At 31.9% G+C, this 576716-nt stretch overlaps 21 protein-coding genes and 7 long non-coding RNA genes across 51 annotated transcripts in view; 13 read left to right on the top strand and 15 right to left on the bottom strand.

Moving 5' to 3' along the window:
• The first annotated feature begins 4214 nt into the window (after nucleotides 1-4214).
• On the top strand, nucleotides 4215-6674 carry LOC127068216 (uncharacterized). Of its 2 annotated transcripts, none has more exons than XR_007782871.1 (3): nucleotides 4215-4403; nucleotides 4471-4701; nucleotides 4782-6674. It is a non-coding gene; the product is annotated as an uncharacterized LOC127068216 (long non-coding RNA). The 2 variants fall into 2 exon arrangements; XR_007782872.1 differs by having other exon boundaries at nucleotides 4223-4403; nucleotides 4542-4701; nucleotides 4782-6384.
• Nucleotides 6675-7124: 450 nt separating this feature from the next.
• LOC127068217 (uncharacterized) lies at nucleotides 7125-23165 on the bottom strand. 2 transcript variants are annotated; one of them, XR_007782874.1, is made up of 2 exons: nucleotides 22986-23165; nucleotides 7125-10383 (listed from the first exon to the last, which is right to left on the bottom strand). It is a non-coding gene; the product is annotated as an uncharacterized LOC127068217 (long non-coding RNA). The 2 variants fall into 2 exon arrangements; XR_007782873.1 differs by lacking the exon at nucleotides 22986-23165 and adding an exon at nucleotides 18798-18986.
• A 61753-nt stretch (nucleotides 23166-84918) lies between these two features.
• Nucleotides 84919-87631, bottom strand: LOC127067879 (uncharacterized). Its single transcript, XR_007782778.1, has 6 exons — nucleotides 87498-87631; nucleotides 86991-87341; nucleotides 86755-86911; nucleotides 86452-86620; nucleotides 86193-86371; nucleotides 84919-86059 (listed from the first exon to the last, which is right to left on the bottom strand). It is a non-coding gene; the product is annotated as an uncharacterized LOC127067879 (long non-coding RNA).
• Nucleotides 87632-89694: 2063 nt separating this feature from the next.
• LOC127067967 (uncharacterized) lies at nucleotides 89695-90888 on the bottom strand. Its single transcript, XR_007782809.1, has 3 exons — nucleotides 90742-90888; nucleotides 90564-90648; nucleotides 89695-90072 (listed from the first exon to the last, which is right to left on the bottom strand). It is a non-coding gene; the product is annotated as an uncharacterized LOC127067967 (long non-coding RNA).
• A 59178-nt stretch (nucleotides 90889-150066) lies between these two features.
• On the bottom strand, nucleotides 150067-211114 carry LOC127067962 (uncharacterized). 3 transcript variants are annotated; one of them, XM_051003451.1, is made up of 6 exons: nucleotides 210785-211114; nucleotides 209024-209855; nucleotides 208863-208925; nucleotides 152049-152088; nucleotides 151688-151867; nucleotides 150067-151226 (listed from the first exon to the last, which is right to left on the bottom strand). In XM_051003451.1, exons 2-6 carry the CDS (start codon nucleotides 209094-209096, stop codon nucleotides 151217-151219), a joined length of 366 nt encoding a protein of 121 aa, XP_050859408.1. In that variant the 5' UTR covers nucleotides 209097-209855; nucleotides 210785-211114; the 3' UTR covers nucleotides 150067-151216. The 3 variants fall into 3 exon arrangements, 1 of the variants encoding a protein (XP_050859408.1); XR_007782797.1 differs by lacking the exon at nucleotides 209024-209855; XR_007782798.1 differs by lacking the exons at nucleotides 208863-208925; nucleotides 209024-209855; nucleotides 210785-211114 and adding an exon at nucleotides 156870-158691 and having other exon boundaries at nucleotides 151688-154703.
• LOC127067964 (uncharacterized) lies at nucleotides 159999-170306 on the bottom strand. 5 transcript variants are annotated; one of them, XR_007782806.1, is made up of 3 exons: nucleotides 170167-170306; nucleotides 161824-170045; nucleotides 159999-161726 (listed from the first exon to the last, which is right to left on the bottom strand). It is a non-coding gene; the product is annotated as an uncharacterized LOC127067964 (long non-coding RNA). The 5 variants fall into 5 exon arrangements; XR_007782805.1 differs by having other exon boundaries at nucleotides 159999-163020; nucleotides 163300-170045; XR_007782804.1 differs by having other exon boundaries at nucleotides 159999-164525; nucleotides 164669-170045.
• LOC127067963 (uncharacterized) lies at nucleotides 168563-174694 on the top strand. Of its 4 annotated transcripts, XR_007782801.1 has the most exons (6): nucleotides 168563-168710; nucleotides 168887-170098; nucleotides 170271-170562; nucleotides 171358-171452; nucleotides 172944-174449; nucleotides 174548-174694. It is a non-coding gene; the product is annotated as an uncharacterized LOC127067963 (long non-coding RNA). The 4 variants fall into 4 exon arrangements; XR_007782802.1 differs by lacking the exon at nucleotides 170271-170562; XR_007782799.1 differs by lacking the exon at nucleotides 171358-171452.
• Nucleotides 183609-184403, top strand: LOC127067966 (uncharacterized). The gene is made up of 3 exons (XR_007782808.1): nucleotides 183609-183860; nucleotides 183980-184115; nucleotides 184236-184403. It is a non-coding gene; the product is annotated as an uncharacterized LOC127067966 (long non-coding RNA).
• Nucleotides 211115-212534: 1420 nt separating the features above from the next.
• LOC127067950 (protein sprint-like) lies at nucleotides 212535-351100 on the bottom strand. Of its 6 annotated transcripts, none has more exons than XM_051003430.1 (18): nucleotides 350841-351100; nucleotides 313476-313736; nucleotides 297982-298055; nucleotides 229709-229832; nucleotides 227633-227824; nucleotides 223674-223858; nucleotides 223201-223376; nucleotides 223030-223125; nucleotides 222273-222859; nucleotides 220710-221415; nucleotides 220153-220623; nucleotides 219936-220080; nucleotides 219621-219850; nucleotides 215707-216167; nucleotides 215471-215602; nucleotides 215153-215395; nucleotides 214857-215049; nucleotides 212535-214735 (listed from the first exon to the last, which is right to left on the bottom strand). In XM_051003430.1, the coding sequence occupies exons 2-18, from the start codon at nucleotides 313554-313556 to the stop codon at nucleotides 214632-214634; spliced, it is 4200 nt and encodes a 1399-aa protein (XP_050859387.1). In that variant the 5' UTR covers nucleotides 313557-313736; nucleotides 350841-351100; the 3' UTR covers nucleotides 212535-214631. The 6 variants fall into 6 exon arrangements, with proteins under 6 accessions (XP_050859387.1, XP_050859390.1, XP_050859386.1 ...); XM_051003433.1 differs by lacking the exon at nucleotides 350841-351100 and adding an exon at nucleotides 350121-350531; XM_051003429.1 differs by lacking the exons at nucleotides 313476-313736; nucleotides 350841-351100 and adding an exon at nucleotides 310769-310861.
• Nucleotides 329861-333701, top strand: LOC127068209 (uncharacterized). The gene is made up of 11 exons (XM_051004026.1): nucleotides 329861-330092; nucleotides 330181-330259; nucleotides 330389-330477; nucleotides 330643-330754; nucleotides 330899-330972; nucleotides 331797-331898; nucleotides 332078-332159; nucleotides 332474-332565; nucleotides 332958-333069; nucleotides 333155-333222; nucleotides 333555-333701. Exons 1-11 carry the CDS (start codon nucleotides 330000-330002, stop codon nucleotides 333570-333572), a joined length of 921 nt encoding a protein of 306 aa, XP_050859983.1. The 5' UTR covers nucleotides 329861-329999; the 3' UTR covers nucleotides 333573-333701.
• Nucleotides 335066-336422, top strand: LOC127067960 (uncharacterized). The gene is made up of 5 exons (XM_051003449.1): nucleotides 335066-335241; nucleotides 335548-335650; nucleotides 335759-335847; nucleotides 335948-336065; nucleotides 336156-336422. The coding sequence occupies exons 1-5, from the start codon at nucleotides 335200-335202 to the stop codon at nucleotides 336233-336235; spliced, it is 432 nt and encodes a 143-aa protein (XP_050859406.1). The 5' UTR covers nucleotides 335066-335199; the 3' UTR covers nucleotides 336236-336422.
• LOC127067959 (general odorant-binding protein 2-like) lies at nucleotides 338252-339598 on the top strand. Its single transcript, XM_051003448.1, has 5 exons — nucleotides 338252-338413; nucleotides 338616-338706; nucleotides 338808-338905; nucleotides 339061-339175; nucleotides 339344-339598. The coding sequence occupies exons 1-5, from the start codon at nucleotides 338372-338374 to the stop codon at nucleotides 339433-339435; spliced, it is 438 nt and encodes a 145-aa protein (XP_050859405.1). The 5' UTR covers nucleotides 338252-338371; the 3' UTR covers nucleotides 339436-339598.
• Nucleotides 351101-351592: 492 nt separating the features above from the next.
• Nucleotides 351593-353784, bottom strand: LOC127067952 (mitochondrial ribonuclease P catalytic subunit). The gene is made up of 4 exons (XM_051003438.1): nucleotides 352572-353784; nucleotides 352238-352466; nucleotides 352034-352164; nucleotides 351593-351936 (listed from the first exon to the last, which is right to left on the bottom strand). The coding sequence occupies exons 1-4, from the start codon at nucleotides 353411-353413 to the stop codon at nucleotides 351618-351620; spliced, it is 1521 nt and encodes a 506-aa protein (XP_050859395.1). The 5' UTR covers nucleotides 353414-353784; the 3' UTR covers nucleotides 351593-351617.
• Nucleotides 353785-356380: 2596 nt separating this feature from the next.
• On the top strand, nucleotides 356381-367511 carry LOC127067954 (mitochondrial folate transporter/carrier). 4 transcript variants are annotated; one of them, XR_007782792.1, is made up of 9 exons: nucleotides 356381-356544; nucleotides 358009-358159; nucleotides 358378-358630; nucleotides 358823-358936; nucleotides 359129-359274; nucleotides 362586-362752; nucleotides 364296-364590; nucleotides 367076-367230; nucleotides 367300-367511. XR_007782792.1 is itself a non-coding variant. In XM_051003441.1 (7 exons), the coding sequence occupies exons 1-6, from the start codon at nucleotides 356388-356390 to the stop codon at nucleotides 362734-362736; spliced, it is 972 nt and encodes a 323-aa protein (XP_050859398.1). In that variant the 5' UTR covers nucleotides 356381-356387; the 3' UTR covers nucleotides 362737-362752; nucleotides 367076-367511. The 4 variants fall into 4 exon arrangements, 2 of the variants coding, with proteins under 2 accessions (XP_050859398.1, XP_050859399.1); XR_007782791.1 differs by having other exon boundaries at nucleotides 367076-367511; XM_051003441.1 differs by lacking the exon at nucleotides 364296-364590 and having other exon boundaries at nucleotides 367076-367511.
• On the bottom strand, nucleotides 363013-364534 carry LOC127068208 (uncharacterized). The gene is made up of 4 exons (XM_051004025.1): nucleotides 364439-364534; nucleotides 363794-363981; nucleotides 363421-363528; nucleotides 363013-363313 (listed from the first exon to the last, which is right to left on the bottom strand). The coding sequence occupies exons 1-4, from the start codon at nucleotides 364532-364534 to the stop codon at nucleotides 363172-363174; spliced, it is 534 nt and encodes a 177-aa protein (XP_050859982.1). The 3' UTR covers nucleotides 363013-363171.
• Nucleotides 367512-368300: 789 nt separating the features above from the next.
• Nucleotides 368301-394355, top strand: LOC127067957 (uncharacterized). Of its 5 annotated transcripts, none has more exons than XR_007782796.1 (6): nucleotides 368301-368488; nucleotides 384791-384902; nucleotides 388621-388817; nucleotides 391028-391138; nucleotides 391375-391573; nucleotides 392834-394013. XR_007782796.1 is itself a non-coding variant. In XM_051003445.1 (5 exons), the coding sequence occupies exons 1-5, from the start codon at nucleotides 380049-380051 to the stop codon at nucleotides 391520-391522; spliced, it is 582 nt and encodes a 193-aa protein (XP_050859402.1). In that variant the 5' UTR covers nucleotides 379977-380048; the 3' UTR covers nucleotides 391523-391742. The 5 variants fall into 5 exon arrangements, 1 of the variants encoding a protein (XP_050859402.1); XR_007782794.1 differs by lacking the exons at nucleotides 368301-368488; nucleotides 392834-394013 and adding exons at nucleotides 379977-380062; nucleotides 394213-394355; XR_007782795.1 differs by lacking the exon at nucleotides 368301-368488 and adding an exon at nucleotides 379977-380062 and having other exon boundaries at nucleotides 392838-394013.
• On the bottom strand, nucleotides 394295-400230 carry LOC127067956 (uncharacterized). Its single transcript, XM_051003444.1, has 5 exons — nucleotides 400027-400230; nucleotides 399483-399600; nucleotides 398787-398989; nucleotides 397830-397937; nucleotides 394295-394430 (listed from the first exon to the last, which is right to left on the bottom strand). Exons 1-5 carry the CDS (start codon nucleotides 400050-400052, stop codon nucleotides 394295-394297), a joined length of 591 nt encoding a protein of 196 aa, XP_050859401.1. The 5' UTR covers nucleotides 400053-400230.
• An 884-nt stretch (nucleotides 400231-401114) lies between these two features.
• LOC127068207 (uncharacterized) lies at nucleotides 401115-403249 on the top strand. Its single transcript, XM_051004023.1, has 3 exons — nucleotides 401115-401141; nucleotides 401608-401782; nucleotides 402936-403249. The coding sequence occupies exons 1-3, from the start codon at nucleotides 401115-401117 to the stop codon at nucleotides 403247-403249; spliced, it is 516 nt and encodes a 171-aa protein (XP_050859980.1).
• Nucleotides 403250-403945: 696 nt separating this feature from the next.
• LOC127068206 (uncharacterized) lies at nucleotides 403946-413180 on the top strand. The gene is made up of 6 exons (XM_051004022.1): nucleotides 403946-403996; nucleotides 409455-409622; nucleotides 410419-410618; nucleotides 411305-411313; nucleotides 411425-411580; nucleotides 412885-413180. The coding sequence occupies exons 1-6, from the start codon at nucleotides 403946-403948 to the stop codon at nucleotides 413036-413038; spliced, it is 738 nt and encodes a 245-aa protein (XP_050859979.1). The 3' UTR covers nucleotides 413039-413180.
• A 6053-nt stretch (nucleotides 413181-419233) lies between these two features.
• LOC127067955 (uncharacterized) lies at nucleotides 419234-424302 on the top strand. Its single transcript, XM_051003443.1, has 3 exons — nucleotides 419234-419810; nucleotides 422447-422742; nucleotides 424088-424302. Exons 1-3 carry the CDS (start codon nucleotides 419619-419621, stop codon nucleotides 424245-424247), a joined length of 648 nt encoding a protein of 215 aa, XP_050859400.1. The 5' UTR covers nucleotides 419234-419618; the 3' UTR covers nucleotides 424248-424302.
• A 6289-nt stretch (nucleotides 424303-430591) lies between these two features.
• Nucleotides 430592-439137, top strand: LOC127068205 (uncharacterized). The gene is made up of 4 exons (XM_051004021.1): nucleotides 430592-430709; nucleotides 433872-433956; nucleotides 437485-437601; nucleotides 438972-439137. Exons 1-4 carry the CDS (start codon nucleotides 430592-430594, stop codon nucleotides 439135-439137), a joined length of 486 nt encoding a protein of 161 aa, XP_050859978.1.
• Nucleotides 439138-444097: 4960 nt separating this feature from the next.
• LOC127068204 (uncharacterized) lies at nucleotides 444098-452853 on the top strand. The gene is made up of 4 exons (XM_051004020.1): nucleotides 444098-444238; nucleotides 452256-452461; nucleotides 452526-452633; nucleotides 452712-452853. The coding sequence occupies exons 1-4, from the start codon at nucleotides 444098-444100 to the stop codon at nucleotides 452851-452853; spliced, it is 597 nt and encodes a 198-aa protein (XP_050859977.1).
• Nucleotides 452854-458983: 6130 nt separating this feature from the next.
• LOC127067953 (uncharacterized) lies at nucleotides 458984-471586 on the bottom strand. Its single transcript, XM_051003439.1, has 5 exons — nucleotides 471447-471586; nucleotides 466485-466632; nucleotides 465692-466041; nucleotides 460916-461026; nucleotides 458984-459639 (listed from the first exon to the last, which is right to left on the bottom strand). Exons 1-5 carry the CDS (start codon nucleotides 471569-471571, stop codon nucleotides 459345-459347), a joined length of 1029 nt encoding a protein of 342 aa, XP_050859396.1. The 5' UTR covers nucleotides 471572-471586; the 3' UTR covers nucleotides 458984-459344.
• A 1871-nt stretch (nucleotides 471587-473457) lies between these two features.
• On the bottom strand, nucleotides 473458-474448 carry LOC127068203 (uncharacterized). The gene is made up of 4 exons (XM_051004019.1): nucleotides 474278-474448; nucleotides 473899-474089; nucleotides 473650-473760; nucleotides 473458-473584 (listed from the first exon to the last, which is right to left on the bottom strand). The coding sequence occupies exons 1-4, from the start codon at nucleotides 474446-474448 to the stop codon at nucleotides 473458-473460; spliced, it is 600 nt and encodes a 199-aa protein (XP_050859976.1).
• Nucleotides 474449-478279: 3831 nt separating this feature from the next.
• Nucleotides 478280-487353, bottom strand: LOC127068202 (uncharacterized). The gene is made up of 4 exons (XM_051004018.1): nucleotides 487186-487353; nucleotides 485080-485264; nucleotides 480906-481022; nucleotides 478280-478388 (listed from the first exon to the last, which is right to left on the bottom strand). The coding sequence occupies exons 1-4, from the start codon at nucleotides 487351-487353 to the stop codon at nucleotides 478280-478282; spliced, it is 579 nt and encodes a 192-aa protein (XP_050859975.1).
• Nucleotides 487354-492303: 4950 nt separating this feature from the next.
• On the bottom strand, nucleotides 492304-497084 carry LOC127067958 (uncharacterized). Its single transcript, XM_051003446.1, has 4 exons — nucleotides 496992-497084; nucleotides 496176-496348; nucleotides 493913-494029; nucleotides 492304-492460 (listed from the first exon to the last, which is right to left on the bottom strand). Exons 1-4 carry the CDS (start codon nucleotides 497043-497045, stop codon nucleotides 492331-492333), a joined length of 474 nt encoding a protein of 157 aa, XP_050859403.1. The 5' UTR covers nucleotides 497046-497084; the 3' UTR covers nucleotides 492304-492330.
• Nucleotides 497085-501598: 4514 nt separating this feature from the next.
• LOC127067961 (uncharacterized) lies at nucleotides 501599-505344 on the bottom strand. The gene is made up of 4 exons (XM_051003450.1): nucleotides 505329-505344; nucleotides 502910-503071; nucleotides 501900-502007; nucleotides 501599-501836 (listed from the first exon to the last, which is right to left on the bottom strand). The coding sequence occupies exons 2-4, from the start codon at nucleotides 503068-503070 to the stop codon at nucleotides 501701-501703; spliced, it is 405 nt and encodes a 134-aa protein (XP_050859407.1). The 5' UTR covers nucleotide 503071; nucleotides 505329-505344; the 3' UTR covers nucleotides 501599-501700.
• Nucleotides 505345-519373: 14029 nt separating this feature from the next.
• LOC127067951 (acetylcholine receptor subunit alpha-like 1) overlaps nucleotides 519374-576716 on the bottom strand; it is a 131591-nt gene continuing 74248 nt past the window's right edge. Inside the window, exons 3-7 of the mRNA XM_051003437.1 lie at nucleotides 569893-569937; nucleotides 558336-558445; nucleotides 542410-542590; nucleotides 539920-541146; nucleotides 519374-536021 (exon numbers count right to left, since the gene is read on the bottom strand). Coding sequence (XP_050859394.1) covers nucleotides 535818-536021; nucleotides 539920-541146; nucleotides 542410-542590; nucleotides 558336-558445; nucleotides 569893-569937 — 1767 coding nt within the window. The 3' untranslated portion in view covers nucleotides 519374-535817. The remainder of the gene's footprint in view (nucleotides 536022-539919; nucleotides 541147-542409; nucleotides 542591-558335; nucleotides 558446-569892; nucleotides 569938-576716) is intronic.

The following is a 576716-nucleotide window of genomic DNA, read 5'->3' as shown; positions in this document are numbered from 1 at the left end:
CCATCTGTGACGTCACAGATCTATTAGAGCCGTTACGATGTTGTTTTTCTATCATCTGTGACGTCACGGACTTGTGACAGAAATTACGGCGTTGTTTCTATCATCTGTGACGTCAGGGACCTGTGACAGAAATTACGGCGTTGTCTCTATCATCTGTGACGTCACGGACCTGTGACAGAAATTACGGCGTTGTTTCTATCATCTGTGACGTCACGGACCTGTGACAGAAATTACGGCGTTGTTTCTATCATCTGTGACGTCACGGACCTGTGACAGAAATTACGGCGTTGTTTCTATCATCTGTGACGTCACAGATCTATTAGAGCCGTTACGGCGTTGTATTTCTATCATCTGTGACGTCACGGACCTGTGACAGAAATTACGGCGTTGTTTCTATCATCTGTGACGTCACGGACTTGTGACAGAAATTACGGCGTTGTTTCTATCATCTGTGACGTCACGGATCTATTAGAGACGTGACGGCGTTGTATTTCTATCATCTGTGACGTCACGGACTTGTGACAGAAATTACGGCGTTGTTTCTATCATCTGTGACGTCAGGGACCTGTGACAGAAATTACGGCGTTGTCTCTATCATCTGTGACGTCACGGACCTGTGACAGAAATTACGGCGTTGTTTCTATCATCTGTGACGTCACAGATCTATTAGAGCCGTTACGGCGTTGTTTTTCTATCATCTGTGACGTCAGGGACCTGTGACAGAAATTACGGCGTTGTTTCTATCATCTGTGACGTCACAGATCTATTAGAGCCGTTACGGCGTTGTTTTTCTATCATCTGTGACGTCACGGACCTGTGACAGAAATTATGGCGTTTTTTCTATCATCTGTGACGTCACGGACCTGTGACAGAAATTACGGCGTTGTTTCTATCATCTGTGACGTCACGGACCTGTGACAGAAATTACGGCGTTGTTTCTATCATCTGTGACGTCACAGATCTATGAGAGCCGTTACGGCGTTGTTTTTCTATCATCTGTGACGTCACGGACCTGTGACAGAAATTACGGCGTTGTTTCTATCATCTGTGACGTCACGGACCTGTGACAGAAATTACGGCGTTGTTTCTATCATCTGTGACGTCACGGACCTGTGACAGAAATTACGGCGTTTTTTCTGTCATCTGTGACGTCACAGATCTATTAGAGATGTTACGGCGTTGTTTCTATCATCTGTGACGTCACGGACCTGTGACAGAAATTACGGCGTTGTTTCTATCATCTGTGACGTCACGGACCTGTGACAGAAATTACGGCGTTTTTTCTGTCATCTGTGACGTCACAGATCTATTAGAGATGTTACGGCGTTGTTTCTATCATCTGTGACGTCACGGTCCTGTGACAGAAATTACGGCGTTGTTTCGACCATCTGTGACGTCACGGACCTGTGAAAGAAATTACGGCGTTGTTTCTATCATCTGTGACGTCACCGATCTATTAGAGACGTTACGGCGTTGTTTTTCTATCATCTGTGACGTCACGGACCTGTGACAGAAGTTACGGCGTTGTTTCTATCATCTGTGACGTCACGGACCTGTGACAGAAATTACGGCGTTGTTTCTATCATCTGTGACGTCACGGACCTGTGACAGAAATTACGGCGTTGTTTCTATCATCTATGACGTCACAGATCTATTAGAGACGTTACGGGGTTGTTTTTCTATCATCTGTGACGTCACGGACCTGTGACAGAATTTACGGCGTTGTTTCTATCATCTGTGACGTCACGGATCTGTGACAGAAGTTACGGCGTTGTTTATATCATCTGTGACGTCACAGATCTATTAGAGACGTTACGGCGTTGTTTTTCTCTCATCTGTGACGTCACGGATCTGTTACAGAAGTTACGGCCTTGTTTCGATCATCTATGACGTCACGGACCTGTGTCAGGAGTTACGGCGTTGTTTCTATCATCTGTGACGTCACAGATCTATTAGAGACGTTACGACGTTGTTTGTCTGTCATCTGTGACGTCACGGACCTGTGACAGAAATTACGGCGTTGTTTCTATCATCTGTGACGTCACAGATCTATTAGAGCCGTTACGGCGTTGTTTTTCTATCATCTGTGACGTCACGGACCGGTGACAGAAATTACGGCGTTGTTTCTATCATCTGTGACGTCACGGACCTGTGACAGAAATTACGGCGTTGTTTCTATCATCTGTGACGTCACCGATCTATTAGAGACGTTACGGCGTTGTTTTTCTTTCATCTGTGACGTCACGGACCTGTGACAGAAATTACGGCGTTGTTTCTATCATCTGTGACGTCACGGACCTGTGACAGAAGTTACGGCGTTGTTTATATCATCTGTGACGTCACAGATCTATTAGAGACGTTACGGCGTTGTTTTTCTATCATCTGTGACGTCACGGACCTGTTACAGAAGTTACAGCATTGTTTCGATCATCTATGACGTCACGGACCTGTGTCAGGAGTTACGGCGTTGTTTTTCTATCATCTGTGACGTCACAGATCTCTGAGAGACGTTACGGCCTTGTTTCTATCATCTGTGACGTCACGGACCTGTGACAGAAGTTATGGCGTTGTTTATATCATCTGTGACGTCACGGACCTGTGACAGAAATTATGGCGTTGTTTCTATCATCTGTGACGTCACAGATCTATTAGAGCCGTTACGGCGTTGTTTTTCTATCATCTGTGACGTCACGGACCTGTGACAGAAATTACGGCGTTGTTTCTATCATCTGTGACGTCACGGACCTGTGACAGAAATTACGGCGTTGTTTCTATCATCTGTGACGTCACAGATCTATTAGAGACGTTACGGCGTTGTTTTTCTATCATCTGTGACGTCACGGACCTGTGACAGAAGTTACGGCGTTGTTTCTATCATCTGTGACGTCACGGACCTGTGACAGAAATTACGGCGTTGTTTCTATCATCTGTGACGTCACGGACCTGTGACAGAAATTACGGCGTTGTTTCTATCATCTGTGACGTCACAGATCTATTAGAGACGTTACGGCGTTGTTTTTCTATCATCTGTGACGTCACGGACCTGTGACAGAAATTACGGCGTTTTTTCTATCATCTGTGACGTCACAGATCTATTAGAGACGTTACGGCGTTGTTTTTCTATCATCTGTGACGTCACGGACCTGTGACAGAAATTACGGCGTTGTTTCTATCATCTGTGACGTCACGGACCTGTGACAGAAGTTACGGCGTTGTTTATATCATCTGTGACGTCACAGATCTATTAGAGACGTTACGGCGTTGTTTTTCTATCATCTGTGACGTCACGGACCTGTTACAGAAGTTACGGCCTTGTTTCGATCATCTGTGACGTCACGGACCTGTGACAGGAGTTACGGCGTTGTTTTTCTATCATCTGTGACGTCACAGATCTCTGAGAGACGTTACAGCGTTGTTTCGATCATCTATGACGTCACGGTCTTGTGACAGAAGTTACGGCCTTGTTTCGATCATCTGTGACGTCACGGACCTGTGACAGACTTTACGGCGTTGTTTCCATCATCTGTGACGTCACGGACCTGTGACAGACGTTACGGCGTTGTTTCGATCATCTGTGACGTCACGGACCTGTGACAGACGTTACGGCGTTGTTACGGACGTTACGGCGTTGTTTCCATCATCTGTGACGTCACGGACCTGTGACAGACGTTAAGGTGTTGTTATGGACGTCAGGGACTTCAGACGGACATTACGGCGTTGTTACGGTCGTCACGGCCGTGTGACAGACGTTACGGCGTTATTTCGATCATCTGTGATGTCACGGAGCTGTGACAGACGTTACGGCGATGTTACGGACGTTACGGATGTTCGACAGACGTTTCGGATGGTCGAGTGAGGTTACGGCACTCTTACGGACGTAAGACAGACGTTATGGATGTTCGAGTGATGTTACGGCACTTTTACGGACGTTAGGTAGTTGCGGCGATATTACAGACGTTATGGAAGTTCGAGTGAGGTTAGAGCACTCTTACGGACGTTACAGCGGTTTACTGAAACTATAGCACCTAGAAGAACGGGACCGGACTCATGGGTGAGCTCTCGTTGCGCCCTCTAGGCGGATTTTTTTTTGTCCAGATCGGACCAATCATGTACGAGTGAAGTCTACAAACGATCTATATATAGTTTGGAAATTCTTCAGTCAACGCCATCTATGAGTCAATGGAAAATCTTTCCAATCAACTACTTGTACGCTAATGGCGTAATGTATAATTGGAATTGAATTATTTCTGGATTTACAAAGAAAAACAGCAAGACTTGCCGCAGCCAAAAGTATATCAACCGCTTTTATAGCTTCGGAAAAGAAAGAATCATCATCCTGGACAATCAAGAACCAATGGATCAGATTTTCTTTCACCAAAACATTTTTGTATGCATTGAAAAAGGTCAGTTTTTATTTCACGTTGCATGACACACATAGCTATAACTTTTATTAATTTCTTTTTATTGTAGAAGTCAAAGTTACTTCTATGAAAGAATTACGAAACTTCTTAATTTCTGTTATCCTATTTTGTTGGAGATAGTTCTTGATCGATAAAAAAAGAGGCTATACGCGAAGCGTGTGACGTACAGTATGAAGAAAAGAATTGTGAAGCTGTGACAGATGAATGTCCAAAAAATAATCTTTTATAGGACCAAATCTTTCTGTAATAATTGGAGCATTTAAACCCGCAAAAATTGTCGGTATGTTTCCATCGTATATATTTCCATTTTAAACTATGCATTAACTTTCAAAAACCAGAAATAGCTACGTTACTTATTAGGTATTCCCAGAGGTTTGAAAAAACTTGTTTCCTCAAAAATGAAGAGTCTACGGTACACAGAACTTATATATTATATTATATAGAAATCCTTGGAATGCGCCACTTCTGAGTCTATTAAAAGTCTTTACAATCAATTACTTACCATACATGGCAGTAGTGTAATATAAATTTGAATGGAATTATTTCAGGACTTAGAAAGGTATCATAATCGGATATATGTGTAATCGTCTTTAATATGAATGGGTTTTTGATATAATTGTACTTTGGACGGCTCATGCTTCCTTATCGAGTGCCTCTTTGTCAAGAGCTAACAAAGTTTCATTTCAATTTAATCTCGATATCGTTCTTTGTTTTATTTCAATAATCGATTCGTTTACCCTTTCTCTCTCTCTCTCTCTCTATATATATATATATAGTATATAATACATAACAGAAATGAGTAACTAAGGGTTTACAAAAAAACATTATCATATACATATTCATATACGCCTCAATGCAATTACGACTTACATCTTGCATCAAAAAATGACAATAGTCGACTATAATTAGTGAATTTCTTAATCAGTGGTATTACATCTTACGTTGATACATTTGTGAAGAGTTTTGTTATCTACGGCCAGTTGAAAGGCATTTTAACTATTAACCGAAGTATTGAAATCTTTGATCAAAAGTCTTAACGTTAACGACAAACGAATAAAAGATTGTATTAGAGTTTAATTCGATATCTTCCATTGTATCTTCCAATATAATAATGTAAAGTTTATTAACGAGAAGTAGAATCATATATCTAATTAAAAATAAACAACTAATAGATTTCGTTCCATTACACAAATGTATATACATACATTTATGCGTACACATTAAAAGTATTGCTAATAAAAAATCAATGGAATTATAGAAAACATTTCATTGTAAATTGATGCCGACAATAACAAATACCCTTCAATAATGTGTAATTTTTTCTTTTTCTATTAAGTATTAATTTCTTTGTTAATCAATTTAAACATTTTTAGTTCATAATGAATTCTATCAATAACAATATCAGATATTTAATTTTGGCTCATTGCAGAAGAAAGGTTGCTCGTTACTGTCTACACAATATAATAAACCTCAAGCAATACCCAAGGAAAGACTACTATATACTTTGTGTATGTGTGCGTGGGTGTGTATATTATGTATCTAGTTATGTACATATGTATCTATTTACAAACGTATGTTTATATGGGATCTTCCAACATTCCACCTTGGTGGTTGCCGAAAGATTGATCTCATACGATATTCGACAGAAAGTAAATAACATAAGGTGTATTTAGATATTTCACCTTATATAGAAACATATAAACATTGTAATAATTTTTGCTTTGTATATGTCAGCTAGTAAATGGTATAAACATTCTCTTTTTCTTTCAGTGTAATAATATTATATATATATATATATATATTAAAATTTTTATAATTTAATTAGTTAATTAATCAAAATCAAAAAATAAAAGAAAGCAACAGGAATAGAAAAATACGAGACCTCATCGAAAACTCCGTTTGTTAGAAAACAATGTACTTTCATCTCTCTCTCTCTCTCTCTCTCTCTTCCTCGCTGTTTTGCTATTTTTTTCTTAATTTTTCTGTATGCACGTGTACGCGTATGTACGTAATACGTATATGCCTTTTAACAAATGTAATATCGTTTGGTATCGATATATTTTATATATAGAAAGATCGTCGACGATCGAACGTGATGCGTGTACCTGATCGTGACACCCTTATTTCAATATTGTAAATTTAATTTGTCAACGAGGTATAAATTCTATATTCATTTAAATACACATACCTTGATATGTGTATGAATAATGCATATTAATCATAATACGCATTAAATGACACGTTTAAATGAAATCCCACATTAAAATTTACATTGTACTAGATACATATACTACATAAGAACAAGAAAGCAAAATTGAATATACCAAGATACTTTATTCTTCTTCTTCTTCTTCTTCTGCATATTATTGTTGTTGTTATTATTGTTATTATTATCCTTATTGTATTTAGAAATCTATCATAATTGAAGATATTGGGAAATAAAGATGAGATTTCTTTCTTATTCTTCTTATCTGTTTTTTTTTTCTTTTTCTTTTCTTTTATATGAATAATAAGAAATATAAGGTATCATAATCAGATACATATGTAATCTTCTTTAATTTGAATGGGTTTTTGATATAATTGTACTTTGGACGTCTAATGCTTCCTTATCGAATGCCTTTTTGTCAAGAGCTAACAAAGTTTCATTTCAATTTAATCTCGATATCGTTCTTTGTTTTATTTCTATAATCGATTCGTTTACCCTTTCTCTTTCTCTCTCTCTCTCTCTATATATATATAGTATATAATACATAACAGAAATGAGTAACTCAGGGTTTACAAAAAAACATTATCATATACGTATTCATATACGCCTCAATGCAATTACGACTTACATCTTGCATCGAAAAATGACAATAGTCGACTATAATTAGTGAATTTCTTAATCAGTGGTATTACATCTTACGTTGATACATTTGTGAAGAGTTTTGTTATCTACGGCCAGTTGAAAGTCATTTTAACTATTAACCGAAGTATTGAAATCTTTTATCAAAAGTCTTAACGTTAACGACAAACGAATAAAAGATTGTATTAGAGTTTAGTTCGATATCTTCCATTGTATCTTCCAATATAATAATGTAAAGTTTATTAACGAGAAGTAGAATCATATATCTAATTAAAAATAAACAACTAATAGATTTCGTTCCATTACACAAATGTATATACATACATTTATGCGTACACATTAAAAGTATTGCTAATAAAAAATCAATGGAATTATAGAAAACATTTCATTGTAAATTGATGCCGACAATAACAAATACCCTTCAATAATGTGTAATTTTTTCTTTTTCTATTAAGTATTAATTTCTTTGTTAATCAATTTAAACATTTTTAGTTCATAATGAATTCTATCAATAACAATATCAGATATTTAATTTTGGCTCATTGCAGAAGAAAGGTTGCTCGTTACTGTCTACACAATATAATAAACCTCAAGCAATACCCAAGGAAAGACTACTATATACTTTGTGTATGTGTGCGTGGGTGTGTATATTATGTATCTAGTTATGTACATATGTATCTATTTACAAACGTATGTTTATATGGGATCTTCCAACATTCCACCTTGGTGGTTGCCGAAAGACTGATCTCATACGATATTCGACAGAAAGTAAATAACATAAGGTGTATTTAGATATTTCACCTTATATAGAAACATATAAACATTGTAATAATTTTTGCTTTGTATATGTCAGCTAGTAAATGGTATAAACATTCTCTTTTTCTTTCAGTGTAATAATATTATATATATATATATATATATTAAAATTTTTATAATTTAATTAGTTAATTAATCAAAATCAAAAAATAAAAGAAAGCAACAGGAATAGAAAAATACGAGACCTCATCGAAAACTCCGTTTGTTAGAAAACAATGTACTTTCATCTCTCTCTCTCTCTCTCTCTCTCTCTTCCTCGCTCTGTTTTGCTATTTTTTTCTTAATTTTTCTGTATGCACGTGTACGCGTATGTACGTAATACGTATATGCCTTTTAACAAATGTAATATCGTTTGGTATCGATATATTTTATATATAGAAAGATCGTCGACGATCGAACGTGATGCGTGTACCTGATCGTGACACCCTTATTTCAATATTGTAAATTTAATTTGTCAACGAGGTATAAATTCTATATTCATTTAAATACACATACCTTGATATGTGTATGAATAATGCATATTAATCATAATACGCATTAAATGACACGTTTAAATGAAATCCCACATTAAAATTTACATTGTACTAGATACATATACTACATAAGAACAAGAAAGCAAAATTGAATATACCAAGATACTTTATTCTTCTTCTTCTTCTTCTTCTGCATATTATTGTTGTTGTTATTATTGTTATTATTATCCTTATTGTATTTAGAAATCTATCATAATTGAAGATATTGGGAAATAAAGATGAGATTTCTTTCTTATTCTTCTTAACTGTTTTTTTTTTCTTTTTCTTTTCTTTTATATGAATAATAAGAAATATAAGGTATCATAATCAGATACATATGTAATCTTCTTTAATTTGAATGGGTTTTTGATATAATTGTACTTTGGACGCCTAATGCTTCCTTATCGAATGCCTTTTTGTCAAGAGCTAACAAAGTTTCTTTTCAATTTAATCTCGATATCGTTCTTTGTTTTATTCAAATTCTCGATTCGTTTACCCTTTCTTTCTCTCTCTCTCTCTCTCTCTCTCTCTCTCTCTCTCTCTCTCTCTGTATATATATATACATATTATATATAATATATATATATATATATTATATATAATATGTATATATATATATATCTGTATATATCTCAATCTGTATCAGAAATAAACTCAGGGTTTATAAAAAAACATTATCATATACGTATTCATCTGCGTATCAATGCAAATACGACTTACATCTTGCATCGAAAAATGACAATAGTCGACTATAATTAGTGAATTTCTTAATCAGTGGTATTACATCTTACGTTGATACATTTGTGAAGAGCTTTGTTATCTACGGCCAGTTGAAAGGCATTTTAACTATTAACCGAAGTATTGAAATCTTTTATCAAAAGTCTTAACGTTAACGACAAACGAATAAAAGATTGTATTAGAGTTTAATTCGATATCTTCCATTGTATCTTCCAATATAATAATGTAAAGTTTATTAACGAGAAGTAGAATCATATATCTAATTAAAAATAAACAACTAATAGATTTCGTTCCATTACAAAGATATATATACATACATTTATGCGTACACATTAAAAGTATTGCTAATAAAAAATCAAGAGGATTATAGAAAACATTTCATTGTAAATTGATGCAGAAAATAACAAATACCCTTCAATAATGTGTAATTTTTTCTTTTTCTATCAAGTATTAATTTCTTTTTAATCAATTTAAACATTTTTAGTTCATAATGTATCTATAACAATATCAGATATTTAATTTTGGCTCATTGCAGAACAAAGGTTGCTCGTTACTGTCCATACAATATAAGAAAATCTCAAGCAATACCCAAGAGAAAGACTACTGTATATTTTGTGTATGTGTGTGGGTGTGTATATTATGTATCTAGTTACGTACATATGTACATATACACATATGTATCTATTTACAAATGTATGTTTGTATGGGATCTTCCAACATTCCACCTCGGTGGTGGCCGAAAGACTGATCTCATACGATATTCGACAGAAAGTAAATAACATAAGTTGTATTTATATATTTCAGCTTATATAGAAACATATAAACATTGTAATAAGATTTGCTTTGTATACATCAGCTAGTAAATGCTATAAACATTCTCTTTTTCTTTCAGTGTAATAATATTATATATATATATATATATATATATATATATATATATATATTAAAATTTTTATAATTTAATTAGATAATTAATCAAAATCAAAAAATAAAAGAAAGCAACAGGAATAGAAAAATACGAGACCTCATCGAAAACTCCGTTTGTTAGGACCTACGTCCTTCCTCGTAAACAATGAACTTTCATCTCTCTCTCTCTCTCTCTTCCTCGCTCTATTTTGCTATTTTTTTCTTAATTTTTCTGTATGCACGTGTACGCGTATGTACGTAATACGTATATGCCTTTCAACAAATGTAATATCGTTTGGTATCGATATATTTTATATATAGAAAGATCGTCGACGATCGAACGTGATGCGTGTACCTGATCGTGACACCCTTATTTCAATATTGTAAATTTAATTTGTCAACGAGGTATAAACTCTATATTCATTTAAATACACATACATTGATATGTGTGTGAATAATGCATATTAATCATAATACGCATTAAATGACACGTTTAAATAAAATCCCACATTAAAATTTCCATTGTACTAGATACATATACTACATAAGAACAAGAAAGCAAAATTGAATATACCAAGATACTTTATTCTTCTTCTTCTTCTTCTTCTTCTTCATATTATTGTTGTTGTTATTATTGTTATTATTATCCTTATTGTATTTAGAAATCTATCATAATTGAAGATATTGGGAAATAAAGATGAGATTTCTTTCTTATTCTTCTTAACTGTTTTTTTTTTCTTTTTCTTTTCTTTTATATGAGTAATAAGAAATAGAAGGTATCATAATCAGATACATTTGTAATCTTCTTTAATTTGAATGGTTTTTTGATATAATTGTACTTTGGACGCCTAATGCTTCCTTATCGAATGCCTTTTTGTCAAGAGCTAACAAAGTTTCTTTTCAATTTAATCTCGATATCGTTCTTAATCGAATTCTCGATTCCTTTACCCTTTCTTTCTCTCTCTCTCTCTCTCTCTCTCTCTCTCTCTCTCTCTCTCTCTCTCTCTGTATATATATATACATATTATATATAATATATAATATATATATATATATATATATATATATATATATATCTCAATCTGTATCAGAAATGAGTAACTCAGGGTTTATAAAAAAACATTATCATATACGTATACATCTGCGCATCAATGCAAATACGACATACATCTTGCATCGAAAAATGACAATAGTCGACTATAATTAGTGAATTTCTTAATCAGTGGTGTTACATCTTACGTTGATACATTTGCGAAGAGCTTTGTTATCTACGGCCAGTTGAAAGGCATTTTAACTATTAACCGAAGTATTGAAATCTTTTATCAAAAGTCTTAATGTTAACGACAAACGAATAAAAGATTGTATTAGAGTTTAATTCGATATCTTCCATTGTATCTTCCAATATAATAATGTAAAGTTTATTAACTAGAAGTAGAATCATATATCTAATTAAAAATAAACAACTAATAGATTTCGTTCCATTACAAAAATATATATACATACATTTATGCGTACACATTAAAAGTATTGCTAACAAAAAATCAAGAGGATTATAGAAAACATTTCATTGTAAATTGATGCCGAAAATATCAAATTCCCTTCAATAATGTGTAATTTTTTCATTTTCTATCAAGTATTAATTTCTTTTTAATCAATTTAAACATTTTTAGTTCATAGTGAATTGTATCAATAACAATATCAGATATGTAATTTTGGATCCTTGCAGCACAAAGGTTGCTCGTTACTGTCTATACAATGTAATAAAATCTCAAGCAATATCCAAGAGAAAGACTCTGTGTGTGTATGTGCGTGTGGGTGTGTATATTATCTATCTAGTTATGTACATATGTACATATATACATATGTATCTATTTACAAACGTATATTTATATAAGATCTTTCAAGTTTCCACCTCGGTGGTTGCCGAAAGACTGATCTCAAACGATATTCGACAGAAAGTAAATAACATAAGGTGTACTTAGATATTTCAGCTTAGATAGAAACATATAAGCATTGTAATAAGATTTGCTTTGTATACGTCAGCTAGTAAATGGTATAAACATTCTCTTTTTCTTTCAGTGTAATAATATTATATATATATATATATATTTAAATTTTTATAATTTAATTAGTTAATTAATCAAAATCAAAAAATAAAAGAAAGCAACAGCAATAGAAAAATACGAGACCTCATCGAAAACTCCGTTCGTTTGGACAGACGTCCTTCCTCAAAAACAATGTACTTTCATCTCTCTCTCTCTCTCTCTCTCTCTCTCTCTCTCTCTCTCTCTCTCTCTCTCTCTCTCTCTCTTCCTCGCTCTGTTTTGCTATTTTTTTCTTAATTTTTCTGTATGCACGTGTACGCGTATGTACGTAATACGTATATGCCTTTTAACAAATGTAATATCGTTTGGTATCGATATATTTTATATATAGAAAGATCGTCGACGATCGAACGTGATGCGTGTACCTGATCGTGACACGCTTATTTCAATATTGTAAATTTAATTTGTCAACGAGGTATAAATTCTATATTCATTTAAATACACATACATTGATATGTGTATGAATAATGCATATTAATCATAATACGCATTAAATAACACGTTTAAATAAAATCCCACATTAAAATTTACATTGTACTAGATACATATACCACATAAGAACAAGTAAGCAATATTGAATATACAAAGATACTTTATTCTTCTTCTTCTTCTTCATATTATTGTTGTTCTCATTATTGTTATTATTATCCTTATTGTATTTAGAAATCAATCATAATTGAAGATATTGGGAAATAAAGATGAGATTCCTTTCTTATTCTTCTTAACTGTTTTTTTTTCTTTTTCTTTTCTTTTATATGAGTAATAAGAAATATAAGGTATCATAATCAGATACATATGTAATCTTCATTAAGTTGAATGGGTTTTTGATATAATTGTACTTTGGACGCCTAATGCTTCCTTATCGAATGCCTTTTTGTCAAGAGCTAACAAAGTTTCTTTTCAATATAATCTCGATATCGCTCTTTGTTTTATTCAAATTCTCGATTCGTTTACACTTTCTTTCTCTCTCTCTCTCTCTCTCTCTCTCTGTATATATATATATATATATATATATATATATATATATATATATATATAATTTTAGTATATATGTATATATATATAAAATTTTAATATATATATATATATATATATATATATATATATATATATATATATCTGTATATATCTCAATCTGTATCAGAAATGAGTAACTCAGGGTTTATAAAAAACATTATCATATACGTATTCATCTGCGTATCAATGCAAATACGACTTACATCTTGCATCGAAAAATGACAATAGTCGACTATAATTAGTGAATTTCTTAATCAGTGGTATTACATCTTACGTTGATACATTTGTGAAGAGCTTTGTTATCTACGGCCAGTTGAAAGGCATTTTAACTATTAACCGAAGTATTGAAATCTTTTATCAAAAGTCTTAACGTTAACGACAAACGAATAAAAGATTGTATTAGAGTTTAATTCGATATCTTCCATTGTATCTTCCAATATAATAATGTAAAGTTTATTAACGAGAAGTAGAATCATATATCTAATTAAAAATAAACAACTAATAGATTTCGTTCCATTACAAAGATATATATACATACATTTATGCGTACACATTAAAAGTATTGCTAATAAAAAATCAAGAGGATTATAGAAAACATTTCATTGTAAATTGATGCAGAAAATAACAAATACCCTTCAATAATGTGTAATTTTTTCTTTTTCTATCAAGTATTAATTTCTTTTTAATCAATTTAAACATTTTTAGTTCATAATGTATCTATAACAATATCAGATATTTAATTTTGGCTCATTGCAGAACAAAGGTTGCTCGTTACTGTCCATACAATATAAGAAAATCTCAAGCAATACCCAAGAGAAAGCCTACTATATACTTTGTGTATGTGTGTGTGGGTGAGTATATTATGTATGTAGTTATGTACATATGTACATATATACATATGTATCTATTTACAAATGTATGTTTATATGGGATCTTCCAACATTCCACCTCGGTGGTTGCAGAAACACTGATCTCATACGATATTCTACAGAAAGTAAATAACATAAGTTGTATTTAGATATTTCAGCTTATATAGAAACATATAAACATTGTAATAAGATTTGCTTTGTATACGTCAGCTAGTAAATGTTATAAACATTCTCTTTTTCTTTCAGTGTAATAATATTATATATATATATATTAAAATTTTTATAATTTAATTAGTTAAATAATCAAAATCAAAAAATAAAAGAAAGCAACAGGAATAGAAAAATACGAGACCTCATCGAAAACTCCGTTTGTTAGGACAGACGTCCTTCCTCGTAAACAATGAACTTTCATCTCTCTCTCTCTCTCTCTTCCTCGCTCTATTTTGCTATTTTTTTCTTAATTTTTCTGTATGCACGTGTACGCGTATGTACGTAATACGTATATGCCTTCTAACAAATGTAATATCGTTTGGGATCGATATATTTTATATATAGAAAGATCGTCGACGATCGAATGTGATGCGTGTACCTGATCGTGACACGCTTATTTCAATATTGTAAATTTAATTTGTCAACAAGGTACAAATTCTATATTCATTTAAATATACATACATTCATATGTGTATGAATAATACATATTAATCATAATACGCATTAAATGACACGTTTAAATGAAATCCCACATTAAAATTTACATTGTACTAGATACATATACTACATAAGAACAAGAAAGCAAAATTGAATATACCAAGAGACTTTATTCTTCTTCTTCTTCTTCTTCATATTATTGTTGTTGTTATTATTGTTATCATTATCCTTATTGTATTTAGAAATCAATCATAATTGAAGATATTGGGAAATAAAGATGAGATTTCTTTCTTATTATTCTTAACTGTTTTTTTTTCTTTTTCTTTTCTTTTAAATGAATAATAAGAAATATAAGGTATCATAATCAGATACATATGTAATCTTCTTTAGTTTGAATGGGTTTTTGATATAATTGTACTTTGGACGACTAATGCTTCCTTATCGAATGCCTTTTTGTCAAGAGCTAACAAAGTTTCTTTTCAATTTAATCTCGATATCGTTCTTTGTTTCATTCAAATTCTCGATTCGTTTACCCTTTCTTTCTCTCTCTCTCTCTCTCTCTCTCTCTCTCTGTATATATATATACATATTATATATAATATATAATACATATATATATCTGTATATATCTGAATCTGTATCAGAAATGAGTAACTCAGGGTTTATAAAAAAACATTATCATATACGTATTCATGTACGTATCAATGCAATTACAACTAACATTTTGCATCGAAAAATGACAATAGTCGACTCTAATTAGTGAATTTCTTAATCACTGGTATTACATCTTACGTTGATACATTTGTGAAGAGCTTTGTTATCTACGGCCAGTTGAAACGCATTTTAACTATTAACCGAAGTATCGAAATCATTTATCAAAACTCGTAACTTTAACGACAAACGAATAAAAGATTGTATTAGAGTTTATTTCAATATCTTCCAATGTATCTTCCAATATAATAATGTAAAGTTTATTAACGAGAAGTAGAATCATATATGTAATTAAAAATAAACAACTAATAGATTTCGTTCCATTACAAAAATATATATACATACATTTATGCGTACACATTAAATGTATTGCTAATAAAAAATCAATAGGATTATAGAAAACATTTCATTGTAAATTGATGCCGAAAATATCAAATTCCCTTCAATAATGTGTAATTTTTTCATTTTCTATCAAGTATTAATTTCTTTTTAATCAATTTAAACATTTTTAGTTCATAGTGAATTGTATCAATAAGAATATCAGATATGTAATTTTGGCTCCTTGCAGCACAAAGGTTGCTCGTTACTGTCTATACAATGTAATAAAATCTCAAGCAATACCCAAGAGAAAGACTACTATATACTTTGTGTATGAGTGTGTGGGTGTGTATATTGTGACTAGTTATGTACATATGTACATATATACATATCTATCTATTTACAAACGTATGTTTAAACGGGATCTTTCAAGTTTCCAACTCGGTGGTTGCCGAAAGACTGATCTCATACGATATTCGACAGAAAGTAAATAACATAAGTTGTATTTAGATATTTCAGCTTATATAGAAACATATAAACATTGTAATAAGATTTGCTTTGTATAAGTCAGCTAGTAAATGGTATAAACATTCTCTTTTTCTTTCAGTGTGATAATATTATATATATATTATATATATATATATATATATATATATATATATATATATATATATTAAAATTTTAATAATTTAATTAGTTAAATAATCAAAATCAAAAAATAAAAGAAAGCAACAGGAATAGAAAAATACGAGACCTCATCGAAAACTCCGTTTGTTAGGACAGACGTCCTTCCTCGTAAACAATGAACTTTCATCTCTCTCTCTCACTCTTCCTCGCTCTATTTTGCTATTTTTTTCTTAATTTTTCTGTATGCACGTGTACGCGTATGTACGTAATACGTATATGCCTTTTAACAAATGTAATATCGTTTGGTATCGATATATTTTATATATTGAAAGATCGTCGACGATCGAACGTGATGCGTGTACCTGATCGTGACACCCTTATTTCAATATTGTAAATTTAATTTGTCAACGAGGTATAAATTTTACATTCATTTAAATACACATACATTGATATGTGTATGAATAATGCATATTAATCATAATACGCATTAAATGACACGTTTAAATAAAATCCCACATTAAAATTTACAATGTACTAGCTACATATACCACATAAGAACAAGAAAGCAAAATTGAATATACCAAGATACTTTGTTCTTCTTCTTCTTCTTCATATTATTGTTGTTATTATTATTGTTATTATTATTCTTATTGTCTTTGTAAATCAATCATAATTGAAGATATTGGGAAATAAAGATGAGATTCCTTTCTTATTCTTCTTAACTGTTTTTTTTTTCTTTTTCTTTTCTTTTATATGAGTAATAAGAAATATAAGGTATCATAATCAGATACATATGTAATCTTCATTAAGTTGAATGGGTTTTTGATATAATTGTACTTTGGACGCCTAATGCTTCCTTATCGAATGCCTTTTTGTCAAGAGCTAACAAAGTTTCTTTTCAATATAATCTCGATATCGTTCTTTGTTTTATTCAAATTCTCGATTCGTTTACACTTTCTTTCTCTCTCTCTCTCTCTCTCTCTCTCTCTGTATATATATATATATATATATATATAATTTTAGTATATATGTATATATATATATAAAATTTTAATATATATATATATATATATATATATATATATATATATATATCTGTATATATCTCAATCTGTATCAGAAATGAGTAACTCAGGGTTTATAAAAAAACATTATCATATACGTATTCATCTGCGTATCAATGCAAATACGACTTACATCTTGCATCGAAAAATGACAATAGTCGACTATAATTAGTGAATTTCTTAATCAGTGGTATTACATCTTACGTTGATACATTTGTGAAGAGCTTTGTTATCTACGGCCAGTTGAAAGGCATTTTAACTATTAACCGAAGTATTGAAATCTTTTATCAAAAGTCTTAACGTTAACGACAAACGAATAAAAGATTGTATTAGAGTTTAATTCGATATCTTCCATTGTATCTTCCAATATAATAATGTAAAGTTTATTAACTAGAAGTAGAATCATATATCTAATTAAAAATAAACAACTAATAGATTTCGTTCCATTACAAAAATATATATACATACATTTATGCGTACACATTAAAAGTATTGCTAATAAAAAATCAATAGGATTATAGAAAACATTTCATTGTAAATTGATGCCGAAAATATCAAATTCCCTTCAATAATGTGTAATTTTTTCATTTTCTATCAAGTATTAATTTCTTTTTAATCAATTTAAACATTTTTAGTTCATAGTGAATTGTATCAATAACAATATCAGATATGTAATTTTGGCTCCTTGCAGCACAAAGGTTGCTCGTTACTGTCTATACAATGTAATAAAATCTCAAGCAATACCCAAGAGAAAGACTACTATATACTTTGTGTATGAGTGTGTGGGTGTGTATATTGTGACTAGTTATGTACATATGTACATATATACATATCTATCTATTTACAAAAGTATGTTTATACGGGATCTTTCAAGTTTCCAACTCGGTAGTTGCCGAAAGACTGATCTCATACGATATTCGACCAAAAGTAAATAAGATAAGGTGTATTTAGATATTTCAGCTTATATAGAAACATATAACCATTGTAATAAGATTTGCTTTGTATACGTCCGCTAGTAAATGCTATAAACATTCTCTTTTTCTTTCAGGGTAATAATATTATATATATATATATATATATATATATATATATTTAAATTTTTATAATTTAATTAATTAATTATTCAAAATCAAAAAAAGAAAAGAAAGCAACAGGAATAGAAAAATACGAGACCTCATCGAAAACTTCGTTCGTTAGGACAGACGTCCTTCCTCGTAAACAATGAACTTTCATCTCTCTCTCTCTCTCTTCCTCGCTCTATTTTGCTATTTTTTTCTCAATTTTTCTGTATGCACGTGTACGCGTATGTACGTCATACGTATATGCCTTTTAACAAATGTTATATCGTTTGGTATCGATATATTTTATATATTGAAAGATCGTCGACGATCGAACGTGATGCGTGTACCTGATCGTGACACCCTTATTTCAATATTGTAAATTTAATTTGTCAACGAGGTATAAATTTTACATTCATTTAAATACACATACATTGATATGTGTATGAATAATGCATATTAATCATAATACGCATTAAATGACACGTTTAAATAAAATCCCACATTAAAATTTACATTGTACTAGCTACATATACCACATAAGAACAAGAAAGCAAAATTGAATATACCAAGATACTTTGTTCTTCTTCTTCTTCTTCATATTATTGTTGTTATTATTATTGTTATTATTATTCTTATTGTCTTTGTAAATCAATCATAATTGAAGATATTGGGAAATAAAGATGAGATTCCTTTCTTATTCTTCTTAACTGTTTTTTTTTTCTTTTTCTTTTCTTTTATATGAGTAATAAGAAATATAAGGTATCATAATCAGATACATATGTAATCTTCATTAAGTTGAATGGGTTTTTGATATAATTGTACTTTGGACGCCTAATGCTTCCTTATCGAATGCCTTTTTGTCAAGAGCTAACAAAGTTTCTTTTCAATTTAATCTCGATATCGTTCTTTGTTTTATTCAAATTCTCGATTCGTTTACACTTTCTTTCTCTCTCTCTCTCTCTCTCTCTCTCTCTCTCTGTATATATATATATATATATATAATTTTAGTATATATGTATATATATATATAAAATTTTAATATATATATATATATATATATATATATATATATATATATATATCTGTATATATCTCAATCTGTATCAGAAATGAGTAACTCAGGGTTTATAAAAAAACATTATCATATACGTATTCATCTGCGTATCAATGCAAATACGACTTACATCTTGCATCGAAAAATGACAATAGTCGACTATAATTAGTGAATTTCTTAATCAGTGGTATTACATCTTACGTTGATACATTTGTGAAGAGCTTTGTTATCTACGGCCAGTTGAAAGGCATTTTAACTATTAACCGAAGTATTGAAATCTTTTATCAAAAGTCTTAACGTTAACGACAAACGAATAAAAGATTGTATTAGAGTTTAATTCGATATCTTCCATTGTATCTTCCAATATAATAATGTAAAGTTTATTAACTAGAAGTAGAATCATATATCTAATTAAAAATAAACAACTAATAGATTTCGTTCCATTACAAAAATATATATACATACATTTATGCGTACACATTAAAAGTATTGCTAATAAAAAATCAATAGGATTATAGAAAACATTTCATTGTAAATTGATGCCGAAAATATCAAATTCCCTTCAATAATGTGTAATTTTTTCATTTTCTATCAAGTATTAATTTCTTTTTAATCAATTTAAACATTTTTAGTTCATAGTGAATTGTATCAATAAGAATATCAGATATGTAATTTTGGCTCCTTGCAGCACAAAGGTTGCTCGTTACTGTCTATACAATGTAATAAAATCTCAAGCAATACCCAAGAGAAAGACTGTGTGTGTGTATGTGCGTGTGGGTGTGTATATTATCTATCTAGTTATGTACATATGTACATATATACGTATGTATCTATTTACAAACGTATATTTATATAAGATCTTTCAAGTTTCCACCTCGGTGGTTGCCGAAAGACTGATATCAAACGATATTCGACAGAAAGTAAATAACATAAGGTGTACTTAGATATTTCAGCTTAGATAGAAACATATAAGCATTGTAATAAGATTTGCTTTGTATACGTCAGCTAGTAAATGGTATAAACATTCTCTTTTTCTTTCAGTGTAATAATATTATATATATATATATATATTTAAATTTTTATAATTTAATTAGTTAATTAATCAAAATCAAAAAATAAAAGAAAGCAACAGCAATAGAAAAATACGAGACCTCATCGAAAACTCCGTTTGTTCGGACAGACGTCCTTGCTCGAAAACAATGTACTTTCATCTCTCTCTCTCTCTCTCTCTCTCTCACTCTCTCTTCCTCGCTCTGTTTTGCTATTTTTTTCTTAATTTTTCTGTATGCACGTGTACGCGTATGTACGTAATACGTATATGCCTTTTAACAAATGTAATATCGTTTGGTATCGATATATTTTATATATAGAAAGATCGTCGACGATCGAACGTGATGCGTGTACCTGATCGTGACACGCTTATTTCAATATTGTAAATTTAATTTGTCAACGAGGTATAAATTCTATATTCATTTAAATACACATACATTGATATGTGTATGAATAATGCATATTAATCATAATACGCATTAAATGACACGTTTAAATAAAATCCCTCATTAAAATTTACATTGTACTAGATACATATACCACATAAGAACAAGTAAGCAAAATTGAATATACAAAGATACTTTATTCTTCTTCTTCTTCTTCATATTATTGTTGTTGTCATTATTGTTATTATTATCCTTATTGTATTTAGAAATCAATCATAATTGAAGATATTGGGAAATAAAGATGAGATTCCTTTCTTATTCTTCTTAACTGTTTTTTTTTCTTTTTCTTTTCTTTTATATGAGTAATAAGAAATATAAGGTATCATAATCAGATACATATGTAATCTTCATTAAGTTGAATGGGTTTTTGATATAATTGTACTTTGGACGCCTAATGCTTCCTTATCGAATGCCTTTTTGTCAAGAGCTAACAAAGTTTCTTTTCAATATAATCTCGATATCGTTCTTTGTTTTATTCAAATTCTCGATTCGTTTACACTTTCTTTCTCTCTCTCTCTCTCTCTCTCTCTCTCTGTATATATATATATATATATATAATTTTAGTATATATGTATATATATATATAAAATTTTAATATATATATATATATATATATATATATATCTGTATATATCTCAATCTGTATCAGAAATGAGTAACTCAGGGTTTATAAAAAAACATTATCATATACGTATTCATCTGCGTATCAATGCAAATACGACTTACATCTTGCATCGAAAAATGACAATAGTCGACTATAATTAGTGAATTTCTTAATCAGTGGTATTACATCTTACGTTGATACATTTGTGAAGAGCTTTGTTATCTACGGCCAGTTGAAAGGCATTTTAACTATTAACCGAAGTATTGAAATCTTTTATCAAAAGTCTTAACGTTAACGACAAACGAATAAAAGATTGTATTAGAGTTTAATTCGATATCTTCCATTGTATCTTCCAATATAATAATGTAAAGTTTATTAACTAGAAGTAGAATCATATATCTAATTAAAAATAAACAACTAATAGATTTCGTTCCATTACAAAAATATGTATACATACATTTATGCGTACACATTAAAAGTATTGCTAATAAAAAATCAATAGGATTATAGAAAACATTTCATTGTAAATTGATGCCGAAAATATCAAATTCCCTTCAATAATGTGTAATTTTTTCATTTTCTATCAAGTATTAATTTCTTTTTAATCAATTTAAACATTTTTAGTTCATAGTGAATTGTATCAATAACAATATCAGATATGTAATTTTGGCTCCTTGCAGCACAAAGGTTGCTCGTTACTGTCTATACAATGTAATAAAATCTCAAGCAATACCCAAGAGAAAGACTACTATATACTTTGTGTATGAGTGTGTGGGTGTGTATATTGTGACTAGTTATGTACATATGTACATATATACATATCTATCTATTTACAAAAGTATGTTTATACGGGATCTTTCAAGTTTCCAACTCGGTAGTTGCCGAAAGACTGATCTCATACGATATTCGACCAAAAGTAAATAAGATAAGGTGTATTTAGATATTTCAGCTTATATAGAAACATATAACCATTGTAATAAGATTTGCTTTGTATACGTCCGCTAGTAAATGCTATAAACATTCTCTTTTTCTTTCAGGGTAATAATATTATATATATATATATATTTAAATTTTTATAATTTAATTAATTAATTATTCAAAATCAAAAAAAGAAAAGAAAGCAACAGGAATAGAAAAATACGAGACCTCATCGAAAACTTCGTTCGTTAGGACAGACGTCCTTCCTCGTAAACAATGAACTTTCATCTCTCTCTCTCTCTCTTCCTCGCTCTATTTTGCTATTTTTTTCTCAATTTTTCTGTATGCACGTGTACGCGTATGTACGTCATACGTATATGCCTTTTAACAAATGTTATATCGTTTGGTATCGATATATTTTATATATTGAAAGATCGTCGACGATCGAACGTGATGCGTGTACCTGATCGTGACACCCTTATTTCAATATTGTAAATTTAATTTGTCAACGAGGTATAAATTTTACATTCATTTAAATACACATACATTGATATGTGTATGAATAATGCATATTAATCATAATACGCATTAAATGACACGTTTAAATAAAATCCCACATTAAAATTTACATTGTACTAGCTACATATACCACATAAGAACAAGAAAGCAAAATTGAATATACCAAGATACTTTGTTCTTCTTCTTCTTCTTCATATTATTGTTGTTATTATTATTGTTATTATTATTCTTATTGTCTTTGTAAATCAATCATAATTGAAGATATTGGGAAATAAAGATGAGATTCCTTTCTTATTCTTCTTAACTGTTTTTTTTTTCTTTTTCTTTTCTTTTATATGAGTAATAAGAAATATAAGGTATCATAATCAGATACATATGTAATCTTCATTAAGTTGAATGGGTTTTTGATATAATTGTACTTTGGACGCCTAATGCTTCCTTATCGAATGCCTTTTTGTCAAGAGCTAACAAAGTTTCTTTTCAATTTAATCTCGATATCGTTCTTTGTTTTATTCAAATTCTCGATTCGTTTACACTTTCTTTCTCTCTCTCTCTCTCTCTCTCTCTCTCTCTCTGTATATATATATATATATATATAATTTTAGTATATATGTATATATATATATAAAATTTTAATATATATATATATATATATATATATATATATATATATATATATATATATATATCTGTATATATCTCAATCTGTATCAGAAATGAGTAACTCAGGGTTTATAAAAAAACATTATCATATACGTATTCATCTGCGTATCAATGCAAATACGACTTACATCTTGCATCGAAAAATGACAATAGTCAACTATAATTAGTGAAATTCTTAATCAGTGGTATTACATCTTACGTTGATACATTTGTGAAGAGCTTTGTTATCTACGGCCAGTTGAAAGGCATTTTAACTATTAACCGAAGTATTGAAATCTTTTATCAAAAGTCTTAACGTTAACGACAAACGAATAAAAGATTGTATTAGAGTTTAATTCGATATCTTCCATTGTATCTTCCAATATAATAATGTAAAGTTTATTAACTCGAAGTAGAATCATATATCTAATTAAAAATAAACAACTAATAGATTTCGTTCCATTACAAAAATATATATACATACATTTATGCGTACACATTAAAAGTATTGCTAATAAAAAATCAATAGGATTATAGAAAACATTTCATTGTAAATTGATGCCGAAAATATCAAATTCCCTTCAATAATGTGTAATTTTTTCATTTTCTATCAAGTATTAATTTCTTTTTAATCAATTTAAACATTTTTAGTTCATAGTGAATTGTATCAATAACAATATCAGATATGTAATTTTGGCTCCTTGCAGCACAAAGGTTGCTCGTTACTGTCTATACAATGTAATAAAATCTCAAGCAATACCCAAGAGAAAGACTGTGTGTGTGTATGTGCGTGTGGGTGTGTATATTATCTATCTAGTTATGTACATATGTACATATATACATATGTATCTATTTACAAACGTATATTTATATAAGATCTTTCAAGTTTCCACCTCGGTGGTTGCCGAAAGACTGATCTCAAACGATATTCGACAGAAAGTAAATAACATAAGGTGTACTTAGATATTTCAGCTTAGATAGAAACATATAAGCATTGTAATAAGATTTGCTTTGTATACGTCAGCTAGTAAATGGTATAAACATTCTCTTTTTCTTTCAGTGTAATAATATTATATATATATATATATATATATATTTAAATTTTTATAATTTAATTAGTTAATTAATCAAAATCAAAAAATAAAAGAAAGCAACAGCAATAGAAAAATACGAGACCTCATCGAAAACTCCGTTCGTTTGGACAGACGTCCTTCCTCAAAAACAATGTACTTTCATCTCTCTCTCTCTCTCTCTCTCTCTCTCTCTCTTCCTCGCTCTGTTTTGCTATTTTTTTCTTAATTTTTCTGTATGCACGTCTACGAGTACGTACGTAATACGTATATGCATTTTAGCGAATGTAATATCGTTTGGTATCGATATATTTTATATATAGAAAGATCGTCGACGATCGAACGTGATGCGTGTACCTGATCGTGACACCCTTATTTCAATATTGTAAATTTAATTTGTCAACAAGGTATAAATTCTATATTCATTTAAATATACATACATTCATATGTGTATGAATAATGCATATTAATCATAATACGCATTAAATGACACGTTTAATTGAAATCCCACATCAAAATTTACATTGTACTAGATACATATACCACATAAGAACAAGTAAGCAAAATTGAATATACCAAGATACTTTATTCTTCTTCTTCTTCTTCATATTATTGTTGTTGTCATTATTGTTATTATTATCCTTATTGTATTTAGAAATCAATCATAATTGAAGATATTGGGAAATAAAGATGAGATTCCTTTCTTATTCTTCTTAACTGTTTTTTTTTTCTTTTTCTTTTCTTTTATATGAGTAATAAGAAATATAAGGTATCATAATCAGATACATATGTAATCTTCATTAAGTTGAATGGGTTTTTGATATAATTGTACTTTGGACGCCTAATGCTTCCTTATCGAATGCCTTTTTGTCAAGAGCTAACAAAGTTTCTTTTCAATTTAATCTCGATATCGTTCTTTGTTTTATTCAAATTCTCGATTCGTTTACACTTTCTTTCTCTCTCTCTCTCTCTCTCTCTCTCTCTCTCTGTATATATATATATATATATATAATTTTAGTATATATATATATATATATAAAATTTTAATATATATATATATATATATATATATATATATATATATATATATATATCTGTATATATCTCAATCTGTATCAGAAATGAGTAACTCAGGGTTTATAAAAAAGCATTATCATATACGTATTCATCTGCGTATCAATGCAAATACGACTTACATCTTGCATCGAAAAATGACAATAGTCGACTATAATTAGTGAATTTCTTAATCAGTGGTATTACATCTTACGTTGATACATTTGTGAAGAGCTTTGTTATCTACGGCCAGTTGAAAGGCATTTTAACTATTAACCGAAGTATTGAAATCTTTTATCAAAAGTCTTAACGTTAACGACAAACGAATAAAAGATTGTATAAGAGTTTAATTCGATATCTTCCATTGTATCTTCCAATATAATAATGTAAAGTTTATTAACTAGAAGTAGAATCATATATCTAATTAAAAATAAACAACTAATAGATTTCGTTCCATTACAAAAATATATATACATACATTTATGCGTACACATTAAAAGTATTGCTAATAAAAAATCAATGGAATTATAGAAAACATTTCATTGTAAATTGATGCCGAAAATAACAAATACCCTTCAATAATGTGTAATTCTTTCTTTTTCTACCAAGTATTAATTTCTCTGTTAATCAATTTAAACATTTTTAGTTCATAATGAATTCTATCAATAACAATATCAGATATTTAATTTTGGCTCATTGCAGAACAAAGGTTGCTCGTTACTGTCCATACAATATAAGAAAATCTCAAGCAATACCCAAGAGAAAGACTACTATATACTTTGTGTATGTGTGCGTGGGTGTGTATATTATGTATCTAGTTACGTACATATGTATCTATTTACAAACGTATGTTTATATGGGATCTTCCAACATTCCACCTCGGTGGTTGCCGAAAGACTGATCTCACACGATATTCGACAGAAAGTAAATAACATAAGGTGTATTGAGATATTTCAGCTTATATAGAAACATATAAACATTGTAATAAGATTTGCTTTGTAAACGTCAGCTAGTAAATGATATAAACATTCTCTTTTTCTTTCAATGTAATAATATTATATATGTATATATATATATATATATATATATATATTAAAATTTTTATAATTTAATAAGTTAATTAATCAAAATCAAAAAATAAAAGAAAGCAACAGGAATAGAAAAATACGAGACCTCATCGAAAACTCCGTTTGTTCGGACAGACGTCCTTGCTCGAAAACAATGTACTTTCATCTCTCTCTCTCTCTCTCTCTCTCTCTCTTCCTCGCTCTGTTTTGCTATTTTTTTCTTAATTTTTCTGTATGCACGTCTACGAGTACGTACGTAATACGTATATGCATTTTAGCGAATGTAATATCGTTTGGTATCGATATATTTTATATATAGAAAGATCGTCGACGATCGAACGTGATGCGCGTACCTGATCGTGACACGCTTATTTCAATATTGTAAATTTAATTTGTCAACAAGGTATAAATTCTATATTCATTTAAATATACATACATTCATATGTGTATGAATAATGGATATTAATCATAATACGCATTAAATGACACGTTTAATTGAAATCCCACATCAAAATTTACATTGTACTAGATACATATACCACATAAGAACAAGAAAGCAAAATTGAATATACCAAGATACTTTATTCTTCTTCTTCTTTTTCATCTTATTGTTGTTATTGTTGTTCTTATTATTGTTATTATTATTCTTATTGTCTTTAGAAATCAATCATAATTGAAGATATTGGGAAATAAAGATGAGATTTCTTTCTTAATCTTCTTAACTGTTTTTTTTCTTCTTCTTTTCTTTTATATGAATAATAAAAAGTATAAGGTATCATAATCGGATACCTATGTAATCGTCTTTCATTTGAATGGGTCTTTGATATAATTGTACTTTGGATGGCTGATCTTTCCTAATCGAGTGCCTCTTTGTCAAGATCTAACAAGGTTTCTTTTCAATTTAATCTCGATATCGTTCTTTGTTTCATTCAAATTCTCGATTCGTTTACCCTTTCTTTCTCTCTCTCTCTCTCTCTCTCTCTCTTTCTCTGTATATATATATACATATTATATATAATATATAATACATATATATATCTGTATATATCTGAATCTGTATCAGAAATGAGTAACTCAGGGTTTATAAAAAAAAATTATCATATACGTATTCATGTACGTATCAATGCAATTACAACTTACATTTTGCATCGAAAAATGACAATAGTCGACTCTAATTAGTGAATTTCTTAATCACTGGTATTACTTCTTACGTTGATACATTTGTGAAGAGCTTTGTTATCTACGGCCAGTTGAAACGCATTTTAACTATTAACCGAAGTATCGAAATCATTTATCAAAACTCGTAACTTTAACGACAAACGAATAAAAGATTGTATTAGAGTTTATTTCAATATCTTCCAATGTATCTTCCAATATAATAATGTAAAGTTTATTAACGAGAAGTAGAATCATATATCTAATTAAAAATAAACAACTAATAGATTTCGTTCCATTACAAAAATATATATACATACATTTATGCGTACACATTAAAAGTATTGCTAATAAAAAATCAATGGAATTATAGAAAACATTTCATTGTAAATTGATGCCGAAAATAACAAATACCCTTCAATAATGTGCAATTTTTTCTTTTTCTATCAAGCATTAATTCCTTTTTTAATCAATATAAGCATTTTTAGTTCATAATGAATTCTATCAATAACAATATCAGATATTTAATTTTGGCTCATTGCAGAACAAAGGTTGCTCGTTACTGTCTATACAATATAATAAAATCTCAAGCAATACCCAAGAGAAAGACTACTATATACTTTGTGTATGAGTGTGTGGGTGTGTATATTGTGTCTAGTTATGTACATATGTACATATATACATATCTATCTATTTACAAACGTATGTTTAAACGGGATCTTTCAAGTTTCTAACTCGGTGGTTGCCGAAAGACTGATCTCATACGATATTCGACAGAAAGTAAATAACATAAGTTGTATTTAGATATTTCAGCTTATATAGAAACATATAACCATTGTAATAAGATTTGCTTTGTATACGTCCGCTAGTAAATGCTATAAACATTCTCTTTTTCTTTCAGGGTAATAATATTAGATATATATATATATATTTAAATTTTTATAATTTAATTAGTTAATTAATCAAAATCAAAAAAAGAAAAGAAAGCAACAGGAATAGAAAAATACGAGACCTCATCGAAAACTCCGTTTGTTAGGACAGACGTCCTTCCTCGTAAACAATGAACTTTCATCTCTCTCTCTCACTCTTCCTCGCTCTATTTTGCTATTTTTTTCTTAATTTTTCTGTATGCACGTGTACGCGTATGTACGTAATACGTATATGCCTTTTAACAAATGTAATATCGTTTGGTATCGATATATTTTATATATAGAAAGATCGTCGACGATCGAACGTGATGCGTGTACCTGATCGTGACACCCTTATTTCAATATTGTAAATATAATTTGTCAACGAGGTATGAATTCTATATTCATTTAAATATGCATACATTCATATGTGTATGAATAATACATATTAATCATAATACGCATTAAATGACACGTTTAAATGAAATCCCACATTAAAATTTACATTGTACTAGATACATATACCACATAAGAACAAGAAAGCAAAATTGAATATACCAAGATACTTTGTTCTTCTTCTTCTTCTTCTTCATAATATTATTGTTGTTATTATTGTTATTATTATCCTTATTGTATTTAGAAATCAATCATAATTGAAGATATTGGGAAATAAAGATGAGATATCTTTCTTATTTTTCTTAACTGTTTTTTTTTCTTTTTTTTTTCTTTTATATGAATAATAAGAAATATAAGGTATCATAAACAGATACATATGTAATCTTCTTTAGTTTGAATGGGTTTTTGATATAATTGTACTTTGGACGGCTAATGCTTCCTTATCGAATGCCTTTTTGTCAAGAGCTAACAAAGTTTCTTTTCAATTTAATCTCGATATCGTTCTTTGTTTTATTCAAATTCTCGATTCCTTTACCCTTTTTCTTTCTCTCTCTCTCTCTTTCTCTCTCTGTATATATATTTATATATATATAATATAAAATATATAATATATATAGATATCTGTATATATCTCAATCTGTATCAGAAATGAGTAACTCAGGGTTTATAAAAAAACATTATCATATACGTATTTATCTGCCTATCAATGCAAATACGACTTACATCTTGCATTGAAAAATGACAATAGTCGACTATAATTAGTGAATTTCTTAGTCAGTGGTATTACATCTTACGTTGATACATTTGTGAAGAGCTTTGTTATCTACGGCCAGTTGAAAGGCATTTTAACTATTATCCGAAGTATTGAAATCTTTTATCAAAAGTCGTAACGTTAACGACAAACGAATAAAAGATTGTATTAGAGTTTATTTCCAATTTTCCAGCTCGGTGGTTGACGAAAGACTGATCTCATACGATATTCGACAGAAAGTAAATAACGTAAAGTGTATTTAGATATTTCAGCTTATATAGAAACAAATAAACATTGTAATAAGATTTGCTTTGTATACGTCAGCTAGTAAATGGTATAAACATTATCTTTTTCTTTCAGTGTAATAATATTATATATATATATATATATTAAAATTTTTATAATTTAATTAGTTAATTAATGAAAATCAAAAAATAAAAGAAAGCAACAGGAATAGAAAAATACGAGACCTCATCGAAAACTCCGTTTGTTAGGACAGACGTCCTTCCTCGTAAACAATGACCTTTCATTTCTCTCTCTCTCTCTCTCTTCCTCGCTCTATTTTGCTATTTTTTTCTTAATTTTTCTGTATGCACGTGTACGCGTATGTACGTAATACGTACATGCCTTTTAACAAATGTAATATCGTTTGGTATCGATATATTTTATATAGAGAAAGATCGTCGACGATCGAACGTGATGCGTGTACCTGATCGTGACACCCTTATTTCAATATTGTAAATTTAATTTGTCAACGAGGTATGAATTCTATATTCATTTAAATATACATACATTCATATGTGTATGAATAATACATATTAATCATAATACGCATTAAATGACACGTTTAAATGAAATCCCACATTAAAATTTACATTGTACTAGATACATATACTACATAAGAACAAGAAAGCAAAATTGAATATACCAAGATACTTTATTCTTCTTCTTCTTCTTCTTCATATTATTGTTGTTGTTATTATTGTTATCATTATCCTTATTGTATTTAGAAATCAATCATAATTGAAGATATTGGGAAATAAAGATGAGATTTCTTTCTTATTTTTCTTAACTGTTTTTTTTTCTTTTTCTTTTCTTTTAAATGAATAATAAGAAATATAAGGTATCATAATCAGATACATATGTAATCTTCTTTAGTTTGAATGGGTTTTTGATATAATTGTACTTTGGACGACTAATGCTTCCTTATCGAATGCCTTTTTGTCAAGAGCTAACAAAGTTTCTTTTCAATTTAATCTCGATATCGTTCTTTGTTTCATTCAAATTCTCGATTCGTTTACCCTTTCTTTCTCTCTCTCTCTCTCTCTCTCTCTCTCTTTCTCTGTATATATATATACATATTATATATAATATATAATACATATATATATCTGTATATATCTGAATCTGTATCAGAAATGAGTAACTCAGGGTTTATAAAAAAAAATTATCATATACGTATTCATGTACGTATCAATGCAATTACAACTTACATTTTGCATCGAAAAATGACAATAGTCGACTCTAATTAGTGAATTTCTTAATCACTGGTATTACTTCTTACGTTGATACATTTGTGAAGAGCTTTGTTATCTACGGCCAGTTGAAACGCATTTTAACTATTAACCGAAGTATCGAAATCATTTATCAAAACTCGTAACTTTAACGACAAACGAATAAAAGATTGTATTAGAGTTTATTTCAATATCTTCCAATGTATCTTCCAATATAATAATGTAAAGTTTATTAACGAGAAGTAGAATCATATATCTAATTAAAAATAAACAACTAATAGATTTCGTTCCATTACAAAAATATATATACATACATTTATGCGTACACATTAAAAGTATTGCTAATAAAAAATCAATGGAATTATAGAAAACATTTCATTGTAAATTGATGCCGAAAATAACAAATACCCTTCAATAATGTGCAATTTTTTCTTTTTCTATCAAGCATTAATTCCTTTTTTAATCAATATAAGCATTTTTAGTTCATAATGAATTCTATCAATAACAATATCAGATATTTAATTTTGGCTCATTGCAGAACAAAGGTTGCTCGTTACTGTCTATACAATATAATAAAATCTCAAGCAATACCCAAGAGAAAGACTACTATATACTTTGTGTATGAGTGTGTGGGTGTGTATATTGTGTCTAGTTATGTACATATGTACATATATACATATCTATCTATTTACAAACGTATGTTTAAACGGGATCTTTCAAGTTTCTAACTCGGTGGTTGCCGAAAGACTGATCTCATACGATATTCGACAGAAAGTAAATAACATAAGTTGTATTTAGATATTTCAGCTTATATAGAAACATATAACCATTGTAATAAGATTTGCTTTGTATACGTCCGCTAGTAAATGCTATAAACATTCTCTTTTTCTTTCAGGGTAATAATATTAGATATATATATATATATTTAAATTTTTATAATTTAATTAGTTAATTAATCAAAATCAAAAAAAGAAAAGAAAGCAACAGGAATAGAAAAATACGAGACCTCATCGAAAACTCCGTTTGTTAGGACAGACGTCCTTCCTCGTAAACAATGAACTTTCATCTCTCTCTCTCACTCTTCCTCGCTCTATTTTGCTATTTTTTTCTTAATTTTTCTGTATGCACGTGTACGCGTATGTACGTAATACGTATATGCCTTTTAACAAATGTAATATCGTTTGGTATCGATATATTTTATATATAGAAAGATCGTCGACGATCGAACGTGATGCGTGTACCTGATCGTGACACCCTTATTTCAATATTGTAAATATAATTTGTCAACGAGGTATGAATTCTATATTCATTTAAATATGCATACATTCATATGTGTATGAATAATACATATTAATCATAATACGCATTAAATGACACGTTTAAATGAAATCCCACATTAAAATTTACATTGTACTAGCTACATATACCACATAAGAACAAGAAAGCAAAATTGAATATACCAAGATACTTTATTCTTCTTCTTCTTCTTCATATTATTGTTGTTGTCATTATTGTTATTATTATCCTTATTGTATTTAGAAATCAATCATAATTGAAGATATTGGGAAATAAAGATGAGATATCTTTCTTAATCTTCTTAACTGTTTTTTTTCTTCTTCTTTTCTTTTATATGAATAATAAGAAGTATAAGGATCATAATAGGATACCTATGTAATCGTCTTTCATTTGAATAGGTCTTTGATATAATTGTTATTTGGACGGCTAATGCTTCCTTATCGAATGCCTTTTTGTCAAGAGCTAACAAAGTTTCTTTTCAATTTAATCTCGATATCGTTCTTTGTTTCATTCAAATTCTCGATTCGTTTACCCTTTCTTTCTCTCTCTCTCTCTCTCTCTCTCTCTCTCTCTGTATATATATATACATATTATATATAATATATAATACATATATATATCTGTATATATCTGAATCTGTATCAGAAATGAGTAACTCAGGGTTTATAAAAAAACATTATCATATACGTATTCATGTACGTATCAATGCAATTACAACTAACATTTTGCATCGAAAAATGATAATAGTCGACTCTAATTAGTGAATTTCTTAATCACTGGTATTACATCTTACGTTGATACATTTGTGAAGAGCTTTGTTATCTACGGCCAGTTGAAAGGCATTTTAACTATTAACCGAAGTATTGAAATCTTTTATCAAAAGTCTTAACGTTAACGACAAACGAATAAAAGATTGTATTAGAGTTTAATTCGATATCTTCCATTGTATCTTCCAATATAATAATGTAAAGTTTATTAACTAGAAGTAGAATCATATATGTAATTAAAAATAAACAACTAATAGATTTCGTTCCATTACAAAAATATATATACATACATTTATGCGTACACATTAAAAGTATTGCTAATAAAAAATCAATGGAATTATAGAAAACATTTCATTGTAAATTGATGCCGAAAATAACAAATACCCTTCAATAATGTGTAATTTTTTCTTTTTCTATCAAGCATTAATTCCTTTTTTAATCAATATAAGCATTTTTAGTTCATAATGAATTCTATCAATAACAATATCAGATATTTAATTTTGGCTCATTGCAGAACAAAGGTTGCTCGTTACTGTCTATACAATATAATAAAATCTCAAGCAATACCCAAGAGAAAGACTACTATATACTTTGTGTATGAGTGTGTGGGTGTGTATATTGTGACTAGTTATGTACATATGTACATATATACATATCTATCTATTTACAAACGTATGTTTAAACGGGATCTTTCAAGTTTCCAACTCGGTGGTTGCCGAAAGACTGATCTCATACGATATTCGAAAGAAAGTAAATAACATAAGTTGTATTTAGATATTTCAGCTTATATAGAAACATATAAACATTGTAATAAAATTTGCTTTGTATAAGTCAGCTAGTAAATGGTATAAACATTCTCTTTTTCTTTCAGTGTGATAATATTATATATATATATATATATATATATATATATATATATATACATTAAAATTTTAATAATTTAATTAGTTAAATAATCAAAATCAAAAAATAAAAGAAAGCAACAGGAATAGAAAAATACGGGACCTCATCGAAAACTCCGTTTGTTAGGACAGACGTCCTTCCTCGTAAACAATGAACTTTCATCTCTCTCTCTCACTCTTCCTCGCTCTATTTTGCTATTTTTTTCTTAATTTTTCTGTATGCACGTGTACGCGTATGTACGTAATACGTATATGCCTTTTAACAAATGTAATATCGTTTGGTATCGATATATTTTATATATTGAAAGATCGTCGACGATCGAACGTGATGCGTGTACCTGATCGTGACACCCTTATTTCAATATTGTAAATTTAATTTGTCAACGAGGTATAAATTTTACATTCATTTAAATACACATACATTGATATGTGTATGAATAATGCATATTAATCATAATACGCATTAAATGACACGTTTAAATAAAATCCCACATTAAAATTTACAATGTACTAGCTACATATACCACATAAGAACAAGAAAGCAAAATAGAATATACCAAGATACTTTGTTCTTCTTCTTCTTCTTCATATTATTGTTGTTATTATTATTGTTATTATTATTCTTATTGTCTTTGTAAATCAATCATAATTGAAGATATTGGGAAATAAAGATGAGATTCCTTTCTTATTCTTCTTAACTGTTTTTTTTTTCTTTTTCTTTTCTTTTATATGAGTAATAAGAAATATAAGGTATCATAATCAGATACATATGTAATCTTCATTAAGTTGAATGGGTTTTTGATATAATTGTACTTTGGACGCCTAATGCTTCCTTATCGAATGCCTTTTTGTCAAGAGCTAACAAAGTTTCTTTTCAATATAATCTCGATATCGTTCTTTGTTTTATTCAAATTCTCGATTCGTTTACACTTTCTTTCTCTCTCTCTCTCTCTCTCTCTCTCTGTATATATATATATATATATATATATATATATATATATATATATATATATATAATTTTAGTATATATGTATATATATATATAAAATTTTAATATATATATATATATATATATATATATATATATATATATATATATCTGTATATATCTCAATCTGTATCAGAAATGAGTAACTCAGGGTTTATAAAAAAACATTATCATATACGTATTCATCTGCGTATCAATGCAAATACGACTTACATCTTGCATCGAAAAATGACAATAGTCGACTATAATTAGTGAATTTCTTAATCAGTGGTATTACATCTTACGTTGATACATTTGTGAAGAGCTTTGTTATCTACGGCCAGTTGAAAGGCATTTTAACTATTAACCGAAGTATTGAAATCTTTTATCAAAAGTCTTAACGTTAACGACAAACGAATAAAAGATTGTATTAGAGTTTAATTCGATATCTTCCATTGTATCTTCCAATATAATAATGTAAAGTTTATTAACTAGAAGTAGAATCATATATGTAATTAAAAATAAACAACTAATAGATTTCGTTCCATTACAAAAATATATATACATACATTTATGCGTACACATTAAAAGTATTGCTAATAAAAAATCAATGGAATTATAGAAAACATTTCATTGTAAATTGATGCCGAAAATAACAAATACCCTTCAATAATGTGTAATTTTTTCTTTTTCTATCAAGCATTAATTCCTTTTTTAATCAATATAAGCATTTTTAGTTCATAATGAATTCTATCAATAACAATATCAGATATTTAATTTTGGCTCATTGCAGAACAAAGGTTGCTCGTTACTGTCTATACAATATAATAAAATCTCAAGCAATACCCAAGAGAAAGACTACTATATACTTTGTGTATGAGTGTGTGGGTGTGTATATTGTGACTAGTTATGTACATATGTACATATATACATATCTATCTATTTACAAACGTATGTTTAAACGGGATCTTTCAAGTTTCCAACTCGGTGGTTGCCGAAAGACTGATCTCATACGATATTCGAAAGAAAGTAAATAACATAAGTTGTATTTAGATATTTCAGCTTATATAGAAACATATAAACATTGTAATAAAATTTGGTTTGTATAAGTCAGCTAGTAAATGGTATAAACATTCTCTTTTTCTTTCAGTGTGATAATATTATATATATATATATATATATATATATATATATATATATATACATTAAAATTTTAATAATTTAATTAGTTAAATAATCAAAATCAAAAAATAAAAGAAAGCAACAGGAATAGAAAAATACGGGACCTCATCGAAAACTCCGTTTGTTAGGACAGACGTCCTTCCTCGTAAACAATGAACTTTCATCTCTCTCTCTCACTCTTCCTCGCTCTATTTTGCTATTTTTTTCTTAATTTTTCTGTATGCACGTGTACGCGTATGTACGTAATACGTATATGCCTTTTAACAAATGTAATATCGTTTGGTATCGATATATTTTATATATTGAAAGATCGTCGACGATCGAACGTGATGCGTGTACCTGATCGTGACACCCTTATTTCAATATTGTAAATTTAATTTGTCAACGAGGTATAAATTTTACATTCATTTAAATACACATACATTGATATGTGTATGAATAATGCATATTAATCATAATACGCATTAAATGACACGTTTAAATAAAATCCCACATTAAAATTTACAATGTACTAGCTACATATACCACATAAGAACAAGAAAGCAAAATAGAATATACCAAGATACTTTGTTCTTCTTCTTCTTCTTCATATTATTGTTGTTATTATTATTGTTATTATTATTCTTATTGTCTTTGTAAATCAATCATAATTGAAGATATTGGGAAATAAAGATGAGATTCCTTTCTTATTCTTCTTAACTGTTTTTTTTTTCTTTTTCTTTTCTTTTATATGAGTAATAAGAAATATAAGGTATCATAATCAGATACATATGTAATCTTCATTAAGTTGAATGGGTTTTTGATATAATTGTACTTTGGACGCCTAATGCTTCCTTATCGAATGCCTTTTTGTCAAGAGCTAACAAAGTTTCTTTTCAATATAATCTCGATATCGTTCTTTGTTTTATTCAAATTCTCGATTCGTTTACACTTTCTTTCTCTCTCTCTCTCTCTCTCTCTCTCTGTATATATATATATATATATATATATATATATATATATATATATATATATAATTTTAGTATATATGTATATATATATATAAAATTTTAATATATATATATATATATATATATATATATATATATATCTGTATATATCTCAATCTGTATCAGAAATGAGTAACTCAGGGTTTATAAAAAAACATTATCATATACGTATTCATCTGCGTATCAATGCAAATACGACTTACATCTTGCATCGAAAAATGACAATAGTCGACTATAATTAGTGAATTTCTTAATCAGTGGTATTACATCTTACGTTGATACATTTGTGAAGAGCTTTGTTATCTACGGCCAGTTGAAAGGCATTTTAACTATTAACCGAAGTATTGAAATCTTTTATCAAAAGTCTTAACGTTAACGACAAACGAATAAAAGATTGTATTAGAGTTTAATTCGATATCTTCCATTGTATCTTCCAATATAATAATGTAAAGTTTATTAACTAGAAGTAGAATCATATATGTAATTAAAAATAAACAACTAATAGATTTCGTTCCATTACAAAAATATATATACATACATTTATGCGTACACATTAAAAGTATTGCTAATAAAAAATCAATGGAATTATAGAAAACATTTCATTGTAAATTGATGCCGAAAATAACAAATACCCTTCAATAATGTGTAATTTTTTCTTTTTCTATCAAGCATTAATTCCTTTTTTAATCAATATAAGCATTTTTAGTTCATAATGAATTCTATCAATAACAATATCAGATATTTAATTTTGGCTCATTGCAGAACAAAGGTTGCTCGTTACTGTCTATACAATATAATAAAATCTCAAGCAATACCCAAGAGAAAGACTACTATATACTTTGTGTATGAGTGTGTGGGTGTGTATATTGTGACTAGTTATGTACATATGTACATATATACATATCTATCTATTTACAAACGTATGTTTAAACGGGATCTTTCAAGTTTCCAACTCGGTGGTTGCCGAAAGACTGATCTCATACGATATTCGAAAGAAAGTAAATAACATAAGTTGTATTTAGATATTTCAGCTTATATAGAAACATATAAACATTGTAATAAAATTTGCTTTGTATAAGTCAGCTAGTAAATGGTATAAACATTCTCTTTTTCTTTCAGTGTGATAATATTATATATATATATATATATATATATATATATATATATATATACATTAAAATTTTAATAATTTAATTAGTTAAATAATCAAAATCAAAAAATAAAAGAAAGCAACAGGAATAGAAAAATACGGGACCTCATCGAAAACTCCGTTTGTTAGGACAGACGTCCTTCCTCGTAAACAATGAACTTTCATCTCTCTCTCTCACTCTTCCTCGCTCTATTTTGCTATTTTTTTCTTAATTTTTCTGTATGCACGTGTACGCGTATGTACGTAATACGTATATGCCTTTTAACAAATGTAATATCGTTTGGTATCGATATATTTTATATATTGAAAGATCGTCGACGATCGAACGTGATGCGTGTACCTGATCGTGACACCCTTATTTCAATATTGTAAATTTAATTTGTCAACGAGGTATAAATTTTACATTCATTTAAATACACATACATTGATATGTGTATGAATAATGCATATTAATCATAATACGCATTAAATGACACGTTTAAATAAAATCCCACATTAAAATTTACAATGTACTAGCTACATATACCACATAAGAACAAGAAAGCAAAATAGAATATACCAAGATACTTTGTTCTTCTTCTTCTTCTTCATATTATTGTTGTTATTATTATTGTTATTATTATTCTTATTGTCTTTGTAAATCAATCATAATTGAAGATATTGGGAAATAAAGATGAGATTCCTTTCTTATTCTTCTTAACTGTTTTTTTTTTCTTTTTCTTTTCTTTTATATGAGTAATAAGAAATATAAGGTATCATAATCAGATACATATGTAATCTGCATTAAGTTGAATGGGTTTTTGATATAATTGTACTTTGGACGCCTAATGCTTCCTTATCGAATGCCTTTTTGTCAAGAGCTAACAAAGTTTCTTTTCAATATAATCTCGATATCGTTCTTTGTTTTATTCAAATTCTCGATTCGTTTACACTTTCTTTCTCTCTCTCTCTCTCTCTCTCTCTTTCTCTCTCTGTATATATATATATATATATATATATATATATATATATATATAATTTTAGTATATATGTATATATATATATAAAATTTTAATATATATATATATATATATATATATATATATATATATATATATATATATCTGTATATATCTCAATCTGTATCAGAAATGAGTAACTCAGGGTTTATAAAAAAACATTATCATATACGTATTCATCTGCGTATCAATGCAAATACGACTTACATCTTGCATCGAAAAATGACAATAGTCGACTATAATTAGTGAATTTCTTAATCAGTGGTATTACATCTTACGTTGATACATTTGTGAAGAGCTTTGTTATCTACGGCCAGTTGAAAGGCATTTTAACTATTAACCGAAGTATTGAAATCTTTTATCAAAAGTCTTAACGTTAACGACAAACGAATAAAAGATTGTATTAGAGTTTAATTCGATATCTTCCATTGTATCTTCCAATATAATAATGTAAAGTTTATTAACGAGAAGTAGAATCATATATCTAATTAAAAATAAACAACTAATAGATTTCGTTCCATTACAAAGATATATATACATACATTTATGCGTACACATTAAAAGTATTGCTAATAAAAAATCAATGGAATTATAGAAAACATTTCATTGTAAATTGATGCCGAAAATAACAAATACCCTTCAATAATGTGTAATTTTTTCTTTTTCTACCAAGTATTAATTTCTCTGTTAATCAATTTAAACATTTTTAGTTCATAATGAATTCTATCAATAACAATATCAGATATTTAATTTTGGCTCATTGCAGAACAAAGGTTGCTCGTTACTGTCCATACAATATAAGAAAATCTCAAGCAATACCCAAGAGAAAGACTACTATATACTTTGTGTATGTGTGCGTGGGTGTGTATATTATGTATCTAGTTACGTACATATGTATCTATTTACAAACGTATGTTTATATGGGATCTTCCAACATTCCACCTCGGTGGTTGCCGAAAGACTGATCTCAAACGATATTCGACAGAAAGTAAATAACATAAGGTGTACTTAGATATTTCAGCTTAGATAGAAACATATAAGCATTGTAATAAGATTTGCATTGTATACGTCAGCTAGTAAATGGTATAAACATTCTCTTTTTCTTTCAGTGTAATAATATTATATATATATATATATATATATATATATATTTAAATTTTTATAATTTAATTAGTTAATTAATCAAAATCAAAAAATAAAAGAAAGCAACAGCAATAGAAAAATATGAGACCTCATCGAAAACTCCGTTCGTTTGGACAGACGTCCTTCCTCAAAAACAATGTACTTTCATCTCTCTCTCTCTCTCTTCCTCGCTCTGTTTTGCTATTTTTTTCTTAATTTTTCTGTATGCACGTCTACGAGTACGTACGTAATACGTATATGCATTTTAGCGAATGTAATATCGTTTGGTATCGATATATTTTATATATAGAAAGATCGTCGACGATCGAACGTGATGCGTGTACCTGATCGTGACACGCTTATTTCAATATTGTAAATTTAATTTGTCAACAAGGTACAAATTCTATATTCATTTAAATATACATACATTCATATGTGTATGAATAATGCATATTAATCATAATACGCATTAAATGACACGTTTAATTGAAATCCCACATCAAAATTTACATTGTACTAGATACATATACCACATAAGAACAAGTAAGCAAAATTGAATATACCAAGATACTTTATTCTTCTTCTTCTTCTTCATATTATTGTTGTTGTCATTATTGTTATTATTATCCTTATTGTATTTAGAAATCAATCATAATTGAAGATATTGGGAAATAAAGATGAGATTTCTTTCTTATTCTTCTTAACTGTTTTTTTTTTCTTTTTCTTTTCTTTTATATGAGTAATAAGAAATATAAGGTATCATAATCAGATACATATGTAATCCTCTTTAATTTGAATGGGTTTTTGATATAATTGTACTTTGGACGCCTCATGCTTCCTTATCGAATGCCTTTTTGTCAAGAGCTAACAAAGTTTCTTTTCAATTTAATCTCGATATCGTTCTTTGTTTTATTCAAATTCTCGATTCGTTTACCCTTTCTTTCCTCTCTCTCTCTCTCTCTCTCTCTCTGTATATATATATATATATAATTTTAGTATATATATATATATATATATAAAATTTATATATATATATATATATATATATATATATATATATATATATATATATATCTGTATATATCTCAATCTGTATCAGAAATGAGTAACTCAGGGTTTATAAAAAAACATTATCATATACGTATTCATCTGCGTATCAATGCAAATACGACTTACATCTTGCATCAAAAGATGACAATAGTCGACTATAATTAGTGAATTTCTTAATCAGTGGTATTACATCTTACGTTGATACATTTGTGAAGAGCTTTGTTATCTACGGCCAGTTGAAAGGCATTTTAACTATTAACCGAAGTATTGAAATCTTTTATCAAAAGTCTTAACGTTAACGACAAACGAATAAAAGATTGTATAAGAGTTTAATTCGATATCTTCCATTGTATCTTCCAATATAATAATGTAAAGTTTATTAACTAGAAGTAGAATCATATATCTAATTAAAAATAAACAACTAATAGATTTCGTTCCATTACAAAAATATATATACATACATTTATGCGTACACATTAAAAGTATTGCTAATAAAAAATCAATGGAATTATAGAAAACAATTCATTGTAAATTGATGCCGAAAATAACAAATACCCTTCAATAATGTGTAATTTTTTCTTTTTCTACCAAGTATTAATTTCTCTGTTAATCAATTTAAACATTTTTAGTTCATAATGAATTCTATCAATAACAATATCAGATATTTAATTTTGGCTCATTGCAGAACAAAGGTTGCTCGTTACTGTCCATACAATATAAGAAAATCTCAAGCAATACCCAAGAGAAAGACTACTATATACTTTGTGTATGTGTGCGTGGGTGTGTATATTATGTATCTAGTTACGTACATATGTATCTATTTCCAAACGTATGTTTATATGGGATCTTCCAACAATCCACCTCGGTGGTTGCCGAAAGACTGAACTCATACGATATTCGACAGAAAGTAAATAACATAAGGTGTATTGAGATATTTCAGCTTATATAGAAACATATAAACATTGTAATAAGATTTGCATTGTAAACGTCAGCTAGTAAATGGTATAAACATTCTCTTTTTCTTTCAATGTAATAATATTATATATGTATATATATATATATATATATATATATATATTAAAATTTTTATAATTTAATAAGTTAATTAATCAAAATCAAAAAATAAAAGAAAGCAACAGGAATAGAAAAATACGAGACCTCATCGAAAACTCCGTTTGTTCGGACAGACGTCCTTGCTCGAAAACAATGTACTTTCATCTCTCTCTCTCTCTCTCTCTCACTCTCTCTTCCTCGCTCTGTTTTGCTATTTTTTTCTTAATTTTTCTGTATGCACGTCTACGAGTACGTACGTAATACGTATATGCATTTTAGCGAATGTAATATCGTTTGGTATCGATATATTTTATATATAGAAAGATCGTCGATGATCGAACGTGATGCGTGTACCTGATCGTGACACGCTTATTTCAATATTGTAAATTTAATTTGTCAACAAGGTATAAATTCTATATTCATTTAAATATACATACATTCATATGTGTATGAATAATGCATATTAATCATAATACGCATTAAATGACACGTTTAATTGAAATCCCACATCAAAATTTACATTGTACTAGATACATATACCACATAAGAACAAGTAAGCAAAATTGAATATACCAAGATACTTTATTCTTCTTCTTCTTCTTCATATTATTGTTGTTGTCATTATTGTTATTATTATCCTTATTGTATTTAGAAATCAATCATAATTGAAGATATTGGGAAATAAAGATAAGATTCCTTTCTTATTCTTCTTAACTGTTTTTTTTTTCTTTTTCTTTTCTTTTATATGAGTAATAAGAAATATAAGGTATCATAATCAGATACATATGTAATCTTCATTAAGTTGAATGGGTTTTTGATATAATTGTACTTTGGACGCCTAATGCTTCCTTATCGAATGCCTTTTTGTCAAGAGCTAACAAAGTTTCTTTTCAATATAATCTCGATATCGTTCTTTGTTTTATTCAAATTCTCGATTCGTTTACACTTTCTTTCTCTCTCTCTCTCTCTCTCTCTCTCTCTCTGTATATATATATATATATATATATATATATATATATATATATATATATATATATATATAATTTTAGTATATATGTATATATATATATAAAATTTTAATATATATATATATATATATATATATATATATATCTGTATATATCTCAATCTGTATCAGAAATGAGTAACTCAGGGTTTATAAAAAAACATTATCATATACGTATTCATCTGCGTATCAATGCAAATACGACTTACATCTTGCATCGAAAAATGACAATAGTCGACTATAATTAGTGAATTTCTTAATCAGTGGTATTACATCTTACGTTGATACATTTGTGAAGAGCTTTGTTATCTACGGCCAGTTGAAAGGCATTTTAACTATTAACCGAAGTATTGAAATCTTTTATCAAAAGTCTTAACGTTAACGACAAACGAATAAAAGATTGTATTAGAGTTTAATTCGATATCTTCCATTGTATCTTCCAATATAATAATGTAAAGTTTATTAACTAGAAGTAGAATCATATATCTAGTTAAAAATAAACAACTAATAGATTTCGTTCCATTACAAAAATATATATACATACATTTATGCGTACACATTAAAAGTATTGCTAATAAAAAATCAATAGGATTATAGAAAACATTTCATTGTAAATTGATGCCGAAAATATCAAATTCCCTTCAATAATGTGTAATTTTTTCATTTTCTATCAAGTATTAATTTCTTTTTAATCAATTTAAACATTTTTAGTTCATAGTGAATTGTATCAATAACAATATCAGATATGTAATTTTGGCTCCTTGCAGCACAAAGGTTGCTCGTTACTGTCTATACAATGTAATAAAATCTCAAGCAATACCCAAGAGAAAGACTGTGTGTGTGTATGTGCCTGTGGGTGTGTATATTATCTATCTAGTTATGTACATATGTACATATGTACGTATGTATCTATTTACAAACGTATATTTATATAAGATCTTTCAAGTTCCACCTCGGTGGTTGCCGAAAGACTGATATCAAACGATATTCGACAGAAAGTAAATAACATAAGGTGTACTTAGATATTTCAGCTTAGATAGAAACATATAAGCATTGTAATAAGATTTGCTTTGTATACGTCAGCTAGTAAATGGTATAAACATTCTCTTTTTCTTTCAGTGTAATAATATTATATATATATATATATATTTAAATTTTTATAATTTAATTAGTTAATTAATCAAAATCAAAAAATAAAAGAAAGCAACAGCAATAGAAAAATACGAGACCTCATCGAAAACTCCGTTCGTTTGGACAGACGTCCTTCCTCAAAAACAATGTACTTTCATCTCTCTCTCTCTCTCTCTCTCTCTCTCTCTCTCTCTCTCTCTCTCTCTCTCTCTCTCTCTCTTCCTCGCTCTGTTTTGCTATTTTTTTCTTAATTTTTCTGTATGCACGTCTACGAGTACGTACGTAATACGTATATGCATTTTAGCGAATGTAATATCGTTTGGTATCGATATATTTTATATATAGAAAGATCGTCGACGATCGAACGTGATGCGTGTACCTGATCGTGACACGCTTATTTCAATATTGTAAATTTAATTTGTCAACAAGGTATAAATTCTATATTCATTTAAATATACATACATTCATATGTGTATGAATAATGCATATTAATCATAATACGCATTAAATGACACGTTTAAATAAAATCCCACATTAAAATTTACATTGTACTAGATACATATACCACATAAGAACAAGTAAGCAAAATTGAATATACAAAGATACTTTATTCTTCTTCTTCTTCTTCATATTATTGTCGTTGTCATTATTGTTATTATTATCCTTATTGTATTTAGAAATCAATCATAATTGAAGATATTGGGAAATAAAGATGAGATTCCTTTCTTATTCTTCTTAACTGTTTTTTTTTCTTTTTCTTTTCTTTTATATGAGTAATAAGAAATATAAGGTATCATAATCAGATACATATGTAATCTTCATTAAGTTGAATGGGTTTTTGATATAATTGTACTTTGGACGCCTAATGCTTCCTTATCGAATGCCTTTTTGTCAAGAGCTAACAAAGTTTCTTTTCAATTTAATCTCGATATCGTTCTTTGTTTTATTCAAATTCTCGATTCGTTTACACTTTCTTTCACTCTCTCTCTCTCTCTCTCTCTCTGTATATATATATATATATATATATATATATATATATATATATATATATATATATTTTTAGTATATATGTATATATATATATATAAAATTTTAATATATATATATATATATATATATATATATATATATATATATATATCTGTATATATCTCAATCGGTATCAGAAATGAGTAACTCAGGGTTTATAAAAAAACATTATCATATACGTATTCATCTGCGTATCAATGCAAATACGACTTACATCTTGCATCGAAAAATGACAATAGTCGACTATAATTAGTGAATTTCTTAATCAGTGGTATTACATCTTACGTTGATACATTTGCGAAGAGCTTTGTTATCTACGGCCAGTTGAAAGGCATTTTAACTATTAACCGAAGTATTGAAATCATTTATCAAAAGTCTTAACGTTAACGACAAACGAATAAAAGATTGTATAAGAGTTTAATTCGATATCTTCCATTGTATCTTCCAATATAATAATGTAAAGTTTATTAACTAGAAGTAGAATCATATATCTAATTAAAAATAAACAACTAATAGATTTCGTTCCATTACAAAAATATATATACATACATTTATGCGTACACATTAAAAGTATTGCTAATAAAAAATCAATGGAATTATAGAAAACATTTCATTGTAAATTGATGCCGAAAATAACAAATACCCTTCAATAATGTGTAATTTTTTCTTTTTCTACCAAGTATTAATTTCTCTGTTAATCAATTTAAACATTTTTAGTTCATAATGAATTCTATCAATAACAATATCAGATATTTAATTTTGGCTCATTGCAGAACAAAGGTTGCTCGTTACTGTCCATACAATATAAGAAAATCTCAAGCAATACCCAAGAGAAAGACTACTATATACTTTGTGTATGTGTGCGTGGGTGTGTATATTATGTATCTAGTTACGTACATATGTATCTATTTACAAACGTATGTTTATATGGGATCTTCCAACATTCCACCTCGGTGGTTGCCGAAAGACTGATCTCACACGATATTCGACAGAAAGTAAATAACATAAGGTGTATTGAGATATTTCAGCTTATATAGAAACATATAAACATTGTAATAAGATTTGCTTTGTAAACGTCAGCTAGTAAATGATATAAACATTCTCTTTTTCTTTCAATGTAATAATATTATATATATATATATATATATATATATATATATATATATATATATATATTAAAATTTTTATAATTTAATAAGTTAATTAATCAAAATCAAAAAATAAAAGAAAGCAACAGGAATAGAAAAATACGAGACCTCATCGAAAACTCCGTTTGTTCGGACAGACGTCCTTGCTCGAAAACAATGTACTTTCATCTCTCTCTCTCTCTCTCTCTGACTCTCTCTTCCTCGCTCTGTTTTGCTATTTTTTTCTTAATTTTTCTGTATGCACGTGTACGCGTATGTACGTAATACGTATATGCCTTTTACCAAATGTAATATCGTTTGGTATCGATATATTTTATATATAGAAAGATCGTCGACGATCGAACGTGATGCGTGTACCTGATCGTGACACGCTTATTTCAATATTGTAAATTTAATTTGTCAACGAGGTATAAATTCTATATTCATTTAAATACACATACATTGATATGTGTATGAATAATGCATATTAATCATAATACGCATTAAATGACACGTTTAAATAAAATCCCACATTAAAATTTACATTGTACTAGATACATATACCACATAAGAACAAGTAAGCAAAATTGAATATACAAAGATACTTTATTCTTCTTCTTCTTCTTCATATTATTGTTGTTGTCATTATTGTTATTATTATCCTTATTGTATTTAGAAATCAATCATAATTGAAGATATTGGGAAATAAAGATGAGATTCCTTTCTTATTCTTCTTAACTGTTTTTTTTTCTTTTTCTTTTCTTTTATATGAGTAATAAGAAATATAAGGTATCATAATCAGATACATATGTAATCTTCATTAAGTTGAATGGGTTTTTGATATAATTGTACTTTGGACGCCTAATGCTTCCTTATCGAATGCCTTTTTGTCAAGAGCTAACAAAGTTTCTTTTCAATTTAATCTCGATATCGTTCTTTGTTTTATTCAAATTCTCGATTCGTTTACACTTTCTTTCTCTCTCTCTCTCTCTCTCTCTCTCTCTGTATATATATATATATATATATATATATATATATATATATATAATTTTAGTATATATGTATATATATATATAAAATTTTAATATATATATATATATATATATATATATATATATATATATATATATATATATATATATATCTGTATATATCTCAATCGGTATCAGAAATGAGTAACTCAGGGTTTATAAAAAAACATTATCATATACGTATTCATCTGCGTATCAATGCAAATACGACTTACATCTTGCATCGAAAAATGACAATAGTCGACTATAATTAGTGAATTTCTTAATCAGTGGTATTACATCTTACGTTGATACATTTGCGAAGAGCTTTGTTATCTACGGCCAGTTGAAAGGCATTTTAACTATTAACCGAAGTATTGAAATCTTTTATCAAAAGTCTTAACGTTAACGACAAACGAATAAAAGATTGTATAAGAGTTTAATTCGATATCTTCCATTGTATCTTCCAATATAATAATGTAAAGTTTATTAACTAGAAGTAGAATCATATATCTAATTAAAAATAAACAACTAATAGATTTCGTTCCATTACAAAAATATATATACATACATTTATGCGTACACATTAAAAGTATTGCTAATAAAAAATCAATGGAATTATAGAAAACATTTCATTGTAAATTGATGCCGAAAATAACAAATACCCTTCAATAATGTGTAATTTTTTCTTCTTCTACCAAGTATTAATTTCTCTGTTAATCAATCTAAACATTTTTAGTTCATAATGAATTCTATCAATAACAATATCAGATATTTAATTTTGGCTCATTGCAGAACAAAGGTTGCTCGTTACTGTCCATACAATATAAGAAAATCTCAAGCAATACCCAAGAGAAAGACTACTATATACTTTGTGTATGTGTGCGTGGGTGTGTATATTATGTATCTAGTTACGTACATATGTATCTATTTACAAACGTATGTTTATATGGGATCTTCCAACATTCCACCTCGGTGGTTGCCGAAAGACTGAACTCATACGATATTCGACAGAAAGTAAATAACATAAGGTGTATTGAGATATTTCAGCTTATATAGAAACATATAAACATTGTAATAAGATTTGCTTTGTAAACGTCAGCTAGTAAATGCTATAAACATTCTCTTTTTCTTTCAATGTAATAATATTATATATGTATATATATATATATATATATATATATATATATATATATTAAAATTTTTATAATTTAATAAGTTAATTAATCAAAATCAAAAAATAAAAGAAAGCAACAGGAATAGAAAAATACGAGACCTCATCGAAAACTCCGTTTGTTCGGACAGACGTCCTTGCTCGAAAACAATGTACTTTCATCTCTCTCTCTCTCTCTCTCTCTCTCTCTTCCTCGCTCTGTTTTGCTATTTTTTTTCTTAATTTTTCTGTATGCACGTCTACGAGTACGTACGTAATACGTATATGCATTTTAGCGAATGTAATATCGTTTGGTATCGATATATTTTATATATAGAAAGATCGTCGACGATCGAACGTGATGCGCGTACCTGATCGTGACACGCTTATTTCAATATTGTAAATTTAATTTGTCAACAAGGTATAAATTCTATATTCATTTAAATATACATACATTCATATGTGTATGAATAATGGATATTAATCATAATACGCATTAAATGACACGTTTAATTGAAATCCCACATCAAAATTTACATTGTACTAGATACATATACCACATAAGAACAAGAAAGCAAAATTGAATATACCAAGATACTTTATTCTTCTTCTTCTTTTTCATCTTATTGTTGTTATTGTTGTTCTTATTATTGTTATTATTATTCTTATTGTCTTTAGAAATCAATCATAATTGAAGATATTGGGAAATAAAGATGAGATTTCTTTCTTAATCTTCTTAACTGTTTTTTTTCTTCTTCTTTTCTTTTATATGAATAATAAAAAGTATAAGGTATCATAATCGGATACCTATGTAATCGTCTTTCATTTGAATGGGTCTTTGATATAATTGTACTTTGGATGGCTGATCTTTCCTAATCGAGTGCCTCTTTGTCAAGATCTAACAAAGTTTCTTTTCAATTTAATCTCGATATCGTTCTTTGTTCTATTCAAATTCCCGATTCCTTTACCCTTTTTCTTTCTCTCTCTCTCACACTCTCACTCTCTGTATATACATTAATATATATATAATATATAATATGTAATATATATATATATATATATATATATATATATATATTATTTTATATGTATATATCTGAATCTGTATCAGAAATGAGTAACTCAGGGTTTATAAAAAAACATTATCATATACGTATTCATCTGCCTATCAAAGCAAATACGACTTACATCTTGCATTGAAAAATGACAATAGTCGACTATAATTAGTGAATTTCTTAATCAGTGGTATTACATCTTACGTTGATACATTTGTGAAGAGCTTTGTTATCTACGGCCAGTTGAAAGGCATTTTAACTATTAACCGAAGTATTGAAATCTTTTATCAAAAGTCGTAACGTTAACGACAAACGAATAAAAGATTGTATTAGAGTTTATTTCCAATTTTCCAGCTCGGTGGTTGCCGAAAGACTGATCTCATACGATATTCGACAGAAAGTAAATAACGTAAAGTGTATTTTGATATTTCAGCTTATATAGAAACAAATAAACATTGTAATAAGATTTGCTTTGTATACGTCAGCTAGTAAATGGTATAAACATTATCTTTTTCTTTCAGTGTAATAATATTATATATATATATATATATATATATATATATATCAAAATTTTTATAATTTAATTAGTTAATTAATGAAAATCAAAAAAAAAAGAAAGGAACAGGAATAGAAAAATACGAGACCTCATCGAAAACTCCGTTTGTTAGGACAGACGTCCTTCCTCGTAAACAATGAACTTTCATCTCTCTCTCTCTCTCTTCCTCGCTCTATTTTGCTATTTTTTTCTTAATTTTTCTGTATGCACGTGTACGCGTATGTACGTAATACGTATATGCATTTTAACAAATGTAATATCGTTTGGTATCGATATATTTTATATATAGAAAGATCGTCGACGATCGAACGTGATGCGTGAACCTGATCGTGACACCCTTATTTCAATATTGTAAATTTAATTTTTCAACGAGGTATAAATTCGATATTCATTTAAATACACATACATTCATATGTGTATGAATAATGCATTTTAATCATAATACGCATTAAATGACACGTTTAATTGAAATCCCACATTAAAATTTACATTGTACTAGATACATATACCACATAAGAACAAGAAAGCAAAATTGAATATACCAAGATACTTTATTCTTCTTCTTCTTCTTCTTCATATTATTGTTGTTGTTATTATTGTTATCATTATCCTTATTGTATTTAGAAATCAATCATAATTGAAGATATTGGGAAATAAAGATGAGATTTCTTTCTTATTTTTCTTAACTGTTTTTTTTTCTTTTTCTTTTCTTTTAAATGAATAATAAGAAATATAAGGTATCATAATCAGATACATATGTAATCTTCTTTAGTTTGAATGGGTTTTTGATATAATTGTACTTTGGACGACTAATGCTTCCTTATCGAATGCCTTTTTGTCAAGAGCTAACAAAGTTTCTTTTCAATTTAATCTCGATATCGTTCTTTGTTTCATTCAAATTCTCGATTCCTTTACCCTTTTTCTTTCTCTCTCTCTCTCTTTCTCTCTCTGTATATATATTTATATATATATAATATATAATATATAATACATATATATATCTGTATATATCTGAATCTGTATCAGAAATGAGTAACTCAGGGTTTATAAAAAAACATTATCATATACGTATTCATGTACGTATCAATGCAATTACAACTAACATTTTGCATCGAAAAATGACAATAGTCGACTCTAATTAGTGAATTTCTTAATCACTGGTATTACATCTTACGTTGATACATTTGTGAAGAGCTTTGTTATCTACGGCCAGTTGAAACGCATTTTAACTATTAACCGAAGTATCGAAATCATTTATCAAAACTCGTAACTTTAACGACAAACGAATAAAAGATTGTATTAGAGTTTATTTCAATATCTTCCAATGTATCTTCCAATATAATAATGTAAAGTTTATTAACGAGAAGTAGAATCATATATGTAATTAAAAATAAACAACTAATAGATTTCGTTCCATTACAAAAATATATATACATACATTTATGCGTACACATTAAAAGTATTGCTAATAAAAAATCAATGGAATTATAGAAAACATTTCATTGTAAATTGATGCCGAAAATAACAAATACCCTTCAATAATGTGTAATTTTTTCTTTTTCTATCAAGCATTAATTCCTTTTTTAATCAATATAAGCATTTTTAGTTCATAATGAATTCTATCAATAACAATATCAGATATTTAATTTTGGCTCATTGCAGAACAAAGGTTGCTCGTTACTGTCTATACAATATAATAAAATCTCAAGCAATACCCAAGAGAAAGACTACTATATACTTTGTGTATGAGTGTGTGGGTGTGTATATTGTGACTAGTTATGTACATATGTACATATATACATATCTATCTATTTACAAACGTATGTTTAAACGGGATCTTTCAAGTTTCCAACTCGGTGGTTGCCGAAAGACTGATCTCATACGATATTCGACAGAAAGTAAATAACATAAGTTGTATTTAGATATTTCAGTTTATATAGAAACATATAAACATTGTAATAAGATTTGCTTTGTATAAGTCAGCTAGTAAATGGTATAAACATTCTCTTTTTCTTTCAGTGTGATAATATTATATATATATATATATATATATATATATATATATATACATTAAAATTTTAATAATTTAATTAGTTAAATAATCAAAATCAAAAAGTAAAAGAAAGCAACAGGAATAGAAAAATACGAGACCTCATCGAAAACTCCGTTTGTTAGGACAGACGTCCTTCCTCGTAAACAATGAACTTTCATCTCTCTCTCTCTCTCTTCCTCGCTCTATTTTGCTATTTTTTCTTAATTTTTCTGTATGCACGTGTACGCGTATGTACGTAATACGTATATGCCTTTTAACAAATGTAATATCGTTTGGTATCGATATATTTTATATATAGAAAGATCGTCGACGATCGAACGTGATGCGTGTACCTGATCGTGACACCCTTATTTCAATATTGTAAATTTAATTTGTCAACGAGGTATAAATTCTATATTCATTTAAATACACATACATTGATATGTGTATGAATAATGCATATTAATCATAATACACATTAAATGACACGTTTAAATAAAATCCCACATTAAAATTTACATTGTACTAGCTACATATACCACATAAGAACAAGAAAGCAAAATTGAATATACCAAGATACTTTGTTCTTCTTCTTCTTTTTCATATTATTGTTGTTATTATTATTGTTATTATTATTCTTATTGTCTTTATAAATCAATCATAATTGAAGATATTGGGAAATAAACATGAAATTTCTTTCTTAATCTTCTTAACTGTTTTTTTTCTTCTTCTTTTCTTTTATATGAATAATAAGAAGTATAAGGTATCATAATAGGATACCTATGTAATCGTCTTTCATTTGAATAGGTCTTTGATATAATTGTTATTTGGACGGCTAATGCTTCCTTATCGAATGCCTTTTTGTCAAGAGCTAACAAAGTTTCTTTTCAATTTAATCTCGATATCGTTCTTTGTTTCATTCAAATTCTCGATTCGTTTACCCTTTCTTTCTCTCTCTCTCTCTCTCTCTCTCTCTCTCTCTCTGTATATATATATACATATTATATATAATATATAATACATATATATATCTGTATATATCTGAATCTGTATCAGAAATGAGTAACTCAGGGTTTATAAAAAAACATTATCATATACGTATTCATGTACGTATCAATGCAATTACAACTAACATTTTGCATCGAAAAATGACAATAGTCGACTCTAATTAGTGAATTTCTTAATCACTGGTATTACATCTTACGTTGATACATTTGTGAAGAGCTTTGTTATCTACGGCCAGTTGAAACGCATTTTAACTATTAACCGAAGTATCGAAATCATTTATCAAAACTCGTAACTTTAACGACAAACGAATAAAAGATTGTATTAGAGTTTATTTCAATATCTTCCAATGTATCTTCCAATATAATAATGTAAAGTTTATTAACGAGAAGTAGAATCATATATGTAATTAAAAATAAACAACTAATAGATTTCGTTCCACTACAAAAATATATATACATACATTTATGCGTACACATTAAAAGTATTGCTAATAAAAAATCAATGGAATTATAGAAAACATTTCATTGTAAATTGATGCCGAAAATAACAAATACCCTTCAATAATGTGTAATTTTTTCTTTTTCTATCAAGCATTAATTCCTTTTTTAATCAATATAAGCATTTTTAGTTCATAATGAATTCTATAAATAACAATATCAGATATTTAATTTCGGCTCATTGCAGAACAAAGGTTGCTCGTTACTGTCTATACAATATAATAAAATCTCAAGCAATACCCAAGAGAAAGACTACTATATACTTTGTGTATGAGTGTGTGGGTGTGTATATTGTGACTAGTTATGTACATATGTACATATATACATATCTATCTATTTACAAACGTATGTTTAAACGGGATCTTTCAAGTTTCCAACTCGGTGGTTGCCGAAAGACTGATCTCATACGATATTCGACAGAAAGTAAATAACATAAGTTGTATTTAGATATTTCAGTTTATATAGAAACATATAAACATTGTAATAAGATTTGCTTTGTATACGTCAGCTAGTAAATGGTATAAACATTCTCTTTTTCTTTCAGTGTGATAATATTATATATATATATATATATATATATATATACATTAAAATTTTAATAATTTAATTAGTTAAATAATCAAAATCAAAAAATAAAAGAAAGCAACAGGAATAGAAAAATACGAGACCTCATCGAAAACTCCGTTTGTTAGGACAGACGTCCTTCCTCGTAAACAATGAACTTTCATCTCTCTCTCTCTCTCTTCCTCGCTCTATTTTGCTATTTTTTTCTTAATTTTTCTGTATGCACGTGTACGCGTATGTACGTAATACGTATATGCCTTTTAACAAATGTAATATCGTTTGGTATCGATATATTTTATATATAGAAAGATCGTCGACGATCGAACGTGATGCGTGTACCTGATCGTGACACCCTTATTTCAATATTGTAAATTTAATTTGTCAACGAGGTATAAATTCTATATTCATTTAAATACACATACATTGATATGTGTATGAATAATGCATATTAATCATAATACACATTAAATGACACGTTTAAATAAAATCCCACATTAAAATTTACATTGTACTAACTACATATACCACATAAGAACAAGAAAGCAAAATTGAATATACCAAGATACTTTGTTCTTCTTCTTCTTTTTCATATTATTGTTGTTATTATTATTGTTATTATTATTCTTATTGTCTTTATAAATCAATCACAATTGAAGATATTGGGAAATAAACATGAAATTTCTTTCTTAATCTTCTTAACTGTTTTTTTTCTTCTTCTTTTCTTTTATATGAATAATAAGAAGTATAAGGTATCATAATAGGATACCTATGTAATCGTCTTTCATTTGAATAGGTCTTTGATATAATTGTTATTTGGACGGCTAATGCTTCCTTATCGAATGCCTTTTTGTCAAGAGCTAACAAAGTTTCTTTTCAATTTAATCTCGATATCGTTCTTTGTTTCATTCAAATTCTCGATTCGTTTACCCTTTCTTTCTCTCTCTCTCTCTCTCTCTCTCTCTCTCTCTCTCTCTGTATATATATATACATATTATATATAATATATAATACATATATATATCTGTATATATCTGAATCTGTATCAGAAATGAGTAACTCAGGGTTTATAAAAAAACATTATCATATACGTATTCATGTACGTATCAATGCAATTACAACTAACATTTTGCATCGAAAAATGACAATAGTCGACTCTAATTAGTGAATTTCTTAATCACTGGTATTACATCTTACGTTGATACATTTGTGAAGAGCTTTGTTATCTACGGCCAGTTGAAACGCATTTTAACTATTAACCGAAGTATCGAAATCATTTATCAAAACTCGTAACTTTAACGACAAACGAATAAAAGATTGTATTAGAGTTTATTTCAATATCTTCCAATGTATCTTCCAATATAATAATGTAAAGTTTATTAACGAGAAGTAGAATCATATATGTAATTAAAAATAAACAACTAATAGATTTCGTTCCATTACAAAAATATATATACATACATTTATGCGTACACATTAAAAGTATTGCTAATAAAAAATCAATGGAATTATAGAAAACATTTCATTGTAAATTGATGCCGAAAATAACAAATACCCTTCAATAATGTGTAATTTTTTCTTTTTCTATCAAGCATTAATTCCTTTTTTAATCAATATAAGCATTTTTAGTTCATAATGAATTCTATCAATAACAATATCAGATATTTAATTTCGGCTCATTGCAGAACAAAGGTTGCTCGTTACTGTCTATACAATATAATAAAATCTCAAGCAATACCCAAGAGAAAGACTACTATATACTTTGTGTATGAGTGTGTGGGTGTGTATATTGTGACTAGTTATGTACATATGTACATATATACATATCTATCTATTTACAAACGTATGTTTAAACGGGATCTTTCAAGTTTCCAACTCGGTGGTTGCCGAAAGACTGATCTCATACGATATTCGACAGAAAGTAAATAACATAAGTTGTATTTAGATATTTCAGTTTATATAGAAACATATAAACATTGTAATAAGATTTGCTTTGTATAAGTCAGCTAGTAAATGGTATAAACATTCTCTTTTTCTTTCAGTGTGATAATATTATATATATATATATATATATATATATATATATATATATATACATTAAAATTTTAATAATTTAATTAGTTAAATAATCAAAATCAAAAAATAAAAGAAAGCAACAGGAATAGAAAAATACGAGACCTCATCGAAAACTCCGTTTGTTAGGACAGACGTCCTTCCTCGTAAACAATGAACTTTCATCTCTCTCTCTCTCTCTTCCTCGCTCTATTTTGCTATTTTTTTCTTAATTTTTCTGTATGCACGTGTACGCGTATGTACGTAATACGTATATGCCTTTTAACAAATGTAATATCGTTTGGTATCGATATATTTTATATATAGAAAGATCGTCGACGATCGAACGTGATGCGTGTACCTGATCGTGACACCCTTATTTCAATATTGTAAATTTAATTTGTCAACGAGGTATAAATTCTATATTCATTTAAATACACATACATTGATATGTGTATGAATAATGCATATTAATCATAATACACATTAAATGACACGTTTAAATAAAATCCCACATTAAAATTTACATTGTACTAACTACATATACCACATAAGAACAAGAAAGCAAAATTGAATATACCAAGATTCTTTGTTCTTCTTCTTCTTTTTCATATTATTGTTGTTATTATTATTGTTATTATTATTCTTATTGTCTTTATAAATCAATCACAATTGAAGATATTGGGAAATAAACATGAAATTTCTTTCTTAATCTTCTTAACTGTTTTTTTTCTTCTTCTTTTCTTTTATATGAATAATAAGAAGTATAAGGTATCATAATAGGATACCTATGTAATCGTCTTTCATTTGAATAGGTCTTTGATATAATTGTTATTTGGACGGCTAATGCTTCCTTATCGAATGCCTTTTTGTCAAGAGCTAACAAAGTTTCTTTTCAATTTAATCTCGATATCGTTCTTTGTTTCATTCAAATTCTCGATTCGTTTACCCTTTCTTTCTCTCTCTCTCTCTCTCTCTGTATATATATATACATATTATATATAATATATAATACATATATATATCTGTATATATCTGAATCTGTATCAGAAATGAGTAACTCAGGGTTTATAAAAAAACATTATCATATACGTATTCATGTACGTATCAATGCAATTACAACTTACATTTTGCATCGAAAAATGACAATAGTCGACTCTAATTAGTGAATTTCTTAATCACTGGTATTACATCTTACGTTGATACATTTGTGAAGAGCTTTGTTATCTACGGCCAGTTGAAACGCATTTTAACTATTAACCGAAGTATCGAAATCATTTATCAAAACTCGTAACTTTAACGACAAACGAATAAAAGATTGTATTAGAGTTTATTTCAATATCTTCCAATGTATCTTCCAATATAATAATGTAAAGTTTATTAACGAGAAGTAGAATCATATATCTAATTAAAAATAAACAACTAATAGATTTCGTTCCATTACAAAAATATATATACATACATTTATGCGTAAACATTAAAAGTATTGCTAATAAAAAATCAATGGAATTATAGAAAACATTTCATTGTAAATTGATGCCGAAAATAACAAATACCCTTCAATAATGTGTAATTTTTTCTTTTTCTATCAAGCATTAATTCCTTTTTTAATCAATATAAGCATTTTTAGTTCATAATGAATTCTATCAATAACAATATCAGATATTTAATTTTGGCTCATTGCAGAACAAAGGTTGCTCGTTACTGTCTATACAATATAATAAAATCTCAAGCAATACCCAAGAGAAAGACTACTATATACTTTGTGTATGAGTGTGTGGGTGTGTATATTGTGACTAGTTATGTACATATGTACATATATACATATCTATCTGTTTACAAACGTATGTTTATATAGGATCTTTGAGGTTTCCAACTCGGTGGTTGCGGAAAGACTGATCTCATACGATATTCGACAAAAAGTAAATAACATAAGGTGTATTTAGATATTTCAGCTTATATAGAAACATATAACCATTGTAATAAGATTTGCTTTGTATACGTCCGCTAGTAAATGCTATAAACATTCTCTTTTTCTTTCAGGGTAATAATATTAGATATATATATATATATTTAAATTTTTATAATTTAATTAGTTAATTAATCAAAATCAAAAAAAGAAAAGAAAGCAACAGGAATAGAAAAATACGAGACCTCATCGTAAACTTCGTTCGTTAGGACAGACGTCCTTCCTCGAAAACAATGAACTTTCATCTATCTCTCTCTCTCTGCCTCTTCCTTGCTCTATTTTGCTATTTTTTTCTTAATTTTTCTGTATGCACGTGTACGCGTACGTACGTAATACGTATATGCATTTTAACGAATGTAATATCGTTTGGTATCGATATATTTTATATATAGAAAGATCGTCGACGATCGAACGTGATGCGTGTACCTGATCGTGACACCCTTATTTCAATATTGTAAATTTAATTTGTCAACGAGGTATAAATTCTATATTCATTTAAATACACATACATTGATATGTGTATGAATAATGCATATTAATCATAATACACATTAAATGACACGTTTAAATAAAATCCCACATTAAAATTTACATTGTACTAGCTACATATACCACATAAGAACAAGAAAGTAAAATTGAATATACCAAGATACTTTGTTCTTCTTCTTCTTTTGCATATTATTGTTGTTATTATTATTGTTATTATTATTCTTATTGTCTTTATAAATCAATCATAATTGAAGATATTGGGAAATAAACATGAAATTTCTTTCTTAATCTTCTTAACTGTTTTTTTTCTTCTTTTCTTTTATATGAATAATAAGAAGTATAAGGTATCATAATAGGATACCTATGTAATCGTCTTTCATTTGAATAGGTCTTTGATATAATTGTACTTTGGACGGCTAATGCTTCCTTATCGAATGCCTTTTTGTCAAGAGCTAACAAAGTTTCTTTTCAATTTAATCTCGATATCGTTCTTTGTTTCATTCAAATTCTCGATTCGTTTACCCTTTCTTTCTCTCTCTCTCTCTCTCTCTCTGTATATATATATACATATTATATATAATATATAATACATATATATATCTGTATATATCTGAATCTGTATCACAAATGAGTAACTCAGGGTTTATAAAAAAACATTATCATATACGTATTCATGTACGTATCAATGCAATTACAACTAACATTTTGCATCGAAAAATGACAATAGTCGACTCTAATTAGTGAATTTCTTAATCACTGGTATTACATCTTACGTTGATACATTTGTGAAGAGCTTTGTTATCTACGGCCAGTTGAAACGCATTTTAACTATTAACCGAAGTATCGAAATCATTTATCAAAACTCGTAACTTTAACGACAAACGAATAAAAGATTGTATTAGAGTTTATTTCAATATCTTCCAATGTATCTTCCAATATAATAATGTAAAGTTTATTAACGAGAAGTAGAATCATATATGTAATTAAAAATAAACAACTAATAGATTTCGTTCCATTACAAAAATATATATACATACATTTATGCGTACACATTAAAAGTATTGCTAATAAAAAATCAATGGAATTATAGAAAACATTTCATTGTAAATTGATGCCGAAAATAACAAATACCCTTCAATAATGTGTAATTTTTTCTTTTTCTATCAAGCATTAATTCCTTTTTTAATCAATATAAGCATTTTTAGTTCATAATGAATTCTATAAATAACAATATCAGATATTTAATTTCGGCTCATTGCAGAACAAAGGTTGCTCGTTACTGTCTATACAATATAATAAAATCTCAAGCAATACCCAAGAGAAAGACTACTATATACTTTGTGTATGAGTGTGTGGGTGTGTATATTGTGACTAGTTATGTACATATGTACATATATACATATCTATCTATTTACAAACGTATGTTTAAACGGGATCTTTCAAGTTTCCAACTCGGTGGTTGCCGAAAGACTGATCTCATACGATATTCGACAGAAAGTAAATAACATAAGTTGTATTTAGATATTTCAGTTTATATAGAAACATATAAACATTGTAATAAGATTTGCTTTGTATAAGTCAGCTAGTAAATGGTATAAACATTCTCTTTTTCTTTCAGTGTGATAATATTATATATATATATATATATATATATATATATATTAAAATTTTAATAATTTAATTAGTTAAATAATCAAAATCAAAAAATAAAAGAAAGCAACAGGAATAGAAAAATACGAGACCTCATCGAAAACTCCGTTTGTTAGGACAGACGTCCTTCCTCGTAAACAATGAACTTTCATCTCTCTCTCTCTCTCTTCCTCGCTCTATTTTGCTATTTTTTTCTTAATTTTTCTGTATGCACGTGTACGCGTATGTACGTAATACGTATATGCCTTTTAACAAATGTAATATCGTTTGGTATCGATATATTTTATATATAGAAAGATCGTCGACGATCGAACGTGATGCGTGTACCTGATCGTGACACCCTTATTTCAATATTGTAAATTTAATTTGTCAACGAGGTATAAATTCTATATTCATTTAAATACACATACATTGATATGTGTATGAATAATGCATATTAATCATAATACACATTAAATGACACGTTTAAATAAAATCCCACATTAAAATTTACATTGTACTAACTACATATACCACATAAGAACAAGAAAGCAAAATTGAATATACCAAGATACTTTGTTCTTCTTCTTCTTTTTCATATTATTGTTGTTATTATTATTGTTATTATTATTCTTATTGTCTTTATAAATCAATCACAATTGAAGATATTGGGAAATAAACATGAAATTTCTTTCTTAATCTTCTTAACTGTTTTTTTTCTTCTTCTTTTCTTTTATATGAATAATAAGAAGTATAAGGTATCATAATAGGATACCTATGTAATCGTCTTTCATTTGAATAGGTCTTTGATATAATTGTTATTTGGACGGCTAATGCTTCCTTATCGAATGCCTTTTTGTCAAGAGCTAACAAAGTTTCTTTTCAATTTAATCTCGATATCGTTCTTTGTTTCATTCAAATTCTCGATTCGTTTACCCTTTCTTTCTCTCTCTCTCTCTCTCTCTCTCTCTCTCTCTCTCTGTATATATATATACATATTATATATAATATATAATACATATATATATCTGTATATATCTGAATCTGTATCAGAAATGAGTAACTCAGGGTTTATAAAAAAACATTATCATATACGTATTCATGTACGTATCAATGCAATTACAACTAACATTTTGCATCGAAAAATGACAATAGTCGACTCTAATTAGTGAATTTCTTAATCACTGGTATTACATCTTACGTTGATACATTTGTGAAGAGCTTTGTTATCTACGGCCAGTTGAAACGCATTTTAACTATTAACCGAAGTATCGAAATCATTTATCAAAAGTCGTAACTTTAACGACAAACGAATAAAAGATTGTATTAGAGTTTATTTCAATATCTTCCAATGTATCTTCCAATATAATAATGTAAAGTTTATTAACGAGAAGTAGAATCATATATGTAATTAAAAATAAACAACTAATAGATTTCGTTCCATTACAAAAATATATATACATACATTTATGCGTACACATTAAAAGTATTGCTAATAAAAAATCAATGGAATTATAGAAAACATTTCATTGTAAATTGATGCCGAAAATAACAAATACCCTTCAATAATGTGTAATTTTTTCTTTTTCTATCAAGCATTAATTCCTTTTTTAATCAATATAAGCATTTTTAGTTCATAATGAATTCTATCAATAACAATATCAGATATTTAATTTTGGCTCATTGCAGAACAAAGGTTGCTCGTTACTGTCTATACAATATAATAAAATCTCAAGCAATACCCAAGAGAAAGACTACTATATACTTTGTGTATGAGTGTGTGGGTGTGTATATTGTGACTAGTTATGTACATATGTACATATATACATATCTATCTATTTACAAACGTATGTTTAAACGGGATCTTTCAAGTTTCCAACTCGGTGGTTGCCGAAAGACTGATCTCATACGATATTCGACAGAAAGTAAATAACATAAGTTGTATTTAGATATTTCAGTTTATATAGAAACATATAAACATTGTAATAAGATTTGCTTTGTATAAGTCAGCTAGTAAATGGTATAAACATTCTCTTTTTCTTTCAGTGTGATAATATATATATATATATATATATATATATATATATATATATATATATACATTAAAATTTTAATAATTTAATTAGTTAAATAATCAAAATCAAAAAGTAAAAGAAAGCAACAGGAATAGAAAAATACGAGACCTCATCGAAAACTCCGTTTGTTAGGACAGACGTCCTTCCTCGTAAACAATGAACTTTCATCTCTCTCTCTCTCTCTTCCTCGCTCTATTTTGCTATTTTTTCTTAATTTTTCTGTATGCACGTGTACGCGTATGTACGTAATACGTATATGCCTTTTAACAAATGTAATATCGTTTGGTATCGATATATTTTATATATAGAAAGATCGTCGACGATCGAACGTGATGCGTGTACCTGATCGTGACACCCTTATTTCAATATTGTAAATTTAATTTGTCAACGAGGTATAAATTCTATATTCATTTAAATACACATACATTGATATGTGTATGAATAATGCATATTAATCATAATACACATTAAATGACACGTTTAAATAAAATCCCACATTAAAATTTACATTGTACTAGCTACATATACCACATAAGAACAAGAAAGCAAAATTGAATATACCAAGATACTTTGTTCTTCTTCTTCTTTTTCATATTATTGTTGTTATTATTATTGTTATTATTATTCTTATTGTCTTTATAAATCAATCACAATTGAAGATATTGGGAAATAAACATGAAATTTCTTTCTTAATCTTCTTAACTGTTTTTTTTCTTCTTCTTTTCTTTTATATGAATAATAAGAAGTATAAGGTATCATAATAGGATACCTATGTAATCGTCTTTCATTTGAATAGGTCTTTGATATAATTGTTATTTGGACGGCTAATGCTTCCTTATCGAATGCCTTTTTGTCAAGAGCTAACAAAGTTTCTTTTCAATTTAATCTCGATATCGTTCTTTGTTTCATTCAAATTCTCGATTCGTTTACCCTTTCTTTCTCTCTCTCTCTCTCTCTCTGTATATATATATACATATTATATATAATATATAATACATATATATATCTGTATATATCTGAATCTGTATCAGAAATGAGTAACTCAGGGTTTATAAAAAAACATTATCATATACGTATTCATGTACGTATCAATGCAATTACAACTAACATTTTGCATCGAAAAATGACAATAGTCGACTCTAATTAGTGAATTTCTTAATCACTGGTATTACATCTTACGTTGATACATTTGTGAAGAGCTTTGTTATCTACGGCCAGTTGAAACGCATTTTAACTATTAACCGAAGTATCGAAATCATTTATCAAAACTCGTAACTTTAACGACAAACGAATAAAAGATTGTATTAGAGTTTATTTCAATATCTTCCAATGTATCTTCCAATATAATAATGTAAAGTTTATTAACGAGAAGTAGAATCATATATGTAATTAAAAATAAACAACTAATAGATTTCGTTCCACTACAAAAATATATATACATACATTTATGCGTACACATTAAAAGTATTGCTAATAAAAAATCAATGGAATTATAGAAAACATTTCATTGTAAATTGATGCCGAAAATAACAAATACCCTTCAATAATGTGTAATTTTTTCTTTTTCTATCAAGCATTAATTCCTTTTTTAATCAATATAAGCATTTTTAGTTCATAATGAATTCTATCAATAACAATATCAGATATTTAATTTTGGCTCATTGCAGAACAAAGGTTGCTCGTTACTGTCTATACAATATAATAAAATCTCAAGCAATACCCAAGAGAAAGACTACTATATACTTTGTGTATGAGTGTGTGGGTGTGTATATTGTGACTAGTTATGTACATATGTACATATATACATATCTATCTATTTACAAACGTATGTTTAAACGGGATCTTTCAAGTTTCCAACTCGGTGGTTGCCGAAAGACTGATCTCATACGATATTCGACAGAAAGTAAATAACATAAGTTGTATTTAGATATTTCAGTTTATATAGAAACATATAAACATTGTAATAAGATTTGCTTTGTATAAGTCAGCTAGTAAATGGTATAAACATTCTCTTTTTCTTTCAGTGTGATAATATTATATATATATATATATATATATATATATATATATATATATATACATTAAAATTTTAATAATTTAATTAGTTAAATAATCAAAATCAAAAAGTAAAAGAAAGCAACAGGAATAGAAAAATACGAGACCTCATCGAAAACTCCGTTTGTTAGGACAGACGTCCTTCCTCGTAAACAATGAACTTTCATCTCTCTCTCTCTCTCTTCCTCGCTCTATTTTGCTATTTTTTCTTAATTTTTCTGTATGCACGTGTACGCGTATGTACGTAATACGTATATGCCTTTTAACAAATGTAATATCGTTTGGTATCGATATATTTTATATATAGAAAGATCGTCGACGATCGAACGTGATGCGTGTACCTGATCGTGACACCCTTATTTCAATATTGTAAATTTAATTTGTCAACGAGGTATAAATTCTATATTCATTTAAATACACATACATTGATATGTGTATGAATAATGCATATTAATCATAATACACATTAAATGACACGTTTAAATAAAATCCCACATTAAAATTTACATTGTACTAGCTACATATACCACATAAGAACAAGAAAGCAAAATTGAATATACCAAGATACTTTGTTCTTCTTCTTCTTTTTCATATTATTGTTGTTATTATTATTGTTATTATTATTCTTATTGTCTTTATAAATCAATCACAATTGAAGATATTGGGAAATAAACATGAAATTTCTTTCTTAATCTTCTTAACTGTTTTTTTTCTTCTTCTTTTCTTTTATATGAATAATAAGAAGTATAAGGTATCATAATAGGATACCTATGTAATCGTCTTTCATTTGAATAGGTCTTTGATATAATTGTTATTTGGACGGCTAATGCTTCCTTATCGAATGCCTTTTTGTCAAGAGCTAACAAAGTTTCTTTTCAATTTAATCTCGATATCGTTCTTTGTTTCATTCAAATTCTCGATTCGTTTACCCTTTCTTTCTCTCTCTCTCTCTCTCTCTCTCTCTCTCTCTCTCTGTATATATATATACATATTATATATAATATATAATACATATATATATCTGTATATATCTGAATCTGTATCAGAAATGAGTAACTCAGGGTTTATAAAAAAACATTATCATATACGTATTCATGTACGTATCAATGCAATTACAACTAACATTTTGCATCGAAAAATGACAATAGTCGACTCTAATTAGTGAATTTCTTAATCACTGGTATTACATCTTACGTTGATACATTTGTGAAGAGCTTTGTTATCTACGGCCAGTTGAAACGCATTTTAACTATTAACCGAAGTATCGAAATCATTTATCAAAACTCGTAACTTTAACGACAAACGAATAAAAGATTGTATTAGAGTTTATTTCAATATCTTCCAATGTATCTTCCAATATAATAATGTAAAGTTTATTAACGAGAAGTAGAATCATATATGTAATTAAAAATAAACAACTAATAGATTTCGTTCCACTACAAAAATATATATACATACATTTATGCGTACACATTAAAAGTATTGCTAATAAAAAATCAATGGAATTATAGAAAACATTTCATTGTAAATTGATGCCGAAAATAACAAATACCCTTCAATAATGTGTAATTTTTTCTTTTTCTATCAAGCATTAATTCCTTTTTTAATCAATATAAGCATTTTTAGTTCATAATGAATTCTATCAATAACAATATCAGATATTTAATTTTGGCTCATTGCAGAACAAAGGTTGCTCGTTACTGTCTATACAATATAATAAAATCTCAAGCAATACCCAAGAGAAAGACTACTATATACTTTGTGTATGAGTGTGTGGGTGTGTATATTGTGACTAGTTATGTACATATGTACATATATACATATCTATCTATTTACAAACGTATGTTTAAACGGGATCTTTCAAGTTTCCAACTCGGTGGTTGCCGAAAGACTGATCTCATACGATATTCGACAGAAAGTAAATAACATAAGTTGTATTTAGATATTTCAGTTTATATAGAAACATATAAACATTGTAATAAGATTTGCTTTGTATAAGTCAGCTAGTAAATGGTATAAACATTCTCTTTTTCTTTCAGTGTGATAATATTATATATATATATATATATATATATATATATATATACATTAAAATTTTAATAATTTAATTAGTTAAATAATCAAAATCAAAAAGTAAAAGAAAGCAACAGGAATAGAAAAATACGAGACCTCATCGAAAACTCCGTTTGTTAGGACAGACGTCCTTCCTCGTAAACAATGAACTTTCATCTCTCTCTCTCTCTCTTCCTCGCTCTATTTTGCTATTTTTTCTTAATTTTTCTGTATGCACGTGTACGCGTATGTACGTAATACGTATATGCCTTTTAACAAATGTAATATCGTTTGGTATCGATATATTTTATATATAGAAAGATCGTCGACGATCGAACGTGATGCGTGTACCTGATCGTGACACCCTTATTTCAATATTGTAAATTTAATTTGTCAACGAGGTATAAATTCTATATTCATTTAAATACACATACATTGATATGTGTATGAATAATGCATATTAATCATAATACACATTAAATGACACGTTTAAATAAAATCCCACATTAAAATTTACATTGTACTAGCTACATATACCACATAAGAACAAGAAAGCAAAATTGAATATACCAAGATACTTTGTTCTTCTTCTTCTTTTTCATATTATTGTTGTTATTATTATTGTTATTATTATTCTTATTGTCTTTATAAATCAATCATAATTGAAGATATTGGGAAATAAACATGAAATTTCTTTCTTAATCTTCTTAACTGTTTTTTTTCTTCTTCTTTTCTTTTATATGAATAATAAGAAGTATAAGGTATCATAATAGGATACCTATGTAATCGTCTTTCATTTGAATAGGTCTTTGATATAATTGTTATTTGGACGGCTAATGCTTCCTTATCGAATGCCTTTTTGTCAAGAGCTAACAAAGTTTCTTTTCAATTTAATCTCGATATCGTTCTTTGTTTCATTCAAATTCTCGATTCGTTTACCCTTTCTTTCTCTCTCTCTCTCTCTCTCTCTCTCTCTCTCTCTGTATATATATATACATATTATATATAATATATAATACATATATATATCTGTATATATCTGAATCTGTATCAGAAATGAGTAACTCAGGGTTTATAAAAAAACATTATCATATACGTATTCATGTACGTATCAATGCAATTACAACTTACATTTTGCATCGAAAAATGACAATAGTCGACTCTAATTAGTGAATTTCTTAATCACTGGTATTACATCTTACGTTGATACATTTGTGAAGAGCTTTGTTATCTACGGCCAGTTGAAACGCATTTTAACTATTAACCGAAGTATCGAAATCATTTATCAAAACTCGTAACTTTAACGACAAACGAATAAAAGATTGTATTAGAGTTTATTTCAATATCTTCCAATGTATCTTCCAATATAATAATGTAAAGTTTATTAACGAGAAGTAGAATCATATATGTAATTAAAAATAAACAACTAATAGATTTCGTTCCATTACAAAAATATATATACATACATTTATGCGTACACATTAAAAGTATTGCTAATAAAAAATCAATGGAATTATAGAAAACATTTCATTGTAAATTGATGCCGAAAATAACAAATACCCTTCAATAATGTGTAATTTTTTCTTTTTCTATCAAGCATTAATTCCTTTTTTAATCAATATAAGCATTTTTAGTTCATAATGAATTCTATCAATAACAATATCAGATATTTAATTTTGGCTCATTGCAGAACAAAGGTTGCTCGTTACTGTCTATACAATATAATAAAATCTCAAGCAATACCCAAGAGAAAGACTACTATATACTTTGTGTATGAGTGTGTGGGTGTGTATATTGTGACTAGTTATGTACATATGTACATATATACATATCTATCTGTTTACAAACGTATGTTTATATAGGATCTTTGAGGTTTCCAACTCGGTGGTTGCGGAAAGACTGATCTCATACGATATTCGACAAAAAGTAAATAACATAAGGTGTATTTAGATATTTCAGCTTATATAGAAACATATAACCATTGTAATAAGATTTGCTTTGTATACGTCCGCTAGTAAATGCTATAAACATTCTCTTTTTCTTTCAGGGTAATAATATTAGATATATATATATATATTTAAATTTTTATAATTTAATTAGTTAATTAATCAAAATCAAAAAAAGAAAAGAAAGCAACAGGAATAGAAAAATACGAGACCTCATCGTAAACTTCGTTCGTTAGGACAGACGTCCTTCCTCGAAAACAATGAACTTTCATCTATCTCTCTCTCTCTGCCTCTTCCTTGCTCTATTTTGCTATTTTTTTCTTAATTTTTCTGTATGCACGTGTACGCGTACGTACGTAATACGTATATGCATTTTAACGAATGTAATATCGTTTGGTATCGATATATTTTATATATAGAAAGATCGTCGACGATCGAACGTGATGCGTGTACCTGATCGTGACACCCTTATTTCAATATTGTAAATTTAATTTGTCAACGAGGTATAAATTCTATATTCATTTAAATACACATACATTGATATGTGTATGAATAATGCATATTAATCATAATACACATTAAATGACACGTTTAAATAAAATCCCACATTAAAATTTACATTGTACTAGCTACATATACCACATAAGAACAAGAAAGCAAAATTGAATATACCAAGATACTTTGTTCTTCTTCTTCTTTTGCATATTATTGTTGTTATTATTATTGTTATTATTATTCTTATTGTCTTTATAAATCAATCATAATTGAAGATATTGGGAAATAAACATGAAATTTCTTTCTTAATCTTCTTAACTGTTTTTTTTCTTCTTTTCTTTTATATGAATAATAAGAAGTATAAGGTATCATAATAGGATACCTATGTAATCGTCTTTCATTTGAATAGGTCTTTGATATAATTGTACTTTGGACGGCTAATGCTTCCTTATCGAATGCCTTTTTGTCAAGAGCTAACAAAGTTTCTTTTCAATTTAATCTCGATATCGTTCTTTGTTTCATTCAAATTCTCGATTCGTTTACCCTTTCTTTCTCTCTCTCTCTCTCTCTCTGTATATATATATACATATTATATATAATATATAATACATATATATATCTGTATATATCTGAATCTGTATCAGAAATGAGTAACTCAGGGTTTATAAAAAAACATTATCATATACGTATTCATGTACGTATCAATGCAATTACAACTTACATTTTGCATCGAAAAATGACAATAGTCGACTCTAATTAGTGAATTTCTTAATCACTGGTATTACATCTTACGTTGATACATTTGTGAAGAGCTTTGTTATCTACGGCCAGTTGAAACGCATTTTAACTATTAACCGAAGTATCGAAATCATTTATCAAAACTCGTAACTTTAACGACAAACGAATAAAAGATTGTATTAGAGTTTATTTCAATATCTTCCAATGTATCTTCCAATATAATAATGTAAAGTTTATTAACGAGACGTAGAATCATATATCTAATTAAAAATAAACAACTAATAGATTTCGTTCCATTACAAAAATATATATACATACATTTATGCGTAAACATTAAAAGTATTGCTAATAAAAAATCAATGGAATTATAGAAAACATTTCATTGTAAATTGATGCCGAAAATAACAAATACCCTTCAATAATGTGTAATTTTTTCTTTTTCTATCAAGCATTAATTCCTTTTTTAATCAATATAAGCATTTTTAGTTCATAATGAATTCTATCAATAACAATATCAGATATTTAATTTTGGCTCATTGCAGAACAAAGGTTGCTCGTTACTGTCTATACAATATAATAAAATCTCAAGCAATACCCAAGAGAAAGACTACTATATACTTTGTGTATGAGTGTGTGGGTGTGTATATTGTGACTAGTTATGTACATATGTACATATATACATATCTATCTGTTTACAAACGTATGTTTATATAGGATCTTTGAGGTTTCCAACTCGGTGGTTGCGGAAAGACTGATCTCATACGATATTCGACAAAAAGTAAATAACATAAGGTGTATTTAGATATTTCAGCTTATATAGAAACATATAACCATTGTAATAAGATTTGCTTTGTATACGTCCGCTAGTAAATGCTATAAACATTCTCTTTTTCTTTCAGGGTAATAATATTAGATATATATATATATATTTAAATTTTTATAATTTAATTAGTTAATTAATCAAAATCAAAAAAAGAAAAGAAAGCAACAGGAATAGAAAAATACGAGACCTCATCGTAAACTTCGTTCGTTAGGACAGACGTCCTTCCTCGAAAACAATGAACTTTCATCTATCTCTCTCTCTCTGCCTCTTCCTTGCTCTATTTTGCTATTTTTTTCTTAATTTTTCTGTATGCACGTGTACGCGTACGTACGTAATACGTATATGCATTTTAACGAATGTAATATCGTTTGGTATCGATATATTTTATATATAGAAAGATCGTCGACGATCGAACGTGATGCGTGTACCTGATCGTGACACCCTTATTTCAATATTGTAAATTTAATTTGTCAACGAGGTATAAATTCTATATTCATTTAAATACACATACATTGATATGTGTATGAATAATGCATATTAATCATAATACACATTAAATGACACGTTTAAATAAAATCCCACATTAAAATTTACATTGTACTAGCTACATATACCACATAAGAACAAGAAAGTAAAATTGAATATACCAAGATACTTTGTTCTTCTTCTTCTTTTGCATATTATTGTTGTTATTATTATTGTTATTATTATTCTTATTGTCTTTATAAATCAATCATAATTGAAGATATTGGGAAATAAACATGAAATTTCTTTCTTAATCTTCTTAACTGTTTTTTTTCTTCTTTTCTTTTATATGAATAATAAGAAGTATAAGGTATCATAATAGGATACCTATGTAATCGTCTTTCATTTGAATAGGTCTTTGATATAATTGTTATTTGGACGGCTAATGCTTCCTTATCGAATGCCTTTTTGTCAAGAGCTAACAAAGTTTCTTTTCAATTTAATCTCGATATCGTTCTTTGTTTCATTCAAATTCTCGATTCGTTTACCCTTTCTTTCTCTCTCTCTCTCTCTCTCTCTGTATATATATATACATATTATATATAATATATAATACATATATATATCTGTATATATCTGAATCTGTATCAGAAATGAGTAACTCAGGGTTTATAAAAAAACATTATCATATACGTATTCATGTACGTATCAATGCAATTACAACTAACATTTTGCATCGAAAAATGACAATAGTCGACTCTAATTAGTGAATTTCTTAATCACTGGTATTACATCTTACGTTGATACATTTGTGAAGAGCTTTGTTATCTACGGCCAGTTGAAACGCATTTTAACTATTAACCGAAGTATCGAAATCATTTATCAAAACTCGTAACTTTAACGACAAACGAATAAAAGATTGTATTAGAGTTTATTTCAATATCTTCCAATGTATCTTCCAATATAATAATGTAAAGTTTATTAACGAGAAGTAGAATCATATATCTAATTAAAAATAAACAACTAATAGATTTCGTTCCATTACAAAAATATATATACATACATTTATGCGTACACATTAAAAGTATTGCTAATAAAAAATCAATGGAATTATAGAAAACATTTCATTGTAAATTGATGCCGAAAATAACAAATACCCTTCAATAATGTGTAATTTTTTCTTTTTCTATCAAGCATTAATTCCTTTTTTAATCAATATAAGCATTTTTAGTTCATAATGAATTCTATCAATAACAATATCAGATATTTAATTTTGGCTCATTGCAGAACAAAGGTTGCTCGTTACTGTCTATACAATATAATAAAATCTCAAGCAATACCCAAGAGAAAGACTACTATATACTTTGTGTATGAGTGTGTGGGTGTGTATATTGTGACTAGTTATGTACATATGTACATATGTACATATCTATCTATTTACAAACGTATGTTTAAACGGGATCTTTCAAGTTTCCAACTTGGTGGTTGCCGAAAGGCTGATCTCATACGATATTCGACCAAAAGTAAATAAGATAAGGTGTATTTAGATATTTCAGCTTATATAGAAACATATAACCATTGTAATAAAATTTGCTTTGTATACGTCCGCTAGTAAATGCTATAAACATTCTCTTTTTCTTTCAGGGTAATAATATTATATATATATATATATATATTTAAATTTTTATAATTTAATTAGTTAATTAATCAAAATCAAAAAAAGAAAAGAAAGCAACAGGAATAGAAAAATACGAGACCTCATCGTAAACTTCGTTCGTTAGGACAGACGTCCTTCCTCGAAAACAATGAACTTTCATCTATCTCTCTCTCTCTGTCTCTTCCTTGCTCTATTTTGCTATTTTTTTCTTAATTTTTCTGTATGCACGTGTACGCGTACGTACGTAATACGTATATGCATTTTAACGAATGTAATATCGTTTGGTATCGATATATTTTATATATAGAAAGATCGTCGACGATCGAACGTGATGCGTGTACCTGATCGTGACACCCTTATTTCAATATTGTAAATTTAATTTGTCAACGAGGTATAAATTCGATATTCATTTAAATATACATACATTCATATGTGTATGAATAATGCATATTAATCATAATACGTATTAAATGACACGTTTAATTGAAATCCCACATTAAAATTTACATTGTACTAGATACATATACCACATAAGAACAAGTAAGCAAAATTGAAGTTACCAAGATACTTTGTTCTTCTTCTTCTTTTTCATATTATTGTTGTTATTATTATTTTTATTATTATCCTTATTGTATTTAGAAATCAATCATAATTGAAGATATTAGGAAATAAAGAGGAGATTTCTTTCTTATTCTTCTTAACTGTGTTTTTTTCTTTTTCTTTTCTTTTATATGAATAATAAGAAATATAAGGTATCATAATCGGATACATATGTAATCTTCTTTAATTTGAATGGGTTTTTGATATAATTGTACTTTGGACGGCTAATGCTTCCTTATCGAGTGCCTTTTTGTTAAGAGGTAACAAAGTTTCTTTTCAATTTAATCCCGATATCGTTCTTTGTTTTATTCAAATTCTCGATTCCTTTACCCTTTTTCTTTCTCTCTCTCTCTCTCTCGCTCTCTCTCTCTGTATATATATTTATATATATATAATATATAATATGTATATATATATATATATATATATATATATATATATATATATATATATATCTGTATATATCTGAATCTGTATCAGAAATGAGTAACTCAGGGTTTATAAAAAAACATTATCATATACGTATTCATGTACGTATCAATGCAATTACAGCTTACATTTTGCATCGAAAAATGACAATAGTCGACTCTAATTAGTGAATTTCTTAATCACTGGTATTACATCTTACGTTGATACATTTGTGAAGAGCTTTGTTATCTACGGCCAGTTGAAACGCATTTTAACTATTAACCGAAGTATCGAAATCATTTATCAAAACTCGTAACTTTAACGACAAACGAATAAAAGATTGTATTAGAGTTTATTTCAATATCTTCCAATGTATCTTCCAATATAATAATGTAAAGTTTATTAACGAGAAGTAGAATCATATATCTAATTAAAAATAAACAACTAATAGATTTCGTTCCATTACAAAAATATATATACATACATTTATGCGTACACATTAAAAGTATTGCTAATAAAAAATCAATGGAATTATAGAAAACATTTCATTGTAAATTAATGCCGAAAATAACAAATACCCTTCAATAATGTGTAATTTTTTCTTTTTCTATCAAGCATTAATTCCTTTTTTAATCAATATAAGCATTTTTAGTTCATAATGAATTCTATCAATAACAATATCAGATATCTAATTTTGGCTAATTGCAGAACAAAGGTTGCTAGTTACTGTCTATACAATATAATAAAATCTCAAGCAATACCCAAGAGTAAGACTACTATATACTTTGTGTATGAGTGTGTGGGTGTGTATATTGTGACTAGTTATGTACATATGTACATATATACATATCTATCTGTTTACAAACGTATGTTTATATAGGATCTTTGAAGTTTCCAACTCGGTGGTTGCGGAAAGACTGATCTCATACGATATTCGACAAAAAGTAAATAACATAAGGTGTATTTAGATACTTCAGCTTATATAGAAACATATAAACATTGTAATAAGATTTGCTTTGTATACGTCCGCTAGTAAATGCTATAAACATTCTCTTTTTCTTTCAGGGTAATAATATTATATATATATATTTAAATTTTTTTAATTTAATTAGTTAATTAATTATTTTAATAATGATTGATTTTATAACGAATATTTTTAAGGTAATCTTGGCATTGTTTGTACATGTATATTATGTACTAATATGTATACATATATTTATGTTAATGAATAGGTAATATAGAATATTTATATTTAAATAAATATGTATCTTTTTTTAGTTTTAAGTATTATAAAATCATTAGAAAATATTGTCATTAATTATGTTAAAATATCCCTTATCTATACCGTATTGGCTAATAAGTAATATCGGTAAAGTATCTTCCTTTCTTTATATTTAAATAAATAATATCGTGTATTTTCATCGATTGGAAAATTTGTAACTATGTCTACAACTTAATGATAAAACATTTAGATATATCTTGAAGAACAATACTTCACAAAAATAGCGAAAACAGATAATTCAATTGTGATTGATCGTACAAGAAGAATTATTATCAATTGTATCAAAATTTGACTAAATGAAGTTTCGAACATTTCTACTCGTTGTTAATTTTGAAAATCTTTATGGAAAATTCGCATGATTCATACGATTCAACTTTATAATAACGATAGTTATCATCCATAAAATTTAGCTAAGTTTAATACTGCACAAGCCGATTTATATTGATCGTATAACACAGAGGAAAATTATACCGTTGCAATTACCACAAATTGAAATTCCAAGGAAATGCATTCCTATAGCGGGTTACTGAAACTATAGCACCAAGAAGAACGGGTCCGGGGTCATTGGTGAGCTCTCGTTGCGCCCTCTACGCGCATATTTTTTGTCCAGATCGGACCAATCGTTCGACAGACGTTACGGATGTCGAGTGAGGTTATGGCACTCTTACGGACGTTACGGCGTGTTACGGTCGTTACAGCACCCTTATGGACCTTATGGCTTGTTACGGTTGTTACGGCACCCTTATGGACCTTACGGCTTGTTACGGTCATTACGGCGATGTTACGGACGTTACGGACGTTGCGGCGTGTTACGGTCGTTACGGCACCCTTATGGACCTTACGGCTTGTTACGGTCGTTACGGCGATGTTACGGACGTTACGGACGTTCGACGGACGTTCGACAGACGTTACGGATGTTCGAATAAGGTTACGGCACTCTTACGGACGTTACAGCGGGTTACGGTCATTACTGCACCCTTACAGACGTTACGGCGTGTTACGGTCGTTACGGCACCCTTATGGACGTTACGGATGGTCGAGTGAGGTTACGACACTCTTACGGACGTTACAGCGGGTTACTGAAACTATAGCACCTAGAAGAACGCGACTGGGGTCATTAGTGAGCTCTCGTTGCGCCCTCTACACGCATATTTTTTTCGTCCAGATCGGACCAATAAAAATAACGAGTGCAGTCTACACACGATTTATATAATTTGGAAATCCTTTAGTACACATAATTTCCATCGATTTCTCCAATTCTCATTCGTATATCGATTATTCTCCCTGCTTTCACCCTCTCCACCTCTCCCTCAATAAACACATGTACACACACGTACATATATGGATATTATATATATATGTTTGTATGTATGTACACTCAATATATCTATATAGTATGAAGTATATGTATTTGAGAAATAACGATACTATTATATAGTATATACATTTATATTATATATAATTATGATATATAATTATAATTATATAATATATATAATTATAACTATATAAGAATATACAGAATGTATTATTACTAGTACTATCACTAGTATTATTATATATATAATAATTCTTTACAAAGATATACGTATAAACAAATCTTACGAATTCTCAAATTCCATTAAATTAAAAAAAAAAAAAAGAAAGAAAGAAAGAAAAAGAGAAAACAGGAATGAAAGAAAACAAAACAATAAAAGATAAAAATACATTTAATTCTCATTCAATTGAAAATATTCATCGATATCGATATTCGATACTTATCAATAGTTAATAATACCTTTAATCTCGTGTTCTAATTGTAGAAATAATTAATTATGATCATCACTGAGGATAATTAACTAATCCGTTATACTAAGTTATCGATAGACAAACTCGCATGTTCATTACGATCGCTGAAAGGAAATTCGAAGTGGCTTTAACCTTAAAGACAATAGCTTTTGTAAGCTTATCTCGACCGTCCTTCGTGTATATTTGAAATAATTTCGGAATATACATATTGCAAAGAGGTATAACGATCCCGTTGAGAATTGGCACGATATAGCTCGCTCTCTGTCTTTCTCGTTCTCTATATCGTTCAACTAATAGGAATTATAAGCGAAATGATTTAAAGCTCGTCGCGATAAAGATTAAACATTCGACAAACTAAAACTTTAATGATTCTCTTTAAAAAATTATATTCTTTTAAAAAGAATAATATTCTCTTAAAAAAATTAATATTCTCGAATTATTGTTCCAAAGATTGTCCGTTTATCCTCTTTCCTTTTTTCTTGTTTTCTTTTACTGTGATTATTTTTTGAAAGATAATTCTTTATTTACACGTACATATTTATCCTTTTGTATTTTATTCTTTATATTATTTTTTATTTATCTTTTCGTATTTTTTTAATACTGTTCATCTAAAACTTGTATCTTAATATTTTTTTTACTTGAGAAAGCATGTCACGCAATTTATTCTAATAAAAACATAGAAATTCGAAAGTGTTCATAAATTTGGCTTGATTTATTGTTAAATTTTTACAACGACGATGAATCAACAAATTAATTAATCATTAATTCTTAATAATACAATAAAGAAAAAAAAGAAATGATAAAATAAATATGATAAAATAAATCGCACATTAATTTCAATGCAACGTTTTGTAGATTAAAAATCTATGAGAGTTATTTCTTTTTTTTTCTCTCGATGGAAAATTTATTAAAAAATTCTCTATTGTTACATGGAACCAACATATCTTTATTTCATATATGTATTGTGTATATATGTGTCTATGTCTGAGAATGGCGTTAAATTAAAAGAGAGGGTTGTAAATGGTTTCGGTCGGTGCTCCATCCTGTTATACTTCCTCTATGACGTCAAACCGGAGACAGAAGAGCTCTCACTCTTTGAATCTCGTTTTCCGGGTCAAACGAGGTTAAAGTTATAACAACAACATACGTAGTTCTTGTTCCAATAGTTTTCTCCTCGATCTAACAAATTCGAGTTGAAAAAATTTGTCATAGTCCACGATAATTTCAAACGTTTTAATGATGGTACAATATAGTCTAAGAAATTAAAGATCAATGTGAAATAGAATTATAATTGTTCATAGCGAGTGGGAATAATAAAGTTTATTCTCTCTTTTATAAAACATTTTTTCTGTGTTATCTCAATAAATAAAATATGTGTATAACAATTCACGTTATACGATTTTAAGTATTGTTTAAAAGAAAAGTAGTAATATTAATAATGATACGAATTTACTTTGTTTCTTATTGTATGTATATATATTATTGTGTATATATATATAATATATAATATATAATATATATATTATATATATATTATATATATATATATATATATATATATATGTATAGAAAACGATCTTCGATTCGTGGCAATATATATATATATATATTTCATTAAATAAAATCTTTACAAAAGTAATTACAATAGTAACGATACAAATTAAATTCGTTTCTCATTGTGTGTGTGTATTTATGTGTGTATGTATATATGTATATGAGAATGATTTTCAATTCGTGTCAATGTATATCTATTTTTTAATTAAATTGAAGTTTAGTAAATAAAATTGTTAAAAAAGTAGAAACAATAGTAACGATGCAAATTAATATCATTTATCCCAATATATACATGTGTGCGTATGTGTGTGTGTGTATACCTATATACTATATAAGGCTTTGTATATATGTAAATAAATCGTAGAGTGCTTGTTCATTCTGGATCTTCTCTTTTATCAACGTAACGCAAAAGTCGCAGTGAAAAGCCAATTTGAATATATATATATATATATATATATATATATATATATATAAAGATGATATATATATATATATATATAAAGATGATATATATATATATATATATATATACTCACGTACATATATATGCGTTTATATATGTATAGATCAGAAATGGAGAATCGTGCCCGACGATTTCGTAGAATCATTTCTCGACGTCGACAACCATAAATCTTCGATTAAATGCATCGTTACTCGTTGTTCCGTCATCTTTGGCGATGATTCAAAAGAGAACTCAGTAGTCGTCGCTTAAAATCAGCAATTAATTATTAATAACATGAGAGTTATTCGTTCATGATTGTTTTATTCTTTTGAGAAAAAGAAAAAGATAAATAAAATATTTTTAAAAAAAGAAAAGAAAAAACAAGAAAGAAAAAGAGAAAATATTAGATTCATTTTGCTTGAAAATACATATTTCCTATCTTCTTTTCTCTCTCTTTTTCTCTCTTTCTCTCTCTCTCTCTCTCTTTCTCTCTCTTTCTCTCTCTTTTTCTCTTTCTTTATTTGCAATGGGAAGTTCAGTTTACACGACAAGGGGAAGCAAAACGAATCGCTGTTTTTATGAACCGGATATACCATGCTACGAACATACTCGAGTGTCTAGAGAACAGCATGTTGTCGCTATACTGTTGACAGCTCTCGATAAAACTTTTCACGTGATTGCCGGTGAATACATCAATAGAATGTAATGAGTAAAAAGAGAAACACAGAAAACATCAAATTCCAAACGCAAACATTAAATGCATATGCAAATATATATATATATATATATATATATATATATATACATATATCGTACGTACATACGTACATGCGTACATGCATAGGTATAAGTGCTGTTACATCTGTAACGTGGATGATAATCCATTGACAATATTTTCCTTCATCGTGAATCATTTCACACGAGTTACTTTTTCATTTCATACCGAGATTTGTCGAATAAAAACGAATTTCCTAGGAAACGAGAAGAACTAAATCGCTAGGTAGGTTGATAGATTGATCCGAATGGATGGCTATCAATTCTGCACCCACTTGGTAACGAATTCGTCCACACGCATAGTACGACATATATATATATATATATATATATATATATATATATATACATATATATATATATATGTATATGTATGAGAGGAGATCCTGGCTATCGGCCTTTTAATTAAATGCCCTGTCATGAGTACCGTTCGATTCCATATTCGTTGAAAACGAACACCCATGTAGGATCCAATGAATGCCGAATTTAACGTTCGAAAATATTCCTCTCGATTGTCATCCAATTTTTATTCTAACGTCGTTTGTGATATAATTTTTCATAAATTTTGTGATCATCGATAATCCAACGTCTAATCGATCGTTATCTAACTCGATAGTGTTCAACTGTACGTTCAAATATTTTTCATAATCTTGTTAAAGGATCAAGATATTGGCAACATATGTGCATTTATAATCACTAAACAACTATATTTTCGTATCTTCGTGATTTATGGATCAATGTCGTTATAAATCTTTGTTAACAAGTTTAATGAACAGATTTTAAAGTCGAATATATTATTTGGTTTAATTCATCATTTTTTATCTTCTTTCTTCGATACTGTTGTATTCTTTTTTTGATTAAATAATAAATATATTATAGACATATATATATATACATATATGTATATACAATACTATATTATACTATATCACAAGCTAGATATACATTACAATGTAAGATTTGGAAGTGTTTGATGAAGGAAAGTCCGGTTCTCTGGTTCTTCCACCATCCGATTGTAGTTAAACTTATGTTCTAAATCTTCGAACTCGTCGGCTGGTGACAATATTAATATTAAACATTACTAATTTTTAACTTTAAATTGAATAGACAAATAAGAGTTACACGAAAACGCAGTAATAAAGTTAATGGTAGAGGTCAGTAGAAAGGCAACAATTTCAGATACGTAAAATTGTAATTTACAAAAATCGGTGAAACGTAGTTGTCATTCCATGTTACGTATCACTTTCATATTTAGATCGAGGTAAAAATGTTTCTTCGTTTTCTATCGGCCCCATAACTTTAGCAATGTCAAACAATCCATTTGGCGATCGTACCGCGCGTTCGAAAGTTGAATTTTCATAGAGTTTTCATAGAGTTTTCATATCTTTAGAAAGGTCATGATTTGTATGTGTTTATGTGTTTAAAAGTTATTATGCCTTATAAATAAGGTAGAATAAAGTAGACATATTTTGAAATTTTATTACAAGGAGGATAATAATGCCGCTCTAGCTATTAAAAATATTTGTAATATTTATCGACCGATGCATTAACAATGGACGTCGTACATAGCTACATCAAACGTTTTCGATATGGAAGGTATGATGTAAGTGGTGCGACTGATGTCGACAAGGAACTAACCATCGATCACAAAACAGTTTTATATCGTTTGAAGAAGGTTGGATATAAAAACGATCCAATGTTTGTGTTTCGCGTGATTAAATCGTGAAGCATTTAATGGATCGTATCTCTGTCAGCGAATCATTACCAACACCTGACGAAACCAAAGCATCCTTGAAACCGCCAATTATGTTCAATAATGTACGGAAAGTATCATGATCGATGGAACAAGAATCGATCGTTGCCACCCGTTCCAACTATTGATCATAATCTCTACTCTATACAATCGGACAATGATTCGCTTTTGCATTGAAATACGAAGAAACCTTTTCCCCTAACTTAACATCTCGATTAGTAATGTCATTGATTAATATCAATCTTTTACGGAAATTGACTCGAATTATTGCGATAATGTAGCCAGTAAAGTATATCGTTTAACGAGTGAATGACATTACTGATATGATTATTATATTATCTAAAAATTGAGTTATACGCAATTAACTATTAGCAATTAAAGAATACAATAATAAATATATTTCAATATTCGATATAATAAATTTTACACAAAATTTTAGTCGAACTTTTAATAAATTTGCCTGGAATGTATATTTATGTGTCTTAATACTGAATGGAGAATTAACCTGAGGTATTAGGTTAATTCGTACTTTTAATCAAAATTTTTAAGTTAACGAAATTAATTTGAAATCCTGTGGCACACTAAAAATATTCAAATGTTGTGAATTGAAGGAATGGGAAATGTCAACTATAATTTCAGTTTACACTTGTAACACCATCACATAGATTTACGGACATCACACGCAGATATCACTGAGAATGAATACAAACTAGGTCGGTAGAATTTCCTGATACGTATTCGTTCGTTTGTTTTTTTCTATTTCTTTTTTTTGTCGAATCTCTTTATCTTAATTAAAAAAAAATTTCTTTTCCTTCTTTAAATTTCATTTTTCTCTTTGATTTTAATTTATTCTTCATTCTCTTGTGGTTTCTCCTTTCTAGTATTAATTTCTTTTTTCTTCTTTTTCAAGTCGATTTTTTTTCTTCTTTTATTTTAATTTATTTTTCAATTCTTTTTTAACCCTTTGCACTCGGACGTCCCTTCAGAGCGATCAGAAACCGAAAAAGTCTTATAAATAATGATATCAATGTAAATGGTGTAGACGTATTTTTTCAAAACTTCTCGTATTAGTCGGATAATTATAAGAAATAAAATTTTGATTTTTTTGCAAATGTGCTTATATAGACAGGTACGTGTTATTAAACAATAAAACAAAATGATTTAGACAAAATCTTAGATTTTGCGTATGTATTTGTATTTACTTGTACTCCTCATGCTGTCTGAAAAGACATGGACGGAAAATTAGATTGATGTATGTATATATCCGAAGAAATATTCTATAAGTTCATCTTTAAGCTAATACTAATTAAAATATGTAATGGATTTACATGTAACGGATGTAAAAATAACTTTTAGCCCATAATATTATATTTCGAAATAAACTTTTGTAACTACTCTAATTAATTACGAAAGGATACTGTTAATTATTACCATTCCAAGGTATTTTGATGTTTTTACAAATATCCTTCTAAATTCCTCAAGAATACCTTGATCATCTTCTCAAAAACCTTTCAAATCTCGTGTCAACGACAGAATTGGGATGAGATTCTGATACAAGAGCAGGAACTTTGATCCAAGTATTTCTTCCACAAACAAATTTTTTTTTGCGATGCGAAAATTTCGATTGTGGAAATTCTCGCGCGAGTCAACGTTTAAGTCATATCGTAACTCGTTATCTCTTTCATATAGGATCTTTCATCAGGGAACGTGTTTTGTTAATTTCTTTTTCTTTATGTATTCGATGTTTCCATTCGAATAATTGGAAATTACATCCATAAATTGGAGCATCGTTGAATTAAAATTTTAAAACTGGCTTACAACAGACAAAGGATTTCGCTGAATGCCTCCTGTCTTTTACCTGTTGACAATATTATTGAATGTTCTCGACTCTAACATAGGAACTAGCAATTACCGTTTACATAATTTCATCCATTTACCATTTTTAACATGTTCTATCCGTATTGTCAAACCTTCCATAATTTCTTGACTGGAATGGTCCATTTTATTTTTTTTCCTTCTCGGAAGATTATTGAAAATCCATGCAACCATAACCATTCCCCGGTTACACAGGTTAATTACTTTAATTTTATAATCCGTTGAAATTATGTAATTATTCCTTCGTTAACTTTTGCCTTCTTGATGCTTGTAATCTTCCAATCAAAGAATCGTCAATCAACTTGTGCGAAGACGCATTTTCGGTCGATGTCATCGACCTCATAAGAAACAAGATATCGATTCAAACGTTTCAAACTTATTCCGTATTTCGAGTGTATGCTCAAACGATATGTCATCTCCGCGTGGCGTAGCCTTATCTTCCTTTCTCCAGAAATCAAACGCAAAAGATTTTTTCTTTTAAATCGTATATTGAAATATATTTATTATTATTATAACATTTAATTAGATATAATTAATTACGTGTATGATATACGTGTATAATCTATATGTAATATAATGATCCTATCAGTAATGTCATTCATTCACATTGTTAAGCAAGATAAATACCTTTGACTATATTACTGAAATAATTCGAGTTAATTTCCATAAAGGAATGATATCAACCAATGACATTACTAATCAAGATATTAAGTTAGAGGAAAAGGTTTCTTCGTATTTCAATGCAAAAGCAAATCACTTTCCGATTGTTTAGAGAAGAGATTATGATCAATAGTTTGAACGGCGCGACAACGGTTGATTCTCCTTCCATGGATCATGATCCTTTTCATAGATTATCGCACATAATGGCCCGTTTCAAGAGTGCATCGGTTTCGTTAGGTCCTAATAACGATTCGCAGACAGAAATCCATTAAACGCTTCACTATTTGATCATATGGAACATGAACATTGGATATCTTTTTACATCCAGCATTCTTCAAATGATGTAGAACTGTTTTGTGACCGATGGTTGGTTCCTAGTCTATGTCTTCCACCACTACATCATATCTTCCATATTGGAAACGTTTGATATAACCATGTGCGATGTCCATTTATAACGCATCGATTCTAAATTTTTTCAAGAGTTGGAGTGGCATTATTCTTTTCCTCGTAATAAAATTTCAAAATACATCTTCTTTGTTCTATCTCATTTATAAGGCGTGATAACTTTTAAACAAATACACGAATTCGAAAAAACCTCTCGAAAAATATTCCACAAAAACTCAACTTTCAAACGCGCGGCGTTTGATTACCAAATTGATTGTTGGACATTACTAAAGTTATGGACCCGGAATAATGTCATCAGCCAATATAGGAATACGAAGAAACATTTTTCCCGAATTAACTCGACCTAAATAAGGTAGGAACATATAAAATGGAATGACAATTAGGTTTCACCCATTTTTTTAAATTACAATTATGCGTATCTGACATCGTTGCTTTTCCACCGACTACTCTACTCTTACGGTTATTACTGTGTCTACGCGGGACTATTCCTCGTGTATACAATTCAAGGTTATCATCTATTTCATTTTGTCATTATATATGCTCACTAGCGGAGTTATTATGCGTAGAAGAAAAGAAGCTATATGCGAAACGCGTGATGTGCCAGAGGAATAAAAAAAAATGGAGAATCTGAAATAATTAATATCTAGAAAGTAGAGTTGCTTTTATAGCTTTTATACATCTTTCTCTAATAGTTGGAACATTTCTAATAATTGTTCCCCTGGTTCTTTATTCAATATTATATCAATGTTATCATTCGTACCTTTCTGAGAAGCATCGATATCACTACAGGAGTTGATGCATCTTTGGCAAATCTTGCCGTTTCTCTTTGTAAATCCTGAAATAATTCAATTGCGAATATACATTACACCATTGCCATACAAGTGGTTGATTGTGTTCGTCACTTTTGAAAAAGCAAGTTTGTCAAACCTCCGGCAACACCTAACAAGTAACATAGGTATATTAGATTTCCAAAATTTAATGCATAGTTTAAAATACAAATAAATTCGAAAGAAACATACCGATAATTTTTGCAAGCTTAAGTGCTCCAATTGTTACAGAAAGACTTGGTCCTACAAAAGACGATCAACTTTCTGGACATTCATCTGTCGCAGCCTCACAATTTCTTTACACTTCCGGTACGCCACGCGCTTCGCGTATAAACTCTTTTTCTTTTCGATCAAGAACTGTCTGTAACAAAATATAATAACAGAAATTAGGAAGCTTTGTAATTCTCTCACAGAAGTAACTTTTACTTCTATGATAAAAAGAAATTAATAAAGGTTATAGATATGTAAAGCATACGATGTGAAATAAAAACTAACTTTCTTTAATACATAGGAGAGTGTTTGGTGAAAGAAAATCTGGCCCATTGGTCCTTGATTGACCAAAATGACCATTCTTTCTCTTGTGAGAGGCATCTACACAAGCGATTGATGCACCTTTGGCTGTGGCAAGTCTTGTCGTATCTCTTCGTAAATCCTGAAATAATTCAATTGCGAATATATATTACGCCATTGCCGTACAAGCGGTTGATCTTAAACATTTTCAATAGACTTACGGACGGTGTTTCCAGAAGGATTATAGAATGACATGTAAATCCTGCATAGGGTAGACTAGTCGTTTTTGAAGAACCAAGTTTGTCAAACCGTCGGCAACATCTAATATGTAACGTAGGTATATTTGATTTACAAAAGTTAATGAATAGTTTAAAATGGAAATAAATTCGAAGGAAAAATACCGATAATTTTTGGAGGCTTAGATACTCTAATTGTTACAGAAAGACTTGGTCCTACAAAAGACGCTCTACTTTCTAGATATTCATCTGTCACAGCATCATCATTTTTTTATTCTTTCGGTGCGTATATACGCTTCGCCTATAGCTTCTTTTTCTTCCTTGTTTAATAACTGTCTGTAACAAAATATAATAACAGATATCAGGAAGACTTTCTTATTCTTCAGAATTATCCCAAATTCTCAGTAGCAACTTTTCCTTTTATAATAAGAAGAAATTAATAGAGGTTATAAATATGTGAAGTAATGTGTAATAATATAAAAATTAACTAACCTTCTTTAATAGATTTGTAAGTGTTGCTTGTTAAAAGAAAGTCCGGTTCTTTGGTTTTTGCACCGTGCGATTCCCCGGAGTTACACTTATCTTCCATATCTTTCAACTTGTCGGCAGATGACAATATTAACATTAAATCGCACTAGTTTCTAATCTTAAATTATATACATAAATAATAGTCGCGAGAAAAAACAATAATAAAATTAACAGTAGAAATCAGTACAAAAGCAACCATCCCAGTTATGTAAGATTATAACTGACAATAATTGTTGAAACCTAGTTCTTTTACCCTTTTGCGTCACATTCCTTATTCAAATGTTTCCTAGCATTCTACCGGCTAATGAATAATGACATCCGATAAAATTTTGTTAATGTTAAACAATTAATTTGGCAATAGTGCCGCGCGATTATCGAAAGGCTAGCTTCCATCAAGTATTTCGAGCAAGGTCGAATCGAAGAACGAAGAAGATACATTTGAATATTTTATTACAAGAGAGATAATGATGCCACTCCGGCTCTTAAAGAAATTTCTGACATTTATTGACCAATCCGTTATCAATGGACGTTGCACAAAGCTGTATCAAACGTTTCCAATATAGATGGTATCATGTAAGTGATGCAAATGATGCTGTCAAGGAACCAATTGTACACAAAACAGATATAAATCATTGAAGAAGAATAAAAATCCAATGTTTGTGTGCCGCATGATTAATTAATGAAACATTTAATGGATCGTATTTTTATTTGCGAATCGTTACTAAAACGGAACGGAACGGAACTGAAGCATTCTTGAAAGGATCCACCAAGCACAATTCTGGGTGAAATTGATCATGACCTATGGAAGGGGAGATTCAACCGTTGCCGTCCGTTCAAACTATTAATTATGATCTATACTCTAAACAATCGTAAATCGTAACCGCTTTTGCATTAAAATGCAAAATAGGAAAATAAAAAGAAACTTTTTTCCCTGACTTAATATCTTAATCAGTAATGTCGATAATTAATATCACTCTTTTATGAAAATTAACTCTATTTATTACAATGATGTAATTAAATGTATCACGTTTAATGAAAGATTAACATTACTAATTTGATTGTTATATCATATAAAAATTATCTTACACCTAATCAACTATATCTGATTAAACAATATAATAGTAATAAGTATATTTCGATATATGATTTAATAAATTTTACTCGAATTTTTAGTCGAATTTCTAACAAATTTACTCGATTCTATATTTTTGTGCCTCGTACTGCTTAGAGAATTAACCTGAAATATTCCGTTAATTCGCATTCTCAATCAAGTTTTTTAATCAAGCTAATGAAATTAAAATCAAATCGTACAGCCGATTAAAAATATTCAAATATTGTGAATAATTAAAGAAATAGCAAATATTCGGTTGAAAGTTGAGTTTACATTTGCGACATCGCTATTACAACGACTCACAGAAATTAGACACAGATATCACTCGATATAAATATGAAATATATCCGTACAATTTCCCAATACGCATTTGTTTGTAATATTTTTCTTTCTTTCTTTTTTTTCTTCTTCATTTTTTTTCCCTTGAATTCTTTTCTCCATTTTAATCCTTTTTTCTGATTTTCCTTTTTTGATTATTCTAATTCTTTTTCCACCTTTTTTCCTTTTTTGAATTTTAATCTTTTTTTCGATTCTAATTTCTTTTTTAATCTTTTGCGTTTTCTCCTTTTTGGTATTAATTTCTTTTTTTTTTCTTTTTCAATTCTAATTTTTCTTCCTTTTCTTTTTATTTTAATTTATTTTTTAATCTTTCTTTATCCCTTCGTACCCAGACGTCCCCACAGAGCTCCCCATCAGAAAAACGGAAATTCTTACAAGTAATAGTATTATAATTCTAGTAAGATAAGTAATATAAATTCTAAAGTAATATAATTCTAACAAGAGATCAATGAAACTGGCGTAATCGAATTTCTTCAAAACTTATCGTACTATCGAGAAAATTATAAGAAACAAAATATTGATTTTTTTTTGCAAAAGAGTTGTAACGTTTGAAAATTCGTCTAAATCAAATATGAATAAATCAATCGAAGCTCCGAACGTCTGAGAGGGCGCCGAAGTAAAGGGGTTAATTTTACCTTTTTCTAAATATCTACATGTATACAGATGAATACAAAGGCAAATTATAGTTATACATCAATATTAATACGTACACACACACATGTATATATGTATTTTTATGATTATACACACATATACACACTTATATACTTATACATATATATACATCTATTAACCCTAAATACATCCTACATATAGAGAGGTTTTCCGTTTAAACATTCGTAATAATTAAAACATATCAACACATGTTCTGTATGTGTATCTCTACATGTGTGTGTGTGTGTGTGTATAGGGTTAATTAATCTGATTCACACATTCACGAGTATAAAGATAAATAGAAAAAGAAGATGAAAATACAAATGTAAATTCACTTATATAGATACATTCGCGTCGTTAAACGATCAAACGTAATGATTTGGACGTAATTTTAGATATAATTGAATATTTACTTTTGCTTAATCCTGGTCCCGTCTGAAAAGAATAAAGAAAATTGAATTGATGTACGTACGTATAAGAGAAAATATTATATAAATTTATCTCTGGGCTGATTAAACAAAAATAAAATGTAATGATTTTACGACGGGATAGCGAACATAATTCTATCTCTTTCTATTGATAATTGTAATTAAGCAAGTTATCGTTTAATAATAATTTTGCAGAATGGTATTCAAGATAAATTTTAGCATATAATATTATATCACGATTGATCGAATGAAATTTACTTTTGTAACTATTCTGATTAATTGCAAAAGGAGTCGGTTTTCTGATTTTGTGCAACATGATATAACGGGAATATGGGATGGATTTGCGGAAAACCAATATTTACAGTCATTGCTTCCACAGCAATGAAATTATAATATTGTAATATTATAATATGATGAAAAATTTATAGCAGAATTTTAAATTTCATCGCTATTATTATTACTCGTTATTGTTAAAGGAAAGAAATGAAAATTACTTACGGCATTGCTAGGAATCCATGCTCGTTCTTGCTTATATTACATATGTGTTTAAACAATGTGAGCATTCCGGTCATCTCGTTACATCCTGGACATTAAACGAAATATTAAGTTCTTACTTAATTTCATTTCTTTCCTTGAAAATTGGTTTCATTAAAAATAAAACATCATTATTCTTTACCATGTGGATCAATCAAGCACGCTCACGGTAGTCAAGGAAAGATACTTTCAGTGCTCTTCAGACATTTTTATTTCGTGTTAATTCCGTATTTTAGTTTTATGAAAACTTTTAATAATTTCTCCCATCGGCACGATCTTGTGAGACACCGTTAACACAGTCGTCTAGGAAGAAAAATTATAAATAAGTACGTATTTACATGTACAGATGAATATCATTTGTTATTATTATTTCTATCGATCTGGTTCATAAATTTTTCTAAGAATAAATAATAAATAATAAGCTTCATATAGATCGTATTTCGACATGAGGCGCGTCATTTAAAGGATAATATTAATGATGATAATATTAATAGGACATATTTAAATGGTCGAACACTTTTAAATTACTCCTTTCGAATAATTGGTAATTATTCCAATTACACGATCTAAACGTTGACAGAGCATGCTTAAAAAAACTCTATTAAAAGATTTTGATAACTTTAGTGTTTTATCTTTATTAAAAATACTTCAAAGTCTTTCAAAATGTTCGATAAATCTTTCAATATACTTCCCAAATGTTCTAATTATTTATGGAAAAATTTGGGCCAACATTCAGAATTTCATTTTAACTTTACATAGAAAAAATGTCAGAATCTCCTTGAAACTTTTTCAATATTGCACGAACTTTTTTGTATCGTGCAAACGTTACGAAATATCCGTTTAATAATTGAAACCACAACAACTGAAATGTTTAATCAAAGATCCATACGATTCGTTGAGAACGTTAAGGGACCTTTCTATTTTTCTTCTATTTTTCATTTTTCTGTTCTCTTCGTCAATGAATTAAATCATGTATCTCTGTTCCAATTGATTAACTAATCGGCAGAGGAACGATTGAATTAGTGTCAAACCAGCAAATTAGCTAGTATCGTGGATTCCTCAAAGGATATTTTCATCGGGGATTACGAAACAGGATAGAGCTACGCAACAGTTGGCCATATATACGATTATTATAATACGACATATAAATGTATAACAGAAATATCCTAATTCAGATAACTCTAATTATATTTTCCTTTCTCTTTAATATTATGCGATAATACGTCAAAGACAAATTACAGATAAAATAAAATATAATATAATAAATGTAAAAGAATAGATAAAATATAGTATAAAGTAATAATAAAGAACTATGCAATTTTCTTTAGTACATTATAAATTGCTATATCGTAGTATCGTAGTATTGGACACAAAGTATAAAATAGTGTATAATGTAGCGTCTCCAATATAACTCATATATACATATATAAAATTATAGAATTTTCTATAGCGAGGCGTACAAAAAATTTTTAAATCTATGAAAATAAATCCTTGAGTTATGTATTAAATGTTAATATTAAATTCAATTATAATTTATTATACCAAGGCCATGAAGTGTAGAACGTCGGCGATTCTTAACGTCACTTTCTAATTTTTTGGCATTTCTCAGCTACTTCCGTTTGCACGCTCGTCTTCCTTTTTAAATCGTCTTTCATCTTTTGGAATTTGTTAGCACTGGTCACATTAGTGTCTCCAAACGGAATAACTTTCGCTGGTCCAACTCTCATCGAAAAGCTTCTACCCCGACTCCCAGACACAATGCAGGCGCAACCCAGTTGAGAGCATGCGTTATTCATTTCCCCCTATTATTTTTCATAGTCCGACGAGAATATCATTTTCTGTAATCTCACCAGTATTGCTAGCAAGTTTAGATCAATACAGCTATTACGGGAAATTTTTTTTTGTTTTCAACTTCGTTTTCTCTTTTTAAATATCACTTCTTTTGATTTTCCCTATCTGTCGTTTTCCATATACATATCCTATTCATCATCTTATTATTTAAGAATCGAATTTCGTTTATTTTCCTTTCTGGAAGGGAATTTTTTTTTTCTTTTTTTTTTTGAAATTTATTTAGTTTACGTGAAGAGAACATCGACATTGCATAGAAAATAAAATTTAAAAGATTGTATTTAGAAGAAATGGTTATTTATTTCATTGAAAATTTGTCTCTCTACGCCATTTATAACTTTTGTTTTTAGCGATGTTAATCGGTTAATCGAATATCTACCATTATCTTAAGGAATAATTAGAAGTAAATATTGGGTAATGTATTATTTAAGTGCTTTTCGAAAAATTTATTCATTTGGATAATACAATCCGAAATGTTATATTGCTAGAAATATAATAAATGCCATAATAATGCTATGCACATTTATACGTAATAAGAAATAGACGATTAGAGAAATGTAATATTTTTCTAGTAAATTACTTGTTACTTTTGAATTAGTACAGTATGAATTATTAATTAACCGAAAGTATGATTCGATAATTTTTTTTAAATTCTTCAATAGAGAGTAAATTTTTAGGAAAATGTAGTCGTTTATATGATTGAAATAAATTAGCGATGTGATACATAGTTCTGTAAAAAAAAAACAAACAGATAATTAAATAATTAGATAAAACCAATCGTATTATCTAGATATCTGTTATTGTTTAATATAAGGAAAACGAGTGAAAAAATAATTTTTTTATTTTCAAAACATGCAAAATACACAGACGCACGCATATATCTGCGCACGCAGTCTCGCCCACTTGACTAGACGCATGCATACGCGTACAAATGCATGCACAGAGGGAGTAGGATTATAGGCAAAACGAATAATAACTAATGAAGGTATGTGACGATACATAGGAGACTATGGATAACGAAGACGCAATTTCATTGAATTCCTATTCAAATTTATTGACAATGGAATTCGCAGTATGCTATGAGTTTATTAGTCTATATTCTTATATTTTTAGGAAGCGTTGAATATTATGATTATATTAAACATTAATAGTATAAATATTTATAATATTATTAAATGTTATGAATATTTTATTAGTATATGTTGTGAATATTATAACAAACAATTTGGAGCATTGAATTTATAATTTCTTCTACGTCGACTTATATTGAATAATTACTTATATCAAATTGATGCAACTACGATTAAGACAGGAAGTGGAGGAAACATGGAATGGACATTTTTCGTATAATTTCAAAATATTCCCGAAGAACGTTATTGTCTTGAGAAACGGTACACCTTGTTCGATGAAAAATTCCTCTTTGATTCGTGTAACTGCCATTATAAATTTTTTCTCTTTTATCTTCCTCCTTAATTTCAATCACATAACGAATACGATGTGGATTTTACGAATCACTTAAAAACGAAGATGATGTTTGAAAAAGAAATATCTTGCCTTTAAATCCTGTATGTTGATTTATAGTATTAAACCAAGAGTAATAAAAAAGTTCAACAAGCCGCTGATAATCTTCGATAGTATAGTACCGCCGACCGTTGCCATGTAATTTAATTTATGCTTTTCACGCATGAGATACATAGAATTACCCGAAACTTTTATAATAAATTTTGTGCATTGAAAAATCAATAAAACCACCCTTAATTCCCAGTACTTTACCGAATTTTTTGATATATAAAAATTTAAGAATTTTTTTATTAAGTATCCTAAATCGCACTGAATTGAGCTGACCCTGCCCAAAACTTTTATAGTAAATTCTGTGTACCGTAAAATGAATGGAACCATTCTTTAATCTCGATACTATGCTGAATTTAATTGAAATAGTACAATTAAAAATTTTTTGTTAGGCACTTTTAATCTCCTCTGATTGAGCCGACCGCTTGCGAAACTTTTATAATAAATTTTATGCAACGTAAAATTAATAAAGCCTCCCTTAAATCCCAACAGTTCGCCGAATTTTATTGTATATTAAAATTTAAAGAATTTTGCATTAACACCAAAAATCGCCCCTAATTGTGCCCGCCCTGTACGAAAATATTATAATAGATTCTGTGCGCTGTAAAAAATAAAACCACTTTTAAACTCCAGTACTTCATTAAATTTTTTTGTATATTAGAATTTAAAAAATTCTTTATTAAATTCGGCAAAATACCATGTTTTAAGGGTGGTTTTATTAAATTTACTGCGCACAAAATCTATTATAAAAGCTTCGGACATGGCCGGCAAAATTAGTGGTAATTTAGAATACTTAATAAAAAAATTTTTTAATTTTAATATTTGTATTAAATTCGGCAATGTATGGAGATTTAAGGATGATTTTGTTAATTTTACCGTTCATAGAAAGTATTATAAAATTTTCGGACGTGGCTGGCTCAATTAAGAGCGAATTAGGATGCTTAGCAGAATAGTTCTTTAAATTTAATTACTGAAGTAAATATGGCAACGCACATGTGTGTCAGGATGGTTTTGTTAATTTTACGATGTACAGAATGTATTATAAAATTTTGGACAGGTCTGTATCAATTAAGGGCAACTTAGGGTGCTTTATAAAAGATTCTATAAATTTTTATATTGTAAAAGATTCGAAAAATACTTAGGTTTAGTAGTAGCTTCATTAATTTTACAGTGCACCGAATCTATTATAAAAGTTCCGGACTGTCTCGGCTCATTTAAAGGTGATTTAGGGTGCTGAATAGAAAATTATTTAATTTTGTTCATTTCAATAAATTCGGCGAAATACCAGGTATAAGGGATGGCATTATTAGTTCTACGGTACACAGAACTTGTTATATAACTTTCGGAAAAGGCTGACTCAATTAGTATCGATTTAAAGTGCCTAATAAAAAAATTTTTGAATTTTATTATTTCAATTAATTCCGGCATAGTAACGAGTTTAATGGTGGCTTTATTAATTTTACGATGTGCAGAACCTATTATCTAAGTTTCAGACAAGGCCGACTGAATTAGGTGCGACGTAGGGTTCTTTATAAAAAAATTCATTATATTTTAACATCTCAAAAAGTTCGACAAAGTACCGGGGTTGAAGGGTAGCTTTATTTATTTTACGGTGCACAGAAGCTATGGTAAATGTTTCGGACAGGGCCATATCAATTAAGAGAGACTTAGAATGCTTCATGAAAATTTTGTAAATGTTATTATTTCGAAAAATTTGGCAAAGTAACGGGGTTTCTGAGTGGTCTCATTAATTTTACGGTGCACAGGATGTATTACAAAAATTTCGGACAGGACCGGTTGAATTAGGGGTGAAACGAAGTTTTGATTAGTTCCAGTCCAATTAGGAGTGAATTAGGGTGCTTAATATTAAATTCCTTAATTTATAATATTTCAATTATAATCGGCAAAGTAGCGGAGTTTCAGTATTATTTTAATAAATTTATGTTGCTCAAAATCTGTTAGAGTTTCGAAAAGGTCCAGCATAATTACAGGTGAATCAAGTTGCTTAAAATAAAATTTTTTAATTCTCCATATTTCAATTAAATTCAGAAAAGTACCAGATTTTCACGGTTGTTTTATTGATTTTACGAAGTACAAAAAAAAATATTAATTTTGGACGGAGCCGACTCAAGTAGGGAACAATTAGTGTGCTTAAAAAAGAATTTTACAATTTTTAATATTTTAATTGAAATCGAAAAATTGCATGGTTATCGGAATGGTTTTGTTAATTTACGATGGATATATCATTCTATATATATTATAAAAGTTTCTGACAGGTCCGGCTTAGTTAAGGGTGAATTAGGGTGCTTAATAGAAAATTATTTATATATATTAATATTTCAAATTATATAATATTAATAATATAAATAATATAAATAATAATATTAATATTTCAAAAAATTCGGCAAAGTACCGGTGTTTAAGGGTGGTTTTATCAATTTTACAGTGCACAGAATCAGTAATAAAAGCTTCAGACAGATCAAATATCAATTAGGAGCCATTTAAGATGTTTAACAGGAAATAATTTCAGTTTTAATATTTCATTTAAAATCGGCAAAATACTGGAGTTTCATTCCAGTATTAATAATAACTTGAAATATAAAACATATTACTAAATTATAAAAGAATACAACTATTTAACATATTTAACACTAAAATTTAATAAAATTAAGCAAAATTGAACAAACAAATTAATAATTAAATTTTAATATTTAATAATAATATTTTCTAGTGTGGTATTTGACAAAATATCTAATTTTATATATTAGAATTTTACAAAATCTGTAAATAAAAACAGTATTTTTAGATTTCCTTTTCTATATATCTAGTCTACATTGCTTTTGTAGCTATTTTGAGACCAGAAATTTTTATTATTTCCAAATAATGTGTGTTGCTGCCTCTTAACAAACATTGCAGAGGAGCGTTTTTAGTTATTAAATTTGAAATAATTTACGAATATATTATCGGTAATCAGTTACAGATTTTGGCATGTCATTACATTACTGGTATTCAGTTAAATATTTTGAAATAGCCTAGGATTATGATATTAACACTCTCGAATTCGATGTTATCAGTCTCTTCCTTTTCCTTAAGTAATTTAGAAATCTCTAGTTGTATCATCATAAAATCTAAAATGTTGCACATTTTCAAAAATAAGTTTGAACAATAGAAATTGTACTCTATATTATTGCTCTAAAATCCTGGTTCATGAAAAAATGTTTTATATATACTGATAATAATATCATGAAAATTTTAACGATCGTTATTGTTATTAAAATTGATCTATCTAAGCTTCAATGTTTTGACTCAATCAAGTATATTCTGAACATTATTATAGAATAATATAAATTACTTTTCCAAGATTTTCAAGTTTTCTAATTATAAGTACTTTTAAACTTTACTTTTCATTTCTATTAAACATGAACACAAAACTAATCTCACTATAAAATAATGTTTCTTTGAAAATATATCATGCAAAAGTATAAAGCCTTTTCAAAAATTCGAAATAGCGCCGTCTTTGATTAAACGTTCATCTTTAAAATAAGATCTTGTTCATCAAAATCAGTCAGTAACTACGCCTATTACCATTGTAATATGTACATAGTAAATGCTTCTTTCGACATCTTTCGCGAAAAAGAAGTTTTGTACAATGCCTGTTTCAACCCTCGAAATTTGTGGCAAAAAAGGAGCTTGTATACCCACTATTAATTTATATATACACGCTTGAATGGTGTTTGTTTTATTTTCGTGACGATTGTTTGCTTGTTGTGTAGTGGAAGCTGATGATGCTTAGATTTTCTAAACTATTATATTTCAAACGCAATGAAATGCATTTCACGATGCTCGCACGGAAAAGCTACAGTAATTCACTCGTGCATTTTAATGAGCTTTGGATAAATAATTCTAGGACAAAAATAAGAATATACGAGTCCAATCGTTCATGTCAATAGATCTGTTTCTAAGATACTGTTAAATTTTAAAAAAATTTGTAGTTCCTTCCAGATTTTATATAGAAATGCAAACTTCTTAGAAGTGTGTAGTAGAAGTGTGGCAGGCATATTAGTTTTGTAATTCCGTTATACAGACTTTTATACTATTGTATGTTGTCAAATAAAAATTATTTATATTTTTATAAAAAAAAAGTTTCATAATACAGGGATCGCAAGCTCAATGACCTCTTGTGTTTTTTATTGTACTTATATAACATAATCAACTAATTTATTCTTTTTCTTTCCTTATCTAATAATTTACATTTATTTTCTTCGCTGATGGTGATGTGAATTTCGTGATGTTTTGTAGTAAATAAGATACAGTAGCGGTACGATTTGGTTTGATGACAAATAGTTATAAAGTATACACATTTATTGATTATTTCTTCAAAAATAAAAATTAGTGATCATACACTTATATATTACATATTATTTTGATAAAGATTAAAACATGAGTTCCATCCACATTACGCATTTTTTCTTCCAGCGCTATTTTATAGCTTCGTATTATTTTTATTATTCACTGATTTTACATTATATTATTACTATTACTATTACTACTACTATTACTATAATAATAATATATAATATAATAATATAGTGATAAGAACAATGATAAAAAGAAAAAGTAGAAAAATATGCCTATATGCATCATATACATATATGATGATAATTTATGATAACGGAAAAAGAACAATGTGTTCACTTCACGGGACTCTCAATAAATCCTGTTTTTGATTATCTCGACACATAACCACTCGTTGATAGATACGTGTAATATTAACGACCTATAGTAAGTACAAAATGTTTGTTTTGTTTTGTTTTCGTCCGTTATTGATTTACTTTGTCTTTTTATCTTAACGTATCTATCTATCTTATCTATCTTACGTAACTTATCTATCTAAACGTATTTGTTTGTAACACATTTGTTTTTATAGCGTTTCTTACTCACAATCAATCATCACGATCTGTAGGCTTAATAATTTTGTCTGGTGAGTGATTTAAAAATGCCAGCAAGAGAAAGCAATATGAAAATAAAAAAAAGTAAGACCAATCCATTGGCCTTGAAAAATTACTGTAGGAAGAAGGGAGAATGAATTTCAGTATTTCAAGAAAAAAAAAAAATAGAAATTAAATTCCAGTTCACCGGACACACCAAGTGGAAATTCACAGAATATATTTTTGAATCTCTATAGATAAGCGCAAATATTTTTAATTTCTTCCCATCTCCTCTATAAATAAAACGTATCAAATATAAATACAGATAAAAATTCTTTTCAATTATCAAGGCGTCGAGTATTATATATTTTATATTCTATAAACATTTAAATGGTGTGGATCTGCAAGTAGATCTTCCTTTTTCTTGTGCAATCACGGATATGTATTAATTTTAAAATCCCGCAATGATTTTATCAGTATTATAAAATTAAAATGTAGTGTATGATAACTGTAGTATATTTATAAATATCCTAGGTCAATATAGAAGATATTAAATTATAGAAATATGTGTTGAATATTTCTTACAATTACACTTAGTCGTCATCTGACGCGAAATGAATCACGGAAATAAAAATAATACATGATTCGACATACACCAATTAGTAATGTTTCATTATGAAAAAAAAAGCAGTATGAGAAGTCGCGAATCTTTTAAAGATACCCAAGAATATCGTATAGGATATTATTAGAGATATCGAGACGAAGACAGAATCGAATTAAAATCTTAAACAAGTCGTCCAAAAATTTTTAACACGTTTGCTACCGTTTTCACAGCGGAGAAGAAATTTCGTTTACAGCCCAGTATTATTTTTGTAAAATTCTTCAAAATATAATACAAGTTTCTATTTATTTCTGCAAAGATAACAATACAACTTATGAGTATATATTATTATACATACATATATGTATATTATATTATATACAACTTATGAGTATATATTATTAAACATACATATATGTGCGTGTGTACATGAGCAATATACATATATAATTGAGAGAAAGGAGGTAGAGAAAATAAAGAGAAGAGAGAAAATGAAGGAGAGAATTTGTTTCGAAATATTTCGATTTATTTTCACGAATGAGTTTTGAATGTATTGTTTATTTCTAACACTTTTATTAAAATGTACAGGACTTTTATAAATTTTATCCTAGGAATAATAATTGAATTTATATTAGTATTAGCTTACAATGATAAGTTATTAAAGCTGTGTCTAAATATACATCTTCTAATTAAATATTCGGTTGCTTATACCACAACTTGCTAATCGGTTATGTTTCAACGATATTTTTAGTATAAAAATTGTACAAAATAATAATGGAAAATTGTAGGGACTGCAATAGCAAATCTTACTTTTCTTGATATTGTTTTAAAACAGTACGTCAGAAAATTTAATTGTTGCCTAATATTCTATCTGTTAACTTTGAAACCAACGAAAACAAATGAACTGATCAATAATATTTGAAGTAATAATTAAAGATGAATAATATAATATAAAGATGAATTAATATAAATTTTCTCTATTCGAAGTTTAGACTACTTATTCTGTTTGTTAATAGAAACAAAAATTATTAATAACAATAATTAATTATTGTCTACGATCTTTACTTTGCACTGTTTATCCAGTTATTTCTATTATTAAGAAGTTTTTAATTTTGCTTATATTTTACTTATAATAATTATTGAAAGTAATTAATTGGAAATTTTTACATAATTATACCATAGGTGACTGCCATGGTCCCGTTAACAAAATAATAGGGTAAAAATAGACAGAAAGTTACCAACTATCAAAGATCCAAAGTCGAGTAAATTTTATTAGAAGATAATTCTGACAAATCTCTGACAAAATTATTCTGTCGCTGGTCTCTGATATTTTTCTGTTAAAGAACTTTTTTACAATATTAGTTGCATTAAAGAAATCTGAAAATTCTATTCCATTCACAATAAATTCATATATTATTACAATTACATATATATATATTTATATGTATATATGTTCTATTTTTATCAATTTGTGTGTGTCTGTATGTATTTATTACTTATAGAGGTTATAAATTATTAATATTATATAATTTTTATTCCTTTAATCCGATGATATTTAACTGATTGTAATGGAACAGAGAAAAACAAACAAAAGTCATTTCTCAACAATAGAAGATTTCTTATCTTAACAAAAAATTTTCTTTTCTTTGACGAAATATTTGTCACGAATCCCAGATATAACAATCGAATTTATTATTTTTTATTTAATGGAAAATTTCAGTCATTTAAAGCTTAATTTTCTTTTTTAAATAAAAAAAAACCTACACTTTTTATGATATATTAGGAAACAATATGAATTAAATATTTCCGCAATTCACCAACGAAATTACAAACCTTTTTGTATCCTTATGTGTTCCTCCGAATTCATAAATTCATTTCTTTCATATATATGTACATTGAGGCTTTCATCTAATGCTTGTTAATTGCCTACCTCGCTCCAACCTCACTACTTACTTTCCTTGTTCAAGACTAACTCGTTCGCCCTTACTCTTTCGACATATTTTACGGTATGCTACTATACGTAATTAATTCTTCATAACACAAGATGAAACTTTTTATCATCAATCAGATAGCTTATTCATAACTATAAATTCTATTGAAATATCAAATTCCCATTCGTGATAATCGTTCGATTAATCTATTCGTTTCTATCAGTTAATATCCAAGGATAATTTGAACATCAATACATCGATTAATATCACTAGCAATTAGACCGATAACAAATCAATACTATCGATATCAGTTTACAAATCATGATGTCGTATCGAATACTAATTCTAAGTCGTAAGTATTATGTTATAAAAATATTCACGTGTATGCGCGCGTGTGTGTGTATATCGAAAGAGTGCTAAGATTAGTATCTATAAGATAGAAACGTAATACTAGTAATATAAATGACATGAGCGGTATGTAAGCGAGAGTATATGACCGATAAAGATGCACGTGAGGAGATTACATGATGTCTAGGACTTTGTTTGAAAAGTCCTAAAAGATATATCTGGATACAAGAAAGCGATAATAAGGGAACGAAAGAAAGAAGCGGTAACTAATATGAGAGACTAGGTATCAATGCAGAGAGAGCAGAGAATACAAGAGATCAGAGCAGAGAGTAGAAAACAATAAAGAGTACAAGAGAGTAAAATAGAATAGTTGAATATTATCGAGTATTGACATTGTCGAGCAAATGTACAAACGAGAGAAAGTTTGTATATCTCAGGAAATAATAGAAAAACTGTTAATATTTTTATTTTCTTTGCTGTATCACGAATATTTATACGGCTATCGATACATCTGTGGAAGTATTAATACCCGTTCCGTACTTCTATGAAAATATAAAGACGATTTGTCTTTCAGTCTTTCATCTTTCAGATTTTCGTTCGTTAATCCAAAAAATCGCTATTCGTTTGTTTCTGTGTCAATATTAAACATCATCTCCTTTTTATTAAATTATATTATTATTTATTTAATAAAAAATTTATTTAATAAAAAACAATATTAAACATAAGTATCAAACGAGTGTCAATACTTTCATTAGGTATCATCAAACAGAAATTGATTCAATATTATTAGGTATCATCAAACGGAAATTGATTCAATATTATTAGGTATCATCAAATGGATATTGATCCGATATAAACGCTTTTCAACTTGATATCAATTCATTGAAGTATGTCAGTTTCGAAAATTGATATCAAGTACCTACAATTTTAATATATATCGACTCTTCCCATTGAGTGCTTTGATATTGAATTGCTTGGATATCATCAATAATATCAGTATCGATCCGATCATTAGCTATTTTATACATAAAGAATAATGAAAGTTTGTAGAAATCGATCTTCCTTTTCGATAACCGATTGAAATCCAATTTTCAATTAACCATTTAACATATAATACTTTGTAAGTAGACCTAATATTTGTTTGACGACACGAGTCCTCTTTCTTGACAATTTTATACGCAAACGAGTATTAAATGGACCTGTACTGTTATATTTACTAATCAAATTCTTATCTCTTAAAAAGATAAAGATGAAAGAAACAAGTTACTGTTGCTGAAATGTTTTCAAGATAAGATGATTACGCGCCGTACTATGTTTCAAGTATCATAATCAATGAATTTTTTATTTCTTTTGAATAGTATTTAATATAAATAAACAACATATTTTTAACAATGTGTTTCCTAATATAAAAAAAAATAAATATTAAAAAAATAAACATTATTTCTAAACATAAAATGTTTCCCATAGAATAAATAAAATAAATATGTATTATAAAAATAATATCCTTAAAAAGGTATAATTTAATAAAAAGGAGATGATATATATATATATCATTTTGTTAATTGTGACAAAATATTAACTATTAAAAATTCATGTTTTCTACATTAAAATATCTGTGTCACGCCAATAATAATCATAAACTGGTAATATTACAGTTATTATTGTAAAGAATTTATTATAACTAATTTTTTAATAATATTGTATTTCTTTTAATCATGTACTAATAATAACAAATTTATTTAATAAAAAAAATAGATAAGAATGCTTCTTTATAATGCCGTTCAACTTCTTGTTAACCCCCAAAACAGCTCGTTGATTTATTCTTCTTCGAAACCAAACTATTTGACTCCGTAGCTTTTTCTAAAACTCTTTATTCCTTCATGTCAGCAATTAAGTGCTCTTTCTCCTACTGTTAATGAATTTTAAACCTCTTAGGTGTTTATTTAATAGCAAAAAATCATCTGTGTCTATCTAACATTACGTCTCCCTATATCAAAAGAAGATTTGATAAAAATATCTTAATGATCCTTTCTAAAGAATTTTGTTCTATTTGTTTCGTCTCTTTCTCTGGAATTTTTTCTACATTCCTTTAAAACAAACCTTTCAAATAATATAGTACTTCCCATTCTTTTCCTTTTTCTAAATTCTTCTTTTTGCTTCATAATAGCTGGTTTTCCTGCTATACGTATTTTTTCTTCCCCACCCATTAATTTTACATCTATTATACAATTATTCTTCTTAATAAAATTCGAATCTAATATAATATTCTCTGCTATGTTCGCTAAATGTACATTCTGACTTAAATAAAGTTCCCAATACGAATCTATATTAATTTTTGCCATATACCATTTTCAGCCCCCCTATTATCGTCGTAAATTCGATTTTATCGAATTAAAATGCTCTATATCTATTGTCCTGAAGTGAGGCTGACGGATCTGTGAGGAATTTTTGTTTTCTGAAAAGGAAAATAATTTCCTTGTTTTCTGTCCTTCGACGAAACTAGGTTATCCCTCTCGTCCTTACCTCGGTGTCATTTTTGAGCTTCAAATAATTCTTTTTCTTCTTTTAGTATTGCAGATACTAGTTCTTAAAATGTCCTCTTTTTCTGTAATGCCAACATTGCTCTATCCTTGTGTTACAGAATTTCTTTCTCGTCTCGTCCTGCTTTCCTGAAATTTTTTCGAAAATTTGTAGGGACGTTTCATCTTTCTTTCATTTCTAAAAACAGAATCATTGACTGATTTCACAGGCTTCAACAATACTTCATCAAAAGAACGGCACTTAAATTAACAGAAAAGAAATTCAGCAGAATCGTCACTTCAATACGAAAATTTGATATTTACATTTATATTTTACAATAATATAAATACGTATATGTATTATTTTTCTAAGTAATATTATTGTCAATTTATTGTTACAACACATTTTTTTAGATAGTAAGAGCAATATGGCAAGATAAACGAAAGATGAAGAAATACAGTACTTTTTGCAATAGGATATAAATATTAACATCTTTTGATAATATTATTACCTCCTAAATCATATTATTATAATATTATTATAATGAATTGTTTTAAGCAGATGCAAACAAAAAAAAATGCATTTAGTTATTCGAGTATCTGAGGAGAAGCTATGTCTAACTAGAAGACATACGAAGAATCTATATTGATTTTGTACCAGCTGTTCTGTAAAAATTGATAATTACACTGATGTCTTACAATCAGTTTAGTTCTTCAATTTTTGTTGTGGATGTACTACAAAATAATGAATACAAAACGTACTGGCATAGAAGCGTTACTACCGATAAAACAACATTACACAATAAACTGGAGATCACACTAATCCACAAACACAAGAAAATAACACAACTAATTGAAATAGCCATAACAAATACAATAAATATATAAAAGAAAACAGGAAGATAGTAAATATAGGAAGAAAATAGAAAAATACATTGAAGCAGCTAAAAAAATCAGAAAATTATGATATAAACAAAATAGTAGTAATTCTGATCATATTATCAACCAAAGGAGCCATAATACACAACATATGCATACTGTCATTATATACAAACATATATATACAGTTACGGCATTTAAGAAAGTCTATTACTCGTATCATATAATAGATCAGATTTATAATTCCGTAATATCTTTATCGAACAATATTGATTCAAATATTTTATTAATTCCAATAGCAATTTTAAATTACCGAAAGTATTGAAATACTACTGTATTTAATCCTTTTTTAATGTACGCTGCATTTCAACTCCATTCATATTATCTATGTCAATAATAATGTATTCGTTAGTTTTTTATATTTAAATAATTAAATAATTAAATTCTCATGAAAACGCTCCTGAAATATAATATATTCCGACTTGCTTTTTTCAACTTAATAGTAGTTGTCTAATTTTCTTTTCGATTTTTTTCAATAATTTTGATTACTTATTATCTTCTATTTTTTTCCAATTCCGAATTCTTTTTCTTCTCGCACTTCGTCCAGTGCTAGATTTATGCGGGGACAAATGACATCTACATTCTTACAAAGATCGATTGTATTTTTCATTCCTCTCAACTATTGCTTTTAGCTTTACCTTTATTTACAACAAAAGCAATATTTGCAGTATCGTCGGTAGGAAGAATCTAATACTCCGAGAAAGCCAAGTAATGTTATTAATCCTCCTCACTTCGATATAGTCAATTTCCTCTTTTTCTTAACTTCTTAGGAAAGGATGAGTCACGAGTAATATCACAATCTCTAAGTGAATTTATCCTATTCAAACTTATGGAACCATATTCTATAAAGGGAAGAACCATAACAACTGACAATTTTTTTAGAAGCTTACCGTTTGTATCAAAATTACTAGCAAAAAGAATAACACTACTTAGTACTATATGCGGAAAAAATAAATTATTTTACAAATAAAAAAATTTGTGAAACAAAGAAAGATACTATGGCTCGTTTTTCATTATTACTTTCTAGATGAAATGGGATTGTTCTCACAATTCTCACAATTCGAGACTCGAAGCATTGTGTGTCGGGTCATGAAAAGGAGCAATGAAAAATCATAGAATACATCAACTCCTTTATAATATTCAGCAAACCAATGTTCATGCAATTGACTATGTTGGTTTATCTACTAAATCGATTAGTAAGATTCGGAAGGAAGATTCCAAATTTGTATAAGAAGAAAAAAATATAAAGGAAAATGGAAAAGGTATTTCACTTTTTTGAAGATGAAAAAGTAAAAATAAGGAATATTATGTATGACTACATTAAATAAAAAATTTTATCAAGTACGCCTCAATTACGAGTACCTATTCGGGAAAAAATACATTTTCCGTGAGAACTACACAGTCTCCAGAAATTCTTGAAAAACTGTTCAAGCAGTGGAGGAATAATAATAGTATCTGTAAAATTTTAATAAACAGGCCAAATATTTGTGTTTCCGTAGCGAGGGAAATATATAAAAACGATTGATTATTGCAGATCTCAGAATAGAAATATGATATATATTGACGAAGAATACGCTAGTTAATAAACAATGCTCTATTTAGTTTCGATAAATATAGACGAACGAAGAAAATGTTTGATGTTTTAAAAAATACAAGTATCTTTCATTGTTATATAGTAGTCCACGATGAAGGAGAACATGGATTTATGGATGGAGCTAAATTAATTTTTAAAACAAATACTATAATTGGCGACTAATATAGCCAAATGAATACGTAGAAGTTTGGAAAATAGATATAAGAAAATTTAATTCCAAAGACCCCAGTTAATTCTTTGATAGAATTCTAGTGATAGATAATATACCGTCGTATCACCTGACTGAAGTTAATAAAGCAATATACTGCAAAGAAAGACATGATTAAAAAACTCTTAAAAAATAAAGTCCCTCATTTATAAAATACGAAAAAATATCAATTATTTGCCCTGATAAATCGAAATAAAAATAATGAAAAAATATTTATAGCCAATGTAGCAGTTCATAAAACTGCATGGTCATAACGTTTTAAGAGTACCTCCGTGTATGTGTTAGCTAAACCCCATCGAACTAGTATAGACAGAAATGGAACGAAATCCTTCTACTTTAACACGTAATGAATTGACTGATAGATTAACTGATCCAAATAAATTTATCATAACAGATAGCTGCAAGAAATACTGTCAGCACATATCGAAGTTTCAGAAACCCTACTGAGATAAAGGCAGTTTAATGGAGAATGTATTAGAAATGTTATCATTACAAAATAATGATAGCGAGAATGACAATGAAAGTGATTCAAGTGACAAAGATACTATTTCTGAAAATTCTGAGGGAAAAGCAATTTACCTCGGAATTTATTTAAATTCTGACTAAAAAATTAATAAACCTTAAAATTTATTTCGACATCGAATTTATATTGAGAATAAAGAGAACTTAATATTGAAGAATATTTTTTCATTATGTTAATAGCTAGAAATCCGAAACCATATTCATGATTTGACATTGAATTCATCGTTTGCTCTGTCTCATTTGTTCCTGATAGATCTTATTTATTATCTACTAATCTAGTCATTATCGTCACTTGATATAATTAGTATGTCTGACTGTTTCAAAAAGACAGAGCAGAAAATATGTGTGAGAAAAGACCTCTCCTTTCATTCTGATCAATTAGATTCATATTCCTTCCGCAGAACTTTCTATCTCTACACAATAACAATCTAAATTTGTGAAAACGTAACAGACATTCCAAGTCAAGATCAATGATAGACATTAAAGAAACACGATGAACTTCGGAGAAAGATAACTGAACTCGACGCACAGTTCTGTAATGAAATTATTTTTATTGTCGAACATCGATGTGTTGTAAAATAAATGAAAATACGATGTTACAAGTTATAATTCGTAAAAATCAATATTATCAAAATAAAAATTACAAATCTGGTTTGTTATGAATTTTATGAATGTGGGAGATCAGATTTCCGGTGCCTTATAGTCTCTATGCCAGTTAAAACTGTGTTTTTCGGCTGGCGATTATTTGTTTGCGGTAGTTATTAATCCTTTTCGTACGGTACTCATAGTCGCGATAAATTAAAATGGTTCACCGATAAATTAAACAGCGAATAATGTCACCTAGATAAAAAATAGTCGATCTTTTGCGAATTTTTGCAATATTTTAATAATCATTTATTATATATCGTTTACTATATCTTTTGTTATACTTCTTGTTCCTTTTATAATACATCCTATATTATTTCCTTATTGTAATAGTCGAGGCGTCGAACTCACAATAGTTTTGTCTCACGAATGATTTAAAAATGCCAGCAAAAAAAGGAAATCTGACAAGAAAAAATAGGCGCAATTCATTGGTCTATACCATCCGGTGACACTACGTTGATGCCACACGAAAATTTTCACACAGATGCTGGTAAGACCACGTTGGAATCTGCGAAGCTATCGCATAAATGCCTATAACATACTGCTAGTGTTCTACACAAGGCAACAATTAATTACAGGTTGCAATACGATCATATTAACACATTTTCTTGTTTCTAACTTTTTAATAAAACAAGAAATTCTACTCTCTGATACTGGCAAACGAAGAAGTAAACTGGATAATAATTTATCCGATGTTCCTATTAAATTTTGGGATACATATTCAGATAAGGAACAAAGCCAGAACATCTTCATGGCTCCAAAACCCGAACTGATCCGACTTCGCACCATAAAATGTGTTACCAAGTGACATAGAAGAATCGGATGAAGATAACGATATAAAGTGATAAGATTTTGATTTACTGAAAAACAATAAGAAATTCGAAGACTCTACAGAACCTAATGTATTCTCCAAAGAGGTACAAAACGTGGAAGACTTCGCAGATATATTTATTGAATCGGAATTGATTGAACTTATTAGCATGAAAACATACACACAGAATTCTAATAAGAGTAAGCAATATAAAAAAGTTTTTTATTTTTTATTTTTATATTATTTTTCAAAGTTACTACACGCGAACTTAAAGGTAGGTTGCCTTAGCGATTCTTATGGGATTGATAAAAAATTCGAGGATGAACGATTATTCGTCAACGAATTCGTTACTGGAAACTTCAATATTTCGTGAAATTATGACTCATAATAGAATTACAGAAATATTATCAGTTTTACATTTTTCTGATAACAACAGTATACCCAACAATACTGATTGGCTCTTTAAGGTGCAATCCATAATAGATTATTTCTCAAAAAAGTTTTGCGAAACCTTTAATCTTAGGCAAAACATTTTCATCAACAAAGGTATGATACAATATCATGAATAAATGAGTTTTGTAGTTTATATAGTCCTTCGCAAATTACTAAATATGGTATCCTCATCTGAACGTTATGTGATTCCACCGTGGAATATATTTCATGCTTCAAAATATACTCGGATATTAGACAGACCTTAAAGAGTACGCTGAAATATGGAATTACTGACATATTTTTTTACATTGGTATCATTTGTACATGAAAAATTATTACAACAGCGTTGAACTCGCGGAGAATTTACTTAGGAAAAAAATCGGAAACTGCGAAAATATGTCTCAAAATTAGGATTTCCGACTAAATTAAAGAATTTTTAACTGAATATTTTCCAAACTCGATTACAACAAGTACATGAAAGGAGTGGATCAAACTTTTCAATTTCTTAAGTATTCCTAATTATTATAGAAAAAATATGAAATGGTAAAAAAAAGGCTTTATACCTTTCCAGAGTGCTCTATTCAATTTGTTCGAAATATATCAACACTTTAGTGTAAGAACCAAAAATCTACGTTTTAGTGATTTCTTATTGAAAATATCTGAAATTTCGTTAAAGGATAATTTACCCAATACTGAGAAAAACTTGTAAATCTCTGCAACAACACATCGTGCTTCACATCGTAATTGGACTGACAAACTTTCCGGGCAGCTAAAGCAATATTAATTGACACAAATTACTCAAACTTATAAACACAAAAGAACATGCAGCACGTATTATGTAAATAAAATAAGCAAGGGAAATCTACTATGTAAATCATGTAGAGTTTCTTTACATTTCTGAGATTGTTTTGCCGCTTACCATTTAAGAAAAAAGTATTGAATATTCGCACAAATAATAAACATATATATATATAATAAGAATGAATCACATTTATTTACATTCTCTAAATTTCGCAAAAATAGAAGGACAGGATTAAAAATTTAGAAATTAGGAAAATAAGACGTCTTACGATCTTTCGAAAAATACCGGTGACAAGCAGGAAAATCTACACGAAACTTATGTATGTCAAAAAAAGAAATGTTAGTTACACGTATGAACTATTCAAAGTTAAAAAATTATTATAAAAAGAAGAGAAAAGATATATTTCAAGAAAATATAAATACAAGTCTACCTAGCAAATCGTACATCTACAGTGTAATTTCACAGAATCCATTTTTGGAATCTGCACAGGTAATAAGTGTGAATATTTTTAATTCCTTTCCATGTCTTCTGCAAATTGAACGTAATTACAAATAATGATAAAAATTCATTTCAATTGTCAGGCTTTCGAGTAGTGAATATTGCATATATTTATAAATACCATTCGTTCTATAAAAGTGCATGTTCCTTTTTCTTGTATAGTTGTAGACATGTATCGAGTTTCAGAATGCTACAATAGTTTTGTTAACATCATAAAATTAAAACGTAGTATATGAGATTTGATATGAATATTAAGACTGAAGATTGGGAGAACATTGGGAAAAAGTTCAAATATTAACGCCTGCATGATATTCGAAATAATATTTACATATATACCATGCTTCTCAAAAATTACATGGGTATATACTATGCTATTGTATCTGAAAGTATCTGAAACTTTCCGGTATATGGCGTACAGGTTAATCAGAAGTTGCTAAGGTAAGAATTATTCGTCTAAAAGAAGAAATCGATTATGACGATATTCTTTGCATCGTCAATCTGGAGAAATTGTAGAAAAATATTCACAACACGTCGTACTGTTTTCGGCCTCCATGCGAAATGTAAAGATGGCGGATATCATTGTGTAGTAAAGCAAAAACTTCTAAGACTAATCACCCACGGTGGATATTAACCGATATTTTTTATGAAATACATTAACGCATACGGTTTAATATAACACGTCAATAATGATGTGACAGAATTATAGAATTTTTATATTGTCAAATTTATAGGTAGCAAAAGAGTCAACTTTTCCCCATGCGGTTCATAAACAATGTAAAGATGCGGTTCAAACTCGATGTAAAGATGCTCTCATTAGTAAGAATTCCGGTAGTGTGTTGCATCATGAAATAAATAATAAATTATCAAGTAAAGATATGAGCAACTTTATTTTATAATATATACGTAAAAAAAAACCAAGTTCGCTTTTTTCAAAGAGGAAGAAATCGTCTACATCCCGCAAAGAAATTTTATACTGAAAATATCGACGGTGATAATGCAGCAAACGCGTCTTGCCCTCAGACATATGATGTTTGTAATGAGAACTTAATCTATGCTAGAAATTACTTTGTAAAATTTTTGAAAAGAAAAGACCCCTTCAAAACCGAACGCGAAATTAACGAACAAGTAATTTCATTCCATCAAATACGAGCTCGATATTGAAGGTAGTGGTCTGATTATTGATAAAAATCATCCATTCTAAGCAATTTTTCCAAACAGGCTAATTGGTCCTGATATCATCGTTGAAGTCAAATGCCCAACTTCACTGAAGGGTTAAAAATCAATGAAAGAAACTTAAAAAAATTACATTCATGCATACGATCATGCACATAGATAAAACGAAATGCCGAACATAAAAGACTTTGATAAATACATGTACCATTTGCAAAGTCTTTTATTCATGACGTAAAGACAAAAACATTATTTTATTGCTTAGACACCATAAGAAATGGTTGTCCTTAAGATCGAAAAAAAGACCACTTTTTGTCAGCAGAAATAGAAAATAAATTTACGGTTTTTTTATCTTGAGTGCTTTTTACCTGATTCGAGAATTGACCCGTATTTTATAAGCACAACGTACTTATAATTAGCAATTGTTGTTTCCTAAATAATAAAGTGTCTACAAAATGAAAATGAGCAGCCTTAGAGAACAAAAATTGTAACATTAACAAAAAATGTTATTACATGATTTGTATAACAATTTTGTACTTATTACAGAATAAAATAATAATCGATGAGATTCGGATATACATATCTATTGTCAAAATTAGATATATTTTAACATGTCGATATGTAGATGAGGACAAAATAAAAGTTAATTTCTTAGATTTTTTTCGAGACAAGAATAATGCATGCTAACATATATACTAATATTTCGAATATGTATTATGTAAACATAATTAGTCGGTATGAAATATTATTCAGATTTCTATTAAGAATGTAAATGTTATATAGAGAAAATATAACTTGTTTGCGTTTGTAGTATAGGCTTCATATTGAAGGCAATTATAACGTTGGTTACAAGAGGTACTAAAGATAGCGAGAAACAAATGAACGTATATGCTGCGCAAATAATATCAGAAGAGCAGCTACATCGACTAGATGAATGGTCTGAAACAAATCGTAATGAAATAAAACGATATTTTGCTCTTATTATATGGATTGAACTAGTGCGATTACATAAATTTCATTTATAAAAGTAGAAATGAAGGATAGAAGAAGACATGTACAAGTATAGTGATATCTAGAAATCAATTTGAATCACTTCTGCAGTTTATTAATTTTAGTAAAGATGAAGAAAACGATCCTAATAATAGATTATTTAAAATTATTCGTATTATTGACATCCAGATGATTATTATTACATCCAGATTACATCCAGAATACATCCATTATTACAATCCAGATGAATCATTAACACCATCTCAAGACTGAAGAAAATTTCGATAATATTTGGTCAAACAAAAATGTCATAGATACGAAATAAAAAATTATAAATTATGTGGTAGCGCAGGATACACTTGTTCCTTTCAAATATAAGCGGGGAAAATTGTAATGTCGTTTTGCAAGGATATATCTAGCAAAGATAATTGGTATACAAGTGTTGATCTGAGAGAAGAAGTAGTATTTCAAAAATTAAAACGTGAAGATGTTATACCTTGGTAAAATAGAAAAAAAGTGAAAGTCTTAAAATGTAAGAAAAAGGGTGATGTATTGTTGTTCTTTACGAAACATTCGGCAAAATGGCTATTGTACATAAAATATCTTATCTATATAAAAATCCAACAATAGTTGTGGAATAAAAATTAGGGAAATCTTCAATCGATTCATCTCACCAAATGATCGCATATAGTTCACCACTGTGTAGACCACAAAGTGATACAGGAAATTAGCAGTAGAAATGTTATTAAATACATGCATTGTAAATGCTATGTTATTGTTCGAACAGATAATTCGCAAAAACATTGAAATTCCCGATTTTAGAATGAAAATAGTTTCGTATTCAACGAAATGTCGCGAAGGTAAAATTGAGGATTACATTTCTCCACGTGAGAACTTATTGAGAAAATCAACTCATGAAATGAAAAAATGCCCAAAAATTATGATTACTTCGCCACAAAAAATTTCATCGCAAGTGTTTATTCTAACTATTTATGTTGAATTTTGTACTAGAACAAACTTTATTGATAGCGTTTAATTTTTCTATACGAGTTCAAACTAGGCAATAATGCTGCGATAACCACACACACCATAAACCAGGTATCTGGGCAGGACACTGTAAAGGAGAGGGAAATTTCATTCTAGAGATTTATCACTACTAAAATGAACTGTGTGGAAGATCGAAGTTGTTTGTGAATAATGATGATTTGAAATCATTGATGGAAGTGAATCCAAGTGTAACAATAAAACAACCTTCTGTCAGAATGAAGGATACCATCCCGCTATTGGAAGAACCAAAAAATGAATAAATAGATACCGCGTGAATTGATTGATCAATATAAGCTTAATTGATTAAACGAATGTGTCATGGATTTTTGATAATAATAAAGAAAGGTCTGTTCGATAGCTTGACGGAGATGTGACACTTGCTCATGCTCCGAAATCATCACTTTGCCCATGTAAAATTTTAATGATAATTTCGTGGAATGTGAGTGGAAAGATTCATTATTCATATCTACGAACTGAGGAACGAACTCGGCATTACTGATCGGCAGAACGACAATACATTGATCAAATGTAGAAAAAATTAAAAATCGAACGCCCATTGTACACCAATACTTCTTCACGACAACGTTCGACCGCATACGTCGCAACATATAATCATAAAATTGATTGATTTAAAGTATGAAATTTTGCAACATCCACCGCATTCATCCAACCGACCTTTAACGTACTATCCTTTCTTTAAACAGTTCGAACTAGTTTTACGCAATAAATACTTCGAAAAAGAAGAACGGGATTTATTGACTCAAAAAACTAAAACATTTTTAAGAAAAGCATTAAAAACTCATTGGGAAAAGTTTATCGAAGTAAATGGAGCCTATTTCGATTAAATAAACATTTTCTAGGAAAAGATATGATTTTAATATAAAAATATAAGAATAAAAATCCAACATTTCTTATCCATCAATTTAATTGTACACAGTGTAATCAATCAATACATCGACAGATCCATACTAGCCCTCAGCGAGCATTACATTCAAGAACATATGACTGAACTAATAGCATTTAAAGCATTTCGGTTTCAATATTCGCGACTTACAATTTTTAGACAAGTATCCTATTATCGCCATAATTATAAAATAGCATTGTCTTAATTTGGAGCTCCGATCTTTTCGAGAATTTATGCATTTCCTCGAGCATTTTTGAATTTGCGCTTTGTTTACTTCTCAAATTTTCCTCATAAACTTGTAAACGTTCCTTAAAATCATGCAATTCTTTCGCTCCATACAAGATAGGTTTCTTTCTTTCGCCATCAGTAATTACATGAAATACATGCTTTCTTGATGCCTCATCCTGAATCGTTCCTACAACAACCAACTGTTTCATTACCAAATAGTATTCTCGTTATATTTTTTTCTTTTTCATTCTTCTTTCAGACAGCATTTAATGTAATGAAATATTATTGATTTTAATAGAGAATTCGTACTTCAGAATAGCCTTTAAATGCATATCGCTCAAAATGTGACTTCAACGATAGATACAGAAAATAATAAAATAATAACGCGTTAAAAAATGTCCCTTCTCTGAATTCAACGTATCCAATGAATGTGCTTGTTAGGTACATTCGTCCCCTTCACACCGTCGGAGCACGTGAATTGAAGAATTGAGTTGACAACGAGACATCAAAGAGAATACATGATAATCGATTTTTATAGAACAGCTAGTTCCAAGTCAATACGTATTCTGTAAGAGAAAGGAAACGTACGATTTATACACACGAAAGGAACAACAATTTATAGACATTGATGCCCTTGACAAACTCAATTGACCTTAGATGCAAAACTTTCTTCCATTTGCCTATAACAATTCATGATGTAATAATAATAAGCTGATAACAATACTGTAAATAATGTATTATTTATATTATTATAATATTAATAGTATTGTTAAGATAATTAATACTCTATGATATTATTAATCTTTTATAATATTATTTTAATAAGCCTTGAACAAATGATTCTACAATCAAAATAAGGAAATACGTGTTTAGCTCCTTATGTCAATAAAAATAAGCGTCAGAGATATTGAGATTGTTAAATTTTTCAAAAATTTGTATAATAGTTATCTTCACGTAGAAACGTAGCTAAAAACGTAAGAATTTTATAAGTAACGTGAAACACAATGGCAATCGTAATTCAGAAATTGTCGATTCAAGGCTATATATTCCGTCAATTATTCTTAATTGAATAGATGTAAACAAACCTGATGAACTAATTTATCCTTTTCTCAATTACATTTACAATTACAATAAAATTCAAGTTTAAAAACTAATCGCTTATCAGTTTATTAAATTCCTTCAGTCTTATTAAGCTAACTAGCTTTGTTATCATATCTGCAGATATATCATTATTATCTCAATATATTATATCAATCGTCCTATTTTCCTTGAGGTCTCATATGAAATAGTGTAAAGTGTCTATATCTTGCTAGAAATTATCATTTTAATCCCTTATAACTTGAATAGCTAAATAATTTTTTATACTTCCAAGTTGTGAGATAATGAACGAATTTAAACATTTTTTTTCTACTCGTGTGATTTTACTTTGTTCACACCTTTTGATGTTATTAAGATATTATCTACGTATATAATTATATAGCTTTCTATTTTACTGATTTCTTTTGTATATAATCGCTTTTACCTTTCTTATATTTACAGAAGAAAAAATATGTCATCTCACGTGATGGTTTTTCGTATGAACTTAAAACAAATTGCGTCTTTGATGATTTCAACACATAACCATCCATCGATACATACATCCAATACTAACTGCAAAAAATAACAGATACGAAACGTTTTTTTTTTCTTTTTGTACGTTTTGGTTTTTCCTTAGCTTTCTACATTATGATAATATCACTAGTTCGTAATGCATTTATTTTTATTTAATTTTTTAGTTACAATCATTCAAAGCATTACTTACAATAAGCTTACTAGTTTTGTAGTACGTAAATCTATAAGTGGCGAACATTCGCAAATAAAAAAAATTTGTGTCGTAATAAATATACCATACTTTTACACGGGTAAAATACCATGCTATTTGTATTTGAAAATTTATCTGATAAAGACATATAAACTGAAGTCTTAACCTACATGAGAGAAAGCATTGATTGCTCCTCTGAAAGCAAAGGTTGACCACGACTATATTGACTGTCGTCGCTGATGGGTAATGGGTTAAAAAATCGTATAAAATTCATTATAATCCGATATTAGGTATTATTGCAAACGTCGATTTCGTAAGCAAAAAATTATTATATATTGAGATAAGATTATATAAGAAATAAATATGGTTCTTTTTGCGACAGGTAAATCGTATGTAAGTCTTGTAAATCGTTTGTAAGCTTTGTAAATGTTTATATCAATCGACGTCGCAAATGGAATGCGATAATAGAGGATTTTCTTGACCCATATCTAACGGTATATTAGAACATCGATATTCGTTGACAAATGTCGATAAACGTCGATATTTGGAACGTGATATACTGAAGCGTCAATATTCATGGTCTTAAATATACCAAATTGATTAGGAATGGGGATAGCAATTTCACAATTATATATTACGAAATTATAATAGCCGTTTGGAGGTTCTTTGTTTAAATAAAAATTACGGCATCATCATATAGCGGAATACCTTGCAGCCAAATTTAAAACATTTGCGAACTGCTGTTACGGTAGCCATTAAACATCGTAAGAGGCAAAAATCAACTTCTATATAGTAACGTGGAGGAATTGTAAAAAGATATTCGTGATGGACCTTACCATGTTTTCGGCCATCATAGAAAATGTAGAAATCGCGGGTAATACTAAAGTGATGAAACAAAATCAATTTGAAACTGACCACTTACAGAGAACGCAAACCATTGACATTGTTTATGAAATAAAATTGGCAATTCATCGCGATTCAGTCACTCGTCCAATTCTACATGTGACGTCGATAATGTGTATTGCCTAATTTCTTCTATATTGTCAAATTTATAGATAGTAAAATGGACTGTTATTAGTACGAATTCCGGAAGGACCGTGAAATAAATAATGATTGCATCGTGAAATAAATAATGAATTGTCAAATAAAAATACAACCAACTTTACCCTAATATGTAAATGAAAAGAGTCTAGTTCGTGATTCTTGAAGTCGAAGAAACCCTCACGTCCCGTGAAGAAATTTCATTTTCATATTCAAACCATCGAGGGTGATTACGGATTAAATACAACTTATCTTCAAGCATTTATGAGACGAGGACTTAATTTATGCTCAAAACTAATTTGCAAAATTGTTGAAAGAAGGAGATCTTTCAAAGTCAATCACAAAACTCGTAGACAAATGATTTCGTTTAAATAAAGTGAGCAGTTTCGAAAATGAGTAACTTAGGAGAAATATATAAGAGCAGACTGCCTACTTTTTATTCAAAATTAGTACAGTCTATTTGGTATTTTTACTTCAAGGGAAGTACTGATACCAGGTGTGGAACTGAAAAAGTGCCATTGGCAATTAAACAATTCTCCATCGAGTACAAGCCCGATATTGAAAGTAATGGGTTAATTATTAATAAAAAATCAACCGTTTTGCCGGTTACTTCAGAATTACTAATTGACGTCTCACTGAAGTCAAACGCCTAGCTACAGTGAAGGGTTTGACACCAATCAAGATAAACAAATTACGTTCATACTCCGACAAATGATATGCCAAAGATAATGAATCTAGACGTACGTATACCGAGTTAAAGATGTTTTACACGTTACTCAAAGACAGTGTTATTATATTCTTTGGACATCAAAAATAATGGTTAGCGATGAAATTAAAATAAATTACCTCTTTTTAATAAAACAACGGAAGAGAAGCTTTTTGAATGATTTTTTATAACGAGCGTCTTCCGTCGAAAATAGTTTATTCTTGTAAAACTCACAATTCAGATTCTGGAATGAGTATTTATTTCAGAAAATCTTAACACTAGGTATTTAAGACCATCAATCGTAGGTTTCAAATAAAAATATGCAATTATTGACTTTACTATTATAATATCGAATGTAAATAATGTACATGATACTTAAATATGTTCTTATGATTAACCTTTTCATTACTATGGGCGACTATAGTGGTTCTCCATAAAATGCCACTGATGTACTACGGTCGATTATAATCGTTCTTCATAAAATGCCATTGACATACTAATAGTGACAAATTATACAAAATATAGAAAATTTGTGATGTGCTTAGACAAAGAGTTTACTTTTGTATAAGGGAAAATTGTCGTTTAAACAATACACTTCCTCTAAAAGAAACAGATTTGAGGTCAAATCGTTTATTTTATATGATACCTACCCAATCCAGATTTATACAAGATTTTATAATTTATAATGGAGCATTGAGTTTTGCAAGCTGCGATAAAGAAAGTTTTGGTAAATCGGGGACTATAGTTACGCAATTATTAAAATCTTATTTACATAAAGACCGTACATTGTACGTGGATAATTGGTACATAAATCCGGCCGTTTTTATCCTTCTACATAAAAATGGAACTAATGCTTTTGAAACAATAAGGAAAAGACGAAAGAGCATGCCAATTATCCAAAATAAATTAAAAACGGGTAAAACGAGTTTTAGCTCCTCAAATCTTTTATTATCAATAAAATAGTGTGATAAGAGGGAAATCTATATGTTATCCACTTTTCACAATAAAGTATTTGTTGACACGAAACATCACTATCGCATACAAGAAATGATAAAAAAAAAAACCAAAATGTGTTGTCGATTATAATCGATTAATGGGAACCCTGGACAAAATGGATATGGTTATCAGCACCGTTCATTCACAACGTAAAAGTATGAAGTGGTACAAAAAATATTTTTTTCATTTAATAGAAATATACATACTTTTATTCTTCTCTGTAATAGACTTGATATAAGTAGTTTATTGTGCAAAACCTGAGTATTACAGTTATTGGATAAAATGTTAACCAATTTCAAGTATGAGATTATTATTGATAGAACTAATGGAGAACAAAAAGTGATCGTGAGATAAAATGAGCAAGGTAGTTTAAAAATCGAGAGATGAAAAACAGACTTAGATTTAAAACGAACTCTCTACAATTGGACAGAGAGTCCAACGCCGACAACCATTTTTTTCCGTGGATATACAGCAACTTTACCGATATCGTTGTCGACAACGAAATCGCTACCGATGCTGTCGACAGCGATTTTATTGTACTATATGCTCGCTTTGAGAGTTTAGATCATGAATTTTCATAGACGTAGTTCTTGTCCGATTTGGTGATTTGTTTTTTCCACGAAACAGTCTTATCAGATTAAAAAAAATGTTATTATCTTTACAAAAGTCATATTTAAGAAATAAATAATTTTCAAAAGTAATTTTCACACAAATAAAAACCTGTTTGGAAAATCAGGAGAAGAAATCTTTTTCTTTCGAATTAATGCTCGATCAACAAAACCGGATAAAAATTACGTTCAAAACTTATGATGTATATTCTTGCCACGCTCTGCAATGAGTTTAAGCTAGTGATGTTTGTACTAGCTGTACGTCTAATATTAATTTATTACAATACTTTCAAAAAGTAAATAATCAATAGATTTTTAAACAAAGTATAAAATTATTCTTATAATATTATATTGTTCTTATATATAGTTTGTATTATTATAAAGTATATATTATTCTTATAAAAATATTCTTACAATGAATAAATTTAGTATTCTAAAAGATCCTTATAATCAACCAAGCTTAATAGTGAAATGGCACTTAAGGGTGATATTCGAATTATAAAAAATAACTCTTATGCTACCTCGTCAAGGCTGGCATATGCTGCGGAACCATCCATTCCCCGTCATTATCAAGTGTACGAACTCGGAAAAATCCAAAATTCCCGCAAGATAAGTAGTTTTGCCAAGGCCGACGTATCCGCAGTGACGAATCGCCGTGCTGACTTCGGCCGCATCCACGGGGAACCATGAGAAACCAACCAACCATTCACGGTGTCACGTTCCCTGACACTTCGTAGGATGGAAAGGGGGGAAAGAACTGTAGGTTGCGGGGTGAGATGATAAAAATAAAAAGAGATGTATGAGCCCTCCCTGTTTGAGAGTGGATTGACCTGAGAAGGTTGCAGGCGTCCACATTTATCATCAAGAACTCCGATAATTTCGGCTGAATAAGGTCTGAAGACTAAACGCTCTTGATAGAAAGGATTTCTTTTCAAAAGTCGTTGTAAAGGGAGAAGACCTCAGCCGAGGATAAAACCGTGTAAATTCGGCTAAAATCGTGTGTTTTTGGCTGGTGCATTTACGGTAGTAAATAATTTATTAATTTCAAAAAGGTCCGACTCAATTCAAAGATTCGGAAATTTTACGCAATTTACTAATACGCAAATTTATTAATATCCGTTAACATAATTATTAAATAAATTACAAATGAATTTAAAAGATATCAAATACTCCGATTTTAAACATTTAATTTCGCATTATATTAAAAAAATATATAATTTAGTTATAATTATTACTTCAGAATAAAATATTACTTAGAAATAAATTTATTGAATTATATTAAATATTTTTATAATTTTTTTGCTGAAACTATTTTTGCAACATATTATTTAATTTGATATGAATTGTTACTAAATTATCATGTAATCGATGATACGTTACAATTACATAAAGAATATTGTTTAAAAATATTTATTGCAATAAACACTTATTCATTGTTTGTCTGTTCCATATTACAAAAAATATTAAATATTATAATTCCAAGATCTTTGGGAACTATATTGAAGATCCAATAAAATTTTCCAAAACGACTTTTTCTTATTGTTAGAAATAATTGTAATTCTTGTCCGATTGAAAACTTCATTCAACTATGTTCTTATTTTCTGTGTGTTTACCTTCATCATAATCAAAATTAAATATTATTTATTATATCAAACATCTATTATATATTCCAGATTTATCATGTAAATTGACTTACAGCATTATTTGTAAATCTCTATATAATAACAATGTTTACAATATTATAACCAATTACAATCTTGAAAATAAAAAGAAAATCTCATGCTTGCACTTGATTTCTTCTCTCTTTTTTCTTTTTCTTCATTCTTTCTCTCTTCCTCATCCAATTTTCTTTATTTGATTTATATAAAACTATTTTTTTCTTTAGTTTTATACAAATCAACAAACTTTAGTAACAACTTATTGTGAGTGTCTTTTATTCTAATACAGTCTATTTGTAAGTCATTCAATATTTTAATATTATTATGAATTGATGTTGCACTTTTTGTCGGAAACATGACTTAGTAACGAATTTCTTCAAAGAACAATTAGGATAATGAAAAAATTGTATGGCACAAATATCCATATTTTTTCCAATTGTTAACAAATTAACTGGATAAAACTTTAGATGACAAGAAGCAACCCTAAGGACTTTAACAATTTACAACAAATATCAAGGTCGTAAGTGACAATTAAAAAATCTTAGTTGGCATTGTTTATTAAAAATTATTAAAAAATAAAGTTTATACTGAATAAAATATAATTTTTTAACTACATGTACATTTAATAAAGCGCACCTCTTTTAGCAGATTCATTTATATATATGTAATACATCGCAATTGAGTTCCGCCCTTACCTACGAACGATGAACGTTAATGTAAAAACTAAGATCCTGTGTTGACTACAATCAATTCCTTTATATATATATCTAGACAAGTATACTAATAAAAGTAAGTTAATAAACGATTTTTGAACTAGTATATAATACTACAACCTAATAATAATTTAAAAATAAAATATTAGATTTAGATATTGATATTATTTAGACTGATTTATTAACTAATTATTTTTTATATTAATAATCATATTCATTTATTTTTATATAATTTATATTAATGATTAATTAATTAATATTAATTATTAATGATTTATCATGATTTGATGAAAATAAGTAGATAAAATTTAAATAATATCTAAAATTTTATTTGAATATCAATTAGACTAGTATTTGTCAGAAATTATATTTACTGCCAAAGTAATCCATGCACCCTTATATTTTTTGGCATTGATATTGCTTTCTATGTTTGTTAGATTTCTTCCTCTGGTACTTATGGTGCGATCAGATATAGCGTATTTTGATGTAGTTTTCAATTAGTGTAATAAGTGTTTATTATATATCATATTATATCTTACTTGTATCATTTACTAGAAGGTTTTGGGCCTAGAAAAATTAGCATGCCAAAAATTGATTAAATGATATACGTTAAATTAAAACTAGAAAATAATCACTAAACATGAATTTAATTGAAAATATTCAATATATCAATAATCCAAAAGAATTAAATCACGAATGATAGAAATTACAGATGATAAGCATTGATTTATAATGGAATTACACTAACGAAACTATAATTCAAAAGGAAGAAACTAATTTGAATTGCCAAATAAAACAAGTAGGAGCAGTTGCTATTATCTATATTAAAGAACCAATTGAACATAATTAAGAAAAGCAAAATGTCAAGAAATACATGAACCAAAAAGTCCAATAAGAAAAGTTTTGTATAAATATTTATATGATCCTAGAGAAAAACATATTCAAAATATGATATAGCATATAAATAATTTTTTAAGTAAAGTAAACCAGCTTGAGAAAGCTGTTATTTAAGTTTCAGTTGCTTTTTATTCTATTATTATATTCATTTTGCTACATATTTTTAATAGTTATTCTTACTAGTTAATATTAATTACAAAACACATTATATTCCAGTTGGATATTTAAAACTTTTCTATTTGGATATAAAAGAGAATTGCAAGAGACTGATCTATATTTACTATTAAAAGAGGATCAAAATAATCATTTGGGAGAAATTTGAGAGAATAGAAAAAAAGAACATATTTGAATAACGATTGTAAAAAGTATTAACTGAATATTTTGAAAGAAATATTATGTTAATTGATATAATTTAAATAAATCAAATAAAGATTCTTATTTTATTATTTTTATAAATTATAGTCTTTTCCTTTCCTTTCTCATTAAAAAGTTAATGGTAAATATTACATAAAATATTCACATTAAAAAATAAATTCTTATCTTAATTTAATTAAATATTTAAATTATATGAATTTATGACAATAATATCCTATGTTTCAGAATCGCTCAACCAAAACAAGAAGACATAAGAAATGCTATATCATTGTCACAAAGTATGTAGGGTGTTCAGCAATAATAGTACAATCAAACAGGGTATGATTTTTCAAAACAAAATAAGTCGAAAATATATACTATCTGCTTTCTCTTGTTGTTATTATAATATTATACTGTAACAGCAATCTCTTTGGATCCATCGAACAATGTTAAAATATATTACGTGAGAATACGTGAACATGATTATTTATTAAGAATCATAGAGTGGCAAAACTATCGCGACAATTCATTTGTGTCAAATACGCTGTTCAAATCGCAGATAATATCATTGCACGCTCTGTAAACAAAAACACGAATAGAAATAAATCCATTAGTCAAACTTTACAGTAATTACAAATGTATCAAATACATTTTAAAAGTTGCTTTTGTTGAAAACAGAGCTTTCTACCCAAAAACTTTACTGTACATTTTCGATTTCTTTGTTTCACAAGGTATTACTTCTAGCTCGATTGTATCATTGTCCTGGAACATTTTTTCTTTTTTTCTTTCTTTCTTTCTTTCTTTCTTTCTTTCTTTCTTTCTTTCTTTCTTTCTTTCTTTCTTTCTTTCTTTCTTTCTTTCCTTCTTTCCTTCCTTCTTTCTTTCCTTCTTTCCTTCTTTCCTTCTTTCTTTCTTTCTTTCTTCATTCTTTTGTCTCTCTCTCTCTCTCTCTCTCTATATATATATATATATATACATATATATATGTGTGTGTGTGCAAAGTAATGATACTTGTGGCAGGAGTAGTATGGAAGAGTACAGTCTATGATGATACGCCAGATAGATTAGAAGATAATTGCAGATAAATAGAGCAATAGTGGAATCGAAAATGATCCAGAAAGTAGGGAGAAGTTGAGTTGAACAGTTTAGAATACAAAATACAGATAATTTTGGATCAATTCTGGATACATTTAAAAGAAAAATAGAGAAGTAGAAGCAAGCGAGAAAAAGTAAGAGCGATTTCTGGAAAAGTTCTGAAAAGTAAGTTAAACTGATTCGCTTCATATGAGAAAGCAGAAGATAAAGGACTAATAGAATCATAAAAAAAATAGAAAAGAGAAGTCCAAATATATAGACATGGAAGAAATAAATAAATTGATGGAAATTATGTTGGCAATTAAGAGATAAACAAAAGAAATAAAGAAAGACAATAAGGCAATAAGTTTGTAATTAAAAGAATTAATAAAAGAATGTAGTAGATAAGACTAAATATAGGAAAAAGATACAAAAAAAATGCAGACAAAAATTGTTGGAGTAAAAATAGAAGGCAAAAGAAAAAACAATTAGGAGAGAAGAAATAATATAACATGTTATATAATATATATTACATAGAAATAATATAACAATAATATAACAAGAAATAATAAAATAAAACCTACAGATGGAAATAGAAATAAAGAAAGTTTTCTGGATAAGAAAGGGAAAAGGAAGTACCTTTATAATAGTAAAGTTAAAGTAAAGTTAAAGAAGTTGCAATAGAAACAGAAAATAATAATGAAAAAGAAGGGATGAAAGGGAAGAAATTGTATATTAATATGATTTAAGAAAAAAGGGAAGAGAAGTGGAAGAAACAAAATTCAGAAGAAAAAGGCTATAGAATGTTTCAGGTTTGTTTAATAAAGACAAGCAATTTTGGGACTATACAGGAGATTACAACTGTGTAAGATTAACAGAAAGAAGGTTGGATAAGAAACAGAATGGAAAAGGTCATGCGGAAGAATCATAATAGGAATTAGAAAGAAGATAAAATGAGTGGAAACGGAGAAGGAAATTGGAAATATACTGTTAAAATAAATAGATATAAAGGATAAATTATGGAAAATATTAGTAATTTACAGCAAAGACATAAAAGAGATTAGGGAAGGAATACAGGAAATAATTGAATAGAGAAAGGAAAAAAGGATAACTATTCCATACTAATCGGCACAGATAAAGAAGAGTCACTCTGTAACGAGGAAAAATAGTAAAAAGAAAAGAGAAAATAAAATGATAGAATAAACGATACAGAAGAGTCCAAGTTGCTAAAAATGGTTGAAGAAAACGAATGAAAATTTTTTAATAGAAATATAAAAGAAGACAAAAGAGACTTCATATTTATTAGAGAAAAGAGTAATAGATTATGAGATAGGCCTAACAATGTAGGAAGAAATAAAAAATATTAGGATCAAGGACAAAATAGTGTCAGACCACTTATCCATGAGAATAGAAGTATTATATTTAGGGAATCAAAATTGGAAAAACAAAAAGAGCAGTAGAAGAAGAAAAAGATATGAATATGAGAAGAACATAAATATTATCAAGAGGTGGAATGGAAGAAATGATATAAAGAAAAGTAAAAGGGATAACATTCAAAAAAGTAACAAAGATCATAAAATTTAACTTAAATAGAATTTAAGAAGTGACGAGATAAGGAGAACAGTAAGTAAGAAAGACATGAAAACAATGCTGAGAAATTGGAAGCAAAAAAAAAGGCAAAAGAGACATTGTCAGAAAAGAAAAGAATATAAAGACTTTTGTGAAAGAAAGGAGAATAACCAATAGGAAAAGATGGGAAAGGAAATAGAATAACAAACGAAGTGAAAACATATCAACAGGAAAAGGAAAACAAGGATAGAAATAACAAATAAAATAGAGTTACAGGAATAGAAATTCATGAAACTGCTAGAGGAGAAAGAAAATAGAAGACAGAAAGAAAGAAATGAGAAAATAACAGAAAACCAGCAGGAGAGAAAAGAAACAATAACTGAACATGAAGTAAAGATACAAATAAAGAAATTGTATAAAAATCAAAGATAGAAGAGAGCTGGAAAATAAGGTTTAGATGTATAAGGACAAGGTCTTAACAAGAAAAACTGATAAATAAAATATGGATGAGGGAAGAACTACCAGAAAGATAAAAGAAGTATATAAAAAGCCCAACATTTAAGAAAAGAGATAGACATAAAGATAAATATAAGAAATTACAGATGGATTACACTGTTGAATACGACAAGATTTATGCAATAATATTAAAAAAAAAAAAAATGAACGAAGAATAAGAACAGAAGATCAAATTAGATGGCTTTAGATGGAGAAGTAGATGACGTCCTAGCTAAACTACATAACAAATAAAAAATATCAAGAAGAAAAACTAAAGTTATATACGTTTCTTGCTAATATAACAGTGGCTTTTAATAAAATAAATAAAAATAAGTTGAAAGAAATAATAGAGATAAAAGGAATAAACAGGATATTGAGAACAGGAAAATAAAGATTCGAGAAATAGTGTAAGAGCAAGAATATTCTTACTATGCACAGAAGATTTAGAGAAAAAAAAAGCTGAAAAGAAAACAAACAGGAATAGGAAAGAAAAGAAAAAGATATAGTTCCTGGCTTACGCAGATGACACAATATTGCTACTCAAGAATTTGCAAGAATTAAAAGAAATTATGAAGAAAATGGAGAGATACCTAAAAGAGAAGTGTTAATCTTCAAAAAAGGAGAAGCTAAAAAAGAAGAAAAATGGAAATGGATCAAGAAGAAGATAGAAGAAGTAAAAGACTATGTATTTAGAATATCATCTCCAAAAAATCAAAGTTCTGACATAGATTTGTAAATGATGACTAAAAAAGCTATGATAGCCGTGGAATAAATCTGGGAAATATGAGAAAGAACGTCCAAAAATAATATGGACAAAAGGATTAAGATTTTTTGAAGCTTGATGAAGTGTCATATTGTATGCTGCGAAAATATGGAATTAAAGGAATGGGTAACAACTAGAAAACTACAAAAGAAAAAGTATATAAAGTTGGTTGTAGGACTAGATTAATATGTCTTATAAAAATTATTTTGTAATTATGTAATTATTAACATGTCTTAACATGTCTACATCTTATATAGTAATAGAAAAAACAAAAATTGGCAAAATAAAGGTAGAAGCGGGTAAAAGAGCTGTAAGGTATAAAGAGAAGTCGAAAATAAGTAATATAAATAAGATAATTATAGAATGCTGAATCTGAAAAAAAATACAAGAAATCAAAAAGAGAAGAGAGAAAATAATTCTATTATACAAGGAAAAGGAAATAAACATGGAAGATTTTTAAATAAAATGCATAAAAGATTAATTTATAGCAGGAAAACCTATAAATAAATAGAGTAGAGCAGTAGTAATTACAATACGATAAAATAATAAAATGAAAATACAACATAAGGTATCAAGAAAGGAAGAAGGAGCAGAATATTTGAGAGCGAAATATAGGAGATAACTGTTACAGTCTGTGTATAGTTATTTTCTTTACTCGCTCTTGATATTTTCTTTGTTAAAGTTTAGGAATGCATAACTTAAGGAGCCACTTAGAATAGGAAATAAAACAAACATTTTTAAACCAAACTTTTGCTATCTTATTGCACCATTGTCAACACTAATTCTTAAATCTTTAGGATACTCATGTACATAACTATCATCTCCGAAGACAAGTTTATACCTTTAATTTCTTCTATTTTATTTTTCAATTTCTTTTATATGCATGTACAATACTTCAACAAATTCTTTGAATCTTGATTCCAATCATAAAACAAAATCATAAGGATAATATTATTATTTTATAGGAAACAAAAAACGTAATAAGGAAGTATGTTAAACAATATAAATATATTTAAAGTAATATTTGTACAATGGAATTAAAGGCAAATAAATTTGATAAACGCTTTGCCTTAATTGACTTGTCAACGACGACTAACGAAGATCGCATTGTCTTAAACTTGCCATGTGCATAAGAAAAAACGAGCGAACTTTTATGGGCAGTACAGGTATGGACAAAGTATGAACTATAAACTCAAGCAAAAAACACTATTCCACCATGCGTCTATTATATTAGTATATGAAGCTTGTGTTAATTATATCTTTCTCAAGCGTACCTGATTCTGTAACTGGTTCTGTATAGACTAAAATAAATAGTGTTAATAGGCTGTAAACTCACACTTTTCAGTATATATTATGACATATGTCTCTTATATGTATATCTTTTTTTGATAATAGTGAGCGTCTTACAGTGATCCATGATAGATACAATATTAATACCCATTTGTTTTATGACAAAGCATAAAAAATAATAAATATAATTGAAGCCTACAATAATTAGTATATAAATTTGCTATAAAAAACAAGATTTTGTCAAAAACAATTAGTGAATACGTATTATATTGGATAACGTAAATATCGTATAAAATGGATTATTCCTACAAAAGAAATCATAAAAAAATAGCGCTTGGAGCAAAATTCCTAGATAATATGGAAATGAACTCGTATTTATAAAATAGTATATAATTATATATTTACTAATGAATATTTATGAAGAAATAATCAACAAATATATATTCTTTATATGCATTTGTTATCAAACCAAATTGTACCGCTGCTGTGTCTTATCTAGCACAGACCACAGTGAAATTCACCATCAGTGGGAAAAATAAATATAAGTGATTGAGTAGTAACACTTTCTTAAACTATCAAATTAGAACAAAAAAGAATAAAGTAGTTGATTATTTTCGTTTACATATTTCGATACAATGAAAAGAAATCATCGAAATCATTTTTAACCTCGAACCTACGATTCCTAAATTATGAATATAGATGTTTGTTAATGCTACACATTGCTTATAAAATCTCTATGTTTCTAGTCTATAAAATAGAAGAAATTACAAATTTTTCAGACATTTGACAATATTTTAGAAACTGATTCTTTACATGAATGATTGAATACGTATTTTCTTATTTTTTCCATGGAATCATTTGTCTAAAGCTCATCAAAGTGACCGAGTGAATTACTGTAGCTTCTTCGTACAAGAATTGTGAAACGCTTCATGCGTTTATTTTCTTTTGCCGCAAATTTAGAACCTACAGTACAAAATGTTTTCTTTGCGAAAAATGTCGAAAACAGCATTTAAGCTAATAATGAAAACAGGCATAATTCTTAATCAATTTTGATGATTAAGATTTCGTTTTAAAGATAAAGGTTTAATGTAGCTCTGCTTTTTCGAATTTTTGAAAAAGCTTTTTATTTGTGCATAAACTATTCTTAAAGAAATATCATTTTTAACACGATTTAAAAAAAAATAAAGTTCTTTCAAAAATTCGAAGATCCTAGATAAAACCTTCATTTTTGACTCTTTCGCTCCTAACGCTTAATATACTCAGTACACACGAAATGACTCACAGGAACGAATGCCGGATACATCCTCTACCTTATATGTCGTGCCGGATACACGATCTACCTTGCAAAGGCGTACGTCGACAAAAGTCGGCAACATTCGCGACTTAGTTTTTGAATAGCAACGCCTCTTATGACTGGCGCGCAAATTATTTGACTTTTTTTTTTTTTTTTTTTTTTTTTACGGAATAAACCAAATAATTCGAATCATATTTGTTCTACCTCCATTTTTTTCAATGCTATTAGGTGGCACAAAGGAATAGAGAATTAACGAAAATAGAAAAAAACATATTATACTGAATTAAATTATTAACTATTATATATTAATAATTATATTCGATATAATAAGATATATTATTATATATCATTCTTTTACTATTTTCAATTGTTAATCAGATTCTTTATACCCATTAAATAAGTTTATATCTTTTACGTAGAAATTATGAATATATTATTTTAAAAAAAGATCCCTTTTCTTTCAAGATAAACTGTCCACGCGCAATGTGTACACTTTTGGCACGGGGTCCAGTTCAGATGCTACAGTGGATCGACCCGCCGTAGTGGAAAGATTAAAATGAAACCTTGTTTATTAAAATTGATCAAGTATTATCCATTTTCGTTTCAAGGGTGATGAACAGTTTTAATTATTCTCAAATATAATCGATTAACAAATTTATGACTATATAAGAATTAGGAATAACAATACAAATATTTAAGACAAAGTCATCAATGAAATAAGTAGCACTATAATACAGTCATCAAATTAATTGTAAAAATATCGTAACATTAAGAATTAAGCTAAATGTAATGCTATATTTTTTAAATACAAAATGTAATAGAAGACAATAAAATGTAATTAAACATAAATTATATAATCGGAGTCACGATTCAGAATTTCCTATTCAATGAGCAAATTGCTTTCAATGAGCACAACTTCCTTACAAGTCTCGAAATAATCCCCTTTGATGTCTTGATGGTGACTGCTTGGACTTCACTGTTCGCGCTTAGTATGATTGTTTCCATCTTACCCAATAGTCATTGTAAAGGTGATGGATTGTTCTCTCACACCATAACTGTTACCCAGTTATAATGACTACTTATTTTTTGTGGCTCATTTAGATCTCTCAGATAGATGATTGAGATACTCTTTAGATTATCTTCGCCAAAAATGCTGTCTTATTTGCTCGAAATATTACTATCGTAATAAACGATTTACTAACATATTGGTCAAATTAGATTCGATAGTTGCTAGCATCGAATTTCCAATAAGAAAATGGATATATGTAAGGAAATTTAAATTTGACAAATCTGGAGAGACAGTCACATTAAAGAGTTGGCATTGAGCATCGCTTCTACCTGAGCAAGTTTAAGTTTTTCGAAACGTCAAACAACGCGTCTAAAGTAGTGCTTGGCCGATTTAACAACTACCTCTTACAAACTGTCAAAATGCTGGGCTTTTAGTCAGTTTAGAGGAATAAAGACCCAATTTACTTTTTCGAAGTTTAAGTAAGAGAATATTCTCACAACTGACTCTAATGAAATTTAAACTAAACCCTATTCTACCCTACTCTATTTTACTCTATCTTACTGTATATAAAACGCCATAAGCAGTCGACTTTATATCCAATACTAAACTTTACTCATATCGAATATTAATTCAATGCGTCTGGGTAACGTATGAAAATAGCTGCATATGCCTTAAAAGCTTTGATATTCCTTCATTTTCCTATATTCGCAAATGGGCAAGGCGATAATACTCAGAATACTGATCACTGATAATTTATTATAAACTGATTCAATAATTTCTAAATCAGACCATACACCTATGCAACATCTATTTCGTACTACATACTGTAAAAAATCAATACTCAGAGCGAATGCCGACCAAAATTGATTGGTACCTTGCATGCAGACTTTTCTTATGTTTAAACCGATACGATAAGATTTTGACAGCAAAATCAACTATTTAGAACCGATCGAGTCGAAAAAAATTGTATTAAATAAGCAACTTACATTAAATGATTGTATAAAGAATATTTGCTCAAAATCGATTCATTTAACGAGTTTTTGAAACGTCAATAACGATTATGCAAACGGTTACTAAATTTCATTTTTCGGATAACTTATCAAAGTTAATTATCGTTGCTCGATCATATGTTTGTTTTATCCTGGTTAAAGAACTCAGTTGGTGCCTCCCATCATAGTAAGAGACTCAATAGTTCTTTTGGAGTCCCTCCCCGATAGGACATTTACGATGTTCTCCTTAGTTAGTATGTCTTCAATGAAACATAGAAAGCAGCTCTTGAATTTTCCTGAAGCAATTAACCACAAAAATATTCAAATTGTGAAACGATAAATTAATTTATGCTAAAACCATAGATGAATCAGTCTAATAATTTATATTTTTACCGAATATTATCGAATGACATATTCAAAATCGGTATTAATTTTCTAATTAATTTTTTAGTAAAAAGGCACCACAATTTCAATTTAGCAAGTGATATGTTTTCTAGCAGTGCTATACTTAATTTCACACATAATAGTAAGTTGAAATTCGTTCGCGTCATTGGAAATTACATAAATGCAGGTTATGTGGGCATCTTTACTAGAGTCAAAAAATGCATGCATCCGCGCAATTGGATATAACGCGACTCTCGATTTTTAATTTATTTGATTCAGTCAATTGCGATATATATCAAAGTCATTTGGTATATAAGTCAACCAGTATAGTTTCATTCTGAATTGCTACAACTATTGAATGATTATCTTGACCGATACTAAACTCAGAGCGATAAGATCCAAAGGATCATAAACCCGTGCCACACTTGCCGATATGAAACGTTTCGAAGCACGCTTAGTTCTTACTGATGGAATTGAGTATTGTAAAACATCATTCATTGTATTTCATTATATATCAAAAGTTTTAATATCGTTATCCTTATATAGACTTAAAACCAAAGTTTACGAATGATGACATGGAATGTTTTCTAAGGATCAGTCTGAATTTGAGGTTCATTTACGTAACACGAAAGCAGCTCTTAATAATATCTTATCTGATCATAAATGGTGACAGCTTCTGTTATCATATTGGCTCTTATTAATAGATTATCTATGTACAAATCGCATTTAATTATTTCCATGTCTACTAATAATTCCTGCAAATTTATTACTTTTTATAAACACCTAGTAGCTAAAAACGATGTTGAAACAGTACCATATGTGACGATCAGTAGTTTATACATGTTGATATTTCCACTCCCATTTTCTCTCTACAAAATTCTTTAATAGTAAGCTTGTTTGCAATTGATCCACAAGAATCTGATGATACAGTTTTACAACATCTATTATGGCGTACACAAATATTTGAAAACGCGCAGAGATTAATATTAAGTCCTATTGCACGATTTTCTTAACTACCGTAAGACTGTCGTTTAACTAGATACCTGATAACGATTTATACATTAAAAACTACTTTCAGTTTTGTAATTAGGCTAGATTGTTTAAAGACTTCGTGATGAGGCATATAGTAAGACTTTACGAGCAAGTATTAGTCATTTTTACATAATAATTTTATATGATTTAGATTATTATATTCTCCGATGAAATTTGAATATTCCTTCTTTGGTAATAGTCGTTTATTCAGTTTCCTTTCAAAGTTATAAATCTTTTCAAAGCAATCTCTCTACTAATACCAAGTTGGATTAGTTTGTCAGATTTATCTGTAATAAATCTTATCTGCGTTTGTAGATATCTTAAATTTACAAAAATTTTGTTAGTTAGGTATCCAAATCTTGTATGAAACCTTACCAATAAGTTTATTATTTTTAATTGTAAAATCTTATAAGATTCTGTCTAAATACGATTTTTGTAAGGACAAATATGATCGAGCCATTTTTATCTAACTGTCAACGGAAGTGTATCAAAAATTCGGCCCCCTAATAATATATCCACACAAAAGTTTTCGTAAAAGTTAGGGTCCGTCAACTTAATGTTTTCTGGAATCTAATTACTATTTTTATGAATAGATATAAGATTTTGCATTATGTTTTTTAATATAATGGAATGGACTGTTTGTTAAAATTGTTGAATCTCAATTTGAACTCAATTTGAATCTGTACAAAATGCTGCGCAAATACCATTGTCTGACTTAACTCTGTGAACAGTATATCGTGTCATCGCGATTTTAATTTTGATCGAACTGAAAGATCGTTTGTTATAAAATATGATTGTGATCCAGAATCTAACAATATTTTGGTTGAGATTGTGCATCCTTGTCTATTTTAAATATTGACCAGTGTAATTGAAAGAAATACTTGCGAGATTATGTTTTTTGCACGTCTCGATTGATATTCAACACAACATGTTTCATAATCTTTCCTGTTAGATTCAACGTTTGTCCATAGGTCATAACATGCAACAATGTATCATGTTTCTTATGCAGCAGTTATTAGAAGTACATACGTTAGCATTACATGAGATTGATTTGAAACAATTTAAACATAAATTTTTTCTTTAGTTTATTTGGTTCTCTAATAGATAGATTCCGTTAAACTTGTCACATTAAACATGTTACTACCTTTACAAATTTAACACGAGACGATGTTCCATACTGTTGCGAGTTTTAGTTTGCGCTCAAGCAGAAGAGATACAATTATATGATAGCGCTTCTAATACCTGGTATCTGTGTAATAAAAACTATGTTAACTGCAGAAAAGAAGGCAAACTTGACTGCAATAATTTGCCCTCCCATTCTTTACATCTTTTTGAATATAATCTCTCTGATATCATATGAATCAATCAATTGTCCCACTGATAAACTGGATATTCTATCACTGTAAGGACTCTGATGTATTTGTGAACTCCACCCAAAAGTTATCGCAATACGATACGATTTCCTTTAGATATTGAAAATAAATTCATTATCACTTTCAGATGCGTGTATACAATGAGTTTTTTGTTACCATAATATACCTCAAGCATTTTCCAAGCTTTGATATAGTTTATCTCAGAAAATTCAAACAATTGAATTTTTTTTATGCCAAGATTACAAATATTGAAATCTTTGGATAGACAACAATGAATCGTTCTTATGTATTAATGTATTAAAAATATCGCGGCTCTAATTTGGTAAATTTATTCTCGGCAGGCGTATTGATTTATTAATGTTATTCATGTCGTCCCATTGTTCAAATGTGTCTAACAATCGATCAAAGTCTGCTAAAAGGTCGTAATATATCGTTTCGAATGTTTTTAATTGTGAAAAATGTTCGACGAATTCATTGGTCAATGCAAGTTTATTTTGTACGTCTTCAAATTCATGTAATTTACTAGACAAACTTTCGTGATGGCTCTTGAATTGGAACTTTACTTCCTTTTTGGATTAATACTTTGAATATAATTCTATATTCGGGTAATTTCTACTTTAATCTGATCACCTGGTTACCTTTCTCTCTTTCAAATCTGACGCCATGTTCAATGCTATAGTAATGATACGAAAATAGAAAGAAGATGATAGAAAAGAACGAAGACTGACCTGATATCTCACTCAGTGTGTCAATGCGAATGCCTTAGTTCAGGGCTTTAGTTCATGATTTTCTCTGAAGTCACAAATTATTGTAAATTCCTGTTATGTTTTCTGATGATTTGAGTTCAACGATTCATCAACAATTTCTGTTAGTCGTACATCGATATTTGCTGACAGAAAATCGAAAAAATTCGATTACATTCGGTGATAATTACGTCTCGTTAGATTGTAACGTATTCCAACAATACATATCAATAACGTAGATATTGATCTATAGAACTCGTAATGATAATCATCCGTTATCTAGCTAGAACTACCAATATATTTGAACACAAATTGTAGGTTCATATATGTAAAAATTTGTCTTCACAAAATGTTCTCATTGTTCTATCTTAATGTAATTAAGAAAGGCAAATAGAAAGGAAAGAATTTGAGTAAAGATTGAATATGGAAAAGGAAGGAATGATGCCTATTAATCAGGGATAGGTCGGGATAGTTGGCTGAGAATGTTTAAACAATCCCATGTGTGCCCCTTTGTTCCGATAATACTGTCGATTGGCGAGCGACAAATGTGTATTTGAAGGATAGGCGCTAGACAACACCTGACTCATCTCGTCTAGGAATCGATTTTCAATATTTATTTATTTATTGCCAAGCAAGGCATATTGAAAACTATGCGCTTAATTAAAATGCCTAAGTTCGGACAAAGGTGACAATGTGTTACTACTCAATCACTCATATTTATTTCTTCTACTGATGGTTGATGTGAATTTCACGGTGATCTGTGCTAGATGAAACAGAGCAGCGGTAGAATTTGATTTAATAACAAATGCATATGAAGAATATACATTTGTCGATTATTTCTTCACAAATAATAATTAGTAAACATATAATTATAACTATTTTTATAAAAATCAAAACACGAGTTCGTTTTCATATTATCTAGAAGTTTCACTCCAAGCGCTATTTTTTTAAGGTTTTCTTTGTAGAAATAATCCACTTTATATAATATATAATACGTATTCACTAATTATTTTTGACAAAACATTGGACAAAATCTTGTTTTTTGTAGCAAATTTATATACTAATTGTTATAAGTATCAATTATATTTATTATTCTTTATTGTAAAACAAACGCTTTGTTGTAAACAAATGTGTACCAACATTGTATCTATCACGGATCACTGTAAAACGTTCACTACTATCAAAAAAGATATACATATGAGAGGCTGAAAAGTATGAATTTACAGCTTATTAACACTATTTACTTTAACCTTACTTTAACCTACTTAGTTTAACACAGAACTAATCGTTATCTACGCGTGAGAGGGATATAACCAACAAGCTTATACGATACGATAGATGTATGATGGGAACAGCGTTTCTCGCTTGAGTTTGTAATTCATATATTGCTTATATCTTTCGCTGAAGTGACACACGTTTCAAGCGAAAACCTTAAAAGTTATTTTAATAAATGAATAATAATGTAAAATAATAATGAAAACATTTCAGAAATTAATCGAATAATTAAAGAAAGATCGAAAAATGAGTCAATATCTCATCAATAATTAATATTTACAAAAGTCGGTAAATAAAAGAAAGAATTTAAACCAATTTTAATTAAAAACTTTTTATGAATAAATGTTTTTTTTCATTAAATATAAACTAATATATTTAATGAAAAAACTATAAATATATTAGTTTATATATTCATTTTTATTTTTTAATTATATATAAAGATTTTATATTAATTGAACAAATTTTTGTAATTGTTTTTAAAATAATAAGTAAAAATGAAGTAAAAATAATTAATATACAAAATTTATTGAAGAATTAAATAGTTGATTAATTTTTATTCATGAATTAATTAATTTTCAAAATTTAATTGATGAATTATAACTTATTAAATTGAATCTGTTTATTTAATTAAAAAAATATAATTAAAATAGTTCTATTTTAAAATGATACATATTCTGTTAAGAAAAGTTGCGTATAGTAACATGTTTCAACTTGTGACGAAAGAGAAAAAATTCATACTTTTATTATTAATTTTCATATTAACGCTTGAATGATGTGTGTTTCGTGAAGTAATAGTTTCGTGAACATAGTTTTCTTGTTTTATATGAAAATGCTTTGTTGTTTCTATGTAAACCTATATAGGTAAACCAATGCTCAAATTTTCTGATGCATACCAAACGTAAGCACACGTGCTCGCATGAAAAGCCACAATAACTTATTCTGGCATTTTAATGGGTTGTTGAAACATGATTCTATGGTGAAAATAGGAAATCTTCAGCCAAGTACATCTTCATGCCAGTGGATCTCAGTTTTTAAGATATTTTCAAATTTTAGAAAGAATATGTAGTTTCCATTTTAATTTATTTATTAAAAACATAAAAATCTTATAAGAATCATTTAGCAGAATAATTTTAATTTAATATTTCAATTTATTTATATTTCAAATATATAAGTCTTTGCCTGTATTTAATATTAAGAAAAAGGAAAGCTCAACTGATTTTGGTAGTAATCGAAATAATTTTCTTTTGTATTTCAACGAATGAACTTAAAAATTTTCTATGTAAACAATAGTACGTTCGCGTAAGTAATATATATATATATATATATATATATATATATATATATATATCGTAATATGTATTCAATAAAAAATAATTTTAATTTAATATATTGAACTCGAAATTTTTTACCGATTTAATATTAATATCAACGGACATTCAGCCAACTTTGATTGTTATCGAACTAAGTTTCTTTTGCATTCCGATGAGTAGACATCGAAATTCTCTTTCTATACAAGCAATTAAACAATTTTTAATTCCCCTAATTTTTTAATTATTTAAACAATCTATAAATATGCGGAGTATAATAAGCTAATATTTCAACAAAAATACATTTATTTAAATAATACATAGCTCGTAACATGCGATAAACGCAAAAAAATCTTCATTTAAAACTCCGATACTTCCAAATAGTATAATAAATTAATATTTAAATTCATATTTAAACAATAATACATTTATTTAAACATTTCATTGTTTGAAACACGGATAAAAATATAATTAAATTAAATAAAATTAAATTAAATTAATATTTAGATAGATAAATAATTTTTAACGCCCGGTAGTTGCATGTTTATAATGTCAACAAAAACGATCTTTTTAATTGTTATGTAAATAGTTTATTTATAGATTTTTGTGAGTAAAGATCGAACCAACAAGTAAGCTTAAATAATTTAAAATAAGGCGATTATTCTAGAATTAATTAAAAAATTTGAATGACGTGCGTGAAATGAATTTAAAAAACGTGCACGAAGTACAACAAACTAATATTTAAGATGATTCCGCCGGTGCATACCACCGGTGGTTTGCGTCGAGTCTCCCATCAGACGGTGTGTACCACTGGTGGCTCACGCTCAAATCTATCATACTTGAATGTTCCATCAGAGGTGAGTACCACGAAAAATGTAGTCCATTTAGTAACTAGAAAAAATTGACGTATAGTTGAAAATTTAAATAATGGAAATTTAATTTTTATTAATTGAAAAGGAGTAGGATGAAGTAAATCATGCATATGAGCACCGCTCCACAGTGAGAAACAAATCACAGCGCCAGCGTAAAAGTCTTGAACAATAGCACATTTATTTATACATTTTATAGATCAAAACACGCGTGAAATATAAAATAGAATTAAATTAATATTTAAATAAAGTTAAAATTTGAAGGCATGATTATGGCATGTTTATGTCAACAGAAATGAACTTTTCAATGACTTTGACTGTTATCGAAACAGTTTTCTTTTGGATTTCAACGAATAAAAATCGAAAAAGTCTCTTTTCAAACGAATAAGCTTGAATAAATCATACTTTCAAATTTTCTAGAATTATTTAAATAATTTAAAATGTGCATGGAGTATATTATTTCATATTATAATAATAGATAGTAGATAGTAGAATCTAGATATATCTAGATATTTCTAGATAATGCAGTAAGTAGTGGACAATGGACAGTGGACAGTGTGTAATGGATAGTGCATTGCGGATAGTAGATAATAATAGACAATGGACAATAAAGAATAGATAGCAGTAGACAGTAGACAGTCGACAGTAGATAGTAGACAGTAGAGAGTAGACAGTCGACAGTAAATAGTGGATAGTAGGCAGTGACAATGAATAGTAGATAGTATTTTGAAAACTCTTGATATCTTTGAATAAATTGTACTGTCTTCATTAGATCTTATAAACAAACAAACAAAAACAGAAGTGTAGTAAAAGAAACTATTTTAATTGAGATCTTAAATGGTTAAAATGATTTTCTAATATTTGACAAACAGCCATCCAGTGTAAAAGAATGCCTTTAGTGGAGCTACCCGATGCAGAAAAATACAAATTATAGTGCTCGCATCAACGTGTTCAAATTCGCGCGCTATAAAGTATCTATCGACTCGCGATTCTTATATCGATTGTACAGATATCCCTTATTTATATAATATAAAAAGAGGATAGAAAAAGCATCCAATTTGATCCTGCTTTAAGCAAATGGCTGTTCTCATTTGCTTCAAATTGAACACAATCTGGATTATCACGCAATCAGACGCAACCCAGATCTATCAAGGCTACTGGAAAATATGCCATGTAACAAAATCGATCAACTTTGTTCTTACATGTGTTCTAAATAAACGAAAATTGCTAAAATTACAAAAGAAGCAAATTTACAGTATACAATGGTTTATTCATGTACGACAACGTTCGATAGTTTAATAGTGCAATAGTCTTTCAAAGATTTTTTGAGTGTTCAGATATAGTTGGTCTTTTTTACATAGTTAATAAATTATTGAAAAATATAATCAATGAATGGACGTCAAATGGCTATTAAAATTAATGTTTTGTATTAATTTGTGCTTACATTAAGTGAATTAATTTAATTAAGTAAATTAAATGTTTAACTACGAAGTGTTAACAAATCTACGAATTGTTATATTTGGTTTAATCATAGTATTCGAAGCTAAATACCTTCAAATATTTTCCAAAGATAAAAAATTCTTTGTAGATCGACAAGTTCCTGAAAATCAAATAAAAATTAAATTGACAAAAATTTTCTATAGGTATTCAGCCCATAATCAAAGAATTTTCTTCAAAATTTATGCAGTAATTCTCAGCATTCACATATAATGCAATAAACAATATTTGTTTTTTGAAATATTTTCTACGAAAAATCTCTATATCACAGTTGATGAAATGTTTGTACATTCCAATGTAAATGTAAGTTTAGGATGTACATATATTAAAACAGAAAATTATGAGCTTGTGTGATGCCAAAACGTATTATTTAATTAATAAGTTTATCTGTATAGGTATTTGTTACATTCTTTGACATAATTTAAGATGATCAATTTTTGGTCAAACTAAAAAACTTTTAGGGATTGAACTTAAGAGATATGAATTTAATAATGAGTGACGGGACAAAGAAATATAAACTGATAGGATGAAATAAGAGGTTACTTGATAGATCAATAAGCTAGGAAAAGAGTAAGGTAATAGGCATAGTATTAGAATAAAGATTCTAAGTTACTTACCTTCCTCATAAATTTTTTGATACAGTCTTATAAATTTATTACCATCCTAATAAAATAAGAAATACAGGTTTACTAATCATTAGTGTTAAAAGTGCAAAATATGGACTTATTTATCAACTTTACTGAATGTAGAATACGAACTTTCATTGCTTTTATCGAATATAGAATATAGATTTAATAATTAATCATACACTTATTAACTAATTAATGATCGAATTTACAGAATGACAAATACTGACTAATTTAAAAAATTTTTCTAATTAATTTCTAATTAATTTTTCATTGATCTTTGGACTTCTCCCTCTTTAGATACATCTAATTCAGTACCTAAGAAACTTTTTGAGGATAAAAAATTTACTTCTTATTGGATAAGAATATCACGCATATGATTCTGATTGATTTAAATTTAATAAACAGTCTAGTAAGATCTGAAGAATTTAATAAAATGTGTTTTTATAAAAGAAGATATTGGAAATCTTCTGAACTGTTTATGCTTCTAGAAATACTAGATGAAAGCATAGTTGGTCTGGATTCAAAGAATTACAAAATATTGACAAATGTATAGGATAGCAAGATTGTTTGAAATACTAAAATACATCAATTTACTTTTTGTTCTAAATGGATTATTAGGTTAAACATTTCTAATCTTCAATGAGGAAAATATTAAGCGTAAGTGAAGAAAGAAATAAACGTAACACATCCTGCCTAAGACAGAAATTAGTAATCTAATGTTTGGACAAAATCTTGACATTTTCCTTGTTAAAATGAATGTAGATTTGTTGACGTTATTTTTAATTACAACAAAAGTGATTTAAGTGTAAAATTAGAATATATAATAAAAAAAGAACTATTATTTATTGAAGATTTATCTAAGTTACAAAAGTAGCTTGAACTTTGAAAATCTATCTCCTTGCTTAACTTCAAATTTAAGATGTGCCATTTTAAATAGAGTGTATCTACAAATTAGTGTGACCAAAAATTCCCTTTTTGAAGACAAGGCAAATATTATATTGAATTGTTAATGAATAAAGATTTTATTTCTAGTCATTTAGTTTAATTTAGTTTTGCCTTGTCGTCTATTCCTTTGTATAGCACATTGTACTTTGCAAGGTATCAAGAGTCCAAAAATGGGTTTCAAAATTTTTTCCGTTTAAACTAACACATTGTCCAGCTTCAAGATTGCATCCATATTTTAAATATATTTTTCCTGCATTTATTCTAATAGTAGTTAAATAATTTGCAAAGCATTATTTTTATCTAGTTACTATTACATCATCCTAACTACCCTAAGAAATAGTATGTGAACATGATCTATGATCTATTTTCTATTTATATAATCTATTTTCCATCGTTATCTATCTTCCTAATAAATGTTATTGATCTCAATGCTAGTTGTTTAGATTAGTTCTAAGTCCACGGATTATCATATCAGCTATTTTCATTTATTCATGTTGGTGCAGTATATAGCACAATTACTTATGAATCTTTTACATGTATTTGTATTTCCTATTAGAAATATAAGATGTATAAAAGTTGTTTCTTTAGAAACATAAGAGAAAAACTCGCATTTTTTAATTATTGCATTTTACGTATGATCTATCTCTAATATTAATTACGAAATAAATGTTATATTCGCAGATTTGTATGCACAGTCATAACATATTACCGCATTAATCAAATTCAATGATAATATTGATATCAACACTATTAGTGCTATTATACAAGTCATCTGAAAGTGGAAGGATTTCAGTTCAACTCCCTTTTTATTACCATTATTATTGTTACGTCCTATAATATAATTCAAGAATAGTTAATTTTTTATCAAGTTATGAAGTCTTTAGCAAAGGTTGACCTTAAAAAACGTAAAAATAGAAAGTTCTTTCGTACAAAAGTTCTTTATATACGTACTTATACTAAAACTTAATTGAAATATTTTAACTAATAATTGTCTTCAGTTATATATAAAAAACATTAAAAAATGAAACACGATATTTACTATATACTGTGTTGAGCTTTATCGATCTGTAGAGTATTACGTATTATAACATGTAAAATGAAAAACGTTTAATATAAAATAATATTATATGTATAAACGCAAGTATATTTAAAGGATATTTATAGGGATATAGAGGGTATAATTAAAACTATTTATATCTCTGAATAAGTTCAAATAGTAATATAATCAGGTTAATAAAGATCCATTCGATTGATATGTTCGTCTCAAATGAATAATAAATTGAATAATAAATAAATTTATCTATCTAATAAATTTGAATCTCTCTTGTAAATGTTTTGAAGAAACAATATTTATTTCTATCTATTTATGTTTAACTATAAGTGCTTAATAACATAAAATTTATAATTAAAATGAAATGTTACAATGGTAATAGAAATACATTTCTCGAAAAAAAAAAGCTATATGCTGATGCGCATTTTTATCAACGTTGTAAGATAATTTTGTTAATACATATTTTTGCCAGCAATATAGTTGGGTCGAAAAATATACATTGCTTTCGAGAACATATTCACCGAACTTTCGGATCGAAATTAATTGGAGCAAGGCCTAAATTTTATTTATTGTGACGTGAGATTGATTGATTGAAGTCTAATAATATAATATATTCTTATGATTCTTATGATACATTGATCATATTAATGAGTTGCATTATATAATCTACTGAAATTTTAAGCTATGCTTCGATAAAGATTTTTTGTTTATATCTTCGAAGTTATTTTGTGACTAATTATCTGGCAAGACAGTTGAAATACTTTTCAAAAGAAGGAAAAGAAAAAGTCTGTAGAAGGAATTTCCTAGTAAAAGTGCACCGAAAGGGAAAGAATAATCTCCAATTGATTATATTTGGCATGTCCGAATAATTTATTTAGAATGTTTAAATAATCGTGCGTGATATTTTTTACAAAGTGATAGCACAACTAAGTGTGTAAAAATAACTATTTTAAGGACTCATTCCAGATAATCACATATCTTGTTCAGTCTACATACTTATTTCTTGTGTTTACTGCCTCATTTTATATATTCTAGAAAACTACGAATTTAATTAGAAATATCTAAGACTGAGCAATGATTATCAATGTATTTTTTATCCTTTGCGAGTTTTCAACTAACTCTCGCAATCAAATAGTAATATAAGGTAATAAATTGATGAGTAATAGTAATTAAAAAGTAATATATAATAGAGAAAGTTTAAGACCACCAAAGGAGGAAGCATTTATTAAATTATATTCTATACAAATAATAACAATTTCTTATATTATAATATATTTAATTAAGTCAAATCGTTCAATAAATAATTAAAAATTTATTCTGAACCATAACATTAAAATGACAAAATGAATTAATTAGATCAAGTAAAAAGAAAAATCAGGAAATTTATAGATAAATAAAGATTGTTAAACGAAAATACAGCAAATGATACTTGTATTCATTTCAATATTTAGTTTCATTATCAAAAATTCTTTTTTCTTCTATTATTAATTACTACTAATACAATTAAAACAATATTACAAATATTAAATAGATGTATTACAAATAATGCAAATATTAAAATAATATTACAAATATTAAATAATGGAAACTTTCTTCAAAAATTAAAAAGATTAACTTACTGTAAAACTTATATAATTTTCATTATTATCTATTGTTCATTATTAAACGAAAAAAAATAAATCAACATTTTTTTAAAATTTCTTAGAAATTAGCAACATTGTGATTGTTTACATTCTAGATACGCCTACCTCTTTTTTTTCTATTAAGCCTCGCTTCGTCTTTAAAAAGAGATAAACTTGCCTATATATAATGAAAAAAAGTATGTATAGAAAATATACTGATATATTCCAAGGTGCTTTTTCAGTTAGTATTTTTTAAAACCTGTAGGGATGTAGGCAACATCCATAATAACATCTACAATACACATGTATGAATGTATATGTGCATGAAAATTGAATGTAATATGAAATACGATAAATGATGACTAAGTAATGATAAATTATTAACAAAAGCATTAAAAAGTGTCAAAAGTAGCAGTAACACTAGAAAATTCTAAAAAAGTTATGAAGCAATAGCCAATTTTATTCTCAGGAATATTTTTTAAATGCAACAAACTTAGGAACATTTATGCGTGGAAGTCGCGTATTCAACAATCGATTGGTATTTTAAAAGCAACTTTACAATCAATATTACAAAAATATACTTATTATTTGATATTAATGAAGACAAAAGGGTTTCCGTTTTTAGCTGATGATTACCGAACACAAAATGGCATTGTGTCCACTGACAAGACAATGAACAACCAAATTAGACATGCGCAGTAGACTACCTTAAATAAGTTATTAATAAATAATGCATAATTTCTCAATCTAATAATAATCAAAAACATAAAATTATTGTAAGTACGATGTACAAATGTAGGATAACTGACAATGGAATTAATGTAAACTTAGCAAACAACAGTTTATTAAATGTAGCATATGTATGTATGAGGTATCGTTGATCTTAATAAAATAAGAGATATATTGAATAAAAATGATAAAATAATACAGAAAATAAAGAAAATCTTAAGTCATGCTTCGTATCTCTTTCGGTATTCTGTCTCGATTCATCACATTCATCTTCAGAAACATAACAAGAATACAACAACAACAATAAACCTCATGGGAGAAAACATTAGAATTCTTCCTCGATGTTTGCTACCTGTCATAAGAGACAACAAAAAAAAAGCCTTTGTAAATGGAAAAAAGAAACTCCCTTAGAAAAGAACTGCTACCTGAAAAGGATCAAAGCATATTTCCAGTATGCTGACTGTCAATGATAAGAAAATGAACAGGCAACTTTGTACTGAGTAACTAGAAAAAGGAATAGCCACACAAATAAGGAGTAGGGAACAACAACAGGGAGCAAGTCAATTTGTAGCCGCTGAGTGTGTTTCATCGGATCATCAGCCTGTAATCACAAAAATAGGCAGGACACGACAATATTTGCAATGGTCAAATGTGATGAATAAGGACGTCATAAATTGCTACTTTCTAACAACATAGCTGGAATCGATCATAATGGACTAGAATAGAACAGCATAAAGACCACGATTCCTAACGTGATATCCACAACTAATTGCACATATAATCAAAGAAAGATTAGTAGACCACAGTTAAAGCTTGCAGCATCAAAAATACAGAAAATAAAAGTGGACGTAGCAAAGGAAACAGGAAACAAACAAAGCAATACTACACAACAATACTAGAAAACAGATATACAGTCCAACGACGTGAACGAAAATAATGATTCACATACTACAACCATACCAATAGACAGCATATAGCATATTACAAATTCAGAATTGAGCAGAAGCTACAGATATGAGAAAACACAGCAGAAGCTACAGACATGAAAAACAAACAATAAAATAAGAAATAGAAAATAGCGTGGGGAAATACAAACCCAAACCGAAATGAACTTGCACTAAAAATTATATTTAAAGAAAACACAACTAAAATAATAGAAACTATGAATAGTGAAACAAATTTGTAACAGAAAAAAACAACCTAAAAAAATATATAATAAGGTAAGTGAACAGAAAATAAATAATAGACATGAATAAAAAATCCAGAAACCAGCGAAACTAAAATTGAAAATTAGAATGAACAAAAGTTCAAACACTAAGAAAAGATTCAGACAGGCTAACAGAATACATAAAAGCAAACACATCTAAAGAGGCAACTAAATACACAAATAAGATCACGCAAAATAATAAGAAAGCAACAACTCAAATACTAAACATATATAAACAAAAATTATACTCCACATACTCTGCTTGCTTGAAGAGATATAACAAGCCACAGGAAAAAAAGAATGTAAATAACTCCTTCAGAAGAAATGAAAAACTCTTCTACAGAAAATTAAGCACCAAAGAAAAAGCAGTAGCGACAGCATCCTCAAAAAAACAAATAACAGAATTCTAGGAAAACGTATGGAAAAAATCAGAACATCGCAACAATAAAGCATGAATTGCACTAAAAAAAATGACTATCACAACATAAACAACATCATAAAACAGCATTACAGAAGAAGAGTTAGTAATATAATAAAGAACACACAGCTAGAAAAGAATATATATAGAGCTTTCTTTTACAATCATGACCACATACAAATATCTCACAAGAGAAATCAACAAAATGATATAAAACCTAAATTATACATCAGATTTTTTAATAGAAGGCATAATATACATTAAACCCAAAACCAAATAAACAAAATCCAGCCAAGTACAGACAAATAACTATACAAAATTATAATTTCAGCAATAACACGAAAAATTGATCAACATTTCACAGATAACGATGTATTTACAGAACAAACACAAATAACAATGTATTTACAGAAGAAAGGATGCAGGAAAAATAGCCAGGGATGTAAGGAACAGGTAACAATTGATAGCATTATAATGAACCAAACAACAAATGAACAAAGAATCTGAAAGCATCTAACAAAATCTGAAACATGTAACATATATACTACAAGAAAACGTTCATCTCAGTACGACGCAGCTGGCTCATCAGAATACTATAATTATATAAAATACATCCAAAGATACAAAAACTACTCAATACATTAATGAAAACACGAAGAACGGTTATACAAATAAGAACAAAAACAGAACAAACCACTATAGACATTATAAAAATAAATAGAGTCTTCCAAGGAGACTCATTTAGTTATCATATGCTTAAATCCACTATTTAAAGCATTAAACAAAAGTACATACAGATATAATATAAAGCAAGACAATATTATCAAACTACAAAATAAACTACTTAATGTATATAAATGACATAAAATATAGGTAGCATCAAAAACAAAATTCACAAAACTGCTAAGGACAACAAAAGAAATCACAAAAACAAAAGATGGAATTCGGGATAAATAAATACAAAAGACTACATATGGCAAGAATAAAATGGTACAAAGAAAAAATAAACGAGAGACTGAACAACGAAATAATAAACAATAAGATAAAACCTAAAAAATACAAATACCTTGGCTTCTGATAGAATATACAAATAAACCACAGAAATGAAAAAAGAATTATACAATGCATACAAAATTTGCCTAAAAACATTGATCAAAACTAACCAAACAACAAAAAATCTTTTTAAAACAATAAACATTTTAGCATCATCAAATAGACATAAATAGATCTAAAAAAACATTAAAATAACAAGAACAGAATTAACTAAGTATAGAAAACACCACCCAAATGCATGCTAAGAAAGAATGACAATAAACAAGAAAAAAAGAGAACTAATGGTCATAATATCACTACATGATAAATAAATTAAAACACTCAGAGCATACTTACACAATAAAGACAGCGCATTACAGAGAGCTATAAACAGGGTGGAAAATCAACATTATACTCAATTTATCAGCAAGAGATGAACCAATAGTCAAAAATACACAAAAAATAAATAAAGCAAAAAAGGCAAACAAACATGAACCAACAAAGCGCTACATGGAAAACATCTCCATATAATGAATGATCCTACATAAATAAGGAACTCATATATAATAACTCTGATAAATTACATAACTTTAATACTACTAATAGTAGTAGTGGTGGTGATAATAGTAGTATGGTCGTAGTAATAATGGTTGTCATAGTAATGGTCGTAGTAGTGTGGTGGTGGTGATAATAGTAGTAATGGTCATAGTAGTAGTAGTGATGATAATAGTAGTATAGTCGTAGTAATAATGATGATCGTAGTAGTAGTGATAGTTGTAGTAGTAATAAAGATCGCGAAGAGAATAATAATCGCCTAAAAACATTGATAATTATTAATATTATATATATAGAGTACTATCTCCCACAGGACAATAAATGCTCCATTGATTCGTGCAGGATTCACTATTAAGTAATACTTTTAAATTTGGAGTTTCAGTGATTATACATTTTTATAATTTTATTCTTCATTTAATAGTAATTTGAAATCTCAAATACGCATTGTCTTTTATTATTAATGTTGTTTGCACATCAAGTCTTAATAATATCACACAGCCTACAATTGATTCCCAAATCAATCGAACAAATTCTAAAATGCATGCTTAAAGAAACATTCGAGAAATGTTGAAAAATACATTTATAACTTCCAATAAAGTATACACGAACATGATCTAAAATAAAAATTGCTTATTTAATAATTCACTATATGCCACAAAAAGTATTTAAAATAAAATCTAAATTAATCTTTTGTGTTCTATTCTATAATTTGTATCAAGAATATATAGTTTAATCAATTATCGAAAATATACAGAAAATTTTTATGATTATTTTTAATCATAAGAATTTTAGAGTATTAAAGAGATTAAAGAATTTAAAAATGTAAAAGTACTAAAGCGGCAGGTATTTGTTAATATAAGATATAAATTTTTATAAAATTTTTTATCAATCACGAAATGTTAGATACGTGCTTTAGAAGTCACGAAGCAATGCATTATTCGAATAAAATTGTCATATGAATAGTATTTAATTAAAAAGAAAATTTTGAATAAGAAAAAAATGTGCAAATCTAGTAGAACAATAATACTATTAGTAGAACAATGATACCATAAAACGAAATATATATAAGCTACAATTGGTTCTGTGGTACTAACAATAATCTTGCTATATCCGATTGGACGAATCAAAATCCATTCAGTATGGTTTGCCAATTGTCTTACACCAAATTAATGCTGTAAAATTAATTTTGCAATAGTGCATGTTTATAAAATTTTATTTAATAATATAACAAACGGTGAGTAAATTAAGATACAGTTATATTCGCGTAATTACGTAAATGACTTGAATGATCTTTATATATTATAAAACTCGCAATGGTCAACCTTTTATTCAACTTTATCTTTCGATGTGCGAAATGCAACTCTAATTACGCGAAGTATCTAAGGATTTCTTAACCGTAAAAAATTAAGGAAAGGGAAAAGAGGAGTTTTATGAAAGAGTATATGAAAAAATACATAATCCCCCCCCCCCCTCCATTGATATGTTATGATATGAATACTATATACCATAAATATACACAGCTTCATACCATGCTTATAATTTAACATATATTAATTATACATTGCATATTATTTATCCATCCATGTTATTCTATTAAAAATTATATCACTATTTTCTTAACAAATTAAGGAATATCATTTTGTATTACTTTTATCGTCCTTATCGATTGATAATGGTACGAATTTAGTGACATCGCAGTTAATTATGCCAAATGTAGTTTATAATGTTACGATGTGCTTGACATCATCATGTTCCAGGTGGATTTGCAATGCCCAATGTATTGTTTCTTTCAATGATCGTATTTATTGAATATTTGCGTGCTTCTTGGATATTTGTGGTGCATGTTGATCTCGTTTATACGTTTCTTATATCACCTTCTTCAAAAGTCCTGTTTGATCTTTTGAATATGCTACCAGATACTGTATAACAGTCTACCTAGTATGGCATAACCCAAAAATTGTAGTCAGATAAGTTCATTAACAAATCAGCAATTAAATAATATCCAGGAGTTTAAGATCATGGGAATCGAATGAAATTGGCTTAAGATGACAGGAATTGAAGATAGCTTCTATTTCAGTGACAAATGATCCTCAAGAGTAGATAACTCCTTCCTTAGGACACGTATTATATAATGTTTAAAGCATCCGATCGCCGATTCCTAAATTTTACTGAAATGTGGAGAATACAGATGTCAATTAATTCCAACATCAGTGAGCTAATGATTAATTTTAATTTAATATTTGGATATTTTTATAAAAGACAGGATGATTTATAGCTCAAAATTGATTCCTACAAAATTAGTGCTATTGTCAGAATAAGTAACTCTGCGTTATCCTTGCTAAATTCATTTAATGTGATAATAAATGCATTTGTAATTAAATCATTTATAACTTGTAGTTGAACAGTTTCAATAGAGATGTTGACTTTAAGGAACGCAAATTCTACAACCGCAATAATGTAAAAAGGATTGCAATAATTGGTCCTGTAAACATTCCAAATAATTGGAAATATAATATTCATGATTTAATATATATGATATATATGTGATAGATATTATTGATCACAATTATCAATCAGAATCTTGTTCAAATACAGTACGAATAATTCAAACAATATAAAACCTTCTTACACCAATTTGAGAAGACTATAATCCTGAAGGTAGATGCATCTAATCTTGTGCACAAGAATGCTGCAATGATTTCTAGTATTTACATTTGCCCATATTGGTAGCGTTCTAGTATTCAAAGAATTATGTAATTCATCTGGTACAGGAATACGTAGAACAGAAGAAGAGCCTCTCATTCGACAACTATAAAAAATAAACTTTTTTAATATAATTTTTGAATCAAATAAAATATATTCTTAATAACAATTTTTTTAAGGTGGCCCCATGATTGATAGGATAAAATAGAAGAATATTTGATAGATTAATTGGTTTGAGATAATAGATAGTTTTAGAATAAAGATTTCAAGTTGATTATCTTTCTTACAAGTGGTGTATAAGAATAGCTTCTCGTCTCAATAGACTTTCTGTAAAAAAAATAAAGGCTTGTAAAAAAATACAGATTGTTCAATTGCTTGAAGACTCACCAATTTTTGGATATGTTTTTTCGATAAATTTATTAGCATTTTTATAAAATGCGTAATATACTGATTGTCGATCTTACAAAGTGTAAAGTACTCATTACTTAGTTGCAGAATACAAAATACGGAATTATTAAATGTTAGCCACTTTACAGAATGCAGAATACGGACTTATTAAATAATTAACAATATTAATTAATTAATTAATACAGTTTCGCCGAACACAGAATACATATTTAAAAGCTAATCATAAACTTACTACAATAGATAATTTGTGATTGATTTTACAGAACAATAAACACTAACACTTTTCTGAATTTTCTTTAAGGTTTGCTTTCAACACACTACCATATCGAAGTAGTATATGAGCGTTGGTCTAATTATTATATAATATATAAATTTTTTGTTGTATATAAATAATTTATATTTTTTCAACATTAATGTATAGGGTTTCCTTTGTGCATTCTATGCATTTAGAAGTGTTTGATAGATGTATTTTTTATATATTAATCTTTAATGGATTAACTAGATTAGATTAATAATGTAAATTTCTCTAAGTATATTCGTAAGTATTTAATTATAATTTTATTTATTATGTTACGTCCGAAAATTTTTATGGGCTCCATTATTCTTTGTTTTTATCTATATTCTTAGTTTCTTTAGTAAATATCATGGCTTTGGCTTAGGCTCGTTGATGGCTTCAATTCGATTATGGACTTATTACTTAATTACCGGCTTTAGCAAATATAGAATACAAACTTTAGTGACTGCCTTTTCAAATTTTCTCTGATTATATCCTTTTCACTTCCCCTCTTTAGATGCACTTAATTCATCGTTTACAGAATTACCGAGGATAAAAAGCTTTGCTTCCTACTGTATAATAGGAATTACGATTCTGATTAGTTCGTATTTTAACAAGAAGTCTATTGTATCACGAAGTGAAATTTGCCCAACGTTAAAATTCAAAGAATTTATTAAAGTGCATGTTTATAAAACAAGATATTGGAGTTCAAATTGTTTATGTCTTCGAAGATAGTAGGGGCGCATGAGTATCTTAAGCGTGTTAGGGACTACAAATTATAGAGAATTGATAATACCGCAAATAGGGAGAGTTTGAAAATGCTAAAAGACATCCCTTTTTTCCTGTTCTAAATGGGTCCTCATTTCTGGGATGGGTTAATTAAAGTGGTGGGTTAAACATTCCTAATTGTTAGCCAGAAAAATATCAAACGTAAGTGAAGAAAAATAACTTTATGCAGGATGTAACAAGACAGTGACAAAAAGAATAATTTTATTCAAAATTGTTCGATTGAACCTCCGAATTGTTAATGCTAGTCTTGGCCAGAGATAAACTAATCATGCAGTCTTTGGCAATTGTAATTATCTTAAAATACCATTAGAAATTCATACTGTTTGGTATACTTACTGATATAAACTACCTCTACTACGCTTTATTCACACACTCAAAATCGATGTGGTGAAAAATTGAAACATGAACTAACAACCGGGTAATTAAACGGAGTCTTATCATCAATAATAAAAATAGTCCATAGGGAATCTTTTTCGGACGTAATCACAACCTTATCTACAGATAAAAATCTACAAGTAGGCATCACAGCACTAAATCTATTTATTGACGATCAGAGTACACTGAGAATAGACATCCTGCTATATAAATCTAACTTGGCTTACAATTAAAAATATCCTACATTAATATCAAGAAGATTTTATGTTTCCAAGCTCAACATACGTGAGAGTCATGAGAAAGTAGATTACGGTAATAACTATTGCTACTCAAGCTACACTTAATGCTGTCCATGATACATTTTGGCTAGTTAATGGTCGCCATAAAACAAATTTTAAATAAATGCATTACTTGCTATCAAGCAAATCCTATTACCCCTGAGTACATCATAAACATGCCTGTTGATCATATATGAAAAGCACGTCCTTTCATCGATGTAGAAATAGTTTAAAGCAGTTTGATATTTGTGAAAGAAAAATAATGTCGAAATCGCAATCACGTCAAATTACACATCGCTATCTTCGTACGTTTTATCATAAAGGCAGTATACATGGAGTGACGTAACTACAGATGCTTTTTCATCACTTTAAAAAGATTCATTGCCTGTAGAGGATAATACTCCGACCTATAGTTAGATAATGTGACTAATATCATAAGTGCTGTAAATCAGATAATGGCAACAGTCAATCCAAAAGAACTTAATTGATAGCAACATAAGCAACACAAGAGTACTAATGTAGCACAAGTTTACAAATGAGGGCATATATTGGCACTTCCTTCCATTACAACTATTTCATTTTGGATTGTGGGATGCTGCCATGGAATATCTCAAAAATCGCATAATAGATGAAATTCTCCTCATGTACAAATCATTGTTGTAAAACATTCTCTCGCATTTAAACATTAATTTTCTACCTTTCTATTTATAACCAATTTAATAATATTTTTTTGCGAATCCTTTTTAATGTTTTGTTCACACCAAAGTCTCCTCCCATGATACTGTCATATGCTTCCTTTAAAATGTCTGCAATTTTCTCTGGAACAACGATTAAAGAGCTAGCTGGAGGGATTATTTCCAGCATACACAAAAGATTGAGAAATTCTATTAGAAAAACAGATAGTTTAGTAGAGGATGTATTAAAGGTGTTAAACCACTACAAAAGAACAATAGTAAGAATGAAAGTAATACAAGTAACAAAATAATTATTTCAGAAAATTTTAAGTAAAAGAATATTAAACTTAGAATATTTAAAGAGAGTTTATATTGAGAAATAACAATATTTTTTGAGTATATTAATAGCTAAATAATTAGAATTCAATGTGTTCAATGCGTCGATTTCTCTATCTTATTCGTTGTTGATGTATTTTATTTGTTGCCTGCACCACACAATCTAATTGGTATGTAACTATCCTTATATAAATATTCTTCGCACATAGTACGTCGGAAATGTGTATGAGAGCAGGCATCCTCCATTCACTCTGATCAATTTAGATTCACATTTTCCCTGCAGAACTCCTTTCTAATTCTGCAGATTACCTTGACGTTGAGATGAAAATTAGAGTCAAGATTGCGAAAGGAGTATTCCATAAGATGAAAGGTCTCATATGCTATCACAATCTCCAATTTGAGAAATGTTAGCATATCGTGGAGTAGAGTACTGTTGGTACTGCTTTACATGTAAAAAGCTGGTGTTGAAGGTTTCTTCAATGAAAGCATTTATGAGGGACCATGTCACCAATATTAAAGTGTTCCGCAGAGCCAGGAACCCACATAAAATCCTAACGATCGTAAAACGTAAGAAATCCATGCACTTGGATTATTTCAAGAAACAGAAAAACTGTCGGGTAACAAATCTAGTGATAACTCTACGTGCTAAACATAGTGTCTTCAAAAGAACAACATTGAGACTTTTTAACTATAAAAGAACAAAAGAAAAATCAGTGATGATACATCGAGATGCTGACAAAAGTATTGAAAAAAGAATAATTATTTCAAATAATATAAAAATTTGAAGAACATATAAGTAGTATTAAAAATTATAAGAGTAAAATTAAAGCATTAAAATAGAAGAAAATACGGAAATTCTTTTAGAAAAAATTCACGAACAGAATATAATGGCAGAATTAGCTAAATTAGAATAAATGTATAATACAAATCCTGACGATGTAAGAAACTAAAACGGAAGTAATCAAACTGATTAATTTTCACCGACTGAGATGATTAATTTTCAATTGACGCATGCTTTCCAATGGAAATGAATTTTTTTTTAGAACAATTAAGATCTCTTCCAGAGAATAATGCTTGTCCTCTTAGCGACAACGAGTCTGAGGGGTTTTGCCAACCTACTCGCTCCTTAATATGCTGGTACGTTTTAAAGAAATAAACCTCCAATAGTTCAAAAAGTCAGTGAGCCCACACTGATTACTAGCTCTGCTGATCCAGCTATTGATTAAGTAAAAAGTGTGTGAAACTTTAAATATGATTTCTCTTGTGAAATCTCAAGTTGCAGAAAGACATTTAAAACGAACAAACACTGCAAGTTTTGCTACAGTAAGGCCCAACGTGGTCCGATGAAGAGATAACATTGGTGGTAAGAGAGAAGGTTAAGTTAAAGATCGAAGGAAAACGATTTATCAACCAGACTCTCCTCCAGATGTTTAGGAATAGCACAATTGAGGACATCAAAGGGGAAAAGGCGTGATCCCAAGCATTCAATTGAGGCGTTATATTTAAATTAAAAGCAACAAGTATTTAAATTAAAAGTTGAAAGTTAACGTTGAAATAAATACTAGCGAACAAAATCACTTTATTAAACATTTAGAATGGTACTTTATATGTATTTTGGAGAAAAAAAACTTTAGATATGACTAGAATAGAACACAGTATATGCTACTGAACAAAATAATAAAATAATAGATTATAATCATTGATTTAAAAACATACAATTAATTATTAGACACATTATATATAATAACCTAACGATGCATCCAACTCATCGAAAAGACGGTCTCTTCATTGAAAAAAGCACATGGTTTAACACAATATATTTAAGATCTTAAAGATCTCGATTGAATAGTCGTTAAAGAACAATAAGTAAGTAATTTTTAAGATTTTCCAAATATGACATTGAAATTAAAATGCGAAGAAAAAAATGTCATTAAATCAAGATTGATCGAGACAATCATCGGTTCAAACGCAAACCTTATGATACAGCAATCATTAGTACATAGCAATTATTAACACGTTAAGTTCTTCCTCCATCAAGCACTTGATCGCATCGAAACTCATACAGTCACTCAAGGGCATTAAAAGGAAAACTGAGATAGCCGCATCGAATATTACACGTGTAGTTACATATCCAGGAACTGCCCCATTGAAGCACATGCGCACACTTTCGAATATTCATGCTACTATCTATTACGATCATGTAGCATTATTGAGAATATCTATCCTTGTAATATCGTTAGACAATCTATAAGAAAATACTTAGATAAAAAGAAACATGTTTCTTACGTTTCTCATGATTCATACCATTGTCCGAGTTTAGGCATTATTAGTACAAATACGTTTTCTTCGATAATCTGAGATGGGCGATAAATGAACAGTGAAATTAGATTCCTGAACAAAACGAGCAGTGATTATTTGGAACCTACCTTTAAGATATCAATTCGACAAGAAGAAATCAATATGGTTACCAAAACGAAGGATCATACTAGAGATTATTTAATTATTTTGAACAAACTATCCTTATACGCTTATGATCAATAAGCATCTTTCGTTTCCTCTCCAATCACTTTTTACTTAAGCACTTTCTTTTCCTAATTTTATTATTATTATATTTTCGCGGATAGTTCAAAAGAAATCATTAAGGATTCAATATACACATTCAAGTCTAAAATAATAAAACAACCGAATCTTACTAACATGACTGATCACTCCGAGACATCCAGCACAATCTACTTCTACATATTTCGAGTTAAAAATATTTAGACAACTGAATCTTAATAGTTCATCCCCTCAATCGTAGCCAAACAACTAATGATATACAATAAAGGTAATCAGGAATATCTTAAGCTTTGTATCTAAATACTTCAAATATATCATTTGCAAGTTAAATGTACGAAGTGCATTTTATCACGCATTTTTACGAGCTCACGAGCTGCACAAAATCCTTAAAAAAAAAATTACATTCTACCATTAATTTATGAAAAGGTGGCGAGCGGTATTTTGCAGAGAACAACGAACAGATTTCGGGCTTTGTATCGCTTTGTACCTTTTTTATTGCGATCAATGGAATCTACAACTCAAGGAAGAGACGGGGTTATCCCCAAATTATCATCGCTGATGCAGTGCAACATGCCCAGAGAAACAAAATTTTTTCCTTGTGCCAAAATCCTATCGTACCACCTTTCCAATTTATATTCCAAAAAAATGGACGGAACCTTGATGAGGAATTTACATTGAGAATAAATGATAGAATCGATCAGTGATTATTAGCAGATACAAAAGCAAATGTAAACTTAGAAGAAACAAGTAGCTCAAAATACAAAGTATAGAAAAAAGTACAAACACTATACACTGAACAAGATCCACCCCCGTATCCTTATTTGAGAAATGTGTACTTCCAATCAGAAATAAAAAACATGTATTTATAGTCATAACGCTGACGGGATAATTGGTACTACATTTTCACCATCTAAGGACACTTCGTAATTCTCTATTTTAAGCCGAAAGCATTCGCCAAAATTCAAAGTTTAATCGAAAAATGCTGTTCCGTTTACTTGAATGATATTATATATAGTGAAATCTAGAAAAAAAACAAAACTAGGAATTACAAATATTCTTGTAACGGCTAAGATATCAGTTTTTAACTACAACTGGGTAAATCAAAATGTCTGAAATCAAAATTGCAAGATCTTCAATATATTAGAACGGTAAGGAAAGAGAAGAAACAAATGTCAGTAAATAAAAGCGGTTTTAGAATTTTCTAAATCAAAAACATTCAAACAAATCGAACAGTTTTTCAAATTGATTGAATACTACCAAATATTTATGCTAAATTTCAGTCTGATATATAATTATAAAGGGATTTTAATTCCTTAGAAAAACATTGATTAGCCATTAGAAAAAAAAAGTTATTAATAAAGAAAGAACAAGAAATATGATTTTAATACATAAGAAACCTAAATTTTATATGAGAAAAAGTACCATAATAAAAGAAAATCGAATGAACCCTACGATATACATAGAATCAAAATTAGCATAATAAATAAAATGGAATTACGAGAGGCTTCAAATACGTAAGATGTAAAAGGACAACTTAAGAAGTTCATAGTTCATTTAGTTATTCCACCAAAGAGAGATAGGCGACGTGTAATAAAGAAGCACTACTATCGTCTGTTAGAACTCCAAAAATTAAAGACTTTTTATAGACTAATGGAAAATTATTATTGGCCAATAATAAGATATTAATATCTAACATATTACATAAAATATTCATAATTACATTAAAAGAATCCTTAAATAATGTGCAATTTATCAAAAGATAAAATTAATGATTATAATTTCGCATAAAGCTGAGCCGATTATAATTATTTAGTAGTTTTAAAACTGAGTGCGCATATCATTTTATTTTAACCAAGTAATAGTTTAATGGAATAATAGTTAAAAAAAAAAAGAAATTGCAAGAGCTGTGAAGAAGTACTCGATTATAGAATTGAAAGCAATTTTGTCATTACGGTAATAAAGCCAAATTTTCGTTAAAGTTTGTATTACTTTATATAATTGACTAATATATGTACTTTATCTTTATTTAATCCGTAAATTTCGACTGTAAATTCGTTAAGTAATTTATATGTATTTCATACACAATACTTTTCACAGAAATTACACGTGAACAGAAATCTTATCGTGCCTGTTTCGAAAGTGAAGTATTTATGTTTTTTTTTTATTACTTTCCTTATTCGGAAAGTAATATTTTTTCTTTTTTTGCTCCATTTAAAAATTAATAGTTAAAAATAACACTTTTATCAATTACGACACTAGCATAGTTTTAAGGCTATTTACCATCTTTTCCTCGTAGCATATGCGACTTCAGTGGTAAGCATAGATAAAAAATAAACTACAAACATGATAGGGAAGTGCTGTCTCCACTATGCGCCTATACACCGATATATAGGTTGTGTAAGTTATAGTCTGTATGCGTAATCTAATAATCAAATCAGTGTGTAAAAGAATGTAATATATGGAGTATAAAAAACTAATAAATAATTTCATTTTATATTTCAATAGAAATAATCTTTATTTAACATCAACAAAAACAGATTTTTAACTGACTTTAACAGTTCTCGTATTAGTTTTCTTTTACATTCGAAAGAGTAAAACGTTAAAACTCTCTCTTCCTAAACGTGCAAACTTAAAATTTAATACTTTCGGTAATTTTAGATTTATTTAAATAATAGAAAAGTTCTCGAAGTTCAGTAAACTAATATTTGAGCAATAATACATTCGCTTAAACATTACGAAAATTGTAACGCGCGGAAAACTTAAAATAATCTTAATTTAAAATTTCACTAGTGGTATTTAAAAGGTGAAAATGTACATATATCGATGCAACAAGTGCTAGATAAAATGAAACGTCGTTACGATCACCGACGAAATAAACTAGACTTGCACAAACGGTTCAAAGATTGTACATGGAAATGTAATGAACTTTTTGCGAATATTTTCAAGATTTAATTAAAGTGTGTGAAAGTCAGTAAATATGTAATCTTAACATGGTGAATAAATTCGAAAGAAAAAAAAAAGAGAGAAGATTCAATCAATAAGCGTTGCGATTTATATATCCTTTTCTTTTTTTTTTTACTTTTATCTTTATTTTTGTTTGAGAACGAACAAATTGTTAGAATTGGTCCAACTATAAGCGTAGAAGATTTAGCGTAGAAGAATTATATTACATACACATGCATCTCTACTAGCACGATAAAGACGTGCAAGACCTATCCATTACGAGTTCACACTCCTCTAGATTAATTCGTAACAACATATATTATTATCTATTAATATACATACATTTGATATTAGTGATTTTAATAAAATAAGATTTATTGAAAGAAATTAATAAAATAATATAAAAAATGAAGACAGCTTTAAGTCGCGTCTTAATTGCAGCTTTTAAAACTACCCAGTATCGATCATCACTCTTGCCTTCCCTCTTGTGCTTTTTTTCAAGAACCTTGGTCATACTTCAAGTGTACATGGATACACACTCATTCGCACTGATATAAAACCTCGGAAAATTTCCAAGTGTATTGATACGAGGAACAATAAACTTATACATGCTGCTTCGCTTACACTTCATGTATAAAACTGGACTAAAATTCTCAATATCACATTCGGCCGTTATAGCACACTAACATCTACCCTCAAATATCATTTTCTTCGTCATTGTCGAATAAACATTCTTCTACAGGATGATTCCATAATTTAATCAGATCCGCTGCAGTGGAGATTATGATTATGATTATGGACCTTCATGCTCTTCTATTTTCCCAAAGATGTATCTATTGTTTCGTAACATTGTCTTTATTTGATAAGGTCCTAAAAATACCAATAGAAACTTTGAACCTAGTGCAAATTGCGTATGCTTAATAACGATCATCTCTCCTACATCGTATTGCTTTGGTCCAACATTTATTAAAATTCCTTTGGTAGTCTTGTTGGATCTTAGAAACTTCAGCTCCAGCCCATTTTTCTTATATTGTCGCAAAACGTACAAATCCATTCGACTTCTATCATTTTTCTTATTGACTGGCCCTCTTTCATTTTCATGAGTACCAAACAATAGATTGAAATGTGCAGTGTTAATGCTTTTCTTCGAAGTAGCGTTTAAATATCTTTGCACGAGGTGCAAATGTCAATGCCGTTCTTTGGGACATGATGGCACTTTCGTTATTAAAGAAATAAGCGTTCTGTTGATGCGTTCTACTTGTTGTCCATCCAATCGTGACATTTCTATTATCGTTTTTATATGTTATATTCCTTCATCCTTGTAATATTCTGCAAACACATTTGAAGTGAATGTTTTTCTGTGGTCAGAAATGATTCAGCACAGATTACCGAAGATCGTTGCTTATTTTCTGAGATGATCTAATACCTCTGCAGTGTCCGTACCCTTAGTTGCATGAAACCAAGTAAATTTCGCATCAATTATTGCGAAGACATGTTTATAATTTTTCTTTGTACTGAGAATGAGGTCTATGTGGTCAATACAATATGTACCTAGTGGCAGTTCTACATCTTTTATCGTATACAAAAATCCTTCTTGCTTTCCTTGTTTATATTCGTCTATAAACTTATACAATTTAGTACGATCTTTTCGATTTTGGGTTTCATTCTTCCAAACCAGTATTACATTCTAATCAGTTGTTTAGTCTTATTTATCGCGAAATGGTCGCGTTCGTGTCCTTGTCTAATTATTTGAAGTTACAATGTCTTAGGAACCATTACAAGCACGTCATCATAGATCCGTCTGTACAATAAACCATTTGTACAAATAATGTTCTTCACATCTTTTTCTTTAATCATTCTTATGGTCGCTTGACCTGCGTGTCTTCGTTTTGGATCTTCTTCGATCTGGTTAAAAGTCTATTTTCGTCCTCTTCAACGAGCAATATTATGGATAAACGATTTCCATAGAGTGTCTACATATAGCATACTCTTACTCAGCCGATATTAAATCATATATGAGAACTCTCGGAGAAGAAGCATTCATTTCGAAACACGCACGTATAAAACTTTTTATGAAGGGTTATCGTAAATACAGTAATAATTTTGAAAGAAATACCAAGTAAATAGACTCTAAATTTACATCGTGCCTTGATAATCGTTAATACTTTTAACTTATAACTACATTATTTCTACTCGGCTTGCAACGTTTTTCGCAAAAGATGCATCTTTTTAATTATGCTATCTCATTGCATTAATATTGCACCGTATCCAAGACTAGATGCGTCGATGTATAGCTCTAACGTTTTAACGTTCGTCTTATATAGGCATAGGATCGGCTTATCAATTTATTAGCTTTCGTTGTGAGAAACAGGTCACTTTCGAACGACTAAATACAAAAATGACATTCTTCTTTAATAAATTAGACAATGGGCGTAAGAAAATTGTATAGCTTGAGGGTCAATAGGTTTTAAAAGTGTAGTCACGATTGCAATATTTTTCTCTGATGATTTTTCAATGATTTCTCTGATCACGTCTCTTCTTCTTCAATAATATATCAGAGATATTCTATTGGTTTTTAAAAACTTATTCTTCTTCCAATTAATGTATAAATCGTATTGTATTGCTATATTTAAAACGAAATGAAGATTATTGATGGTATCATCTGCATTACCTGCTACTATAATTAAGTCGTCGATGCAAAGTAGAACCATTTTTGAAGCTATTAACTCTCGAAATGCTGCGTTAATGTACTTTTGAGAAAGATATTTCATAAATCGAAAGGAATTTTATAAAATTCGTAGTGACCATTAAGTATTACAAAGGCAGTAAACCTTCTACTTCTGCTTCATTAACATCAATATGAAAAAATCTATTTTTTAAATCCAAAGTACTGAAAATTCACCTTGTAGAACATTTATCTAATCCTTTATTAAAAGAAGTTAGTAACGTTCCTTCACGATTTTTCTATTTAATTCTCTGTAGCCTATACATAATCTATCAGAACCATCCTTCTTTTTTACCAATATTATTGGACTAGCATAGTTTGAGTACGATGGTTGTATTATATTCTTATTGAGCCATTCCTTAATCTGTTTATTTAACTTTTGCTTTATCGCGTCGTGATGATCGCCTCAGTAGTTGATATATCGGTTATTCATCCAGTAAAATTAAATTCAATTGTACGCCTACCTCACATACTTCAAACGGGTTATAACTATCTGTAGTATCTTTAATGAACTATTAATGTTCCACATTCTTCATATATGAGCCAGGTCGATCTCATCCGTCTCTTGAAAGATATCTATTTTAAGAACTTCAGAAAAACTTTCTTTTACATTAATCTTCGAAATTGAAATATTTCCGTTTTTATATTTATTTTCTCATCGTTCAAGAAATTAATCCCAATAAAAAGACCGTACGTTATCCACGAAACTACGTGAGGTATAATTGGATATGTATATCTATCTACGGCAATTATTGTTTTAAACTCACCTAACGTAACATTTTGTTATTTTTAAATTACGTCATTAAAACGAATAATTTTACCTAACTTAGATGCGCCAATTTTAATATAGTGATCCGCATGTATTAAATTAATGTCGCTACTCATATCAATAAGCGCTATAACCTTAATGTCTATTATCTCGATTTCTTTACATGATTTCTTCTTTATTGTTTATGCAACATTGAAGATCTTCTTTGATGCACCGTCCGTAAAGTATTTGCTCGCAACATGTTCAAACCGGTTACAGTTAAAACACTTCATGCCCTTCGATTTTAATAGACAATCCGCCGAATTATGTGCAGACAAGTCACAATTCAAACATTTCCCGTTTTGTTGTAATCCAAAACCATGTTTAGGTTATTTCTTTTTACGGATGTCGATGTGCTATTTTGCTTTCTTTTGCATTTCCTTCTTTATGCTTTCGTACACTGTAAATTTTCGTTTGAATTTTTGAATTGTTGTAGCGCCACAAATAATACTTTTATTTACCGACTTATCATCTATTCGCCTAAATGATGTTTTTTATTTTACTCATTCAATTAGCGATTTCGTACATTCTGTAAATGTATCCATTATTTGTCTCATTTGCTTGTTTCTTACGTTGCTTCAACTGTTTCGTAATACTGTAAATGTTTAAATTCAAAGCAAATTCTTTTTTAAGACTTTTGTCAGTCTTTTTTAAGTTATCTCCATGATGTAAACTACATCTTTTAATTCGCACAAATATCTTTGCTGATCCCCTTAATAGTCTTTTATAATAAATTACCTTCTAAAAATCTGTCCAGTTGGGAAAAGTTGTTATTTCTTCGAATTCCTCTATCCAGTCATGAACATTTACAGTATCATCGCAGCTAAATGTTTTCATTGATTTTTTTACATCTGTAATAGGGAAAATTTCCAACGATTTATATCTTCGATCTTTTAAGTTCTTCTATGCATCGTCATCGGTGTTTGCATCATTGTTGTCATTTTTATCTTCTGTAGTTGTTTCCAGCTCTAAGACAGTATTCAAGCATTCCACCAATTTGTCTTTCGTTCCTAACGTCTTCAGTTTTCATCATTTAAATTTGTTTTTGAATTTCGGAATTTTTACATTCTATAGTTTTCTTATTATTAATATTAATTAATATTATTATAATTAATTAATAGTGCGAGAAGGATCTACCTGAGAACTTGCAGTATTCATCGTAATAAAGTCTTTATTGTCTTTACACTTTATTCGTAAGCAAGTATCACGACTATAATCACAATTTCGATGTTATTCTAATATCTCTTAATTCCTGTCAAAAGGTAAAATTCATTAAACAATTAATAGAAATGCTCATAATAATTATGAATACATCAAGAGGATTTAACGAAAAAACTGGACTGAACATAATTGTGTTTTTATGAAAAACAAATCCGAAGATTAAATTTATATTAACTGTCCAATCTTCATTGACGATAATTTTGCTGGGCTTAGCCATTAGAATCTTACATGAGACAACAATGTGCTGACGTCTTTTTGAAAAATTACGTACTTCATTATGATTACTTCAGGAATATGTGTATAAATAATGTAACAATTTTGATTAAAAATTCGTGCATCATTGTAGAAACATAACTCAAGAAATTAATCGGTGAAAAGTAATGCCGGAAAATGATGGAGGTTTTTTAAATACGAGAATTCGATGACTCATCGCATCTATATTTCATTTGTACGCAATCAGATATCTCAAGAAGCATGGATTCTTCTTTCTCCCTTACATGCTGTATACGATATATGCCTATAGGCTACTATGGTAAATAGTATTATAATACAATTGAATATTGTACCTGAAAATAAGAAACTCTACTCTAGCTCAGGAATTTCATCATTTCCATGTAAGCACCGAGATGTATCGTAGACTTCGAAGATGTCTTCAATTACGCGCATGTGTTTCCTTGTTATTAGGAACTACGTTAGACATGAAACTTCTATGATGTCATCACTTTCTTTAGATACTACATCGGATATTTCATTCTTATCTGTATATAAGTAAACAATTAGCTTGTTCTGCATAGACATAGTGTTAAACGACCAGTCTAGGTGAATATATACGGTACACTCTCGCGGAAAACCGTGCGTGTAAGCCTATCATCACTGACCATGCCATCAAACAATATACCTTCTATTAAAATAGCCAATAACAGTGATAGTTTTAGTATCCCTTTAAGCTTAAATACCAAAACAAGTCAACTACAAACAAATGATTACAGAATAACAACAATCCTCTGACATTGAATCTAGACAAAAAAGAATAATCAAACTTGCTAGGAACCAAACTATGAAAAATGAGATGGAAAAAGGATTCGGAATCCTTACAAAATTGGAAACCTGTCAAGACTAGCAGCAAAAAATACAAAGTTAATTCCAAAAAATTATACAGAACGGATTATGATTTGGAGCCACAAGATAAATGACTCTTGAATAAAATACCACTTACGAATTCATTCGATTTACTACACAAAGAAGATAATAGATCATTGGAACCAGCGATCAAAAAAATACCCCTCAGCCAAAACAATCCCAAATACATATCGAAGTACAAGTGATTGAACCATTACTTGAATTTCTAAAAGAGGCTGTTAGTAATAGTTACACAATAAAACAACTTCAAGTAAAAATTCAAGCCGATACAACTGAAATTTATCATTTTCATAACAATTGTAATCAAGTAAATTTGCAAGCACCGATTGTAAACATTTAAACTACCAATGGTCCTTTCAAACTCTCTACTGTTTATTTCCCTCTTAAACATAAATTAACTATGGAATACTATATTGAGTTTTTTAAGTCTCTAGGAAATAAATTTCTCGATGGCGATGATTACAATGCTAAACATGGTTTATAAGGCTCTAGAACAATCTCGCCAAGAGGAAAAATTCTTGAACCAGTTAGCCAAAAATTACATCTCAATGTCCTTACAACAGGTGAGCCAACGTATTGGCCAACTGCACTTGACAAAATATCTGATTTAATAGATTTTCCTATAATTAAAGGCTTAAACCAATCATTTTATAAAATAAAATCAAGCTTATAGTTCTGATCATATTCCGATCATTATAAATCATTATAGGCAAGCCTATAAACTTAACAAATACGCTTACATTTTGCAACAATATTACAGACTGAAACCTTTTCAAACAGTATATCAATGAAAACCTATCTTGCGATGTAAGGCTTAATAATCCCCTTGAAATGGAAACTGCCGTTGACAATCTCATTACTTCGATTCAAGAAACAGGTTGGCATGCTACCAAACAAATGGAGAATAATAATTATAAAAATTCCTACCAGAAATGTATATCACAGAAAAAAATTGTGTATCACCACACCAATTTGGTTTTCAAAAAAAAAACATGCCACAACTGAACAAGTTCACAGACTTACAAATAAAATCGCTGAAGCTCTTCAACTTAAACAGTACCGTGCGGCTATATTTCTAGATGTAGAAAAAGCTTCTGATAAGGCATAAAGATTTGCTATATAAGATTAAACTCAATTTTCTCATCATTTACCACCATTTAATTAAATCATATTTAGAAAACAGAACATTTATAGTAAAAATTCAAGATAACATTTCTAACATTTACGCGATAAAGGCTGGCGTTCCACAGAGCAGTGTTCTAGGGCCTACTCTATACACACTCTACATGGCCGATATCCCTACTACACCAAATACAACATTATTCATATTTGCCAACGATGCAGCTATATTAGCTATACATGAAGATTCTGTGAAAGCATCTCAGATAAAACAAACCCATATTCAAGAGCTTGAACAGTGGCCAAAAAAAATGGAAGATAACCATAAATACAATCATATCACCTTCACATTACGAAAAGGATCTTCATGACACATCGCACTGAACCACCTTGTAATACCGGAAACGAAATCCGTCAAATATCTAGGGCTGCACATGGACTTCAAACTTACTTGGAAACAATATATATATAAAAAAATTGAACATATTAGACTGAAAAAAAGAAACATTTATTGCCTTACCAGCAAATATTCTAAATTATCACCTGAAAATAAATTATTGCTATATAAAACAATAAGTAAACCTATCTGGACTTATGGTATACAACTTTGGGGTATGGCAGCCAAGAGTCATATTCGAAAGTTAGAATCACTACAAGCTATAATCCTTAGAACAGTTGTTACTGCTCCGTGGTACATACGCAATGACGAGATCCGTAAAGATCTAAACATTGTGTTATGGGTTTCTGATGAAATTGGGCGACTATGTCCAATAATTATAAAAATCGACTCGATCAACATCCCAGCGCTACTGCAAAAGAACTATACTCATTCGACCAACCTAGAAGACTATGTAGGAAATATTCTATTGATCTACTATGTAGTATATGAGCATCATTAAACCTTACTATTACACGTACTGTACTTAGACCGATAATTTCGATGCTTCTCCATGGGTTAAGTATCGTCATGTTATAATGAACTATTAAATTAATTCATCGAATGTCCTAGCTGGACAAATTGAAAGAATATTGGTCGAAAAAAAACTAGATATTTTCCCCTGTATCCTATTATTATATTACTTCTTTTATAGGGATAAAATTTTATCGCTGGAAGAAAAGAAAGAATTTTTTGAATATTTCAGTGTGAGCGATATGAGCCTTTAATTTGCAATTGATTTGATCTGTTATAGTTCCGATATTAGAAAAAAGGTTCTTCAAATAATACTAGATACATAGTGTACTCTCTGTAAAACATAGCAGTAGATTATATTTTAAATACGTACCAGATATGCACATACTTGTAAGTCTAGAAAATACAATTGATTATTAAAATAATTAACACATCTTATATTAAAACGTGTATAGTATTACAATTCATATTCAATAAACTGACTTCGTTCAATTAGATACAAAGAAGAATTGTCTTAATCTTTTGAAAGTGCTAAAATATATGTACCTGCATTTATTATTTTACAGAATAACTATAGAGGTTGGTTATATTATGATAAAGATAGATCATTTTCAAGCAGAATCTATATGGAAAAAGAATCCGAAAATTATTCGGGCCACAGATAGAGGATGGGTCTACTTTACCTGTACAACCTCATAGCGAAGACACAATTCAGTATTAGTAATGTTCATTATCCTCTGTTTAATAAAGTTAAGTAATTATCGACGCAGTCATTAATGGTTACATGACAATTTTTGTCTTATTGTTTTATTATTTTGTCCAACTAAAGTTAGTTCATATTGACTTTTTTTCTCTAATTTTTTTTGTTGTATATTATACGAACTTAAGATTTCGTACATTTATTCTAGGGATGGTAACATCTACAGTAGAAAAACGCATGTATTTTCTTTTAATGTAATGTTCTTTTATAACATTACATAATTTCCTTTTTTTATATACACGAACATATAAATATGGAAAGTATCTTATAATTTTGTCCTGCACTGTATTATGAACTGCATTGTGTATTATGAACCACCTAATGCCAATAGTAAGCAAGCATTGTATGGATTGTAGCACTAGCCACTGACTACTACCCAAGGACAAGATATACACGTGCACATAGTAGTAATAAAGGAAAAAAGTAAACAAAAAATTTGAACTAAATAAGAAACGCATATCAGTTGAAGAAATCCAATCGGTCCAGATAAGGCACGTCTGAAAATTCCTTTGAAGGAACATTTCCACTGCAATCAGCACTACATGTAAAGGCAATATATCGAACAAAAGCTCAATGTCCTGAAGACTAATCACATCTCACATCAATCACCGGGAGTCAACAAAAATCTCTTCCTTCCCTTGATCATCCTCTCTTGCTGCGATATTGACTAATTAGTCAAAATAAGCTCTCCTTAGATCATGGGGAAGACTGGAATTAGAGATATACATATTGGAATAATTACAATAACGCAGCTAGTATATTTATTTGTTATCATATGCTGAGTAATAGATATTAAACCATTTATCTCTTTGGTTTCACACGAAAATCATCACGCCTTTGATGATAAACTTTTTTATTTCAAACATAGCAGTTGACATTGAGACCCAGGTTATGGAGAGGTTGTGAACAGGTTTAATTCTGATCGCATGGTTGTTGTACTAACATCTTCGGAAACGTCACCCATCCTGGTCAGATTAAAAACACAAATAGAGATTTTCATTGCTCTCTCACGAAGAAGGTAATTATCTATCTTTCTCCGGGCAAGACGGAATTTATCAGATATCGCTTTTATCACCTCTTTTATACCTGTATATGGAAGAATAGCTAATCACAATCAATATCTCCTTGCATCCAAAGCACCAAATTTTATCAGAGTATAATTAATTAATTCAATTTATCCGTTATTGTAGGAGACTCAGACACAATCGACTTCTGTTTAGGGAGAGACACTTGAATTTACTTCGAGATATTCCTGCTTAGATATGCTCTTGTATTTCTAAGCTTAGAAATACAAATTAGATTGAACAGCTTGAATCTTTCAAAAAATCACTCAATCTTTTGTGGCAACATTTAGAATTATCAAATCCAAATTGGCATCGTATGCAGTGCCTTTGCTACAGTATAATAATGTTGTGATCTTGATGAAATAGATGCACCAACTAAAAATTTTGCTGACATCCATAACAACGACTCTATATTAAGGTCCAAGCATTTGCATTCTATTGATGACTTCATCAATCAACCCAACTTTTTTATAATCTTTAAATAATATTGAAATATTATTGACATAAAACATAACTAACAATAATTCCATCCTCTTGTCATGATAATAACCGCAAAAATGAATTCAAATTCATAGATTTTAATTTTTTATCTAATCTCGCATATTAATCCGTATATTGTTTTCTTTAATTTACATACTTTATTTCCGAACTGAACTTGTTTTAGCATTTTCATAGCCGTATTCTTAATAGGAATTATTATTTCTTTCTAATTTCGTAATTTTCCTTAGTACGTTCTATATGTTTTCTGATAGCTCCATGTAGATTTCTTCGTCACGTGATCAAGTTATTTAAATAAGCGGTAGTTATATCCACTTGATTAATGTTCATCTCGTAGCGAACAACCAAGGCCGCGGCCAAATGAATCGAACACAGATGTACTAGTTTATACGATGTATTTTGCTAAAACCTCTGGTTACCAATTTAGCCTTCCTTCCGTCTAATCTATATTTGTTGATTAATATTATGCGACAATCAATAATTTTTTCCTTTAGGTTGTTCAACCAAGTTTTAAATATCCTTACCCAGCATGGATATGATTTCACTATAGCCATTGCCAATAGCCATTCATCTGTATTCTTCTTTGATATGGCAAAATAAAGGGACTTCAATAGCATGTCCAGGAAAATTTTCCTTACTGTCCCTTAATTCAGAATATACTTTACAAGAATATACTTTAATTAATTAGAATATATTTTACTGCTTGTATTTTCAGTTCTTATGATTCGGGATCGTCCTTAATCTCTCTGTGGATTTGTACGATGACCTCCATCTTCATTGTCTTCTCTACTTTCTTCAATTTTGCCTTCAGTGACGTATTCAGTGATATTTTTCGGTTTTCTTCATTTTCTTTGATATCGTTACCATTTATCTTTGTATTAACCGAAGCTTTATTCGTGAACTCTATCTCTAGAGAATTATTCAGTAAAAAGTCTTTTCCCTAATTGGTAACATATACAATGAATCCGTAAACCTGACGTCACAACTGGTAATAATTTTCTCTACACTGATATCTAAAAGACGATATCGTTTAAAATTCTTATCGAAACCTAAAAACCTGTACTCTTTAGCATTATTGTTCAACTTTTTTCTTAAAAATATATATGCATATGCCTTAGATCCAAAAAAAAAATATATATATATATATATATATATATATATATATATCTGAAATTAGAATCCATACTACACTATTTCTTTATTGGGATTATAGATGGTTAAGCTAATTACAAATAGTTGGCAAAATAAATAGCCTCATCCCAGTACTTGGACCCCAGTACTGGAGTCCTGCATCAATTAAGAGACATCTCCGCTATTTTCATTAAAAACTTATTCTTTTCTCTGCAACCTATTCTTTCTTTCTTTCTTCCATTCTATTTTGAAGTGTAACACTGTATATTGCCTCTTGAGACCTTCTTTCCTGAAAAAATTCTTCAATTCTTTACATAAATAATATTTTCCCCTATCTGATTTAAACACCTTAGAAATCTTATTGAACTTATTTTTACTTCCTGGATGAAATCTTTAATCTTGTCTGTTATCTGATTTCTGAACTAGCAAATATATTGTTGTGTATCTACTATAATCGTCAATTCATGTCAATATATAGGCTGTCCCACGTAAATAGAACAGGATATTTCTTCTAAATAGTTGAAAATAAAAAAAAATGTTATAAGTCAAAGTTAAATGGTAACAGATGGTGCATGGTATGAAAATAATTTTATGAACTTTTGTGTATTGGTGTATCAAAATGTAATTGTCCTTTTTTTTTAATGAAAACTTATATTTTTGACCACATCAGTTAATTTTTATACTTTATATAAAAGTATTAACATATTTATGGCCCAAACTAATACGTTAGATAGTTAATATCAGTGATATTACACGTTCATTAATATTTGACAAGAGACCTAAATAATTAAGAAAAATTTATGTATGGCAACTTTCTAACGTTTAAGGCATAAGTATGTTAATACTTTTATGTAGTGCATAAAAAACTTATTCCGCACTATAATCATGACTCCTCTAATTATATGTTTAGAAATTATTTCTTTAATTGTTTCGAAATACCTACGTCGTAATTTCCTATTTTGCAATTGAGCTGACAATTAGGCATATCCCAATTTTTAACTATAAGTATCTTACTGAATTTCTTTAGTTTATCAGCTTTAGCTAAAGCATTATCCTTATTCTTTATTGTACACCATTCTTTGTTAAAATTAATTTCATAATCCTTCTCTATTAGCTTTTTAACTGACATATTTTCATTTAATGCTAGAACTTAAAATATATTCTCCACAGGAATAATTGAATAAGTTGATTGCTACTGAATACCATAATTCCTATAAATTTTGGAGGCTTGTCTGTAATTGATGAAATTAAGAATTCGATTTAAAATAAGGATCATTGAGTGAACTTCTCGAAGTAATATAATTGGATCAAGATGTGATGTACACGAAAATCTGTTGTGTAATCTGGAATCTTTCGACATGAAGAGCAACAAATTGTTAGTTTTTCTATGAAGATGGGTTCCACGGCGAAAACCGTGAATAACTTTACGGTATCTGCCTTGAAGAACTTGTTGAGAAAACGAGAATTAACCATGATGGAAATTGTTTCAAAAGATGATAGAAATGGATCTAACGAGTGTGTAGATAATCAGTCGGATCGATAAGGCTCAATTCAAGAAGCGATGAGCGACGATTCGAATGTGCCGGATGCTATGGCGGAACAACTTGCAGAAATTTTTCGTAACATGACAGAAAAGAACTAATAAGGCGAGAAAAAGAACTTTCGGAGTACAAGTTGGCGTTTGCTCGGCAAGAAATTGAGTTTTTGAGGAGATGGCAGGAACTGATTGTAATACGAATCAGGCGGCGTTGAGCATGGAGGCCGGCAAGCTAACGAAGCAATAAACGCAACTCAGATAAATTTGCAGATAATCGCAGACCTTTCGAATCGATCCAACGGAAATAATGAAGTGTATGAAACTTGAGAAAAACAAATAAGACTCATCATAACAACGTACTAATTAAATAGGACAAAACTTCTGATTAGCTTAGAGCTAAAGGGAAGAACAAGTAAATGGTTTCGTATAGAGTTGAGTTTACATACATGTCAATGGAAGATGGATGTACGATTATTTCCACAACAAAATGAAAAAACTTCAAAGGATAAGTATGAAAGAGAGACAAAATATTTAGCGATTGCGACAAAATAATTTTGGTGAATCATTAAAGACAAAATCATTAGTTATATCGTGGACGGTATACCTGACATATTTATATCAGATCTGGCACGATTACATCGATTTCGAACAATAGACAGCAGATTTTCTGAAAACATTCGAGCAAGTAACGCTAAAATCGAGGACGTAGCCGAGCTACACTCCTGACAGGAGAGGAGAACTGGTAGAAGCTTAGAGCAGCAACGGCAAGGAACCATACATTGCAGAAACAATACGAACACCTAAGTGATGCTATAGCTGTATCGAGGAGAACCACGTTAATGCGAATTGCTCGTCAAATTTCGAAAGTGTAACACGCTACAAGTGCGATAAGCAAGATCATATTGTGCTAAGGTGCCCAAAAAACCCGAAGTGGCAGTTCAGTGAATAGCAACGCTGTTTCCAGGAATGCAGGTGGAAAATACTTTAGACATTAGCAGTCATAACATAACAGATTTGATTGGTACAGATAGCGGACTTGTATTTAATGTGTGCAGATAAATATATTCAGATAGATGCCGTTTACAAAAAAAAAGGAATATACTTTCGACACGTAGAATCAGATGTTAATAAAATCTTAGGTGAGTTTTGCACCAACATGGGAATAGACGGTAATCTTTATCAGATAAGAATATACGTAATTTTCGAAGCTTTAATGCAACACTAATTGTTCATCTAGGCCGACTTTTTGAATATAGTCGAAGTGATAATAAAGGGAAGCGGCATTCTATCAACAAACGGAGGATGAACGAGGTAGTAGATGACAATAAGCCGGAAATATTTAAGATAGACTGCATACGCAAAGTAAATAAGATCGATATTATATAAATAAATATAAATGTGAGAAAAAATAACCGAACATGCGTCCCGAAAAAAGAACGCAACGAAAACGTAAAAATGATGATACTAAAAAATGAGGGACCATCATCGTTTATCAAAAAGCGAGATTATTTCGATTAGAAAAGAAACGCACAAATAAGCGAGCGACGGCATCGTACTACCATATTTATCGGATTATGCGAGTCCATTAATGTTAATTGAGAAAAAAATTTCGACTCGCCTTTGCATAGATTACCGCAAGATCAGCAGATGAACCGCAAAATCATTAAAGATCTTTATCCGTTACCACTGATAGAGGAGCAATTGGATCGACTACAGAGCGCTCGAATATTATACGTTTCTAAGAAGGGACTATTGGTTCCAAGATATGAAGTTGAGGATTAAGAAGGTCGTCTGTAACTGTATCGCTCGTATTTTGACCGAAAAGCGGTAAGAAAAGTAGGAAGGTTTTATTGTGTCCTACCGAAATGGGCAAAGTACCATACAACGTTTATCATGTCGATACTTGGAACCGATTCAGCAATAGATTTTGGGAGTATTTAAAAGTAGATATGGTTGCATAATGCTTGAATGTGAGATTCATAAACATTTAGGCATTTCATCCTTAAATTGTCTGTAATCGTCGATTTAAGTTAATGAACAACGCCAAGCAAATAAAATGTGTCATAACCCAAAAAAACAAAAGAATATTATAGATCATATTGACAAATCTACAATCTAATATTAACACCACTTTATCTTTTTCTTTTCTTCAAATTTACAAGATTCAATATACAGTTTTTCACGAGATATTATAAAAGATATTATAATTTAACAAGATAAATGGAATACTTTGTAGATCTTTCCTTTCCTCCACTCAGTATATTTTATCCAATTATTTATAATCATACAATTCTTACGTACAACATTTTTCTTTTCTGATAATAATAGTCAATCAATTTATTAGATCGGAGATATTTTGTGTATACCTGTCATTGAAGTTACACACGTTTCGACCGAAAGTAATGAGCAATCTTAAACGAAGGACGTAAAATTTGAAGATCTCTCTCATTTGGTTCCTGCAATAGCCGTTTTATTGCATTGACAGGTCTTATATTTTTTGGGCATTTTTTGTGCATTGACCGTACTTGTTACATAGCGAACTGGATAGGAAGGAGAAGGGACTTTCTATAAAAAAAAAAAAAAAAAAAAAGAGAGAGAGAGAGAATTACATATTCACACATTAAATGCATAGTAACAAGTTTAATGTTACGTTTAACACATAAAAATCCTGAAAATTACTTAAAAGGCATATTACTTTGGTTTTATTTGTCTATGATTTGATAGAGAAAAATTGAATTTTTATCGTTGATTGTAATCTAACGCTTCATCTTTGCTGGACGATATTCTTTGCAGGGATATTTTCAATGAAAGTTTTACTCTGTTGACTATTGTAAATTATCAGTCCACTAAGTACATATTACTTAGACACTACAACAAAAATGGTAACAATAGATACGAGATTACGAAACAAAACCAATAATAATTACCGAATATAATAAATATAAGAACAGCATCGACAGAATCGTCCAATATTGTACACATTATCCGCTTTTACGGAAATCTCTAAAATGGTAGAAAGAACTATTTTTTTAGGGTATAAAAATTTGTTCTATGGATAGTTATATATTTTTAGGCGTTACAATAAGACATCTAAATTTTGTTTGAAAATTGATAGATCAATTGATGGGTAATTTGAATAACGGATTCCAAGCTTTGCGTGGTAGACTATCAATTTCAGATAAAAAGGTGTAATAAAACAGAAAATTGCATATTCTACAACTAAATCAAAGAGATCGAAACAAGGAGTATTTCACTTATTCTAATTGAAAAAAGTTTAAAGATGAGAGTCCGGATATAACTATGAAACACGTACAAGAAAACTAGGATTGCATCGAGGATTGCTTTGAAATATACCGTACTAAAGAAAACTGTAGAGCTTTATAAATCTATATAAAATATCAAATATCGAGATAAATAGCATAAATTCCTCAGAATGTTTATTTTGTCTAATAAGACTTTTTTCGATAGGAATGTCTTCAGTTAGTTCATTTTTTCGTGTTTCCATATCATCTGTATTATCAAAGAAAGGTTGATCAATTGTAATATCGTAAAAACGGTAAAGAAGAATCGTCATTAAATATTGTAACCAATTTTGATATTACGCTACTTAATATTATGTTTAGTAACTAACCGGTTAAATAGCTTGATCTAATTTTTTTTCTTTCGATATGAACATTGAATCACTATTGATATTTTTTGATATCTGATGTATAATATAATTTACTGAGAGAGAAACATTTACAATTTATCCGAGAATTTCGTATTGCCTATGACATGACGCAGTTGTCAGATTTGCATAAATGATACTCGTAGGGAAACGCGTGATTTAACCTAGTATTAAATCTAATTCAGGAAAATGAGATTATTTTTATGAGTATATAAAGCTATTGGATGTTGAAAAAGTGTAGATATCTCCGCAACTTGAAGATTAAATGCAACATTTATATGTCATCATAATATCCAAATTAATTTCCGGAAATTCTGCAGTCAGTAATTAGTGATGTGTTTTTGAATAATTTTGTTGAGATAATTTTCAAATCACAGTCGATCAATGTTCTGCATGAAAAACCGAATGAATTGTCTGAAAATTTTTTCCGAAATTCTTAATGAGTATTGCTATTGATCTTGAAATTTACATAGGTATGCTCGGTTCAGTTGAGCTTACTTGTAGATGCATTGACTGCATTGTCAATATTACTGACAAGCAATGATTAAGTAGCTGACACTGTTGGTGTTAATGTAAATATATTTTTTAATGTTTTTTTACGCACTTGAAATTCTCGCAAACTTTATAAAGCACTCTTTCAGGTATGTTGAGGGAATTTTTAGGCACAACGTCTTTCATAGATCATTCTTACGCGCTCTATACTTGTTTTTTTCGATGTTGTTAAGTCTATTAATTAATAACATTTAAAATTAATATAACATTAAATACAAAATAAGACAATAAGAATTACAGTCGAAAATGTATAATGCGTTATTCAACAGAGTATATGGGGGAAAAATGTTTAAAATGTTTATAGGATGAGAATATAACGTACGAACATTTTTGTTGCTTCAGATTTTAATTAGCACCATTATACGAAAGATGGTTTTTTCTGAAAAATATCGAAAATATAGTAAAAATCACTGTTTATGTCAATAGTGAGTCCAGAGATAATTTTTGATCGATTATGATGGATATAATCTTATTTGAAAAATGAAAGTATAAGCAAGGATATGGCTTTCTAAAATTTTTTAAAAAGCTTTATTTTTATGCATTAACTATTCTCAGAAAAAAACATCACTTTTAATGCGATTTTTTTTTTTTTAAAGAATGCATTTTATTATACAAATAAATTAGATTTGTAAACGATAACAGTCATTAAAAACAGTTGTTAGATAGTTGACAACAAATGACAAATATCAATTGTTAAAGTAAATAGAGTAGTCTGAGTTATAAATTACTTTTTTTGCTTCATCCTCTTCTATTTTTAAACACGCTATTGTGAGATTTAATAAAATGAAGTTCTGATGAAGTTTATCATAAATTCTGATAAACGTTTCGTTCTTTTTTCTAATATCTAATTATAAATTACAGAATGGATACAATAACTAAAAAAACTTTTTCTATGTTTTACTTAAAAAGATAACTACAATTAATCTGGCAGTGCCTACATAAAAATTACATAAAGTAAATGTTCATAATAAGTGCAATAAATGTATTTATTACCGTTATGCTTGTTTTATAAGACATCTTTTTCTACTAATAAATGAAACGTAATTATTTAACGTTTGTACAATTAATACCAGATCATTTTAACCCAACTGTGATCAAATTAGGCGGCTCAGATTATATATAGTAGCAATAAGTGATAACGCGTGGGAGCATTCAGTACTTTGTGTTATTATTGTTTTATCATATGTTGAGACTATCTAATTCGTTGCCAGTATTCAATAAACTAACGAAGAAGACGCATTTGTTTCTCTTATGAAAAATTATTTAGATTGTCGAATCGTCTATTCTTTTTTTCATCATTTCTTGTTTTTTGGTTTTTTATATTATTGTTGTATTCCTCAATTCTATAATGTCGGTATCAGCTGCAGCATTTAACACAACTTAAAATTTATACAAAATGAAGAAAGTAGGAGCTTATTTAATAATGCTGATCTAAAATTACGAGATTCTGAGAAAGATGTTATTATAAAGGAATCTGATGATGAAAATACAGATAGTGCAAGAAATGAGATGGTATTTGGACGCCTATGTTCTGTAACACATCGATTTGGTAATACACCGAAACGTTTCAAAATTCTCCAAAATATTCTAAACTTTGACAGAAAAAAGTGAAGGATTGAAACAATAAAATATTACATATAATCTATATATTAACAAAGAAATAATAGATATTATTTTCAAATATATGAATCAAAAAACCAGTATATTCTATGCTACGAACGAATCGGGACAATGGAAACTAATAGAGTATGTCAAAATTAATGCGTTCTGTGGTATAGAATATTGATAAGATATTTACCAAGATAAATTTATGCTGCTGTTATGATCAGAAATAGATTCAAGGAAATTTTAAAGTTTATCAGATTTTATGATTTGACAGGAGAATAGTTAAACCAGGGAATAAAGAAAAGTTAATGATAAATTAATAAATTATATATTAGAGACTGTTATAATATATCAAATAAAGGAACCGTAGTACAAACAATTAGTAAAATTTTGAAAACAATCCTCATTTAAAGTTTATATGCCTTCCCAATTCTGGAAAATATGACATTGTGTAATGTGAACATATTCTATTCCTGCAACATTTATCTGAGAAAAACTGGTAATATTGTGAAAAAGAACAAAGAAGTCATGTGGTAAAACAGTTCACTTAATTTCGAAGACACATTGTTCATCTTATAACAACAGATAATTTTTTTATTGCAATATCCTTAGTGAAACATTTATTGAACGATGATATTGTTTTGATCGGTATAGTACAAAAAAATAGACAGCCAAAATCATTGATACAAGCATGAAAAAGACAATAATATTCATCAAATTTATTATTTACACTTAAAATGTAAATAACAAATTTGACAAATTGAATGCATTGTATTACTGTCTAGTATCCACTACGCGTACAATATATTCGGGCCAAAAAATAATTACAAACCGGAAAGAATTTGATATTATAATGCAACGAAAATAATCAAAATATTATAATACAAAGAAAGTATTCACGTCGTTGGACATTTCCCCTTTTTCTTCGTTATACAGGATATCCCACGAAATTGGGCCAAGCTATATCTTTAGAAGGATTGGAGATTGAGAAAAATGACAAAATTAAATGGTATTAAACGCTACTTAATTCTATGAACGTTTTATACATTTTTAAGCATCGGTGCAGTTGCAAGATGCAATAGCACTTTTTAAAAAAATAAAACCTTAATCTTGAATACATTAATAGATGTAGTGTTTCACCCTCTACAAAACATGTTCATAATGTTATGTCAGAAAGTTGTTAGTTTAGATGTTATTTTAATTTCAAACATGCAATTATTTTAATGTTTCTACACATTTAGACATATTCTTTCGCGCATTCCATTTTTTCAGTGCCCAAGGGCGAGCAGTACTTCAAAATCTTTTGTTTATTGTATTTTGAGGTATCAGAAATTCGTCTATTTTGATTTTCCATGCGACAAACATTGAATTCTGAGAATGAAATTTAACGTGTGAACTATTATCAGTACTTTTTAAGATAAAGGAAATGCTGTGCAATGGATTGCAAATGAATGCAACAAAATGCAAATTTTATTTTTCAGATTTTATGGATAAATGAAGCAAATGTCATCAACAATGGAATGTTAATCGTCACAAGGAACACACATAGTCTGCTGAAAATCCTCATTTAAGAAGGGATACAAATAATCAAATACGATACAATACTAACGTCTGGTACAGCATGTTTAATAAGTGGATTATTGGACGTGTTGACGCACATGTGCGTTCCTTTATAATTCTCAGTAACATTCCTCTTCCTAAGGGCCATGTATTCAGAATATCTGCCCTTGAGAACTTGTTAGATACTCGCTAAAAAAACGCTTAGATAAGAAGACATATTGCCATCTTTGTCCAAACTTAGGCATTTTTAGTCAAGCACGTAGTTTTCAATAATATGTCGAACCAATAAATAAATACAGTGAAAATAGACTCCTAGATAAAACGAGCGATGGAATGCTTATTTTTCAAATATCAAGACGATACAATCATTGGTCCATACTATCATCAGGACAAAGGACCACACATGGGATTGTTTATGCATATCGAACGAACTATCCTGGCGTGTCCACGACCAATAAGGATATTACTTGCCCTTTTCAGACAAGTACTTAAAGTTTACTTAAACCTCTCCCTTTTCATTTCCCTTTCTTAATTCGTTATTGCCTTCGCGGATAGTTTGAGAGAAATCAAAGTCCCATCAAAGTATTTGCATTCACTAGTAAGACAATCGGATCTTATTAACATCCCTGTGCCTGAAACGGTGGTATCGGAAAACTTGACATATCGTGACGCGCTTCACCCTTTATTGTCCTTTTCCTAATGCCGATAAGCACTAAGTGATATTAAAAAAGCCGTCCCTTTTGATGATCACTGGCGAAGAAACGGAGGCCTAACATATACGGACTTTTTAAGAAATAAGTCTTTGTTGTTCTCGAAAAGTGACATTCCACTGTCTTTCTCTCTCTTTTTCTGTGTCTTCGTTTCGCCATCTCGTTGAGGGTCATGCGTTTAATTAGTTAACAATGCATTTGCGGTGCATGCATGCATTCAACCCGCCTCGGAAATACAATGCACGCTTTACTCCTGTTAGCTTTGACTTCATATAAAAATATACACAAGGATTATGTATATACTATATAAATTATGCATAGTATTTCACGATTAAGTGACCGTGTTCGTTTTTATTCTGAAAATATCTTGTCTATCGATCTTTCTTCTTCGTTCTTTTTTTGCTTTTCTTATCCTTCTTGTTCCCTTTCCTTTCCCCTGTTTTCTCTTTTCTTCTTTTCTCTCTCTTTTTTTTTTTTTTTGAATAATTCTTTCCACTCGACTCGAAGTCGTAAGAAGCATAATAAAGATAGTAAAGATCGGAACTCTGGAGAACTTTTGCTTTCACTTGCGTACTCTCGAAAAGCGTTGAGAGACCGTTATTATATAATTTCTAATGCGGTTCGAAAGCCTATAAAAGGTAGAGGAGAGAACTGACAAAGAAAACCAGTACTTTCGTACTTTCCAATCGTTATTATCTCTCTTGCTCGAATCTCTTCTTCGTTTGGAAGTATCCAGATGCAACGTGAAAAAATGGTTCAATATGGTCACGTTGAAGCTACGAATATGCAGAGAGAGAAAGAGAGAAAGAGAGAGAGAGAGAGAGAGAGAAAGAGAGAGAGAGAGAGAGAGAGAGAGAGAGAGAGAGAAAGGGGGTTAATCTGGTGCTCGTCAGGGTGTAAGACAGCGTTTCCAGATTCGTCGAAACTTCCATCCTTCAAGGACGAGATGGTGGTTCGAGTGCGTGAAAGCTGAGGAAATTGAAGGGCGATAAAACTTGCTTTTACCGATACAACGAATTTCTTTCTAAACCCTACGACCTGAAAATTTTCAAACTCGACCTTTTTATGGATCGTGATCCCTATTCTAAAAAACAGAAAGAAATAAAAAAGAAAGAAAAAGTAATGAAAGAAACAACTACTAAAAGAAAATATTTTCTGTCGCCAATGATATAAAACAGTGTAAGATACCAAAATTGTAATAAATTTATTTGTAGGAATTACATAGCAAATACGTTCATTTTATATATCAAATAAACGTAAATAAACACGCACACACGGAAGTATGCACTTTTATATCCAATATCTTCTTAAAAAAAAATCGTGTACAATAGAAATTTTACTATAGATTAAAATGATCTTGAATTCTGATATGAATGATATAGACAGGAACATTTATAATTTATCCGAAAATCTCTATCGTCTATGAATATGATGCAATTGCATGAATGGTGTGCGTGGGAAAATGGGTCTCTCCGATACATTTAAATCAAGAAAATAAAATGTTTTTTGTAGCTATACCGCCCATGTTCACCTAAAAACAATCATCTTTTGAGGGTAAACCCAGAAGAGTGCAAATATAGATTCATCTATCAAAAATTATTACGCCAAACAATTGGTATTTACAAAATGTAAAAAGGTTCTACAATCTATTAAACGAACACGAGTTAACCAGTTTCCTCATTTTATATAACTTCTCATATGTTTTTAGAATTTTTACTACGTATTATTCAATATGATGGTGTCAATTATCAGAAAAATTCCGGATCGATCATGATGCTAATGCAAAAATAATGCAGTCATTCAAAAATATCTTTACTCGTTCATTTAGATTTAGAGAAGTAGAATGTAAATTAAAGTTTTTGTTATGAAATTTTATCGCGCGCACGTCATATTATATGCGACACCATACGTAAAAAAGAGCAGTTGAGCTGTTACACACGATTAGTTTGTATACAATAGCCGTTGGAATATGGCCTACCCTTTTGTTTTATACTATAATATTTCATAAGTCCTGATAATGTCAAAACAATTGAAAATCTCTAAATTATTGCAAAAACTGAACGATATACTAATGGAATGCTCTAATATCGAGGATGATGTATTCTATGACTATGAAAGTAAACCAAAAGAGAATGAAATTGAACTTTTTGATAGTGAGAATAGTAATAATAAGGTTATAAACAAAGAAAATGTTCAGGAGTACTCAGAAAGTGAATTTGAAAATATTTTGAATTTACGTAAAAGAAAACGTACTTGGATGCTTTCAAGTTCTGAGAATGAAAATGAAAATATTCTACAAGACCATCAAAATGAAATTGCCGCAGATGGAACCAATTGGGAAAAAATATGAAAAGGGTCTATCATTAGAATATTATCACTTCATAATATTTTCAAACATATCCGGTCCAAAAAAAAATTATGAAAAAGAATATGCCAAAAAAAAAAGATTATGAAAGGTAAAGTAGTGTATTTTTTTTTATTAATTGATACCTATATGCTTGAACATATAATATTTTACAAGGAATTCGAAGCTTTTTGAGATAAAAAATTAAAAACTTTTATATTTATGGAACAGAAAATAGAAACTGAACTTCTTTTCCAACACCATGAGTAGAAATGATTTTACCGAAATATTGAAATTTATTCACTTTGATTAAAAAAGTGATGGAAGTCAGCATTTACAAAGTGACAAATTTGCTTTCATATCAACGGTATGAGATAGATTTATTTAAAGTAGTCTGACAAATAAAGCCGACAAATTTAGTATTAAATTTTAACTGATATCTGATATTCAAACTAAATATATTGTAAATAAGTTTCATTATTTACAGAAAAGTAATATCACAATTTCTAAGTGAATTTGTCTACTCAAACTTATTGAATCATATACTACGAAAGGAGAAACTATAACAAATGACAACATTTTTATAAGCTTACCGCTGGCATTTAAATTACTATCAAAGAGAACCACATTGGTTGGTACTATATACGGAAACAAAAGGGAACTACCAAAAATTTGTAAAACAAAGAAGAATATTATGATTTGTTTTTCATCATTATTTTATAGATCAAATGGAATTATTCTTACAATTTACAAAAATAAGCCGAAGAAGCAAATTTTTGTATTGAGTTAGAAATATAAATCCGTCGGAATTGAAAAAAGTAACAAGGGTTTACATGAAATGGTTGAATCTTATAATGAGACTAAATTTGGCGTCGACATTACAGATCAAATGGCAAAAAATATAGAGTCAAATCAGGATCAAGAAGATAGTCATTTTAAATATTTTTCAATATTTTAAAATTAGTTATTTTAAATGTTTGGATCTTATATAAGGAAACAACAACTGAAAAGATATCCAGAAAAAATTTTATGTTTCAACTAGTAGATGAACTTGTCACTGAAAATGTCATTGAAAATATAAAACCAGAGATGGAATCACGAGAATGTCACTTCAAAGAACTCACTTTATTTACACAAATGGTGTCAGATATTGTAATAATAATAAGACTACCACCATTTGTAATAGCTGTAAAAAATACATATGCAGAAAATACATTTAGAAGAAAAATTACATTTGTAAGAAATGACAAATCATAATTTTTTATACCTAATAATTTACTTTATATTATAAAAATAACTTCAAAATGGAAATTTATTTTAATATTTTTGTTACTAAAGCATATATTCTTTATTATATTTATTGTCGTTATTGATGTATAAGTTTATTATACACATTAATAAAATGTGCCAACTATCATTAAAGGATCATGGACTCAAATGAGTTAATAATACCAAAAATATACTACATAACATGGAATTTCTTTTGTAAGAAAGTAATAAATCAATAAATATAAAAACATTCTATCATTACGTATTTTTTTTAAAGATCAGTCAATTTGAATTTAGGTTTTAATGGAAATAGCTTGAATTTTACTCCTAATAAATCCAGATAATTAAAAATAGAAATATTTATATCCTTAGTCGTTGTTAGTTTTATCGTCTTAAATATAATTGCCAAAACGGAAAATCTTTTACTAATGGAAAATATATAAAAAAAAAAACGATTAAGGCTATTCATTACCTCTGGTTTTATAATGGTTTACGCCATCAATGAGAACAGACGTAATTCTTTCAATTTTTATGAAGGTCTCATTTTAGAAATAAAAATTTAATCTAGAATTTCTATTTTTTGAATTTTTGAAAAAACTATTTTTTGAAAAAACTATAAAAAAATCGTTACCAAAAGATGGTATTTTTTCAAGAATAGTTTATGCACAAATAAAAGCTTTTTCAAAACTTTGAAGAATCAGGTTCCTGGATTAAATCTTCGTCTTAAAATAAGATCTTAATCATTAAAGTTAATCAAGACTTCTTTTCTTATTGATTCGACATTTTTCAGGAAAAAAAAAAATTTCGTACTGTGGTTTTTCTCGAAATTTGCGGTAAAAGAGAAACTACTACTACTGATTTTCATGTTCACATTTGAATAGTGTATATTTTGTTTCCGTGAAGTAGAGATTACCTGCTTGTGTGCGTAAATAGCTGATGCTCGGATTTTTTAAACCATTTCAAATACAAATTCGTTTTATGTTACTTGCATGAAAAATTACTCGGTCACTTTAATAAGCTTTGAACAGATAATTTTATAGTAAAAATAAGGAAATATATGTCGAAGAAAAGGCTTAATGGATCTAAGTTCCTAAAATATTATTGAATTTTGAAAAAATTTGTAGTTCCTTTTAAATTTTATAGACTAGAAACGTAGAGATTTTATAAACAATGTGTAAAACATTGGCAAGCATCTAGATTCGTAATTCCTATTGATCTGACGGTTGTCGTCTGTACATCGTACGTCGTATGATATTGCTAGAGTATTTCATGAATAAGAAAAAGCTACATAGCATTTTTACTTAGATAGATAGTATCAATATACTAAATCAGTGGTAATGTATATATAGTAATAAGTATATAAGTATATATAAGTATATATAAGTATATATAGTATATAAGTAATAATATATTTCATATTAGAGTTGAAAAAACAATAGAAATAGATACAGAGGTTAATTCTGATCTCAGAGTCAAAAGTCAAACTCCTATGCAAGGCGAACAATGGAAAACAGAACTTCAACTCTATTATCATTATACTAAAGAGAAAAAGAAGTAAAGAAATAATTACAAAAAGCAAATTCCTGAGAATGAAATGTCAAGGAAATGGAAAGGGGATAATTCTTTCAAATAAATTTAATGTATTATCAGATGAAAACGAATCAAAAATGGAAACGGAGACTAAAACTGATCCACGAGGAAAATGATAAAACAAAGACATTCAACAAAAAATCAGTAACAGTCACAAAGAGATTATCTCATTGATGTTGCATATAGAAAGCTACAGAAAACTGTTAAATATGCTAATTTCACTAACACAGGATAAGTTCTATATAAAATATCCCTTGAGAGAAACAGAAATCTTCACAACACAAAGGGACTTCAATACATTGAAGAAATATTTTCAAGACACAGATGTAAGTTTTCACACCTACATTGAAAAATCACAAAAGCAGATGACTTTTGTAATCAAAGGCCTTCACAAGGAAACAAAAATAAATCTCATAATCAAGGAGCTGAAGAAACAAGGGTTCAAATTCAATAAGATATCAAATCCATGAAGAATACAGTGAAAGTCCCATTTATGGTCACAATGTCAATAGAAATTCAACTTAATCAACTCAGAGATAAAGTGAGATACCTATACCATACCAAAGTCTCTTTGAAAAATTATATTACCAAGAAAAGGATCTCTCAATGTCACAGATATCAGGAGGAGGCACACGACAACAAATTGTCCTGCTGATCCAGCTGGTTTGAAATATGCTGGAAATCATCTTATAAGAAATTGTACCAAATCAAAAGATACTCCATTATAATATGCAAACTATCACCAGTCAACATAACAATATGCGAGTATATAAAATCGAGTGTATACAAAGAGTCAAAAGATTATCAAGCAGATATAGAACCTTGACACGACCACAGATGAGAGCAGCAGCAACTCGAGAAAGAATAATATAATTCAATTTGAAGGATCATAAGGATTTCATGTCAATTTCATTTAACAATTCTGACGTGGATAATAAAACTGAACAAACTAGAAAATGATAAAAAAGTTATTAACTAATACTCAACAACAGAAAAGTGTAATGTATCGGAATTACTGGAGATAACTAATGAAATAAGAAAAATTAAACAAATTTGTGATATCAGTGCAATGCTAGTAGAAATTACAGTCTTAAAAAATAATTTAGTTTTATGTAAAAACAAATCCTAGCAATTCAATGTTATATTAGAAATTACTAACAGATTGGACTCAATATGCAAATGATAAACATATATACTTGGAATGCAAATGGACTTAGATATAAAATAGAGTTCCTAGATAGTTTAAATATAGATATAATGTTAATTAATGAGACAAGACTTAATCAGAAAGTAAAATTAAAAATTAAGAACTATGTGATTATTAGAAAAGATAAAGATAATACTGACGGTATAGCAACACTAATCAAATATGATATACCAGTTAAGAAAGTAGACTTAGATAAAGATATATAATATCTCAAACATATTTGTATAAGTTAGTTATTGTTATTAGTTAATAGGATTAATATAGTAGCAGTGTATAATAGCCCAGCGAATAATTTTACTTATAAGAATCTAAACAAACTATTCAATGCAGAGAATAAAATCTTATTAGTAGGGGATTTTAATACTCGGCATACAATCTGGAATTGTCACAGAAACAATACGAGATGTCACACACTTTACAAATATTCTATTAAAAATAACTAGTATAATATTTCCAAATAAACCAACTCATTACCCAATAAACAAAATGATTCCTACCATCATAGACATAGGATTTGCCAAAAATGTTACATCATTACCAGATCTAACGGTATTACAAGAATTAAACTCGTATCATTATCCAGTATTCTTCACAACAGGCGCCATAACTAGAAATAATATGACACGACAAATGAATGATTATGCTACTGCAGACTAGAAGACCTACAGAAGAATATTGAATGAAAAAATAAATATCACATCAGAAATAAATACGATAAATGAACTAGGAAAAAGAGTATAAAGCTTCATGAATATGATATAAAATGTTATTGTACAAACCATACAGGTAAATCACAAAGGGAAATTAGAGACAAACTATCCAGTAACATCATTGATTTAATAAAACTGAAAAATAGTGCTATACATAAACTAGGGAAAAAGTCGATAGATCTAAGAAGTTACAGACCAATAAATCTAATTCCAATTATAAGTAAATTAATGGAAAAAGTTATCCTAAAAAGACTCAATAGACATGACACAAGTTCAGAGATCATTGTAGATCACGAATTTGATTTTATAGAGAAGCATAACACAATCCAACAGACAACAAGAATAGTCAACAATATTAACACAATTTTTAACAAAAGAAATAAAACTGTTCTTCTATTTTTGGACATCGAAAAAACTTTTGACAAGGTATGGATTGATGGATTAATATATAAAATGATTAACTATAAATATCCATGTCCAAGTGATATTAATTTACTCATATTTAAATAATAAATATTTAAAAGTAATAGTTAATAGAGGTAAATCAAGCAAACGGAAAATAAAAGCATGTATCCCAAAAGATTCTGTAATAAGCCCAAAGTTATTTAATATATAAATATATGTGTGTGTGTGTGTGTGTGTGTATGTGTGTATGTGGCGCGCGCGCACACACACACACACACACATCAAAGATATAAGTATCTTTCCTATATCTAAAATTGCATTCTTTGTTAATGATACTGCCATTTATGCACATTCCATGCCATTTATGCATGTTCCATGCAACTGTTATTGCTAAGGAAGTACAAACAAGTAGTGATTTATTATTAACATATTATGATTGTTGGAAAATCAAACTTAATGCAACGAAGACTAAAATACAAAATTTCAAAAATAATTTTCATGACGCTAAAATATTTCAATTTGTTAAGATCTATGCATATAACGAATCTGTAAAATATTTAAGAGTGCATTTTGATTCTAAACTTACTTATAAAACACACATTAATCAAACTATTAAAAAAGCAAATACAATAAAAAATAAGATATATCTTCTAATAGCAAAAGATTCAAAATTATCAATCCGAAACAAAATGTTACTAGATAAAATGATGAGACAAATATTTATCTATGCAGCATCAGTTTATTGCAGCAGACATTTTAAGATCTGACAAAAATATCAGAACAAATGTTTCAAACTAATACTATGAAAGAATATTGACTAGAATCACAAAACTACACTCAGAATCGGATCTACGCTACTTTAATGACTATGTTAAACAATTAGCTATATCTTTTTATAAATCATAACTTGAATACAACATTTTTATCAAGGACATAACTAATATTAGAAGGTGTAATTAACCTTTTAAAACAAAATATAAATTGCCATATCAAGCCCTAGAGTTATTCAATAAATAATACTATACATTAACACAGATACAGGAAATTATAAAAGAAACTTTTGATCATTGGTTTTCTCTCTAAGATTATTGTAATTAGAAATATATATTAATATAATATTATTATTATTATATATATCATAATAATAAGAAATTATATATTATTATAAGTTGCGCAATATGCACCAAATATCGAGATGCAACAAAGACTGACATATAAGAAAAATATATTTTTCTTATCAGGCCAAAAACCTAGATTAAACCTACTAGGCAGGAGTTATATAGTATTGTATGATTATTATTTCTGTGCGATTATTTGTACAACTTTATTGTTACACAAATTTTTATACTATTCTAAGTTTTCAAATAAAAATTGTATATATAATAATATAATAATAATATATATATAATCTTTATAGAAAATAAATGTGTGTGTATATAAAATTCGTAAATCAGGAATCGCAGGTTTGAAGCTAAAATGATTTCGGTCGTTTTTTTTTTTTATTGTATCGTTGTAAACGAAAATAATGAATTAATTTATTCATTTTTCCTTATTTGATAATTTAGTAAGATGTTTCTATTTAATCTTATATTTATTTCCTCTACTGATGACTGTCTTGAATTTTGTAGTGATCTGTGCTAGATAGGACATATTAGCAGTATAATTTTGTTTGATAATAGATATTGATAATAGATACATATGCTTGTCGATTATTTTCTCAAAATTAATAATAAGTGAACATATATTATATATTATTTTTAATAAAGATCAAAGTACAGGTTCGTTTCCACGTTATGTACGAAATTTTTCTCTCAACGCTATTTTGTTATAGTTTCCTCTATAAGAGTTCACTTCATATTATTTGTATTAAAATAATATAATATATTAATTATTTTTAAGAAAACATTTAGCAAAATTTTATTTTTTATCGCAAATTCATATACTAGTTCTTATATCTGTCAACTATATTTATTATTTTCTACGTATTAATCGTGAAACAAATTCGTACCTATATAAATCACTGCAAGACACATGCTACTATCAAAACAATATACATGTTAGAGACTTACATTTTATTAGTATAATTAAGTGTGATTCATATAATAAACGTGAATTCACATTTTACTAACAATATTTATCCACATGAAACCGATATTTATTATATAATACATGAAACCGATAGTATTTATATTTATTAGCGTGAGAGAGGTTTGAATTGTTTATGTTTAATTATAGAAACAATAACTTTTTTAGACCTGTACAATCAATTAGGGAAGTAGATAAAAAATATAAGCTCAGATAATAGTAGAGAATTCGTGAATGCGTCACTTAAATCATTATTCAAAAAGAAAGACATCAAACATCAGAAGACGATGGCATATAACTAAACCCTGGTTGTTTATGTATAATTTTATAGGAAATAGATAAAGCGACGGAACCGAGATGGAAATTTTTTTTGTAATTAGAAAATTCTATTTATTTTTTATTTTGCATCTTTTGAATAATGTTTTGCATATTTACATTTGAAAGTATTAGCAACACGCTAATATAATATTTTTACACACAAAATGTATACTGAAAAAAACAACTAATACATGTGCAGAAGAAATCTTAGAGCATCAACTAACTAGTTATAAAAAAAATGAATTTTATACAGACATAACACGAGCAATAGTAGCTGTTAATATGTGGTGATGTGTTTTAAATAACAATGTATAAAGGAATTTTATATCGAAATATATAAATCGAACTATTTCACATGAATCAACGCTACAAAAGAATTATTTGGGACAATTATTATATTGATATTGGTCATGTTGATATGAGGAAAATATTTCTCTTTCATTTTAGCAAGATTAGTTTGCACCGATAGTTCAAGGAGTGAATTTATAGAAAGCACAAACGTTTTCATGAAAACATGTACACTAAAGTAATTTTGGACAATCAATCGAGTGCCAATCAAAGATTCAGAGCATTTTACAAGATTTTCATAAAGGGAATCGATACAGTACACCGAGGAACCAAGCTAATACTGACCTGAGCTTTTGCAAGCCTTTGAGAAATTTGGCAAAAATATATGCGAAGTAATACGTCGACATAGGAGAATGCGCAGAAGAAAGGAAATTCGAGGAAACTGGAGATAAAGAGAGATTTCTGAAAATAGGTGGTAAGACGAGACAATAAGGAGCCATCGGTGGATGAGAAGTATTGCTTCAATTGTCGATTGTGGAATCATTTGATGATAGAATGTCCAACCGAAGAAAAATGCGTTAAGTGTTTTAACCATGCGAATTAATGTCCGAAACAGTGAAAGGAAAAATAAAACAAGTATATCATCAATAAAGTAACAAGTGGAAAATCTTTTAAACTTGTAATTATCGATGGATATACGATGTTCGCTTTAATAGATACTGGCATTGATATAACAATAATGCGTGTGAATCAGAACATGAGAATGTGCTTACTGCCGTTCGAACATAAACGATTCGTTTTCTTGAGATAAGTTCAGGCAATATTAGAAGAATTTCATACTACAAACCAATAAATTTGCTATGATATCTGAAATATAGGAGATTTATTAAGAATAACCAAAATTGTTATAAACCAGATGTATATATCACTGTTGATGAGCAGTTATTTTCATCTAAGATTAGTATAGATTTACGCTAGTCTAACACTAGGTGTATATTTACACAATACATATCAAAAAAATCAAGTAAGTTTGGAATACAATTCTGCTTAACTTCTAATGTCAATAGTAAGTATATAATAAATGATTTCCCTACTTAGAAACGAATGAAAGAAGAGAATATTTAATTCCACTTGGAGAATTCATTGTTCTTAAGCTAATGGACCCATTCAAAGTGTGGAAGGAACGTAAAAATAGATATTTTTTTACGGATGTTTCGCTGACCACAAAACTACGCTAAATTTGTCAAACAACGGAAAGACAATATGATACGCTTTTCAAGCAAAATGTATAAATCAAACCATATTTCTCTTACAGTATATAAAAGCAAACCAAACAAAAATAGTTTCTACTAAGTTCCATGCATAACTCAATAAAAATAGAAAAAAGTGATAAACGTATACCGAAAATGATTAGATTTTATAATAGTACAAAATTTGATGTAGACATGAGGTACGAAGGAAATACAGTGTAAAATTGAAACCTTGTAAATGGCCACTCCAAGAGTTTTCAATATTCTACCTAGTTAACCTAGTTGAAATAAATGCCTGGATTATGTATAAAGAAACAACGAGGGAAGAAATTTCAAGGCAGGAATTGTTATTTCAGTTAGCTATAGAACTTGGCGCTGTATATTAAGAATCACGGAAAAAAAATGTAGCAAAGCCATCGACAAATATAATTTCAGATTTATACGTAAGAAAAACTTGTCAAGTAAGATATTTTAAAATTTACAAAAACTACGAATGTAAAATATATTCGAGATGCAAGAAAAATGTGTGCGGCAAACGTATTTAAGAACAAAATAATTTGTAAAAAATGCAATGAAGCCGTATAAGATATATGTTATTTATATATTTAGAAATAATGTGTATGTATGTATATATATCGTGTATGTGAATGAAAAAACGATATAACTACCGTTCTTTTTTTTTTCTTTTCAAGTTTATAATTAAAATTATATAAAAATAAATTATATAAAAATAAAACACGAAGAACAAACGTAAAATAGAAGTTGAGTATTGAAAGTATTAGTAGATAAAGAAATAAAGGTAAACAAAGATAAGTTTGTTTGGATTGAAAGTTTTTTTGCCACCTGCTAACGATTTACTTTCATCCTCTTTTATTCTATCCATCGTCTTCTTTCTGCCACCCATTTTCCAATGACTAAACAATCTTCTCTCAAGTTACGTTTTGTAACTGTTATTTTTAATTCATATACGATCATTAACACTAGTTTATCATTCTGTGTGTGTGTGTGTGTGTGTGTGTATGTATATATAAGATTTCTTTTTTGTACGCAAATGTGAATATATATGTATATATTTTTTCTGACGTATGAGAAATCTTCAGAGAAATATCCTACAAAATTAGTCGGTATACTTACTGAAACTCCCAGTCACTCAGACAAACTCTTGTGAGGATTGCAACCTTACAATATTATATGTGGAGTGTTCTCTGATAGGGTTTATCGAACTACTTTTATCTCTAATCTATGGGTCCACGTACAGTTCCCTTTTATATTCGTACGAAAAGGACTACTATAACTAGCAACCAATTCCCAGAAAAACAATAGGACCCATTCACCTTGCATAGTAGCAACAGTAGACTTCTTTCGAGGATCCCCCCTCGACCGACACAGAACATGCGCATCTGCCGCCCGATGCATGGTAACGATACATTTATATCATTATCATAACCGAACGGCACTGTCATTCACTCACTACATGCATGCATGAGGATTGAGATATTTTTCCATCTCTACTTACATATCTTGCACTAAGAAAGTATTCTGTTATTAGCAGTTAGAATGAGGTAGGAGAGAATATATGTTTATTTAATCAATACTTGAATTAATTTTACGTGCAAGTTGATAAAAAGAATGTAAAATAATTTTTGAAAAAAGGATAAATAGTGACATTTTAAGTATTATCTTCTCTTCTTTTTTTTTGTAAATGTGAATAAACATACACTTACTAAAGAGAAATGTACATATATTGAATTAATAATGATATCAATGACAAATACTCTTATTGAGAAATAAGAAAAATGTATAACATTTTTAAAAGGGATACTAGATAATTTCATTGAAAATATTTTCTGTTTTCTTTCTCTAGATATTGCAGACAGAGAAAAATGTACGTGCCACATATATTTATTTAACTATTAATGATACTCATATTAAATATTTATTAATAATACAAATGGACAACAAATTTCCAAACCGCTAATAATTATAATGTTCATACTTAATACAATTTCAAAAAATTTAACAGCAAAAGTTCTTTTATGAAATAATATAATTAGAATTTTACGAATATAAAGTAAAATTTCAAAAGTGAACTTATCATTGTATTAGGAAATAATATTAGTATTGTTATATGTTAGTATAGTATATAAGTATCGATACACTAAAAATTTTCTAATTGTCTTTTTAAACCTTACGTTTAAGTCTTGTTCTGTAGCATACACACGTTAATACATACACATAAAGACACGAAAAGCATAGTACGTTCATGGCCCTGATGTCCGTTACATTGTATATACGTATTAAATCATCTCAATCCGTTTAGTAGAATCATTCAATGGAATGGCAGATCTATTAGAATCATCGAAGTTCATGCTCACATCTCGTGCGAAAATAAAGGCCAATATTTGTGTTACATCATTGCAACAATAAAAAGTATTCAATATTAATCTATAAAAAATGTATGATACATTATATAAGCACCACCTATTTTAACACGAAAGAAAAAAAAAAAAGAAGACCAAAGACCTTCCTTTTGTCCTTGTTTCGAAATTTAATGAAAATTATTTGATCGTTCAATTGTATTTTCTATTTTTTTATAAATTTTATTTTATAAAAGAACTTTATTTTATCGTTCCTATTCCTCTATGAACGTAATTCTGTAGATTCTAAAATCATTAGTAAGAATGGGTACCATTAAGAAAGAAAAGAAACAAAAAATACAAAGAAGCTAACAAGGTGCAAAAAAATCTTAAAAAAAAAAAAAAATTGATAAAAATAAAGAAAATAAAGAAAATTCTTTTTTCTTGATGTTTTAACAAAATTTTCAAAACAGATTTTATTTTTATATAATCGAAAATGATTTTGCATTATCGATAAATATGTATACATTAACGATTATAGTAAGCACAGAACAGTATTTTTGGTAGGTTAAAAATTAAAAGTAACGAATAAGATTAAATATTTTATACAAAAAGTAAAAATAAAGTTCAATAAGATTCCTAAGGTATTTAGATCGGACAGGGGTGAAGAATATGTAAATAAAGAATTAAAGGATATTTTTAGGAAAGAAGGTATCAAAAATCAATATACAATAAGTTACACTCCAGAACAGAATAGAATTGTAGAAAGAAAAAATAGAATGTTTTTAGTAAAAATCGCGAAATATATTTTAATAGATGCAGGACTTGAGAAGTATTGGGATGAGGCTATGCATGGTAACTTACAAAATAGACTAACTACTGAGGTTACATCTATAACCCTTAAAAAGAAAAGGTACAGTATGGATTCTGATCTCAGGGATAATTGGACAACAAAGCTAAATAATACAAATTTCCAGATTTCGATGAGAATTATAAAGGATATCATCTTTTAAATATCAGTATGAATAAAATTATCAATCGTGATATTTACGGGTTGAACGGATATATTACCAAACAAACAAACAAAATTTTTACAAATAAGGATAATTCTCTGAAGATAGGGTTCATAAATAAAGCTCTGGTTAATACAGATTAATGGAGACAATATTGAAGAAAAGTAGATAAAATTTTAAAAAGTGAAGATAAAAATCATTGTAGAAGACAAAAAAAGAGGTCGAAGACGACGTAGCGCATCTAAGTTCAATTCATTTGACCTTAAACTCGATTGTTCGTTACGAGATGAACATTAATCAAATGGATATAACCACCGCCTATTTAAACAGACCACTTGACGAAGAAATCTATGTGGAGCTATCAGAAAACATGGAACGTACTAAAAGGAAATTATCAAATTAGAAAAAGATAACAGTTCTATTAAAAATACGACTATGAAAATACTAAAACAAGTTCAGTCCGAAAATAAAATGTGTAAATTAAAGAAGGCAATATACGCATTAAAACAGATTGGCAGTGCATGCGAGATTAAATAAAGAATTAAAATCTATGGGTTTGAATTCATCAGGCTTCGATCCTTGCGTTTATTATCGTGACACGGGGAAGGATTTATTATTAATTATATATCAGATATTTTAATATTATCTAAAAATCTAAAGAAAATTCAATTAATATTTTTTAAATTTAAGGGAAGTGTTAAATCTAGTAAATTAAAAAAAAGAAAAGATAAAAGAAAGGTCAGCCAGGTCGTAAAACTAGAATATAGATTTGTCAATATAATATATGATTTCAGATTCTGGGGTGTGATACATATTCTTTATCTAGCTTTGTTCGTTATCTGTTTCTTTCTTCTTCATTAACACTCTCGACGCTTTCCTCATGCGGTTAAGACGTTCAAGTTTTCTTTCTATAGTTATACAGTATATTATATCAAATTTTTGTATTTTATTCTTATTTATTATTAAATTAAGTGTTGCTATATAAAGTTATTTGTCATTATTTCTCTGTATGGTCACGCTTGTGAAACTGCAATAAAACTGAAGTGTTTCCAAGAAGTACTGTATTTTTGCTTTCACTATAAATAAAATATTTAATGGTTTTTTAAAAAACATTAAATAAAAAATATATTAAATATTCAATATTCAAATTCAAACATTCAAATATTCAATATTGTGTATATGTTGACGCACACTTTCAACAGTTCACAATAATTTCTCCTAAAGGCCATATATCATTATTGATAATATTTCTACTCTTGAGATACTCGCTAATAAAAAACACATCGCCAGCTTTGATCGAGCTTATCCACTTTTAGTCAAATATATAATCTTCAATAATGTGTCGAGCTGAACAATAAACAATAAAAGTAGCCATGAGTTTGTCTGCCGCCTACTCTTCAAATATCAATGCAACACTGATGAGTCCATAGGATCAACAGGACAAAGCATTATACATGAAATTATTTAAACATTTCGAACGAAATATCTCAACATGTCCACAACCAATAAGCATCTTACTTTCCCTTTCCATGCACTTTTTTCTTAAATTTCTTTCTTTTCTTTTTTCTTTAAATTCCTCTCTTTCCCATTCTCTTTTTTAATTCAATATTGCTTTCGCGGAGAGTTCGAGAGAAATCATCAAGCAATCGATTTAAATAGATCGTACTCAACAATAAGATAACCGAATCTTACTAATATCATCGGCCAAACTTTACTCGCAGACATTTAAAATAATCTAAGTCGATTCATATCCATTAGCAACAAGACAACCGAGTCTTAATAATATCACTAACCATGTCTCAATCGGAGGTATCCGGCATAAACTAAGTCGGTATACATATATATTTCATATTAAAATCATCAAGACGTTCAAGATTTATCAACATCAATGACCATCCCTCATTCGGAAATAGTCAGCACAACCACACGCAACTAACGAAACATTATATATAGTTCATTACTTTATCACATATCACATTATATTAAATTACTTAAAAATACATCATTACTTAAAAAATACATTTTAAGAGAAATACACCTCAAATCGAAGGTTGAAAGAATCATTGACGAATTAACAACATGGTCAAGTACGATACTAAACAGTAGCTACCATTGTTCTTTGTCGAGTTAGAACCTAATAGTAATAATAAGGAAATATATAAAACGAGACTTCTAAATACAGATATCTCTTTTGAACCGCCTAGAAAGAAACGAGACATTCCCCAGAGTATGCGATGTCAAGCCTACGGTCACACGAGAAATTATTGTAATAGGAATCCAGCATGTGTTAAATGTGCTGATAAACATTTAATGTACAATTGCCCGCTGGAGGGAAAGTTAGGAAATGCGAAGTGTTTCAACTGTCAGGGTAATCATCCTGCTAGTTATAAAGGATGCATTGTAAGAAAACAACTTCAACAGAAATTATATCCTCCCCTTAGACAAAGAAATGTAAACAACTATCCGATAAACACCACGCAAAACCTCAATTCTGATCTTAACAATAACAACTATCTGATAAACCCCCCGCAAAATCTCAATTCTGACCTTAACAATAATAACTCGAATAAACAATGCAATACATCTAATTAGAGTTACGCCGATGCATTATCATCGGAAACTAAATCTCTCTTCCCAAACCAAAATAACGATACTTACAACGAAATCTCAGAAATTAAACAATTACTTATACAATCAGCTAAAAGTTTGGAACTCATAAGAAACATGCTCATTGAGCAAAATAAATTATTTCAACAACAAATACAACAAATTAACGCTATGATACAACTATTAACAAAAGTGATAGCTAACAACAATAATAAAAATGGCTAAAGAATTAAAAATAGCAATCTGGAATGCCAATGGATTCCACCGTAGAACTCAGGAACTAAAAATATTCTTACAAACCAATGAAATAGATGTAACTCTCATCTCAGAAACTCACTTTATAAAAATTTCTCATTATACAATTTATGATACCAAACACCAGTCTCGCAAATATCATGGTGGTTCTGCAGTAATTATTAAAGATAATATCAAGCATCATTTTCATAACAATTGTAACCAAGTAAATTTGCAAGCACCAATTGTAAACATTTAAACTACCAATGGTCCTTTCAAACTCTCTACTGTTTATTTCCCTCTTAAACATAAATTAACTATGGAATACTATATTGAGTTTTTTAAGTCTCTAGGAAATAAATTTCTCGATGGCGATGATTACAATGCTAAACATGGTTTATAAGGCTCTAGAACAATCTCGCCAAGAGGAAAAATTCTTGAACCAGTTAGCCAAAAATTACATCTCAATGTCCTTACAACAGGTGAGCCAACGTATTGGCCAACTGCACTTGACAAAATATCTGATTTAATAGATTTTCCTATAATTAAAGGCTTAAACCAATCATTTTATAAAATAAAATCAAGCTTATAGTTCTGATCATATTCCGATCATTATAAATCATTATAGGCAAGCCTATAAACTTAACAAATACGCTTACATTTTGCAACAATATTACAGACTGAAACCTTTTCAAACAGTATATCAATGAAAACCTATCTTGCGATGTAAGGCTTAATAATCCCCTTGAAATGGAAACTGCCGTTGACAATCTCATTACTTCGATTCAAGAAACAGGTTGGCATGCTACCAAACAAATGGAGAATAATAATTATAAAAATTCCTACCAGAAATGTATATCACAGAAAAAAATTGTGTATCACCACACCAATTTGGTTTTCAAAAAAAAAACATGCCACAACTGAACAAGTTCACAGACTTACAAATAAAATCGCTGAAGCTCTTCAACTTAAACAGTACCGTGCGGCTATATTTCTAGATGTAGAAAAAGCTTCTGATAAGGCATAAAGATTTGCTATATAAGATTAAACTCAATTTTCTCATCATTTACCACCATTTAATTAAATCATATTTAGAAAACAGAACATTTATAGTAAAAATTCAAGATAACATTTCTAACATTTACGCGATAAAGGCTGGCGTTCCACAGAGCAGTGTTCTAGGGCCTACTCTATACACACTCTACATGGCCGATATCCCTACTACACCAAATACAACATTATTCATATTTGCCAACGATGCAGCTATATTAGCTATACATGAAGATTCTGTGAAAGCATCTCAGATAAAACAAACCCATATTCAAGAGCTTGAACAGTGGCCAAAAAAAATGGAAGATAACCATAAATACAATCATATCACCTTCACATTACGAAAAGGATCTTCATGACACATCGCACTGAACCACCTTGTAATACCGGAAACGAAATCCGTCAAATATCTAGGGCTGCACATGGACTTCAAACTTACTTGGAAACAATATATATATAAAAAAATTGAACATATTAGACTGAAAAAAAGAAACATTTATTGCCTTACCAGCAAATATTCTAAATTATCATATGAAAATAAATTATTGCTATATAAAACAATAAGTAAACCTATCTGGACTTATGGTATACAACTTTGGGGTATGGCAGCCAAGAGTCATATTCGAAAGTTAGAATCACTACAAGCTATAATCCTTAGAACAGTTGTTACTGCTCCGTGGTACATACGCAATGACGAGATCCGTAAAGATCTAAACATTGTGTTATGGGTTTCTGATGAAATTGGGCGACTATGTCCAATAATTATAAAAATCGACTCGATCAACATCCCAGCGCTACTGCAAAAGAACTATACTCATTCGACCAACCTAGAAGACTATGTAGGAAATATTCTATTGATCTACTATGTAGTATATGAGCATCATTAAACCTTACTATTACACGTACTGTACTTAGACCGATAATTTCGATGCTTCTCCATGGGTTAAGTATCGTCGTGTTATAATGAACTGTTAAATGAATTCATCGAATATCCTAGCTGGACAAATCGTAAAGAATAGTGCTAGAAATAAAAAAAAAAAATACGTATTTACAATTTAGATTCATTAAATATTCTTTATCGGGCATCTTTCTCACGAGTTCCACGGGACATATAAAAATTATTATATTATTCTCCTATTAATTTCATTTTAGGGAACATGGCGATTTTGCTGAAAATATTCAATTGTTCTCAATTTTTATGCCACCGCGACTTTCCATCGCGATCCCAGTGGGTCTATAATTCCGTGAAAATTTAGCAACGAATCAATTCAATACACCTATACTCATTGAATCTGAGTCAATTTCAATAATCAAGATTCAATATAATTAATCAAGATTCAAATATATTTACAATATAATCATTTTATATATAACGAGTAGCAATAGATTCAAAAACGTATTTGTAAGTTATTCGATGTTAGAAAGCTTTATAATATCAACTCCCAAATCGGAAATTATTTAAAAAATGGTTAGTAACAAAATATGGAAAAACAAAATCTAATGTTCAAAGTAAATTAGTTAATGTGCAAAAAATGTATATTATAACAAACAGAACTAGTTTGAACACAGAGTTCCTTGACTGTTATGTGTCATTTCATTAGTGATAATTTCTAACGGAAGACTTATGCATTACGAACTGTTAAAATTGATGGAAGTCACTCTAATAATTACAAACAAACGGTGACATATATTTAATAATTGGAAAAAAAGAAATAAAGTTATAAGCGTAGTTACAGACAACGTAGCAAATATGAAATTAGCAATTAAGCAGCTAAAATCTAACGTGGCAAGCGTACCACGTTTTGTATGTGTGTACACTATATTTAAGAGTCAAGGGAAATATGAATATTCCTGATATAGTTCGCATTCGTGAAAAATGTTGACATTTAAGGCTATCCATCACTCTTGGTTTTATAATGATTTACGCTAACAATGAGAAAAGGTGTTTGAAAAAAATCGTGTTAAAAATGATATTTTTTCTAAAATAGTTCATTCACAAATATAAAGATTTTTCAAAAATTCAAAAAAGCAGAGTACTAGATTACATCATCTTTAAAACGAGACGCTTTTTATCAAAATCTGTGAAAAATTATGCCTGTTCGCTATTATAAAATCTTAATTGAGCAGCTTTAATTACATATTTTTAACGGAGTAGCGTAGCTTATTATGATACTAAATCATAAATTAATTTAATGAAGTAGAAACATGTTAGAATGCTACTTGCAATAGATTTAATAGATTTATTGGAACAAAACCAAGCTGTCGTTTTAGCATTAGTTTCATTAAAATATAATTTTAAATCATTAACTGATTTAGCATAGAAGGCTTTAGTTATAGTTATGCCCAACGGGGACACCTTGTAACAAAATGTTCGAAACTACGAGAAATACGAAACATCGATATTGTAACGCAAGTAACGAAAAATGTAACTGTAAAATCATCCCATTAATACATATAGATAGTGACATGTTTGATATGCGTAGATCAATATATTAAATCAGATTCTCCGACTTTAGTCCGCGAAGAAACACGATTTCGTGGCGTTAGTCCACGTAATGAAAACATGATACTTGGCGAATTTCGCGCAGAGTTAATATTTGATAGTTACATCGCACTTACTCGTCTATGAACTGTGATGAATCGTGATGAATTGACAAAACATAAGTTTATCATACATAACGATTTTCTAAACACAATTGACTTACGTGTAAGGCATCTCAATTAATCTTATAAAAATAGAAAATAATCGGAAATGAAATATCGGAAATTTTACAAACAGATATAAAAAAAAAAGCAATAACATAGATATATCACATATTCCAAATGAGAAATACATATGTTAATAGAAAACGCAATCAATGATTATCAACTTCATAAGATTAGAAAGACGAAAGTTGAAGTGACGATAATTTTAAAAGACAAAGAATCGGTGTATCAGAGGGCTAGATGGAAAAGGAACAGGTCAATAGGTACGTTAGCGAGTTGCTTCGAGATAGTATTACGCAGCCTTTCCTTTTGAGATTACGCGAATAGCGTGTTGGTGGAGAGGAAAAGAAAAGAAAGACGGTGGCACGAGATTATGTATAGACTATCGACAAGTAAACAAAATTGTACGAGATATATACTCACCTCCATTCATTGAAGATTAGTTAAATCTTAAAAAAAAAAAAAAAAAAACTAAATTTTTCAGTACGTTAGATAAAAAAAATTGGTTTTTCCATATTCCAGTAAATAAAAATAGCAGAAAATACACAGCTTTTATAGTATCTAACGGTCATTATGAATTTTGCAAAGTACCATTTGGCTTGTATAATTTGTCTTCGATTTTTCAACGATTTATAAACGAAATTTTAAAAGAAAAAATACGCAAGAAAATAGTTTTAACTTATTTAGATGATTTAATAAACCATTCCGCTGATGAAGCCATGGGAATATAACACCTTGATAAAATGTTTAGAGGCGCAAGTGAAGCAGGACAAATAGTAAATTGGGGAAAATGTTTTTTACAAAATCGAATTCTTAGGCCGTACTATCGATAATAATCGATCTACGTCCTAAAATCGAAACAGTGTGTAAATTTCCGGTATCCATTAATGTGAAACAGGTTCAATATTTTCTCAACTTGAGCAATTATCCTAAAAAATTTGTACCGCAGTACTCTTATAATGCGTCCATTGATAAATTTATCGAGAGCTATTAAATTTCCATGTGAAGATAAAGAGAAGAAAGCATTTATCAGATTGAAAAAGATATGTATTAATGCGACAAGCCCGTGTTAATGTTATATAGAATAATTGCGGAAACAGAATTACATACTGATGTGTCGGCAGACGGATGCGATGCTATTCTATTACAGAAATGTGAATCAGATTGAGCCTTCACCCTACATATAATATTCGAGTAGTAAAATTACTCTTACCGAACGACGATACATCAGTTTCGAATTAGAAACAGTTCACGAATTAGAAGTTTTGTCTGTTATAAAAGTACTAATAAGATTTAGTGTTTATTTATTAGGAACACTGTCCAAAATAATCACAGATTGTCGTAAGTTCACGTTAATTATGCATTTGTTTATACGTGTAGTCCGATAGGCACTTCTAGAAGAGTTTATAACTATACTATCAAACATCTTTAAGGTAAAAGCATTATACATATAGATGCGTTAAGTCGTAATTCTCTTCCATGTATCCTTGTCTGACCGCCAAGATTAAGGAAACGCAACAGAAAAATAATAATGTGAGAAAAAAAGGACGTCTTGATGGTTACGTCATTAGAAATGATGTATTATTTAAAAATCATAATGGAGACACTTTGTTGTTCCTAAAACAATGTTAAACACAGATTATTAAAGCGACATGATAAAAGTAATGTTCTGTAATTTTATTGTCTAAAGATTATTGGGATACTGAATGCGAGATCGAAAATCGAAAAAACATTAAAAAGTTGAGTATCTTGTATATTATCCGAAAGAAAACAGTATAAACAGGAGGGTTATTTACACATCGTAAAGAAAGAAAGATTACCTTTAGAATCATATCATACAGATCATTTAAGTCTTCTACCTTCTACAAAGAAGAACTATAAATACATTTTTGCGGTAATAAATGCATCAAAGTGTGATTGTATGATACAAAAAGTATAAATACAGCTGAAGTCACTAACGAACTAAAAAATCAATTATGTTTTTGAAAATCCGAGAATAATATCGGATCGCAACGCGGCTTTTCATCATAGTTAACCATTTATTGCATGCGAGAAAACAAAATATTTACTAATCATTATAAGAATTCCTAGAACAAACGGGCAAATTGAGTGATTAAACCAAGTATTTGTTATTTGGAATACATTGATAAATGAGGGATGACGTACAATTACGAGAATTGTTGGAGAACAAGTGGGTTACAAACTTTCAGGAGTGGCGAAACCAAGTTAGAAGAACAAGTAAAGGATTGTATACCGAGAATGATATTGTGGCAATAAAATATATACAATTAGGCCTAAGTTTGGTGAATAAATATTTATGTCCGTATTCTATAAGAAAAGCCTGGTCAAATGAACGACCTAGATACATATATGTAAGATGTAAATTTATGTAAAAGAGAAGAAATACGAGAAAGACAAACCTTCAACTCCTCCATATCACGGATCTGGCCCGTACTGTAGAAGCTTTTCAGTATTTTCCAAGAATAACATATTTTGGAATAACAATAAAAATACGTATAAACATCAAATAAAAAATAACAGATAATATAAAAAAACAATTGTCTAAAATGGCTTAAAATTAACACACAAGAGAATTGGAGAAACGTATCCGCTGACTATGAAGGAAAAAATAAATCATTCACAGATGGACACGATACAAACATTATGTTATTTTAATTGATAATTATCCCTAATGGATTATAATCAGTAATATATGTGGAAATTCAGTATATATGAGTGTACCGTTCCTCGTACCGTTTCACTTAAAAATTCTTCGAAGTTTTATTTCATTTTGCGTCTGTGTATGTGTGTGTGCGTGCGTGCGCGCGCAAGCGGTGCAGAAGACAAAGACTTTTTTGTTTTGTTATCGGAAGAATAGGAAAGACGCGTAATAATTAGGCGCGATTCAAAGATTTCATTTTTTTTCTGTATTGTTTTTGCTAATTCTATTTCCTTCAATAAATCTTTTCTTTTATTAACATTTTCACGTCGACGCGTACCATCTGTGGCTCGCGCTCGAATCTTATGTAAGCTTGAGATTTCCGTCAGAGTGAGCGTATCACCAAAAATTTAGGTCGTTTAGTAATTAAAAAAAAATTGCCATATAGTTAAAATTTCAATAATGGAAATTTAACATATATTAATCGAAAAAGATTAGGAAGAAGAAAAGCATTAACATGAGCACCGCCCCACAAAGAGAAACGTAGAAACAAGCGCCAGCGTGAACGTATTAAAATCACCAATTCCACATATATGTCTACCTAATTTATTTCTTATAGAAAAAGTTGTTTAAGAATCTATAGCTTATTTGTTTTTTTTTTAAGTAAAATGATACATAAATTAAAATTAGATGTAATTGATATGCGTCATACAAACATACTTATATTAAATCCTTGCAAAAACCTTTCTTGGAAATTGTCCTAAAAGTCCTTATATATTAATTCGATATCACTTGAATAAAAAAACTAATAATTTGCATTACACGAGAAAATATCGAATGTTACGTTCTCTTTGTGATGGTTAGTTAGCGTCATGACTGCATAGTACAGTAGTAATATATGCAGAGGCAGAGATATACATTTCGACTTCTGACCTTTTTATTATAGATCCTGGAGAGTTTGTGAGGGAAATAACAATATATTATGTTTAACTAATTGTGCTACAATTGTTTCGAAAAATACCTGTACCGCTATTTATGTTGCCTAACATTAAATTAGAGGGATAAAAAGTGTTACGAATAAAACTATTCGACAGTTCAGATAAAATGTAAACGAAAACAAAAGCGAAGCAATAATGGTGCTTATTGCTCGTGGGCGTGACAAGATACTTCGTTTGAAATATTTGAATAATTTTATTTGCGATCCCTTCTTCCAAAGTGACAATATTACTTAATGGGTGACACATTACTCCACATAAACCCATGACTCGTTTCGTCTCAAAGTCTAACTCTTATTTTTGTTTTATTACAATGACAGCCACCATAAAAGAAAATTAACCATTTTAACTATCTCTCATACATGAGAAATTATAAACACGTGCATAAATGCAGAACGTAGAAGGAATGAAGGTAAGGGAAACACGGAAATTAGTTTATTAGAAGCTAGAAATCCTGATCTAAATAAATTGATTGACTTATTCTAGAACCTAAAATCTATGACTATACGTTTGTTGACGCATGTGTGCGCACTCTCAACGATTCATAGTGCTTTCTCTTAAAGGCCACATGTTACTATAATAAATACATACGTATATTTGGTCTTGAGAATTTGTTGTGCACTCATTAAGAAAATGTATAGATAAAAAACACATGATCATCATCGTTCGAGCTTAGGCATTTTTAGTCTAGCACGTAGATTTCGAGAATATACTGAACCGGGCAATAAATAAATAGAGAAAGTAGACTTCTAAATAAAAAGAGTCATCAAAATATATGTGACGCTTATCTTTAAAATATATAATAAATTCGACAATCATGAGTCAATACGATCATCAAGATAAAGAAGCCCACATAAGACTAGTTAAACGTTTCGAACGAATTATCTTGACATGCTTATGACAAATAAGCATCTTTCCTTCCCTGTCCATGCAAGTTTTATTTGACTTCCTCCCTTTCTTTCTCTTCCCTAATTGCATTATCGCTTCAAGAAATTTAATTATAATTTTAAATAGAAATTTCATTATAGATAATTTATACATTTCGAGCTCAAAACAGTAAAATAATCGAATCTTACTAATATCGCTGCTATGTGTCACTCGAAAACATCCAGAGCACAGTTTAATTCTATTTACGTACGTCAGACAGAAAATATTAAGAAAGCCGAATCTTAATAACATTACTGGTTATCCCTCAATCAGAAGTAGCCAGCACAATTAATAACACATAATAACGAAACACGAATATTTACACAATTGTATATTCCAAATATATCGTTACAAGTTAAATTTACGAAGTGTCTTTATCACGCATCCCTTCAAGTGCTCCACGAGATCCCTTCAAAGAAATTGCATTCTCCCATTAATTTGCGGAAACTTGGCAAAAGTTATTTTGCGGAGAACAATCGGCAGATTCCGAGTCTTGCACCGGCCTTTTTCATCACGACCAGTAAATTTATGTCTTTGACAACTGAGAGACGGGGATTATCTTCCGTCCAAACTAAAATTGCTGGTCGAACGCAAATTGCGCAATGTAATGCGCTCTTGTAATTTCACACATACAACGCAATAAAGTCTTTTTGATATTTTAGCAATGATTCTACTCAAATTTTCCCTTTAGAGATGACTCTATGAAGATTTTTATCAACAAAATTTATGGAATACTTAATTACTTTTTCATGCAATAATAATTAAACTACAAACGAATCTTTTCAACAAATGGTTTTCTAATTAAAAAACAAGGCCATAATCCACTACTTGTTTTCCAAAATCTATCCTTCATTTTTTGATAAATTCGTATTCTTCATTTTTGGATAAATCGATATCAATGTATCTAAGTAAATCACAATTAAATCACATCACATATTTTTTTGATGAAGTAGAGGAATATCCAATTTTATAAATAATATTTCGAAAAAGGTGCAGAAAATGCAGAAAATAACAGAAAAGTGCTTATTAATCGTACTGTTAATTAAACGACTCGAATAAATAAAAGAAGATCTATCCTAGACTAGTAAAAATAAGCATGTACTCACACAATTAAGAGTGGCATACTTGCAAGTAAATTCAAAAAAGCAATTACTCACTGTCATGCTCGTCAATAATTTATCTAAAAAATCAATAACTCATACCGATTCAAATCTTTCGTCCCCGATTAAACATGTCGTCCGTGATTGAGCATTAAAAGAACTTCACATCGAAAAGCGTGAACAAATTAAATTAACGAACAATATTGTTTCTATTTTGCAATGTTTTTGTTTTTATGTTAGTGAAACAATTTATTCATTGCTCGATCAGTTCATTCATTGCTTAGCTTTATAATAAAAAATCAATCAATTATTGAGAAAATGTTTAATAGAAAAACTTTACTTACTTAAATTCTTGTACCATGAATATCTTGCCTGAGAATAATATAGGATGTTTTCTTTTATTTCAGCTGGGAAAAAAAACAAAAAAGAAATTATTGATACTATTGTTACAATACGAAAACCGCTGTAATTATTGAGGAAGCATTTAAAAAATAAGTTTACTAACTGAAACCATTATTGATTCTTCGCATGATAAACATCATCCTGCACCAGGAATGTTGAAGAATAAGCATTAACATTGACTACTTTGCGAATTTATATATTGATTTCAATTTTATTTAAAGTTATGATAATTAATATCTGAAGTTTAATGTAGTAAAATTATTTAAAGCTAAATGAAAAACATTTTTCGATATGTATCCAAGTATGTAATCATTGACTTGGTAGTGGTTGCTTATACTCTAAGATACATCTCATCCAATATCAATTGCCCGGGTCTTATTATTTGGAAGTTGCTGCATACAAAAACCCAATAGCTAATAAAAATGTTATAAATTATCAAAATAAAATAATAATTGCCGAAGTTATATAACCGAATTACAGTATAAACCGAATTACAAAGTATATATAAATTTCTATACTTTCTCGTGTAATGATAAACTTTCTATAATATTAAAAAAATAAAGATCAAATTAGAATTAAAATATTCCATCATAATATACTTTTCAGAGAAACAAAGTTAATTAATGTTTCTTCTTAGTTGCGTAGAGATACTTATATTATCGTTGAACAAGCCTATTATATTATGCTTGAATGAGCTCGAACATTCAACAATCTTTATCGGACGAGGAATTTCTTAGAAATTTGCAGTCCTGCGATTATTTACACACCGAATGCTATCTTTCTCTCTCTCCTTTTCTTTCTAAATCTCATTTTGTCTTTAAAAACAATAATAAATATAACTATACGTGGCGAAGAAAAAGAACGTATAAGAAAAAAGGCCGGCATATTCTGTGTTGGTTTTTCAGAATGCTTTTTCATTCTGTATTCTTGGAAATCTAAAAAATGAAAATCCATTAGTAGAGGACAAATTCTTCATAAACGAATATGTGCGTGTAAACGTGCACGTGTATATAAACAAACGTGTGTAAATGAGCATGTGTGTAACGACTATGTGTGTAAGAGCATGTGTGTACGAACATGTGGTAACGAGCATGTGCACATGAATATGTATAGAGAATATCTCAACAAACATATATACATATGGTATAAAAACCGAATATGATACGAAATACAATAAATGACGATTAATTAATAATGAATTATTAATAAAAATATCATTCGAAAGAAATGCCGATGTCATGTAAATAAGATTAAAAAATTCAAAAAAGAGGAATGAGGCAATAATCAATTTTATTTTTGCGAATATATTTTAAATACGATAATTCGTCGACTCGCTGAATATTTACATGTGAAAATGTTCGACAATCAATTGATACATTGAAAGAGAAAACATTAGAAAAATATACTAGTTATCTGAATTTAACGGCATCCGTGCTTAACTGATAGACAAAATGATGTTGTGTTTCACCAGCAAAGTCAAATAATAATGCCGTCCATGTTCACTGGACTATCTTAAATACGCTACTGATTAATACGTAAATTCTCAACCTAATATTCAAAAACATAAAACGAAACGATTGTTATATGATATATTGTTGTGATATATGATTATTTGAAAAACGCTAATATAAACCGAAAGCTGATGCACGAAAGAAAACAATGAATCATGTACGAAAAGAATTTACTTTAGGAATATAATGAAAACTACATAATTTAAGCATTATTATATCTCTTCTTATTAGATCTTATAAACTTAAATAGTCAAAAGAAAGAAAACTAGGAAAGAATTAAAGGTAGAGTTAATAGTTATGATACTACATAAAAGTTTATAATAATAGATAGTACGCACTAAATTATATCTTACCTTGAACTTAGCCTTTAGGTGCTATAAAAAGAATATGTATTTGAGGAACTAATGTACGTGCTTACAGTATTGAAGAACGTGATCGAAAGAAGATAAGAAAGAAAGCGGAAACAGGAGGAACATCACAAGAGATGGGGATGGTGAGGATGCAGATAATTGGATGATGAGTGGATCACGTGAATAATGCGATCAACTGGGATTGGAGAAAGGACAAAGAGATTTCGACAATCAACGAGTTACAGAGAAATTAAGAAGGAATAGAGAAAAAAGGTGAAAAGATAAGTGTGAGAGAGAGAGAGAGAGAGAGAGAGAGAGAGAGAGAGAGAGACAGAGGGACAGAGAGAGGGGGAGAGAGGGGGGGAGGGAGAGAGAGAGGGAGAGAAAGATGATTTTTAGAAAGGTATTTATGCAACAATGAATATACAAACCATCAGAATTGCCATAAATATTTTATAATCATGCAAAAAAAAGGAAAATATAATATATATAAATAAAGTCGAAAAATATGAAGGAAAAAAAATGAAATGTAATCATCAATTTTATTTTTTATCAATGTCCCTTTTATAAGATTGTTGTCACGGTTTAAGTATAATATGCTTTAGAAAACACGGCTTAAGTAATCGATTGATACATTGGAAAAAAGTACATATTAAAAATAAAAAAAGTGTACATATATATTAAAACTAAAAAAATAAAAAAATATGTCAATTACATGAAATTATGAACCGATAAACACAAACGTACGACTCTCCGCGGATAAGGTAGGTGCCTTGTCCTGCACTGGTGGTATTCATTGCTACATTCAAATTAGGTGTATGTTCTTCGTTGCACGCATGTTCAAAAAACTGTAAAATACCTACGTCATTCTCGCGTCTGTCGTATTAATAGCTACTGAACACAAAAAGCATTGTTCTTACTGACAAGACGATCAAACAATTCGCGTCGTGCCATTATTTGTTTCCTTGTACATTATACATTGTTTAAATAAATATAATTAAAATAAAATATAGTTTAAATAAATATAAAAAGAAATAATTGAGAACATGAATTATTTAAGCTTAGCCATATGAAAAACTTCGATGTTTTCTTACTGGAATTAAAAAAAATTTCGACACAATAATAACTTTGAAAGTCAGTCGAGCATTTGTTTTTGTTGACATTACAGATAGGTAAATGTCACGAGTTCGAAATTCATGTATATTGAAATATTAAATTAATATTTTATTTTATGTAGTTACGAGAGAGAAAGAGAGAGAGGGAAAGAGCTATGTAATGTTTAAACAAATATATCATTCTTTAAATATTAGTTAATTATACTCCATATAATTATACTCCATTATACTTCATATTGTACTCCATACATTGTTTAAATGCATTTAAAATAGTTGAAAATATAAATTATTAAAGCGAACGAGTATAAAAGAGAAGCTAAGATCTGTATCGATCGAAATACAAAAGATAACCGATTTCTCACTTACGAATATTGATCTATGTTTTATATAGATATACTATGTTATTGACAGTCGATACAATTATATTATATTATCGATTAGAACTTAATTGTCTTCAATTCTATCTTAATTATTACTCTTTATCTTTCAGGAAGAAACTTAATAAATCTGTATCACATTTTCGCGCATAAGTTTCGTTATGTTTCTCGCAGAATTTATCAAATTCTTTTGCCATTAAGCATTGTACATCTGTGGAAAAATGAATAAAATATTCTTCTCGAAATAATGTCTTTCACGTGTATTTCCCATCAATTGGAATTATAGAAAAATGTTTATTGAGCATAAAGTTACATATTACAGATGTGATGATGATAATAATAATAATAATAATAATAATAATAATAATAATGATGATGATGATGATGACGACGACGATGATGATGATGATGATGATGATGATGATGATATTAATAATATTAATAATATTAATAATCGCAAAGAGAAGGATAGTTTTCAACAGATTAATCTATCTGAAAAATTACATTTAAAGATCCTTTTACAAACTTTAGATTTGTATTGGCTTGACTAGCATAATTAGAAGCATTGACATTATAGTTAATCATATTAAGAAAACGAATAAAAGCACGTCTATGCAACGAATATTTATCATACATGTCTTAAATATACACGAATATACGCGTATAACGTGTATAAACGAATATACATACATATACATGTATTAAAAACGCTTTTAATAAATTAGAGGAGAAGAAATGTACATATAATTACTAATACTACATATATCGAGTACTGTCTCCCACAGGATAATAAGTGCTCCACTGATTCGTACAGGATTTACAAGTAATGCTTTTAGATTTAGGATATCGGTGATTTCGTGATACACATTTTTATCTTATTTTTTATTTAATGGTAATTATATTTGAAATGCACATCGTTGTCTATTATCAATGTTGTTTTCACGTCAAGTCTTAATAACATCGCACAGCCTATAATCGATGCCCAAATCAGTCGAGCAAATTCTAAAAAAATGCATGCTTAAAGAAACATTCGAAAAATGTTGAAAAATATGTATACAACTTCCAATAAATATACGAACATTACCTAAAATACAAATTGCTTATCTAGTAATTCACCATGTGTCATAAAAAGTACTTAAAATAGAGTCTAAACTAGTCTTTTGTGCTCTATTCTATAATTTGTATCAAGAACCTACAATTTAATCAATTATAGAAAATGTATAGTACTCCCTTCGCAAAGTTGGTTTCGACCATAGAGACCATAGATCTATCGTTGTATCTTCTTTTTTTTTTGTTAATTTTATTGCAACCATGCCATGTCCTTAATCAATACACACAATGACGTACTTTCTATAGGGAAAAGGGAATTAAGTATACTTGATTCTAATTCTACTTTTAATTTATATACGTCGAAATAAATATTTATTTTGAAAAACTATTTTTTTGTTCCATACTCTACACAATTTTATTACGAACAACATGGTTCTCTTAATTCGAATCCCACTCTGCTCATCTAAAAGAATATAATCGTATTAGTAATGTCGTTCATGTAGATGTTTACGAAATATTAAATACTGAATAATATGGTTTTCACTAATACATTATATATACGAATGGAAAAGTAGAACATACGCGATATTTAATCTTTATTTTTTGACATCGATTTGTGAATGATGTTATTATCTTACACTTTCCGTATAAGATTTAGTTTTAAATAGCGCAGTACGTTTGATACAGCTAACTTTTTAAAAAGTAGCACCTGCTTGAAATATTTTCAACTACCTGGTTGTGAATTTTACACATGTGTCTTAACAAGGAAAACATCTTTCAGTAAAAATGTTAACAATTGAAAAGAAAAATAAGTCATATTGTCGAATGCTTTATCTCTTTACAAGTTTATGAGATATACCATTATTTTAGAATTTTTATGATCAAAAAGTACTACGAGTACTAAAATGGCAAGTATTTTGAAGATAAGATATAGATCTTTATAAAGCTTTTTATTGTTCGTGGAAGGTTAAATGGGTGCTTTAAAAGGAAACTAAGCGTGTAACAATGCCTTCGTGGAATAAAATTCTTGTATGCATAGATTGTAATTAAAAAGATCTTTAAAAAATTCTGATTGAGAAAAAACGTTGTACAGATCTGATAGAACAATACTATTCGCAATAACACGAAATGTATATAAGATACAATCGGTTACATGGATTGACACACCAGTTTCATAGACGTTTCCTATTAGATAGTTCAGTCAAAGTAGAATAATTATAGAATGACAATGTGTCACAAACTTACGAACAACACGAGAATGATACAAATCTAATTTAGTTTAATAAAAAATACGCTGTTTTGCGACGTTCAAGAACTGGTTTTCGGCCAGGCTATCTTCGCATCGATTCGTTTATAGGCAAAAAGGCAGTGAGAGAGCTCTTGCGGGCATTCATGATCGCCTAACAGCGTTTCTAAAAAGTAAAATACAATACATGTATACAACGAATATTGTTAATTGCAATCACTAATCAGGGTCCTGTTTTAATACGAATAGTATGAATAATAGTACTAATAAATTAAACGGTACAATACCTTCTCCTTGCACCAATTTGAAAAGACCATAATCCTGAGGGTTGGTGCATCTTATTTTGTGTGCAAGAATGCGACAAATATCTCTGGTATTCATATTCGGCCGCACTGGTAACGTTCTAGTATTCAAAGAACCATGCAATTCATCTGGTACAAGAATACGTAGAACGGAAGAACAGTCTGGCGTTCCACAGCCCTAAAAGATAAACATTTTTTAATATAATTTTTAAATCAAACAAATTAATATTCTTAATGACAGTTTTCTTTGAAATTAAAGTCTACGGTTCGTAATTCCTCACGTTTAATGTGGACATTGTTCCGTGACTGGATTTAAAAGTCTTCAACACGTGCACCGCACTAGAGAGCGTCGTCAAGTAATAACCACCTTCTCCAGTAAGAAGAGAAGGATGGAGGAGGCCCCACATATACTCGGCTTCAACTTCGGCATCAACGACCTTACCACGAACCAATACCCAGACGAGAAGAGGTAAAAGATCGTCTGCGCCTAGTGTCACATGCCTTCCGGAATTGGCATGTTTTACCTATGAAAATAATTATAAGATTTAATATTTATGATAATTAAGTCACCTTAACTTAATTATTTTTCTTATATTTACAGAGTTAAATATTGCAGATATTGCAGCTAATAAATTCTCCAACTTATCCAATGGGGAATCTGCTTTCTGTAATCGCTCGAGGTACTTCAATATACGTTCCAGACTTGATTCCGACGGAGGTATAATTTTTGGCTATTGAATATAATAACAAGTCATTTTAACATCCATTCTATAACATAGTAACTATTAAAAACTATGAGATCTATAAATGATCAATAATCGAAAAATATACTAACTCGAACACCGAGATCTTGAACGTGTTTACCCTGGGCATGTTGAATACTTTCAGCGAGTGTTTGAAGAGAGCCGTTGCTAGCATAATGATCAACGAAGAGCCTATAAACATGCTCTCTGAGTGGCCGTACAACGAGACCCATCATCACACCTTCCAGAATAGCATCAAGATTCAAAAATTCGTTCGGTTTTAGCTTTAATCTCTCTTTCTCGACTTCCTTTTCGAACTCTCTTTCCCCATGCTTCACCAAATAATTCTTCATTCCCGACATAAATTGTCGCATGTTCCTCATGACCACATGAGGGCTCGCTTCCTTGCCTTCCTTCGTGCATTGAATGAAATTGTCGATATTTTGGGAGAATGTGGTTGTTTTGTCGGCTGCTAATTGAAGGGCGTACGATCTTATTGTTGAACCAGTACCACTCACATCGCGATTCCTTAGAGCTTGTAATCGCGGTGGTGCTGAAAATTAAAAAAAAAAAAAAAACATGGACTTAATATAACACAAAAAATACAGAGATCTTTTAGTTTAAAAAATATTTCTGTAGTTAATCCTTTGCAAACGAAACGATTCGAGTGCTCTGTGGAGTCGAGTCACTGCAACGATAATCATTTGAAATTACCAACTCACTATTCTTGGGAGTGTATACCGTACCGATTCAATGTATAACTATGTCATTAATGCAATTCATGGTTGTTATATATTGTATATAATATTCTGTTCTTGTCGAGAAAGCGTAAGCTAAAAATTCATCGAATGCATATATGAATATTTCAATCCCATCGATTGATTTTCTCGAACGCATAGATGCATTGATCCTCCGCAAAGAATTGTATATTTTTAAATAATCTGTTAAGATAAATAAAGCTTACGTTTAAAAATATTTACACCTCGTTGAAACTTCCTGTAAAGACAACGAAACCATCTTCCGATCTGGTGAAACATGGTACGCGTATTAACACAGAATTTGGTTCGCTCGTCATTATCCCCGACGGAAAAATTGAGCATTTTCGATCTTTTTTTACTACCAAGTAAATCACAATATTAGTTTCAACCAGAGAGTATAATATCCATACGAATTTTTTATTCGACGTCAAAAGTTCATCGCTACGATTAAATGGGAGCTTAGGAAAATTTCTATTACATTAACGATACCAAACGAAGCGCGTAATCATAAAATCAAAAGTCATTTTACTATTTTGATATCTATCTATATGCAATATAAATGGAATGTACATAAGATAAACTTTAGAAAATTTGTATTTTTTTTTCATACAATGTAATCTTATAAAGCATTCCGGATAAACCAGATAGACTAATCGTATTGACATGACCCGTGGCTCGATTAATGGAACGTGCCTTTGACCGTCGACGAAGGTTTAATGACACTTTATCATTTATAACACTGAAGAATGTTACGGACAGAGATACTGTTTTTCCTAGAGACAAGGATTTTAACGTTTTCGTTTCATCAACGAGAAAGTTCAAACACTTGTATACTTCTACGCTTGTTCACCAACACTGATTTCCATAGAAATGATTACCGATATTTTTTCTTGAAAGAAAATTTCACTTTTTCATGGAAAGTTTTGGAACTGTACCTACACCTTAAGTAAAATACGATAAAACATTAAATTCAACTGATTTCGAAAGCATCAGAATTACGTATCTTCTTTCTCAGAAGATGCTTTTCTTCTCAAAAAGAAAATAGCCAAGCTTCGATCTCAATATCGTTATCACTTCGAACTCGATCGAAGCGATAACAAACTCGAGCAACGTCTACTTTTGAGCGTCGACGATTCTCGTCTGATCAGCTGGCACCGAACAATAATAAGATCTGGTCGAGTAGTCTTCTCGACTACCTGAAGAAACCCCTACCAACTTCTCTGATGACACAACAATAAATTTTCTCGATACCATTGAACTCTGTCTTCGTTCGAGGACGGACGTTTATAGTTAAGTTCATACAGAATTCAGGCTTTCTTCGTTTAGTACTCTATGTACTCTAAACACAACATTTATCTTAGACTTATCGTCATTAATTATATCAATAATTATACCAGTAATCACGCTAATTATTTTTTAAATATTACAATATAGAATTCAAAAAGGCATCGCCGATGATCTACAAAGATGTATAATACCATTTTATAAGGTAATCGTTTGGAGTACCTAGTTGTTTAATTTTGCCGTTAATGTTACAATCCGTTCTCTCCTTTGCACGAAGCAATATATTTTATTGATATATTCTTCGGAAATACATCGTTAAATATTAATAATACAACGAAATCCAAAATTGTTCCTTACGAATAAAAAATTAATCTGAATACTTACAAGGGCTTTGTTTTGGAATGAGATGCAAGTTGTAAGACTATTTGAAAAGATTAGGAACATGACGGCGAGACGGTAAGTTTATCACAATAGTCTAGAAACCTGAATCCGAGTCGCCTGATTTTTATGCGAAAAGAATAATTGTAATTATCGACACGTGCAATTCGTCCTTGAATGCACTCAGACTATTAGCGTTGTCATACTCTATGTTAATCTTTCTAGAGATGAATTTTCTAGCATTGTCCAATCACTATTATTAAAATCTTTTCTTCGTGCTATTCAAAGTCTGAAAACTAAGCACTAAAAATCAAATAGAATATAATTTCCAAACAAATCTGTCAATATAAAATAATAAAGGGCGATGTAATAAACATATTAATGTTAACATAGGCAATATCGCGAAAGCACTTCTTTATTAATTAACGGCCTTATTCTTAATGATTTAAGAACATTTTCTAAAAAATTTTCATGAATCATAGAATAAACAGCATGTTCACATACTTAATATTACACAACATGGACGTTACGTTGATTGTTCCAAAGATGATTATTTAGACAATTTATCAGAAGTAATTTGATTGATTTGAGAATTCATTGATGAAAGTATAACAGATGAGAAACAATTTTATTTTATGATAATAGATGAGCAAATATATCGATCAAAAGTTAACGATCGCTTCGGTATACTTTGTTTTTAAATAAGATTTGCATAAATTTTGAATAAAATTCTTAAATAAATCCTTCTTCAAAAATACATTGCGAAGAAAATCGATCTTCAAAAATAAATCCCTGATACAGAGATGTGTAAACTTTTTGTCGGAAAAATATAATTTTTCCACTATTCGATTATCCCCACTCTTCAATATGTTTACTATTCTTCCAACGCTATCAAATGTCATACTTTAGATAAATAATATACATTCAAAGCCTTCTTCATTTGTAGACGAAACATGCTGATATTATGACGTGACAATGTAACAATAGCAAACAAACATTGGAAAATATCAGTTTGCATATAATGAAATCAAAAATCCGCTAGAGAAAGAAAAAAAAAGGATTAGAATAAGGGACAATTAAATTGACGAGCCAATTTTGCATTGTCTCCGATATAATGCGACATTTTATCGGTTATAAAGAGAACAACAATACAACGAGCTAAAACCTCATTATATAAGATACTTGTTGTGCAACATATTAATTAATATGTACAGAAGGATTCAACCAGCTAAGTCAACGTTTAAGGTCAATGTTTTCATATAAGATTTGTTTCCGGTTAACTCTTTACGGTTGTATTCCTTTTTATCACGATTAATTATATTGATCGAAATTATATTCATTTGTATAACGAATCGCTCAACCAATTATTGCCATGAATACCTATTTTTCTAAGGTTCATCTTTCGTTTAAATTTCATATACATAGCGTATAAGAATATCTGTGCAGTACAATAAGAGTAGCTACATACATAATATACATTTCTTAAACAACAATCGCTCGCCTAATATTTATTATTAGATATTTATATGTCTCCGTGCTTGATTACAAATAGTTAATATTATATAAATAACAAACAATAAACTCACACAGGAGAGGATCCAGTCTTTCCTTGAAGCTTTTGTTTCTCTTGATTCTCTCTACATCGCTCTCGTCTGTATCCAACATAGTTTCCCATTCGGATGGGTCATAGGTTTGATCCTTTCTCGATTCCGGCGTGTCTTCTCTTTCATTCCTCTTTTCGACATTATCGTACGAGGAGTTCCTGTCGCTATATACCGACTCTGACGTATCCGGTGGTTTTAACAATTCTGGGTACCTAAAAAAGTATTTTCAGGTGATCTTACATTTTATCATACAACTCTTTACAATATCGTTTTTTCTTTTCCGGAATGATCTCTTACCGTTGCAGAATGATACTCTGAACGGTCAAAGTATTTCTTACAATATCTTTATCGCACTCCTCGTCTGGAAATTTTCTCGCAACATTTTCTCCATCGTAATCTGCATCACAGTCGTAATCTGGCTCACAATCATCTCCTTCGTTTCCTATATATGATATTAAAATAATTTATTTTAATGATCTCTCTTATTTCCTCTGTAACGTTACACAAAATTTACCGATAAATTCCCAACTTGAATCCACGGCCCAGGATGTATCGTTGAATACCTTGACTCTAATTTTTGGTGGTTGCACGGGTTTTGCCCGAGGAATTTTTTTCACTTCCCTCGTGCCAAGGCGTTTAGCTAAATTGTCGACGGACGATGATATCAATGGTGTTTTATCCTCCGTCTCTTCCGTCTCCTCCCAGTCAATAGGATGCAATTGATTCGAATTATTGCCAATCGGTGTTTGTAACCAGCCTGGTTCGCTATGACGATATTTATTTGTTGCCGGATTGTTCTTCGATCGTCTCCTTGGTATAATCGCTGCGCTTTGAGCGATCGCGTCAGCTGGCTCCGCGTAAAATGGACTACCTTGTTTCGATTCAGGTGTCAGAGGACTGTTGCTTTCCGACTTGGCGAGTATCAATCCTAATTTATTTCTTGGCGGTGTGATTGCATTAGGACTGTTCAGCGAATTGGCACTACCTGATAGAACGGACATTGATGTGACGATATTTGTTAAAAGATTGCAAATAAAAATGTGACTCGCACATTAACGTTCATATACTTACAAACTCTAGAGAGTAGATCAGGTCTTCTTCCCATCCCCGTTTCTTCAGGTGATACCTGTTCGATATTTTTCATTTCAGGAACGGGTTTGAAACTACTGAATTCTGGACTAGTGACCTCCTTGTAACCAAGTTTCTCATTTATAACCGACTTGTCATTTCTCAAAATAAACCTCTCGTTTCTTACGATCAGTTGCTTATTCCCCATCAACCTGTCTTCTCTCTGATTGGGACATCTCTCGATCGGACTGAGTAATCTCTCTTGGCCGATCAGTCGATCGTTGGAATTTCTTAAACGATCCTGAGCATTACCGGGTGGCTCGTTACGTGCGAGTCTATCGTTCGGTGACCAAGTAGAGTGATTCGATTGATCGGTTGTGTTCCAGATATCCTCGTAGTCCGAGATCTTATCACCTGGTGAGCTGCGGTAATACGAATCAAGAATATCAGATTCTTGATAATGCTGGGAATTCTTTCTAGCTTCGCGATCACGTCGTCGTTTTGACTTGCTTGTGCTAGACGGTGTCGTGGGCGAGAGAACGTTTGGTGTTTTGCTACCAACATTGGAGACTAGTTTCGACGTGGGTGATAGCACTGGCATCGTTGGCGAAAGAGGTGATTTTATGGAAAAGTTCGACGTGAGAGATTTGTTGGATGTTGCGCTTTGCGGACTCAATAATGACGTGTTCGCTTCCGTTGGTGTGTTTTGCTGAAGAAATAATTAAAATGAAAATGTATCGAAAGAATAGAGGAAAATGACCCAATTCTGTTTTCTTCTATAATTTTCTTAATTTTTACTTTAAAAAGTAATTTTTTAATGACAAAAAATTCTCTAATTACTTATCTAAAAATCTGCCTTGACAGAATTCGTATAAAAAATTATAATGAAAAGCATTTTCGAATTTACGAAGAAACGTCAAAATAATGATTTAAAAAAAGTGCTCCACAGTCGAATCCTACTTTTTGTACATATTATTATATATTATGACTGCCGAATAAAAATGCTTTTTTTTTGTACGAAAAATTAGAACAGTTCGATTACGCAACAACATGATTTATTTAAACAGAAATATATTTTAAAACATATTTAGGAAATTGACTATAATAAAGGTAAATTTCGAAACTTTCTTAGTTTTGTTTACAAAAATCGTAAATATATATTCTTCTTTTCGTACTTTTAATTGGATAAACGAATCAAAGTTGTTTTAGGAACTTTGGACGTTTTAACAGCTTTCTGCCATCCATAATCTTTCCTTCCTCTTATTGTTTGTTAACTCAACATAAATGAACATCAAAATATTTAGTGAATCAAGTTATATTAAAGAGAATACACGTTGAAACAATTTCATAAATCACAAAAATAAAAATCAATGCATAACCAATTCAAATGCTCAATAACAGATGATCAATCAACTGTGATCCCATAGTTACATTGCGTTGTTCTAAAATAATTGTCCTACTTATCAATAATTCGCAGCATTTATTTAACAAAATAAGTCGTCCGACACAGAGTGGGAAGTTCGACTTTGGTCATTTTCCTTTACATTATTATTTATGGACACTCACCTGTGACACGTTAATGTCGTTAGTTTGATTGACATTAAACGTAACGGTTGTGGTTACGGTGAAATTACTTTGATTCTGACTTAATCCAGGTTTTGCCCATCTCGGTGGTGGTGGCGGTGGAGTTTTAACATTCTGCCCAACGATCTGACCTTCAGCAATGATAGGTGAATTTGTGCACGAGGGATTATTGAAGTTGGAAATATTTTGATGGAAATTCGATGTCGACGTGCCGATCGAGGTAAACTTGCTACTTCTGGAAAACTCGACGATCGTCGTCTTCGGTGTTTCAAGGATATTTCTCATGCTCTCGAAGTTTCCCTTAGTATCCTGAGTGGGACTAAGAACGTTGCTCTCGACGTTGTGAACTATGGGCGATGGGCAACGTACGCTTTGCACCAAGTTCGGTGAGATCAATTTTTGCGAGAGTTTCTCACACGGAGACATGACTTCGTGCTGGTCTTTCTTTATATCCAGTGGCTCGTTAAAAGTCGTCAGATTAAGCGTATTTGGTGGCGTTGGTCTTGGTTGTCGTGGTAAAGATGAAGCAAACGTCGACGTCGTCCCTGTGTTTGTTGGCGATGAATTTTCTACAAAAACGAATGAATTACATGAATTATACAACATAATTTTCTAATCAATTGTTTTTAAATTAAAAATAATCAAATTCTATATACATGAATACGCACGTACACACATAAATATGTACATATGTATATCACAAATGATGCCATAAGTTTTAATCCGTCTTATATCTTACGTGTATCGTGAGAAGAAATAGGTGCGAGATTAAGAACGATGCTTTCTGTCGTCGGAGTACCACCGTTGTTATTATTGTTATTATGATTGTTGTTACCTGAAAGAATAGAGATTGCAACATAACAAGTAAATCATTATACAACAAGTAAGAATATTTATTTGAGAGACTTACAACCATGGAAACTGCTTAAGCTCGATGTGTTACTACTACTGCTTTCCGGTGGTTTTGGATTCGCCATCGGATATCTCCAAAATTCTTGACCCAAAAGTGCTAGTGACGAAAGTTGTTGCCTATTCTTGGCCTCTCGCATTGCTCTCGGTAGCGTCAATTGCACTGGCAATTCATCACTACTTGCCAAATAAGAAACGGTGAGAATGAATTAATTATCCTAGGAGAAAGGCAACTTATTCGATTCAATCTTAAGATAAATGAGAGAAAGGAAGAGGGGGAGGGGGGAGGAGAGAGAGATGTAAAGTACATTTGTGAATGTTGCGACAATCTAGATTTATCTAAATATAACATTGTAATAGATAAATAATTTTTAATTTTTAGGTTATATACGTGGCCTATGTACGATAAGGATTTATTCAGTAGATACAAGAGTATTTAATGGAAGGAAATAAACTCGATAAACAACTACTCACCAGCACTGGGAATAATGAGCTATCAGTGAGGGGATGTTGTCGAACCTGTTCTCGCTTGTTTCCAAGCTCAACTTCCCCTTGTTGGCTTGGATCAGGTAGTGCTCGATGTAAGGTCCCTTCCCGGCCGGTAATCTCACCGAAAGGGCCATCGTGTCGCTTTGACTTGATTGTCGGACTACGAAGTTCTATGAAAGGAGAGGAAAGAAAAAAAAATCGAGATTGTACTGAAAGGTGAAATAATACTTTTTTTTTTTGAAAAATAAGAACAACGTATGCGAAGAAAAAGAATAAGAAAAAAATGAGGACACATCTTATCGTTAATACATACAATACACATAATAGAATACATTTATCGAATATAATAAAACGAACGAACAGAAGAAAAGCGATAGACGAAAGAAGAAGAAATATATAGCTAACTACTAGTAAAGTTACGGATGCATAACGAAAGCCTCGGTGCAGTGTCAAAAATGAAAAGAAATGAGAATGACGAGGAGAGTAGAGACAATGCACCACCGCGAGCTTTTCCCGTCAAAAAACGGCTGTCGGATGAGCGAAGGCACAAAAGCGATAGGCTCGTAAGAGCGAAGGAGACGAAGTTACTTGCGGAAACCCAACAATGAGTAAGAGAAGGAAAAAGGGAGGTCTCGTTTCGTTCGTTCGGTCGAACGGACGGTCGGTGGTGTACCGATATAGCAACAGCGTGGATGACGTTGTGTGAGTTCTTTTTTCATTTTCCACTTGGCGAGCAACGAAGCAAACGTGGATGCTGTTGCTCCCTTTATTCTCATCTTCATCTCTCTCGTCTTTCTTCTATACGACCGATGCATATCCCGATGAATCTCGGCTGTCTTTCATTTTCTCCCGATCTCCTCGCTTTGTGGATTTTGAATTCCTATGCTTTTCTACTAGACTTCAACGTGTTGCTGATTCGCGACATCTCTGTATCAGATGAATATACAATTCTATCTCTCGCTTCCTTGTTATCACTCTATTCTTTCATCTTCTTCGAAAATGAGGGATGCTTTCATCGTTCTATAGAGTAATTGCGAGAAGCATTGTTTTTCGAGCTAGCTGCTCGTTCGTGCCCATCCATGGAAAAATGGTAAAGAGAGATAGAAGATGAGATGGTTGTGGATTGGTAGTGAGGAAGCCTCAAGGCAGAGAAATGCAAGAAGACGAGCATAACAATTAACAGAGCTCGGAAACAATGAAAGGGACGGCTGAAAACAATGACGGCACAATGCCTCGTTTTGTTCGCAGTCGTTTTCAACGTTGATTACACCGCAGAGCCTCTTCTCTTCTTCTCTCGCCTCTCCTCTCGTTTCTAGATATCGTGATCACTACAAAGATCATTATCGCCACCCACAACAAAATGACCGGCGACATTTTAGGAACCTTGTCATCGTCCGCTAATATCGAATAATTCTTCGAGTTTTTGCACCAACGTTATCGTTTATTATATTCCTTTCCCTCATTTTTCTCAACTAAAAGTTAATGCGAACGTTGACGATAATCAACAAAAAGAAAGAGACAAACTTTTTTAAGACTCCTTTGAGTTGGATTTTATCACTCATGCCAAGGATTTCTTTTTTTGCAGTTTTTAGTAAATAATAAGGTCCTTTATATATGGATGTTCGATTACAAACAGCCGAGCATATATTTAATCACAAAATAAAAAAAGCTCTTGAAAAGTTGATATTTCAAACATCGCGCGCGCACACGCGCGTGTTATGTAGTATAATACGCATTTCTATCGAGATTTTCCTTTGGTCATTTTTTGATTGACTCTCGGTTATAATTAGGATAGAAAGATTTATTTAAGAACATAGTTAGAAAGATTTTAATTAACAATGTCACTCGTATGTAAACGATTTTCAATGAAGAATTCGCACGCTTTGGCACGAGACGCTTTCACAATGATTGCGAGAGCTCTCTCGAGGCATTGACACGATTTTCCATCTGGTACTACTTGGCTCTGTTCCTATTCCTCTTCGTTTTCTTTTTCTCACTTTTCCTCACATCGGAGTATTAGATAAGATTTTGTGCTCGCACGGATGCACTCATTGTTCTACCTCCCTCCTTTTCCTCCCAATTTCCCTTTCCAATGCACGATACGAACGGAAATAAAGAGAAATATCGAGGCTGAAACGACGGATAGAATGATGAAGAATAATCGCACGTTAAAATGATGCTGTTTGCACTTTGTCGAGATGTGATATCAAAAGATCTAGATTTTTATACATATCAGTGAGAGAGTGTTCGAAATACTTCAAAAAATGAAAGGTAAATGTCATTTTGAATTTATCCAACATTAATTAGTCTCCAGTCAATGCACTAACAATACGATTGGAATAAAAAGAACAGAAAAGAAACGAAAAGGATAATAAGACGTCAGTCCTTTTAATAATCGAATACTTGACTTGATCATATATATGGACCCTTTGAAGGATAACGTTCTCAATGGTCTACGTAGATAAAAATTGGAGTTCGTTTGGAGAAAAGCCAAAGTAGAGTGAGAGAGAGAGAGAGAGAGAGAGAGAGAGAGAGAGAGAGAGAGAGAGAGAGAGGGAGGGAGGGAGGGAGGGAGAGAGAGATAGGGTCAGTATTTCGATGGTACCACATCTGGCATTTACGTTTACTGCATATTAAAATGGTACACAGTGCTTGCCAAATAGCCACAAACAATGAAATGTATCGTCCTGCCTTTGTTTGAGCAAGCAACAAGAGAGAATTACGATTTCCGAATACGGAGACCACGAGTATTCGTCTCCCTGATAATCGTCGGATAATTTTCCCCATTTAAATGTCTTCCGGCGGATACCGACCTCTGAGATTCTACTCTGTAGAATTTTCGTGAAATGAGTTTTCGAGTTATTACCACTATGCCATGGCATAGTAGAGTAAAGTACATTTTATTCTCTTAGTTTTCTCTCGTGAATCCATAAATTGGCGGCGGACGATTTGCACAAATGCAAACATGCATTTTATTCGCTAAAATTATCGTTCCTTTGTAATTTCTCATTTTTATTCTTCAATTTGCAGTGCACAACCGTGCTTGATCAAAGTAATTATCGGAGAAAAAAATTTGGTTACACGAGAAGACAACATGAAAATAACAGAAAATATCTTGCAATGCGATTTGCGAATACAAAATTGTTTGTTGTTTCGAGGAAATCATTTTCTCGTATAATGTCCTCGTGAGTCAAAAATTTTGTGATTGTTCTATATTTGAGATCTGAAAAAAGAAACTCTCAAATGACTTTCGTACACGCAGCTTTCCCCTGCTTCGTCGAGTAAAAGTCAACGACAAAAAAACGAGTAGTAAATCAAAGCGCAACCGTAACTTTTCGCACGCTCCATAAAGAGGACGGATCCTTTGCAAATGTTCCGAAGGTCCTTCGTACTACGAGTGTTCCGGACACGTGTTGAACATAACAAATATTATCGGTTAATTGTCCATGACTTAAGTACGGCCCGTGAGATATGTGCCGGGGGATTTCAGTAGATTTTTTACGACTCTACACCAGGAGTAAACCTTCAGTTGAAAAAACCGATTAGAAATAGTGTACCGTAGAAAATCGTTTCAATAAGTAAGAACTTCTAGGAATAATAAATAAGGAATTATCATAGAATCGATAGATTCCATGAAAGAATTCCAACGAGATCTTAATTAAATAAAAATGTAGGAAAAAAGACAAAGAATAGATCTGGTCGTTTGATCATCGAGGATATTTTTTTTTCGAATATCATGTTTCGTCGACGATACAATCGCGAAGAAAAAGAGTATGTAAAAAGGATAACGTTTTACTTTTATTTTCTCTTTTACTAGTGTAATATAATCGAAGACAATGTCGATGCTATCGCACGTGAAAGCGATGAGGTCAATAATTCACAATCCGTACCGAGCAATGTAATTTTCTTACAGCTAATCGATTTTCCTAAGTAAGTATACTCACCCCTTCCTCCTTCCCTTGCAACAAGTGGAAAGCGCCAGCCCTTTGAATACCCGGGAGGAACCAAATCGGATGAGATCGTATGAGCCTTTCGATCAGCGTTATGTCACATGCCACCTCGCTGCCAGAATCTTCTGTGGTGCCTGAAGATCCCCCCGAGGTGGCCGAGCCTTCCGAAGAAAGCGACTCTTCGCTCTGAAAATTACCAAAATATATAAATGATTTTATGAATAATATTTAATAAATCAATTAATGATAAAAGCTTATCCGTAGAAATAATCGACTCTTTTATGACGATTATAGACTCATAATTTCTTGACAATTTTGCGGCACGTTAACCAAAACGAATATGAAAATCTCCGTCGTCGTCGTCGTCGTTGGTGGAACGATTTCAGGAGGGTGCCCGTTGCAAATCCTCCCTGGCCCGTCATAAAGTGGCTGGATTTAATGTGGCGTTATGTCGTTGAGAGAAAGAGAAGAGGTGAGGATGGGAGGAGAGTGGAGGGTTATCTCAATTTGCAGCCGATGTCATTTTACGATTTATCTAGTTACCTTTTAATCGTATTATCTAATCCCGACCTGTTACGATCGTTTCATCAAGAGAGAAACGAACAATAGAAATAAAGAAAGAAAAAGAAAAGAGAAAAAGTGAATAAAACGTTTTCATTGTGAAAAAGATCAGCCATTCATAAGGGCTGAACATTCGATTATTTCTCTTTTCGTAAACTCCTCCCACTTTTTTCTTCTACCATTCAATCTTTAATTATCGTTGATTCGAACGTGTACGTAACGGTAACCGATCGATTCTCTCCTTGATTTCCCCCTTTTCTTTTTCCTCGTTTCTCTTTCTCGATGTCGAACACTTTTTTCAGTAATTCGTCAGAACTGCCATTGCATTGACGTTATCGTGAACGAGTTTCGCGAAATCGAGCACCTGTCGACTCGTCGTTACTTTTACCCCTCGTTTTGAGGTATTTCTCTTTCGTACAATATTATTTTAGAAAACGAAAGAAAAGGGAAGTCAATTCTGCTCGGTTGAACTTTATAGCTAAGATCGTCGAATAATATATAAAAATATAATATATAAAAATTAATAAATATATAATATATATATAATATATATATATATATATATATATATATATATATATATATATATATACACACACACACACGTACACGCATATATATACACATACACATATACCATGATATGTAGATCGAGGAATGTAAGAAAAATAGTTCTATAGCTATAATAGTAATATAATATCAAGTTTCTAAAGCTTGAAAATGCTGAAGATGCTCAAAGTCTTTTCTCACTTAATCTCATATTCCCTTTTTCAAAGAAAGATTTGAATAAAGAGAAGATCATAAGAGAATTTAACGTCGACATCTGCGAAACGTATGTATCTCTCCTTAAGAACCTATTCCGATGAGCGACGTCTAAAAGATATGCTCACTACGGGACAAGAGTCTCGCGCGGAGAACTTTTTCCGACGAGCAATTAAGGGATTTGCAATTAGCTTCGGGGCCTCTCAGCACGTGCCTCACGTCCACGTTTAATCCCTTTAGCCTGAAATGCCGTTGTGTGTCAGTCTGCATTTCAAATTAAATTACACTCGAAAAGCCCGCACGCACCGAATCCACCCCTACACTTCGACCCTCTCTGTCTGTCTTTATCCTACCCTTTTCCTGTCTACTCTTTCACTTTCCTAAGTCTTATATCTTTTCTTCTTTCTCGTTATTCTGATCGATTGATACTTTAACGATTTTCTTATTAAATCTTTGATATTTTTCGCTGATGTAATTTCTATTCATTATTTTTGTTTTCTTCCATCTTGTTGATAGATGATTCGTTTACATACTTACATTCTCTCAATTTGATCTGTTTTGTTGATCAAAGTGCGGTGTCAATTTGAGCTAATGCGAAAATTTGTGAGGAGAATTTAGGAGAGAATCATAAGAGAACAAAATTTCGAACCGCAAATTCGATTAAATCAGAAAACGGAAAAGAATCTCTCTCTCTCTTTTTCTCTCTTTTCTCCTCCTCTCTCTCTTTCTCTTTTTTCTTTTTCTTACCTGCCCATGATGTAGCTGTGCAAGCTGATGATGCTGGAGCGGATTCGGTGGTGGCGTGCTCGGCGAGCTGACAACTTGAACTGTCCCGTGCTGCTGCAGATACGGTTCCAAGAAGACATCGCTTCTGCAACAAAAGACATGTTGGTTAAGAAATCGATTAAACAACTTTTTCCTTTTATTTCTCTTCCCTTCTCTTTTTATTAGCTAGCTTGTGGACATGCGTAAAACGTAACGCTAATACGGTGTACCAAAGTGTGATAACCGAGAAATTCGAACGTTTCATTATTAATGCTTAAAGTAGGAAGGTAGACACTTGTACATGTATGTCAAATATTCAACAAATTCTTTTATTTCAAAATAATTAACAAACGAACAGAATTTTTCGATAAACTTAATACAAGTACGTAATAAATTAAATATGTGATAAATTTTAGTCTCGATTGAAATTATTTTCAGCTTTCATTCATATTAATTACAGTTTATATATATATATATATCCTATATTATTTCATTTATCTAGCCAATTCAATTCGAACGATGAAATTAAAAAAGAATAAAATACAGCATGTACCGAGCAGTCAAGCCAGATGATATATCGCCATTCATAGAATTTCGGTCGAGCACGTAACGAGCATCGAAAGATCAAAACGAAAAGCGTAGCTACCAGTGATTATCGGAACTTGATTAATTATTTCCACTACTAGTCATTGATAGCTCGTACGAATATAATATGTGGGTGTAACGATGCAGGTGACGCGTCGTGTTCCGTCCATCTCTTCGTGGTTTGACAGTTAAATCGTGTTTTCGAACGAACCAACTTCCCAAGCGCCGTACCGTTGTTATTTCTAGCAAACTTTGACCGTCCATTGGGTGAATATCAGATAGAGAGGGGGTGTGCGTGGGATGACGTATGTAAAGGCTGAAAGCGACGGGCATCGCCCGTCATGCACGCATACGCGCACACCGCGACGACGTATTGTCCATTCTGCGTTTGACAGCTGGACATTTTATCAAGAACCAACGACTGTGCTGCCTCGTCAAAGTGTGTTACGGTATTGTTGCGACGGAGCATGTCATCGATATCTGTTCAGTTTTCAGAAAGTTTATTTTAAGAGATTAATCATTCATACTTCTAATCAAGCTGCAAAAAATATTTCTTAATAAATATAATAAGTCGGAATATTGCACAACGGTTTATTATTTAAATAAATAATAAGAATAATAATTTATTCGAGTCAGAGTAAACATTAACCTCTTCATATAAATGTCTAACTTAATGAGCTATTTTCTCATGTATATAGAACGTACATACACCTATTTCGTGGTTATTACTGGATCGATCGGAGTAGAATTCGATGACATTTTTCGAATCGATCGCCGGGACGGTCCACGAGAGGGTGGTTACGATCCTGGGACACGATCGTAGTGTTCGTCGTCTGCAGACGAGATCAGATGGGGGTTGCCATGACAACTGAAGGTTCTCAACACGTGGTCCTCCTCCGGTCACCCTCTTTGTCTCTCTCTCTCTCTCTCTCTCTCTCTCTCTTTCTCTCTCTCTCTTTCTCTCTCTCTTGCTTTCTCTTATACGACGGCAATTTTACGTATTAACGAGCCACTATGCATCGACCTGCATGCCTCATGGAAAAGAAGGGATGCAGAGAACACATGCACTCGTTCTTTTCGTGCACACATGCTCGCCACGAAAGGGATCGACCCTTTTTGAAGGGAAGAAAGTCTTCGTGAAAGACTCCTCCCTCCCTCCCTCCCTCCCTCCCTTCCTTCCTTCCTTCCTTCCTTCCTTCCTTCCTTCCTTCCTTCCTTCCTTCCTTCCTTCCTTCCTTCCTTCCTTCCTTCCTTCCTTCCTTCCTTCCTTCCTTCCTTCCTTCCTTCCTTCCTTCCTTCCTTCCTTCCTTCCTTCCTTCCTTCCTTCCTTCCTTCCTTCCTTCCTTCCTTCCTTCAATTATTATTTTAGATCCGTGCATTACTTCTTTTATTAAACAGTATAATGTAATTTATTTGATATTAGTTATATGCAAAAGTGTGTTGGAAAAGCAACATGTATCTCTTTAAATGTCCGATTCGACATGTTACTAGCTCATCTTAAAATCAACATCGATAATTAAATTATACTTACAGATTCATATGATTATCTCAAAATAAAAATCTTTATAGAGATAAATGATAAGGTAAGATAACATTTTAAATAATACGAAGAAAGTAGAAATTTTCTTGGACAAATACTTCTTGAAATTCTTTTTCGAGCAAACGATCAAAGAGCAAAATGTAAAGGACGAAAATTCTCCTGTCGTGGCAAGTGGAGAATGACGCCTGAGATCATAAAAAGAAATAGGGAACACCATCTAGGAAGTCTGCGAGTCATACGAATGTTACTCTCTCTCTCTCTCTTTCTCTCTCTCCCTCTCTGTCTCTCTCTTTCTCTCCTTTCTACATTACATTTGAAAACAGCCACTCTTGCGACTTTTTCCACTTGCATTAATTCCATATTTGTAAGAGAAAATCCCTCTTTCGCTTCTTCATCTTTCCATCTTTTCGTTTCTTCCTCCACTTCTTTTCGTCGCTTAAAAGATAGCTCGTTAGAGATCCGGTTATTTTTCGCTCGCAAACTACCCAAGTAGTATTTGCCCTGCACTTCTACTCTTCTTGTTCATTCTGATTTTTAAATCACCTCTCGTTTTGAGATATACTTACTCTTTCATGCTTTTTCGAGCTTTCAGTTTCCTCAACGTTATTAATTAACGCATTCAATTTTTATCTCTCGTTCTTCGCATTCTTACTTTTCGCAGATCTTGACACACTATAAATGGAAAAAAAATTGTATCATAGTAGAAGAATATTTCCATGTAAATTTTCACGATGATAGTAAATCCATCGATCATTATGTACTGTAGGAAATATTTGCTGAATAAAATCATCTAGTTATTTTCTCATATTTGGAACTATTTTATAGTTTCTCTTAATATTTTTTTCATAAAAGTACGAGCTGTATGAAAGCTAATTATATAGTGTACGATGATAATTTCTATCGAGCTCTTCGTTATATATTTCGTACACTTTCTCATATTTCTTTTTTTCAAAAGAAAAATATTTGTAGAAGAGAATTACCTTAAAAGGTACTGAAGTGGCCACAAAAAAAGAATTTTTCTTCTATCGAGAAAGACATTCTTTTCTACATCGTCCGGAGGAATGAAATTCGTTGGGGAAACGCCTTTCCAGTCAATACAAAAGAAGGGAAAAAAGGAAATAGAGAAAACGTAGGAAGAAAGAATAAAAGGAGAGAGAGAGAGAGAGAGAGAGAGAGAGAGAGAGAGAGAGAGAGAGAAAGTCTGATAGAGAGAACGTGAGATAGAGAAAGAGAGAGAGAAAGTCAGATAGAGAGAACGTGAGATAGAGAGAGATAGAGAAGCAATGCGAGGTTTACCTAGTCAAATACGAGAATCGCAATCTGTTTTCGTATTCGCAGCGCGTTCCCGCTCAAAAGCAATTCCAGACGTCGGGTCGCCTCGTTACGATTGGAATACCGCCAATCTTAGCGGCGCATAAAATTTACGCCATTGAACCACACCGCAGAAACTCGCACCGAACTCGCTTAAACCAAACGCACCGACTCCGTTCAATTTGTTTCTGTGAACGGATATCCGGTTTGATCAGAAATCCACAGTTAGAGTTAAATACATCGAGAAATACTTATATCATTCTATTTTCATTACGTTTCTTATATTTTTTACGTTCGATTTTATTCATGGAAAATAGTTTATACAATTTTTCTAATTTAAAAGAAGAATAATTCTAACAAAAATAAAATTGAGTATAAAATGTATGAATTATGCGGAATATACGATGTTATTATTAAATATTTTCTTTTGTTCTTGCAAAAGTCACTTTATAAATGATGTTTATTTAAGTTTAGAAATGTTTCTGGTTCGAAGAACCTAAGCTTATGAAAGGAGAAAATTGTTGTATATTGGAGTCAGAAAGGGAAAGAAACCCGCTTGATAGTCGCAATCTCGGCACAAATGACTGCTTCTTCATAGTGCGAATAAATGGATATTAGAATGTTAAGGTTGAAAAATAGCTTTTCTCACACTTTTGTAAAAAAAGAAAAGGATAGATTCGAAAATAAGAGAAAGAAAATATTTTTTTGTTAGTATTTACTCAGTTTTTTCGTAATCTCATTTATTATATTTCTCTCGAAACTCGAAAGAAAAGTTTACTTATATTAAATTGTAACGATAAGGTAGAATCGTTTAATTAACAATCTAATAAAGAATCAAAGACCTAATATATAAACTGTTATATCACGATATTACAAATAAAACAGGAATGTTCTTATTTTACATTGTTCATTTATACTGACAAATGGTACACGGGAGAATAAAGAAAATTTATGGAGCTATGTAAAAGGGAGGGATCAAAAAAAAAAAAAGAAAAAAGAAGAAAAACGAAAGGAAAAACTACTTCGAACGATTCTCCTCTTTTATTCACACACAAAAGAATATACAATATGCGTGCACGTTTCGATCTTCTAATCGAAGAAATTAATTATCTTCGTGGTTGATGGAATGGCTTCTAGCGATATCCGGTTTGTACTTACGTTGAAAGAAGGATAGGACTTACGCTCGATTTAATTTCCCCGACTACACGATTGCACCGTCTTGTCTGGTGAAACGATAAGTCGTTCTCTCGTTCTCTCTCTCTCTCTCTCTCTCTCTCTCTCTCTCTCTCTCTCTCTCTCTTCCCCTCATTCGTGTCTTCTCGCAAACCAGAGAAGAGTCTCTTCCGAACTTTTATCGAAAACTTTTATCCCATACGCATAAGAACCTCGTACTTTGCTCTTCGACTTTTATCCAACGACTATATTTTTGTAAATGTGAAGGAACTAAGGAAAAAGTTTCTTCGTTATATGTATGTAAACACATACTACCGAATCTTTTGTCATCAATACATTCACTTCGTATTTATACCCGAAAGAGAATTTTCAAATGTGTTTTAGTGTACCATGATATTTCTAAATTTATCACGTTTTCGATAATAGTCTTGTTTTTATATACAATATTCGCTTTTTGTAATCGTAATCGTTAGTCAAAAATGAAGAAGAAAGAGAGAAGGAAGAGAAAGAGAGAGAGAGAGAGAGAGGGAGAGAACGTTCAGTCCTTCCGACATTATAGCTCGCATATATCCATCACTTGGCGGAAATCAAAAAGTTGCCGAGTAAAACGATATTTAGAAGAAAGAGGGACGACTTCGTAATTATAATATTTTTCAAAGAATATTTATGACATTTTCAGAATGTTTTATGCCACGAGATAATATATAACTAGCATTTACCAATAGGAAATGGAGCTAAATATAATAATAAAAGGATTGGTAAGAATACACTTTAAAGAGCATGGATATCAATCAATTCCTTTATATATCCTTTATTTCCACAACGTTTCTATTCCATTTCCTTTCTGTAATCAATATTAAAAGAAAGAAATATTAGAAGATAAAGACGACATAGATATTATCGTGTGTCTCCTACTACTAATCTTTTGTTGTCGTCGCATCCCGTACTATCTAAGGAAACATCCAATAGCGAGGCATCGTTTATCCGTTCGCGAGAAAAAGCACTTACTAAAGCCGGAAACTCTCCTTATTCTCCGGGAGACTTCGCTATGGCAAGAGTTTGAAGAAAAGGAAGATGAGCAGGAGAAGAAGGTTTCCTTTTAAATGACATCCTGGAATTACAAAAAAGAAGAAGAAGAAAAAGAAGAAGAAGAAGAAGAAGAAGAAAAAGAAGAAAAAGAAGAAGAAAAAGAAAAAAGAAAAAAGAAGAAGGGAAGACGAAGATGAAGGGTGGATGGATATAGGAGAAAGAAAGAAAGGAAGGAAGAAACACGAAAACAGGGGATGAAAACAGGTAGACTCGTTTAAAGTCACTCCCGTTGTGCATGTGTGTGTTTGTGTGTGTATTGGTAAAGAAGACACGATAAAGAAGGTAGTAGTAGCAACGGCAATGGCGGCAGCAACCTATCCGGTTTCCCGTCGAATGAAACCGAAGCCAGAGAGCCTCTTGGGTTTCACGCTGGGACTTGCGAAGCGAGCTTACGTTACCCGAGGTAACACGCGACACTTCACGCACTAAGTAGCGCCACGGTCTGTTTCAGTTCCGTACATATGTCCCTGACGTCACCCGTTAGATTAGATTCCTCCTTCCTTTCTTCCTTCTTCCCCTCCCTTCATCCAATCCTCTCTTTCTGCTTTTCTAGTTTACATTTTAATAATTTTATTATTCTTTTTTATATTCTATATTTTAGTATGAAAATTAATGTAAAATTAATTTGTTATGTAGTGTTAATATTTTTTTATTTTTAGAAAATTTCGATTTAAGATTCTCTTTTTTATCTCTTTATTATTACAAGTTCTGTCTCTCTTTCTTTCTCTTTCTCTTTCCTGATTATTCTCTTTTTTTTTCCTTTTCTACAAAACTTATTGATACGAAGGTTCATTGGAAAATCATTGGAGAACTTGAACTGATGAGCAAGATTTATCAAACATATTAAAGGAAAACTTTCGACCTTGAACAATGAATGTCCTCGATCATCAACGTTCAGCTTGTTCTAAGAATATCACCAGACTTCTCTAGAATTTTCCACAAAATATTCGAACTAGCTTCGAGGTTGACCTACTTGAATGAAAAGCACAGAAAGTTAGAATATCACAGATTGCGGAATGCATTCCGGCCAAATATACGTTCTCGTAACGTAACTTTGACTAGTCAACTTGTCGGCCGTATTATTCAAAACGAAAAGCAATGGCATAATAACTAACGGAAGATAGGAAGAGTCGAACCGACAGGTATACGCGAGTATAGAGAGAGAGAGAGAGAGAGAGAGAGAGAGAGAGAGAGAGAGAGAGAGAGAGAGAGAAAGACAGAGAGAGAGAGAGAGAGAGAGAGAGAGAGAGATAGAGAGGAACAGAGAGAAAGAAAGAGAGAGAGGGAGAGAGAGAGAGAGAGAGAGAGAGGCAGACAGAGAGAAACAGAGAGAAATAAAGAGAAAAAGATTAGACGGATAAAGACACAAAAGAGTGTTCAAAGGAATTCTCGTTTCTGCCTTTTCGTTCTCGTCTGGTCCCATTTTTTTTCTCTCTTTCTTTCATATGTAGTATCTTTCTTACATACATAATATATTCCTATAATAAATAATATTCTATTAATATATTCCTATTCCTAAAAGAAATATATCTACGTCGGATCATGATTATCACAATGACGTTTACACGAAATAACGTTTGAAATGCAATATCGACAGAATTGAAAGTTCGAAATGGAAAGAAAGTTCTATTCGTAGACGTTGATATTCCGATAGACGCATAATACCTTCACCGAATAAGTATAATAATATCATGGTTGCCCTCCCGTTCTTTTGGACGGGATTCTCGCGAGGATATAACTACAGAGCTGACTTTCCTTCTCCAGAGAATCGACGCGGGAAGCCATTTCCACCGTAGAAATTGAGTCTGAGTCGCTCTTCTCTCTCTCTCTCTCTCCCTCTCTCACTCTTTAGTCGATATCCTCGAGGGGTGTTAGTCGATAGTAAGATCGTTTTGCTATCCTCGTCTTGAAAAATAAAAGATGAAAAAGAAAATATCGTTGTATTGAGACTAGTAGTTTCTTTCAAAATATTATCGAGAAATCCATCATTCCCGAAAAAATATTTTGGAAAAATATTACTTTAAAATATTTATAGAGACATTTTAACGCTCGGAACAAAATCGATAATGATTAGTAAATATGTAAATAATAGTAAATTAATAGAAAAGAAGATAGTCTTTGTTTTATTAAAATATTAATACCGAGAAGTTGAAGGATCTTCTTGATTAATAATTTTTTGTTTTTAAAAAAATAAACGGATTCATGTTTGAGGAAGATTCTTTCTCTTGTCTTCTTTTTTTTTATCTGTCTTCTTTCTTCGCGTTTCGAGATCGAAAGAAGAGAAGATTGACGAGAACGAAAATTAATCCTGTCGTTTATATATTATCTGGCACAAGATTAAACGCTCTTCGAAATCTACGGTATGTCGTAACATTAGTACAGGAATGATATATCGTATTTCACATGGTTTCCCCGAATTCCTCACAATTTATGAACGCTACGAGGGCCATGAGTATACGTGTAGTTATTTTGGAAAACACGCAACGTCGGAAGTGAAAAGTACATATCGTATCCTTAGATGACTCTATCCCTTCGTTGGTTCCTTACGTAGACAGTCTACAAAACGTATTACTTCAGGAAAAATTAAAGAATCGATTTCATCTGTCTCATTCTTATTTTCTTTTTTGTAAATTTTCTATTGTACATGATTGTAATTCTTTATAGTATAATTTTACAGAAATTATTGAGTAGTTGAAAAAGAATTAGTAAACAAGATTTGGGAAATAATTAATACGTTTATATTTGATTATAATCATTTTCCTTTTCTCTTAATGAAATAAAATTGAATTCAATAAACATATGAAATAGCCGAACGAAATATAAGATTATTATTAAAAGTAGGTTCAACAATAAATAAATCAACGACTTGCAAATAATGTTCAACTTTGTAAAGACTTTGGGACGAATTTCCAACTGAGAAAGTGGATTCGCGGAGTTTGGTCCAGGAAGTTTATGCTTTAAGAATTATTTCACCGATTTTCTTTCGAACGATATCTTCCGCAGTTAGAGAGATTAACCTGATTTATCAGATCTTACTGTTAGTAAAATCCAGTTGAACTTAATCTCATTTTGTCGTAAACGTATCCATACGATCGCAAAACAAACTTTTTGTGGATATTATACTTTATGAGAGTTTATGCGCCTGTAAGTTTAGAAAATTCAATAAAAAGAATTATCAGGATTGTTCATCAATTTTAAATTATGAACACTTGAAAGTATCAACTAGGTTAAACATCAAGAATATTTCTCATAGGTTCGTTCATCGTTCTGAAAAAATTGACGAACCCACTTTTGTCGAAGGTCTCTTTCAAAGGCTCCTCACGTTTCCCATCCGGCAGTAAGTTCGACCTTCGAAATGATAATCAACCGACAAAAGAACGGGGCCATGCACGTGCACGGGTGCATTCACGTTCACGTGCGAATTAACGTGATTGTGGTCGAATTAACACGCTTACGTGCGTCCGAAGGGACAGAGAGAAAGAGGTAGAGGAAGAAGTTGGTAACCACGCTAAATATGTGCAAACCCACGTGTACATCTCACAAATACGTGTATTTATACTTGCAGTACCTACGCGGTGGCACAAAATTAAAATATTCACTGATTATAAAATAATTAGAGAGAAATACATACATACATACGTACATACATACGTACATACGTACATACATACATATCGATATAAACCTCAAATACTGTTCAAAATTATTAACATTAATATTAATAATCTAACAATTCTGGCGGAAATAATGTAATTGTTATTATAAGTGTATAATGATAATCAATTGTATTTTATTATACATACTATTTCATAGTAACATTAATAAATTAATATTGAAAAATATAAAACCAAAATTAATTCCTCAATCTAATCGTTAAAATTGTCTAACAATCGGAACTTGTATTTTTTCTAATATCTATGACGATTGAATACTTGGATTTTGAACCGAATATGCGTGTTTGAATTCGTTCTTTATTTCGAAAGGACCAGTTTAAAGAGCTTCTCGCGAAAGACACTCGACCGGTTGCTGTCAACTCGAGAGGGTTGTAAGTGGCATAAAGACGGTGCCGTTTTTTCGTCCACCCTACTACCATCATCACGAGCAACGTCACCACCCTCTTCTTTTTTTCTCCGTACCGTCTTTGATCGGTGAACGTATAATGCACGACGTTCATTAATGTTTTCTTCACATTTTGTTCCACCTTTCTTTCGGAAAGCAATGCCATCAAAGGAGATTAAATGTAATTGACCCCAGCTTCATTTTTGTTATATCTACACATGAATATTGAAGATACCCGTAGATAGTTTTAGAAACGAAGTGTCTACGATTATGAGATTCAAGAAATCAACAATTCAATAAACAACTCAATAAATAACGCGTTGTTCTTCTGACTTTTCTTTCTCCGTCTTTGAATTATTGTTGATGCGTTTGATAGATGAAAACTTTATTTCTCAATTTCAGTTAAGTTCAATTTTTTAAATAATTTAAGTAATTTCAATGTTCTAAATACCCGACAAAAAATAGTTATTATTTTTGAAATGTAGTTATCCTTATGGACCAGTGTTCTTAGCCTAATATTGGACTGCGTTAAATTTTTAATGGGCTGTAAAATGATACCTGCTATCCTGAGTCAAAAAGAGGAAACTGATTAATTTATAAGAGATTTCTAGAAAATCCTTGTAACATGTTCTTGCGTATTTACAAGAATATTTCACTCGTATCTTTAAAATAATATATAATGACACCAATACATCGGTTCTTAAAAATTTTATATCATAAACATTTGGGCGCGATAGCATTATAAATAAATGTATTGGGCCGCGCGACGAATGGTTGAAAAACGCTGTTATACATAATTACGTTAATCACTTAATGTAGATTTTTAGCATTAACCTAAATATAATTGTCATACAAATAATAAAGTTTTTATAAGAAACTAAACACGTAATCATTGTAGAAGGAAGTAGGTACTTTTTTATCCAAAAAAAGAGCACCAACGAATCTCATCCGCGGTCTATTCGTGGAAACTTAAGCGGATCACAGTGTAAGCCGCTTACGTAAGAATGAACCAAAGGGCTTCGCGTTGCCGGTCACTTTGCTATCATATTTCATATTAACCGCTGATTAAAATCGATTTTCTTATGGCAACACATTATTTTTTTTTCCTCTCATATTTCCCCTCTTTCTTCCTAATGAGAGTCAGAGATCGATTTATAAACTTGATCAATTATTATATCTAATCAACGAAATTTAGTCAAAGAAAATCTCGATGTTTGTTTTTCTTGTATTTCTGCGAAGAGCTTTCTGTCCTCTTTATCGATTCGAGCTTAGCTTTCATGGAATGTCAACGAATGGATATCGCGCATGATCGATAGACGTAGTACAGTATTCATCTAAATAACATTGAGAAATCCCATGGTGGAAAGATACTAGTACCGGTGTGAGTTTACCTGCCGTGCTGATCGAGATTTTCTAGTCGACTGCTACGAATCAACTAGGATGTTGCGAACTGACAGAATATTGATCGTGTTTAGTGTCAAAATGCTGAATAGAACGAGTCATCGATAAGATTTATACATAAGAAAACTTCACCTGAAAGATATTGTGGATATATTAGAATGATTCTATTGCACATATTTAACGAGAGTTGCATTTCTCGTTATAACATATTTAATCCATTTCAACATTGATTTGGGTTTATGTGATCTCTGATTCATTAAATACAGTTATATTAGTTACTCATATATAAATTTCGCAAAAATAATCGCTTATAAAGTTTAAAAACTATTAGATAATTAATTTTCCGTTATAATTAGTATTTACATTTTCATACATTTTACAACGTTTCATTGAATAACGACAAGAGATAAAGTCACGTGTCTGTTCATGATTTTTCTACGTATCAACGACGAAATGCGAGCGTCCAACGACCTCGGAAATAAAATCGATTTGTAATTAGTAGTCACGCAGTCGCAAGATGCAGCGCCACCATTCACCTGTTCCTTTTAATCTCGCTCGAATATTATCCGCTTGATTGTATTTCAATGCTGATATTCTTTCCGTCAAGCTGAGCCAACTGAAATAAAAACTTGAACCTCGACAGAAAGAATGACGAGGAAAGAAGATATACAGGTGAGATATTCGCACGAAACTTGACCTAAATTTGCAAGCAGTTATACTCTTTCATTCAAGTCATTCGCAAAAGTTTTATTTGATAGAATTATAAGAAGTTTGAAAATATCATATTGGTTTCATTCATAAAAAATTGTTATTTTATCGTTATAAAATCTTTATCAACAACAAAATTTATTCACAAATCAATCAAAAAAATATGATAATTTATAATCAGGGTTTTTAGATTTACCTTTTTGCATAATTGATTCATCAAAAAATTTATATTTCTTCTTTTATTGTAATAAACTCATAAACCCCTTAATTGAAACAACACCTGTATTTATATGTTTATAAGTCAATATAAATATTATGATAATTAGGTAATTAAAGAAAATAAAGGAAAAAAAAAGAAAAACAATAATAAGTCTAAGGAATAAGTGATTCTTTACCTTTTAACGCCAATCTCAGCGTAACGGCCTCTTGTAGCACGGCTCGCCACACTTCTGCCGTTGCTTGGGTTCGTGTATAACGTTAATATATCACTATTAATATTGTTTATGATCGGTGGTAGCATTATTGCGAAAGAAATCCGAAATATAATAATTTGGCGTTCGTTTGTTGCGATTTGTGACGATTAGTTGTTCGATGGAGATACACAACACATTTCACTCTTTTTAAATAGAGTTTTATAATAACGCAAAAAGAGCGAGTATGTTCTTCGAGAAAAATCTTTCTCTCCCTCCCTCCCTCTCTCTCTCTCTCTCTCTCTCTCTCTCTGTCACTCTGTCTTCTCCTTTATGTGTTTCCTGAATATCTGTGAAAATTAAATTGGTCGGAATGTCGTAAATTCGTTTAGTTTCGTAAATCACTGTTTTTCTTGGTGGAAAGAGATTCTTTAACGTATCGTAAAATTATTAAATTATGTATTTCTCTTTCTCCGTTGAGTTTTATCGACGTTAAAAAAATCAAATCGACCGCCAAGTAGTAACAGACCTCCCAACGCTCCTTTGTGGTCTAACGAGAAGGCTTGAATTATCAATGCGTTGTAAATTATTTATATTATGGGTGAGTTTATCATCGTCGTTTTCCTTTTCCGCGTTCGTGTTTTAAACGTCGCCGATAACATAATAATACGTACCGACGATTCATACGTCATGAAAATATCTGCTAAAACGAGTTTAGAAGCCAACCACCATTCATCTCCTCTTTTTTTGTCATTGATCGTTCACGCGTGTTACTTTGTATCATTTTAATTATCCCTCGCGACGTCTCGTGTCATATGTAATCTCTTTAAGAAAAAAAAAAAAAAAAAAAAAAAAAAAAAAAAAAAAAAAAAAAAAAAAAAAAAGAAAAGAGAGAAAACGTCAAACCACTTATTGGTATTTCACTAAAAACGCGTGGGAAAAATAATGATTGATCGATCGAATGAATTATTCCGAGATATTGTGATACTTAAATAAATCTAGATAAATAGGTATATAATGAATGATTGTAAGAAATTATTTTCAATAATAATACATACACTGAATAAAAGATTTACAATGGATTTAAATAAATGATCTAATTTTTGTTTTGTTTTAAAATTCAATAAGGGATTTCGTTCAGCGATATTTAACAATATTTATAATCCCTGATATTCTCTTAATATAATTCTCCCTCTGATTACTCCAATAAAATCGGGAAAAAAAATACTTAAGTAAAAGCGGTAGGTACGTGTCGTAATATCCCGTTTATTGGGCTTTTCTTCGGTGGAGCACGAACGACTGTAAAAATTTTGATCGTATAGGCCGGTTCCAAAGATTTTCAACGGTCTTGTAATAGGATCCTAGGCGCCATTAGAACCTTCTTTTTCGAGGGTCAACCGTAACAGAAAGAAAGAAAAAAAAAAAAAAAACAAAAAGTATAGAACGAATAGGAAAGGCAATAGCAGTAGCGCTATGGTTGGCAAATATTCCAAAGGACGGGACTGTTCATTGAGAGTCTGCGAGATATCAAGGTCCTGGGAAAGGATGCTGAGTGTAAAAACGAGAAGCGGAAGGGACAAGAAACGAGCTCGAGGAACGCAGACTTATTACCGATCTGTGGATCGTTATTGAGAGAGACCATGAGAGTGCCTAGATAAAAAACGAACAGGATATTGGTTCGAATGAAAAAGAAAGAGAGGCGAGACAAGACATATACTGATCGTGCGATATGATGGAAAGTGCGTACTTCTTGAAATTTTCTATCTCTGCTTATTTCCTATAACGCCTCGATTTCTCTACCAGCAAAAAAACAGAAACCTAGGAATATTGATCGATCAACTGTACGAAATAGCCCGTATTTAAATAAGATATATATATATATATATACACATATACATATACGTACACACATTTATAAGACAGTAAAGAAAGTACGATTAGAACGAGTAATTAATGTTGTAACGCTCGCATTATTTCAGCGTAATGTTCGGGAACGTTAATTGTTTTCTAATGACGTGATAATTAAGAGGAAATATCTTAAGAGAAGATTAAAATTATACATATGTATGCAGAATATTTCGGTAGCTGTCGTAATTTCTAAAGCCAGGTTTCGTTGCGTACGAACGACGAAGGGAATAAAATAAACAGTAATTTCGCGAACCACAAAGGCGAAAACATTTGAATTCAGCAACGGTAGCGACGACGACGGTAGAAACGGCTGACGGACTCGGCGATTATCCCTCAACGCAACCGGCACTCACGGCCGTCGGGAAAGATGCTATTCAAAATTTAGCGAATGACGGTTGCTGAATTAGAAACTGAACTCACGACTCGCGTTTTCAGCGAGACGGTTCTCATTTCCCCGTTAATTTTGATATCGGATATTATATCTGTTAAGTTTTATTTTATTTTTGAATAAAAAAAGATAAAGAAAGAGAAAGAAATGTGAAAAAGTGCAAACGTTTCGTTAGAAAGAAAACGTTTCGCTAGAAAATGAAATAAATTTGCATTACTCTTTCTCTCTTTCTCTCTGATTCTTTTTCCGTTTCTTTAAATTAGAATAAAATTTACGGTACGATTACGGCGTCGAATAATTTATATCGCGTTAAACGTTTATTACGAAGAACGCAACGCTTCGAAAAACAACTGGCTGAGAGAAAATCTCAAGAGAGGTTTGCGATAGCGAACTATACGTTCGATCTTCTTTCTCTTCGACGACGAAGAAATCAGGTCAGCTCATCTGCTTCTAATATACTCTGATCTCGGATGAAAGACATAGATAGGTAATTATCTAACGTGGAATCGTTCAACGAGAATCTCACACAGTGTGGTCTAATACACCGTCACTTTGCGGTAACTGGTGCAGACTCACGATTATCGACCTTCATGAAGCCGCAATTCCCTGGTCAGTCGATGTGATTGGTCGTCACGATAATTCGATTAACCCTAACGAATCGAATCGGAGAACAGAGTCGGAGCATGGAGACGAAACTATATATTTTTTCTGTATTAACGTATTCCTATCTCTTTTTTTACACGGTTCAAAGAACTGAAAATTTACTTGAAATTTATCGTTATAATAAACTATGAAATTACTTATATAGAGAGTTATTTTAGTTTTCGTTTTTTTTTTTTTTCATTTCAATATTATCAAGAACCTTGATCCAATTCACGATGCAATCTATTATCGATTTCCCTTTCGAACTTTATTTTTAAACTATTGCGAAAATAATACCATCATTATATGTATATTAATATTCTTACAAATAAAACACACTATCGCGAGCCTTTATAATGAACAGCAGCTGCACTTTCCACGAGTTGTTTGACAATCAGCTGCACGCGAGTGAGGTTAGTTGCGCAACACGTATGTATCAACGAATCGTCCGTGAACCTTCATCTTGAACGCCGACGAATATCAAGAGAAAACAATTCCATTCGTCGTCACGAGATAGATGAAAGAAGAAGGTAGAAAGTGAATAAATATGAATTTAAACAAACGTTCTAACGAAATAACAATTGTTCCATACAACGGATCATGCATCGACAAATTTCTGAAATAAAAGAAGAAAATAAACGAGAAAAGATTTGAAATCGCATAACAGAGAAAAACAAAATTAACGAAGACTTGAAGATTGAAATTTTTTTTTTTTTTAAGACGCTCTCTTATCGTTACCTATACGATGCGTTCTTATCGATGCACGGTGCAATGCATTTGAAGAAGTCTACATCACTGGCTCGTACTGAGTACCTACTATCACTCGCGACTCAACGAGGGAAAGCTTGACGGTGCAACGTACTCGTTGGTGTTCGACTACGTGCTCACCATAAAGTTAGCTCGTAAGGACTAGCGTTACGAGAGAAAAAGAGATTAAGAAACAGAGCGAGAGACAGAGAATTGCGATCCACTTAAAAGAACGTTCTCAAGCACGAAGTACTATTCGATCGAAGAAACCACGAAGAAAAAGAAGAGGAAGACACTTGCCGAAGGACTTTCAATGTCTTTCCACTTCGTTTCATCTAATCGTATTTAGCCGAGTGGAACCTCGATTATCGGTTATCTCTCAACGAAATTTCACCATGCATTTCTATCTCTTTCTCTCTTTTTACACTTTTTCTTTCGGACCATTCGATAACATTTCATGAAATAAATGGTCTAAGGATAATCGATTCGAGGTATTACAGAGTCTACGTAATGCCTATATAAGATAAAACAAAATTAAAAGAAAATTACCTAGAAATATAAAGAAATAAAAACAGAAGACGAAGAAGAAGAAAAAGAACGGGAAAGATAGAGAGACGAGGTGAATTTTAATCGCGTTGGGTGCAACGAGATATAAATGAGAATACGGAGAACATTTGTGATAAAAGATAAACGACGAGCATGCGGCAGTTTTCGAACTTTTCATTTGTAACTTTCGTGCCACGTATCTCGCCATTTTCACACGCAGTGCGCTGCTCCAGCTCGATATTTCCGATATGTATTTACGCAGCAGACCAGGATGGAGAGGAGAAAAATATACGTTCCCCGTTTAAGGTTGAGTGACCTCGAAAGAAAGAAAGAAAGAAAGAAAAAAAGAAAAAAGAAGAAATAAAAAAAGGGGATAAAAAGACCGCTCATACCGTCGATCTCTTCGAATTCCTACTATTGAACGTCCTACTATCGAACTCTAAAAATATATCTCCATATCGTTTATCAAAGAGAATTTCTTCCTATCTTTCTTTCTTTCTCCTTCCAAAGAAGACACTTCGCGACATCGCGAGATATATTCATCGAACAAACTTCGATAAGACATCCACGGAAGTAGAGACAACTTCGATGAACCAGATAGAAACGGATGACTCATGGAAATCCAACAAATCTCTCTCTCGACGATACGCACTTCAAATATACTAACCGGCGTCGTTTCGATACCAAAGACTCTACATTCCAAACTCGCTATGGGAAGAAAAAAGGGGATATCGATCTCTTTGTTAAGACCGTAAACGAACTTTTTGTTTCTCTTAAAAACGAACAAAGCACAAAACATTGCAAGAATTTTTTTTCCGAAAATAAAAAACGAAAGTAAGAAATCATTACCGACGTCTAAACTTCAAAATTCACGATCGTACGAGTAAGAGCCTTTTCTTTTCTCGTTTATCAATCAAATACATCATCCATCCACCAAGAAGACAGTGCAAGTACAAAAACAAACGAACAAACAATAACCTGAGCCGGATTTAGCATGAAAGAATGCACGAGAAATATTTTAAAACAGGGACTGTCCTGCTTCCTCTTCGTTATTACACTCTCGATATCGCGAGCTCGTGTACGATAGAAGTTAGACGTGAGTAAAAGAGATATAGAGCAAACGTTCCAATAGAATAGATGAAGGCGTCGTGACGCCGGTCGCCGACGCACTGCGGGGCGTCGCGACGTCACGTAACGCGCACGAGAACGCGACTACCGGTCGAGAACGATAGAACCGAACAGAGTGCCTTCTTCTCCCCTTTCTTCGCTGCTCCGCGCTCCACTAAAGCGGAGGGGAGCTGGAAAGGTGCAGAAAGAGGGGGGACCGGCAAGCGCACGCGCAACACCAACCACTATTTCATTCTACATAGATTCTCTCTATCCTTCTCTCGCCTGTGAAAGAAAGAGAAAGAGAGAGAAAGAGTAAAAACATAGAAAAGAATCCATCAATCTTCTAATTTCTAACACATTTTTTAAGATCTACTGCGTCTAATTAAAATTTTTCATAATTATATTAATTTATCACTTAAGTAGGTATGAATCTCAAGGAGTGCCGATATAATTACAGAATATTTTATTGATTATTTGAAAGTCTTAAGAGGAATTATTAATATATATTTAAGATTCATACCTACGTTGATTAATTACACGATCTTTCAGAATTAAAAAAATGTCTATGTAACATATTAGAGATACAAATATCGGGTTTTAATATATTTAATAAATTATTTCACTCGATCGTAGAATTTCTTAATTATAGGAATAAATGTTTTATTATGAGGGTTGAATTATATTCTACGAATGTCACGTAGTCATTGTTGAACATTGTCGTTAAAGAAAAGTACCTAACTAACCATTTCCATGTTTGCGTCATTAACGTAGAAGACATCGGTCTTAGGACGAACTGGTTCCTCGAATGGTAGATGGAGAAAAGAGGATTTCATTCGTTCGACGAGCTACCGTGTACTAGGACAGAAGAAAAGTCAATGGCTGTTCATCGAGTTCTTGCCAAGGTGATGTGCTCCAATAAAATTCGAGCGTGATCGCGAGAAAGGCTTTTTCGTTCGAGATGAAACTATTTCAAGAATTGACTCTTCTTCCGTTGGACGAATATTTGTTATTGGATTGAGCGTGATAAAATTAATTGAACGAAGATACATCTTGTTTTTTTCTATTCGAATTGTTTAATTTCTCAGTTTAAACGTACTTCGTTTAAATGTTTAAGAAAATGTTTGAAATATTAAGGTTTTAAAGTTAACACTCAAAAATTAAAATTTTTTTATATTTATAATTTTATATATTCGAATCATTTCGAAATATAATGAACAATTAATTTTAACTGATCAAACATAACGGAAAATGTGTTAAAAAAATTCTTTGTCCTGGAGTCGCAAGATATGCTTGTAATTTATTATTTTTTATGCAAGATAAGATTGCAATGGAAAAAAAGAAAAACAAAAGAAAATACAACAAAATTAACAATCTATGAAAAAGACTATGGAATGCTGATGGTGCGATCCCTCAGCGAATTCCAGGCGTATTATAGCCAATTAAATGTTTCTCTATGCGGAATTAAATGGTTTCCAGTGAAATACGTTCGAGTAATTCCATGTATCTTGGATCGAGCACCTGCTTGTTATATATTACCCTTTACACGCCTAAGAACATCGATACGAATTACGATAACAATAACTTATACCTTAGCTATTGTCAATTCTATTTTACATACACAGAAACACATGAGATTTATTAGTCTCACTGAAATAGAAAATTCGTGAAATAAATATAACAATAACAATAACAACAACAATAATAATAATAATAATAATAATAATAATAATAGTTTTGAAAAAGAAGGACGATCCGATTCAAAGAAAACAACACACGAAAAGCCGGTCGGGCAATTAACAAAAACAAGATCGACGAAACGTCCCTGTAATTACAGTCGTTAGGAAAGAAACTCGTTTCTCAAGATCGCGCCTTCCACTATTTCTCGCGAGCGATCTAGGAAATGGCTGAGCGAGATGAAATAAAAAAAAATTAGGTCAATACGATCGTGATTCTTGTTGGTCGAATAGGACGATCGGTCGTTCGTGATGTTACTGGACATTGTCTCGACGGTGAACCGATCGAGGATCCTTCGATCGTTGCTACGTTTCAACATTATGATAACTTTACGAGAATCGTTCATTCTCAAGACGTCAAACGATATATCGACGAGTTTCTTCGACCTTTTCGAGTATCAAAATCGAAATGTCTTTTCTAGTATCCTTTACCATTATGTTTTATTTTATAAAGAAAATTACGAGGGTAGAAACATATTTTATTATTTATCCAGTGGCAATATCGACGTACATTGATTATCGCGCGTCACCGATAATACATATTCAACCTTATGTATTATACATGACTGTGTATATGTAGTATGTATGTACAACGTATATTTTCTCTTTAATGGTACCCACGGGTTAAGTCTATATATGGAAGAGTTGGAAAATACAGCGTACAACAGCTGGCAGGAAGCGATTCCGCCATTGGAGGCCGTAGAGAAGAATACCTACGATCGAAAGACCCGCGTGAAATTAAATTCCTCACGAGAGTGTGTAAACGAGTATAGCGTAGATGCCCGCCAAATAAATGCGTGCTTATCACGTGGCCAACTTTTAATTATTTCCTTTTCTTTTTTCTTTTTTTAATGTTTTAGCGTGATCGTTAACAAAAACAATTCATTAGCGATCTAATAATATTTAATTATTAACGATTAATATTTTACATCAGAGACATGGAAACTTTTCATCGAAGGAGAAATGATTCTCTTATTACTACTATTCGATTCTTCACACTCGAACGTATACATTTTCATCTCTTATTATGTTAATGATTTCGAATGTTATAACCCAGATGAGCAATACATCCTTAAATCTTTCATCTGTAAACATAACAATATAATTGCATAAATATAACACACAGCAAATCTTGGAGAATGTTATATGATGGATTGTGTTATATGGCGGAATGTTATTGGAGAATGTATATATGGTGGGAGCAACGAGAGAAAAAAGAAGAAAAAGTGGTTATAAGGGGTAATTGGTATAATTTATATAAAAAATAGGCAACATCCGTTGTACAAATGTGTAGCAAGATATTTGAATTCACGTCAACTGTCAAATCATGTTGTTACACCAGTTCTCGTCCAATTTCTACGAACAGGTTTTTAGCTTAATTTTCCCATACGAAAAATGACAACTGTAATAAGGTAAGTTACACTATTGTATCTGTGATAAACTGACAACTACAAGTATAAGACACTAATTTTACACAAGAACAAAAAGCTAGATTAAACTTAGATTAATTAAATTAGGGACTAGCAAATAAGACTGAATTATATTTTAATACATTTTATATATATATAAATATATATATATATTTTTTGTTATAGGAGTGTATACATATGTTAACGTTACCAGATGTATGTGTGTTAAAAAAAGAAGTTGCCTGGTGACTAAAGTTAAGCAATATTGAGCATAGTTAGCATTTGGATAGAGGAGGACTGTCTGAGAACACCATGTGTTGTTGGCACCTTTTTACATTAATTTTTTATTCGTTAAATTTTTTGCTTTGACGGCAAATAGTGAAAGGAAATAAAAATTAAAAAATTTTTATAAAAGATTTTCAAGGACTAGAATCTTGAAGTTTAAAATTATCACTTTTTGGATAACTCAACTGTAAAAATATTAAACATATCAGAAATTAGAAAACATATGACATATCATACGTGCAATGGAAAAGATAAAAATTGTGTAGGAATATTTAAAATAATACTAATCATTAATATGAGACGAAGTTCTCGATTATTAACTTTTTTCCTGACTTGAAGCTTCGTTGGATCGTAAAAGATCGTAAAAGATAGTAAAATTGTATCTATATTTTTTTATATATATACACGAAACACACACAGATGAAGATGAAGGCTATAATAATAATAATATGAAGTAATTAATGTGAATATTATATGTATGTGTATATATATATATATATGCATATATAACGTAGCGCAAAACTATACTTCAATTAGTCAATCATTCGCACGTTTCTAATCATCCTTTTGTGTAATGTTATTTCTCTCATTCCCGTTTTTTCTCTTTATTTCTGCTACATTCTTTTTCTTTCTTTTTTAACTCGCACGCGATCCTTATTACGATCCTCCTCTCAGGCTCATTTAGTCCTTTACGATTACCAGTTCGGAGTTTCATGCGTGTTGCACATCTTGCATCACTGCCAGCAATAAAGACTCACCTCTTTAAGGAAGTAGTAATAAGAGCGAAATGGAAGTATAGTAAAGGAGAAAAAGGAAGGACAACAGACTCTTTTTTCGAGCTTGAAGCGAACCAGTCGATAAAGCGTATCTCTCCCCTTTTATCTTTATCACGAGACACCTTTCTTTACTGTTCCAACGGAAAAGACGTAAGGAATCGTTTGAAACAACATGGAAAAAGTGTCCATGTGCGAGAAAGAGAAAAGAGAGAGAAAGAGGGAGAAAGAAAAAAAGAACCTTTGAGCAGTAAAATCCTCGTGGTCGGTCCACAAATCTTTTCCGCTAGTTTTCTTCTCTTTTCTTTCCCTTTACAGGAAACCCTTCACGTTCCCTTTTACAACTTTACTCCTAATCCAGTACAGCCAGTACTTCGAAACGTTAAGAATGTCCTATGTACCTACTACTTTCTAGCACGAGAAGATCATTTCCCGAGAATTGAGAAAACAAAATGAGACAAAATAGGTTCTCTTTCGTTTCTTTTTGAATATTTTTACGTTTCATGTTAATTTATATATCGTATTAATCTATAGAATGAAACAGCTTACATAACTTATTTGCTATCTTGAAGTACCTACCATAAAAAAAAGATTAACAAATCGTCAATTAAAGAGGAGGAGTGAAAATTGCGGCTTATCGCAAAACCGGTGACCATAGTACTTATTGAGAATTTAAGAGGGATTGGACTCAGGTGTTCAAGGAAAAATGTTAGACGCTCTAACTTCTTACCCAAAACTTTTTAAGGTTTCCTAAAATTTTCTTTGGAGAGATTCTACTTCTCGTATACGGTCAAAATATTAAGCACAGGTGAAGGCCCCTTTCGCAGAGGGACTTCATAAGAGAATAAATTTTGAGGATTTAGTCCCTTGTGTCTCCAGTATATCTTCTCTGTCTCTCTCTCTCCTTTTTTTCTTTATCTATCATGAAAGTGTATGTGTGCGTGTGTGTATGAAGAGGGGTTGGGTGTGTGTGGGTAAAAAAGTAAGAGAAGAGACAGGCGAATGAACGTTTAATCGTACGAAACGCGGGAAAAACTTTCGAAGGAGTCACAGTGGGAACTCGCCCAGAAAGATACGTCTTTTAATGAATAAGTTTTTTAATGGCTATGAGAAAAGTTTCTTCGAATCATTTTATAAGGTTAAGTCGTAACTATTTCGTTCTATTTGACGGAACAAAAATAATGAAAATTAAAAAGAATAAATAAATAGAATAAAATAACATATAAAAAATTACAGTTTTTTATTAGTGTAAAATTATTGGTGTCATTACACATTTATATGATTTATAAAACTGTCGTTTCACAAATATTAAAAATAAACTGTCTTACGACAGTTTTTATCTCCATGATATTCTTTTCACTTTTCTTCGTGTACTCCGGTAAATATACTCTTATCAAGCCAATCTATCTATAAATATTCCTAACTAAAAACAGAAGAATCGATACTTCGATGGTTGGTAAGTTGATGAAGATTTTTACCCGGTGCGTGGTCCAGTGGCAACGGTCCAAGGGGTCGTAAAGAGATCATGGAAAACCCAGTCCGTCGCTAGCAAGTTTTTCCACATGTACCCTCCGTCCCTTTTTTGCTCGGTGGCGCGTGATAGCACCCAGAGGGACAACGGAGAGGCTGCGAGAGGAAAAAAGAGAGATATAGCTACAGAGGGAATCGTGCTTCGCGAGAACTGTTCGCCTGTTAAGTAATCATCTCTGTTTGTCTTTGCTTTACCTCACATGTGTATCCTACCCCATTGTCTTTATATTCTTGTATTTATATTAAAACGGATGAGTGTGTATGTGTGTGTGTGTGTGTGTCGGATTATCATGCGCCGTCGAGCGTCGAATCAACATAGGTAGGTATCTTCTCTTTTTAACTCCCCTGCTTCTACGCATAATACTCTAACGCAATGACGTTCGAATTTATTTGACAAAAAGAAGAGAAGAAGAAAACTAAAAGATTGAGAAATAAAATTACATTGATAATTTAAAATAGTAAGATCTTTCCAACAGTAAAAGCTATAAATTCGCTTTTATGGTTAACGGTACAACTTTTGTACAAACTATAGGTTGAGTCGAAAGTTCCTAAGCGATTTTTGAAAATCAATTATTCTTTTTCGAGACTATTTAGGTACGCAGTTAGGATTAGTAATTTTACGATTTGAAAAAAAGTTAGCCTAAAAAATCTCGAAAAAGAGTAATTGATTTGTATAATCTCGTAGGAACTTTTGAATCTCCCTGTACAATTTCGATCGATGAAAATGATCATTACGACTCAAGTAGTTACCGAAGATTGAGAAAGCGAGGCATATTACGAGGTCTCTACACGAGCGACTTCGATTTCTACTCCGAAGCGTGATAAAGGAAATCGTTCACGGTGAATCTTAACACCGATTGACGCCAATCATGCGCCAATTAAGGTTCGTTTTCTCCTTCTTATTAGGTTCAATGACTCTTTCGAATCATTTGCTTTCTCCGGAAAAAAGGAATTCACAAAAATTTCTTCCTCTATTCGAACTATTACCCTTCTATTATTTTCCCGACGAATGATGCTCTCATCCTTTCAGATCAAAATTTATTGGTAAAAGAAAGTGCCGTGAATAGAAAAATCGGTAGATAACCCGTCTATGGGGAAAAAGAGATAGTACTAGATCCACTATATTTGTCTACTTCTATCCGTGAAACCATTTGTTACCTGTCACGCGAATCATACTCTACCGACTCTCCTGATAATTCTCTTTCTCTCTTTCTCTCTCTCTTTCTCGCTTCGGGAGATATTTCATCAAGACTATCTTCCGCCATAGCATCTAACGTGTTTCGTCCATGTCGGAAATCGATGTTCGTTCGATCGAAAATAAATCCGACCAGAAGAAAATATCTTCGGAAAAGAGCTGGATATTCGAATTCGAAAATCGCAATCATGTCACGTAGGAAACGTCGAGGGCAGACCTTTGATTTCTTCGACGATTGCTTCTTCAACCGACAAATTTTCTCCCCTGCATGATTCGTTCCACCTTTCATTTTTTTTTCTCTTTGTCTTTCTTTCAAAGACGAGATGCCACTCCTTACTCATTGTCGGAAGAAGGCTCTACAGTTCCCACGAACGAAGAATTTTTAATTGTCTCTCTGCTCTGTTCTGTCCTACTCTACTTTTTCTCTCTTTATCACTGAATCTTGAAATCTAAAGGATTTCGACCAATGTCCCTTAACAATTAGGACGTTTAATAAATTTAATAAGAAGCGTTTAATAAGAAATAACATTTAGACGAATAAAATGCAACAAATCAACTTGTTTATTTTACATTATTTGAAAACAAATAATAATAAAATAATAGGGTTTCATAAATCCGATTAATTGTACCATATATATTTATCATAATTTTAATGGAATCGAACAAATAAATAAATAAATAAATGGAACACCTTGTATACATTATCATAACGTTTATCCTCATTATTATTATTATATACTTTATTATCGTACACACTAATGCGCGATTTCTCGCGTGGATATGTGATGAAATGATTAGATAAAAAAAAGAGAAAGTATTTGCAGATTTTCCCTTCTAATAATTTTTATCGCGGACGAGAAAACTTTTCGCCCGTAGAACTCGTTTGAGAGTAAATTAGAAAAAGAAATGTGTTGGATCATTGCCGAGTCTTCCGAGTAAGTTTCCTCTTCGAGAGGCAGATTTTAGGATGATCTTATGCGCGCGAGTGGAACCAACATCGAAAGGGATGCGAGAGACTCGTGGCGGACCACGTTTTGGAATAATTTAATTAGCGAGCGTACGAAGTGAAGTGCCAGGTCTTATCCCGTGGGTTTAATAGCGAGCTCTTGGCCGTGTCTAACTTGGATACACCAGGGACCTCATGCCCTCTCCCCCTTTCATTCCACCTCCGCTCCTTCTACCTCTACTCCTTCCACATCGTATCTATTGTATACCGCGAGCTTGCAAGCTCCGTTGAAAATGCAGGGCTCGACGCAACCAAAGCGAAATCGTGCAAACGACGGAAACACCCTCCGTTCTCACGACCTTTATCACGGAGGATGCCGTTTGATACGTTAATTATGCATTGGATCCTCTGAATACGGGGCTGTGTCGAAAGGATTAAACGTTTAGCACGTCTACTCGTTGAAATACGGTGGTTAAACTCGAAATTGAGAGGAATGCCCGTTTTTCTCTACCGGTTTACCAAACGTTAAGAGATTTTGTTCGATCGATATCAAATATATCTGAAACGTTTATAAGATGATAAAGAAATGAAAAAATTGAAAAACGAGGAAAAATTGACTTTTCGATCTTCTCTTTACTTCGAAGTGTGTACAATACATTTTTTTCGTGTACAGAAGAAAGAAAAAAGAAAAGAGAGAGCAGAAACACGTAATTTATCGTTTCTTGATCGTTACGTCTCGAGTAGAGAATTAAAAATGGTTTGAGTGGATGATGGTGGTGCGTCAAAGAACACTCTGAAAGGAAAACTTTTAATTAAAAAGTAAGCATCGGCGTTGAAAAGAAAGAGAAAGAAAGAAAGAGAGAGAGAGAGAGAGAGAGAGAGAGAGAGAGAGAGAGCGCATGGTGAGTCTTGAGCAATTTGTGGTGATATAAAAGTTCCTCCTTGGTCCTCTCAGAATCGGCAATAGAAACGACGGGGTGTTCTCCTTTTCTACGAGTTGCGACCCCTCGTATTCGTCTTCGTCCTCGTAGCAGTCCGTGGTAACGGGAAACCCAAAAAAAGGCGACTATCGACATTAAGGTCCTAGGACGATATATCCGTGCTCTTAAATATATAAAAAGAAAAAAAAAGAAATCAAATTCTCTTTGAACTCGAACGATCATTTTCCATCGTCAAAGTTGTTGTTATTGTTGTCGATTTATTAAAAGAAATAAAAACGTCGATGAGAAGATTCGAGTTTGATTGGAGACCTCGATACGATTGAAACTTCGTAATACAATCTTCTTTGACTTGCTCGAATTTACAAGAAGAACCTGGTTATTACGTTACCTTTCCTAAAGTGAAAAGACACGATGCTTCGAGAAAGCATAAGAAAGTTAGGTCGATTTTATTACATTACTTCTACTATGTATATAAAAGAAGAGAATGGGAACAAAGAATCGTAATGCAAAGAAGTATCACGATGATATACGAATGAAAGACTAATCGATTATACGAAGTCACACTATAAAAATTAGTTTAACGAAAATTCATAATACATTTTTTGACATTAGCTCATATCAAGCAATTCGTCAAAATTATAGATTTTTAATTTCTTCTCTTTTATAACTATCAAAATTATAATTGTTAGAGTAATGGTAGGTAATTAAAAATCATTTTTCTTTATTTATTATTAAATATCTTTATATATATTAAGTATCTTATATTCTTTAATTATTATTAAATATTTATTATTATAAATTTAAATTATATTAATAAAAGTAATAACGAATATATAAAGTGGGTATATATTTTTTCCTTTTAAAATAATTGTTAAATTAACAGCTGAGATAGGGATAGAAACAGAGAGACCGAGAGAGAGGGAGAGAGAGAGAGAACATTGGAAAGGGGGAAAGAGGAGGCGTGACCGCGAAACATAGGCATGCACGATGCCCTCGTCACGTTTAGCTGCCATCAGCCACTTCTGATCTCGGATTGCTCAGTGCCTAATTAAACCGCACTACCAGCTATCCCTTGGTCACTGAGAATCGTTTCACGAAGGGTAGAAAAGCAATAAAGGGTAGTACCGATCGAAAAGAGTACGAAGGGGTCGTCTCTTCGAATCAGTGCAAAAACCTACAGAGAACCTCGCTTTTCTCGATTCTATTTTCATCATACTCGTTATTATGAATATCAAAAGAAGCTATGAAGTTTACTTTACATTACGAGTCAGTATACAGGTTAATTCTATATTAAGAGCCAGTTGAATATCTTCTTTGTTAGAAATAATAGAGAAAAAATTTATTAAGAAAACTTTCATGATTTCATACGTTAAATATCTTAAAAGTAAGAAGAAATAAAACCCTTCCGCTTAAACTGAAAGATTAAAGATTTTTAATTTTTCTTATAGAATATTAGATATTTTATTGGATTGTCTTGAAAAAATTATTAAACAAATATAATCTAATAATAAAATTATTAAACAAGTATATATATAATTATTAAGTTGAGAATTAACAAGATATTAGCGTGTATAATTATATGACTGACAGTACATACTTTCAAATGTAAACAATTTTAAGAGGCTATGAAAAAACGAAAAACATACAATAAAAAGATCTTACGATAAATTTGATTGCTGTCTTATTAAAACTGTTCATTGAAAAATTTGTAATCTAAAATTAATTTATAATAACAACAACAAAAAATACTTACTTAACCGAATAAATATTCAAAGTATCCACCGTTATCTTATATGCACAATCGACATCTTATAGACATATTTCTTTGTGCGATTTGTAACATTTCACGTGTTATTTAATCAAAGATATTTATAATTTTCGCTTGTAATTCTTTTAAATTTCTAAATGTTTGATATTTTTTTATTTTTTACAAATTCCTACAAAAAAAAAATCTAAAGATATTAGATCAGGTGATTTAGGTTGCGTCTGGGTTGCTACTTATATCTAATATGTAGTAATCTTGGTTAGCAACGATTACATAATCATAATCGTAGTTTCACGATGTTCAATATTACTATTTCCATCTACATATGTAACATACTTCACATGTCAAAACCTTGTCGAAAATTAATATTTATCTCGTTAATTGTTGACTTTAGATCTATATTTGTTTAATAATTTTTTAAAGATAATTGATAAAGATACATAATTAATTAAAAAAATATAGGATATACTATAAGAAAAAAAAAAAAACTAGAAATTATTAAATTTCTGATTTAACCAAAAATTGGACGTTTTATTTAATATTTTTAACATATTTAACATAATTTTGAAATTATCAAACGTTCCTTACCATTTTTGTTTTTATTGTTTTTAACAAAAGAGATATTCAACTGACCTTTAATTTATAATCAACCTATATATATATATATATATATACACAGCAATTTATCTAACACAAGCATTTGAAATGTTTCCGTTTCTTTTTTCTGATACAAATGAATCTTAAAGGAAGACATTTTTTAATCAAAAGCGAACGATGTTCTAATCGACACATACTTTTGTTCCGAGATTTTGAGATTATAATATAATTTTTTAGACAAATTGACATATTTTTATTCGTACGAAAAGACATAATTTAACAATATGAATTTGTTAATCGTTCAAACGAACTTAAACAAGAAAAAATTACTTTCTGTAAAAAACGAAAAAATCAAATAAAATCATTTTGTCCTAAAACATTTATTTAAAAAGACGAACAAATGATTTCGATTAATTTCGATATAATACATCATTCATTACGGTACAATAATACGTACAATATAACGGTGCAAAGAAATAATTCATTAAGCGTATTGGAAAATAAATTGAAGTTAATGGGAATTATTGTTGTTGGACGAATCCACATTTCCGTGGATGCAATATAGGAAGAAACGTTATTTGATTTAGATGTTATCACAAACGAATGTAAGATCGAAGTATCAAAATAAACCTACAAAGTATAACGTCGTTAAGTGCGTACATACGTATACGTACATACTCTAATCGAATTTCTATGACTTACCGAGCTACGTCTATTTGTTCGACCTTTCGTTCTTTCGTTCTATTTCTCAAGGCAATACAGTCGTTATTAAGAAACGTGTACCTTTTTCATCCGATCTTTTCCGTCTCGACGAGCGATTATTATAGTTCGATAAAAGTGTACACGATTCCTTCTCCCCTTCCTCTTTTCCTTAGAGAAGAAAAAATAACATGTACGGGGGCGATGACAATATCGAGAAACGAGTTGCCGAGAATTCGATCGACAATGCGAGCATGACTGGACGTCTGAGAAAGGAAGAAGGATCAAAGGAGGAATTTATATATCATCAATAAATTCTTTCGAAATAAATTCGCGATTGTTTCATTAGCGATTTTCCTTTAATCCCCTCCCTCACTCTCTCCATGTCGCGATAAGCAAATTTTGTCCGACGGTTTTACGTCGTCGGGTTAACGTCAGACAGGCTCATATATCGTTATAGAAACATATATTATAATAGATTGTCATTTTTATTTGGATCTTTTCGACAAGGTTTTGACATTAATAATTCCAATCGATTCCTTAAATCATCGGACGGAGCAATATCGATGCTTTCGTGAGAAAGGTCGATCGATTCGGAGGAACGTGACCGGTAAGTTTGATATCGTCGAAGGTAGAAAAGAAAGGTAGGAGAGAAAGAATTTATATCGACGATAAATTCCTTTTCGCTTTCATTAGTGGCCTTGTCGGACGTATACGTGTAAGGTATATATGTATGTATATATATACAGGGTGTTTCACCTAACTCAGCTCGAGTATCTGCTCGAAATATCCTCAATTGCTTCTGATGATACGACGAAATATCGAAGGAAAAAATTGCTCGATCTAAACGAGAATGGTAAATATTAATTCATCTGTTAAGATAAATGTTTTGTATCTAAACGTCCAAAATTTAGATTTTGTGTCTAAAGATCAATAAATTTGTAGCGTCGAATTCGATCTTTTGTAAGCTTTCGATACTTTAATAATAAAGATATGATGACTTCTTTAAAAAAGAAAAAAAATGTCGACGATAATAAAATCTCGAAAAAACAATCTTTATTGCAAACCACTAGCTTAAAGGAAACTTTACCACGATATTATCCGTGACATCGTCTACTTGGGATCATATGACTTCGTTCTACTTTATATTTATTTCGTATCGTAAAAATCAACGAAGATATTTCAAATGTTCGAGTGAAACACCCTGTATGTAATATGTACACGCTACTACCTGTCGCTAGGGCTCACAGGAAGGGAGGACACAGGACGGAAAAGAAAGATTTAACGCGACGTCCTACGTCCTTTTTCTTCGTTGTCGAGCGTGCGAGTGCGTGATCACGACGATATCGTCGATCGAGCTTAATTAAAGGGGATCAAATCCTTCCCTACCCCTTCGCCGCTCTTTACTCGACCCTGTTAACCCTTTGCAAGACCGATGAGAGAACAGTTTCAGGAGCGAGAGTGTCGTCTCTCCTCGCATTACGAATGATTTATTTATATTAAGCTCGACGATTTACGATCAACTAACTCCGGTGATTATTAAACGTTGATATATAACACGTTGGATACGCAACAATTTTCGTTAATGTCATTTATGATACTGCAAAACTTTCTACGTGAACCGAGACGAATAAAATGATAATTTATCAGATAAGATCAAGAAGGTTGGTTTCCCTTAGTAGGGGAAACATATATTATGTGCCTTGTGTTGGATCCTCCAGTGAAAGTTATAAAAAGCCTATGAAAGTAGGTTACGACGCAATATTGACATTCGGTGGAATACAAAGGAAGCATGGGGTGGCTTTCTAATAACTTTGAACGACTATGCAATCTTCGTGGGATAAAAGGAAGAGAAAAAATCTCGAATGATTTTTGACGAGATCATCCGTAAAGAGCACGTGTTTGTTTGCACGATAATATTAAGAGGAAAGGGAGTGTGTAGTCTTTTACGCCTGGATGATCGTATATCTTCTTGCGATAAATCACAGATCACTGTTATGAACACTCGGGCTTCGCGCACGTAAGTACATATTCACTTATGTACGAATGTTGTGCATATACAAGAATATACACACGCGCGCGAGAAAGATCGTAATCAAGGAAATCGAGAAGAGATTCTCCTTATGGATTTATCCCACGTTGATCCGAATCTCTTATCTATTGATTTATTAACGACTTCTAACTCCTAATTAAATCTAGATATCCTGTTTCGTACGTTGTCTTTCCATGACACGGGTATCAAGTTAGGTATCTGAAATTTTCACAGAACGTGAAAGTTTCTTAAGAGAAGTAAGTGTTTTTAGACGTTTGTGATTTATGCTTGACAAAATCAAAAATGTTCATAGCGTGATACAATCTCGTCTATCGGTATTCACATGAAACGATTCTCGATTGTCGCATGACAAAAAGCTCTCGCAAATCTCTCTCGCTCTATCGATTTATCTCTCTCTCTCTCTCTCTCTCTCTCTCTCTCTCACACACCATTCTAGCACGAATTGAAACGCGACGGATACAGAAAACGCTGCGTTCGCAGGTTGGATTCCGGTCCAACCGTTCGTGGAACACACGTTCAAATTTATTCCAAGTCACGAGCAGCACGTCATATCGAACGATCGAGAGCGTCTAACCTCTTTATCTTTCTCACTCGCTCGTTCGTTTTCCTCTTTTATTTATCTTCCTCTTTCTCACTTTCTTTTCTTCTCATGTCTTTCTTAATATCTTTCGGTACCGAGATTTCCTTGTCCGGACGAACGAATTTAATAATCCCCTAAATGGGAGAGCGCGGCTCGGCTTCAGCGCTAACTTCAATTCGTGCTTTAAATATGCAACGAACGATTTCTGAATACTAAATCCTCGATGAACTCGAAGCAAACCCTATGAATACATCTTCTTCCCCCTTTTGTTTCTTCTTCCATCTCCCCGACTACTTTTCCCTCTCAATTTTCGAAACGTATCTGAAGAACGAGAAAGAAAAACGGTAGAAGACAGATTATCTCGAAAATTAATCGTCGAAAATTAAAATCAACCTCGCAATTAATTTCTTGCGAACGTATTATTAGAAGTAGGTACGCGTTAATTATAAAGCGTTGTTATTATTATCTTAAAGGAATAAGAACGTCGGTGTTCATTTTCCAGTGGGACGTCGACAACGACGGTGAGTGGGCGAGGCAGAGGATAGAACGATGACGAGGCGTATCCTCGAGGAAGGAAAGTTCTCTTTCGAATCAATTACTCCACTGAAAATCTTTTCGCGACGTGTAACGGGCACACGGGCACAGTTTTCTTCGCTTAATATATGTATATATTGTTGCAAGCCGGCCTAGAGGAATTTGGAGCGAACTCGGAGAAGATAGGCCATTTTTAGGTATCGAGAGAATTTGACATGTAACAATGGGTTGCTGCCCGTCTTCGAAGGGAACTCGGCATGAGAGAACGTGACTTGCGAACGTTCCGGAATATTTCTAAAGAGAGCTTGTGAAGCTGCTAATTGTACGTAAGTTGTTCTTTATTGTTATTAAAATTTGTTTACGTTCAAATACGTGGTTGCAAGTATATCGTGTATATATAAATTCAAAATAAAGACAAAAAAGAGCGGAAAAAGATTTGCTACTTCGAAAAGGAAAAACGATGTATCGAACTCACCGAATGATGTGCTGATTGGTCGACTGCAGCAGTATCGTAGTGTACTTGGTGATCAGCATCTTTTCAGAGAGTCATCCGAAAATAAAGGTTCTCTTCTCGTCGTCTACTATTCTTCTATTCTTACGAAGAGACACACAGACGGATGTACACAGACGTATACTCTTTTAGTACTGTTAATGCGAGAAACTAGCGTTGTGAAGAGAGCGAGATCAGAACGAAAGAAAGAGAAAGAACGAATGCGCGTGTCCGCTCTTGGTCTCTCTTTCTCTCTTTCTCTCCTCTCTCGCTCTCTTTCTCTACCCTCTCGCTCTCTTTATCTCTCTTTAGCCGCACACTTGGCTTCGTATAAATCCGAGCCCAGTGCGACTCGTCCTGTGAAAATCAAGCAAAAGACGCGAAATAGCGGCGATGGTAGTCGCGAGAAGGAACAGCCGCGCGTGTAGATGCCGCGAAAATTCTTACGGCTAAATTTAGAGCTCATATCTCGCCGTGAGCGGCAAAGAGCGTTTCTCGTACATATAAAAGCCTTCGTGGGTCTACCAACGCCACTTTGACTTCGTTTCTATCCTTTTCTTCCTTTTCTCCTTCTCTTCTTCTTCTTCTTCTTCTTCTTCTTCTTCCTCCTCTTCTCCTTCTTCTGCTCTTCTCAGCAAACGACAACGATTCTCATGGTTCTTCGAGAATACGACGAACGGCATCGTCTTCTACGGGAAGAGACGAAAGACGTCTTCCTCCTCCTCCGCCTCTTATTTTCCTCTTCTCTTTCAACTCTCAGAAAGTCTGATGTCTTGCCTCTCGATCTTCTTGACGCTGGTCAGGGAGTGTCATCGGCTTTCGAACTTTCGAACGATCAAAGGATTCGATGTTGGATGTGTTTATTTACGAGCTTTTGCCACGACGAAAGTCCTTCTCAACTTAATCTTCTCCATGTCTTTTACTACCTACGCCGACGACGATGCTACTGTCCGATATACGAAGAACGACGCTGTTGTTAAACCAATGTATTTTGCTTGTTTATGGATATGTATATGTGTGCGTGTGCGTGTGCGTGCATGTTCAGAGACGTGACCCAACTCTCATCCGTGATCTCTTCTCACACGATAGGAACGTCCTTCTGTTATGTGAGATTTAAAAAAAGAAATACTTTTCGATATATAGACGTATATGTGCATAAACTTCGCATAATAAATTTAACAAAATAAATATAAAACACGCGTCGGATTAAAATAAATAATTATATAAACGGTTTGAAACGAATGAATGGATAAAAATATTATATAAAGAGCCGATTAATTCATAATTCTTTAAACGTTTCTAAACTCGTTCCTCTAATCTTCTCTATAATATTATTCAGTAATATATTTCTAATCATTACATAAATATCAACTATTTATATTCCTATTCGTAAACTTTCCCTTACTTTTCATTAATCCAGAAGGCTTTGGCGAATCGAGCATAAATCAACGAATATACGAAATCCTCGTCGCGCTTTCCATGATCTTTCGATACGACCCACGCGTAATCTCGATTTCGTGCGATTCGATTCTAATCCTCGGTACTCGGTGCAGATTAATGCCGGATAGATCGACCACGAGGTGTGGGCAGATATTATAATTAACGAAGCACGTGGGGTACCAGTCTGTTGCGCCCGTTACACGACCGTTTTAATATTTTATGTCAGCGTTAATAAGCGCAAGTAATTCGAGTAGGAAGGGAACGTGTACGTACGTACGTACATATATATATACTTATGTACATGGATATACAAAGCGCGATACGAGTTCGTTCGAGAGAAGAGATTTATACGATCGACGTAGCTCGATCGTAAAACAAATATGTACGGAATGGTTTTATGGATCGCGACGAAATATGATCGTAGAAAAATTAAAACGAACTTCGAACGTGAATATTTTTAATGGTTCATACTTAAGCACGAGAGAATTTATTTAAAAGAAAAGAAAGACAAATTAATAAAATTAAGAGAAACTATATATACATACATACATATATATATATATATATATATATATATATATATATATATATATATGGTATTTAATAAAAAATTTTTATTCTTGCTTTTTAATTGAAAACTGATTATATATAGAACATAACAAATGTTTCCTTTACAAATATTCTAGTAGAGAATTCGAAATGGCGATACAATGATGATAATTGATGAGACATTCGTTGAAGGACGAGAATAAGTAAACGATCTTGTTCTCTTTTTTTCTACCTTTTCGTTCAAAATACCCTTCGCAACTCTCTTTAATGATGTACCAACTTTCGAAGAGAGGACGGCCTCGAGAGGACTCGAAACGGCCCTGCTGTTGCGTACACCTCACAAGATCTTTGGACAGCTTGCAACCAGAAAGAGAGAGAGAGAGAAGGACGAGATTCTCCTTCGATGATCCAACACAAACCGGTCGCCAAAATCGTGAATCTCAATTTGAGGATACCGTTGTCGATCGGGATGTTTCGAGAAGAAAAGAATGATTTAAATACAAAATATAATAAAAAAAGAAAAAACTCCCATCTTACTTTCTATCTTTACTAACTAATCTTTTGGTTCGAGAAAAAAGAAACATATATACGTGTAAAAACGATAATATAAATTTTATTTATTACGTCTATTTGAATTTTATCCTAATTGATTTTCAAACTCATCTTTTACATTGACCGATTTTCTTATTCGAGAAAAAAGAAACGTATGTACGCGTAAAATAAAACTTTCTGATACTTCTTCCATTTGAATTCTAATTGAGAGACTCTCAATTAAAAATAATTACGATTAAAATGTGCATCGAGTTTTCCTTCGGTTATTTCTTTTTCTCTTCAATGGAATGGATTCATCTCCTCGTCTGATCAGTGAAAAGGATCTTACTTTCTAGGGCGCGACGAAGCTAAAGGCCCCAATATTCAATCCTATCGAAAGAGAGAGAGAGAGAGAGAGAGGAGAGACAGAGAAAAAAGAGAGAAAAAAAAGAGAGAGAGAGAGAGAGAGAGAGAGAGAAAAGCTCGCTATATTCACGAATCGTTTATCGTTTAGAGGCTTTATTTTCCCGGAGGCGGATAAGCACCCGACCGGCTTTGCTTTACGCGTTTCTACCTCGAATTGATTTCATGCTCGATCGCGCCCGAGTCTGGGTCATCCGTGGTTAACTCTCGAGTGCTTTCGAGTACTCCGAAACGAAATCGGAAAATTTCGAATAGACGATCGATTCGTAATAAAATACCATTTGCTAAAGTACTCTTGTAAATTTACGAAAATCCATAGAAATGTGTATACATAAGCAAAATGAAAAGCATATATAAACGCGTTGACTAGATTAATATATTCATATTTTTTTATATCTTTTATAACTTTTTCTAAATAAAAGATAGTTTTATTAGAAAGTATCCATTAATAGCTTATTTTTTCCAAATGTTAAACAAACACTTTTAGAAATGTTTGAAACAAAATCTGCAAGATTGAGTACCGATCATCAGTACGATCTTTACGAGCATTCAACGTGTTAAATATAAAAGAACTGATTTTTTTCATATATCCAACAGAAAATAAAAATTATATATGAAAAATGAAAAAAGAAAAATAAATTCGATTAAATATTCATACTCGTAAAAGGAAACGCACGCGCACGCACACACATACGTACACACAATCGAATTTTCCATCCGTCGCCTTTGGCCTTCGGCGTCTTCCTACGAAGAAGACGAAGAAAAGGAGTAAGACTCAAGAAAACGCATTCTTCGTCGCGCATCGAACTGGGAACAATAGGACACTCGCAGCACTCTCTTCTTCTCTCCCTCGAGAAGAAATTGACGATACTCGCGAAGAGTTAGCGACCTTGAGACGTGTCGAGTGACGCGAATTGAACAATGCGTCGGAAAGAAAAATATATATATATATTCCTAATAATCAAATTTCCGAACTTTTCGTGGCGATTCGGACAAAATACATATGTATATATATATTATGTACATATATATATGTATATACACACACATCATGCATACACGCGTACACACATACCCACACACACAACCACACATGCACACATACATACTTTTGTAAAATGGAGAAGCACTATGTGCGTCGTTGTGTGCGGACGCGCGCGACTGCACGCGCCACGACTCGGCTAAGAGGCAAGCAGACAAAGAGATCCGAATGTCTTGCCTGGCTGGCAGTCGCGAATGGACTGACTGCGCGTTACTTTAAACACTATAGTCCCAGCTGCATCGGTGGACTTTAGCGCGCTGTGCATGGGCACCTCATTGCCGCTACGGTGCTGTCTATACTCGCTTTACGAACACAAACACATATAACCAACCCACACACACACAAGCCACACATACACGCATTACGCACACACCCATTCAAAGGATCAAAGTTCCTTCGTCTCTTCTTCCTTCCACCAATCTTTTCCTTTCTCTTTCTCTCTTTTTCTCCTTTCCCGCTTTTACTCTCGCTGCTTGCTTCGCTTTATATGTACATATACATAAAATATACACATCACATCCAACATATAAATATATATATATATATGTATGTATGTATGTATGTATGTATGTATGTATGTATGTATGTATGGATGTATGCTGAAGAATTCTTATTCCGTGTATCTTCGTACACACACCCTATATATGCGACTCCTTTCTATAGGGTGTCGTGTTAGCGTCTTAACTGTTATGAGAATTTTATATCTATTCTATTATTTTTAGGGTCACGGGAGTATTTTCTTTATTATAATTATTATAAATTATTATAATACATCTTATATATATAAATAATATATAAATGCAAATAATGGTTTTATTTCATTGCTTATCACCCATAACCAATTCTCGACTTTTCACGATTCAATCGGTAAAAGATCACATAAAAAAAAGAAACCACACATTGTAAAGAACGCAATGGTCAATTCCACTTTTTACTTATCTCTGCCGTTTTAATATGGTTAGTTGAAAACTTTATTTTTGTCAAATATCGTCTATTTTTAAATCTATTAGAAAAATAATATTTTGTCTATATTTGTCTACATTTATAATACGTAAATTGTATTATGTAATATATGTAAAATACAATCATATCAATACAATAATTTATGTAAAATACAATTACATGAATACAATATTGTATTATTAATAAAATTATTAATCGTTACATAGCAAACTTTTCATCTAGTTATTTCCTAGTTATTCCAAATTTCTTCGATGGCATTTGATTTATAAATTAAAATAATCGATTCGAAAAATTTAACAAATAAACGCTGACCTTCGATAGAGTGAACGCGTTAAGAAATGTCTTGAAACATTTACGAATGTAAATAAAGCAAGTATGTGATAACAAAAATCGGATGATTCTCCAAGATTATTTTTCAAATCGAGAATGATAAGAATTAGAGAATAACTTTTTAAAATTGTTTTCTAAATGTTCAGTCCACGTTCACTTATATCTTTATTTTCCGTAATCAGGGCTGATTAAGGAAATGTATATATTTACTTATATAACAATGAACATATTTCTACGATAAGAAAATCGTCTCTAAAATCGATTCTAATATCTTAAATGTTAAATTTCATTCGAAATGTATTATGTGGCACCGAGTATACTAGTCGAGATTTATCTTCGTTCTCTTGCACTACGCTCCAAAGGAGGAGGTAAGTAAGTACGTGGAAACAAAAATGTGTGTACGCCCACAAAGAGCAATTGAAAGGGGTGGGGTGAAGTAGGGATAGGGGAAGGTAGGGGGTTAACAATATATCGAAGTCGGTACTCCTTGGATGGTGTACGCTCGATGGCGATCGACGATGTCTCGTTAAGGGATAGACTCGAAAGACTGGATCATCGGCTCACGTTGATCGCTAAAAATAGAATTCTTCTTCTTGTCAATCCTCGTACGATCTCGCTTTTGTTCGTCCTTTCGTTATGTCTCGCCTAAAGTTACTACATCGTCCGTGAATTTAAGAAACGATATTTATAACTAATTCGAATTCATCTTTATTCTTTTTTTCATTTAAAATTTTTATTCCTATCGATTTTTAATTTGAGTATTTATAATTGCTTTTTTCTCTTTTTTTTTATTTTCCTTTTACAAATAATTGATCAAATTAAAATTAAATTCACTATTCGTATTCATTCCGTATAAAGGAGAAATATGTAAAATTAAAATTAAATTAAAATATTGTGAAAAAAAGAACGTGATCAGTTTTATTCATTTCAAATCTAATCTTTTTAACTTTTAAAGTTATATCTGGTATGTTACGACGAATTCAAGAGTACGATAAAAAAGAAATCAAAAATGTAAAGCGCCTACGTAATCTTTTCTTGGAACCGTCAGTTGCAAGACTCCCACGACACGATCAGAAAAGAAATTTCGAATGATTCGTGTGAGTCGTCGGCAAAGAGTAAAGAAAATAAGGAAAAAAAAAAAAAGATTACAGTTTATAAAGTTTATGAGCTAGTTAAATTGGGCACGACGATCAAGATGCTAACCATTTGATAGTTAAAAAAACGAATTTTTTTCTTAAAATCCGATATTTTACGATGGACGTTATGCTTCGAAGTTCCGCGATGCATCTCGCGGAATTCTAATTATTTTTAACTCGATGTTGACCCTGTCTAGAAATAAAAAAAAATAAAAAAGTGGAAAAATAATTTTGCATACCAGACACGCATGAGATTTTTCTTTAGATCTATGGTATGCAATTAAGAACGAAATGTTTTTGTCACGAGAATGTTTTTGTTATGAGAAAGTCTGTCTAATTTCTGTTTACTTAACCAAGACCTAATTTTTTTGATATCTACATATACGTATAAATGTATCTCGTTAGAGAGAAGGATAAAAAGAAAAAAGAAAAACAGAAAATAGAAGAAACACGAAGGAAGATCTAGATACAAAACAAGTATTTGTCTTTCTTTTACTTAGCAAGAAAATCCGCAACGTCGGTAAAAACGAAAAAGCGATATTTTCGATCGAGCCAGCATAAAAGTTTTTCAACATGCACGATTAGTTTATCTTCTAACGCTTTTGCGAGGGTATTCACGCACGTGGGTAACATGTGTGGGCACGTGTAGGAGTCAATGAAGCCTAACTCTACTAGTTAAGTTTACGCGTGTGGAAGAAAACGACGGTAAAACGATACGTTCGATTAGACTCGTCTAGCTCGTCTATCGATTTTCTTTTATAAACAAGCAGCACCAAGAAAATGATGAATCTTTTAATGAGTTATTCTACGAAAACTTCCCGTTTGCGATGATATCTTTATTTCGTCTCATTTATAAAAAAATCAAAAAAAAAAATAAATAAATAAAAATAAAAAGAATTACGCGCGATGTTAATTAAGAAATAAAATTAATAACGTATAGTGTTCTACCGTCGTAACTGAGTCTAAAATTGACGACCGTTTAGAAAAAATACCGACTTGAGAATAAAAAATATTATAAAATTCGAATTAGAGATACAAAAAAATAAAAATATAAAAATCATTATAATTTAGAAAGGCTATAAAAATGATAAGTTTTAACGAGCAGGTCAAATCGATAAGGAAAAGAAATATTTTATAAGAGTTCGACGAAATAATTACGGTAATGGTGAATGTACGATATTTCGAATCGTCGTAGTTTTCGATCGATAAGTATCGATAGAAACCTATGGCATGGTAGCAGCATGTGCACGCATCAATGCACTCGGAGAAATCATCGCGCGGAAATGGCCCTGCCGTTACTCCTCGCCATCGGCTACGACGGAATGCGACTATTGCAACCAGCAAGATTGAGAGAGAGAGAGAGAGAAAACTTGAGATCGTTACGACTCCAGCGAATTTCCGGAGTTGGAAGAGAGTTTCACGAGCGACCGCCTCTCATTGTTACCTCTCGTATTATATTACTATATATTTCTGCAGATAAGACCTAGAAAGTGTCAGTAGTTGTGAAAAAGAACGAGAGAGAGAGAGAGAGAGAGAGAGGGAGAGAGAGAATACGGTGAGTGAAGATATTTTTTAATTATTATAATAATCTTTCTCTTATCGACTTTTATTATCATACAAGCGAGATCAAAATTGATATTATATTGTTCCTAGTTGATTATTGTTATTATTATTATTTTGTATTTGGCGAACTCCGTCCATTATCAGTTTTCAATCCGATTTTCTTTGTATATAAAGTAATTTCAAAGGTATTCAATTTAATATTTGTTGGATCATTTTATTATTGTTTCTAAAAAAGTTAACAAAAATCTTGCTGTAACAATGGATTTTTTCTATTTCTTGATCACATGAAAAAATAAATAAAGACTAAGTTAATAAATCAACCGTTTAGTCTTAACGTTTGATCAAAGTTTATCGGATATTAAATTGAGATATATGCATATTAAAAACGATCACGATGAACACGTCTCCGCCGATATTCGTCTCTGTCATCGGTTTTGGATAATCGCCTCCGCTTGATGATTCGGCGAAAGTTAGTCGACAGACCCACACTTATTCGTTAGGTGTTCGCTTGACATTCCACGTACCAGTCGGTTCCCATAAACGTATAACGCCCAGGGCTCTCCTTCGACGATAGCTTTTACGGATGAATCACGCGAAGCAAATCGTTTTATCGAATCGCCGAGAGTTCTTATACTATCAAAACGAAAAAATAAAAGGATGAAAAGAAGGAAAGAAAAAAAAAGGAAAACATAAAGAAAACAAAATCTGATGAAAGAAGAAGAATATTTGAAGACGAATCATTCGTTTGCATTTCCTCTCTGGCTTCTTATTATTCCTCACGGATGTCCAAAGGCAAATTTTTAAAAAGTTAGACGGTCGGAATGAATACCATTCTTGTAGAAAAAAAAGAAAATTTGTAGAAGTGATGGCAAAAGTAGAGGTAGATAGAGAGAGAGAGAGAGAGACAACAAAGAGAAAAAGAGAGAAAGAGAGAGAAAGAGACAGAAAGAAACAACAAAGAGAGAAAGAGATATACACATACATAAAGAGGGACAGAAAACAGACAGAGATAGAGAAAGAGAAACACAAAGGAAGAGAGAGAGACAGAGGGAGAACACATTCAAAGCATATACAGACAAAGAGAGAGAGGGAGAGAGGGAGAGAGAGAAAGAGAGAGAGAGAGAGAGAGAGAGAGAGAGAGAGCAAAGAAAAATTTCACAGATGAAAGTCTGTTCTTTTATTTAAAAGGAAGTTTCTTCTGTACGAATAAAAAGGATCGAGAGTTTTTGCCGGAAAATTATGCGACGTTCTCTGCTCTTCCGTTGATCGATCGGCACCGCCACCTTTTTTCCTTTCTTTCTTTTTTTTCCTTTTTACCTTTCTCACATTTTTGAAGATTTTGTGGGGACGAAAAATCGAGGCATCCGTTTTTCAGAACTTGAACAGCCTTTTCTCCTAATTGGATCTCCTTCTCGATGCCGAGATGATCACGACGAGAAGCCAAAGTGTGTAATCTTGCCTATCGTTTCGAGAAAGAGAAGAAGCTCCCGAGTGGATGCAGAAAGGATATCCGATTCGATAGGTCGAACTCGAGAGCTCTTTATCATCGAAACGATTCTTGGGAAATTGAAAAACGAAGAACACGTATTATTTGCTTCGAGACTCCTTCGAATTGAAATCGAAGATGGTAAAAGACATAAGCTAATTCGAATTTCTAAGCTTTTATTAATAATTAAAAATGTTAAGAAACGTAAGATTCCAAAGTTCTCGAAAATTGTAAAATAAAAAATGTCGAAACTTTCATGATGTCTTTCCCCTACCTTATATTAGATGGAAAGTAGGTAGTAAAAAACAAGATTTTGCTGGAAGGACATTACCTGGGATATTAACAAGATTTTATAATTTTTTGAATTTCTGGATAAATGCTGGATCTTTTCTAGGGTTAGATACATTCTTTATTCTTTTTTTTATATTTCTTAATTCCATGTGCGAACATTCTCTCTCTCTCTCTCTCTCTCTCTCTCTCTCTCTCTCTCTCTCTCTCTCTCTCTCTCTCTCTCCAAATGTCCTTCATTTGGATTGTTTATACGATGATATAAAATCATCTACTCAGAATATACTCGTTGATATGCAGCAGACTCACTTTAGATAAGGACTCGCATTCCATGGTTTTATTAGATGATACCAGCTGCGAAAGAAACGAATCAATCGTATATCATGTGAGTCATTTTACCAAGAATCAACGAAGCGATCTAAGGAAATAGGAATGGTACGGTAGGAGTGTCAATGTTTTCTTATAAACATTTATAAAACGCTCGAATAATGTAGCAACAAACAATGTGGGACCGCAAAAGAGAACAAAAATCTATAAAAATGATCTGACATACTCTCAAGCGGATATGATCGAATCATTTCTTCTTGGTTTCGTTCCACACAATGCTACCTCATGCATTTAAATGGCTTTGAAGAATAATTGTCTGCGAACGATTACGAGATATATAGCCTTGAAAGACCAAAGAGCAAACGATCGACGATGTTTTCGTTCGGGCAATAGAAAATGTCTGAAACTAAACTTGTTAGAAAAATGAACGAAGTAAAAGAAGAAGAAGAGGAAGAAAAAGAAGTAGAAGAAGAAGACCAGTAGATAAGGAAGGTGCAAGCACCGCAAGAAACCGGGAGCCGTTCTTCGAGTTCTATAGCCGGGAGAGTGAAGGTCGAGTCTAACCTCTCGGCCAGTTGGTCGGCTTCCACAAATAGACGCAACCCACTGTATATATCCTCTTTGTTCACTAATCGTCTCGAGAAAGTAATTAGACGATCCACGCCCATAAGAATACCATACCGAGTGAGACCGTTAAAAGAACTCTGCTCTCTCTCTCTCTCTCTCTCTTTTTTTTTCTTACTAGCAACAAGCGAAAGACAGGTTCTTGAGTTAACGATAGAGCTCGTAGATTTTCGCGGAACACGTTTTGTTAGACTTACGACAACGATCTCTAGCCCTTCCAGATAATAATTATTAAAATCATTTATTACAAACGGAAGGTAAATTTATTGATATTTCAAATAAATCGTATATATAAATGTATGGATTGCACGTTTTAAATTAATAAATAATATATTAAACGTGTTTTTGTTTTTTTTCGTTCTTATTTCTCTTCTTTTTTTCTTTCTATCTTTCTTTCTTTTTTTCAATGAAATCGTTCACTCGTCGCCTGGCAAGTATAGTAATCGCGGCGTGTATTCTGTATCAAAGAGAGAACTCGTTCTATATTCTTCCCTCGCATGTGTTGTTCCCATTATGGTTTGAACGATCCTACCGCTTGAAAACTTTTTCTGCTTTCTTAAGGAATCTTACTTTTGATTCATTTCAACTTCATAGTTATATTTATCTTTTTCCTACTTTTCTCAATACACACATTTTATCTATGTGATCGTCGTTATTTCATATTTCTCGCTCGTAATAATAATTACTATGACTACTAAGTGTGTATGTGTGGAAAGGTTTTGAAAAAATCTTAAATTCTTGACTGTACCTCAAGATCAAGATAGTGATTCGAAAGTAAAAAGCTAAGAGATTCTTTGCGCGAGAATAACTTAACGTGTCGATATATCTTAAAAACAGAGACGATGTATATAAATACATATGTAGGAAGGCACGCACGGCGAGAGAGAAAGAGAAAGAGAAAGAGAGAGAAAGAGAGAGAGAGAGAGAGAGAGAGAGAGAGGATAAATAATTTTTATCAAGCGCATACATGTTCGTTCAAACGTGGCCGGTTAATTATTCTACGGTGAATTATAAATAGCGGATTACGAGTTGCCTCGGTAATGGCAACGATTCTCTCTATTACGCGAATATCTTACCTATATCTGCGCACCGAATATAAATGTTTGAGAAAATACGAGTTAATACGAAAAAATATAAGCTACCCCTTGCGAAGGTGCGACTTCTATGAGATATTTCTCACTCGTGCACGCTCCAAACGATGCATGAATATTTCATAAACTCGTAGATAAAGCTAGATACTGCTACTACTCCTTCGACGCTCTTAAATGTAGGTGTATATACGTATGTGTGTGTGTGTACGTGCGTTTGTGTGAGAAGTGTACGTATGTGTACTCACGCGTGCGCGTAAGTTTTAATTCTCGTCTATCGCTTTTCGCGATCTATCGGCGTAAGGAGATCGTTCGAGATCTTGATCGATTAATTATATTTCAATGGTACAAGTCATTTCAATAAAAGGAAAAAAAATTCAGATCCCGATCGGAAGAGATCGATTTTACGATAAATCTGAACGTAGAGTGATATTTAATAAACGTCCACTTGGCACGATTTTTATTTATTTTTTGTTTTCGAGTATTATCCCTCATTACGTCTCTAACGGAGAAAATATGTGTACGATCAAAAAATAATTACACAATTAATAACCGAACGCATCTCTTCGTATAATTTATTGCATCTTATAATTGTAACTTTTTCTAACATTTTATTATCGTTCGTTCTTTAACAACGCACTTATCAATTAATAACGATCGTTAAATTACAAGAATCGAGATGGCGATTCTTGTTACGAGCAATATTATTAATTATCTAGGATATCGTCATTCAACGTGAAAACGTCAAGCAATAGTTTCTCTCCTTTCGAATCGAGTTGTAAAAGAGCATAAAGGGGAGGAGAGTTTATTGCTCCGATGTGGTAAGAAAATCACTTCGGGCTCATTAGTCCTTAATGAGATAATATGAGTGAGCTCTTTGAGTCGTGGCAGAACTAGAAGATCGAAATCAAAGCGGTACTTCTTCCTGGTTACCGGTTCGCGGAAAATTAAATTACCGTCCGGTGGATCATCGATAGACGCTTTGTAAATCGTCAAGACCGCGTGCTCGCCTAACAGACGGGCGAGCGAGTTCATCTTTCATTGAAGATGAACTTGCAAGTCCTTTTTATACATATAAATTTCGCCGGCTCATCGCTCGTAAGTCTGCCATGTATATAATCTCTGTCGACACTACAGACTCGGCTAAGAACACAGACTCGACATTTTACACGCACACACACAATAAAAAAAAAAGAAACAAAAAGATAAATACGATTGATGCAACGACTAATGCAACGATCGGTACAACGTTTATGAAAAATGTTATTTTCATAACCTTTAACACCTACATAAAAATAGAAAAGGCTTTATTATCGAGTGATAATGAGATATTACGTCTGTATAGATTTTCATTGCAAAATATCGGATTAATATTGTCGTCGAAGTCCGACATACCATTTAAGTAACCAAGTAAACGATAAACGAATAAATAAAATTATTTTTACAAAATTTACGAGCATTTTATGAACATTTATATGCGAATTTATGTTGTATATCTTCGGTCATTTTAGCAATTTTGCGAAGCGTTCCCAAAAGAGAGAGTCTTCCCGGAAGAGACTGAACGGCACACGTCCACGACAACGTATTCGAAATTTCCGTACGAAATTTTCATCCGACGAGGCTCCTTTCAAAAAGGAAACAGCAAGACATCCGCGACATAGACGCATCGTTATTTCCTGGGATGGTGCGTCGGAGAAACTGCGTTTGCAATTTCCTCGGCACCGTTCATCCTCCTGGGAAAGTCTCGTAGAAGAGAGCGGACGAGAAAAGATAGAGATAGAAAGGGAGAGAAAGAAAAAGAGGAGGGAGAGAGAGAGAGAGTGCAATGGATTACCCGACAGTAAGAAATGATATACAATCTCCATAAATCGAGACTGAAGTTTCCAAAAAAAAATTCAAACTTCCTTGCGTCTTTGTGTTTTCTTATGTCATCGGCGGCACTTTGATAAGCCAGCTTGCAATTTCGTAAATATTCTCTCTCTCTCTATTTTTTCTTATTCTAACGAAATGCTCTACTGATTTATATTCATAATATTCGATCATTTATATCTGTTTTTAAGAATTAATTGTTCAACACATTACGGATTATATATTTTATTGCTAACAATGCTCAGTAGTCGACTACTTTCTACGTTAATATCTTTATGAGAGAGGATAGACTTACTTACCTTCTACAATTTAATTTTAAGATTTTTTTTTAATTATATTTTCTATTGTACTTTCTGTCGTATAATTTTGGCCTGGTCTAGATTAAATTTTTTGTCCGTCTATTTTTCTTCCTTGATCCTGTTGTTTGATCCTTCCTTTCTATCTCTTAATCTTTTTGAAAGTGTTTCGAAACATTTCGGTAAGCGAAAGAAGTCGCTATATTCTTGTGGTTAGTTTAATATAGAAGAAAAAATGTCAAGAAGTAAATTTACGAGGAGCGAAAATACTCATACCAGTAGTTCAACGATCGCTACGTGAAAGGGATTAAGGAGGAAAGCACGAAGGGAATGCGGATACAACAATGTCGTGCCTTGAAAACGATGAGAGGGAAACATTCCAAAGAGATATTCTTCATTTTTCACCTCATAACGCCATGCGACAATGATGCTGCTTCGTGGTCATTGTATTCGCGATATGAGGAAAAACAACCCTCGGGTCTTTTCCTTTCACTTCGAAAGTAACAGAAAGGAAAGAAGAAAGAGGGAAAGAGATAGAGAAAGAAAGAGAGAGATTTGTTTGATACTTTTTGCGAAACGAGCGACCCAAACTATTTTCCCAAACGTGTATCACGGAGTCTGATTAAAATCCTGCCGCGACTAAACGAAAATGGTTTCAATGAGAAGAAGTGCGAGAGATTCGAGGAGTTAGCATCCGAGAGAGGAGGGATGTAACACGCGACATCCCCCTATACCCTCTCTGAAACGTATTGTGACCGCTGACAAAGACGCACACTTCATAGCCAGAGCAAGCCTCGGTAGGAGGTGGCTGTTAAAAATAAAAAAAAAGAAAGAAAAAAGGGGTCGCCGGCACACGTTCTCTTCCTTTCGAGATCCTCTCTCTCTCTCTTTACTCTCCCATTGTAAAACGCGCAAATCGATTTTCTCGCTGAAGGCCACGCGGCGCTCTCGAGGCGAGTGCTTTTGTAAATGGTGTAAATTGGCGAGAGACAAAGACCGATGGAAAACGTGGCATTTGCTAAGAGGACCCTCGTACTCTCTTTTTTTTCTCGCTACCATCTCGCGAAAAGCGCGAGAATGCATTTACAATAAAATGGGAAAGAAAAAGAGAGAAAGAGAAAGAGAGAGAAAAAGAGAGAAAGGGAGAAAAAGAGAGAGAAAGGGAGGGAGAGAGAGGGAGAGATTCATCGATCGTTGAAAAAGTTTGTGTAATAGTATACTCTATGAAAAATTTTCAAACGATTCTTTTTTCATCTTTTATTGTCATCAAGTTTTTCATCTTCAGTCTCAGTTAATGGTTTCAGTTGAAATTGAAACTGGTTTTCGTTGATTTTCAGTTGAGTTACTCGTGTTCATTATATATATATGCATATTATACTATCGTGGAAAAAATGACGTAATACCTACGAAAAAATTAAAATATCAACGACTCTAATATTTCTTATTGGTTCGTATTTTGTGTAATAAACTTTCAGTTATAAATCTACAAATTTATCAGTCCTTTTTTTAATTTTTTTCTTTTGAATATCATCGAAACAATGATTCCGAAAAAATCGGATTAAACTTGTCCTCGTTACGTAGCTCGTTTATATCTTTAGAATAGGGACAAAAAATGAATGGCCGTTAAAAAGCTCATCTACTCTCGAATATTAATATGCACATTCGTATCTCTCGAGCTCATATTTTATTTTTCGAAGAATCGCGATGACGCTTTTTCCACCGTACAAAAATGAAATTATTCATTCAAAATCCATCACCCTTCTACTTTCTTTTTTCTTTTCTGTTAAAGTCACAATTTATCGATTTCTCTCCTGTAACGGAAATGCAATAACGATATATGCCAACTCTTCGAGTTTTCGAACGATCGCGAAAAACGAATCGATTAGAAAGAGAAAGTACATATACGCAAGTAAATTAGACAAGGAAAAGACGAATGAAACGAGACGAATAGAGACATAGTCTCACTGACACGCGCGAGATACACGCTTTCTATGAGCAGAACGCGTGTGCTCGTATCGCTCTCTCTCACTCTCTCTCTCTCTCTCTCTCTCTCTCTCTCTCTCTCTTTCTCTCTCCCTCTCTTTCTAAGCTACGTAGACGTGTAAACACTGTCGTAGACGGTGTGATCTTCATTCTCATTTAACCATTGACTTGTTCGATGTATTTTACTTTCGTATGTATATTTATTTATTTATATATAAACAATACATAACAATTTGATATTATTAAGCATGGAAGAAAATGTTTCATAACTGACGTAAAGATCTTTAGCGAAATATTGCATTACAACATTAAATTAGTATATCATGACAATGTACCTACTAATTAATGGATAATACAATTAATTAAAAAGTCAAACAAATCGTAAAGATTCTGTCGTCGTGCGATACTCATCAAATAGTATTAGAATTATTAGGAGAGCGAATTAGAAAGTGTGACGATTAAATTCGTAATAGTTATAAGGCCGATAAATTTTCTTGGATAAAACAATGTTTCCAATGGAAAGCTTTTATATTACAATAATTCAGAGCCAATTTCGTTTAAACTCGAAATTCCAAAAGAAAGAACAATGCAATCCTAAATACGATTTTGGATAAGAGGAAAAGTAGCCGATCGAAAAGGTACGGGCATCGTATTTATACGCTTTCGAGTCGAAAGGAAAATAATCAACCAGGATATATTGAGTGTTCGCGCGATATTTTTAAATGGGAATACGTTTCAAGTACCTGGGTATTCATTCCGAGTATGCGACATCGAAGTCGTAAATAAGCTCGTAGCTTGACATTCGTAAAAAAAAATAAAAAAAAAAAAAAAATAAAAATAAAAATTAAAAAAGGAAAAGAATCGTTTTTTTCGTTTTCTATTTTCTTTTACACGGTTTGTTCTTTCCTTCTTTTTTCTTCTTCTCTTTCCCTCCCTTTCCACACAAACCCCTCTCCTTGCCCATCATCGTTCGATTTCGTTTCCTTCACAAAGATCAACGATCGCTTTTTTTCACCATCGAGAGTTAAGGTATTGCATTCGAAACATTGCTTTCGAACTACTGTAAATCATTCGCTTTTTACGAACATTTTATGCGCCGTTAAACGAGTACGTAACGAACGCGCGCGTTCCTCAATACGCTGTAACAGAACCTCACGAGTGATTTTAATGGGTGGTACTTATTTTACAAAGGGGTTGGAGAAGGGGGAAGCAGAGGAGAAATGGTGGTTATAAACTCACACCGACCAGAGATCATGCTCGGTTCAGATCTTGATTGCATTAAGAAACTGCTGCACTTATTTCTCTATCTTTTGTCAACAGAAATACGAGGAAGCCTTTTTGTTTTCTTTCTTTCTTCATTATCTTTTTTTGTTTACGATCGAACGAACGTAAATCTTTCAAGTTGATAATAATCGCAAATGAAAATATTGAGATAATAAACAGTAAAGTAGGAAAGAAATAACTTGCTCACCTCTTGTGCTTTTTATCCAATGGATTGACGATCACATCGCACAGGACCAGCATTATGACATGATCAAATTTCGATCATATAACACAATAATGCTTAGAACGAACTTAATCGAAATTTGTATAAAACGAAATGCGAACGGATCCGTGTTACTTAATCGTTCGATCGAGTTCGAACGAAACAAACAAAGAAGATGCAGAACTACTACTGGAATAGAGTCGAGAATGAAGAAAGGACGAGAAATAGGAAGGAAGGTGGGTATTAAGCTGGAATTAAAGTTAATTAGTCGACTAATGGGATTTAAGTAAGCGAGGAACAAATAAGCTTTGGAACTCCTCGAGAACTCGAGTGGAGCGACTTGCTTCGCGGCAAGGACACACAGTCACTGCTGGAAAACCGAAAGAAAGTCTAAGAGATAAAGAAAAAGAAAGAGAAGGATGGGGAATCTCAAGAAGAACATCAACCACTCGTGAGTGAACAACGCAAGTAAGTACAGTGCACTCTTGAGTGAGTCGAGAGGTACTATCGCGGATCTAACATTAGACAAAAACAGAAATAGACCATAATTTGCAAATCGTAGCCGGCAGAAGCGCGAGGGGAAAATGGAAGGAGAGAAACGCTAGCTTTGGAAGCCGGCCAAAATGACGTCGAGAGATGAGAGAGGCGGGGAGAAGGGAGAAAGGGGGGAGAGAGAGAGAGAGAGACGGTTCAGCGACGCACCCACCATACTTCGGCTTTATCATTGGCTACTATTCGAAAACGGCTTTCGGGGAAAGTACAAATTATTCTTGGTGAATCGAAGAAGAGACGCAATTTCGATTCTGATTCATCCTAAAAACTATGAGGTTCTCGTTTCATTATTAATTTTATACGCCTATATAAAGCGATCGTGATAGAAATAATAAAAATACAATTTAAAAATGATACATTATAATATTTTTACATTTGAAGCGAATGAGAAGAAGAGGAAGCATAAAAATTCTCATTTCGATTCAAATCTATGCACGGTACGTATGCACTCTCGCATATTCTATCAATCTCGATAGTACGAGTATACACCGATTCTCTAGGCTCGCATCGAAATACAACTTTTAATTAATCCGCTCGTCAACGAACTATGTATGTATGTATGCATGAATGCATGCATGTATGTTTGCATGTATGTATGTATGTATTTATGATGCAGGAGTATTCATGAGCATATAGTATGCAGAAATCCGAAGTATGCTCGAAGCATATGCATGAAAAAAGAGAGAGAGAGAGAGAGAGAAACGATGAAAACTCAAAATAATTTTCGTTTTCAAGCTTTTGATCTTTTAATATCCTTTATTTATTTCTCTCTTTCTCCTCTCCTCTCTCTCTCTCTCTTTGTATTTCTCTTCCTATATTTGTACGCAAAAACAGAAAATTAGAAAATTCTGCAACGATTACACGACAATGGATTTAACGTCCGGAAGACGAGCCCTTTTGTTGGCATTTTCGTGACAATCCCATCGAGTTCGTTCACTTTATGCACGGTTACCCTGCTTCCAAGCCCTCCCCCAACATTCTTCGCCATCTCCGAGAGGCAAGAGAATGAAATGACGTCGTGCAATTAGTACACAGTAGGTAGTACGGGAATTGTGAAATTCACTGGCCGAACGAGATTCAGACGATTAGTCTGAAAAGCCTGCGACCGCTGCAACACAGATGGTGACGACAGTTCTCTCTCTCTCTCTCTCTCTCTCTTCGCATATGAATGCATACACTTTGCGAGGGAAATCTCTCTAACGTAGAGGAGGGTGGACGATAGGGTAATTATCATCAATTCGTCGATAAAACTCATTACTGTACGCCTCAGTCCGCAAAAGTATAATATAATTGCGCTGGATTCGAAATTGGTGCCATTTGTTTAACGCGAGAACTTGGTAAAATTTATGTGTTTTCTCGTTGACAACATCGTTAAGAGATCATATATCGCATCTAGTCTATCTTTCGACCTAATTTTTGTCAATTTATGTGACGTCATGTTGTCCCTAATTACGGTCCACAATTAGTCTTATAAACAAATAGGTACAGTTCTATATATATATAAGTAATTAATTTTGTCTTACTAATGAAATCTATTGATTACAATATTAAAAAATGCATTGTCATGTATTGCATTTATATTTTATAACATTATAGTATGATAATACTTATCCTATTTTTTCTCTCTTTCTCTTTCTCTCACGAAATCGATTGGAAAAAAAATAAACGTGCACGTAAAATTCGAGAATCGCAATGGAGTGATTCATTACTGACTCTTCTCAAACGTATCTCTTTACATCAATCAGACTAGCACTTTCGGTTCGATCATTGAAACGTTATTGAACACGAGCCGAACGTTAAACGGATGTAGTTCGATTAAAGACACGCACGCACGCATGTACGCACGCACGCACGCAACTTCGTTCGATTCTAATTCGTAAATCGGTAATTTGCGTCTAAATCGCCTCTGCTATGTCCGGAACACCTGATATCCTTGCTGAAATTTATTTCATCGGTGTAACCGAGAAAGAAGAAAATAGGGCTAGAGGAAAACAAATCACTCCCTTTTAAAACGACGCTGCTAGTCCCTTTTTCTCGTCGACAAGAGAAATAAGGGTAGAAATTCCACGATTGAAAGGCGAAAATAAAGTATCCAATTTATTTTGACTCGTCGTCTACTTCTTCTCCGGTTCGTTTTCGATCTATTTAAACGAAAAAGAATAAGAAGGAGGTTCGATCGATCATATCGAAAATATATTTCTCTTTCATTATGAGTTATACGTTCTAAATAAAAATGATTAAAATCTAACGTTGTAATAAAATCGATCGATCACCATTACGAATACAATTAAATTAGACATTAAAATGGAAGTTTTAAAACGAGCCCCTCACTTCTCTAGGGTATAGTCATCTTCTGAAATCACTTTACTTACTCGATAAATTCTTCGCGTCTTGGCCGAAGCGTAGCAACGAGATTTTTTGGTTCGTTAGACCCTTTGGTGCCACGGGTGAAAGTAAATTCGATTTACTTTCGGTGAATTTAATTTCTCGCCTGCTAGTGAAGTTGCTATATATCGAATATATTGAGATACGGTTCTCAAGTTCCCCAGTACTAAAGTAACAGAAAGAGCGAGAAAAATATATATATAAAAGAGAAAAGGAAGGGAATTATTGAAAATCACGTAGATACTTTACGAAGCTGTAACAGGTTTTCCCTTAGTAGAGAAAATTTATTCTATAAACTGGAAGTATTCAAAAAAACAAATATTCAAAAAAATAAGGATAAATTACGTTATCATGTTTTTTTTTCGTTTAATTATCGAGCTCATTGGACGTTAATGATAATAAACCTCGAACCAAGTCACTTTGTGGTTCTCTCGAGAAACAGATGTCTATAGTAAGACGAACATTAGTAGATAAATCGATACAGAACTATACTGAATTTGTCGTTGTCTTTTTTCCACATGTGCATATATATATATTTTTTTTAATTATTTAATTACGATTCTCTATTTTAATTAGAATTGTTTAATTATAAAAGAATCGATTAATTTTCTCTATATATGATATATATTTTCTATACATAAAAAATAGAAATATATATATATATATATATATATATATATATATATATATCTTTTTAGTATATACTAATACGAAGAAAGAAAAGAAAGCTAGTTGTCGGTTTACGTGTGAACGAAGCTTAAAGGGAATAAAGCTCGTTTCCTAGCGGCCAGACCGACGTGCATAATTCAAGGGTGGACCAGTATCGATTGAGTCGCTACACTGAGAGACGAGAGACCGCGTCGTTTTCGACTCGACACCAGTTTCGCAAAACAAAACGAAGGAGAACGAGCTAAAGAGGATGATGTACGTATCTACTCTTTCAATATTTACAACTACTTCTCTGTCCAGAAGAACGAGAACTTAATTAATCATCTGGGAACGAAATTGACGTCTCTGTTCATTTCATTTGACTACGATTGAACAAAGCTTAATGAAAGACGCATTAATATTGCATTATGTTTTGAAATTCATCATTGTAGATATGCACAAAAACAAATTGTTAGTAGAATAAAATTATTATTCATGAAAGCAAAACTTCTTTTTAAAACTTTTTTTTTTTTAAATCGTCACGAAATTATTAATAACAGTTCTAATCGACGAACACATCTATTTATTTTTATAATTAATTAATAGTAAATATTTATCAATGGTAAGTATTTTCAATGATCAATAATATGAATCGATTTAATTAATTATTATATATGAATTCAATTAAATGTCAAGATTGCTTATGTTGCGACTTTTTATTTTAACGACGTTATCCAGTCATTTACGTTATTTAACATTTTTTTATCTTCGACAGTATTCACAACTTATAATATCTAATTAATTTTGAAAAAATTTAGTCGCAAGGTTTCTGATAACAATCGTGGCCCAAAAGAGAGAACAAGAACATTTCCTCGTTATGGAAAACCATTAGCAGCATTCAATGCATTAATTAATGCATGAATAAACGACAATGAAGTATTAATAAAAATCGATAAAACTCTATAGGATAATTTCATGTAATAGAGGAAAAAATAAAAAAATAAAAAAGGGGAAAAAGGGGAAAAAGGGGAAAAAAAGAAAGAAGAAAGAAAAAAACGGACGGCGACGTATAGACCCTTCATTGTTATTATTAATATTATCATTATCTTCCAAGAAAAAAATGCATCGTTTTATAATCGATGCTGCCCGCAAAAAGGGGTGTTGCTGTCCTCCCTCCCAAGTTTCTCCTCTTTCTCCACTACACCTTTTTCTCCTCTTCCTTCTCGTCCTCTTCACAGCATAAGAATCCAAGCGGAATGATAACGCGCGATAACTCATCTTTTACGCTCCGCAATCGCGACCCTTGCCTCGTCCTCATACTTCTACCTTCTCCTTCACGTAAAATACACGTATACGTGTATACATATATACATATATGCATACATACATACATACATACATACATACATACATACATACATACATACATACATACATACATACATACATACATACATACATACATACATACATACATTCCCTTCTCCCTTTTTTTCCGTGCCGTTAAAGGAGAAGAAAGGAACGAAAAAGGCTGGGTACAGCAAGAACAAGACCGAACGAGAATTCCAACGCGGAAATTTTTGCGCATGCGAGCGTTTTATTCCACGCAACGTGTGCGTGTCTCCTCATGCTGTAAAAATCGCCCCGGTACTGTTGGATTCGAGAATCTCCGTTCGAGTAAAACGAGGGAGAGAGACTGCGGGACTAAAAAGAAGGGGGAGAACAATATTACTGGAGTTCCTTGCGTTTTGTAGATAAGGAAGTAGGTCGGTAGAAGGGAGCGGAGGGAAACGAAGAAAAAAAGGAAAGAGGATCGTAGGATTAAGTATCGTCCTCGATGATCATGCCAACAATTCAATAGGGAAAAGAAAAAGCGATTATTGTTTTCCTTTTTTTTTTAAAGCATTGAAACCGAGCTCCGAGAATCAATAAAAACTTATCGTCTTATCGTGAAATTTCTGACTTAAGTCCATTTAGAAATCTTTTTCTACAATAATTACATCTTTCATGATTCATTGGCTATAGTTATTATCTTGCTTTTATAACATCGATAATCATGTTTTTTGCAATATTTAATTTATAACGCTTCTCTCTTTCACAGTAATTCTAAATTATTCGGAGGATACATTGAAAGAGCATTTAATACCTATTTATGGTATAAGAACAAGAAGGAAAGAGAATAAGCATAAAATATTTTATAATAGAAAATGAAAAAAGGAAAAAAAAAGAATGAGATATCTTCACTGATGTCAACAAGCTTTGATCTTTAATAAGATTTTCAATACTCAAAACTCGATGTTACATCGTTTCTCGACGATAGACGAACAATAAACTGGCTGAGTGTGCGCGCGATAAATGCCGCTAAACAAAAGACACGGTAGACGTAAATAGCGCTGATGCAATAGGAAAGTGCAGTAACAGGCAAGAGAGCATAATGGAAGGAACACAATTTTGTCGTGAGAGAAAAGGTGATGTGCGTGTGCGTGTATGCAGTTTTCCAAGCGAGAGAAGACTATATACTAGAAAACGTAGAACCTGATCTATCGAGAAAACAAGAAATAAAGAGAAAGAGAGAGAGAGAGAGAGAGAGAGAGAGAGAGAGAGAGAGAGAGAGAGAGAGAGAGAGATTCGACTAATATCTATTTTACTCGACACCGTAAGAACTCTAGTTGTTGTTAAGTACGTACTCGCCAAGATAAACAAGAGTAGTGTGCTTTTAATCCTGATCCACACATACATACATAATATGTTTATATACGTATAGTTATTTGTAGATAGATATTGGTAATCGTAATCACGCCTTCAACTCGTAAAATTTTCTATTCTTCCTCTATCATCCTCTTACGATTTCTAGAGGAACCATAAGTTCTCTGCCTCTGACAGCTTTTGAAGTCATCCTGTCTTCTGAAAATTTGTCATACAAATTTACTTTTTACTCTGGTTACGTTATCACGAGCTTCCTCACCATCGTAAATAATTATATACTATTGATCATTGATAACTTTAATTATTAAAAGTACACAATAATATCGGATGACTCACCTAAAATTCAATTACTTTTTTGAAATAGAAATAGAAATATATATATAGGAAAAGAAAAAAAAAGAAGTTAGTTTCGAAAGAATTGATACAGCGGGGATTAGTAATTATTAAAATTATATTTGAAAGTCATATTTTCTGAAATATTGATTCCATTGATTTTTTTTTTATCAAACTTGAATTTTTGCCTTTACAAGAATTATAAAGAAGATCAAAACAAATTTAAAAAGCTACGAAATTTCTTCTATTGTAATTATTAAGAAAAAAAATATTATCTTAAAAATTCATAAATATTATGAATCTATTCATCGTATTCCTCGTTAAAGATATTTAATATCGTTAAAATATTTAATTTTTAGCAATTTTATATCCTAATAACAATCTGAATTTATATTTAAAGTGTATCGTAACTTAATCGATAAACTTTGGAAGGCAATATTTTTATGCGCAGTAATTGCAATAAGGAAAAATCAAAACGTTTGGAACTTGCCATAATCTTCTTTTACAATTTTTGTATAGGCAAAAATATCAAGTTCCACTTAATAAAATATCAGCAACTTTATTTTAGAAAATAAGTCTTCCGAATGAGAGTTGTCGTCCACGCTATATCAGCATTTTCAAATCAAATATATTCTTATTGAAAAATTTTTTCTTATTGCATAAAGTAATATATTAAAAAAAAAAAAAAAAAAAAATAAGTATTATATATACGTCTAAGTTTAGTTATATATATATAACAATTGTCTCGACCTGACGTTAAAAGAAAAGAAGAGTTATAGTCCTTCGAGAAACAAGTCGAGAAGGTCTAGAAGGGGCAATAGTAACAAAAAACAAACAAAAAAAAAGAAGTAGAGGGGAGATCATCGTCGGTAGTATTTCGAAATCTATTATCGGCAGAATTAGCGGTGCTTCGGGGCACGTATTTCGGCGACAGACCCTTTGTCTATGGTTAACGATACGGGGTGTCTGGATAAGGGTCTGCGTATCGCGGATTCGTGTACAGTCGCATCCACCCCTCGGCAAACATCAGACTCGTGTTAGTCGTCAGAAATCAGGGGGGATATCCGGTGGCAACAGCGGGCGAAAGCAACCCTTGGGATTCACCATAGCTTCACCCCCCCCCCTCTCTCTCTCTCTTTGCGTGTGTATATATATATATATATATATATATATATATATATATATATAGAGAGAGAGAGAGAGAGAGAGAGAGAGAATTTCCCGATAACTCGATCGTCTTTCCCCTCCCCCTCTCTCTATCTCTTCTATCTCGAGACCTTGTTCGATCTCATTCGATTCCCAGTAGTCTTTCTTCTCCAAAGACCATTTCGTTTTTGAAGAGATCGACAAAATTTCGTGAAAATATCAAAGATCGTAGAAAGAAAAGAAAGGATTCGTGAATGAGATTTGACCGTGATCAAAACGGATTTCGATAAAATTCTTCTAGCTGATCGTCCTACAATATTTGACATCTGTAAAAGTAGATTACATGTCTAGAATAATATAAATGATAATCATAAAAAAGATTTCTTAATTAGGAGAACATAATCGAAATTAATTATATCCGCCGATTAGAGAGAAAGAGGAGATTTTATAACCTCATTACTTTTCTAACCATCATTTTATGGCACATAATCTTGAAACCTGACAAGTATTTTTATTTCATAAAAGTTGTCTACTAACTACTTAAACTTATTTATACAAATCAAGATCACATTTATTATCGTATAATAAATCTGTGTGAAATAGAATGTATAAATAGAAATAATTAGCAATTGCTTGATCGGGGAATATTGTTTGAATTTTATACGACTTTACGAGAAATTCTGCTATAACTTACATTCGAACTTACATTCGTTATCATATTAAGAGATTACATGCATATCTTCTCGGCGCTGAAAAATTGACATATTTTAAGAATTTTTGTTTTAGGAAGAAAGTATAATAAATTGAAGAGATAATAATTTTATGTTGTTTCCTGACGTTTTACTTATATAAAAAAAATTTTTCCAATTTGGTTGTATATAGGATTTATAATTTACTATCGCGTCAACCACTGCACGAAAATCCACTCAACATTCTAACTTTTTATAGAAACACAAAATTATTATGAAAGACTACTATCGACTCATTTTTATCTTTTAGTTTCAATTTTTAATATTTTCCTAAAAAGTTTAAAAATCTAAATTTTTTTTAAACGAAAAATTGACACTTATCAAAATGTTCTAATTTTCTTATTTTTCACAAATTCAAAAATTTTAATTGATTGCCATTAGGTACCGCATTATTTTACGAAACAGTATAGAAATTTTAATAATTATGTGTTTATATGTGTTTCTAGGAAGTTAGGATGTTGCCTACGATGTCTAAATTTTTGTGCGAAAATTGACGCAAAGAATCTATTTTTCAAGAATACACTCAAAGAATATACTCCTTTTTTGACAAAATATTCCCAATATATGTCAATTTTGCGACACCGAAAAGGTATGTAACCCTTTAAGGATCCACTTGAGAGTAAAACTGTTACAAGTTGTTTTCGTGAGTATTTTTTACTAATAGCCAACCACGTTTGAGAGTTAACTATGCATGTATCTGAAAGTATGATTCAACTATCTGAGAGTGATTGCTTTATCGTATGCTCTCGAATGTAAAGAAAGGAATGTTATTATCGAAGAGCTCTCTCGAAAATACAAACCAATTTCGTACCTTGAAAAAAACTATTGTGAAAACAACAGCAAAACAATAACATTAAGAAAATAATGGGAAAAAGAAGAGACGTTTGAATTATGTAACGATTATATACAAAATGAATCTAATAATTGTTACGCCTTCAGAACAGAAATGACTCTTTTTAATTTTGTATTCTTGTTAGTAATTCAATTTGTATTAAAATTGCTAGGCATTTTCAATGTCAAATTCAATGTCAAATCCCTCATAAAATTCGAACATGCACCTAATTTTTATCTACGCTGAATTTCAGCGATCTCTGCGTTACTTTTTATTTTTTTTCTATTTAATTTTATTTTCTTTTTCCTTTTATTTTTTTGTAAATACTATACGCAACAATAAGAGTACAAAATTTTTCCCACGTTCATAGTCATTTTATCTCATTACATACGGACTCATTTCATTGTAGAACAAATGAACATAGGACATTATCTCAATACTTATCCAAAAACAAATAACAGAACGGACGTAAACGAGCATAGACGAATCTCCAATGAACACGATTCTGACAGTTTTATCTGATAATAAATTATCGGCAAGCATGCTAGTGGCTAGACGAGAATAAGATTTCTCGAAGTAGCTCTCAATTGAAATATAAAATTTAAGAGCGTGTACTCTTGAGAGCAACTATCGCTGGAAACTCTCAAGTGGATGGCTGCCTTTACATAGTACTTTATATATGTATTAGATCTATATACATATATAAGTTTTATGCAAGCAGAAAAAATAATTTTTCTTCATGCTATGTCCAAAACTTTTTTTTTACTTGAGCCATGATTCTCTGAATCATGGGTCATCTGACTGAACTAACAATTCTTTTTCTTCTATCCCTTTAAAAATTTATAATTATTTTCTGTTTTCATTTTGATATTACAATTCTTTGAGTATCTATTTTTATAAATATATCTTTCTTTTTTGAATACTGATCAAAAATTATAATATATCGAAGTTTTAAAACAAAAGTGGTTTCTAATTTCCGGAATAAATTATTATTATTTTATATATATATATATATATATACACACACGCTCACAAATATAAATGGACACGTCGCTAAATTAGGATACAACTTTACCCTACTATCATCACAAAGTATAAAAGAACAAAGATTAAAACGCTAAAGAACGAAGAAATCTCTTGCAACGAGGATCGACGATGGTAACTATCGATTACGGAGATCGAACGCGATCGTTATCGTCCATGGAGAAGGGTCGTGAGGAGGAGTGGGGGTGAGAAGAGGGGGCGGGAAAGGAAGAGGGAGTATGCCAGCCGGAGGGTGTCTCCTCGCGCTTCCAATTTATGCTCCGCGTCGATAACGGATGCGTTCGACCGTGGTGGCCGACAGGGATGATTATCTTAATGATTATGTAGACAACTCGTATCCCGGCGCGAAGCGCTAAATTAACGACGAGAGCCAAGGGAATGACGAAGAGTGGTGGAAAGGGGGGAGAAACCGGAGATGAAGAAAAAAAAGAGAAGAGAGAAAAAGACGAAGAAGAAGAAGAAAAAGAAAAGGAAAGGAAAAAAAACGAACCAATATCGAAACGGTAGCGATAAAGTAACGCATGTGATATCGATCCATAATTAACCGTGCAGCATACAACTGATAATTAAGCGTAATCGACGTGTTACATATTTGAATAAACGCTCGTCGTAAGTTCTAATATTAGATTTAATATTTATAATGAGAGTATATCCTTCGTCATTCCCTTTCCATTTCTTTTTTTTTTTAATCTTTCATCTCATTTCTTTTTTCTTTTTCTCCTCAATATCTCATCATTCTCAAATTTATCATTATTTCATCGTTAATTCGATCATATTCGTTTTATAGATCCTTATGAAAGTTCATTGACCGTCAAGTTCTCTCTCGCTTTCGAAATTTCGCAGACATCTTTAATGTGTTTTTCATACGACTGGACGCGATACTTTAGCCAAGCAAGACAACACGAGAAACGAAATCCTCTTCCCCTCCTCTCTCTCTTTTCTCGTCTCGCAAGATTTTGATGCCGGAGAATTTTCCGGTAGACATTATTTTCGCGTTATAACAGACGTTATAGAAACACGTCCGTCATATCAACATTAAGCATATAACTACGTGGATTTTTCAACGTACCGTTGAACGTGAAAGCGATACAAGTGCATACGTTATTAAAAAATGTAATAGCAGTAGTAAAGCGTTAAAAAACGTATAAAATAATATGTTGCGAACGTTTGATTCAAACGTCGCGATTAGAAGGTTTTACTTGCGCCAAGAAAAATGTCTATCAGGGAATGAAAAGTATCGATAACGATCGTGGAAAATAATGATTGGGATAAAAACTATAATATAATGTAAGAATTTAATCAAAATGTATTTACAATATTATACCGCGTCGTTTATTAACATTTCGGGATAGTAAGAGACGATGATGCAGGAGAGAGGATAGAATAAGGTAGTAGTGGAATAAGGAAGGCAAGAAAAAAGAGAGAGAGCGAGAGATAGAAAGGAGTCGAGAGGAACGAAAAGAATGGCGATATTTCAGGAAGGCGAACTTTTTAGTGAGATTACTGGCCGATAATAATTCAACCACAGGCATTGCGGCCTGGGGACGGAATTTCATTTCAATTCTGAACTCTCTCTCTCCCTCTCTCTCTCTTACTCTTTCACACGCTAGCGAACATTCGCTTTCTCTCCCCCGCAGCAGAAAAGCATCGTGTTAGGGTGCTGAAAGTGACAGTGGCGTGGAACCAGAGAGAAAATCTGCTAGCGACGCAACCCCAGACACTTTTCAGTTCAGTAGAAAGTCCCGGTAACGAGCTAAAAAGAACGCCCAAACGTCCAAATATTCTTTTGTAATGTATACGCAGAAAATTCGAGAAATCGTCGTCCTCTCATATCTTTAGATGACTCTCCTTCGAACAATCTCAGGTAATAATTAATACGAGCAATCGTTGAAAAATATTAAAAACCATAATGATACATTAACAATTGTTGCTTCGTTCGGGAAAAACGTAGTACGGGAAAAATGCGACGCGATCGATTTTCACGTCCCTCGTTTATCACGAAGGAAATAGAGAGAGAGAGAGAGAGGGAGGGAGAGAGAGAAGAGAACGAGCTCGATACCAGACGCACTATACATCGCGCGTTGTCAGCGTCGCGAATGAAATTTTCTGTTTTTTCATCCACTCGACGTGGATATCAAGCTAGGCAACGATTTTCATCCCCCCCCCCGCCCTCTTTCTCTCGTTCTCCGGAAATATCGAACATCCCTTCCCCCTTCACTTTTTCCTATACTCTTTCACGAATGTTTTAGATTATGAAATTTACGATTAACGTCGTTCCTTGATCGTAATCTTTTCCCGAAAGAAAAAGAAAAAAAGAAAAGAACGAGGAAGGACTAACATTTATCCTGTTTCCTTCTTTCCCTTATGATGTTTCCTTATAAAAAAAATGATCATGTTGTTTCCCACTTTCATATGTAAACTTTCAAGACTCGTGTTAATTTATTGGCCAGATAGATATTGAAAATATAAAAATGTGAGATTTTGATAACGTAGATAATAGAAAAATCGACGAGATACTTTATCCTCCAAATAACTTCTCCTTTTTCTTTCCTTTCCATCTATTTTAAGGAAAAACATTTTTTTTAAGAAACAAAAAAGAACGAGGAAGAGATGAATTTATCGCGCGACTCTTACGATTCAGAAAAGTTGTCAAAGTTTTCCATTGGGCGAGCACAGGAGCAAAGTGGTAACAGACAGATGCTCCTTTTGATGGATTATAAAAGTTAGCGACTAGGCGGAAATCGAAATTGCAAAATGAACCAACGAGTGTCAAGTTTTTAATTAAATTTTACATTTTCCAAACAAATCATCGTTCACAGAAGCGTATTTTCTCTATCCCGACAATATCTCTTAATAATACCCGATTGTTGACTAATTATCGAGATTAATTTTAACACAGTATAATTACATCGTGAGTAAATTTGGAATAACACGAAATTTCAAAGGTTCTATCGCATAATTAATTTAATGAAACACCGGAATGTATATTCTATTTCCAACGTAGAAAATATTGGTTATAATCATGCAAATTATTCGACATTATCATCCCCATTATACACTTTATTAATTACTTACAATAATATAGTTAGTAGAATTTCTTTCCTTTAAATTAATTTTGCATTTTTTATTAAACCTTTTATTTTAGTTTACTATGTTTTTAATGTCCTTTTCCAAAGTCGTCGTATGCACTCAATTTCATTATTCTTTTCAATTCTATGATGTCACATGTTTAGATTCCTTAGCTTTTATCATTAAAAAATTGTCATCTAAGAGTCAAATATTAAGTTAGCCTATAAGAAAAGATTTTTTTCGTATTTTATATCTAAACGAACAACGATAGTATCGTTTTACTGTACGAGTTTATTCTATGCTGACACGTTTTACTTCCAAAAATCTATCTTAGATTTATTTTTTTTGTTTGAAATTATTAAATAAAATATTGACTTTTATTCATATTTAATTTACAATTGATTTATGAACATTATTGATAAAGAAGACTGATTAAAAGAAAGAACAACAAACACAATTACTACATCGTTTCCCAATAATTTGACGCTATCCAAAGAATTTGTGAGGAAAATAAACGTCGTTTACGAAACATGACGATCCTTCTCGTCTTTTCTCCATCGTCATATTTAATCGTTCGGGACTCGGCTTAGAGAAAACGTTCGTACCGTTTTATAATGGTGGAATGGGGTGAAGTGGAGAAGGGTGGGAGGTAGGAGGAGTAAAACACGGAGAATGAAAAGGGCCGAGATCGTTCGTCTTACGAACTTCCCGTCGTTCATCATCGCGACGCGAAACAACGATCTCGTCCATCCTCCTAGAGAGATCTTACTCGATTTCGAGTTAGAAGAGAGAGAGATGGAGATAGATAGATACATAGATAGATAAAGAGAAAGAGAGAGAGGAACAAAGGACGAAGAGGAAACCGAAAGACGAAGCGAAACAAACGAATCCGGTACGACGACAATATCCTTCGAAATAACGATAAGTACGTGCTAAACTAATGTTCCTAGGGATGAAAGGACCAAATCATCTTTCAGCAAGTGCCTCGAATCGAGCTCGTAATATTATGCATAATCGCACAGGCTCGAACAGCTGTCGGTCGTTTCTGGATTCATTTAAACAGAAATACAGGACCCATCCGTCCCTTTGTGGAAAAAAACGAGATGCTTCATTAAAATTTTTCGCATCTAAATTACCCGCATAAACGAGTTTTCCTTTTATAAAGCTAAAGAATATGTTAATGTAATATCCTTCCGTGAATTGCGATACGCAATACGATCATAATTAATACGTTTTATTATACGATCAGGTAAAATACAGTTAAAGATAAAAATCTTAAAATTCTCGACTTTTCTTTCGACGACGAATACGTTTTGTTTGTGTTCTAAATTTTCTCGAACCCATCACTATCATCTGCGATTCTATAAGTCTAAACCAGCTTCGATTCTCCATTGAAATTCTACAGGAATTACAGGAAGACGTCGTCAATCTTCTCAGGGTGAATGCAACACGCCCAGGATGTTAAATCTTAAGGTATAACCCCTACCCCCATAGTGCTCGCTTCTCGGCGTGTTTGTGTCAGCCTATATAATATATGTAACACGCGCATATAACGAGAGGGTAAATGAGATCCTTCGTCGTATGACCTCTGCAACGGGTGAAGTCTTTTAAAATTGTTTCGAAATGGGTACTGTTTAAAGGACTTTAAATAACCGAAAAACAAAAGCAATTTTCTTCTATTTAGAAAATCGGTAAGGAAACGGACTATACGTGAAATTAAAACGTGAAAAACAAAGAAAAAGTTTCGCATAAAAGGAGCTCGTTAAAGTCGCCTAAAAAGGGATAAGAAAGTTATTACGACTAATCGACATTAGCTCCCATCGTAAAATATTTCTTATCGAAGACGAAGCAATGCTTTGAGAAAAGATCTCCATAAAGAGGACACCCGTTATATAATGCAACCCATCATATAGCACAACGAATATCCTAGGTAAAGTCCGCCATAGATCATCGGCGGAAGCCATGCCTAGTCTTCCTTGCGGCATAGAAATTATTCCAGCTTCACGAACGAACGCTTATGGAGTAAAAGAAGACGGTAAGATTTTCGTCATAAATAAAACGAAAATTAACGATGTAACCTTGATCTTACAAAACAGAGGATAAACCGTCGAGAATAAATTTTTCTAAGCAATAATTTTCTTATCTCATAAGAAGAAATAGATCTGGTTATGCAATCGAATAAAATGATCGCGTTGAGATCAAAGCTTCGATTTAAATTCAAATCAATTTACAATCAATTTGAATATCTCTTAATAATTATATGATATCGTAAAGCGTTAAAACATTGTTGTTAACGGAATTATATATAAGAGGATAAATACTTTGTATTGAGATAAAATACGTTTATTATCGTAATTAATTTATTAGAAGAAGTATTTAGTGTACGTTAGAAATTAATGGACCTAATTGGACGGTTCATTGTAAGGTGTCACGTAGGTAGATCAGGTTTGGATCGATCTATATAAAGTAAAGCGGTCAGCACGTTGCTGACCAGCGACGTAGCTGGTAAACAAAACTAGTGAACTGGTGAGGGAGCTGACGAGGAGTGTAAACGACGAGGACGTACATGTGTCGAACGTGTCGAATGGTACGAGACGATGCATCTCGATAGTAAACGTCCATCTATGCTCGTAAGTACGAAAGAAAAGTGACAGACTAGGAAGCCTCTCGAGCGTTGACCTACATCAGTTCTTATCTTCTTAATTCAACTTTGTTAAGGCTGATACTCGTTAAAACGTTTCGGTGATCGAGATCGATTTTTGCATCGTCATAGAAAAAGTATATCTGTTCCAAGTAAATATATATATATATATATATACACACACATATGTATGTATGTATGTGTGTATTTTTGTAAATATATATATGTGCGCGCATGTGTATGTATTTCTGTATACGCGCACACACACGCACAGAAGTACAAAGAAATTAACTCGTTAATATCAACTCGATGAAGAATATTCGTTAAAGGCTAGACTAATAACAAGTAAATACAAAATTTCCACTAATTTCTGGTACTCTTAAGTACGTTATTAGCATAATGAAAAAGTTAATAATAAGTTTAAGCTTGCTGTCCTGCGTCTTGTTCGCATAGAAACACGACGGTAAAGCTAGGTAAGTGAGTATAAGTATAAAATTATTAAGAATAATTACGATGGCAAAATGTGACCGGCAGACCGTATCGTCCGAGATATAATTAATGAGTATATCTCGGCGATATTGCGTGTAAATTCTCTCGACGTTCTTCTCTAGAATTTAATGACTTCGTATTCCCTTTATATAAAGCTTTGCAAATGTCGCGAGATCTTCCTGAATTATTATCTCGAATATGCTTCACCGTTTCCCGTGCAAAGGTAATTAAGCTAAAGTAATTTGTTCGCGATACGTTCTCTTAGCACTAATTACCGACAGAATTCGACGACGAAAATGTACCGGTTCGCTAACAATTGAAGTGATACATCTTCCTGCTCTCGTTTCCGTGTATACTTTCTCCTCCTACGATGCTATAACGTTCCATAGAATGATGATAATTTTCGAAGATGTTATCGAATAGTCGAACGTAAGACGTATGGGAAATAAACTGAAAATGTATAAACGAGGATCTTAAGTAAATTTCAAGTTATATATAATTACAAGTTTCAAACTGTTTATATACATACGTATAGTAAATAATAATTAATGAGTTAATTACGAAACGAGGAGAGTAACACGTTTCGAAGAAATCGATTGACAACTATATACATATATGCATCTTCTCTGTCATAACTTCATAAGAGACTCATACGTACATATGTATCTACATGATACACCGACTTATAGATATCTGTGTTCTATATCGCCACGTCGATCAACGATATCGCCATCGTAAAACACATTTGCGTCGATCTTAGAGAAACGTGTAACACGACCGATCAATGGGTGTGTACATGTAATCAATAAATTGGTCGATGAATGCCCGTTTGGTCGATTGCTGCCTCGTAAAATTCTTTTGGATATCATTCAATAGAATGTGCGTGTTCGTAATAAACGTAAGATGGGTTTCAATCGGCTGTTAATGAAGGACGATATCGTACGAAAAGATTAAATTATGACCTTTAGATTTCTTACCTCGAAATACGAGATATAGAGAATAGACTCGAAGTCCTGTCGATCTATTCTTTCGAATTCTCGTCTCGCGATTGACCTCGAGAAGAAGCATCAGAAAAAGAAGAGACACTCACCGTTCGTAGGAATCCGGGGTCGTGCAGAGCTCGCTCAGCATGCAGTCCAAATCGGTCGCCAGGGAATTAAGTAGCTGAAAAAGAAATAAAAGGGGTTAGGGTCAATCGTGAACTTGCTTATCTACTCTAACTCTTGTTTTATCTATTCGAGTGCCAAGAGGTCGAATCAAAAAGATACACCTGCTGTCTCTTTAATATTTTCTTAAGCAAGCAAACGTTCAAACGTTCGATATTTAAAACGCCAAGTTATCAAAGTATCTAATTGATACGAACGATAATAAAATGTCTAAATTATGTTTATGTCACTTATTAGAGATACGTAAATGGAATGTCTTGAAATGCGAACATATTCGTCATAAGCTATCATGAGCAATGTCCGCTCGATCATTTGAAATGAGCAACTTCCAGCGGAAAGTTGCAACTCAATTGCGTAATAATTAATATTTGCGCTCGTTACTGCGAACAAGAGCGTAGTTATGTATAGATATGCGTACGTATTATATATATAACTCGTACTATATATATAGGAGCATATGTACGATCGTTTTCTGTATTTGCACTGCATCATGAAAGCGGTGCTCGGAAAATTAGAAGGTTTCCATCCGCAGGCACTTTCGTAGAGTCAATATTGAACGTGGAGAAGACATTCGATAAAGTTTCGCTACGCGTTCGCTGTCGTCGATGATACGCGTGATTTCGTCTCTGTATGCTTTGTGTACATGCCTGAGTATGAGTATACGTCCGTGTGCGCGTGTGTGCGTGTTTGCGTGTGAGCGTGCATACGTGCGGCTCTTAGCCCATCGTTCGCAATAACGTCACGAAACGGAGAAAAAGGATTCTATGGATCGATTCAGGCAGGAAATTGAAAAAAGAATTCACCTCGGTTCTTTGTGGCACGAAAGCCTTTTTTACAACGACCTTGCTCTCTTTTACGACAATTTTCGAGCGATATTGACTTTCCCATCCACGTAAGCTTTTATCTCGTTCGAAAGAAAAAAAAGGAAAGAATTTTCGACATGCTATTTGCTTTTACAAATAAGTATTATGCCAATAACGGGTAAAAAAAAAGATATGAGACCGTGACAAAGGTGAAATTAAATCTTTAACAGAAAAAAAGAACAAAAAAGAGAAAAAAGCATCCTATTTCGAAGGACGAATGATAAATCCTTGAATCTTCGATGCGTTAGGTGCATGTGCATTATACAGTTTGCTTTACGATTCCCTCCGTCGGTAGCAGCCGCAATCTGTCAAGTGTATTAAGCAGACGCGTCGATTTAACGCTGGATCAGTGTCGGCCAATTGATTAATGCTACCGGGTGGGACGGAAGACACAGTGAAATATAGGTATAGCGAATGAACAACGTTGGACGATGCGTTCATATTGCAATGTTTGCGGTCACTAAAATTATATTGCGATTTTCTATCGTTATAATTTATTAATGATTATACTTAATACGATGTATTATCATTAGGTGATTAATTTAATATTTCTAAGATCGATAGTTTTTATAAATTATTTTTTTTAATAACACATTTTATTTAATTATTTACATTATAATTTATTTTTTATTACATTTCCGAGATTCATATTTTTTATAAATTATTTTTCGTAACTCTGTCTTAAATAGATATGTGAAATCTAGATAAAATAATATAGTATTGTATTATAGTATTATCGTAATTTATGCTTTGTAACAGAGAGGAAAAGAAAAAAAAAGAGCAATACCTTGAAATATACATACGTGATATAATTGATACTATAGATATTAGATAATATCGTAATAAGATGTCTTGATTAAATGACTATTATAATTCCAAGGACAGTCAAACTCTAACTGACCTACGCTCCAATTGTGTCTTTTCGAAAACAAATCCATATAATCCGAATTAAATGACAACACGACTATCAGTAAACAGATCAATATATTGAACGAACATACGTATCGTTTTGAAACAAAACTTTACTCTCTTATTGTCTTTTTACTACAATACTATATTATTCTGTTTACTCGATTTTACATATAACAATAAAATAAATGCAATAAATAAATTTTGTAACTCGTTTATTAAATTTCTGTTCCTGTAAAAATTTTCATTAACGACGATAATAAAAATGAATAGAGAAAAAAAATCCTTTCCCTCCTCCTCTCTTCCCCTTTGTAAAATAATAAAATCGGACAGATTTGTGCGTGCACTCGTGAAAGCAATAATATGCTTTCGAGTACAATTTAAGTAAGATCACGAATATAATTTCTACGTTGTCACGGCTTATCTTACAACTAAACGATTTCAAAAGGTCATCGATGAAAATGTAATTGCAATTCACTCTTTTAGTTTCCAACAGGGCTCTTGATACTTATGGATAGGCCTGGGAAGCTGTCGATACGAAGGATCCGATCTACTTCTACATAGGTTGACAGCTAAGATCGCTCGAATCCTCTCGATCGACCGAAGTACAAGGGCTCCTTTGCTATAAAATTATCTTAGTTCGACGGAATTCGATCGGACGCTCTTTAGAGACACGCTTTTGACGTCCATTACTATCTCTCGATCGATTAACGTCGTATTACGTGGAAACGATAAAGAAAAAGATGATCCTTTTAAAAGTAATCTTTATCTTCGAAATATTTTTATACCAATTTTTGTTTATTCTCCTAATAAATAAATTTTAATAATAAAATATTGATGTTAATATATTAATATTGTATCATATATTGTATTATATACGTGCATTATTATGTATATATTAATATTATATATTTGATATTTACAGGGAACTCATCAAATTTTTCAATAAAACACGCAATAAGCAATCTCAAGAGGAAAATAAAAATATGCTCCGCAGTAGCTGATATTCATAAATCATTCAACATGTAGCATAAAGTGAAAATATATACTATACTCGGGAATATCGACATCTAGTCAAACTTACGTGGAAATAAAAAACTGTCTCTCTTTTTCAAGTTTAAACGAAAATTCGACGTTCGTCGAGACGCACGTAACCATGTATGTACATTGTACATACGCGAGAATTACGTGAACGTATTATTCGCGTAGCGTCGCATACAGATGAATATTTACGCTCGAGTGTGGGTGCACTTTGTAGTCGATGTGAGTAATGCGAGCCAACCAAGCATACCACCCCATATAACGGCACAAGCCGGTGAGATATTCCGCCTGTCGAACCTTCGCTCGAAAACCCAATAGGGATCGATAGATTCGTGAAAGCGACGGAAAAGGCAACGTGAATTCGCAACAGAGAAACCCTTTTGCGATCCGAATATATCTCTAAAAAGGTAAAAGAACCCATAGAAATTATACCAGTTTAGTATCGACGATCTATTGATAGTACTCCAGCATTAGAAAAAAAACCATTTAACGATTTCTATTTCTATTTCTATTTGTATGTATATTCTATAAAAAGAATAAAAGAATGAAATATTTAATTCGAAAGAACAGCCATCGATTATAAAAAAAAGAACGGACAACAAAAAATTTTTAAATCGTTAATTAAAATAGCTAACAATAATCTCGAATGTCTCGTTCAACTTCAACGCAAAGGCCGATTGTATAAAAATGAAAAGATAAATAAACTCGAGACAAAAATGGAAGTAAAAAAAATTCTCTTGGAAGTAAAATAGATTGCGAGAGGTAGAAAATGTATCTGCAAAGTGAAAAAGTTGAAGGAACAAAATTTGTGGATGGAAACTCTGATAAAACAAAGTTCGCGCATTGTTTTCTAACGAGCCCTCGACTAGTTTCATTCTCAGATTATTAAATAGCGCACGTAAAAAGCAATATCGGAACGGAATCGTCGCGACTCGAAGGAACGTAGTACCTACTCGAGTTTCGAGTTTAAAAAGAGCACTCCGAAGAGCGAACGAACTGTTAACGCAACGATGAGACGCTACTACGCGAAGGACGGTACATGCTCGAATTAAAATGGTCCTCTGAAACTCATTCTCCGAATTAAACGGATTAAATCCAATCAGCACTCCTTCTCGTTGCTAGTGCCTCTCGTTGCGTTACTCTTCATGTCGTTTGCTTCTACGTCCACCAAGTGTACACTGTGCATGCAATACCATCGTCAACGGCGACACGTTCAATTCGTACTTGCCTTTTGTTTAATCGAATTTGTTCTGTCTCTCTTTCTCTCTCTCCCTCATTTTCTCGTTTGAGAAGAATAAACTTATACCATGTACTACGAACGCGTAGAGAAACATAACGTTAGAATTAAATTGTCTCGAGAACGTAATACATACGTATGTATTTACTTGTGCGAATATGTACTATATATTTATATATTAGATCTAGCGAGAAGTTCTATTCATATACATTAATTTAAGTAAAAAGAAATAATATATTTTTTATAATGTTCATTAATATTTCATCAATAATTGTAATTTTTCATTAATATTTGATTGGTCGATAAATAATTTGTGATACTTTATATCTAAATAAGCAGGATTGATATTTTCTTATTAAAAATTACGACGTTACTGTCTTATTGACCAGTCAAATATTAACTACTTACTTCCTCTCGTCTTAATGAAAGCTTTTGAATGCTTCCCCGATAAAATGATTCGTCCTTGAAAGATAAAAATTCATCTACGGACAGAACTTTTTGGTAGACCTTATATATATAAACATCTATGTGTACGTATATATAATAAAGGTTTCGTTATCCAATCACGACCGTTCATTTTCATTGGATTAAAATAGCGACATATACAACTCTTATCGAGATCGATTTCAGAATGTTCCTTTTTGCATATAAAACGTGATCTAACTAACATAAGTCGTGAACGTCGCCGATACGGTGATCATTTCTGAGAAACTATATTAATTTCTACCTTTCACCGATATATCTCGCTTTCGCAACGCGTTTTTCCTCTTTTTTCTTTTTCTTTTCTTTTTTTCTTTCCGTTCCTTTACTTCGATACGATTTTAAATATTCTATCGTGAACTCAACCAAATGTGACTTTTACTCCGGTTTACGGATAAATCTTTATATCAGGAGGCCCATTTTGAAAATGGAGGAAAATAGTTTGGTAATTTATAGTATAAAGCTTCATAAAATAACGGCGAATACACTTTTTCCCGGCTGCGTTAACATAAAAGACCTTTTTAGTTTGACGTGAGAAACAGAGAGAAAGAAAGAAGAATAATCGTATAATAGAGCCATTGAAATTTTATGCTTATGGTCATCCACGATACCGTGTCTAGGCTATCTATCGAATCACCAGAGTGTGTTATATATTTAAGAATCCCAAAACTTATAAAAGAAAATATATTCATACTTTATAACAGAAACCAACATCCAAACAAATTACCATCTGAATCTTATCATTTATATTCTATACTTCGTAATATATGTCGGGCAATATTTCTTTAAAATAAAGAATAAAAAAATATTATTTGTTATTAAAATTAAAAATTTATTTGTTATTTATCGATAATAAATTATTGAATTTATTCGTCGTTTTTTTATCCATTATTAAAAATTTTCAAATAAAAATAAAAAGATGATTTGTATATTACTAAGCATATAATTAAATATAATACATAAGAATGTAGTAAAAATAAAGTTTATATATTCTTGTTATTTAAAAGATAATAATAAAATGAACGTTGCTTGGGGGTTCATTTCATTTTTTTTTTTTTTTTAATAAATAACGAAGTTATAAAGAAGAACATAACGACTTGCTTTGTAGTCACACGCGCGCGCGCGCGCGCGCACACGCACTACTGTATAAACTGTGCAGTATATACAAAGTCTCCAGGGCCGTAACACGAGAACCCAAAGTGGCACTTTCATATTCTAGGTTAAAGCCGCATTTCGTTGTAATGTTTTACGTACGTAAAATATATATATGTATATGTACGTAAATACCACGCGCGCGCGCGCACACACACACGCACGTAGCATACAATAAACGAATGTACGAGGGCGTTCCCTTTCTTCCTTTTCCCTTCGTTTTCCTTCCATTCACACAAAAGACCCTTCGAATTCGACTCTAGGGACAGGCCGACCTTCCTGTACGCACGTTATGTTCAATTCATTCTGGATACGAGGACAAGAATCCTAATTAATACTGGACGTTGTCCTCTTTCGTACGTTAAAAAAAGAGGGACAGGGAGAAAGAGAGAAAACTTGAATGATTCAAAATTTAAAAAACCTTGCGAGGGTACAACATTCAATGCGAATGAATATGTAAGTGAGAAGGTATCGAAAGTTACCACGATCATTTGATAAAACGACTTTCGATATGTATATTTTAATATAACAAAAAGAAATAATAAAACAATAAAAGAGAAAGAAAGACTCGTTTAATTTGATATCGTTCTAAATTAATAAAAATCAATGAGATATAAAGTTTGTATAGTTTACCATTACCATACCAATCATAGAACTGGTAAGGTAAAGTGAAATAGAAACGATTGAATGATTAGAAAATTTGCGAAACTAGACTCGAGTAATAGTATCGCTGTCACTTTCTCTCTCTCTCTCTCTCTCTCTCTCTCTCTCTCTCTCTCTCTCTCTCTCTCTCTATCTCCTTCTCTCTGCTAGCTATTCGATAACCAATAGTAGATACAATAGAATAAACAAGTTTCCACAAATGCGATTGGTTAGTTAGGAGTAACATTTTGAAGTCCGATGTTCCTGCCTTTCCTAGATGTGAAACAGCTACGATTAGGAGGTAGAATGGGTGGACAATTAAACGAGCTTCGAGCAATGGTGGCTCGTTATCGTAATGGACGATGCAGCGTGTACATAATGTTCATCACACACGGACAGAGACACTTGTGCTCACGCTGCTCTTATCAGATACACACCTCGAAGATAGACCTACATTGACAGATGAAATGTGTGTGTGTGTGCGTGCGTGCGTGTGTGTTACTGAGAGAGACAAAGAGAGAGAAAGGGACACACAACAGACGTCGAACGCATCCAGTTAGCGACATGTGCCTACCTACAACAAAGGTTGCCTGTCCATTTTGTCGTGAAAATGCATTTAACCTGTTCGCGAAGGTATTCACGAAATAGATCCTTTCATTGATCTCAGTTAATTGAAATTTTTACGGGAAAGCAAAAAATACAATAATCATATTACAATCACATAATGTTACTTCTTAAAGTAAAATCAATATGTCAATAATAAATTAACGAGAAATTTAATAAAATATTTAACATTAATAAAAAATATATATATATAAATAATAAATTGTAACAATATCTTTTCTTGTAACCATTGTATTAATAGTGGTATTCATAGTTGGAATCACTTCGATATCTCTGTAAATATTGAGTTGACTCATGAATAGCGTGCCGTTTTTTATTGTAATATAAATACCTTACTCATAACAGTTTTTATTTAATAAACAGACGAATAATATTAAGGAGAAAGTCTAAGAAAAAGAAGAAAAGAACAACGGGGAGACAGACAAAAGTTTCTTTTTCTTTTTTTTTGTATTCTTATTTATCAAAAGACGCAGCATGTGAGTACTACGGTTATTATCCTCTATGAAGTGCACCTGCGCGTCGAAAATATCGAAGCAACCGTTTTCCCTATACGTCACACCTCTCTCTCTCTCTCTCTATATATATATATATATATATATATATATATATATATGTATGTATGTATGTATGTATGTATACACATACATATATATGTATATGCATATATTATATACATACGTTCTACGCTAGTATATGTATGCGATGGAAGCGACAGCTGCGCTGAATCGAATACGTTACGTGTTCCTTCGTGCACATCATGTGTGTATGTACATCTATGTATGCATATGTATATATGCATATGTACACATATGCGATTAAATATACGTATGTATATAGACAGTAAAGACGAGGAAGGGTGAAGGGAGTATGAATAAACGTACTTAAACACGTATCGATTTTAATGTGAAGTCCTTTTGATTGATTTTCTGAGAGGAACGTCAAAAGACTTTTTTTCTCTTTCCAAATATAATTGACTCGAATAAACTTGTTTACATAATTGATCAAATGGCATTGAGAAGAAATATAAACAAAAAATTTTTCACGTTTACACGTTACGGCACAATTTAAAAAAAAAAAAAATCGATGCCACGATCTCAGTTAGTGCAACAAGAATGAAATGTGTTATGTAACTCGAGATGAGACTCTTGGTCGATTAAAGATCGTCGAGAAGCTACGATTCATCGTTACGATAATTGACACAGGTGTAATGTCAGGAAGCCCAAAGTTATATAACTACGACTTTGATGATTCTGTTAAATAAAAGGATAATAGTTTTATTTAAACAATTATTTAAGGGAAAAAAAAGAAAAATTGCAGTATCGAAAAAGATTTGGCATTTATTAACGATTTTCTTTGAATGATGATACGATGACCATGCATAAGTATATACTATACATACTGTACATACTGCACATACATATTAAAAATGATAAAAAGAATTCTAAGAAAAATGCACGATGATTCTTCTCTTTGCATAAATATTAATACACACCACGTTGTCTATCCGACATAAGTTCTGAGAAAAATCAACATAAACGCCACGATCCGACGACACGCGTCGTGAAAAGGGGTTTCGGGTACATATCATTAATTACTATGCACGAACCGTAAAAAAGAAGAAAGGACGCGAACGAGGATGAGACCTGTCCAAACGAGCTACGTGTAAAAGAGTATGCTTGAACATGGACCCGAAATGAAATAAATATAAAAAAAAAAGAAAAAATACAATAATACATTAAAATAAAATATGTTAATATACGTTATCGATAATATAGATAAAGCAGTTACTGACAAATGTAAGTAAATGATTTTCATTAATGAAAATGCGATGAAATAAAATTCTAATAATAGTATAATACCTGTACGCTAACGAAAATTATTAACATTTCAAATAAGCATAATATATCTGATGTATAATCTCATCGTACTAAAACATTTCTCTGGCTTTTTTATTTTAAAAAGTCAAGACACTTAAGTTTTGAAATAGGATAGGTAATTAAAACGACATACTCATGTTCCTAGACCGAGTAGCATTCTTAGCACGTACTTTGGACATCAAGTTTAATGGAAGAACGTTGTAAAATTCAAGCCTTAGCTTGAAAATTAACGCCTTGAGATAACGCATCTTGATAATAAACGAACTCGTTGGGAGTTCTGGTAAAGAAATAGAAAAAAAGAAACAAAAATATTACAAAATATCTCACCTTTCACGATGTAAAACAAAGTAACCTTTTGTTAAAATCACGAATCACATACTTCGAAGGATCTTATCGATTGTCACAATCGATTAAAAACCATCTTCGATAACATCACGTTTAACTAAATTTCACAAAACACTCTTATTGCAATAAAAAAAATGTAGATAGTAAATTTGTAATCTTTTTTTTACAAATTACTCAAGTCGTAATATTTCATATATATTAATATATAAAAAATATTCGTCGCTGAATCTTTTCGCTGTACATTATTTTGCGAGCCTCTCGAAGAAGAAAAAGAAGAAGAAGAAGAAAAAGAAGAATAATAGAATACGCTCGCAAGATCGACACTAATGCAACTGACACGAGTGACCGCGCTGAACTTTAACACAAACGTATTGGTAGGTTACACGTAGAGGAACGGCAGGTTACCTAGGAATCGATACGAACGAAGCTCTGCCACCGTGCGTTGCATTGCTATAGCAACATATAATCAAAACAATCTATACGATTCCTTCTTCTTCGGTTCTTTTCTGAAAAATGTCAAAGGAAAAACGATCGGAAAGGTTATATTACCAGGGTCTACTAAACGAGAAGAACATTACTACTTATGAGAATTATTACCGATAAGATCGACGAAGGCAATCAACGTTTCTATAAAGAGTAGCGTTTTCTTTTACATTTTATTATTTACACTTGACTGCACAGAGTGTTCATAAACTTAAATTCAATCGTTCTTTTTTTCTGTTTTTAAAGACAAACTTAAATAATATTTTAACGCGACGAGCGTTGTAGAATTATTCATCTCAGATATAAAAACAAACTGTTGTATAAAAAAAATAATTTTCTTTTTAAATAAAGAATTTCGCAATAAAAATTTTTTAATAAAAACAAAAATAATATTTACGACGTTAAGTATTTACGACGCCATTAAATAAAATGGATAGAATCTTTCGATAGATCTATAATTACATATATAGAAATAATATAACAAAAAATATTTAGCATGGGAAATATTTAACGATTTACAATAAAAATGACCATTTCCGTAGACGATCGGTCCCCTTTAAGTCGACGACTTCAAGCGCCGCTATCGACGTTGTTTTGTCGAGACAATAGCACTCGAAAAATACGTATATGTAATCCGAACGCTGAGCAACGTTCTCTCCAAACCGTCGTAGATTTTTCCTCAGTTCTCGACTTTTAGCGCCTAGTAGGTACCCTTACAAATAATTTAGCATCGTTTTAAGTTGATTGAGAAGGAAATTTATCGCGACCGCGCTTGCCTACTTTACAAGCTTTCCTTTGCGTCCTGATTCTTACTACCGGATGAATTTCACAATTCTCGTAAAGTTGAATAATGTGGCAGGAAATATAAAGAGGAGAAGAAAAAAACAATTACTGGAAAAGAAAATTAAATTAATGAACTATTTCCTCAAGAATTGTAATTATTGCAAACAGGTAGGAGGATATCTTGCGTTTCAAATTATTATACGTATTAGCAAAAAATATTAACGAACAACTTATACATACGTATATCGAAGTATAGTATATACATTTCATATATATAGTGTATATATAATATATAATATATACAGCATATACATATAATATAAATAAATATAAATAAATAAATATATATATATATATATATATAATAATAGACGAAAAGTTCTGTCTATTATAAAAGCACAATTATTTTTAAATACAAAAATGATATGAACAATTCTTGAATAAATCGAAAATTGATATTAAATTAGAAATAATATAACAATAAATTTTATGTACGACGAAACATCTGATCCGTTGGGAATGTGTCGATATACTGTTTCTAAAACGGTTAATTCGATTGTAGTTGAAGATTTTGTGATAATAATGACGATCTGGTTTCCTTTGAACTATAGCAAGTATAGAGAGAGAGAGAGAGAGAGAGATAGAAACCATGGTTCAGTAACAACCGCTAGTGAAGCAAAATAATTTCTGCCGGAAGCACAATGAATTTGGTTGTCCTTTGCACTATCATAGGTGCGAGGGTTCTCCTTAATAGGGACAGTACCAAGGATGTTTCGTGACAAAGTAAAGCCGCGCTACGGCTCGAAGGATATATCGACAGCTCGCCCACAAGAAACTTTCGAGACGCGACCCAAGTGACTAGGACGACGACTTGCTTCCGACTAAATTGCACTCCACTGGGTGACTCGATAAAACCGTTATAAGCTATGAGCACGTTCCAAAAGAGGAAATATAAAAACGAAAACAAACTTTTTCTTTATTTCTTTCTATCTTATAAAATTTCTTCGTTCATTCAACCGCTATGATACTTTCGATGGACGAACGTTAATAAATTTGGAAAAATAGTTTCTTCTTAAGTTTTACGATACTATTACAAGGTAGATGATAAATATCGATTTGTTACTTTAATTAGTTCTAATGTTTATTGATCATTATTTATAATTAACATTGAGTCGTGATTATCGTCGATGATACGAGTTAATCTGTCGATGTATTGTAAAATAATAAATCTTATTCGGCCACCCTGTATGCAAAGAGTAAGTAGACAGGTATATGAAAAATTCAGGACGCATGGCCAATTTGGCTTCCGGTGGTAAACCGGTGAATAAAACGATATGCAAATCAAAAGTACCGATATCCTTTTGGGTGTGAAGGCGGTTTGATCGCTTACTGTACATACAACGTATATCGAATGGATATTAACTATCGATCGATCCTTCTTAAGCGGTAATGATTATTTCGGGATTTAAAGGGAGTGCCTTTCGCTGTCCTATAATTAATACGATTTTGCGACAACGTTGAATTCGTTATTAATTCAACTATCTTCGCCTATCTCTCGGAGTAGTTATAATGTATAATAATTAAGTTATCTCTCATCCTCTCGCTCTCTCTTTCTCTCTCTCTTCCGATTTTCAACGTAATAAAAGGAGAATCATGTCTGACCTGTTTTAGATTTGAAATCAATAAGTTCTGACATTCTAGAATAACGAAGTTGTTCCTTATTAAACATAAAAGGAAACGCAGGATGAAACAAGAGACGGCTTTTTGATAACGAAATTTTCATTAAATTTCATCGACTTCGATAAATCGACTTAGACTCACAAATTTTTTTTCCTTTTCTCCTTCAAAAACGATTAAATGAAAAAAGTCGCAAGGTAAAAAATATCGAAAAAAATATTGCTTTAAAATTCGATGCTTAACGAACGTCTTGATATTTTTGCGAAAGGAAGAAAAGCCCGTTAATTAATGAAAAATTTGGGTGAGGAGAACGTGGGTCGGACAGACGGGTGGGGGAGGAATAAGGGAGAAACCAGGAACGTTCGAGCGATTATGCAACGAGACGGGTTTTCTATCTCTTTCTTTTCGTTTCTCTCCGCGCTTGGTACTCTACTCTTCGGGTGCCAGTGGCCATATTACGTCCCTCTTTTCTCGGCTTAAAAACGCGCTCTCTGGCTTGGCACGTGGATAAGAACAGATGGTCCTTTCGTCCCCACGAAGCCACGTAAGCCGTGCGAGTTAATGCTCGGCTGAATATTCACAAGTAGTTGCAACCTACCATTCTTCTTCTAAAGCTGCGTTTATGACGCGTCGACGCCTTAAAAGTGCCTGCTCTCTTCCATCTCTTCCTTCTCATCCTCCTCTTCATCCTCCTCCTTCTTTACCACAGAAAGAGGATGATAGTATTAGATCGTTGCGTAATTTCCGTCGTATTTCATGTAGGTTATAAAATTCTACTATCAAAAATAGAAAATTTGTGTTACGTTTAAAATCAACAATACGCTTATTAAAAGGAGAGATGGGTTATGATTTGCTAACGACTAACACATAGTTGATTATAAATATAAATTTTTTTTTCAAAATTACATCAATTTTAATTTTATCCAAAAATGTGAGAGAAATTGTCTAACAAAACGTTTGATAATCGGTTTAAATTGTTTACATATAAATTGATAAATTTATTATAAAAAAAAAACCTTATTATGTATAAATTGATAATAAATTTATCAACTTCATTGGATGATTTCGCAAACGTGAATTAAATCGTCGTTAAAAATTATAAATAAACTTTATTAAAAAATATTGATCCTCGAAAGTCGGAAATAACATTGTCTGTTTCTCATCAAAGTTTAAAAATCGTTCTCTATCTTTGTCTGTCTGTCTGTCTCTGTCTGTCCTCCCTCTCTCTCCCTCTCTTTTTTTCTTGACACACGCGGAAATGAAAAGGAAATACGACAGACATTAATTCTAGTAAAAGCACGAGTAACATCATTTTCTGGTATGACAGAATTTGCATGAAAACGATTTCATAGCTTCTCGAGTGAACTCGGTTGGACTCGGCGATGAGTCCAAACGCCATCTTTCCCCTAAGCAATTCGTCAAAAATAAATGATGTTGCCTTTGAGCTCCCTTGTTCGACTCTCAGAGATTGAAAATGTTGACGGAACACCTGGCTTCGTAGTTGGACCTTCCAAAGCTACGTATGCATATACTCACATGATATACATATTCTGTAAATATTATATCACATGTAGAACACACGCGATATTTTTTTCATGATTTTATATATTCTCTTTTCTTGTATATTATTCCAACGAAGAAAATTCAAAAATTGTTTACAACGGTAAACCCAACAAACCCACCGAGATCGTTCATCCCTTCGTCGTGCCTACCAGACGAATCGGAATATTTCAAAGTTCACTCACTAGGGAGGGTCGCTCGCAAAAATTTAAATTCTTTGGGCGTAGGTACCGACGACGATTGATGACGGCAGGAACGATGACGTTGGGGGAAGGAAGAGTATGAAGGGACACAAAAAATAAAAACAAGGAAGAACGTATATAATCAAACTGGCGACGATGACGATAATAATAAGAGAGAAGGTGAAATAAGGGGAGAAAGTAGGACCAGCGAAGGGCGAGAAGAAACTTTCTCTTCTGCAGTTACTCCTTCTGAGAAAGACAGGGGAAGTTTGACCTACGAAAATTTCCTACGCCTCCCCTCCTACCCCTCTTCTCTCTTTTCTTTCGACCTTCTCGCGACGATACTTATCGTCTCTTCTGATAAATGGCACCACTTTTACTCCCTTCAACCCCTCGATCACCGTCTCTTCCCATTTTGTCCGCCACACGCAATTTCCCTTCCATCTTTCTCCCTTTCCCCCATCCCTTTCTCTCTCTATTTCTCTTTTGTCGTACGAGAGAACGCATTACGCAAAAGACTGCGTACCCTTCGACTCCTTTCGGACGAACATACTCCGATCTGCACGACTGATTCCTATAACGAGAGTATATATGAAAGTGGTTACTGTTATATACTGGACGTCGTGGACACAATTATGAAGACGTTCGTATGATCATTGCCAGTTTTCATGATCCTTGGATAAACTTACGACATGATACCGTATCTAACTAAAATATCATTGCTGAGCATTATTTTTATCGGGATAATCGATTACTCTTTCTTTTTATTTTTATTTATTTATTTATTTTTTTTTTTGTCAATTCAAGACTTATTTGATAGACCTTTCACTTTCTTTGAATTTACTTTAAGATAGATTGATTGAATTATCATCTTTTTTACATCTGTAATATTTATATATTTATTAATGAAATCTGTTAATTATTGATATGTTCTCGTTGGCGAAGATCGTAAATCAGTTTACGAAGAAGACAGAAAGGAAAGTCGTCGCTGATCTCTCGACGGGTCAAAGATGTTACTCATTAATTACACTCACCCGTGGAAACTTTAGTGACACTTTCGATTAAACGGTCGTACTTTAAACTCCTTTCTTTTTAAACGAAACTTCGAAACACTAAATATCCTGCAATGAACTTTCTCCGATGATGAAGCGAAATATGATTAGCGAGGCATTAAAAATTATCATTATTTTTTCTTCTCTTCTTTTTTTTCTCGAAAGGATATTTCATACGCGTCACGATCAGGAAGATTATTATTAATGACAAGTAAATGAACCATTCTTGAAAATGAAAACGAACCTGGGTATTAATGAGACTTTTAGCAATTTACGTAATAATGACCTTTTCCTTTTATACGCGCACTTGTTGATGATTATTCATCCCTTCATACATTCGTAACGTTTTTTTTACGATTAAATATGTAAATTAATTGCGCACGGAACATAATCCCCAAAATGAGAATTAATTCGAGAGTACGCCGAAGCTTATCACAATAAACGAGTACGCAAATTTCTCCATTTCAGCGTGTTAATTATTACACCGACACGTGATACTGTTTGTACTCACGAGCAAATAACTGGATGCATTGCTACCAGTGGATTCCCTCTTTCTCGGAGACCCAAAGTCTCTTTGGACCAGAGACGTCATCGTCTTCTCATATTAATCACTGTACCACGACGACTGTGTAGAGCACATGGAATGATAAATTAAAAGCTGTCCAAGATCAGAGATAAAGAAAAGGGCTCTCTCGTTGATTCCTTTTCATCAATGCGATTCGTGTCATTGGTCAAAGACGTTGATTTCTTAACCGTCTTTCTCCTCTATCATCTGCAACAGAAGAAAACGATAATAGTGATTGAACAAATCTTTTTAATCACTTTTTAATTACAATTTTATTCGAGAGGTCACGATATACAAATCTATAATAGAACTTTGAAAAGAGAGTGAAAATATGGTTTTAGATATATTGGTTTTATACAATTATACAATTATACAATTATACAATTATAGTCTTCTTTAAATAATCATTTTTTGGCATCTAGACTTTAACAAAATTTTACTTTACGCTCGATTCGTCTATAACAATAAGCTCAATACTTTTGAATAGTATAAACACTATTGAGCAAAATTTTGCATCAATTCGACGACTTTTAAATTTCCATATCTTTTTTTTTTAAGGTGCATAAAGAAAATATAGAGAAAATATCTCCAATGTATTTCCTGACTTGTTATTCCTCACAGTATCTTCAAGCTTATTGAAAAATCTCAGAATTATACATTGTAGTCTCTTCCTGTCAAAGCTATCGTTATCTTGACATTATCCGCAGCATTGCAATGAATATAATTTCAGATGATTAACTTTTCATTTTCTTTCCCTGCCCATAACAACAATTAATTAATTAATTATTATTATGTAGTTAAAATCATTAAGTACAACAACTTTTTAGTTTTCAGGAAGAATAGAACTATGTCGTTGATATTTTCAAGGCCGTGACCTTATGAGTAACAAGCATGAGAAAAATTTCATGGTTCTGCCGCTAGATCGTTTAACAGTGGAAAATAGATAAAGCTTGAATAGCGGATAAATCGTACTTCGCGGATATCCCGGGAGAACACAATGGAAGATGGGGAAATCGTCTGGGAAGAATATTCTCCTTTTCCAAGAGGTAAACGAGAGGAGGTAGAAAGGCCGAAGTCGACGAAACTAGCGGTTCAAAGAAAAACGGAAAACTTATTACCTACCTACCGTCGGCCGTCGTTATAACTCAATTCTTGAATATTTATAACGATTAAGTTTCTCTCGGAGCTTCGCACGTTCTGTAAATATATTGTGGTGCTATGTCGTAGGATTATTAAGACGCACCAACTTGAAAATAATTTCATGAAATAAGAAGCATATATCATCCAATATTCTTATTTAAAATATGTATGCAAAAATCCCTTCTCCTAGTCGAATTCTAGATAATGAAAAAAAAAAAAAAACGTATTTTAAACTTTAAAAAGTGTATTTTTTAACGTGCACAAAAGATTAGGGTATATCTGAAACTACAAAGATTTCTAAAAGAATTTGTTTACATTTCTTACTATATTTTGTCTGGAATAACGTATGAATGAACAGTCTTGAAACTACATTGCGCAATGTAAAAATAAATATTTGAAATAAACCTCCGGTACAATGGCAAAGAACAGTACGAGGTATTCTCAAAAGGCTATCTTTTTTATTCGTATTATCTAATAAAAAAAATGCCAATTAAATTTGGTTTACATTGTTATGAACCAATTGCTGTCAAACATTTCTTGATAGAATATTATTCAGTAAATAACCTACGATTAAGATTGAATCTGTTTTCACGCTTATATAAAAAATCTTTGAACAATTCTAATGAAATAGAGAAAAATTAAGAAAAATTTCAAATGAAATCTGTGTAAATAATTTATAAAAAATAAATAAATAAATAAATAAATAAATAAATAAACGTATACAATTTCATTATGACTAAACGAAGGAAATTTTAACAAAAATCCTAACGAACTAACGAAAGCGAATTCGAGCTTATGCTCGTACCTTTCGCATTCATGAATAATCATGTAATTTACCCTGTGACGTAATTAGCCGACAAGATAATTCAATATCGATCGGGTAAATTATCGCATAATGGGGAAACGATAACGACGATCGAACGATCAAAAATTCCTGTTAAAATTTTCAAATTATTATTCCGAGTAACGAAACAACGTAAAAACTCGTATTGCACTCTTGTGAATTTTAATCCCCTGTATTCGTCCTCTCTTTGGTATTCCAACTATTTTATTGCCAGCTAAAAATAACGAGTGTGAGGACGACAGCGACGATGACGAACGAGTTGTTTTAATATATTCTAACAAAAAAAAAAAAAATTACGCGAGCTTCAAAAGTTGGATATTTTAATGTATCCAAATTTTCTCTGCATACATGGCCGATGTATATACGTATTTGTTTTAAATTTCATGCCATTTTCCTATCTCTTTTTTTTATTCCAAACATAAGTTTACGTACGATTTTTAAGTATACAATATGTATATACGTTCGCGGATTAAATCGTTCAGGATTCGAAACTCGTTTCAGGATCTCCGAATTTATGAGCATGAATTATCGACGATAAGTACATCGTGTGAAAGATACAACCGAGAAAGATTGCGTAGAAAGATCATGAATGTTATTTAGCGAACGCCTTCGAAACATCTTAAGATAATAATTTTGGATATGTTAATATTTCTCGGATATGTTAAAGAGAAATCGAGCCGAGAAATAGTTTCTCAACCGACTGAGATTCATCGGTACAGTTTTTCTTTGTCTTCATTACATAAACGATAATACGATATAAGTGTCGAATTAAATCAATTAAATTGTCTTTTGGATGGGATCACGGGATGATACGAGATTCCCCTGATGAAAAGCGTATTAAAACAACGTCATTAAGCGTAATGCATCACTGTCGTGAGATTGACAGTGATATAATGTATCTTTCGATAGACATAAAAAAAAAAGAATCAATCGTGATTAGAAGCGAAGAAAAGCTACCTGCCACTTAAAGGATTTTTCGTAATAAGAAATTTTTTTCATAGCAACTTCTTTTCTATCCAATTAAAAGTAGAAATCTAACTTGTCATAGAAGTACGAGTCATCGCGTTAGAAGCTCGGATTATGCGAGTTGAGGAACGTGAAGAAAGGAGAAATATAACGCTTCCATCGAAGTTAACTTCTTATCTCGAGGACGGAAGGAAAGTGTCAAAGTGAAACAGAACGAATTACCCTTATCTCGAGAAAGTTGAGCCAAGTACCGGATTCCCTCAAATACCAACCGAAATAAGAACGCGTCTAGCCTTTCCTTCTTCGACCAAAGAGGAATTAAGGAGGAAGCAAAGATCAAATAAACCATAAATCCGTTGCCTCATGCTTGGACAGGCAATTTGCCAAAAACGAAAAGAAAGAGAAAAATACATCTTCGCAACACAAAACAAGGAAATATGTTTTTTCCTTTTTTTCATGGAGAAATCGATAGTATCCTATTCTCTAAATTATAGCTAATAACAATTAAATCAATTCGAAGATATAACATTTAAAGGATAATTATATTTACCTATGTGTAATATATAACATTACTTTGTTTCAAGATAAAATAATGAAATATTTAATGTTAAATTAATCCTAAATTTTCAAGATTTTTTAGATAAAAACTCTAGACATTTCTTGCAATTATGTTTTCTACTTATATAGAAAAAAATAAATAAATAAATAAATAAATAGAAAAAAGAAAGAACAAGAAAACATATCTATCTTGATAATAACATAACGGTAATTTTTACTTCTTGTTTTCCATTATAACAAGTTATTACTTGATCTAACAATTAACGTAATTAGTTTCCATCTCGCAAAAGTAGTTCGTCGCGAGAGTATTTCTATAGTCGTCAAACGTTGACTCGTTCCCTTGTTGAAGATCCAAACGATTTCGCAAGTCGATTTTAATCGAGACCAATCAAAGGCAGAAAGCAGCTTCTTCGCGTTACATGCGAAGACGTTGATCATTAGTAATTTTTAACGCGACGTCACGCGTTCAGTCGATTCGATTTATCGCCACAAGATTCTTTATAGAAGTATCGATCGAAGAGAAAGTTCGATCGTGAAATTTCCAGTTAGAAAATTACGCAATAATTATCAAACGCCTTTATAACTTTCCAGTTTGCTTTCATGACTCTGCGTCTAGTTAATTTTTGGTGACTTGTAATACTCGAGATACGATTCTATAATATTTTTAACTGTAATGTGTGAATATAATCGGTACACACGTGAAAAGATTTTTCTTATATGCATATATGTGTATATACAATCGGGGATAAAAATAAATGGACAGGTATTGGAAATAGGTACGAACTAGTACCAGTTTTACATACCTAAGTTTCATTTATTATATATTCTTATTTATTAAATAATCTACGTATACTATAAGAATTAAAATTCATATTTATATTTTTATGTGAACAACCCATAGGTAAAGAAAATGTCAGGCATTCATGAGAGATAAAAGTAAATGTGTATATAATAAAATAAGTAATAAATAAAATATATAATAAAATTAATATTTGATACATGCCGTTCTTTACTTAAATTATTGCTTCCAAACGTCATGATGAATAATTCTATTATATTTTCAATATAACCTCCTAATATTTTTGAACGCTGATTGTACATTTTTGGAAAAATCAATCTAATCATATCGCATATCGTTCAAGAGTTAAATTCAAGTAATTTAATATCCTAATCCTCAGAAGTCTTCTTGATAGCGTCATTGTTCGAGGTTATTGTCCCTTTGGAAGACAAAACCTTCGTTGAGACTCATTATTAATACTGCCTCTTGGAAATTTTCGTATATTTATCTACATTTACTTATCTATAACTATCTTTACTTATATGCATTTAATGATCTCATTAATTTTTATTAATTTACCAATATATCATTAAAATATATCATGAAAAACCAAATTTAGCAATTGACGTAATAAACGATTTATTTATACGCATCATTCTTTTTTTTCCAGACTTCGTACTTATTCTTTAATTGCTGCAACTCAAATTTACTTTTACTATTACATATTATATTTTTTCAAAATAATATATTGGCATATTTAAATATTTTTTTTTGCTAAAACAAAACTTTGTTGTTCGTATTTATTTCATTAATAAATAATAATATAGACTTATGTTTGGCCTTGCAACGTTTAATTCAATTTCGTACAATTTTCGTTTTACTGTTTTTGTCGAACCGTTTAATCCTATTGTCTTTCGAATATTTCTAAATCGATGTAATCTTTGGTTCTCGATATTTGCAAACAATTCGATGATATCCTTGTACGATAATAGAGTAATTTGCATCTGCAACTTCTAAATTTTCCGCAGTATTATATAATAGATATTTTTTAAACATTTTTTTATATTTTATATTTTATGCACTTTTAAATATATCGTGCTTCGAAGTTAACGTACGGTAACTTAATTCATTATGGTAGTCCCAGAACAATTAAATGTTAAATTCAATATTAAGTTTTCTGTTTTTGATATTCTGCAATTAATTTACAAATGAATTTACTTTCACAAAGCCTGAATTGATATAATCTTTTTAAGTAATTTTTTTTAAACAATTTATTTAATCTATACATATGCCTGAAGTTTATTTTTGTCTCTCAATAAATTGCTGACATTTTCGTTAAGTATGGCTCGTTAGCACAAAAATATAAATATGAATTTCAATTGTTTACTTAATAATCTATGTACTATAAGGATATTTAATAAATAAAACCCAAATGTATAATACTAGTACTTGTTCGATAAAATTTCATTTATAAACTCTTCCACTTATTTTTTTCCCGACTGTACATATGTATACATTGTTAATAAAATATGTGATAAAATAATATTTTTAAAAGTTTACTCACGAAATTCAATTATTTTCGTTATACGCCACATCATCATAAAAGCTCGCGACACTCTTAAAGTTGGCAAACGACTGAAAGTTGCTCCTTCCTATACAGTATGACGATCGTTTATGTCCTTTGTTTATGTTTCACACGACCGTATCCAAACATTTACACAAAACTTTTAGTAAGCTTCCTATAGACTAATATTATGAATATTAAAGTTCCCAAATCGATATACTCTGCGTTAATTCACTCGTGTTTAATAAAATCGTTAAAAAGGTGCGATTCAATCATTTCCATCGAAATTAATTAAGAAAGAAAAATGTTTATGGAATTCTTTAAAAATATCACAAAATCGAGTATTCGAAGATGATGAAATAATCCTGTGAAATTGAGTTCCTCTTCCATGAAGTACATTTCAGAAAACAAAGGGTATTGCCTCGAGGCAAACATCGACCTTCCACGAATTTAATATACTCTTAATTATATTCGCCTTGCAAACATGAGAGCTTTCACGATATAATGTATACTCGCACAAAATATAAAGGGTGCACGAATTGAGGAGAATCGCTCGATTACCTTCAATATCCTAAAAGTTTCCTACCGTAGTCGGTAGAAAACTTCGAGGAAATCTAGATGAATGAGTTTGAAAAAAAACTTTTTCATTATTCTTTAAACCGTATATATTATACATACATATCAATACATCGTATCGTTCAGAATGTAATTATTTGTTATAACGAAAAATTATTTAGAAAGCATAGAAAAAAGGGTCTGATACTAATTACTCGTATCTATTCAAAGAAATGAACTATAAGTAGCGCATCGCAGGCATGTAACTCAGCAAATTATTAACAAATTTGTGTAATACCATAGGACCTAACGAGCGAAGTTTCGGACCGAGGTTCAAGCCAAAGGGACATAATGGATTAAATTTAAAGGCGACGGGGGTCAAGAGTCAAGGGTACGATGCTTGTTGTTTTGTCATTTTCGATTACGATCTCGAAGGCATTAAGTACATAGTTTCACGCGCTACTATTTCTTCATTCAAATTTTCATCTCATCAAACTAAAAGAATGTTTTCTGCTTCAAGGTTTTTATGATCCTAAAAAATATAATTAATTAGTAAATGCACCTATATATATCGAGCACTCTATCCGTTAAAATTGGAACGAATCGATGATGTCATAGGAACCATCGCGTCAAATCGATCGTAATTTTTTTAAATTGGAAGTATTCCTACAAGAAATTGTTTACCAAAGCGCGAACGTCTTTTTATTAAATTCAAGTTAATTAAAAAAAATTAATAAAAAAAAGAAAAGTATAAACAAGTGATATTTAATATTTACACAAAAAAGAGAAAAATTAAATGTTTTCTTGTTTGTTTTCTTTTTAACGATCATTTATAGTTTCACTTTTAACTGAAATTATCGACGACAGAATTTTCATTAGAGACCGAGAGTTTCGAAAGGCGATTAAAAATCATAGTCGTTATTTTCATCCGATCATGGTTGTTACGAGAGAGGGTGCGAAATCTACTGCGAATCGAGACTATCGCAATAATTTTCAAACTCTTAAGGACTACCATTTTTGTCCCCGCCACTGCGGAAACGAGCGCCGTCGTCCCTTTTCGTGATCTACTCCCTCACTCTATGCTTTTTTCGGGATTGCTATATGGATGACTCTACTGACAAAAGTTACCGAAGGAAGTTTACGTGTGAGCACGCGTTTTTGTCGATTATAAATTTGATCGTAATATTTCTTTCTTGAAAACGACAACTTGTAAGCTATTTTTTAATGTCTTGTCACGTATTAATTTATTATTTTTATTCTAAACGGTTAATTGTCTGTTTATAGTACGTAAGCGAAATACTTTTTCTATAAAATGTAATCTATATATTTTCATTCCATACATAACTCCCGTTCCTCATTTATTTTAGAAATTTACCCTATTAGATTTATGCTTTTCTATTCAGTATTAAAAAAAAAAAATTAATGAAGCACAATTAAATCGACCGTTGCTCATTTTGCAACTCTCTTTTATCGAAGATCGTAAAAATAAACAAAACTATATGTATAAATTTTCATGGTATACTAACATTATAGGAGGAAAGCATCTTATGCCGTATAAAATTCAGTAATGTTTTCGAACGTTTTTTTAGAAATTATTACTAAATGAAAACATTTTTTTGAGCTATAAAAATTTGACTCTCAACTTTATGTTTCAATTTTTTTAAATCAAAATGTTATAAAATGGCGGATTTATCCGTTTGTTTCAAAATTTCACTTTTTGGAATATCGATTGTTGGCCGCTATTATAGCAAAGGAATTTCAAAGCGAAAAGTTTTAATTGATATCTATTATCTAAAATTTAGTGCAAGAATTTTCAAAATTTTGAATTGTTATAGAAATGGTAGCAGTATGAAGTGGAAAAGCCTTTTTTTACAAAAAAAAAGAATCAATTTAAATGTTCATAAAGATTTATATAATTGAAATAAAATCGTATGCTACATTGCAGTGTACTTTATATAAAATATTTTTTTCAAATTTGAACAAAGTCGGACGTGTAATAATAGAGATTTTGTGTCGGTCAATTGGAAAAACACAGTTTCGAAAGAAATATAAAAGAAGTTTTAATAATATATACCGTCTGCTAAAAACCGTTTATATTTAACAATATAATCCACATTTTTATACATTGCTGTAACTTCGATAAATGTCAGAGTTTTGAAAAATCACTTTGACACAATGTTCTGTATATTTGAAACTTGGAGAAAATTGAATAAATAAAAAATAAAACAAAATAAATAAAAAACAATTTTTTTTTAACTATCCAGAGGCAACCAATGATTTTTACGAGTAACCACTTTATCTACCGCCATAATATATAAATCTACGAATATAAAAAGAGAGGAAAAAACCACTTTTAGAAATTTGAACATATGTATCCTTTAAAACCCTTTTAAAATTTGATACGATACGATCAAAGTGAAATCCTGAAGAGGAAAAAAGGCCTAAACAAAATGGGAGGACTTGTAAACGGGACCCCGAACTCGATCCCGAGGCAAAATTATCTTAAATTGACCGAACGATTCGGCCCGCATACTCTTACGCAGACTTCTTCGGAATTGAAACGAGCAGCCTTGACGAGAGCGTCTGTATCGTGTTCTTTCCTATCGTCCTTTGGACTTTACTGTTCTATAGTAAGTATCTACCTACTGTGTATAAAATAAAGACAAAGAAAGAGAGAACGAGAGAACAAACGAGTCGTGCTTCCGCCCACGTAAAATGGAGATCCACTTAACGCCTCGAACGATAAACATATCGACCTAACGTTCTAATACGGAATTCTCTGTTCGAGATCTAGGCGAATACACGAACTAAATCGAATACACGAACATTGGGTGTCGTAGGTCGACTGAATAAATTTTGACCTACTCTCTCTCTCTCTCTTCCTATCTATCTCTATCTCGCACTTGCACATCTTATATACGTTCGAACTCGCACAAGAGACAAGGAATACATGAGAATAGAAAACATCCTATCGGTTTGTTCTCGAACAACCGTTTTCTTCCGTCTCGAACATTTCTATATAACCTATAGTCAATGAAAATGTTCGCAAAGCCACGTACACGTTACCGCACAAGGAGAAGGTTCTTAATACGACGGTACTAAGGTGATTTTATCAGAAATCCTTTTATCGTACTGATATTATTCGATCCTGAAATTGTTTTGTTCTCCGACCGAACAAAAAGACTTCTCTTATACGGCAAAACGTAAATGATGTAAATTCGATGAACGATTATCATCGATTCTTCTTCTTTCGTAGATTTATTCAAAGTAGGTAGATAAGTATATTTATAAAAACAGAAAGGAATACAAAAAAATTGTTAATTAACGAAATTTGAAAATAATCGGTGATGTAAAAAATGAAGAGAATAACATGTCGCTAAATAACTATCCACAAAATCACGAAGGAGTTTTCAAAAGGTCACCGAGTTCACGGAGTCGCGTTTCCACAGAAGCTACATTCCACGAATGCGTCGGCCGTACTTCCTGTTGCCTGAATGAAACGTTCCCTTGGTATTTCCAAGATAAAAAGAAAGGTTTTGCTCGTGGGTTCCTTAAATTATCAAATGCCAGTAAAAGAATTGAGGAATCATTCGCCCACATCTTTTCTCGTTAAAGAAATGATAGATCTTTAGAAAGAAAAAAAAAAAGAAATAAATATACACGTGTTTCTATTCTCGATCGAATTTCGCGTTTTTCAGACTTTAATCATTATTTTATTTTGTGTAGTAAACTCCAAAAGGTGGCATGCTGATTTGCATAATACTTTGACTGTACATGCATGCTATACACTATATGCATACTATAGACATACACACGCGCATACACATACTTAAACAAAAAAATGTGTCAACGTGCGAAAAGGACTCTTACTTGTTTTACGAACATAGATGGATGAATAATGGAAAGCCAAAACGAAGGAAAGTCTGATCCTTTTGGGTTTTCCACGTGTCAACCAAACCACCGTGAACCTTCTATTGCCGTTTAAACTCGGTTTTAGTTTGTTCACGTGGGGTTTAATCCTCCGAGGAACGACGAAACTTCATCGTCTTCTCTCTTTGGAAACGCACGTATACTCACAGGGAGACACAACTACACAACTACACTCTCACCAAAACGATTTATCAATCTCCGGATGTCTCGTTTCTTAAAAGTAAGAAAATACGATGTTAAAAAAAAAATAAATAAATAAAAAAGAATGAAATCGTTTATGCAAGAATAAATATATTTTCTCTATGTAACATGTTTCTTCTTTTCCTCTTATCGTTTCTTTTATTTTTGTATCTCTTCGAAGGACGCACCAAAATTAATCTTTCACATTTTTGCAAGACACCGAAAGATAACATAAGAAAAAAGGATAAAACGCGTTCTTCTCAAACTTCGCCTCGATACTTTCACTGAATTTCAGTATAAGATATATCGAACTTCTCAAAGAAATTATACTGAAAAGAGCGCGTTGAAAGTACGATGATCATGCGGTGTGAACCGAGTACCACTGCTTACGGCATTAACACCGTCATCGCCATCAACCTCTTCTTTTCCACCACCACCACCACTACCACCATCATCACTACTAGCACGACCATCACCATTACCACCATGGTTACAACTATTAACAGTGAGTCCATAAACACATTCTATGTATATGTATACAAGCGACAACGTTATGCCAAGACGATACTATTTTCAAACCTAATTTCCATGATTATGCGATCATGTTAATTTTTTCCCTTTAATTTCCATGTAGATACAGGTGTAACGATATTATTCGATATTTATTGTAATACAAAAAACACCATATTTTTTGTTATTTTTTACCTTATTACGTAGACGCAGACTTAAAATAATTTTTTATTAGATCTGTAATCTTGACAATAAATTTATAATATAATTGTATTCGATTATTTTTCTTTTTTTTTTTTTCTTATGTTTCTTAACTCCCTCTTCTTTCTTTATAGTTTTTTTAACGAAAGTTCAATTCCGATTTACGAAAGCACAGAATTCGTTGCGTTTAATTGATCGATCGGAACGTAATGAATCCATGAATTGCGTTTATTTTAGAGAACGATGCCGATATAATTTTAGTAATGGTCCAAAAGCGGCGCAAAGCGCACGTGGATGCAAAGCTTGGAGCGAAGACGTACGTGCTAATGAATCACGCAGTCAAAATATACCTAGTGCGCTCTTCGCACGAGGAGCATATGCGTTCGCTGGTAGAAAGTAAAAAAGAAAAAAAAAAGAAAAGAGAAAAAAGAGAGAGAGAGAAAAAAAAGAAAAAAAAAAGAGGTGTACGACCGTGTATTAATAAACGTGCACACGCTTTTGTAGTCGTGCTCTGTTCGATGAAATGCTCGTTGCCCACCGAAAAATATCTTCATTATATTCATTTTCTGAAATACTTTTAATCGAGCGCTTTAAAAAATATTTGAAATTCAACCGTTAATATAAAAAAATATTAAATACAAAAAATGATAGGTACATATTAATCTTTATAAAAAAATTTCTAATTACGGTTTATCATCGTTGTCTTGTATTTTTATTTTATTAGGTTTACGATATTCGTTCCTTTATTGTCATATCACGAATATTATCGTGACACGAGATAAAACGCGATTCGAGAGTAACAGATATAATACGCGCGCGCGAACACACGCACACACAGAAATAACACAAAAGCAGGGCTATTCCCCTCACGGAACATACATATGTATCCCTAACGTCCAGCAGCAATTAAATCAAAACGATCGACTCTCGGTAATTGGCCCATGTCACGTCTCGTTACTGTCCACCTTTGTTTCGGTCATACTCGACTTCATGCGTTTAAGTGCTATTCTATTTATCCGTCACATGCGTGTTTCAAGTGTTTCTATATAAACGACAATCAAGCGTATGTACTCTACGTGATCGAAGATGTATTGTTAATGAATCCGACTTGATCGCATCGAAATTGAATTAATCAATCGAGTCGTTTCTCGATTTTACCATCGCAGTTAAACGTGTTTTCTAAGTTTTATGAAAGAGACAATAAATAATCAATTTAACGTTTTAATAATGATTTGATTAATGCCTTTTACACGATTATGTAAAATATTCTGCATGTTATATAACACTTCTTTTTATTCGATCAGTATTTTTATTAATTAAATGATAAGTGTTATGTACAAAGTGTTATGATCAGAACATTTTCATCAGTATTTATAATAAAATATCAATAGGTAAAATATAAGTGGCCAATATAAATAATTAAGTGTCAGAGTTGTATCTGGGCTATGTCTGGGTTACGTCTGGTTTTATTATAAATACTGACTATTTATATTACGTCCTGATATTTTATTATAAATACTGACCCCATTTATTTGAAATATTAATGAAAATTGTTTCAAAAAGTTCTGACTGAAAAGTAAATAGCAGCCATTGCATAATATAGATATATAATATTTATATACATATTGTGTATATCATATGATTATATGATAATTCTATTACGCGCGCGTGTGTGTGTGTGTGTGTGTATATATATATACATAATTGTATTACAATATATATTACAATTGAAAGTTAATAAAAACGTTATTAATTTCTGATTAAGATAATGACCGGAATATATAGAAAATTACAAAGAACGACGACTGATAAAGAGTATTGAGTACTTTAGCGGCACTCGTTCGTCGCCTCTTTCATCGAATTGAATCGTAACAATGGCTATCACTTCGAATGAACGTATAATCGCGTCCTCCGTTCTCATAGAGCTCGTGCTTTAAGGAGCGTTACACTCTTGATTTGTTTATCGCTAAACGAAAGCATTCGTTCTTGTCTCAGGAAGCGTGTAGGAGTATGCGATCGTACATGAGCTACCATCTGTCGAGCATACGAGAAAATCGTTCAGTGATATGCCACAAAATCGTTTATTAGTCACTTCCTGTTAAAACGCTGGTCACGAGAAGTAGAGAGGAGAGGGGGGAGAAGATAGAGAGTGAGAGGGAGGGGGAGAGAGAAAGAAAAAGACTAAAACTAAACGATAAAAGCGATGGGTACTGAGCACGAACTGGTAATGCAACTTGCTTTTATTCTCTTTTTTAACTCACGCGTTAAGTATCACGAATCGGCAGATTAGACTTTTAGAATACCTACGGTAGAGGAAAAACGAGTTTGTGAGTCACGTTGAATCAGTTTGTATGCCGGAAGAGGAACGAGGAGTACTCTATAACTCACACCGCTTTTCCATCATTTTCTTACAATCTTTTATTTTTACCTCGTGATAAAATACGGGTAATAAAAAGAAAAATAAATTTCATGAAATTTTTATGGTATTATTTGATTCGTCTTTATCTTTTCGTTCGAGAAAAGAAGATTTTTCCATCCGCGCTTTTCGTTTTCTTTTCTGTTTATCGCGAATAAATAAGTTTTGAAAATTTGTACCTTTTATTCTGTTTCTCGTTGTGAAAAAAAATACAGAGAGAGAGAGACAAGCAGACAGAGGGAAGAAGCCGAGGAAGGTCGAACATAAAACATTTTTCTTCAAATTCACCGAGGAAATAAAGTTCCATTCGGTATTCTCAACGGTGGTTAAAAGGCCGATTCTCTCTGCGACGTCGAGACTGGCGGCTTTAATTGAAAGCTAGTTAGCATCACAAAAGGCTCGTACAGCCCTTCCTACACTGCCGATTAATTTACTATGCCTTTATCGAATCTCTTTCTTACGTTTCTCTTTTCCTCCTTTTCCTCCTTTTCTTCCTCACCCTCTCTTTTCTCTCTCTCTCTCTTTCTCTTTCTCTCTCTATCTATCTATCCACCTTTCTTCGATGTTCGATCACACATGATTTTTTTAAAACGTGAAATTTACCATCGAAAAAAATAAAGGAATTGATATATGACAAAAAATAGACAATTTCGAAGTAGCAACAAAGAAAAAAAATAAACAAACAAAAAAGTCCCTGTTCTTTAAACATAAAGATACGAAGATGTTTATATCAATATGATGTTGATTACGTAAGCGGCTTTCGCATAGGAGAGCGCAGCACGGAGCACCAGTTATTATCACTAATTAAAAGCGTTTAATTAGGGTGGCGTCGCCATCGTGGAGGTCACGTTATTCTCATGCCAAGCGTTCGTAAAGCGATTCAAGTTTGCACGATTCCTTCTCAAGCGTAGTCGTCTTCTTCCTCATCCTCCTCTTCTACTTCTTCTCTAACATTCATGTACGCAATCGCATCTTGTTTGTCCACTTTACCGGTCCACCCACGTGCTCCTCCCCTCTCTTCCTTCCCTCTCTCTTCATGATTTTCCACAATTTTTCCTTCCTATATAAGTACTTAACGTACGTATTTATCCACATCGAATTTCCCATCCATCTTTCCTTCCTTTTCTTCTTCTTTTTTTCTTTTTTACTTCATTCGATATACAGAGGTGTACACACACACACATATATTGGTCATAAAAATCAATATATTAGCCGAGAAATTTTTTTCCGAATATTTTCGGATATTTTATTCTTATCTATATCCGATAACCAATTATTTTTCCTTTTTCGTCAAACACTGTTAAGTTAATTTAGTTATATTTATAAAATTTTATTTATTTAAATTATATTTTATTTTTATTAATATATATATGAATATTTTTCTTCTGTTGTAGTTTTTTTTCTGTTGTATTACATCAATTCATAGGCAAATATATATGGAATTTAATTTGTCTTTTAATTGTAATTAAATTAGATAAATTTGTTCGTACAACGAATACTTATCAACTCGTTCAAAGTTTCCCGTATTCTTGTTAAGAATTTCTATTCCATGAAACGTATAGAGATTCTCCATTGAGCGTAAACGCCCCATGGCCCTAAGTTATTTCCTCTTGAATTCTCTCCAAAAAAGAGATAGTAGGTAGGTACATCTCGACTCTCGCCGTGGTACTATAATATTTAAGTACATTAAATTTTCATCTAACCAATCTCCTACTCGACTCCAACGTGCTGCACTTTAATTCCATCGTATATGTATACACATCCGTGCTTTCGATTAAAAAACTCGCCGAGGCACCGTTTTGCAAAAAAAAAAAAAAAGAAAAGAAAATAGAGAAAAGAGGAAAAAGGAAATCGTAAGTTGAAAACTAATAGAAAGGAGATATAATAGATAATCTATAAAGAGCAGAGTGAAAAAGATTTGTAATATCGGATAAAGACTTGAAAAAGAGTGACCTTCGTTATTAAGATCCGTCCGAGCAGAAAACGATCAGGTGGAAATTAATAGCGATGCGGAGGGATTCTAGATAAAAGAAAGAGAGAGAGAGAGAAAAGAGGGAGAAAAAAATGTAATTATCGACCTACTCGAAAGCCCAGCCGCCAGAGTAATGGCGCGTTTATGGGTAGGAAAGGATGAGGATGCGGATAAGGAAGGAGGAGTATGGAGTAGTTTCTCGACCAGGCAGATGCTTCTTTTGTGTGTAGGGGTGCCTCTCGAGATACAAGGGTTCGACATTAGCAAGAGTCACGTGGTATCGAGGGGTCCAACGTGAAAGGCAAAGAGAGGGTAAACGTCTCCGAATTTCGGCAAACTCGTGCCTCGCCTAAATTATCAAATCCTCTCAAGAACACGCGTATATCCTTGAATGACGAATTCTTCAAGTCGAGAAGAGATTCATTGAAACTTAGTCCGGAAGCATTTAATTTTCATCACGAAACGTTTCTTTCTAAAAAACATAATCATTATGTAAATCATTTTGTAATTTTATATTGAAAAAAAAAAGAAAAAAGAAAAAAAATTCTAATCGACTTACTGTCCAAGCTTACCTAAATACCAACTTTGTTCTCCTCAAAACCGCTCATTTGTTATTACATAAAGGCCACATAAGATGTCGTCGATAGAGAAAAATACGGATATCTATTGTGAAAAATTCTATAGAATTAAAGATTAACGAGACGCTACATTAGTCGACGATACGTTGAAAACCCTCCCCGTCTCGAGAACAGAATGCTTTATAAAAGACTCGGGGAGACGTGGTTCATTATTTTCTAAAGAGTTCGATTCCGTGTATCCCTCTTTGAATCTCGTTATATCGTAAATTAGCAGAAATATGTCGAATAAAGGGAGACATACATATGAACGGTCCATTCTTTTCTTTTTCCTTTTCGGATATTTTTTCGGATTTTTTGGATCGGTCGACGGTGTAAGTGTTCATCTATTTTACTACGTTTAGATTAAAATCGAAGCGAGATTTTGTTAATAATTTTTAATAATATTTTATCATATCGAAGGCTATGACGATCGAGCAAATGCGAAAAACAGCAACAGGAATTCGTAATACTTGTATAACGAAGACTGGTGTAAAAGCAGGTGAAACGTTAGAACGATCTATTTGGAAAAAGTCATAAATTAATCATTAGTTTGTACCACTTCGAGTAGGTATATATCCTTAAGTCTATGTTGTGAAAGCTGTTGACGATTCGTATCTGTTAAATGTAGAGCTTGTGGAGGGAATGAAGACTGGCCAATATCCAGAGGATCACGATCTACAGTGCTATGCGCAGTGCGTTATGAAAACAATTCGTACGGTAAAGTGTTTATAATAATTCTTTGAGCATGATGGTGAAATGATGTTAAAAAATATAACATATATATATACACACATAATATAATATATAATATATAAATAGTCAAGCATCCTCAACGATCTTTTCGTTCGAATTAACGAAGATAACTTTTTATACTGTTTCAAGTTTAAAAATCAAAAAGTGGACGTGGATATGGTGACCAAGCAAATCGAGATGATGATGCCGATCGAATGGCAAGAAGATATGAAAGCTGCGGCAAGAAAGTGTGGAGCGCTGGGTAAGTGTGAAACAACAAACAACTATAAAAAAAAAAGTATATAGAGACACGCTTATAGAGATTAATTTCAAAAATCTTTATCGAAATAGATCGGTTAAAATTTTTGAAAAATTTTCTATTTCGTTATTTCGTTGTTACGCGCAGAACCCTCCGACGACATATGCGTTACGGCCTTCAACTACGTCAAGTGTAATTACCATGAAAATCCTGACAATTTCTTCTTCCCTTAATCGATTTTCGAAAAGCGAAGAAAAATCATCGAATCCATCGTTGAACGGAGGAAGAAACTCGTTTAATCGATCGTGCGAAGATTTAGCCAATTTATTAATTTAATTTTGATTTACTTAAGCAAATAAAATAAAAAAAAAAGAAAGTGAAGAAGATCGATTATGGTACGATCTTCTCTTTGAGAGAAGTTTTTGTAACAAATAATAAAATATATTATAAAATTTCATGCAAATTCATACTTTCGTCCGAATTTCATTAAATTCTTACAGTGTAAATTGACCTGACAAGTAATTAACACGAACGATTGAAAATTTTATTTTAGACTATCGTAAAATCAATTGGTATCCTAAGTTAATTACTTTGTTTTACTCTGTTAAATTAGATCTCATGAATTCGAAATAAAAGATTTATATTTCCATTTGGTATAATTTCGCAAATGCTCCGTAATAAAGTAAAATTATACGCAAAGTTACGATTACGTAACAATCGGAAAAGAAGAAATACTCAATGTCGAAGTTTCGAAAATAAACATAGAAAAGTGTGATAGGTATGTGTACATACATACATACGTATTCATATCGGACTGACACCGAACGCGATCAAATTGTAGGTTAAAACAATCTAAATTATTAAATTTGTACCTGCCATATTCGAGAGAAACGAAAATTGTCTGTTCTCCCTCTGATTCGATGTGAGCGTTATAAAAGTGGTTGGACGTTTCGAAAGACAAGTCGTTGCTAGAAATTTGTTCCATTTTTCGTATCGTCGAAATAATCAGGAAACGAGAAAGAAGTATCGAGAATCTGTATAACGACGAGAAAATATTGGAACGAGCTATTCGTCGGAAAAAATGAAGGCTACGATTCTTTCAATCTCGGTGTTCATCGTCCTGGCCATTTTTCATAATGTGGAAAGTGTGAGTTTTTTATTTAAAAAATAATCTATTACTCTCTCTTACACATACTTTCCTAAACTAAATGTAGTCAACAATTGTAACATTCTAATTTTTTAAATTGCATTTCTAATTACTTTGAATTTCTTTCCTTTACTTTTTTACTTTTATTTTTTTATTTTATCTTATTGGTTTTTAATTAGAAAAAAATGAACATGGATCAAATAAGGAACGTAGTGAAATCCGCGAGAAAAACTTGCGCGAGTCAAGTCGGTGCTTCAAAAGGTACGTATCCTTATCTTTTATTTTAAATAATAGTCGTTCTAAATGTTACAAACTATACGAAAGATATTCGAATACGTGGAAAATTAGATGACGCATTTAACCCAGATCACTCGTTGCAATATTACTAAATAATGCGCATAAATTCATTTACTGCCATAACAAATTAATTATTAACATACGTAGAAGATTCCAAGTTCTATCGACGGTATGAGCTCATACTTCTTTTATTCTTGGAAAAAAAAACCGAGCAATTATTGATAATTATCAGTTTATTGATAAAAATGGATATATCAATGTAAGAAAGATCTTTGCAGAATTATTGGATAATGCATCACAAAAAGGTGAATTTCCACCCGATCCAAAGCTCCAGTGTTACTTTAAGTGCGTATTGATATTGTCCAAAGCTGTAAGTAATATTTTTCTTTTCAACTGAATTAAATATTTTAAGACAATTAATTTATTTCCTAATTACTTTTGTTACTGGAAAAAATAAGAAATAATTATAATGAATGTAACAGTTATCATGACACGATCAAATCAAAGAAAGATACATTTTTCTTGCTTATTATACGAAAGATAAAAAAAAACTTATTTTTTTGCTGCAATAAGAACTATTACTTATGCGAATAGGTTGATTATTCTTACGTAATTCGTCTAAAGATATAGTATCCATTGTATAATTAAAATGTATAATAATGCGCATTTAAGCTTTGAAACGAAGTAATCTTGCATCACTATCGATAAAAAAAGATCAAACTAAAAAATATACAATGGAATTGAAACATTGTAAATTTTCAGATGAAAAACGATCAATTACGGCCAGAAGTAATGAAAACACAAGCCGAATTGATGTTAACTAATGATTTAAGCGAACGGATCAAAGTAACGATCGACAAATGTTTCCCGAGCAGTAAGAAAAATTTTTATTATCTCTAATGATAATTACACAATTTTTTTACGATTCGTTTATCAAGTTTTTTTTATCAACTTTACAGTAACCAGCAGCGATTCGTGCGAAGCCGCATGGCAATTTGCCAAGTGTTATTACGAAACGGATAGTTCGGTAAATTTGTTATTAATAATATTATTATTAATTCGTTAACAATTTTCATTTTTTTATACATTTTCTCGCATCCTTCGAATTGTATCATCATTGTAATTTTATAATTAAAATTATTATTATCAAAAATTATTACGAATATCGCACGATCGATTCATTTTGCTTTGCAAAAAAAGAAAAAAAATCGGTTCAATTGATACACTGGGAACGAGTGACCTCGAACGGAGCGTGATTTCTTTAATGCTAATCATCTCGTTTTTTTATCCATAAGTTGTAAAGTCAAATAATTGACTCAAAGCAATGAATAATTGATCTCTTTTTTCTTCTAATTATAGATTTATTTTATCCCATGAAGAAAATATCCTCGACATATTCACGAACATATTCAAGACGTATCTTGCGGAGATGGCAAAGAACACGGTTTAAGAGAACTTCAGAAGCGATTTGTAAAAATTCAAGAACCAAACGACATTGTAGAAAAGTCTAGATTTTAGTTTTTATTATTATTGTCGCCAGCCATATTCTATAAAAGAATTGGAATACTATGTATCTTTAAATTTGTTTTACCTCGTCGTAAAGACGTAGAAACGATAAATCTCCATTCACATAATAAATTCCCCAAGTAATTTATGCAATGTTCCTTTTTTTGTTATACTCTTATGGAAAATTAGATCTTTGTAAAATTGTTAAACGTAACGTATGAAATATAAATATATTAAATAATTGATGAACATTATTTAAGAACATCGAATTGTTTATGAATCTTTATCATGATTCAAACAAAGTACGACTTCCTGCCTATAACTATTCTCGTACATTTATATCTTCCTGCGGTAAAAATACGTAGCTTGAGAAAATTTATTATTCTGAAGTTTCATAATAATAATGAATTAAATCACCTAGGGAAAAAAAATGAAGTTAAGATGCTAAGCTGACATATGTACGAACAATAGAACTGATTCCTGTATTATTATGTATAACTAAATTTGATCGTAATAAAGTTTCTTAAATTATGTTTATATAGCGCAGGAAAAATATAAATATGAGATATATATGTGTATATCATATAATTAATAACAAATATAATGAAACAACATAATGCTTGTATTATCTTTTTCTTTTTTCACATGATTCGAAAAATCGACTTTTTTCAATTAATTTTAAGCATAAATATTTATAAGCGTGTTGTTCAAGAAAAATCAAAAACTAAGAGTCAAGTTCATATTTAATGCATTGCATTATTATATTAACATATTATTCTAATTATTATATTAATGCATCTTTATCTGGATATTTTTTGCTGATATGAAACTCTTTCTCTTATATTATTGGCATTTTATTTTCGTCGACAATTATGCAAATTGCGTAAGTGATAAATGGATAAAGTAAAATCATTGTAAATATATATATATATATATATATATATATATATAATATATATATATATATATATTATGCAATATCGATTTCTATATACATGACATCATTTTAATTTATATATGATATTGAAATAATCTTTCAACATACCGAAAAAGTGTATACACACACACACACACATATATATGTATATGTATGTATGTATGTATTATATAGATAAAATATATAAGTGTGTATATATGTATATATAATATATATATAACATATATAAAAATCTCATTTAGCGTGCACTTCTTTGAGTCTAAAAGAAAAAGTTCTTTTTTTAATTACTTATATAAATGAACATTATCATGTCTTACGTAAGTCAAGCAAGTCCATTAAATTATTCTGTTTTCTTGTTTACCGAGTCCAGATGCCTTGGAACCCCTATATTAACACACGAGACGTGTAAAGCAGTTGTATATAAATATCGTCAGAGAGATCTACAATCAGTAGTGTCTCAACGATTGCCGATAGACTTGGTGTATTATATTTCGATAGTGCATTTATCGTATTATTATCGATTTTTCATACCGAATAAACGAAAATTTCCAAAGGAATAAAATGAAATCGTTCATCGTACTTGGTTTCATCCTCGTTCTTACAGTAAGTAACATTTTTAATATTCTTATTGTAATCCCTCCCCCCCTCTCTTCTAATTTCTAATTTGCATACTCTAATTATACTATTCAGACTTGCCTATCGTGTAAAAATATCTTAGCAACTTACATGAAAAATATTTCCTGTTTCATTTTTTTTTTTAACGATTCCAAGAAACAATTTCAATAAATTTCATGTGAAACGAATATAAGGAGCTATAAAATTTATTTTATGTTTAAACAGAAAAAGAAAAAGAAAAAAAAAGAAAAAAGGATTATGTAATAACTAACGTTTTTAAAACTATCCCTTCAGATTGTGACTTCAGCGAAGTCCGAGCATGGATTCAATAAATATCTGCAGGCACAGTCACCGGATGTAATGGAAAAATGTTTGAAAGAATCGAAACTCGAAGCTGGTAAATAACATAATAATTTCAATTATTTGGAATATCATCTCAAAAATTTATATCTACTCGTTTCATTTTGAATTTCAATTAAATCCACCTTGAACGAATTTTTATTAGAGAAGGACAAGCTGCTTACTGATGAAACATCTGTAGATCCCGAAAAATTGGCCTGCTTTATGGCTTGTACTCTTAAGGAAAACGGTTCAGTAAGTTTATAAAAACAAATTATCATAAAATTTCTCGACGATGAACACAATTTTCTGTATGACTAATCGTTAAATAAATCATTTTCTTTTCTGATTTTAGTTGGTCAACGGAGAAATTAAATTCGACGTATTATCAGAATTAATCAAGAAATTGTTACCCAACAAAGAAGAAAGAACCCCTGAGAGATTGGAAATCATACAAAATTGTCTCCCAGAAGGTAAATCAATAAGAAAAAAATACAAATAACTTTGGTAATCGCATGATATTCACTTGCTCATCGTACTTTGTATTTTCGAAAATTTTCTAGGAACTGGCTCGAATGATTGTGAGAAGATTGGGAACATTATCAAATGCGTTCAAATAAAGTTAAAAGAAAAGGGTTTTTAAAAGATAAAAACACCGAAAGGATCCATTTCAGCTGTGACATCGACAAAAACAATACTTCTTCTTTGTATGCCATGTTTTTTCTCATAATATGCTTGAATTAATATGTCAATATCTTTTTTATAATTCTTTATGACATACTAACAATTTTTCATTAATTATATATAATACATTTAAACTGAAATAAAAAGTCGTCAAATCTTTTTTTTATTCCCATCTGTCAGATATAAAGCGATATTATCTTAAGAGAGAAAGAGTGGGAGAGAGAGACAGGGAGAGGATGATCGTCGAAAGTCCGACAAGAGCATATGAATAAACAAAGAGACCTTAATGTCTCTTGAATTATTAAGGTACATTCAGATGATAGGCAAGCTTTATCGAAACATAAGAAGGATATAGTTTAACGCACACCTGGTATAACGCGGCGTAAATATGTAGTTGTGTAGCAACGGTAAGAAATACACCTTCGTACACGTTCGCATTAAACGACAGAGATGAGGAAGACACTATAGCGTAAGCGACTCACGTATGAGACGATGTAATGTCGCGTATAGTAGAAACTTACTTCCAACCTGCTATACAATAAAGTTACAAACTGTTGTACAACCGTATCCTAAGCGCGTAGGAGAGAAAGCTACTTTTGCAAATGGCCAGCTTTGTGGTACGATTATATTTCTGATCCTTCCAAATGGCTTTGTTCAAAACAGAGAAAAAGGAAGGGAGGAAAAAAAGAGAGAAAATAGATAGTCAAATTATTCGAACAAGGAATAGATAGTCAAATTATTCTAATGAAATTTCTAACTATATATATATATATATACGCAGCTGCACATAAATAGAAGAATTTTTTTTGATTATTTGCAGTTAAATTTTTAATTCAATAACTTTACGAATAAAATACAGGTACGTATATAATAAGTTCTTTCCTTCTCATTCATTATTTTCAACCAGAAAAATAACATTCATAGAATAATAAAATGCGAAAAAATGGTTCTACGAAAAAAAGCGATAACATCTTTATTATCAGATATTACGTTCCTTCATATAGCTAGCTCCTCCATACTATTAGTGCTATCGTCATCGTTATAATTATTGTCATTATAATAGAATAATTATAACTATTATTACCATATTGGTATAATTAACATTATCGTGTATTATAATTCTATTGTTGCGTTTGTATGTATGTGTTGTCATTGTTGATATTGTTATTACATTGTAATTAGTGCTATATAATTTGAACAAACTCAAGGTCCGTTTCAATTCTTCGACGACCACGCCCTTTCTCTCTTCAAATTTTCATTTCTACAAACTTTTTTTAAAATACTTGACAGACGTAGCCCAACTACCAAGATCACAAAATTATTGGATTACTCATTAAATAATATCTGAATTTATAACAAAAATTAGAAAAAATTCAATAAAAAATTATAATATGTTTTACTAAAAATTTCGATATTATTTACATATTGGCCAAGCCAATATAATGAACCAACACACACAGAAATTATAAATGCTCATATTTAATTTTATAACAAAATTCATAAAAATCTCATTACTTAGAGGAGTCTATCTAACCAACCGTAACATTGGGATTATTAATTCTATATTCATCTCGACGTCATCTAATGATCGTTGTCTAACAATGGTCAAAGTAGAAAAAATAAAAAGATATGAACAAAAACATGATGTTGGATTTACCTACTTAAATGTTTACACTAATGGTTAAATTACATGACACACGAACAATTTCTACTTGAGAAATTTTTAAAACATTGAAATGGCGACTTAAGGTTGTTTTAGTAAAAATTATCATAATCATTGAAAATTATCGTTAACGTAAAAAAAAAGAAAACAGTTCGAAAACGAGTGATATTTTTTTATTTTGTTCATTAAATACATCAGAATTTTCAAAGAAGAAACAATTATATTACGTAAATATAACGTATCTATTATTCTAGCATCCGAGAAACTTCCTACATGTTACACATCAGATAATTATTACTTCGCACCGTTGCTTCCGAGCAAGCATATAAATTCATTGTTCAGAGATTGACAAGCGCAGTTAGCAAAAGGATTTTATCTGTCAACGTTCGTTTGATTTCGTTTGTAAAGAAAAAATCCATCAAAAAATCGAAGATGCAGGGTTTCAAGATAGTAACTTCCATCCTATTACTCGTCGTAAGTAATAAATGTTTTTTCACGAAGTTCTATTTAAAAATTCAACGATAGAGAAATGTTTTTATATGTATATATCACCTATATGACATATAAGTGTCAACTTTCCATTGGCATATTTCTGATCAATGACACACTATTTCTTCATATAAACTATTACAAAAAAGTTTCCGTTAATAAATAATAATAAATTATTTTATATCAGGTTATCTGCACGGCTGAAGATTCGGAAGAGCTTATAGAGGAACTTAAAATGATTGAAAAGGATTGTAGGGATGAAGTTGGAATAGAGAGAGGTAAGACGAATATACATATTATAGCTGTTTGAAATAAAGTACATATAAATATCCTATATAAAGTACAGTCATACGAATATCCTATTTTATTTAATTCACAGATGAAATAAAAAACTTTCATCACAAACTTTGTAATGGCGATGAAATAGATAGAAATATTGGCTGCTTCATGTCTTGCTTCTACAAAAAAGTTGGTGCGGTACGTAGTTTTTTAAAAAATATTGTCAATTCATAATATAAAAAAATAAAACTATACCTAATACTTTTGATTTACATAATGAGCAATGATCGGGAATTAATGTGAACATTTGTCTTCAATATTCATTTATAAAATAATTTTGTGTATTTCTCTAGATAAAAGATGGCGAATACCAAATAGACGATCTAAAATCAGCGATATTACCCTTCATAAAAGATGAAGAAGCAAAGGAGGAATTAGGAAACAAACTGGACATTTGCAAGAACGAAAGTAAGCTGATTGTTTCTATAAATATGATTTTAATTATTCTATAAGAAAATTTAACTATCCTTTTTGTATAGATATCTTTACGATTCGACAATTGGCCTTATTATTCACATATATATATTTTCTTTTTCTCAATTAGATATTTATTAACACATCTTTCATTTATTACAGTCTCTGATATAACAGACGAATGCGACAAGACAATTGCATTTTCAAAATGTCTGGCAGCCGATTCAAAGATGTGCAAAAATTTGGAAGAATAAAAGATTATCATCAATTATTTTGCCTGTCGATAAGTAAACAAGTCATAAAAGGAAAACGATGTAACATAACCAAAATAAATACCAATTATAACATAATCCAATTTATAAAAGAATACAAATTGTAACATAATCCAAAAGTAACAAAATAAAGCAACAACAACTATTTCGATGTTCTTCAATCGTCCTCCGAACGAATTTATTCGTCGTTACGTTCTGTATCGATTATCAGGAAGAAGAAAAACGGTAAATAAAAGAAAATAATAATAAATTAATCCAGAAAGCTATTACTTCGTTCTTTCAAAACGCTCATCTATCTCTCATTTTCATCTTTGGTTATCGAAACGACAGTGGGACTTGGCTGTATCAAGAGGAACAACTTTCCGATTTCATTTACGTTATAATAGCTTACTTGTCTCGCATTGATGGTTTCTGAAATCAGTTTATCTTCCAGTGAGTCGTACCCGTTCAGACCTCGGTTCGCCTCGCTCCAAGTGACGGATAACTTTGTTACTATAATTCAATCGAGTTGTCTGCCTCTATAAAGGCTTCCAACCATATATGCCACGTTGCGAGCATACCCAACATATCGAGCTATCCACCTTTAGAAATACCAAGATCACGTGTAAAAAAAAAAGAAATGGAAGACCTTACATTCCATTGTATTCTTATTTCCAACTATCCGATCGAACTTCAATAATAATGAAAAAAGTATATGGGCGCTATTTATTTTTAAATCAATATTTAAAAATATTTTTAAACATTTTCAATCATTTCAGTATTTCATCTCGGTATTCAATTTCAGTATTTAAAATAAATAGTCAGTATTTTTAATAAAACAGCAATATCTATGTAATATTACACCGATTAATACAAAAACTGTCAATATTTTAATTAAAATATTTGTAACTATAATAGTTTATCAATATTTTAAATAGATTCGTAGTTGTAATAAAACCATAGGCGATCCAAACACTTCATTATTTGTATTAATTACATATATTCAGTACTTATATTTTGTTATAAATACTGACCGAAAAATATTCATATATTAAAATAAATAAATAGAAGTAACATTATAACAGAACGTTACTATCCGTTGGATTAAATATTAAATATTAAACGTTAAATAATGAAGACAAGAAATAATATAGAAAACATTTCTAATAATAGGAAATATAAAGTTTAAAAAACGGAATATATCTCGGAGGATATTCAAAGCCGTACTTCATTCGAGCAAATGGTTCGTAACGAAGGAAACACGAGTATTATGGTCTAATATGGATTCAAAGAGGAAATACGCGCTTTCGATCGATCGAATCGACGAAGTCCAGGCATGGTTAATATAACCCGCGATTATAGATATCTATCTAGATAGAATCGCGACTGAGTTTGCTAGGGTATCGCATGGGGTAACGTCGCATGGTGGGATCGCAAGGGCGCCGACCACAATGGAATTCCGGAATTCTACGTGAAATTAGCATCGCTCGAATTCCAGCACGGGCTTTCTAAGTTATGGGACGCGAACCGAACGAGAAAGAACCCTCTTTCTATCTCTGTCTCGGTAGTGCGCATGTACCGAGAAAATATTCGTTCGAAGTAACTCTCTCTCTCTCTTTTTATCCTTCCCTCCCATTCACCTCCCTCTTTCCTTCTTTGTCTATCTATGGTCGATCGGTAATCTCATTGCACTTAACAATACACGTTTTTGATGTTCATGACATATCCTTCACGCGCGAGATAATTAATGCGAGTTCATGATTAATTACTGCGAAATCCGCATCGTTCGCGAGCTTGAAATTATATGACCCTTATCGTCTTACGTAGGTATATCGAACCGACGGGATGAAAAATGATTTACCATCGAGTACCTACTTATTTATCTCTATCGAAGATGAAAATAATTGCTTCGCATCGATCCATTGTATTTATTATAATTAAAAAGAATACAAAACGTACTATCAGTTTCACGGAATTGACAATCTTTATGCAAGGTATATTACGGAGTTCATCGGTATATAATTAATTTAAAAGGTGACTCGATCGAATGGAAAATCGATTAAAAAAAAATGTTTCGGAAAGATTTACACATTTTTACAATCTCCAATTCTCATGAACAAATTTGTCGAAGAATGTAACGATGAGGTTTTAATGGATTAAAAAGGAAAAAGAAAATATAAAAAAAAAAGAGAGAAAAAGAATGGCAATATTCCGAACTAACTGCATAGTCACGTTGTATGTATGTATCGTAGTACATAGGTATGTACTTACGTACACGGTGGTCCGGCACTTTCGAAGCTACGGGGAAATACGGTGGCGAGCATAAACGCGTCCGGGCAATTTATTGAGCACGTTACACGGGAGCCCGTGTTACAAGTACGCGCTTTTCGTGATATATGTGCATCGAGCCAACTTGTAACGACGAGCACTTTTGCGTCTGTGTTGGGAATGCACCACAAGCATATACAAGGTGTATCTAAAATTTCGAACCAAAACCAAAATTCATTTACAAAATTAATTTTAAACAAATTAAACCTCGCATATATATATATATATCTTATCGTTATATTTATAAAAGATAAATAGTATATCTAATTATGTTCACGAAAATATACACTCGTTAGAAATATTAATTAAGAAAAATTGAACATTTTTCGAGTAGCACCGCTTATACGGAAAAGTCGTGAACTACGTCGTGGTACAATGAGAAAGGCGCATTCTACGCGTATACGATACGGCGGAACGAGAAAAGGAAGGCGAACAACAGAAAACAGTACAGGACTCGAAGTTAGGTGCCGAAAACGACAACTAATAAACCTAACTCCCATAAAGACGGCATATCCCATGGACCTTGGGATCATTTTCCAAAACTCTTCTTCTGCTCATACCACTTCCTGGAGCCACTTCGAGCACGAAAATTTTCGACCATAATAATTTGCCGGCGGTACGATTACGAGCGATCGTAAAATTAAGGGGACGATTCGTGGACTCTGGACCCTTTTCGTGCTATCTCACTCCATCTCTCTCTCTCTCTCTCTCTCTCTCTCTCTCTCTCTGTCTCCCTCCCTCTAGTAAACTTTCACGATGAAAATTTGGCTGCAAAAGCCAACCACCAACTGACGATCTATGTACTCTTCAGAATCACGTGTGTTTGTTATATATGTATGTATGTATGATATGCATATGTATGTATATATATATATAATATATATATATATATACATATACGCGCGCGAACACGCATAAAATGTAGATATATATCGATCTGTAGTTTGTTTATTTTCCCAGCTTTCCTCACGATGAATGGCCTTTTATAAGCGTCATAAGCCCTTTCGCAATTTCGACCGGTACGCCTAACTAACGCGCTTTTTCCATTCAATCTAGAACAATGAATTTAATACAAAGTCGTAAACGAGATGAACACTAAAATTGTTTGAAGATTATCATCGAGAAATCGTTTCAAAAGAGGGAAGTATTTAGTTACTTTGGTAAGTATGAGGAAGGAGTCAATGAAATACGACTGTTTTTAGAAGCTTATTATAAGATCTATGAAACTTTAAATGAAAATACGAACAGAAAAACCATTTGGATGACATAATTGATGATCTAGAAGGATACTTTCATCACGGAAAGACAAAGAAAAACAAAGAAGGAAATAGAACAAAAATAAAATAAAATGAAATAAAATAAAACGAGAAGTCTGACTTTCGATAGAAATATAAGGAAGGTTAGAAAAAGGATTAGATTATAAAAAAAAAGATTAGATTAAAATAAAATAATTTTGTGTCTCACGATCTTGGAAGAGTTACGTCGAAGGAGGTATAGCTACGGGAGGTCCATGCCCTCTCCGTGTCTCTCCGAATCGATTTTAGGCGCGTGGACCACCATAGGCGTGTATCCCGTGTGCAAGGGCATCGTAGTTGAGAGGAAACCTGTCCTTGTCTAGTCTCGAGCGAGCAACGTCTGCCTTTATGCGCTTGCCTCTCCTTCCCATCGTTCTATTCGGACCTACATATGTGCCCTCTACTTGTGCCCTCACACGCAACCTACGTTCGGCCCTTTCCTTCCTTTGAAGTCGCTAGGAAAAAGAAATCCGACGCGTTGACCTCGCATTTTTTATGCTAACAATAAAACTGAATTCACCGAACGACTTGTATGGATATGTACATATTTACGTACACCCATTCGTACCTATATATTGTATGCATATATCTTGATTCTGTGATTTCCCTTATTCGATCTTTTATCAGACCTCCCGAATATGAAATATCTCTGATCTGAGAGTTTCCAAAGAAAAGCAAAAGGAAAAAGAACTTTTGGATAGAAGAGTTTTCTAACATCTCATATGTTGGAAATGTTTTACATAAATCGATAAGTCTATCTGTGATTTTCTTTTTTTTTCTCTTTTTTCTTTCAGATAAAGAATATAAAAAAGCATTCATCGCTTTATGTTTTGTATTCGATTTTTGTTTCTATTATTACTAATAATTTGATAATCTTCTAATTATCGAATTAGAAAGATAGGACCTGTATCATGATCAATTATAAATCATTAACCTTTCATTTGCTATAAATTCTTTTCTAAATATTTTTTTTTCGAAATTTCGCATGATTTATCAGAATTAGCTATAAAGTGATTATTAGACATTTTTTGAAAGATTGACCGACACAACAAATTGTTGGCAAATTAACATTTATTTCCCATAGAAAACGATTCGAAATGTCTTTCTTTTCTTCGGTGAACGCGAGAAAGTCGTGATCTGTCGAAGAAAATAAGGAGATCAACGTACTTAGGAGTTTAACTACGATAAGCTATCATGTATCGAAAAGATAAGTAAGCTTCTGAATCATTGTCGCGTAGTTCTATTACACATCGATGAATATCGATAATATATTTATCGAATGAGTCGGCCAATCGAGGTGAACACTTTCAGGAGGCACGACGTACTTTATAAAACAAGTCTTCCCTCCCTCCATTTAAAAGATAGTAATCTGATCCCTTGTTTAAAGATCGTGATCTGATCTGTACTTGCATGAAGGAATTTGCTCCGTCAATGGGATCGCGAAAAAGCAATCAAAGGGGATGCTACAAACCTAAGAACGTACTATATCTAAGTAAAATTTTATTTTAATTCAAAATAAATTGTACAGACACACGCACGCACGCATACATATACACGTTCACCGATCGAAAATCTCATCGATTAATAGATTAATCCTGATCATATTAATTGATGTCAAATCTATGCTTGTATTATACATAAGTAAAATCATTTTAATTCGAAATAAACTTCACACACGGGCGTGCGCGCACGGACGCATGTATTGCATGTTGCAAAAAATGAAACAGCAAAGTGAATCTGTACGACAGCTTTACCGTCGCGAAAGAAAATAGAAGCGCAAAACATTTTTAAGGACATAAACGATCTCCGAAGGTGAAAACGAAGCAAAAGTTCGTTAGCTAGAAAGAGATATGGTTGCGATGGTGGTTGTTGAGCGGTAGAGGAGTATCAAACAACGCGTTTATGGTGTGGCATTTATGGACGATAAAAATTTGGCCTGAGGGTGGAGATCGGCAACGAGTTTTTCCCTTACAAACCACCCCCTCCCCAAACCTCTCTCCCTACCCTCACCTACGTCCAAGCTCGTTTTCATCCCCGAAAAATAGGCAATACTCTTTCTCTGATCCATGGTGTATCGTTTCACATGCTCGCATTCGTGCCTTCGAAATAGTGCTTAAAGCCGCGGGCCATACATCGGTCGGCCACTTACTTTTATTAACGCGCTTTATCGTTTTACGATACCCCACCATTACACGAGTAGTTGGACGATGCTTTTCTAACTCGTTTTTTCCTCGTACGCGTTCGTTAACGAAACAATCTCTCTCTCTCTCTCTCTTTCTCTCTCTCTATATATGTATATATATATATACATATTTTTACGAATACCCACGCACTCCCTTCATCTTTTTCTTTTTTCCTATTGAAGCATTTAAAGCTCCAAATCAATACAAATGCCGTTAAGAGTTCGGTGCATATAAGTCTATGAAAACCAAAAAAGAAAACAAAAAATTCATCCCCCCACCACCACAAAAAAGAAATAAGACTCAAGAGTTATCGATCGAAGGATTAATCGAAAGTTTCGACTCTCGTATCTCTCTTCTTTACGACCTTAATTCAGAGTTATATGTCTGGGAGATAATCTCAAAGACGGATAAAAGTTAATTCGGGAAAGAAATATTGGCAATCTTTCCTGCGTATATATAATACATTATCGAGGTTATCCGAATACGTTTCGACGGAATTATTACAGGTAAATTTAGTTTCTGGTTCGGTAACGTCGTTAGATTTTTTTTTATTTGACACCATATTGCACAAAAGATTGAACGTAATTTCGAATAGTAATACATATATATCTACGTTACTTTACGTATTATTCACGTTGACATCTTTGTGCGGAATCATGATTTAATTATTATTGTCACGACGAATTCCACTGGTTATTTTTCATCATGCGAGAAATACTATCATGCAACAATGATACTTTTGTAACGTGTGTACGTAGGTATAAGCTTATCTTGAAACACAGTTACAACGTTGGCGATAAGGAAAGCACTTTCGTGCAACGGGTTAAGCATGTATCAACGGCATGGATAGCCAGGATAAAAGTTATCTTATCCAGGTCTATGCCTACTGGTGTTGATTTTCTGCATCCTCGTATGATTTTCTCTCTGGTAACGTGGTGGAGACCTCTCTTCGAATAAATTCCAACAACTAAACTCGACGATCACTCAACTCGCACTTCTTTATTTATATTCTAAATACGATACCGATATAGAAAACCACTAAAGATAAAGAAAATAATGTTGCGCACGTTTTTTCTATATTCACGAGTATCACGTCCAATACACAAAGCAAAATAAAATAATCCATTAATTACGTATTTTTGATTGAATATATTCATAAGAAAAATAAAACGGCATTCAAAAGTCTTCATTAAAATATATCTAAAATACAGGTACGTAAATAAATAATTGCAAAGTTAATCGAATATTATTAAACGGAATAAAAACGATACTATAACGATAACGTAGACGATATTTTTATATCAATAATTATATAAATTAATGTATATACAAAAACAGAAATGTACACATAACAGATGAACAATGTGTTAATTAAGACTTCTTCTTTCGATATCGAACGTAGTAGACACGGCGATAGGTGCAAGTCGACTGATTTATGAAAGAGAATTATTCGTTTCCTCGTTCGATTCCATTGGCCGAGTCCGATCAAACAAATAACATGTTGCTCAGTTATGCAAAGTGTGTGCCCACAATAACCTGCCTAACGTATCTCTTTCCAAAGGCGATCGACGTCGTCCTCGTCAAACTGACCAAATGCGTGAAATCCGCGTAGGTTCGATATTTTTATAACGCCAACGCGGGAAAACGGGTTCCGTTTCTAACTCGAATCGATACTCCAATATCAGTGTGTGTGAATATGTATTTCTGTATTTGTATATGTATATGGTGGCCGTTCACTTTTCCAACGATATTCAGTTCATAATATTAATTGCTCTTTCAAGAGCAACCCCTTTCATCGGGGTTGGTTCGATGTATTATATTGTACTTGCTCCAAAAGGGAGAGAAAAATTCAATTGAAGCAGTAAACAATGCGTGGACTAATCGTATAAACGAAGAGTACCTTGATTTATCTCCATCTCTTTTCATTCTTTTTTTTTTTTTTTTTTTTTTTTGTTAATTACTGTATATTCTTCCTTTTATTTTTTCTCAAAGGAACTTCCGTACCACGTGATACAAAGAATTTTTAAACGAACTTAAATAGCGATCGTGTCTCGCTTTAAACGGATATTGGAGTCTGTATTTTTCATTTGTTATTGAAATAATTAATAATTAATAATAATAAGAACAACAATAATAATATATTAAGAATTGATTTTTAGAGATTATTAGCCTCGTTTATCTATCTTGTTATATATCTTATCATGAGTTTGAGAATCGATTTTTTTGGTAAATCTCTTAACATGGTAATCACCATAAAAATAATTAAAAGAAAAAAGAAAAAGCAAGACAAATTTGTCTCGAAATGGTCGATTGGATGAGGAGCTCTGATGGCGTCAGCAGTTATGGGTTAACGAGGTAAGCGTTTCTTGGAGGAAACGTGACCCGTCAACACCTGACACGCGACTACCTGTCGGTTTCTTGTACCTTCTAGTTCACCTTTAAGCGAACTTGACGCGAAATAAACGCGAAGTAAACTCGTCGAAGGTCGAACAAGTCGCGCGTGGCCATTTGTTACGCTATTTAACGCGCGTCTCTTCGAACTTCTTCTTCAACAAAGAGAATCTTTGTCCGCTATCGCATACGAATAAGAACGTGCTCTCGATCGGAACTGACCGTTCAACTAATTTTCTCACTAATCCCATTTGAAACTTTATCAGCAACCTCATTGTAAGTTAAACATCCTCTCAAGAAATCTTCAAAAATAGAGTATATCATAAATATGCAATTAAAAAAAGTAAATTAACGAATAAAAAAAAAATCTATGAATTATTGAAAATTTCCTTCAAATTTATTTCAAATAATTAAATTTGTTTCAAAAATAAATAAATATATATATATTATCTGCGTATACGTATTGGATACGTGTATTCTTTTAAGATATAACATTCAAAGAAATATTAAAATTTACTTTCCATCCTCGAACGTATCCGGCTGTCGATCGATACGTTCTTACGTACATATATAGTATGCCCTCCCTTTGTGACTAAATAAATTGAAATTAAAAGATTAGCGACTTATAGTTCCTCGTTCATAATTTTTTAAATTTCTATCGAGGGAATCTATTTGAGATTTATATTCGATTTTTAAATTATACTATTTTACTCACTAAAGGAAAAAGCTCTTTTATTTTTATGTTTTATGACTATATATTTCCTCTAATTCTAATGGAGATATTTCACTCGTGAGACTCGTTACAGTTACTATCTGTCTTCCTTTTTTTTTCACTAAAAGAAAAAACTTTTTTATAGGTATTTATCCGTGTATTTCGTAACTATATATTTTCTCTTTAACTTTTGTAAAAAAAGCTATTTTGTGATACAAATGTCTCGTAGATCTTAGTAATTTTACTTTTATGGTAGATAAAATACCATAAATTACAAATTTCTTTATCATAAATTAGCACAAACCTTTAGAATTACTACAGAAAAAATATTGTTTTTGATAGAAATAAGTTCTTTTTTTTTAACTTGAAAAATAAAAAAAATACATTATAATCTTCATTTATTATTTTTTATGGACGACAAATAGCTCTTTAGAAAATATTAAAAATTATATTAAGAAATAAAAAACTGTAAAACGAAATAAAAATATAAGGAACAAAATAATGAATATTTTAAATCATTTTCTTTCCCATTTGACTTATTCCTCGATTCTCTTTACTACTAAATAAGTTATTTTTGTATCATTGCAATTCTTAACCTTTCAAATATTTTATTAAATCTTAAAAATTTTCTAATATTTTTGATAAAAAACACGTATCCATATATTCTGTTTATACTTCTAAATTTAAATTCAAACTATCACTCTTTATTCTATCTATCTTTATCTTTTTTCTCAAAAATTAAATATACCGATGCGATTTTCATGCTAATTTATAGTAGAAGACTTCTTTTACATATAGAAATAATTCAATGAAAATAGTCATTTGTTAAAAAAGTAATATCCTTTTTTCCCATTCAATTCCTTAATTGTCATACATATTTTACCCGCGAGACTCGTTAAGTCTAGCGTGTTTTATTTCCCTGTTAAATGGATCAAAGCAATGATAGAACGTGTCAAAGGCTGCCGAAGACGAACTCAATGAACGATTCTGATCAAGAAGAAAGAGACGAAACGAGTTCTACGCGAATTAATAAAATGTTTCTTGAGAAGTCTACAACTGTCGACGAACGTTCATCATCCTTTTAGTAATTTATAATTAATACTGAAAAGATCTGGAAGGCGTATTCTCAGAATCCTATACGTATTCCCGGGGCTGAGTCACTTCTCAGAAGTCTCGCATATCGCCGAAGATGGGAGTTTAAATGGAAACGAATGATCGGTATCTCTTCGATATGAGAATTCGGAGCAACGAACGTTCCTTCCTCTTTCTCCCCCCTCTCCCTCACTCTCCCTCTCTCTCTCTCTCTCTCTCTGCTGATTGGCTCTACGTCGGTCGGGTCGCATCGCAAGACTTTCGCCGAAAATAATTTTTGCGCATGTGAGCTTTCGAGACCTCGACGACGATAACTTCACCTAATTTCCGAAACAATTCTATGACTTTGTCTTACGTCGATTCTTTTTTTTTTCTTTTTGTAAATAAAAATATCAATGAAAAATGAATCATACGCGATAAATAACTCTTTCTTAAATTTAAATAAGTCATAATTAATTTTAGCAGGTAAACGTTTTGAGAATTTTTGTTTTCCTCAGTAGATATAAAAAGAAAGAAAAACAAAAAGAAACGAACGAACGAACACAAAGGAAAGGAAACGAAGAAGATATAATATTGTAGAGAATGGTGAGAGCATGCGGTACCTTTGCTGCCACCTATCTATTACACAGGATAATATTCGATAACGCACGCGATTACATAGTATTAAAAATTGAAATATAAACTTACGATATAAACATATCCCTTAGCACGAATGAATATGTCATCAAAGATAAATCGATCGTGCAGATCTTGACCTCGTTTGATCGATACTCTTGGTGCATATACACATCTACACACGCACGTATACACTTTCCGAATCGTATTTCATGCAATTCACACACGTACACTGCGAGATTATTAATCGTTCGTTTTATTCTAAGATTTCTGAATAAAAATCTCAAATAATTAAAGCGTGGGATCGAAATCGGAATGACGACGAATCGTTAATCGAGTTCTATCCTACGTGCCTCGTGTCTTGGACTCGTCTGAGATGACAGCATCGTCGTCGGCCATATTGGAAGCTTACGAAATAACCGTTTTCGAATTTTCAATGAATATTTCCTAATATTCTTTAGTCGACACGTAACGACTATGAAAATAGAAGAATCGAGATGATTAGACTCTTCGAGGATTTTTATCGATCGACTATGTCACTAGGATCATTCAAAGGAGATTCGCGATTGAGCGAGAAAATCCCGCGATTTTCGAATCGCACGTGTGATAAATGAAAATGGCGCGTGGTATGAGCGCATCGTGACGTATACCGCATACTTCAAAACCTTTGTATAAGGATAATTTCAATTGGCAGGACTAAATAATAAGTGTAAATCGTCATAACGATTTATCCTAACGTTACGTAGATTGAAGACAGATACAAAAGGCAAAGATAAAGAATGTCGTACTTACCGTAGAAAGTATCGGTTCTTCATACGATATAAGGTATATTATACAAGCTCGGTTATGTCTCGATGATAGGATAACACTACTCGATGACACACAACAGTCACTCAAATATATTCTTTCCTCGACGAAGACTCGTACGTCTTACGTTTTTATGTGCATACCGTTGAAAAACACGATACTCGCGTGCTTCAAGGTCGAAAAGAAACGGACGAGAAAGGCGAAAGACCGCGACACCTGTTGCACTGACACACGCGCGCACCAAAAAATGTGCACGAACTGTGTACAATGTACTAACTGTGTCCTTTACGCGATACCTAGCCCGATCGACACGCCATCTTACAACGTTTCACATACTCTTTATCCACAATGGCGGAATCCTTCACTAAGTTCTCACCATGATCTCATTTGATTCACATACATAAAAAAGCAATATACATAAATAAATATTGTTATTGTTTAAAGAATGATAAATTATCTTTGAACAAAGATGTATTTCCTAATCGTAGATTTATTAATTTTTATCCTTATTGTTATTCAATTTTATAATATTTTTACCTCTGTATCTAAAAATGTAAAACTTTTTTTGAAATCTTTTACTTCGTATTTAACTATAAAATCTTTTATTTTTCAGTATAATATTTTAATGTATTTAAAAGTATATGATATTTAAAAGTACATTTATATTATTGCTAATTTACACTAATAATGAATTATTACTAAATCTGAGTTTTCTATAAAAAAGATTGATAAATCAATGAAATGAATATACTTATTATTAAATCATTTTCTTGAATGATATAAGCAAACCCATGTATCGATAGGTGTGTGCAATAACTTATTTGTTTCTTTATAAGGAATATGCCAATGTCCATTGTTAACTTGTGCATAAGGATTATATAATATAGGATTGATCAAAATATTCTTTTGACCAACATTATTCCAACTATACCGATGTGTAAGTTGCCACCGTGTAAATGCTTTCTGCATATTCACATCTTTGAGTTTATTACGATGTTCTCGCAGTAGATCTACTGACACAAATCTCGCATTACTTCCACTTGCTAAAGTTGCATATAAGATATAGAGATCATCGTCTGTTCTGTAATATATTAAAATATTCGCAACTAATTCACAATGTAATGTATAATATTATAAAAGATCCACAAGCCATCTTATGTAATATAAGTATAACTTACATATTTTTAAGAAGATAAATAGATATATTATCGAACTGAAGCATCCATTTAATTGAATTATATTTATGTTCTCGTGTAATAACCAGAATTTTTTTATGTTCTTTAACAAATTGTGATACTATGTCCTGTATCTGAATATGTAGAAAAATATTATTTATTATTATTTTGATTTATATATATTTATTCTACAATGTTTACACTTACCACTGATTTATGCATTATTCCATATACCATATTAAGACCATCTATCACAATATCATATGGCTTTGTTTTATCAATAAATTCTTTAAATTTAATAAATTCTTTTGGAGTGGTCTTTCGAAAAATATCATTACCTATTAGTAGTTCAGATAACACAGAGTTAATTAGTTTGTTAAAGTTGGTCTTTACAACCATTTGCGATAAATGATTTTTGCAATGACTGCATTGCCCACTATAATGAATAAAAAATTGATTTATCTTATATATTAGAATAAAAATTAACTTTAAAATTAAAATAAAAAATTAAATTTAGAATTAAAATACTAATATATCATACTCAGGTGTCATTTGAACATAATGTGCCTCCCATTCTGATTTTTTACAAGTATCTACAAAACTATCAATAATCGATTTCAATGGTATTATATCATGTTTTTTCCAAAAATGAAACATTTTGTCAACTGCATCATTCAATTGATTTTTCTTATGTTCTAAATAATAATTCAAATATTGATCATATATGTGTTTACGTTTATACATATCTTGACAATTAAACTCTATTTCATTTATAAATTCATATCCAACGTTTGCTTTCCCATTACGAAATGCTGCTGTTGCTATATGTGACATTAATTTGACATCTATATTTTCTTCACCATTAGATATAATTATATCATATGCTGTTTCCCATTTACTAGTCAAACATAAAGCACTAATATAAATTAATAAAATCGAGGGCGGTATATATTCATATTCCTTTCTTATTACATCACATATATATAAAATTTCTTCTTCTTCAAGATTCGATATTGATGTTTTTTTAAAACTAAGTAATTCCAGATATTTTATCAAAATAAACTTAGTAAGAGGATAATTGTTACTTTTTAAATATTTGAAGTAAATTTTAGCACTTTCAAGTTTATTTTCTACCTTAAATACATCCAAGATTTTTATGTCTACAACACGTTCAGGCACAGAATGTTTATTAATTATATCATTACGTATATTAAAACATAAATCCTGTGGTGGATAGTCTGTGTCTAACAATGGAAGTAAAGTTTCTTTTATTTCATTGAATTTTGATTTTGTATTTATCCTCTGTATTTTATTTATTATTTGTTTATTCAGTAAATTTCTTCGATGGAAGAGAAATTTAATTCGTGTGTTAATAAATTCCATTTCAGAAAAAAATATATATCAATGTAATATAGGATTATCATTCAAAATAATTATAAATGTCAATAGTTTTATAGGTTACACAAGTCTAAATCAGTAAAAGTAAATCAGTAAAAATAATTATCGCAAATGCACCAGGTTTACATCTGGATTATGTCTGAATTACGGATAGAAAATTCCTAAAAAATTTCGAATGTTAAGAAGTGACACCAACCGACAATCGACAAACGACGATTACAAATTTAAAAACAATAATTCTACTCGTTATATACATTAGATTTGTAATTACATTGGAGAAACATTTTTCACTGACAAATTAAAGCTTCAAATTTGAGTAAAAATGTATTCTTAAGTTTATACTATATTTTATTTCCTAGAATTTTTGGAACTGTTCCTATAAAAATAGAAAATGACGTGAAATGATCAATTGATTTCATTTAGATAAATTATTTTTTAGTCATGTTATAACGTTATAACGACGAATTTGATTTTATTTGTATAGTTATAAATTATAGAAGTAAATTATTCGAAATATTCGAAAAATATTTTGTAAATTTTAAGAGTAAATTTATCAATTGTGGAATAAATAAATTTTTCATTATATTATTTTTGGATAAGGAAGTACAAATTTATGCATTCAACATTTTATAAATGTTTTGTTTATCGTGCTGAGTTGAACATCAGACAACTTTGCAACCTGATTGGCTATCCATAAGAACCGTGTTAATAGAAATCAAACATGTTAAATTTTTCACCGTTACAGCTACTTGTACCAACGGACGAATCAAACAACGTGATTAATCGAACTTTATTATTACGGAAAATATCTATGGCCAACATTAATTCTAATAAACTGCTTCATTCGATGGATAAATATACATAAGATTTAATATTAAGTTCAATTTTAAATTAATATAATAAGTTATATGTGTTAATAACATAAGTTTAATTTTAAATTTATATTTCTTATATGTAAATATATTGTGCTACGTTTCACGTAGTACGGAGAATTAAATTTCCTTTAAGAAGTTTCTACGATGTGCCTTTTGGCCTTTACCTGCTATATGCAGTTCTATAGCACAGAACTGGCACTTAACAGTATGTCGAAAGAAGTATGCGAGCCAATAAGATATCACCTATCTTAGGATTTGACGAATAGGAACGCTACGATTTTTCTTAGAACGAGAGACGTCTCGGCAGAAAGGATTGGTTGACGGGAACTCGTCGCTGTGCTCTTTTAATTGGTGAATTAAATGTAGTTATCGGATTGGTTGATTCCCTTGTCCTCGACTCGTTCGCTCTATTAAGAAATAGAGATGATTGGCGGCGAATTTGTCAACTGTACCGCGATGTATAAATTCTTAGATCGCATTTAAGCAATTTGTAATCGAACGATATAGAAATAGAATGAAGATTCGTCTCGATATGAATTAAAAGAAGAAGTTTGTAGGCACAATACAGGATTATTGATTTTAGACTACTTCAACGATACTTAATTTATTATAAATAGCAATACAAATAGATACAAGAATAATGATCGGTTCAAGACGATAATGATAACTAAAGAATAAGTAAAAATGAATAATAGCTAAGAATAATCGTAACAAAGACTGAGTCGGAGTGATAATTTAGTACTGTGTGAATCTAAGAGTAAAATCTAAATGTAAAATCTTGTATTGAGAGTTTAAAAGTCAAATTCTTGTAGGACGGGCGTATGTAGCCGATTAAATAGAGAGCATTGACCAATCAGCGAAAGGGGATTTGCCGCGGTCTCGTCATTGGTTCGTGGTGGCTCATCCCTTAGCTAGAGGCAGGGGTGTCAAAGGAGATTTTTCCTGGTACGACGATTGCGGACACTCAAGGTATTACGTGCTGATGGTGGGGATGAAGATCCATGGATTTGTCACACGTGTTTGCGTATGCGCTTATATCCGTTGTTTCCCAGTTCTTCCTTCGTTTAAGTTGGCCTAGGTCACGCCGCTGTTAGTACAATAACTCTTGGTAATATTTTATGTATATTTATGCTTAAACATTATATCTAATTATTATAGAGTTATTATACAATTTTTAGTCTATTATACCTATTATACCTATATATATATAATTTTAATTCTAATTCGATTCAATTCACGAAAAGAGGTGTCGCTTATTTATAGTTACGTTTAGTATTACGAAGTCTGAATCTTATAATTTTTATTTTGTAATGCCGAGTCAGCGCAGGACGTAACGATTGCAATTGAAAACTTATTCTCCTTTTATTCCTTACTTTTTTTCTAAAAATAATAAACAAGTATCAGAGTATTGATTCGTGCAAGAATATTACGAAAGTTTATATAATCATAGGCATTATGATAGAAATTTTTGATATGAAAAAATTAATTAAATATTATAAAAGAGAACGTAAAGAAGTGAGAAAAGTAAAAAAAAAAATTTTTTCTTTACTGACTATATCATATCATAGTTTTATGTAGTTTATGGAAGTAACGATCTCATCCTGATGACGCTTACATCGCAGTGGCGCTGCGTTCGGTTATTTTCGCTCAAAGTCGGCAACATTCGGGATGGTCGAGCGTCGGTACGCGCATGAGCATCGAGTCGAACGTAATCTTCTTGTTCTTTCAGTATGGCGGAAATCGACGAGTGCGTCGTGTCTTATGTTACATAACTACGTAAGAATATAAAATTGGAAAAGAAAAGCAAAGAGAGAACGGAAAGAAGGAAGGAAATAGTGTATTTGAGAGAGAAAGAGAGTAAAGTTGAAATCGTGGAAAAAGAAAGAGAAGAAAAACGGGACAACACGCGGGGAAATTCTTTTTTATCTTTAGGCATCGTTAACTCGAGAACAGTGCCTGTCGCGGATCAAGAGATATGCCGAAGATTGGAGACGTATATCGCTAGTAGTACCGGTGAGGATGCCATTGCAATTGAAGTCGAAGAATCGATAGCGAATAGTGAATGTCATAACGTTGACGCGACCATGTCGTCGATAAAAACGAGTAATACTACAGGAACGAATCGTATCCTACCAGCTCTTAGTCGCTTCAAGTATGAATATTTCGTCGCCGGTATATCCGGTGGCGTTGTTTCGACACTTACCCTTCATCCATTGGATCTGATCAAAATTAGATTGGCAGGTGAGCATTAATATCCAAAATTTTTTATATGTATATATATGGAATCATACACACACACACATTCATTCCTTTATTTATGCAATCAGAAAATATATTTTTCTATGATATTTGTTTTAAATTTATTATAAATCAATTAGCCATAAAATTCTTATTTGATTTTACTAATTACATTATTCTGATATTTCCTGGTTATCTAGAAGCGATAAAAAATTTATTTTTCATATTTCTTGAAGATGCATGTACGAAATAACTATTTATAGAATTTATGTATATTGGCTTTTTTTTTATTTTTTATTTTTTCGTATTGGTAGACTCGTTTAAATCTAGTAACGAATGTACATGTATAGATATTTCATTCTTTATGATACTATGCCGAAGAATGACGTATAAATTTTGTCAGAGTTTTCGCTTGCTCAATAAACATGTGATCTTACTAACAATATCATACCACGTTAATGTGACGCAGTTTTATGAAAATATTTTCTATCTCATTTCTCGTTTTTTTTTTTTAAATGTCAATATCACGTGTACTTTTGTCAGAAATAAACACAGGCGTATATATTTTCGTCGTGAAATTCGTTGGCTGATAACCAAAATGCAAGAAATTCTACTTATTACGTCAGAAGCACGTGAAAACTAATGACCCATAGGGTAGTGTGCCGTTCTCGGACGTGCAATAGCGAAAGTGAATTATTGTTCAACGATAGGATTTGTAAATCGTGTTGCAAGATCACTTTCTCGGATTCCATTCGTTCCTCTCGAATCGTATATTTCGTTGTCCATTTTTAATCTTTACATACGAGAACTATCGTATATCGTTTCGTTGAATAATTATTTAAATAGAAAACAAAAGAAAATGCTAGAAAAAAGAGAAGTTTGGAAGCGAACATTTTACAAAACATTTTGAGGAAACAAAAGATTAAAAGTATTATTGATTCATTTCCAAAGTTTATCGGTCATTGATAACGATTGCGATAATATCGTAGTCGTTCGAATTTTCAAGATGAGAACGAGGAAAAAAGTTGAAAACATGAGATTACCTTATCGACGTTTGCATATGCGGTATTTACAATTAGGTTATTGTTTAAACGAAAGAGCCTTTATCACAACATTAAAGCCGATGTTGTAATACGATTCTGTGTTTTACGATAAACTTCGATGACACGCGATAATGGAGAATCGATTTATATACTTTTTTCAACTATAGCAAAGTATTACTATTACGAAGCTATCTTTCATTGTTTTGGTTGATTGACCTAGGAAATAGACGGAAGTTAGTCATTTATTATTTAGTTAACGATATATTATCGTTTCGTCGTAAGATGGAAAAAGATATAGAAAATAATTTTGCTTATTTAAGTAGAATCAAAATAGTGTTTGTTGAAAGGAAAATATTTTTTATTTACAATTAACGAAATTTCGCTCAGTCTTTCTTAATTTTTATTAACTCTTTTTTTTTTTTAGTTAACGATGGACGTAGCTCGATACCACAATACACTGGTATAGTAAATGCTTTCAAGCAGATTATGAAAAGCGAAGGAATACGTGGATTCTACAGAGGAGTAACACCGAACGTCTTGGGATCAGGCTGCTCTTGGGGATTGTATTTCTTCTTGTAAGGAACCGTCTCTCGTTGCGATAATCACTTTGTTACTCTATACTCTTTACTCCTACTGCCTTAGGAAACTATGATCGCCTTATATATATATTATATATATGTATATATATCGCTTATATATTGGAATAAGAGATTTAATTTGATATGATAATATATAAATGATTTTAAATACATTTCAGTATAGTAATAAATTAATTTGCTTTGTTTTTTTACAGTTACAATAACATAAAGACATGGATTCAAGGAGGAAATGCGAAGAAACCGTTAGGTCCATCAATGCATATGCTAGCTGCTGCAGATGCAGGAATATTAACTTTGTTAATGACTAATCCAATATGGGTAGTGAAAACACGATTGTGTTTACAATATGTTGAAGATAAAAATCTGGCAGAATCGAAGAGATATACAGGAGTAACAGATGCCCTATTAAAGATCTATAGAACCGAAGGCATCAGAGGTTTATATAAGGTATATTTTTTCTCGTCTTTTCTTTATTATATAAACATATTGAAGCAATATTTACTTACTTCTAAGATAGTATGTTGTAATGTGACTTGTTTGCATGATCAGATAGAAAGTATCTCGATAATCATATCCGATTATAATTGTTGATGTTTTCGATAAATCAAAAGAATGTCATTGTTTAATTGTCGCCTACAGGGTTTAGTTCCTGGAATGTTTGGTGTATCACATGGTGCCATACAGTTTATGACATATGAAGAAATGAAAAATAAATATAACATATATCAAAACGTACCTATTGACACAAAGTTGGTAAGTTTTTAAACGTAATGTTATTTGATAAACGAATAATTAGGAATACTCTGATGTATTAGTAAAATATTTCTTGTCCAGTTAGTCATATATATATATATATATATATATATATATATATATATTTGCATTATATTATAAAATTTGGTATAAAATCCGAACAAACTTGTAAAAATGAATTTTTATTTTCAGAACATGTTTGAATATATCCTTTTTGCGGCCGTTTCTAAGGTAATTGCAGCTGCTGTAACATATCCTTACCAGGTATTAAGGGCGCGTTTGCAAGATCATCATCTTGACTACAGAGGAACGTGGCACTGCATCCAGGTGACATGGAGGTCAGAAGGATTTAGGGGTTTTTATAAAGGCTTATCGCCTTATCTTATACATGTTACACCAAATATCTGCGTAATTTTTTTCGCTTACGAAAAACTTTCAGAATAATTTTCCTTGGAAATATCCTATTGATATCAGTGTCCTCTGTAAATGTCTAACTCTATTGCTTAAGTGGCGGAAGGATTTACTAGCACGAGTTTTTCTTAGTTACAGTAAGAGATAAAAAGGATACGATTTCTGAATTATTAAATCGATCGCCTTTCTCTTTCACTCGGGCAAAGGTAGATTTTTGTCATTGTTTTATTTTCTTTTTTCTCCTTCCTTTTTTTTTTATAAATAATAGAATTTTTTAATAATTACTTAAAAAAAGATCAGTATTATCTTTTGTTTCTAATAAGTTTTCCCACAAACAGTGCACTTTTAGTATGTGGATGCTTCTGCCATAGCGCATTAGATTTTAACAATTATATAAAACATCAGTGGTATTAACAGTAATTGTCGATCCTTAATATGAATGTATATGAATATAGGACGTTGAAAGAAGTGTGACTATAAAAGAAATTAAATATGTTTCCTTCTCTGGTCACACAGAGGGAGAGAAAAACAATATCGAGTGAAATGATGATATAAAGTGTTTTAAGTAATCGCAGATATGAAATGATTAGTTACATCATTCATGACAAAAGTAATTATATTTTACGACACATTGATTGTTTTCAATTTTAAATTAATAACACAATTTTGCATCACGATGTGTCGTCTGATTGAGAGCACATAAAGTAATTACAAAATTTCTTATCTCATTATTTAAGATTATTATTAAACGCTGTGAGAAATCTGCCTAATGTTGTGCGGATGAAGAAAACTGAGATTTTAATCTCAAATTTTGATATTATCATCCTGACTTATTTTTTCATTAAGAAGATGGTATTATCAATTGTAAATAGTATGTGCTATTACTATTTCATAATGCTCGTGTATACTGTTAGGTAATTTTAGGTAATAATTAGAAACACGAGTGTTTGTGAAAATGTGGTGGCATATGCTACAAAACATAGATACAATACACTAATATAGGTTTTTATTTATTCATTTATTATTTTATCTGCGACTTTGAGAGACTGTTATTATTTAGATTGAACATTTAGTCAATTTACTTTTGGTTTTCACATTTCCGAAAAAAGTATATCTTAAACTTATAAATGTTAAACTCGGACAATCTCCACTTATATGTAACGATGTACTTTAACCAAAGTGACGCTTAAATCTAAATTCTGTTACATATTGCAATTTGTAATTGATTTGAAAAAAGATTTAAGCAGTGCACCTTTTATTTTATATGAATGAGATAAGGTGAGATAGAGAGAGAGAGAGAGAGAGAGAGAGAGAGAGAGAGAGAGAGAGAGAGAGAGAGAGAAAGAGAGAGAGAGAAAACCCACTTACTTTACTTATTATAATTACCAGTTTATTAAAAAAACGTAGAAAAAAGAAAAAAAAATGTAATAATATGCTTTTATTTTCAACTAAACTGGTTTTAGTTGAAAATGCTTCAATTAAAAAGGGATTAGCAAATGATAGTTCGATTATGATAGTAACAATAACTATTATCTATTTGAAAAAATAAGAACGAGGCATAGAAGCGTATGAAAAATAATGTGAATGATAATCGTATGAAAAAATGACTATGAACAAAATATTGATTATTTAATCGGTCAATAGGACGAAATAAATAATAAAAGATCAGTTAAATTTTATTTCGTAATATTTAAATTATGTTTTTATTATAAATTGTGTACACAGAGAAACACTTTCATGTTGAATTCTAATTTGCAACTTGTTACGTTGATGATTAAAAATAAGATTATAGTTAAATAGTAATAAGATATTAAAAGAAAGCATACATGATTCTTCTCTACTCGTATATTTTCTACTTATCTAATTAAATATTTTTTTATTTAACTTTATTTTGATCACATTTATATGATATCACGCACAAATTTTCCTTTAATTTATTGGTTATAAATTAGAAATTTACTAAAGTTTTTCACGTTCATGTTATTTTGAAATTACGAGTAAATACACAGAATTTAATACGCGAAAGTTTTGCAAAACGAGTTCTCGTTAAATCAAAAACAGCCGACTTTGATAATATAGAAGAAAAAAGTTAGATAAACGATGTGTTTGTGTCTTAGAGTCTGGTACTCTAAATGTACGAAGAATAGCAATATGATTCAATGTCACTTTTGTGTACATAATAGGATGAATTTATTTATATCAGTTTTCATAAGTTTAAATAAAGTTTAGTTCTTAAAAGATAAATGCACCAAGGCGAGCAAACATCCATTCATTTTATTTAATATTGTGAAAGATTGAATAAAATTGTTTACAGTGCCAACATTTTGCTTGGCTTTAAATTGGCCATTATCCGTAAATATGATCGTTTTTTTTTTTTCTTAAAATATACACACGTCCTAATTATACGTTTGTACACTTTTATTAGAATACAATAAGAAAAAAATGTTCGAAGATGAGAAAAACTATGTAAAGTTAAATGTCTTGTGTATTAACGAAATGTGATATGGAAGAAAGATGAAAAAAGAATTGAGTCAGTAATCTCAAAATGCTTCATTTATGCAATACGATTGCTCATAAGACAGCAAGGGAGTACAATAAAGGCATTTGTATATTCTTTACCTTTGGTATATTATTTCAAAGTATAGAGAATATATATTGTATGAAGCATTCATTGTCAATGTAAAATAAAATATAGGCCAAAAGTATTGATGAATAGATTTGAGAAATCCGATCTGTTTCGTAGATGTATTATTTCTTTCGGTAAATGTGAATACGTGTTGCGTCGTAATTGATATACATACGTATACGTATTTTGTTGTATATCTTTATCAAATAAAGTTGGACGTAGGGGTACACATAGAAAATGAACAAGTATAAAAGTAGTAGAAAAGACATTTGCACTTAATGATATGAGTTTTATTTCCGATACATGTAGATTTATGAGGTACATTTATTAAACCACCAGCAGTACGATTTTTGAATGTCTCATTTGTGATTCACATAATGGTTTTAATGTTTTTTTTCTTACTTAACAAAATATTAGAAATATAAGAACGAATGTAAATAATTTTGTATCAATGTTAACAAATTTTTCGTTTATTGTATTCGAACTGATTCTGAATGTCAAGAATCGTACGCGGGTTTAGATTCTAACATGAAAAACAAAGAAACGAGATAATAATCTTTGAAAAATTATTGTAGACAAGTAAAAAATCATATTGCTGGTGGTTCGTTACAGGTGTGAAGGTTGGCGTGGATTTTACAAGGGTCTTAGTGTCAACCTTATGAGAGTGACCCCAGCAACCGTGATTACCTTTTTGGTCTACGAGAATGTTACCTACTTCCTCAAGCACAACCCACAATATGCAAACATTGGGTCCAGTGGATAGAACAATATCTTCGACAGTATGTAATAAAAGTTAGAATTAGAAGGGCGTGGCATTTACGTGTATTACGAATTGTTCTGCAACATTTGTTTTGTTATTTCAAATATTTATCGCGCTAAGAATATCAATGCAGTTGAGAGAAAGAGTAAGAGAAAGGGATACTGTTTCTTTATCAGGGTACAGTTCAGTTCAGTTTAAAAATTACCATCTTCACGATTGTTCTGTTTATATGAAGATGATTAAGTTTATAGATTCGTTTATATGAGATGACTTCGCGAATGATAAAATTACGAAGATAATAGTCGCTTATTATATTAGTATATTCTCGCATATTATATTATAATCAAGGACTTAAAAATGTGGGAAGTAGAGAAAAGAAAAGGGAGTTTTTTGGTGATAAATCATTTAATAGGCGAATAATTTAATTACCGTTTCTTGTTATCCCACGTCATTGTATACCACAGAGCTTACAATATCCAACAGACTTTTCTCACAATCCTCGTAACGTCGATTACAATTTTCCTCGAATTCTGCTTTAATTATGTCGTCCGGAAGATTTTCCTCTTGCGAACTGGAAGGTCTTTGAAAAGGTGCAACGATGCGATTAAACGGTTTATGTTAAGTAAAGATATAGCAATGGGTTGAAAACAAATCAGAAAGTCAATTTATAATTTTAAGGCAACTCACGCAAATAAAATTCGGACGATATCTCCGAGAAGTCCGTTTCCTTTCAACGAGTATTTAGCTATCTCACAAATTGTTTTCAGTAGACAATTTTTTCCCGAATAGCCATTACTATCAGACAGAAAAACATAAATTAATCTTTAAAAATTTAATAAAATATACGTAGATTACTTCAAAGATAATTATTTCAATAACCGTAAGATCTGTAACTGTGGAAATTATAGCTTTATTGAAATTAAGTAATTATGAAGAATGATTATATTGATTTCTATTCGCTTGTATATATATATTTGTATATATGTTTGTATATTTATATTAATTTCATGCATCAAAATTATAATGACAACAATAGGATATAGAAGTAGGATAATATTACTTTTCTAGTTTCTTTGTGATAATGTCGTAGGCTAATCTTCTATCCAGACTTCGTCTTTTAAAGTGTTCTACTTCGGTATAATAGCTCGAATTCCAATTGCCTGGTAGACCATAATTTGCCTCGAAGTAAAAAGAAAATAATATGGACTTGTCGGGGATGTCAATCGGTACGCCGAGAGCAAAGAATATCTAAAAGCAAGATCGATCAATTGTATTCGCATTTATAATAGCATCGTTTAAGTATTTTATGTATAACATTTTTCGAAAAGATGAATTACATAGAAGATAGAAAAAAGAAAAAGAAAAAACTTATAAAAATACAATTCTATTAGAATGTACAAATTGCCCAATTGAATTCGAAATGATTTATCTTTTGATGTTTTTCTGATGTAATTAATATAATCCTACTGTACAAATTAAACGACGCTCAAACGAAAGTACGACTCTTCATTTTTTTTCGGTTTCGTTTAGTATTACTCTTATTTTTATTATCTTCTCTATAGATGAAGTATTGTACTTTAAGCAGAGCACCACGCATCCGAATCGATAGAAAATCACGCACGGAAACATCAATTTGAAGCAAACGAGATGTTCTCCAAGTTGAGGCGCATTAGTCGATGGAAAATGAATGATTGATTTACTATACCCCCATGCCGCTACCCTCGGGAAATCCGATGGATCGAATGTGCCTCGATACGCCATGGGTGATATTCTTCACCTTTGACCCACGTGCTAAGCACATGGAGTATAAAAAGAAAATGTGGATGGTCCAACGACTTTTACGGTCACATTCCTTTCGTAAGCACATCGTCGTTAGATAATATTCGTTTAATTGTTTTTTCTTTTTTTTTTTCGAAATCAATTAATAGAACAACAGATACTTATTTCACTCACTTCATTTCATGTTGTCTCTTATCACAAGAGATGACTATTCAGAGAGAAGGTTACTTTTAATGAGTCTCCGAGTAACGGTTCAGTAACACCGCAAATGAATTAGGAGTTGGCGAATTTGCGTGGAGCCTGTAATTGTCTTGTTAATTGGCTATTTTCTAACGGATCCCCAAGATAATGAAATATTTCGAACTTGAACGTGTTATCGATCGACTATGCCCGGGCAATCGACGTACCATGAATTCGATGCGAAGCTTCGTATTAATGACATTCTAATTGACGTATTTAAAATTCGATAGAATTTGCCTGAGCCTCTACGTTATTACTTATTGGAATACCGATGTGAATATAGAGCTAAAACGTGTTCTATTCGTTTCAAATAACACTGTACTTGTGTATTTCACGAGTTTTATTAACTCATTAGGTCTATGGAAAAGTTTTCTTTGTTTTTTAAATATAAGAAAATAATATACATTTGTTTGTTGATATTTAATTAACAATGTAATTTACATTAATATTAACAATTTCCGATCTTTCAAGCAGGGGTTAAACAAATCAAATTTTTGTAATTTTTTTTAGATTTGTGAGGTCTGTCACGTCGAACACGTGAAAGTCTGTACTTCGATTTTAATTTCTTGTAATAGCAAAGCACAATTCCCGACCATTCTCGAGAAAATCGGCTTTAAAAAATCTCGAATAAATATTAACAAGAAGGAATAAATGTTGGACGACGAGCTGTATATTATTTTTATTTAAAAAATCTCTTAATCTTTTACGCAAAATCTTTATACAAATTTTATTTACGTTGGAAACGAATGATATAGATCTATAATTTGTATCTACATTTTTCACTACCTTTATATATTAAAGTTATTTTTTTCGCAAGTGCATCTGCACACGCAGTGTTGCACATTCATCATACATTCACATATACACACACGTGTATATTCATGAGGTAAACCATAGACAAATATTGCATACATACATCACACGTACTTACATGTAACATACATCGGTGAGTGACTGCTGTTTTTCCTCCCGTATTATTATTATTGAGTGCAGTAACAGTAAATAAAGTAAATAAAGTAAATAAATAAAACTCTAGAATTTGAAAGATAAGACATTTGGTAAGATCTTGTTGAACGCGCCAATTAATTTGTGTTAATCAACCTATTTAAATATTTCATTATAGTTTCAGTAAATTAAATATATATCTGTAAATAGTTCCAGCATCTGTAAAAATTATGTAGTAAGTTTTTAGAATATGGATGCACCCGTATGGATATGTAGTATGATTAAAATAAAAAAATTTTATAGAGATTCGACGTCTTACTAGAAGTCGTTAGTTTTATATTAACCACAAGAGTGTTAATGAACTTTGTTTTCAATTTCTTTTATATAAAAATATTAATAATTTATAAACATTCATAGGGTATAGCAGCGATTAAAAATTAAAAGTTTGACAAGGACAAATATTTGAAGATATGGAAAGATTGATTCATAATTTAAGTATTTTTGCGACATTTACCTTACAGATAAGACATATGTTCGATTCAAATGCGTCTGTATTATTTTGTACGTGTTTTCTATATCGACATATATATATTATGACGAACGTCATTGAGGATAAACGAGCCAGTATTTTTTCTTTTTATGTTACGCATACAGTAAAAATGACGATAATTGAGAGATCAAAATGAAAAAGTTGCGGAGAGGTTATCAAAATACTTCATATTCGATTGGATTGTTCGGTTGACCGAAAAAATTGCGTTTACATATAAAGTGCATATCGTAAGAAATCAGAAAAGCGTTATTGTTGGTTTTAAACTTTCTCTCAAGGGTCATATATCATCATGCAGATTATTTGACTGTGAGAATTCGTTGGATAAAAAACACATTGTCCAAGTCTTAGACATTTCTAATTTAAGCTCATAATTTATTAAAATGTAGAAAATACAATAAACACAAGAGGTAGGTTTGCAGACTGTTTTTTTTTTTTTTTATACGCAGCATTGCTATCACCTAGAAGAAGTAGCGCACGTGCGATTATTTAAGCATGCCTACAACCAGTAAGAGATCGCTCTTTCTCTTTCCGCATATTTTGACTCAGAAACTCGTATACGTTCTTTTTTTTCTTTTCCTTTTTTTTTTCATATTATTCCAACCGTCTTGTTAAATAGTTGCAAAATAATTCTCAAGAGACTAGTAAAAATCTTCTACTAAAGTACAGTTCAAAACTAATAGATCATATAACACGGCTAATTAGTGTAATTAATGTACTATAAGAATATATATATTATGCTATTATATTTGGCCTAGCATCATTCAATCAGTCAACTTCACGTCATAATACATAAAAATTAAGCCTTGTTCCGATTAATTTTGATTCGAGGGTTCGGCGAACGTGTTCTCGCGAACAACGTATAATACTCGGGCCAACTACATCGCTGGCGGAACCATACGTGTCAACAACATCATGACGCTTACAACGCTGCGAAGATATGCATCAACAAGCGTACAGAGTATAACACGGCTGGTGATTTGACGGTAAGCTTCGATTAAGCGTAGATAAATAAGATAGATAACATGTTAACGTTATCGTATGTTTATTTTTAGATCATTTAATAGAGATCAAATTTTTAATACTCGAATGATATTTCGAAAAATTCTTAAATATGGTGTACTACAAGATATCGTTAAAGGCAACTTTCTCAGTGTGATTAGATACTTGATTAATGTTGGAAAGTCTATTATAAAAAGGATTTTTTATAGTATATTCTAAAACGAATTTTTTATATATAAAATAAATGGTTTTGGTGATAATCGTATATTCGTGTATTTATTATATATGTAATATTTGCTTTATTTTTCGACATTTTGTCAAATATATACTTAAGATTTGGTGGTATATATTCTCAATAGTAGAAGACAATAAGAATTTCACAGATTGATATCGAATCCGAAATGGAAATTCTAGGATCCGCTTAATTACTCATAATTTTAGAACGCTAACTTATCTTTATAATAACGATAGATTCGAAACATTCCTTTTTATTATTGATATACTTATTAATTACTAACAAGATTAAATATATATAATAAAAATATAAATATAAAAGACTAAATATTGAATACCATAAAAAAAGACCGTTTCTTTTCTTGCACCCACAAATTTCAAACGACGTTCCTTAGAAATTTCTTAAGTTTTGCATCTAAGATAAATCGTTTGACGAGTTTCAAGCGTTTCATAAAAACGTTATCATCTATAAAATGTTAAAAGAAGGAGGTAAATTTTAAGCGGGAGGTTGAGTATTTCGAAAGTAATGAAGCGAAGAGATTGGTATTGTGCGATGGGAAAAAATGATGAAGGACCATATAACTCGCTTTGAGATCAAAGGTTGGAATGTAAGCTTGGATAAAAGGATAAATCCGTTGATGCACATAGTAAGGTAATATATATCATGCGTGAACTCGAATTTTTCACAAGAATGTACACACACACACACACACACACACAAGTTCCAAAAAGGAGAAAGAGTGAACAGAAAGATATGCAGGATTTTACTTTCTTTTTAAGCCCTTCGCTCTCTTTCTTCTCTTCTTTTAACCCCTCCTTGATAAGTGGTGGGTTCATGGTGCGGTTTCCAGATGGCGACTGTTGGTTGATATCTAGGACCTTCAGCCCCGCCCATGTGATTTAAACCGCGACCTTTTCAGTGACGACCCGACGACCCCGTGCACGATTGAGGCTACTCCCAGAGAGGATACTGCGAAAAAAAGTCTTCGAATCGGATATCAAATGTAGGTATGTATTTGCTCGAGTCTATTATGATCGGTTTTTCTCTCCTTTTTTTTTCTTTTCTTTTTCCTTTTTCTTTGTTTTTTTTTCTTTTTTTACCTCTGGATAGGGGCTCTAGTTATTCTAGCGGTTTATTTACTAGGCAGAATTCGTTTTCAAACCGGAGATTAATAAAATAATAGCTTTCCAATGCGTCCGAAGGAAAGTCGATATGAAATTGATCATTACCGAGAATATGCTTAACAAAGAGAAGATAAAAAATTATCAAAAGAAATATTAGATATTTCTCAACATTGTAATCTTATTAAGGATTATTAGATGTGGTATCATCTTTGGTTTTTATAATTATCTATAATATAATATTTAATTTTCTTATTGTAATCTCATAATAATTAAAATCTCTAAGTCAATTTTTTTAGCTTATGCAGAAAGTTTCAACTTGATGAGCTTGAAGATTGATAAAATTTCAAGACAATCTATAAATGGTTTTGTTGTAAAATTTATAAAGATATCTTCAAAAATTCTCTTCGAGAGAAGAAAAAAGAAAGTAATGAAAGTTAGATTCGTTTGTTCTTCAAACATTCAAACGGCTTAACAGCAGGACTCGTCTTTGAAGTCAGCGAAGTCGAGGACGCGTTTTCGAAACTTCAATGAGACTATGGAGTAAACACGTTAAATAGAGAGTCCGGGTCATTCCGTGGTCCAGACTAGGTAGAAGCGCCTTGGGTGACGTCAGACTAGTTTCGCCTACTACTTCTCCGAAGTTCGGGGGCGCGTGCGCCTCTTTGAACTTCCCTTTCACCCTTTTCCTTGGTCTCTCTCTCTCTCTCTTTCTCTCTATCTCTCTCTCTTGGGGAGCAGACGAAACGATTATGAGCTTACTTACGCGAGTAACGGCCACCTCTCACGATTTACGGTTTGCCTGGGATTAATGTGGCCGACCTGATCGCTCGTTTACGATGCCGACTACGATAACTTGTCGAGATCGCGTTTCAATGGGTCTCGATACTCCATCGAAAGTGCGGTGATATGTACGGATACTTTGATAGGATTTTTTTTACAAAATGTGAATTCACATTCTTTTACTATATAGATCAAATAATTACAGATAGTTGCTTGAATATTACTTAACAAGAAATTTTATGTTGTAAATTTTATTTAATACAAGTAATAATAGATTTATATCAATGGACAAAAAAATGCGTCGAAGAAAGAGGTTTAAAGGTTTCAGTAAGCTTGAGATTCAAGACGATGCAAAAGCGACCATTGGCTTGGATATCGTAAGCGATACATGAGAAAAAGTATAGAAGGAGAAGATAACTGAAAATCGATTAACCCGATTTCGTGGTCGAGCTTGAGTCGAGTTAACGTCGAGGAAAGGATTTACCTTACCAGCTATGTAGGTGTAGCCTTTTCGCAAACGAATCGTCGGTGTGTGTTTCGTCGGCAAAAGGTTCCTTCGAATTATCTCTACTACGAGGTATATACATATAAACGTATGAATGCGCACGCGTGCTACTACGTGGAAAACGTTTATTCCGCACGGTGACGTAATGGGGCCGATATCAACGGCGTACTGCAATTTTCGGACTCGAACGGCAGTTGAACGCGTACCATTAAATTTCTCCCACTCTGTTCCCTCATTTTTCGTCTTTTCCCATTTTTGGAGATATTAGGATCAACCCTTTTGGCTGACCAACCTCGTTCGCAAAGTACTTTTCAGTTTCTATCCTGACAAATTCGTTTGGCCGTCTGATTCTTTCTTTCCTCCAAGTTTTCTTAATACTCTTCGCTTCGTCATAGTTATTTATAACGAATTTATATGGAATTGTGATCAAATGAATGATATTTTTTTTAATTCAACGATGATTCTTTATATTATTTATTTTCATTTTCATATATTAAAATTATTATATAATATTAAAATATTGTAATTAATAAATATGTAACAGGATATAATATTTATTGATAGATTTTATAATGATTAATTCATAAGTTTCACGTTGAAATATTATATACATATATAGTACCGTTAAAGGATCCTACCAAAAACAGTCTCTCGAAAGATTCGTCGGAAAAATCTGCTGAATAAGTTAGAGTATGCTTTAGCACGACGATCTGCTGTTGGCGGATGTCGGAATAAGAGGATAATTGAAAAAGCGAGGATATTGTAAGACACGATGGTAGAATTACAATTCTTTCAGCGGCTGTCTCTCGACGACGACGTTTTAATTTGCAAAATTAATCGTCCTGTGGTTCGCTGCTGGTCGATTCGTCGTTTAACGCTTTTAAGCGACCCTTGGACTAGTGAGAAAACTCGAGATAGAGAAAGCGAAAGAAAAAGAGAAAGAGAGAGTCGTAGGTCAGTCTTCTTTTTTAGAAAGCCGAACACGATATAGAACACTCATGGAAATCTCATCGTTTAACCCGATTAATTCTGTGTCCATCTATCTTGATCTTTCTCTCTTTCTTTTATGAATACTAGATATACCACGACCAAGGAGAGAGAGAGAGAGAGAGGAAGATTCAAACAATTTTTCTATCATAATTTATGTTGACTAAAAAGCTTTTTTTACATTTTCATGTAAAAAGAGATTATTTCATGTAAAAGAGAGATTAACATGATAAAGATTACCTGCCAATGTAATTTTATATAGATCATTGTATTCATCTAATATTTTTTTCACAAGTATTAGTAGATAAAAAATACAAAAAAATTCAATATTCTATTATATCATCATAACATTTTGATATCATCTAAAATTTATTTTTATTAGAAAATATACTTTCAATATTTCTATATGTCATCTGTGATTCCTATGACATTCTACGTGTTAACGGATAATGTAACATCTTATTTTTGCACGCGGAATAACTCCGTATTTCTAACACGATCCTCTTCATTTCTCGCGTGAACGTAGAAACGTACACACGTACAAGTATATGTATGCTGAGTATAGTATGTATAACCGTGAGAATATTTTCTCGTGCTTTTCGGATTTTTTCAAAAAGAAACGAAAAAAAGGAAGAAAGAACGAAAGAAAGAAAGAACGAAAGAAAAAGAAAAAAGTTTCACCGGCAGCCTCGAGACTCGTCGTCTTTAATCTCCTTCTCACAGAGGAGGAGATTATTTTTGTTGAAGCGCGGCCAGAAAATATTATTCGGATTCTCCTTTATTGTCTCGCGGAAGCGAGAGCCAATCTCTTTTCTCCCCGTTCCCACACTCTGCCTGTCCCCTCTCCTGATCCCCCCAGCCATCCAGCAGCACTACCATCCGTATTATTTCGCGAGTATTTTTGACAAAATTCTCTAGTCCATGCGAGAACGGTATCGTTGAGAGGTCAAAAATTTTCCGCTCGGCCCGCCATTTTTGTTCTATTGTTTTCGTACGTTGACGCGTCCCATCTCCCGAGCATCACCCACCCCAGTTTCACTAGCAACCTCCTCTAAAACCCCTTTTACATCCCGTTTCCCACCATCTTCCAAATAGTTCCGGTTTTTTTTTATCGTTGAACCACGTACTCAACGCGACCGGTTCGTTCATCGAACGTACGATATTCCATTGGAAGTTTTGTCGAACGAGAACGTAAAAAGCAATTCCGTGAGGTTTTTACGAGAACACCACGACGCCGTCGTGTTCTCATTGATTCCGAAAAACTAATTACATTCCTGTCCGTAAAGATTACTAGGTGATGGAAAAGGGGGAAAGAGAAAAAGAGAAGGCGAACGAGAGACGATCTTTTCGACGTTAATTAGCGCGTAATTAACCGTCTCATCGTCGTCCGTTTCACGCCGTCGATTTCGTTGGCGACGTCGTCGACGACGTTCCCGAATTGTTCGCCAAGTCTCTACCGATCGCGAGAGAAATTTTTTATTCCACGTTGCTCGAACTTTGTCTTTGTTTCGAAGTTTTTTCCTTCGAACAACGACTACCATACACTATTCTTTTTTCTAGTTTTTTCTAATTAGTATCTTTCGAGTTTCTTTTTTTTTTTAATGGAAAATGAGTAAACTGATTTATGGTTTCTTGTTCCGATGATCAACATAGTAATAAGCGAAAAATGGACGTCGAAATGAATTTTACAAATTTAAAATGCATATTTTTGTTTACTGATAGATAGCAATGATCAAGATGTTGCGATTTGTTCCCCATTGAAGCGCTTACTTACATCATTCAATTGTTCGTATATAAGCGAAGGCCGGTTCTCTTATCGGTCGTCTTATCCATTATTGATTTTCGATTGTTGTCCTTGTAAGTATGATCCAACGATTATCTACTTTTGAAACTTGTTGCTTATTGTTAGTTCAGTCTGGTACAAGACGTATGAATTTGTTTCATCATTTACAAGAGTCTTCTATTCTTTTTCGATTTATATCTATATAATAGTTCGTTACAAACGATACTACAAATATAAATATATAATTAGTATTATTGTAATATTTAATATTTAGTATACAATAATAATAATTATTGTAATCAATTACTTATTTCTTATATATAAATATATACAAGATATAACAAATTTATTACAAGGTATAAGTAATTTATTACAATGATTCATAGATTAAACCTATAACTATGAAAAATGGTAAAACTAGAAATTCTGTTTATAAAATATCGTATAAAATCCTATCGATAATTTTCGTCAAGGTAATCTTCTTCGTAAGCGAAACATTATAACTGTAAATTGATTTCGTCAATTCATTTTTTTTTTTTTTAAAGGAAATCATCATGAGGAATGCGACGCGACATCGTCAATCAATCAAGTCGGTGAGAGTCAAGTCGACGAGTCGAGTTGACCAACGCTACTTTTCTTTGGCTTCTTTTTTGTCAAGAGTTTTTTCTTCGTCTCGACGAACGACAACCGTGTCTCTAATCAAGCAACTTTTCTCTTGGAAAAAGGTCGAAAAGATTAATGAAATGTTAGGTCAATTATAGAATGTTTTACGGTTGATTTCCGCTTAGAGTTATCGAATGTAGTTCATTTTTATCGTATTGTATCGATATTTTTACTCTCTCTCTCTCTCTCTCTCTTGCTTTTTTTCTTAAAATGTTGCAATTTCGCGCATTTTTTATAAAATTATTTATTTAATGGGTTATATATATATATATATATATATATATATATATATATATATATATATGAATAGCCGAATGATCCGTAGCGTAGTTCCATGCATTTATCACTCAGATTCGTTCACGATCGGAACGACAATTCCATTCTGTTTTCCGTCGACACATTTAATTTCGCTTCCATACCCTTTACACATATATATCTAGATCTATACGTCGAGCATATCAACTCGGGCTTGGAATACAGTTTTTGACTATTTTTTTCCTTTTATATGATAAATAAATAAATAAATAAATAAAATATTGTCGATCTGTTTGACATGTCAGTCTCTACACGGCTCATACTCGACGTTTCGCAATTATAGTTGATTTTAATAGTTGTCAGCGAAATCAATCGTTAAGATTCAATCTATATTTTTATAATATTCGTTTTTTTTTCTATTTACAACCGCTTATTCTTGTAATGTAGTAAAATAGATGATTTTACTATTGAAATTATTTGGGGTCTTTGCTTCTTTTAGATTTTTGTGTCCCATACGTAAAATAAGAATGTGTGTGTATGAGTATGAGTATATCTACTCTACCGTCTAAATGGCTAGCTGGATGGATTGATTAAAAATTTATGTCAAAAATGAGGTTACTTGCAGCGAGAATCCATGAGTAATTCCGAATCGATTCGATTTCCGCTTTCAAAGTGGCAAGCATTTCCAAAATTAAATAATTCACAGAAAATCGCATATATGCGAGGAAAATGATGAAAAATTTTCAAGAATATTTAAAATAGTGTTAACCATTAACAACGAAATCCTTTGACAATGGAATCCTGGTTTTTATTTGAAGTGTGAATAATGTAAATTTAATTTCATAGGGTTTTCGTGGAAGACATTATTTTTATTCTCTCCTAATAAGATATTTTTCACTTTTAGTACATTATAATATCAAAGAAATCCTAAATTTATATTACGACGTATTCACCAATAGAAAACTTTCTTCTTGAACTAGATCACTATTATCTATTACTGTTGAGGCACACACAACGATGTTGTGTTTAACGATCCATCAGTCTTTTCTGTACAAGTTGCAAGTAAAAAGAAAAGAAAAGAAGAAGAAAGAAAGGATCGTTACGTCGTGATTGCTCTAGTCTCGTTTTCTTATCCTTCGAGTAATCTCTACATTTTAGTTCTCTCTCTCTCTCTCTCTCTCTCTCTCTCTCTCTCTCTCTCTCTCTCGTTATCGAGTTCAGAAGTAACCAGGACACAATATGAGTTCGTCTCCGAATACAATAAATAACTCAGGAACTAGTATGTTGAGATGTGTATTTTATTTTTGTGAGTTCATAAATGGTAGTTGAAGAGAAAGTTTTTAATAGTAGAGAGTAGATTTTTGACTGTGTTGTAACTGTGCTCAGAAGTCAAAATGTATCTCTAGCAGGTTTTTAAAAAATGTTTTCTTTAATAAGAAACATTCGTGAAAAAGAAAAATAGAAAGGAAAGGAAAAAGATGTGGCCGTTAAAAAATGGGACTTTGGACCTACTCAAGATACAATCGTATGACAGTCGTAATGATAATAATAATAATGATAATAATGATAACAATAATAATAATAATATTAATAATAATAACAATAATAGTAATGTGCGATAAGTGGAGTGAAACGCAACACTCTATTTTCTTTCTTTTTGTTTTCACAAAAATTTTCATCCATTGAAAAAGGCAATTTCGATCACAGATCCTCACGGAGGGATCATATTTCCTGGACGGTAAATTGTGGTTGAGGAAAGAACTGCGGCGACATCTCGAGTTTCTCATCTGCCAGGCTACATATTTTCCATCCCTTTTTCCCTCTCTCTCTCTCTCTCTCTCTCATTTCAACCACTTTCTGTCCTTCCACTGATAGCCCAACAAATAGTCGAACGTTTTGCGACGACGTTTTGAATTTCATGATACGTTTTTTATGTTCAATATGATCGTTCGACTCGATTCGACATTTTTTGCAGATGACTGTCTTTCTCTCTTTCTCTTTTTTCTTTTTCGCACCATATTTTCCAGTCCACCAGTTTCCCTTTCTTCGCTCCTTTTTTTTCCTTTTCTCTCGCTGATCGTTTATAAGGTCGGTTCAACTCGGACCGTTCCCAGACGCGTTCTTTACGAAAGTAGCTTTGTCAGCCCTTAAGCAGATACGTGCAATTTTCACAGGGTCCTTCGAAGGCCATACGTACAATCGAAAAGGGATGAACCGCAAGGGAATTAGTTTTGCGTTACTCGACGAAACGAGCTTCTATGGATAGTCCTGATAGCTATTTTTTGTATAAAACTCTCAAGTGAGAGCTATATCAGGGATCTAAATTCGATGAATATGATATTAACGATGGTAAGTGCCATATAGAAATTTTTATATCACGTTGCTTTGTAATATTTTTTTCTATAATAATGCGAATCGTTCATTCGTTTTGTTTTATTTTTTTTCCAGCTAATTTATTGGTATTGAAGAAAAGTTGGAAAATAGTGAAGAGCGAACGAATGTGATCTATACTGACTCAAGAACATGTATTCGTTTTACGGATTTTAAAACGCTTATCTATCGACCGGCCATAAAATTCGTCTATAAAGTTGATTGAGAACGCGAGCTTATCCGGACTGCCGATAATCTTCGCACGAAAAAGCGTCGATGCCTCAACGATCGATCGATCCTCCGTTCTTTCCCTTTCCTTTCGAGCTCGTTTAGTTCGACGAAAACAGGATATAAATCGAATAGACGCTTATAAAATACGATAAAACGATTCTTAACGATTTTGGAACATAGAAATAACGGACTGACGAATTTAAGTTGAGAAGAGAAAAGCGAATGTAAATTTATAAATTTAATAGAAACGTTAATTGCGAAACAATTTCTTCGATAAAAAGTACTTAAATGATTTTAATTATTATGAATATTTGATTCTTGTTGAATAACTGAATGAAAACTGATCTTATTGTCGCTCACGAACGTAGTTAGAATTTATCTCGTAGTTAGAACTCATGGCAGGAGGCTTGAGAGATTCTTCAATGAACATACAAGTTTGGTGTGCGATCGATCGATCCAATCCCATTCGAGTCCCGTTCGATTCGTTCGAGGAGAGCACGGAGATTGGAATGAAGAGGCTTCTATATATAGGGTGGGATAATAATTTTGATCACCACGAATATCTCCGATTTTTTTAAAAATATGGACAAACTTCGTTTACAAAAATTGTACGTAGTTTAGACGCTGTCAAAATAAGATTTTTTCTTAGCAAAATAAAATGAATTTAGTTCGTAACACTTTATTTTCAAAAATTGTTTATAAATAATTGTTAATTACATATTATCATACAGTGAATAACAGAAAAAAGTCTATTTCTTGATTCAAATCTTTACGACTTTTAGTTTCGGAGAAATTCCTTTGTAAATGAAAGGTGTGATTATTAATGCAAAAAAATTATTTTTCCGATTAAGAAACTAATTTATTTTTATAACTATTTATTTATTATTTATTAATTTATATAATTCTAGAAATCAGTTTTCATTTGAATTTTTTTTGGCAAAATAAGTTCGCAAGAATTTGTTTATAAAAATCGTTTATAACGAATTGTTATTTTTATTATGAATTTTATTATTAATAATAATTATTAACGATATATTGAAAAATAGAGAAAAGTTTGCCTTTTAGAATGATGGTTGATTTAAATCTCTACGACTTCTAGTTTTGGAGAAATTCTTATGTAAATGGAAGATATTTATGTTAACCCACCGACTTATATAATTTAATTCAAATTGGATCAGTGACACACTAACCTCTATGAATTTTGACTTATAAATTAACCTATATAAGTTACTACTACTACTACTATTACTACGAACAGTTGTACTGTACGAATTATGAATGGAAATCTTTCGAAGGCGATATCTTTGAAATGAAAAATCGTACAAATTTAAAACAAACACCGTTTTCAAGTATATTTTATTCTTTATTTATTTAAATAATAATATAGATGTAATAAAATCGATTTTGTTAATAATTTTTATAATTGAATGTTTTCTCAAGTTTGTTTAATAACGACTTAAGTATAATGGAATCATTTAAATTTGTATTTTATTTAAGTAAATTTAATTTTGTCGCCAATGCACAAAATTCGAAGATCAAAAACTCAAAAGATTTTTCATTCGTAATAAGAACACGACTGTAATGAAATTATTTAAATGTTTCTGTAATGATAAAAATTTATTTTATTTATTTAAATTAAGGGATAAAAGGTAATTAATAATAATCGATAATTTACGAAAGTGAATCATTGAAAAGTCGAAAGATTTTCTTATTGTTATAAGAATTTTTTACTTAATCAGCACTTATTCAACTTTTATTCTGTTCTTATTTTACATTTACCTTACACTTATCCTGCGTTTAATCTTACATTATCAATATGTAAGTGCAGAATAATAAGGCAATGTAAGCTAGGAAATCATTACTTCTTTACTACTACTATTTATTTACTATTATTCTTATTACATTTCAATCGCATCTCTATATGTTTACTTAGTAATATTTAAATTAAAATATCTCCTAAGCTATATATGTGAATAATTTTTCGACATATATGGATTAATATTGTTTTTCATATAGAATGTCGAGTTGTATTGTCCGATGCAATTAAGCATATATCTGTTAAAAAACATATTTATTTAAAAAAGAAAAAATAAAATAAAATTGATCTTTATATGTCCTTTAAACGTCCATCTACAAAATATTATTACTGCTATATTATGACCCCTTCCACATCGTACGATTTTTATAAATAAAGTTTCTGCATATCTTTAAACAGAACGGAGATATTCAAATTGATCAGAATTATTGTCTCACCCTATATATCCTCCCTCTCTCTCTCTCTTTCTCTCTATCTTTCTCTATCTCTAGCTCGCAAAGCGAACGGTTATGCCGGGCGACATAATCGAGAATCAAAGGTAGATCGAAACTCCGTACGTCCAAAATGCTCAAAAGCGATCGGCTAAAATCTTCAATGCAAATCGAGTTACATGAAGAGCGCCAGCCTTGCGTGCTTTGATCGACATGGTCTGCTCGTGGTATGAAAATGTATGTGCATATATCGCACGACTGAATTTATTGGCAGATATACATGTAGGTATATATTATATATACATATGTATGCCTACACACACACTGTACACACTGAGGGAATGAATACTAGTAAATTAATAGGAACGTCGTTTAAACATACATTTGGAAGAACGTCGTTGAAAATGAAAGTAGAGATTAGCTTATCTTCGATAACAAAAGTCCCTCTCTCTCTCTCTCTCTCTCTCTCTATCTATCTATCTATCTATCTATCTTTTTTGTCTAAAATCATTTAAAACGAGATAACAAAAAAAAAAAAGATCGTTTCGTCGGTATATCGTGATAAATCTAAAGATTTATAAGATGTCACTCGTCTAGTTCATTCAATATTATTTTTCATAGGATGTAGGCGAATGTCGAAAGCGATCAGGGATTCTTTTTTTTTCTTTCTCTCTCTTTCTCTCTTTTCGTGGAGGAGAACAAGAAATCAATGCGAAACGATCGAAATCGGAGGCAGTTACGCGTTATTCACTTACGTATACGGTGAGACGCGAGATCGGAAATCCATCGGATGGTTTTCCTAAATTGAGTTTTCTATAACTATGTTCGAAGGAAACGCTATGTCAGGTGGTGTTCAGTTCTCCGGCCATTTCCGAACCACTCTGGAGACTGACCAGTCTTACGAATCGAACTACAAAGTCGTAAAACCAACCAAGTTTTCATTATATCGCTTGTTGCCAATGAAAATGGGATTTACAACTCTTTCATATATATATATATATATATATATATATATATATATATATATATATGACGTAATATATGACGTATCAAAGAGAGAAAGTGTGTGTAAACTATTCTATCAAGAGTATATTTTAAGAATTGAAATAAGCAGGCACGCTCATATATTATATTTATTACGTTTAATTTGAAATTAAGTTGAATTGACTTGAAAGATAAATAAAAATTTTATTTTTTTAACTGTTTATAATAGCTTTGAGTAATAACCGGTTTATATTATTTATATATGTATATATATTTTGGAAATATTAGGACAGTTTAATAAATTTTAATAAATATGATACTACTATCTTAACCATAATCGACAAGTTTCTTTGTTATAAATTAAACTGATTCTGTTCGATCGTGCGTTGACTAATTATTTATCTTTTTCATTTTCGTTTTTCTTATGTGGAGATTCTGGTTGGTTCGAAGATGGTTCAGTGAATTCGTTCACTTAGAACATATGTACCAGTTTTGTCTCTTTATCCTCAGAAGCACGTTAAATGGTAGTTCTCTTGTCGGTTGCAAATTGATTACGTAATGTGCCTGCTCGACGAGGTTAACTGATTCCTTTGTCACTTCAGTCGTCAGTCTTTCATGAGTTCTTCTTCTTGCCAAAAATGAAGCCAATCAGGTGAGTGACAAATGAAAACAATTGTTTAATTTTAATCGTTAACAATCTTCTATAACGTTATCGCGATATCGTTAGAGATACGATTAGAATGAAAAGCATGCGTTGCGTGCGAGGATTCCCAAAGCGTGGATTTCGATTTGTTTGCACATTGTTCGTTTGCTTGCTTCGGTAGGGTTCAGCATAACGAGACAACCAGAAATCCGAAGGATTTTGCCCTTGCTTGTTGACTTTTCCTCGTAGAGCACATGACGACACTTCTATGTAATCTCTTAACGTGATGTTCTATTATTAACACAACGAATTACTCGTTTTATTTAACAATTTTTTTTTAAATTATTAATCCATTTAAATAAATTACAGCTAATCTTTTATAATTTCGTTGCATATTAATCATTATCTTTTATTATTTTTCTTTTTTTTTATCATTTAAGCAACGTAGAGTTTAAGTGGAACAACAATTAAACTCAGGTACTTTAATACTTTTACAGCAATGTCTTGTATATATACATGTATGTGTGTAGCTAAGATATATAGACGCCGGTACGTTTAACCCTCATCAAAAAGTCGTAACCCGTTACTTTCTTCTACAATTAATAATAGCCCTTTCTAGTTTATAACGACCACCACGAGCAACTTTTCTTCTATACTTATGCTATCAATTTTCTTATTATTAATTAATCAGTGCCCTAATGAAGCTTTTTACTTTTCTTCCAGAAATTAAATGAGATTTTTTTCATTCTCTTTCTCTCTCTCTTTTTGTTTTTTTTTTTTGTTCAGACGAAGTTTAGTTTAATTTTATTTCAACGACAATCACTCTGATAAATTTCTTCACAGAAGGATGCACCTGTGTATTAAAATTTTCAATTGCAAAAGATATCGATAATATATGTCACAAAAATCACAAAAAAGATCAAAGACTACGATCGATGTTTTCTCTGAACTTATCCAAAGTATGTATCACAGTCAAAAAATATTTTTCAGGTAGAGAGAAAGAGAGAGAAAGAGAGAGGGAGATAGATAGATAGATAGATAGATAGATAGATAGGTAAATAGATAGATAGAGGGAGAGAGAGAAAGAAAGAGAGAGAGCGAGAGAGAGAGAGAGTGATAGTTCAAAGATCGTAAAGTAGAAAGAGATTGCGAGTTATTAATGAAGAAATTACTTTCCATATTCCTCTCTGTTTCTCTCTCTCTCTCCCTTTTCGTCTCATCATCGAAGCATTGAGTGCAGTATCGATCGCAGAATCAATAAGACTTAATTGAATCAACGAATCGAAATTCTCGAAAGACTGCTGGGGAACGGTTTATTAAATATTTGATGAGAATTCGATTATATAAGAGCAGAGAGGTTGGAGGACGTTGGGTTGGTTGGCAAAGGGTTGTTAGCGAACGAGATAGGTAGGCAACTAGCCAGGCAACCAGGCAGCCAGGCCCTCCGAAAAATATAAATGTACCCGTTTTTACTGACGTTTCTCCGATTGCCCTTTATTCGGTGAAAGGACACGGGGAATTACTCTGGGATTGTAATCAAGGTGTCTTCGACAGAATGTCCTCCCGACGGGAAGCTTCTTTGGAATGGAACTTTGCTACGATTTTATGTAGTTAGAACGAGATAGATAGATACGAGTTTGAGAGAAAAAGAGAGAGAGAGAGAGAGAGAGAGAGAGAGAGAGAGAGAGAGAGAGGAATGGAACGAAGAAAAAATTACCAATGGATGGGTCGTTCCTTTTGAAACGACCGTTTCTTTCCCTGATCTTTATCTTTTCTTTCATAGAAGAGATCGATTTTGATAATAATTATATTCTTTACGAGCATCTCTTCTCCCCTTTTCCCTATTTTCCAGCTACGTAACGATCATAATCATAACATGACGTTATGGTAAAGGTATCTAGGGACTAGAGAGAGAAAGAAATAATGATCTGAGAATTTTATTAAACTTTTTGCGATCGTCTATAAATTCCCCCCTTAAGTCTTTGATTGTAAAAAGATATTTTGAAATTTCGAGATTCACGTAAATATAACTTGGAGAAATATTTTGGAGCAGTTTTATTTCTTCGAGAATATCGTTATTTTTATTATATTTTATCAACTGATATCAACTAATACAATTTATAAATAATATAAAATAATTCTTTTATATTATTTTTCAAATTAACGAATGTTCTTTTTCTTTCTTTTACTTTTTAATTTGAAGGTTGAATATAAATAATATGAGTCAGAATAACGTTCGTTATATTGATTTAGTTTTGGCAATGGAAATACTCATCGCGATAAAAATTTCCCTTGTGTCGATGCCTATTACGAAGCTATGTATAGTAAAAAACAATGAAAAATAAATAAATAAAAAAGAAAAAAGGAGAGAAATCGATATCGATATCGGGGACAAGTGTACCAAAGAGATTACATAACGTTACGTTACGATAGTAGGGAATTTTTGCCAACCATCGGATCGTTTTACAAAAATAACAAATAATTTGATCGGGCAAATATCAATGAAACTCTCGTTGCGGCGAGCAGAATAATTACATAAGCGGCATTTACAACGTTCGCAAATGTTTTTCGAAAACAACACAACAGCTCGATAGGCTCGGAATGAACGTTTAGAGGGAGACGTGGAACGAGCGCGCGGGTTAGAAAATAATAAAATTTTGCTTCTACTATTTCAAAATATTTTTGTTTTTAACACTTACGATCTTGTCGTTCGTATAAAATGCTAAGAAATGTATAGAACAGAAAAAGAGAGAGAAAGAGAAGGAAATTTTCGATAGTGATTCCATTATCATCAATTTCAACGCTCGTTGAGTAGGTACCGATCGAGTGGCACTTGGAACGATTTTATTGCGGCTTCACGTTCTTCGTGGAACAACGAAATCCTTTCAATACAAGTCCTTAGAGTTGTTAAGCTTAGAAGCCAAAGCTGGTTTAAGAAGTTCTTTCGCAACGTAAAAATCGTACACGGCTATTAACGCTTGTCACTTTTATATTTAGTATCGAGATCAACGGAGGCATATCGTGAATCTTAAGTAGAAATAACTCGTTTTCTTTAATTCGAAAAAAATTATCTCGTATAATATAAAAAAGAAACAGAAAACTAAAAAACAAGAATACAAAATATATATATATAGTAATGTTTTACATAATTTTGCTGGATTTACATTTTGTGTTATCGTAGTAACGAATAGCGTCATGCATATGCATAATCGTTCGGCGCATTTCCAAAAGCTTGCTTTTATTTATTTACCAAACCAAGGTAAAGTCCTTGTCGTATCATTAATCCAACAGCCGTGGTACTTGCTTAAGGAGACAGAGTACGCAGGATCCAACGATTTTCGTATCGCGATGTAACATAATCATGTTATGCATATGTATCAGTGTATGAACAAGAGTTTATGAGAGACGCATGTATATATAGGATAGAGCATTCATTTTGCTCACTTGAATTATTTCTGTTATTTTCAGTAATGTACCGAAATTTGGTATACAAAAGTTGTGTGTAATACGGTATGAAGGAAGAATAATTTAGTCTAAGTCATTATATTTACTCATTTATTCAGTCATCATTATATTCAGTCATATTATTGAAAATAAAGAAAATAATTCAGATAGATAAAGTTGATACTTCATATCCTATATATATCTATGTATATTAAAAATAATAGTTAAAAAGAAATGAGGAGATGGTTAATAGAAACGGAAAAGCATTGTAGACTGTCTCATCGAGATAGGTTCCGGTTGGGATTATTTTCAAGAGCGTAATCAAAGTGGCTAGTAAATCTACCAAAAAGAGAGTTCCGCGCCTCTTTGGCGATGTTGGTCATACCGAAGCCTCCATACCAAGCAGCAATGGACGCGGTTTGTTTAAACGAAATGACGCAAGGGTTGACGATATACGTGGTAGGAAATGCAATTTCTCTTTGGTCTGGTCGACCAGTTACAATCAACCCGCCTCTTCTCTCTCTCTCTCTCTCTCTTTCTATCTCTTTCTCTTTCTCTCGAACTCGTTGCTTTCATGACCTACCCTTCATACATTCACCACCAACGATGCCAGTGTTATCACCAGCCACTCCCCCCAATACTCTCAAAAGGAAATCTATCTACCGTTCGTCGCGATATGCGGATTACCCATCGGCTCGCCACGGTGGGGAAAAAGAGCAAAATTGTAAAAGAATGAAGATTGAAATATCGTTTCCATTCTCTCTCTCTCTCTCTCTCTCTCTCTCTCTCTCGACTCCTCTCATCGCTTTCTATCTGTCTCTCCCTTTTTCTCTCTTCCTCTCTTTCTCTTTCCCTCTCTCTTTCTCTCTCTCTCTCAACTGCTCTCATCGCTTTCTATCTCTTTCTTTCTCTCTCTCTCTCTTTTTCTCTTTCTCTCTTTCTCTATGACCCGCGGTCTTTCGATCTTCCTGCTGTGGACAGCAGAGAGTACAATGGACTGGACAATTTTAAATATCTTTCTACAGTGATGGTAAATAAAGCGTACCGTTCTCGATTAAAACATATAATGGAAAAGCTAAGTGGGAATAGTTTTGTTCTTTGAGATATTAAATGGAACGTCGTCGTCTTGATTTTTAGTCTTTGATAAAATAGTTTTATAGTCTTGTTAGATACTTGTTATGGATGAACATTTGACAATTATAGTGTTTAGTGAAAATTGATTAATATCGATTAAATCGATCTAGTCAATGCTCTTTAGAATAGTTTTTAATTTTGTTTATCTCTCTTTTTCAGGTTCATCGTCTCGCTTCTTCTTACTTCGATTAATGTTATGGGAAGAAATATGACGGAAGTTATACGACGTCACGTTAGGAGTCTTTCTTATCCCGAAGAAAGCGAAATGGGGGTGAGAATTTATTATTATACTTATGCAGACACATTTTTTTCTTTTTTAAAAAGAACCTCAGGAAATTTCTTATATTTTCTATATAACAAAAACTGGGACGAACGATTATTTCCGTGTCTAATTAAGGCTGCTGAAAATTCTTGTAAAATATTAGAACTACTACTACAAAACTACTGTTTGTATATATATTATTCACTTATCTATTTAAACGATTAAACAGATTGACTATAAAATGAAGTTACTTATCAATAAGAATCCATATTTAATTCCTTTTTGATTTACAATCATTAGAAAAAATCGCGTAATGACAGATATGACAAGAATCATCTAGTAATATTTAAAAATGCTTCGGTTAACAAATTGGACTTTATCGGTCGTGCCTATAGTGGAAAAGCAAAGCGAAATAAGTCTGAATACACAAAGTTGCTGAAATTTTTTCACTCTGTTCTTCAAAGTCTGAGTTCGCTCTGCCTTTTCGAACAGTCCACGTGACAAATGCAACGCATTGGCTTGTTAATTAATATTTGCGTATACGCGGGCGGCGCTTATTTGCCGTACGTATTTGCCAGTGACGAAGGGCTCGTAATATCGTTTGGCATTTTGAACTACGGCGCGCCGCGTGCCCTGATTGCGTCGCGATAATATTGCAAATGCAGTTGGTGCATCATGTGTATACGTATGTATGTTTTGAGAGAGAGAGAGACAGAGAGAGAGAAAGAGAGAGAAAGAGAGAGAGAGAGAGACAGAAGAAGAGTACGGAGAGGAACGATGTCGTTCGATATGTCGCCGACATGATTCCCGTACGCGTTCGATGTTTTAATGAACGCTTTGTCGTTTTCAATCGGAAAATTCAAAGCCTCGCACTTTCGGCCGGAAGTACACACTTTGTAATTCGCTTAATCGAATTTGTAAAATCGAAATTTCCTATATAGGTATATTTCCTATCGCGTAAATCCCATTTATTCATGTTGATATTCGTGAACTGAATAGTGGGTAGATTTCAAAGATTACATGACTATTTAGTTTGTTTATATAGATCACGAAAAATAAAATTGATATATATTAACGATCGAGACTGAAAAAAAGGACAGAATATAAAGATTCTTTTTGGAAGAGAAAGAGAGAAATATATAGAATGAGTATTTTATGATTTTCAAATCGAAGAACAAATTACTAGACTAAGAAAAGAACTATTTAACAAGAAAAAGTCAAACTATTCTTCAAAACGAAAAGAAAAAAGGGAAGGGAAAAATACAAAAGTTACAGCGACATTTAACAACGAAATATTCTAAAGTATTTACAATTAAATTCATTTATCGCATGAAATTTGAACGAAATTATATACAAGAGGAAATTAAATCATAAACGATTTTCAAGAGAAAATTGGGATTCCCCTGTGTTAATGAAGCGGACATAAAATTATTTTCGCTAGGTACGGTTAGAGCGTACCGATTTCTCACGCTCTAAGTGTGATAGACGAAACGGAGGGACTTCAAGAGAGAAAGAGAAAGAGAGAGAGAGAGAGAGAGAGAGAGAGAGAGAGAGAGAGAGAGGGAGGGAGAGAGAGAGGAAAGAGAAAGAGAAAGAAAGATGAGAGGAGAGTGGCCGTTGATAAGCGAGGCCATCGATTTCCGTTTTCGGTTGGTTTGGTCGACGAGACTGGCAGGCAGGCAACGAGTTACCGGCGAACTACCAGCTCGTCCAGTTTAGTAATCAACGCGAGGGTGGCTTTAATCGCAGTCCGCCGCAACTTTATTTTCCAGCTTACTCGTGGCGGAATCCTATCAAGCCACCTCATCATTGCGTATTTACTACGTATGTATTATATATGTACGTGTGTATAGCTATAATATAGCTATATTTTGTGTATAATCAACAGTATAATTTGGTAGATACAACTGTAAGTAATATAAGGAAGATAATTCTCCGATATATCATTATAATACATAATTTATATATATTACATCATTATTAATTTTCATAATTGATATATTATTATAACTATTAATCAATATATGTATATATATATGTGTGTGTGTGTGTGTATGTGTGTCTCAAATAATGTGTCTTTATAATATATATGTCAATAATGTGTTGTTGTAGTTAAAAATAATATCGAATTTCTTGTTCTTATGATTCTTTCATATTTTACGATAACTTTTAATATGCTTTATGTCTAATAAAAGTAAAATAAAGTATCGTTTGTATTTTATTCTCTTTCTTTTTTCATAGATTTATTTTTTCCACTCCTTGCCATTCCAACTATGATAGAAGTAGGAACGTAACTACGACGAAGATGAAACGAACGAATGATGGGGGATGGTTAATGTTAGAAGGGTAGCTCGGTTTCTTAGCCGTCCCTCGTTAACGTCGAGAAAGCAACAAGTAAAGGAGTTAACTAATCCTTCTCGACCTCCGTTTTCTCTGGTTATTGCCATCCGTTTGTTCGATCCTATCGGTTAACAGCGATTGTGGATGAATATGAAGGGGGATAGCTTGGTACGCCTACATAACAGGTTGCGTCTTTTTAAAATAGACACTCGGGGATATCGCTGCTTATCTCTAGGGTTCGTTCGATTCGAAGATAAAGCGAGCTGCCTATATATAGGGTGTTTCACTTAATTCGAGTATATACTTAAAATATCCGTTGCTTTTGACGATACGAAAATATGTCGAAGGAAGAAATTATTTAGAAAATTAGAATCATTATCTTACTAGAAAAAGAAAAAATGAAGGAAGAAGAAAACCTGATGATCTTTTAATTATCTTGAAAAAAATATAATCTTGAACAAAATTTTATGTTAATCACGATATTACTATCATTAGATCAAACAATACTTTTCTTCAAATATTTTTTTCGTAATATCAATATGTATATCAATATCAACAACGAAGATATTTCAAGAAATTTTCGAATTAATTGAGACACTCTGTATGTGCATCATCTCGTTTCATCTTCGTTTCTCTCTTGTTTTCCTTCCCTTAGGATGGCTTGCGTTATTTTCATAAGCTTCACTGATCGATCATTGGCTTCAGTTTTAAAGAAGACGTCCTAGTTTGCCAGAGGAGAATATAGAAAAGTTCGTATAGAAGTGTTTCTCTCAAAGATCCTATTCTTAAAGCGGCCATCCACTTGAGAGTTTCCTGCAATAGTTGCTCTCGAGAGTACCCTCAAATTTTGTATACGTTTGAGAAAAACATAAAGAATTTTTATTCTTGGGCCACTAACATGCTCGTTGAGAGTTTACTATCAGAAACAGCAACTTTCAGAACCATATCCATTTGAGATTTACCTTTTAGGTTCGTTTGTTTTGTTATTTGTTTTGGGATAAGCATGAAATAACGTTTACATTCATCTGTTCAATATTGAATTTACCTTATATATATAAGTATATATTGTTATCAATTTAAATATTTCTTTCATTTTTATGCTGCTATTATTTAGAATATGAAATTGATTGGTATTGCCGCAAGATGTGTAGCTCTTTAATAATAATATTCCACTGTTTTGAGAACATTTTACAACGCAATCGTTTTCAGATAGTTTAACTATGTCCTGAGATATATAGTTACTTGCGAACGAAATGAATAGGTATAGCAAGAATTTTTTCGGGAGTAACCCGCGATAGTTTTAATCTTAAGTAGACGGCTGCCTTTACGAATTGTGAGATTGAAAAAGATGCATACATACATAATTATAATTTCTTTTTATTTCTAGATATTCTTTGCTCTCGCAATACCTTTGGATGATCCAATCACGAAGTACTCGATGTCGGTTGCCTTCTTTTTCGAGGCGAATTATAAGTTGCCGACGAAGGATGATATCGGTTTAGAGGTCAAAGAGGGAGAAAGAAGGCGAAGAAAAAGCATAGATCGCACCACGATCTATTCCATGTTGGAATCAAAATTTAAATCGTTAGTATAAACGATCCTGTGTAATCTAGCGTTTAAAATACAGATTAAATAGAACGTTCTCTTTACCTGGGTAGATCGGGATAAGGTCGAGACAGTCTTTGATATCTCGCTCGCAATAGACCATCGAAGGACACTAATTTTATAAAGCACCACTCAGGATGTAAATTTTGTTGATATCGCGACAAAGATCAGGACTAGTATTCATCGTCTGAACTTTGGACTCAGTTAGATGATTAATCTCTTTCACTTGAGAAGATTTGAACATTTATCCTTTGACAATTTATGGAAAAAAATAATGAGATTTAGTATACATATAGATATATTATATTTTGAAGATACAGGTATTAAATATTTATATCATTTTTTTTTTATTCTTTACGAAACGCGCGATCAACGATCGAGTATTATCTTAGATTTCCTGAAAAGTTCTGTTAATTTCGTAAACAATTATTTTCAAATAATTTTACTCTTTTTCAAATGTTTTTCGATATAAAAGATATTTTTTGTAATAAAACGAATAGGACTTCGCAGTATATCTAATATAATAATAGCGAATGATATTTATTTTCTCATACGCTTCATTTCTATTTTTTTTACGCCATTTTTTTACGTTATTACGAAAAGAAATCTCGATGGTAGATAATTTGAAGAAAAATGTTCTCCATAAGTGAGTAAATTTGTACGCCCATGTATAACGACATATTGAACGAGTTACATACTCTCTCTCTCTCTTTCTCTCTCTCTCTCTTTCTCTCTCTCTCTCTTTCTCTCTCTCTCTCTCTCTCTCTCTTTCCCTCTCTCAGAGATTACAAAGAGTCTTTTAATATCTCTGGCATCATCGACCTTCTGACGGAGATCTTGGTGCAACTCACCGTCTGATGGTGTAACGTCAGTATGCAAATCTCTCGTACTTGCCAAATTCAATTTAAATGTCTCGCATCTGTCGCGGAACACGCTAGACTTCGCACATACATACACGAGGGAGTACATACATACATACACTCACGCACACACACACATACACGCACATGCACGCGCCCACACACAAACTCACAAGTGTGCGCGCATATATATATAGACGAGAGAGGACAGAAGGCATATAAAGCAAGAGAGAGTCGTGCACGTAGAGAGGAGAAAGGGGAGATTCATCAGGCTAGTGCACGAATGTGTCGGTTCATCGGAAGGAGCCTTGTTAGGGAGATAGGACAGCGACTGCTTCGAATGGATTCTCGAAGAGTAACGTTAATCAATCTTCGAAGTTGATAAGATGAATCGTCTCGTAGAAGGGCATTCGTGACTATCGACTATCGAATGGAGTAATTAAATCTGTCGTTCCGACGTCTACCGATTGTCGCGCAACATCGTCAATTTTCCTTTGAGAAAATCGATCCTTCGCAACGAGTAATTCCTATCTTATTTTCTCTTTTTTTAGATCCTTTTGACCATGTATAGCAAGTTTTTTTATTATTTGCACAAAATTAAAAGGCAATCGAGCGAATCGTTACAGAGATTCTAATTACCTAATTTTGAGAATTCAGTATTGTATTCTATTTATCAGATTCGATCATTGTTTACCTGTGAAATTTCTCATAGTCGACTAAGACATGTACAGTCTCGATAGTACATACATACTCATACATACTTGTGTTCTGACATAGATAGATTCTTCAAAGACCGAGCAAAAGTCATTTTTCATCCAACTTTTCGTTATATCCCTTTGACGTTAATTATACTATATCCCGTGGCACTTCAAAGTGAATGTTCTCTTTTCAATCAGAGCGGTTTAACGTCACGTAGAAATCGTATCGATCAGAAGCAAGACATTCCGTAGATAGTCTTAGAAAATCTCATTTTTCGTGAGTCTATTGTACTCAGTGCTTAAGCAAGTACAACAATCTTCCCATCAAGAACACACTGGCTGTATCCATCCTTCTCCCTAAACTTGATCCAATTTTCTCGTCATTCGTCAGTCGCAAATAGATACACACACGAACTAGAAAGAAACGTCAAGCGACGGAAGAAAGTAACACTCGTGTCAAGAGTTTAATAGAAAAGAGAAAGAGCTAAGGGGTCGGCCTATATGCGTTTCTTCCTTCTCAGTCCGAGCTTCCCGAAGATTCCCCATTTGTCTCGCTTTACTATTCGCCGTATCTCATAGCGAAGTTGAAGAAGAGAAACCGGATGATGGATCGTTCGTTGCGTGCTTCTAGAATCGGCTATCCGGCTCGACAGTGTCTTCTCAAATCCATATGCGAGACCACACAACTGGACTGGAAACTCAATGCTGGTGTCCTTGGAGATCTCTTGCACATCCTGTTCACGTGAGTGTATTAACGTATCTCTTGATATATTCCAGATATATTCGCGGTTTCTCTGACGTAATGAGTAAAGCGGTTTGTTTACGACGAAGAGTAATAGGATTTCTTCAATTATCTTCTTTAATTGTAAATTATTCTGATAAAATCGAATAAAATCGAATTTTTGTTCTTGTTTTAATGAGGTCATCTTATTTTCATCCTTTTTTCTTTTTTCTTCATTCTTTTTTTTTCTTTTGCAGACCATCCTCATCGCGTTTCGAAGTCGATCTTCACAAGGAATACACCGAAGCTGAAAAGGTCGATGGTACGAGGAAATGTTCCGAAATTTATTCCACTTGCAAGTACGGGATTTACGACTACATAACGCTCCCCTATCAGGATTTGTGAGAGTAGCAGCTTGCCCTCGGTCGGTCCTCTCTCTACCCTCCAGCACTCTTGGTTAGTACGACGCTCTCGAAGCTCTAATGAAAACTCACGAAAGTTCGCTAAATCGAAGAGACCTCGTTTTTCCGAGCGCTTTCCTTTCCTCCGTCCCTACGTGTGTATATCATTTCGTACTGATAATAACAATGATAATACTAATAATAATAATAACAATAATAATCGATTTTTCGTATAACAATGAATTATTATTATAGATAAATATTATAGTATATGTATTGTCCATTGTTGGTTCGCTTAAATCTCTTTTCTCCCTTCCTCTCTGCCCCTTTCTCTTCCTTTCTCCCTCTCTCTCTCTCTCTCTTTCTCTCTATACGAATCGAATCTCGATCAAAGCCACGTATACATACGTGTCTATGATTTTAATCGAGGGATTTGTTCGGTGGCTCGCGATATCGGCGAGCTTTAATAACCGTGATTTCGATAGCAACGGGGAGTGAATTCGCTCGGTCGACAATGCAGAATATTTGCTGCGATAATCTAATCCAATATTCGTCCAACTGTAGGGCTTGTAGAGCTCTGGAATGATTTAAAATCCATCGGCAAAGTTTTCATGGAAATTAGACATCTTTCTTGGCATCGAACTATCATTGTTATAATTTCGCATAAATATCAAAGGAAAATTCATGCTTTATTTTCCCTTTGTCTTTTAAATTGAAACGACATAAACTAAAGTAGTTTTTGGAATATTTGCATCTTTTGAAGCTGTAAAATATTCAACCACTTTATTTCAATTAAACAATGCACACGCAATTTCTGATCATCAATAAAATCTAGTTAGACGAAGACATGTTGATCAGTGACATAGTCATTTTTTTAAGCATTTCCTATTCTGCAAGACTATACAATATAATTTGTTTTTTTTCAAATTGTTATATCCTTTTTGATAAGATATGTTTTTCATTTTTGATTCAATTAAATCGGTAGCGTTACAAAAAACGAGGAACAATATATTCAAAAATATTTGATTACTCCAAAATTCAAAAGAGCAACGATCTTTCCTTTGACGTTTTAACTTGTTAACGTATACATATCTACGAGAAAATAAAAAACGATTGTCCTGGTTTTTTCGTTGTCGCGACTCGATCATTGTTAAGCATTTTCCTTTTTCCTTATTTCTCTTTCTCCTCTTACTTTCTTCCTTTCTTTCTCAGTCGAGGTTGTGACCTTTCGTTTTTACAAGAGCCACTCCCGCGTTATGTGCGCCAACGTAATTCCATTATGTAGATAAAATCAGCTTGTTTACTTCTTGGAAAGGAAGCTCCTTCGACTTCTTCGTGGCGAGTGTCTCGTAGCCTGGCCATTCTTGCAAACTGTGCAGTTAGGATGAGAAAGTCCAATCAAGTTGAAAACGAGCGTAAGAAGGAATGATCGTTTTATGCTTTTCTCCTGTATCCTTTTCTTCTCCCACTCTTATACTCATTCGTTCATATAGACGTATTCTCGAACAATAAAAAACTTGAGACGATCTCTTATCCTTTTTCTTCTTAATATCCACTAGATCATGAGAAACTTCGAAGAATGCAATCATTTGAATCTTATCGAGATCAAATTCTTAACGAGTGAAAAAAAAATCGAGTGTAAAAGAGTTTATTATACCAAAGGTAAAATCACTAAATATAAAAATTACAGATCACGTTGTATTAAAGAAATAGAGTAAATCGAGTACAGAAAATATGATAATGATCGATAATTTACAAGATTATTTGTGAAATATTGAAAATATATTGTATAAGTTTAAAATATTCAATTAATCCTAAACATAATAAGATATTTTCGAAATAAAGAGAATGGCATATTTTAATACTGTTTTTATTGTAGAGTATTAAAATAATTTAAGAATATCGAGATTATTATGTAAGCTTTATTCCTTTTATTTCTCGTTGGAAAACATATAAATATATGTATATTTTAAAATATATTCTTAACGTGCGTAATTAGCAATATTTAGCAATGATGATAGAACTCAACAATGATATTACAATTGTAAGCTTCGGTCTTTTTTTTTATTGGATAAGAGGTGTTTGTGTTTAAAAATAAGACAAAAAGAATACCTTACTCGTCAATCTAATAGGAGTTGTTAATATAAAAGACGATATAAAAATATAGACGTTTAGAGTTCCTTTTTTGTTTTCTTTATATCCTAAAGTTAATTTTAAAATTAATAGAAATAATATACTTTCTTGTGCAATGTCATATCGTCAGAGAATCATTATTTTCACTGTATAAATTAGGTTAACAATAACTTTTGAAAATGACATACATGTATATTCATTGTAATATAGCTAATTCTCTATAATTCGATTTTTTTTATATCTAGAAGTTAGTTATGAAGTATTCCAGTTATGAAGTAATAATTAAATTTGTGAACAACCAAATGAAATAAAACTTTATAACAATATAGATATGAAAGTGTGTGAATCCAAAGTTAGACTGTTTAACAGAAAGTTAATATTACATGTATGTATATATATATGCTAAAACGCTTTTATGATATCGTTAAATGAAATAAAAATAATAATAATATTGCAATCTAGTTTTTATTACAAGAGATTAAATGGAGAAAGAAAAAGACAATAAAAGACATTTGGAGATATGCACGTTCTATTTAATTCTGTCGGCTTTCGCTCTTTCAGTGGTTTCCATTATGCAGACGAAATCAGCCCCGTTCGTTCGTCGGAAGTAGCGGCGTGACAAACCGTTGCGGTTTTCCGAGCTTCATACGAGGACTCCAATCAAGTCGAAGAGTCCCACGGGGCATTGCGGTTGATACTTCGAGCAGCTTCCATTACGTCCAACCAGCTCGGCCTCGACGATATCTCGCGGCAGTTTCTCATGTCGCGAAGTCGTAGGACTGAAACAATTCGTACCAGGTTTACTCGTTGAAAACAGTAACGAAAGTGCTAATTATCAAAACTTTCACGATCTCGATATGACACATAATCATTTAAAATTATATTCAATAGTTTTCGATTCTATCACAAATAAGATCTTTTTGCACTTGTTCCAAAAATATATTTCCATCTTAAACACGATAAAATCCTCCAAATATCGAGCTTGTTTTACAAATAAGAATTATATCGAGAACATGAGTGAGGCATATTATTAAATTAACGATTTTTAACACAATAAAATCTTCAAAGTATCGAAATCTTATTATAAATAAAAGTCATAACTAAATTAACGATCTTTAAGAGATTATATACATTTAGATGGTACGAAAGAAAAGCAATTTTTATGATTTTGTTTTGCATGTAATTCATTTTGTTAATAAAAAATCATTAATTATATCTGATAGTAAATGCTTCGAGAAATATTTTTCAATAAAGAAATTAGAACTACCCGTTATTTTCTTGGAATTATCGATATCAAATAAAACAGTCATTTTGAACGTTGTTTGTGGTGTCAATAACATCGCCCCAGGATATTATCAAAAATGAAAAAAAAAAAAACAGAAAGTCAATAAAGTACGATAAAAAATGTGATTTTCGATAAAAAATTTCAATAGTTCCTTAATGATTAAAAATAGAAACTAAGACTCTTGAACAAATTTTAAAAAAGATCAAATAACATAAGAAATAATCGTGTCAAATTTAATTCAAATCGGTTTAGAAGTTTTCAAAATATCATTGGCACCGATTTGAAAAATATAGTTTTGAAAACAGGAGTTTAAAGTTTAAAGTTTAAGGTAAATATAATATCGAACACGACAGCTGTAACTTTGTCAATTTTTGAAACTTTCAAAGAATATTTCAGAAGGATAATACTATCGAATAAAAATATTTTGAAAAATATCGATTATTTTGAACTTTCTAAATGCATGTAACCCCCATAAATCAATTCCTTAAGAATCAATAAATCAACTTTAACAAATGTATTAGATTATTCATATAGGTCGTATTAAAAATATTGGTAATTTTTATTTTCTAATCTTGTCAAAATAATAAATTCTTTCTCAGTGATCGAACAGTAATATACATATGTGTTCATTGAGATTCGAGGAGCGATCGTGTAATCATGAGGATAAAGAGAAAATATCTTTCTTTAAACGTACGATCCATTTTCTCGTTTCAGCGAAGTCGAAAGCAGCGACGAGCTTCTCGACGAGAACATCGATGACGACGACAATGCGTCGTCGCGTTTCCTGCCCGCGGGCTCTTTCCTTTATTCATACGTCCCTGGCTTGAGAGCTTATGCTCCCACGCGTATAACCACGTACACATACATACACAGACATACAGACGTATTCTCCCACGCACGCATGCACTCTCTCTCTCTCTCTCTCTCATTCGCATCCAGAGAGTGAGAGAGAGAGAGAGAGAGAGAGAGAGAGAGAGAGAGACAGACAGACAGACGAACATACACATGCATATACACATATCCATACATATACACAGAACACACACAACGAGACAGACGAGTCGTCCTACGTATGCTTGCGAGTGCATGAATGGTAAGCTAACCGATACAATATAAAAGAAGTATAAAAACGAGAAGGCTAAACCAAATTTACTTTTGACGGTATGTATGTATGTATATCTACTTCAATTTATGTCACCTTGATACATATATCCAAAAAATACGAAAGAAGGCAAAAAAAGAAAAAAAAAGAACGTTAGAAGAAGAATGAAGGGAATTAGACTGAAAACCCCTTCATTTTTTTCCTCTTTTTTCTTTTTTCTTTTTCCTTTTTTCTTTCTTCTTTTTTCTTTTTTATCTCGACCTACTACTCCGACGCATATTCCGAGTCGTTCCATTTTATTCATTAACTTTGAATTTAATCGAGTACTTTAGTTAAAGTATATCATTGTTGTTAGTTTTATCGGTTTGCATCATTTCCTTTCGGTTTAAATCAGCATCGTTTCTGATGAATATTGATTTTGTAATGGAGTTTGAGTAGCTTAAATTATAATATATATGTATATATATATGAATTAAATTAAATATTAAAATACATGGAGCTTCATTAACTCTATATAACCTACTTACTTTCCGTCTGGAAAAAAGATAATAACAAAAAAATGAAATAATATATACAACCAGGTGATATAAAAATTCTATAAAGTTATACAATAATAAGAATTAAATCAAAGTAAGCTTATCTTTTATTATTAAATCCAATAAGAGAAACAAATGAATAAAAATAAATGAAACAAAAACGATAAAAATAATCTGAGTATTGAAAATTAGCATTCATTGGATCGATAGACACAACTACCCTTTCGCGATGTAATTCGTGAGTTATGACGTTAATTCGTTCGTTTATGGTTTTTATGCAATATGCTTAGACTCGTATTGTATGCCTAGTATTGTACGATAGACAAATTAGAAGAAAAAGAAATGAAAATGATGCTTTATTCTTCGGGATCGTTAATTCTTTCTTTTGTTCCTGAAAAATTCCATTCGTTTCGTAGATTGTTATTGGCATTCGAAAAACAGTAAATTCTGGTATTCCTTTGTGTTTTGGGAAGATAATAGATCAAAACGAATTCATTTTACAAATAGATTTCGCCAGCTTAAATGTCAAAAATAATTATTTTAACATTTTGGCAAACGTCAAGTTATTTCGTTATTGCATGATGAAGTAAAGCTTATGCGTACTTTTAGATGCTTTTCTCGAAAGAAATACATCTCTATTTTATATGGAACAATAAATTATCTACATACGTTTTGGTACATGCAACTGAAATTCACGTTATTCTCATATTCAGAAAATGAAATAAACAAGGATCCTCTTGGCTGTTGAAAATAATTTCTAGCCAGTTAAAAAGCAAACTTTCTCGGCTCCGACTATGATTGCATTAACGAGCAAGATAATGAATGAGTTCGGCGAATACGTTTATAACATTGGAAGTGGAACATAAGATTTATCGTGAAAACGTTTCAACCGTGACTGTTCGCTCTTTTTCACTTAATAAAATTACTATGTCCGTTTGAGTTAATGCACGAAAACTTTGAAAAGTTTCTTTCTCCTTTTACCACCGTGTGTCGGCAAAGTAAACGATTATTAATTCCAATGAGAAGCTTTAAACGACCATAAACTTGGATCCGTGAGGGAATAGTTTTCGATAAATTATGGATTCTTATGTTAATGATTTTTTTTTTTTACTTTATATTTTACTTATCATGTGCGTATTACTTTAATTTTTTATAAATTAAATTTTTCTTACAAAAGAAATGAAGATTTTTTAGAAATAAAAATCTGAATAAACCCGATTCATCGAACGTTCGTTATTTCTTTTGATTAACTTACGTGAATAGGACGTGGAAGATATCACCGATGACACCGTTATGTCTCAAAGGATATTCCGAGTTCTCGCAGATGGTCTTCAGTAGGCATTCCCTTCCAAGATATCCCGAGCTGAATCGTCGAGAGAGAAGGAAAATAAGCGTTGAAAGAAAAATAAAGGTAAGTAGATAACGAGACGAAATTATTCTGGCTCGTCGTTACTGCTTCCCAAGCTAAGTACTATTTACATTGGACTTCAGGATCCTCTAACTGCAGAGGATTTCGCATACGTAATTCGGGCCACGTTCGCACATACGTTATATCCCAGTAGCGTGTCGTCGTTTCCACAAATGAAGGAGCTTTCTCGTAAAACCGAAATCGAGAGCGAAGGAGAGAGAGAGAGAGAGAGAGAGAGAGAGAGAGAGAGAGAGAGAAAGAAAGATAGATAAATAAAGAGAGAGAGGGAGAGAGAGAGAGAAAGATTTTTGGTAAAGCAACTCGGCTGACGAACTTGCCGTTGCTTGGTTCGCGAGTATGTGCTCCGTGAATTCACCTTACCCACCTCTTTCCCTTCTAAGCTTGTGAAACGTCTTTTGAATTTAAATGGCTCGATGTACTCGTGAAAATGGCCAACGGGGAAAAACGAATAATGATTTTTTTATGCTTCGATTTTCTTCATTCCCAACGGAATAGTTCGTAGTAATACGTACTTACCTATTTAATTTTAATTTCTCGATGTATTTACGAACTCGTCGGGCGAATATTTTCGTTTTTTTTTCCTTTTTATTTTTCTATTTTTTTTTCTTCTTGTTTCTACATAAAACACACATTTGAAGTTGAAACAGAATTGAAAAAATTTCATTTCTGTTATAGCGAGCGAACGTTTCTCCCGTCGTGCTTGAAAAGACGATGCACATGGCACGAATTTCTCATTCGCGTCGTCGATCGACTTCTCGAAGTATTATCGAGCCACGAGCTTACCTCTTGAATTTACTTTCGAGTACCCGGTAGATCGTGGTTCTGTCGATGCTGCTCCTTCTTTTTCTTTCTCCTGCCGAAGCCTTCGCCGACCAAGGTTCGAAGTACGACAAGTTCGAGGGTAAATTGTAGCTGGCTTCGAAGAAATACGACAAGGAAATCGATTTCTGGGGATCTTCGAGTGGCACAGCGATAGCGAGGAAGATCTGAAAGGAATTAGATCTCTGTAATCGTTATCGACGTTATCAATCCCACTTCTCTCCTCGGTTTCTTGGAAACGATCGATCCTCGATTTCTCGAGTTAGCGAGTCAAGCTACTTGAGATTTCTCACGAATCCAAAGATCGTTCGGAATCTTACGTTCGTAGACACAACTTTTTTTTCGTGAACAATGATCCGTTTTCGTGATAAATAAAAAATAATAAAAAAAAGAAGAGGTACGAAAAGAAAAAAAAAACCAATCGAGATTCTATTTCTAACTCTCTAATCGAACTAATGGAAGATTCGAGATTGGAGAACGAATTTTTGTAAAAATTAGTTCGATCACTTTAATTTAACCAACTAATTAATTTTATTATTTTCGATGATGCCAATGTGATAATGTTAAAAAGATTCGTGGTTTAATCGATTCTTCCATTTAACGAACGTTCAATTTTCTCGAGACTCGAGATCGTACATACATGACATGTCTGTAACTTACACCCATCGTACTAGCTTCTGGAAATGACAAGCTCCTGATAGGTCGATGAAGAGTTTCGGCTATCTCCGAGTTTGACGACTTGGACGAACACGTTAACAGCAGATTAAATGTGAGACATCTGTGAACGAACGAACGCTCCTGTCAGTAGCGAAGAAAGACGATTGTCACTAGCGCCGAGCTTTTCCTTGTTTATTTTTTATCGATAAAATGTTTGTTTCATTTATAAAAACGAATTGATCGATCGTTTTCGTTGAATTTATACGATCAAAAGAGAACACTTTACACTATCTTACGATTGCAACGATGTGCTTTTAGAAAGCCAATCGAATCCGATATTGCAAGAACTATCACGAATCGCATGGGAAAAGGGATACCTACGTATAAGTAAAAATGATAGTCGAACTCGTTTCTTCGTATTATAGATAAATAGATTTTCGTTCTATAATATCGTCGCACTTATTCTCAGGAATGCGGAGAAGTTTATTTTGACTCGTAAAAGCTCGGCGCCGCTTGCAAAATGCGTGTCCTATGCTGCAAAGCTCACAAAATGCGTATCACTGGCAGCGACATGTTGAAAGAGGATTGCCACCATAATCGTCCTTTCGGTTGGTACACTTGTATGTGTGCTATTAATTCGTCTTAAGAGAAAAACTAAGGCCGCTTTTGAGGAACAACGAACTCGCTTCAAACTGGTATAACGTCTTTCTTCAACTTCTTGCGTACAAAGCAGTTTCTTTGCGAGTCGTTCTAGTCGACTGTATATTTCTCTCTCTCTCTCTTTCTTTTCTCCTCTTTGTGTGTGTTCGTGGGTACAGTTAGACAAAGCAAACACTCGGAGCGAACGAAATGCTTTACGTAATTCTCCGCGACCTCTTCTTCGTCCGTGTAACGCAAGAATCTCGAGCGACGAGTCGAATTCTTCGCTTAGGACAAAATTATCTTCCCCTTTGAATCAATTTTCTTTATTTTTTCCCTTTTGCTCTCTCTCTCTCTCTCTTGATTTTTTCTTATTATCTCCCTTTTTTCTCGTTTAGCTTCATCATACTATTTTCTTTCACTTCCTTTTACTCACAGATTAAGATCAACGGAACGATGAGATTCGTTTACGTCCGCTTCCTCTTTCTCATTTCCGGTTGCGCTGGAGTTTCTCGATCGGAAACAAGAGAGTACGAGAGAACGAGAAGTTTTTTAAGAGAGAAGAGGCACCTGCTTTTCCCTGATCCCAAGGATAGCGAAACCAAAGTTCAGGTTTGTTTTCTTTCGATGATTTTTTTTTTATTTTTACGCGTTTATTTCTACGATTGTTTTTTAAGCGAGATCATGTTTTGATCACAGACGAGCGTTCCTGACAAAATTTACAAATCGCACGACAGTCAACGTGTTAATTTTATTTCAATCCATCTTCCGTAGTTTTTGCGAATTTCGTTGCACAATATATAAACGATGAATGAATTTATTTTGCGTGTCATATTTTTGAGAAAGTACTCCGATATCTCGTACATATTTCCCAGCGTACGAAAAGTTACATAACACTTTTACTTTTTCTTTTGTTTTTCTTTTTTGATTCGTAAGTCCGCCTTTGTTTGACTTTGGTCGTCGTGAATTCATAATCGCAAAGTAAAGGACGAGTATATGGCGGTAGCAGATGCGAGGACAAAAGTAATTAAAACTCGTACGACCACTGAGCGATTCTCTCTATTTCACTCTTGCCTTTCTTCAAGCGTTTAAAAGCCAAATATAATATCTACGTAGTTAGTCTATATCGAAAATATTATTGAATTGTTCGTTAAAACCTTTAATTATGTTTTTTTTTTTAATTATTTGTTTGTCTTCCATAAATTTTAAACGAAATATTAATTAAATCAAGCTTCGGTTAAAACTCATACCTTTTATGTAAATTATTATTATAACTATTATTATTGTTATTATTATTATTATTATTATTATTATTTTTATTATTATTATTATTATTATTCAAAGATTTTTGTTACTCGCATGCACGTTATACTTTGGTACATTTTTTTATTCGTATTTTGACAAAAGCTAAAAAACTAGAAATAGAATCGACCAATCAACAAAAGAACTGACGATTGTTTGTTAATGGATTTCTGATTTTTTGAAAAAGGTGCTTTTTGGTCTTGGTCTACCGATGGAGGAGGATATATCTATGACTCTCGGTTACGTGTTGAAGTGTAATTACGATCTACCCTACAATTCGTCGGATTTCACAAGAGCTCACGCACGATTTAAAAAGTTCACCGACAACGCTCTACCGCAGGGTGAAAAACCGGAGCACCGAGGTAAAAGGGAGAGAAAAAAACAGAACATCAAAAAATGAGAAAGAAAGGAAAAGAGAGAAATAGAGAGAGAGAGAGAGAGAGAGAGAGAGAGAGAGAGAGAGAGAGAATGAGATGAAGAGAGGGGAAAAAAGCACCGCGGACTCGAGCACTCATATATAAATCAGGCCACTTCGGTGAGATTATTCACCTTTTTAATTTCCTTTCTTGTATACGCCAATATGTGTGGGTGTACTCACACCGTACAATACGTTCCTTTCTTAATAAACAAAGAGACGCGTTCGTAGAAACTCACTATGACCTGATTAATCTTTCTACAATTGCCGTATTTTAGGTCTATGAAGGAATACTGAAATTATTCGTAGATAGTATATACATGATTTACATGAAAAAAATTTTTTAAAAGTCAAATCACATTCGATTGGATTGTAAAATGACATTTGAAATATGAAATTCCTGTTATTTCATTTTCTCATCGTTATTTCATGTTAACTTGGTGTGAAACAAAAGGAAGACGCGAAAAAAAAAGGAAAAAGAAAAAAAAGGAAAAAAAGAATCGCGATGTTGGAAAGCGTTTAAAATAATATTTACTGGACGTGAGAAGGACTGCATTAAAAATTATACTTGCTAAATTTTTCCTCGGACTCGTTAATTAAAGTCGTGCGATCTAATCGCTGAAAAAGTAGAAGAAGAAGAAGAAGAAGAAGAAAGAGTATAAGAAGGAGAAAGATGAAATAAAACCAAAGTTAAAAAAGTCAAAGTTTTCGTCACAATTTCATCGATATTATTTAAAAGTTATGTTAAGATAAAATGCGGATTAATTAATAACCAAAGAAAATACGTATGCTACCACGTTATATGCATAAATATTTTTACATAGACGATATGCAGACTGACAAAAGTATTACTCTATAACATTCATATTATTTACAATATCACGTATGATTCTCGTTCGTGTGAATTTTTATTAACACAAAAGAAACATGATCCTTCCCAAAACCATAATTGATTTACATGCAGTGACTTTAATAAAAAAATCGAGCAGAATATCGCTGCCATAGATCTCTCTTTCTCTCTCTTTTTCTCTCTTTTTATCTACCTAGCAACGTTAACCATTTACTTTCGTTTTTTTTGCTTTTTCCCTCTGGCAATATAGGTTTGAGCCGTTGGACCCTCTACAGAATGCTGGAATCAGCGATGGAAAGGCTCGGCTCCGGTAAAGCTTGTCTACTCCGTGCCGTTTGCGAATCAGCGTCGAATCCCTTCGAGAAAGGACGCGGACTCCTAGGGGAACTCTTGCACGTTCTACTTACACCCTCAACGACCTTCGAAGAATACGAAATCTACTCCGATCGTGAATATTTCGCGGCCGAGACGATCGGTCGGAACTCCAATGGGAGATGCGGATACTTTTATGCGGAGTGCCAATACAATCCGTTAGATTATTTTACGATCATCCGTGCCCTCTAAGCATCAACGAGAAAACACCACTACCATGTTCTCTCATTTACCATTATTTTCTTATATTGTTATTCCGCAGAGCGGATGCTCTCTATGTGAACGATTCACATTCATAATTTCTCCTATTAATCATATGAAGTGTTGCGCCTGACGTGCGATGGATGATTCAAGAATTCTGAAAAAAATAGTATTATCGTGCAGCAGCAGAGAGTTTATATTGCAAAGGATTAAATATGTAAATATCATTTCTAATAAGAATTTCATTATCGATGTAAAATTCTATATCTATATATATATATATTTATATATATATATTTTTATATTCATTCAGAATGTGACGCGCATAAAATCGATTTTAAGTGATTCATCCGTGAGTACATTGAAAGTCATTTAATCCCTCGTAGTGTCTGCTAATACGCTTAATTAAGACTAATAACTCTGTAACGTAGCCGAAATATCGACGTTCTACCAAATGCGTTACTCTGAATTTAAAATGACGTTATTACATCGGAAATGTATGCGTGAGTCCGTAATGTAACTTGTCTTTTATGTCAAATGGACCACAGGGCAATGGATTATTTGGTTCGAACTGCATCATGAAAACGATCGGTAGACCGTTGGAATACAGAGGGTGAGACAGAGAAAGATAGAGAGAAAGAGAGAGAAAGAGAATGAGAGAGAGTGCTTTAAATTGCTGGTTTCGAAATGTATTCGATTATTTTACCAACTCTCGGAGCGACCGAACTTCCGAACAAGGTATGTCGAGCGTCCACTTGAATTTATAATTTCATTTCCTCTTGACAAATAACAGGGGGAAGGCATATCGGCTCATCCTACCTATTTTCCTCAATAATATGAAGAGATTCGTAGATAATGTTTATATTCTCCTTTGAAAGTTTTAAATGCTTGATTTTCGGAATAACACTAAATAATAGCGTTCAGTAATAAAAGTGTTTTACAAGGAAAAAATATGCCTTGTAATATTAAAAAATTATATATTTTTTAAATTATACAATATTAAAATCATAAAATTTTTGTATGGATGTAGAGAATCTCAGGTTTTTTTCTGTATATATACGCTAGCTGTGTTCTAATAGGTCGTTCATAATGTGATCGATTTCTTTTTTGTTTTCGAAAGACTTTTTTAAAGAACTTCACTATCGCAGAGAAAGTATAATAAATAGAGACATTTCGTTGTGAAATAGTAAACTATACTGTTTTTTTTTTTATTTATAGTAATAAAGTATTGATATATAAAATGGATCAAAAGTTCCTTTTCTGATCTTTTGTTAGGCTAATTATTTTTTTCAGATTGTAAAACTACAAGCCTAATAGCAACTCTAAAAAGTTCGAAACTTTAAAGGCGTTTTTCACTTTCTTAGACTGAAAACGGGTTGCAACATAAAAATAACGTTTTACTCAGAAGGAAATTCTTTCAACATACACATTTACGAAGTTTCATAACTTTTCCCGAGTTTAGGATCTTCTCTTGTTAGTAAGTAGTAGTGCTTAAAAAAGAAAGTGGTATTTCGAGCTTATGAAATGACGAAGAAATATTAGTATTTTGCATAATTAACTTAGAGTTAGGTAAAATAAAATAGTATTTCAAGTAGTAAATTCATGAAGTTTTGTTATTTATAGCGAATGTCGATAGTGCAAATATGTATCATATATCATAGTTTTGATCTCTGTCAGATTTAACCGATCGTGTCCTTCTTTTATTTTTAGTAATTTATATTTTCTGATAAATATAACATAAGATATATAATAAACTTATTATAAAAGCGATGTAATTTTTAGTTTGTGAAAAATAATTTTTATAGTACCAATCGATATCTTTTCGAACCTTATCGAAAGAGACGTCACGTAACGCTCAAGTGATCACGAATGCCATTATCCTTCTTGCATCCGAGAATCTCCTTGCAATCCTAAAGCCTCCTTAAGCTCTCTCTCTCTTTCTCTCTCACTTGGTCTCTCTCTCTCTCGGCTAATGCACGTACATTTTTTTAACGGCGAAAAATAAAGATATCAAAGGAATAGTATTCGTTCATTGGACTCACCTCTGGGGACGGATTTCAGGGAGTGGTAAAAAGACGTACTCTTTTTCTCTTTCTTTCTGTCTTTTTCTTTCTTTCTTTCTGTCTCTTTTTCTCTTTTTCGATTCGATAGAAACCAATGGAATCGAAATAGAGAGAAAGAGAGATAGAGAGAAAGAGAGAGAGAGAGAGAGAGAGAGAAAGAGAGAGAGAGAGAGAGAGAAATACTTGGTGATCTGCGAAGCGGAGAGATAGGGTAACGACAAGACGCGTTTACCAAAAGGTGATTACGGAAAAGCGGAACTTCTTCTCCCTATGGATCTCTGGAATACGTTCGAACGAGGAGAAGAAGGAAAAGGAGTTGCCATATCTCGTTTCGAGTTCGCGATAGGAGAAATACGATTTTTCGGAGATTCCAAGAGTCAAGATTCACGGACTATAGATCGTTTTACGATGTAATCGTTTCGTTTTATTGCGAGTATAAAGAAAAATCAAAATACCTATCCAACTATATTTTTTTGAAAAGAGAAAACTCTCTCTTTCTTTCTTTTTTTTTCATAGATTAACACGATGTCATGGGCGAATTATGTACATACTTGCAAGTACTTCATAAAGTATAATTCTTATTTGCAAATTACTTTGTTAGACTTAAAGAAAAATAAGAGATGCTTCCTTTGTGTTGAACGATTTCACCCTTAGACATGAGTTAAGAAAGAGAGGGAGGGAGAATGAAAAAGAGAGAAAGAGAGAGAAAGAGAAAGAAAGAGGGAGAGAGAGAGAGAGAGAGAGAGAGAGAGAGAGAGAGGGAGTAAAGGTTCCAAAAAATAGCAGTTTTAACAAGACAATCCGAGCAGATGAGGAAGTTTCGGAGATTGCGAAACGAACAGGTGGAAGACGAAGCACCGCGTTTGCATACTTGGCAATTTCTCTGTACCATCTTTTACAAAGTTTTCCTTATAAATTATGTAGAAGGGGCTTTCTCGCGTTTTACGAGAAGTCGCTCTCCTTTCCGATGTACGAGCAATAGGCAAGTTCTCTTCGACTTGTGGTCGTGAGAGAAAAAAGAAAGAAAAAAAAGAGAGGGAGAGATCGAAGGACTTTTCTTCGTCTTTTCCACCTGTTTTACTATTCTTCCTTAATTACGACCTTCCGAACTGAAAAATACAGTCAACTTTTTCTTCTGTGTCATTGAATATAGTTTTGCTTAACTCTCACGTTCTAAAGAATTTATAAAAATAATTGTTACGTCTTACAGCGCACTTTAAGATAGTCAGGTTTTGGTCAGACTGTGAAATTTTTATCAGAACCTTATTGACCTTAAAGAACGTGAATTCAATGATAAATGACGAGACGGGAGACATAGATCGATAGGATAAAATAAAGGAGATCTGAAGATTTCACTATGTTTATTTTTTCAACGAGCGATGTAACGATTCAAGAATGAGTTCCAGGAACAAAGATTTAAGAACTAACCACAAGTTTATTAATTGATTATTGATTGGGTTTTTAAAATGACAAATACTGATTGACTTGTTTGATTAACTTTTGATTGAGCATTTTATTAATATATTATATAATTAATATAAATTTTAACTTCTTTCTGACTTTTCTCTTTTTCAAATGCATTTAAACCATTACATCAGGAAAATTTGCTATAGATAAAAGATCTGCTTTTTTAATTAAATAGAAATATTAAAAGTTTACTATTCTGCAGGAATCTATTGTATTATAAATTAATACAAGAAGAATATAACAGAATGCATTTTTATAAATCGAGGTTATAATCAATGATATTCTGAACTATTTATGCTTTCAAAAGTGTTAAGTGAGCGCCTGGGTGATTTAAATTTTATTCTGCCGATACTATAAAATTTAGAAGATTTAAAGATAAAATCTGTAAAATCTATAAAATCGAAAAGATTTTATAGTATCGATAAAGAAGAGATGGAATACCGATCTTTTGATTAATACTAAAATGGCGTCAGTTTATTTTCTGTTCTAAGTAGATCCTTAGGTCACGCATTTCTAAATTTACGCAGGATGTAACATAACATTTTAATCCCTATCTAAATAATTCTTATAGTAAATTATTGTAATTTCTCTATGATAACAATTAATTGTTATTTAATTTTAATAACAGGGTTGCATTATTTTTGTATTTCTTTCTTTTTCTTCTTTTTTATTTTTTCTTCAAGAAATACCTTTAAGAAAAATGCTATATGATCTAAGGTAAATTTTAATTTTCGTTTTATATAACAAATATTAACGAGGCGTATGTGCCTGCTGAAAACTAGGATCTATTTCATCCAAGTTTGGCAAAGTAGAATTTAGGTCAACGATGCGCGACAAGCCGCACGATTCAATTATCCGTATGCAGATATTATTCTATTGAGGTTTCTGCATCGGCAAAATTCTCGTACCAATCCGTAATGCAAACATGGATCTATCGCCCGACAGGATATCGCTCTTAGTCTCTTGTCTCTTGATATTGCTCAGCTGTACCGTTCAAATCTTTTTTTCTGTTTTTTTCTTTTTCTCCTTTTTTTCAAACATGTTGAAAGAGAAATGTCCAAGAGAAATAAACTCTATCGTTCGTAACATTTATTCGTTCCATTTATTTTCCTTCTAGTTAACATATGTTTGATCTTTCTCTCGATATTGAGTAAAAAAAAAAGTGAAAAAAGAAGTTAGAAATAGACACAATATTTTAAGACGACCTAGCGAAGAAACGAAAAAAAAAATAATTTTATTCGTCGACCAATAAAGAAAAAGGACGAATGAGAGATCGATAATGGCGATATTCATTGTTCAAAAAACCGTGAAATTGTTTATCGCGTAAACATCCTTTTTTTCAAGCTTTACGAAGTATCGCACAGATGAGGGACGCTCCGTATAGGATAGGATTAATGGCGAGAACGTCGAGGCAAAACAGTTTTTTATGGGTGCTCGTCGTCGGCTGGTTCGGTGAATTTATGTAGGTCGGACCAGCTCGTTCATAAAGAATGCGCAGCTTGAATATGGGCCATTGAACTCACAGACAGCTTTTAGCCGATATACCTAAACATGGTCCAGGTATTTTTCAAGGTATTATATAGGTCAGTGCACGTCATTGTCAATATCCTCTTATTTTCAATGCGATATACATACGCTTTAAATGCAAAAGACCGTCGTAGATTCAGGTATAAAATTCTTTTTTTGAATAGCTTGAATATTCATCGAATATAATGCGATATACGTTAGTAGTGTATATTAGTGTATATTAATCGCTGTGAAGTTTATCTCGCACGAGAATCAATAATTTATTCTGGATTTGAGATACGTTGGAAGGAATTTTAAAGCATCAAGATAAGTTGATGGATCGTTTGTTATAAATCTTGGATGTTCAGATGAAATAACAAGTGGTTGGATGATAAGATAAAAATAAAATGAAATCTTTAAATTGATTATAGCTGAATAAAAAACGAAATAAAAGCTATCTAAATTATACCACTTATTGATACATTATATCATGATGCGTAGCTGAGCAAAGAAATGTATAAAGATATAATTTTTTATCTATCTAATTCGAACATTAAAAATATATCTGTTCTTTTTGACGATACGGTAAAATGAAAAGAAAAAAAATATGACAAAATATTTGAAGAGATATGATTTCGTTAGATTTCCTCGTGTGTTCTATTTTACACACATTTATGCAGACATACGCATGCACATACAGAAAGGAAGAACGTTCTATAAAATCGAATGATCTGATATGATCGGGAAAATTAGTCGCGTTATATTCCAAATTACACCGTCGTTCATGGGCTATAAGAACAAAATTAATTTGCATGGCAATGAAGCACATTTGCCGGCCGTGTAGGTTATTATTAATGACGTTTTACGTGACACGTCGTCGGCCGTTTAGGCATCGAATTGATTTTAATACGGGCCCGCATAACTTTAATGCCGTTTGATATCGATATCTACGGCAACCCAGTTATGTTATATACATACATACAATAATCGATAGAGAGACTCGAGAACGGTAGTGGTTTATCCTATCGGCTGTTCGTTGAGCGATCTCGTCTCTCGACAAAGACGGTTCATTAGCCGTTTAACCCGCGGTCACTGGACTAAATGCCGTCATTAGCGAGTATAATTGTCAGACGTAGTTTAAGCTTCTCAATTTTCTGCAGTCTCATCGACACCTCCAACCGACTAAGAAAATGCGATCGCTCTTTGAGCCTTCGTTGAAATTTCTCTTAATCTTTTACTCTCTTTTTCATTATTCTTCGGCTTATCGACGAGACAAAAGATATTTGGTTTTTCCAACACCGAGTGCCAACGCAGCGACGAAAGTACAGGTACTATAGAAAAAATTTTTTTAATGGCATGTAATTCACTTATATTTATTTGGTCAGTATTTTGTAAAATAATTTTCTTTCATTCAAGTATCCCATTCAAGTATTTACGAATATTTTGGTCAATATTTATGATAAGATATCAGTACATGATATAAGTAGTCAGTATAAATAATTAAGTTGAAATTTGCGTTGCGTTTGGATTTATTATAAATATTAACCTTCTGTTTAAAATATTGACAAATTATTACAAATATTTTAATTAAAATACTAACAGTTTTTATATTAATCGATGTAATATCGGTCACTTATATTACGTACTGATATTTTATTATAAATATTGTCTAATTATTTAAAAGATTGATTTAAAATGTTTAAAACTACTGACTCAATAAATAGCAATATATGTAAATATTATATAAATCGATATTTCTTCTAGCGTTAATCATGATTGAAAGAGATTAAAATAAAAAGTTATTTTAGATTTTCTAAAACAAATTTAATATGTGTAAAGTTATTAAGTATTGTCATGAAAACTTAAAAAATTAATTCTTAATTTTTGATTCTTTAACGTTCATTCGATTATTTCGAAAGAAGTTAGCTCGAAGTTAGCTCTTTTATTTCGTAAAAAGTTAGCTCGCAAAAATGTCACGATTGACGGTTTATCCTTTACCCTTTGCATTTCAACACTCTCATTCTTACACCTTTTTTCCAACCGTTCCCTTAACTGTCGACCAAGCTCGAATACGAACGTGATAAACGATCGATGACACCTGCCTATGTTTGAAAACGGTTCCAGCTAATCCTCGGGCTCGGTTTACCCATGGAGGTCGACGTCAGCATGATTATCGGATATGTGATGAAATTTAATTACGTCCTGCCCTATAACGCCTCCTACTTGACGGATTCATTCGTACGGTATGAGAGATCGATCGACCATGACGATTCCGTGAAGGAGAACAATGGATTTGACGTTCGAACATCAAATATACCTGGTAAGTCTTTCTTCTATTCTTTCTTTGAATATAATTCGATATAAATGTATTATTTAGTAAATATTTTATAATCGATTTGAACGATAAGAATTTAAACAATTCAGAATATAATCTTTGAGATTGAAATTTTTTCCTATACTCAAATTTCTCGAATGATTTAACTAGTAATTAATTTATAATGATTCTGATAAAATAAAAAGATTTCATAAAATACCTATAATATTTTCTTTTTCGTTTCTTTCCTTTTTCTAATTTATTCCTTATATTTATAGCATTGAAGATCTTATCGATCGAATCGAGCTGGATTTCTTACGTAGCATGCATTATTTATTAAAGTTAAGAACATTGCGGTAATAGAGATTGCCGTTTCGCGTTGGAGATTTTACCTACTTAATCCCTGTCCCCGCTTTGAAATCCGACCGATATCCAAGAGGATCGAGATGGGAAAGTGAAAGAAAGGGACCAAGTCCTTATAGACAGTATGTCTTTGTGTGTGCCTGTGTGTCTATGCTTTTCTCTGTGTGTGTATATGTGTGTTGAGAGAGAGAGAGAGAAGGCTTAGTGCTCAGGGATAAGACGAAGATTCTCTTCCTTTACATATTAATAAGGCCACTTTTGTTGCGTACACCTTACCCCTCGTCTTGTCAGGGCCGTATCACAATGGACGAAAGCCCTTGCTCCTCTTTATAGAGGAAGAATATGCTTTCTTTAGAATCCTCTTTTTCCGGGACTCTTTCTCTCTTTAACTCTCCTTTCCAACTCTTCTGTATTTTATCGTTATCCATCTTCCATTCGATTAGACTCACTGACTACATCCAGGTGGGAACTCTACGAGATCATCGAATCGGTTTTGGAAAATTCGCATTATGGCAAAGTCTGTCTTTTAAGAATGATTTGCGAGGTTGCTGATGTACCATTTAACAGAATGCACGGACTCGCAGGACAATTATTTCGTGTACTTTTCACGTGAGTATAGTTTCAAGATCACTTTTTTATTTTTGTTTCTCTTACGTTCGTTTCAGTTAGAATAGTTCTGCGTATGTATTACGAGATATTTCGGCGGATCACGGTTATTGTTAACAATGAAATTATATCATTGATAATTAATGAATTTTGCTCTCCATTATCACTAATATAGCGACATGAAACAATAGTTGACCACTTTGGTTTCTTTAATATATCTATTCGTGATGTTTAAAATCTGCCAGGCATCATCACCTCGTTTACTGGTCAAAATGAATTGGATTATTTATAACGTTGTAGACTCGTAGCGACGTCGATGACGTTGCTGTTCATTGGATTAATTTTACACGCGTTCGCGATGAAGCACCGTCGGAGTTCATTGGCAGAAAATATTCGTGGGGATACCTTCGTGTGTACATACGTGTTATACGTATATGTTGTATAATATTAATGGAACGCCATGCGACTCATCGTTTGTTGAAACGTATGAAACGCATTAGCGTGGGTTACGTCAAGAATAATTATCTCTTTAGCTTATTTTCAATCAATTAATCTTTTGATACTCGTTCTTCATTTCTTTAGATCGTGTGTTTTGTGAAAACTTTTCTTTTATTTATTTAACTCTATAAACATCTTTTTTCCTCTTTCAAAAAAGCTTACATAAGCTAGGAAATATTAAACTTTGGATATAAGTTTATGATATAAATAAACATTTTTTAATATTTCATTTGAAAAATCACAATATAATATATAATATTTGTATATACATAAACTATAAGTCACATACACACATACATATATATATATATGTATATATAAATATGTATATATATATATATATATATGTATATATATATATATATATATATATATATATATATATATATATATATATATTAGTATTATCAATTATAGTATTTATAATAATTTCCTAAAATAAAATGAGAAAGAAAGATAATTCAGGATTAGAAAGAAAAATAATACATCCCTATCGAATAAGATCTGGAAAGATTCCTTTTTTATAAACTACTGCTTACCAGAAAATTTCATTTAATATAATGTTCTTTTTCTCTTTGATAGCGATTTATCATTATCAATAATATAATTTTTATACGAGTCAGAGTATAACAAAGAGTTATTCAATTTATAGCCACTAATATTTCTGATTTTTTTTAGTGAATTAATTAAATTTCCAAAAAAATTGTCCAATTTTATCTACACGTAGCAATAGAGACGATAGCTGGTCCGTTGCTGGTTTTAATTTTCGTAAATTCCGTAGAACAGGATCCTCTTCTATTTTGTTGCAGGCCTTCAACAACCTCGGACACATTTAGATCTCATGCCGATCAGGAATATCACGGTGCGGAATTGGCAGGTCGACAAAATCCCGAGCGATGTCAGAGTATATTTTCCGAATGTCCAGAAAGTCTGCTCGAATACTTTACTGAGATTCGAGAATAATGTATCGCTTAAATGTTGTCGTTTCGCGTACGCATCGACGTTATAGCGTTTGCAAACGTCCATTCGAACTCATTCTCCTTCGGGGCTGAACTAATAAAGTTGATTCGAATCCCACAATGTTACGAATTTTCGCCAGGAAAATATTTCATTGGAAACGTTCTATCAGAACGAAAGAGAGAGAGAGAGAGAAAGAGAGACAGCGAGAGAGAGAGAGAGAGAGAGAGAGAGAGAGAGAGAGAGAGAGACAGTAATCAACGATTTTCGATCTTAATTATCGAATGTATTTTTTTCTTTTTCTATTGTTAAGACCATGAAAATAAATTTTGAATTCTATTAATTTATATGAATTGTTTCGTTGAATTTCTTTTTTTTCGTTTCAATCGCATTGATTTTTAAGACACTTAATTAAAAGAAAAAAATTGAGCGTAACGTGAAATAAATGAAATAATTCAAATATTCATCCGGTTAAATCGTCGCATGACAATCGCGAAGTCATTTAAAAGAATCCTGGCGAAACGTTTTATTCTTATCACTCGATGCGGTCCATTCGGATGGTTGCCGATAAAGAATATGAAGTCGATAAATTTCGAGTAATTCCCCGGGGGATTGTCAAGTGAAATTAAAGTTCGAAGAAAAGATGGCGCCGGCATGCTGTCGCTATTACTACTGGATACTGCACCTACTCCTTTTTATTCTCCTCTTCGTCCTACTGCTACTACTACTACTACTGTTATTGCCACAGGTGTTCCTTGTCTTGCACATTGCCATTGCACTGTTCGACGCAGATACGCGAAAATGCGCACGGCTGTACCGAAACCGAAACGTAATTTATGACTTACGTTGGTTGTTCGGTATCGCTCGAGCCAATATTAGAAATATAAAAGGGAAAAGGAACTGAGTGGAAGAAGATGGAACAGAACAGAAAGTGAGATAAAAGATGAGAAGAAAAAGATAACGAAGGAAAAGAAGAAGAAGGAAGGGAATGCGAGAAAAAGTGAGATAAAAGAGGTTAGGAAACAGAGAGGAAAAAAGAGAGAGAGAGAGAGAGACAGAGAGAGAGAGAGAGAGAGAGACAGAGAGAGAGAGAGAGAGAGAGAGAGAGACAGAGAGAGAGAGAGAGAGACAGAGAGAGAGAGAGAGAGAGAGAGAGAGAGACAGAGAGACAGAGAGAGAGAGAGAGAGAGAGAGAGAGAGAGAGAGAGATGAAAGGTGGTAAAAGAAGTGCCCGAGGAAAAAGGGAAGGAAGGTTATAACGGGCGCTCGCAACAGAACGTGACGCAGTTATCGGACGTTATTGGCAGTTCTTTCTTTCGATAACAGGTGCGCGTAAAGAGAAAATACTTCTGGTTGAAATGAATAGGGGAGTAGAGCGAAAGCGAGAGCGAGAGCGAACGAGAGAGAGAGAGAGAGAGAGAGAGAGAGAGAGAGAGACAAGAGAAGATAAAGCCGGTTAAAGGGTAAGTAGGAGGGGTTACGAGGGTGACCGAGGACCAGTTTCTAGGACAAACCCATTCGCGGTAATTAACAACGGATGACAATATACGATTTTACTTCTGCTTCGTTACATCGCTGTCGATGTAGAAACCTTTGAACTTTGCGAACATATTTTCTATCTCTTTCTATCTCTGACACTATATAGAACATATATACGTGATTGTTTATATATATATAACAGGTGTATATATATATACACACACACGTATATATGTAGGTATATCTTTCTCTCTCTCACTCTAAATTCGAGTCGAAAGTCGGCACGATTTGTGGCTCGTCGAGTCGACGTCACTTATTTTGGACTGACGAATGAAAAGAGGCCGCGACGGCGGTTTGTATCCACGATGCCTAATGGTTTTTCGTTACGTTTTCGACGTGCAATCGATCGTTACTCGACGTCCGTCGATTCTCCTCGTCGACGTTCGACAACCTCAATCATGACGGCAATCACTTCGCGACAATCGAAAACTTCGCGTTCGCGTCGATCGTATTTCGAAATGGCGAAAACTCGAGGAAAATCAAGTTACTTGATTTTTTTTCCTCTTTCACCCTATTGCGATACACTGTACACATCCTTTTCTCTTACCCCTTTTTCTCTTTCTTCTAGCGAAGTAAATTCTATCGTATTCTTGTAGTTTTTACGAAGGCGCTTTCATTTATCGTCGTCGGGTGTCGTAAAAATGTAAAGAAAAAGACGAGCGAATCCCGCAAATGCCATGGTACAAGGGTTGTTGTACTTTGAGTAAGTGTGTGTCAGAGAAAGAGAGAGAGGACTATTCCAAGGGGTTGAATTTTATTGGGTCGTTCGAAGGTTGTAATTCAATTCCATGGCGAAATCACATTCCACGCATCAGGATATACACGTGAACCGAGCGAACGGTCTTCGATGTCCATCCAGCCCATACCTCTTACTACTACACTCTCTGTTACTCTTCGTATCCTTAAGTCCTTGAGACCTTGGACTACGAAATGTTGTCTCTCTTCGTTGGATCTTTGCGGTCACCCTAACTTTCGCTTTTACGACTCTGCTCTACCATCCATCGAGATTCTACGATTAGCGTGGATTCAACTTTCTTACGAAGGTTATCGTCTCTGTAAGAAGATTTATTTGAGTTAGATAGATAGTAAAATCTCTTCGTTAAGGTAAAGGACATAGGGTCGATATATTAAACGCGTAAAAGTCAATAATGGCGATGATGAATGATAATAAACCAATGTTAGATATATGCTCGTTAAAAGCGTTGTAAGAAAGATTAGAACTCAAGAGAATAATGTTCTTAATTATTGACAGGGAAATCCAGTTTACGTGCCTCGAAAGATAGAATCATCTTGGAGAATTCACAGGCTAATGCTTTGGGCTGTTTTTACTGTTTAGCGTCGTCAGAAACAAGTGGAGTTTGAGAAAGAGAGAGATTTCAAACTTCATATTGTAGGAATACACTTTTCGGTTTGTTCAAACTAGAGCGTGTTAACCTGCCTCATGGAGGAGGAAGCTTGCCGAAGGGCTGTCGAGTTTTCTCGAGACTCGTTGTAAAAATGGTCCAGTTTCTATATTTATCTCGTACGAACCTTATGTCCGAGTTCTATTTATAATCTTAAATAGTTGAGAGAAATACGAAAATGAGAATGCCCGATTTAATTTATCAAAAATCGTCGGTGCTTTAGCTCTTCAAGAAACATATTCGATTGAAGATCAAGTATACTTCGGTATCCACTCGAAAATCATTCGCTTTCCGCGTCGAATTATGACGGTTAACCGCCTCTTCGAGGAATGACTTTGCTCTAAATGCAAACTTAGGGAATTTCTAAGTAGCAAAGATCTGCTACATGAAGATCTGTTGTTTGTTATAGTTCGAGCGGATTCATAACGTTTCAAAATAGATAATTTATAATATGTATATGACATCTATTATTATATCTAAATAGGTATATTCCTATTTCTGTTTCCTTAATAGTCTAATACCATAATACTATAATCTCTCTTGACTACTTCTGAAAATCCGATAACAGATAATTCCTCGTATTATCGTCAATCTCTTCGTAATAATAATAAGGAGTTATGATTTAAATCGTTGCCAACAAGTGAAAAGAGTTAGAAACTATTTAATGTTGGACAATTCGCTGGGATAACGATAGAAATTTGCTTTTTTTTTTCTTTTCTTTGAAGTATCACCGACTCTTGTTAACAAGAAACCTGTTGTACTAGAAATCACAAAGAAAATTCTCTTTCTCTCTTTTTCTCTCTTTTGCTTCGTTGGGTGAAGAGATGAAGCTGAGGGTCGGAAAAAAGAGAGAAAGAGAGAGAGAGGGGGAAAAAGGGGGAGAGGAGACAGTCCTTTTCCATTGATCAAGATTTACGATGGTTCGATCGGCCGACATAAAAGTTGGAGCGGATGCGAAAAGAGATGGTATAAACCGGGACGTTTTCCTTCATCATTGAAATCGTGATACCTACCTCCATCGTGAAATCGTCTCTGTCGTCCCGCTTATTAGATCGTCTTGGAAAAGATATGACGACTAAAGATTTCAATCGAGATATAGAGTTGATTGTTACATTATCTTGCGAATTTAATCCTTCGATTTTGCTCCTGAACAACCTCCACCTCTTCGCCGTTTTTATTGTTAGTTATAGCAAAGAAACACTTTTTGTCATAGGGTTATAATAATTGGAAAAAATTCATTGAAAAGCAATAGGATTAATTAGAAAATAAGAAATGAGAAGTTAGAGCGTAAGAGCGGATAGTATCAATAGTAGCGGATTATATAAGTTTATACGGGACAAATATATATATATATATATATATATATATATATATATGTATGTATGTATGTATTATATATATAATATATATATATTATTTCATTATTTTATCACTTATATATTTTATTATTGAATATTATTACACTGAAATATATTTCATATTCTATATATGAAATATATATGTAGGATATTGAAATATATTATTTCAAATATATTAAAGAACTCTACAAAGAGCAAAAAAATGTGAATTATAAAGACAATAATAATCGGTCAAGCGTTTTGATATGTTCGTTGTATTTCCAGAATAATATTTTGGTTTTCATTAAAACGTAGTTTCATAAAATGTGAGACATTACATTGGTCTCAAGGTAAACTTTGATGAGTAGACCGTTTGAAAACGGCGCAAGTAACAGTCGCTAGCTCGTGTTTCCCTTTCCGTTTTCAATGTGCCACAATTTCGAGAGAACGCTCTACGATATTTAGAAACGTGTCTGGAAACGAAACGATATTATTTCGCTTACACGTACCCGACACGGCCTGGAGTTTCGTAGTCGTCGAATGTCCGTGATTTGGAGCAGTTTGTTCGAAGGGTTTATTATAAAAGCTTGTTTGACAATTTCGCGGTTTCTACGACTTCTTTACCAGCACGATTTTCGGAAAATTTTATATTTTTAATCAGACCTAGATATCTATTCATATTTCTTGCAATTACTTTTCATTCGTTTTTATCATGAAATTATTAGGATTATTCATAAATAAAGTAAACTTTTAAAAGTAAGAACAATAAAATAATTGTACACATTGTGATAAATGCTAATAAAAAATAACCTCATTATTTATAACAGTATTTATTAATGAATTAAACAAATATCTTCAAATTTTTATATTTTGAAAGTTGACCAATAAATAACGTTACAATTATCAATATTTTATATGTAAATAAATAACACTGGATTTAATATTTATTATTGAAAATGCCGACATTATTTATTGAGCAGCTCAATATTTTAAGAAACAATTGGTTTAATAGTTTATTTTCAAATAAATTAATTTGAAGAGGAAAAATAAAAGCATATTTCAGATATTTTAAGACTATTCGTATTTTTAAACGGATTAGCGTCGTCCAAATTTGTCAAGCATCTTTATTACTACATAACATTCCTTTGCGAATCTTCGTAATAAGAAAGGCAGCCTCAGACCAGTTTGTGGAAAAATGTCATAGCATCTACGTAACGAAGATCTTATACCGAGCGAATGCGAGGCTAGCGCGTTCCGTAATTCGAGGACATCGTGGAATCTCCGTGAAGCAACGGGACGCTTTATTCCAGCATTAAATTGAATTACAACTCTCCTTCTTCTCCCACGAACGAGCTCATAAAAGTCACCCTTCTTGTATAAGGGGATAGAACCTTATGTGGGTAGTCGTCTAATGCAAAAATTTCTTTCATCTTTGCGACCACGATTGTTCCCCGAAATATCTCAAAAAAAGGAAAAGAAAAGAGAAAAAAATTGTTACAAAAAAAAATCAGGAAAAGAAAACAAAAGAAAGAAAGAAACAAGAAAGTAAATAAATAAGAGATCGCTCGGCGAGTGCACGAGAACAGAATTATGCTCTCTAATAGGACAAATAAACTTCTCTGAAAGAAACTTCGAACCATATGAGCTCGTATTAGTACAATTATCAGATTTAAGTGGTAAAATAAAGAAAAAGAAAAAACAAGAAAAGAATTGCTCCATCGGTTTTCTACGAACTCTCGAGTAACGATGTTATTATCTACGTTATGTAAAATACTTCAACGTGTTTGTTCGACAAATACGACATTATCAGCTTCATGGATTTACTTAAGTATGAAGAAGGAAATAAGAGAGATGCAAAGTAGGTAAGAAAATATAAATATACGATATATTCCGATCCCGTTTTAGGCGCAACGACTCGTGAATGAAGCGTGTAAGCGTTCCAACATTTCATTTAATTGACTCGACGAGGTAGTTTAGGCAGGTAGCTTCTTTGACGGATCATTGCGGTTTGTAGAACGATGTAAACAGCCGGCAGCGAGAGAACTTTACAGATGTCTGGAAAGAATCCAGTTCGAGAGCACTCTTCCACTTCTTTTGTTCGTTGTTTCTCTCTCTCTCTCTCTTTTTCATTCTCTCTCTCTTTCTCTTTCTCTCACTCTTTCTCTCTCTCTCTGTCTTTCTCTCTTTCTCTCTTTTCCTCTTTCTCTCTCTCTCTTAATCTTTCTCTCTCGCTCTCCCTTCGTTCTTCGTAAACCTCTTCGTTCGATCAGAAAGTCAGATCGCTAGGAAGGAAGATCAGAGTTTAGAATGTCAACTGCGAAGAGAATTGTGCTGTTTTTTCTGTTACTTTGGAAATCTGAAAATTCTTATCAACGAATCGACGATATAAAGGATGTGATCGGTCTTCGAGGAGCAGCGAAGGTCAACGATACGACGATCTCATCGCGGGAAAAGAGAACCTTGATCTTTCCCGGTCCACAGATATCCCCGACCCTTTTGGTACGTTTTCATTTGATCGAAGAAGCTATGTTCTTCCTTTTTCATTTTTTTTCTTTCGTCGCGATTTTCGATAACTTAATAACATCTAGAAATTCATTTAATGATAATATGTCTCCTGGTTAATCATTAATTTAATATGTATATATATTAAATTATTATATATATATAATATACATATATATTATGAAATTATATATATTTTTTTCATTTAAATAATTTCCAAGTAGACAAAAATGTTTTTTATACCGTTGTCATTATTTCACATGTAATCGAGATACGTATATAAGTTTATTTTTCGATTAATTCTGAGAGGCAAAGTTTACATTTTCGTGATATTTTTATTTCAATAATTTTTTCTGAAATTATACAATATTATCTCATTATATTAGAAATATATATGAGAATGTTATTTATAGAAAAAGAAACAGACTCTTATCGAGAGAGAAAGAGAGAGAGAGCAAGAGAGAGAGAGAGAGCGAGAGAGCGAGAGAGAGAGAGAGAGAGAGAGAGAGAGAGAGATAGAGAGAGAGAATGTTATTTTTACATGGTTAAAGTGAAACAAGAGGAAAAAACGTGGGCGGAATCGAGTCACTTCGCGTAGGTAGATATCTAGACATATTCGAGGCACTTTTTAAAGTAAGGCTCTATAAGAGAAACTGTAATTACTCTATTTTAAGGCGTCCCGTGCTGGACTTTCTTAAAAATAGAGTGGTGGAACATTAACAGCAACCTTGATGGTAATTAGGGTAGCTTAAAAGCATCGCAAGGAATATATATGCGCGAGATTAACATCGTGTTATGTTGTCGTCGTTGTCGTCGTCGTAGTTGTTTCATCGCTCTCGGTGTGTTCGCGTTATTATTATGCATCCTAATTATCACTCATAAAAAATAATGTATCGGCAAATAAGCAATGTGGAAATTTTCAATGTTTTTATATTTAAACAATCGATACTGTATTCGATAAAAAAACACTACAAGTTCAGTAGAAAATTTTGATATTGTTTATTGGCCAATTTAATGCAATAAATCAAAATATAAAAGAAATACAACGAGCTACGTTGAATTGTAAAACAAAATTCCGGATAAACTCTTGTTATTTTCAACAATTAATATGCTCGTTCATAACAAATAGTAACTTTTATAACAAGGTTTATCGTTGCAGAATGTAAACAGAAAGGGATTGCGAATGAAATACGGATACGTTCGATTTGCGTCTAATTATCGGGAATCCAATCACGTACATAATTAGATCGTTGGAATAGAGGAGACACGATGCAACGATTACACCAGCTCATCGTTGAATTCTATTCTATTCTATATCGCATGAGATGGGGGAAGTGTAATCGAGCGTTGACAAGGAAGTTTGGTGGTAAGAGGTAGTGCACGTAAACATAAGGCGAACAAGTGCATCATGGTAGACATCTAATTATGCGTCTAATTCTATAATAGTCATCGCACAGTAAATCATATACTACCTAGTTCCAATTATTCGCTTGATTTTTTTCTTCATTTCTCTTCGAAAGTACGAAAAAAATTCGAAATTTGAAAATGATTCGAGAAACGAAAGAATCTTTCTATCTTTGTAAATGAATATATGATACATATTTGATTTATTTATTTACGAAGACGTAACAAAAAGCACGTTACCTTTAATTCCTATGAATTTTCGATAAAAACCATCACAAATTTTCACGGAGAATCATGTTCACGTCTGGATAGGACAGTTTAACGAGATTCGCAAAAAGCTTTTTGTACGCGAGACTTGTGAAAAGCGTTTTTACTTTGGTCGAGTCGGTCGAGTCGGTCGTTCGAACGCGAAATCGATATAGCCTATTTCTTCTATCTGCAACGACCGGAAAAGGAAAGTATGGAAAGAGAGAAATAGATAGGTATGCCGATCGTTTCTACTTGCGAAGAATTTATTATACTTTTGTTCTTCGAAGAATCCCTTTGGATAATTCTATAGCGAAATATAAAACAGCATCTTTTATTATGAGTCAGGACAAAGATATTAAAAAGGAATAAGAGTATTAACTTTTTTGTTATTCGAACATTTCTTTCAATATTATAATGTTAAAAGTTTTAAATGTATATAGGTGTATCGATCGAGATGAAAAAGATTATCGTCGATAAAGAAAAATTGGTATCGTTACATTATTACGATCGGAATATAATCCCTCGAATTCTAATCGAATCGTAAATAAAACTCGATCTTCTTTCTACGCATAGACCATGATAATCGTTGTCCAACATCCATGATTTCCAGACGATCGTTTGTAGTTCGTCCAATTTCCGTAGGAGGCTCGTGTACTACTACGATGTGAGCCGTCGTCCGTGTATGAATTTCCGATAAAACCGCGAATTTCCGCATTGGATCGTTCCGGGAGTATCTGGACGGTGGCTTTCCTCCGGATTGGTCGAGAAAATACACCCGAAACTCCGATAGACCGATACTTTATTTTCAACGGCGAAATAATAAATCCTTACTGCATATTTGCTCGAATTGCCTAACACGATCGTAATTTTCATCGTTCTAACCATGCAAAGGTTACAATTAATCTATCTTAAATTAATTATATTTTCGATTATCAAAATTTATTTCCGATCTCTACGATTCATTTCTCTTCTTTAAACAGTTGATCTTTGGCCTAGGAACACCATTGCAATTGGACCGTGAAAGTGTAATCGTTGGAGTTTTTATCAAAATAATATATGCACTGCCAATGAATAGTACGGACTTTACTGAGCCTGGAGTTTACTATACCAGAAATACAAAAAGTAGATGGAGTATTTATAAAATTCTTGAAAAGGCCGCAACCATTTATGGATTCGGTGGGAAAGCCTGTCTGTTAAGAGCCATTTGCGAAATAGCTCACGTACCCTTTGATGCACATCACGGATTATTTGGTCAATTAATGCAACTATTTTTTAAGTAAGTAATTAAATATTATTATTTTCTTTTTGTTCTTATAACTAATTTATCTATTTTCCTTTTTTCATTGATTCTGCCTAATACGTTGATAAATAGATAACATTGTTCCTGAGCTTCGTGAATTCAATTAAAATTGAGAAATAGTACAATAAGAGTGTCCGTGCAATTTCGTTTCGTTCCGCAAACTGTCGTAGCATTAACCATCGAGCTAGTGTCCCACTTCTAAATCATCCCTTTGCGGTACAATTATGCTAGGAGTATACTTGAGAAAATCTCTAATGCCAACGGTCCGCTTGGAGAAGTTAATAAACATTAGCATACACGACAAATTTACGCAATTTGTATATACGTATACATACGTAGGCATATACCTATATTTATCTGCTTTAGTTTCATGGTATAAGTCGGCTTTCTCTGTACGACCAAAAGTCGAATTTTCAAGATAAGATTGGATAATTTTATTATTTCATTGACCATTCGAAGAACGTACGAAACACAAGAGCAGAATTCGAATACTATATATGTATTATATATATAATGTATATTAATATATATATATATATATACACACGTTTTCGGTACCGCCCACATACAGACCGTTTTATCATTATTATCAGAGTAAATTTAACGTACTCAGAGCTACTACATAAATTCTCATTTATGAAATACGTAGGTGTATATTCGAGCAAAAGAATAATGCTAGCTATATAAAAAATATACTATATTAAAAAGAAGTACATATATATATATATATAATACAATGCATATATATATATATATATATATATATTGCTTTTATAAGTAGGTCTCTTGTAGTAATAATTTCGACTTATTCAAAATAGCCTTCTTATTATTATCGAAAAAAGAAATGTTACATTAATTTCCCAAAATCTCGAATATATTTAAAAAATAACTAGAATAAATTTGGGAGAAAAAAATTTCGAAGAAATGTGGAACGCTATCGTGGGCGTGTAGTTTAAGATATATCCAGCTCGGGAAAGCAGCGACCTTACTTATCGATCGCGTAGTCTAGCCGTGCTACAGATTTTCGAAAATTCAAGAAAACTCCTGGGTAGAATGAAAGAGACAAAAAGAGGAATTCGAGAGATGGAATAGAAGGAGGAGGAGGAGGAAGAGGAGGAGGAGAAGGAGGAGAAGGAGGAAAAGGAAGAGGTGGGAATGAATCGAAAAAAGAGAACCTCATCCATCCTACTCTCTTTTGCTTTTGTCCATAGTTGGGATAGTAGTAGTGGTAGTGGTGGCTATGACATGCGTTGGCTTTCATAATTTTTTCAAAGAAAGAACGTCGTTGTTGGACGGTGAAGAATTTCTGTGGATTTTGCAGGCCGTCGAGTACCGAGGAGGAGTACGATGAGTACGGGGATCGAGAATACAGGGCAGCCGAGCGGCTGGGCAAGCAGGTAGCGGGCGAAAACTGCCACGCCCTTTATCCGGAATGCCGCAGGAGTGTGCTCGACGTATTTTCAACAGTACTGCCCGCGTGAATCTTTCACCCTTCTTTTCTTGGATTGTCTTCTAGTATATAGATATATATCAAGTAATGATGACGTCAAAATTGTGGTTGAGTTTTGTCTTTTTTACCTTCCTTTTATCATTTTTTTCCTTTTTTCTTTATTCCATTTCCATCCTTCTCTCTTAATGGATTCATTCGCTTTAAAAGCGCGTGTCGAACATAACTGATATGTTTGCACGATAAATTTTGATGAACTCTATTTCTATTTGTTGAACGAATAATATTCATTAGATTTGACTTTTATCGATCGATTACATCAATATATATATATATATATATATATATATATATATATATTCTTTTAGTGTATCAATAATGAGAATTTGTATTCTTTATAGAGTTTATATAATAAAAAATGAAAGAAATATTAAAAAGAAACGAGGATAGGTTTACTAGTAGTTCGAAAACCATTAAATTCGAAGTATCCTTGCTCGTTTTCAAGAAGTTATCGTGTAAGATTTGTAAGCTCGCCGTGCGATAAGCGACACCCGCCGTGGAAAAGCTCACAACACGGAAGCTCGTAGAAAGCACGGTTCGTCCTACCACTCGCGGTGCTGTTATTTATAACTTTTAAAACGTTGCCCGAGATTTAGGAGAACTCTCCCCTATGTGCAATACCGGATGGGCCCACTTTACTCGCGTCATTCGTATATTTTTGCGAGGGTCAGAGAGGAAAGAGTATTTTAAAGACAAGAATAATTTGTAGGTATCAAAATCTTGATTAGAATAAAGTTTGAATTTCTGTTTCGTAAATTTTTATTTTGTTTTGTTTTATTGGAGATAATAAACAAGAAACATAAAAGAAAAAATACAAAAGTCGGTGACAATATAAATAAAACACTATTTCAATTTATTATTGTGTCTATTTATATATCATTAAGATACGATAATAATTTATGTTATAATAATGGACATATTTTTAAAATAAATCGTCATTTTATTAAGAAGAATGGGTTTAAGTTTCGTCATTTTTTTCGCTTTTACGTATATTTTTTGTTATCATAAATAATTAGTAAATTTTAAGCTGTTTGATTCTTTTTTATTGATTTTCCAATAATATCCCTTTTTCTGTTGGCGGCGTGTCCCCCACTGGTTTTACACCTGAGGTGTCTCTTTTATCCTTCCCATTCATCGATATTCGTACTTTTACGACCCTTCTGTCACGTCACTCGAAGATCGACCGTAGAAAAGCAGCCACCTTTTTAACTTCTCGCAATTTTCCCTTCGCATTCCTTTTCTTCTTCCTCTTCTTTCCGACTTTCATTTGCCTAAAAGTACGATCGAAAATCGTCCTCGCTCTCCCCCTTTCTGTCTGTCTGTCTCTCTCTCTCTCTCTCTCTCTCTATCTCTTTCTTCCATAAAACAAGGAATCCTAGTATTTCAGGGTATTAAAGAATCTCTGGCGTTTCTACCATTCGTTCGACCGACACTTTTCTTCGAGTTTTCTCTTGCAATTTTATCGTTGCTGTGTAGAATTCGCGAACCTCTGTTCAACTTTCTTTTTACCAATGAGAGATAGATGTATAGATGATTAGATAGATAAATAAATAAATAGATAAAGACAGAAAGAAAGAGAGAGAGAGATTTTACGCTTATTTATGCTTTTACATTCTATATTTTTCTCCTCCTCCAATTATGATCGATCGAGTTCATTAGTACTATAAAGCGAGCTCAACTCGTTTACTCTCTTTCTCAAAATATGTTCAATTTCCGATAAATATTGATGGATATTACGATTGCACGAATTACGATAGGATTTGTCGAATATATAAGCTTTTTAATAATCTTTACAAATATTTTATAATTAATGATAAATAGATAATAAACAAACAAATAAAAAAATCTGATTATTCCTGTGAAATATTTTAATATCGATAATGAAACGATTTGATCCTTATTTTTCAAATACATATGAATAATATTTTTAAAAAGGATAAATTAATTTTTCAGACGATAAAAATTGGTAGCTAACAAAGTTCGTTAATCTATATGAACCCTCGAACAATGATAGGTCAGATATAAATGAAAATGAATCTTTTAATTAAAAGAAAAGAGACGTAAGAGCCTAAGCTTCATTGTTTTCACCAATTGAAATGTTTCTTCGAGATCGAGATATTCTCCTTCTTTTCGTGAAAGTTAAAAATTTCTTCCTTTATTATTTCATTCGTATTCAGCTATACTAGGACGAAAATTACTAGGTAAGAATTTGCCCTAGTGGACGATAGAAACTGGTTGCAAAACGATAATGGTAGTGTATTATAGTACTTTAAAAAGTGTAGCCCATTATCGTGCGGTAGAGCCAAGTACGTGGCGTGCTTAAAAGCTTGAGAAAAGAAAAAGAGAGAGAGAAAGAGAAAGAGAGAGAAAGAGAGAGAGAGAGAGAGAGAAAGAAAGAGAAAGAGAAAGAGAAAGAAAGAGAGAGGGAGATGAAAGAGAGAGCGAGAGAGAGAGAGAGAGAGAGAGAGAGAGAGAGAGAGAGGAAAAAACGCGCAATGTGTTAACGCGAGGATAAAAGTCTAATACTTATGATCGTTTCGTTAATTATTTAAAAAGAGAAGAACAAGAGAAGGAAAAAAATAGAATAAAAAGTAACGAAGAGAGAATCGTCGAAGGGTCATGGTTAAACGACTGATAAAATATGACTATGAATATTCATTAAAAATCATTCTATCGGTGCTTCATGGGCAAGCATCTTTTTAAAGGATTCTTTCGATTGAAAAATTTCGTGATAACGCATAGAGATCCTCCATTAACATAACTTCCTTCGTTCTTACCATCGAGTTATTATAAATTCTTCCCATTCATCCCTGCCGAGAAAGGATCCCTTTGATTTATCGTTTTGCCATTTGCTATGAAAATAAAGCCGGAATCGAATAAAACGAATTTAAGGAAATTCGCCACGGAGAAAATTTTTCTCAGGAAAGAACTCTCGACGTACCTTATACCCTTATTTTCTTTTCATAGCACCTTCGTAGCATAGTTATCGGGCTTTAACGAGAAAGAAAGAGGTAATGTAAGTCGTCCGGTGATCGAATAAATAGGACTCGTGCAAAGAAGCAAAGGTAATCGTAGATTTAAAGAATGCTATAAACGTCGAAAGAACGAGGCAAGGAAGAGAAACGAGAAAGTGGTGGGGTGATCGGTTCTCCTTCTTGCCAAGTTCTTCGAACGTCCCTGTGCTTTTTCCAGAGAATGTCGATCCAGGATAGGGAGAGAGAGAGAGAGGATAGTAAAAGGATGGTGAAAAGGGGTGACGATGATTGGCCACGAATAACGTGCACTCTGATCCGTTTCCTGTCTCTCTCTCTTTCTTTGTCTTTCAACTCTCTTCTGGATCTTTAGCTCTTCGCTTTCCTCTTCTTAGTCTCCGTCTCTAGATCGAGTTCATCGGAAATTTAGCGAGGAATGCAGGTAAAATTCGAAACCTTCCTTTCTTTCTTTCTTTCTTTCTTTTTTACTTTTTTAAACCATTTCGTCGTAGACTATATCGTGAATTCGGCCATTCGGAGATAGTCCAGCTACAACTTTTTGCAAAAAATCAATTTCATTGGAACCGAGATACACGAGCCCGAGGTACAGATCTGCCCGAAATATACGCGAGACGTATATAATCGTTTTGGTCGGCTTCTCATTCTCGTTTCTCAACCGAGATTTAGCTTTCCTCCTAAAGTTTCACGAAAGTTGAACGATTAACAAATTTGCACATCGTTGTAAGTAATTAGCTTTAAACTATGTTAAAATTTATTTGTTCATTTAACTTTATATGATACTTTATGATATAATATTATATATTACCTAATGATATATTATAATTCACTACTGTTATTAAATAAATAATCAATGTCATTATTCGTATACATCAATTTATATGATACTACTGTAACAATCGATTTGATTGTTAGATATATTAAATCAAGGATAGTAAGCGTGAGTTAGAGAGATTAGATTTGTGTGTATTATATGGGTGACAATAGACAATTATCGTGGAGCGAGGATAAGTTTGTACGTAGGATTCATCGACGTATTGGTTTAACCCTTTTCCCGTTACCCTTTCCATTCTCCTCTTTCTCCTCCTATTCCTCTCTCCTCCTTCTCTTCCTCCTATATCTTCTCAGCGATAGCGATAGCGTTGTAAATCCAATAATTGCCCCGTCCCAGCCGGTCGTTTAAGCAGCTTTAATTAATTCCGTTTTCGTCCGAGCGAGATTAACGACCGAAGTTGAATTAAAATCTCATCGAGACCACGTAGAAGGCACCATCTTTGGGGCGGACTTGTCATAGATAGGTACCTACCAACTTGGTATCCTTTTCATACAGTTATTTAAATTATTTTCTTTTTTACATTTATTTCGAACAGGTAAATGTAACAGATTCTCGAAAGTAACCAATTTATTTCGAATTTTATTGCATAATTAAATTCATCTTGTGTCTTTTATGTACTGATTTTATATACTGATTTATTGAATTTTTATTTTCTTAATGTAATATGATTAATACAAATATTATGGTTTTAAATTTCATTTGATATAATAAATTAGATTATAATAAAGTAATAAATAGAATAAAAAATAAAGATATAATAAATAGTGTATAGTAAATTATATTAAACAGAAATTTTAATCTCTCATAGTTCTAAAATGAATAACAAATATTTTATTAGTTTTGTTTCAATTGAGGAATGATGAGCATATATATTATATATATATATTTACTATACTATATATATATATATATATATATACATACATAAGTACACACACACACACACAAACAAAAGGAAGAAAACAAAAAAGAAAAAAAATTAATAAAATATTTATTATCCTTTTTATAACTATGATATATATACATATATATATATACATATATATATATATATATATATATATATATATATATAGAATGGGTTTTTCTTTTTTTTTATTAAAAATTATAAAACGTTACGAACGTGGATAGGTTGATTCTTGAATTTTGGTTCTATAATTAAATGGGACTCGCTATATTTCCTGTATATGTTGGTTGATTGTATTTTTTGTGTTCTAAGATTGCTAGTTGGAATATCTTTATGAAAGATCTCTGGAAAATGAGAACAGGAAAAGTCTTGAATTTATTTTTGAGTTAGTATTTAATCTATTCTTGAGTTAACAATAACAATAGTAATACTATTATATAATAATATAATAATATAACAATTATATTATTATAGAATATGGAAATAGTGATAATAGTCCGTGTAGGAGGAAGAAGAGGAGTACTTGTAGATGCTTCATATAGAAGCGAAAAAAAGAATGACCGAAGGTCTGTTCGTACGTCGAACTTCAACTTTCTTTCTTGTTCGATATAGAATTTATGTCTTTGTGTTTCCTTGGTCGTAAATAAGCTCGAAAGAAGTTTTTCATTCTTTACTTAACAATTTTGGGCTAGTTGATACACGTACGTTTTACGTAAGTACGTACGGTACCATTGTTACATGTAATACCGATGAACGTGCTGTTAGGAAAGTTCCTTTTTCTTGCTCTAAGAAATTTCCAAAGAACGGCAATCGGACATCTTTACGGTCCGTATCGATACGGTCGTACCTCGAAAGAACTTCGAAACTTAAACTTTGCGCCTTCTTTTGTCATCCCATCGAAATACTTTTCTCATTGTTAAATTTGTCGTGTCGTCTTTTAGATTCACACGTGGTATATTCCGATGTAAACAAAAGCATTGGAAAATTTTACGAATATCATTTCTTACATATTACGAACCAATGGACTATAGAAAATAATGACATTCCAATTCGATTATTAATCCAAACTAACTTGGATCGAAACGAGAGTTAATCAGAAGAGCAAATAAAGAAGTTTGGAACAGTTTGCATCGATATTTAGCGAGTATGTAAAAGCATGCGTGTGCTCCAACATTTGGCTCGGTCTTTCGGTTTACTTTCGACTTTTGTTTTCTCTGAAAGAAGGAAAATAGCGGATGGTGGACCAACGTCGAACGGGATTCCTTCTCTTCGTTCGAGTTTACAAGCGTTCTACGGAATGTAAATAGCACTTGGTACGGCGTTGTGACTCCTCGAGAAATACCCGCAGTGATTATCGTGTACTCGCGAAATCGTTGAAACTCGACCGGTTGAATAAGAGACCGTACACGGTTCGTTGACCAGTGGACCAATATGTCGGCTCAGTTCCAATTACTCGACGAGAGGAAGAAAAAGGAAAGAAGCCACGATTGCTTCCAATATTCTACGACCGAACGACTAGTCGTCGAGATTATAACGCATGGAAAACAGTTTTAGTGCTGGCACCAGCCGTCTTCGTCGTTTTCTCGATGCAACATACATTATTTTTATCAACTACGATCCTCCTACTCGTTGGATTTATCTTTCTTTCTTTTTCTTTGTGGATCGAAGCCATTCTTCTCTATCCCTCTGGTTCCGTATTTCAGGTGAATATTATCTAATTTCTTTTATTTGATTAACATAATATTTACTTAAAGATTTTTTCTTTTATTTAATTAACATAATATTTGTAATTAAAATATTTGGAGAATTAATTTATCGATAAAAGAAATGATTAATCATGAAGTAGTTAATAATGACTGATTAATAATTAAATTTACTATAGGCATTTCTTCTTATCGATCTGACAAATATTTTCTCTTTATTCAGACTTATATGTAAACAATCACGTTCCTCGTTCGAAAATGAAAACAAATCTGATCATATATGTTTTGAAATATAATAGTAGAATTTAATTGTTATCAATATCCAACGTTCTATAAAGATTAAAGAAAATAATGATTGGTAAATCGTAGGGAAACTGTGGAACCTAAATATTTAGCAAGTTAGCTCGATTGCCAAGGGAGATAAAATGCGGGCAATTTCCACGTTCCTGTGTGAATCGTGAACGATACACGACTTTAGAATACATGCTAAGAGAGAATGAGAGAGAAAGAGAGAGAGAGAGAGAGAGAGAGAGAGAGAGAGAGAGAGAGAGAGCGATAGCGAGAGCGAGAGAAAGGATAGGCTATGAGGAATTGGGGGTGGTAGCTCAAGGGTAATAATTCAGTCGGCCGCCGGTCGAAAGATAAATCGTGCTACAAAAGTTCTTCTTTGCCGTCACGTCGTTGGTGCGAACGCGAGGATCGCGAGGGACGCTTGCAAGAATAATGAGCCGCGCATTGAAAAGTTTTCCCTAATTAAATAGACCGCGTTCTCCCGTTTTCCTGAATCCGTAACGGCTTTCTTCTTACCACTCTTTCGGAGAGCAAACGAGACGAAACGAGACGAGACGAGACGAAATGAGATGAGACGAGCTTGGGAAGACATTGTCGTTTTGTCGAGTGAAACGTAATTGACGAGAGATAAGCGGGTAGAGAGGGAGAGGAAAAAGGAGAGAGAAGGAAAGAGAGAAAGAATGGGAACTATACTGGTCAATAAAAAGAATAGAGAAAAAGAGAGAAAGAGAGAGGAAGAAAAAAAAATACTATCTCTTCGTAATAACGACAACGTTTCAAGAACTTTCTCGAACGAGCGAACTTCGAAAGTATGAACTGAGATTCGGAGCTGCGAATCACCGAGATATCTTTCCCCCACCCCTCCCCTTCATCTTTCTCATTTTTCTTTTTACTTTCTTTTCCTACACTTCCCCCTTCTTTTCCTCTGCTACCCCCTACTGTCACCATAATTAAGAACGATATCGACTGAATAAAACGGAGCGTTTTTAAGGAAATGATTTCCTTCCTTTTCTATCTTTTTTATTTCGTTTCTCTTTCTTTATTCTTTTCCTTCTTTTTTCCTTTTTTATCCTTTCTTTACAAATGCCTCCTCGTAGAGTTTTTAATTAGTAAAGACTTTACTCTAGCAGGGGAGTTGCACGAATGATTACACCGACCTCTTTACACGGGCTTCGGATCGTTTGTTCTACGTTGCTAAAGGTGAGAGAGATAGAGATAGAAAGATAGAAAGAGAGAGAGAGAGAGAGAAAGAGAGAGAGACACGACGATGCCGAAGGGTCAACCACCCTTCGTTTTACCGCAAGTAGAGAAGAAAGCAACTGTGGTGGCTTAACGAGATGATTTTTCATAATTTTGAATTGAGAACGACGCGTACTCGTTAAAGCGTACTCGTATCCACATATATACTTTCTTGACTTCCTTTGATTCCTTTTCAACGATCAATCAACTTCCCTGACGAGTTTACACCGTCCATGTAACAACGTGATTTACCTCGTAACAACGTCATTAGGAAATGTAGGTACTACATTTTTATTTATGATTACATAGGAAACTCTTTCTTTTTCACTCTCATTCTCGTGCGCGTGAACGCGTGTTTGGATATCCGTTGAAAGATGCGTCCCTTTTTTAAGATGCGTCATCCTTTGTTTCAATAATCTCGAATGGCTGAGCGAGCACAGCTTCGTTTGCCTGTCCTTTGCCTTCGTGGTTATTATCACCAAGTTTGCTTACGATCTCGCGACAAGAGAAGAAGAGAGACAGAGAATGTGAAAAATGTGAGAGAAAGAGAGAGAGAGAGAGAGAGAGAGAGAGAGAGAGAGAAAGCAAAGCGCATTTTCTTGTAGTCGGTGAATATGAAGCACATTAAATCGCGTTCACACGATTACTCGATTTCTGAGTCATTGGAGGATAAAAGAGAAAGAAAGAGAAGCTGTGGGAATTTACAAAGAACGATTTTAGTTTCGTAAGTTGAACTTTCTGTTCCTCTCTTTATCTCTCTCTCTTTCGCTCTCCTACTTTTTTTTTTTAAATAAAAATTGAAGATTCTCGAACGAGTTTGCACTTTTTCTTTTCTTCATTTCTTGAAAGGAGAATTATTAATTTACGTTTTTGTAATTGAATAAAAGAGAAAAATGTGTATGATTGAGGAAAGAAAAAAAGAAAGAAGAAGGAGTTGAAGTTCAAAAATGAATGTAATTGACGATTGAACGTTGTAAGCACGATTTATTTCTTCGCGAACCGAGATAAAGCTTTTTTCCATTTTTGAACTGTGAACGCGAGAAAAAGGAGACCGAGAAAAAGATCTTTTCATAGGCACTCGCAGATTCGCGAGACAGCTATTGCGAATTGTCTTGGTTCTCTTAGAAAGTCTTAAATTCAATTTCAAAAGTTAAAGATTGTTCAGTGAAAAATTGACGTTTCAATTCTCGAGTTTTCATCGAGTTTGTGAAAGTGAAGAACTAAGAAAAAGACAGAAGTCAGTTTTGAAGTTTGATTTTTATTCGTTGAATGCATGAATATATTTTGATATAGTATTTATAAATAATAATTGTTAATAGTTCTACGATAAATACGATTACAAAAGTTATTAAGGTTGAACTTTTATGTCGTTTCGAGAAAATAAATAAAAAAAATATAATTTTCAGCCAAATTATTTATGTATATTATACAAGTTGTTTTCGTAACTGTTGACAAAATTATAAATGTAAGACAATAATTTTTTTCTTGGATTATTTTATTTTGTTTCTTTTTTTTTCTTTTTCTTAGATCACGTTGGGCGCATCGGTGCCAGTGAGATCGAACAAAAGAGGAAGCGTAGTTTTTTCATCCGGATTTCAATACAACTATTTTTTACCATCGAATGTATCGAATTTTAAATCTACGATCGTCGTTGCCAGGCACGTTAGAGATCTCGATCTTCGAGACACCTACTCAACAATTGAAAATTTGTTGGAGGAGTAAGTTCAACATCGACATACTTTGTCGCTTTATCTTTAGAAAACAAATAAGCAATCTTAATCGAATCGTTTCCCTTCTAACTTTTTTTTTCTATCGTTGGTATAGGATTAAAGATAAACGCGTACTATTAATAGAATGAAAAGCAGTTGGAGAGAGAGAAAAAGAGAGAGGGAGAGAGAGAGGTTGATTTGAATTTCGAAGCGGAAGAACAAACGCCGCGCTAATTACCGCTCGAAATTGTCCGATGAATCAGTAAACATAGCTAAAGTGAACGAATAAATTTATAATTAACTCAACTTTGCCATCGACCATGGTATTCTGCGTTTGTTGAGATTCCATTTTTGATTGATATTGCACCGTAGAAATGAATCCGACGTAGAAATGAAAATAGAAATGTATTTCTAAAGGACGAGTTATCTCGTCATTGGAAATTAATAAGTTAATTACGATCATTCAAATCGATCGATAAAAAAAGATTATTGTTAAATTTCATTTTATTGTTAAATTTTATGAATAATATAAGATTGGATGAACTGTTGTTGGTATAGGATATATATTGCACGTTTATCTTATATTATATTGTTTTCGTAAAATGAGAAGGATGAATGTAGTAGTAAAATCGACACGTGTCGTTTCTAAAACACATTTTAAGCTCAAGTTTAGTTGAGAAGCAAGGAAAGCAGACACGAAGCTCGCTTGCTTTCGATGTTACTGGCGAAACTAGTATCGGCTCTCGGAAGGATCAAAGGAGTCAGAGAAGCAAGGTAAGGACGAGAATTCGAAGGTAAATTAATTGGGACATAAGGCAATTACGTTGCCTGGAAGAGGAGATTCAAGTATGGCGCCGTAGATACACAGGTAACAACGGCCGTCGAGACGACGACGTTTCTCTTCCAAGAGAGCTTTGAGAGTTAAGAAAGTGTCAGAAATGTTCGGTACAACCACTACCGTTAAGGCGAACGAGGTTACTCGCGATGGTACTTCGTGGCAAAACGGTTTATCGAAGCTGCTGAGCATTGTTGAGAAAAGCGTTCGACGTTCGATATGCCTCTTCAAGAGGATTGCTCACACGTTTCTCTCGCTTACTGACGATCACATTGCAGTTCAAGTTAAAAGAGAACTTTCGAATGAAAGAAACAAAAGTTTCTTTGTTTTCCCCCTTTTATTTCTTTTACAAAGAATTCTTATTGGAAAATATCTATCTAATAATAACGACCTATGAAGAAGCCTATTATCTCATTTATTTATGTCATATAAATAGAAAATAGGAATGTTCTATATATACAGAATGGCAATAACTTAGATCAACTTGAATATCTCCGTCTTTTCTAAAAATATGGAAAAACTTTATTTACAGAAATCGTACAGGAATAGTATAGCAGTCACAATATGTAATAATTCAGTAATAATTTTTTTTATAGATAAACATGTAAAAGACGTGTAAAAGTCAAGTGAGTTTCTTTTCTTAAACGGAATTATATGCTTTTGATTGCATTAGCCAATGCAGCTTAACATTTTCTACAAAAAAATGTTAATACATGTATGTCGAGAAATTATTAGTTTGAGATATTTTAAATTAAATAAAATGTAATAAGAATAATAGTAAGTAAATAGTAGTAGCTTGCCTTACATCATTATTGCAGGGTTATTATTACATTATTTACTATTAATAGATCTTCTATTCCTTAGTTTAAATAAGCAAAATTAAATTTACGTAAATTCACAATACAAATTTAAGCAATTCTATTATAATTATATCTTTATTTCGAAAGAAAAAAAAATTTACTCTTAAAAATTATTAACAAAATCGATTTTATTATGCCGATATCATTAAAATAGTTCAATAAATAAAGAATAAAATATACTTCAAAACGGTATTTGTTTTAAATTTGTACAATTTTTTATTTCAAAGATATCATCTTCGAAACATTTCTATTCATAATTCATATAGTACAGCTGTTCGTAATAATAACAATAGTGTAGTAACACGGCTGCGTAAATTCTCGAAATTTATATATGTTAGTATATTATTGATTCAATTTGAATTAAATTATATAGATCAGTGAGTTAACGTAAACATCTTCCATTTACATGAGAATATCTTCGAAACTAAAAATTGTAGAGATTTTAATCAAGCATCATTTTAAATACTAGATTTTCGTTTATTTTTCACTATATTGTTAATAATTAATTAACGATTTGTTATAAATAATTTTTGTAAACAAATTCTTTTTTACTAAAAAAAAGTTCAAATTGCAACTAATTTATAGAATTATATGAATTAATAAACAATTAGTGAACCAATTAGATTTTTAGATTAGAAAAATTAATTTTTTTGGATTATTAATAATTACGTCTTCCATTTAAATAGAAATTTTTCTGAAATTAAAAGTTGTAGAGATTTGAATCAAGCACTATTCTAAAAGACAAACTTTTTTTCACCATATTGTTAATAATTAATTAAGAATTTGTTATAAACAATTTTCAAAAATAAATCCTTATGAACAACATTCGTTTTATTTTGCTACAAAAATTCAGATTGTGATTGCTTTATAAAATTTTATAAATTAATAAATAATTACTCCCATTTTACAGTTCCCTCCATACTGTACGGCTTTTGTGAACAAATTTTTTCCATATCTTTAGAAAAAAGAACAAAAATATTTAAAATGATTACAATTATTGCTTCATTTTTTATATACTATATTTAGATGATAACAGAGATGAATTGCCAAAAACATGTTGTTTATCTAAATGATATTTGATTAATTTCTTTTCTTATTACAGAAAATAAATGATATTTAATAGTAAATATATATATAATGTACATGAAAAAAGGAGACATGGACTAAAAATTTATAAAGTATATCTTTTCTTTTGTGCATTTTATAAACATTTTAATCGCTTTGTTCAATGTGTTGAAAAAAATCAAATATGATTGATATAACTTTTTCATGAATTTATATATATTATGCAATTCTATTCTAGACGTTTATATTTTTATGAAATTAGAGTTATCGTAAATATTGTTGTACATTTATTTATATGCGTAGTACAACACATATTACAACTAAGCAATTTTCTCCTATATCAAAAAGTCTAATTTTGCATTTATTTATAGCTGCTATTTATTAGTTACTCGACGACTAGCAATAATTTTTATCGAGATAAAAAGAAATAAATGTATTCGTAGAAAATATGTTCTAGAAGACGCGGGTAAGGTTACGTTTACCAGCTTACAGTTTGTTAACGAAGGAGAATCAAGCTCGGCCAACGACAACGTCGCGGCAAAGGTAAAATATTACCTCGGATAAAGCTTACCGGGAGAGTGCCTCTTCGTCGGAATAATTCGTCGAGTTCGTTTAATCCGCGTCAACGAAGTTCCATCGTGGAACTTATGTATATTCCACCGTTTATTTATAATTCTTTAACCTCGTGGGGAAAGAAATATAAAAGTGTAATTATTTACGTTTCTGACTTGACTACGAACAAAAGTCAATAAATGTTTTCAATATGGATGTTCGCAGATATGGCTGGGGAAATGGAAGAGAATGCCTTTTAAGGAGTATTTGCGAACTCGCGGAAGTTCCGCTTCTCAGGAGAGAACAGGATATCGTCGAAGAAGCGATACATTTAATTTTAACGTAAGTTTCTTTTCTCTTATTCGATTCGGATATCCCCCGTGGTCTTTGATTTAAGAGGCGTACTGTAAAATGCATTTTTTCTTTTCTTTTCTCCTTTTTTAAAATTTTTGGTATTTCTTTTATAAAGCAGCTATACGGCCTTTTTGATGGAAACAATGGTATATGTAGATATTATTATATTTTTTTATGAATAACAAAAATATAATATTCATAAATATTCAATTCAATTAAATAACAGATCTTAAGAACAACATAAAGATAAAAATATTCAACGTACAATAATGATTATATAGAATAGCCTTAATATTAATATTAATAGTCAAAGTCTTACGATTGGAAGAATAAAAAGGATTTTAATTTTTTATTATTAAATTTAACTTGAAAAACGATCTTTTAACTCTTTTTAGTGTTCTACTAGGAATTTCATGTGAACTTATAATTTGCATATTATTTACTTAATTATATTTTCCTTTTCTTATGGTTACTATTAAAAATTCATATATAATAAAAAATAGAAAAATAATATTTAATAAATAAAAAAATAATAATAATTAATATTTAATAAAAAAAAATTAATCAGATATGATTTAGACGAATGATACCCAGTTAAAAATTCTTCCTTAAGTTAATCCCATTTCTTTATAATACTCTTTCTATTATTTGTCGGTAGAAAATTGAAAAATTTAAGAAAAGATCAATCCGTTAAAGTTCGAGTTTATTTGCGGAGTCGCTTATGACTTTTATGTCTCTAACTGAGAAAAGCCAAAGTCTTAATTAATTTGTCGCGAGAAACGCACGATTCTCCTATCTCTTTTTCCTTCTCGAGTAACAAAGACGATCTTTCTATCTTTCTTTTCTATTTCTTTTTCTTCTTCTTCTTCTTCTTCTTCTTCTTCTTCCTCTTATACTTTCTATCCTTTTCCTTTTTCGTCTGGTTCGTGCGATATCGAGACAACATTTGTTTCTTCGTCACGATTTCATTCTCATCACGTTTCAGAGTCGTTTCAGTTCTCTCCTTCTTAAGGTTCTCTCTTCGTTCTTTTTCGAAATATCATCGGAAGGAGCTCATTTTAGTTTTTATATCGCACATACTCTAACGATATCATCGATGTCTCAATTAATTTATTTTCTTAAGAGACGTAGGCCACTTTGATACAACGCATTTTTATTTCTCGTCTCTTTATTTTTGTTTCTCTTTTCTTTTTTCTTTTTTTAAAATTTATTTTTACTTCCGATTTAACTGTTTTTCTCTTATGACAAATTATTGTTAAATTCATTCGTTGCATTCAGAAGTCAGAGACGACATTAATTAGAAGATGAGACCATGTGGACGGAATGACGAACGATCGAATTTCGATTTTTGTCGGCAGACCGACTGAGGACTTGGCAACCTCAGTTAATTCCACTCATCGGAGCGTTGAGGAGTCGTACAGGGAAGCTGAACGATTGGGGAAGTCTGGCGTTGACTGTACGCTAACGTATCCCGATTGCATCGAATCACCTCTGAAATCATTCACCGAGATCTTATTTCCTTAGGGAAACAAGAAAAAGGGTTGGTGAAAGGTCGCGAAACAACACGTGCCTTCCTTCTAACCATCTGTTCAACATCGATCTCGAATTTCGATTAATCCACTCTTCAAAACACAGTACATGTACGTACCAGACAAAAATAGCTATATCAACGAACCCCTACTATTCAGGTAGATAAATTGGAAATTGTATTATCACGTAATTCTAAACGACAAATCTACAATCAAATAATTTGCTTTTTCTTTTTTCATTTTATAAACAAAATTATACATTTTTTTTATATTATGAAATATTATTTGAATGACATACTGTAAATAAAAAAATGAATATTCAATAAAAAAATATATATTATAGAAAAATAGATAATTATAAAACATGTAGAAATTCTATAACGAAATTGACACACGATGGTTAACTTTTTATAATATGTCATTTCATGTCATGAAAAAACATGTTTTTCAAAATTTGTTCTAAAGAACGATTGGACGAGATTTTTGCAAGAGAATTTTATTAGAAAAAATAATATAATAATAGAATTTATTTTATGATATTACTACGAAGGGGAATCGTATGAATTACACGTAGTGCGGTTTATTGCCAGTACTCTTGCGAAGCCTAACGCGAATAGTGCCAGAAAATAAGCTTCTCTCTCTCTCTCTCTCACTATATATATATATGTATATATATATATATATATATATATATATATATATATATATATATCTTTCATGGATTACGTTTTATAGACTGCCATGTTTTCCTAGTGCGGAATGATCGTTTTATCGCGAAGTAAACTTGGCATGGACCGAATCGAGATCTTAATGATCGCAATTGCGGTATTCCACCGCAACCAGCGCAATCTTTCGTGCCAGGAGGCTTTTATCGTTATGGGTAAGGAATCTCGTGAGATTCGACTGTTTCCTTACCCAACCGATCACCTTTTCCATTTATTTTTTCCCCCTTATTTTCAATTAATTTCTTTTTTATAACCGAGAGAGAAAGAAAGAAAAATGATCTCGTATAACCGGACGATATTCCTCGATCTTTTTGCGTTTTTATCGTAAAAGAGGAAGAAAGAGATATATAGAAGAAGAAGGGGCAAGTGGGTGGAAGAGAAGGGAAAGAGGGAACAACAAGGTGTTCTAGCATGAAAGGCGAAGGCGAGAAATGGGAAAAGTCCTAAGTAAATTTCCCTGTCGGGACTCGCCTTAAGATACCCAAGGAAAGCGATATACGATGTGCCATTCTCTTCTTTCTTTTCCTCTTTTTCTTCTTCTTCTCTCCCTTTCATTTCATTCTATTCCTCTTTTTCCTTCTCATTTTTCTTCAGCATCCTCTTCTTTCACTAGTTTATCTCGATTCGTAAATACAACGATTTTCCCTTTCCTTTTTTCTCTTTCTCTTTCTGTTTCTTTCTGTCTGTCCGTCCGTCTGTCTGTCTGTCTGTCTGTCTGTCTGTCTGTCTATCTGTCTGACTGTTTATCTGTTTCTCTCTTTCTCTCTCTCTATTTCTCTCTCAATTCTTTCTTTTTCCAGCATTGAAAGTTAGATACCTCGAAATTCATTGAGTTGTGGTAAAGGGAACTAAACTGAAAGTATCAGGGAAGCTTTCTGTTTCTCTCTCTCTGTCTCTCTCTCTCTCTCTTTCCCTCTTTTTCTTTCTTCTTTCATATTGATGATGAAGTCTGAACGGTCACGCACGATCGCATGCGTTGTTTTTGATAGGAGAGTGATCAATAATAGTAACGTATAACTTGACATTTGTTTAACTCAACGCTAGAATTTTTATTTTTACCTTTTTCCCCGTTTTTCCTTTTTTCTTTTTTTTTGGTTATTCAGGCAGGAGAAGAAGAGTGAAATTATATATTCCAATTTTTTTTTTATTCGCTATTATCAAGCTTGCATTATTGTACTTATCATGGTTCATATCGAAAGGGTAAAGTTTAAGGGATGAGAAATTTTAGAGAGGTTAGTTAAACGTATAGACCTATTATCTATGCGGTTGATCATCTCTCAGCCGGGAAATTAAACGATAGTCTCTCTCTTTCTCTCTCTTTCGATATAGTTACTACATCGAATTTTCTATTGAATAATAAAAGCTACGTGTAAACTTTCGCTTCTCGAGAATGAAAAGAGGCCATCGAACTATCTCGAGACTAACGAACGATCCTCCATCTTCTATCTTCCCTCTTTCCCCCAACTCCTCGTTGTAGGCTTTTCAGAGAACGTGTATCGAAAATTTGAAAGTTGTCGCCGCCCATGCTTTGTTCTTCTTATCCTTCTCTTTCTCTTTCTATCTATCTATCTTTCTCTTGAAACTCGACGTGGAAAACCTCTTGTTTCTAACTTGTCTTATACACACATACCTTCTCTTTCTCTGTCTCTTTCCGTCTCTCTTTCTCTCTGTCTCTGTCTATCTTTTCTTCTCTCTCTTTCTCTGTCTCAGGAACTCTACGGAGAGTAGGAGACGCTTCGTCGAGAGTATACTCATCCGGAAAAGTTAATGACAATTAGACGAGAACGGACGAAACGGATGGCTTTCGGTGATTACGAGGGGGGGAGGGAGGGAAGACGAGGAAGAACACTCGAAGTGAGGTTGAAAGGAATAAGAACAATAACTGTCCCTGATTCGTTCGCGACATTCAAGAAATTATTCCTTAGCTTTTGTACGAGACGTAATTATCTAAAGACCGTTCTCATTTCGCCGCTAATCTTACTCTCGATTAAAAGGTACATTCGATTTAAGTGCGTTCTTACGCAGCTTCGCTTCTCTCGTTTCGTATTCGTTTGAATTAGTTTGAAATTACATCGATTGTCTTGAATTAATGTCAATCTCTATAGAATAGGTAAAAAAAGGAACAGAGAAGAAAGAAGAGAAGGATAAGAGAGTAATTCTAATTCTTTTAATACGTAATTATTGTAAAATCTCGATCGCGATCATTCATTCGAATGAATCATTTTGAATCGTTTTGAAATTCATGTTTGATATTTATTGAGTTAGATATCACTACAAGACTCCTACAGAATGTTCTGATCGTTCTCGATATCGATTTTCTTGGGCCATTAATATTGATATTTTTTCGTAATAGCCAAGTTGAATCTTAAGATCACTTTAGTGGTTACGTTTTGGTAACAGACGTTACAGGGGCATCCGAGCGGGTCTTGAAACTCTGCAGAACGTACAGACCACAATTTATCGCAGGTGTCGAGTCGCTGACCGAGCGATTCTGCTCTTCCCATAGCTCCTATACTCGCGTCTAATGGAAAACGAAGTCTGTCTCGCGTACCTAAGAAAAGATACTTTGGTGCTGCCGACGTTCGACCGATCTTCGTTTATCAGCTTCTACGTTGAAACGTACTACTAGTGAAATTACTATACTGAACTATGGGAAATGTCCTTGTTCAAAATTAAATTACTTCGTAATTACAAATTGACCGATAAATTTTCTGACAGTCTTTAATGCCTACATAGAATAAGGAAAAGAAAGACGTGTATAATCTCTTTATCAGAATTTGGACAAGATATCGTGAGATGTATATGAAAGTATAAAAATCCAACTTGGATTAAAAATATAAGCAGGATAAGACGAAACTTTCCTAAAATAAATAGGAAGACTTGAAAATTTATCATATAAAATTATAAATAATATTAAAGCAAAAAAATATATATATCAAATAAAGTAAAAAACGTATAATTTGACATTAAATTACACATACATTTCGAAAGCAACTGTATAAAGATATATGATTTGAATACGCTAAAAAGAGATTCGTAAAAATCTAACGAATCCTAATGAGCAAGAAATTTCAAACTATTTATGAAAAAGTAAAAGGAAAGAGAAAGAGAAATTCTTCTCAACTATGAGAAAATAATCAAAGTTATTTATCGGCAGTCTTTAACTCGCTCGAACTTCCTTTCCTTTCGCGAGAGTTGTTATATGCAAGTCGTAAAGCACGGAAGGTAACGCGATACTTATGAGAGTCGTAAGAGGTAAGGTATTATAAAAGCCGCTATAAATTGCATCCTTGATAAAGGTAAGCACCCATGTTTAAAGACCCGTATTCGCGCGTTAGAAATACATCTATACGCGAATTCGTTCGCTCGGATTTTTCGGTCGAAAATAAAAAAACCATCGCTTTCCGCGTGATTTTCATAAAACGTCTCCCTCCATCGCCCATCCTTTAGACCCTCTTCTATGTCTCTAACCACCCTGTCTGTTAAACTTTCACCGTTTCGTTCGAGAAAGAAAACTTCCGACGAGTGTTGCGAGTCTCTTCACTCGAAAACTCCTCGATCGGAATATCTGCGATGTCTTTTTTCTTATTTTTTTTTCTCTTTCTCTGTCCCCTTTCTCTCTCCCTCTCTCTCTTGTCCTCCCTCCTCATTTCTCTCTTTTTCCCACGGGTTCGAGAATTTTTGAAGAGTTGCAAACTTTGTTTATTCGTCCAGCAGTCTTCCTCTACGTTTAGCTCGAGGCCAACAAGTTATTTTTCGTTTATCGTTTTATTTTTCTTTAGGACTTTGCTCAACACGTATTACATACGTGGATACATAACTACGTCTTATTTCATGTTTATCTTTTTTTATTTATTCTTTTGTATCCTATCGATTTATCGGAACGATATTACTCCTACTTCGGGATTCACAATAATTTCATTTTATCGTCTCTCTTTTTGTTACAGTTTCGCGCGCGTGAAATAACTTTACGCATTTTATGAAACATTTGCCATATCGTTGAACGCGAACGGATATACATTCATATATAGTATAGAAGATATTTATATACATATATTGCCAATATTGTTATCATTATTATTATTTTCGTTTAACGTTGCGAAGGGACCCTATGTATATGGGTCGTGGCTAACGAATGATATCGTTTCTCTTTTTTCTTTTTTTCCTTCTTTTTTATTTTTCTTTTTTCTTTTTGATTTTATGTTTAAACTTTGTGTTTAGTGATCCGAGATGACTGTCAGTCTGCTCTTCTTCTTTGTTTTGGCCAGTCTTCTTGGATTATCATCCAGCCAAATCGATAAGGATCTAAGAGAAAAAAGAAACGTTTTTTATTCACCTCCACTTCTTTATCCTTTTGGTGGTACGATAAAGGTAGGTTCTTTTATTTAATATTCAAGAAATAATAAATATAATTATTATCGAATTTTTTTTTCGTCAGTCAAATATTCGATTAAGCGTTCGAAATTTATTTTACAGTTAGTCTGAAAAAGGGAGTAAGAGAGAGAGAGAGAGAGAGAGATTGAATAACAACGATGATATCCTCTCTCTCTCTCTCTCTCTCTCTCTCTCTCTCTCTCTCTCTCTCTCTCTCTCTATCTATCACTCTATCTATCTATCTATCTATCTAACCTATCTTCTTCGTTTTGTCTTTTAACCTCTTCTCATAGCAAGGGCGAATTACGAAAAGAGTACGAGACGTCGAGAGAAGAGCGGATACGAAATTTAATTTTCCTCGTAGTTTTCCATATAAATATAACTCGATATTACGTCGTATAATCGAGTAAACTCTGTTAAGTTCTTCGTTAAAGTAAAACTCTGCTTTCGTTTCCTACGAGTCAGTAATATCTATGCCTTTTTCATTCATCTTTTTTAGTTCAAATAAAAATAAAAATCATTTCAATGATCGATTTTTATAAACTCCTCTAACAAGGTACCGAATCTAGAAATTTAAAAAATTATGAAATTATGAAAATTAAATAGAATTAGATTAAAAATACTTATCAATATTTATTTTAAAAATCCTTTTGTATATATGGATAGATGTCATTGTTTTAAAGCAATAGAATAAAAACGAATAAAAATATCGTCTAAAAAATGGCAGCAAAAGAATAGCATTTTATTTCAAATAACACTATATATATACGCGAAATTTCACAATTTTTGACGTTTCTACAATCATTTTGTTTGTAATCATTTTTTTTACAATATATATATGAAATATTTTTATCCATTTTTATTCCGATGATCTGACTTTTTATTATTTTCTTTGAATCCGTAGATCAATCGATCAATGAAAATGACGAATAGTCCTTTTCAACGTAGAAACCACTAAAATGTTAAGCTTACTATCATGAATATTCTTCTTATTAAGCTTTCTATTATCGTGTTAGTGGGAAACATCGTGGAAATTAATGGCTGTGAAAATGTAACGTCGATTCTCAACTCCCTCGCGAGATTGTACCTCTCTTTCTCTCTCTTTTCTTTTCACGTCTATTTCTATTCGTTATGATGAAAGGGCTCTTTTCGCTCTTCAAGGAGCGCTCGTTTGAAAAACGCACTTCGTTCGTTTCGTTTATGGATTAGCGCGATTTATTTCTCTTCTTCCTGTTTTTTTTCTTTCTTTCTATTCTTTTTATACCAAAGATAAAAGAAAGCGCGAGAATGATATATCGGGGGATAGTGCGTACACTTTTCGTTGATACCAAAAGATAACAGAAGAGAGAAAGATCCGTCATGAAATTTCCGCTTGATAGACCGTTTTCGTGTTACATAAAATATGATCGATGCTTTCGTCCACTGTGTTTCGTTCGTGCAATAGTAGCTTGATGTTTAAAATGGATTCCAAATGCTACTTCAATGTTTCAACGGGTAAACACGCGATCAATCATTTTGCTAATATTCCAGGAGACTCGAATAATGTGGCTCGATAATAATAGGAAGGATGCATGAAACGTTACCTGGAGAGCGCTTAAAATGGATAGATAGATTACACGAACGATTGCTATTTAAATAAAAAATAATCAAATATATAGCGATTTGCGTGTGTGTGCGTGTGCATATATGTATGTGTGCGATAATGAAAATGTATTTTGTGATTTACATATCTTGATGCAACAGCATCGCTTTATTACTTTTCTCTCTTTCTCCCTTTTTTCTCTTTCTCTCTTTTTCTCTCTTTCTCTCTTTTCTTTTCTCTCTTTCTGTTTCTCTCTTATTCTGTATCTCTTTTTCGCTTATTATTGTAAAGGTAATTTTTTTTTTTAATCCATTATTACGTTCGATCAGATTTGATTTTAATTTGACGTAACATGGAAATGGGTTTAATGGGACAAATTTACTTTCATATCAACCCAACGCAACATTTTCTTTCTATATTAATTCCAAACGAATGGATCGAAATAACACGTTCCTCGTCTGTTCGTTCCGGGCTGTTACCTTAACGATAAACCTAAATACAAAGTAGGACGAGTGCTACTTTGAACGAGTTTCTTTCGTGAAACAGAGAGAGAGAAAGAGAAAGAGAAAAAGTGAGGGATAGAAAAAAAGAGGGAGAGAAAAAGAGAAAGAGAGAGAAGGAGACAAAAAGAGAAAAAAACGAAGAAAGAGAGAGAGAGAGAGAGAGAGAGAGAGAGAGAAAGAAAGAGAGAGAGAATGATCTCGTTGAACAAGGTTTAAACTAGCTTGATCAAGCGCAATAATATTTCAGATACAAACCAGTAAGTACTTCTATCGGTGTTTAGTTTTACCCGAGTAAACTTCACATGCAGAACAATTTATGTTAAATTCTCACGAGGAGATATATCGTGTACAAATTTCATGTTACATCCACAAAACTATTATACTTAACTTTGGATCAACGTTCTCTGTTGGAATCCTTTGATCGCGTGAGAAACTTAGCAAGTTCTAGAATAGCGTAACGCTTTTCATTTTCAATTTCGTACCTCGTCGAGTTAAGCGAATTTGTAGAAAATAGAGAAACTATTTAAAGGAGAAATGGGCTAGATGGAGGGGTGCTAGACAAAGCAATCTCTCTTAGAGATTGCCCTTGGAGGTAGTATATGTGTATATCGAATTGTCGTAGGAGCATTGTATTTTTATTATCAATATCAGAGTTAAAAAATACGGCAGCTTCTAAGAAATATTTGCATTGTAAAATTATAATAAACGTTCGTGTCGATAATAATGAATAATTAGAAGATAGATTCTTAGGAAATGGATAACGAGTAATAGATAACAATTAATAATTGATTAATAATATTTTTTACAAATGTACTATATAATCTTATTTTATTCGTTATTATTGTTTAACGATTATTTAAGAGAGAAAAAACTTCTTGCAAAAGCTTGACCATTTTAAAACGAAAAATTATCCACAGTTGATATCATTGAATTGTAAATGACTATGCCAATATGAAAATGCTCTACTAGTTCAGTATCTTACTTTTTATTTCATTTTATTTTTTTATATACGTATATACACAATAAAGTCATACAAAAATGTTCCATTCAGTTCGTTACAATTAAAATTTATTAAAATAAATAATCATAACGTTTCGACCGATCTCATTAACCTCCTTTTGCTATGTAACCCTTTCAAAACAAGAAGGTAAATGAAAGAGAGGAAAATTTACGAAACAGTCTTGGCGAGGTCGAACTTTCGTCAGAGAAAGAAAAAGAGAGAAAGAGAGAGAGAGAGAGAGAGAGAGAGAGAGAGAGAGAAATAGAGAGAGAAAAAGAAAAGAAAAGATGGAAAAGTCGAAGTTGTGCGCGTCGGCCGTTTACATTAGTTCGGGCTGCCTGATTGCTGCTTCCGGAAGTACGGTAAGAGAGCAAACACGATGTATTCGGGTCAATGCGCGCATGGCATGGAACGACGGCGAGTGTAGTTTGCCAAAGTATAATAAAAAAAGGAAAGAAATTGACATTGATTGTTTGCGTCGTAATTCGGCCGCGCGACGCGTTTCGTGCTCGCTTACCGAGTATTGCAAATATTTGAAAGTTTATTCTCTAAAAGCGGCTAAACGCGAAGAAGAGAACACGTAGATTCGTAGTACGTACACTCGTTTATATGATGTAAGCGTATGTGTAAAAAAAGTATTACTAACGTTCTATCTCACGAAATTTAAAAGAGTTCTATGGACATTTTTTTTCACCTGGCAAAGGACTCTTTCTGTAATGTCGTTCTCGTAGATAAACTCTCTCGTAGAGAAACTTAATAAAAGTATTATACGAAGAAGAAAACATAATGGTTTATTGTTGATCAAGAATTAAGAATTAAGAAAGAACGAAATTATTATTTGAATAAACGAACTAGAAAATTGTTCGCTAATAAAAATGACTTATTCTTGGAATGAATCACTAATCTGATATTATTATAAAATCATCATTTAATTGTATTTTAAAGCTTCTTTTTCTTTTTTTTTATTTATTTATCCAGTTAATAAATATATAAACTTATATTCGAACAAATTAAGTAAAAAGTGTATAAGCACTGTGTTATTAATACGAGATTAAATACGAGATAAAAACTGGTAATTATTGAAAAAATTATGTATTATTTTAATAAAAAGTTTAGAGAATTTGTAAATTGAAGAAATTTCAAAAAAGTAAATGAACAATTGACTGAACAGTTAACTATTAACGAGTAATTATTGAATAATTATATATTTTAATAAAAAATTTTATTAGAAAATTTATAAATTGAAGAAAGTAAATGAACAATTGAGCGAACAGTTAACTATTAACGAGTAATTATCGAACAATTATATATTTTAATAAAAAGTTTTATTAGAGAATTTGTGAATTGAAAAAATTTCAAGAAAGTAAATGATCAAATGACTGAACGGTCAACGGTCAATTTCGGAAGGTGCGAGCATTGCTGTGAAAGCGAGTTTCCTACCATTTGTCTTCCGATTCCTTGGAGAATACCACGCCTCCGTGTAACCTCCTTCCCTTTCTACTTCCTTCTCTCTAGGAAAATTTAAATTCCACACGGGTCCAAGTCGGTAGTCGAACGTAACGAAAACGGTGCACGCTGTGCGATTTTCGCGCGAATATCTCTCGAAAGGTTGGAAAAGTGCGGAATTAGAAAGAGAAAGCTAAGAATGGCGAAAGGTATTATTGTAGTACAGTTCGTGCTGATTCAGAAAATCAATAGGGTATTTTACGTAATAGTAATGAAAACAGTCTTCGTAAAATCATTAATACCACATAAGTACGTGCTTACGTAGATATATAAATCGATTATTAAATATATATATAATAGTAAAAGTAAAATAATCACAATGGTAAAAGGATACTTTGAATTTTCCTTCAAAACTTTTCTATAGCAAGAGAAAAGAAAATCAAATTCTATTTAAAGTAATATCAATGACCTTTATGAATATTTTAAAAACTATAATCTTCGGATAAAAGTTTTAACTTTTATTTTACATGTTAATTTCTTCGAATCAAACATATTCTTCCGGAGAGATTGATTTCTATCGTCAAAAGTAATTTAGATATTCATATTTCCTATTTTAGATGATTGACTCTATATATATCTAAACGGACTAACTTTATACGCGCGCGTGAAACTCTATACAACACTACTTTACTCTATTCGATATTCTCTATACACGATAATATGTTATACAATCTTACGATCTAGGTGAACCATTTTAGACATCCGATATTTTTTAATAATTATTAATACTTAAATTGATATACTTAAAATGTACGCTCACTTTAACGTATTATTAGTTTGCTCATTTATATCATTGCACTTATTAACATTTTCTTCATTTTTTCTTACATTATTCAAATTTTTTATTCTTATAAATATTTGTTGAAAAAATTGTGTTGAAAGAATTGAGAGGAAAAAATTAGAAAGAAATAGGAAAGGAAAAAAATATAAAAAAAACAAAAGACTAATGGAGTAAGCGAGTCGTAAAATATTTGTTATTTGATTCTCTCTTTTTCTTTTTCCTTTTCTCTCTATTTTTTTTTAGAATAGATATATATCTTGCAATAGTTGGATAAATCATAACGGAATGCACTGTTCATGATGAAAAGACAACATCAGATGCTACATCATGAAACAATACAGAATAAACATCATAGAAAAGTATGATTTTTATTCTTCGAATAAATGTTAATAATACATATTCGCATAGTAAAAGTCAATTTAATTCTATCAATTATTATCTCTAACGTAAAATCTATAATTATCTAACGTAAAGATTATTGAATTAGCTAACAAATACCGTAGAAATATTTAACATTTTATATTTATATAAATAACAAGGTATTAAGTATTGTTTTTTACTATAAATTTTACAAAAATTTCAATACTATTGATTGATTTACAATTCAATATTTAAGATCGAATAAGAATCAATCTACAAACGATATTATTTTATGATCACGACTGATTCCTATCCTACGTTTGAAAGCTAATATAGATAGGAACGAAAATAATATGGAGACGTAAAATCGTAGAGGAAATCGAAAGGGGAGGAACCAAGAAAAGTAGGAAACTTGGAAAGAAAGAGACAGAGAAAATGGAGAACTTAGAAAAGGGAGGAGGAGGAGAAATAAGGGAAAAGAAGAAGAAAGACTTAAAAGAAAAACAAAAACAAAACGAGGGGGGAGTAGGCTGGTTGAAACAGACGTGAAAGAAGGAAAAAGTTCAGGAACAAGGTAATATCTTGGGAATTACGGGAACGAATAGTGGGGGTAGGAGGAGATGGTCTAAGCGATATTCCAAAAGTTGAAATACGAAGACCACCGCGCAATGTCAAGAATGATGAAATTTCTCAGAAAAATGAAAGAAAAAAAAGTTACACGAAACAACATAATTTCACTTTCCTTTTCTCTTCAATCGTTCGTTCTTATCGTTTGACCACTTTTATGTGACTTTTTCGCAGAATTTAAAACCTTTTGTTTGCAACGAAAAGAAGAAATAAAATATATAAAGCAAGATAGGGAAAGAGAAGGTAAATTCCATATGGTTGATTCATTCATATTCTCTATCTATCTAATTTTCTTCGTCTTTATCTCTTTCATATTCTAAAAGGTTTATGTAAATGATATATTTTTCTTTGTATGTAATGTAATCTAATTTTCTTCATCTTTATCTCTTTCATATTCTAAGAGGTCTGTGAAAACGATATATACTTCTTTGTACGTGATGTTACAAACAAAAGAATTTTATCTTTCTTCATCTAATTCTCTTCATATATTTATCACTTTCATACTCTAAGAACTCCATACTGGTACTCACATATGTAGGCTAGATTTTATCAGTCTTCGAGAATACGAATGTTTTACGAGCGAATGTACTCTCTAAGATGAATCCCGGACTTGTCTCTTATGGACGCAATCCCTAGTTGCCATTGGTCAATTCTCATTTTTATCGCGAAACGTTACTTAGATCTTATGAAAATCTTTACTTTCTTTTCGTTCTTCTCCCTCGAGAAAATCTTATGTTCAATCAAAAAAATTCATAGATCGAAAGTCATACCAAAGACACGATTGAAAATCTCGATTCGTATATTTTGTAATAAACGGACGCAATTCAAAACACAGACATTAGAAAATTACCATATGTAAAAGGAAAAAGAAAAAGATACTTTTGTTGTATTTTTTTTTTTTTTGATATAATCGTACAGTGATATAAAAAGTATATGCTAGAATATTATTAAGATATGAATGAAGATTCTTATTACATACAAAATATTTGTTAAGTTATTTATCGAAATTTATTTTGTTTCAGTAGACTTATATCTTCCGCTGTATGTATTATCACATATATAAATCAAGATAATTTGATTTAATGTTTGCATACTGCAATAGTATTTTGAACAAGAACTACTTTAAATTGTATTTATATTTTAAGAATTATAAACTCTTCACAAAATAACATTATAATTTACTAATTGTTTTTCCATTATGAAATCTTATTTGTATAGAGAATATATGAATGTATGTGTACATATACAATGTACACATATATGAGTGAGTGATTGATAAATTAAATGATAGTAATATTCTTTAAAATAAAAATAAAAATTTCAAAAATATTATGTATATAGTCTTTAGAATAATTTAATTTTTGTAAATTATTTGCAAACAAAAACGATTCCTTAACAATAATACAAAATCTAGCCTATGTGAGTATCAATTAAGTATAGTCTTCTTCATAGATAAAGACCTGAAATATAGAGAAAATAAGATAAAGAAAAATAAAATTGTTCTATTTTTGTAACATTATATGCAAAGAAAAATACATAGTTTACACAGAGAAATTTCAATAGAGATCAGAATCTTGCGCGGTATACTTTTTTCTTCTTCTTCTTTTACTTCTTCCTCTTCTTTTTCTTCATAAATTGATGTGTTCGCAATGTAGCTCGTGGTAGGATTTGCAGTGCCGATCAAGCTCGCTGGAAGGATTTTGGTTTACGGCCAAAACTTTCAATTCCAATATGCTCTGCCGCAAAACGCAACGTTCTTCAGCAATCTTTCGCAAAATCGTGTATTTTCGAGACGACGTAGACACCTTGATTGGTATGGAAGGGACCTTCTTTTTAATACGTTGGAACAAAATTTTCAAAGGTATAGTATATCTTTAAAATCAAGAACAACATTTTTCTTTGCTGAAATTATATTAATTTTATAGAAATGGATTGGATGGACGAGAATGTTTAAAGAAAAGTATTTGCGAGGCTGTTGTGGATCCTTTGATAGACGAAGGACTTATAGGAGAACTTTTACATCTTTTATTAACGTAATTCAATTTTATACTTTTCAATTAAATATTTTACTTCTTGTTACTCGTTTAATCGTGCTTTATTTTTCACTATAGACCAGAACACGCTGAGGATCCATCATTTCCTGAAGATTTTCTACAAGCAGCCGAAGTTGGTAAAAGAAATAAGGATTGCTCAAAAATTTTTTCTTCTTGTCCGGATGGTCAAGGATTTTTGGATCGAATCTCTCGCGTTTGATCGCTTAAAAATTCGCAATAACGATTCTTTGTGATTCTATTTTTTAATCTCGTATGAATTTTTTCTTTCTTTTTTTCTTTTAAACAATTTGTATTATAAAAAAAATATTTACATAAATAAATCTTTTCTCAGTTACTCGTATTTAAAATGCATTAGATTTCTTAATAAATTTTCTCTTTTTCTTAATTTTATCCAACAATTTCTTAATTTTATCCAAAGCTTCCTACCTTCATCCGTACAATTTTATTTTTAATTAAAATAAATGTTATAAATACGAATTTTTTTCGTGAATCGATCTCTCTAATTAATAGAATAAATAAAATTTATTTCTACCTTTTACTGCGACTACCGTATAAAAATTGAGTAATCATTGATATTAGTTCGTTCTTTATACAATACCACAAATTTAAAGTACATACATCCAATTAGTTGTACGAACGTCTAGCTATCGCTCACTTTTGATTCGCGGCAATCAATGGTTCGTAATTCAAAAGTTCAAAAAAAAATTAAACCTCTCTTCGTATCAAACGTATATATAAGGTTTATCGATCTTTTACCTATTTTTTTTTTTTGCTCGAGTACTATTTCAACGTAACTCGACTTTAGGAGTCCCTTATCGTGCACTCGAGGAGAGCTTCGGTAGTATTTCGTTTTTTCTCGAGACAAAATTTTTTCTCTTTTTTGTTGTACCAGTTTTCGTAAAAATTTAAGATGAAGATATATTTAGAGTTAAGGATCAAAGATGCAAGTATTATATGAAGAGATTTTTTTATAATATTTAGAAAAAGTTATAAAATGATCTTTAGAGATTAAACTTAAAAATAATTTTAATTATTTTTTTTCCCTAATAACTGAAAAAATTAAAAAATATTTGAGAAACATAAGATTATCCCAAATTGAGTTAACAAGGAAATATTGATTTGGGGAACGTTGGATTCTTAATTTCGAAAAATTATGCCATCCAGTATATTAAGTTAAGGTTTTAATTAGTGTATTAAGTTATAGATTTTTAAAGATTATGTATTAGATAGAATCTTTTTTTTAATCTTTTATTTAAAGAATAACATACAAATAATATATGCTTAATTATTAAAAAACTATATATATATCTATATCTATAAATATAAAACAATGTTTATTTTATATTATTTTAAAATTAGATATAAACGAGAGACATTTTTTGTATGATTAGTTTGTTTTCTCTCATATCTACTATCGGAAAAAAGAATAAAGGACGAAGAAAATAATTCTTTTTCAAGTTTTCAAAGTCTCACGAGAATCCACAAAGATAGTACGAGAACTAGAAGATACAAAAGAAAGCTGATAGAAAAGGAAGAGAAAAAGAAAAAGGATGAGATCCGAAGGAAATTTAAAAAAAAAAGAAAAAGGAGAAAAAACAAGGAAGAAAAACTAGGAAAATGACGTTGCCATCGAAGGGTTCAGGATGCAGTAAAAGAGGAGGATATACCGATGGACGCGTTCCCCATTTGAAATTCTCTTTCGGTAGATTCTTCCTAGATTCGTTCGAATTTTCCCTGCAGATCCCCTGATTTCTCTCCGGTTTCTATCCGATCCGTTTTCGACATTCGACTCGTCGTCGTCGTCTTAGGTACCTACTCCTATCTTTCTCTTTCTCTTTCCGCTTTAAATCGATCTCCATTGATGCACCGTACCAACTACACAAGACCGAAGGAAAAATAAGAAGGAAGGAAGGAAACGAGAATGAGAGAAAGAAAGAGAGAAAATTTTTCATTTCATCGCTCCCTCTGTCACGTGAGACGGACCATACTACGTCGATGCTTCTTTTGATGTGACGGAAGAGAAAACGCAAGAATCATCTCGCTTCTATATTTCTTTTATTCTCTTGCTTTCTCTCCTCTGAAGATGGAATAGCGGAAAAATCGCGCGAAACTGTAGTACGAGCTATCGATTCTTTTTCTTTCTTTCTCTTTTTTCTCTTGTTGTAAGGTCTGCGACGAATCCAAACATGTTCGAAAATGTCAACGTTTAATCAGGAAATATTGTTTTCAAACTTTATTTGATGCAATGAATATTTAAAATTGATAATAATTTTTACCGATATCATAGAAACATTAACAATAATTGTATTTATTTTTATTCCGAAAACTTGTATACCAAGAGATTTTCTCTCGTTTACTTAAAACGTAAAATTACGAATTTACGATCATTTCCAAAAATAACAAAAAAAATTTTTCTTCGAATTTTGTTTTATAATTAAATGTGACTCGTGTTTCTAATATGTGTTGCTTTATTTTATATTTTGTGTCATGAACTAAAGATAATTGGAATACGTCTATCAAAAATCTCTCAAAGGGCGAAGAAGAGAATAAGAAAAGTCTTTAGTATATTCGAATTACATACAATGGTATTTAATAGTAATAATAATAAAATAGTAATAATATATCATAATATAAAATGATAATTATAATTATGATGTTAACGCGAATGCGAAAATAGATAGTGCAAGTGGACAAAAAAAAATTTTTTTTCTCTATTTTATATAATTAAAAGAATATATCATATAAATATTCATTCGTTACGTGAGAGAAAATCGTTTACCTTCGTGTTTGTTTATTTAATGAGAGTATTTTATCCACTATATATAAAAACGTATAAAAAAATGAAAAGAAAAAAAGAATGAAAATAAAAGAAAAAAAAAATAAAGAAAAAGTATGTCGACAATCTTTCGCATAAAATTCCTTAAAGCTTGGAAAACACCCGTTATATAAACGTTCAAGCGCATCTACGTTTGAACGATAAAATTTGTCTCCCCTCCAACAAATTTCTATCCTATTCCCTATGAATATCGAATGGGAGGTGAGTGTGAGCGCGTCCGACGCATCGCGTCTTTCATAATATAGGACGCACTTTCTCGCAAGTAACGTTGGCTCTTGCGCGCGCTCCTACACATGTAGTAAACTCCCTTAGAATTCACAAACGACTGATACGTGGCACTATATAAAGTCTGAATTATTTCTATACCTGTGAAAGCTACCATGACGTCATCTCGTTCACCTCGCTTTGCCCTTGGGGTTGGGTTTATAAATTATAGAAAGATATTATACGAATTATGTATAATGATTAAAATAGATTAACTTTTTTACGATTATTGTTGTCCTATTTTATGATTATCAATTTTTTCCATTTTTTCTTACTTTTACTTTACTTACGTTATTAACTTTTCATTCTTTCTATCAAATAGTACAAATTAAATATTTATTATATAACACGGAGAATATATTTTTCTAGATTATCATTTTGCCGATATATTGATATTCTTTTATTTCTTTACTTCTCGCAATTTATTTCTGTTTCTTGGTACAATATGGCGTTCGTGTTCATTCATTTTTATATAAGTATTACCATCTTTATATGAAAAACCTTGACGAGTTTGATCAAAGTCGAATCAACTCTAGTAGATGATAAATAAAGGAAGGAAAAGAGAGAAGAAAAGCGAAAGAAGATGTCGAAACAAATTCCTTCGTTTGATCCAGATCAAGCTTAATTTTTCAAGCGTTAGAACCGTCGATAAGAAGTAATCTTGGTAAATCCTGACGTCTGTGGAGAATCGAAATGGCGTCGAGTATAATTCGAAGAGGAAAAGATATCGTTCGTTCGTTCCTTCGTTCGTTCCTTCGTTCGTTCCTTCGTCTATTTCGTTGTTCCTTCGTTTCCTCGTTTCTATAGCCTCAAGCATTTCTTCTTCCTCTTCTTCTTTTTTTTTTTTTTTTTTTTTTTTTACTTAGGTCAACCTTCTTTCGACCGTTACTACTGTCGTTATTGCAGAGCTTCTTCCAAGGATTCACGGGTAAGAATAAAAAAAAAGAAAGAAGGCTCCTTCTGTTTCGTCGAAACTTAAAACGAGCGACGATATCACCTAAGGCGGCAAAAGACATCGAGGCAATCGGAAAGACTCTGTTCTATCTCTTTCTTTCCTTCGATGGAAGGCAATACGCGTCTCACGAAATGAAATTAATCGAAGGGAAGCAATTTCTCGAGATAGTAGTAGTAGTATTGCAGAGGGAGGTTCGATGCTTTTCGTATCGATAGTTGGGTATTCTCTGCTTGCTATAGAAACGTTTTTCAAGAATTTATTCCCGTAATTTAAAAATGAAAATAAATAAATTATTCTAGTCATATATACTTACACACACACACACATATATATCACGTATTTCTTTTATTACGATTATTCTTGACATTTCCATTTATTTCATATTGTTTTATATCCTTATTTATGTTTCCTTTTTCTTTACCTATATCTACGTTTCACATATAATATGTATTATAGTATCGAACAAAAATCACCAGGTTATACTTATTTTTTACCACTTCGTAACAAATCAGAAGCTCGTAAGGAAAAATTATTCACCAGAAGCTGTAAAGTGTGGTCATTCTTTTCGATGGAGCAATCGTTTTTCTTTCTCACTCCTTCTCTCTTTTCTCCCCTCCCACTACCACTACCTTGCCTCCTCCTTATCCTTCCTTCTTCCTCTCCACGTTTCTACGATACTTCGTGGAAACTTCCTATCGAATTTTCATCGAGTAGTACGTTTACGAACGGACACAGTCGAAGAAGTTGCGAAGGTAACTGGACTCAATCCGGAAGAAAGTTCAAGAGGAGAAGTTTAACCGCATAAAGGAGATCGGTATATTGGACTAAGTCGATGTTAGATCGATTTCTGACGTTCTTACAAGATTCTTGTACGTTTATCTTTAAAATTGTCTATTGAATATACTTTCCAAAATATTATCATAAATGGCATGTGTAATATCAACGTTGATAAAAAAGAAATTCATCTCATAATCCATTAATTATCAATTAAAAGTTTCATTCTTCCTCTCTCTTTCTCTCTCTCTCTCTCTGTCTTTCTTTCTTTTTCTCTCTTTCTCTCTCTCTCATTATAATACACATTTCTTTTTAATCTAAGGATAGATAGTAGAATTGTGGTTAACCGTGCAAGAATCAGATGGTGTCGTGGAAAAGAGGGTTGTTATAAGCGGTCTATACTAATACCACCGGCAGTACTATCAGCAGTAGTACCACCACCAGCACCATCACCACGCCCGGCCTGCACCGCGAACTGGGGCGGTGCCACCAACGCCGTAGAATCGATATCTGTTCAGCTCTTACTGAATTTTAGTCACCATGAAAAAAAAAAAAAAAATATATACTTATCTACGAGCATGAAAAGAAAATGAGAGAAAAAGATAAAAATATACTTCTTTCTTACCGGTTTGACAGTAATAAGTAATACATATATGTGTAAACGGAATCATGAAATTGAATTCTAGAAATGAGAAACGTGATCCTATGATATATATGTACATGCATATATATATATATATATTCAAATTTTCTATTATTTCTGATTAATTAATTTGTAAACAATGGATGTATTGTGAAGTTCTTTATTTATTTTCTCATGTTTTCTTGTTTATATATATATATATATAATACAAATGACTATATATCAATGTAACCATTCATATAAATATTAATTATTTCAATTACGTTGATTCATAGTTTCTTCATTAATCAATGTGACAATTATCTTGCTCTCGTATATTTTTCATCGACTCAGCTGGTAGTCTATCGTCACGTTCCTATTTCAGAAGAAGCACGCTCGGCAAACACGAAATAACAATGAACAAGTCGAAAATCAATTTTCTCTACGACAAGTCGTCTGTTCGTTTTTGAAATGAGTTAGGAAAAGAGAGAGAGAGAGAGAGAGAGAGAGAGAGAGGAAACAGATGGTTCGTATTATACGAAGAAAGACATTTTACGTATAGAAATAAGAAAGGAAAAAGATCTCAACATCTTCATATCTTTATCCAAGAAAGTCCGCAAATCGTGCCGAGTGATTTTTCATCCCTTATCGCGTTGACCGCACGACGTTACGCAGCCAACGTAGAAACTGAAAGGGAGGAAAGGGGATGAGGGAGAGAAGACGAAGGAACATCGGCAAGGCCAGTCTGTCCTTCTTACGTTTGACAAAAACCTATCCACCTACTCCTTACTCTTTTTCTTCTTTCTTCTTTTTCTTCTTTGGATCCCTCGCCGGAGACACCCTCTTATTTAAGAAAAGATACGGATACCGATGTCACTTACCGGGAGGGTAGAAAATTAATTCCGACTTAACCATTCCCTTCAAGCGTTCCCAAAAATTGCTTTTCATTTTGAGGTTTTTTATCGATGGGTTCTCGGTGGCACCGATTAACTGCTAGAACTAAGAGATTTACCCTCTTCTCTCTCTTTCTTTTTTGTCTTAAAATTTCTCAATTTCTCGTCTCTTTCTTGAAATATTTTTTATAACGTCAACCTTGATCTTTTCATTAAAACGTCAGAGGCAAAATCAAACGATCATAGCGTTTGATATTATCGGAAGTTTCTCCTATGTACTTAGATATACGAAAAAAGAAAATCTCATTTAATTTTGAGAACTCGTCCTGTCCAAGATAGATAGAGTTTATTTCATGTTATATCTTGTCCAATTCTCGCTAACGTCGTGGTCGTGGTCATCATCGGTGGCATAAGTTCCGGACGGACCAATCGGAATTACCGGATGCAATGGGTGGTAGCTAGTAACGTCGGTATAGTCGCTCGACGGTGCATTATATTTCCCGAGGGCCATGTCGATGAGAGAGAAACTGCATCCGGGGAACATGGCGATGCAGTCTTGGCCGTCGTGACCGGCTTTATGGGCATTGGTATACATGTGATGTTCTTCTGGTTCAAAGGAAAGTATCTTTTTAAGGGGTAACCTGTAAACAAAAGAAAAAAAATGTATGCTTGGATTATTTATACATATTTAAAAAAATGCACTAAACAGTTTTTTTTTAACACCTTAATTGTCGTTATCGTCATAGATGACTGAAAATATACAGATTGATTAATAGTAAAATAGTATAAGTAGAAATGTTGTAAGTAGAATGTAGTCTATTTATAACATTTCTATTTACTAAATTCAGAGATTCTAAATAACATACAATCAAATAAAAGATATTGAATAACGTAAATAATTAGATAATAATGTAAGATAAAAAGTGCGTTGTGTGCACTTTTATCTTAATTGATAATTGTTAATAATTCTGTTATAGAAATGCGTTATTTCTTTATTTATGATATACAATGTAAATTTTGCATCTCTTTATGGCGTTATAAATCATTTCATATCGTTTAAATCGTTTCATTTTTTACCGTTTCCTTTAAAAAATAAGAAACGATAAAAAATTGTAAATTGAGTATTATATCATATCCGAAAGTTTAATGTATCTTAGTTTCATAGTACATACTTAAATTTTGTATTTTAACGAATTCAATCATGATTAATAATGAATTTTTATTAATAACATTTTATTACCAGATATTATGAGAATATATATTTGCAACAATATTAAATGGTAATGTATTATTGCCTCTTGCATCTTTCTAACAACAATGATGTTCATAAATTAAATTTAATTATAAAATAAAATTTGATACTTATTTTGATATGTTTATACATTTGTATATTTCTTTTTTATACGAACGATATAAGGTATCAGGATAATTTAATGGGATAGCGTACGCTCGTTCGATTCCATTGAGTTAAATATCCCCGGTGGAACGGTCGATGGAGAAACTTGAAAGAGCAAAGCAATCGGAGCGTTAAACCGGAATCGGAGAACGCGCGGGATCGCGTTATAAAGTAATGAATCACTCAGAGGATCGAATTGAGGAGGGAAACAAACTTGGAATGGGAAAGGAACAGGGAAAGAAATCCTTATAACGTTATTTGCTTAACCGATGCTTCTTAAGGAATAATGTCTTTCATCCCTCCCAGCATAAATCAGATTATTTTCAAATCCGATCGATCCTTAATTTACTATTAGGATGAAATAGAAATGAGAAAAAAGAGAGATTTTTGTTCGAATTTTTTGGCTCCCGTGGACCCCATGTTGAAGGTATGTAGTTGAAAATCTGTCTCTCTTTCTCTCTCTCTCTCTCTCTTTCCCTTTCTCTCTTTCTCTTTTCCAACTTATCTTCAATGAACCTTACGAGAACGATATCCTCATCATTTCTTCCACAAGAGTGTTTCCCTTCGGCATTAGTCGTTGGGAGGCCTCGCAAAGCGCACGAAGGATACAGGATCTGCCGTCAAAACCCATTCTGAAAGGATAAAGACGATTGTTTTAGTTTTACCAGATAAAACCAAGATAAAATCTAAGTATACGTTCGTTGCTTTTGATATAATCAGAAATACAGTAAAGATTAGAAAGGGATAGATATGTACATATTAATAAGTCATAATTAATCAATATATTTCATATCGTCTTTTAATCTATTTACATTATTATAGTATCAGATATATTTTGGACGTTTCATGAATTTTCGTCTTTATCGGCAATTTCTAATACGACTACTATCTTGCAAAACTGATCGAACAGGATATTTCCGTTTTGTGGCTAGTATATCTCTTTCTATCTCTTTCTCTTTCTTTTTCTTTCTCATTCGTACTTCGTCGTTCTCTTTCCCATCGGGAAAGCTAACTGCGAGAGGTGGTTTATGCCAGACGATATATAACCCGACGTCGCGTCACGATGCTTCGACATTCGATTCGACTGCAATATTGGATGTAGCAACGGCGGATGTGACGTGGATCTACTCTCCCGCTCGTACTACTACTTCCTAGTTTCTCTCTCTCCCTCTCTCTTTCTCTCTCTCGTTCTGTTTCGTTCACATAAAGGAAGAAAATTCACGTGACTCGCTTGCTGCGAGAGCCGCTCGCTTTGAGCGAGTTCGAACGTTACGACTTGATTCGAGGACCGTAACTTTTCTATTGATTAACGATCTTTTATCTTTCGAAAGTAAAATACGTATGGACGTACAGTTGCGATTGTGTAATCAACGATTGCTTCTAACGATTGCTTTTAATACTCTTAATGCTATCGAGATTAATAGTAATCGTGAATCGATCTATAGTTTCTAATAAAATAATTTGAAATTATATAGAAAGATTAGGAATAAATTATACCTATAGATACATACCTTACACAGCAATATATCATATGATACAGAATCAAATACATAAAATGTAATTTGTAAATTAGTCCCTTTTGTAAAAATTGTATACCTAATATTATTAAATATAATATAAAATATATCTTCTTAAATGTATGCATGATGTTGTTAATTTCTCTTGTATTATTAACAAAAAAAAAATATAAAAAAAGAAAAAAAAAGAACGCTCGTTAAAAACTCGTTGAAAAATGGTAATTAAAAGATTCATAATCGATGGAAAAAAGTATTTTACATTCCGCAGCGGTATCAGCTGCAATATAATTAGGTCAATGAACGCGGTTAATCACGTCGAATGAATTCGAATTTCTCTCGAAGAGTCATATATCTTCGATGCAAAAACGCGTGGTACGCGAATATTTCGAACGATCATGTTATCCAGTTGTGGCACGAATCGAATTCGCCGACAAAGGGGTGAATTTTAGGGCGTGGCTAGCGAACGAAGAGGAGACTACCTTTAAGACGTTATCCATTAACCATAAGCGTTGGATCATCCTTTCATTTTTTAAATATGTATTCCTATGCACATATCTACCTAAGTACTTAAACTATAGTTATTCTTACCAACTAATATTTCATCGAATCATATACAAAATTATGAAAATTTATATATGAAACTGTAAGATCTTGATTCATCTCTATATTAAAATAATATCTAATATAATTAAACTATAATTAAAATATAAGTAAAATACAGACATATATGCATATTTATACACACACATACACACACACACATATTTATACACATATACATATGCGCATATACATATATACATATACACATTACATACACACATATAATTACAAAATAATACATATATATATCATTAAAAATATATTAATATATTTATTAATCCACTATCTTAGATATTACTTGATACCATTCTCCCATCATTCTTTATATAAATCCCAAGCATCGTCAGTTTCTTTAAAATACATTATTGTACTCGTTTACACTGTTTTACATAATTTGTTTCCTTATCTTACAATATAAAAGCGCGTTCAAGAATATAAAATATTCTTAATTCCTCGTAGCAATTCACTCCCGATAGCTTTTTCGATTCGCATTAATCACGATCTAAGGTAATCTCATCGATCATTTATCACAGAAAAATCGAGTCATCGAGTTACAAGCAAACTAGTTTACGTTCTAGTCTAAAAGAAATCTCCTTCTCTTTCTCTCTCTCTCTCTCTCTTTCTTATAGAATAGGTTGATCGTTCGATCGAGATATCGATAATCTTATCATCTGGTACCAAGGATAGCGTAGGAAAAAAAAAAGAAAAGAAAAATAACATACGGTTCCACCGTTATGTTATAAAGACAGTCTTGGTTATCCGAGACTTGGTAAAGCTTGAATGACTCTTGCGTGGACGAGAACGGTTTACAAGATGGCTTACAGAGGGTTTTCGTGTCTCCGATGGTGTTCGTGGATGGCCACTGGTGATCGTAGAACGGCTTAAGGGTGGCATGAATCAGAGGATGGCGCCTCGGTAGCCGCGAGTTCTCTACGGCTGTTCGTTTCTGAACAAGCATGCCAGACCATTTATCCGTTTCTAGACCGAATTGCTACGGAGATGTAGTTTCTTCTCTTTCCCTATCTCTTTCTCTCTATCTTTCTTTCTTTCTTCCCTTCCTATCTCATTCTCCACGTTCTTTCGCTCATAATCAGATTTATAACCATCCACCCAAAGTTCGATTATTTTTCCTCTGCAATTACGAACGAATCGGAGGGGTTGGATTTCGAGATACTTTCTCTTCTGAAGTTCTTTTTATTTTATTTATTATTTGGTCATGTACTATTTAAGAGATGAAACGTAAGATAATGAAATTTTTAAATTAGTAGGGTATATCTGCAGAGTGATTGTCTTCGATTTTGATATAACATTATAGATTGACAGAACAGATGAAAAGAAACGAAGCATGGATTTTATTATCCGTGTTAATTCGGTTTTAATGGAAAATAGACTATAAAATTTTTTCTTTTTTCTTTTTCAATTATCTGTGTGTATGATTTGATTTTTCATAACTAATACAACAGCGGAATTAGATTTAACAGAATTGTTATTTTTCTTAAAATTATTTATCGCGACCTTTATTATTTGAGATATAAATTTTTCCGTAAGAATAAATTCCTCTGCTAGTTTAATTCTAAATTTAATCATACATATTTAAATGTAGCTTCTATATTTAATAGTCGAGATATTGATGATGATTTAATGATAATTGATAAATTTAACAATAAAATGGAAGTTAATGACCTGTTATGAATGTAATGTAAATATTCGGAGGAATTTCATACCAATTAAGTTGTACTATATTTAATTTCATTTTATACATTTTACACAAATTAATAAAATTACTGTTTAAATATACTAATAATATTCATTTTCGTATATCTGCATGCTTCGTAACTATACTGGGAACTTATGGCATTCAAACTATTTAACTTAGAACTTTTAGATACGAGTTAACTCATACAGTATTACATCATGTAAAATTACAAAATTTATGATAAGAACTTCTATAAAATAAAAAAAATAATAGAGGTTGGACTACCAACTTTGTTTAATAGGAATTTTTATTATTTTCTTGTTTAATAAGAATTTTTATCAGCATACAACGGAATTACCGCAAATTAAGAAAAAATAAAAAACCTGCCTTTTATTTCCATTTACTCTATCAAACTAAAATTTCATAAAATATTGAATTGTTCGGATAAAAAGAAATATAAATAAAATGGACAAAATTTCTCGATAGATCTTGAAAATGTTTTTCTTATTAGTATACGTCTTACTTACGGGTATATAACTACAATAAATACATCAAAAGTAAAACCACTTAACTCTATCTCTTTTTTTTTCCCTCTCTCTTTCTTTGGGATGTCGCTAACAAGATGAAATCTTATTGAAGATTTTCATGGTTGAAAATGGACATTTTTACCGAGAAACAAGGACGAGATAAAGTGTATAGTCTATATACTTACATACTATATCGGGTCTTTGCATTAGGTAACTCGATCGAAAGGAGGTACGTAGGACATTGACGATAAAAAGAACGGAGACACGTCAATGGGGACGGGCTGACTCTTCGTAAAGAGAAACGAGGCTCGATCGGCACGAAACCACTAACGTCGCCGTAACATTTTATTATCGAGTATCGAGCTTGTCGTCCCGTCCGTAGTACATTTTACGAAAATTTTTTCTTACCATCGAATGGCCGACCTTTCTTCCCTTACTAAATCTACGAAAACTAGAATTGACATCTTCTCGATCGATTTTGAGAAAGGAAATGCAAAATGTCGTGATGGCAGATTGCTTCCTTTTCTCTTTTTCTTCTCTCTTTTCTTTTTTTCTTTTTGTAAAAAAACGGAATTAATTTTTGAATCAATAGGTGTATGCGTGTGTGTATGTGTAAATAGAAATGAGATCGAATGCAATCGTATATTTTCCATACATACATTTGTAATCAACGATCGTATTAATATTCCGTTGGGCAATTAATCCGCATGGTCCTGCCCGTCGCGTTAGATTACGTTAAACGTCATGCCGTCAATTAATAATTAGTATCATCGAGCATTAGGATATTATAGGTAGAACGATATATGACAGTGCCGCACGACTGTCGCATCGTAATAACAATAATAACAATAACGATTATGAGAATGACAAAGATATGATGACGGTGATGATGATAATAACAATAGTAATAATGAATAACATTATTATTAATAATAGTAATCACAAAGTACTCACGAGTTCATGATGACCTCGAGTTTATTGTAAAGATCACGACGATGTCTTCTCTGGAGATAATAATAATTGGCCTTGTAACCTTTCCTCTTCTTTCCAGACGAGGAAAATTGGACGTACTTGCCAGGCACGTTCCATCCAGTATACTCGAAGGCATTCTTATTCACCGATTGTAAGCTGTTCTTGAACGATCCGTATTTGTTGGCGCTCTTGAATCTATCGTTTCTGAGCTGAAGAAACGGTTCGAGAGCCGGCTTACTCTCGTTCGGTAGATCATAAGAGATACCCCAATTTACGCCCTCTGTGAAGATGTTGTCTGGTGTTAGAGTATGCATTGTCATACAGAGCGCGATCTGGAAAATAGTATCAATTAGATATATTAGTATCTAGGTATAGTAAATAAAGAAAAGAAAGGAAAAGAAGAAGAATATATGTCATACGAAAATAAAGATGATTTCATCATGATTGAATATTGTTACTTTTTCAAATTCCATTTTCTCTTTTAAATGTAACAAACGATTTATACACCAGATAATTTCTCTTTAGCCGATCCCTCGTGTTCGAAATGAAATGGAAGAATAAATATAATGTTAAGATTTGTCGGATAAAAAAAAAACAAAAAGGTAAATTGAGTGAATGTATATATGTGCGTGTGTGTATGTATGTATGTGTGTGTCTTAAAGTAAATGCGCCGTGTACACATTTTATCCTTCCTTAATATTCCAACGTCTCCTGGGTTTCCATGGATCCGGAACATTTGTACAGAAGAATGTTGTACGTGCCTCTTGATACTCACGGAAAAGCTCGAGCCTTCCGGAAAGACGACGTAACGCTTCCGTCTCGAGTGCGGACTATCACGATCACTGTCCGCTTTGTACTCATACAGTAGACCGCAAAGTATCGTCAGAATAAACAGGTAACGGCCGACAAAGCGATCCATATCTCTGAAATGAAATATACATGGAACGAAAGAAGGACTTAGTTTCCATTGTTATCCTACCGTAGCAAAAGCAATCGATTCGCTGTAATTTGATATTATCCGAATTCGATAACGATATAATAATAATATCGATCAATATATTTATAAAATTGTACAGAGAGAGAAGGAAAGAGACAGAGAGCGAGAGAGAAAGAGAGAGAGAGAGAGAGAGAGAAAGAGAGAAATGAAATATATTTTTTCAACTAAGTACTTATTTATTTCAAAAGATAAACTTATTTCTCAAACAAGTACTTACTTATTTACTTAATTACCTTTTGTCGAAAATAAAAAATCGAGATACTCGAACTAAATACTTATTTACTCGATCTTGGAAGATTTTCGATGTCCTATCAAATGAGAGTTCGACTTTTGCTTATAGCTATTTCGGACCGTACCAATGACGAGAAATTGTTTTGTTTCGATAAAAAGAAGAAAGGAAATACAAAAGAGAGAGAGAGAGAGTGAGAAAGTGAGCCAAAAGTTGCTCGGCCGAGTGCGAAGTCGTAAAGGAATTACCCAACTTCTTCGCGAGCAAATCCTGCTATAATACGTTGAAAAGTTGTTCGACGACTTATCTAAAATAAAAGTGCCCTATTCCTCGTTGTACTCGGTGAGAGAAAAATAGAGAGAAAGAGAAAGAGAGAGAGAGAGAGAGAGAGAGGCAAGGATTGGTAACGCATTCGACAGTCTTTCTTGCCATCGTGACAACGAAAATCGGTGTGAAATCCTTCCAAAGTATTTCGTGACTTCGATTGGGATGTACTTACTTGGATGCAACGGGAAAGTGGAAGGAGAGATTGGAATGTCGCTAGGAAATCGACGAAATAATCATAACGAACGACATTGCTTGGGGTGCTGATACGTAAACGACGTGAAATCCTCTTTACATTCTCCATCTCGCTCTCTCTCTCTCTCTCTCTCTCTCTTTCTCTCTCTCTCTCTCTCTCTCTCTCTCTCTCTCTTTCTCTTTCCCTTTCTCTCTCTCTTTCGTACATATATACATACATACATACGTGCAGACATTTCGATCTTTCTAACATAGAAGGAAATGTAAATGAGATTTTGCGAAAACGAAGGGTAACTCCTAGGCGAGTGACAGCTCGATTAGCAATTCTTAGAATCCATGGAGGAGTTCGAGATGGAAAATGGTTGACTTTAACCGAATCCTTGAGCTTAAAATAGGACCGACTATGTGGATTTCGAGGATGGCAAGGATGGTTACGTATAGGAGTAGAATGAGAGGGATACATATCTGTATAAGTACTTACGTACGTATATATATGCATATATAATATTGAAGCTTTCCTCTATCTTTCGATGTAATGTAACATCGTTTTACTTTTATCTTACGAAAAGAAGTACGTAAAAGGGAAAAGGGAAATTGATATTACCGTGGAAAAAGAAGATGTAAATATAATTTTCTCGGTATCAATCTAGGGGAGAAATAGAGACAAAACGTCTCGAATCACGGGATAAGAATGAATGAAGAAAATGAAAGAAAAAAAGCCAACGAGAAGTTTTACTTTTGGATAAAGGAAGATATTCGATCGTTTATTCATTCGAGAGAGAGAGAAAGAATGAGAGAGAGAGAGAGAGAGAGAGAGAGAGAGAGAGAGAGAAAGAGAGAAAGAGAATGATAAAATGGCAGAGAAAGGATAAAATGTGAGACGATTTTTTCGAAGCCAAGATACGTACATGTATATATCCCTCTTGGTTTTCTCAAGAATCGATAGAACGTGACAAATCATTGTCAATTTTTTTATGTCGCAAAAAAGTTGCCATAGGCGTCGTCGTCGTCGTTGTCGAGAATGATTCGCGACTTGGCTCTTGCAATCTTTTTTTCGATCTTTTTTCCTCTCTCTTTTTATCTCTTCCTTATTTTCTTATATATTTTTTTCTTTTACTTTTTCTGTTTATTTTCTCTTTAAGTTCTTTACCTTCTACGAAGTCTCGAATTGCCCGGCATTAATTTCGTTTCTTGGTAGCAAGAGCGTATGTATTTTCTCTTTCTTCTTTCTCTTCGTCCTTCTCCATTTTAACGCATTTGTTTTTTTGATCTTTGTTTACATTTAACTTCGTACACAAGTACAATTGAATTCTACATTTCCACGTGATCATACATTACTTATAGTTTCCGTGTTTCTAATCATGAAATCCTATAGATCTCTCTCTCTCTCTTTCTGTCTGTCTGTCTGTCTTTCCCTTTCGTCATCTTTCACGTTTTTCTTTTATCTTACCTCCTTCTCCTTTTATTTTTCTTTCTCCTTTCTTACTTCTTCATCGTTACAATTCGAGGAAATTCGTTTCCCCTTCTTACTATTTTCTACCGCAAGAAAAAAGGATATTGTCACATTCTTCCATTGGAATAGACACGAGTATTTCACCAATACGTGAAAATGTCGACTTCCGGAGTTTCTTTCCCTCCGATTCTTCTTTTTACCCTTCTTAGTCTCTCGTCTGACTTTTACGATCTACCCTTTGTCTTTGATATCGGATTCTTGTCTTTCTTATTCTTATACTTTTCACTTTTTTCTTTTTTCTTTTTGTTTTTATTATACTCTAGCCTTTTTCTTCTTATTTTTGTTTCAAAATTATAAGAATAAGAAAGAAAGAAAAAGTTGATATTACGGCGAATTCGTTTATTCTTGGTATATTGATGAAAATACTAACTTTGAGAATAGGTACATAGTAGATATATTATATTCGATACAGAAACAATATATATTTTGACAATAAGTTTGTATCTAAAGTTTTAACAAAACGTTTGCGATAGTAACTTCGGCGAAAATTACAAAATAATATTTCGTGATAATAACATTTCACAAAATCGTAATCCATCCTTCTCTCTCTCTCTTTCTCTCTCTTTCTCTCTCTTTCTCCCTCTTTCTCTCTCTTTTCCTTTCCTTCACGAATATTGACCTAATATATTTCGTAGCCCTTCTTAGTCACAAATACATGAGTATCCTTACAAATATCTTTCAACGAAATGATATGAGAGATACCAGAGAACTTTTTTCTTCGAATAGCCTTCGTACGTAAATGAAAATAGAAATCTGTTATCGCGATCATTTTTCTAAATTATTCGAAGGGAAGAAGTCTGATATTTTTTTCTTTTCCTTTTTGTATTATTCCGAAATAAAATTTTGATCCACTTGATAAAATAAATACTTATCTACTTTAGTTACTTTGGTAAGAAAAAGAAAAACTAAAAAAAGAAAAGAAAAAAAATAAAAGTAATAAAGATCGTGTTATGGTGTTGAGAAAATCGTTTGAAAATCACGAGACGAGACAAGAGGCAAAGGAAAGACCTTCGAGGACATCGAACTAACGTGGACGAAACTTTCCACGTGGAACTCACCAAGGATTGATTTCTACTCGGTAAAAATATCTCAAGACTCGCCTCGGTAAGCTCTTTAGGAAACAGGAAGTTGTTAGCTCTCTCGCCGTGGAAAAACGACGCCGTCGAGAAAATGATCGATAGTCGATATCGATACTAGAAAACTCGATCGAGGTCTCTCGAGTATTCATCGGGAAGGAGACATCTCTTAAAAAATATTATCTATAAAGGAAAACCTTGTCCTCGATTGAAATTCTTTTAATCCTCGACCCGAAGCATGCATCGTCGTTAGAAAACAAAAAGGAGAAGTATATCGGCGACTAGACATTTTTTCTTCGTACGATCGGTTTTTTTTTTGAATTTTGTCACTTGTACCTGTCGCCACAGGTGTGTGCTATTTCAATGGGGTGAAAAGGGGAGTGGAGTGAGGATCGATGATAGGAAATTCCTTCATCGAGAACATTCTTATAGGTTCGTGCGTTTTAACGAGGATCGTGTCATTTTTTCTTTCTTTTTCTTTCACTCATCCCTTTCTTTCTTTCTTTTTTTTATTTCTCCTCGCTCTCTCCTTTCTTCTAGTCCCTTTACATTTTTCATTGTCTCGCATTCCGCCCGCATTCCAGACGAAGAAGAACCAGCTAGCCGAAGAAAAGTTCGCCGCGAGTAACAAACGAGTTTGCGGAATTGGAGCGATTAAATACTTTGGATTTCCGTGTAATTAAAGAGCAGAATCAGCGAAATTCACCGTAGTTTCCGATCGAACTTTAACGATGCGATAAATAAAAATTTTCTTCGTACTCGTCGCTTATGGATCGAAAATCGAAATAGTCCTTTTTCACGATTATCTTGTTTTATTTAATTACTACATGTATCCTTAGATAAGGACTTTGATAGAATTAAGAGAAAAAGTTTTACACCGTTATTATTTTCCAGAAAAAGTAGAGAATTTCGCGAATGTCCAATAAAATATTTCGATAATATGTTAGCCGATCCAACAGATTCCTCTATTGAAATTTCATTGAAATCTATTTGGACGGTAATACCAAATCGGATAATCATCGGATTTGTAAACGTTTTACTATTATGGGAAATCAATACAATAAATGATTGGATAATTGCAAATGTTACATATATAGTATGGGAATAACAGCAAAAAAAAAAGAAATAAAAACGAAAATAGATAGAATAATCCAAAGATGAATTAGAAAAAATAACACGCATTTTAAGGTATGCTAAGTTTACGTGCACAAAATAATCTATATTTTGTATTATATTTTTAAACAAATATAATAAAAGGAGTGAGATAATCATTACATATATGATTCGAAAAAAAGAATGAATTGATAGAATAGTACAACAGAAAATAAGATTATTATTTTCTCTCGATAGATTTAAAAAAAAAAAATTTTCTCTGTCTCCTTTTCTTTTCTCTTTGTACTCACTGTGTATATTTCTCGTAGACGGAGAACAAGCACCAAATCTTTCGTCTTTCCAGCAAGAACAAGTACTTCTGGTTGATACTTCTGGTTGGTATTTCGAACATGGCCACGTAGCCGTTAGTTAACATTTCTCTTTCCTTTCTCTTCTTCTTCTCCTCTTTCTTTCTCTCTCTTCCTCTCTCTCTCCCTCTCTTCCAGCAATTCCTCCGGATTTATTTAACAAACGATTAACGCAAACTCGAGGAACACGGTAGGTCGAACCACCGGTAGCCTTCCGGGCGTTAATCACCTCGACGATGTTAATACGATTAAAGTTTATCGGCGTACACGTGTAGTATTCATGTCTACAGATTTACGCTAGGTGTTACGTATTTAGCCACACGAAAATTCGAAAACTTATGCGTACTCATAGATACATAATTGAACCTGGTTCAATGCTTGTCAATTATTTTCCGATAAAAATATTCTTAAGATTTAATAGAAAGATTAAGGGATACATCAACAATGCAAATTTAAACGATAACTTTGTATATTTAAACGTAGTAAATTGTAAAATAGTATATATGTATATATAAAAAAAAACGAGGGAAGGAAAAAACATTAACTAAAAACATACTGAATCATTTCGATTCCGAGAAAATAAAAAGATTTAATAATAAGCGAAATTATCGAACGATTAATTAGAATTGTTCAGTAGAACTGTTCATTTATACTACTCTCATAAAATTATTGATTTTTCGTTATTATACTTATTAATTGTAAACATCGATTGTCGATTAAGGTAAATCGATTGTATGTTACGTATCATAGTAACAGAATGTGTATCGAACAACCATATCTCATTGGTTAATTTTTTAAAACGTATCTGTCATAATTCAAATGTAACTGCAAACGTTCTAGAATAAAGTTTTGGAGTGACGAACGAGGAAAGATAAATACTGAAAAGAAAAGACAATGAATCTAAAAACTCTTTGCCACGTGAAAGTATCTAAGAAGACTGGAAGAATATAAAGAAGAACAATGGCACGGACTTTGGCCCGCGATTATAAGCTTCGGAACGGCTCGATCGTCCGTAACAATCGCCTTTTGCATTCCACCGACTCCGAAAGCAGCGAGGCAACCTCTTCATCGATAAACTTTCTTTTGCTTCGGGCTCTCGCGCAAAGTAATATCGGTTGTCACGTTGACGCTTTTCAAAGTTTTCAAGCTAAAGCCGAAAACGAGAGAGAAAGAGACAGAGAAAAAGACAGACAGACAGACAGACAGAGAGAAAGAGAGAGATGAGGAATAAACGACAAATCAATAATAATTTAAATAAAAATATATAATTTACGATTAGATGACAAGTCATAGTTAAAATATATATATACATACGTTTAATCTGTAATAAATAAATGAACATTGGCAAGACGATAAAAAGAGAAATAGAAAATATGCGAATCTTTCGAAATGTTTTAATTGACTAGAATTTTCCTTAATGTATGAAAAATTCATTTGTTTATTTATTTATTTTTTTAATACAATATTAATTTATATACAATTATCATATATTAAATAATTAACAATATATTACAAATATGTAACATTTTAACGAATGCGATATTTATGTAATATTTTTTACAATGATTGGTAAATATTAACTGCTAATGTTATCTTAAGAAAGAATTGTGTTAGTGATAGCGTCAAACTTTCGTCATCCTCTTGATAATTATATCTGTATATCTGCACTCCAAGATGACATATAAGAAGTTAACGGTTGCAAGTTCACCGTTCTTCATGTTTTAGATCACGGTTTTTCCAAGTAGAATTCACGAAGCAAAACGTCGTAACAGCAAGAGATGTACTGTAGGTACTTACTTATGGCGAAGCATCTTGGAAGAGTTTCGTTTTTAATGCTTCAACCAGAAATGCTATTTAATTCGTAATATTTTCCAGATTTGAAGATAAATCGTTTTGAGAATAAAGGATAAATTAGGTATAATTAAAAAGAGCATTTTCCTTTTTATATCGAATTTCAAGAGTACAAGCTGTATAAGAGTAATTCTATAAAAGAAAGTGGGCAAGGATACTCGATGTGACAATTCGTATCTTTTCGATAAGCCATATCATAACAATCAGTTTCTTTTACGTCCTCGGAATTGCTGTAATGAGATTTTCATTAAAAAGAACCGAAAATAAAAGAAACAAAGCCATTTAAAAAGCGTACCTAAGGATTATTTTCAACGCTTTTTCCACCAACGACAAGCCCGGTTGATTCAGAATCGAGGCAGCCTCGCAAATAGCTCTAAGAACGCATTGACGGCCAGGGAGATTTTGGCTGAAAAGAGTTATTCCCCTTTTCATATGCGAACGCTTTCATCGTTGATTTTTTATGAGTTTCAAACGTTCCGAGGAGATTAAATTAAAGCCGCAGTAAATGAAGATAATACGTTATAAAGGTCTTTCTCGTATATACCTGTTTAATGCCATTTCGAAATTACTGTAAATCTCTCGTCTGTGACGTCGCTTTATAATCCATGGCTTTCTGTATAAATTCTTTCGAAAATTTTCCTGACTCGGTATTGGCCATATTACATCGAATTCATATATCATGTTCCAATTTGGTGGTTCTTTAACCATAATAGCTTTCAACATGGCCAAGGTCGTCTGTGAATGAAAAAACCAAAACAAAAAATACTCCAAATAAATTGGACTAAATTCGTTTAAGAAAAGTCAGATGTTTCATTCTGCTATGCGAACTCGCCGTTAACCTCTCAACCTATCTAATTAAGGTCTACACATTGACTCAGCTTTAGTGTTCCAACTTTGAACCGATAAATCTCGTAGGAACTCACCACTATAGCGCTACCCTTTGGAAAGACAAGGGATCGTCTTCTTCTAACAAAGATCTCTCCTGAACTTTGACCCCTGACACCAAAGTCACTGTCATTACGGTGACACAGAGATACCCCAAGGACAACGTCCGGTAACTCCATCAGTATCAAAAAGAGCCATGGTGCCTTCATTTCTCGGTCGAACGATTTCTTTCTTCTTTCCTTTCTTCTTTTTTCTTTTTTCTTTTTCACCACGAACTCTTCTTTTTATTATTTTATTTCGAGCAGAGCATTTTCTTACTTGACTGCTTTATTTATTTTCTCTTTTTCTTTTTCCGATATATTCTCTTTTCCAAGATAAAATGAGAAACAGTTTCTTTTTTCAACGTGTCTAAGACAACATCTTTTGTGGTTAAAGCCACGAACCAGTCACCATGTAAGATTCAAAGACTTGAAGAAGTCGAAACGGTGCTTTACTCGCGTTGTCATTCGCATCACATGGAGACGCGCCACGTGTGTTTGATGTACGAGTTATCGTTCCGGACTGCTAGAACGATCACTTCGGTTACATTCTCGACTCTTCTTCGACTTGCCCAAGGCGAGAAAGTCTTGAAAAATGAGAAAAAATAAACTACGATGTGTCCCCGACTTTTCAAACACACCATGATTGCTCGTTATTTCTTTCTTTTCTTTGTCTTTCGATTCTATTGTTTTTTCTTTTCTTTTTTCTTTAATATTTCTTTTTTCTTTTTTTCGATCGAAACTTGACGACTGTCTCGATGATATTTGTACATTATAACGATACGTTTTACATATTTCATTCAGAAAATATTTTTTATAAAAATGTTTCGTTACGATATAAATTATGTCGGAAAATAGATGATTAATAAAATAAAAAGCCGTTAGGTCGACCTTGTTGTAAAAGTAAATCGTTAAGTATTATTAGGTTCATAGGCACGAAATAGTCTTTGTAATAAGGTAAACGGACGTTCGGTTTCCTCTCCTTCGCAACATTTATACCAGACATGCGCGTGGGAGCTCGTAAAACAGTCTACTTTGAGTTTCGAATTATCGCTAAACGATACACAGAAAATTACAGGGCAACGTTGCAGTCGAGCCCCGCGATTTTATTTCACGATCGTCTTTTTTACTCATAAAAAGCCTTTTCAAGAAGAAAGTAATTGTGCTTGCTTTAATTGCAATCAATTCTAATTAGTTTTAGCATCGTTTTATTGTATACGTAATTACGTGGATGAGTACATAAATAAGAGTTTCTTTTCGTCAAGCAAATTAATCGAATTTACGAGCATTCATTTAACTTCATTTGATTATTTTCTTAGAATATTAATTATGAAGATATATGTTGCGTTTTAATATATTTCGCAGTTCCATCCTTTGTTCCTTTCCCACATATGCACTCTTACTACCTCAACTTTGTCCAAATTTCTTCTTTTTTTAATTTTTCTTATACCCCCTTTAACAAAAAACGCTATTGATAGATACATATCAACTATGAAGTTTAGAATTCAAAAAGTATAATAAACAAAAATATAAAAAAAAATATCACATATAATTTTACATGAAAATCTCAAAAAAGAACTTACTTTCGAGAATCAACTTATCAGTTCGCAACATATATTTTCAAAAAGACGCACGTAAAAATAATCTTGTTCTTTTTTTTTCTTTGTATAATACTCAACAAGAAAGCCCTGACTTTACCACTCGTATTTACAACAACAGATAGCATTTAAATCTTTCAAATCTCTGAAAATATATTCAAAGATCAAAACCTACTTCACGTTATCCAATCTCGAAAAGTCCTGCCTTGGATGCATTCTAACCATTTGCGTGGCTTCTCTTCCGAAAGGTAATTTTATCCTGGACCACTCTCCTTCTTTCTTTTTCCTCTTTTCTTACTCTTCTTCTTCTTCCTCCTCTTCTTTTTCTTTTTCTTCGTCGAGTAGACGTGACAAGCCTGCCAGAACCTATTCTCTTGAATACTGCCAAGAGAACGAACAATTTATTCAACGTTTACAAAGAAATCTAGTTTTATCAAGAAATCATCATGTATCATACAAAAAAGAGGATGACATATATAAAGTTAATAAAATTAATTCAAAAAGCAAAAGAATGGTAAAGAATTTAAAGAATAAAAAAAAGAAAAAAATTATCTAATTGTTGTTCGTTCAATTTTGTTCCCAATAAAAATGAACTATATGAGTTTACCAAGTAGATATTTCTCAAACATAAGGAAAATTTATATCGAGGAAACACCGTATGTTATTTCAACGAAATAGTATTACAATAATAGTTCATACCAGCGGAATAATATACCCTATATCTTCTCCCGATGTATGGTCTTCCGGGGTTTGTCATCATGCATGTGTATTTTCACTGGATGCACTCCTCTACACACCCATACTTACGTGTACATATAGGCATTTACGTACGCATAGCGTGTAACCAGGAACATGCGAACATCGACGTAGACATGTTGCCGTAATACTATTCCTCTAGGTAGAAACCATCCTCTATAAGAGAGAGAAGGAGAGAGAGAAGGAGAGAGAGAAAGAGAGAGAGTTTCTATCGCACGTCATTAACGCAACTGTTCGTCAATTCCCAATCATGCTGTTCTCTTACTTCGCCTTTTTTAAGACACAAAAACTGTCTCGATGTATTTTTTGTTATCTTAGAATAAGTAATAATCATTCAGATGTATTTTCATATTATGAACTTTAATAGTATCGATACTAATTAGTAAAATTCACATTATTCTTTTCCTTTCACATTATTGTCATAATCTGTATTAATAGCAGTATAGGAGTCATCATCATCATCATTATTATTATCATAATTATTTTTATCATCAATATCATTATTCTAACGTTATCATTATTAAATAAAATTGGCTCAAAGATGTATCCTCACTTTTTAAACCACACCCTTTCCATCTTCGAATGTATTTTTTTTCAAATCCTTTTTATTCTTTCTTTTAAAGATTCTTGATAAACGCATCATAACTACTGTGTTCGTAAGAATGCAAAATGTGCAATAAATCAATACATAGAGGGGACATTATTTACATTTAATTATTCCAAGACAATATGTTATTTACGGGAATCAACCTATCCGTTCATAACATCGTAATTGGAAATTATATACTTTTCTTTATGTCTATATGTACTTAATTGAAATAAATCAAGCAATTATCTTGAAGTTTAATAACAATAATTGTATTGTCGTTTAATTTGATCGAAATTATGAATCATTGAAGAAGAATACCATACGTTATAACACGAAGTAATCTATATAGTTTGTACATACATATATGTACAGTGACTTAGTTAAGTACAATAATTATTAGATTTTATACGTCATATTATCAGAACATTTTTTGAGAGCGATGTTATAATGTGAACTTACGATAAACGTATTGGTAAAATATCATAAGAAATAGAGCGTACATATGTATCTTTGGGAGAGAGTATACACATAACGTGAAGATACTCGAGCACTCAGACGATATGCAATAAAAAGTGCATTAAGCTCTGACAGCATGAATGTTTATTATACGGTTCAACGAGTACATAGGAGTGGATGTACTAGAAGTTCTGTGTCTACTATTCCTAATACTATATACCCGTATTATAAGTATAAAAAAAATATAAGAATAAATAAATGAAATATTACTATTCTTCTTCGATTTCTTGAAATTGTATTAAATAACGTATTAAATGATGTATAAATATTCGTTAAGTTAAAATAATTAATAAAATAACGAATAATTTAATTGATCTAGATTTATTACATTAATTTCGTTAATGAGCTGCCAAGTTTTGATGAAGTAGGACGGAAGATGTGGTATGTACCTGGCCGCAGAAACGCAGCATTAACTAAAGCGGTTTCCAAGCTCCTTACAGAGCCTGATATAGTCGATGCCTGAATGCTCGTAAAGACGATTGTGTGGAAGAAAAACTTATCGGTATGTGAGTAACTCAAGAAAGAAGACTCATTCTTGTTGTTTCAAAAAACGTCTGGACATTTTGCTATGTATTCGTCACAGTTTTCTTTCTTCCAATAGGCCTCTTCGTATTCTGTCATTGGATCAAGCTCGTAAAAACCATCGGGTAATCTATAATTTAAATAATTTATCATTTTTATCGTATAAACGTTATTAATGTTACATAATAATAAACATTATTAAATGTTATAATAAACGTTATCAACATCACAATTAATTAATGAAAATATTTAATGAATAAGATTATGTAATTAACTAATGTAATTGTATATCGAATTATATCATATAATTAAAATAGAAATTTCAAATCGTTAGAACTAAAAGCTTAATAATCAGTTGACCAGCAATTGATTTTCTTATGTATCATTCGATACGGTTTTCTTGTTAATGACCTATCCCATTGGACGATACCAGTCTCGACCGTTCTAAACTTCAACACTGTCCTATAAACTATAATAGATTACGAAAAGTTCGAGTTTAGGGTTAATAGAAGGATCGTTTGCTCATCTAACTTGTAAGAATTCAAAGATATCGATCGGTATTGGTTGCTCAGGAAGCTATAACGAAGATACATTCTGTTATACAAATGCATGATATGTAATATAATTTATAATCAATATTTAAATTATAGTAACTCTCTTGAGATCATATTTCCCTTGGACATGAATACCATACTTATTTACATATTTTTCATACATATATAATACATATCTTTTACACTACTTGTTTACATACACATACATATTTTTCATTAAATGATGCTAAACGTATATTATTAAACAATCTTGTGAAAAATAAACAGTTATTATTTTATTATCATTTATATATTCAAAAATAATAATTTTTTTGTAATAAAAAAGAATGATAATCATTATCTCTTTTTCTCCCTCTCTCTCTCTCTCTCTCTTTCTCTCTCCCTCTCTCTCTCTCTCTCTCTCTCTCTCTCTCTCTCTTTCTCTCTCCCTCTCTTTTATGTTATTATATTACAACAAAAATTCGAAAGATATTAAAGAAAATAATGAGAATAAATTTCACCAAAAGAAAAGAAGAAAAAAGAATTATGAGGAATAATAAATTATTTTTGTAACCAAATATTCCTGCAATAAATAAACTTTTCATGAATACATATGTATATGAAGCTCGAAACACGAAAAATAAATTGACTACGTAAAACGACTACGTAGGAACGTTTCATCTTCTGGGAAATCCAGAACGAAGTAGAACGTAAAGGCAACGTAAATACAAGCCAAGATTCTTGTCTACTTTGTATAAGGAAGCACACGAGTGCTTGTCAGGATCGAAATTGGTTCAGCGTGTTTAACACTTGAGATTCATCGTTTAAAGGAACGAATTACTTTGGTACGGGAATTATACTACAAACTTCGATAAGGGGGTTTCTATTGAAAACGAGTCGAGCAATCTCCTCGTTAATCGATTCTGGAATCTCTCCCAATAAACGAGAATAACTACCTATGTATATGAAAGTGCTAAGATGTTAAGCCTATCCCAGTTTAACTTTTCAGTAAAATAAAAAACAAATTCCTAGAATTTCAAATGTAAGAGCAAAGTAAACTCTATTGGATGTAAAAATGGTCCTTGTGAAGTTACTTGAACAATATTTGATAGAACGAGTATTTATTCTTAAACGTAACATCGAATAGATCAGAATTGTATTCGAATGATCGAACCTTCTGTCCTTGTAAACTTTTTGGAAATCAACTTTTACACAAAACTTCCGGCTTCGAACACTTACGGATACTTCTTCGTAGAATTTAATTTCTCTTTCTTTCTTTCTTTCTCTTTTTCTTTGAAGATCAGCATGGAAGAACTTGGCTTTCAAAGCAACGTCGAAAGTTACCAAAGGAAATTCTTTGGCCCTTGTGAAAATGGCGGGACAACGTTTCGAAGACGAAAACTTTTCAGTTGATGCTTGTCAAAGAAGAAAGAAAGGAGAAAAGTGATAGGAACGTTAAAAGCGCTACGTCATTTTCTCGATCTTATGAATAATATTAACATTTTGTTAAAATAAAATAGTGAAGATAACCTCTACTTTAGCCTTTTAACCCTTTCTCTTTTAAGTCGAAGATTTTCTTAAAGTTTCTATGCCCTCGAGCTTTTTAATAGCCTTTTTGCTGTGGTTAACGTTTATCTATATCCTATTCATCACTATACGCGTCCTTTGAAATCTTTCAGAAAAGATAATTTGTAATCTATATTCTTGAAATATATGTATAGGATAGATATTTAAATGAATATATGCGCATATATACATAAGTGTCACGTTGCTCGCATATTTTTGATACAATGTACGATTTTTTTTTTATTTGTAAATATCTTGCTTCCATTTTATTAGATAAAATGTCATTAAAAGTTTCAATTGGTATGTTTTAATGCGTTACATTGACTTTAGCAAAGATTCAATGTACATAATTAAAGTACATACGTTAAGATAAACAGAATTATCTTTTTACGGTTGTATAGTATCACCTGCAAATTGTAAAAAAAAAAAACGATCTACGATAATGTTTCAATCATTCCGACGTCGATCAGATACTTATAAAATATTATTAACAATTGTACAGATAGATAAGTAAAAACATTTTCATTCGTTTAATTGCAAATACTCACGTGAAAATTGTATGTAGAATTTCTTCAAGGAAGGTACCCTTGCCAACTATATCTCTATCCCTTTTAGAAGCCTTGCAAATAGCTTTGAGAACGCAAGCTTTGCCATCTTTACCCTGACTAAAAACAAACAAATAAATATTATTCATGAAAACGTCATCTACATATGTACAAATAAAGTTATTTTATATGTTTATTAACAAAAAAGGATGCCATCGAACTTACTATTTATCTTCATAAAATTTAGATTTTAAAGCAAACAAGTATTTCGATAAACTTCGATGTTGTCGCCGTCTCACGTAAGTGGAAAGAAGAAAATCAAATAAGATTGCTTATATTCCTGCAGATATTAAGGACGAAGGGAACTCGCTTCTCGTTAACCCTGAAAGGAAGGAAGGAAGGAAGGAAGGAAGGAAGGAAGGAAGGAAGGAAAGGAGAGAAGGAGTCACACGACGTGACTTGCGATGCACGTTAAATGGTGCACGTACACATACAGAATGTGTTTGTGTATGAAAGAGAGAGACAGAGGCAGAGACAGAGAGAGAAAGAGAGAAAGAGAGAAAGAGAGAAAGAGAGAAAGAAAGAGAGAGAGGAGAGAGAGAGGATACGACGGTGTCGTTTGTAACTATCATCCTCGTTATCGGCCGTCAGTTTCGCCAAGAGTCTACGGTCTATTCATTAACTTGGCGATAATGCCGGCTAGAACGTTGATATCAAGACTCTCTCTCTCTCTCTCTCTCTCTCTCTCTCTCTTTCTCTCTCATGGTAGTGTCACTGCTACAGAATATTCCCTCAGCTTTCTAAAGGGCCTTGCAGCGTGCTATTCGAACAACTCAGAATTCCAACGATCCCCAAAGCAATAGCCGACTGTTAGTATCGTACATAATATAGTATTGTATCATCTATCTGGATATATATTATTATAAAACTGAAAGTAAAACTGATTTTAATAAACAATATTAAGAATAGCCATCAAATTGATTTCTTCTAATAACAGTTGAATTATCAGAAAGGAGATCAAAAACAAAAGATATGTATTATATCAACATCTTTAAAAATACAGGATGTTGATTTTACTATATGCATGATTTTCTTATGAAATAATATCCTTGAAAAAAAATGAGAAAGAGGTAGAATCGAATGTTCTTTAATAGAAAATGATCATAATCAATATACACAAATTTTTCTTCAATAAACAATATAAACAGACATCCTGTATAACAATGATTTATATAAATACTTATTTACTTATTTCTCTCTGTCCTTTATTTATTCTTATAATATTGTATTATTTTATTTTTTCTTTCAAAAGAAAGATGTTTTGTTTCATAACATGGAGAAGCGTACCAGGTTTAAAGTAATAAAAAAAAAGGAAGAGAGGGGGAAAGAGAGGAACAGAGAAAGAGAGAGAGAGAGAGAGAGAGAGAGAGAATGAACGATCGTTTTGCGACCTCTTAATCCCATATACGTACCAATTCTTACCTTTAGCAAATGCTTCTTTATAAAGGGCACTCGAGCGCATTAATTGATCGGTACGAGCATCCGAATAATACCTTCTCTTAGCTATTGTCGAGGGTTCTTTTCTTCCCATCTTACTGCTCTCCCCTTTCACCTAATAATAATCCCCTATAACCCTTTTGGTCCTCTACTCTCTTTTTCCTATACCTTCGATAACTCGTTCTAATATATATATATATATATATATATATATATATATATATATATATATATATATATATATATATACACACATACATACACATACATACATACCCATACATATATACATGTTCAAATTCACACACACACACACATACAGAAAGAGAGAGAGAAAGCTAAAATTTTCGTCAAGAGCGCCAAAATCGCTCTCGTGAGCTTTCTATCCTCTTCTCTTACTCTCTTTCTCTCTCTCTCTCTCTCTCTCTTTCTCTCTCTCTCTCTCTTTCTCTCTCTCTCTCTCTTATGCAAGCAGGTCCCTAACAGTTCGCTCTTACCGAAGCATCGTTGTTCGAGCTGGAATGGCACAATGGCCTCGAGCAGTCGACCTTTCGCTTTTCGACTCACCTCTCGTCATTTTCTTCTCGCCATGAAAGCTAAGAAAAGGAAGAAGAAAAAAAGCTGAGGAAGAATAAGAAGAGAGAGAAGAAGAAGAAGAAGAAAAAGACACCTTTTAAAGTTTGGCAAATCGTAACATTGAAGTGACGAAAAAAAGGAATTGAAGGAGAAAAAAGGGAAGAGAAAAGGGTAAGTATCGCATATGCCAAACATGATTTTGTTCTTTTTTCGTGACACCAGAAAAGAAAAAGGTGAGTGAATTGTTGTACTGTCGCCACCTTGTTGTTTTTTCTCTGTTTCTTCCTTTTTTTACGATTTATATTACTCGCGAATAGTAAGAATAGGAAAGGAAAGTAATTCACGTGTTCGACGCTCGTTATCCTACGATGAAAAGGAAGAGGAAAAGGAAGAAGAAGAAGAAGAAGAAGAAGAAGAAGAAGAAGAAGAAGAATACGAAACCTTCCGAAGGTTCGTAGCGTCGCAATCGTGACGCGTTGAACTGACGAAAGATGAAAAAAACGAAAGAGAGAAGAAAAAGGCAAAATATATCTCGCGTATGAAAAAAACATTGCTTTTTTCGTGTCTCCATAAGAGAGAAAAAATAATATGGTCGTAGCACACGTCTTCGCCTTGTTGTTTTTGTTGTCGTTGTATTTTTTTTTTCTTTTCTCTTTTTTTTCTTCTTTTTAGCTTCTCACGACTTCTATTACACTGAACGCGAGTGTAAGAGATGAAGGAAAGGAAAAAGATTCACGCGTTCGACACTCGTTATCGTACGGCTGCTTTGAAACGAGCGGTGCGACCTGTTGTTAGTTTTTCTTTTGCGCTTTTTTATTTTTTATATTTTTTTTTTTCAAACGACTTCGTCTCAAGATTTCGACTTCGTCGCTGAGTCTCTCATTAAAAGGCCTCGGATACTCGGATGCCTTTAGCATCGATAACGTGGAGATTATTTTCTTTTTTGTCGTTCATTGCTTTCTCTGCTTTTCGCCATTCGAAATTATCGAAAAATAAAAAAAAAAGAGAGAGATAGAAATTAAGAAGGAAAGAGACCGACAATTATTTCAATACGAGGAAATTCTAGTTTAATTAAATAAAATCAATTGTACGATAACGATAAGAAGGAACAATTTTTACAAAAAAAAAGAAAGAAAAAAAAGAAAAAGAAAGTCAATTCCATGACTCGTTTCTTTCATCTTATTTCTTGTTTTTTTTTTGTATTTTTAAATGGCTTATAAAAATAATTGATCGATTTTTCGTAAAAAAGAAAACTTCACATTCATTTTTCGTTTAATTCGCGAAGTTCCACATATCCTAGGTGCTGTCTAATCCAACGGATTTACAAATGTAATTCCACGAAACGTTTGCACCTCGTAATATGTATTACGCGGTAATTACAGCTACCTTGTCGTTATTTTCCATGCATACGAGTATTCGTATGCTAGGCGTATTACGGAAAGGCAAGCCACTTTTTATCGTGGCTTTTTTCGTTAAATTACACGGATACACAACATATATACACATTTGTGTATATCTATGTAGAACATGCAATGCAAATAAACGGAAAGCGTCGAGGCGTTATGACAGAACTTCCTTCTCGAAGTATGAATAAAAATAATTATGTATGATCTTTCTTTTCTCTCTCTCTCTTTCTCTTTCTTTTTCGCTTTCTTCTTCTCTCTTTCAAGTAACTAGAAAATAGGTAATACCAAAAGAAATATGTCGAGTAACTTTTTATAAAATCGGATTAACCAACCCCTAACATATATTATCTTCGACAGTTGTCAGAATTTGTAATAAGTATAATATCGATTTTAAACGGGGTTCAATATTCGATATATGTAATTTGTTTTCCATGACGAAAAGATATTTAGAAAGGAAAAAAAAAACAAAAAATGGTATAATTAAAAAAGAGAGGGAGAGAGAGACATAGCTTCCAATAAATTATCCAATAATGTGGACAGTGCCAATGACACGCAGGTATCGAGTAGACACGCGCATCGTTGCATTCACCCTCCCCCCTATTTCTGTCCCTTCCTCTCTCTCTCTCTCTCTCTCTCTCTCTCTCTCTCTCTCTCTCTGTCGCCTTTCCTCTTTCCCTCGCCCTGTGCATGTCACTCACGTTTTCAGCATTAGTTCCACTTTGCGGTACAACTCCCTTCTGCTTCGACGATGATAAACCTCAGCAGGCTTCCTGTACAATACGGTATTTCTATGAGGAAGCTCCCATGCCAGTCCGGCCGTAACGCCAACGGTAAACATTCCTTGAGGCTTCGAGTACGTGCTGATGGTCATGCAGTATACCAACTGTGTATATGTATGTGGATGTGAGATATCGGAAAGAAAAAACAAAAAAGAACATGTACTAAATCGATTAGCTAGATGGAGTTATTACAAACAAAGTTTTTCTATGTAAATATCTAACGAAATTAGATTTCTATCTCTCGTTTTTCTTTGTTAAGGTAGGTTTTATTTCCAAGTAAAATGTTTCCCATTTTGCAAGAGAGAGAAAGAGAGAGAGAGAGAGAGACAGAGAGAGAGAGAGAGAGAGAGACAGAGAGAGAGAGAGAGAGAGAGAGAGAGGTATCCATCCCGATTGCATTGTTTTCAAAAAACAATCTTACCTATATTGTAGCCCGAGCCACGAAGTTATTTACCGACGTTCGAATCGATTGCTTGTCTTACGCGCGAAGTTTACTCGATCACCGAATCGCTTGAAATATTGAAACGAGATAGCTCCGAGGGGAAAGTCTTTTCCCCATTCGACGGTTTTCTCTCTCTCTCTCTCTCTCTCTCTCTCTCTCTCTCTCTTTCTCTCTCTCTCTTTCTTTTTCGCCTTTTCTCTCTCTCTCTTTCTCTCTTTTTCTCTATCTATCTATTTATCTATCTACGTGTCTCTGGCTCTCTCTCTCTCTTTTTTCTTTTTTCTTTCTCTTTTTGAATCGATTCCACGAACGAGAGCGATTTATTCTTTATGTAAGCGTACGTTTTCTTTCGAAATTCGACCGGCAAGTAATGATTCCCATTTTATCGTCGTTTTCCCGATCCAGCTGGTTGATCGCTATGTTTTCAAAGTCAAAAAGTCTATACTTACGTTGATGCAACTTTAGACGTTTACATATACGATCATTGACTTTAGGAATAATCTATTGAACCTACGTAAATATATAAATAATGATCAAAAATTATCATAATCATAATCAATGTAATAAATCAAATGTTAAATCTGTTAGAAAGTTTTTCTCGTGTTTAACGAGCAATTATTTTTCCAGAAAAATAATTATTTTCTACATAAAAGAGATAGAATAATAATATGGAAATGAAACAAAATACGACTATAACGGGTTTTAATAATTTACGAAAATTAATATATAAAAAAATTAATTAAAAATCCAAGATTTTTGCTTTTGTTTTTCGATATGGACCGATACTGATCTTGCGCGAGGATTACGTGTATAAAATGAAAATGTTGGTAATGAAGGAAGATTAAAAGTAGTTTATCGTAGATTTTTCTTTTCTATCATAAACCGTGAGATATAGTATGTAAGACCGACTAGTGTCGACAGTGACGTAAAAGAACGATAATAAGCAAAAAAGTTGTTAATTTTTATCGTTTAATAACCGGCCAAGCTTAACTTCGTCCATCGTAACGATTAGTTATCCGTATTCGCCACGGCAAAATTAGTTAATCAAAAGCAACTTTCGAAAATGTCCTATTATCAAAGTTCCCCGTGATAGGTGAACTTGTGAAAAAGTTTCTCTATCAGCCCTGCTTTTTACTACTTTCCTTTAACGAACAAACGGTATTATAGATTTTTTTTTTTTAAAGGTCGTTAACGTAGAGAATTCGATAAAATACGTTCGAATCCTTTTTCATGTGAATCCTCTCTGTGTTTTATTTGCAGTTTCTCTTTTTTTTTTCTTTTCCTTTTTTTATTTCTTTTTTGTTGCCGATTAACTCGTCGATGGACGAGTTCAAATCTTCTTTTTTATCCTACTCCCTTTTACTCCAATCCAGACACAACACATACGTGTTTTCGAATCTTTTATCGTCAACAAAAAAATAGACGAAAAAAAAGAAAAAAAAAGGAAAAAAGAAACGAAGAAAAAAAAAGCGATAATATCAGTTATAAATCTCGGTCGATTTTTTAGTTCGTTACGTTACGAGTTATCGACGAAACAACGAGCCATGTTCGAGGCAATAAATTCAATCTGGTTGGCATCTCACCTGAACGTTACTTCCCTGTGGAAATATCAGATACCTCGTGTTCTCATCATCCTCTGCCCTTTTACCCCTCGTACACGTGTCGTTCGAAAGACATTGAGAGATTCCACCGACGAGATGATGAAGCAACACGAAAAGCAAGGAACGACGTAGGAGAACTCGACGCGGCATCTCCGATGCAGTTCGGATGAAACAAAACGAAGGCTCAAAGATACGATTCGCTTTGTACTTCCGTTCGATTCCGTTCGAGCAACCATGCTAACTACTCTCTGCTCTCTCTCTCTCTCTCTCTCTCTCTCTTTCTTTCTTTTGGCGTAACGGTACACGAGCAGACGGAGAATACTGCTGTCATTTTCGCGCCAAATAATCCTAAACAATGGAGGCTGTAACGTGAAAAGAAAAATATAACGTTCGGTTGATATAAAGACTGCTCGATGTTTCGACTGTACAAAATCACCAAACCGAAATGTAATGCTCCACTCGTTTCGCACGTATTTTTCCTATGTGGGGATGATCTCTCAACGAAAAAGAGGTAGAGAAAGATAGAGAGAAATAAATAGAGAGAAAGAGAGAGAGAGAGAGAAGAGAACAATTTTTCTATGTAAAAAAATTTCCCATTAATAACAGAAAAGCTTGAGAGAAGGTAAAAGTTAATTTCTTTTGAACATTTAGATTGAAGATAGTCGAATTAATTGAAATGAACTATTACAGACAATAGTAAGCAGAAGTAAATAATTCTATTTAAAAATACACGGGAAGGTATATACTTGTCGATACATTAATTAGTGCATCGTTTTTGTACGATTTCGATTCGAATAAATTCGGGAAGAATAAAAAAGTAAAAAAGAAAAAAGAAACAAAAAGAAAAAGAAAAAAGAAAAGAGAGAAAGGAATGGCGAAACCTAGGTGAATACGTGTTTCCAATATTTACCAAAAGGATTTACGATAACAGATTGACACTTGGTGTCGACCAATGTTTGATCATCGTTCTCGAGGTAGCATAGATTACAAAACCTCTCGATCGTGTAAAGAGAATTTTTACATCTTTTCAACGAGAACGGAATAACAAATACTTTCAAAAAAACCGATTCGAAACGTTTCTCGAAAAAAAAAGAAAAAACTAGACAACGAAAAATGTTATAATAAGAAATGTTAGAAATGAGGAATGAAAAATGTATGAAGAAATAATAAAAATAAAAATAATAATAATAATAATACCGATGATGATGATGATAATGATGATGATGATGATGATGATGATATGCGTTGATAAGAGAGTAATCATGTAATATTAAATTCGTGACCAACTACATACTACTACCGTTCATCGATACTACCACTGATGCCATAACTATTATCGCTATAGTCGAGAATAAAGCATTAAATACCAACTTATGCCCCTCCTCTATATTTCAGCGTATTTTATATTAACGGCGATGCTTTAATGTCGGCCAATATGGACCGACTCGAGTAAGAAAAAGAGTGAGAGAGAGAGAGAGAAAGAGAGAGAGAGAGAGAGAGCGAGAGAAGAGGAATATCGCGAGAGAATAGTTTCTCGATTTCCGTGCTTACGCTCGTGATTTTAGCGGTAAAGCGATTCTAAACAATGATTTAACATCCATTAAGGCTGAGAGAAATCGCACGCGGGTATAAACGGACTATTAAGTATGTTAACACCAACGTCCCCTCTTTGCAATCATGTTTGTCGTCGTAGCAACAAATACGCACTCACGTGTAGATGGAATTCGCATAAACGAATCGGCGGTAGAGCTTTCAAAAGCGTATGAATATTAATTTAAACCCTTTACTCTTGTATCACATTAAATACGATTTATGGCGGCTTATTGCACGGTTAACCTGATCGATCGTCTTTCTCTCTCTCTCTCTCTCTCTCTCTCTCTCTCTCTCTCTCTCTCTCTCCCTCTTTCTCTTTGTCCTTTGCGATACTTCTGCTAATTAAATATAAATATGTACTTACAAACGAGATGAAATTTACAAGAAAAAATTTACTTTATAATCATACATAAACAAATCCTTTTCAAAACGATAGATTTATCTCTTGCAATCGTTATATATTAAATACTCATGACTTCGTTGTTACAAAATTGGAGCAATAATTTAAATCAACAGAAAATAAATATATTCGACTAATAATTGTATATAATTTTATATAAAATTATACATTTTCCTAAAAAATAAATGTACTAAATATTAAATTTATGAGTGATTGAAATCCCATGATTGAAATCTCACTCACAAATGAATCAAATTTCATTCTCCCCCTATACAAATATTATTATAACATTATTATGACATTATATATCGATAATAATATTAACGAGACATGGTAATACTTATTTTGTTAGTATTTATTAAAGTTATCAGTAGTGATAACGTTATCAGAACAGTTCTTTTTTACACGTTTTACTATAAATATAATAAATAAACTTCGTTTGGATTGATATTTAAGATATAATATTTAAAAGGATTAAACAAAAATCTTTCGGTTACGTTTAATTCTAACATAATATAACAAACTTTGTTACAACTATTTCCGTAGATGGTGTTAATAATTCACATTGTTTCTGTTATTCTTTAAATAAAAAAAGTACCGTTTAACTTGATAAACTGATTGCATCATTTTCCCGAATTAGCATATCTCTGGTAACACAATTTGAAGAGGTCTGTTATGTTTTTTAAATATTTTTTTTTTTTGACATTAGTGCAAACTGTATTATATGATTTCGATTTCTTTCATGTACAAAGTATTTTTGAGTATATTAAATGTGTACACTTCAAGCCTAATATCTACTAGGATCATTTTACTATGTTTTTTAACCATTTAAAAATAACTCAGCTAGAATAAGTGATTTTCTTGATATCACGTTTACATACAAGTACGATAATTCGCTATATGCGATATATCATATTCCTCTACGCGCACACGCATGACCTGATGCCGAAGAAGAGAATGAGGGAAAAAAAAGTAGAACCGAGTCGTACACGCTCGGACCACTCCACCGAAATGAGCTATAAATTGACGATAGTCGAGTGGCCATTTTATTAATGCAAAACGTCGCGAAAATTATTCGAAGCCGCACTGAAATGAATTATACGGCCCGTCGACGTAATATAATGACCGGTTTGGAATATTCATGAGAGTGGGGGAAGGTGAGACATCGCGCTGTTAAAACTTTTCGTTCGTTCGTTCGTTCGTTCGTTCGATCCTATACTCGAGAGATCGTTGATTAGTTTCGAGAATTATTTACATCGTAATCGGTCGGCTCGGACTTTTCAAACGCGATCGTCTGGAAATCAATCTAAATTTGTTTTCTTCTTTCGTTTATCTTCCGTTCAGTTGATCTCTTTCTCTCTGTCTTTTTCTTTCCTGCAAAAATGAGCCTCTGGAAGGAACGCAATACCGTCGTGTCGAGAGTAATGAAATTTAAATAAGAAAATATTTACCTTAACGTTTTCCCGCATAACGAAGTTCTCGCTATGACTTTTGACCTCGATTTTTCATTTACGAAAAGAATACATTCTAATCTGCGTCTTTGTAAAATATAAGAATATAAAATAATATTCATAGGCCGGGGACTATTAACTTTATCCCCATCTAAATTATATCCATTATTTTTCAGTAAGATCATAAAATATTATACCTATACAAAATATTGTATGATATGAGGAAAGGGGGTGACATAATTTGATCTAATCGTTTTCTTTTTCTACGTCAAAACGTGTTATTTCAAGATCATTTTTATTTCTTTTTGTTTTAACTCCGAATGATATATGCTTGTTATAATAATACGACAAACCATTTTTCCTTTTAACTTTTTTATTTTTTTTTATTTTGGAAGATTATCTTGAAAGAAAAAATTATGTTTGAACGAGAAAAATGTAAAAATTCTTAAACTTACAGTTTTAATTCAAATAACATGTATCATTAATTGTTCAACGAATCATAACACTCATTCATATGTCATACATCTTAATGGAATATTTTATGATATCGTCTTAAAATAATATTGTATTAAAATAATAGAAATATAATTTAAGTGGAAAAATTTGTTAACCTCATTCTATACACGTAAATCAAATATATACAATTATAAATCTATACTATTATATCGTACCAATGTAAAAACGATTCAAATTAATTAATTTTAAAGAGGAGTATCAAATTCTTTGCGTTTTAAGATTTTAACGGTAATTACACTTTCGATGATCAAAAGATTCACCAGGTCGATCCTCCTTTGATCAACGCAAACCGAATAAACTTCGGTCCAACTTTAACCAAAAGTTTCATCAAAGATAAAGCTCGCTAAGCTTTCGAGTAGGAGGCCATTTCCCGGTCGAATTTGTAAAAAACCAAAATGCACGGAGCATTTCGCCTTTGACGTCAACGTCCCGGCGAACTCGGCGAACGTTTTCCGGCAAATACGATGCCGATGCCTTTTTGTGAGGAGCTTGGAAAACATGTACGATCAAAAACCGTGCTTATATTAAAAAGAAGAGGGATAAGGGGAGGAATAGAGGGATACCGATTTTATTAGAAAATATCTGAAAGAAAGGAATTGATGGAGAGAATTTACAAAGGTAAACTTCTGCTGTATTGTATTTATCAAAGAAAAAAGAAAGAAAGAAAGTAACAAATGAGTTAAAAATTGGATTATGTAAAAATTTAACACCACAAACACTTCCAATAATATTTATTTCTTTTTTCTCTCTTTGCAAATCGTGTCTGATTGTTAGAAAAAATAAATTCGGACATGAAGTGCATTCGTTCGTTCGATTTAATTAAATTAAACATAAGTAAATATTTAAATGTGTGAAATAAAATATAATAAAATTGAGTTCAGAAGAAAAACGTGTACATATTTTCTTTGGGCCTGACATAAATCTCGTTGTCAACGAAAGTCGGAATGATTTTGACAGTAGGCAAAGCATTATCCTTTTCCCATCAACGAGTCGATTGGACTGCAGCCAGAAAAACTTCGGCAACGTTTCTAGTTGGTAGAAAGTTTTCCATCGGATTCGGGGAGCGGTCGAGCGCGAGCTTTCCGTATGAGCTTTTCCTACGAGCATCGCACACGTTTCTTACGTTCTTCTCGCGCAAACGAAGCTTTCGCCTCGCCTCCTTCGATCTCAAAGATCCACGCTGTAAATGGAGTGCTTGCACGTTGGATAAAGTTTCTCGCAGTTTCCACCGTTCTGATACGCTCTCTCATAAGGTCGATCCTCCGAACATTCGAATCTCCCGCCGTCTCTTGGTAATCTAAACAAACATCATACTTTCTTATTTGATTCGAATTAATATTTTATTTTTATTTATTTATTTAAGACGTTGATTCCGTGCACCGTATACAAGTGCTATCAGTTAACTCTAAATAAACTCTATTAATTTTTAAAAATCCAATGGGAATTCGTTCGGAAAACGCGAGATACGTATATAGTGGCATTTAAAATAATAAAGATAACACAGAAATTTTTATAGAAAAAATCATATTATTTTTAATGATCGAGCATCGATGACTTTTCGTTTTAATCATTTTTATGTCACACGTCGTAATATTTCCGAAGTATTTCCACTACAGAAAATCGTAGCGATCGATACGAGAATATACATGTATGTTTATGTAAAATTTTCAAGAAAATTTCTGAATGTCTTTTATTTTTTTTAATTTGAATTCTAATTTAAATAGATTAATGCTTATATCTCAATCAATGTAATATAGATAAGGCCAATAAATTATTGGATTTTCGAAAGTTCACTAATACATGCCAACCGATCTTTCTAATTGGAAGAAAGTTCGTTGAGGTATTTTCCAGTAACGCAAAACGGTACCAATATAATTTTCTGCCGTTCTTACATCCTCCCACGTTCATTCCATTTCGTTGCTCCCTGTTCACCCTTCTCCTCTTTCTTTCGTTATCTCGTTCCTCCGGATCTCGTTTACTCGTTTACCGAAGTATTCCATCCCCCTGCCTGAGTTTCGCGTTCTTTGCAGTACTTTTACAATTTCTATGCGTGTGCAACGGAAAGGTGGAGGAGGGAACACAACGAGGAAGCTCGTTTGCTTATTTAAATCGTCCGATATCGAGGAGAATGCGGGCAGGCGAGCGAACGACCGGCGTAACTTTACATAAAACACTTTAAACGAACGTCTAGCAGCAAAGTGAAATACAGCGAAGTTAACGTCGAGCGAATATAAAAGAGGAAACTCGAGAAAAACGTTAACTTCCTGCGACGGCGCCGTTGTCACAGCGTTTTCTTAGAATTGGAGAATATGAGAGAGATAGAGACAGAGAGACAGAGAGACAGAGACAGAGAGAGAGAGAGAGAGAGAGAGAGAGACAGATAGAAGATGGGATGTCGTTTAACACTTTCAGTACCAAACACATTTCAAGGCTGATACCTCTCAAATATTCAGAAATTTTTTTCTGGTTAATCAAAGATAAATAAGAATTTTTATCTATATATCAGAAATTTTTATCTTGCTTACAGAATGTTTTATTATTATCTAATTTATCTGTAATAATATCTTGCTGAGCACGTTTAGTGCTAACCGCGAAAAAGTAAACAAAAGCTGTCTGGCATAAATCGCAGCTGGATCTTATATTCTATTTAACCTTTTTATATCTTTTGTCATCAAGAGTCTTTTATTTTTTGTTCTTTTTTGAAATAATTTAAAATAACGTCTTATGAAAGAAAAAAAAATCGACTTACGTAAAAATAACATGCAGGAGCTCCTGAACGAAGGTGCCTTTGCCAATTTGAGATGGATGCCTCTGACCTGCCTCACACAGAGCCTTCATTACGCAGGATCTTCCGTCGATACCAGTGCTGCCGATAAAGTTTAATTTAAAATCCACTTCTCTTCTATACCAAACTTCGATGAGCACGTCATGCTCTGAATTAAATGAACTATCACCTTCTCTCTCACTCATTTCTTTGGAAAACAATTAATCGCGTAATCGCAAAAGTTTCTACGACATAACGACAGAGAGAAAGAGAGGGAGAGAGAGAGAGAGAGAGAAAGAGAGAGAGAGAGAGAGAGAGAGAGAGAGAGAGAGAAAATATTTATTGATGCTTTAGCGATACTTTATAAGCTTAAAATAGTGATATAATATATATAATGGTAAGTCAATTATCAGAAACGTAACATACAAATGAATAGATAACGCGAAATGCTGATTGTTGTATTATATTTAGAAGAAGCTACAGTTCGATTTTATTTAAGAATATTTAATCCATTAACTGTTTAAATATATCAAAAATATTTATCTACGTTGTATATCAATAAATAAGAGATGACGAAGATATTCCGTAGTAAACATAGATTATATTATATGTAATCGTTATAAAATTGAATTATACTGACATAATTTTTTTTTGTAAAATCAATAATTTTTTTAGTCAAATTGATACAACGTGTGATATTGAATTCTGTTATTTCTTTGCTCTTTTTTTTTATTTCGTTATTGTTTTAAAATATTCTTAAATGTCTTAAATTTACGAATTAATAATTTTTAGTTTTCAATAAAATTTTAATCCAAATAAAAAAAGATCATTTTTTGTATGCATAAGAAGTATACTCATCATAAAATAAAAACTATTCTTCTCTTTATAACGAACAAGTGTCTATATTCGTCAACCGTAATTAACAAGTTAATTAAAATTAAAAATTCATTTATCGGAGATAATTCATTTTTGCATTATTTTTGATATTCGGTAAATATGTAATAAATATATAAAATATAAAATGAAAAATATAAAATAAGAGGAAAGACAGACATAGACAGACATACAAATAGATAGATAGATAAATAGATAGATAGATAGATAGAGAGAGAGAGAGAGAGAGAGAGAGAGAGAGAAGATTGATCGAAACTTTCTCGTTCATAATAAAAATTATTCATTGTTTCGATTGACTGATTCGTAAGCATTGTTAAAACCAAAAAGAAATCTCGTTTCTAAGAATCCACTAACGGCTATTATTTCCTCTTTCTCTCTAACACATGGAAACGTGTTCTCGTCGCGAATCCCGAGACCGGTTCCTTTCGCTTTGTTATTCCCGTGATTCGTATTTACCCAAGAGACGATTATTATTTTCTTTTTCGAGCCTCGAAGATTTAAACGTCAAACGCGTTTAAAATGCGTGGGAAAATCGTTATCGCATTTTTCATTCACGAAGAAAAAGCTCGATCGATTTGATGCGTCTTGTATATGTAGCGTACGTGTGAAAGAAAGAGAAAGAGATTGAGATAGATAGATAGATGAAATATGTAGGCAAAAAAGATAGAGAAAGAGAGAGAGAGAGAGAGAGAAAGAGAGAGGAAGCTCGTTGCTTCGACAGTGGAAGATTGCTTTAGTTCTCCGCGGATTTACGTGGGATAAGGGCGGCCCATTTCCTACGGAATACAACGCCATAAGTCTCCCGTTATTTTCGTTGCCTCGAGGATAGCTTCCGTCGGCCCTATTTCTTTCCTTCTCTTTCTCTCTCTCTCTCTCTCACACACCCTCTCTCTCTCTCTCTCTCTCTCTCTTTTTCTCTCCCTGTCTTTTCTCAAGTCGCGATCGCGGTCGCGAAAATAAAAAGAAAAACAATAAGTGACTAGACCGTTTTTATTTCTTACGATTTTCCTAAAGTGATGGCAAATTGAAACGCAACGGCGCAAACGCAACGAAGATTATCTTTCTCTACAAACACACGTGCTTTCATATATGTCTGTAGAATATATAAATATATAGTAACATAATCTATGTAACGTAATTGTATTTGATAGCTTTGTCTTTCTCCTTTGTACTTCTTTATCTTTTTCTACTTCTTCTTCTCTTTCTTCCACCATGACGCTTCTTATTCTTCGTACGACGACAACGAAGAAGGAAGCGAATTTAATTTTCCCTCGCAAGAGTTTGGACAACGACAAATTACTTTAACTCCACTCCCAAGTAACAATCTTCTAGTTAGAAATCGCGAGGTACTCACGACTGCAAGAAAGCTTCAACCTTCGGGAACATGACACTTCGGCTTCTACGGTGAAGTAAATCCGATATCTTGGAGTCGACTTTACTCGGAAGTTCCCAAGCCAACGCTGCTGTCAGACCCATCACCAAATCATCGTTTCTGCCATACGCTCCGATAGTCAGGCAGTACACTAACTAAAAGGGATTTATATATAAATGTATCTATGTATATCTATCTAGGTACACGTACCTATGTGTTAGTCTCTTACGTACGTATTTATTCTACTACTCGATATACGTTTCCCATCGGTTTTCTGTCGATCCATTTCTCCAAACGCTATGCTTCTCGCGTGAGATTCGTATCTCGAAAGATATATCGATATATCTATATTAACAACTCGTACTCATTTGTCCTTTTTCAATCTTTTTAAAATTTTTCTAATTTATTCGGTTTTTTATTCCTCCGTTGATTTTACTCTTTCTCCTACATTCATTCTATCTTTAACGTGTGTCTATGCAATCGAAAATAATTATAACTATCGCAAATTCCTTAAATTTTCAAATTAAAAATTTTAATTTCTGAAGTATAATATTATAAATCATTTATACAAAAATTTTCTCAATTTTTACATATCTGTGTACATCGATTCATGATTATTTTCAAATTTGTCATTGAAATACTTTTGTAAAAAAAATATAAAAAGAGTATGAAAAGCAGAAAGAATGTTTTCATTTAATTTCTTTGTATTTCTGGAAAGATGGAAGCTCTAAAATACGAGAAACATCCGCAACAATTAGGAAAAGGATGCAGTACGTATATATTTCTGACGTTATTTACCTGCAAGTTACTACCTTCGGGAAAGATCAGGTATCTCTTTTGTCGCGATAGCATTCTCGGAGCGACCTCGACTTCCGTGGAATTTCCTCGTACATCCTCGTGGAAGCTGCTGGAGTATAAGACGAAGAAATCCAAACACCATGCGATCACGAGAAGGTGACTTGAGGAACGACGGAAACTTCGCATCTCTTCGGGAAGAGACTGCAACCAAATGTTATTTTCCCCTTTTCCTGAATCCTTTGTACGTCACTTCCAGTTTCCACGTGAGGTACGGAAGCAACCGATTTCGTCAACTATCTTTCACTTTGACAGGAGCCACGCTCATGACGTTCGACGACTAGTTCGTAAATTTACTCTATGAAAGAGTTAATAAAAGGAAAGAGTAATACGAATGAAGAAAAAAAGAAAACAACAAAACTCAACTGATTCTAATAGAATAAATTCTTATGTTCATATTTCAAGGATAAATCATTCGATGATCGTATTGAACAAAAAAAAAAGAAAGAAGAACAGTAAGTCGTTTCACCGATCAAAAAATTTTCGAATAACACTTTACTTCGTTGTTCTTATCACGAACCTAAGAGACTATCTCAAAAACTTGGATTAATCGCAAATCCAAGAAGTTTTATCGAAGAATCACCGAGCCGAAGATCGAAGCGATGTAACTCTTATAAAAATTTATCGATCGTACGAGAAGCGAGGAGTAAATTCGAGTTCACGACTGGTTAGGATCGTTGTTCAATAATAATCTCCTTTCTCTTCTGCTCGCATAATTTGCGAAGAGGAAACGTCATCTCGACGCGGTATCGAACTGTGTCGATTCGTTAAATATCTCACGAGATTCTCGACGAAGCTGTTGGTCGGTTTCTCTCGAAAGATTTACTAGACGACTGAAGAGAGAGAGAGAGAGAGAGAGAGAGAGAGAGAGAGAGAGAGAGAGAGAGAGAGATGTTTTCTTTGCTTATTTCCGAGCGTTCGGTAACGGTAATACCTCTTCTCGACCATCCTCCATTTTTTTCAATGGGTTAATGGCCCCGCCTGTTACCTGTATCTTATACGCACGATTCCTATGTTAAACAAAGTTAAGTGAACTTATTTATTCGTGTTCTCGTGTTCAAACATATCTGACGAGGTGAATAACTCAAACGAGTAAGACTTGTAAACGTTTCCTCTTACTATTTATATAATATCATAGGTTTCGCTCGGTTAAAAATATTCCATGAAAGAAAAGAATACCCACGTAACGTAGTAATGATGATGTAAATTAACACCACTTAACAATCTGAAACATTCGTTTAAAGGATATAATAGATACAACAGTGAGGTATCTTAATTTATATGACGTAATTTAATCAAGATCTTTTTGTTATCAATTTCATGTTTTGTATCTAAGTAGATAGGTTATGTAATGCAAATAAAGAGACTATATTTATGAAGATTCTTAGATTAATAGATCGCGGTAATGCATTAAAATATAAAGGAGAACTAATACAAAAGAGGAGTAGCTTCACTGTTTTATTTCCCTCTCTCTCTCTCTTTTTCTCTTTCTTTAACTTGTCTTTCCTATTATTCATGAAAACGAGAGATTAAATACGGCCGGGAACGAATTTGAAAAGCGTTGCTTTACTTTCCTAAAACTGAATCTAGGAAGCCTTCAAGGTAGTTGCGTTGGTAAAAGAGGAAGAATAAACATGTCTGCTTGATGTAAACATTCCTTCTGCATTTTCTATGAGAAAAGTAGACAAAAAGAGACAGAGCAAGAGTAAGAGAGAAAGAAAAAGAGAGGGAGAGAGAGAGAGAGAGAGAGAGAGAGAGAGAAAGGAGTGAAGATGGATATATATAAGATCCATTTATGTTCGTCGTAACTGTCTCTTTAAAATATTTATCAGACCACTACTGCGAGCCATAAAAAAGGAGCAAAAGTATACGAGTCAAATGTATTCTTCAAATGTGTCTTGTTTCGAAAATCGACGATAAGCTGAAAAAAGACTTTTCTGTTTAAAGGAAATGTCTTTTGCCATGGTTCTCTTTTTTATCATATTTTATTTTATTTATTATATTATTCCTTCTTCTTCCTTTATTTTGTAAGAAAAAAGAGATAAGAAAGGGGAGGATTCTCATTTGTTCAAAAGGAATTTCAAATTCGTTTTTAAAAACTTCGATTGTAAAATTGAAATCATGAAAAACATTCGTGATGTCACAAAAATGCAGCAAAACTTCACGTTGATCCTTCCACAAGTTGTAAAAGCAATTAAGAAACTGAAAGGAAAGTCAATAATCAGACGTCCTTTAAAGTTTGCTTCTCTTTCTCTCTCTCTCTCTCTCTTTCGAAAGCTCTTTTGGCCACTCTTAATTAGCGAACGGGGTATTTGCTCGGTGCCGCAACCAGATAGCAGATAAATAGTTGAAAACGTAAGTGCTCTTGGGAACCGTAAATGTAAAAATAAAATCAATGTGATCCGATAATTTACGAACGAGTAGCATTATTATTGTCGAGCATTCTTCTATTTTAAATAGCCTTTTTATAATTTATAAGAAGAGCACGAATTTTCTATTAAATTCGAAACGTGAAAAGCAACTACTCGAAAATGAAATCTTCTCGATATCTGCGTTTAAAAGGAGATCGGTATTGAAACGGTAGACATAATAAAATCCATTTCTAGGTACTACGTACAATCATTATTTGTCTGCTGTAAGACACGATTCAACGGCGATAACAACGTGAAGGAAGGAGGCGTGTGTAAGTACGAATGATTGAATTCCAAGCAACGATCGCGATTTTCCTCTTGATTTCCACCTTCTCTCTCATATCGTTTCGAGTCGGAAGCTTTGTCAGTTGAAATAGAGTAGACTTTAAAGAAAGAGAGAAAGATAAAAGACAGAGACATAGATATAAGTATATATAATTATATAGAAAGAAAGAGAAAGAGAGACAGAAAGAAGAATAGAAATATAAATACATATAATCATATAGAAAAAAATATATATATAGAGAGAGAGACAAGTTAAGAGAAGAAAAGCTGTCAACCATTTTGCCTCCTTTTCATTTGCCGGTTCTTATTTCTTCGTTTCGTAGCTCATCGTGGCAAAACGAGCCTGCCGTTAATTGCATATGGGAGTTGTATGAGTATTTGCTTGTCTGGGAAGAAAACCACAGAGCATTCTAAATTAATGCTTTTCGTTAACGTGCCACCAACGGGACCGCCAGATGCAATTATAACCACTACTCTGTCGTAGAACGACATGACGAAATGGAAAGAGACAAGGATAGAGGGGAAGGGATGGAAAGACAACCGAGTCAGAGTAAAACGGGAAACGAAGAGAAAAATAGTGCATTCGAAAACGGATGCATGGGAATCGAGGAATTTTTAAGCCAGCTGAATGCATGTGAAAGCTTTAAACGAGAAAACGCTCATGAAATTCAATCGAGCGTGACACCGGTACGGAAATTATCGTGGATCGTTTAAAAGAAAAAGAGAGAGAGAGAGAAATAGAGAGAAAATTTTTAAAGTTTATCGTTGGTGTATACCAGGTGTGATAAAAATTCCCAAAAATGTCTCCTTACCGTACGAACTTCGAAGATAAACGTTAACTTTAATGACATGAAACTTACATCCATTTATCGTTGATTGCACATGATCCATAAATGATATTCCCTTATCAGAAGTTCGATAATGTGATCGAGGTTATAAAAATATAGTATTATTATGAGTACTGTATAATATACGGCACGAGTAAAAAATTGCGTGCCAACTAAAACAAGTTAACAAACTGCTAACAGTAGAAATATTGACATACTACAAACACGTAATTTTCTGACCACTCATCTACTATGCAAATAAAAAAAAAATTTACTTCTTTTACATTATACACCTATGCAAAAGAAATATGGGTATGTATGAAAAAAAAGGTTTATACGTTCGTTTACTTCTCTCTTTCTCTTTCTCTTTTACTTTTCAAGGAAACTATGAAACACTCTAAATTAATGCTTTTCGTTAAACCAGCGCATCAGAGGAGTACCTTGCAATTATATCCGTCGTCAGCTGACGCGAGAAACACGCGAACATACTGGCACTCGCAAAGAAAAGAACAATGCCTGTGACACCAAAATTTTTTATGCCCACCACACCCCACTAATAGTCGTGAAGACGAATTTTTCCACGTGAAAAGGGAATTTTCTACGAGCATCCTCTATCTTTTTAATTCGCTGTTCAACGAAAGAAATTTTGTACTTCGCGATCTTTCTTTCTCTCTATTAAAATACTGACCACTTATAACATGTATAGCAAACGAGTTACAATGAATTACGAGTTGTTATGTCGTTATAATTAAAGTGATTAAATTATTATTAAACTTATTATTCGCTACGATAAAATTTCGTTTTATTTCGACGATTGTATAGCGACGAATACATACGATGCGCGTTTTAAATATTAATATTTAATTATTTAATTACATAGATTTACTCAGTACATTTTATAAATATATAATAAAAAAATATATACACATATAAGTATGTATTATACATATATTGTATAATGTATATATAATATAATAGTATACGATAACTTCATTTATTTATATGTGTGATCGTCTAAATTTTTATATTGAACGAACGTATAAATACGAATAGAAAAATAATCATAGATCGAAATCTATCTTCTTAGTAAGTACATTGAGTAAAATTAGACGTGATATTTTCTTCATCTTCAATTACATGATGAAGGTTCGGAAGTTCTCTCTGAAAAAGCATTGACCCCTTGAAACTCTAATGGACAATTTTCGAGGTGAACGCGACAGAAATCCGACGATGCATCGGTCGACGTGTCGTTATTAATGTATGGCCTGAAAACGAAACGTGATTAATATCGGAGACATGTAATTGATATTAATATGTGAAGCGCTTACCCGACGAATAATTTCAATATCTTCGCCATAACGCCATCCTTCCATTTTACGTACTCGAGAATATGACAGATGTTCTTCAGAAGACAAGAGTGTCCATCGAAACCATGACTGAAACATTTTCCGCGTTCGCACAAAAGAAGAAAATGAAAAAGGGAAAATCGTCGATGTTTGTATTTTATCATAATTAATTCTTGTTGCTAAAAATAATCATTTAAAAATAAAATTTTATTTTCAAAAAATTCGTTAATATCGATATATCACTTCAAATATTTTATATTTTATTTCCTACTTGTCATTAATTTGTATGGAGTATTGGAATATTGGATTATTGATGATTAGGTAATAATATTGGAAACTATAGTTTGATATGTTTCGACACACTTACGCTTTTACTTATTCAATATTTATTAATTTTTTTTTAAACTAATAAATTCACTGCAATTCATAAAAAAATATTGTAAAATAATTCGTCATTATTATTCATAATAAAAAATGTTATCTTTCGTAAAACAATTAGGCTAAATACGATATATTGATCAAGATAACAATACTACGAGTAACATTGCAATTCTACATTCTATTCAAGTTAATTTAATAGGGATGGGGGAAGAAGGGAGAATAGAAGAAGGAGAGAGAGAAGGGAAGATAGAAGGGAGTCAAGGAGAAGAGTTTTATCGTGGTTCGACATTCGAAGGATCAAGGAGGAGACTAGAAGGGTAGGTTTCTTGAGGACGAGATTGCACTGGGCAATCTTTAAGCCTCCTACCGCGGAAATCTTGGGAGAGAGCGACCAGAAATCCGGCCTCTTTGGCTTTCATCCTTCTCTCGACCTTCTCTCTGTCCTTCTCTCTCTATATCTCTATATCTTTCTCTCCCTCTCTCTCTCGCCCTTTCTCTTACATTTTCGACCTAGAATCTACTCTTCCGACGTTCTCGATTCGAGGCCACGTGATCCTAGAATCGTTGAGTCGTCCATTTCATTATTAACTCGCTATTTAAGTATTTATTACCTCTCGTAAACGAGCTTCGCGGACTCGTGGACGTCGGAAAGGGATCTGCCGACACGATTGTCCAAGAAGTTGCTTGTGGGTAACTCCCACGCGACCTTGAAGCCAGCAGCCTGGGCGAAAATCGGTGTTCTCTTCGGGAATGATGTTATCTTATAATTCATTCTATACTGAAGTTAAACGATAATGAGTATGATTAGTTCAGACAGCTTATATAATCTATTCATCCTTGAAGCTTTGAAGATTCGTTTAAAGAAAAAAAAGTTTAATAAATGAAAGAAAGAAAAAAAAATGAAAAAGAAAAGAAATTCGTTTATCGTGCCGTGCTATTTATTGGGACGAGAAGAAGAGAACGATGTAGAAAATGATAACGTGAAAAGTAAAGGATAGACAAAGGAAAATAACGATATTATGAAAGATCGCAGATGAAGAGAGAAGAAGTAAAAAGAAAAGAGATAGAGGTTCAATATGAGCCTTCTTCTTTGAGAGTCAACCATACCGGTTTGCCTACTATGATAAGCAACGTTCAAAAAGGATAGATATATATGAGAGTATAATGAATATAAGAACAACGAAAAATCTGCAATTCTAAGAGTTACCAGCTACTACCAAAAGCTTTAATAGCATGGGAGGGAAAAAAGAACCGTCGCAAGTTTTCCATAAATTCGATAAAGCTGAAATGAAAGAGAACAGTTAAACGAAATTCATCGAAGATTATTCTTGGAAAATGTCCTTTGAATTTTTTTTTAGTTTAGTTATTTGCATTGAAAAAAAAGAAAATTTTAGATTTTTTAGAAAACAGAGAATAAAGACTGTAATAGATAAACGTGATATTAATAATTAACGTAAGAAATATATAACGTATGAAACGAAGATAGGAAATATATTTATATAATATCAATCGTTACATTTTTATTTCCTCGTGAAAACCTGCAATGGATGTACGTAATAAACGCCATTGCTTATATCATTTACATACATACGTAGTAATGTGTGACGTGACGTGATAAAAGGGAAAGAAGAGAAAAAGAGAAGGAAAGAAAAAGAAAAAGAGAAGGGTAGCACCATTACAACTAGAAAATGTTTAAGTAGAGTGACACGGTTACGTGTCGTACGAACGTACATGGGACATGTTTATAACACTGCGTATACAACATAGCACTGCGTTCAACATTATCGTTTTACTTAGAAAATCTCGACTGGAAATGTGAGAGACAAAGGAGACAAGAGAAGGGAGAAGAACGAGTGAGATAAAAAAAAAGAAAAAAAAAGTATCAAATCGTGGGTGTCGCAATTCACCGAGCAAAACTTTTCGCCATTACGACTAGGATACGATTTTTGAAATGAAAGAGAGATAGAGATAGAAATAGAGAACGTTTAACACATGGCGGTAGCCATATTTATAGTTTCCGTATTACAAGCATTGCGTTCTCAAAAGAATCTCACGTTTATCCGACACACGCGTTCCATTTCTCTATCGGTTTTCTTCCAGCTCTGCTTCGATGCTTGCTGAGAGACTGAAATATGGAATATTTTTACTATGGTTCGGATAAGCTCCTCTACCCCTCTCCCCTCCGCCGCTACCACTTTTCTCATTCTTTCTCTTTTTCCTACCACCCCACTTCTCATAGCATATATACGGAAAAGAAAACTTATTCATATTGCAGCATCTTGGAAAACGGAATGCTATGCCCAGTATAAAGTGAATATTTGATTAATATCTTCTTTACACAAATTTAACATCCACGATCTATTTGAAATATATAGTGGCCCAAGTAAATATTTATGAAATGTTTATTGATCGAGTTCTCAAGGAAGAAAAAAAGAAAAAAATCCGTCGTACGGATTCGCGAAGTCTCACGGATTCATTCGACTTTCAACGAATTATCGTTACATTTTGTATTAGTTTTTCATCATTTAATATACTGAATGTATTTATTCATGTAAATGGCTATTTATAATCAAGGATAAATGTTCTAGGAATGATCTAAGGGTAGCAAAAAAAAAGAAAAAAAGGAAAAACGCGTTGTTTCGATAGTACAACTCGACGGTTGGAAAAAGCGACGTTTTATTCGTATCACAATACACTTGACATGGTTATTCCGTTTCCTTGCGGTCTTATGTTATCGTTGTAACTGAAACAAGTTCTACGTAAATCCACTTTCGGATCGGTGAAATACCACAGGGAATACGATAAGGCGCTTTCGAGAACGTCGAACGAACGAAATTCTACAAATTTTCCAAGTTTATGCAAAAGCGATGGATAGTATGGTAGGGAAGTAGTCAAGAGAAAAAGAAGGGCTTCGAGGATGATAGAAAGGAGAAAAAAGAAAATCCGCGTGTTACATTTGAAATTGATATACATATAACTCATACACGTACAGCTATAGCTTTCCTTTCTCTCATCTTAAGCGAGAATTACCTTGAACGGAGTCCTTTAAGGATAACCAAATGGTCGGCGTATAAGACATCTTGGGGTTCTCCGTTTGACGTTAAGAAACGGCCTAGCCTTTAGAATGAGGCTTCTCACAGACTTCTAACTTTGAAGCGACGCGTATTCCATTTTACCACAGTCTACAATTCCGCAGGGATTTTCTAAGGCTGGAAAGAGAGAGAAAAAGAAAGAGAAAGAGAAAGAAAAAGATGGAGGGAAGGTGAAAGGACGAACGTATATATGTCGTCCAGACTCTCGACCAGTTTTCATACACACACACACACACACTTCCTTTCTCTCTCTTACTCACTATCCGACAGAAAGTTGGCAGAAACAGAGTGGTAGGGCCAGGTGGTACTGGCTCTAGTTGCTATTAAACTCTATATCGTCGAGGTATTGCGCCCGTGTAAACGTGGCAAAAGCCAACGCCGGCACGATAGGGGAGCCAGAGGCTCGTCGCCTGGATCTGGCAAGCCGTTTGTCAACCGAGAGTATCCAACAACCACCACTACCACTAACATCACCATCACCATCAAGCCGCCTCGGTTTTACCTCTACCAGTATTCTCCTACTACGAAATCGGAAGCAGACCTTTCGCCGGATGCAAACAAGCCACGGGACTTACACTTTCTTCAAGAAATATATCGAAAATGGCAAAAAGTTTGCTCTAGTTTTATAATTTCGATGCTGACTATCATAAAATATATTATTATACTATTTTAATAATGTATTTAATATATTTATTAAATACTTATTATAAATATAATTATATATATATATTATTATTGTTATTATTATTATTATTATAAAATATAATATATTGCTATATTTTATATTTAATCCTTTTCAGCATGAAATTATCTTTGACGCGATATATCATTTGGTTAATAAAAAAAAATAAGTAAGAAATAGTTTCATCTAAAAGTTAATTTGAAAGTATATGTGTACATGTGTACATGAGATATCAAAAGCAAGAGAACTCAGATCATAGTTGGTTGAAAATAAGCTAGGAATATAAATTACACTTCAAAGGATTAATATTACTATATGTTACTATATATTACTATGTATTACCGTAATATACCGTCATACATAATAATTCTCAGTTTATTTTAATTATTATGTTATACACGCGTAATTAGTCGTAATCATCATCAAGTTAATTCATCCAAAATAGAATATCTTCGAAATTGCCACTGTCGACGAGTCTTATTCTGCCTTAGACGGAGTATACGTGGGTTGAATTTACCGTAGAATTTCCATGGGTTTGATCGGTCTACGACTTTGAAATGTTCGAAAGAATGAGGGTTATAAATCTTAGAGATTTTCTATGACTTATAGGCATGCGTCTTGGGAAAATGTTTCGATGTGTGCGTATACATCCATGTGGATGAGAGTCAGTTGATTTATCGCAAAAGGGAGATTGGAACGATTTCGATGAGGGTGAACATCTACAGGAAGAGGTATGAGAGGAGGGAACAGGAAACGAAACTCTTTGTAACGATATAACAGTACGAAAAATTCCAGGTGAACATCCAGATTCAACAAATTCTAATCTGTGATATAATTCAAATGAACAAAGGAAGAATGAAGATTATTGAAAAAAAAGAAACAAGAAACAAGAACAAAGAAAATAAAAGAAAAAACGAATTATAAAAAATGAATAATTGATAAGAAGAAATCTACGATCTTTAATAACCAGATAAATAATATCGACGATATTAATACGAAAGGTAACTATTTATTTCGTTAATTATCAATATAACCAGTCGTTCTCGCTAAATGTTATACTCAAACGAACTTCCTTTTTATTTTCCACGATAAGGACAAAAGTAACGACGTTCTTGATGTAATAATAACGATCCATAAACGTTTCCATGATTTTTCAAATAACGGCGACTCCGTTAAAGCAATATAATTAACCGCGTACTCTTAAAAATAATTGCGAATATAATGGAAACAATATATACTTTGATTGTTCCTTTTAATCGTTACTTTCACTTAGAACAGTTTGGTTTCTGTCCGATCGATCATACGGCACACGCAGAGAACATTTGAAACGAAGATAAAAGATAGTAAACAATTATATTCTCGATTCAAACATCTCTTTCTCTTTTTCTCTCTGTTTCTCTCTCTTTTTGAAAAAAAAACCGACATCATTCGTAGGATTCTCAAGAAATCGTGAATGATAAATCGAGCTAAGGTATTTGCATTTTGCAACGACGTTTCTCGGTGTTCTTAGAAACGATCGATAGAAACCAGGACGACAATGACAAATTTCGATCGGTTTATATAGCTCGACCCAAGAGCCCTAACCTTCTCTTCCTTTCTCTCTCTCTCTCTCTCTCTCTCTCTCTCTCTCTCTCTCTCTCTCTCTCTGTCTTCTTCGCGAAAGCACGAACTACGAAGGCTTGAGCATTATCGCGAACTTTCATAATTCTCGTTGCATTCTTAAAGATGCGAGAGTAAAATGCATCTCTCGTTTTCCCTTGAGAGAGCCTGAGTGATAAATCGAGAATGCCTTTCAGGATAGTATCGTGAGAACGTCCTTCTCCCTTCGACCTTTCAATTGTATTCTCGTACTAGTATACTCGTACACACACATACTTACGTATATAGATAATAATCATGCGCAATTGAATAGACGCTTTTTACAACAGAATAACTTCTTTTAAAATTCGATCGAATGACTTGATTCTTCTTTTCTTTTTGGAGAAGTTAAAGTTTACTAGACATCTAACAAAAGAAAAAGAATTTTGCAAATATTGTAGTTGATTTTGGTATTACGAAGAAAAAGGAAAAAGGTCGCTTTTTACAACTTTTTTTTCTGAGCCTGTAATGAAAATTTTAAATAAGACATTTTATTTCCATTATATACATGTTGAAAATTCCATCGAAATCGATTAACGCTGCGGTAATCTACGAACAGATAAAAATGATAAAAATCGTAGTTTTTACGAGTTTTTATCTAAAATCTGCAGATTTTGATATATTTCAATGCCTGTCGCTTATTTTCACATATAAATGACAAAATTTCAAAATGTCATTTAAATGTTTATTACAGGCCAAGATAAAAAAGTTATAAAAAGCAATATTTACTTTGTGCTTTGTGATTCCAGAACTAACTGCAATTTTTAAAAAATTTCTTTTACACGATAATTTAGTGAATTAATCCTTGTAACTTTTTAGAAAGGAATCAAATTGTTTGATAGAGTTTTAAAAAAATTATTGTGCTATAAAAAGCGTATATTCAGTATTGCTCATTGCGTATATGTACGAATATTTAAGATCTTTTATATCTTTGGCGTCCTTCAAAATTTTATTCGAAACATTATCGTAATCGTTGCAAAATATATGCGGTTTGTAACATGAATTGAATCGAAAATAAAATAATGTTTTCGAGTAAAACATTTGATAAAAACGATAAAATGTTAATTTTATCCGTAAGCTTGTATTGAATCAACATGTTCTTTCGCAAGGCTTTATTCGATAAAAAATGATAATACAACGTTTTATCGTGTTACACAATCGATTGAACAATTGATTGATATTTTCGATTCGCCGGAATTCATTTTGTTTGTTTTACGAATTATAAAGAACTTTTTCCTCAGTTTGGATTTTACAAACGATCGTCAACTCTCTCCAACGAAAAATAAAGTTATATATGATCGTCTTTCGTAGGATGCTCTTACGGAGCGTCGCCATGAGAGAGTGCAGCTACTAAACAGCGTGGTTTCATTGACATTACCGTGCACTCGCTCGTAAGTGTGCCACCGTATCGGTGCTTACCGCCGCCATAATTCTTCCATCGTTAAAGGATGGATCCACCTCCTGATATACCCCCTACCAACCCTATTTCACCGTATCACCACATAGATATACAGCTAGAAAGGATGCTTTGAAACACCTGGTGCTATTCTCGAATGTTAACTGGACTTCGAACGGAAATGAATCGTCTAGCGGAATGAAAATTTGTTCTTTTTTTTTCGATGTTGAGAAAAAAAGAAGTGGCTTCTTTATGGGGTCACATACGAGTACAGAGATTTGTTGGTATGCTCTTTCTATGTCCGTTAATTATGAAAGTATCTTTATGTGTATGTATATATATATATATATATATAGTACACCTATGTACGTACATATATGCGATACCTTTAACGAATAGTTTCCACGGTAACTCCTGTCTGTCTATCTCTTTTTCTCTCTTTCTCTCTCTCTCTCTCTCTTCTTCTTCTTCTTCTTCTCTCTCTATCTCATCGTAGCAACGTGGAAGAACTGACAGGGAAATCTAATGAAAAATCTATGTCCCCGCGGCACCGTCCACGGGTTAATTCCAGAAGAGAGAACCGCTCGATATTTTCTGCTGAGAGAGTTTATAAAGCTCGCTGCGATGACGATGAGCGCATCAAAGGGAGTCCAGGCGGCTTCATTAGTAAAGGTTTCCACAGATTTAGACTGTTCGCAAGTATGTATAGCTTTACTTTTTGTATTATACGATATATGTACAACTATTTCTATCTTCTCTATGTACGAATAATGTCTTTTTTCAAAAAGATAATAATTAATCGAGCAATCATTTCCTCTTTTTTATTTGATTAGACGTAAATATGTCTGTGTTTAAAAGAGATTAAAAAAATAATGATCTGAACAGAAAGGAAGTTCAATCATTCCAAATCAAAGGATTTGATGTAAAGAAAATCAATGATGAAATTTACGAAGCATAAAATCGATTTATCGAATAACCATATCACTTAACATTGAACATAATCTTGCGTTAAATTGTAAGATAATCAATGAACATATATTAATGATTATCAATACGCTTATGTATGTGTGTGTGTATAAAATTTCATAGAGTGTCTCCGAAAAGTCTTCAGAAATATCACTATGACGAACAATAAATGAAAAATTTTAATTATCGACCTGAAGAAATTCACGAAAACAGAAGAAAATTGAAATTCCTCTGCAATTATGTTCGTTCCGTGGATTACACGGAACGACAGACAGGACTAATGGTTAAAACAGAATAGAAGGAAAGGAGAAGAAGGGTGAAAGAGATGGCGGAGAGGTGAACGAGAGTAAATCCGATTTTCGCAAGTAAAGGTAAAAATTGTCAGATCGGATATATCCGGTTTAAACGGGACTTAAGAGGATTTAATAATGCTCTCTAACGTTTTGGATTTAATAGCTCGCTCAATGAACGATAGAAAGGTAGGTGATGGACTAAAAAAGTATAGAGAATGAGAGACGCGATTAGAAAGGTTAATTCGATTGAATCTTTGCTTGTGGATTTAAAAATATTATATTAAAAAAAGAAAGAAGAAGAAGAGAAGAAAGAAAGAAAAATGTCGGAGATCTATCTGGAGAACTCTAACTATATAACTTGTCGTTCTACTACGTGTCATGAAATGTATCCTTCATTTGTGAAACAGTTTTCTTTTCATAATATCAGAAAATATTAGATATCAGCGGATTCTGTACCGATTTATAAATTAGGAGCTAGACTCTTCCCATATACCGGATAAATAAATTATTTACTTTTCTCGATGATATTTCGTGGATACCGATATCAACCAAAATACAATAGATAATATGACAAAAATGATTTTTTTCCCTTTAAAATAACTATACGTTGCTTTCACTAAAATACTTCAGAAGTTAGGTTAAACATTTTCATCGATCGATTATTTTTGTCCCTTTCCACTAATAATTATATGTACCTCCATCTCTCTGCGTTTGACTTCTCATTTCACTTCACTTTTTTTTTCTTTTTCTGCATCCTTCTCATCGTTTCTACTTTTAACGCGATAACTTTCATCCGATATACTACTTGCTTACTTTGGTCGGGACGTAAAACTTTTAATTATCTCGATACCGGAACGTCCTCGTAGAGAAAATCAAGTTTTATATTAAATTTCATGGTTATCAACAACAATGCATCGAGTAATAACGTACCTAGTAATTTACAATAGCTTTCATTTTTCATTGTTTTCCTTTTTCATTTTTTTTTTCTTTTCTTTGATCTATTTTTTTCTGATCTCGAAACAGAACATACGTATGACATCATAAAACTAAAAAAATAAAGAAACAGTAACAAATCTTCGAATATACTTACAAAAAAAGTGCTGCCCTTTCGAAAAGCAAGTATCCTCGTTGTTCTTTTTACAATCTTCGAATCACTATACGCAACAACAATGGCATACAGTATAAATAATAATAAAAAGAATCTTATTTTCGAATGTATCATCTTTCACGTTGTACCAAAGCAATCGAGAGGTCACCCTTTCAATAATCTCTTCTATTTCGTATAAAAGATTAATTCGATATTTTTTTCTTTTTTCTATTTTCTTTGTCGATATATCTATAAGTAGTTGATCTTCTATCTATGATAGTTGATCTTCTAAGGTGAAGGTTAAAGGACGAACCCTTCTTCGTTAGGAGATACTTTTTACTCTGCCTTTCAACCCTTTCTCTCAGCACCCTCCGTGCCAAACCAGTCCCCAATTAGTAGCTTCGTGGTTAACGTTAATTCTACAAGGAACAAGAGAGAAATAGAGAGAAAAGGAGAGAAAGAGTGAGAAACAGAGAAAGACAGGGAAGTAGAGGGAAAGAGAGAGAAATACAACGTCCTCCCTTAATTCCGCTTTAGTCCTCGGCGTAACTAAGCGCCACGATTTTCGACGTCCGGTCGATCACCGCAAATCGATCTCGTTCACCGCCCTCGAAACATTCGATGTGGTTTATCTTCTCTCTCTCTCTCTCTTTCTCTCTATTTCTATAGATCTATCTTTCTCTTCACCCTTCTCGCTTCATCGACCACCGAAACCATCCTTCTTTTCTTCCTTTTTACGAAATTTCTTCTGCGAAAGCTTTCCTTCGATCGAGACGACATGTACAAGAGAGAGAAAGAAAGAAAGAAAGAAAAAGAGAGAGAGAAAGGAAAGTTTCTTTCTCGGACAAAAAGTTCCCAATGAAAGTCGAAGAAAGTACTTCTCTCTTTCTCTTTCTTTTAAGTATATGTAGTTGTCACGAAAAAGATTGTACGTTTCGATTTTATTTATTCAATATCGATTCGATAATCTAGATTAAATAATCTCGATGATAACGATTAGTTTTTTTAATTATTTTCCTATTTTTGCCATTGAAGACTTTTTAAAAAAAAATGAGTAAATATATTTAAAGTATCGGCACTATCTCATAATCGAACTCAAACGACTGTTTTTCTTGAATGTTTGAGAAAAAAGAGTCGAGAAACACGTCCGTGGTTCGAGTTATTCTAAAGTGAAATCTTTTTTGATGTTTTTCTAATCGACCGTTTGTCGAAACGACCAGTAGACGACGGTTTCTAAAGAACACAATTCAATGTTGGCAATTCTTATTATCCATGAATGATTTAATTTTATTCCAACAAAAATTATATCAAGAGGTTACCCTCGTTAAGCACTTTTTTCTTTTATACTTTTTCTGATTTTTTCCGACTTTTTTCTAAATCGTCTTTTTCTCTCTCTCTCTATTCCTCTCTGTTTTCCTATTTCTCTCTTTAATCGAATACGAAGTTAGAATCGGAAAAAACTGGGATCACTAGGGTATTTGAAACGTTCGATCGATAGCTAATAATTCGATTGTTTCTAACGTCAAACGGCAATAAAACGTGGCGTAGATTTTCGAAGCAGAATTTCAATTTCGTCTGTTTTACCCCTTTCATCCCTTTCACTTCTCTCGTCGATGTCAGCTATCCTTTTCGAATTTTCGAACGAAACCAATCGATTTTCCCACGAATCGCGTACCTCGTTTTCCACCGACTGTTACCACGATTCTCGATCCCAAGCAAGAAACACACAAGAGAATCATCGATGGACCAACCGACTGCGTTCTTTTTAACACGCTCGATGTTTGAACTAAATATTAACGCGTAATTTTAACAGCTAACGGAAATCCAAGACTGGTTCGACCAATGATTTTCCTTATTCTCTTGGAAACTCTTTATTTAGTATAAGTATCTATTGTATTCTTTATTAAATTATATATATATATATATATTGATTTGATCTCAGTCATCCATAAATAAAATTAATTTTTAGATATATTTACATAATTAAAACATAAATCAATATAAAAGGAATGCAGAGTCGTAACTCTGTTTCAACAATTATTATATATTGATATAAATACATCCCCTAAGCAACACCCATTGGACTTTCTCTCATGGGTAATTTATAACGATACAAAATGTTTGACCTTGAGAAATTTAGTCGTAAGCATACTGTGATATAAACGTGGAATAAAAAACACTTGGCCTAGCATTGTCGGAGATTTAGGTATTTTTTTTTCGTCTTGTGTATTTTCTGAAGGCTAGAAATAAATTTAAGAGGCTTCCAGACTGAAGCATCCTTATGTTTATTTTGACCTTACCTGTTAAGATAGCTGTTTTTCATGCGAAAAGAATAGTATAAGGAACAGCACATGAAATTATTAAAAAATATTGGAAACAAACATTCCGGATACTAATTAGAAATCAGTTTTGGCCTTTTTTTTCATAGATTGTTTTATAAAATTCCTCATTATTTCTTTCTTTAATTTTCCAAATATCTTCCAGGATAGTTGGTCAGATGAGTTGCATTATGAACATCGAACGAAAAATTCGCATCAAAGGTTGATTATTGCGAATCTTATAATATATAGAGACTAGTACGAGTTTCATGTAATTCAATAAGACCAATATGCGTCTCATAATTCAACAATACTATTACGAAAGACCATATTACACAGAGACCAATAAGTACGTATCTTTTAGTCCAGTAAAACCATTGTGAATCATATAATACATAGACATCAGTATATATAGTTTGACAAGATCAGTAGGTGTCTTCTAATTCGCAAGGCCATTACGAATCCTATAAATATGTAGAGATCGCTACGAGTTTCAGTTAATTCATTTACTCAATTACGAGAATATAATATATTAACTGTATCTTAATTTACTCATCTTTTCTTAAATCATTAAATAAACCATCGTTTATAAACAAGGATTATCGCGGAATTAATTTTGCAGCATTAATTTGATCCAAGACAAACAGTAACCACATTATACCACTGAATGGATTTTGATCCGTACAACCGGATATATGGAGATTACTCGTTATACCTCGCAATGAAATAAGTGAAAATTCTCATTTTTATAGACATTTGGTTTATCATTAAATCACTTTCGTAATAATTGATATACATATTTACATACAGAATTATCCATGTTAATCTACGAATATTATTAATTCACTGAGAATAAAAGAAAATATACTCTACATATGAAACAAGCGATTTCATATTTATATCTCCCATATATTATAATATATTAATACTCAAATCAATATGATATTTATTATAATATTTCATCTTGTTTATCGTGTTCGATCAAAAGCTTTAAAAATGATATTGTCTAATGAAACGAAGCTTTCTAAGTGAAAAGGTATCTTATATTTCACTTACTTCTTATATTTCACTTATCGGAATATACAAGTTTGTCAGATCGTGCTCGTTTAATATGTAAAACTTGAAGGGGATCTACGAGAAGTTTGAAAGTTTCTTCCTGGATCGTCAACGTCGAGTTAGTTTCTCGAGAATCAAAAGGAAAACGTAGTTGTAATCGTCATCGACGTCGTCGTCGTCGTCGTCGTCGTCTTCCTCATCGATCTCGATTTCGATCTCGATTTCCATCTTGCGGTCTTTACGATTGAAGCGAGTGCTTTCAATTAAAGCTAGTTCGAGTTAATTATTGAATTGCTAAAGCGTTAGAAACTATTAAAATCTACTTCGAATATATACTCTAAGTATCATCGAGAGAGACGTTAAACTATTCCCTCCTTTATCCTTCTCTCCTCTTCTGTCTCTCTAATATTTCATTTAATTGTCTTTGATAATACGCAACACCTTTGCTAACACCAAGAAATTTAGTTCGCTCGAATTAATATAATATTAATTGTAGAAACTATACAAAAGGATCATTTTGACAATGTAATTTGAGGGTTATCTAAACTATACTATTACAAGAACTAATCAGATTAGATTCGATATACGAAGTGAATTTTTAATATAATTTCTTGTATGTGAATACGTTGATATTCAAATATTTATCGTAACTGTTCCATTTAATATTGAAATAGAATTGAAATTATGGTTATTATGTAGTATTAGATCTATCTATCTATTATTATAGTATTGGACCTATCAACAAATTTTGTCTATTTTATTTAAAAATATTCTTTTTATATAATAAAATGTAATACGTATGTGATATAAAAAATTTGTAAAGAATTTCTATCAAAAAATGTTAGAAAATTTGATAATGTTTAATATTAAAAAATTAAGATCTAAATGTATGGAAGATAATCTGACAATCAAGAAATCCTGCGATTCTACCTAAAAAACGAAATTATTACATGTACGAAATACCGTGGCTTCAATTAAAACAAGATTTCTGCCATTTATACATTAATCCGAATAAAATTAGTCTCGTTTAAACAATTCATTTGGCATGAAAAAATTCCCTCCACCGCCCATTTTCCTTTTAATGAAAGAACTTCTGCGCAGAAATTTATTGTTTCTGGTTGCACGCCTTGCATCCCTTTCAACTTAATTGTTCTTTATATACCTGACGTTGGCGGGAATTTTAAATTAGAAGGAGGGACAAACCGTTTGTTTCTACGAGCTCTAAAAGAAATTATCTTTCTAGATTTTAATCGATCAATGTGAATCATTTAAATCTACATATAAATTTAATCAAAATAATTAAAAATTATAAATGTATAAAAAAGAAACTAATTAAATTGTATATACCTATATTCGTGAGACGAGCTGTTTACTTCTTATTTAAAAAAGAATGTTTACTTATATCGATAATTTTTTTTCTGTATTTTCATCAATCAATATGGAGCAGTAACATTCAGATAAAAAAAATATATTTCGAAAAAGAAAGTTATAAGTATTATATAGTATAAAATACCAAAGAAAAAAAGTATTCTATAGTAGCGATGCGAAATAATGGACCGGTACTATCAAGATACAAATATATTGCGAAAAGAAGTCAGTAAATTGTATATATAATTTAAAATAAAATAAAAAATTCAAATACCGATATGGGTTATATAATGTAATATATAACAAGATAAGAGACCAGAGAAATGGTGATACGATGAAAAGTGTATGTTTCTAAAGGTGTTCAAACACCTTACGGAATATTATATGTCGCTTGGAAGAAAGGACGACACTTTAGGATGTGGGCGAGTACATCCTTGTGAAATACGAGAGGATCAAGGTAGAGAACTTTAGCTCGTGTAATGATAAGACGCAAGAAGTTGGGCTGACACGCGTCGCAGCATCCCTTCTTCTTCATCTTCTTCTTCTCCATTTTCTCTTCCACCTCCTCCTCCTCCTTTTTTTTCGTGCAAAAAGAAATTTTTCTCATAGTTGGCCTGTTTTCCTCTCTCGTACCAAAATTATCTCTCGATGAGCTCCAAGGAAAGTTTGTTTTCTTCTTTTTTTTTTTTTTTTTTTTTTGGTACCATGAGATACGCCAACCAATTTATGGTAAAAAAGAAAGAGAGAAAAAAAACGAAAAAACATCTATCAAGACTTTTTTCTGTGTGTAAAATAAAAACATGAAAAAATGAAATATGTTGTAATACTTTTTTTGTGTTTCTAAAAATAGATAATATATTGATTTTTACTTACGTTTCTTAGCTCGTATAATGAAAATCCACTTAATGAAAATATTCGACGAAATAAAATTCTGGATTTTTCAATTTTCAAAAAACATATCTCGCTCTCTCTCTCTCTCTCTCTCTCTCTCTCTCTCTCTCGTGTCGCTATTTGTTGTCCAACAAAGATAGATAATCAGAAGAACAAAGAAGAATAATAAAGAAAAAAAAAGGAAAAAAGAAGAAAAAGAGAGAATAAAAAGAAAATAGAACTGCGGTAGAAAAAAGCGAATTAACGCTGTAACATGTCGTGCATCGATCAACCTCCGCTGTTTTCCTTTCCTCCTTTCATCTTTCTTTTCTTTTCATCGTCCAATACCTACCCTTTTTTTTCCTTTTCTATTCTGGATACTGCACGAGTTGCATACAGATGTCCTTGTTAAAAGGTTATATCTCTCATAGCAAGAAAACAACAAAAAAGAAGGAACGAGAGAGCAGCGTTCGAGAAAACTCCAGTTAAAAGAAATTAATTCTTGGATAATACGAAAAAGAAGAAATAAAAGAAAAGAGAAAAGAAAAAGAAAAGGAAAAGAAAAAAAAATAGAGAAGGGAAGACATTACTATTGTTTCTAAACATGATGACTCTGTAGCCCGTTCTATATATTGTTTTTTTCTTTTTTTAATACGTTTATTATTTTTTAAACAATAATTTTAACCGTTCGTTTATTTCAATCGTTTTACATACGTGGATAGTTGTGTAGAGTGTAGACGTTAGCTTACAAATAGGTTAGTTTAATTTATCCATATATAATGTGTACGTGTGTATATGTGTGTATATGTGTATGTATGTATGTTTGTATGCATGTATGTATGCGTGTACGTGTTTTTTTCTCTTTAGAGTAATGGCTCCTTTTAATTAGGTAATTAATATTTTACACATAGCGTCTCTTCTTCCGCTTGGCTCCTTCCCTATATATAATATATATGTATATATATATTTATATAACTTTCCCTACTCTTTTTCTTTCTCTTTCTTTCGCTCGCTCTCGCTCTCTTTCTCTCTCTCTCTCTCTCTCTCTCTCTCTCTCTCTCTCTCTCTCTCTCTTTCGTTCGTTTTTCTTTCTCTCTCCCTTTTATTTTCACAAACATTCTCTCAATCTTTCACACGCTCTTTCCCTCTTTCTCTCTCTCTTTCTCTCTGAAATCGCATCCTCTTATCATGTCGATTTTATAATTTACGCAGATTTCATAGTTTCGCTTATCTCTCTCTTTCTTTCTCTCTTTCTCTCTCTCTCTCTCTTTCTCCCCCTCTTTCCCTCTCTTTCTTTCTCTCTCCTTTTCCTTTTCCACGCCGAGAGCGGAATTACATGAGGAATTATAGACGGATTTGAATGCCATTTGCCCTTCGAAGCGACTGAACGAGATATATATGTTATGTGTGTATGCGTGTACGAAATGAATCGCGAGATACGGCGATTTAAATGACAGGACGAATCCTGTTTCATCATCTTCTTCTTTTTCTCCTTCTTCTTTTTCTTCTTTTTTTTCGTCTTTTTTCTTTTTTTATTTGTTTTTTTTTTCTTCGAAACATCATTTCCAACGGACTTACAAATAAATGACGATGACTTCGAGGGGTTTCAATTAAAATACGACGATAGAAATTGAACGAACGTTCCCATGTTCTATCTATCCTTCGAAGTGAACCTTCTTCGTATTTGTTTATTTTTCATTTTTTCTTTTTTCTTTTTATTTTTATAAATTATTCGAGAAAATTCACTGACCATTCGTCGAGCTTTGTAATCGGAATTTCTTCGAATAATTACACTAATTATTAATCATCGACGACGACGACGATGATGACGACGGCGACGATGATGATAATGACGATCGACGTGGTGTCATCATGATAAATTAACATTTTTTATAATTACGAGAGAACAGGGGGAGAAAGAGGGAGATAAAAGAGACGCGGAGAAAGCAAAGGTTACGCGGTGGACATATGGCACTCGATTTTCACTAAACGCACACGCAGCATACACACATGCGCGCGCGCGCGCGCGATTTAAAACGTGACGAAGAGCAGACGCACATAAGACAGACACAACAGCAACGGATAAACAACAGACCGATAGAGACACACAAACAACACGATACGACACAATAGATAGACAGAGAGATCAACACAACGTGTAAGAACGTTTACTATGCATTTCTTATACGTTTTGTTTGTCGTGTGTGATTTCATTTTCTCTCGTATTATTCGTTGTTTATTTAAAATAAACACCTTACTTTTTCACATTGTATTCATTCGCTCTTATATCTTCGATCTTTTTCATTCTCTCTCTCTCTCTCTCTCTCTCTCTCTCTCTCTCTCTCTCTCTCTCTCTCTCTCTCATTCTCACTTTCTATCGACTTACAAATCACTTCTCTTTCTTTCTATCTAACGATCACTTGTTGTTGACTTACAAGTTACCTCTCTCTCTCTCTCTTTCTCTCTCTCTCACTCTCACTTGCTCAACTTACAAATCACCTCTCTCTCTCTCTCTCTCTCATACACACACATACATATACACACACCTTTATATTTTATCTTTTAATGCGTACGAAATTTTATAATCGTTGGGTACCAATCGCCTACTAGATATAGTACTATAATTCGAAAAATCAAATTCGCCGCTGCTAACAAAGGAATGTTATTTAATAGAAACGAAAAAAAATGTTATTACATTATTCATTTGTGATAATCATCGGATATATAATCGGATTTGTTCGAGTTACAATAGTTTATAAATTGTAATGTAATTTTCTGTAATAACATCGTGTCATCGATCAATGTATCGTTATCCGCTAATTAATAATCAATCCTTCGCGCTCGAAATACATCTCTTTGAAGTATACGTAACGCGAAAGAGAATAGATTTTCACGTGTGGTTAAATCGAGCTTTTTCATCGATAAGCTCTGCTAATTTGGCGCGTTATTAACGAATCGAAGATATTAATTAAAAATTGTTAGAAAAGTCGACCAAGTGCGAAGGATTAAAAGCATTTAGTCTCGAAGGATCGATGAGAATTTTATTTTATTATATATATATATATATATATATATATATATATATATATTTATATATTGTTCAAACATACTATCATCATCCTTCACCGTACGATTATTCTCATTTATCACATATTTTATTAATCTAATTTCCAACGATTACTGGCAGATACAAATTAGCATTAATACTTATCGATTATATATATAAATGTCTGTGCTATTTGCCAATCATCGGCCGAGGATCCCACGGAAAGAAAAGAAAAATAAAAATAAAAACAAAAAAGACAGAAAGAACACGAAAAGAAGAAAGAAATAAAAAAAAATAAAGAAAAAAGGAAGAATGAAACGCTGTACAAAAGCGAAAGATTCGGAAATACTCAGCGGGATCCTTCGCCTACCCTTTCACGAAACTTTTTCGAGATTCTCGTCGATGGACTTTCGTCGGTCGTCGCTCGAAAGAAACGCCAAGAGTCGAAACAAACAGACTCTACTCCTAATGGCGCGCTTTTAAAGCCCGTTTTAAATCTACGATGGAGCTCGCAGGATACACGGAAAGCCGATAGTTTACTTGCAGTAAACACGTAACTCCACGGTCAGCATCGAGAAAATACTCGAAAAGAGAGAGAGATATAAAAAAAAAAACAAAACGAAACAAAAATAAATAAATAAAAAGGAAAATGTCGAAGTATTCTCAAGATCGGCATCGTCTCTTTGTTTTTAAAAATATCAAAAGATGGCTTCCCTGTAAAAACTTCTTTCTCTCAAATATTGTATGAATTGAAAAGAGAAAAGTCAAAGGAACACGGTCTTGACGAAAGTCATTCGACGGTTTCATTAGCTATAAATCTCAGCATGTTCATTTCTTCTCTCTTTATCATTTTCAATGTTTAAAACTTACTTAAAGAATTATTCCTCCGTCTTCTCTTTCTCTCTCTATTCTACTCTAAATCTTTCAGACGTTCTTTTTATCTCTTTTACTCTCATACATTCGTATACTCACTTATGCCTTTTTTGTCAGTCGTACTCTTTCCGTTTCAATCTACGGGAGCACCCTTATTTTTCCTTCTCTCTCTCTCTCTCCCTCTCTTTCTCTCTCTTTTCCTCTCTCCCTCTCTCTCCCACTCTCTCTCTCTCTCTCTCTCTCTCTCTCTCTCTCTCTCTCTCTCTCTCTCTCTCTCTCTCTCTCTCTCTCTCTCTCTCTCTCTATCTGTCTCCTTTTTTATTTCATTTGACTTCGACACGCGCGTGCATATACACATACTAACACACGAGCGAACGCGATGTGTCACGCACAAACGTATACGCGTCATTGATACTACACACAGAGCATTCAACATACAGCGGACATTCAATCAGACAAACAGACGGACAGACAGGCAAGCAGACAGGCAGGCAGGTAGACAGGCTGACACGAGAAACACAGTCACGTTCGCTTCACAAATAATACATACATATTTAATCAAATATTCCAAGCCGACTTAATATAGGATAACAGCTTCATTTTTATTTGTATATCTCGTTTTAGGTCGTAAATCTAGAGGATTGGCACGAGTCCGCCGTTACGATTCGATTAGTTAGAAAAAATCTAGAATTTCTTAATTACCCGTAATTTTATCGTAAACATTTAACTGTAGATTCGATACGTTTACTCCCTTATAACACACCTTTCGCCTACTGCTTACGGATATAACAAAACGCTCGTATTATTTTATTTTATTTTATTTTTTTATTTTCTTAACCCTCTTGTCTCCTTCCTCGTGTGTGAGTGTGTTCTTGTTTTACAGTATATGCTCGTTTATCGTATCGTTTTACAATATGTGTATATGTACGTATGCATATGTGTCTGCATATATATATATCATATATCATATATATATATATATATATATATATATATATATATATATGTTATGTTATGTACGCGTGTGAATGTGTATATTCGTAACACACCTACCAACAAATAATCCCCATTTTCTCCATACGATCATAACGCATATGTAACGACGAATCCGTCGAACGCGAGCTCTTCCTCCGTTAAATATGCGTGATTTTTAATATGTATGAACATTTTTTATTTACTTATTTATTTACTCATTTATTTATTTATTTATTCATTCATTTATTTTATTTTATTTTATTTTCTTTTCTTTTAAATATTCGTGTATGCGCGTGTAATGTGTCTACATTCCGTTTAATGTAAAATATGAATGTGTGAACAAGAGCATGCGTGATGCCCACAATGTGCACGTGTGCTCTTCGTTCTCCCCCTCTACTCTTTCTTTTCCCAAAATATCTTCCCACTTTTTTCTTTTCTCAAATCGTACATAGAAAGAAGAAGGAGGAACGCGAAATTGGCGGATGCGCCACGAGCAATTCTCTCATGTAAACGTCGCTACTTCCTTCTTTCTTGTCACTTTTTTCTCCTCACGCGCACAACACACCGGGAAAAGAATTTCGCTTAAGTGCGAATGACGAATGACTTTTTTCTCTCCGTCACTTCCCCTCTGGCCTAACGTTCCTCATCCTCATTCTCAACCACCTCCTTCTCTTCACCCTATTTTTTCTTTTTCTTCTTCTTCTTCTTTTTTATCATCATCGTCGTCGTTGTCGTCGTCGCGTCGTCGTCATCGTCGTCGTCGTCATCGTTGTCGTCCTCGTCGTCATCGTCCTCGTCGTCGTAGCTTAGTCCTCGTCTTTGTAACCGTAGAAAATGTGAGACGTACAAAAAGTGTTCCACGGCACATTCGGCACGCTTCTTACTCTTTCTCTCTATCTTTTTCTCTCTCTTTCTCTTCTCTCTCTCTATCCTTTTTTGTCTAAGATTTAAGTATTCACAAAGTTCTCTATCTTAATCATTCTTCTCTGAATCATCTTTCTCACTCTTCTATTCGATTTCATTCTTCGTATGATTTTTCTTCGATCTCTCGTGATGGTCGAAATGATTGAACGAGTCCTACAAATTTGGCTTTTCTCATCTCGTCTTCTTTTCCTTCCGAAAAAGAGAAAAAACGAGAAAGAGAGTGAGAGAGAGAGAGAGAGAGAAAGAGAGAAAGAGAGAAAAAGAAAAAGAGACCAAAGATATCTCTTTTTGTTATCACCAACACACCTCGATCGACACGAGCGCACGCTTCGTCTAAAGCCGAGGAAACGGGCCGAACAATAAATATTCACGGTTTTCTTTTTGGCCCTCGGGGTGGCCGGAATAATAAGAGTCTGATTGTCTTAACAATACTATCAGTTTTATACGAGTTTCCGTACGCGCGCGTGTACGTGTGTGTATGTGTGTTTATTGTGTGTAAGACGCAACCACAGATACGTATATACAGATATATATATATATATATATATATATATATATATATATATATATATATATATATATATGTATATGTACGTGTCTTCCTGCGTGCGTGTACATAATTTTTATTTTTTCTTCGTACACAACTAGATACTTCTTCCTTTTCTCTTCTTTATTCATGCTTATATCTTTAAATAATAATAATAATAGTCGTTTAGTGATTATTAACAATATCATAGGTGGCTTCTTTTTCTTCTTCCGTATAATCATCGTTATTAGCACTCGATATACAATATTTTAAGGTATTAATTATATTCATTTATATTGTTATTTAGGGTTATCTTTATTAATCGTTAACGTAACGTTATTGTTATTATTATATTATCGTTATTATTATTATTTTAGTATTAGTATTATTAGTATTAATATTATTAATATTATTATTATTATTATTATTATTATTATTATTATTATTATTATTATTATTATTAAAAGTCATTATTTCTATCGTGTACTATCGATTGCTATTACGTCATTACACTACTTTTCGTTATTCTTATCAATTACGGTATATCGTTAGCGTTATGTGACAATAGTTTTTAGTTAATCGTTAATACTATTATTAACAATAGTGTGGTATGTATATTTATATTCAAAACTCGTTCGATAATAACTCGCGATTCCACGATTACGCGTCTTCAATATTCGCGCATTGTTTACATGGAAAAAGATAGAACGATTAATTATATTAATGTACAGTTCGTTGACGTTTATTATCCTACCGGATGATTACCCTCGGCCCGTCCTCGGCCAAATCGCAGAAAATGTTTAATCGGCGTTAGTTTAATAAGAAAATCGATTGACTATTGCCTCGCGTCGTTCTTTTAACTTTCACTATTTCTTTTTTCTTTTTTTTTTGTTTGTTAGTTTGTCTATTCCTTTATTCGTTCAAGTGAAAATGTCGTATAATGTATTCTCAAAATTTAAAACTTTTAACGTAATATCGTTTACTTCCTTTAAACTTTTTCTCATCGCCTTTCGATTCTTTTTTTGACTTATTATAACGTCACGAAGATAGATCTGCGATATTTCTTTTCTTTTTTATTTTTTTCTTCTTTTTTTTTTATTTTTCGTATTTATTTTCTTTCGATTTCTTAAATCGCAAGCCGACCTCGCATCGAAGCTTCGCCGATCACGTTTCTTAACAATCTCGAAAAGCTTCTTTTAATGATCGAGAAAACAGTGACGAACGATAGACGCGATCGTCGACGAAGCCGATGGCAGTGATCGCGAGGATTTTCGTTTGCTTGAATGGGGAGAGAACCGATTTCTTGTTGTCGGTTTAATTAGTATGGCGATCGTGTTTCGATTTCGATGTATATACGTGTATATACATAAAAAAAAATATATTAAAAAGATATCCCAAAAAAAAGAAAAGCGAAAAATAAGAAAAAAATTTCTTTTTTCTTTTTACTTCCGTCGATTCATACGATCCTTGCCATCGTAATTAAAGTACAATTCAATTCCTGCAGTTTCTTCGATGATTTGATAATCCAATTATTCACTTATATTCGTTTATATTTTTCATCCGCTTGGTGGATGAAAATATTTTTTGTTAATTAAAAAGCCGACAAGTGCTTGACTCCTTTACTCGGCAAATATTTTAAAGGAACGACTCTTCCTCCTCATTCGTCTTTAAAATAAGAAAAAAAAAGGAAAAAAAAATTAATGATCGCGTTATTCGCATCTTTTCGTATAATACGATGATCGGCAGTCTGTGTGCGTGTTCGCGTCTGATTATATACGGTAATACGAATCTATTTCTAAATTTGCAATAGTGTTCGTTATTATTCGTCGGTTGGATCTCGTTAGAGCTTATTAGAATAATACGAAAGCTTTGCTTTTTTTCTGAGTATCGTGTATCGCATTCGTGGATATTTTCGAGGGTATCAAAAATGTCTAAACTACGTTTTCTTTCTTTATATATACAACTTGATGCCGACGCGTAAACGATTTTAAATATCGAAATATCGACAACGATTATTACTCGCTTCTCTTTATTCGAGAAGTACAATTTTATCTTTTTATCAGAAATTCCTTTCTTTCTTCTGATCGTGTACGTCTTCTACGACGAAAAAGATTTATAGTTCTCGAGAAAAATAACTTACTCATTCCTCGTCGGAAATAATTCACTTTTCAAAGCAAGCAAACGAACGAAAGAACGAACAACAATGCATTTGCGGCGCAAGTATTCGCGATTTTACGATAAACTTCCTCGTTTCGTCGAAAATTGTTAGATTCGTTAAAAAGGAACGTTTCGAAGAATCTAGTGTCCTTTTTTTCTTATTCTTCTTCTTTTTTCTTTGTCAAAAAAACAAACGCTTCGTCTTTACCATCAACTTTTTACCATCGTCATCGTCGTCGAAGATTTTAAAAGAAAATAAGCGAGTTATTTCTCTTTCACAGGTAAATGGCGAATGAACGAAGACAAAGTCTTGCAAAGTTCAAACCATCCAACCTTTTTCTTTCTCTTCTCTCTCTCTCTCTCTGTCTCTCTCTCTCTCTCTTATCATTCTTTTTAAAGATAAAACCCGAATTAATATTTCCTTGCTAAGTGGCTACGCTTTAATCGGTCCTTATCTTGGAAAGGATCTCGATTTTCATCCAAATAAGTACATACCACGAAAATTTGCTTCACTTTCCAAAGCATAACTTTAAAAAATTTCTCTACTATACTACAAAAGATATAATTTCTTTTAATTCTACTATTAAGCACGTAACCGCAAGAGAAACGATATCAAAATTGTCTCGTACGCCAATCGATTCTATTTTTCTCCGACGTATTCAATTATAATCCTTTTATAAACTTTTTTAAACTCTCTTCAAATTAATACTATTATAATCTTGTGTGTTAACCACGAATTTCATAAAGAAAAAGTTCAGCAAAAAAATGAAAAAGAATTTTCGTGCGGAAATTTAACTTGAATCGTGACGTTTAGAAAAAATAAAATAAAAACTAAAAGCTGTAAAAAAAAAACGAAAAAGAAAAAATAACAATACGATGCAGCAACCATTCGATATAGACAATATCGAAATACTTTAAACTCTTCGAAAAATGACAATACTCATTCCCTCCTTCTCTTCCTTCTCCTCCTCCTCATCCTGCTTCTCCTTCTCCAATGGGAATGAACGTTATAATCTTTTCCAATCGTCGCACGTCGCGTAAAATTTCCCTATGGACGGTTTGGCTTCTACGTTTCTGTATTTTTCTTCCATTTCGAGTAGCGCGAGCGCTTGCTTACTCTTTATTTCGCTCTTCATGAAACTTCTTTCCTGTCAAGCTTGTTCCTCGTCGGAAAGAAAATAGAGAACAACGTCGATTTTCCAGAAAATCTTCCGAATATTTCGTGTTGGATTAGCGAGACGTTTAAATTTATAAGAAAGATCCCTGGAGATCTAAGACGACGATGATTCGAATCGAATTATACTGCAAAAATCTAATATTATTTTATAGTGATTACGTATTATTTGATGAAACAACAAAAGAAAAAAAAAGAGAAGAAAACAAAAAGTAAAAAAGAAAGAAAATTAATCATAAAATATAATGAAACTCAGTATTTCTTCAACTTCGAACGTTTCATCTTCGAAAGAGATTAAATCGCAGAAAAATCTCTGAAAGATCGTACTTAAGATCATTCGTTCCTTTTACACGCTACTTTTGCCCGTTTTCCCGTAAAGACGTGTACGAGAAATATATACATATATATATATATATATATATATATATATATATATATATATATATATATCCAGAAAGAGAGAGAGAAAGAGAGAGCGAATGAGAGATGCGAAGAAAAGACAAGGACATTAGGGCACGACGAAAGAGTACCATTTCGAGATTAAAACACGAAAAGAGAGAAGACGCCTCTTCTTTTTCTTCTTCTTACACAGGTCTTTACGTTTCGTTTTAATGTCACATTTATACGAGGCGGAAAATTATCAACACGAATATCAAACCGTCAGCGAAAGTGGCCACGCCCTTTTCTTCTCGCTTTAAAAATTTTTTTCCTACCTTTCTTTTCTTTACTTTCTTCACTTTAATCTCCTTCAAACTCCAGATATTAACGCATCTTTTGCATTCACATACACACATATTCACATTCACTCATTCACTTATTCACTCAATCATTCACGTACTCCCAATTCTCGCATTGTCATTTTTCGAGATAGCTATCTATTTTCTGTCTAACGATTAAATTCTAATGGAATATTCTTAAACGCGAATTTATACGACTTATGATTTATCAAATTGCTTAAATCGACCTAACACCATTTGTCGATCTCGCTTATTTTAATATTTATACGTATTTATTTATCCACTTTCCGTCTTTTTCTCACTCTCACTTTCATTTTCTAATCTAATAATAATAATTATTATATATATATATGTATATGTGTACATATATATACGTATATGTATATATATGTGTATATATACATATATATACATACATGTATGTATATGTATATCACGTGTTTGTATGCTTGTGTACGTATAATATACAGAATAAGAGATACAATGCGATGTAATCGTATAAATAATATATCGTGAATATCGTTAATATTTATAATTTAATACCATCCGTTCGCGTGCGCGATTTGTGAAATCGATACACACGATGTCAGAGTAGCACGAAATTGGGAATTTGTAGGTGGGAAGACGATTTTCTTGTTCTCTTTTTTCTTCTTTTTCTTTTTTTTTCTTTTTTTTTTCTTATTTTTTTCTTGTTCACACCTCAATTTTTACGATCTCTCTCACATCTCTTTTACTCTTTTTCACTTTACTCGTTAATTTTAATGAGAGAGAAAGAGAGAAAAAGAGAGAGAGAAAGAGAGAGACGTAATAACGATTGGCCGGTAACTTCGACGCAAAGGCGAAAATTTCTTGATGATCACATTCGACGAATCGAACGAGAAGTCAGTTTTATACGAACGAGCACAACGAACGATCCCGTTTTCCCGACTTTCACTCCCTCCCTCCCATCGTTCAATGTGAAAGATCAACAAACGAAAAACGAACCTGAGAAGAGCTTAACTAATCTCCATTTCCTCGTCATTTCATTCGTTCGTTTATCTTACGAGCTTCGTTCTAATTTCGTAAGGACGTAGTTTGCACTGCTAATGAATGCTCCTACAGGAAGAACAAAGTCGCGTGAAAAATTAAATAACTCTTGAAAAATGTATACCATTCTTTTTCTCTTTTCTCTCTTTTTTTTTTAATAAACGGCAGTCGAATCAAATCGAAAAAAAAGGAAAATAGAACGTTTAATAAATTGCTTTTGACGCGTGAATAATTGCGAAAGAAGAAGTATACAATTTTGGAATAAACTTACGATGGGGAAGAAAGGGGGAAGGAGGGAGAGAAAGAAAGAAGAAGGATTTGAAAAGAAAATTCAAATATCTCGCGTAATTAATAAAGAAAATATTTCCTTTACTAGTAAGGCTGCCTTAAAAAGAAAAATAAAGAAAAAAGAAGAAGGCGAGAATCCTCGCTGGGAAGATTTATATTAAAGAACCCTTGAAAAAGTAAATTTACCGATGAAAATAAGAAAAGAAATAATTTTTATAATAACCAATCTCTTCGTCTTCGTTTCTATAAGAAAGAATAAATTTATTTTCTTGGTAGGATCGTCGAAGGCAATTTGATAAGAAAATCGATCTCATCGATCATCGTCAATGCCAATGATTTTTTTTTGTTTTTTGCTAGTTTTTTTTTCTTTTTTCCTTTTCGTTCTTATATTCTTTTTTTTCTTAATTTCTTTTCTTGCGCGTTCGCGTCGAGTTAAAAAACCGACTGATTATCGAATATTAAAAGAGAAAAAGCGCGCGAAGTTTCTATTCCTACTTTTCCTTCCTTGTCGCGCTTTTTCTTCTTTCTATTATTTATCTATATTCGTGTATAACGCTGAAGGATCAGAGGATTCGATTAACAGGAAGACACGTGATTGGGCTTTCTGACGACGATTGGGCTTTTTTCGGAAGGGCGAAGTGTGATTCTTTTAACTTTTCTTTTCTTTTTTTTTTCTTTTTTTTTCTTTTTGTTGCGAAAGGATTGGAAAACGTATGTATTTTTTCTTTTTCCTTTTTCTTTGTTTGCTTTTCTCGCTTCGCTTCGAAAAGACGAAAATAATAATAATTATTATTATTATCATTATTACTATAACAATAATTATAATAATAATAATTATTATTAATAAATAACACAATTTGTACGAATCGTTAACAACGTTTTTCGATAAGAGTAATAACTTCATTAAAGAAAGATGAAAACGAATAACAAATGTAATATTACACGATATCCACTAACTCGCGGATGGACTTAATTGTGATCTATATACAATAAAATACTAATTCCATACTAGGAACATAATGTTTAACTAGTACGTCACGAAAGTTCGCGAGAGGAACATGATACGACAATTAAGTATGGAATTAATTATCAAAGTGACAGGGGTTACGTAGAATCTATGAAAACCGTTAAGATAATGTATGAACAACGATTATAGGACAAGAATGAACGATCTGTTAATTAAGATTGAAAGGGTTTATAAGCTTATAAAACAAAACGGAAAGGTGGCTCATTTTCGATGTGAACTCCTTTCGCGCATCGTCGCCATCCTCGCCGTCATAGATCAACATTGTTTATAAAATCATCGACGAATATCGTTATCATAATAGTATATAATAATACGACTTATTTAGGAGATGTCAACACGTTTCTGTACAGCAATATAATATATTCCTTCCACCTATATTTTCGAATTAATAATACACTTTCTCTCTCTCTTTCTCTCTTTCTCTCTTTCACTCCCTCTCATTCACTCTCACTCACCCTTTCGTTTTCTGCCTTTTTATCTAGAGATTGTCGGAGAAGAAGAAGAAAGAAAAAAAAAGAAAGACAATTAAAAAAACAGATCGATCAGGATCTTACAATACGACGTTAAAAAGTTTTCAAATTGTCGAGGAATATTTGAACACCAATTCAGCGCGGCAACGTTCAACAAAACGTTATCGCCACGCAATTGAAATTGCTTCTCTAGCAGCAATTAATCGTAGAGAGCAGCGATCGATTCGACGCATAAGCTCGCTTACAGTATATCCAATGTTATTTATTTATTATCAGTAGTATTATGCTCGTTAACGCGCGCGCTTTATAAGTTCTCGTATAACATACCTAGAGCGCAATGCGCCTGCCGGCTTTATCGATTAACTTTGTCACGAGAGTAGTTTATAACTTCTCTCTCTCTCTCTTTCTCTCTCTCTGTGTTTCTCTTCTATTCTATCCCCCTCTTTCTCTCTCTCTCTCTCTCTTTTTCTTTTTCTCTCCGTCTCTCTATCTCACCGCACATCATGTTCCTATCGACAAACTGACCAGATCGTTTATTTTTATTTTTTATTTTTTTGCTTATTTATACGCTCACCTTCTCGCTCTCTTCATCTCTTTCTACAGCTTTTTTCTCCTTTCTTTTTTCTTTTGTTTTTTTTTGCTTGTTCCCGTTTATTTTTGTCTTGGTTGAAAACAAGAAAAAAAAGAAAAAAAATAAAACGAGAAAGCTAAACGCGTCGACGCGCGTATCCACTTTTTTTCGTTAAACCCTCGCATTCGCTCTTTCGAAGTCACCTAACCAAAGCGATAGAGGTAGAAATCCGCGATAAATTCATTTTTTCAACGACGAATACAACGTACTTCTTTTTTCCTCTTTCTTTTTCTTTTTTCATTTTTTACTTTTCTTTTTTTTCGATCGCACGAGCTTCAACGGAACATTCCCGGAGTGCTGCTTCGGCGCTTCGAGACCAGCTACCACAAAATCCGAGAGTTCCTTTTCGCGATGTGAGTAGCCCGAATAGTAGAACGCGCGAGTAATTTGGGAACGAACGGGTGTAAAAATAGGAAAAGAGCGGGGAAACAAAAAAAATCTGGAAAAGAGCGAAAAAGTATGGAGAGACCGAAAAACGAATCCATTAGCGACGAACGAGCAAGAGTCGAGCATGGTCGAGCTCGAGTAACGAGAAATTCGACGTTTCTCTTCTCTTTCTTTCTTTTTCTTCTTCTTTTATTTAATTTTTTTTTCTTTTTTTTTTTAATTATAGAATAGTATAAATTGCGGTCAATCCTAAATAAGTATACGATGAAATTGTAAGTATCGATTAAATTTTTTTTGCACGTCTTACTACGCTCTTTCCTTCTCTTCGATCTTCTCTCTGTCTTCCTCTCTCTCTCTCTCTCTCTCTCTCTCTCTCTCTCTCTCTCTCTCTCTCTCTCTCTCTGCTCTGTCTTTGTCTCTGTCTCTCTGTCTCTCTTTTTCTCTCTATCTATCTATCTTTTTTTCCTCTTTCCTTTTTCCTTCTCGCAAATCCAGATAATCCAACGTAGTTCCATCTCGGTAGAAGATTCTACGTGAACTGACCTCGCCAATGCTCGTGTATATAAATAAATAACAATGATCTTTGAGAATATCGTCGACCGATCACTCCCACCACTTTATTTGTTTATTCATTTGTTAATACCAGTACTGTGCCACATCATCATTAAGTATCACTAGCACCACATGTATTTTCATATCACTTCTTTTTTCACATCCAACGAATTTAACCTAGTCGTCCATTCTCGATTATGTGATTAAGTTCGTTTAATTATAATTTTTATTTCTTTTACACCTATATGCACATATTAAATATAATTATACCGTTTACCTCTTACGCGAGCGAATAAATTGATTATAATACCTTTGAGGGCGTGCTAGTCATTCACCTCACGCCCTCATTTTCTTCCTCCCTTCTTATTGACCCTCCTCCACCTTCTCATTTAACCTTCCTCTTTCTCCTTTTTCTCCCTTTCTCGATACATTAACAATGTCCGTGTCCGTGTGTCTGTGTGTATGAATTCGTTTCTTTAATTTGCGATAATATTCTTCAAAACTGCGTGTGTGGGTATTTTACTTACTTTATTCACCTCTAGAACAGTTCATTCTTCGTACTATTTTTCGTCGAATGACTCCAGAGAATATAGTTCTTTATTTAACCATATTGCTTAAGAAACAAATAATAACAGAACATAAAAAAAGTCAAACAAAAAAGAAAAGAGATATAAAAGAAAAATTTCATATATCCAAAAGTTTCGAAATTTATACGGTCGATTGATTCTCATCAAGAATTTCTCATTTTTATCATCATTTATACTTTTATATGGTAAATAATTTTCTTCCTTTTTCTGATCTTTTTTTCTTACATTTTATATTCTCACAAAATACCTTTTGCTCACTTAGAATTCCTCGAGAAGTTTCATCTCGCGATCATAGAGGAATCATTTCTTCCTTTACCATCGTTCTCTCGTTTTCGGTTGTACGCCTACATGACATCCTAAAGGATCCAAAGATGCTTTGAGATATACGTCGAATTCCAAGATTCTTTTCCACGCAACTGCTACAACTATGAACGTGATCCATCCTCTTCCGCGTTCACTAAAAGGATATATAGGATCCAAGATATAGTTTCCTTTTTTTCATTTTACTTTGTCCTTTGTAAGTTTATCATCCTTTTCTGTCTCTCTCTTTTCCTCTTTTACTTTTTCTTCTCACTCTCAATATGGTACTGTATGATGTTATTATTGATCCACTTTATACTATTCTCATCTATTTATTGACAGAAAATAAAACTACTTATTGATAGAGATCAAAACCTGAACAATGAACAGAAAATAAAACAAAAAATTCACGATATTATCATAATTACATCTTCACGTTTTACTTTATTCAAGTAGTATTTTTATACACAAGTAGTATTTTTATAGTCTGACTTAAAAAAGAAAAAAAAAAAAGAAAAGAAGAGTAAAGAACGAACGATAAAAATATTAAATTGTTAACAAACTTTCATTCTTCTGGAGTCTTGATCTTTCCCTCGATCGTTCCAATCTTTTATCTTTTACGATCCGATCGATTTTCATTCTGTCCTTGTCTCTCTTTTCCTCTCCCTCTCTCTTTTCATCTTGTTTCCTCGTTTCTTTCTTTCGATATCTTCTTTCCCCATACACACGCACCGACTAAATTAAATTGAGGCCGCATCTAATATTGGCAGTTGTTTGCAAGCGATTTATGTTTTGTTTCTCCCACTATACTCTCTCTCTCTCTCTCTCTCTCTATCTATATTTCTCTCTCTCCCTCTTTCTCATTCTCTCTCTCTCTCTCTATTTCTATCTCTATCTCCATCTCTTTTTCTCGCTTTCTGCTGCATAAACTTCTCGTAACTTTCCGCAAACGCGAATGCGTTCGAAGAAAACGGTGAAGAAAATTCGCCTCTCATACGTCCCCGTAAAAACGGTGGAAACGTTTTACCCTCTTATAACCAGTATTATACACTAAATACAAGCACGATTTACACGAACGAACGTTTAAAAAATTTTTTCGTCGTTAAAAAGAAAAAAAGCAGAAAAAGAAATTATAGGATAAAAAAAGAATTTTCATTTTATTGCGCATTAAACGTCATTCGACAAAATAGTAAAAAACTATTGTTCAGCAAGAATTTCGATGTTCCTATTTTAAATGAAAAAAATAATATTAAAAAAAAATAAAATTAAATAAAAATAAAATCGATCGATCGATCGATGAACCCACATCGCTCGTTCACATGTCTCATGACTGCAATCTAGTAAAAAAATCATTTTTTAATTTTAATAAACGAATGAATAAACAAACGAATTAATTTCGGCATGGACGTTCGTCGTGTTCGTGTAAGTGCGCTTTCAAAAAGGATATTTCGTTGCAAATACATACAACGTGATAGCACGTTGTTGTTAATTTTTGTTGTTCTTGTTGTTATTATTGTTGTTTTTGTTATTGTTTCTGCTGCGCCTTAAATGTGCACAAGCATTTCAACAGTGCAACTTCGAAGCAACGCGTAACGTTCGCCCTCCACCGTCGTATCGATGCGAATATATATACGTGTGCACAGTTTAAATACCCTTCCTGTATATGTATTGTATGTATGTATGTGTACTTTTACGTATATATGTACGGCACACGTATGTGCATATATTCCTCGTGTATCTATGTATATTTGTATTTATATAGCGGAAGTAGTGACTGGATGTGTAGACGTGCATATACGATACGTGAGCGACAGTGTGTGCGGTATATGTATATATATATATATATATATATATATATATATATATATACATATATATATATTTATATATATATTTATATATAATAATAATAGTAATAGTAATAATAATATGATAATAATAATAATGATAATAATGACGATAATGATAGTAAGAATAATAATAAATACATAGGGAGTGCATGTGTACAGCTGTGTATACGTGTGCATATGTAAGTGTGTATCTGTACGTGTATCTATATGTGTATCCGTGAAACGCGCCCCCCTCGCTGTAAACGTCTTATATAAAATCGGCAGTTCGGGCAGTTCGACGTCTCGCCGCACGACTCTAGCCTTACGTATGAAACCAGATTTACAAAAATACGGTGCGCGTGTTTTTCGCGTATTTGGCACTTTTTCTCCTCCTCTCGCTCTTCCCTCCGTCTCTTCCCGTCGAGCCCACCCACAACATCACAACGTAACATTCACTTGATACTCACTGTTCTTTCACGCCCCTATCAGTCGTTCACTCTCATTTTTTCTCTCTTTCTCTATCATACGCTCTATCTTACTCGCACTTCAGTCGCTCTCTATCCCACTCGAAACTACCCTTCTGAAACAGAAAAAAAAGTGAAGATGGGAAAGGAAACGAGGGGAGACAAGCGACATCGTCGTTCTTCGTTCAGATTCATTCTATCTTTCTCTCATATATATATATATATATATATATATATATATATATATATATATATTCATAGACATGTTCTCTTTCTCTTTCTCTCCCTCCCTTTCTCTCCATCTCTCTCTCTCTCTCTCTCTCTCTCTCTCTCTCTCTCTCTCTCTCCCCTTCTTTCTACATACATTTATCTATCTTTCTTACATACATTCACTTTATCTCGTCACTTTATCTAGTCTCGTTCCAGGACGAGCCGGAAAGGAAACGACGGGCACGGGGCAGCGATGGAAGAAAAGCGGAGCGGTGGACGAGAGAGAAGAGTCGCGTCCTTCTCCGCATTGACGCGAAAATCGGCAGTATCGATGGATGACGACAGCGAGGACGACGAGGACGACGATGACGACGACGAACAACAATGTCGTCGTCGACGTCGGCGACGCCGACGATGACGATGATGACGATACCGACGATGAAGACGGCGCCAGCAAAGCCGGTGATGACGATGACGATGACGATGACGATGACGATGATTATGATGACGGCGATGACGTCGACAATCGCGCCAATGACACGGCGACCATTGGCCGCGCTTTATCGTCAACTATTCCTCCTCCGGGCCCATATTCATCAACATCATCTTCTTCTTCGCGATCTTGCTATACTTTATGTCGATCGGCTTCGTCGTGTCGTAAAGGTTCGGAGCTTGGAGGATTATCAGCGCCGTACCGAACACGCAAGCGAACGTGAAGATCCATAGGAAGATCCGATCAAGCACCATCGCGACGTACTTCCAATCCTCTTCGACCTAACAACAGATCAAAGTTTTTCGATACGTGAGATGATATTTTTGTAATTTTTTTTCTTTTTTTTCATTTTTTCTTTTCCTCTTTCTTTTTTTTTGTTGAGATCTCTACGATGACACGTCGAATTAGGGTCGACATCTCGCGTAATAGTGAATTTGTATATTCTATATATTTATATTTTCCCGGAAAAAATTTTAAAAGATACCGTAAAAGTAGTAAGGGTAATAAAACTATTCAAGCGTTTTATTCACGCCACAGATTACACATCACGTATTCTCCGCCAAAGTTGGAACTGTCTATTTTAATACAACTAACTATACAAGGGTGGAACATACTCCAACAAGCTTGCAAAAGGCCGCATGTCGCGTGCCGTACGCGAAAAACAAAATACGCTGGCAATGCGAAACAATGTTTAGCGAGTGAAACTCTCGTAAAACGCTTATCAAATCAAAATCCTACTTCGACGGAGGAAACGTGTCGTATAAAATGTTCGTATTGTGCTACCATAAGAGAAGTAATAAAAAATTTTTTGCTAATTCTCTTGAAGACGAATCCTTCCAAAAATTCTGATTTAAACAATCGACGTTTTCGCTTGGATAGAAGTTAGAAATCTTGAGTATCATTCACGCTAAAACACTTATCTCATCAAACTCTTAGTTCAATAAAAAAAATGCGTCGTATAAAATGTCTTGCCATAAAAGAAATAATAAAAAATTTTTCTGGAAATTCTCTTGAAGATGAATCTTTCCAAAAATTCTAATCTAAACAATCGACGTCTTCGCTTGGATAAAAGTTAAAAATCTTGAGTATCATTCACGCTAAAATGCTCACCCCCTCAAACTCTTAGTTCAATAGAGAAAACGTGTCGTATAAAACGTTCGTATAATCCTATCATAAGAGAACTAATAAAAAACTTTTCTGGAAATTCTCTTGAAGATGAATCCTTCCAGACGTTCTAATCTAAACAATCGACGTCTTCACTTGAACAGAGGTTAAAAATCTCGAGTATCATTTACGTAAGATCAAAATGTTCCAAAAGAAAGACTCGAAGGAAATCTTCTTCTTCTTCTTTTCTATTTTTTTAATCCTTTTTTGTCTAACATACGAGCCAAACAAATCTCATCAGGTAAGGTGCGTGCCAAAAATCCACTTGCATCGCCTCACAAAGTCCTAGTCTAGAGATACGATCGAGAGATTTGTCCGATTTCGTGTTCCTATTTCTTCTTATCTATCTATATATCTATCTTTCGATCTATCTATCTATTTGTCTATCAATCCGTCCATCTCATCTGGTCTTCGTATCTTCTACGCTCGCGGATATTTCGCCATCTCTCTCGCGGCTCCTCCCACTGTCGACTAGCTAGAGCGAGTTCTGCAATCCTATCGAATCGAACTGAGACTTGGCTGGGATAACCGAATCGGTTGCCGTGCAACACCCTTTACATGTATCGACTACTACTGTATATAGAGTACAAATAGAGAAACACAAACGAATGTGCAGCCTTGTGTGTGTGTGTATGTTTGTGTCTGTTATAAATCTCATGTAACACACACACATACACACACACACATGTATATATAAGCCTCAAATGGAATACACATATCAAAGGCAGAAACGTGTGATTATACTACACACATCGTAATTATACTACAAAGAGATCGATATACACATACATACATATACATAAATATAAAAATTACTGTAATATACATCTACGCATTGAATGGAATATGTTGAATACTGAAATGTACCTGAGCATGACACATGTGATAGCTAAGGAATACACACGATTATATTCAAACGCATAAGAACCAAATTCTAAGAAGACTTCCTCACATTTGGCAAGGAAGTTGTCGCAGTGCGTTATTCGACAGATATAGCGCAAGAATAATTTATGCGCTAAACTATGTGCACGCTAGCATGCAACGACAAAAGGAAAGCTCTAACTCTAGCTACAGCATTTCGTATTCTCGACTCCGTTTATGCCTCCGAATTGAGTGTGCGAGTCTCTTGAAATCCGGCTCGATATGCGTAACTACTATAGGATCTAAACGTCAGAACGTTTCTAAACCTCCCTATCTTCAAAGTACAGATTTATCGAATTTAATTGAGGAGGCCTCTGTTTCTCTATTCAAAGCCAACGATCCGATCTTTGAAATTTCACGTTTAAAACGATGCTATGTATTCTCACTTGAGTGAAAATCGTTTTTGAGATAGAACAAATTATAAGATCGTGATTTTATTTGTTTAAGACAAAAAAAAATAAAGAAAAGAAAAGTAGACTCTGACGCATACGCATACACACGCACACACGCACGTATGAAAATATAAATAAGATATAATAACCAAGAGTTTTTATGAAGTTCAAAAGATATAGAGAAAAAAAATATTAAAAGAAAAGAAAATCTTATTTTAGATCAAATTTACATCGACATTTATTTCTCGTAATTCTTTTTCTAAGCGTACTCGAAATTACGTTTTTACCTCGATTACAGAGCTATTCGCTATACAAGCTCGCGTTGAAACACACAGGAGGATATTGCCGTTGGCACACTGACCTATATAATTTCTCGGAAAACAACTGGATTGCGTCGACGCGGTAGAGCAAAAAATTCACCCTCGCTGGTGAACCTTCTTCACATAACGAATACACACGGACATCTTTTTCACACCTACTGCTACTGAGTAAAAGAAAAAAGAAAAAAAGAGAGAAAGAGAGAGAGAAAATAAAAGATAGGTTCCGTTTTTGTCACTAAATTTTTCATATACCGACACAAACACTCACAAACACAATGCATGCATATAAATCTTTAAAGAACACCTTGTTTAGATATAAAAGTAAAGAAAAGAAAATTTACAAATAAATCTTCTTTCCTATATTTCGAATTACCTAAATATATCGGAATATATAATGCACTAAAACAATTTGTATTATCGGAAAGAACAAATCCAGATGGTATCTATATCATTTTTTCTTTTTCTATTGAATCCTGAGACGAAAATAAGCGATTCGATGCCTCGGAAGGGGTCTAACAGGTGTTAGATTTTCTTATTGATGAGAACTCGAAGAGTTGAACAGGTAGCCGACAGGGACAAGTTAGACTGAGAAGGAAGAAAAGAATGAAAGAGAGAAAGAGAGAGAGAAAGAGAAAGAGATAAAAATGGGAAGAGATAGGCAAAGGGAGAATCGAAAAAGAAACTGGAAGCTGTCGAATAGATTGATGCGAGCGATCGTTGTACGCTTTTCTCGACCTTATCGACTCCCTTTTCCCACTGGGTTTCGATGTGGCTCGCTGAGTCTTTACCTAAAGTTCCTCTTCGTTCAAAGCAAAAAGCCGGTTAACTCGGCCATTCATGGTAGGACACGAGCTGGAAGCGTGCTGTACGATGTTAAAGAGGTTTGCCCAACTAATAAGACGCTAACGCTCGTACACTTGCTCAAAGAACTTGGACGTTCGTCTCTTTCTATCTACTTGTCTCTTCCTCCCATCCTCATTCTCCTTCTCTCTTTCTCTAACTTTTTATCACGTTCTATCTTATTTCATCGTTATTTTTAATTTGAAAGAATAGTTAAACAGAAGACGAGGAACAACGATCGATTGATTTTCATTCGAACTAGATACCGCTTACTTTGGGACAATCGAACGAGTTCAAATGAAATTGAGTTGAATTACTGATGGATACATGTACAATTGATTGATGTAAAAGAATCAAAAGTTTATCCTAAAAATTTCGAATGAATCTCTTTCCTAATTTTAAATTCTACCTATTGAAAATGTTCTATCGTAAAATAATTCATGGTGATACTGTCGAGGGAAGAAGACTCAGTTCGAACGAACGATAGGATAAGATTAACGATAAGAATGGAAAAAGAGAAAAATAACGAGCCAAAGACTCACGCTCTCAAAATTTTCCTTGTTCTTGGCATGCTGTGCGATGAATCGGGCGTCATGTATGGTTTTTTCGATTTGGCGTACCAACGGCTTCTCGAAGGTGGGACTGATGTCCTCGTGTGCATAACCAGGACTAGTCGGTCCAAAAAAATCGTCGTCGGCACCAGGCAGAGGCAAGGAGGGCAGTGGTTCCTCGAAATATGGGGCAACATGCTCGTGATGAAAGCTCGGTGGCTTGCTCAGTGATGGCGGCGGAGGTGGGCCAGTGGTCGGTAAGGAGCTCGGTGGTGGAAGACCAGGACCGCCAGCAACACCGCCATGGTGATGATGATGGCCGACGATGAGGTGTGCCAGTGGACCATGTGATCCAGGTACCTCGTATTCGCCGCTGAACCTCTTACCGCTATACGGCTTGTATTTATCAGTCTCTTGTACATGGAACACATCGGTGAGGATAGCCTCGGGCGGTTTCCTGTTCGGTGCTTCGACGTCGCCCACGTCGACGACGTCGTCGAGCTCGTCGTCGAGCTCGTGCCCGTTGTGAATACGATGAAGTCGATGATGATGGGAGCTACCGGCGCCACCACCGTTTCTACCACCATTATCACCAACACCGGTACCAACACTGTTAGCACCACCGTCGAACCCGTTGATATCATCCTCATTTTCATTGTCTCCGTTTTTGTCTGGTCTTTTGATGAGGAGGAATGGCGGGAGCACCTGAATGAACACGATCCGAACCCACTTCGCCATACGGTGAGTCACCGGTGACCGAAAGTTCACATTCAACACCGCGATCGTCACTACAACCGAAAGAGTAACAAGCACCATCGTAAACAACAAATACTTGCCGAGCAACGGCACTGTCAATGACGTGGGCGGTATTATCTCAGCGAGCAAGAGGAAAAACACCGTCAACGAGAGGAGTATCGAAATCGACAAGGAGACCTTTTCACCGCTGTCACTCGGAAGGTAAAACACCAACACCGAGAGGAAGGATATGCCCACGCACGGTATTATCAGGTTTACCGTGTAGAAGAGGGTCTTGCGGCGTAGGGTGATGTTGAACACTATGTCGGGATACGGTTCCTCGCAGCAAATATAGAACGCCTCGTTCCTCGTGGCAGGCACTTTTATTATGTCCCACTCGACGGAGATGTAATAATCTGTCAGATCGATACCCATATCGATTCGATTCGAATCTTCGGTCTGAGCGAGATGCCGCAGGTCGACCTGAAATCAATTCGATTGCCAAAAACGTTATCCACTGAAAATTTTCATCTTTACATTCGATTATTAAATTCTCTTCTATCAACCTTTACTTCCTTCCCCCCTCCCCTTTGTCCACCCAGAAAAAATCCTATATTCGATACACTAATCTTCGCTATGATGCTGCGAATAAGAAATTTTGATCACGACATGAATAATCGAAATTCCGTCGAGATAATCCGTTGAATGCGATACGCCACTGAGAAGCTTCTGAAGATTACTACCTTTGAGCTTCCAACTTAATCAGAATGGCTACGGGTAATCGCGTTCAACCTCCGTCTCTTGGTCCTTCTTGACAGTAAGACCTATGGCTGTGTGTGTGGTGTATGTATATATACACATACATACGCATATACATATACATATACACGTGTGTGTGTGTGTGTGTGTGTGTGTGTGTGTGTGTGTGTGTGTATATGCTTTTCTCTTGGTTGTACATCAAGAAAGAAAAAGGAGTTACTTTTAAGATCCAAAAGACGTAAGAAATGGATCAGACTTTGTTCCGTGGATTTAACGAAAACGTTACGGAGACAAATTTATGGGCTGACCGAAAAAAGTCGAGTTAAGTCGGATGAAGACGAATGAGAAACGAATTGACGTTCCCCCATGGATTTCGTGGTTAATACTTTTTCCTTAACGTAAAAAACAGATACTTATATATTTCAATCTCATAATACGTTTTCTAAATCTCTCGTTTGATATAACATTAGACAGAAACGATTTTTAATCAATTACAAACTTTAATTACGAACTATCACAAGATATTTTATTATTTACTCTTACAATTAATTAAGTTTTAGAAAATTAATAATAATTTGTAAAACACGGACATTATTTCTTTTCTAATCTCCACGATTTCATTCTGCTTCAACAACCTCAAGAGTATTCAGGATAACGGTGGAACGACAAAAATAAAAGGATTTTCCATTTCTTGAAATTATTTGTTCTTGTTCTAACGTAAGTGTAAGAAAGAGAGAAATACAGAAGAAGAGAGAGACAAAGAGAGAGAGAGAGAGAGAGATAGTTTCATTCTCGGTATAAAGGAAATTCGATTTCCGAACGGTCTCATGGTTCTCTCTAACTTGCTCTTCTTCAAACCCACCTAACCACCCACCCTCTCCTCTCCTCTCCTCTCCTCTCCTTCTCCCTCTCTCTGTCTTTCTATCCGTACCTAGACGATAATTAATAACAAGCTTAATTGCTCGTCTACGGAGAACGAGGACTTACCGTATATCCGTCGTAAGTCCACGAGCCAAACTTCATGAAGCAGGTCTGCTCGTCGAAGGGGAAATACTCCACGTTGATCTCGCAAAATGATTTATAGATCGCCGGTGGCTTCCACAGGACCTTTCCCGAATGGTGCAAGATCGCCTTGGTCATAATGGTTACCTCGTAGTTTCCATCGGCACTGAAAACAACATTAAACCAAAAGCTCGTTAGAATCAACATCGGTACCTTTAGAACACTTATATTATAGTGCTTCACATTTAATTCATATTTAATATCGAACATTCTTTGAATTAATCTCCATTCTAAGGATTTATCTCATTTCTTTTTTTTTATAACACCCTATTAAATTTATACTAATTCTCTTCTTATATATTTCTCTTAAAATGCGCATTTCAAGGGAAATAAGTCTGAAAGAGAGAATAAAAAATAAGCTCATTCAACTAGTTTTCTTTTCCTTTTTTTCTTTTGTTAAATTGTACGTATTGCTCTAAAATCCTTACGTAGATACTCTTATATACTTATCATTGTTATTACAATAAAATTCGCAAGAAATCTTTACAGCAAACCGAATATGTAATTTCACAAAGATAGATCTCGATCGGATAGAAGATCTTATTTACGGTCATTGATCCAAGAAAATTCAATAAGTTCTAATTGGAGAAAGGAAAGACAAGCTTCAAATAAATTTCATTCAAAGAAATTATCGTGAAAGAGAAAGAAAGAAAGAGAAGGACAGAAAGAAAGAGAGAGAGAGAGAGAATAAAAGGAGGAGATAAGTCGCGAAGAATATTCGACGGTATTCCTAAGGAAATGGAACTAGTAAGAAATAAACTTAGCGAAGATAATGCAAAAGCTTCTCCATTATATACAGAGAGAGAGAGAGAGAGAGAGAGAGAGAGAGAGAGAGAGAGAGAGAGAGAGAGAGAGAGAGAGAGGAGAAAAGAGAGAGAGAGAAAGCGGATGTTCGAGCCGGTGGTGCTAGCGGCACGTTACGCCACAGCTGTCGCTACTGCAGCTTTCTGCACTTGTTGCACTATTTTCTTCTACTCCTACTGCTCGCTCGGTTGCTCGCTCCATTATTATTAGCCACCACCGCGTAGCAACGGTTATTGCTGCTGAATTCCGCATCTCTGCGAACGCGCAGATTCATTTCGATCGATAATATATCTCACGAACTCTCTCCTGAATTTTTCATCATCCCCTATCGTCGTCTAATATCACGTGACAAGAAACTCTTATAGATCCATGACTCTCGTTCGATCCATTTTTTCCATTTTAGAAAATATTTCTAAAATTCGTTGCGAGAATGGAAGGTATGATAAAAATAAAATGAATACTTTTTACGTAGGATGAATATATAAAATCTATAAATATCATTGACATGTAACACGTCCCACGTAAATTCGTTACGAATGAATTCCGTATTAACAAGGAAGAGTTTTTATCGAAGAACTTTCGATGAAATTCGTAAGAGATGCGTGTAAAAAGATTTAATCCGGTTCGATTTCATCGAATCGTAATATACGCACGTCCATATCCACTTTCATGGGATATACACCGATACACCTTGTAATCCTATTATGAGCTTGTGTTGTCGACATTAACGACACGTACTTATTGACGCGCGTGTTTGATGGCAACAAAAGCTTCGCATCGAGTAAAGTTACTATACGTCTCTGCTAATCAGGTTATAAGCGAGTTCATCCAAAGAGAGAGAGAGAGAGAAGAGATCGAGTTAATGTAGGTCTCCTCCTGCACTTTGCGGTTTGTCCGATAATTATATTTCTCTTATCGGAAATTTCCTAGGCCGGAGTGTAAAGCCGGAAATAGCCTACTTATCGCCGCTAGCAGAACTTTATGTTCGACATTAGAACATCGAAATCCCATTTACATCGTTGGTAACATCTTCTTTCAGGTCTCAACGTTCAAGGTCATATGCCTCGAATACTCGAAACTATGGATTTCGAGAATATACTCTGACCTTTTTGCTTGTCACACACTACTGATATTTATTCCGACTGATCTATGTACGATTTTAGATCTACAAAATGATTTATGAATAATAAATAAAAGTTTATTACATATTATTAGATTAGTTATTAATATATTAAATATTAATTATTTATTCACCTAAATTAAAATCGTAACACTTTAATAAAAACATTACGTTAGTTTTCAATATATACTTGCATATATATATATATATATATATATATATACACACACACACACACACACACACACACACACACATATTTATAATAGTTCAGTGATGATAAACTCCTTCGATTGCTATAATACTCTAGTAGTAAGTAACATTGAACGAGTCAAACCAACGAACGAAATAATGTTGCTCGAGAAGCGAAGCTATCTTTTCGAGCAGCTTTAGGTTCAATAATCCGTTACATGGGAGAAGATATTGCAGGCTAAAATATCTTCAACTGAGAAAGATATCCAAGAAAGAGAGACAGAGACAGAGATAGAGAAAGAGAGAGAGAGAGAGAAATAGAAGTTGAATGCACTTCAAAGTTACATTCGATCGACGATCAAACGAGCACACTGAATAGCGATAGCTGATCATCGTAATTTGCACGAATACGTCTACTACTCTATGTATCAGATGTTAAAGACCTCTCCCTCATTCCAGTCCATCCTATCCAATCCCTCTCCTCTCATTGAAGGAGTAAGTACTCATTGACTTCTCTCTATCCTTTGCAAATTGCTCGGATGGAGAGTTTCGTATTCTCAAAAAGAGGGATAACTAATTGAAATTCAAGAACGATTTATTATCAATCAAGGGTGATTTTGAAAATAAACGGAATGATTCTCCTGTTATATGTCGTCTGTCAAGCTCTCAAAGAGATCTCCAGTGATCCGACAAAAGAAGATTTTGATCTCTTTCTCTCTCTCTCTCTCTCTTCTTTAATTTTAATTACATTTTAATATCTAAGTCATAATCAAAACGTAAAATAAAAAGATAATATACAAAAGTAAAAATTTATTTGATCTGTTAACCGAGGAGACTATCAATTTGTAAATATGAAAGTGTGAAATTGATTTAAATTACAAAAGAAAAGATAATACAAACGCAAACAAGAAATTTTTGATATATCAATGAATCTTATAATGAAGAATTGAGAACTATATAACATAAATTATTTACTTATTTTCTGTTATTACGAAAGTAGTCAAATTTCCATAACGAATTAATTGATTAAAAGATTAACGTTTCAATTGAAAATTTAGCTGATTTTATTTAATGATTTAACAAATTTTCGAACATTTATTGTATACGATAAACACTTTTATTATGTCGGAATATATAGGTATACGTATGTAAGTGTTGAAAATGTCGATGTTCTCATCGAAAAGATCGAAATTTGTAACTTTGTTCTCTCGTAACAGAAGATATTCTCTCCTTTCCTCTTCACCCTTTTCGTCCTCTTCTCGTTAAGATGAAGCGTCACGTAATCACGAAAGCGAAGCGTCTTAAACTTTGCGAATGAACGCGACAGGAGTTGCCGTTTGTCCAAGGATCAAAACTTTCTTGAATTTGTATATGCGTGCGTGCGCGTGGATGTATGTGTGTGTATATGCTTTTATAAGCACGTATCCCCCCTTCCCTTTTCATCTCTATCCACTTCCTTTCGTAGTTGCCCTCTGATGAGAATGATTCTCAAGCGAGAAGTACCGCATGAATCCTAATCGCGTTTCGAATTTTGCGCATACAACTACTATAAAGTCAAATTCGTATTTCTAGTAATCGATTATTTTCTTATTCTAAAAGCTAAAACTAAGTGAGATAAATGTCAAGACGTTATTTTGTTACTTTCCCTTTCATTCTTTTTTTGCTATTGTTGAAAACGTAATTTTCTAATAATTTTTTTTACAAGTTTTTTGATCTATTATTTACGTAAATTAATTTTTTTAAATCCTTTAAATATAAATAATGAAAGAGCATATCGATAATATTACAGAAATATTTTGTAAACGATTTATCAAGGATATTAAGTAATGATAAATATCTAATTACGTAATGCGAAGTTGACAAATATAAAAATAAAATTATCATACCTATAAGAAAAAGATATAAAAGAATTATGGACTAAATGAAGGGGTTTTCAAGCGATTTTGATATTAATTTCTGTAATATAGAATATCTTTTTGTAATATAGAATGATGAAAATACAGAGAATGAAATTATTATACGAGTAAAAAGCAATAAACAGTGATGATAACTGATTAAAATCTGTTTCGTAAATAGTTTACCTTTGATTATACTATTTCTCGATTTACAAAAGACAAGAATACTCATAAAAATATATGATACAAAAAGATAATTTACTATTTGTTAAGTATAGTTAGGAATAAAATATTAATGTGTTAACAATAAAGGTATAAAAAACGACATAGTGATATATCATACCGTAAAAACATAAAATTCCGATAAAAATATTTCTAATTTCTATTATTAGCGAAAAAGATCAATCACCATCGAGGAATTATTTTCGACAGTTCCTCCGTGACACGTTTTCTTAAAACTTGAGAATTTGGTTTCTCGGAAAAATTTTGTTCGAGAAGAAAAGGGATGAAACTCTTAGCAGTATCGTGAAAACTATTCTTAGCGTGATTACTGGCGCGGAAGGGAAAGGAAAGGTATAAATAAAAACGGACTGGATGTTGGTATTCGTATCGCATAGCGTGAATCATTTCCTCGATTTTTCCGCTTTTGCTACTGTAGAATGAATAAGACGGAGAGAGAAAGGGAGAAAAAGAGAGAGAGAGAGAGAAAAAAAAAGAATGAAAGAAGAAAGGAAAAAGAAAGAGAAAGAGAGAGATAAAAAGAAAGAGAGAGAGAGAGAGAAAGAAAGAAACAGAAAGAGAAAGAGAAAGAGAAAGAGAGAAAATGAAAGAGAGAAAGAAACAGAAAGAGAAAGAGAAAGAGAAGGAGAGAAAATGAAAGAGAGAAAGAGAGACAGAGAGAGAGAGAGAGAGAGAGAGAGAGAGAGAAAACGGATCGATGCAAGTTTTGCGGTAGAACGAGAATTCGCGAATTTTGCAGCTCGTTTTTGTTACCTGCTCCACCTCCCCCCCTCTCTCTCTCTCTCTCTCTCTCTCTCTCTCTCTCTCTCTCTCTCTCTCTCTCTCTCTCTCTCTCTTAACATGGGCATAGCGTATACGTAAGCTCGAGCGAGCGTTTCTATCTAATTAAAGTTGTATAGAGCGTAAATTTCAAAGTCGCACAGAGCTCTATCTAAAGTAGATAAAACCGAGTACAAGCAGCACCGCGCGTGTAAGGGCGGTTTCACGCTCGAGTCCGCCGTTGTTTCTCGTAATTACGTTCATGGACAAGTTTGAAAAAAAAAGAATGAAAAAATAACGCCACTTAGATAAAAGTAGAGAAAACAGAGAGAAAAACATTGTTAGAAAAGAAGAAAGAAAATAAGAAACGTTACGTAAACGATACTCTTTTAACCTAATCGAAGATCATCGATCTTATGAAGGTCGACCCTAACTGAAAAATGAAAAACGATGAAATAGCGCGACAAACGCGAGGATAAACGTTCGAAGCGACAATAAAGAACGAGGTAGAGGAGAACGAGGTAGAGTTTATCGTACGATATGATCGACGAGAAAAACGAAAGAAAAAAGAAAAAAGAAAAAAGAGAGAAAGAAAGAGGAGAGAGAAAGGGAGAGAGAGAGAGAGAGAGAGAGAGAGAGAGAGAGCGTCTTTCCAACAAGGGGTTGGTTACGTCAGATAAGACATTTTTACAATCTCCCTTCGAACGTCTACCCTCTCAAAAAGCAACGTAAACATGAATCACGTAGGTCGTACCCATTACTGCCTCGTAACACCGGCCAGAAAGAAATCCTTAAAAGAGCCATTATAATTCACAATAAACATTAACGCGTCTCGTGAGCCAACCCACGAATTGCGAGTATTTCTCCTTTATCTTCTTTCGACTTACCAAATTATATATATATATATTTTTTTTTTTCTTTTCTTTCTCTCCTTCTCGTATCGTGACAGCACTACGATCATTACAGTATAAGTATCGAGAGATCTATTAGATGGATGAACTGTTTATACCCTTTGAACGACACCGACGACGGAAAAGAAAAAAAAAAGAGAAAAAAAAGAGAAAATAAAGATAGCGGTAAAGTATGAGTAGGATAAGAAACAATGAAAATGTACATGGGCGTGTAAGAAATATTGTCCATAAAACCGTAACCTTTCTCGAGAATGCGCTTGCAACGATACCTACGGTGGCCATCGAGGTCGAGAATATAACGGGTGTCACATTGAGAGTTGCGACAAACTACCTGGGTGTGAAACGATAGCCGATAGTCTGGACGAGGACTCTCATCCTTTCCGGAAGCACGCAGTGAGAAAAGATTATTGTGGATTTTGAGAGAAACGAGGAACGATCCATGATGTTGCCTTGAGATCCTCCCTTCTACTCTTTCACTTTCGACTTCGCTCCCTCTCTCTCTCTCTCTCTCTCTCTCTTTTTCTCTCTCTGGTTCTCTGTCTCTCACACTCTTTTTCTACGCGAAGCAGTACTCTCATTTTCCCAAGTACAAGCCTGAAGAAAATATCTCTACGAGTGGAAGAGAATAGAGAAGCGTTGCGAGGCTCGTTAGAGAATATCCTTATTACTCGCACTATAGATACACATACATACACACACAGACAGACATATAGATATATCCGTACATTCAGTTGCGAGAGAAAGCAATCTCCTTTTCTTTTTTTATCCCTTTTTTACGAAAACGATGTGAAGAATTTTAAAATAACTAACATTTGACTTCTTGAATTAATCTATTTTGAACAAATACATCGGAAAAAGTGAAATAATAAATGATTATATATTTCGTACGATCATGACATTTTCTTCCTTTTTTAATTAATAAACAAAACATCTTTACTCGAATGTTTAATGAACATCCCTTAGGATCGAAAAATGCAGTATTTTTCCCTCCTGCAAACGCAGACATACGCGAGACAACGAAAATATCGTCTGTTTATGCGAGGAAACGTGCGATAGCGCGTTCACTCTATCTCGGTCGGTCTCTAAGGGTAGTCGTAAAGAGAAGAGAAAGGGAAGGTCGCTCTGGAAGGCCACATAAAGAATGAAAAGGATAGAAGGAGAATAAGATAGAAAGAGAACGAAAGAGAGAGAGTGAGTGAATGAGTGAGAGAGAGAGAGAGAGAAAGAGAGATAGGTACATAGAAGGGGTGTTAGTAGTAGGTGGTTGGCTCTAACAGGGCACATGTACTTGGCATATTTTAGGTCAGCCAGCACCTAGTCGGCCCATTATAATGCGCCTGGGTGCTGTCGAGTAGTCGAGAGAGCAAGAGCAAGAGCAAAAGAGGGAGAGAGAGAGAAGGTGGGGATGTAAAGAGTCCCGCGCACGATGTAACTGCAATGCCAAATATGTTCGTCGAACGTATGAAGATTACTTGCTAAATATTCATATATTAAACGTATGAAACGATCCAGTAATGAAAAGGAAAAAGAAGAAAACGTGCGAATATAAATATTCGTAGATAACGAACGCAAATGATTTATGGACTAGCTAATTGAAAAGTTGAATGATTATCTGAAATTTTCGACAATGATGTTAATTAAGAGGAAATAACAAATATATTGACTCGATTAATAGTCTAATAAATTTTGTAGTACATATATTTTTTATCTAGATAAATAATAAATTATATATACATATATATATATAAACGATATTATTTATTTAGATAAAAAGTATATACTACAAAATTTATTAATTAAATTATTAATCGAGTCAATATTTTTGTTGTTTCTTTATATATATATATATATATATATATATATATATATATATATATAAAGAAATCTTTTATATATATATATATATATATATATATATATATAGTAAAAAATACTGCGGTCTTTTATTTAGATATAAAATAATGAAATAATGAAAATTTCACTTATTACCCAGCCTATTACCATAAATTTCCCTTTTTAATTTTCATTTTTCATATAATTCCTCCTGTAATACTCGAGTTAGTAGTATAGACGAAGCATGAAATTACGTGACTACGTAACAAATCGTAATCCCAGCTGTCCATTATCTATCCATTAAACAGTTCGAATGGATAAAAGGTCTTCTACAAGTCCGCACATATATACATATATACGCACACGCATACTTTCTATGTAGACAGTCACGAAGCAGCGACTAGAGCGGTTTTGAACGTCGCATTCGAGTGTAGGTGTTACAAAATTGTCGAGAGACGTGAAGAGGTGGACGATGGGAGGGGAGGGAAAGTGGGGAGGAAGTACCAACGGTATTCGGTTACTTTGAGAGGGACATTACTTTGTTACCAGCCGCTTCTCATCCTCCGAGTAACGTTGGACCAGTCGTTGGTACAACGCGCTGACTGGATTATGTCGCTCGCATGTTCTTTCTCTCTCTCTCACTCTCTCTCTCTCTCTCACTCTTTCTTTCTGTCTCTCTCTCTCTCCCTCTCTCTCTCTCTTTCTCTCTCATACTCCCTTTCTCTATCCTATCTTTATCTCTATCTCTACCGCTCTTACGCGAGGTGCAGCTGCAGTAATCCGGTGATAATGGAGTAACGAGATTCCCGCACACGTACGTTCTCTGCATATTTTAACTTCGCATTTTGCGGCTTACGTTCCACCTACCCTTACGCTTCCCTCATTCTTCCTCCTCTTTCCTCTTCCTCCTCCTTCTCCTTTTTCTCCTCCTCTATCCCTAACCACCCCTACTTTCCCACCCTACAAATTCGCTCAGCCTCAGTAGTTTCTGTACTGCTACAAACGACGAGAGAGGGAGAGAGAAAGAGAAAGAGAGTATGGGAAACAGTCAGATTGTAGTTTAATTGGCCTCTTAATTGCTCGTTATTAGCTATATTTTTAAATAAAACGACGATGATTAAAGAATCGAGAGAGAGAGAGAGAGAGAGAGAGAAAGAGAAATTGTTTTAATGTTTTGCCAGACAGAAAGTTATTATTTTCTTTCTCTCTTTCTCCAACTAAATTTTTTTTTAATTTTATGCAGAATTTACTGATTTCTTTCTCTTTTTTCTCGTGGCTTTGTATTTTTTCTTTTCTTTTATTTTAATAATATAAATATATAAATATATTTAATAATATCAATAATATAAATATATTTACTTATACAATTAATTCATTGATTATAAATAACAATAAATGAATGTATCCAAAATCATCTGATTATTTTTCATCATGAAAATAAATAAGAAAAAGTTATTTTTTCATTACTGTTTCACGACAACATCCTTCCTTATTCCTGGTAGAATTTTTTTTTATTCGTACAAATAGAAAATCTTTTGACACTCGTACAAGCAACTCTATATTCGATGTTCACGTCTTTTATGCCATACCATGCTAAAGAAAGGATGTATATCGTTGCTTCTGAAACGCTCCCGATCATATATATACACACATACATACATATGTACATACATATTGTACGCATAAACGTACATACATGATATGCATATATATATATATATATATATATATATATATATATATTCTTGAAAAACGTGCAAATTCCAGCGTAGGCAGATAAAGAAAAGGAGAAAAAAGATATAAATGAGAAGAAAGAGAAGAAACAGAATCCGCTCAAGAAACGAACTCTCGTTTCTTCTTTTTCTTTTTCTTTCTCTTTTCTCACTTTTCCCCGTACTTCTCTTTCTCTCTCTTTCTCTCTCTCCTTTTCTCTTTCTCTTTCTTTTTATCTATCTATCTTTCTCTCTCTTTTCTTCAAGAGGAACGCAATTTTCCCGACGCCATATTTCGAATAGAATACATGTAGGGCCACACACATGAAAGCCCCTGCACAACTGCTTGCCCGCTTGCCTGTCTGTCTGCCTGCTTGCTTACCTTCCAGTAAGCGCTAGTCGACACTCGATTACTTCTCCACGCGCAATGACGAAGAAACACCGGTCTTCCTTGGCGAAGTGCACTTTGCGGCTTGAAAAGAAAATAAAAAGAGAAAAAGAGAGAGAAAAAAGAAAAGAAAAAAAAAGAGAGAAAAGAAAAAGAAAGAGAATGAAAAGGAAAAAAGATTAGATGAGAATAAGATGTCTTCCTTTCGATATATCGAAAGAAAAAGGAAAGGATAAAGATAAAAAGAACAAATAACAAAAATAAGATCAGAAAGAGAGAGAGAGAGAGAGAAAGAGAGAAAGAGAGAGAGAACATTTCGAAACTATCGATTTGACGTTGAATTTTACATAATGCTTCGATGCAGAAATGATAAGCGATGTAAAAAAGAAGATGAAATAAAAAATGTAACGTCGAATGAGAAATATTAGATCGAATGCAAATGGAATGAGAAATATTAGAAAAAAAGGAGAAAGGAAGTTTTTAGTCGGCAATTTCTATCTCTATATATAAATATATACATACATACATACATACATACATACATACATACATACATACATACATACATACATACATATATATATATATATATATATATATAATTAAAAGGGAAGAGTGATTTCCAATCACGTATGTTAATTTAGGAAAGTTTAGCTTATTATTTATCACGAAGGATTTAGATTAAAGTTACTCTACTCTTCATAAAATTCGTTATCGTTCATCTCTCTCTTTCTCTTTCTCTTTCTTCTTGTCATGCACGAATAGCCGCGAAGTTTAAATTACTCGCTTTAGCCAGCGTGTTATACGTGGCACAATATACATACATCAAAGAGGTAGATAGACGACTTGCGGACGGGCGTGCACGTGACCATTGGCGCGCGCACGTTTTCACAGCATCGTGTAGTTCCTTCATTCGACACTAACGTTTATTCCTACACCAGCATGATATAATTGCATTCTCGATACTTGGAAATAGTAAGCTTTTGTCGACTCACGGTTAAAAGCATACTGGATATTATTATGGCGCTAATTACGGAAGAAACAATACGCTTCGAAGCATCTATAATTTTCGCTAAAAGATAGCGAGAGAGAAAGAGAAAGAGAAAAGGGGAGAGAGATAGAGAAAAAGAGAAAAAGAAAGAGAAAGAAAAAGAGAGAGAAAGAGAGAGAATATAGATGCATTTGTTTGTGCAAATGTGTATGTGGCAAACGAGCAAGACGACTTTACTGAAATGAAAGTAGCGTAGGCGAGAGACCGAAGAGAAACACGGTATGCAGATTCGGTTCGATTAATTTTAGGTGCATGCAAAATTAGGAGGGTTGGTAATTTATGCGCCATAAAGGAATGCACGGCATCATTTCGACGAATATTACACTTTACGGTCGATACAATGAGAGTTAGGAGAGAGAGAGAAAGAGAGAGAGAGAGAGAGAGAGAGAGAGAAACATATGTATATACATATATAAACGTATATAATGTATGCGTCTATACATATGAATAATAAAATCAGGAAATAGTTTCCAAATGCATATCTATCGACCATTTCAATCGTCTCTCATCAAATTTTCTTTTTTTCTTACTTTTTTTTTTATAAGTTAAATATAAACGATATTTGATAGCAAACATAAAATTAAATATAACGATAGAACATTTACAAATTACGTTTTATTGTTTAATCATTTTTATGACTTCATAAAAAAATAGCTTAGAATTCATTTCATGTAGTACGTATTGTAATTATTGTAAAAATTATAATCAATATTCTTATAACGTGTATCACGTTTTAAATCATACGATCGCATTAATTGCATTATCAATTTATATTGTCTGATATTAATATTCATATGGTATGTTTCTTACGCAGCAAACATTTCTGTCATCATTTATAATATGTTAACGTTAACACGAATACGTTATATAATAATAATTATTATTATTATTGTCATCATCATTATTATTATTAATGTTAAATATTTTACTTTGGATCATTACTAAAATACGAATAGTAACAAAAAGCAATTCTTTTCTCAATCATATTACATTTTATTACGATATTTCTATACTCATATGTTTAAAAAGACTCAACAAATAAATTCATTCTTGAAAAAGAAAATTAAACGTTGTTATAATAACAAAATTTTTAAACGTCAACTTCTAATATCAACTTAACACGTATGAAAATGTTTATCAAATAAAAAAAATTTAAGCTGATATATTTTAATAATATATAATATATGTATGATAAATGTCTAAAGTGAAAAATATCTTGAGTGATATCTTGATTACAAAGAAAAGTCTCCCCTACGTAACAACAGAAATATCGAATAAAAGTATCATCCAAATTCTTTCGATCTCAACTCCTCGATTAAGACGATCGATAAGAAACAACTACTCGTCGTTCTTTTTCCACAACAGACTATCCGTGTTTCTCGGAATCTTAAAAAAAAAAGAAACAAAAGAAAAACAAAAACGACAAATACGATCTTCAGTCGTATCGTTTAAAACGTCTTCCACTTCCTCTCCGATAGTTACGAAAAATTCTTTTCTCGAAGTAGACGGCAACAGTACACGTTGCTGTTTGGATATTAAACGGGGGTGAGAAGAGAGAAAAAGTGGGAAGGAAGAGGTTGAAATGGAGGAGGAGAAGGGAAAAAGGGAGGGTAGAAAAAAGAACAAGAAGAACGACGATGTCAACGGCAAATTTTCCGAGCGTGAATCAACGAGTGCAAACGAAACATTTAATGAAACGTACGGGCTTGTAACCCTCCCTCCCCTAACCACCGTTCAATCTCTTCTCTCTCTCTCTCTCTCTTTCTTTCTCTCTTTCCTTTTCTTTCTTTCCCCCGTGTCTCTCTTGAATTGCTTTAAAACTACAACTCAAAACTCAGACAAGGGTATTTACCCAAAGAATTACGAAAGAGACTAAAAGAAAGAGAGAGAGAGAGAGCGCGCCATTTTCGCCAGACGTTCGCAAACGTCAACGAATATTTCCGAAGCACTTTTCATGTTTGCCATGATATTAGCCACGCTACGACGACCAATGTCTACTTACATGTAAATTTCGAAAGGATTCCTCGACGGCGCATTAGTCATGTCTTTGCGTGAATATCTATGCATATATACACACATAGACATACATACATACGCTTACTCTCTCTCTCTCTCTCTCTCTCTCTCTCTCTCTCTATATATATATATATATATATATATATATATATATATATATGTATATAATATGTACATTTTATATATGATTACGTATACTTCCTCGCTTTTAATTTCACACGTGAAAAACGATTTTCTAGAGATGATTCAAAGTCGACGTTTCTCAGAAAGGCTTAGGGGAAAAAAAAGAGAAAGAACGATTTCTACTCGAACAACGTGGACAGTGAAATATTTTCTTTCAATTACCGACCGATCGAAATTAAAGGAAACTTGTGTAATGCGAAGAAATCTGTGAGAGTAAAGATTTTTCTGAAAATACATTTAAAACACAGTTAAAGATGAAAATCTTTGATTTCTTTTTTTTTCCTTTTGTAATTTAAATATCTCATGTCATGATCAGAAATATTATTTAAGTAAAAGTTTAATGAAATGTTAGAAGTTATTTTTAAATAAAAATATTATTTCAAGACAGACAGAAAAAGAAAGAGACAGAGAGAGAGAGAGAGAGAGAGAGAGAGAGAGAGAGAAGATATGTCAACAAATTTAAGTGTTTCTGAATTCTGGATACACAAAAAGATCGTTTTAAAATTATTTAGAAATTAATCTCACGTTTCCACGATTAAAAAATATAGTGTAAAATATACGACCTATAAACGACAAAATCCCTTACGAGACGATCACGCGATTCTCACTATCACTGTGGTGATCAATTATTTGCGAAATGAAAGCGCGAGCATACGATAGAATGCATTCTGAAATGCAATATAGAATGATAGCACTTGCACTATGGTAAGGTTTAAGCATGAATATTTATAAATATATCTCCGCATTCCTATCGTAACATCGATATGCAACCATCAATTATACATTCATAGAATATTACTATATATATATATATATATATATATATATATATATATATATATAGACACACACACACACACACACATGTATGTATCCACGAAAAAATGTGTGATCACACGGACATAACTATGAATATTCACCATTTATTAATATATTCGTAGTTCATTAAACGTCTACGTTCATCGCCTATCAAAAGATATATCGAAATTAAAAACTCTTTCGAGCGAAAACACACAGTGATAAAAAAAGTTACCACTTCATATAGTGTTTTAAAAAATATTATATAATCAGAGAGATACCTAAAGGATCAAGTAATGTACAAATAACTACCTTTTTTTTTCTTTACCTTTTCAAATTCCGTTGGGTAATATTGAAGAAACGAAAGATTCAAATCAGATGCTCTTTGATCCTGTGATTCTTGATTCCAAGAAACTACTTTGCAAAGTCTTCTCGCTCGTAAATGCATGGCTACAGCCAAGGACAGAAAGAGAGAAAAAGAGAGAGAGTAGTAAAAATAAGGAATCATGAATCGTGAAAAGTAGGAGAAAAAAGATAGACTAAAGTAAAAACCATGGTTGCCAAACGAGCAAGAGCCACTCCAAAGTGGTCTCGACTTAACCTTCTCTCTATCTATCTATCCATCTATCTATTTATACATCTATCTATCTACTTCTCTCTCACACAGGAAAGCATCGTCCATGCAAGCAAAATGCATCCTATTTCGTGAGGAAGGTGGATATGTGAGATAGATACGTGTGCAAGAAGCGAGCCTCTCTCTTTTCCGTGCCGTGGATTTTCAAAATGGCCGTAAGAAATGCGCTCGAGTGTAACCGTTCCTCCGAGGAATATTTCCTGGAACTTTACGAGGCACATAGACCTCTCTCTCTCTCTCTCTCTCTCTTTCTCTCTCTCTTTCTCTCTTTCTCTCTCTCTCTCTCTCTCTCTCTCTCTCTCTCTCTCTCTCTCTCTCTCTCTCTCTCTCTCTCTCTCTTGAATATCCTTCGCTTAAAGTCTAAGAAAGAATCGTCGTCGCTGGGATTCTCTCTCTCTCTCTCTCTCTCTCTCTCTCTCTCTCTCTCTCTCTCTATCTCCTTCTCTGTCTCTGCAATAACGAACGATGACACTTCTTTTCGTAATTCAAAAAGCAAAGCAAAAAAGAAAAATTTGACGTAAAGTTCGATCTTAAATCGTGCCTAACTCGTAGATATATATACATATACACGCACACATACATACCTACACACATATATATTTCCCTTATGAAAAGTAATATCTCTGACCTGAATATGATATATTATAAATGATATCCCGTGTACACTCGAGTAATTCCTTTTTCTCTGGTGCTACATTTATACGGAAGAATCGCCTTTAAGACTTTTAGAGGCTCGGTAGATTCGAATAAAAAGAAAAAAAAAGAAGAAAAGAAGAAAATGGAGAATCTAAGGACGAGAAGTAAGAAGACATTTCCTAGTCTTTCGCGAGAAAGCAATTTTATTTTTCCGTCGAGGGACCATAGACTCGGTACAATATGGAAGGCTTTCTTCTCTCTCTCTCTCTCTCTCTCTCTCCCTCTCTCTTTCCAACAAATTATGTAGGTCAGTAGTTTAAATGTCCAGCACCACTCGACTCGTCGCGACGAGAGGTGCAACTTGCCTCGTAGCCAAAACAAAATCACCAGGGCAGCCGCCTGAACTGTTCTCTCTCCGTACGGTTTATGTGGGTCAGCAATTTTTGCACGAAATTTATATACCTAGCTAGTACTTCTGGCTCTTACTACGCTATCGTCAACAGGTACTTTTACAGAAAATAACGACCCTGGCCTGTCATGATAAAGCTATCGAAAGAAATAAGTTGAATAATTCGATGTTCCTTAGGATAACATCATATTTTTCTTTTTTTATTGTAAATGACATAACGTCTTTTTGTGCGATAAAAAATGAAACAAATGAGATGAAAAATTTACTCACTTATTGTAAAGTACAATGTCAGGCAGCCATATGTGTTCCGATGGTACATGAAGGGTCTCGACACCGCCATAATCGTCCGGATTCCACTTCAGCTTGTGATCGTTCCACTCCTGAAAAAGAAAAAGCAAGAAACGTGAGCTAAGTAAGATGAGATAAGACTAGGATTAACGTAGAAAACTATGAGAAAGGTTGGAGCTTAACTTCACAAGGATTTTTCAAGAAATATTACTCCAATGGATTCATTAAATATAATACCTATATCTTATCAAATATTTTGATGTCATAAATCGTGAGTGAGCAAGTAAAATGAATTTAATCGTCTTTATTTTCTTGTTTACTTCTTTTTGCGTGAAAACACGCTAATAATTATGATTAACCGTGATATCGAAACGATAGAAACAAATTTTGATCTTCGGAAAAATCTATTTACATTTCGAAAAATATAATATGAAAAACTATCTTATTGTTGTTTTCTTATTGTTTCTCACTCTCTCTCTCTCCCTCTCTCTCTCTCTCTCTCTCTCTCTCTCTCTCTCTCTGTCTCTCTCTCTCTCTCTCTCTTTACCTCTCTCCCTCTTTGTGTCTTTTAATTTCCGACAGATTCCAACGAGAAACAGGAAGATAAAGACGTAACTACAGTAAAGCGTACCTTACCAACCACAAGGACAAACCGCACCGTACGATATACGTAATCAATTTTCCTCCTGTGGCCCTTCCGCAATGCGCTTCCGTATATTCAACCTAAGAGTCTCTCGACCCTCTTTCAACGACCGTTGTTTCCATGCCTTTGAATCTTACAGGAATTTAACAAAATAATCAACATCGATCTCGATCATGCATGTAATATGATCAAAGAAACAATTTCAAAGTAAAACGACTTATTTTCTCTCAATAAATTACTTAAAGAACTGTTTTCTTCGCAAGTCTATATTACGAGTCAATTTATTTCTGTATTTGTTAACTTTTTTATATCTTTTATTTTTATATATGAAGTTAATAGTTCAACTTGATAGATATATAATGTTGTTAATAATTCATTGTCGAACAATCTGAAACGACATTATTTAAAATATGTTTTATATATATATATATATATATATATATATATATATATATATTCTATATATATATATAGATATTTCAATGTTGACGTTTATAAAGATGTTGAGAAAAGATATGTCAAACTTTGACCCTCGTAGAACAGTATCCAAGTTGGAAAAGGGTTAAGTGAGATCTTATTTCTAAGATTCACTTCTCAAACCAACACGGCTTACGTGCTCGAATCGGACGGAACGACTTAAGGAAGGGAAAGTAATTACTACGACGACCTCGGCTTATATTTTCTGCTTTCACCTTTCTTTCCCCTTCTACTTTTTACGAGAAAATCTCGAATTGTAAGATTTCACAAGAAATGACGACGTCTATCGACTTCGTGCCGACGTACGCGAAATCAAGAGAGAAAGAGAGAAAAAGAGAAAGGAAAGAAAGAAAGAGAAAATAAATAATAATAAAAAAAGGAAAAAAAAAAGAAAGAAAGAGATAAGAAAGAAAGGAAAAAAGGAAAGAAAGGAGAAAGCTCTTTGAAAAGTAGAAAAAGCTGACCAGCGTGGTGCGCCGTCACGTCGTCGCCTCGTTATTCGTCCGCTTGTTAATTCTCTCGTCCGTCGAGAGTCGAAATAATTGCGTCGATCGATAGAAAAGATGAGAGAGTGAGAGAAAGAAAGAAAGAAAGAGAAAGAGAAGGAGAAAGAAAGAGAGAGAGAGAGACCATGCAAGTGAGTCCGCGTTTTTTATAAGAAAGAAAGAACAATGAAATATCCAACACTCGAGTATTTGAACATTTTTAATTGTTCGACCGGTGACCCGTGCTGGAAAAAAACTCGCTTCGTCTCTTTATGAATTAAACATTATTTTTCCTTCGATTTTCAACTACACTTTTACCCTTCTTTATGAAGATTACATTGTAATAACTTACAAGGGAAATTCCATAACTGGAAATTCCAAAATTTATGAAACCCTCTGGATATGTATATAAGATCGGAATAAATCAAAGATATATTTTACTGTGAAATGAATAAATTGGTTTACCTTTTTTACTTATAATAATAAACTTTGATATATAATAAATGTATAAAAATAAATAAAAACGTAGAAAGAAAACATAAAATAATATATATTTCGGTATATATTTCATGATTGTATTATTGCGTACTCTACGTGTGTACTCATACATATGTACGTTTATACAATCTGTTCGATTAAAACGTGTTTGGCTTAATTCATAGTTATAATTGGAAATTTATATAATCAAATTTTAATATACATATATACATTCTTAATACATTAAATAGACTGTACGTATTATGTATCTGTATCCGTAAACAATAAATCAATAAAAAGTACTGATGATCAATTTAATTTTAATTAATGTAATTTTTCGAGAGAGAGAAAGATGGAGAGAGGAAAAAATATTAAAAACGGATAACTACAAAAAGTAAATTTTTACTTTAAAAAAAATTCTCTACATATCGACGAAGTTTCATAATTTGTAGAATTTCTGAGCTTTTATATTTTCCATTATTAGATACAATCATTATGAGTTTAAAAATCCTGGGAATTATAGAAATTATTCTTAATATTTTACGATTCGATAAAAACACGTTAGACATTAAATCAATACCTTGTCTTAATATATGATATTTTTCTCTTTTCTGATTATAATAATAATGATCTAATATATAATACATGCATATGGAGATGTCTATGGAGAAATTGGTCGTCATATTTATATGAATCTATTAAATTATAATTTCGTTGCATCTAGCGCGATAATTACTATTTAATTAATAATATTCAAAAATTAAAGATGGTTGTTCGTATATACTTAAACGAGCAATGGGAGATCCAATTTCTAGTGAATAAAGTGCTTCAATGTTAGGGGCGCGGTATTCGCGTGACTTCCTCTAAACATCATTACTCTTTAAGCGTCAGCAGGGAACTTAGCACGCAGCACTTTAATTAAGTACGAATACGTTTGGTAGAGAATATGTTAGATACAAAGACGAAATAGCACAAACCTAATAAATAAGCAGGTCGTTCAATGTTGCTCACGGCACGTAAATAATTGACTCTTCGTCGTATGAATTCGTATTTAAATTAAATAAATAATTAAAAAGAACTCGAATGTGACGTTGCTCGATGAATGTGTATATAACAAAAAAGAAAAATTAATTATTTATATAAAATATCGAATATTCGTTATCGTCGATGAAAATTCTTTTCTTATCACTTTTTTTTTCTTTTTATAATAATTTAATCAATAACGAGACTATTGAGAGATTATAAGTTCGCGATTTTCACCGAACAATTCACGATATTTACCTCTATTTAGATAATTTTCATCGGAGAAACGTATTTTTTAAATAAAATTGAACGAAGTGGCGATGCATTTAGAAGGTACACGGACTTCATAAAACGTTTCGCGAAATTGAGAGCAGGGCTGGCGGAGCGTCGATAAGTGCGTACGCTGAGAATTTAATTTTCGTGAAAATGAATTTAATTTTCCGTTCGTTCATTTTTATTTGGTTTCTCTAGCATGAATGAGAGGGAGTGAAGTAGGGAAGAAGAGAGAGAGAGAGAGAGAGAGAGAGAGAGAGAGAGAGAGAATGAAAGAGAGGAAAAGAGAGAAAAAGAGTCACATGCAATTAGTAGAACATCAACGTAATAAAGTCAGCGACAATTATAAGCTACTATTCGCGAATAAACACAAGTTCTTTTAAAAGTTAACTCCATTACAGATTATTTTCCAAAAGAAATAGCCTTCTTTGTCTTTATCTCTTTTTTCGAAGACATCTTTGAAAGAAATTGGATAGAAATCGTATCTTCATACATTTGAAAACTTTAAAAGGAAAGTTTCAAAGTCACCGATATATGACAGACTTGATCGATGATCGCCATAATTCAAAAAGTTAGAATCACAAATTTTTCAAAGATATTCGCTCGAAAACATACTCAAGAAGTTTAAGTTTTTACGTAATGTATGAGTTCTCTAAAAGCGTTTAAAATTTTGCAGGTATTAATATTTTGTTAATTCTTTAATAGATAATTTATATCTTCTCTTTTGTTTTCTTATTTGCTAGAAAATGTTAAAAAGATACGAAATATGATCTACATTATTAAATACCTGACTACATTATCATAATTTTTTAACGAAATATTATTTTTCTAAAAAATAAATTATTTCCAAGTATGATCTATCATGCATTAAACTACATTAAATATTAACGCGATGCATTTTTATAATAAATCATTATTCCACATTTGTAGAAAACTGACGAGAAAAGAAAAATTTCGGATAATTAATTCTTTTCTACAGTATATTTTAACCTATCTTTCTCAAAATAATAATATCCATCTTGTTTGACGTATCTTGGACATCATTAAAATCTGCTCAAGTAGAAGAAGAAAAGAGACTGGTAAAAATCACTAGTAGCTTGCAAAGAAATGCAGAAAGAGAGAATTCGAAAGGCTAGATCGGATATCCTCCTACCGGAAACTTCATTTTCTTGCAAAATTGCATTCCTACAGGCTGTTCGATTCGCTTAGAATTTTCTTCGTAGGCGAGCTCACGCGCGGAACGTACACAACCAAAAGGAATTTATACGGATATGGATGTGATTCCTTCGCGAATCTACGTGCATCTTTTACATAAAACGTAATTCATAGACAAATCTTCGTCTCTTTAGATCATGCTTATATAAAGTTCTTTTTCAAATTACTATTTCTCTCGAATAAAATATAATTATTATCGTCAAAATCGCATTTGCCGAAATAATACAATTTTCCCTTTGTTTCCTACGATTGCACATCGAACGTAAATCATTGCTTAAAAAAAAAAAAAAAAATTGAAAAAATGTGGTAAGCTATGATGATGACGCAGCTTCTACGGAAAATAAGTTTGCCAAAGTGGTTCCTTCTTTTTTTTTCCGCCCCACAGAAAATTGATTTTCTTCAGAAGCGAATGCTCGTATTTCCGAACGACTTAACACCATTTTTCCACGTGACTTCGTACACGAATCGATTTAAAATTCCCATACGTACACCTGAGGCCATTAATTCTTCATGGTAGGAAAAATTCTACCTTCTTCATGTGGTTAAATTTCTTTTATTATATCTTACGTTATCCCTTCAGAGTACACGCATTTCACTCTGTTTAATAATGTTTCGCAGCTCGATGAGAAAACTGACATCGTAAGTTTTGTTCAACGGGTATAAAAATTATTAACATTGTCATTATATTAACAGTGTTATTAACATTGAATAGTATCGAAGAATTTACATGAAGGATGTAATAAGAAAAATTCTATTAAAATTCTATTAAAAATTTTTTTATTTTGAATAAAATATAAATTAATCAGTGCTAATAACGAATAAAAATCGAATAGATCGTAATAGAAATAGTTAGGAAAAAGATACTTATAAAGAAAATAAAAATGAAAGAGGGAAGGAAAATAAAAATAAAAATTGAGAATCCTGCGAAATATCTTCTTCTTCGAGACCCTTGTGGTGAAAAATCTGTATATCCTTGCATCTTTAGATACGTCGATAGTAAAAGCTATTTGGATTTACCGAGAAGATCACAGAAAGTAGAGAATAAGAAGGAAAGCTTCAAGAAAACGGAAAAGAAATTTTCAAGAATTCCGTACATACATACATATACGCACACAGACAGAGAGAAACATGCGAATGTATAAAACGCGATAGAAAGTATTCTCCGTATATATACTTTAGTATATCAGTGCAGGTAGCTTGCACCTTTTGAGTTAAATCCGCAAGACTCCGTCTGACAGGATCGTCGAAAGCATCCATAGAAGCTTTAGAATCACCCTATTCTGACACAGCCTTGGAATCACCGATGTTTTCCTATTTAAAAGTTTCCTCCACTTAAACATCTGTTGCTTACTTTCTGTGAACTATTGCCGAAAGCTTTGCTCTGTCGAGAAATCCTTTTATTCTAATTTCTTTTCTATTATAATATGTCATTTATCTTTTTTTCTTTCTCTTTCGAATTACTCGATAAAAATCTTTTTTATGGGACCACCCATAAAAAAATTAACGTTCGTGTGTACGTATAAATTTTGCTTGTTAATGAAAGAAAAAAAGAAAAGAAAGAAAGAAAGAAAAGAAAAAAAAAGATAATGCAATTAAAAAGGAAACAATAGAACCAAAAACATGAAAAAACGATTGGAAGGATTCAATGGATCTATTAACTGTCATGTAAAAATGATGAAATATTACTCTATCTGTCTCTCTCTCTCTCTCTCTCTCTCTCTCTCTCTCTCACTCTATCTATCTATCTATCTATCTATCTCTTTCTCTTTCTCTTTTTCTATCTCTCTTTCTCTCTCTTGAGGGAACGAATTCCATTCGATTCTCACGAATGCATCGCACGGATTGCATTCTCGTTCCTCTCGTAGCTACCTTTTCTCGCGTCGCAATATTTCATCGATAAGTCCGACGCGGCCTTTGTGAATCTCGACAACGCGAGAGCCGTTTGAGAGTAAATTAATGTGTTCGGAGAATATACAACAATAATAACGAGGCACAACATTTTATTCGAGAGCTCTCGTTCGCAGAATACACGCCATTTCCAGAATTCGACAATGGTGATAGAACCAAAGAAATAGACAGAGATAGAAATAAAAATATATAGAAAAGAAATAAAGCTATGGAATAAAATGCTCTCGATACTTTCTACTAGACTTTATTTCATCTTCTTTCGTTTCATTTTATTTGCACTCAATTTGGATAAAAAAAAAAGTCTAACAATAACACAATGCTACGATATATAATTTCTGAATTTTTAACGTAAGATTGAAAATATCGTTGTCGATGTGAATGATGAATTAGCTCTAAAACATTTCTCTCGCTCGTGGTAAAACGACTTTTTAGAAAAATCGATTTTTTACATCGAAACTTGAAAGTCGACATATGGTGTTGATTTTTTCGTTTCTTTTCCTTTTTTTATACTATCGACATCGATGAGTAGAACAAAAAGGTTCTTTAAAATGTTGTTGGAAAATCAATATTTTCGCTTTAAAAAATTGTTTTAGGTTACGTGTAGTTACGTAAAGGTGAAACAAAAAATTGATAGAGTAGCGTATAGTTCAATTTACAACGCAAAAAGACTGAAAAACGATCTCATTCGTGTGGCTTTTAGTATGTATTTTTTTCGGAGTTTATTTTTCTTATTCACTTTTCTTTTTTTTAGATTCTGAATTGTATTTAAATGTAAAGCAATATTCTATTTTTCTTTTAATCATATTTTTATATTTTATAGGAGGCTCACAAGTACATAAAATGAGTCTAATTATGAAATGAATTCAAAAAGAAAAGATAAGCAATATTTCAAAATATTTCCGAATCTACCATTCTCTACTATGTTTTCAATCTCGCTTAAAGATTCAAAAATTACATATATTCCTTGTAAAAAAAAAAGAAAAAAAACAAAAAAGAAGAAAGAACAATTAAAAAAAAGTCGAACGAAGATAACGATTGTTAAAACATATCGAAGACGTTGGATATATCATTTCGATGTGGGAAAAGAAAAGATAGTGGATAAATTTAAGCGTCTCTGTTAAGATGAATCATTTTGAATGCAAATTCAAAACCGTGAGCCTTGGCTCTTTAGAACGGTGGACAATATCTTCGGTTTATTGAGGAGTTAAGCGGAATATAAGCGACCGAGCATGCTGGTTAATGAACAAAAGACAAAGTAAGAGAGAGAGAGAGAGAGGAGAGAAAGAGAGAGAGAGAGAGAGGAGAGAGAGAGAGAGAGAGAGAACACAGAGAGAAGAGAGAGAGAGAGAACACAGAGAGAGAAGAGAGAGAGAGAGAGAACACAGAGAGAAGAGAGAGAGAGAGAACACAGAGAGAAGAGAGAGAGAGAGAGAGGAAAGAAGGAGAGAGAGAGAGGGAGAGAGAGAAGCCACCAAGCTCCTATTTATATTCCGTTGCAGTTACAAAGGCTAAAAAGGAGAACGGAAACTTCAACCTATTCCACCTCCTTTCCTCTTCCTCTCAACTTCTCATCCCTTTCTTGCACATCTTTATCTAAATACCCAAAGAAGAGAACTGCTTTCCAGCAACGTCGGTTGCCGAGACTCGCGAAATGACTTCTAATGTTCTTATCGAACAAACACCAACAACAAAGACGAATTTCAGACGAAAAAGAGAGAGACAGAGGGAGGGGAGAAAGAGAAAGAGAAAGAGAAAGAGAGAGAGAGAGAGAGAGAGAGAGATAAACTAGAGAATCTTTTCCTTATTATTATTCTTCTTCTTGTTGTAGTTATAATAATACATATTGAAAATATGGTAACATATTGAAAATAATTAGAATATAAATGAACATAGTTAAACACGATATAGTCGTAAGAAACTTTAACATAGATTCGTACGGAGTATTTCAATCATTTTAATAAATACATGTCTATAATTAATTGGGTTCGAGAAGGAGAGAAATTCAAAAAGCTCTAGACTCGATTATTACGAAACGTCCTCTCGTATTTCCCGCTATATATTACCCGTAATTCGAATACCGTCGAGATGAAATATGATCAAAACTTTATTACAGTCGTGTTACATAAATTTCACACGGATCCTAACAAAGTCCTCGAGGTTTTGTCCTTTACTTTTTTATCTGTCTGTCTCACTTTATTTCTTAACCGAACCGTCAAGAGATTCCGTGCAGTTGCGAGCACTCGACGGCAAGGCCATTGACGCTGACAAACGATCGTAACGAACCACGAGAGTTCGCGGTAAAGAAAAAGAGAGAAAATAACGAATAGCGAGAAGTCTTTGAGAAGGAAGAAAAGAAAATAAGGACACGACAAAAATGACTAGCTGGTTGGTTGGCTGGCTGGATGGATGGCTGCTTGGTTGCTCGCGAAATCGTGCCAGGATAAAAATTCACAGCACGAAGAAGAAACAGAAGTTGTCTCGAGAAATTTTCATACAGAAAATCGGCAACATCTACGATGATCGACTCGTAAATTTGTCGTTATTATAAATTCAATACCGGTACTAAGAATCATGCGAACATAAAGAGATATATTAAAATTGTTACTATGCAAACCATCTCATCTTACATTTTTCTTTAACAATCTTTCTCCTCGTTTTATATTCATAAAAGATTTCCTAATAGATATCTTTGTTCTAAATTCGATAATTTCTAATATCGTAATTGTGACATTTAATACAATATTTATACAGTTTCGTTATATCTTCAGAAATGTGAATGAATGAAAATCGTAATTTAAATATCGTAATAATGAATTAAGTATATCAATAAAAAATTAATTAAAAGCAGATTTGACGAGAAAATGAGGCTATATTAATCAGCATGGGCAAAGAGAAAGAAAAAAAGGAAGGAGAAGAAAATAATTTTAAAAAGAAAGAAACAGAGAAACAGAGAAATGAAGAACATTTCGTGGACGATTAACCTGTAATGAACTTCGGTCGATCTCTACCAATTCGTCGTTTCTCGGTGAAATTAGCCTATAACCACGGAACCACGATACCGCAGGGCGATTCGATACCAAACGAGCTTCTACCCTATCTACCTCTTTTTGCGGATATCCTCGAAAGACGTCCAGCCGACTGCCGTTTCCGGCACTGCTTAAGTTTTTTGGTATACTGCCAAGATCAAACCAGAGTATAATCCAGTCTCGTTCAAATATTTCGTGACCATAGGAGTCTTATTCTCGTTTCTAAAACGAGTTTGGAATGAAATCATATCAATTATAGTAAAGAAGAATTCTACATGCGAAAAAGTACTACCCCAACGTTTAGCAATTAAAATGCAGCTCTTTTCTGGTCCCCTTTTACTTAGCAAATTTCGTAACGAACGAAGACGCCAATACCATGGCATTTTGACGTCCCGACATTTCTATCTCTCTTTCACTAACTCTTTTTCTCTGTCGGTTGTCGTGAGTTTTAACGAGCTTTTCCTACTACTCCTAACGATCTCTTAGATTATCTCTTCTTCTTCTTCTTCTTCTTCTTCTTCTTCTTCTTTCTCTTCTTTTTCTTTGTCTTCTTTTTTCTTTTCGTGCTTATTTTCAGTTATATTCCTTCTACTGACTTTGTTAATCAATATCGAAGAAGAGATATATTCCGAACAACCTAACATCTAATCGATGAATACTCGTTAAAATATTCAATAAGAATGATCGATTGAATAACATTTCTAACAAATAATTCTCAGGAGAAAAGATTTTTACTCGAAATGACGATTCGATCATACGTACTCTAAAAATATCTCTTTTTTTATATGACAAAACTTAAAATAATCAAGAAGAGAGAACACGAATTTTACATTCTTTTACATATCAATATCAAAATCTTTTATCTACTATTTTTCTTTCTCGCACTATTACTACGAACAATACATTTTCTTTGATCTAAATGATGAAAAGAAAGAAAGAAGAAAAAGAATCTACTAACGTTAATTAATAATTACAAAGGCACATATGTATACACGTCTACAAGAATTATGAGTAAAACTGAAAATTTATATTAATATTTTCACGATATTTTCATTCTCGTAGAATAGAAATATTGAGGTAAATACCATTACTTTTCGCAAATAGACAAAAACCGGAGAGGGATGAAGGAGGGCAGATTGAAGTAAGACTGAAACTGCGGATGAGCGAGAAAACGGTATGGTCATTTCGACACGAAAGAAAGAATAAAAACAGAGACAGAGAAAGAGAGAAAGACAGAGAAAGAGAGACATGAGACAAAAAAAAAGAGAAATGAAGGTCGGTTCGTCTGAAGGATGAGGATGCCCAAGGGGGTTGAAGGATTGCTCGTGTCACGTGAAGAACGGCTAAAGGGTGAGTGGTGATGTAGAAACGAAAGAGAGTGTGGGGATATAGGGATGATGAAGGGTGACTCGTCGATAAAGGCCAACTAGTGCGACGCGATTCGGATTTCGTTCGGAGTCGTCCGACAAACGGCGAAATGAAATCCGGTTGCTTTGAAATTCCAAATCTCTCTCTTTTCCTCACGCTGTAACTCTCTGCGTGACTCATCTAAAGGACTGAAAGAGGAAGTGAGAAAAGAGAGAAAGAGAGAAAGAGAGAAAGAGAGAAAGAGATGTTCCATCGGTCAAAGTGAAACTCGATCTACGTTGGAATCTGACGGATAAAGTGAAGGAGAGAGAGAGAGAGAGAGAGAGAGAGAGAGAGAGAGAAGGGAAATAGGAAGAGAAGAAGATAGAAAGAGAGAAATATACTCGTTTGGTGGCCATTGAACTCGTTTGCATTCGTTTTACTCTGTATCCTTTATCCTTTTCTAACTCTTTTTAAAATCGGAAATGTTTTATAAAAATCGATGACATTTCGAGAATAATTTCTATTATATAAATATAAATAAAGATATTTGAATGAAAGTATTTTAGTGTATTAGACACATTGACATAGTTTCGCAGATTAAGTATACACTTTCGTCGTGGATTTTAAAGAAGTATGAAGAATAAATATCGTATGTTACTCACTTGTTCCACCCAAACGTTTGTTGTCATGATCTGATTCTTCAAGTTCTGAAACGAAAAAGAAACAAAGTGATATTATACGAAAATAGAATAAGAGGTAAGGAATTTTGATAATCGTTTACGTTTTGTATTTGAATATATGTGTGTATGTGTTTTGAATATTCTCAATCGCCATAAATTTTATCGATTTTATCGAGCCGTAAAGAGAAGGGAAAAATTAATTTATCTTGCGATTAAATTTCCTTCCGTCCCGTTCGTTTTAATCGGAAAGGTAATTTCTCTCGTCCCGTTAATTTCCCAAAATTGTTCACCACAATTATGATCTATCCTTTAATTACTTTGTGACAACATTGAAAAAAGAGATATACATAGCAGGCACGCAGAAAGAGAAAGAGAGAGAGAGAGAGAGAGAGAGAGAGAGATAAAAAAAGACCGAGAGAGAATCTTTGCGATTATGTCGAGCAATTAAAATCCGTGTAATTACGCTTTCAACACGCCATTAAAAAATAATTAGTGTTTCTTTTTTCGAAATGGTTGCTGCCCTTCGCTTAAGGAGAAGAAAAAAAAAGAAATAAAAGTAAAAAAAAATATACGTGTATATATATACATATACATAAATAAAAAGAAAGCTACAAAAAAAACTTGCCCTTCATCGCCGTTGCCATCGTCGTCGTCGTCGTCGTCATCGTCGTCATTGTCGTTTTAACGAGAAAATTTGACGAGCAAGGGCTGCATCTCGACGCGAGACACTTTCTCATACGACGAGAAAAGCGAGGCCGAGGTCTTTGTCGAGATTACATTCGAGACTTAATGTCTCGTTTATTGTCAGCAAAAATCACGTTTTACCTGCTTAGAACAGCCGCGTTAAATTCAACCGTAACCACTTATTTACTTACTTTCATTTCCCCTACCTCATCTCACCCTATCCATCTCTACGAACTGACAATAACAGAACATATTTTATGAAAGATAATTGTTTTAAACTTTGATACGTTTATACGATTATTTCGAATAAAGATCGGATATCATATCCCTTAGGAATACAATGTTTTCTTTTGATTAATATCTACGAAGAAGAAAAAAGAAAAAAATTCACAAAAAACTTCGGAAGGTTCATAACCCTTGTGAGAAAAATAAAAAGAAGGGAGGACTTTCTTCTACCTTCTACTTTCTTCTACGTGGGTTACCGGATGAAAGTGGAAACTGAAACTGAAGTGACTTCGAACGAGGGATAATAAAAGTAGAAAGGAAGACACCTCGAAAACTTCTTTTTACTTGTTTATAAAACTTTTCGAAAAATACTTTTTACCGGAAATAATTTTACCGTAGCCTTTGTATTCGTCATCTACTCATGAGTACTCATAATACGACATTTCCTTATCTCATATAAATATATAATTCAAGTTGAATTAAAGAAAATATTCGAAGAAAATTTTATTTCTTAAATTTTAATCTTCTTAAACTCGAAGATTGAATGTATATATACATAGATATATACGTACACATTGCCTTTAACTTACCTCGTTTTTCAGTTTTAATGAAATCTTTTTTTCTTTATCCTTTTCTATTCTCTATTTTTATTTTGATCAATTTAAAAATAATTTCTATCACAACGAAATAATTATATATCCAGACGTAACAGTTGATTGTGTTAAATGAGAACAAACACTTTCAGCGTATAAAATTTAATAAAAAATTTCGAGAAAAAAATAAAATAAAGATAAAAATAAAATAAAAGAAAATGGAGATAAAGATAAAAGAAAAGAAGAAAATTCTTAAACGAGAAATATGACTCGAAAGGAAAAAAATAGTTTCTGACCAGCTCGTTCTCTTTTTCCCTTTATTTTCCTTTCTTTTCACGGTAGGTAAAGTTTAGTCTGCGTCTCGCGAAATAAATCTTATTTAAGTTCGCAATTAGATTTACGCTAGCGATAAAAATGTTCTTTGTTCATTCCTCATACGAGTACCTGGTTAAAATAAAACGTCCAGAGGGATTTGTTGATCTAAGCATTTTAGATATTCCCGACCTTTGTTGTATCTCGAGAAAATACGAAAAAAAAGAAGAATAGTGGAGAAAGTAAAAAGGGATATAGAGAAAAAGATACGAAAGAAAAAAAGAGAGAAAGAGAGAGAGAGAGAGAGAGAGAGAGAGAGAGAGAATAGAGAAAAACGAAGGAATGAAGTTACGAGAACGAGCTGAGTTTAGGTCCCAAGAAGAAAGATAATCAAGATAAACTGCCGTGAAAGAAAAGCGAGGAGCATTTTCAAAGAATTGCTGTGAGATCGGAATTATGGTCTTAGTAAGTATCCCCTGGGACTTGGATTACAAATGGAACAACAAAGAAGATCTATATCTCTATTTCGAAAGTAAACTAGAAATTAAATTAGTTTAGCTACAACGACAAACAAATATCAAACGTCTCTTTAACGATTGAAATCAAATCATTAAATGATTATTATAAATTAAAATATACAGGAAACAAAAATAACCTTTCACTAACTATGAAGAAGTACTTTATGTAGACCAATAATTGTTAAACTAATTATAAGAGCTTCCTGTCTTATCTTCTTACCAAGTAAAAACAAATATGGAATATATAGTTATGAGTAAATTTTTATTTTTTTAAACAATAATTACATTAATTAAAAAGAAAAAATCTAACAAAAACGTAAAAATACTTTGATATTTTAAAACTATTGTTGGTTTATTATTATTATCACATTATAATCATCATCATCATCATCATCATCATCATCATCATCATCATCATCATCATCATCATCATCATCATCATCATCATCATCATCATCATCATCATCATCATCATCATCATCATCATCATCATCATCATCATCATCATTATTATTATTATTATTATAGTTATTGTTATTACTATTATTATAATAAAATAAAAGAGAGAAATGATCATTGAAATCGAATAAAATCGTACGGAATGAAAAGTATTTCTTACCCTTCAAAATATCCTACTAATAAAAATGGAATATCAGTTACAAGCGAATTTCATAAAAACTTTTTCAAAAATATTGTCCTTAACATTCTTAAATTACATCTTAACCATCTTGAGTAATAATTCTTCTTACAATTTGCAAAAACGAACTCCGAAAGACATTTCCTAATATGGTACGAGGTGAGAATGGTTGCTTGTTTCAAGAAACTACCCCGTAGTTGTAACGTCGTTGACAGGTAACAGGCAAAAAGGCTGCCGAAAGTCATTATCCAAAAGTGTTGCAAACGAAAGGTTTTCTCAGATTCGTGAGAGAAAGTAAGCAGCATCTAACGTGACTCTTTTGTTCGTTTGTAGAGTATAAAGAAAAAGAGAAGGAATGAGAAAGAACAAGAAAAAGAGAGAGAGAGAGAGAGAGAGAGAGAAAGAGAGAGATAGAGAAGGAGAGAAAGGGGAGAAAACTTGAAGACATCAGGTGGCTGCTGCTTCTATGCTCCTAGAGACCCGTTTACGTGTCTAAGGAGCCTAATGCTATGGAAATTGGATGTCAGATGAAAACAGAGAACGTGAATAAGGAGTGGGAGAAAGTATTGTGTATGTGTGTGTGTGTATATGTGAGCGAAACAGAGAAAGAAAAGAAAAGAAAGAAAAATAGAAATAGAGAATCGAGTTCTCTCAGGAGACACCCCAAGAAAAGGTTTCCCAGTGTGAAAACGGTCCCAGCATCTACCACTTTCTTTCCTTCCTTCGTTTCTCTCTTTCTCTCTCTTTCTTTTTCTCTCTGTCTCTCTCTCTCTCTCTCTCTCTCTCTCTCTCTCTCTCTCTGTCTTTCTCTCTTTGTCCCTCTTTCTTTCTTTCGAAGTACACACCTTTCTCCAGTTTTAACGATATTCCTCGAACAGACCACATTTAACGTTACCTTCGAGAAATCGCGAAACTAGAGTACGATGTCTCGTTATTGCGTTGAAACGTGAAAATGAAATTGAAGGTAAAGAGGAAGCCTTCAGATGGAATATATTCTTCTCTCTTTCATATCTTTACGTTTCATCTGGTTCCTCAACGACTTTGCCGATAAATTTTTATCTTTTTTGTTACCTTTCCTTTCTTTTATCTTGTCGTTTTTCTTTATTTTTTTATCTAGTAGAAATATTATTTCAATGAATTTCGACGAACATAATTGCGGGATGAAATAATTTTTTTTATCCGAATATTGTATGTTTTACACAAAAAACAAGAAAATAAGTAAAAGAAGAAAAATAGAGAGAGAGAGAGAGATTGAGTGAGAGAGAAAGAAAATTATCACACGGGAGATTTACATTCGAGATCGAGATAAAGATAAAAATTTCTCTTCGTGGAAGTTCGATATCTTGTTTTTCATAAATCGTAACCTCTCAAAAATAAATATGTCAAACTGATATCGGCTGTCGATCGGCCATACGAGATTTTATGCATACACTTTTTGAATATTAATCGTTCGTTAAATTGTACCTTTACATGTGAGGATTATCGTTTTAAAGCAGATAGATTTTATACGTGGAGATTTAAAACGAATTCTTTCAACAAAAATGTCCGATAGTCATCGAATTATTATTTCCGATTTTTCAAGGATTTTTAACTCGTTTAAAGCCAGTTAGCTATCATCGATGATCACCACTCTATTTCGTCGATTTTGTTTCTATCATTTTTACATACAATTTTTTTTCAACATTTGAATACACCTAATACATACCTGTACTTTCTAATCAGAATAAAATCAGAAATAATGACAATGTATTTTCCCGTATCTATTTCTTATAAAAAAGAAAAAAAATTACGAAACATATTAAATAAATTCATTGATGTACGCAATTTATTGAACGATACAAGCATCCACCTACGACTCGAGACGAACGTTTCTAGTAAATAAAAGCAAACGAGCAGAAAAACAGAGAGAGAGAGAGAGAGAGAATGAAAGAAAGAAAAAGAGTTTGGTAATATTAAAAGATCAAGTGTCTTTGGAGAACTCTTAAAAAATTCAAAACAATTCGCATGTGCTTCCAATGTCGTCGTATTCAACGCCATTTACGAAATCATAAGATTTACAAGACATTGTTAAGGTACAGGGACATTGAGTGTACGAGTTCGAAAGGCACTTTGACGAACTGAAGCTTTTGTGGAAAAGTAGGTTAAGAAACTAATAAAGTTCCGAAGTCGTGGCTAACAAAAGCGAGCGTAGAAAAGTACACGTACATGTATATCTTACGTATACACAAGTATATATATATATATATATATATATATATATATATATATATATACATATATATATATATATATACACAGAGAGAGAGAGAGAGAAAGAGAGAGGTATATACCGTAATATAAAATTCTAACTACAAGAGAAAACGAACGATAAAAAATTATACTCAAAGACGTAATTGTGCCGACATCAAAGAAAATCTACCGGCGTTATCGCGATAGCAACGGAGGCTCATCATTTAAATAAAGGATCTCGTTCGTTCGGCACTCGAGAACAATTTTTAATGAAATATATTATCAATTATTGACGTTTACTAATACTACGAGGAAGGAACTCGTCCGACCGTAGAAGATTCCTCTTTCTCTTCTCGAAGCATTTCAAATTTTTCGTCGAGTGCTCGGGGAATAGGAATTCGAGATAAAGTGACGTGGAATACGGATGAAAACGTCTCGAGTCTCATATTCGTAAGACAGGATCGTTTGAAACATATATTTTCTGAAATATATGTAGATCCGTATATGTTTGATGTATCGATTCGTACTATACCTTTAAAAAACCTGAATCGTTTTTATCCTTCGGCTTATGTAATAATGATTTTATTTATACAAAATATTATTATATTATATAATAATATTCTTTATAAATAGATACTAATATTATAAATACATATGTTTATAAATAGATATTAATATTGATTATTATATTTATATAATTAAATACTACAAAACAGGTATATACATATATTCTTATTTATAATAATAAAATAATATCTAATAATAATCTTTCTTATAAAATAATTATTAGATCATTATTCGATATCTTATAAATAAGATCATTATAGTATAACATTAGATATTTTCGTCGCATTCTTTATGAATAATTTCTGATATGATAAAAACAGCAGTTATTATGCGAAAACAAAAATTTTAGATAAACGATGATAAAAAAGTAGTAAATTCAGAGAATCATAACTTTTCTCGTCGGCTTTTAATTAATCTCGAACGAATTTCATAGCAAAGATCTTGGGAAATCCTGAGATAATTAAAAATACACAATCTACCAGAGTAAGTAATTAAGGAAAAGAAAAGATGAGAGAGATGGTTGCAAGAAATCAAAATTACGTCGTACATCAAGCTACGGCATAAGCGATTTTTGAACGGCTCATCGACAAAAAGCTGCGAGAGAAGTCTAAGGAGAATCTTAAGAAAGAAAACAAGAGGAAGCAGATGGCGTGACGTATTTTATGCTAAGAAATGTATTCTCTCGAATTTTGCGAGTTGGCTATTAATTTATATTGAAATTAACATAATTTTAACAAAACGAAAAATATAATAAAATGTGTTTAAAACATCCAAATATATTATTAATACTTTTGTAGTTTAAATATTAAAAAACCTGCTATAAGATACAAAGAAAAAGGAAGAAAATTAAAATATATATATTATATATAATATATAATCTTATATATATAATATATATTTTATAAATATAGTGTGTATATATATTATGTATGTGTGTGTATGTGTATATATGTGTGTGTGTGTATACACACACACACACATATAGCAATAGTGATAGCTCTAACATAGATAGATATAAAAATATCAATAAAAGATACAAAT

Source organism: Vespula vulgaris, chromosome 12 (assembly GCF_905475345.1).
Source record: "Vespula vulgaris chromosome 12, iyVesVulg1.1, whole genome shotgun sequence".
Lineage (NCBI taxonomy): Eukaryota > Metazoa > Arthropoda > Insecta > Hymenoptera > Vespidae > Vespula > Vespula vulgaris.
Note: the sequence above shows the minus strand (reverse complement) of the source record. Positions and strands in the feature narration are given on the sequence as shown.

What these genes read in the sequence shown, in the direction of transcription:
- LOC127067958 (XM_051003446.1), bottom strand. Translation starts at nt 497,045, where the DNA reads ATGCTATCGCGACAAAAGAGATACCTGATCTTTCCCGAAGGTAGTAAC. An exon ending in GTTGAAGCTTTCTTGCAGTC is followed by an intron (nt 494,030 to 496,175) that starts GTGAGTACCTCG and finishes CTTTATCGGCAG; the next exon opens with CACTGGTATCGACGGAAGAT. An exon ending in CTCCTGCATGTTATTTTTAC is followed by an intron (nt 492,461 to 493,912) that starts GTAAGTCGATTT and finishes ATGTTTGTTTAG; the next exon opens with ATTACCAAGAGACGGCGGGA.
- LOC127067950 (XM_051003429.1), bottom strand. Translation starts at nt 310,858, where the DNA reads ATGAAGAGGAGGATGAGAAGGAAGAGATGGAAGAGAGCAGGCACTTTT. An exon ending in TATTTCTTCTCACGATACAC is followed by an intron (nt 222,860 to 223,029) that starts GTAAGATATAAG and finishes TCGTTTTTGTAG; the next exon opens with AAAATTCATCGCCAACAAAC. An exon ending in CAAATTGGTGCAAGGAGAAG is followed by an intron (nt 214,736 to 214,856) that starts GTATTGTACCGT and finishes TTTACTTTTTAG; the next exon opens with AAACGCTGTTAGGCGATCAT.
- LOC127067959 (XM_051003448.1), top strand. Translation starts at nt 338,372, where the DNA reads ATGCAGGGTTTCAAGATAGTAACTTCCATCCTATTACTCGTC. An exon ending in CTTCCATCCTATTACTCGTC is followed by an intron (nt 338,414 to 338,615) that starts GTAAGTAATAAA and finishes ATTTTATATCAG; the next exon opens with GTTATCTGCACGGCTGAAGA. An exon ending in TCTACAAAAAAGTTGGTGCG is followed by an intron (nt 338,906 to 339,060) that starts GTACGTAGTTTT and finishes GTATTTCTCTAG; the next exon opens with ATAAAAGATGGCGAATACCA.
- LOC127068205 (XM_051004021.1), top strand. Translation starts at nt 430,592, where the DNA reads ATGCAACATACATTATTTTTATCAACTACGATCCTCCTACTCGTTGGA. An exon ending in CTCTGGTTCCGTATTTCAGG is followed by an intron (nt 430,710 to 433,871) that starts TGAATATTATCT and finishes ATGTATCGAATT; the next exon opens with TTAAATCTACGATCGTCGTT. An exon ending in GCGATACATTTAATTTTAAC is followed by an intron (nt 437,602 to 438,971) that starts GTAAGTTTCTTT and finishes TTTTGTCGGCAG; the next exon opens with ACCGACTGAGGACTTGGCAA.
- LOC127068204 (XM_051004020.1), top strand. Translation starts at nt 444,098, where the DNA reads ATGACTGTCAGTCTGCTCTTCTTCTTTGTTTTGGCCAGTCTTCTTGGA. An exon ending in CTTTTGGTGGTACGATAAAG is followed by an intron (nt 444,239 to 452,255) that starts GTAGGTTCTTTT and finishes TTCGCAATGTAG; the next exon opens with CTCGTGGTAGGATTTGCAGT. An exon ending in CTTTTACATCTTTTATTAAC is followed by an intron (nt 452,634 to 452,711) that starts GTAATTCAATTT and finishes TTTTCACTATAG; the next exon opens with ACCAGAACACGCTGAGGATC.
- LOC127067954 (XM_051003441.1), top strand. Translation starts at nt 356,388, where the DNA reads ATGTCGTCGATAAAAACGAGTAATACTACAGGAACGAATCGTATCCTA. An exon ending in GATCAAAATTAGATTGGCAG is followed by an intron (nt 356,545 to 358,008) that starts GTGAGCATTAAT and finishes TTTTTTTTTTAG; the next exon opens with TTAACGATGGACGTAGCTCG. An exon ending in TGCATCCAGGTGACATGGAG is followed by an intron (nt 359,275 to 362,585) that starts GTCAGAAGGATT and finishes GGTTCGTTACAG; the next exon opens with GTGTGAAGGTTGGCGTGGAT.
- LOC127067957 (XM_051003445.1), top strand. An exon ending in CCGAAGAAAGCGAAATGGGG is followed by an intron (nt 384,903 to 388,620) that starts GTGAGAATTTAT and finishes TTTTATTTCTAG; the next exon opens with ATATTCTTTGCTCTCGCAAT. An exon ending in CTCTTGCACATCCTGTTCAC is followed by an intron (nt 391,139 to 391,374) that starts GTGAGTGTATTA and finishes TTTCTTTTGCAG; the next exon opens with ACCATCCTCATCGCGTTTCG.
- LOC127068203 (XM_051004019.1), bottom strand. Translation starts at nt 474,448, where the DNA reads ATGAAGGCACCATGGCTCTTTTTGATACTGATGGAGTTACCGGACGTT. An exon ending in CAAAGGGTAGCGCTATAGTG is followed by an intron (nt 474,090 to 474,277) that starts GTGAGTTCCTAC and finishes TTTCATTCACAG; the next exon opens with ACGACCTTGGCCATGTTGAA. An exon ending in TTCGAAATGGCATTAAACAG is followed by an intron (nt 473,761 to 473,898) that starts GTATATACGAGA and finishes AACTCTTTTCAG; the next exon opens with CCAAAATCTCCCTGGCCGTC.
- LOC127067962 (XM_051003451.1), bottom strand. Translation starts at nt 209,096, where the DNA reads ATGTTAATGCTTATTCTTCAACATTCCTGGTGCAGGATGATGTTTATC. An exon ending in AAGAATCAATAATGGTTTCA is followed by an intron (nt 208,926 to 209,023) that starts GTTAGTAAACTT and finishes TTTTTTTCCCAG; the next exon opens with CTGAAATAAAAGAAAACATC. An exon ending in TTCATGGTACAAGAATTTAA is followed by an intron (nt 152,089 to 208,862) that starts GTAAGTAAAGTT and finishes TTTTTTTTACAG; the next exon opens with AAAGTCTATTGAGACGAGAA.
- LOC127067952 (XM_051003438.1), bottom strand. Translation starts at nt 353,413, where the DNA reads ATGGAATTTATTAACACACGAATTAAATTTCTCTTCCATCGAAGAAAT. An exon ending in TATGTTCAAATGACACCTGA is followed by an intron (nt 352,467 to 352,571) that starts GTATGATATATT and finishes TATTCATTATAG; the next exon opens with TGGGCAATGCAGTCATTGCA. An exon ending in ATTTATCTTCTTAAAAATAT is followed by an intron (nt 351,937 to 352,033) that starts GTAAGTTATACT and finishes AATATATTACAG; the next exon opens with AACAGACGATGATCTCTATA.
- LOC127068207 (XM_051004023.1), top strand. Translation starts at nt 401,115, where the DNA reads ATGGCGGTAGCAGATGCGAGGACAAAA. An exon ending in TAGCAGATGCGAGGACAAAA is followed by an intron (nt 401,142 to 401,607) that starts GTAATTAAAACT and finishes TTTTTGAAAAAG; the next exon opens with GTGCTTTTTGGTCTTGGTCT. An exon ending in TGAAAAACCGGAGCACCGAG is followed by an intron (nt 401,783 to 402,935) that starts GTAAAAGGGAGA and finishes CTGGCAATATAG; the next exon opens with GTTTGAGCCGTTGGACCCTC.
- LOC127067961 (XM_051003450.1), bottom strand. Translation starts at nt 503,070, where the DNA reads ATGAATTATAAGATAACATCATTCCCGAAGAGAACACCGATTTTCGCC. An exon ending in GCGAAGCTCGTTTACGAGAG is followed by an intron (nt 502,008 to 502,909) that starts GTAATAAATACT and finishes AAAATGTTTCAG; the next exon opens with TCATGGTTTCGATGGACACT. An exon ending in ATATTGAAATTATTCGTCGG is followed by an intron (nt 501,837 to 501,899) that starts GTAAGCGCTTCA and finishes TTTCGTTTTCAG; the next exon opens with GCCATACATTAATAACGACA.
- LOC127067955 (XM_051003443.1), top strand. Translation starts at nt 419,619, where the DNA reads ATGTCAACTGCGAAGAGAATTGTGCTGTTTTTTCTGTTACTTTGGAAA. An exon ending in AGATATCCCCGACCCTTTTG is followed by an intron (nt 419,811 to 422,446) that starts GTACGTTTTCAT and finishes TTCTTTAAACAG; the next exon opens with TTGATCTTTGGCCTAGGAAC. An exon ending in TTAATGCAACTATTTTTTAA is followed by an intron (nt 422,743 to 424,087) that starts GTAAGTAATTAA and finishes TGGATTTTGCAG; the next exon opens with GCCGTCGAGTACCGAGGAGG.
- LOC127068202 (XM_051004018.1), bottom strand. Translation starts at nt 487,353, where the DNA reads ATGCCGCGTCGAGTTCTCCTACGTCGTTCCTTGCTTTTCGTGTTGCTT. An exon ending in GTGGAACTAATGCTGAAAAC is followed by an intron (nt 481,023 to 485,079) that starts GTGAGTGACATG and finishes GTTTGTTTTTAG; the next exon opens with TCAGGGTAAAGATGGCAAAG. An exon ending in ATTCTACATACAATTTTCAC is followed by an intron (nt 478,389 to 480,905) that starts GTGAGTATTTGC and finishes TTTAAATTATAG; the next exon opens with ATTACCCGATGGTTTTTACG.
- LOC127068209 (XM_051004026.1), top strand. Translation starts at nt 330,000, where the DNA reads ATGTCGAATAAAGGGAGACATACATATGAACGGTCCATTCTTTTCTTT. An exon ending in TTATGAAAACAATTCGTACG is followed by an intron (nt 330,478 to 330,642) that starts GTAAAGTGTTTA and finishes TACTGTTTCAAG; the next exon opens with TTTAAAAATCAAAAAGTGGA. An exon ending in TTTTTCATAATGTGGAAAGT is followed by an intron (nt 331,899 to 332,077) that starts GTGAGTTTTTTA and finishes GTTTTTAATTAG; the next exon opens with AAAAAAATGAACATGGATCA.
- LOC127067953 (XM_051003439.1), bottom strand. Translation starts at nt 471,571, where the DNA reads ATGTTAACTAACGGCTACGTGGCCATGTTCGAAATACCAACCAGAAGT. An exon ending in CGGAAGGCTCGAGCTTTTCC is followed by an intron (nt 466,042 to 466,484) that starts GTGAGTATCAAG and finishes ACTATTTTCCAG; the next exon opens with ATCGCGCTCTGTATGACAAT. An exon ending in ATGATGAGGATATCGTTCTC is followed by an intron (nt 459,640 to 460,915) that starts GTAAGGTTCATT and finishes TTTTGTTTACAG; the next exon opens with GTTACCCCTTAAAAAGATAC.
- LOC127068206 (XM_051004022.1), top strand. Translation starts at nt 403,946, where the DNA reads ATGTATTCGATTATTTTACCAACTCTCGGAGCGACCGAACTTCCGAAC. An exon ending in CGACCGAACTTCCGAACAAG is followed by an intron (nt 403,997 to 409,454) that starts GTATGTCGAGCG and finishes AATTTTCTGCAG; the next exon opens with TCTCATCGACACCTCCAACC. An exon ending in TTATTTCGTGTACTTTTCAC is followed by an intron (nt 411,581 to 412,884) that starts GTGAGTATAGTT and finishes ATTTTGTTGCAG; the next exon opens with GCCTTCAACAACCTCGGACA.
- LOC127067960 (XM_051003449.1), top strand. Translation starts at nt 335,200, where the DNA reads ATGAAATCGTTCATCGTACTTGGTTTCATCCTCGTTCTTACA. An exon ending in CTCTTAAGGAAAACGGTTCA is followed by an intron (nt 335,848 to 335,947) that starts GTAAGTTTATAA and finishes TTCTGATTTTAG; the next exon opens with TTGGTCAACGGAGAAATTAA. An exon ending in ACAAAATTGTCTCCCAGAAG is followed by an intron (nt 336,066 to 336,155) that starts GTAAATCAATAA and finishes AAAATTTTCTAG; the next exon opens with GAACTGGCTCGAATGATTGT.
- LOC127067956 (XM_051003444.1), bottom strand. Translation starts at nt 400,052, where the DNA reads ATGTCGCTGCCAGTGATACGCATTTT. An exon ending in CAGAAGCTAGTACGATGGGT is followed by an intron (nt 398,990 to 399,482) that starts GTAAGTTACAGA and finishes AATTCCTTTCAG; the next exon opens with ATCTTCCTCGCTATCGCTGT. An exon ending in ATCTTCCACGTCCTATTCAC is followed by an intron (nt 394,431 to 397,829) that starts GTAAGTTAATCA and finishes GAATTGTTTCAG; the next exon opens with TCCTACGACTTCGCGACATG.
- LOC127068208 (XM_051004025.1), bottom strand. Translation starts at nt 364,534, where the DNA reads ATGTGCTTAGCACGTGGGTCAAAGGTGAAGAATATCACCCATGGCGTA. An exon ending in CCGAGGGTAGCGGCATGGGG is followed by an intron (nt 363,982 to 364,438) that starts GTATAGTAAATC and finishes TCTTGCTTTTAG; the next exon opens with ATATTCTTTGCTCTCGGCGT. An exon ending in ATCGTCCGAATTTTATTTGC is followed by an intron (nt 363,314 to 363,420) that starts GTGAGTTGCCTT and finishes ACCTTTTCAAAG; the next exon opens with ACCTTCCAGTTCGCAAGAGG.